The 525887-nt window shown below is 40.8% G+C and overlaps 3 protein-coding genes, 7 long non-coding RNA genes and 13 pseudogenes across 36 annotated transcripts, besides 28 other annotated features; 10 read left to right on the top strand and 13 right to left on the bottom strand.

Annotated features, from left to right (window-relative positions):
- Positions 1213 to 1772, bottom strand: RPL21P68 (ribosomal protein L21 pseudogene 68; annotated as a pseudogene).
- Positions 1564 to 18055, top strand: LOC101928663 (uncharacterized). Of its 2 annotated transcripts, NR_110862.1 has the most exons (4): positions 1564 to 1847; positions 2395 to 2623; positions 7665 to 7782; positions 17506 to 18055. It is a non-coding gene; the product is annotated as an uncharacterized LOC101928663 (long non-coding RNA). The 2 variants fall into 2 exon arrangements; NR_110863.1 differs by lacking the exon at positions 7665 to 7782.
- Positions 14191 to 14782, bottom strand: KATNBL1P5 (katanin regulatory subunit B1 like 1 pseudogene 5; annotated as a pseudogene).
- A 12299-nt stretch (positions 18056 to 30354) lies between the features above and the next one.
- Positions 30355 to 32736, top strand: LOC124901283 (uncharacterized). Its single transcript, XR_007059516.1, has 2 exons — positions 30355 to 30491; positions 32310 to 32736. It is a non-coding gene; the product is annotated as an uncharacterized LOC124901283 (long non-coding RNA).
- On the bottom strand, positions 41803 to 44262 carry LOC100533655 (aryl hydrocarbon receptor pseudogene; annotated as a pseudogene).
- Positions 55116 to 55410: an enhancer, noted in NCBI's record as "tiled region #4970; K562 Activating DNase matched - State 8:EnhW". NCBI's record gives its function as "activates a minimal TATA promoter and a strong SV40 promoter by Sharpr-MPRA in K562 cells {active_cell/tissue: K562}" and the evidence as "EXISTENCE:reporter gene assay evidence [ECO:0000049][PMID:27701403]".
- RNY5P5 (RNY5 pseudogene 5) lies at positions 70485 to 70558 on the bottom strand (annotated as a pseudogene).
- On the bottom strand, positions 81176 to 81946 carry UBE2D3P5 (UBE2D3 pseudogene 5; annotated as a pseudogene). Its single transcript, XR_007059906.1, has 2 exons — positions 81769 to 81946; positions 81176 to 81666 (listed from the first exon to the last, which is right to left on the bottom strand). The product of XR_007059906.1 is annotated as a UBE2D3 pseudogene 5 (transcript).
- Positions 87738 to 88238: an enhancer, noted in NCBI's record as "H3K27ac hESC enhancer chr6:25174961-25175461 (GRCh37/hg19 assembly coordinates)". NCBI's record gives its function as "activates a minimal SCP1, AML or CMV promoter by ChIP-STARR-seq in naive H9 embryonic stem cells {active_cell/tissue: H9 hESC(naive)}" and the evidence as "EXISTENCE:reporter gene assay evidence [ECO:0000049][PMID:30033119]".
- Positions 107551 to 110446, bottom strand: CANT1P1 (CANT1 pseudogene 1; annotated as a pseudogene).
- Positions 108856 to 109560: an enhancer, noted in NCBI's record as "OCT4-NANOG-H3K4me1 hESC enhancer chr6:25153639-25154343 (GRCh37/hg19 assembly coordinates)". NCBI's record gives its function as "activates a minimal SCP1, AML or CMV promoter by ChIP-STARR-seq in primed H9 embryonic stem cells {active_cell/tissue: H9 hESC(primed)}" and the evidence as "EXISTENCE:reporter gene assay evidence [ECO:0000049][PMID:30033119]".
- Positions 121330 to 123307, bottom strand: NUP50P2 (nucleoporin 50 pseudogene 2; annotated as a pseudogene).
- Positions 124166 to 124285: an enhancer, noted in NCBI's record as "active region_24168". NCBI's record gives its function as "activates an Ori minimal core promoter by ATAC-STARR-seq in GM12878 lymphoblastoid cells {active_cell/tissue: GM12878}" and the evidence as "EXISTENCE:reporter gene assay evidence [ECO:0000049][PMID:35858748]".
- Positions 124396 to 124625: an enhancer, noted in NCBI's record as "active region_24167". NCBI's record gives its function as "activates an Ori minimal core promoter by ATAC-STARR-seq in GM12878 lymphoblastoid cells {active_cell/tissue: GM12878}" and the evidence as "EXISTENCE:reporter gene assay evidence [ECO:0000049][PMID:35858748]".
- CMAHP (cytidine monophospho-N-acetylneuraminic acid hydroxylase, pseudogene) lies at positions 124579 to 181904 on the top strand (annotated as a pseudogene). 2 transcript variants are annotated; one of them, NR_002174.2, is made up of 13 exons: positions 125148 to 125351; positions 147871 to 147980; positions 149189 to 149379; positions 152868 to 153015; positions 153390 to 153471; positions 154258 to 154395; positions 156477 to 156612; positions 165770 to 165910; positions 169283 to 169457; positions 170959 to 171075; positions 176072 to 176187; positions 178395 to 178491; positions 181092 to 181904. The product of NR_002174.2 is annotated as a cytidine monophospho-N-acetylneuraminic acid hydroxylase, pseudogene, transcript variant 1 (transcript). The 2 variants fall into 2 exon arrangements; NR_027626.1 differs by lacking the exons at positions 156477 to 156612; positions 165770 to 165910; positions 169283 to 169457; ... (2 more) ...; positions 178395 to 178491; positions 181092 to 181904 and adding an exon at positions 124579 to 124897 and having other exon boundaries at positions 154258 to 154998.
- Positions 124666 to 124715: an enhancer, noted in NCBI's record as "active region_24166". NCBI's record gives its function as "activates an Ori minimal core promoter by ATAC-STARR-seq in GM12878 lymphoblastoid cells {active_cell/tissue: GM12878}" and the evidence as "EXISTENCE:reporter gene assay evidence [ECO:0000049][PMID:35858748]".
- LOC124901282 (uncharacterized) lies at positions 127780 to 141282 on the bottom strand. The gene is made up of 3 exons (XR_007059515.1): positions 141087 to 141282; positions 140439 to 140514; positions 127780 to 128317 (listed from the first exon to the last, which is right to left on the bottom strand). It is a non-coding gene; the product is annotated as an uncharacterized LOC124901282 (long non-coding RNA).
- Positions 200910 to 201478: an enhancer, noted in NCBI's record as "OCT4-NANOG-H3K27ac hESC enhancer chr6:25061721-25062289 (GRCh37/hg19 assembly coordinates)". NCBI's record gives its function as "activates a minimal SCP1, AML or CMV promoter by ChIP-STARR-seq in naive H9 embryonic stem cells {active_cell/tissue: H9 hESC(naive)}" and the evidence as "EXISTENCE:reporter gene assay evidence [ECO:0000049][PMID:30033119]".
- Positions 203565 to 203878: a silencer, noted in NCBI's record as "fragment chr6:25059321-25059634 (GRCh37/hg19 assembly coordinates)". NCBI's record gives its function as "represses an EF-1alpha promoter that drives an FKBP-Casp9 reporter gene in an ReSE screen in K562 erythroleukemia cells {active_cell/tissue: K562}" and the evidence as "EXISTENCE:reporter gene assay evidence [ECO:0000049][PMID:32094911]".
- Positions 206386 to 206445: an enhancer, noted in NCBI's record as "active region_24165". NCBI's record gives its function as "activates an Ori minimal core promoter by ATAC-STARR-seq in GM12878 lymphoblastoid cells {active_cell/tissue: GM12878}" and the evidence as "EXISTENCE:reporter gene assay evidence [ECO:0000049][PMID:35858748]".
- Positions 206586 to 206715: an enhancer, noted in NCBI's record as "active region_24164". NCBI's record gives its function as "activates an Ori minimal core promoter by ATAC-STARR-seq in GM12878 lymphoblastoid cells {active_cell/tissue: GM12878}" and the evidence as "EXISTENCE:reporter gene assay evidence [ECO:0000049][PMID:35858748]".
- Positions 208696 to 208865: an enhancer, noted in NCBI's record as "active region_24163". NCBI's record gives its function as "activates an Ori minimal core promoter by ATAC-STARR-seq in GM12878 lymphoblastoid cells {active_cell/tissue: GM12878}" and the evidence as "EXISTENCE:reporter gene assay evidence [ECO:0000049][PMID:35858748]".
- On the top strand, positions 220803 to 458687 carry RIPOR2 (RHO family interacting cell polarization regulator 2). Of its 16 annotated transcripts, none has more exons than XM_011515012.2 (23): positions 220803 to 221120; positions 387154 to 387280; positions 389172 to 389327; positions 390012 to 390090; positions 392082 to 392105; positions 393824 to 393877; positions 397521 to 397670; positions 401935 to 401998; positions 410353 to 410396; positions 412249 to 412374; positions 413021 to 413169; positions 414817 to 414946; positions 415280 to 415429; positions 419417 to 420109; positions 423699 to 423880; positions 427100 to 427268; positions 430580 to 430715; positions 432301 to 432462; positions 434676 to 434834; positions 437543 to 437745; positions 444346 to 444429; positions 453164 to 453254; positions 456498 to 458687. In XM_011515012.2, the coding sequence occupies exons 1-23, from the start codon at positions 221045 to 221047 to the stop codon at positions 456596 to 456598; spliced, it is 3309 nt and encodes a 1102-aa protein (XP_011513314.1). In that variant the 5' UTR covers positions 220803 to 221044; the 3' UTR covers positions 456599 to 458687. The 16 variants fall into 16 exon arrangements, with proteins under 16 accessions (XP_011513314.1, XP_006715338.1, XP_047275546.1 ...); NM_014722.5 differs by lacking the exon at positions 220803 to 221120 and adding an exon at positions 351923 to 352153; XM_006715275.3 differs by lacking the exon at positions 415280 to 415429.
- LOC102724765 (uncharacterized) lies at positions 226830 to 248019 on the top strand. 2 transcript variants are annotated; one of them, NR_187802.1, is made up of 3 exons: positions 226830 to 226989; positions 247136 to 247213; positions 247388 to 248019. It is a non-coding gene; the product is annotated as an uncharacterized LOC102724765 (long non-coding RNA). The 2 variants fall into 2 exon arrangements; NR_187803.1 differs by lacking the exon at positions 247136 to 247213.
- Positions 231684 to 231962, top strand: RN7SL334P (RNA, 7SL, cytoplasmic 334, pseudogene; annotated as a pseudogene).
- Positions 235280 to 235519: an enhancer, noted in NCBI's record as "active region_24162". NCBI's record gives its function as "activates an Ori minimal core promoter by ATAC-STARR-seq in GM12878 lymphoblastoid cells {active_cell/tissue: GM12878}" and the evidence as "EXISTENCE:reporter gene assay evidence [ECO:0000049][PMID:35858748]".
- Positions 238387 to 239962, top strand: ASS1P1 (argininosuccinate synthetase 1 pseudogene 1; annotated as a pseudogene).
- Positions 253753 to 253905: a silencer, noted in NCBI's record as "fragment chr6:25009294-25009446 (GRCh37/hg19 assembly coordinates)". NCBI's record gives its function as "represses an EF-1alpha promoter that drives an FKBP-Casp9 reporter gene in an ReSE screen in K562 erythroleukemia cells {active_cell/tissue: K562}" and the evidence as "EXISTENCE:reporter gene assay evidence [ECO:0000049][PMID:32094911]".
- Positions 277260 to 277878: an enhancer, noted in NCBI's record as "OCT4-NANOG-H3K27ac hESC enhancer chr6:24985321-24985939 (GRCh37/hg19 assembly coordinates)". NCBI's record gives its function as "activates a minimal SCP1, AML or CMV promoter by ChIP-STARR-seq in naive and primed H9 embryonic stem cells {active_cell/tissue: H9 hESC(naive and primed)}" and the evidence as "EXISTENCE:reporter gene assay evidence [ECO:0000049][PMID:30033119]".
- Positions 281663 to 282233: an enhancer, noted in NCBI's record as "OCT4-NANOG-H3K27ac-H3K4me1 hESC enhancer chr6:24980966-24981536 (GRCh37/hg19 assembly coordinates)". NCBI's record gives its function as "activates a minimal SCP1, AML or CMV promoter by ChIP-STARR-seq in primed H9 embryonic stem cells {active_cell/tissue: H9 hESC(primed)}" and the evidence as "EXISTENCE:reporter gene assay evidence [ECO:0000049][PMID:30033119]".
- Positions 285784 to 286594, bottom strand: PPIAP29 (peptidylprolyl isomerase A pseudogene 29; annotated as a pseudogene).
- Positions 312480 to 328996, bottom strand: LOC105374981 (uncharacterized). 2 transcript variants are annotated; one of them, XR_007059514.1, is made up of 3 exons: positions 328907 to 328996; positions 328601 to 328725; positions 312480 to 313874 (listed from the first exon to the last, which is right to left on the bottom strand). It is a non-coding gene; the product is annotated as an uncharacterized LOC105374981 (long non-coding RNA). The 2 variants fall into 2 exon arrangements; XR_007059513.1 differs by lacking the exons at positions 328601 to 328725; positions 328907 to 328996 and adding an exon at positions 326735 to 326926.
- MTCO2P33 (MT-CO2 pseudogene 33) lies at positions 314627 to 315091 on the bottom strand (annotated as a pseudogene).
- Positions 326129 to 326298: an enhancer, noted in NCBI's record as "active region_24161". NCBI's record gives its function as "activates an Ori minimal core promoter by ATAC-STARR-seq in GM12878 lymphoblastoid cells {active_cell/tissue: GM12878}" and the evidence as "EXISTENCE:reporter gene assay evidence [ECO:0000049][PMID:35858748]".
- Positions 333396 to 333515: an enhancer, noted in NCBI's record as "active region_24160". NCBI's record gives its function as "activates an Ori minimal core promoter by ATAC-STARR-seq in GM12878 lymphoblastoid cells {active_cell/tissue: GM12878}" and the evidence as "EXISTENCE:reporter gene assay evidence [ECO:0000049][PMID:35858748]".
- Positions 344563 to 345062: an enhancer, noted in NCBI's record as "H3K27ac hESC enhancer chr6:24918137-24918636 (GRCh37/hg19 assembly coordinates)". NCBI's record gives its function as "activates a minimal SCP1, AML or CMV promoter by ChIP-STARR-seq in naive H9 embryonic stem cells {active_cell/tissue: H9 hESC(naive)}" and the evidence as "EXISTENCE:reporter gene assay evidence [ECO:0000049][PMID:30033119]".
- Positions 386424 to 387360: an enhancer, noted in NCBI's record as "H3K27ac-H3K4me1 hESC enhancer chr6:24875839-24876775 (GRCh37/hg19 assembly coordinates)". NCBI's record gives its function as "activates a minimal SCP1, AML or CMV promoter by ChIP-STARR-seq in naive H9 embryonic stem cells {active_cell/tissue: H9 hESC(naive)}" and the evidence as "EXISTENCE:reporter gene assay evidence [ECO:0000049][PMID:30033119]".
- Positions 400680 to 400789: an enhancer, noted in NCBI's record as "active region_24159". NCBI's record gives its function as "activates an Ori minimal core promoter by ATAC-STARR-seq in GM12878 lymphoblastoid cells {active_cell/tissue: GM12878}" and the evidence as "EXISTENCE:reporter gene assay evidence [ECO:0000049][PMID:35858748]".
- Positions 406676 to 406970: an enhancer, noted in NCBI's record as "tiled region #11328; HepG2 Activating DNase matched - State 12:CtcfO, and K562 Activating DNase unmatched - State 4:PromP". NCBI's record gives its function as "activates a minimal TATA promoter and a strong SV40 promoter by Sharpr-MPRA in HepG2 and K562 cells {active_cell/tissue: HepG2 | K562}" and the evidence as "EXISTENCE:reporter gene assay evidence [ECO:0000049][PMID:27701403]".
- Positions 435029 to 435528: an enhancer, noted in NCBI's record as "H3K27ac hESC enhancer chr6:24827671-24828170 (GRCh37/hg19 assembly coordinates)". NCBI's record gives its function as "activates a minimal SCP1, AML or CMV promoter by ChIP-STARR-seq in naive H9 embryonic stem cells {active_cell/tissue: H9 hESC(naive)}" and the evidence as "EXISTENCE:reporter gene assay evidence [ECO:0000049][PMID:30033119]".
- Positions 435529 to 436030: an enhancer, noted in NCBI's record as "H3K27ac hESC enhancer chr6:24827169-24827670 (GRCh37/hg19 assembly coordinates)". NCBI's record gives its function as "activates a minimal SCP1, AML or CMV promoter by ChIP-STARR-seq in naive H9 embryonic stem cells {active_cell/tissue: H9 hESC(naive)}" and the evidence as "EXISTENCE:reporter gene assay evidence [ECO:0000049][PMID:30033119]".
- Positions 441929 to 442057: a silencer, noted in NCBI's record as "fragment chr6:24821142-24821270 (GRCh37/hg19 assembly coordinates)". NCBI's record gives its function as "represses an EF-1alpha promoter that drives an FKBP-Casp9 reporter gene in an ReSE screen in phorbol 12-myristate 13-acetate-treated (for megakaryocytic differentiation) K562 erythroleukemia cells {active_cell/tissue: K562(+PMA)}" and the evidence as "EXISTENCE:reporter gene assay evidence [ECO:0000049][PMID:32094911]".
- ARMH2 (armadillo like helical domain containing 2) lies at positions 464054 to 465636 on the top strand. The gene is made up of 2 exons (NM_001282492.2): positions 464054 to 464378; positions 465134 to 465636. The coding sequence occupies exons 1-2, from the start codon at positions 464114 to 464116 to the stop codon at positions 465559 to 465561; spliced, it is 693 nt and encodes a 230-aa protein (NP_001269421.1). The 5' UTR covers positions 464054 to 464113; the 3' UTR covers positions 465562 to 465636.
- A 1498-nt stretch (positions 465637 to 467134) lies between these two features.
- Positions 467135 to 470172, top strand: LOC124901280 (uncharacterized). The gene is made up of 3 exons (XR_007059510.1): positions 467135 to 467221; positions 469585 to 469725; positions 470104 to 470172. It is a non-coding gene; the product is annotated as an uncharacterized LOC124901280 (long non-coding RNA).
- Positions 476872 to 488034, bottom strand: GMNN (geminin DNA replication inhibitor). Of its 6 annotated transcripts, none has more exons than XM_005249159.3 (7): positions 487147 to 488034; positions 485674 to 485749; positions 482231 to 482308; positions 481350 to 481494; positions 478802 to 478884; positions 478417 to 478527; positions 476872 to 477333 (listed from the first exon to the last, which is right to left on the bottom strand). In XM_005249159.3, exons 2-7 carry the CDS (start codon positions 485722 to 485724, stop codon positions 477172 to 477174), a joined length of 630 nt encoding a protein of 209 aa, XP_005249216.1. In that variant the 5' UTR covers positions 485725 to 485749; positions 487147 to 488034; the 3' UTR covers positions 476872 to 477171. The 6 variants fall into 6 exon arrangements, with proteins under 6 accessions (XP_005249216.1, NP_056979.1, NP_001238918.1 ...); NM_015895.5 differs by having other exon boundaries at positions 487727 to 488034; NM_001251989.2 differs by having other exon boundaries at positions 487859 to 488034.
- Positions 487040 to 487119: an enhancer, noted in NCBI's record as "active region_24158". NCBI's record gives its function as "activates an Ori minimal core promoter by ATAC-STARR-seq in GM12878 lymphoblastoid cells {active_cell/tissue: GM12878}" and the evidence as "EXISTENCE:reporter gene assay evidence [ECO:0000049][PMID:35858748]".
- Positions 504936 to 505137: a silencer, noted in NCBI's record as "fragment chr6:24758062-24758263 (GRCh37/hg19 assembly coordinates)". NCBI's record gives its function as "represses an EF-1alpha promoter that drives an FKBP-Casp9 reporter gene in an ReSE screen in K562 erythroleukemia cells {active_cell/tissue: K562}" and the evidence as "EXISTENCE:reporter gene assay evidence [ECO:0000049][PMID:32094911]".
- Positions 508890 to 509100: a silencer, noted in NCBI's record as "fragment chr6:24754099-24754309 (GRCh37/hg19 assembly coordinates)". NCBI's record gives its function as "represses an EF-1alpha promoter that drives an FKBP-Casp9 reporter gene in an ReSE screen in HepG2 liver carcinoma cells {active_cell/tissue: HepG2}" and the evidence as "EXISTENCE:reporter gene assay evidence [ECO:0000049][PMID:32094911]".
- Positions 511011 to 520666, bottom strand: LINC02828 (long intergenic non-protein coding RNA 2828). The gene is made up of 3 exons (NR_183315.1): positions 520625 to 520666; positions 513823 to 513975; positions 511011 to 511408 (listed from the first exon to the last, which is right to left on the bottom strand). It is a non-coding gene; the product is annotated as a long intergenic non-protein coding RNA 2828 (long non-coding RNA).
- AP3S1P1 (AP3S1 pseudogene 1) lies at positions 511340 to 512494 on the top strand (annotated as a pseudogene).
- Positions 519357 to 519446: an enhancer, noted in NCBI's record as "active region_24157". NCBI's record gives its function as "activates an Ori minimal core promoter by ATAC-STARR-seq in GM12878 lymphoblastoid cells {active_cell/tissue: GM12878}" and the evidence as "EXISTENCE:reporter gene assay evidence [ECO:0000049][PMID:35858748]".
- Positions 520667 to 525887: the final 5221 nt, after the last annotated feature.

Genomic DNA, 525887 nt, shown 5'->3' with positions numbered 1-525887 from the left:
CCTTTAAACTGACAAATAATAATTGTACATATTCATGGGGGTATATAGTATTGTTTTGAAACATAATGTATGGTGATTAGATCAGGGTAATTAGCATATCCATCATCTGAAACAATGGTCATTTCTTGGGTTGGGAACATTCTGTATCCTCCTCCTCCTCTAGCTATTCGAAACTATGTATTACCTACAGTGGTATAGAACAATAGAACTTATTCCTCCTATCTACCTGTAATTTTGTCCTTTAACAAATCTCTCCCTATCCTGCCCCCGACCCACCCTTCCCATGACCCTCCCCAGCCTCTGGTATCCTCTGTCCTACTTTTTACTTCTATGAGCTCAACATTTTTTTTTTTTTTAGCTTCCACATATGTGTGAGAACATGTGGTGTTTAACTTTCTGTTCCTGGCTTATTTCACTTAACATAACGTCCTCCAGTTCCAGCCGTGCTCACATTGGCCTTTTTTTTATGCTCTAGAAAGTTATATTGTTTTCTGCCACAGACTTCATAATGCTGTGTTCTTTTCTACTCTTCTTTTTTACTTCCCACCTTGTTCTCCTGCACTTCAGATGCACAGAATTGTGTTAACCATAAACTTTGGGTGTTTATATGCCATCATCCTTGATCCATTCACAATACCATTCAATAATATAATAAACATCCAACCCAACAATCAGAATAAGTAACCTATATTTATCTACATGTGCCTTTCTTGTCTCATCCCATTGCATCTCCCTCAAATAATATTTTGATCCTAAATGTTAGATTTATTGTTTGCTTGCTTTTTGTTGTTTTTGCTTGCCTAACCACACACAACACCACACACACACACACACACACACACACACACACACACATCTCTATTGGTTACATGGTTTAATTTTTTTTGTTGTTGTTTGTTTGTTTGTTTTGAGACGGTGTCTCGCTCTGTCACCCAAGCTGGAGTGCAGTGGCGCTATCTTGGCTCACTGCAAGCTCCGCCTCCCGGGTTCACGCCATTCTCCTGCCTCAGCCTCCCAAGTAGCTGAGACTACAGGCACCTGCCACCACGCCTGGCTAATTTTTTGTATTTTTAGTAGAGATGGGGTTTCACTGTGTTAGCCAGGATGGTCTTGATCTCCTGACATTGTGATCTGCCCGCCCTGGCCTCCCAAAGTGCTGGGATTACAGGCGCGAGCCACCGCGCCTGGCCTTTTTTTTTTTTTTTTTTTAAATAGTCCAGAGGTCTTTTATTTTATTTCTTTAACACCTATTATGCATGAATTCATAGGGAATAGATTCCAGCAGCTCAAGCTCTTTCCCGTTGGTTCTCACACAGTGTGCTTCTCTGGGTGGAGCAGGCTGGTGCTTCAGTTGAACCCAGGTACTTTTCTCTTTGGCTTCCTTCTTTTTCTGATCATTTTCCTTCACGCATTTCAGGAAGCTACCTCGGCTCTTAGAGTGTTTAATGTGCTCAATATGCACATTAATTCTCTTGGCAAGAATCTTGCCCTTAACTTGTTTGTTTAAAACAATGCCAAAAGCATGCTGGGTAAAATTGTAGACTCTTCCAGTTTTGCCATGGTAACACCTGTGGGGCATTCCTTTTTGAACAGTACCCCTTCCCTTGATGTCTGCAATATCACCTTTCTTATAGATTAGCATATATGTGGCCAAAGGAACAACTCCATGTTTTTGTAAAGGCCTAGAGAACATATATCCAGTGCCTTTCCTTTTTGCCTTTGTATTCATCATTTTGGCAAATTACTGGAAGATGACGGTTCTGGCCAAAAGGCTGGTTTTGTTTTTGGGTCACATTTTCTTGCTTCTCTGCGTTAGAATCTTGGATTAGATGATGGACATGGTGAAGGTTGTATCATTTAGTGTCTAGACTTTGTAATCTTCCTTTAAACATAACAATATTATTTTGAGTTTTTTTCTAGCAGGCTTACTGATTCTTTCAAATGATTTGTTTGTTTGTTTGTTTTATAAAAAACTGGATCTGCTATATTGCCAAGGCTGGGCTCAACTCTTGGGCTCAAGTAGTCCTCCTGCTTCAGCCTCCTGAGTAGCTGGGACTACAGACATGCATCACCATGACCGGCTTAAAGGTTGTTGTTAATCTTTGTTAGGGTCGGTGTGGAGTACCCTATTTTAGCTTTGCTCCAAAGGTGCAGCTTTTCTGGGGCCTTTAGTGAATACATAAGTATTTAGCAAGGTGTTTCTACTCTACTTGGTCAGAAATGTAACATCCCTCAGTCCTCTGAGAGTTGTTTAGCTTCAGTTACCTGGTAACTGTTCTTAGTAGGATTCATCCATTCTATCACATATGGTTTGTATGTATTCACTTTTACTAGTTACGTTGCTAAATTCTTTCTATGATTTTTCATGTGGTGGTATTATCACTTATTTTATAGATGGAAAATATGAGGTGCAGAGAAGTGATGGAAAAAAGAGAAGATCAGGATTTCAGTTTTTTTCTGCATTTCTCATCATCCCATGAAGTCTCTTGATAACATAAGCCAAGTTTTCATATACCTTGACGTGTGTGATACTTACGTGGTGCCAAGAACAAGATGCATACTCAATAAATATTCATCACTATAGGCAAAAGCGGGCACAGATGGAAAATAAAATTATTTGAAGGTAAAGAACACTTGATTAAGAATTAGTCAGCAAAATAACATTAAATTGAGTCAGAATAAATGGGTTCTAGGCTTCACCCCATTGTGAATGAATAATATATTACTTTTAGACAGTGTTTTCCTATACTTGTTTATGTTTGCTCGTCACAAAAACCTGCTGAGCTAACCTAGGGTAAGGTCTTGGTAGGAAGACATCCCAGAGTCACAAGGCAACAAACACGTAATGAAGGCAAGTTTTAAAATCAGATCTTCTGAATATTAAAAAAAAAAATTTTTTTTAGAAGGGTCTCACTCTCACCTAGGCTGGAGTACAGTGGCACTGTCACAACTCCCTGCAGCCTCAAACTCCTGGGCTCACGTGATCCTCTCATTATCTTAATCGCTTTGAGTCTCAGTTTTCCCATCTATAAAATGGGGATATCACTTAGTTCACTAGGTTGCTCTGGTGTTTAAGGGAAATAAATACATATAAAGCATATTGAAATATTTAAAGAATTCAATAAATGTTTATTATTAGGAAACAAACATATGGTAATTTTTGAGCCAGAGTCTCATTCTGTTGCCCAGGCTGGAGTGCAGTGGCACAATCTCGGCTCACCACAACCTCCGCCTCCTGGGTTCAAGGAATTCTCCTGGGTTCAAGCGATTCTCGTGGCTCAGCCTCCCAAGTAGCTGGGACTACAGTTGCACGCCACCATGCCCAGCTAATGTATGTATTTTTAGTAGAGACGGGGTTTCACCATGTTGGTCAGGCTGGTCTTGAACTCCTGACATCAGGTGATCTGCCCACCTTGGCCTCCCGAAGTTCTAGGATTACAGGTGTGAGCCACTGCGCCCAGCAACAACAACAACAACAACAACAACAACAACAACAACAAAAATCTTAAACAAACAAAAAACCCAACAGGGTTTATGACACCAAATCCTGTCAACTATCAACCACACCATATTGTACCTCTCACCACATATTTTTACTTAAATTATGTAACATTTCTTAGCCTTGGTTTTCTCACTGAAAACAGGGGAGGCTGAACTTAACTATACATAACTCTTCTGCTTCTAAATGTGTCTGAGAGAGAGACTGAAATAAGCAAGGGAGAGTGGATGTCCTTCATGCTTAAACTTAAGATCCCAATTTTTATCCGAAATGAGCTTAAACTTTCCCTCCTGTGAATTTGCTACTCTTTTTGAAGCTAATAACAATTAAAAAATAGAGCTATCTTTAATTCAGCAAAAAATAATTATTTCTAAATCCTGAGAGATCAATGAGACTGCAAACCTAACAAATTCATTTTTAATGACAAAAACACTAATTTCGTCATAAGGAGGCAATGATAAGATTCATTTATTTTGTATAAAACATTATAATTTATCATTTTTAACAAAATGGATACCACACATTTTCCTTTCGGAATAAATGTTTTAATCACCCTTTCGATGTGATATCTTTTGATCAACAGGAATTTTTGGCATCTCTAAACCCTCTTCCAAATTATTCAGGGCTCACTTTGGTTTTTAAAATTAACATTTGATTGATTTAAGTAACAAATGCAAAAGCCCAGTTTCCCCTTACATTTAAGTTTATTTTATATATTTAAAAATTCAATTTATAAATAAGGTAATATTATAAAATTCATTTTTAAGGTGACCTTTGATTATTGCTTAGTCCGATTTGCAAACTTTGTTAAATATTTTAAGTAACTTATACATTTATTATTTTCAAATTTTTTAAGTTCTTTAGTTTTCTGACTTACAAAGAAACCTTCCTGGTTATTTAAATAAGCATAATAAACCTAATAATCTTGTATTTATGCTGAACCCTTATAAATTACATAAAATTGTCTTAAGGCTTTCAACCTAAGAGAAGTCTGGATCAATGGTGATGTTTCAAATTTTAAATTCAGGGCCATTTGGCTAATCTATTGAATAATTAATATATTCAGAATTTCTTAAACATTACATTACTTAAAGCTACCACATTAGTCACAGTTTATCCACAAACATAAACCTGAAATATTAGAACTAATTTTTTGCTTTTAAAAAAGCATTCCTGTACTAAATTCTAGCTCTTTTTAGGACTAATTCACTTTCAAGAAAAAAACAATTCAGTCTTCCCACTATCATACCAGAGATTTTGGTAAGGAGCTTAAGCTGAGGCATCTAAGACAATTTCCCTCTCAGCCATGACGGGCATGTGGAAGTTTCCAAGCCCACGCCCTCCATGTAACCAAGTAACATGTTACGTAAGTGTCAAGGCTGGATTAATTCGGCAACTCATTCTAGATTGTTTTATTATTTGATTATATTAAAATAATTTAAGATTAATTTTTTTTTTCTGAAATTCTTTTCATGTCTCCTAACTGAGACCTGGTTAGATTCCACATATCCCTCTTGTCTTATCCAGCTCTAAGTCACAGTTCCGGGGACATTTTAATGATGCCTCCAAGCACATACAGACATTGCCAGGAACCTTGCTGCTCACTAACAGATGCTCCAGTCCTTGGACATCCCACATTTGAAAAAGCAGCACTGGCTGTGAGAAAAGCATAAATAATTTAAACAAAATAGGAAGAGCTAGAATGAGAACTAGTGTGAAAAGTCAAGACAAATCGAAGTATATTACTTGAATGTAGACGTGATCTGCAGTGAGACCAGAGTCTATCACATGCACACATAGAAAATGATTATATTTGTTCAGCACATCAGCATAAACAGATAAGGTAGCTCTCAACTGAAGGAGGTCTTCCCAGGGGATCGAGCACATCCCCAGGCCCTGCCTGGCTGCCCTGTGGGCTGAGAGAACCAACATGTCAACACATCTGATATCTATTCACTGTATGACAACATGGATTATCTGGGCTAAGGGTTCTTGTAATTTAAAAAATACTATTTAAGACAAATGTGATAAGGAGCCTACAACTTGTATGGCCCCCATGGACTCATAGTAATTGTTGAGATGTTTAAGATCTGAGGCTGGCTCCTTAGTGGCACTGAACCAACATATTTCAGTGTCAATCAATTGCATAACCATCACCTTAGTGTCAATGTCCTGGATATCCGCACACTAACATGCACATATAATTACATATATTTTACATCTTAGAGTGCAGCAAAATTTATTTTTTTAAAGCTCCCTCATCATCTTTTAAAACATTTATTCTCATTAGGCTTTCTGATTCACTTTTATTAACAAGTAATAGGAAATATAAGTTTATTGTTTTATTTATTTGTTCAACAATGGGAACACAACTAGTAAATGAAAGAGCTAGTACTTGAACCCAGGTTCTTAACTATAATCTTATTGCATCTGTTGCTGCTGAGGCACACATTATTAACCATTATTAGTAGGTAAGTTTTCTGCAGAACTAAAGAGATATCCAAAGACAGCAATAGCAAATACCACCATCAGAATTGGCCCCAAAAGAATACGATCTTGGATATTTTATTTTTGCATAAATACAGTTCAAGTTTCCACAACTCAAAAGAAAAGAGGGAACCTGGAGAAGTTTCAGTGTACAACCATAAAGTTTGATTTTTTTTTAATCACATGAGGAAAGCTGAATAATACCAATTTACTTAGTTTGAGGGTGAGAAGAGCTCTCACGTACAAGAAAGCCCACATCCCTGCCTTAATCTTAAATGATATATCTGTGTGATTTTTTTTTTTTTAGACGGAGTTTTGCTCTGCTGCCTGGGCTGGGCTGCAGTGGTATGATCTCGGCCCACTGCAACCTTCACTTCCTGGGTTCAAGTGATTCTCCTGCCTCAGCCTCCCAAGTAGCTGGGACTACAGGTGCACACCACCACGCCTGGCTAATTTTTGTATTTTTAGTAGAGACAGGGTTTCACCATGTTGGCCAGGCTAGTCTCAAACTCCTGACCTCAGGTGATCTGCCCGCCTCAGCCTCCCAAAGTGCTGGGATTACAGGCGTCAGCCACTGTGCCCGGTCATGATTTCTTCTTTTTTCTTCTTCTTTCTTTCTTTCTTCTTTTTTTTGAAACAGGATCTCACTCTGATGCCCAGGCTAGAGTGCAGTGGTGCAATCTGAGCTCACTTCAGCCTTGAACTCCAGGGCTCAAATGATCCTCCCACCTCAGCCTCCTGAGTAGCTGGGACCACGGGTGTGTCCCTCCACACCCAGCTAACTTTGCTTAATTTTTGTAGCGATGAGATCTCACTATGTTGCCCAGGCTGGTCTTGAACTTCTGGCCTCAAGTGATCTTTCCATCTTGGCCTCCCGAAGTGCTGAGATTACAGGTGTGAGCCACTGCACCTGGCCTATTTGTGTGATTTCTTACTTAAAATGATAAGCCTTTCAAGAACAGCCTAGAAACTACCATAGAATTTTAGAGTTATAAGTACACCATCAGATTGCATTATTAACCAGCCAATTGTACATTAACCAGCCAATTGTCAAACATGCCTCCAAAAAGAAAGTCCTTTATTAGGTTAAATCTATGTATATTTATAATTAAAATCCTCAGTTCTCAACATACCTGCATGCAATCTCAAGGCAATAGAAAAAAACTGAAGAAATTCTAACATGGAAATGTGGTGTCCTTAGCCAAAATAACAAATAGAGAGGATGGAAATGTTTATCCTTACAACAGAGCAAGATAAAATATACTTAAGCCAAAGCGGGAGAAATGCAAGTTGTGTTTAAGGAAGACTTCACTGAAAGTTAAGTTTATTGCTCACTGGAAAAATAAATAGGAAAAGATATTTAATTTCCTTCTCTGAAGGCCTTATGTAGTATTTTAAACTTATTAAATATAATCATAGTAGGGTATATTTGGGAAATAGAAATACTTTTAAATTACCTATACTCCTATACTGCTATATTTCTAACAAAGCAACTGCCATCACTTCTGGTGTATCCTTGGCTAATCTTTCTGAATTATATTCATTGATTACATAGCTGTTGCTATAACACAACACATACCTTTGTATTTAACAATTTTCATTTGTTAGTTTGACATTTTCCAAGCATGTTTTTATATTGCAATTGATTTGATAATTGTTCTTTTTCTTTTTGAAACAGAGTCTTGCTCTGTCACACAGGCTGGAGCGTAGTGGCATGATCTCAGCTCATTGCAACCTCTGCCTCCTGGGTTCAAGCAATCCTCCTACCTCAGCCTCCTGAGTAGCTTGGACCACAGGTGAGCACAACCACGCCCACCTAATTTTTGTACTTTTAGTAGAGACAGAGTTCCATCATGTTGGCCAGGGTGGTCTCGAACTCCTGACCTCAAATGATCCACCCCCCTTGGCCTCCCAAAGTGCTGGGATTACAGGGGCCGATAATTGTTCTTGAAATTAAAATTCCATCGAGTAGATACACTGTAACTTCCTTAAACATTGCCATATTGTTGCTTCTCATTTCCTGTCAGTATAAATTGTGCTGCAATGGACATGTTCATGCACATGGCTTTTATTCCTCTTTGGACAAATTTCTTAGGATGAAATCCCAGAAGTTGGATCAGAGGCTAGGAACTTTTTTGTGGCTTCCTAAATTCTTTCCAGGAAAGTATCTTTTTCTGTTGCCGTCAGCAGTGCCTCAGAGCACCGGTCTTACTGAAGCTTCGTTGGCATTGAATATCACAGCTTTTTTTTTTTTTTTTTTTTTCAGAGTCTCGCTCTATCCCCCAGGCTGGAGTGCAGTGGCACCATCTCGGCTCACTGCAATCTCCGACTCCTGGGTTCAAGCGATTCTCATGCCTCAGCCTCCTGAGTAGCTGTGATTGCAGGTGCCTGCCACCATGTCTGGCTACTTTTTTGTATTTTTAGTAGAGATAGGGTTTTGTTATGTTGGCCAGGCTGGTCTCAAACTCCTGACCTCAGGTGATCCACCCACCTTGGCCTACCAAAGTGCTAGGATTACAGGCATGAACCACTGTGCCTGGCCAAATATCAAAGCTTTTTATAATACATGTTTGCCTTTTCAATAGGAAGTAATTGGTCCCTCACTCTAGGTTGAACTCCTGGGCTCAAGCGATCCTCCTGCCTTGGTCTCCCAAAGTGCTAGAATTTACAGGTGTGAGCCACTTTGCACCCAGCCTCTTGGCTTTTACTTACAGCTACAGGACAACATAGTAATTAGCAATGTATCTAATTTACCACTTTATCAGTTCACTGAATGAGATGTTTATTTAAAGCAATCTTTAGGACAGGTGATGACTCCCATTTGGAATGATGTTCAATCATCTCATTATTTTTTTGTAGAAATAGAAAAGATGGTCTTTCTCAACTGTTGGCTTAGAAGTCACATTTTGTAGCTTGATTTAAGCCCGTTTATGTTTTAAACTGTTTGAAACTGAAGAAGACAGAATTTGAAGGAGAAATACTCACAGGCAAGAATATTTATTAATAGAAGGAATTTGACTCTAAATATGTGCAACTATATTCAAACCTCCAAACATAATTAGCAAGCTCTATAACTTATGGAAAGTACCCCAGCCTTGAAAAATCTCAGCTGCAGTAAGATTGTGAGCATCACTTTTTAAATTAAAATATAAAAATAAAGTATTTCACTAATTATTTCTGCCAACAAACATATCACCCCTGATCAATAAGTTCAATCCAACCCACAGTTATTTAACACCTACTTAATTCATGGTACTATATGCTCTGATCTACAAAGGTAGATGAGATTTCAAAAAGTCCTGATCTTTTCCCTCAAGGCACACAGAACTTTATATCATAGATCAGTGAATCATTTTCAGTTGATAGATAGTTTGGAAACTGTCCAAGACTGTAAAATAACATGTTGCATCTGGAACACTTTGAGACTCGGGGCAATTTACTTGAAGGTGTATTTGCCGTGGATCCTGTCCAAGAGCGCATCAAAGCTTTTTGGTTGTTGTTTCGTTTTTTTAATGATGTGGTCTCATCTCTGAACAGGCCCACAGCATGGTCCTGTAGAGTAGCCTGGGCTCATGTGTTTACAAATAAAAAATCAATACCCTCCTTAAAATATTGACTTGCTGACTTTGCAGAGAGCACACTTTCAAATGATCCTGCCTAGTGTGTATTGATTTGAATAGTTTTTAAAAAATCTATGTTTTTACTGGATATCGGAAAATATCTTGCTAGAACTAAAAAATGTAACAGCCATTGCCAGGTTTTCTGAACAGAGTATATTAATAGCTAGTTGATATGACAAGCGCTAGCCTAGGCATACACCCAGATTACACTGGGCTACAAGTTTGGGTTAGCCATGCATATCAGTTACTGTCCATCATTGGAGCCAGGGCTTACAAGATCTTTATAAAAGACTGGGCATTGTCTTCATTTCCAACGAGCATGTAGTCTCTTGGAGGATGTAGCATAACATTCAGAGAGAACCACTGTCTTAATGATAATATGCTGAAGATGGAAGTAGGATGGGAGCAACATTAAAGTTAATCAGGCGTGGGATGTAAACTAACATTTTTTAAGTGCCTACCCTGTACCAAGCACTGGGCTAGGCACTTGGCGTGTTTAGTCTGACATTTTTCTAAGGAGTGCATGGAAAAAGTTTTCTTTCAACTTTGACAATGTAGAAACTAAGGCTTAGAGAAATAAAACAATTATTGTCAAGCTCCCATAACCAATAACTTGCATCGCCAGGATTCAAATCCAGAACAGCCCAACTCCAGAGCTTATGTTCTCTTTTTTATACCATCATGTGCAATAAAAGTGTCTGAGAAGACAGAGGTCAAATGTGATCAGAGGGAAAAGCAATTGGTCAAGGGCACCATCTTAGATATTTGAAATTCTGTGAACAAATAAGCCAGTCTGCCTTTGAAGTTATTTGGGGTTCCACTATGCTGTTCTAAAGTTATTTGGGACCACCAACCAATAAATAATGTGAACTTGAGGGAGGCGATAAAGAACAAGGTCAGGAAGAAATCAGAATGCTTCCCCCACTCCCTTTATTTGAGACAGGGTTTTGCTCTGTTGCCCAGGCTGGAGTGCAGTGACACAGTCATAGCTCACTGCAGCCTCAAACTCGGGGCTCAAGTGATCCTCCCAACTCAGCCTCCTGAGTATCTGGGACCACAGACACCACACCTGGCTAGTTTATATATATATATATTTTAGTGGAATCTCGCTATATTGCTCAGGCTGATCCTTTTAACTTAAAATGTTTCCTTTAATCAAAAATATATATTACTGAAATGTAGATATACAGCATCGGCATTAATAAACATGTGAAGCTGGACGTGGTAGCTCATGCTGGTAATCCCAGCACTTGGGGAGGCCAAAGTGGGAGGATCACTTGAGGCCAGGAGTTCAAGACCAGCCTGGGCAACAGAGCAAGAATCCATTTCTATATAAAATTTTTAAAATTAGGCAGGTGTAGTGGTGCACACCTGTAGTCCCAGCTGCTTGGGAGGCTGAGGCAGGAGGAATACTTGAGCCTGGGAGGTCGAAGCTGCCGTGAGCTGTAATCACACCACTACACTACAGCCTGGGTGACAGAGCAAAACTGGTTTTCTTTAAAAAAAAAAAAAAAAAAAAAAGCATGTGAAAAAGAAGGCTGGACTCCACAGCTTCATTTATTTAAAAAACTTGATTGACATACTATTTTAAATGGTTAATTTACTTATTAGAGTTATTAGAGCTGTTGTTTCTAAAATATATCTTCTTCTTGCTTGATTCTGTCTGGCTTCTGTAGCTTTTGCCACTTAGACCCTCCTTTTCTTTTGTTGTTTATCATCAACTGCTGTCAGCTGTCAAATCATGCTGACTGACAGCAAAATTACCGTGCATTTAGACACAAGTGACAAGACTTTGTCCTGGCCATGTTTTCAAAGGAATCCGGGTGGTTTTAAAAAATATGTTTATGGGCCATTATTAGAAAGTGGTAACAACTGCTCTCCAGTGGAAGGTCAAACAATTTGTCTGACAAAGTGATTTGTGAAGCTTCCATAGTGAATGAAGAATCTGTAGTCATCTAAAAATAAGCAGCAGAAGGTGGTCTTGGGTAGAATAAGTGGCATCTAGAAAGCTTTAATGAAGTATCAATTTTCCAGGAAAGTGAAAAAAAAAACAAGAAAGATTAACAGCTTTCTGTTAGTTACACAAAAGGAAAGAGCCCTGGTGCCAACCACCACTCCTCCTCACCACAGAAGGTGAGTTTTAGGAGTCAGGTAGTGACTTTGGCTCAGACAGTGTTCGTATGTCAGAGTGCTTGCCATGCGACTCAGCAAGTGACTTCATCTGTCTGAGAGCCCATTTCCCCATCTATAAGAGAAAAATCATCTATCAACCCTGCGAGGTAGGTGTGGGAATTAAAGGCAGTGAAAAATTAAGCAATGACACATGACAGAAACTCAGCAGATGTGAGCTCCTTCTGACTCACTCTTCTGCTCCTGAAGCTTTTTTCAGCCACCTGTGAGGACGGCAGAAAGACACCATGTGTGTTTCCCCCACTGTTGTCTTGCATCCTTGCTGTGTTGACGTGGGGTTCATTTGTTTAAAACAGTTTTTTTTTTAATTGGCCAGGTGCAGGGGCTCATATCTGTAATCCCAGCAGTTTGGGATGCTGAGGTGGAAGCATTTTCCAAGGCCAGGAGTCTCAGACCATCCTGGGCAACATAGTGAGACTCCTGTCTCTACAAAAAATTTTTTAAAATTAATTTAAAAATCTTTCCTTTCACCTTCTCTCCCTCCCTTCCATCTACGTGCATTCAAGTACATGTGTATTTTAGGAAAATGTACATGTTTATTGTAGACAAAGCAGATAAGCCAAAAGAAGAATATAAAACTTCCTGTGATCCACATTACAGGTAGATGTACTCTGTGTGTGTGTTCAGGGAGGCTGTGTGCGTGCTTCTAAATCAGTAGTTCTCAGCCTTAGCTGACCTGGGGAGCTATTGAAGCAGATGTCTAGGACACCCACTCAGAGATTCTGACTTAATCAGGCTGAGGTAGGGTTTGGTCATTGGATGTTTAGCCGAGGCGGGTGGATCACAAGGTCAGGAGATTGAGACCATCCTGGCTAACATGGTGAAACCCTGTCTCTACTAAAAATACAAAAAATTAGCCAGGCGTGGTGGCACGCACCTGTAGTTGCAGCTACTCGGGAGGCTGAGGCAGGAGAATCGCTTGAACCCGGGAGGCAGAGGTTGCAGTGAGCTAAGATCGTGCCACTGCACTCCAGCCTGGGTGACAGAGTGAGACTCCATCTCAAAAATAAAAAAAAAAGCTCCTCAAGTGGTCCTTACTGTGCAACCAGTATCCGCTATAGACTTTTTTCTATCCTTATATCATATTTGCACAAAATAAGCTCATAGCCTGCCATTTCCCCTTAATATACTGTGAAGATCCTCTAATGTAGATAAATGAACTTCCATAAAATAATTTTTAAAAGCAAAAACTAGAAAGAATGAATTTACTCAAATAAAACTTGAAAGACATAGAACTAGAGATATTAGAAATCTGCATGCAGTAAAAAAGGTGAATCTAAATTAGCTAATTCCATAAACATTTCAACTTAAGTATCTGCAAAGTAATATGCACCTCTTTTCTTTCACAGAGATACAATGTACACGTTCATGTCATGTTGATTCTGGCAAAAATCAGAGAAATAAAAAATATTCTTGAGTTCATAAACTCTGTGAAGCTAGTTTCAACAGCAACATTCTATATGAATATAAAACCCCAATATTTCATAGATGTACTTTATCTTGTCAGAAGCATAATGGTTTTAATTTTTAATAGTTATTTATCTAATAGCATATATTAGCTTATTAATAATATCGTAATCAATGCCATTAGTATTTTTCTTACATAATATCTCAGTATGAACTGAGAACAAATATTAATGTTGATTATTTGCTATTAAAAATATTTTAAATATTTTTCAACATAAGAAAATAGCTATACATATTTAAATATTTTCTTATAAAATAATAGTAAAACAAATTAATGATGATTGTCATTTGCTGTTTTTAATAATAAATGCTGTCTTTCTGGAAGTATAAATTATGTTATTGTGCAATATGAAGGCATAGTATTCTGTTTTTTGTGGGTTTTTTTTTTGAGACAGGGTCTCACTCTGCCACCCAAATTGGTGTGCAGTGGCACAATCATGGGGCTCACTGCAGCCTCTACCTCCTGGGGTGAAGTGATCCTCCCACCTCAGCCTCCCACGTAGCTGAGACTATAGGTGCATGCCACCACACCCAGCTATTAGAGACAGGGTTTCACTATGTTGCCTAGGCTGGTCTTGAACTCCTGGTCTCAAATGATCCTCCCGCCTTGGCCTCCCAAACTACTGGGATTACAGTCATAAGCCACCATGCTTGGCCAACACAAAGCATTCTTAAACAATGTTAGAAATTTCATTGGAGGAATTTTTCACAGTGCACTGTCACCCCATTGAGTTTGAAAATGTTCTTTCAGATGTTTTTCCACTTTGCTGTGAAGTAGATTGTTGTTTCATTGGTGGTTTCATTATGTGGCTTTAAAAAAAAGGTTTTATTCCCTCCACAGTTCATAGTTCTCCGAATCTTTCTGTAAACTATATATTTTGAGATATTTTGAATAATCAAACACTCTTTAGTAGGCAAAGCCTTTCAATGAAACCACAATAAACATGCCTCTACATACTTAGCCATTTTACTAGGATGTTCTGAAACCGAAGTAAGATGGTCTTCCCATTTCCATATTTCATTTAATTGTTTTAAAATCTTATCATTTTCATCACATTTGGTTTGGCCTTATAAAAAATAACAGTTTAAAATAAATTTAGACCAATTATCTTATATTCTCCATTTACTTTTGGGTAATGACTTTATAAGAGGCAACAACTCAACACAACAGCAAAGTGAGATTTGTTATTTTTCTTTCTGTGGATTATTGATGAGCATGAGAAAACAAACCAACACAACACCAAGGGCGCTACAAAGTTCACTTACACTTCTTGTCCTCTAGAATTTGAAGCCACATTCAAAGTTAAATTCCAGAACTTGTGTCATTGATTCATGGTTATGAAAAGCCTCAGAAAAATACTCACTATGTTTTTATTATGGGTCCTCTGTGATGAATCATAACCACTTCAGTTAAACTTCAGTTCATGGAATAATTTCTCAGGCAGGGGCCTGCACAAATCATGTAATTTTTTAGTTGCCAGGTTACAGTCATAACTTCTAGGGATGTTTTTTCCCTCTAATAAGATTTTGGAAAAGAATGACAATTATTTTTTTGATCCTTGCATTGGGCCCAATCTCTTAAAGTGTATTTCTGTATCTAGAATCTGGGTCTACAAATATAGTCATTCAAACATGACTGTCCAGTCAGCTGGGATTACTCTTATTTGGGCCTATACCAAATTATTTTTTAATGATGGAATATCATTCCACTATACAATAATTTATTTAACTCAGTAACCTGGTATTGAGAATATAAGTTATTTCTGAATTCTGACTTATATAAATTATAGTAACTCTAAACATATTCCCATATTCTAAAATAAATACCCTTTGAAGTGAATTGCTAGGTTGTATTATGTACATATAATCATTTGATAGGTAAAAAGACATCTTATTTTCATTTGTACTTCTTTAATCGTAAGTTTGAACATTTGTTTCCATATGTTTATTGGCCATCTACATAAATTGTTCATGGCCTTCACCCATTTTCCATTTGAGTTGTTCATCTTTTTTCTGATTGTTTTTTGTAAGTATTTATTTAGGGCAATTAGGTACAGATGAGATACTGTAACAAAAAGTTACCAAAATAGAGTGGCTTAAATAAAACAGGAGTTACTTTTCTCTCTTGAAACAGTTTAGAGGTGAGCAGTCAGAGTTAGTAGGATGTCTCTGACGCATATGACCTTTTAGGGACTGGAGTTTCTTTCATCTTGCTGCTCAGCTGTCTCCTAGGTTGCTATCCTTGTCTGCATGGCGAAGTTAAGAATAAGACTGCCTGTACTCTAGCTCTTAAAGAGAGAAGCAGCATGGAGAATGTGTGTGTGTGTGTGTGTGTGTGTGTGTGTGTGTGTGTGTATGTGTGTATTTACATAGTTTAAAACTTAAAACTATAATATACATATATATATATAGTTTAAAACTTAAAACTATAATATACATATATATATATAGTTTTAAGGCCAGGATCCATACATGGCAAAGTTTACTTATTTTCATCTAAGTGAGAACTTTGATATGGCCATATCATACCTAGGTACAAGGCAGGATGAGATTATATTCTCTAGCTGCATAGCTATTTAACCAACTATGACTGTCTTCTATGGAACAGATAGAGAATGGATTCAGGTAGACAACAGGTAGTCTCTACAACAATGAATTAATTTTCACTTGGAAGTCCCTAAGATTTGGCTAAATCCTCACTTTCTCTGGGAAGTGTCCTATAATTTCTCTTCGCTATCAGAGTATACTGAGTTACTCCTTTCTCTATGGTGCCATTTTACCTTATACCTACATCTACAATAGTAAAAATATAATGCTGTTATTTAATTATGTATTATTCTTCCCTGCTAGAGTTACGAGCTTCTTGTGAGACCATGTTTTCCAATCTTATTCATTTCTCCCACCCACCTCCTAGTAAAGTGTCTAGCATATATTAAGTATTCAATAAGTGACTTTGAATGAATGAAAGGACTGCTTTTTATGTAAAGCACTTTGCATCTTGAAAGTGCTTTATATAAATATTATTTCACCTGACCTATATAAGAACCCAGAGAAGTAGCCACTATTATCCCTAAGAGATATTAAGTGAATTATCTAGAGTCAAATAGCTAGTATGATCTAATATCAAGATCAGTTTTTGTGTCACTGCAATAAACACCAATTTTTTTCCTTTAAAAAAATATTTTTTTTTTTTTTTTTTGGAGACAGGATCTGGCTCTGTCACCCAGGCTGGAGAGCAGTGGCAATATCTCGACTCAGTGTAACCTCCACCTCCTGGGCTCAAGCAATCCTCCCACCTAAATCTCCTGAGTAGCTGAGACTATAGGCAGATACCACCATGCTGGGCTAATTTTTCTATTTTTTTGTAGAGATCGGGTTTTGCCATATTGCCCAGGCAGGCAATCTGCCTTCCCTGGCCTTCCAAAGTGCTGGGATTACAGGCATGAGCCACCATGCCTGGCTGCAATAACACCAATTTGGGCTTTTTTTTTTTTTTCTTTTGAGACAGAGCCTCACTCTGTCACCCAGGCTGGAGTGCAGTGGTGCAACCTGTGCCTCCTAGGCTCAAGCGATTCTTGTGCCTCAGCCTCCCAAGTAGCTGGGATTACAGGCATGTGCCACCACGCTTGGTTAAGTTTTGCATTTTTAGTAGAGACAGGGATTCACCATGTTGGCCAGGCTTGTCTTCAACTTCTGTCCTCAAGTGATCCACCCGCTTTGGCCTCCCAAAGTGCTGGGATTACAGGCGTGAGCCACAGTGCCCAGCCAATAGACACCAATTTGATTATGTTGCCCATAAGTGGCTTTCCACTTGTGGAAGTAGGTCATAGCTGCATAGTGCTCCTGTACAACAATCAGAAAACTGGATAAATTACAAAAATCACATTTTTTAGACATCAAAGAGCTGTGAGAGCAACACAGACTAGATGAATTGAAATTCCAGAGAGAATGGGAAGTCCTTCTGGAGTAAGTTGATAATTACCTGCTGTTTTCTTCATTGAGCCCTTTGCTGAATCTAAGCACTGAGGGAGCATCAGGCTTAGCTATGCAGTGGGACTCTGCCGGAGAAAAGAGAAACCAATAAAACTGTGCAAGGCTGGTATGACAGATTGGAAATTTGGAGAGCAGCAAATGTGGTTAGTGTCCCTGTGAAACATTAGTTGAATTCTGGGGTTATTAGAAAGAAGCTAAGAGGCTGTGTTTGAAGAAGTAGAACGAAATCAATAATTCTGCATTCTTTAGGAGACAAAATCCTACTAGAGAGAAGGGGCCTGCTTCAAGCACATAACTGGATTCTACCTCAAGACAATCTGCCACATTTGAAGCTTGGAATCTTCAAAGAGCAGAATAGAATGTGCTGTACTCTTTCAGGACTAAAGAGACAAAGACTTCTAGGGTCTCAATCGACAGCCTTGGAGGAACATGTCTAAGGAATAGGGGTGAACCAGAGAAGACCTAGCTTACTGAAATTACAATGTGGTCCCAATCCAGCTAAACCCCTGGTTGGATTGAGGTAATCAATCTCTCACCCTATCTACAGAAGAAAAGAGAAACTCATGGTGGAGTAAGATGCCATCTGGAGCCTCTATGATTCATTTATATATATCCTACAGAATACAGTCAAAATTGCTAGATATGCAAAAACACAGGAAAAGGTGATTTAAAAATCAAAACAGAAAATAGAAGTAGACACATCATGTTGGATTTAGCAGACAATGATTTGAAACTAACCATGATTGATATGTCAAAAATGTATGAAAGTTGATAAAAAAGAATAAGATGTGTGTTAAAAGAAAATTTGAATTCATAACCAAAGAACCAACTAGACATTCTAGAAGAGAAAAATACAATATCTGAAATTAAAAACTCATTGGATCAATTCACCTGCTATACTGAGCATGCATGTGGGAGACCTAAAGAACATAGTATAAAAGCAGGCAGAAACCAGAGAGAAATTTACTTTCAAAAAATAGAATGACCCAGAGTAAGATCAATGAGTTTTCTGCTTTTCAGCTGAGTGTATTTATTCTCCAAGAATGTGCAGCTCAGGTAGCAGAAAGCTAAAGCCTTGCAGGCTTGATGGGTAAGAGAACAGAGTCCAAGGTTGGCAAAGAAGTTAGAATTGAGGAGGCATCCTTAGAAGCAAGTAAGTCACAGAGAAGCCATAAAGTCTGAGTATATTCTCTGTCCAAATATTTGGTTGACTAATAAATTATGCAGGAAAAGAGGAAACCTCCCAAATGGCCAGGGTTTTTTAAAAAAGCAGCAGCTGGGCTGGGCGCGGTGGCTCACGCCTGTAATCGCAGCACTTTGGGAGGCCGAGGCGGGCGGATCACGAGGTCAGGAGATCGAGACCATCCTGGCTAACACGGTGAAACCCAGTCTCTACTAAAAACACAAAAAAATTAGCCGGGCGTGGTGGCTGGCGCCTGTAGTCCCAGCTACTCAGGAGGCTGAGGCAGGAGAATGGCGTGAACCCAGGAGGCGGAGCTTGCAGTGAGCCGAGATCGCGCCACTGCACTCCAGCCTGGGAGACAGAGCGAGACTCCGTCTCAAAAAAAAAAAAAAAAAAAAAAAAAAAAGCAGCAGCTGGAGACTATAAAAACAGGCAAAGATATTAGCATTTGAATAGTAGGGAAGACAAAGTTTGCAATTTGATTCCAGGTGAGTTAACTTCCAACTGCCTAATACAACAAATGACTAATAATCTTCAGAACACAATAGATTCTAAAGCTACTACATGTTATCTATAATGTCCACTTTTCAACCAAAATGTATTAGACATCTGAAAAAACAAGAAAGTGTGATCCATATATAGGCAAAAAGACAATCAATAGAAATTGACTGAAAGTGGACCCAGACGTTGAATTTAACATAAAAAGACTTCAAAGTAGCTATTATTAAAATTGTCAAAAGATTAAAAGAAAATATATTGTAAGAATTATAGGAAAATATGAAAGGTAGTAAACAGATAGGAAATCTCAAAAGAATAATAGAAATTATTAGAAAAGAACAAATTAAACACTAAAATAAAATAATAATTGATTAACACAAACCAAAGCATGAAAAGAGAAACAAAAAATAACTGAGCAAGTAATCAATAAATAGCAGAATGGCAGATCTAAATACAGCCATCTCAGCCAGGCACGGTGGCTCATACCTGTAATCCCAGAACTTTCACTTTGGGAGGTTGAGGCAGGTGGATCACCTGAGGTCAGGAGTTCGAGACCAGCCTGACCAATATGGTGAAACCCCATCTCTACTAAAAATACAACAATTAGCCAGGCATAGTGGCATGCACCTATAGTCCCAGCTACTCAGGAGGCTGAGACAAGAGAATTGCTTGAACCCACGAGGTGGAGGTTGCAGTGAGCCAAGATCACACCACTGCACTCCAGCCTGGGTGACAGAGCAAGAGTCTGTCTCAAAGATAAAAGTAAAGATAAAAAAATAAATAAATACCACCATCTCAATAATTATATCTGTCTCAGGGGTCCCATAATCACCCACTAGTTGGGTGATTCACTGGAGGACTCACCACAACTTAGCATGAAGTTAAACCGGATAGCTGAAGTTTATCATAGCACAAGATAACAGAGCAGGAACAGCAGGAAAAATATATACCTAGGCAAAGGCTAGAGAGATCATGTGCAGGTTCCTGAGTCCTCCCTTTCTAAGATTATCACACTGGTGTAATCCTCTCTCCAGCTTCAAATTGTAAAGACATATACAAGATTTCCATATTCAGGAAAGCCCATTTGGGGCTTGGAGTCCAAGATTCTTGAAGAGAGCGTGTCACATTAATACATAACTGCCACATCAGTAGCCATTGTGCATACCCCAAAGCAGGTACCAGGTGCACATCATGAATCTTCATGTTTACTTTAAATCTGCTGACCACCTGGTTCATATTGACCTACTGGATTGGGTGTATAGAATGACATCATTACCTAGTACGAGGTAAACATTACAGTACTTTAGTTCTTAGCATTAGACCAAGAGTCACTGTTATAGCTACAGAAATAAGCAAGAAGTAAATAAAAATAATCTGCTGTGTTAACTTTCTTTGTAGCATTAAATATTGTTTGTTTTTGTTTGTTTGTTTGTTTGTGAGACAGGGTCTCACTCTGTGGCCCAGGCTGGAGTGCAGTGACATGATCTTGGCTCACCGCAACCTCTGCTGCCCAGGCTCAGGTGATTCTCCCATCTCAGCCTTCTGGGTAGCTAGGACTACAGGTGCATCCTACCATGCCCAGCTAATTTTTGTATTTGTAGTAGAGATGGGGTTTCACCATGTTGCCCATGCTGGTCTAAAATTCCTGGGCTCAAGCGATCTGCCTGCCTCAGCCTCCCAAAGTGTTGGGTTTGCAGGTGTGAGCCACCATGCCTGGCCTTTGCTGCATTACATGTAAATGAACTAAACAACCAAAAGGCAGAGATTATTGTAAGACTGAATTAAAAAAAAATCAAGAACCAATTATAAGGTGTCTACAAGAGATGCATTTTAAATGCAAAGACACAAATAGATTAAAAGTAAAAGGATAGAAAAATATGTAGCATGGAAAACTGGAGAAAACTGGAGTGATTTTATTAAGATTAAACAAAATAGACTTCAATAAAGAAGTATTACTAGAGACAAAGACAAATACTTCATACTAATAAAAAAGTCAAATACATCAGTAAAATGGAGCAATTATAAACGTATATGTGCCTAATTAACAGAGCTTCAAAATGTGTGAAGCAAACATCTGACAGAACTAAAGACAGAAATAGACAAATCCACAATCATTGTTGGAAACTTAAACATACTTCTCAATAATGAACAGAACAACTAAGCAAAAAGTCAGTAACAATGAATGAAAGTAAAAGATCTCCTCTTCTTATACTTTCCTTAGTCTCTTCCTAAACCAAGAAGTTCTTACAAGGTATTGTTTCTGGAGAAGGCCAGAACCATTTGTCTTCTTCTGTGCTTCCAAGGCCATATCCACGTCTGAGATCCTGCAGTAGTTTTATTTTCAGTTGCAAGTAACCAAAAGCTTAATTCAAACTTCCTTATACAATAGAGGGAAATTATTCTTTTAGGTACAGATCAATCAGGGTTAAATTTCTCTTTAATTTTGCCTCTTGTGTGTTGGATTTATTTATTTATTTATTTTTTTAGACAAGTCTTGCTTTGTCACCCAGGCTAGTGTGCAGTGGTGCAGTCGCAGCTCACTGTAACCTCTGCCTCCGGGGATCAAGTGATTCTCCTGCCTCAGCCTCCCAAGTAGCTGAGATTACAGGTGTGCACCACCACGCCCGACTAATTTTTGTATTTTTAGTAGATACAGGGTTTTACCATGTTGACTAGGCTTGTCTCAAACTTCTGACCTCAGGTGATTTGCCTGCCTCAGCCTCCCAAAGTGCTGGGATTACAGGTGTGAGCCACTGGGCCTGCCCAATTTCTTCTTTTTTGTTTGCTTTTTCTTTTTTCTTTTGAGACAAGGTCTTGCTCTGTCACCCAGGCTGGAGTGCAGTGGCATGATCTTGGCTCACTACAACCTCCATCTCCCAGGTTCAGGCAATTCTCATGCCTCAGCCTCCTAAGTAACTGGCACTGCAGGCATACACCAACACGCCTGGCTAATTTTTTTGTATTTTTAGTAGAGATGGGATTTTGCCATGTTGGCCAGTCTGGTCTTGAACTCCTGGCCTTTAGTAATCTCCCTGCCTTGGTCTCCCAAAGTGTTGAGATTAGAGGCATGAGCCACAGTGCCTGGCAATTCTTCAAAAACATTTTTTTGTATTGTAAAGTCAGAGAAAATGTGTTCGATTCATTCTGAGGTGAACATACTATATGGTGGCAAAGTGAGGATAGCAGTTCTCCCTTCACATCCACATCCCACACTACACAGAAAGAAAGAAACATGTGTTCCAGAATTGTCAGCAAAAATCCTGAAATTCGCACTTGACTTAGACCACAGACCCATGACTGATCTAATCACTGCAATGAGGGCAATAAGACTTTCTTGGGCGCAGTACATGTCATTCATTTTATCCCTGAAATAATGGGATAGTTGGGGGTAGAGTAACAATAAATTTCCAATAGAAGTGTAGACTGTTGGGAAAGGTTAAGTGGGACATGGATACCAGAGCGTTAACCAACAGGCGAACAACAGGTGAATAATACTGTGTTTAACATGGTCTCTCTCTGTCTCGCACACACACACACACACACACACACAGAGCAATGAGCAGTAACTAGCCAAACAAATGAAACATTAATCATATACAGCATATGTTAGAGCAATATACTCATATAGAAAACAGGAATTTCATTAAATTACAAAACTGTTGTTTGATAAACTAGCGAGGATAAATAATACATAATATTGTGATAGTTTTTCTTTTATCTTTCCTGTAGAAAGTTATGTATGAAAAAAGAACACTGACTTTCTCTTGTACTTTAAGTCTTTAGCATTTGGGAAATTTCCTATTATTCTCAAGTATAGTCACACTACATCAGATTTCAAGCCAAGACTTAATTTTTTAAAATGTTCTAAGAGGCATGGTGGCTTATGCCTATAATCCTAGCACTTTGGGAGTCCGAGATGGATGGATCACTTGAGGTCAGGAGTTTGAGACCAGCCTGGCCAATATGATGAAACCCCAGCTCTACTAAAAATACAAAAATTAGCCAGGTGTGGTAACACATGCTAATCCCAGCTCCTCAGGAAGCTGACTTGGGAGGATCCCTTGAGCCGGGGAGGGGGTTTTGCAGTGAGCCGAGATTGCGCTACTACACTCCAGCTTGGGCAAAAGAGTAAGACCCTGTCTTAAAAAAGTAAATAAATAAAATAAAATGTTCTAAGAGTGTTTCATGCTCATGACTGCATAAGCATTACTGAACCTGGCATTCTGCTCTTGTCTCCTTCATTGTTAGATTAATGTTCACATAAAAACATTTCCATAATTATACCAATAAAGGGTTAGACACCCTCTGTGAGTATAAAAGGAAAATTAAGACATAAAGAAAATATGTGGTAAAGAGGAAAGGGCCAGGTTGAGCAATGGGTGATAAGTGCAAGATAAAACTCATTGAATATAAAAGTTAGAATTACTGAGCTCGAAAGGATCCCAAGAGGTCATCTGATCCAGTCTGCCTTCTAAGCAACAGCACACTTTAAAATTACTGAAAACTAACAGTTAATTGTATTCTGTGTAGCACTTTTTTTTTTTTGGCTTTTGAAAAATTGATCAAACAGTAGGGATAAAGAAAACCCTAATTAATTCTTAATTCAAAGCTTACTGTATTTTGTGGTTCTAAAATATTTTGAAAAGGTTTTAAAATGTCAAATCCCTGCCAGATAGAAAGCAGATATTCCAAAATAAATATTTTACTGTTTTCTCTGCCAGTGTGATATGAGACAATAATTTATTACCAGGAAAGCTAAGGGAGGCCCTTGGAACCAGCATCAAAGTAATAATCCTGTTTCTCTGAGACTTTTGGCAGACAGTTTGTTCTTTAGTTTTCCTAGAGATTGTTAAGCACACAATTCAACCAAAACACTGACAATTCAAATTAATTATATTTATCAACAACTGTCACATACTTTAGGAAAGTATATTACTCTTCTGCATATCCTATTGATCTGTTAACATAATTTTGCACAACACTATTTGCTCTAGCAACTCAATTTCTGCTACTAAACGTTTATTCTGAAGAAATAATCATAGATGCAAGCAAAGATTTATATACAGTTGTTTATTAAAACATTTTTGACCAAGCGTGGTGACCCATGCCTGTAATCCCAGCACTTTGGGAGGCTGAGGCAGGTGGATTGCTTGAGCCCAGGAGTTTGAGACCAGCCTAGGCACGTGGTGAAATCCTATCTCTACTAAAAATATTTTGAAAAATGTATCTGGGAATGGTGGCATGTGCCTGTAGTCCCAGCTACTTGGAGATTGCTTGAGCCTGGGAGGTGGAGGTTGCAGTGAGCCTAGATCACACCACTGCACTCAGGCCTGAGTGATGGAGCAAGACCCTGTCTCAGAAAAAAATAAAATAAAATAACCCAACCCCCCCCCCACATCATTTGTAATGTCCAAAATTAGAAACCACTTAAATACCCGACAATAGAAAATTGGTTAAATAAATTATGGTGTGTCTATACAACAAAATACTACATAGCCATTAAAATTATGTTATCAAATATCCAAGGTGATGGGAAAATGTTTATGATGTGTCATTGGGAAAAAATTCAAAACATAAGCAGTATGTATAGCATGATCCCATTTCTGAAAACAGACAATATGATTGAAAGGAAATATACCAAAATATTAGATAGAGTTAAACCTGGGTGGCAGAAGTTTAATTTAATTAAAAAATGCAATACATGATTGCATTTTTCTCTTTCTCCTGTATCATATTTATTATAGTGATTATATGTCACTTTGATAGAAAAAAATTCTATATTTTTAATGCTGTACCTTTTAGTTTTAGGACACAAATAGTTAAAATAGTCACAGTTTCTATATATTTTGAAGGATGTACATAGATACATATATTTATATTTCTTTCTCAGTCTACACATAAGTAGACTGGCCACCATTACCAAAAATTGTTATATACATTATTTAGAAGTAGTTATATGTGCTGGTGCTTGTATTTCTAATTATTCTTTCAATATTTTTTCACTATAGTAATGTTTTTCATTTTTCAGTAGTGCTTTGAGATGCTTTAACATTGTTTTTCTATTAGATGTGGTGTTGCTACAGGTATCAATTCATTCTGAGAGAGAAATACTTTCTACCCAGCTTGTCTTCTATAACATTATAGGCCTCCTTGGCACGACTCATCAATTCCTTACTATGACTCGAACTCAAAGATCATTTTAGGAGATTTCATTTAAAAAAAGTCTTTACCCTGGATACAATAATTGTGTTGACTCCAATAAACAGAGCTTTCTTTTTACAAGGCCATGTATCAGTGCTGCTTGACAGTGGAATTTTCAGTGAAGGCTTCCTCTTGTAAATTGAAAGCATATGCTTGTACATTAAGAGCACACTATTCCAGCGCACTCACCTGACTCCACCATAAGTAGACCAGGTGAGATCATGAAGAACATTTTAGCTGTTCTAAAGAGCTATAAAATAGATTTACTTATGTTCCAAATTGTCTCAAAGATATTTTAGTTGATTCGTGCCTTCCTTCCTTCCTCCTTGATTAGTTCAGTTCAAAGTCATTAAGAAGGGCAGAGTGAGGTAGGTCTTGGGCAGGAGTGGCAGCAGCCCAGTCTGAGGGATTGCAGCCCCAGTGGAGTGAGGAGGGCATCTGTGTCTGGGTTTGGGTGTATCAGTAGCAACCCAGAATTGGGTTTTTAAGCCAAAGAGGGGTGAGAAGAGCACCCATATGGGGGGGAGGGCAGTGACAGGGAGCTCACACAGGATGTCAGAGACCAAGTGGAGTGAGGAGGTCACCCATATGCATATGAGATTGAGGGATTGTGGTGGCAGCACCAATGGGAGATGAGTAGTTTATAGGCAATGGGGAGGGGAAATTAGCCAGTAAGTGAATATACTGAGGATAAAGGAAGCCTGATTTCTCACTGTCAGAGAAGAAAGGTATAAATATGAAAAGGGAGTAAACTAGAATGAACCTGTGTTATCGGATTCAAACTAGAGGTATCAGTGTAAACTCATGATTTTCAAAATATATTTGGATATATAGATATAGAAATAAAGATGTCAATATGTATTCATGTATACAGTCCAGCCCTCTACACTCATGGGTTCTGCATCTGTGGATTAAAGATATTTTTAAAAAATGGATGGCTGCCTCTGTACTGAATACATACAGACTCTTTTCTTTGTCATTATTCCCAAAACAGTACAGTTTAACTAACAACTATTTACAAAGCATTTACACTGTTTACTAGTTTGTTCTCACACTGCTATGAGGAAATACCTGAGACTGGGTAATTTATAAAGAAAAGAGGCTAACTGGCTCACGGTTCCATAGGCCCATGATTCCGTACAGGTATGGTGACATCAGCTTTTGGGGAGGCCTCAGGAAACTTATGATCATGGTGGAGGGCAAAGGGAGAGCAAATACTTCACCTGGCCAGAGTAGGAGGAAGAGACAGTGGGGAGGTGCAGTCTATACACTTTAAACAAACAGATCTCATAGTAACTCACTTAGTACCTATCATGAGAACAGCACTGAGGGGATTGTGCTAAGCCATTCACGAAGGACCACCCCTATGATCACGTTCACCTCTCACGAGGCCCCACCTCCAACGCTGGGGATTACAATTCGACATTAAATTTGATGGGGACACAGAACCAAATCATATCACACCATATTAGGTATTATAAGTAATCTAGGGTATACAGGAGGATGTGTGTAGGTTATATGCAGACACTATGCCATTTTATATAAGAATCTTGAGCATCCATGGATTTTGGTATCTGGGGAGGGGTCCTGGAACCAAGGCCCCACAGATACTGAGGGATGAATCTATATGTAGATACATACATATATTCCTCAGCTCTGTCCACTGAGAGGGCCTAGGAGTATCTGCAACACTCCAATAGCCGTGAGCACACCAGGTACCCAGATATAGGTATTTAAATATCACACTCCATTAAAAGGAACCAGGGCTTTCTAGAGAAATGGCTGATCTCAAGACAGTCACAGGGAAAGTGATCCTGGAACATCTTGTGCCAGAAAGTGAGAAAGTGAGCAAAGAATGATGGGATCAAGTCAAAAGGACATGGGAGTGAGTTAGGTTTAATGAGGTTTTCATTGGTGAAATCTGGGACAATTTAGCTTCAAAATAAATAATGACAGTAACAGATTATATCCCATTGCATAAACTAGTAACCTACAAGTCCATACTAATATAAATAAATACATGGGGAGAAGAAAAGGTTTCTTTCCCTTGCAGTAGGATTCCAACTAATAAATAGAAGGAATGTAGGAATTAGGAAATCACCATTTGGCAACCACCAAAGTAATAATTGAGCTAAGAAATATCAATGGATGATAAAACTGGTAGGTAAAATTTTGATATCAACATAGTCTCAGCACACGTATTCCACCATTGAGAATGAACTCCTGTTGGGGGGGCCCACTGTGGCTAACAGTAAAAGCATATTTATGTGTGCCTGCAGCGTTACTGGTTGGTCATATGAAATTTCCTAGTAGCCAAAAAAAGCAAAAGAAATAGTTAAATTTAATAGTATATTTCATTTAATCCAGTTGTATCTAAAGTATCATCATTCCCACACATAATCAATGTGAAAATTGTTAGTGAAATATTTATATTCCTTTGTTATACAACGTATTCAAAATCTGGTGATATTTTATATTTAGAGCGCATCTCACTTCCAACTAGTCACATTTTAAGTGCTGGGGAGCCATGTGTGGCTAGTGGCTACCTTATTGAACTGTATAGCTCTAAGGTCTTCAGAGTCTGTTCACAGGAGCAAAGGGGATCTTGGCAACTCTTTTCTGGGTAGTGTCAGCATTTTCTGTGCATCTTGATGTCACTGAGGGTTAAGAGAAGACTTCCCTCATGGTCTTTCTTAAGCTCTTTAAAGCAGGGATTCTTTCCCTAGGGCCTTAGGTACACATTCACTGGCAGCTCCCGGAGCTTAAAGGAACACATCAGAAACATTGTCTAGGATTGGGAGGAAGTAGTTATAGTCCATCCTCGTGGGTTAGACAGAGCATTGTGAATTGGATTTCGGCAAAGCCGTGAGATTATCTAAAGGAATTTTGGTAAAAAAGCAGTAGCAAAATACAAAATTTCATGATAGAAAAACAAGAAACAGATGAATGTGGCATGGAAGAGAGAGTCTGGTAGTTTTGGGAACACAGTTGGATCAGGTTCCAAGGGATGAGGTAGACCTAGAAAATTTTGTTGCTCAGGAACATTTGGAACAGAAATGTTGAATCTGGAGTTCACGTTCTCTTAGAAGGGCCAGAAATGGGCTTCAGGGGCCTATAGATCTCCTGAAACTATAAGCAAAATGTTGTGTTACATGCATGTTAGGGGGTGATAGATTTTCAAAGGAGAGCATTACCCACAAATGACTGAGAATCCTGCCTTATGGATTATATGACCCTTATTAACTTCAATAGGGATGGCACCAGGTTCACAAGACTGAAGAAGAGACATGGAGCCAGCAGGTGAAACATAGAATTTATTTGGGAACTTACAGGGCAGTCCAGTGGCAGTGGGCTGGTCAGAAGAACAACCATCACTTTAAAAAAGCGTGCTGTTTATATAGCATTTTTCCTTAACACTCCTTCCCCCAACCCCACCTCCTTCCACACAACCTCCACATGGCAACCCTCATATCATAAGTGAAATTATGCTGTCAGGTGCATCTGCCATACAGAGTATGCTTAAGTTAAATTATTGCTGTCAGGTGCATCTGCCATACATAGGGCCACCAGGTAGAAAGTTAAAAATGAGAATTCTCAGCCAGGTGTGGTAGCTTATGCTTATAATCCCAGCACTTTGGGAGGCTGTAGGTGGGAGGATCACTTGAGCCTAGGAGTTCAAGGCCAGCCTATACAACAAGGTGAAACCCCTGTCTCTATTTAAAAAAAAATTTTTTTAAACAGTGAGAACTGTCACTTGTTCAAAGCCAGGAGAGACCTCGGGCCTCTGAATCAAATCTCACTCTTCAGTGGAAAAAAATGAAATACAGAGATGTCGAGTTACTGGGCCAAGCAAGGCTTTTCACTGACAACGTAGTGACTGACATACAGAAATACAATATTTAGGGACACTAGAGGACCTCTAAGACTCAGAAAAATTAGGCATTCTGGACCACAGAAAAACCCACTTAAAGAATTCTTGAAATCTTTGATCATCCCGAGTGGATGTGATCTTTCTTTCTTTGCTCTGCCAGAGCACCTGGTTTGTATCACACAGAGAGCACCACACTAATAACACTCAGAGTTTCTCACCTTGGCGCTGTTGACATTTCATGTAGGATAATTCTTCGTTGTCGGGGGGCTGCTCTGTGCATTGTGGGATGTTTAGCAGCATCCGTGGTCTCTACCCACTAGATGCCATTAGCACCATTTCCATCACTGTACCCACAGTTGTGACAATGATAATTGCATTTAGACACTGCCAAATGGGGGAGAAGGGGGAACAAAATCACTCCTGATTAAGTTCCACTGCCTTATACCAAAGCTATTTTAACATATCTCAGAATTCTAATTGAATCTTGCATTGGCACAGGCCACGCCTCACACAGCTTGAAGCAATCACAGTATGTGTAATATGTTGGATAAATAAATGTTCAGTTTTTGTGTTCATGGATTCTGCATGCCACATAAGCTATTTCCAAATAAACAATGGGTGAATGGTTTCAAAAGAGAAGAAAATCAAAAAGGAAACATTTCATTCCACTTGCTCTTTTAGGAGCTCCTGAGTTCTGCATCAGAAACAAGTTGAGCCTTGTATTTTCTTTTTTGAGCAGTAAAATACAGGTTGTCATCTTCTCCTGCACGATACGGAAGAATACAATTAGAATATTACTCAAATGAAGTTTTCCTTTAGCTTCACACAATGCACTCCATTTAGAATTCGTTCACAAAGAGAACATTTCCCCCTACTTCCTTCATATTCTTTTAACAGGGAGTTTTTAAAAGGTCCAACACTCAAAATTAAAAAAAAAAATGTATCCCTCTTAATTGTTACCTCTGAAAATAAGCACGGTGGAAAATAATTTTTAAAAACCTACTTTCCAAAAAAAATTAAACTGTGCTCTTATGAAGTATTTCAACTCAAGTCGACGAGCCCAAAGATCTTTCTTTAACACCTCCTCCCCACAGTGCTTTATATTGTGTGGTTCTTATGGTAGACATATACGCAAAGAATATAAATAGAGAGGAAATACATTTCAAGCCAAATCTTAGATGTAGGCAAATCAACTCCACATGATTTCAATCTTGGAGTCTTAACCAGATGGAAATGGTTTCCCAGGAGACAGAGCTGCGGGGCAGGGGCTAGAAGCAGCAGCCTGGACGTGCACCAATGATTACGCACGGGCTGCGTATAAAAAGTCCCCGAGGGAAGGAAAGCCGAAACTCCATCCTGAGGGATGCTGCGGCGAGAGAATCTCCAACTCATGGAGGCTGAGCTTCTGCGGGAGAGGCCACAGCCTGAAGAAGAGGTGGGATCGGAAATAAACCCGCCTGGGAGACCTGCAGGCACCAGCAGGTCATTCTCATTTGTTTATTATATTTAATAAGCGTTTTAGTTTGGAATGATCTGAAATGATTTAAAATTGCAAAGCGAGCGAGTTCAGAGAGTTCCCTTATACCTCTCACCCAGTTTCCCTCATTGTTAATATCTTACATTATCATGGAATATTTGCCAAAGCTAAAACATTGACATTGGCATTGTATTAATTTATGAGACACGGTTTTGCTCTGTCGCCCAGGCTGGAGTGCAGTGGCACGATCTCGGCTCACTGCAACCTCTGCCTCCCGGGTTCAAGCGATTTTCCTGCCTCAGCCTCCTGAGGCAGCTACTCAGGCTACCACTACAGACGCATACCACCATGCCTGGCTAATTTTTGTATTTTCAGTAGAGATGGGATTTCCACATGGTGGCCAGGCTGCTCTTGAACTCCAGGGCTCAAGCAGTCCTCCCACCTCAGCCTCCCAAAGTGCTGGGATTACAGGGGTGAGCCACCGTGCCTGGCCGGCATATTATTATTTATTTTTAAAGAGTTAAACGATTTCCTTTAATAGAAAAACATTCAACACGTTTGTTCGAAGTTTCATATGTTTGGGGTGTAAGCTAGTGGTTCTTAAGAGCATAGAAAAATTCTTCCTGAGGGCAGTTTATTAGATGCTCCTGTTGCTTCCATGCTAAAGAACAAACCCCACAGGAAGGCCTGTTTCCCAACATTTGGAGTAGTTCTTTGTCTCCCAAAATTCCAGTTATAACACCTGTAAGGGTATGTGGCATTTCAGAGGGAGTTTGCTGCTTGTAAGATAGCAGGGTGGGAAGGGGAATTTCCCTAGGACTTTGCCTGTGGTTTTCCTTGGGGTGCCAGGTTAAAATCTGAAGAATGGAGGGTCTCGGGGCCTCCATCTGGCCATGCCACAGGGGCTTGTGGCAGCCCACTTTCTTCCCTCTTCAGAAAAATCCTGGGCTTGGCTCAAGGAGGCAGATGTCATCTGGTCCTCAAAGACCAATTGTGCAGCTGATGGAGCCCCTGGGGTAGGATCCAGGTTGGAGGCTACCCCACCCCTTGTAGAAGGGCAAAAATCTCAGATCTCAATGACTTATTTTAGTGAGAATTCCCTCTTTTATTAGTATTTGCTATAAAAAATAAGCTCCACCCACACTTGTGTGTCTAAGAATCACCCAGGGAAGTTGCTGACAGGCAGATGCCTAAACCCAGATTTGGTGGGTCTGGGTTAGGTCCTGGAGATGTGTGTTTCTAACAAGCATCCCAGATGATTCTGATTCAAATAGATGGCACTTAAGTCAGATACACTGTTTAATTAGTCTGCTTATTCTAGATTAACTACTAGAATTTGGATTTCTGTCAGCTGGGGGTATCTTTTTAGCATTCTCCAGAGGGGCTCTTTAATTCAGAATGTTATGCATCTTGTTTTGTTGTCATTCATTGACAGTAAGTGAAAACATATAATGTGAGAACTAAGTAAAATTTGCTAAACACTTAAGCATGAATGTATATGTCACAACTTATAGACAGTGTCATTCCAGTGATAAATCTCCATTTTTCTCTCTCACGTGCAGCCAAGTTGTAGTGTCTGATTCTCATAGTCGGTACCTATGCAAGGAATATAAATAGAGAGGGAAAGCATTTCACGCCAAATCTTAATGTAGGCAAATCATCTGCTCTGGGTCTTGTTCCCTTCAGGGACCTGGCTCCTGGCTTTTTGCTGGTTTTCCAGGATCTATGTTGTCTATTTATCATTTTATATACTGTAGGTGAGCCTGTCCTAAAATAATCATCCTTTTGAGTTTTCTAATATCAATTGCCACTTTTCACTTTAGTATTCAGAGACTCAAATCTGGGACCCCGTTCTGAGTGACAGCAAGTGCGTGGACACACACATTCTTGAAGATACTGCTTTTCACTTCACATTGTTCTACTCAGCGTCTCCACTGCTCCCAGCGTCTCTGCTGTGCCTCTTCTGGACATATAGAAGTGATGTATTCTTCATAGTCTAAGAGCCCCAGCAATATTTATAGCAATCTTTAATTTCCACTTAGTAAGTATTTTGAACTTATGAAATTCCTGTAAGTGAATTTTAGGTCATGCCACGTGTACTCCACCTTCTGAAGTCTGCCCGTGATGACCTTCTTTCAGGTACAATAGGTACAATTTGTCTAGTGTAGATTGTCTAATCTTGATTAATATAGATTTTCTTCAGTTCAGAAATACAATTTAAATGCCATTAAAAACTTAATTTTTGACTGACTTTTCTTGTGTTTCTTATTTAATAGAAAGCCTCAATTTCTAGTAAAGCCATCCAGTCTTTCAGTTACTCAGTGTGCTGGCCTGTGGAAACTGAAGAACTATAAATATGCTCCAATTCACATCAGTCTGGTGTTTCTGAAGTTGCCCTGTTTCTACGTTTCAAATCCCATGTGGTTTTTTTCATTTAGAATATAATTCCAGATACCAATTATTTTATCTGATTTCATAAATCCCAGTAACTTCTTTTTCTGTCTATTTGGCCTGTTTCTTCCTTCATTCCAGACATAGTTATCTAATGACTTAGTTATCTAATGACCACAGGGTGTGGTTTTACAATCAAGTCCAGTTCTTGCATCTGTGCCTGAGTTTGGGGGCCTGTAGGACTTGCAATTTTAATTGGTGGCAAGGAAGTATGCAGTTCATGCATGTGGCTTGAATAATAAGATTTTGCTCTCCTTTTTCTCATATAATATCTAAGTAACTGTCTTTCTTGCTATTGTAGCTTTCTCCAGGCCAATCTGTCACTCTGTGGTTTCTGGTTTTGCTCTTCATTCTCCCAAGAATCACTGTAGCATTTAAGAAACTTTACTGAAGACTTGAAAATAAGGTCAAAGACCTGCAATGCAGAAAGGAAAGTCTGTGCCTGAGTTGTCCTCAGATCCCATTGCTCCTGAAACCTTTCAGTCATGGCCTTTTCATAGGACGATCCCTGGTCATCCTTCTACCCACCTTCTCCCACTCCCACCAGTGTCTCCAAGTTACTGGCTGTCTTAGTTTGTTTCAGCTGCTGTACCAAAAATACCATAAGCTAGGTGGCTTGTAAACAACTTTTACTCCTCACAGTGCTGGAGGCTGGGAAGTCCAAGATCAGGGCACTGATGAATTCAGTGTCTAGTGAGGGCCTGCTTCCTGGTTTGTAGACAGCCATCATCTTGCTGTGTTCTCCAATGGGAGAAGGGACAAGGCAACTCTCTGGGATCTCTTGTAAGAAGGATACTGATTCCACTCATGATAGTTCTGCCCTAATGACCTAACCATCTCCCAAAAGCCCCACCTCCTAATACATCACCCTGGTAGTTAGGTTTCAACGTAAGAATTTTGAGGGGACATTCAGACCATAGCACTGGGTCGGCCTCCCACTTGAACAAACAGTTCCCTTGACTCTCTCCATCATAAAGCCCACAACTCCATCATTATTTCTTAGCTATAGCCGTAGGAGAATTGGAGTTAAGCTCACGATAATCTCTAGGCACAGGGCCAGAATGAGAGTAAGGCAATGATGCATGAGGCCACAAGTTTTAACGGAACACCAAAAGAGTTAACAATTAAGAGCAATAATATGTTAATGCAATATTTTAAAAATTAAAATTAATGCTAAAATCGATAATAAAATAGCAATAGTTTAAATAAAAACAGGCTGTTTGTTTTGCAACTCTGCATTTTTGTGCAATAAAGCATAGTTGTTGATTAGCTCAAGGTTCCTGAGCCCACAGAGCTAGGCGGGTTGATAAGGGGTGATGATGGTGTGTGAACAGATTGGACAATATAATGCTTTATATTTAGTCATATTTTTGAATGGCAGAACTTTTACTTTTTCTATTTGGTTCAAAATATGGGGGAGGGTACTTTGTGTGTATGTGTGTGTGTATATATATATACACACAAGATTTTGCTCTCCTTTTTCTCATATAATATCTAAGTAACTGTCTTTCTTGCTATTGTGTGTGTGTATATATATATATATAGCTACTATATATATATACAGCTACTATATATATGTGTATATATATATATAGCTACTATATATATGTGTGTGTGTGTGTGTGTATATATATATATATATATATATATATATATATACAGGGGTACATATTTATCCTTTTGCCTCAGGCTCCAACATGACATTGCACACCAGTGTTCTATCCACAATGAGAGGAGGTTTTTATATTATCATCAGAGCAGGATTCTGGGCCTGTTATGCACAATTAAAATCTATTAGTGTCCCCTCCACCTGCAAAAGAAGTCTTCCCCCAAAATGGAGTCTGCCACCTTTATAGTAATATAAATTATGCAGCTTTTCAAAAATTGTGAAAAACACATATTTACAATCTTAACCATTTCTAAGTGTAATGTGTAATGTTAAGTACATTCACATTATTGTGCAACCAATCTCCAGAATACTTTTCATCTTACAAAACTGAAACTGCCCACCAAACAACTCCCCATTCTCTCATCCCCACAACCATTCTACTTGGCACTGGCAATACCATTCTACTTTCTATCTCTATGAATTTGACTACTTTAGGATGCTCACATAAGTGGAGTCATACAGTGTTTGCCCTTTGACTGGCTTATTTAACTTAGCATAATGGCTTCAAGGTTCATCCATGTTGCAGCAAGTATCAGAATTTCTTTCCTTTTCAAGGTTGAATAATCCATTGTATATACCATATTTTGTTCATTCCTCCATCAATGGACATTTGGGTGGTTTACACCTTTTGGCAATCGTGAATAGTGCTACTAGGAACACAGGTGTACAAATATCTCTTCACTGGCAGCTTTTGAAGATCACAGAATCATATCTCACAAAATCCATTCCACCAATGATTACTTGTGAATTGGATTTCTGCTCTGCACTCTTTGTGGTAAGAGGAATTTTCTGCAAGCTTCTGGCTCTTTGGTGGCAAAAGCCATTCCTAGATTGAAGTGCAGAAGTCATTAGAATCTTTAACACTCCACCTGACTTGCAACTGTGGTTACTCTTTAATCATTTCTTGCCCACTTCCATGAAGGCTACACTTTCCTATACAACATCATATTTAATCTTTCTTTATAACAAATCTGTGACATTGATGTTATAATTCCCATTTTATAGTCAAAGAAACTGAGTCTCAGGGAAGATAAGTGACTTACCTAGTTAATAACCCATTGGGACCTAACATATAAGGATCTAGTAAGTACAAATAAGCTAGCACTGTCCACATAGACTGTGAGTTTTGCTAAATCTATAAATCTTTCTATTTGAGCAAAATAAATGTAAGAAGTTTTCAGAATTCATAACTCTACTTACCAATTTCCAAAAGGGGCAGTTTCCAAATTATTTTATATAGAAGGAGATGCTACAGCCTTCCTTAGGCACTCAATCTAGTGACCTATGACTAACATACCTCTGGGAGGAAAAAATCATCTTAATACAGATTAGTTTAATAAGACAATAAGACAGCCTGATACAGAAATTAAAACTAGGGTATGGAGGTTAAAGTTTGGCATATTGGCTTCTGCACTGACAGACATTTTACTTTCATGCTATTCTGATGGTCCTTGCCTAATGACCACAGAGCGTGTGTGTGTGTGTGTGTGTGTGTGTGTGTGTGTGTGTGTGTATGTATGTATGTATGTGTCTGTCTGTCTATCAGTGCTATCTAACAGTTTTCTGCAATGATGGAAATACTTTTTGATTGTCCAATGAAGTAGCCACTAGTCACATGTGGCAACTGAGCACTTGAGTGGTGACTAGTATAAAAGGGAAAATCAAATTTTTAATTTTATTTAATTAATTTATATTTAAACAACCACATGTAGTTATAACAACAGAATATTGGACAACGTGGGGGCTATAGAATGGGTGTAACAATGTTGTATTTCAGTTCTTCTACCAGTTCTTCGGATTCGTTTTCTTGAACAGAGTCCAAGATGGAATATTTTACCATGAATTCTGGGTTGGAATAGGTAGGATTACAGTGAAACTCTAGCATTTAGTCACATGAATAAAAGCTGAATGAGGACAAAGCATTTCAAAGAAGGATCATATGTCTACAGAGAAAGATAATCTGGCCCAATAAACCAGGTAAATTGTGTGTTTTGGAACGCTCTAGTGTATTTTATTGCTAACGCCCATTTAGTGAATGGATTGATTTTCCTGTTAGAATGTAGTGGGAACATAATCTGAATGCCTTTGACTCTGAAGCCTACTGCAGCTAACAAGAACATCATTTGTATTTCATTGGCCCAGACAGATTATGATTAATGGTTGGATGAACACATTTTCAGTTGAATTTATGTAGCACAGTGCTTCCCATAATTTTTTTCCTGTCAAGGAACTATTTTATGTTAAATTACACAAATATAGTTTTATTTTTATAACATTACTTCCTTCTATCTCTGAACACCTGCACCTTCTCTCACAATGTTAACCTCTCTCTTTGTATTGCAATTTGGCTTCTGTATCTACTCTGTTCTTTTTTCCCACCTTCCCCCGCCCCCTGAGACAAAGTCTCACTCTGTGGCCCAGGCTGGAGTGCAGTGGTGCAATCTTGGCTCACTGCAGCCCCGACCTCCCAAGCTCAAGTGATCCTCCCACCTCAGCCTTTGGGTTGCTGGGACCACAGATGCACACCACCATGCCTAGCTAATTTCTTGTATTTTTAGTGGAGACAAGATTTCGCTATTTTGCCCAGGCTGGTCTTGAACTCCTGGGCTCAAGCAATTCTTCTGCCTCAGCTCCCTAAAGTGCTAGGATTGCTGGTGTGAGCCACCATACCCAGCTTGTTTCTTTTATTCTCAGAATATTCTTAATATTCTCAAGAACATTCTTGGCCTCCCTTCCCTGCCATTTATAATGTTTCCTCCCTTGGTTTCTTTATTTTCCTTCATTCACACTCTGATTGCACCATTCAGTTTGACTCAATTGTAGTCAAATTCAACTCACAGGCTTGTTAACCCTAGTTTGGTGAACATCATAAGTCTTTCAGATGCTGGTTGGAAATGCACCTCCTCAATCCCTAACACTGACATTTAAGCAGCAGAAAGAAGAGGAGCAGCCCATGGTGAAGGCAACTGGAAAGGTCAGAGACCCAAGGAGAGATAAGATGAAAGTTATCAGTGGTGCCTAATGAAGAAGAACTGTTCTGTGAGACAAGGACTGAGAATGTTCCTCATGAGGACATCATTGATGACCTTGGTGAGAACAGTCAGCAGAAGTTTGAGAAATTATTGGGAGGTGCTGAAGCTGCCACAAGTACAGACCAAGCTTCTGAGAGAGTTGGATGATGACAGAAGGAGAAAGTGAAAAAGGGCTCAGGGTAGAGAGGCTTTTGTTTAGGATGGGAGAAGCTAGAGCAAGCCAATGTCAGCTGGGGCCTCCCTGGCTCTGTGAGATGTTGGTCCATCTTTGTAAACCTGGTCCAAAGCCACAGTCCAAGATTCCTTTTATGATTTCCCTAAATTTCTGAGGCTTGCTCCCTCATGCTTCTCTTTGTGTCCCCTGCCACATCTGTACCTGTGGTTTCAGATCCATCTTGTGGCACCACAGTGCGAATCTCAGCCTTCTCGCCAGTTTCTACACAAACACTCATGTTAATGGTAATCTATTGAGTTAACAATTTAACAAGGAACTTTAAGGTAGTTTGGAGGTGCTCCTGGAGAGGGGTTATACGCCCAACCACACTGCCCTCTGCCATCCTGCTGGCTCCTCCTCCGTTTTTCCCAACTTCCTCCTCCTTTAGAGCAAGGAATTACTTTTCTTGTCTAGAACTGAGTGATCAACCCAGAGTCAAGGTCTCGCCTTCAACCTCAATGGGCTTATCCATGAATTTTTCTAAGAAATCTCCAAAAGGAATTTTCATGCCATTTGCTAAGAGAATTCGATTCTCCTCTAATATGTCCTCTTGTCATATTAGCATTCGGGGGTGGGGGCGGGGCAAACAGTTTATGTAGACACAGAAATTGATGCATGTGGTGAAATGCTGGGAGACACCTGGAGGGGAGAGGAGGGCAGCTGTTCTATTTCTTGTGATTGGTGGGACAGGAAGCAAGAATGAGTGAAAATGAAGATAAACCTGTATGGGGGCAGGATGTGTATGGGGGTGGGATGGAAGAGTGAAGATTTGAGGGTTTGTGGGCTCAGTAGTCTCTGTGGGGGCAAGATCACTTGCTGACAGGGGATGGACAGAACTGAAGGTATGAGATTCTCGCTATAGAGAGGAGTGAGGGAAGGAGAAGGGATGAGGGGAGAGATGCTGTTTTTAGATAAGGAGAAGTATTGACAAGATGAATGGAGTATTCTTCTGAAATCGGAAAGTATACCTTTGTGAAGATACCAGTTCCCACGGTTGTACTTCTCTCTAGAAGCCCCAAATCACTAAGATATAGAAGCAGAGAAGGGGGATTTCAGGATTAATCTGGGGTTGGAGCTTGCAGAGCAGGACAGTGTGAGTTCTAGTGCTTTATTCTGAAGTCCTGGTGAAAAAGGGAAAATTGAGTAGGAAGAAGCCTGCCCATTAGCACTGGGTTGACATTCAGCTCCACTCTGGACCATGTTACCTTGGTGATAATGAAAGTGGAAGGAGGGATGCTTTTCTGCCAATTTTATCTAAGCGTCTTGGGCAGTTTTAATTTAAACGTATGATACTACCTCCATTTTTTCCTGGTATGATTCCTTTCATTTAATTAGGCTCTATTGGTGGAAAGTAGTTGATCTTTGATGACGTTGTTATCTCCTGAACATTATTATATCTCCCGCTCTGGTTTACAGGTTTTTCCTGACTCTTCTCTTCTGCATTACAGCTCAGGACTGCCACCCAGTGGCCTGTTAGCATAGAGCTCTGGAAATGCTGATTTTTTTCTTTAATACAGCCACAGAATAAGACAATAAGAAAATATTTGCTTCCTTGTTGGGGAAAGTAAAATGCAGAACTTCCTATTTACCAGCCAAACAAAAGAAGAATGCATTCTCTCAGGACCTCAGGGACTGTCAGAAAATAAGAAAAGCTTTTTTGACCTTAGTAACCTTTGACATGGTTCTCTGAGACCAAGTGTGTTTAGCCAGGAATTTATACTAAACAGGGAATGGAATGAAAGCAGGATCAGGATTTTGAAGAAAAATACCTCTCAAATTGGGGAGAGTTAGGCAAAGAGATTCTGAATGTAAAGTCATTTGGGGAAGACATAGGCCCTTGGATAAAGCATACTTTTTTTGTTTTCCTATTTTACTTTCTTCCTCACCCTTTAACACATGGAAGATGGGTCCCTGTGTCCTCCAGGTCTGATAGGAGTTGTCAGACTGCCGTTGTTTGAGTTACTTTATTTATTTGGAATTTCTGGATGTGAGAAGCTATGGAAGCCAAGTTCAGATTCAGCCATTCTAATTCTCTTATAAGATATCCTCTGTGAAACAGTGGTGTACATTTCAGTTTTGTTTTTGTAAAAATTGAGTATCAAAATTTTAAAATCCTACATGTTTTATTATCAAAAGATCACTTACAGGCATAAACTCTAGTATAATTTTTAATTTTTTGAATTGTAGATTGTCTTTTTCTTTTTTATCATAGACACTCTGAAAGCTAATTGGGATGACAGAGAAGAAAAAGAGAAAAGAAAGAATCTCGAATAAGAGGCCCAGTGGCCTCACTAGAAGGATGAGAAGATAAGACTTGCTCTAGAGGAGGAAAAATGGCAGCTTCCTTGCCCACTAAGGGGAGACACAGAGACCCTTGAATGCAATGTAGAGTGTCCTTCCTTAGCCCTTATAGCGGTTCTTCAAAGTTGCAACTGTTCCTACAAATGTTATTTACAGCCTGGGACTTCATTAAGCCAGAATATTTCCCTGAACACTACTAGAGATGTGCTCTGTAATATTAGCAAGGTCTTGCTGATACCAAGGGAGGGAAAGTAGGTGAATATCTGTGCATGGCTCTGGAGGCATACCTAGGGCAGTGTGGGTGGAGTGCCAGGCTCTGTTAAGGATTCCCAGTGGGTCAGCCACAAGCATATGGAGTGATGGCTCCTGAACAAAGACTGGGCAGAAAAGTGGGCAGAAGGGAATGCCAGAAATTGGAGACAGAGATAAGATACTAAACACAAACTTTTCCACTTCCTAATTTTGTCTAAGATAAGAAGATTCTAAAAACAAACTTTTCCACTTTCTCATTTTGTCTAAGTCCAGCCCTGCTTGCATCCAATGGAAGATAAAAGATTAAAACTAGAGATTATTTTCAACAAGCATGAATTGAGGACCTACTATAATTGGTTTATTGAGCAATCTTGCTTCACTGGACAATGAAAGTAGGAAGACATTATTTTTTCCTGTCATTGCTTTTACCTGGGCTCTGCAAAATATCCTTTTCCTGACACTTAATGAAATCTTGGGGAGATTTAATAATGTCAGGATCAGTTTGGTTATTAAACATCATTTTGTTTAAAACTCCAATCATATCCTATTCAAGTTTCAAATATTACCTTACCTCACTCCTGCTCCAGGTACTAGGTCACAAAGAAAGTCTTTAAAGTCAAAATGTTTAAGAATCTAAGTTATATGAACCATATTATCTGGCTATATTGTAATAATCATATAAGAAATAAGAGACTTAACTTACCTATACTGTTATAGGTTAAAAAAAATTGTGAGTCATTTACATTAACAGTGAAGAAGGGAAACATTGATATTTTCTTTTCATAAAAACACCACACTACTTCTTTTAGCATCTGAGATAGAAACAGAAGCTAATAAATAGGGAAAGAGTTTTTGATTTTTAACTTTGTATTTGATATACTAAAATAGCAGCCCATAAGTTCAAACCCCATGTGTTTCATTTTTATTCTGATATAATAATTTGAATAGAGAAAATTCTTAAAGTATCTTAAATGCTCATTTTTCCCTCAAATATCTCATATAACATGGTGCTCAGAATAAGGTGAAATGCAATATGTTGCTGTTTGTAGCAGCACGGTTTCTATTTTAATGGCTGATGATTTAAAATTTTATTTTAAAATTTATATATGCATATATCTATATTAAAATATAAGATTATTTTATATTTTATTTTAAAATCATCTTCTAAGATCAAAAACAATTTGGTTTGAAATGACAGTACAAGGAATGTGCATCAGTGCCTCCATGTCAACCTGCTGACACTGAACGTTCAGTTTTATTCTGCAACCTTCTGCAAGCTAATTTATACAGCATCCAAAGCTAAGGCGAAAATCAGGCCTGGAGTTAGAACTCACTGGATGTCAATCTGGTTTCTGATGGATAACAGAGGCTGAGGACATAAAATAGTCCGAGTGTTATTTATGCTATTCAGCTAGATATGTTTCATTGAAAGCAACTTGTTTTAAAATGTCTATGAGCTTGGAGTTGTATTTATATTGCATCAGATCCACAAAGGTGTGCAGTTTCTGGCTGGCACTGATCTGTTGACATGTCCTTGGCATAACACACTTGAAAAGTTACAACAGACTGCTTTTTTCTCCATGTTGTTGGTTTTCAGAAACTTATAAATAACTGACCAAATCTTCTAAATTAGAAGTAGTTGGATACTAGCAATGGTTCAAAACTTCCTACAGGGAAGTCCAACTGAGTATACTTGGAATGTTGTTGTGACACAGCCTGAATACAGGCACTAAGTTTCTGTATATGAGGCCTAGCATTAAACTCAGATTTGTAGGGAAAGTCTGATTCATGGCATGGAAATTGGAAAACACCTTATACTGTTGTAGGTCTTGCTGGGAATATCTGCAAGGCATGGCCTGATTAGAACTCCAATCTGTAAGCTGCCATTTACTTGCTATGCCTCATTTTATGACCCAGTTGCTGCTACTTCATCTCATGAATTTGTTGGTGCTAAAGCTATTGGGGTGGTTATAACTACCCTGTAGCTTGAGTTGAGAACCAAGGAATGTTACTGCTTATGACCTGAATACACGACGGTAGACTTGTAAAATAATCTTGGATATAAGTTAGGATTTTATCTGTTATGCCTAGTAGATAAAATCCTTACCAGAAAGTCAGATCTGAAGTTCCTCATTCTGCTGATTGTATTTGATATCTTCAAAATCAATGTTTAAGTTTTTCCTAGTCTTGTATTAGGTCATTATTATTATTATGTGGAAGGAAACTTGCAGGATCTCCACAAAGTGTCAGGTTCATTTGCTGAGATGGATCAATAGATTCATGTTTGAAGACATTGCCTTTTTGCATTTGGCACAATATTATCTTGCTGATTACTGGCTTCACTCATAGATGCATTTAAAAAGCTCTTTCAAAGGGTGCAGTATTTGAAACAGGATAAAACGCCCAGACTCATTTTGTTGCATCATAGCCCTCAGAAGGGAAGTAGGATTAATGGAATCCTTATTTTGAGCTAATTTGGTAGCAGAGTATTTTCCAGTAGTGCTACTATTAGTCCTCATTAGTAAGAGTTCCATCATGACAGGGAAAGGGCTGATTATCTCATCCATCACGGCTTCTCCAGCAGTAAACATAATAAAAGATAATTTCTATTTTATTTTTATAAATGCTCTGTTCCTTCTTCATTTCAGAGATGTCTTGAGTTGCACTGATACAATCTAGCCTGCCATTTTAAAAACAAAGGTTGTGTTTAACTGAACCCAGGTCCATTGCTTTTTTTTTCTTTTTTTGGTAGAAAGCCTGTATATGTTCAGGCCTGTTTCTTCAGGCTTACTCATCTGAACACAGTTTTTGACTCAACAAAGTGTATTAGCAGCCAGATCCCCCATGCACACAATTTTGCTTCAGCATATCCCAGAACAACTTTTCTTTTTGGCATCCCAAACTGTAGGTGTAAAATCTAGTTTGTGTTTAGTTTTAGAGTTGTTTTTTGTTTGTTTGTTTTTTGTTTGTTTGTTTTTTGTTTGTTTTTTGTTTGTTTTTTGTTTGTTTGTTTTTGGTGTAGGTTTCAATATGAATGGAGGTTTAGGTATGGCTGGATCAACTACTGTACAAAAGCCAAGGGAAGTGGAAGATTCATCTTTGCCTTTCTTGTCTGTCCATTAGGATACTTTAACCACTCTTGGGAATTTATGGCCAGGAAGTCTATTCAGCAGACTTCCTAATTGGCAGAGGAAGCACATTTCCATAAAAGAAGAGTTTCTGGAGGAAGCTAGCAGCTCCATTAGTTCTGTTGGAAGACAGTGCACTTGAAAGGTGTTTTTTGTTTTCTTGTTTGTTTGAGACGGAGTTTTGCTCTTGTTGCCCAGGCTACAGTGCAATGGCACAATCTCTGCTCACTGCAACCTCCACCTCCCGGGTTCAAGCGATTCTCCTGCCTTAGCCTCCTGAGTAGCTGGGATTACCTGGGCCATGCCTAGTGTGGCCGAAGCCGAGTTCTGACTTTGGCGCGGTTCAGTTCATACATCTCTGATGTTGACATCAGAAGCAGAAACGCCGGAGAATATTGTATAGTAGAAACACAAAAGATTTATAGGGATAACTAACACCAAGCCATTCGGAGCCTGATATGTGAAGTTTCCTTCCGTGTTCAGGCTTTCTGAGTTTTGCTCTATGGTATTCTGGCCTCTATTTCTGTTAGCTGGGAAGGATTTTAATGTAACGTTAAGAAAACTCTTTTCTCAGGTGTGTGATACTGAGCCTATAAACTGTTTGTGCAGCTTATTAATAAAATCTTGTGGAAAAGGTGTCATGCTATCCAAACAGGCAAATTCTGTAATAGGAGAGTCTCTGACGCCTGAAATATTATAGTTTGCTTTGACTCCCTCAGACTGGTTTGGTGTGATATTTTCTGCAACTGGCATGTACACGCCTGCACCTGGGGCGGTGGGGTCCCTGCGGGCTGCAGGCTCCGGGTTGCCGCGGAGACGCGTCTGCTTTCCCTCGGTCTTCGCGGGGCGGGTGGGGGGAGGCCAGGGTGCCTGGAGGCCTGAACACATCCAACAGCTCCAGCAGGCTGAGGGCGAGCCCAAGCTGGGGCTGAGGACAGTAGAGCTGAACGAAGACGCACCTGAGACGGTCTACACCAGCGGTGTCGCTGCCCGAAAGTGAGAGAAGGCTGATACTGCTAGCTGGAATCCAGGCCTGGGTGCTGCATGGTGGCGCCCCTCCCCGTGACCACCGCTGCGTTTTCTCGGGGTGAGAAAGGCGCCCCCACCATGCCCCTGCCCCTGGACTTCTGGCCTAAGAAGCTCCAGCGTCCGCTACCTCCCTGGGAGGGAGTGGGGTGGGGGTGGTGGGGAGCAGGACATGTTCTGGATTCTCAGGCCGCCCCCTGCATGTTCCATTGACTTTTAGTATGGGACATGGAGATATTAAGCGGCATCTCAGAGAATCTCCTGGGTTTAGACACAGACTTCCCTAGCCCTGTTGTTTAGTAGCAATCTAATTTCCCTTTTGTAATCAGGATCTATGGCTGCAGCAATTGAGTACTGTTCTTTGTTTCAGTGGCAGGAGAAGCCCCAAAAGGCCAGGTGCTTGTTTCAGCTGCCAATTCAAGGGCTCCATTGTTGTTGGCACTAAGACACACAGCCAGCAGGGCTCAGAGTTGGGACGGGAAGCAAAAGTCCTGCAATTGAGTTGTTAGCTATGGAATAATAAGGGGAATCACCTCACAACCATTCCTTGATCCTGGGCTGGTGGAAGAAACAGTACCCATGTATCAATCCCTCTCTCCCTGTCTCCCTCTCTCCCTCTGGCATTCTGTAAGATAGAATCTATCCTTTTAGGGTGTTGTCCCCTAATTGGTACCATCTGTAGCTGAGTTTTTGGTAAGCCTCTTACCAGCTTGTTACCATGACCCACATGTTTCGTGGTCATGGGTTACCTGGTAAGGCCAGTGAATTTCTAGGGAATCAGTCCATCAGTTTTGTGAGTGCAGATGGTGCTGGCTAGTACATATTCTGGCAGGGAGAGCTAATCCATATTCAGAATAGTGTCTATTCCAAGGAGGACAAATCAGTTCTCCTTCTATGATGTAAGGGGCCTGATGTAATCAATCTGTCACCAGGTGGTTGGCTGATGTTCCCGGGGGAATGGTGCTATATTGGAGACTCAGCTTTGGTCTCTGCTGTTGGAAGATCCCACATCTGGTAATGTTGGTAGCAGGCCTCAGAGAGGGGAACTCACATTATTGATCCCTGCCAGTATGGCCACTTTGCATTTGGGAAAGAGGCTGACTGAAGGAATGTGATTTTTGTTTTTTCTTTGAGACAGAGTTTCACTCTTGCTGCCCAGGCTGGAGTGCAATGGAATGATCTCGGCTCACTGCAACCTCTGCCTACTGGGTTCAAGCAATTCTCCTGCCTCAGCCTCCCGAGTAGCTGGGATTACAGACGTGTGCCACCATACCCGACTAATTTTTGTATTTTGAGTAGAGACAGGGTTTCACCATGTTGGCCAGGCTGGTCTTGAGCTCCTGACCTCAGGTGATCCGCCCACCTCAGCCTCCCAAAGTGCTGGGATTATAGGCGTAAGCCACCATGCCCAGCCAGGAATGTGATTTTTATCTACCTGTAGGGGTTGCCCTTTAGTGAGCACGCACATGAGGACGCAGATATCCACATCATCCATATACCTCTTTGGAGGCATTCCTATTAAAGCCAAAAATAAGACAAACACACCTGCTATCCCCATGTCAGTCAACATTGTAGAGAGAATTTGGTTAATGTAGTGAGACCTGAAAAAGAAATAGACCTGAAAAACCAGTGTCTACTATAGACACTGGTTGCTTGAGCTCATAGGACTTGCTCAGAAGCCTTATGAAATGTATCTCAGAACTGTCTGCATAGGGGAATAAAGGGGAAAGCACTTTTCCACTTGCTCCTATTCCCCATCTGTCAAGGATTTCCTCATCAAGCATTAACTCTCCCTCCCCTACCCCACTTCTGGGTTGTCTCTGAGTGCTGCTGAGCAAATTTCCAGGACAGGAACAATTTCCAGGACACAGTGAGGTTACCATCAGGTTGCACCTGGGTGGCAAAGAGGTCAGAAGTGGTGAGCAAGACATATCCAATATCAAGTGTATAATAATAAGGAAGAGAATAAACTAATTTACATAAACATGATTATTAGAAAATCCAAAGAATATTATAAACAGAATTAATAAGAGGCCTCAACAGCATTTCTAGATTGACCAATGTACAAAAATCCATAGTGGTTTTGTATATTGATTAGAAAAGGCAATCAAAGTCTAGGTGCGGTCACTCACGCCTGTAATCCCAGCACTTTGGGAGACTGAGGTGGGCGATCACTTGAGGCCAGGAGTTCAAGACCATCCTGGTCAACATGATGAAACCCCGTCTCTACTAAAAAAGCAAAAAATTACCCGGGCAGGGTGCAGGCCTTGCAGGCCTGTAATCCCAGCTACTCGGGAGGCTGAGGCACAAGAATGAGCCTGAGGGGAAGGCTGCAGTGAGCTGTGATTGCGCCACTACACTCCAGTCTGGGCAACAGAGGGAGACTCTGTCTCCAAAACAAAGCAAGAAAAAACAAACAAGACACAAACCTTAAAACTCCCCAAACTCCTATTCCTGAGGCAAATAGGCAAGATACTAAAATATGATAAAACACAATGGAGGTTCAGGGATGTTCGTTGCATTATATTCTTTTTTCTTTTTTCTTTTTGAGACGGAGTCTCACTCTGTCGCCCAGGCTGGAGGGCAGTGGTGTGGTCTCGGCTGGCTGCAAGTTCCGCCTCCCAGGTTCCGGCCAGTCTCCTGCCTCAGCCTCCCTAGTAGCTGGCGCCCGCCACCACGCTTGGCTAATTTTTTGTATTTTTTTAGTAGAGACAGGGTTTCACCATGTTAGCCAGGATGGTCTCGATCTCCTGACGTCGTGATCCGCCCATCTCGGACTCCCAAAGTGCTGGGATTACAGGCGTAAGCCACGCGCCTGGCCTCGTTGCATTATTTTCTACATTCATCTTTATGTACAAAAAAACTTAAGTCCGGTTAAGGCTGATTGGTTTAATCTGAATTCTGACTTTATTTCTCTGTGAGAATTTGAGCTTTGTTCTCCCTTGTGTGCGATCTTTATTCTCTAGTCTGTTTCTGTGGTCACAAGATGGCTGCCAGTAACATATGGGGCTTCATGCATCCTTGTTCACATCCAGAGACAGACCTCTCAGAGCTATTGTGAAAATTTTTTGAGCTTCTCAGAGTATCTTGGGTCAGGTGCGCACTTCTACATTAATCCTGGGGGCTGGGGGAATTCCATGCCCTGACTAGCTTGGGCAGGACTGTTAAATTAATCAATATGGCAAGGGGGATGGGACTACCCTGATTGGCTGAGGAGGTTGTCAGTCCCATTAAAACCACATAGCTACTACACAATGGTGACAGACGGAAAGAGTATTGGGAGGGTCGGGTGCGGTGGCTCAGGCCTGAAATCCCAACTCTTTGGGAGGCCAAGAGGGTGGACAGTTTGAGCCCAGGAGCTCAAGACCAGCTTGGGCAACATGGTGAAACCCCAACTCCATTAAAAAATACAAAAGTTAGCCGGGTGTGGTGGTACACACCAGTAGTCCCAGCTACTCGGGAGGCTGAGGTGGGAGGATCGCTTGAGCCTGCGAGGGGGAGGTTGCAGTGAGCTGAGATCGCACCAGTGCACTCCAACCTGGGTGACAGAGCGAGACTCAGAGGGTCTCAAAAAAAAAAAAAAAGGTATTAGGAGACAATGACTATGTATGTAGGTATAGTTTTTCTTGTTTACATATGAATTTGAGACCATGTTATATGTATGGCTAAAATATATTTAGAATTTTTTGTTTAGAGCAGGATTATTTGTATCAATAATGGTTTCTAAAAACCTGGATTCAACCGAAATAGTTAACTAAAAGGGAACAAAAATGTGGGCTATTACGCAGGTATTAATAATGACAAATTGTAGACTTAGCTTTTTCAAAGCTTGCCAATGACTTGGCAGTGAAGTAAATAATAAAAAGTCATGTTGATGTGATTTTTCTGTCCAGTAACCTCAGATAATAATTTAAAGCCATCTTTAATATGGCTTCCTGATGAAAAAGTGAATGCTTTGGGCAAGGAAAACAGTATTCAGTGATTCAGTGGGTGCTTTATTAGATGTAGTCACAACTCCATTATTCCCTTTCATGGTTCTCATGTTTTCAACATCATGAATGTTTCAGAACTTTTTTTGTATTCTGATTATGTCATTTTTTTATTTGTCCTCTTGGTCCTATAATTCCCCCCTGCATCAGAACATTAGAATCTACCTACTCTACTAGGAAGTAGTCTCAACAAGTTGAAAACATGAGTGGAAAAAAGTCATGTGCCAATGAAAGTGGGGAAGGAGTTAGTTTGTTAATTTCCAAGGTACTAATTTAAAAAAAAGTTGTAAAATACTTATAAATGTTATTTTAACCCTTTTTGAGTGTGAAATTTGGTAGAATTAACTATATTTACATTGTTGTGCAACCATCACTACACGCCATCTCCAAAACATTTTTATTATCCCAAACTGAAACTCCCTGTTCTCCCACCCTGGTAACCACTATTATATTTTCTTTCTCTACCAATTTGATTCTTCTAGATACCTCATTTAAGTGGGACCATATAATATTTACTCTTTTGTCTAGCTTATTTCATTTAGTATAAAGTTTTCAAGATTTAACCATGTTGTAGCTCATAATTATTGATAGGTAAGAACTTACTTTTACCTTTTTTAAATTTATTTTCTGTACATCATAGCTTTGTTTCCCATTCCTTCTGTTACTACCTTTCTTTGTCTTTATTTTTTCTGAGCTGACTCATTTTGATTACCTTTTCATTTCATTTGTGTGTTTTCTATAGATAATTTCTTTGTGATCACTATGGGGATTACATGTAATATCCTAAAGTTATAATGATCTACTTTGAATTGATAATTTAACTTCAGTCATATACAAAAACTATATTCCTATACAATTTCATCCCACCTTTATGTTACTGATATCACAAATTACATCTTTATACATTGTATACCCATTAATATAGATTTATAATTAATTTTTATGCATTTGGCTTTTAAATCCTGTAGAGAATAAAAAGTGGTGTTACAAACCAAAATTACAATAAGACTGATTTTTTTCAAACCCTTGGTCAGTTTGAAAAATTTTAAATTTTATTTTATTTTACTTTAAGTTCTGGGATACATGTGCAGAACATGCAGGTTGGCTACATAGGTATGCATGTGCCATGGTGGTTTGCTGCATCTATCAACCCATCATCTAGGTTTTAAGTCCCACATGCATTAGGTATTTGTCCTAATACTTTCACTCCCCTTGCACCCCACCCCCCAACAGGCCTTGGTGTGTGATGTTCCCCTCCCTTCCTCCATGTGTTCTCACTTTTCAACTCCCACTTATGAGTGAGAACATGCTGTGTTTAGTTTTCTGTTCCTGTGTTACTTTGCCGAGAATGATGGTTTCCAGCTTCATCCATGTCCCTGCAAAGGACATGAATTCATTCTTTTTTATGGCTGTGTAGTATTCCACGGTGTATATGTGCCACATTTTCTTAATCCAGTCTATCACTGATGGGCATTTGGGTTGGTTCTAAGTCTTTGCTATTGTAAATAGTGCTGCAATAAACATACATGTACATGTGTCTTTATAGTAGAATGATTTGTAAACCTTTGTGTATATACCTGGTAACAGGATTGCTGGGTCAAATGGTATTTCTGATTCTAGATCCTTGAGGAATCACCACACTGTCTTCCACAATGGTTGAACTAATTTATACTCCCACCAACAGTGTAAAAACATTCCTATTTCTCCACAGCCTCGCCAGCATCTGTTGTTTCCTGAATTTTAAATGATCGTCATTCTAACTGGTGTGAGATGGTATCTCATTGTGGTTTTGATTTGCATTTCTCTAATGACCAGTGATGATGAGCTTTTTAAAAATATGTTTGTTGGCTGCATAAATGTCTTCTTTTGAAAAGCGTCTGTTCACATCCTCCATCCACTTTTTGATGGGATTGTTTGTTTTTTTCTTGTTAAGTTCCTTGTTTAGACATTTGTCAAATGGGTAGATTGCAAATTTCTCTCCTATTCTGTAGGTTGCCTGTTCACTCTGATGATAGTTTCTTTTGCTGAGAAGAAGCTCCTTAGTTTAATTAGATCCCATTTGTCAATTTTGGCTTTTGTCACAGTTGCCTTTGGCATTTGAGTCAGGAAGTCTTTGCCCATGCCTATGTCCTGAAGGGTATTGCCTAGGTTTTCTTCTATTGTTTTTATGGTTTTGGGTTTTACATGTAAATCTTTAATCCATCTTGAGTTAGTTTTCATATAAGGTGTAAGGAAGGGGTCCAGTTTGTGTTTTCTGCATATGGCTAGCCAGTTTTCCCAGCACTGTTTATTAAATAGGGACTCCTTTCCCCACTGCTTGTTTTTGTCAGGTTTGTCAAAGATCAGATGGTTGTAGTTGTGTGGTGTTATTTCTGAGGTCTCTGTTCTGTTCCATTGGTCTATATATATGTTTTGATACCAGTACCATGCTGTTTTGGTTACTGTAGTCTTGTAGTATAGTTTGAAGTCAGGTAGTGTGATGCCTCCAGCTTTGTTCTTTTTGCTTAGGATTGTCTTGGCTATATGGGCTCTTTTGGTTCCATATGAAATTGAATGTAGTTTTTTCTAATTCTGCAAAGGAAGTCAATGGTAGCTTGATGCGAATAGCATTGAATCTATAAATTACTTTGGGCTGTATGGCCATTGTCACAATATTGATTCTTCTTATCCATGAGCATGGAATGTTTTTCCATTTGTTTGTTTACTCTCTTATTTCCTTGAGCAGTGGTTTGTGGTTCTCCTTGAAGAGGTCCTTCATGTCCCTTGTAAGTTATATTCTTAGGTACTTTATTCTCTTTGTAGCAATTGTGAATGGGAGTTCACTCATGATTTGGCTCTCTGCTGGTCTGTTATTGGTGTATGCTTGTGATTTCTGCACATTAACTTTGTATCCTGAGACTTTGTTGAAGTTGCTTATCAGCTTAAGGAGATTTTGGGCTGAGACGATGGAGTTTTCTAAATACACAATCATGTCATCTGCAAACAGAGACAATTTTACTTCCTCTCTTCCTATTTGAATACACTTTATTTCTCTCTCTTGCCTGATTGCCCTGGCCAGAACTTCCAATACTATGTTGAATAGGAGTGGTGAGAGAGGGCGTCCTTGTCTTGTACCAGTTTTCAGAGGGAATGCTTCAGCTTTTGCCCATTCAGTATGATATTGGCTACAGACTTATCATAAATAGCTCTTATTATTTTGAGATGTTCCATCAATACCCAGTTTATTGAGAGTTTTTAGCATGAAGGGATGTTGAATTTTATCAAAGCCATTTGCTGTATCTATTGAGATAATCATGTGGTTTTGTCATTGGTTGTGTTTATGCAATGGATTATGTTTATTGATTTGTGCATGTTGAACCAGCCTTGTGTCCCAGGGATGAAGCCGACTTGATCATGGTGGATAAGCTTTTTGATGGCTGCTGGATTAGGTTTGCCAGTATTTTATTGAGGATATTCACGTCAATGTTCATCAGGGATATTGGCCTATAATTTTCTTTTTTTGTTGTATGTCTTCCAGGTGATGGTATCAGGATGATGCTGGCCTTATAAAATGAGTAAGGGAGGAGTCCTTCTTTTTCTATTGTTTGGGATAGTTTCAGAAGGAATTGTACCAGCTCCTCTTTGTACCTCTGGTAGAATTCGGCTGTGAATCCGTCTGGTCCTGGGCTTTGTTTGGGAGGGTATTCATTACTGCCTCAATTTCAGAACTTGTTATTGATCTATTCAGGGATTCAACTTCTTCCTTGTTTAGTCTTGGGAGGGTGTGTGTGTCCAGGAATTTATCTATTTCTTCTAGATTTTCTGGTTTATTTGTGTAGAGGTGTTTATAGTTAATAGTATTCTCTGATAGTAGTTTGTATTTCTGTGGGATCAGTGGTGATATCCCCTTTATCATTTTTTATTGTGTCTATTTGATTCTGTCTTTTCTCCTTTATTAGTCTAGCTAGCAGTCCATCTATTTTGTTAATCTTCTCAAAAAAAAAAAAAACAGCTCTTGGATTCAATGATTTTTTTAAGGGTTTTTTATGTCTCTATCTCTCTCAGTTCTGTTCTGATCTTAGTTATTTCTTGTCTCCTGCTAGCTTTTGAATTTGTTTGCTCTTGCTTCTCTAGTTCTTTTAATTATGATGTTAGGTGTCAATTTTAGATCTTTCCTGCTTTCTGATGTGGGCATTTAGTACTATAAATTTCCCTCTTAACACTGCTTTAGCTGTGTCCCAGTGATTCTGGTACGTTGTCTCTTTGTTCTCATTGGTTTTAAAGAACTTTGTTATTTCTGCCTTCATTTCGTTATTTACCCAGTAGTCATTCAACAGCAAGTTGTTCAGTTTCCATGTGGTTGTGTGGTTTTGAGTGAGTTTTTTAATCCTAAGTTCTAATTTGACGGCACTGTGGTCTGAGAGACTGTTATGATTTCCATTCTTTTGCATTTGCTGAGGAGTGTTTTACTTCCAATTATGTCATCAATTTTAGAATAAGTGCCATTTGGTACTGAGAAGAATATATATTTTGTTGGGGTGGAGAGTTCTGTAGATGTCTGTTAGGTCCACTTGGTCCAGAGCTGAGTTCAAGTCCTGAATATCCTTGTTAATTTTCTGTCTTGTTGAGCCATCTAATATTGACAGTGGAGTGTTAAAGTTTCCCACCATTATTGTGTGGGAGTCTAAGTCTCTTTACAGGTCTCTAAGAACTTGGTTTATGAATCTGGGTGCTCCTGTATTGGGTGCATATATATTTAGGACAGTTAGCTCTTCTTGTTGCATTGATCCCTTTACCATTGTGTAATGCCCTTCATTGTCCTTTTTGATCTTTGTTGGTTTAAAGTCTGTTTTATCAGAGACTAGGATTGCAACCCCTGTCATTTATTTGCCTTCCATTTGCTTGGTAAATATTCCTCTATCCCTTTATTTTGAACCTATACGTGTCTTTGCACGTGAGATGGGTCTCCTGAATGCAGCACACCAATAGGTCTTAACTCCTTATCCAATTGCCAGTCTGTGTCTTTTAATTAGGGCATTTAGCCCATTTACATTTAAGGTTAATATTGTTATGGGTAAATCTGATCCTGTCATCATGATGCTAGCTGGTTATTTTGCACATTAGTTGATGCAATTTCTTCATAGTGTCATTGGTCTTTACATTTTGGTGTGTTTTTGCAGTGGCTGGTACTGGTTTTTCCTTTCCATATTTAGTGCTTCCTTCAGGAGCTCTTCTGGTGGTGACAAAATACCTCAGCATTTGCTTGTCTGGAAAGGATTTTATTTCTCCTTCACTTATGAAGCTTAATTTGACTGGATATGAAATTCTGGATTGAAAATTCTTTCAGAATGTTGAATATTGGCCTCTACCCTCTTCTGGTTTGTAGGGTTTCTACAGAGAGATCAACTGTTAGTCTAATGAGCTTCCCTTTGTAGGTAACTTGACCTTTCTCTCTGGCTGCCCTTAACATTTTTTCTTTTGTTTCAACCTTGGAGTATCTGCAATTATGTGTCTTGGGGTTGCTCTTCTTGAGGAGTATCTTAGTGGTGTTCTCTGTATTTCCTGAATTTGAATGTTGGCCTGTCTTGCTAGGTTGGGGAAGTTCTCCTGGATAATATCCTGAAGTGTGTTTTCCAACTTGGTTCCATTCTCCCCGTCACTTTCAGGTACACCAGTCAATCATAGGTTTGGTCTTTTCCACATAGTACCATATTTCTTGGAGGCTTTGTTTGTTCCTTTTCATTCCTTATTTTTTTTTCTAATCTTGTCTTTACGCCTTATTTTAGTAAGGAGATCTTCAGTCTCTGATACCCTTTCTTCCGCTTGTTGGATTTGGCTATTGATACTTGTGAATGCTTCACACAGTTCTCATGCTGTGTTTTTCAGCTCCATCAGGTCAATTTATGTTCTTCTTTAGACTGGTTATTCTAGTTAGCAGTTCCTGTAATCTTTTATCAAGGTTCTTAGCTTCCTTGCATTGGGTTAGAACATACTCCTTTAGCTCAGAGGAGTTTATTACCCACCTTCTGAAGCCTACTTCTGTCAATTCATCAATCTCATTCTCTATCCAGTTTTGTGTCCTTGCTGGAAAGGAGTTGTGATCATTTGGAGAAGAGGCATTCTGGTTTTTAGAATTTTCAGCATTTTTGTGCTGGTTTTTCCTCATCTTTGTGGATTTATTTACCTTCGATCTTTGGGGATGATGACCTTTGGATTGGGTTTCTGTGTGGGGTTCTTTTTTGTTGATGTTGATGTTGATGTTGTTGCTTTCTGTGCATTAGTTTTTCTTCTAACAGGCCCCTCCTCTGTAAGTCTGCTGCCGTTTGCTGGAGGTCCACTCCAGACCCTGTTTTCCTGGGTATCACCAGTGGAGGCTGCAGAACAGCAAAGATTGCTGCCTGCTCCTTCCTCTGGAAGCTTTGTCCCAGAGGGGCACTGGCCTGATGCCAGCCAGAGCTCTCCTGCATGAGGTGTCTGTCGACCCCTGCTGGGAGGTCTCTCTCAGTCAGGAGGCACGGGGGTCAGGGACCCACCTGAGGAGGCAGGCTGTCCCTTTGCAGAGCTGGTGCACTGTGCTGGGAGAATCCCCCTTGTCAGGATCAGCTGCTCTCTTCAGAGTCAGCAGGCAGGAAAAATTAAATTCGTTGAAGCTGCCCCACAGCTGCCCCTCCCACAGGTGCTCTGTCCCAGGGAGATAAGAGTTTTATCTGTAATCCCCTGACTGGGGCTGCTGCTTTTCCTTCAGAGATGCCCTGCCCAGTGAGGAGGAATCTAGGGAAGCAGTCTGGCCACATCCACTGTGCTGTGCTGTGGTGAATTCTGCCCAGTCCATACCTCCCAGCCTCCTTAGCAGTGTCAGGGGAAAACTAAAGCCTCATAATAGCAGATGCCCCTCCCCCTACCAAGCTTGATTGTCGCAGGTCAACTTCAGACTGCTGTGCTGGCTGTAAGAATTTCAAGCCAGTGGTTCTTAGCTTGCTGGGCTCCTTTAGAGTGGGACCTGCTGAGCCAGACCACTTGGCTCCCTGGCTTCAGCTGCCTTTCCAGGGGAGTGAATGATTCTATCTTGCTTGGGTTCCTGGCACCACTGGGGTATGAAAAAAACTCCTGCAGTTAGCATGGTGTCTGCCCAAACAGCCACCCAATTTTGGGCTTGAAACCCAGTGCCCTGGTGGTGTAGGCACACGAGGGAGCCTCCTGATCTGTGGGTTGCAAAAACCATGGGAAAAGTGCACTACCCAGTCTTGGTAGCACGGTCCCTCACGGCTTCCCTTGGCTTCGGGAGGGAGGTCCCCTGGCTTCTGGCACTTTCCGGGTGAAGTGACACTTCAGCTTGCTTCTGCTTGCTGTCTGTGGGTTGCACCCAATACCTAACCAGTCCCAGTGAAATGAACTGGGTCCCTCAGTTGGAAATGCACCTACCTTCTGCATTGGTCTCACTGGGAGCTGCAGACTGGAGTTATTTCTATTTGGCTATCTTGGCCCCTCCCTAAACACATCTTTTTAAATATGCCATCCAATGTGTTGTCAAAAAATGATTAATTAAAACATGGAATCAAAAATGTACACATTTCTAGGCTTTCAGGGGGGTCCTGACATCTTAGCTGTGGATCTCCCAATACCTGCAGGTCACAGGGCCACAGAAGCTGCACCTCTAGGAGCAGAGGACACAGAGCAGTGAAGAGGAGACCTGGAGCTCTGGCTGCAGTGAGAGACCCAGTTTGCAAAATTTTTATTGCTGCTTTTGTAATTTTGTTGCTTTTCTTTTATTACCTTTCATATATTATATATATATATAAAATATATTATATATATATAATATAAAAAATATATATTATATATAATATAAAATATATATATTATATATATATAAAATATATATTATATATATTATATATATAAAATATATATTATATATATTATATATAAAATATATATATTATATATATATATAAAATATATATATTTTATATATATATAAAATATATATATATTATATTATATATATAAACCTCTCTCATGTATATGTGTGTGTGTGTGTGTGTGTGTGTGCACGCGTGCATGAGTCTTTTTTTATGCTGGTACCACACTGTCTTGCTATGTTGCCCAGCTGATCTCAAGCTGATCTTCTTGTCTCAGTGCCCTGAGTAGCTGGGATTACAAGTGGCTGTAATCACCCGGCTGATCTTTCTTTTATATTAGTCCATGTATTTATTTTTGCTGAAGATCTTCATATCTTCCTATGGGTATGAGTTACTGTAAGTGTCCTTGCATTTCTACCTGAAGGACTACCATTAACATTTTTTATAAGGCAGGTCTAGTGGTAATGAATTTCCTGGGTTTCTGGTTATCTGTGAATGTCTTAACTTTTCCATCATTTTGAAAGACTGTTTTGCCAGATGCAGAATTCTCAGCTGACATTTTCTTTCAGCACTTTATCCCACTGCATTTTGTCCTCCAAAGTATATGCTGAAGAATTGATTGATAGTATTTTTGAAGATTGCTTGTATGTGATGAGTTGCTTCTCTCTTCTCTCAATTCTGTCTTTAACAGTTTGATTATAATATGTTTTGGAGTGGACCACTTTGGAAGCTGAGTTTCTTGGATTTGTATATTAATGTCTTTCATTGTATTTGGGATTTTTTTTAGTCATTATTTCTGCATATAATCTCACTATCTCTTTCTTCTCCTTGGATTCTCATAATGCATATATTAATCTGCTTCATAAGTCCCTTCATCTCTGTTCACTTTTATTTTAGATTTGAAAATTTTGAATGTACTATCTTCCACTGATTTTTTTTTCCTTCTGCCTGTTCACATCTGCTTTGATTTCTCTTGAATAAATGCCTAGGAGTGAAATTGCCGGGTTATGGTTTCAGTATATGTTTAATTTTATAAGAAACTGCCAGACATTTTTGGAAAGTGGCTATGTATTTTACACTTTTATCCATAATGCATCAGAGTTGCTATTGATCTATATTTTTGCCAGCATTTGGTGTTAAAGTCTTCAATTTTAACCATTCTGATGGGTGTGTAATAGTACCTTATTGTAGTTTAAATTTGTGGGTTTTTTGGGCTCTGATAATTAATCTCTGACGGCTAATGATATTGAATACTTTTTCATGTGTTTATTTGCCATTAGTAGATTTTCATTTGTAAAATATCTGTTCAAATATATTGCCCCTTATTTAATTGAGTGGTTTGAACCTTTTAAAGAAACGGAGTTGTGGGAGTTCCTTATCTATTCCAATTATTAGTCCTATGTCACACTTTAGTTTTGAGAATATTTTCTCTTGGTCTGGAGTTTATCTATTTTTTTTTAGTGGTGTATTTTGATTAGGAGCAGCTTTTAATTTGGATAAAGTCTAATTTATCAATTTTTTGATGGTTATGGCCTTCTTTGTCCTTTCCAAGAAACTTTTGCCTACTCCCAAGCCATAAATACATTCTTCCAGAAGTTTCATAGTTTTATTCTTTGTTTAGACCTGTGATCCATTTTGAGTTGACTTTTGTGCAGGTGTGGGGTAAAGGTCAAGGTTCATTTGTTTTCCCATTTGGATTTTCAGTTGTTTCAGTACCATTTGATGAAAAGACTTCTTTTTGCATAAGATTGCTTTGATACTTTTGTTGTTGAAAATTAGTGGACCATATAAATATGAATCTACTTCTAAGCTCTGTTCTATTTATCTACTTGTCTGTTTTTTATGCTGGTACCACACTGTCTTGATTACCATACTTTATAGTAAATCATAGAGATAGATAGTACCAGCCCTTCAAGTTTGTTCTTCTTTTACAAGATGTATTTGGCTATTTTGGGTCCTTTTCATTTATGTGTAAATTTTAGAATCAGCTTGTCAATTTCTTTGAAAGCGCCTTTCAGGATTATGATTTGGGTTGCCATTGAATCTACAGGTAAATTTGAGGAGAATTGACATCTTAACAACATTAAGCCTTCCATCTATGAACAGATGCATTTCTCCATTTACTTCAGTTTTCTTCATTGTCCTTCAGCGATGTTTACAGTTTTCAATGTAGAGGTCTTGCACATCCTTTGTTAAATTTATTTTTAAACATCTAATTGTTTGATATTGAAAATAAAATTTATTTCAAATCATTTGCTTCTAGTATATAAAAACATAATTGCTTTTTATACTAACCTTGCATCTTGCAGCTTTGCGAAACTCATTTATTCTAATAGTTGTTTTGCTGATTACTTGGAATTTTCTACAATGTTGATTAGAAGTGTTGAGAATAGACATCTTTGCTTTTTCTTTTTATCTTAGGGGAAAACATTTATTCCACCACTTCATATGATGTTAAATATAAGTATTTTGTAAATGTTCTTTATCAGATTGAGAAAGTTCCTTCCAATTCTAAACTTACTGAGACTTTTATAAAAATTCACGATAAAATAATAATGAATTTTGCCAAACGGCCTTTTCTGTACCTACTAAAATGATTTTTATTATCTCCTTTATTCTGTTAATATAGTGAATTTCATTTTTTTCAAACAATAAACTAAACTTGCTTCTCTAGGAAAATCTGCAACTGCTCTCAATGTATTCTTTTTAACATATTGCTAGGCTTGACTTGTTAATATATTAAGACTTTTTTCACCTATTTTTCTAGCAGTTTTGTTTTAGAATCCAAAAGCAATATATACTTACAGCAGGGGGGACCTTCAACCAATTTAAAAGTGAATCAATTAAATATAAAAGTTACTTCTTTCTATCCCATCCATCCTCTTAAAGAAATAATCACAATGAACAATTTGATGTGTATTCCTCTCACTTTTTAAATACATGCACAAATATATACAGTTTAAATTCTGCTTTTTCACATAACACTTCCTCATAACATTAAATATTCTCCAAAATATGTATTTTTAATGTATTTAACTATTTTCCTATTGTTGGACATATAGGTCGCATATATTTATTCATTGAGACAGGGTCTCACTGTGTCACTCAGGCTGGAGTGCAATGGTGCGATTATGGTTCACTGCAGCCTTGAACTCCTGGGCTCAAGTAATCCTCCCACCTTAGGCTCCCCAGCAGCTGGGACCACAGGCACATGCCACCACATCTAGCTAATTTTTTGACTTTTTTGTAGAGATGGGGGTCTCACTTTGTTGCCCAGGTTGCTTTCAAACTCCTGGGCTCAAGAGATCCTCCCGCCTTGGCCTCCCAAAGTGTTGGGATTACAGGTGTGAGCCATGGTGCCTGGCCATATTACTTTATTATGGAATGAAACAAAATGTTAAAGATGATGTATGCTGAGAGTACAATGGAGTTACATACCAGGTGCTGAAAAGACTTCTCAAAGTAGATGGCTGTGCTTGAGCTGATTTCTGATAGTTGACAGAGTGCTGAGTTGTTTCATTAAGAATGGAAGACAGGGAGGGAAGGAAGACAAAGTAGGAAAAGCAGAAGGAAGACAGAAATAAAGAAGGGGGAAAAGGACATGAGAAAAAAGATGAAGAAAAAAAATCATTAGTATCATGCTTAGTAGCTGCTCGACATATACAGTGTTCTGAACCACCAGCCCATTTCTCCATCCCATCTTTAAAAGAAAGATCCTTCCAATGTAGTTCACCCTTTCCTTGCAAAATGTTTTTTGTTATTTGAATTTTACTATTTTTAGCTGGTGAAAAGCCAAACAACTCATGGAAAACTTTCCCATGAGGTAATAGGAACCACTGAGCAACATTCCAAATGTCTTATTTCAAGTGATTACACATAAGATTTGTTTTTCTTCTATGCTTTTCTGTTGGATAATGAGGAATATATACAGATGTTTATTTTGTAATGTCTCCAACTCCTCTTGTAGATCCTATCATAGTGTATCCTCTAAAATCTAAACATACTTGGCAGGTGATTTTTCCTCTTTTCACCTCCCTCCTTTGAATGGCCAACAACAGAATATTTCCACTTCCTAAGTTTGGCTCTTTTACTTTTTTCTTTCTTTCTTTCTTTTTTTTTTTTTTTTTTTATTTTTTTTTTGAGACTGGGTGTCACTCTGTTGCCCAGACTGGAGTGCAGTGGCGCAATCTCGGCTCACTGCAACCTCTGCCTCCGGGGTTCAAGTGATTCTCCTGCCTCAGCCTCCTGAGTAGCTGGGATTACAGGCGCACGCCACCATGCCTGGCTAATATATATATATCTATTTTTTTTTAAGTAGAGACGGGGTTTCACCTTGTTGGCCAGGCTGCTCTCGAACTCCTGACCTCAAGTGATCCACCCACCTCGGCCTCCCAAACTGCTGGGATTACAGGTGTGAACCACCATGCCTGGCCCTTTATTTATTTATTTATTTTTTTAATGAGACAGGGTCACACTCCATCACCCAGGCTGGAGTGCCGTGGTGTGCTCATGGCTCATTTCAGCCTTGACCTCCTGGGCTCAAGTGATCCTCCCACCTCAGCCTCCTGAGTAGCTGGGAATGCAGGTGCACACCACCATTCCCAGCTAATTTTTGTATTTTTTGTAGAGACAGCCATTTGCCATGTTGCCCAGGCTAGTCTCAAACTCCTGGATTCAAGAGATTCACCCACTTCAGCCTCCCAAAGTGCTGGGATTACAGGCATGAAGTTTGGCTCTTTTAAATCTACCTGAATTCTGCTTCTCTAGTATCCCACTGTCTTCCTACTGAATACTATTTAAGAGTAAAATATATTGGAGATTCTCATGATTTCCTGCTAGTCTTCTAGCATCATTGATTTGTGCAAAAGGAAATTGCTTCCTAGACTGTTCTAGCTATTGTAGTTCCACATAGTCTTTTCAGGTGGAACTAGTTCTTGCTCTACTTTACTTAAGGTATATTTTCTTTCTGTGCACCATTTTTCTTTTCTTTTTTTTTTTTTGACAGAGTCTTGCCATCTCAAAAGTGAGATGGAGTGCAGTGGTGCCATCTCAGCTCACAGCAGCCTCTGCCTCCTAGGCTCAAGCTATCCTCCCACCTCAGCCTCCCAAGTAGCTGGGATTACTAGTAGCATAGGCCACCATGCCCAGCTTATTTTCATATTGTTAGTAGAGAGGGGGTTTTGCCATGTTGGCTGGCCTGGTCCCAAACTCCTGGCTTCAAGTGATCCACCTGCCTCAGCCTCCCAAAGTGCTGGGATTACAGCATGAGCAACTGCACCCAGCTCTGTGCATAATTTTTCTTATCTGAAACATGGGTGTAAATTTACCATGCTGCTTTCTGAAGGGAGGCTGTGATAATCAAATGGAATGTGTGTACAACTTGCTTAAATGGTCAAAAGTGGTTGATGTCATATTCATTATTAATATATATTAATAATGATAGCTGCCATTTAGTTTAGTCTTTGATATGTACTAGGCCCTGAGGTAGGTCCTTTATTGACATTATCTCACTTTAATTCTCAAAACAATTCTATTATTCACATTTTAGAGATGAGGAATTAAAGCAATTTACCTAACAGCATTCAGAGACAGAATTCAGGTCTTTCTGAATCCATAGCCTAAGCTTTTAAACATTATATTGAATGCCTGTCAAGAATATTTATTGAATGTACGGTATGAAATGTAATAATGAGGTTACCTGAATAGTCACTAAATAACAGCAATCTATGATTGCTTAGGTGGTTTCCCCACTATTGGTTTAGCCATAAGCTAAAAATAATAATAATTTTAAAATACCTTATTTTTGTGTAGCACTTACTGTATAGACATTTAATTCAATCAACACTGCATTAACCAGGGCAGATATTAACCTCACTTTGCACGTGGTAAAACAATGCTTCAGAAAGGTTGATAGTCTTAGATCTCACAACTAGCTGAGTGCCAACGCCAGATCTTTCCTTTTTTATGTTCATTACTATAACTTTATTGACCTGCAGTAGCTTTTTTTTTTTTTTTAGGAAATAGAAACAACAGTCAATTGTAATACTTAAATATAATTATCTCACAGATCAGAAGTCTCATTTCAGTCATTCTCCAAGATTTAATGTATGTATCATGTTAATTCTCTCATGCTAATGGTTTTTGTCCTTGGGGCTGTATTAGTTTTCTGTGGTTGCTGTGACAAATTACCACAAACTTGGCGATTTAAAACAATGTACATTTACTGGCCCACAATTTTTTAGGTAAGAAATCCAACATGTCTCTCACTGGACTAAAATCAAGGTGTTGGCAAGGCTGTATTACTTTCTAGAGATCCTAAGGGAATAATTCATTTCCTTGCCTTTCTAGCGTCTAGAGACTGCCCATACTCCTTGGATCACGGCCCTTCCTCTATTATCATAGCCAGCAATGAAGGGTCAAATCCATCTCACATGGCATCATTCCAATCTCCTGTTTTTCTTCCTCTTCCACTTTCATGGACCCTTGTGATTCCATTGGGCCCATCCAGACAATCCAGAATAATTTCCCTATCTTAAGGGAAATTACAGCTGATTAACAACTGTAATTCCCTGTTGCTATGTAACATAATATATTCACAGGTTTCAGGGATTAGAATTAGGACATGGACATCTTTGTGGGACCATTATTCTGCCTGCCACAGGGGCTCATTTATGTTTAAAATGAAGGACAAAAGTGATTGGCGTAGGTAGTTGCAGTGACTTTCCTCAGTGGTCTGTAGATCTGTTTCCATAACAGCAAGAAGAGAGCTGTTACATTGTGGGTTGGTGAGCTGGTGGGTTGGGCATGCTCATACACAAACTGCTCGGTAGGGAAAGGAGAAGGCACATGAGCAAGGGATGGCCCTGGTGGCCAGGGTAAGGATTTTACTTTGTGTGCTGAGGCATTCTAGACTATTTGGGTTTGGAAAATAAGTTTCAAACCACTGAGCTTGGCCAATAAGGTTTTTCATAATATAGCCCTTGCTTTCTTTTCAAGTCTCAATGAGTTATTTTTTCTAGCTTAAATGAGATACTAAATATCAAATACTTGGTATAAGGTAGATATATTAGTCAAGGTACTTAGTTATAAAAGCAAAAAACAAACCTACTTCAGTTAGTGTAAGCGCTAAGAAATTTGTTAAAGAATAGTAGAATCTTGAGGGCAGGACAACCATGCCAGGTGGAGGAGCAGGAACAATGTCCCAATTTATATTAAGGAAGGCTTCAGAGCCTGGACACAGGCCTGAACATGGGATGCAACTGCTGGGCTCTCAGCAAGTGCTGCCTCTGAAGGCTGAATGCTTCCTTTCCATCCGGCGAGAAATAATTCTTACCAGCACCTCCTTATTCATGTCACTCTTTTAATTTGATGACTTAGCTAGATAGTTCTGATCAACAGAGTCCAGGTCCCATACCTATATGCCACTCACAAACAAGGTTAAATAGGTGAGTTTCTGACTTCTGTACTGGAGAGGCAGGGACTCCAATAGTAGGGAATTCCCAAAATATATGAAAGTTGTTAAAAAGCTGCGAGAAAACATGACAAATATTCCAATAGTAGGTAGTCAGTAAATAGTACCTCTCTTCTCCAGGGAGAAGAACATACTAGAATAGGTACATAAACATCCATTAACAGGTTAGATGAGTGAAGTTCACTATGAAATTTTATTATGAAAACTTTCAAATACATACCAAGCTTCAACTTTTGTCAACTGATGGTCTACCTTGTTTTAGCTCTACCTGTACTCGTTCCTTCATTTTCCCTACCCCCACTGTTTTGAGGAAAATCTCAAACATTAAATATTTTTGTTCATAAATGTTAACATGCATCTCTAAAACGTGAAGATTGCTTATGAATTTTTGATTGTGGAGAAGTAACATGGCATAACCACATTTCTGAATTTAGATAAGGATTCATATTTTCCTTCAGGGCAGAAGTGTTGATCCAGTCCCCACTGTGTGGAAGATATAGTTAGTTCACATTCTTCAGGAGCTCACAACCCATTTATTCATTCATCCATGCATTCCTCCATGAAGCAGGAAAACAGGTAAGTAAGTACCGGCTACCTTTTCTACGCTGGGCTCAACATAGATGAATCAAAATATAATCACTGTTCTTAGGAAATTTTGATGAAAAGCAGATAAAGGCCTAAAGCATTAAACAACAAAGCTGAATATAAACCATTAGTCAGTAAGCAATAGACAGATATGGTAAGGCAGCAGGTGAGTGATCACAAAATGAATTAAGAAATAGTAGACAAAATTCTCTACATATTTATAGAAGGTTTTTGATATGCTCATTCATAGTTAGTGTTCATTTTGCATTGCTATAAAGGAGTACCCGAGGCTGGCTAATTTATGAAGAAAAAAGGTTTAATTAGCTCACAGCTCTGCACACTGTTCAAGCATGGCACCTGCATCTATCTGCTCAGCTTCTGGTGAGGCTTCAGGAAGCTTTTACTCATGGCAGAAGATGATGGTGGAGCAGGCAGGTCCTATGGTGAGAAAGAGAGCAAGAGAGGGAGGGAGGAATGCCATGCTATTTTAAACAACCAGCTCTTATGTGAACCAACAGAATGAGAACTCATTCATTACTGCAGTCAGGGCACCACACCATTCATGAGGGATCTGTCCCCATGACCCAAACACCTTCCACTGGGCCCCACCTCCAGCACTGGGGATCACATTTCAACATGAGATTTGGAAGGAACAAATATCCAAACCATATCAGTTACTCACAGGTAGAAATTACATGGGTACTTAAGATAATTGAGTATCTTTGTGGATTATTCAATCACAGAAATTTAAAACAAATTTTAGAACAGAGAAAAATTTGCCCAACATATTTGTTAAACTTTCCTGTCAGGGGATTACATCAAAGCACGTTCATCTCCTCAAACATATTGCTAATTTTTACTCAAATATGAAGTGGTATCTGAAATTATGTCAGTCTCTGAGGTTGTAATTGTAGGTGTGCAACTTCAGTAATTTCCAAACCCAAAGAGGCACACATCTAACTCATAATGGCTATAACAAATGTGTACATAAGGAAGAAATACAGCCCTTTATGTTTATAAGTAAAACATGGATAAATATTACCAGAACTTAACTGAGTTTTTAAATTTTTTTAATTTCATAAGTGTAGTCAGTCTTCGACTCCTCTGTTTTTATCATTTTCAGTAGAGATAGAATTGCAAACAAGGAAAGAATTCTATGGACTATACAAGTTGGTCTAGTGCTTTGGGCAATAAGCTAATCCTCAAATTGCTTAACTCTGAGCATACTATGACATTCATCAGATAGCATATCTTAAATTGACGCTGTGAAACACACCTTGGGTGTGGGTGCTTGGTTGTATAAAGTTCTGTATTTCATGTAAAAAGCATGGGGTAAAAAGTTATCACCCTAATAGTGAGGCTAGAATTTCTCAAGTATGGCAAATTAACATGCGAGGAACAGTATTTTCTGAGTGATCAGGCACATGGCTCGTTTCTTTTGAAACCTGCCATTCTAAGTACAAGTCATTGACTTGGAAATGGATATCAAAGAGAAGGTCATAATAGTGATGAAGAAGTTTACACTCAAATCTTTTTAAAAAACCTTCAACCAGTTACTGAAAATGAAACAAAATATCAAAGGTCTTCCTCTGCATGGGCAATCAAATAGGCACTGCTATCATCATGGGGAAACTGTTTCTTTGTGATATTTTGTGTCTAAACTTTTTTGTAAGATGCTCTGAAAAGTGAAGAAAGGGATAAGAACTACAATGTCTTTGGCCAAGAAAAGTAGATTTGAAAGGGCTGTCTGGCCTATAAGTGGACGACACTAGGGCTCTGGAGGAAAATTGTTATTTACTGAAAAGAAATAACATTGAGTGGCTTCACCATGTTTACTATGAAAACAGACTGGAGGCTGCTGATGTAATTATATTTTCATTGTGCACTTGACTCCTTATAATTGTTTGGAGGCTGTACAGAAAAGAGTTGGCATAACAGGCCCAAGTGCTATTCTTTGACAGGCTTGATTATAAGGCTGGCATCTGCGAACTTAGGTTGTGGGAGGGTTCCTGTGATTAACTGGTAGAGTGTACCAGTTAGAGGTACAATAGCTTAGTACCTAAGCTATTTGAACAAACAATGTGGTTATACTGAACACGTGATTTTCTTCTGGAAATTTAAAGTTTGGGTATGTGCCAATCAGAGGATGCCTACATAACTAGCCCCCAATAAAATCCCTGAGTGCTGAGTCTCTCCTGGTTGGTAATATTTCACATGTGTGCTTTCAACTTGTTGTCAGGGGAATTACGCACATCCCACGTAACTCTGTTGGGAGAGGACTCTGGAAACTCATGCCTAGTTTCCCCCTTGCTTTGCCCCATGTGGCTTTTTTCCTTTGCTGATTCTGCCTTATATCATTTCACTGCAATAAGTCATGGATGTGAGTATGACTATGGGCCGAATCCCTCAAACAAATCATGGGACCCTGCATGGTCTTGGGAACTCCTTACACAGTGGCTCTAAAGAGAAATATGAGAGGATTATGGCCTTGGATTTTGGAATATTGCTTTTTTTGTACATTTGTTATATTTAGTAGGGTAGAGTCAGTATGCTATAGAGCAAACTTGTCTAATCTGTGGCCCACAGGCCGCAGGCGGCCCAGGACAGCTTTGAATATGGCTCAAGACAAATTCATAAACTTTCTTAAAACATTATGACATTATGAGCTTTTCTTGCAATTTTTTTTTTGTTTTAGCTCATCAGCTACTATTAGTATTTGTGTATTTTATGTGTGGCCCAAGGCAATTCTTATGTTGTGGCCCAGGAAAGCCAAGAAATTGGACACCTGTGCATAAAGGGTGAAGTTGTGGGCCATGGCATGAAAGAGACCAAGGTTTGAATCCTAGCTGTGACTTAAGCAAGTGACTTTGACACTCTAAGCTTCAGTTTCCTTACATGTAAAATGTAGACAGTGGTATTTATTCTGGAGATTAAATGGGATAAAGCTTACGTCTGTGTCTGTCATATAGTCATAGTTCAATATTGTGAATTGAGGAAGACTATTGAGGTGTATCTTCAAATATTCTGCCAATTGATAACATTGTATCTGTGGTAGAGTCAATTCCAAATTATTTTTGATATTGGAGAAAGATTGAAGAAAGAAGGAAAATCATTTATATAATACTTTAAATTTACATAATATTTCATCATAGAAGTATCTTTTTTCACATTATAAAGCTAATATACACTTATAATAAAAGCATTTAAATGATACAAAAATGTAAAAAGTAGAAAGTGTAATTCCTCCAGAATTTTACATCCTCCCTCCAAGATTTGGTGGTTATTCTTTGAGATTTCTTTCTGTGTATCTAGAAACATTGTTTTTAGGCAAAAATAGATCACATTATTCATACTATTTAATTTTTTATTCACCAATATATCGAGGCATTTGGCATTTTCACGTTGTTACGGATAGAGTGACCTCATTATTTTTAAATGTGGCATAGTTTCGTATAGTTTGGGCATAGGGTAGTCTGTTTAGCCAAGCTCCTTGGTGGACCTTTGAGTTAGTTCCAATCTGAAGTCACCATAAACAATATTACAGTAAATAAACTCTACATTTTAGAAAACAGTTGCTACTTTCTCTATTCTTTGAGAAGAAATAATAATAGCATTTTTAAAAAGGCCTGGATAGTTGTTCTTAATGAAGTTGCAAGATATGCTTATTTAACCTGAAGACATGGGCTGAGGGATGCTGAATCACTTCAATACTTGCAACTATGGCAGCTTCAGGACAGAGATGAGCTTAGACTACCAACCAAAGAAAACTAAAATGAAAAAACTGTGTTCAGTGTACACTGCTCAGGTGATGGGTGTGCCAAAATCTCAGAAATCACCACTAAAGAACATATTCACGTCACCAAACACCACCTGTTCCCCAAAGAGCTATTGAAATAAATAGGGTGGGCGTAGGTGGCTCAAGCCTGTAATCTTAGCACTTTGGGAAGCCGACGTGGTTGGATCACTTGAGGTCAGGAGTTTAAGACCAGCCTGACCAACATGTTGAAACCCTCTCTCTACTAAAAATACAAATATTAGCTGGGCGTGGTGGTGTACGCCTGTAATCCCAGCTACTCAGGTCGTTGGGACATGAGAATCACTTGAACTCAGAGGCTGTGCACTCCAGCGCAACTGCACTCCAGCCTGGGTGATAGAGGAAGATGCTATCTCAAAAAAAAAAAATGGAAAGAAAAAGCTGTGTTCAAACTTCAAACTGAGACTATAAAAGTTTGGGCAGTTACTGTAATCTCCTTAAAAATTTGGCCAGAATGTACAGACCACATTTGGATCCTGATTTGATCCAGAAATAGATGAGACAATTGGGAAAACTTGACCATAGACTTGATATTTGAGGATAGGAAATAATTTTTAATAAATGTATTAGGTTTGGTAGTGATATTATGGTTATCGTTCTTCAGAGTCTTTGTATTTTAGAGAAACATAATAAAATATTGCAGGATAAAATCATATGTCTGGGGTTGGCTTTAGAATCATCCAACTAAGGAGAACAAAATTGTGTGAGGTTGCATGCATGGATGTAAGGGTGTGTGGGCAGAGATGAATTGTTGAAGCTGGCTCAAGGAGTTTCATTATATAATACTCTCAACATTTGTATATTGTGAAAATTTTCATAATAAGTTGAAAAGCAAGGAAAAAAACAACTTAGTTTCAACGGCTAATTGTTTCTACTGGGGTGGAGAGAAGTAATGAAAATGCCAGAGGGAAAAGGGTGTTTTTTTTTCAGGGCTGACTAATCTTAGTAATGGATTTTCACTCCTGGCCTTAGTCCAGGGGTGCAGAGCTTTGGATTCTTAAGGTCGCTGACTCATCAGAAGAAAATAAAACGAGGACATAAGTTTTTAATCTTAAAAATTTAAAAAAAATTGTTTTTAAGACACCGAGAGCACTAACTTTGAAAATTTAAGAAATTAAGAGAGAAATCACAGGATTTGAATCACTAAGTAATTGTGATAATAAGTTGATGTCTTTGAGTAAAAAAACGTTTTTTTTTCTTTCTTTTTTTTTTTTTTTTTGGCTGCTTGGCATTCACTATCTCTTTCTAATAGCACTGCCAGTTTCCAAACACATCCGCTCTATCATGTACAGCCTTCATGGGAGAGGAAATCCAGTGGTCTGCCTCTTACTTCATAAGCTCCTTCTTCTCATGACCTGGCCAAGGGAGGTCACTGAGATTTTCACAAAAGGTTTACCCTAGCAGTGACCTCCTTGACCAGACTGTTCCTGCTGGGAAACCAATCCTTTGGCTCCCACTTTCTAGTCCTTAGAGCTACCCTGGATCCTGCCAATCTCCAAGGCCCGTTCTCTTAGCTTGCCTACATGATTCTCATTGATACCAAGTTTCTTACGCTAACCTGTCTTTTGCTGGAAGTAGCCAGAGTTGGATTTTTGCCATTAGTGAGCAAAAAGTTTATTCCTCTGTTGTGAGTTAAGGTCAATTAAACGCTACTAGAGAAAGAGGCTGTCAGCCAGAAAGAGGAATAGAATGATTAAGGGAGCAGCTGGAGAAAGAGCAAAGAAGGGGTTTGTGGGAGCAAAATTCAGCAGAAAGCTATAATAGATGAGGCACTGGAGAAAGACAGTAAGACCATTTGTTTTTGCCTATCCTTTCTCTGCTTCTTAACAAGAACCAGATTCCCCTCCACCACCTTACCCCAATTCCTGCCAAAGATCTCTGTTGCTCTTCTTCAGATCCTACCCCTCCCACTCAAAGCTGCAAACTGTCCAGGGCCAATCAGTAGCTTCACAGGCGCATTCTATCCCTGTACTTCCCCACCCAGCCAACCAGGAGCCTCATCTCGGCTAACTTGCCATGTACCCCAACCCTGCCAACTCCCTGCCCAACAGGGAGGGGCTGAATTTCCATCACTCTTGGCACATTTATCCACACTATCTGCTGTTATCTTAGACCTGCTTTGCCCCTTTTTGTCTCTGATAATCATCATAGGTTGAAATTCTCTGAGGATGACCTGAATAGAAAATTAAAACTTGTATCTTTTCACAGAAACTCTTTTGTTTTAGAACTAGTCAAGGGTGGTTTTTGGAGGAGACAATGTCAGTCAACTTAACAATAACCCACAACCTTTGAACCAACTCAGAAATGCCCTTTCAAAAATATAGCATAGGTCTTTAATGTAATTTCTTTTTAAGTAAACATGAATTTAAACAGCCAAGCAAATGTAGACCCTATTAAAATAATGTCCTCAGAGGCTACCAGGTTATTCTAACTATGCTGCCGTTTCTTCTCATATTTTTGAAACTCATTTCTGGTCATTTCTTTTAGCATCTAAAGCCTGATTTTTCTCATTCAATGAATATGTTCTGAGTGTCTAGCATGTTACAAACTTTGGGCCAGGGACTGGTGAAGAAGAGGTTATGGTTTTTAAACTCCGAGTCTCAGAAAGGGCACAGATACAAAAGCACTTATAAAAAGCAAGAGATCCAGATAATGAATTTCTAAATAATCAAGTGCTGTTAGGACTGTCTACAGTTTGAAGGAAATTCTTTACAGCATCCAAAAGTAAGCAAATTGACTTTTTTTTTTTTTTTTTTTTTTGGAGACAGAGTCTTACTCTGTTGCCCAGGCTGGAGTGCAGTGGCATGATCTCAGCTCACTGGGACTACAGGTGTGTGCCACCACATCTGGCTAATTTTTTTGTGTGTTTTTAGTAGAAACAGGGCTTCACCATGTTGGCCAGGCTGCTCCTGAACTCCTGACATCAAGTGATCCACTTGCCTGGCCTCCCAAAGTGCCAGGATTACAGATATGAGCCGCCGCACCCGGCCTCAAATTGACATCTATCCTCTAGCACCTAGATTGTGGTTTCCAGACACATTTTCCAGCAAGAAGAACCAAAACTTTTAGGAGAAATAGCTGATTCAAGGTGTTGGACACAAAATATACACGAAGAACATGGAATATCTTGTTATATGAGAGGCAAGGAAATATCAAATACTATTGGGGTCATCTCAAAATGACTCACAAGGGCCAGCTTGAAAACCTTCCTACTTACCACTTCGCACCTGTTAGAGCAGCTATTATCAACAAGATGAAAGATAATAATGTTGGTGAGGATATAGAAGAAAGGGAACCCTTAAATTGCTGGTGAAAGTATAAAATAGCACTGCTGCTATGGAAAACACTATGAAGTTTCCCCCCAAAATTTAAAATAGAACTATCATATGACCCAGTAATCCCATTAATGGGTATATATCCAAAGGAATTGAAGTGAGTGTGTCAGAGATATTTGAAAAGAGAATATCTGCACTCCCATGTTTATTGCAGCATTAATCACAATAGCCAAGATACGGAATCAACCTCAATCTATCGTGAATAAAAGGATAAGGAAAATGTGTATATACACACAATGGAATACTATTCAGCCTTAAAAAAAGAAGGAAATGCTGTCATTTGTGACAACATAGATGAAACTAGAGCACATTATATTAAATGAAATAAGCCAGCACAAAAAGACAAATACTGCATGATCGCATTTATATGTATGTCTTAGTCTGTTTGATATTGGTATAATAAAATATCACAGACTGGTAATTTTTCAACAGGAATGTATTTCTCATAGTTCTGGAGGCTGGGAAGTTCAAGAAAAAGACACTGGCAGGTTTGATACATGGTGAGGACCCAATCTCTGCTTCCAAATTGGCAACTAGTTGCTGCATCCTTTGGAGGGGAAGAACACTGTCCTCACATGGCAGAAGAGCATAGGAGCAAGAGGACTCTCCCTTCAACCTTGAGCCCTTTTAAGTGTGCGAATTCCATTCATGAGGGTAGAGCCCTCATGACTGAATCACCTTCCAAAGGCCACAGCTCTTAATACTTTTGCATGGGGATTAAGTTTCAACATGAGTTTTGGAGGGAATACCATCTTTCAACATAGCAATTGTAAGATTTAAAAAAGTCAAATTCATCAAGGCAGAAAGTAGAGTGATGGTTACCAAAGGCTGGGAGATGGGCGAATTGGGAAGATGTTAGTCAAAGGATACAAAATTTCAGTTGGACAGGAGGAATAAATTCAAGAAATCTATTGTCCATTGTGTTCACTATAGTTAACATATTGTATACTTGAAAATTGCTGAGATCAAATTTTAAGTGTTCTCACCACAAAAAAAGTATGTGAGGTAACATATATGTTAATTAGCTCTATTCAGCCATTCCACAATGTATGCATATATCATAACATCATGTATACTCTAAATATACACACTTTATTTGCCAGTTAAAAAATAGGCTTCTCACTGACCAAAATGGGATGATATGAGCACTAATACAAGTAATGAGTGGATTCAAACTCATCAAATATGTTTAACGCAATGTGTTCATAATGTAACTAAAATTAGAGGGTCCTAGGAAACCAACTCCTTATTTTGAAAAATAATTAAAGAAAAATATTATGTATTCTTTTCTTTGCAAACTGTACAACTGGGTAAGCAAGTTGTAGGTAAAGGGAAATTTATCTTACCAAAGGATTATAGTTAATGTATGAAAAAGAAGTGATGGAGTTTTGCCCTTTTGCAAGCCCCTGATGAAATGATAAATCATAGAATTGAACATTAATGGTTGGTAACATCAAACACAAAAAGACAGAATCTGACATCCTGGTCATCCTGATAAATGCCAAACTACCATTTGGCTGCCTCTAGGGACAGATGTTAGAGATGGAGCAAGAAAGATTTGACTTTACCTTAAATACCCTCTCTTTTTTTTTTTTGAGACAGGGTCTTGAGCTATCGCCCAGGTTAGAGTGCAGTGCTTTTTTCCATGCTAAGTTATTGTATTATTTTTTCTCAATTAAAATTTTGTTTCCATTTGTAAAAATAATACAATATTTTAGGAAATTTATAAAAATACGGGAGATCTTAAAGGTTTAAATATACATCTTAGAAGGAATGACATTCACTGAACTTTTTTTTTCCTAGAGGCCAGGGTAGAAAGCAGGCAATGTAATGAATAATCAATATTTATTAAATGCCCTCTTTGTTTTTGTGACCTCTATCTTCAAATAGGTTACCCCAGCCAGAAGGTTATTTATTCATTCAGTTTAGCTGAGATGGGTGGCAATATAGTATGATAATAAGGGTTTTGCATTCTATTTACTGCAAACCACATAGAAAGCATTCGTAGGGCAACTACTATGTTTGTAGTAAGGTGCTGTAGGGAAGATTATGGTCATAACAACCATTCCTTCAACAAATACTTAAAGTGTGCCTACTAGAAGCCAGCCATCATTGTAAGCACTGTGGATACAGAGGTAAATGTGGCAAAATTCCTTCTCATGTGGAGCTTATGATATACAATGGGACAGCACGGTGCAGTGGCTCATGCCTGTAATCCCAGTACTTTGGGAGGCTGAGGCGGGTGGATCACCTGAGGTTGGGAGTTCAAGATCAGCCTGGGCCAACATAGTGAAACCCCGTCTCTATTAAAAATGCAAAAATTAGCTGGGTGTGTTGGCGTACGTCTGTAATCCTGGTTACTTGGGAGACTGAGGCAAGAGAATCACTTGAACCTGGGAGGCAGAGGCTGCGTTGAGTCGAAGTCATGCCATTGCACTCCAGCCTGGGCAACAAGAGTGAGACTTTGTCTCAAAAAAAAAAAAAATACAGTGGGACAGAGAGATAATACACCCACCTACCACGCACACAATATAATGTCAGATACTGGTTTAAAAAAAAAAAACTGAAGAAAAAACAGAGTATATGGATATAGGGCTGTTATTATCACATACTTAAGCTTATCATGTAGCAAGTGCAGTACTTAGAAGCTTTATATCCATAACCTCATTTAAACCCCACAACCTACATAGAGTAGGAGTCATTATTTCTCTGTTGCAGATGTGGAAAAGAGGCTTTAAGAGGTGAAGTTCATATATCAAGTAAATGGAAGAGGTGTTGTATTTAAGAGCCTCTCCCCCTCTCTTCCCCCAATTCCCTCTAGGTCTCTCTCCTTTTCTCTCTCTCTCCCTCTTCTCCCTCTCAATTTCAAAACTTAAGGTATTATTCAGTATGATGGAGGCACAGTAGAAAGATGGAAGGTCATGTTAATACATAAAGAATGACCTCATTCTCAGTAACAATGGTCTTGTTATATAATCTGTCTGTCTCACTTTCCTCTTCTGCAGGATAATACCCACTACATAAAGTTTTAGGATGACATGAGAAAATATGTATAAATCAGAAGGAACATACCTCTTATCAAAAGTCCTCAGTACGTATTATATTGCTAAATATAATTGATGGGCATGTGGTGAAGAGACTGATAAATAATTGGGAGTTGGGGTACTTTCTAAGAGGTGCAGGTGGGACCTGATACACAAAGCATAAGTATATGGAGTAGATTGGGAGGGGCCTCAGTGTTTGGAGAAGGATTAGGAGGACATCAAAGCAAACCTTTGGTAGACTGTGTGAAGAAAGATAGCACCTTGATATTCAATAAAACTGTTTTCCAAAGTCAACAGCCATGAGTATTGTAGGTTGCTTTTTGGATCAATGAGAAGAATCTCAACTGTTGCTTCAATAGTGGTTCCTCAAATTGCCTGACAATCAAACTTATCTGGGAAACTTCTTACAAAGACACATTCAAAGTTCTGTGTCCTCCAAGGTGGAAATTTCCATGGTAGTATAAAAGGAACAAAACCATTTGTTCACTGCTATAACCCCAAAACCTAGAGCAGTACCTGGCATGTGTAGGATATTCAACTAGTGCTTGTTGACTGAATCTCCTTTATTTTTTCCTCCTTCCTATCTTCCTTTTGTTTTCCCCAAACACATAGGACATTCCCCTAACACATGTGAAATGCTCTGTGACTCTGTCCTGCATCTTCCCAGGGGTGGATTATGTGTGGAGAAAAATGTCACTTTGTCTTTGATGGGATTTAAGGGGGCATGGTCATGCCTGCTTGCTCCAAACTCTTCCTCACTCTGTTTGCTAGCATACCAGCAATGTCCACACGGCAGCTATTCCGTGTTGAGATCATGCATTTCCTGAAAACCCCTACTGCTACTACATAACGCATTGCACTGAGAAGGAGAGTGACTGGGTGAAATCACTTTAACTCTCAGCTTCTCACTCATTTGCGCTGGTTAGGCTATGAGAAGGCTTGCTGCCACTTTGAGTAGCAGAGGGGCCAGGTCCTGAAGGAATGAGACAGGGCAGTATTGATGGGAAAGAGCAGGAAGGAAAAGTCCCAGGGCTTAGGGGTGGCAAGCTAGGAGGAGTACCCAGAAAGATGGCTGGTGTGGAGGAAGCTTTTGGGGGATGGTGGCATTTGATGAGCATGGGAGGTGTTCCCACTTAAGAGAGACTTTTCCTGAGCAACACTTTGAGTCAGGTTGGTAGGGTGTTATTAATGGCTCCAAGTGCTTGGTACATAGTTGACTCACCTGCTGAAACACTTGCTGAGTTAGCGGTTCAATTTCACAGATGTTTTTAAGTCTTGGGTATGCAGAGACTGACCTCTGTGTGACTGTCACAGAGCCTGACATTCCCAGAAGACAGATTCACAAGTTTTCACCCTTTCTAGCACTATGTGAGCTCTGATGATTGTTTCCTCACGTTAATTTAGTGGTTCTTCCCCTGACCTTGGGCATTCTCCCACACACATGCACTGATCAGCACTTAGCTGAATGTTTGAGGGGGACCTTCTGTAGGTCTTCAAGTTTTCCCAGGGCAGCTCTCATGTCTTTGGTGCTCTGCCCTAGGCACTCTAGCCACCTTACTCTCCAGACTCTCAGCTGTCTCCTCAGTTCCAGGATACCTCCACAAAGGTGCCTCTTCCCTGCCCTGTGACCTGAAAAAACTTCCTCCAAATAGTATACTGGGGCAATCATTGGCTCACATCATTTATTTCCTGTTTCTTGGAGATCACCATTCTTCATTGTCTAATTTGTTCTAAGACTCGCTGTTTCACGTATTTGTCTTTTTGTTGTTGTTTCAGAGAGGAGGATAAATCTGGTCTTTCTTACTGCATTTTGGCCAGAAATGGAAATACATGAGTTATTCTTAATGCTTTTGTTTCCTACTCACTTTTGGTTTTAATTTACATTTCTCCAATGACTAATGATGTTGGATACTTTTTTATATGTGCCCACTGGCCATATGTATATCTTTTATGATGAAATGTCTATTCAAATCTTTGGCCTGTTTTTTAAAAACTTGTGTTGCTTATATTTTTATTCTTGAGTTGTAGGAATTCTTTGTATATCTCCCGCCTTTTAAAATATGTAATCAGTTTAGTAATCAATTTATTATACAGATTAGCTCCAGGGAGCAATTAGATTTTTAAATCTATACAAGTATTTCTTTAAATGGATTTTCACCCTTATGTACACTTAGACCTAAGCGATTAAGAGCATAAGAAAAATAAGAGCTAGTTTGGGCAGACACGGAGCTAGCTGCAAGAATGTTTTTTTCATACCCCAGTGGCACTGGAACCACAGCAAGACAGAACTGTTTACTCCCCTGGAAAGGGGGCTGAAGCCAGGGAGCCAAGTGGTCTCACTCAGTGGGTCCCATTCCCATGGAGCCCAGCAAGCTAAGAACCATTGGCTTGAAATTCTCACTGCCAGCACAGCAGTCTGAAGTTGACCTGGGAAGATCGAGCTTGTTGGGAGGAGGGGCATCAGCCATTACTGAGGCTTAAGTAGGCAGTTTTCCCCTGACAGTGCTAAGGAGACCTGGAAGTTCGGACTGCACAGAAATCAACACAGCACAGCAAAGCGGCTGTGGCCACACTGCTTCTCTAGATTCCTCTTCACTGGGCAGGGCATCTCTAAAAGGCAGAAGCCCCAGTCAGGGACTTATAGATAAAGCTCCCATCTTCCCTGCGACAGAGCACCTGGGAGAAGGGGTGGCTGTGGGCACAGCTTCAGCAGACTTAATTCCTACCTGCCGGCTCTGAACAGAGCAGCGAATCTCCCAGCACAGCTCTTGAGCTCTGCTAAGAGACAGACTGCCTCCTCAAGTGGGTCCTGACCCCCATGCCTCCTGACTGGGAGAGACCTCCCAACAGGGGTCAACAGGCATCTCTGCCTATTGCAGGAGAGCTCTGGCTGGCATCAGGATGGGGCACCTCTGGGACGAAGCTTCCAGAGGAAGGAGCAGGCAGCAACCTTTGCTGTTCTGCGGCCTCCACTAGTGATACCCAGGCAAATATAGGGTCTGGAGTGGACCTCCAGCAAATGGCAGCAGATCTGCAGCAGAGGGGACTGACTGTTAGAAGGAAAACTAACAAACAGAAAGCAACAACATCAAGATCAACAAAAAGGACCCCCACACAGAAACCCAATCCAAAGGTCATCAGCCTCAAAGATCAAAGGTAGATAAATCCACGAAGATGAGGAAAAACCAGCACAAAAACAATGAAAATTCCCAAAACCAGAATGCCTCGTCTCCTCCAAATGATCGCAACTCCTCCAGAAAGGGCACAAAGCTGGATAGAGAATGAGTTTGATGAACTGACAGAAGTAGGCTTCAGAAGGTGGGTAATAACAAATGCCTCTGAGCTAAAGAAGCGTGTTCTAATCCAATGCAAGGAAGCTAAGAACCTTGACAAAAGGTTACAGGAACTGCTAACTAGAATAATCAGTTTAGAGAGGAACATAAATGACCTGATGGAGCTGAAAAGCACAGCATGAGAACTTCATGAACCATACACAAGTATCAATAGCTGAATTCATCAAGGGGGAGAAAGGATATCAGAGATTGAAGATCAAGTTAGTGAAATAAGGCATGAAGACAAGATTAGAGAAAAAACAAAAAGGAACAAACAAAGCCTCCAAAAAATAAGGGACTATGTGAAAAGACCAAACCTATGATTATTTGGAGTCCCTGAAAGTGATGGGGAGAATGGAACCAAGTTGGAAAACACTCTTCAGTATATTATCCAGGAGAACTTCCCCAACCTAGCAAGACAGGCCAACAATCAAATTCAGGAAATACGGAGAACACCACTAAGATACTACTTGAGAAAAGCAACCTCAAGACACACAATTGCAGATTCTCCAAGGTTGAAACGAAGGAAAAAATGTTAAGGGTAGCCAGAGAGAAAGGTCAAGTAACCTACAAAGGGAAGCCCATCAGACTAACAGCAAATCTCTCTGCAGAAACCCTACAAACCAGAAGAGGGTAGGGGCCAATATTCAACATTCTGAAAGAATTTTCAATCCAGAATTTCATATCCAGTCAAATTAAGCTTCATAAGTGAAGGAGAAATAAAATCCTTTCCAGACAAGCAAATGCTGAGGTATTTTGTCACCACCAGAAGAGCTCCTGAAGGAAGCACTAAATATGGAAAGGAAAAACCAGTACCAGCCACTGCAAAAACACACCAAAATGTAAAGACCAATGACACTATGAAGAAATTGCATCAACTAATGTGCAAAATAACCAGCTAGCATCATGATGACAGGATCAGATTTACCCATAACAATATTAACCTTAAATGTAAATGGGCTAAATGCCCTAATTAAAAGACACAGACTGGCAATTGGATAAGCAGTTAAGACCTATTGGTGTGCTGTATTCAGGAGACCCATCTCACATGCAAAGACACACATAGGCTCAAAATAAAGGGATGGAGGAATATTTACTAAGCAAATGGAAAGCAAAAAAAAGCAGGGGTTGCAATTCTAGTCTCTGATAAAACAGACTTTAAACCAACAAAGATCAAAAAGGACAACAAAGGGCATTACATAATGGTAAAGGGATCAATGCAACAAGAAGAGCTAACTATCCTAAATATATATGCACTCAATACAGGAGCACCTAGATTTATAAAACAAGTTCTTAGAGACCTACAAAGAGATGTAGACTCCCACACAATAAGAGTAGGAGACTTTAACACCCCACTGTCAACATTACATCAACGAGACAGAAAATTAACAAGGATATTCAGGACTTGAACTCAGTTCTGGACCAAGTGGACCTAATAGACATCTACAGAACTCTGTACCCCAAATCAACAGAATATTCATTCTTCTCAGCACCACATTGCACTGATTCTAAAATCAACCACATAATTGGAAGTAAAACACTCCTCAGCAAATGCAAAAGAATGGAAATCGTAAGTCTCTCAGACTCAAATTAGAACATAAGATTGAGAAACTCACTGAAAACCGCACAACTACATGGAAACTGAACAACTTGCTGTTGAATGACTACTGGGTACATAACGAAATGTAGGCAGAAATAAATGAAACCAATGAGAACAAAGACACAACATACCAGAATCTCTGGGACATAGCTAAAGCAGTGTTAAGGAAATTTATAGCACTAAATGCCCAAAAGAGAAAGGAGGAAAGATCTAAAATCAACACCCTAACATCACAAAAGAACTAGAGAAGCAAGAGCAAACAAATTCAAAAGCTAGCAGGAGACAAGAAATAACTAAGATCAGAACAGAACTGAGGGAGATAGAGACACAAAAAACCCTTGAAAAAAATCAATGAATCCAGGAGCTGGTTTTTTGAAAAGATTAACAAAATAGTTAGACCAATAGCTAGATTAATAAAGGAGAAAAGAGAGAAGAGTCAAATAGACACAATAAGAAATGATAAAGAGGATATCACCACTGATCCCACAGAAATACAAACTACTGTCAGAGTACTATAAACACCTCTACGCAAATAAACTAGACATCTAGAAGAAATGGATAAATTCCTCTACACATACACCCTCCCAAGACTAAACCAGGAAGAAGCCAAATCCCTGAATAGACCAGTAACAAGTTCTGAAATTGAGGCAGTAATTAATAGCCTATCAACCATAAAAGCTCATGACCAGATGGATTCACAGCCGAATTCTACCAGAGGTACAAAGAGGAGCAGGTACCATTCCTTCTGAAACTATTCCAAACAACAGAAAAACCCATCACATTTGATGTACTAATAGCTCCAATCCATATAAATGTTGTCCAGTTAAACTTAGACCTTAAAATACAGGATGTGGGTAGAGTTTAATCTGGTTGGTCATAATTTTTACCTAAGATGTAGCTCCTTTGCAATAAAATGAATACAGAAACAACTTCAGTTCACTTTGCTTTTCATAACTGTCTTGATTAGAGATGGAGTCTACTGAAAAACAATCTCCTACAGGTGAGTAGAGCTTTTCTCTCACATCTAAGCACACATCATACCCACCACACCTCACTGTTATCCAAATTTAAGTCAATGAGGAAAGCTTTTAGTCTCACACCTAGGCTATGCGTGTAGAACTGGCTTGTCACACACACACTTCTCTGCTAGGAGGCAATGTTGGTACAGAAGTACAGTATTTCTAGTCTGTTGTTCCAAGTATGTACAACATGCAGCATTGCTGTATCAGGTTGTATGTACAGGGCAGGGTGAGGTGTATACTCATAGAAGGCACTAAAATGGAAATCAAAAGAACTTGCTCCTTTTTTTTTTTTGAGACTGGGCCTTGCTCTGTCACCCAGGCCAGAGTGCAGTGGTACTATCATGACTCACTGCAGCCTTGAATTCCTGGGCTCAAGGTACCTCCCACTTCAGCATCCTGAGTAGCTGAGACCAAAGGCACATGCCATTATGCCTGGCTAATTTGTTAATTTTTTTGTAGAGACAGCGTCTCACTATGTTGTCCAGGCCAGTTTTGAACTCCTGGGCTCAAGCAATCCTCCTGCTTCAGCCTCCCAAAGTGTTAGGATTACAGGTGTCAGCCATTATGCCCAGCCTAAAAGGACTTTCTCTTTCAGAGTGCCCCTGTCTTTATTTGTAGAGGTTATTCAGTTTCTTTAATTACCTGGCATACTTTGAGTCCATCCCTGAGCTATTCTGCTATACTTTTCTCTATCCTTTCTGTAGATCTCAGCAACCTCATTCACTAGAAGATCATGTGGATTGGAATCATACAATGGGGAACAAATGGAAAAGAGTACTTTTGAAATAGTGCTGGAGACCACTGTGACCACAGAATGTCAAGACACGTGCTGCCATTACTGTTACTATTTGGAAAATACATTCTTGTAAATGCAACCTTAGGGGGTTTGAGGGGGAAGTCTGTTGGGAAATGAATTGCAAGAAAAATATTACACCCTGATTGGGACTGTCATTTTGCCTCTTATTGCAGCTTGCCAGTCGACATGCCATCTCCAACAGGACCGGCTGTACACTGTGCTGGGCGGGGGTGGGTCCCGTGCCAGGTCATTCAATTCCTTGTGAGTTCTCTTTGGAGCTTTGGTGGGAGGCAAGTGGTGCTCCCTCCAACCCCTGGGGCCAGGACGAGGACAGGGAAGGGGTGGGCGAGGGAGCCTGAGGCCGCCTCATGATCACCCACCAGCGGGAGAAAATGCGGCGTTGGGGTGAGCGGGTCTGGGGAGACAGGATGAGCGCTGGGGCTGCCTGCTGAGTGGCCGCCGTGTCACTCTGGATGGTCCCTTTATGCACTGCAGCAGCTTAACTAACTCCCTTTTCTCTGGTAATATTTGTTGCTTAAAAGAGGATGGCTTTATCATCTTTCTCTTAATTAATATGTTAATAGTTAATATGGCTATATCAGCTTTCTCTTGGTTAGAATCTTTCTATATCTTTCTCATATTGTAGATATAAGTATGTAAACAGGCATATTTCAGGCTCAGGCATATAGAATTGATCATAATATTAACCATACTATTGTGGGTCTGTTTTATGTGTATGTAATCTGTTGTTTTTGCTAGCTCTTACTCATTGTGCCTTGGCTGTTTAGTAATTTTGTACCATGAGCTGCTTCATGGTTTGTAATTCTACTTGCAGAAATTCTCTTTAGCTAGCTTAAAGATGGGGTCCTTCAAAGAGAATTTTCCCCTTCTTCTAGGTTTATGAGAACTGTTAGTCCAGGGGCACTCTAAATTAAATGTTCAGCAAGACTTTTCTCCAATTCTCTCAGGTAGTGTAAATTCAAGCTACAAACATGCATAAAGGCTAGATTTCTCTGGTTTTTAGTATTTAGAAGGCTGTTTTAATCTCCCTTCTGCTTAGCACTAAAATTTGAGCTCGTAGATTTTCTTTCCTCTAGAGCTGGAGGTGAGAAGGGAGAGGTGAGGGGTTGGAGACTAATATGGGTTTATTTCTAGTTCTTTCTAAAATAGATGGTTTAACTCATTATGATCCCAACCTTTTTTGTGGCAGATCTCCTGTTAGACACAGTTTAATTTTGCTGACCAGTAATGATTCAGTGATGGGAATCTCGCTCTCTTTTAACATACTCCACAACGTGGGCAGACCCCGGGCTGTGTCTCTGGTGCCTTTGAGGTCATAAAATACAAAGCTCAATCTCCTCTTCCTCGCTTCTTTCATTTGACAAATGGCCGGCTCCAGGCCTCTCACAACTTCTCTACAGTGGCTCGTCTTCACTTAGCCCGATTTGAGAATTCCTTACTTTCTTACTTTCATGGGCTCTTTTCAGTTTTGTTTTTTTTTGTTTTTTTTTTTTTTTTTTTTTTTTGAGACGGAGTCTCGCTCTGTCGCCCAGGCTGGAGTGCGGTGGCGCAATCTCGGCTCACTGCAGGCTCTGCCTCCCGGGTTCACGCCATTCTCCCGCCTCAGCCTCCCAAGTGGCTGGGATTACAGGTGCCCGCCACCACGCCCGGCTAATTTTTTTGTATTTTTAGTAGAGACGGAGTTTCACTGTGTTAGCCAGGATGGTCTCTATCTCCTGACCTTGTGATCTGCCCACCTCGGCCTCCCAAAGTGCTGGGATTACAGGCGTGAGCCACCACGCCTGGCCCCTTTTTTAGTTGTTTTAAACAAGAGAATCTGTTGACGTATTTAGCTTACCACCTTACTGGAAACAATCTAAATTTAGTAGATGACACTTCAAACTCTGTTTAATTGCTTCTGTGTGCTTTTTCCTCTCAAGTAATTATATCTTAGTATATTACAGTCATGAATATTTGTTTTTTAGAAATTCCAGGATATGAATTTGTTTTTTATAAATTCCTGAATTCCAGGAAAGGACACTGGGAGGGTGGTGTGCTCTGGTTGGTAAGTGGTAAACATTTTAGTTCCAAGCTTGAGTCAGCCTCTTTAAAAGGATATTGCAGAATTTTGGAACAGATACCACAAACTCCTTAAATCTGTCAGCTTGAAACTGCCCATGAAACTGCCGGTTTTCTATTTTTAGCTTTTATTTCCATTCAGTTTATCTTTTGCATTTACTTCTGTTGTTTATATTTCTGCTTTAGTAGCTTTCTTCCAAAATCAAAATCATACAAACAAGCTGTAGGGGGTTGAGTGCCCCTGCCCCCAAAGATATGTTCACCCGGAACCTCTGAATGTGACCTTATTTGGGAAAAGGGACTTTGCAGATATAATTAGGCTAGGAATCTCAGGATGAAATCACCCTGGAGTATCTGGGTGGGCCCTAAATCCAATGACAAGTGTGCATCCTTATATAAGAGGAGAAGAGACAGACGGGAAAGAAAAAAAAACAAAAACAGAAAAGATGATGTGAAGTTGGAGGTGAATGAAGCAATGAATCTATAAGCAAAAGAATGCCGAGAGTTTCCAGCACCCACCAGAAGCCAGGAGAAAAGCCAAACCAGGTTCTCTCCCAGAGCCTCTGGAAGGAGCCAACCCTACTGCCACCTTGATTTCATATTCAGGCCTCTTGAACTGTGAGAGAATAAATTTCTGTCGTTTTCTAAAGGCACTCCATTTGCGGTCATCTGCTATGGCAGCTTCAGGAAATGAATCTACAAATTTATAAATTTTCTTTGCCCCAGGAATTTTTAAAAGTTTGCAATCTAGTTTTCCATCAAGCATGACCAAAGAATGACAGGTAGATGAGAGAACTGGATTAGAACGTCTCTGGAGGTTGGATTTCAAGAGTTTCCTGGTTGTGAGAATCAAATACACTGTGTGCTTAAAGCATTTAACAAATGTGAGACTTTCCGTAACATGACCATTGCTTTTTTAAGAAGTCTAGCACTCATGATCAGTGCTGACCGTCAGCTCCCGCTTTGTTCTCAACTACAGCAGTGGTTTTAGTGTTTGACATTTCCACCTGTCTTTCCTTCACTCCCTGCCCCTCCTCCTTCATACACACTGAAATTAGCTCTCTGAAACTTCTCAGAGCGAGTCTGAATTTTGTAGAGAAGTAGTTTTGTCCAATGAAGAGTAACAACAAATAGCCCCTGGAATTTGTCTACCAAATTATAACACCCCTCACCTCAGCAATTTTGGATACTTTATCATTATAGCAGCTGTCTGAGATAGGTATTGTCATGAACATTTTATATGTAAGGGCAGTTTTTCTCCAGTTAGAATCAAAGAACTGGAGCTGGAAGGAAGTTTGGAATTGCTGGCCTTTTTCATCAATTGGTTAATTAAACAATTTTTAAGTAAATATAATGTGCTAGACTCTAAGATGCTCTGGGGATTCAAATATAACCACTCTATTCCAGGCTTCATGTGCTGATGAGCAAAATAATATATCACTACTAGCAATAGTGTAGCAATTTCATAGCACTAATAAATTTGAAATTTTAAACCATTATTATAAGTAGGAATTTTTTATACACCCCAAGTGAAACAGTATACATCAATAAAAATGTGTTCTAAAGCCCTATTTATGTTTGTTATAAAGTAAACTAAGGCACAACAAAATTTCAGAGTCTCTTTGAGGAAACAATGATTCATGAATGGGACAGCTCCAAACCAGAAGTGGCTTAGGAGCTCCATGGAGGGAACACAAGAGGGCAGCTTTTATAGGATGAACATAGAAGTAAAGCAAAGAAAATATTTGATGGGTTACAATTATACAGTTGCCTTGTTTGGTCTATCCCTTTGGAAAGTCCCTAGTTACATAAGTTTATTGGCTACTTCTGATTGGTTGAGCTTAAGTTCTGTTTTTAATATAGGCATTTATAAAATATAGCTCAAGTTTCACTTACGCTTGTAAATCAAGCAAGGTTATGATGAGGCATAACCAATTTTGTCTGCTCAAGAATTCTTCAGGCCTGGTTTTCATTTTGTTTTCTTTAACATTTTAGTACCTATAAATTTACTTCTTTAACTGCTGCATAGTATTCCACAGAAGAATGTACCATAATGTATTTGCTCATTCCTCTGTTGATGTTACCAATATTTTGTTGCAATGGACAACTTTTTGTATAAATGCCAAAGTACTTCATTAGAAAAATTATACTAGAATAGAAGTAGAATTGGTGAATCAAAGGATATTCACATTTAAAAGTTATTATATAGATTACAGATGGTCCTGACTTACAATGGTTCAACTTATGGTTTTTCAACTTTATACAATGATGTGAAAGTGATGCACATTTAATAGAAACTGCTTTGAATTTGAATTTTGGTCTTTTTCCAGAGCTAGTGATAAGTAGTATGATACTCTTACCTCACACATTCAACATTTATTATAAAATAGATTTTAAATTAGATAATTTTGCCCAACTGTAGGCTAGTGTAATTGTTCTGAGCAAGTTTAAGCTAGGTTAAGCTATGATGTTCAGCAGGTTAGGTGTATTAAATGCATTTTTGACTTAAGATTATTTTCAACTTATAATAGTTTTATCAGAACACAACCTATTGTAAGTCAAGGAGCATCTGTATATAGATACTGTCAAATTGCTAAAAACACTCTATCAATTTATGTTCCTGTCAGTATTATCAGCATACACTTTTTTCAAAATTCTCACACAATATTATTCATCTTTAAAATTCTGTCAATACAAAGCTAGAAAAATGACTCAAGTTATTTTAATTGGTTTGTGAGGAGGGCAGAAGAGCAGGTTAAGAGAGACTTTCACTTTGTTTCTTCACATCTAATGGGAGACAAATCTGCATGACCTGGGCTAAAGTGGACTGAGCCAGTCTGAGACAGGGCTGCAAAGCCTTTGGCAGATGTCAGCATTCTTGAAACACAGAGGCTCTTCAAGGCTGTTCCTAGTGAAATTTTAAAATTGTGGTTTAAAAACAAGGATTACTAATTGCATTGATATTAATATAGCCAAGACTTGCTCTTTTTTGATTAATGAATTCAGGGTATATCTTTTCCCCTTTCTTTTACTTTCAATCCACCTGTGTAATTGAAGTTGAAGTGAATTTCTTATAGATAGCCTATTGTTGGAACATGTTTTTATTTTTATCCCCTCTGCAAATTTCTGTCTTTTAATTCGTGTATTTAGACCACTTACATTTAAGGGAATTGTTGATATGTTAGGGCTTATATCTGCCCCACTACTTTGTTTTCTTTTTGTTTCCTCTATTTCCTGTCCCTCTGTCTCTCTTTTTTGTACCTTCCTATGGGTTGATTGAACATGTTTCAGGATTCAATCTTAATTTATTTATTTTATGTTTTTAAGTTGTAAGAGGGAGGATCTAGGAGGAGTGGGGCTTACCATCATGGCTGGAGCTGGAAGTTGTTGAGTAATTATTTTTTATTGTCATAAAATGTACATAACACAAACTTTATCACCTTAGCCATTCTAAAGTGTGCAATCAGTGGCTGTGCAGGGAGAAACTCTCTCAAACTGTGTCTTTACTCTCACACTACAACAATCAACACAGAAGGCTTCTATGACCAAATATGTTGGGGGTTAGGGGGTTGGTTGCCACACTTCAAGCAGTGGACACCAGCCAAATGTCCTCCAATTCGATTCTTACACTATCTACCTAGAGATGGCGTCAGATCCCATGGGTTGGGTCTCAGTCCCCAAGACTGTCTCCTCTACACCAGTTGCAAGTCTGGGCCTCTGAAACTTCTGACCAACTAGCTTGAAGTTGAGATTCCCAGGAATCCCCTCTTTGGGTTTGATTAATTTTCTGGAGCAGCTCACAGAATTCAGGGAAACACTTAAATTTACTTGTTTATTATAAGGAATATTACTAAGAATACAGATGAAGAAACACATAGGGAGAGACATAGGGGAAGGGATGCAGAGTTCCATGCCCTCCCTGGGCTCCACCCTCCAGGAGCCTCCATGTGTTCAGCTATCTAGAAGCTCCCTGAACCCAGTCCTCTTGGATTTTTATGGAAACTTCGTGACATCAGCATTCCTTCCCCCAGGGTATGAGGCGAGGCCCTCATCGGGGAGACTCTTAAGACCCACAATCAGAAAGACAGGGAACATTAGAATCCTGCCTTGGGTCAGGTAAAAGGAATGCAGGAAAGAGATTATTTCCTGAGGCCTGCCCCTGAGACCTAACACACCCAGCATTATAACGAAAGACTGTAACAAGGGATGTGGGAGTTATGAACCAGGAACTAACTGTGAAGGAGAACATCATCGACTGTGCCAAACGAGCTCAGATGTCCAGGAAGGGGCTGACTAAAATGCATTATTTGAATATCATGATGCAGAAGATATATATATCTATATATCTATATAGATAGATGAAAACAAATATGTATATTTTCTATAATGTTCTATAACACAAGAAGTTTCCCAAACATTTATTTACATTGTTTGTTTATTCCCAAATATTTATATTTCCCAAATACGACAGCAGGGAGACTGAGAAATCACAAAGGACAGATGAGAGCGATGTTACTTAATGCCACAGAACAGGACATCATTTAAAGGAGTTACTCAAAGTGTTTCAGTTACTGCCATTAGGAACTCCTAAGCCCCTCGGCAGTGTGGGTGGTACGGGGTAGGTGTTGAGGTTAGCAGCACCCACAGGCTTCTCTTCACGCAGGATATGCTATATAGTGAATCGGTATCAAGACTGGAGGAAGGTAAGGGTTTCCAGAAAACCACCTTCAGGCCATGGTTTGGAGTAGTCTTATTGAAGTTTACAGAATCAAAAGTTACAGATAATTAGGAGGCATTGAAATACAGACCTGTTTTCTTTTTTCTTTCTTTCTTTTTTTTTTTTTTTTTTGAGACGGAGTCTCACTCTGTTACCCAAGCTGGAGTGCAGTGGTGAGATCTCGGCTCACTGCAACCTCTGCCTCCTGGGTTCAAGTGATTCTTCTGCCTCAGCCTCCCAAGTAGCTGGGACTACAGGCGCACCCCACCACACCTGCCTAATTTTTGTATTTTCAGTAGAGATGGGTTTCCACACATTGGCCAGGCTGGTCTCAAACTCCTGACCTCGTGATCTGCCCGCCTTGGACTCCCAAGTACTAGGATTACAGGCATGAGCCACTGTGCCCAGCTGACCCAGTTTCTACGACCAGTTTAGCCACAAAGTAGACATGTAACCAGAGGAAAGTGACTTAACCTCCTAGGGCCTCAGCTTCCCATATTACACACCCCTGGGATGAGAATGATAGGAGGTGTAGCGGGGTTGAGCTGGATAATATAAGGTTCCTTACAGCTCTAGACATTTATGATTTAACATTTTTTATGGATTGCTAATGCTGCTTTTTTTTTTGTTTTAAATGTCAAATTCTTGCATGTATAAGGCCTTGATTCTTTCAGGCCTGGGTTGTGTTGATTTATGGGCATGAGCTAATTCCAGATGACTCATTCTAGAAGTGATTGTGTAAGTATCCTTTACTTAGCTAAACATATGCAACATAAATTCATCTACTATAACATATGTTCTCTCAGAACATGCTACTGGCCAGAGTTATTAGATTTTGTTCACACCATAGATCCTGCTGTATTTTACAGCACTTCAGAATAACAATCATTCTTTTAAAACCCTTCTACACACCTTTGCTGTTTCTGTAAATACACCTGTCCTTTACAAGCATCTGGCTCTTTCTATGCATTCTTCCTCCAGAAATCATAGTATTATAGATTTGGAAAATGCTTGGCCTTCATTTTCCTGTTACAGACTGGTTTAGGTGTCCCTCTTAATTGTTCTTAATGCATTCAGTATATTCATTCATTTCTTAATTCATTAAAAATATGCACCATGCCAGGTGTTGGGGACATTGCAATGAACAAGACAGGCATGGCCCCTGCTCTCATTCAGTCATGTCTAGGGGTAAAGGTAAACCTTGGATAAGTAATAATTGGTGTGCTGACTGTTAAGAAGAACTACAGTGCTATACAAGCTGTATGATCATATTGGGCTTTAACCAATTCCTTGGGAATCAGATTTCTAGATGAAGTGGCATTTAAGTTGAAATCTGAGTAGTGAGTAGGAGTTAGCCAGGCAAAGATGAGGAGGGGGACCACTCCAAGCTGAGAGAACAGCTGAAATGAGAAAGTCCATGCAATATTTTTTTTTTTTTTTTTTTTTTTTACCATAAGAAGATCACACCGGCCAGAATGGAGAGAGGGCTGGGGAGGGTGATTTGACCTGAGTCTAGAGAGGCAGGCACAGATCAGACCAGGATGCTTATGGCAGGCCACGCTAAGGATTTTGGACTTTATCCTTATGGAAGTTGGAAATCATTAAGAGTTTAAAGAGAGATATGATCAAATCTGATATTTTAAATAAAGCTCATTTGGCTGTGATGTGGCAAGTGGGCTGGAGGGCAGGGTGGTGAGAGGAGACACAGGAAGCTCAGTTGGGACATTCCTGCTGTGGTTCAGACGAGAGCTATGTGGGCTTGGACTAGGGCAGTGTGTCTGCTTCAAGGGGAAAGGGTTTGGTGTTTTGTGGAATTTGGGGAATGAGGGAATGTTTCATGAAGCCGAAGGGGAGAGTGTTTTTAAAAGGAGGACATCATCGACTGTGCCAGATGGAGCTGAGATGTCCAGGAAGGGGCTGACTACACTAGAATGCATTATTTGAATATCATGATGTGGAAGATTTTTTGGGGGGGGGGGGCAGACTCTTGCTCTGTCACCCACACTGGAGTGCAGTGGTGTGATCTCAGCTCACTGCAACCTCTACCTCCCGGGTTCAAGTGATTCTCCTGCCTCAGCCTCCCGAGTAGCTGGGACTACAGGTGTGCACCACCACGCCTGGCTAATTTCTTGTATTTTTAGTAGAGATGGGGTTTTGTCATGTTGGCCAGCCTGGTCTCGAACTCCTGGACTCAAGTGATCCGCCCACTTTGGCCTCCCAAAGTGCTGGGATTAGATGTGAGCCACCGCACCCACCCAGAAAGATATTTTTGACCTCAGGAAGAATGCTTTTGGTGGAATGACGAGGGTGAAATCCATAGTGTGTGGCTTAAGGAGTGAATGGAAAGAAGAGGAGGAGAGAGAGGTGGAGAGACTACACCTCTTTCCAGAAGTTTGGCTCTGAAAGTAAAGAGAAAGGGTTAATACTAGATGGTAACAGTAAGTAAAGAAAGAATTGTAGTTTTACAGTTTTTTTGTTTATTTGTTTGTTTGTTTTTTGAGGCAGAGTCTCACTCTGTCGCCAGGCTAGAGTGCAGTGGCATGATCTTGGCTCACTGCAGCCTCTACCTCCCGGGTTCAAGCAATTCTTCTGCCTCAGCCTCCCTAGTAGCTGGGACTATGGGCACGTGCTGCCACGCCTGTCTAATTTTTTTGTATTTTTAGTAGAGACAGGGTTTCACCATGTTGGCCAAGATGGTCTTGATCTTCTGACCTTGTGATCTGCCCACCTTGGCCTCCCAAAGTGCTGGGATTACAGGAGTGAGCCACTGCACCCGGCCAGTTTTACAGTTTTTAAAATGGGAGAAGCTTCCACACATTTAGATGCTAAAGGAAGGAACAGATAGGAAAGATTTAAGAATCAGGAGAGAAAAGAGACAATAGCTTAAGATTCCCGACTATGGGGTAGAGGAGAATGCTTAGAACCAAGGTGGAGGAATTGGTCATTTGTCACATTTGCTGACATTTTACTGACATTTTCTGGCTGGATGTCTGTCTCCTTCACTGGGCTGTAACCTCCTGAAGGTGAAGGCTGAAATTCTATTTGATTTTATATCCCTAGCACTTAGTGTAGGACTTAGCACGATAATGTGCCCTCTGAGTGTTTGGCTGGGCTGACGTGTCACTTGTGGTAGGAAGGTCTCTACAGATGTGTTCCCTTAAGGATATAGACTGAAGGCCTTGAATGCTTAGGAAGCTGGGGATTGACTTGAGGTAGGTAGGGCTTCTTGGATAGATTTTTTAAATGAGAACTATGAAATGGCAAAGCTGTCTGGCCTGTTAGGTTAGTAACTTTGGCTGTTTATGCCTGATCCAAAGCCCTAGGCTAAAATCAGTCATGGTGGAGATAAAGAGCAACCTACAACATGCAAGTCAAGAACTACCACAGTGAATTCTCTCCTTCTTAGCTATCTCCTTGGTCTAGAAAGAAAGATGAACCCCACAGCAGCACCCCACAAGAAGAGAAACAGTGCTCACTCATTTGAGTCTACTTCTCATCAGATCTGATGCAACTTATCTGCACAGGCCATGAATGGAACAATGAAAAGATGACCTGAAATCTTTCCCCACTCAGTTGCTGTTAAATTTAACACAGACATAAAAATTAAGAAATTCAGTGAAACAATTATATTGCATTTGTATTTTTCTTCTGCACTGCCATTAATATTGGCTGGTAAAAATTATTCCATACTTATTTCCATGAATTTTGAAAAGACTTAAAACTGCCTGATATACTTGGGTGATATTCTTCCAGGAATGATAAAATGAGACAGAAATGGCCTTTGAGTGTTTTCAGGAAGGGAAAATGGAAAATGAAAGCTGGACTAAAAGGTGTTACAAAAGCAAACTAGTTAATACTTCCAAGAAATGAATATGCTAAGATATTGTTTGCTGATCAACATTTATTAAACATTTACTGTGTACCACTGATCTAGGCTCTTGGCCAGATATGAGCAACAAAAAGAAGATAGTGTAGTGCTTGCCTTCCAAAATCTAGCACAGTCCTAGAAAGAATTCAGGTTTCACTAAGGCTACTTAGGGAGAGAGTTCTCTAGGTTCTAGAAATTAAGGCAGGCACCCACACAAAGACTCAGTTGCAAATGGGTGGAAAGAATGATTTTTATTAATCAGCACAATATCTTAAAAATCCCAGTGTAGCCTTCTTTGATAAAAGACAGAGTACATGACTTAGAGGCTTAAGAGGGGTCTTCTACTACCCATTCTGGATTTCTGTTTTGAGACTTGGAAGTTCTAAAGTCCTTGCAGAGGAGATTCTGAGGCCCACCAGTAGCCTAAAATCTCCAGGCCTGCTCCCCTCACTGCCCCCACTCCTGGGTGGAACACAGACGTAGAAGATGCTACTCAGCTCAGTGGCCCTGCCCACCATGCACCTGACCCTGTGAATGCCTGTGGCTGGCCGTTCAGGTTAGTTCTTCTTCCCTCCTCTCCCACACCATGGAGACACAGGAAGAGAAGGAAGATACGTGTTTTTCTCTAGTGCTGACATTAGAGCCTGAGACTCCGGCCTTGCATGAGGCCAGATGGGCTAAGGTTTCTATGCTGGGTTTTTCGAGATCTCCCCAGACCCTTCCAGCAAATTCCTCTTTTTACTCGAGGAGGTTTTGGAAACAAATGAGTAAGACAGACGTAGTCTCTGTAATAAGAGAATGGTGAGTCAAGGACACCTGAAAAACAGTAATAGCTAAGGTCGGACAGAATAGAAGGGAAAAAAAAAAAAGCAAAAAGAGCTCTGGAGACACAGGAGAAAATGAAGCTCAGATGTCTGGGAAGGCGAGAGTATCTAAAACCTTTACCAGAGAAGACTGGAGGGCCTCTTTGGGAGATGAAACTCTCTGTCACCTGGAGATTCACCAAAGACTCTGAGGCTGAGGGGAACAGTATACTGTGGAACTGATTTCTGAGACCACAGTTGGAAATTGTGTGTTCAGAGTCCTTACAAGTCTGAAAAGGCCTTTATTTTTACAGCCACACTTGAGTCACCATTTGGCTGTAGAATTCTCCCTCAGAATTCTGTAAACATCACTCCATTGGGTCTCCTGGCATTTTATTTCCAAATAAGAGAGCAATGTCCACTGGTTTCTTTGCACTTGGCAGACACCTGATTTTGGTGAAGGTGTTGGAGTGTCTTTTGTTGGGAGAAGTGAGTGTGAGGAGGGTGGGGGAGTGTTCTGGAAGTTTGTAGGATTTCTTGTAGGATTCTTTTCTGTCATTTACAAATTTCAACAGATTATCTGTAATATGGCTTTTTTCAGTATTCCTGCCCAACAATCCTTAGATTCTTTAAATATGAAATCTAGATTTTCTTCTATTGAGAAAAATGTTAACTTATTCTTGATCATTCCTTCATTTGTTTTCTGGAATTTCTGTTATGTAGAAGTTATCATATATTATTCTTCCTGTTTCTTAATTTTCTTTCATAACTTCTCTGTTTTTTAGGAGATTCCTTAAATTGGTTATCTGTTTCACAGTTGCCAGGTTTGGTTTTTGGCATATTATTCTGCTACTTAAGATCTCCACTATTTTTTTGTTTTGTTTTGGCGCCCATGATTTTACTGGAAAAATCCTTTTGTTCTCTCCTTTTTTGTTACCCCTTTTCATTTATGTGACACCTTCCTGAAAATTACCCCTCCCTTTGAGATTTAAATAAAATGTCTGGCTCTTCATCCCATTCTTGATGGGAAGTTTAATGCCTCCCCTAACTCCTGTTTTTTTTTTTTCTTTTCAATTCCAAGAGGTTTTGTACTTGGTCCCCACCTAGGTCCAATTTTCTTTGTCCTAGATTTCCTAATTGTACCTCTTCTTAGAGTCTGTTCTTACAGCCTGTCCTGGTGCAGACATGGAACACATCGTTTTCCTTTGTGTTCCCCAAATGGCATTCTTTCATTCCATTCACCTTGTGTGGACACACTTTGCTGAAGGTCTGAGGTGGCGAAAAGGGTGGCGTCACAGCTCTCCAGAGAGTATTCATGTGTTTTAAAAAGTCCTCCATCTGCCCCATTACCAGGGATTTGTCACCTACCACCTTACTAACAAGGCTCCTCTTCTGTCCTGTTGAAAGGAAGAATCACTAATGGATGCTAGCAGGGCTTAGTACCTAGGTGATGGGATGGTCTGTGCAGTACCTGCCATGGCACGTGTTTACCTGTGTAACAAACCTGCACATCCTGAACATGTACCCCTGAACTTAAAAGTTGGAAATCAAAAAAGAGAAAGGGCCTCTGTTCTCTGCCTTTCTTATCTTCCAGACAGAACTCCCTTTACCTGAATTCTAAAGTCCTCTTTGTTTCTATCTGATATTTAAGTCAAAAAGATGTTGCCACACCTGTTCTCTCCTTCAGAGAATTCAGGTTCCTGCTATTATAATCCCTTTTTATTCCTTGATGCACTAAATTTCTTTTTCTGAAAATTCTTCCTTGTTTTCTTTACTAAATCTATCTTGCAGAAAGATATCTTTGCCCTGATTGTTCAGCTTATTTCTGGCAGCTAATTTTTCCCATATGTCTAATGTTTCTTGTATAAGAGAAAATAGATGGCTTTTATTTCTAATCAGAGGTCTATTTTTCTCAATGTTGGCAAATCCTGTGGGTTCCCTAAGCAATTGTGCATCTCAGGGTTCAGTTCCTTCTGGTGGTTTCCTGCTTTCTTTTCCTATGTGAGGCTTACGTAGAATTTATTTAACATGCAATAAAATATGCACATAACATGAAATATGTTTACAATATGGATAAATCCCACAATCATAATGGTAGGAGAAAGAGGCCAGATACAAAACAGCATATGATTCCATTTATACAAAATTTAAGAGTAGGCATAACCAGTCTGTGGTGATACAGATTAGAGGAGTGGCTATCATTTGAGTGGATGTTGACTGGGAAGGAGTTAGCTGGAGTCCTAGAAATTTTCTATATCTTGATGTGGGAGGTAGTTACATGAATGTATACCTGCGTAAAAAAGTCATAGAGCTATACATTCAAGATTAGTGCACATTACTATATGTAAGTCATACCTCACTTTAAAAAATGTCATGTGATGTCATCTAGAACTAGGGAAGGAATAATTTGAGAGACCTTCTTGATTTGGAGAGGAAAAGGATATTTTGAGGGCAGGTGTTACTTAGAAGAATTGCTCTACATAGCAGTCTTTTCTTCCTTTATCCTACTATCAGACATTTCTCCAACTAGAATAAGATGTGGTTACAACTGTCCTCTTGCTGTTTCGTGAGAATTGCTTAGTTGTTTCCTACACAGAATTTTAAACGTTGTGGTAAATACAAGTTCAAAGTCACATTGCCAGTGCTTCGGAAACTTATAATCTAGTTGGAGAGACAAGACTAACATAAAAGAGAATTTAGTGTTGCTTTTTTTTTTTTTTAAGTGCAAATTTTGAGGCACAGAATTCTCCAGGGATTCAGGAGAAAGAGCACTCAGTGGGAAAAGGAGGAATTGATTTTAATGAAGCGGGGAGGACTTAAGGTGAGTTTTTGAAAATACCTGGGCAGGCACAATGCCAGCTAGTTCTTCACTGTATTGTGTTTGTTTAAAGAAACATAGAACACCTGCTTGCTAGAGCTGAAACAGTGACTGGGCAAGACAGGATATTTATCAAACTGGGGAAAATAAACCAAGTGGCATACAGATGTCTGAAGAGATTTAGACTTGGATTCTGAATTCCCACTAGTCTGAGCCCTCAGGGTTGAGAGGACAGTACAGTCAGGGGAGGGTAGGGATCGGGAAGGAACAGAGGCCAGGCCTAAACTGTATGCCCCGGTGGGAAATACTATACAGAGGTCTTTTCTTTTACAACAAAGCAATTCTTATTATATTACAAAGAAAACCAAAATCTGTGTTTATGACAGGATGACTTACAGAAGGATACAAAAAATTAGGGAGTGATATATTAAGTTCTCCTTAATATTTTCTCCTCTGACACTACATTCATGTATCTGCAAAAACATACATGTGCTTTCAGACACACATGTATGAACACATACACACACACACACACACACACACACACACACACACACACACCCTTCATACTCCTGTGCTGGTGGGGAATTCGGAGTTTATCTAAAGTACACACTTCATACTCCTGTGCTGGTGGGGAATTCAGAGTTTATCTGAAGTGCTCTTTGCTAGGCTCTGTGGGTGGAGCTGGGAGGGTAATGGTAAGGTTGGCAGATATATGAAGACAACTGAAATTCATATCAGCAGGCTGAGTGTTCATGTCACCAGAAGTCTGACTCGCCTGCTGTGCTCTTGCCTGCTGTGCTCTCGTAATTACTTTCGGAAAGGTTTTCTGGCTACAATAAAATCTGATTAAATTTGTTACCAAGCAAATTGAATTGTTCAGGCTGCAACCTTTCTAGAAGTTTTAAACGTTATTTAAAAGAAGATTTCAACCTCACTCCATTTCAGCTTTCTCTGGGGAGCTGCTCTTGTGCTGTTTGGCCCCTGCCTACTCGGAATGGAACAAAGGTATGGTGTGTATTGTTTTTCTACTGAATTTAGGATATTTATTTTTGATGGTTTGTCTTCACGTCTTCTGTAACTAGATATAAGAATTGAGAGTTCTTGCTGGGGGATGGGGAGGGATTTAGGATGTTAAAACAGTTTTCAAATATATAGTGTTTGCCATCTTCAGAACACCTGATTTACAATTCACTCAGTTACTTGGGTATAGAACTTGCTTGTATCGCACCCTGCTTACCCTTGATATTCTATCTGCTTGAGCCCTCTCTGCAACCCTGTCCACTTTACCCAACCCCCTTATCAGCAACACTGCCTTTTCTGTATACTTCCCTTCTTTTTTCTGTGGCTGCTAGCAGATCTTGTTTTTGGAGCTTTCCTTCTGTCAAGACATTACTTACTGCTTTGCTCAGGTCTCAGAAAGCTTTAGGATCCAGAGAGATACTAAAGGCTGAATGGGCATGGAAGACCCAGGGTTTGGACTTGAGGGGTGCTCTGGACTAAATGGTACACTGAATTCATGGATCAAAAGTGCAGTTAGTCTTAAAGCTCCAATCAATACAATGTTGACTACTTCATGGGGTAAGTAAGATTTTTGTGGGCTGGTTAGAACTTACTTGCCATTCGCAACTTGTTTTTATGGGAAAATATCAAGTGCAGTATAAAATAAACATTTAGACCACTACCTAGTCATAAAGGGGGGGGTGCTTTCTGTAGTATATTTAATTAAACACATATTATTATAACATTTTGCTAAGTTCTAGTTCTCAAGTAAATATAAAGCTGTTCTAAAGATATTTTAGGAGTGGTGACATGTTTAAATCTCAGGTTTATAAAAAGGGTTGTAAGAATGACTGTTGTGAGCCATTAGTTTCAATGTTGATTTATTCTCTCAACAAATATTTGTTGAAATCCTCATGTGCGCTAGGCTGTGGGGGTGCAACGGAAACCTAAAACAAACTTGGTTCCTTCCCTTGCATAGCTTACAGTTTTCTAGGGGACACAGATATTAATCAACCAACCTCATAATTAAAAATGAAATTATTGGCTGAGCGCGGTGGCTCACGCCTGTAATCCCAGCACTCTGGGAGGCCGAGGCGGGTGGATCATGAGGTCAGGAGATCGAGAGCATCCTGGCTAACACGGTGAAACCCCGTCTCTACTAAAAATACCAAAAAAAAAAACCAAAAAATTAGCCAGGCGTGGTGGCGGGCGCCTGTAGTCCCAGCTACTCAGGAGGCTGAGGCAGGAGAACGGTGTGAACCCGGGAAGCGGAGGTTGCAGTGAGCTGAGACCACGCCACTGCCCTCCAGCCTGGGTGACAGAGCAAGATTCCATCTCAAAAAAAAAAAAAATCAGTTTGAAAGTGATGAGAGAGAAAGTGATGTGAGGCTGTGTCACGGTGGGATTTGACCTTATATGGGGAGTCAGGGAATTCCCAGTGGGGCTACTGATTGAACTGAGACCTAAAGTATAAGGCATTGGGGGAACCTGCTCCCAGTATTTCAACATAGTTTCTTTCTATTTTCCATAAGTGTCGGCTGGCTGAGAAATAAAGGGAGACAGTACAAAGAGAAGAATTTTACAGCTGGGCCGCCAGGGGTGACATCACGTATCAGTAGGACCATGATGCCCGCCTGAGTCTCAGACCAGCAAGTTTTTATTAAGGGTTTCAAAAGGGGAGGGGGTGTAAGAACAGAGAGTAGGTACACAGATCACATGCTTCAAAGAGCAAAAAGCAGAACCACTGATAAGGGTCCAACAAAGATCACATGCTTCTGAGGGGACAGGGCAAAGGGTAAAAGCAGAACCACTGATAAGGGTCCAATAAAGATCACAGGGCAAAGGACAAAAGCAGAACCACTGATAAGCATCTATGTTCAGCAGTGCGCTGCATGTATTGTCTTTTTTTATTATTATTAAATTTTTTATTTTATTTTATTATTATTATTATTAAAATTTTATTATTATTATTATTATTACCCTAGAACTTTAAGTTCTAGGGTACATGTGCACAACATGCAGATATGCTACACATGTATACATGTGCCATGTTGGTGTGCTGCACCCATTAACTCGTCATTTACATTAGGTATATCTCCTAATGCTTTCCCTCCCCCCTTCCCCCACCCCACAACAGGCCCCGGTGTGTGATGTTCCCCTTCCTGTGTCCAAGTGTTCTCATTGTTCAATTCCCACCTATGAGTGAGAACATGCGGTGTTTGGTTTTTTTGTCCTTGCAATAGTTTGCTGAGAATGATGGTTTCCAGCTTCATCCATGTCCCTACACAGGACATGAACTCATCACTTTTATGGCTGCATAGTATTCCATGGTGTATATGTGCCACATTTTCTTAATCCAGTCTATCATTGATGGACATTTGTGTTGGTTCCATGTCTTTGCTATTGTGAATAGTGCCGCTATAAACATACTTGTGCATGTGTCTTTATAGAAGCATGATTTATAATCCTTTGGGTATATACCCAGTAATGGGATGGCTGGGTCAAATGGTATTTCTAGTTCTAGATCCTTGAGGAATCGCCACACTGTCTTCCACAATGGTTGAGCTAGTTTACGGTCCCACCAACGTGTAAAAGTGTTCCTATTTCTCCACATCCTCTCCAGCACCTGTTGTTTCCTGTCATTTTAATGATCACCATTCTAACAGGTGTGAGATGGTATCTCATTGTGGTTTTGATTTGCATTTCTCTGATGGCCAGTGATGATGAGCATTTTTTCATATGTCTGTTGGCTGCATAAATGTCTTCTTTTGAGAAGTGTCTGTTCATATCCTTTGCCCACTTTTTGATGGGGTTGTTTGTTTTTTTCTTGTAAATTTGAGTTCTTTGTAGATTCTGGATATTAGCCCTTGGTCAGATGAGTAGATTGCAAAAATTTTCTCCCATTCTGTAGGTTGCCTGTTCGCTCTGATGGTAGTTTCTTTTGCTGTGCAGAAGCTCTTTAGTTTAATTAGATCCCATTTGTCAATTTTGACTTTTGTTGCCATTGCTTTTGGTGTTTTAGACATGAAGTCCTTGCCCATGCCTATGTCCTGAATGGTATTGCCTAGGTTTTCTTCTAGGGTTTTTATGGTTTTAGGTCTAACATTGAAGTCTTTAATCCATCTTGAATTAATTTTTGTATAAGGTGTAAGGAAGGGATCCAATTTCAGCTTTCGACATATGGCTAGCCAGTTTTCCCAGCACCATTTACTAAATAGGGAATCCTTTCCCCATTTCTTCTTTTTGTCAGGTTTGTCAAAGATCAGATGGTTGTAGATGTGTGGTATTATTTCTGAGGGCTCTGTTCTGTTCCATTGGTCTATATCTCTGTTTTGGTACCAGTACCATGCTGTTTTGGTTACTGTAGCCTTGTAGTATAGTTTGAAGTCAGGTAGCATGATGCCTCTAGCTTTGTTCTTTTGGTTTAGGATTGTCTTGGCAATGCAGGCTCTTTTTTGGTTCCATATGAACTTTAAAGTAGTTTTTTCCAATTCTGTGAAGAAAGTCATTGGTAGCTTGATGGGGATGGCATTGAATCTATAAATTACCTTGGGCATAATGCCCATTTTCATGATATTGATACTTCCTATCCATGAGCATGGAATGTTCTTCCATTTGTTTGTGTCCTCTTTTATTTCCTTGAGCAGTGGTTTGTAGTTCTCCTTGAAGAGGTCCTTCACATCCCTTGTAAGTTGGATTCCTAGGTATTTTATTCTCTTTGAAGCAATTGTGAATGGGAGTTCACTCATGATTTGGCTCTTTGTCTGTTATTGGTGTATAAGAATGCTTGTGATTTTTGCACATTGATTTTGTATCCTGAGACTTTGCTGAAGTTGCTTATCAGCTTAAGGAGATTTTGGACTGAGATGATGGGGTTTTCTAAATATACAATCATGTCACCTGCAAACAGGGACAATTTGACTTCCTCTTTTCCTAATTGAATACCCTTTATTTCTTTCTCCTGCCTGATTGCCCTGGCCAGAACTTCCAACACTATGTTGAATAGGAGTGGTGAGAGAGGGCATCCCTGTCTTGTGCCAGTTTTCAAAGAGAATGCTTCCAGTTTTTGCCCATTCAGTGTGATATTGGCCGTGGGTTTGTCATAAATAGCTCTTATTATTTTGAGATACGTCCCATCAATACCTAATTTATTGAGTGTTTTTAGCATGAAGGGATGTTGAATTTTGTCAAAGGCCTTTTCTGCATCTATTGAGATAATCAAGTGGTTTTTGTCTTTGGTTCTGTTTATATGCTGGATTACGTTTATTGATTTGCATATGTTGAACCAGCCTTGCATCCCAGGGATGAAGCCCCCTTGATCATGGTGGATAAGCTTTTTGATGTGCTGCTGGATTTGGTTTGCCAGTATTTTATTGAGGATTTTTGCATTACTGTTCATCAGGGATATTGGTCTAAAATTCTCTTTTTTTTTTGTTGTGTCTCTGCCCAGCTTTGGTATCAGGATGATGCTGGCCTCATAAAATGAGTTAGGGAGGATTCCCTCTTTTTCTATTAATTGGAATAGTTTCAGAAGGAATTGTACCAGCTCCTCTTTGTACCTCTGGTAGAATTCGGCTGTGAATCCATCTGGTCCTGGACTTTTTTTGGTTGGTAGGCTATTAATTATTGCCTCAATTTCAGAGCCTGTTATTGGTCTATTCAGAGATTCAACTTCTTCCTGGCTTATTCTTGGGAGGGTGTATATGCCCAGGAACTTATCCATTTCTTCTAGATTTTCTAGTTTGTTTGTGTAGAGGTGTTTATAGTATTCTCTGATGGTAATTTGTGTTTCTGTGGGATTGGTGGTGATATCCCCTTTATCATTTTTTATTGTGTCTATTTGACTCTTCTGTCTTTTCTTCTTTATTAGTCTTGCTAGCGGTCTATACATTTCATTGATCTTTTCAAAAAATCAGCTTCTGGATTCATTGATTTTTTGAAGGGTTTTTTGTGACTCTATCTCCTTCAGTTCTGCTCTGATTTTAGTTATTTCTTGCCTTCTGCTAGCTTTTGAATGTGTTTGTTCTTGCTTCTCTAGTTCTTTTAATTGTGATGTTAGGGTGTCAATTCTAGATCTTTCCTGCTTTCTCTTGTGGGCATTAGTGCTGTAAATATCCCTCTACACACTGCTTTAAATGTGTCCCAGAGATTCTGGTATGTTGTGTCTTTGTTTTCATTGGTTTCAAAGAACATCTTTATTTTTGCCTTCATTTTGTTATGTACCCAGTAGTCATTCAGGAGCAGGTTGTTCAGTTTCCATGTAGTTGAGTGGTTTTGACTGAGTTTCTTAATCCTGAGTTCTAGTTTGATTGCACTGTGGTCTGAGAGACAGTTTGTTATAATTTCTGTTCTTTTACATTTGCTGAGGAGTGCTTTACTTCCAACTATGTGGTCAATTTTGGAATAAGTGTGATGTGGTGCTGAGAAGAATGTATATTCTGTTGATTTGGGGTGGAGAGTTCTGTAGATGTCTATTAGGTCCACTTGGTGCAGAGCTGAGTTCAATTCCTGGATATCCTTGTTAACTTTCTGTCTCGTTGGTTTGTCTAATGTTGACAGTGGGGTGTTAAATTCTCCCATTATTATTGTGTGGGAGTCTAAGTCTCTTTGTAGATCTCTAAGGACTTGCTTTATGAATCTGGGTGCTCCTGTATTGGGTGCATATATATTTAGGATAGTTAGCTCTTCTTGTTGAATTGGTCCCTTTACCATTATGTAATGGCCTTCTTTGTCTCTTTTGATCTTTGTTGGTTTAAAGTCTGTTTTATTAGAGACTAGGATTGCAACCCCTGCCTTTTTATGTTTTCCATTTGCTTGGTAGATCTTCCTCCATCTCTTTATTTTGAGCCTATGTGTGTCTCTGCATGTGAGATGGGTCTCCTGAACACAGCACACTGATGGGTCTTGACTCTTGATCCAATTTGCCAGTCTGTGTCTTTTAATTGGAGGATTTAGCCCATTTACATTTAAGGTTAATATTGTTATGTGTGAATTTGATCTTGTCATTATGATGTTAGCTGCTTATTTTGCTCATTAGTTGATGCAGTTTCTTCCTAGCATTGATGGTCTTTACCATTTGGCATGTTTTTGCAGTGGCTGGTACCAGTTGTTCCTTTCCATGTTTAGTACTTCCTTCAGGAGCTCTTGTAGGGCAGGCCTGGCGGTGACAGAATCTCTCAGCATTTGCTTGTCTGTAAAGGATTTTATTTCTCCTTCACTTATGAAGCTTAGTTTGGCAGGATATGAAATTCTGGGTTGAAAATTCTTTTCTTTAAGAATGTTGAATATGGGCCCCCACTCTCTTCTGGCTTGTAGAGTTTCTGCCAAGAGATCCGCTGTTAGTCTGATGGGCTTCCCTTTGTGGGTAACCCGACCTTTCTCTCTGGCTGCCCTTAACATTTTTTCCTTCATTTCAACTTTGGTAAATCTGACAATTATGTGTCTTGGAGTTGCTCTTCTCGAGGAGTTATCTTTGTGGCATTCTCTGTATTTCCTGAATCTGAATGTTGGCCTGCCTTGCTAGATTGGGGAAGTTCTCCTGGATAATATCCTGAAGAATGTTTTCCAACTTGGTTCCGTTCTTCCTGTCACTTTCAGGTACACCAATCAGACGTAGATTTGGTATTTTCACATAGTCCCATATTTCTTGGAGGCTTTCTTCGTTTCTTTTCATTCTTTTTTCTCTAAACTTCTCTTCTCGCTTCATTTCATTCATTTGATCTTCCATCACTGATACCCTTTCTTCCAGTTGATCGAATCAGCTACCGAAGCTTGTGCATTTGTCACGTAGTTCTTGTGCCTGGTTTTCAGCTCCATCAAGTCATTTAAAGACTTCTCTACACTGGTTATTCTAGTTAGCCATTCATCTAATCCTTTTTCAAGGTTTTTAGCTTCTTTGCGATGGGTTCGAACTTCTTCCTTTAGCTCGGAAAAGTTTGATCGTCTGAAGACCTCTTCTCGCAACTTGTCAAAGTCATTCTCCGTCCAGCTTTGTTCCATTGCTGGTAAGGAGCTGTGTTCTTTTGGAGGGGGAGAGGTGCTCTGATTTTTAGAATTTTCAGCTTTTCTGCTCTGTTTTTTCCCCATCTTTGTGGTTTTATCTACCTTTGGTCTTTGATGGTGACGTACAGATGGGGTTTTGGTATGGATGTCCTTCCTGTTGATTAGTTTTCCTTCTAACAGTCAGGACCCTCAGCTGCAGGTCTGTTGGAGTTTGCTGTGGGTCCACACCAGACCCTGTTTGCCTGGGTGTCAGCAGTGGAGGCTGCAGAATAGTGACTATTGCTGAACAGCAAATGTTGCTGCCTGATTGTTCCTCTGGAAGCTTCGTCTCAGAGAGGTACCCAGCAGTGTGAGGTGTCAGTCTGCCCCTACTAGGGGGTGCCTGCCAGTTAGGCTACTCGGGGGTCAGGGACTCACTTGAGGAGGCAGTCTGTCTGTTCTCAGATCTCAAACTCCATGCTGGGAGAACCACTATTCTCTTCAAAGCTGTCAGACAGGGACATTGAAGTCTGCAGAGGTTTCTGCTGCCTTTTGTTTGGCTATGCCCTGCCCCCAGAGGTAGAGTCTACAGAGGCAGGCAGGCCTTGAGCTGTGGTGGGCTCCACCTAGTTCGAGCTTCCTGGCCGCTTTGTTTACCTAATCAAGCCTCAGCTATGGTGGGTGCCCCTCCCCCAGCCTCGCTGCCACCTTGCAGTTCGATCTCAGACTGCTGTGCTGGTAATGAGCGAGGCTCTGTGGGCGTGGGACCTTCTGAGTCAGGCATGGGATATAATCTCCTGGTGTGCCATTTGCTAATACCATTGGAAAAGTGCAGTATTAGGGTGGGAGTGACATGATTTTCCAGGTGCCATCTGTCACCCCTTCCCTTGGCTAGGAAAGGGAATTCCCTGACCCCTTGTGCTTCCCAGGTGAGGCGATGCCTCGCCCTGCTTCAGCTCACACTTGGTGGGCTGCACCCACTGTCCTGCCCCCACTGTCTGATGAGCCCCAGTGAGATGAACCCGGTACCTCAGTTGGAAATTCAGAAATCACCCGTCTTCTGTGTTGCTTACGCTGGGAGCTGTAGACTGGAGCTGTTCCTATTCAGCCATCTTGGAACCACCTGACACGTTTTGTCTTGATAAACATCTTAAACAACAGAAAACAGGGTTCAAGAGCAAAGAACCGGTCTGACCATAAATTTACCAGGGTGGAATTTTCCCAACCCTAGTAAGCCTAAGGGTTCTGCAGGAGACCAGGGCATATTTCAGTCCTTATCTCAACTGCACAAGACAGACAGTCCCAGAGCGGCCGTTTATAGACCTCCCCCAAGGAACGCAATATTTTCCCAGGGTATTAATATTAATATTCCTTGCTAGGAAAAGAATTTAGCAATATCTTTCCTAGTTGCATGTACATTTATAAGCTCTCTGCAAGAAGAAAAATATGGCTCTTTTTGCCTGACCCTGCAGGCAGTCAGATGTTACGGTTGACTTCCCTTTTTCCATAAAAATCGGTATTATTCTGTTCTTTTTCAAGGTGCACTGATTTCACATTGTTCAAACACATGTTTTACAATCAATGTGTACAGTTAACACAATCATGACAGTGGTCCTGAGGTGACATACATCTTCAGCTTACGAAGATAATAGGATTAAGAGATTAAAGTAAAGACAGGCATAAAAAATTATAAAAGTATTATTTGGGAACTGATAAATGTCCATATTAAGATGAAATCTTCACAATTTATGGTCCTCTGACACAGTTCCGGCCGGTCCCTCCGTTTGGGGTCCCTGACTTCCCATAACAATAAGGAGAGTTAAATCTGTGAGGAAGGGATCAAAAAAGAATATTCTGGGTATAGGGTTGTACATTGAGGAAATGAAAGAAGACCAGCTATCATTAGGAGGAAGAACATAGTACAAAATAAGCTGGAGGAAGTGCGTAGGGGTCATTACATATGCTTCACCTTCTAGGCTATGTTAGGAATTTTGCTGTTTCTCCTAGGAACAATGACAGGAGACTGACGTGGAATAAAAGGTTGATAGGGTGGAATTATTTTAAATTTCCATTTAATCTATGTTATTCTGCCTCATTCTTCATGACATTATTATGCGTTGCGTGCTTGTGTCAAAACGTCTCATATACCCCACAATTATATACATCTATATACTCACAAAAATTTAAAATTAAATAACTATGTTATTCTGGTCATTGTGGAAAGAACAAATTAGAGAAAGAGTGAATGTAGGGTGACCAGTTAGGGGTCTATGGCGGTGGCCCAGAGGGCCATGGTGATGGCTTAGATTAGGGTGACAGGGAAGATGGTTATGAGAGAGAATTAAGAGGTAAGATTAATGGATTTGACTTAGCTATAGGGTAGGGAGAGAAAGGGAGTCGTTGAAGATAACAGGTTGTCATGAAGGACATTTGAAGGATGAGAATGAGTGAGATGCACTGAGCTGAATTTTGGATATGCTAAGTTTCAGGTGTCTTTAAGACATCCAAATAGATATGTATGAAAGGCAGTTAGCTATACAGATACAACTTTGTGGCTCAAGGTCTGCCCATATATGTGTTTGAAAGTCATTTGTGTTCAGGAGATAATTGAAGCCAAGAGTATGGAGGAGACTCTGTAGGGAAAAAGTGTCAAATGAACAGGACACAGAACTGAGCCTTGAGGAGCTACAACATTGAATGACCAGATAGAGGAAGGATCCATCTACAAAGCAAACAAAAAAGGACTGAAAATGTAGGAAGAAAACTAGTAAGCTGTTAGGTGTGCAGAAACAACAACCACAAAAAGTATACCTGGCTATAAAGAAAAGGAGAAAGAGAACTAGCTGGAGGGTCTTTGGGGCTGAAATGCTTTAAAAAAAAAAAAAAGGTTTGGAAGGTTTAAAAAAGCAATGTAATGTAGATTCCTTCTACATACCATTCTTGAAATGACAACATTGTAAGGATAGCTGGGCAATCAGTGGTTGCCAGAGGATATGAACAGTGGGGATGTGACTGTAAAGGGTAGTCCTTGGGAGTTTCACTGAGGAAGTTCCTTGGTGGTGATAGAAGAGTTATATGTCATTTTGTTTGTTTTTTTGAGATGGGGGTCTCGCTTTGTCAGCCAGGCTGGAGTGCAGTGGTGCAATCACAGTTCACTGTAACTTTGAAACCTGGGGCTTAAATGAGCCTCCTCCCTAAGCCACCCAAGCTGTAGCTGGTACTACAGGTGTGCTCCAGCACGTTCCACAAGAACTATATATCTTTTTGTTCTTCACATTCCTGTCAGACTTTATAAAACAAATGGATCCAGTAGGGAACAAACACAATCATTATGCTGACTGTCAGAAATATAGAGGGAAAGAAAAAATGTTAGCCTTAAAGTATTTGAAAACCACTGACTGTATGAAAATGCTACTTCCAGGCACCTGGGCTATGGCTCAGATGCTGATATTAACACATCAGAAAGGTCTCAATTTAGTGACTGTCCCACATGCTCCAGCCTTCCTGATTTTCTCTCTCTGTATTTTTTAAATGACAGAGCCTGAATATCGTGGACAATAATTGAGGAGGATCAGAGAGCCCAGCCAGGCAAAATTAGAACAGACTTGGGTCTTGCAGGCTATACTTGGTGAGATCTGAGTTCTTGAGAAATGTGTCACATTCAGGAACCTGCCTTTACTTTTTCTGCTACTTATTCTGTAATGGAAGAAACAGACCACCACTGTGTGAGAGGGGTCCTTCCTGGCTTCCCTCCTCACAGCTGTGTTTCAAAGGGGAAGAGATCTGTGAAGGGCAAGCACAGGCACAGCCAGAGCCCACAGAGTCCACTGGGACCAGCATGGGGACAATCAGAGTCTGTGGTCCTCCTGCCTACTGCATGCCCTACACTATCCTGTGGGGGTTGGGGTGAGATAACTGCTGTGGGGGAGGAGCACTGTGACTGAAGGAAACATCTTTTCTCAGCTGTGGGCGTGCCTAACCTCTGTCTCAAACCCAACTCTGCCTTTACCTTGGAGTGTCCAGAAAAGACAGCAGGGGCCAAATGACAAGCCAAAGTTAGTGTGACATTTCCACGGAGTAGGGGTTGCAAAATTGCCGTTGGAAAGAGGAGAAATAAAGGCCATGGAAAGAAACTCTAGGGAAATGACAGGCCTTATTCACAGACTATGTCCAGAATAAAGGAGCCCCAGGGTCAAGGGTCAACAGTAGGCCTGTTGGAAACTAGGGTCCCATTGGAGTCAGGAAATAAAAAATTCAAGTGATTCATAAAAGTCTTGAAAGGCATGACAATTTCTAACAGTTGCTAGAAATGGTACCAACTCTGGGTTCTTGGGCCGTTAATGCACAGAAATTGGCATGAGACTGAAAAAGTTTCCCCAGACAAGGCATTATTGGAGTTTATACCTGGACATAAGAGAGGCAGCACAAGAGAGAGAGAATTCCCTGACTGAAGCCAGTAGGGCTTTTTTTTTTTTTTTTTTTTTTTTTTAAATTAGGCAAAGCATGGGAATTGACTTCAGGGGTAGGGTATGCAGGATGGGCTGGGAAAGTGTGAAGGGTAGGGTATGCCAGTCAGCATATCTGGTTACAGTGGTTATCTTCAATAATGGGCAACCTGGTGATCTGGCTGGCTACAGCAACAGTGTAAATCAATGGCTCAGCATTCCTTACCTATGTGGGACACTCAACAACCTTGGTTATCTCCTAAGGCCAGTTTCTGGAATTATTTAAGTAAAAGGTATGGTTCAAACATTGTGGCCTAAGCAAGGTAGTAGTGTGGGTTTGTGGTGAGTGGGGATGCACAAAAGAATGCTCTAGTCGATATAGGCTGAAGCCAAGCTCCGTTCCTACTTGGTCTCAGAAAAAGGCAATGTTTTCTTTAGTATACATTGGCCAAGAACTCAGACTTTTATAAACTTGCTTGACCAGTTGTCACTGCTTCGTTGTGATCTCTTCTGCCACTGGGAATGGATTTATTAACTACAGGGCTTTGTGTTGTGGGAGAAGATTTAGTGATTCCAAGAAAGGAATTCACTTTTATTAAAATAGGTTAATAATTAAAACTTCAAAGTGCTACCCACCCATAGAAGTTTCCTGAAGAAAGAAAACAGAGAGTCATTGGCCATATGAGGTGGAGATGGTTTCATCTGAAGTGTGGAAAAAACAGATAGGCTTGTGTTCTTTCCTGTGGCAGGTGTGGGTAAATGTGTCCCCCCCAGGGGCCTGCCCTTGTCCATAGCCCTACAGTGTCTTGCAATGTAAACATTTTCTTTTCCAAGGATCTGGTAGGGTGGACATAAATCCAAGGCTCATAAAGTAGGAAGAAAAGGGGGTGGCCTGGGAGTTCCTAGCAGGCAGATCCTCCTCATACTCATTGTATTTCCAGGGTGGGGCAGTGCTTCACACATAGTAGGAGCTCCAGGAATACTTATCAAACAAAAGAACAAAGGTAAAGAGAAGAAAGGGAGGTCAGATGGAAGAAAGCGCATGACCAATTCAAAAACTAGACCCCCTATGAAGTTGCCTGCAGTGATCAATTTTACCATGAGCTGGCAGCACAGAGAAAAGTTCTGGCCAGGGCAACCTCGAGGTTCCTGAACCTCTGCCCCTTTTCTCAGCCTGGGACTGAACTCCCTGTTTTGGAGATCTCTAAACCAAGTATACACCTCATTGTTCCAAAAACAAAATAAAACAAAAGTGCAGTCCTTCGGCATTTATAAAATGTGAGTTCCAATGTAGCTGAAAACTGCCCACCCCTCAGCCTTGCTTAATGTTTTAATTTTTAAAATTTAAATAAATTTTGTTCCTTCATACTTTACACTTCGAATTTTGGTGCCTGGCAGAAGGACTAGTCCGTCGAGAGAGAAAGACCATGATACAGGTGGCGATTTGGCCGCTGTCCTCTTTGGACTTGAGGTCCACAATGATGTGGTCGTTGGTGTTGGGGATGAACTTGAAGAATGAACTTTAACGTGCGCGGGGCCCACCTCCCCCATGTGGCTGACGGAAATGTAACCGAAGTCCTGGGTGGTGCTCAGGAGTCCTCGCTGCACCGCTGGGGGCAGGACCGGCGCTGCAGCACTTTCCAGCAGGCGGACTAGGGGTGTGAGGCAGCCTGGCGGTCGGATTTCCGTGGCGGCCCTGGGAGCATTGCAGCTGCACACCCAGTTCTTGTGGTCCACGCTGCCCTTGTGGCCTGCCACTCTCACCCATTCCACGTTCTCAGTCACTATGTCCCCTCCTTGCCCAGGCTGCCCCCCTACAGACGCTGGCCCTCCACTGCCATGAACCCCTTCTCCACTGCCCCATCGCCTTCGGAGAGAATTACCCGAGACACGGCCTTGCTGCCATCTATCTGATAGGTCACCCCTCTCACTTGGTCCATAGAGTAGTTTCCCACCAGAGACGTTCAGATCCGAGAGCTCCATGCCCCTCTCCACTTTCCGCCAGGTGGGACTCTAGAATGCAGTGGTCTTTGTTTCATTTCACCACCACCCTGTCCCTGCTGTCTGATAGGGTTGGGTATCCCCTTTTCAGGTAACTGAACCAGGTGTTTTCTTCTTGGGCCCTTGACCCTGTGCCCAGGTCAGCAATGACTGCGACTGGGTATTGAATCCTACCTGGCGTCCTCTGGAAGGCAACCAGGGGGTAAGTGTCATTGTCCATGGCCTTGGTCATGGGCGCAAGCACAGGAAGGCCCCGCACGCTTATCTGGAGAGAGCGCACAGACTCATTCCATTCCAGGTGGTCAGAGGGCTGGGCAGGCATGAGACTGAAGGGCAGGCGGGACCCAGTGGAGCAGGGAGTCCGACTTCCACCCTTAGTAAGCTCGCCTGGCCTGAGTTATGTGAGAGTAGTGATGGCTACACAAATTAAAGCATAGAATAAAATTTCATAGAACTGTATACACACACGCACACACACACACAAATAGATGCCTGTGAAAACTGGTGACATGAGAATAAAGTCTGTGCTCTAGTTAACAGTATTGTACCAATGTCAATTTCCCGGTTTTGATATTGTAATACAGTAATACAGTTACATAAGAGATCACTATTGGGGAAGCTAACTGAAGGGTACAGGGGACTCTGGACTATTTTTGCAAATTTCTGTGAGTCTACGATTATTTCCAAAGAAGATGTTTTAACAAGTGAATGAGAATGAAAAATATGAAATTTGCAATGACTTTTTCTTTAGTATTTTGCCCTTTAAGTGTAATCTAATTATTACAATCATCATTATTACTCATGCATAGTGTACAGGAAGCACTTCTCTTATTAAAATATAACTCAAAACTTCCAGAACTTGTCACTGGAAGACACTCCATCCAGGCAGTTTGGCTGACTTGAAAGCCAAACCTGTTTGCAGTAGGACCTTCCTTAATTATAGCAGATTATAGCTTGATTATACTTGGTTATAGCTTGTTGCAGGAGTGGGCTGCTCTCTCTTGAGAGGTCAAACTTTACTTACAATTGTACATCAGAATAAGTGAGGAGTGAGTATACTTTGAAAAGGCATATTTGAAACAGCAGTTTCCTCATTGTTTTTATTGTGGAATATAACATACAGAACAGCTCAAAAACCATAAATGAAGAACACTTAGAAAATGAACACCAGTTTAACCTAGGTTAAAAAAAAAAAGAAAATGTAATATTACCTGTGAGCACCCCAGAAATCTCTCATATGCTGCTTTCTTTCTTTCTTTTTAAAATAGCTTTATAGATAATATGATTTAAATACCATAAAATTCACCTGATTTAAGTGTACCATTCAATGGTCTTTAGTATACTTAATGGAGTTGTGCAACCATCTTCACAATCTAATTTTAGAATTTTTCCATCACCTCATGAAGAAACCATGTGCCCTTGATCAGTCAGTCCCCATTTTCTGTCTACACCCCCACCATTGTCTCTGATAACCACTGGTCTACTGTCTCTGTGAATTTGCCTATTCTGGACATATCATACAAATGGAATTATATCATATGCGGTCTTTGGGTCTGACTGCTTTCATTTAGCAGAATTTTTTGAGATGCATCTATGTTGTAGCATGTATTGTAATTTATTCCTTTTTATTGCCAAATAGTATTTCAATATATGGATGTATACATTTATCCACTAATTGATAGACATTTAGGTTGTTTGTACTTTCGGGCTGCTATGAGTAGTAGCAAAGTGAACATTTATATACAGGTTTGTGTGTGTGTGTGGACATATGCTTTCAGTTCTTTGGGTGGAGACCGAGGAGTAGAATTGCTGGATCAACAGAAACTCTAACATGTTGAGAATCTGCCAAACCTTTCCAAAGTTTATCAACAACAGTGTTTGTTGGTTCCTGTTTCTCTGCAACCTCAGCAACACTTGATATTACCTTCATTTTTTCTTATACCTATCCTAATGGATGTGAAGTACCATCTCACTGTAGTTTGGTTTGAGTTTCTATCATGACTAAGGATGGTTAACTTCTATTCATGCGCATTACTGACCATTTATATATCTTCTTTGGAGAAGTGTCTATTCAAATCGTTTGTTTTATTTTATTTATTTAAAGATGGGAGTCTTGCTATGTTGCCCAGGCTGCTCTCAAACTCCTGGGTTCAAGTGATCCTCCTCCCTCAGCCTCCTGAGTAGCTAGGGCTACAGATGTGCACAACCATGCCTGGCTCCCCTTTGATTATTTTTAGTTGGGTTGTTTTCTTATTATTGAGTTTTAAAGTTTTTTGTATATTCTTGATACAAGGTTCTTACAGATATATAATTTGCAAATATTTTCTCGCAGCTTTTGGGTTATTTTCATTTTCTTGATGGTGTCATTTGAAATGCAAATGTTTTTAATTTTGATAAAGTCAAATTTCTCATTTCTTTTCTTCTTTTGCCTGTGCTTTTGGTGTTGTATCTACAAAATCATTGCCTGACCCAAAGTCACATAGATATATTCCTATATTTCTAAAGTATAGGTTGGTGCAAAAGTAATCATGGTTTTTATCTTGAAAAGTAATGGCAAAAACTGCGATTACTTTTGCACCAACCTCACAAATGACTCAAAGATGTTCTCTATGTGTTGGCTCTTAAGTTGTTTATTTCTTCACAGCAGACTGAGATCCATTGGCTCAAAGGCTGCCAGCACCAGACTTAAAATTGTACACACACAATTGTTTTAAACATAGCCCAAATAAGCATATTTTTAGCCATTTAGGGCCTGATCTGCATACTCCATGAAATTGGCAATATTTATTATCCATAGATAAGATAAGCCCCAGTGTTATAAAGTTGCCAGGCTGCTGCTGTCCTTTGAGTTCACTAACCCTGAGACTCCCTGCTGTGCCTCTGACTTATCCCCTTTCCTAGAAGTTTCCTTGCTCTCCTCCCCTTCTGAATGGTGGTCCCTCCAAGACTCCGGATAGTTTCAAGATGTGAAGGACTCATTCCTCCTGCTTACTTGCTAAAGCAGCACCCTGCTAAAGCTTGTGCATGTTGCTGCCAGCTCATCATATCTTTTTCTTCGATCAGTCCAGAAATTCTGGAACTCACTCCCTACAGTTTTCCTCTAAAAGTGTTATAGTTTTAGCTATTATATTTAGGTCTATGATTCATTTTGACTTAATTTTTGTATGTGGTGTGGGGTAGGGGTACAAATTATGCTTTTGCATGTGGCTATTCAGTTGGCCCAGCACCATTTGTTGAATACAGGATTATTCTTCACCCCATTGAATGGTCTTGACACTTTCTTGAAAATCAATTGACCACACACACGAGCTTATTTCTGGACTCTCAATTCTATGTTTACCTTCATGCCAGTACTACACTATCTTGATTAGTGTAATATTGTTGTAAGTTTTGAAATGGAGAAGTATGAGTTCTCCAACTTTGTTCAAGATTATTTTAATCAGAGTCCTTTGTGTGTTCTTACGAATTTTCGGATCAGCTTGTGAGTTTCTGGGATTTAGAAAGGAATTGCATTAACTCTGTAGAAAAATTTGGGGAGTACTGCCATCTAACCTTCTGATCTATGAACATGGAGTATCTTCCTCTTTATTTAGATGTTTAATTTTAAAAATATTCTGTAGTTTGCAGTGTACAAGTTTTGTACTTCTTTTGTTATACTTATTCCAAAGTGTTTATTGTTCTTAATTACATTCTGAATGAATTTTTTTCTTAATCTCTTTTTTGAGTTGTTCATTGCTAACATGTAGAAATGCAATTGATTTTTGTATATTCATCTTGTATCTGACATTTTGCCTAACTTGTCTATTAGCTCTGGAAATTTTTTAGTAAATGTTTTAGGATTTTATATATACAAGATCATGTTGTCTGCAAATACCTTTACTCTTCCTTTCCAACTTGATGGCTTTATTTTGCCTAATTTTCCTGTCTAGAACCTTCAGTAAAATGTTGAATGGAAGTGGTGAGAGCAGATATCCTTATCTTCTTCTTGATTTTAGGGAAAAAGTATCCAGTCTTTTGCTATTGAGTATAATGTTAGTTTTGGGTTTTTCATGGGTTCCCTTAATTAGATTGAGAAAATTACTTTCTACTATTAGTTTGTAAAGTGTGTCGTTGTGAGGGGGTGGGAGTTAGTCATGAAAGGGTATTTTTTTTCAAAATTTTTTTCTGCATTATAATTTCTTTTGAGACTATTATGTGGTTTTTACCTTTTATTCTCTTAATGTGGTATATTACATAATTGATTTTCATGTATTAAATCAATCCTGCATTCCTAGGATAAATCCCAATTGATCTGGACAAGTTTATGGACTATCAGTACTAATTTTTCTCTAAATGTTTGATAGAATTCACCAGTGAAGCCTCTGGGTTCTATGTTTTTCTTTGAAAATACTTTAAATTACTGATTCGATCTCTTTTCCTGTCATAGGTTTGTTCATGTTTTCTATTCCTTTATGAGTCCATTTTGGCAATTTGTGTTGCTCTAGGAATTTGCCCACATTACCTAAATTATCTAATTTGTTGGCATATATTTATTCATAGTATTTACTTATAGTCCTTTTAATATTTGTAGGATTAATGGTAATATCTCCTCTTTCATTCCGGATTTTTTTGTAATCTGTGCTTTATCTCTTTATCTTGTTCAATCTACCTGAAGGTTTGCCAATTTTGCTGATCTTTTCAAAGAACCATTTTTTGATTTTACTGATTTTCTATTTTTTTTGTTTTTTCTACTTCTTTTATTTTTACCCTGTTATTATTTTCTTATTCTACTTGTTTTGGGTTTTGTTTGCTTTTCCTTTTCTAGATCTGAAGTTGAAGTCTTAAGATTATTAAGATCGTTCTTCTTTTCTATTATAGCCATTTAAAGCTACAAATTTGCCCCATGTCTTGCTTTAATTGCATCCTACATATGTGCTCCTTTCTGATTAAAACTCTCTCCTTAAAGATATATAGTACCCTGACTCTTGTAATATTTTTCTCATTTTCTGAAACAATACACTTTAGTTTTCTTGTTAGGGAACTTTATTTAAATGGAGTCACGTTGCCTCTGTGTGTGTGTGTTTTGTTCTTTTTATCCAATATTATTTCTGGGCATTGGTGCACGTTGTTACAAGTAGTCTTAATTGGTTTATTTGTCTTTTTGTGTTCCACAGAATGCTACTTTACTGTTATAGCGTATAATTTACATAACATATAAATACATAATTTATCATTTCATTGTTGATGAACATTTGCATTGTTTCCAATGTAATATACTCAAATGTAATATGAATAATGCTGTGATGTACATTCTTGTACATGTATCTTGAAGAACATATGCACATATTTCTCCAGTGTTGAGACTTAGCTAAGAGTAGGATTGTTAGGTGACAGTATATGTGTATTCTCTGTTTTAGTGTAGAATGCCACACTATTTTTCAATGAGATTGAACCTCACTACATTGTCATTAGTAACATATGAGAGTTTCCATACTCCTATTATCAACATTTAGTACTTGCAGTTGTTTTAATTTTAGTTGTTCTGGTAAGTATAGTGGTACTTCATTGTGGTTTTTATTTTCACTTCCCCATTGCTAGTGAGGCTGAGCTCTGTTTATACAGTTAGTCACAATTTGGATATTCTATTTTATGAAGTACCTATTCAAACCTTTTTGCCCATTTTTCTTATAGATTGTCTTTTTCTTATTGATTTATAGACATTCTTCTATATTCTGCATAGAAATCCTTTGTCATATTTATGTTGCAAATTTTCATTATGTGTCTTACCTTTTTACTCTTTTATTGTGTTTTGGGGTGTATATGTTCTTTTGGTGTAATCTAAAATTGCAATAATTTTCCTTTTGGGTAGAGCTTTTTGTGTTTTGTTGAAAAAAATCCACCGTGTCCCAAGATTATAAAAAATTTCTCCTAAATACCTTCCAAAAGCTTGATTGTTTATCTTTTAAATGTAAGTCTTTTAACTTGTCTGAAATTGATTTTTATCTATGGAATAAGGAAAGAGTCCAATCTATTTTTCCAATATGGGATCCCAGTTACCCCAGCAAGTTTAGTGGAAACATTTATCCTTTCCCTAGTGATCTACAGTGTCACTTATCAAGTGTTGGTGTATATGTGGACTTGTTTCCAGGCCTCTATCCTGTTCCCTTGATTATTTTATCTACCACTGAGCCAACACTATATGATCTTAATTATTATAGCTTACAATAAGTCTTGATATTTGCTAGGACAAATCCTCTCTCATCTCCCACCTTGTTCTTCTTGAAGAATGTTTTTTCTCTTTTTGGCCCTTGGCATATCTTAATAAATTTTAGAGTAAGTTTTTAAGCTGTAAAAAAAAAAAAAAAATTCTGGGGGTTTTATTGAGACTATAGTAAATCTACAGATAAATTTGGAGTAAATTGATTATCTTCATAATATTGAGCTTCCTATCTATGAACATAATATAACTCTTCGTTTATAGATACACTTAATATCTCTCAATAGAGTTTTATAATTTTCTCCAAAGAGATCATCTTTTGTTAAATGTATTTCTTGATATTTCATTTTTTATGCTATCTTTTAATTTTTATTTATTTATTTATTTTTTGAGATGGAGTTTCTCTCTTGTTGCCCAGGCTGGAGTGCAATGGCACGATCTCGGCTCACTGCAATCTCTGCCTCCCGGGTTCAAGCAATTCTCCTGCCTCAGCCTCCTGAGCAGCTGGGATTACAGGCATGTGCCACTACACCCGGCTAATCTTGTATTTTTTGTAGAGACGGGGTTTCACCATGTTGGCCAGGCTGGTCTCGAACTCCTGACCTCAGGTGATCCACCTCAGCCTTTTCTGCTATCTTAAATGATATATTTTTAAATTCAATTTTTGTATTTTTTATTGCTGATGTGAGAATAAATTGATTTCTTAAACTATTGATTATATATCTAACAGCTGTACTAAACTCTCAGAGTCTTATAATTTATATGTGGGTTCTTCTGAATGTTTATGTATACAGTCAGTTCTAAGTATCTTCAAAAATGATTTTTTTTCTTTCCACTCCTTATGTGTTTGACTTTTTTTTTTCTTGCCTTAATGTGCTGAGTAGCTTATTCAGGTCTCTTTACTTTTACCTAATGTCTTTTTCTGTTTCAGGGTTACATCTAAGATACCACATCACATTAGCTAAGGAGCTATCATGTCTCCTTAGGCTTCTCTTGGCTGTAATATTTACTTAGATTTTTCTTGTTTTGGATGACCTTGAGTTTCAAGGAGTACAGACCATGTATTTTATAGGTTACCTCTCTACTGGAATTTATCTGATTTTTTTTCTCATGGTTAGACTGGGATTATGGGTTTGCAGGAGGAAGACCACATCATATTAAAGTTACATTCTAACATAATTTATCACCGTTGATATTGACGGATTGTCACATTTCCTTACTGTTAAAGTTACTCTTTTTTTCATCATTTCCATACTGTACTCTTTGAAAGGAAGTCTCTATGAAAGGAAGTCTCTATGTGCAGCCCACATTTAAGAATTGATTATTTCAGATTTTCTACATAGGCAATCATGTTATCTGTGAACAAAAACAGTTTTACTTCTTTCTTCCCAATTTGTATACCACTTATTTATTTATTTGCCCTATTTTATTGTCTAGAACTTTCAATGCAATGTAGAAAAGCAGTGGTGAGAGACGACATCCTTGCCTTGTCCTTATCTTAGTAAGAAAGCTTCTACTTTCTCATTTTTTGTAGATGTTTTAATTAATTAATTAATTAATTTATTTATTTATTTAAGATACAGGGTCTTGCTCTGTCTCCCAGGCTGGAGTCCAGTGGTGTGATCATAGGTCACCCCAGCTTTGAACTGGGGGCTCAAGTGATACTTACATATTGGCCTACCAAGTAGCTAGGGCTATAGATGCATACTGCCATGCCTGGCTAATTTTTTTTTTTTTTTTTTGAGATGGAGTCTCACTCTGTCACCCAGGCTGAAGTGCAGTGCCATGAGCTCAGCTCACTGCAACCTCCGCCTCCTGGGTTCAAGCAGTTCTCCTATTTCAGCCTCCCAAGTAGCTGGGATTACAGGCGTAGGCCACCATGCCTGGCTAATTGTTGTATTTTAGTAGAGACGGGGTTTCACCATGTTGGCCAGGCTGGTCTTGAACTCCTGACCTCAGGCGATCCACCTGCCTCAGCCTCCCAAAGTGCTGGGATTACAGGCATAAGCCACCGCACCTGGCGCTTTTTTATTTTTATTTTTTAGCAATGGGGTTTTGCTATGTTGACCAGGCTGGTCTTAACCTCCTGGCCTCAAGTAATCCTTCTGTGTTGACCCCCAAAAACACTTAGATTAATGGGTATGGGCTGCTGTGCCCAGCTGTAAATGTTCTCTATCAAGCTGAAGAAGTTTCACTGTATTTCTAGTGTGCTGAGAGTTTTTATCATGAATGAGTGTTGGATTTTATCAAATGCATGTGATCATGTGACTTTTCTTCTTTAGCCTATTGATTTGATACATTATATTAGTGACTTTTGAATGTTGAACCAGCCTTACATGCCTGGAATAAATCCCATTTGGTCATAGCATATAATTCTTTTTATCCATTGCTATATCTGATAATATTTTGTTGAGTATTTTTGCATCTATGTTCATGAAAGAAATTAGCCTGTAGTTTTTTTTTCTTGTTATAACTTTGTCTGATTTTGGTATTAGGGTTATGGGCTCATAGAATGAGTCAGGAAATATTCCCTCTGTTTCTGTCTTCTGGAAGAGACTTTTGAAAATTGGTATAAATTCTTCTTTAAAATTATAGTAGAATTCACCAGTACACCCTTCTGGGCCTGATGCTTTCTGTTTTAGAAGGTTCTTAGTTACCGATTCAATTTATTTAATATATATAGTACTACTCAGATAGTCTATTTCTTTTTGTACAAGTTTTGGCAGATTGTGTCTTTGAATGGATTGGTCTGTTTCACCTAGGTTATCAAATTTGTGAGCGTAGAGTTTTTCATAGCATTCCTTTATTATCTTTTTAATGTCCATAAGTTCCATAGTGTTGTCCCTTCTTTCATTTCTGATATTGTATTTTTTGTTTTTGTAGACACAGGGTCTGTTTTTTTTTTTTCCTTTGAGAGAGGGACTCGCTCTGTCACCCAGGCTAGAGTGCAGTGGCACGATCTCAGCTCACTGCAACCTCTGCTTTCTGGGCTCAAGTGATTCTCCAGTCTCAGCCTCCCAAGCAGCTGGGACTACAAGTACAAGCCACCAATGCCTGGCTAATTGTTTTGCATTTTTTGTAGAGATGGGGTTTCATTGTATTGCCCAGGCTGGTCTTGAACTCCTGAGCTCAAAGCAATCCGCCCACCTCAGCCTCCCAAAGTGCTGGCATTACAGATGTGAGCCACCACACCTGCCTTAGACACAGGGTCTCACTTTGTTGCCCAGACTGGTCTTGAACTCCTGGGCTCAAGTGATGCTTCTGCCTTGGCCTCCCAAAGTGCTGGGATTACAGGCATAAGCCACTGTGCCCAGCCTGATATTAATATTTTTGCATCCTCCCTCTCTCTCTCTTTTAAAATATTAGTTAGCCTAGCTGTGGGCTTATCACTTTTTTGATCTTTTCGAAGAACCAGCATTTGGTTTTGTTGCATTTCTCTATTAGTTTTCTGTTTTCAATTCCATTGATTTCTGCTCTAATTTTCATTTCTTTTTTTCTGCTTCCTTTGAATTTAATTTACTTTCCTTTTTCTAGTTTCCTAAAGTGGAAGCTTATGTGATTGATTTTAGATATTGAGTATCACAGGGTACAGTAGGTGAATTTTTCTTCTTTTAACCATGGAGTACACATTTTGTTCGTGTGAGGATATTCTTTAATTCACTAGATATTTACTGAGCACCTACCACGGGACAGGCACTGTAGTCTTGGCCTTCATAGAGTTTACCTTTTCTTGAACAGAATACTGAACATCTTCCCATTGAAAACAAAATACCTAAGACGGGGAGCAAAATGTACATACAGACTGAAAATTCTGAATGAGTTGCCTTTTCTTCCTCCACCCTTTTTCTCAGATTATGACCCTCTGGAGGATTTCTAGCTTCATAAGTAGTCTTTATTTGGGCTCCTTGCCCTGCTTGGACTGCAAGTATAGTTGACATTTATATCATTCCTATCCTTGCCTCTCCCTCAGCTCTGAGCTTAGAAGCCCCAGCCACTGGTCTTTGAAGAGATCCTCAGGGTGTGAGGTGCCATCAGAGCATGAATGAATGACATTTTTACCTCATAAAACTCTACTCCTCTCTGTATTTTTTTGAGGTCTAGATTTTGAATTTTCAAAATAAGTTTCAAGAGCATCACTGTTTATTCCATAGGCCCTCGACATAGTAAACCAATGACATTTTTATTAATATAGGTATTTTCTGTGATCTCTAGTGAGGTAAATTTTAAAAATTCGTTTGTTACACACTTATATCTGGTTCCTACTAATCTTCAGAAAAAGAACAGGATGGAGATAAGTCAGGTGAGATACATACATTGACTATGAAGCTGACTTCTAACTAGTTCCTAGTTTAGATCATAATTAAGCATCAGAAAATAACAGAGCCCAGGATTAGGGTGAGACAAGTGAGACCACTTTTAAGTTGTAGAAAATTTAAGGAATGTAAAAAAAATCTTGATTAAAACAAATTATTTTAACACAATATTTTTTCATTTTTTTTTTCTTTTGAGATGGAGTCTCACTCTGTCACCCAGGCTGGAGTGCAGTGGGGCGATCTCAGCTCACTGCAACCTCCGCCTCCCAGGTTCAAGCGACTTTCCTGCTTCAGCCTCCCACGTAGCTGGGACTACAGGTACCTGCCACCACACCTGGCTAATTTTTGTATTTCTAGTACAGACAGGGTTTCACCATGTAGGCCAGGTTGGTCTCGAACTCCTGACCTTAGGTGATCCGCTTGCCTTGGCCTCCCAAAGTGCTGGGATTACAGGTGTGAGCCACCACACCTGGCCAACACAATATTTTTTAAGGCCAAAATGAACGCACAAATTCCATGACAAACGAAATATCCAAAACTTAAAGACAGGATGTTATACTGCCACACTGCCATTACTTCTGAGGCAAAAAGGAAAAAGCGTGCCCCTGTATAAATGTATTTTAATGGTTATTTTCAAGAATATTAATGTATTTGAAAAAATATTGAAATGTTAAAAAGTAGGTGTATTAAAATTCATTTTAGTTTTTTTTTTTTTTTTTTCCAAAAATTGCATTCAAATGTATTTTACACTTTAGGCAGTTCTTAAGAAGGGAGAGTGCGGTTTTTTGACACTTAACATTTAAAGGTTTTATTGGCCACATTAATCTTTCTCACAAAAGTTTTAGGTTATCTATAAGTTCTTAGAATGTCAAAGAAGAGAAGAAAAACTGACTAACTTTAAGGGGCGGTGGAAGAAGCAGCAACTTGGCAATAATTCCGCAGCCAACTTCGCGTGTTCAGGCATCCTTTTTCTCCAGTAAAATTTTGTGCAACTCGTCTGCATCCTCGCTGGTTTTTACCCGAATCAACATGGTGACTGGCATGGTGGCATTCTTCTCGTCAATTGGTGGATTTGGAACACAGACGATAAGAACGTTATTCTTCCCTGTTCGCGTACATGGCATATTGGGTGGAATCAGAACATTCAGCAATATGTTGCCTAAATTGGTGTCTGCCCGCACCAAAAGCTGTGTCTTCTGATTTGCTGTAGGTTTTAAATGCAGAGTACCTATGCCTTTCTCTTTAAACTCATTGTCTTTCTTGTAAAACAGTTTACACTTTTTGGAGTAAAAAGCATCTTCTTTTACTTCGGTAACTACTACTTTGGGCGGCTCATCATTCTCTTCTTCATCTCCACCTTTGCATTCACCACTGTCACCTTCCGCTTGGCCCTCCAATGGTTTAGTGGGAAATGGTGAAGAGACTGGTTTACTCTGGGTAGTATCTTTGCCAAATAAACTGGAGTTTCCAGGGGAGAAAGAAAATCCAGTCAGGGGGACAGAGCTTAATGAGCCCAAAACAGAGCTATCAACTTTCTTGTCGAAATTAAATGAGGCACTTGTCGCTCCTAGTGATGATGGGTTCGTTTTCTTTTCAGATGCCACCTCCACCTTCTTGTCAGGTGTATCTTCAGTTTTGTTGCCATGAAACAAAAACGTTGACTCTTGCTGTAATTTTGTTGAGCCAAAAAGGGAAGGAGACTGTGTTTCAGCCGCCACTTTGTTAGATTCACTTTTAGAATTCCTGCCACTGTTCCCGTGTTGCTGTTCAATGTTTGCTAAATATTTCTCATAGTCCTTAAAGATAGGTGTCAGATCACAGAGGGGGTTTGTATTCACGTGCTTCACTATCCAATCCCGCACGGAGCAGTTCAAGGCGGCCAACTGCTTGTGATAGGCATTTCCGACACAAGCTTTACTGGAAGCAAGGCCAGAGGAGGAGGGCTGCTGAGTGTCCCCATTAGTTTTGGGATTTGAAACTTTATCAACCAAGGCGGTAGGGCCATTTGCAGCAAGAGAACCAAAGGCTACCTTGGGCTCTGCCGCTGCCTTTGCACTGGTGAAGGGAGGGGCACTGGTTATGTTGTTTCCATTCGACAGTCCTTCCAAAGGCTTCCCTCCAGCGCCACTACCAAATCCAGGAAAGCGTCCTCCTCCAGAAGGTACCACCAAACCTTTAAAACCTTTAAAGGCTCCTCCAGTGTCAGATTCGAATCCAACATTTCTGCGCTTTGCTTTCTTTATGGCTCTATTCTTCAAGACTTCCTCACTGGCCATGGAGAATGTTCCCACCTCTTAAGCTTCATCTTCTTGATCCCAATTCCTATCTGTCAGTTCCTTCTCGGCATTTCTTTTGGCCGTGTTTTCGAACCTCCTCGGCGGCCGCCGCTGCACTCGCTGGGTCTTGGGTGCGGCGAAACCCAGGGCGCAGCGGCGCAGGGGTCTGGAGCCCGCAGGGGTCGCCGGGCTGAGCGCGCTCGGCCGCTTCCGGTGCTGCGCTGCGGAACTCAGAGGACTTGGTGTTCGGCAAGCCCAGAGACTCAAACACCATGTCCATGGAGGGGGGGTCCTCACGCTGTGTTCAGCAGGGAGGCGAGAGCGCCGGTTCAGCCAGAGACCGCTGGGGGAACCGCGCCGAACACGCTCCGGGCGGCCATTTTGTAACTCGAATCTACCCCCAAAACCAATTCGAAAAAAGGCAATTCATTTTAGTTTTAATGTTTTATAGCAAAACAAGAATTTGCTACAGTTTTATTTTTCTGATTTTGATAGAAGCAAATTCATTGATATCTTTAAAAATACTTTGGGGAAAAGCTAATCATTTAAACAATACACAGAAAAGCATGTATATAGGTGCACATATTTTTTTCTTTTGCCTTCTGCTCCAATGTGACTTTCACGTGGAACTGAGGACAAAAGTGTGGTTGAGTGAACCTGTTCTACATGGTTGTGATATAAGTTGAAATCTAACAGAGAACTTTGGCTATATGAATTCATTCAATGGAACAACAAAAATCTAGAGAGGTTTGCCTTTTAAACTCTTAGACTAATTATTCCAGGAATTGCCTCAGTGCTTATGTTAGCTTGGTGTCAGATATCTGTACTCGTAAGAACAAAGTCAAAAGAGAAGTCATGAAATTTAGAATGGCTTCTTCCTGTCAAATACATTTAGAACATATTTTTGGAATAATTTCAAGTCCATTGGGAACACAATTACTAGGAATTTGGGACAGAGGTGACAATGAGAATCTGCTTTGAGAAAGTAGATCATAATATTACAGAGCTATGCCTTCATCAGTTTAAAATTGGAAGTGGTTTCTCTGTTATTTTCTACCCTGGAGTGTTCTTAAAATTATTTTTATCTCCTTTAAGAAATTTGCAGCGCTTCTAAAAATGAAACTGAAAGTGCCACAAATATGCTTGTGCTCCAAATCAGTTTTAAGTTAACATGCAAAGAGAATTTTGGCTACTTTTTGTTTGGAGTCAAATATAAAACTAAACAACATGTGCCCAGATTTCCTACCATGGATTTGCAAAAGCTATTTTGAAACCTTTCTTGGCAGAAATCATATTCTGTTATGATTCAGTGTTGCACTGTAAACAGAGTGTTTAGAAATTGGGGTTTGAGAAGTGTAACGGCTAGTTTCCTTAAAAGAAAAAAAAGATTCAAATGCTTGGTTTGCGGCTGGAGCTTTTTGTAAATTAATCAAATTGAGTGCAGTGGGAGGGGTGATTCATTAAGTAGAGAGCTAGTGAAGACATATCCTGTGAAAGGCAGTGGGCTAAGTGGTAGGGGGAGAAGGAAGATACAGAGTGCTTTCAAAAGTGCCTAAATGTAAGTCAACAGGGCAGTGTGCCAATTACAGTGTTATAATGTTCTACAGAAGAGGGATGTACACCAAGAATGCCAGCCTGGACCTCTGGTGTGTCTTGGAAGACTTAACCAGGAAGGGGACGATTCGTTTCTATTTGACCCAAGACTGATGCTGCGTGGTGAAGGAGAGGAACTGCGTTCCAGGCAGAGGAAGTCCAGATGCGCAAGAGCAGAGATGGGAGGGACAGCACAGTGGCTTCTCAGAATTGAATATGGTGTTAGACTTCTAAAAGAGCTGTGGTAGAGGGAGAAAACTGTCAAAGGAAATCAGTAACTGTTAAAGGAAAATACCTTAAACGTCCTGTTTTCAGGCTGACTAATGCCTTAGGGGAGCAAATGAGCAACAGAAACGATATGAGCAACTGCTGTTCTTTCAAAATACCCAGGCAGAGGAACCGGCAGACGATGGGCAGGCAAGTAAGAGGGCTATTAGTTCCCTAGAAAAGTGGAGAGGCATATTTAACAAGTAAGAAGTATATTTACATTCATATCAGGGTGGGGAGAAATGCATCCTCAGGTAGCCACTAAACCTGGGTACTTGGAACGCAAGGGGCTTACAAAATATTTTAGGGAAAAGGGGTTTTGAGCTGTCAGTTTGAAATGATTGTCTCTTAAAACCTAACATTATTAACCTTCCCCCTCAAAATGTTTGCCTTTTCATAGCATCGAACAAACAACTGAGATCCTGTTGTGCCTATCACCTGTTGAAGTTGCCAGTCTTAAGGAAGGAATCAATTTCTTTCGCAATAAGAGCACTGGCAAAGACTACGTCTTGTACAAGAATAAGAGCCGACTGAGGGCATGCAAGAATATGTGCAAGCACCAAGGAGGCCTGTTCATAAAAGATATCGAGGATTTAGCCGGAAGGTACCAAGAGTCCTTTGCTTTCTCTCACTGGTGACCTTTCTTGCAATTAGATTTGGCAGGAAATGTGTTCATCTAGAAATTTTAAATGAACCAATAAGCAAATTACTTCCCCTAGAAAATTTTACTCTTGCGTGTTTAGGCCATTTCTCTGATCTAAAAGTTGTATGTTCTATTTAATTTTCCTCTCTCTTATAAGAACTCTAATTTAAAATTTATTCCTGACTTGATAAATAGTAAAACCTCTCTGGGGTATGTGTGTGTGTGTGTGTGTGTGTGTGTGTGTGTGTGTGTGTGTGTGTGTTTGGGTGTGCATAGGTAAAGCACACATTTACCTGGTTTGGTATTCAAAGACCCAAGCCTCCTATGGGTCTCCTTCCTCTCTCTCCCATAAGTGTGTGTGTGTGTGTGTGTGTGCATGCTCCTGTGTGTGTGCATGTGTGTATAGGAGGGCTCTTTTCCAAAGCCTGCTGGACAGCAGATAGAATTTTCCCGGGAGGCTAGTTGTGATTACTAAACAAAAATAGCAGGGCCCCGACTGTTCCTGCCCTGAACAGTGACTCTTCTGACCATTTCCTAGAACTGATATTGTTGCCAACTTCCCTCCCATCCCCTCCCCTCCTCTACTGTCCCTTCCCCTTCTCTCCCTTCTGTATAGATCACCTCTCCCCAGTGCAGCAGCAATACCAGGACAGGATTGTTTTGTTAGTTTTTTTCTCAATGACTGCCAAAGAAATAGCAACATGGCCTGGCAGAGTCAGATAGCGCTCTTGGGCATGTGTTTTGTCAGTCTAATTCTCAACACCAGTAACTCTGTGAGTGTTTACCCCACCTTTCAAGCTTTGCTTTAGCCTAATTTGCCCTATGTGGCTTTAGTCACTTGGTATTAGGCTTTTTTCTTCCACTGTGTTGTCAATCTTATTTCTCAGGTCATTTAGGGGTAGTTTAGTGCTGGTGCATTCAGAATAAGAGCTGAGTAGTTGTCCACGAGTTACCTGTTACCCAAATCTAGAATGCTGTCTAACGTTCACACAGATTTACTTTGCTCTGTACCTAGTATCAAGGCCCAGCCCCTCATGTTATTTGATTTTTAAATGCTAACTAACCACTATGAATCCTGAAGACCTGACACAGGTCTCAGTTAATTTAGAAAGTTTATTTTGCCAAGGTTGAAGACGTGCACCCAGGACACAGCCTCAGGAGGTCCTGACAACATGTGCCCAAGGTGGTCAGAGCACAGTTTGGTTTTATACATTTTAGGGAGATATAAGACATCAATCAACACATGTAAGATGAACATTAGTTCGGTCTGGAAAGGTGCAGGGAGGGGGCTTCCAGGTCATAGGTAGATAAGAGACAAATGGTTGCATTTTTTTTGAGTTTCTAATTAGCCTCTCCACAGAAGGCAATGATATATGCATTTATCTTGGTGAGCAGAGGGATAACTTTGAACAGAATGGGAGGCAGGTTTACCCTAAGCAGTTCCCCACTTGAAGTTTTCCTTTAGTTTAGTGATTTGAGGGGCCCAAAATACTTTCACATTTCCCCCCTTTTCTTTTTAAAAATCTGTTGGAGAACGCATTTTAGAAGAAAATGAGTCTCTGGCCTCAGGTTTCGTCTGATCTCTCATGGCTAGGATGGTTTATTCCTAGATAGGTAGGTCCTGAGTTATTAGGAAAGCTCCTTTTTAGAAGGTTGTGAAGTCTCATGTCCTGTGAAGAGAAAATAGGGGGAGGACAACAACAAACAAAAGAACAATTCTGGAAAATAGATATATGCCACATTACTCTGAAGTCCATACATCAGTAGGCAGGTATGAAAGTGGCTTATGTATGTAAATAGGTCGCTGCTATTTTCTTCTGAAGCTCAAGTTGTTTAGCTTCATTTCACAGGGCTTTATGAAAGCACATCTTAGTTTCCAGTGACTCCAAATTTGGAAAAATGGAGGAAAAAAAGAAGGAAAAAAATTGAAAACATTATTTTGAAGACATGTAGCTAAGAAAAATTAGAATTCAGTCCAAACTGTAGAAAATAATAAAAATTGAAAAACATTACACAAGACTAGAATCTAACAATAGATGTACTATAGTTTTTGAAACATAATTTTTCTCTCTCCCCTTTCCCATTTTTATGAAAGACAAATCATGGCAGGACTGGTTTTCCTTATTATACTTGGCCTAATTCTTTGTATACAGTGCAGCAAGAATAATTATTTTTTATATAAGCTTTTAAATTGGCTTTGATGGAACTTTTTCCACAGAAGGAATCTCAGAGAAGACTTTTTTAAAGCACAGCCCAGCCATGGATTTGTACCATGAAATACCTATGAGTTGGGTGAATTCCTCTCCTTTTGAGCTCCTAACAAAAACCTGGGGCTCCTGGGCCTGTCAGTAAGTGACCTTTTTTACTTACCACAGGTCAGGAACCCTGTACAGGGACTGTGGAGACAAAGGTATGAGGCTAGTTTTTCCAAGGGACTTTTTATTGGCTCCATAAGTCAAGTTTAATTCTTTAAAGGAAAGCACACTATTTCAGTCAAAGCCTTGGTAAAATAACCAGTTTCTTCAAATGTGTGCTGTTACAAATGAAAACAGATTCTTATTGCACTTATGCAAATAACTGTATTGTCATAAGTAAAGAATACTCACAAATAGATTCCAAATTCTGTAGAAATCAGGTAGTTTTAAAAACAAATATGCTCCAAATTTTGTTCAAAGGAGTATACTCCATTGTTAAAAAGCTGTAAATAGCTTAAAAGTTTCTTGATTTTGAAAAACAAATTATCAGCAACATTTTAAGCAAAAAGTTAAAAAAGATTACTTCAAACTTCTATTAGTTTAGTCCATGCAGTTAATTCTTGTTCTGCTTGATATTCATGAACATTTCAGCTCTCCATGAGTCCTCGAAGTTTTTTCTCTATTTTGATGTCACAGTCTCCAGAGCTATCAGAAACATGCATTCAAGAACACCTGTTAAGAGTTTTATAGCTGATTATAAAACTACCTCTGAAAAGGACCAAAAAAAGATGACAATTGTCTGTGAATAATGAAAAGTTTTAGGGCAGCCATAGTCAGACATTCTGTTACCTCTGTAGCACACAATAATTTAACATAAAAATTATAATTATTACTGATAACATACAGTGTGTCATATCAGAATAATAGGAGTTTCCCATAATTTTGGAATACATACCAATAACATATTTATACAAATACAGCCCAAAGAAAACCAAACACCATTTCATATTGGACAATGCTTCCTGTATAATTTTCATACCAAAAAAGCCAAATATGTCACTTTTGGACTTTAGGGAACCCATTAATACCATCTTAAAGGACTAATTAGTTCAGAAAAAGACATAATGTATAATTTGATTTCAGAAAGTTTGTCAAATATCAAAGGTTTTAAACACTTAATATCACAAAATAGGATTACAGGTCATTGTAAAATAAGTCATTCATTTAGCCAAAGTGATAAGGATTTCAAAACAAAAGGGCAAAAACCTTCATTCTTTGAGAGAGAAGACTTAATTTTCTAAACATTAAGCCCTAATAAAAAAACAGCATGAAGCCAATTAGTTTTCCAAAATTTTATAAACAATCCATAAAGGTTTAATCTTGATCATAAGATATATCTTCCATGAGCCTTTTATATCTTTGTAACCTTTATTAAGGAGTTGGTTAATGTTTTAAGAAAACCTTGTTAATTTGACATGGGTTGATATGCTGGTCTTGCATCAGTGTGCCTTTGACATTAATGGTTAATTTATAGAGAAACTGAACTCATTTTATCTCTAAAAATTAACTTTGTGATCTCACAAGCCCACCTCTTCTGCAATAGCCCCTGGGCCTTGAGGAGTTAAATGCCTTTAATTTCTGGCCCTGCGTCTCAGGAATGCAGTTTATTTTGATTGGCATCTTCTAGGGGGCCTGGAGATGAGGTTTTAATTGCTGTCAGTGTTTGAGATTTAGCAGGACTTGGTGTTCTTTTTAGACCCAAGAGTCAAAGCCCTGTAACTCAATGTCACAAGGACTTTAAAAGCACATACAGGAAGATACAAGAATGTAATAACCTTAATTAAAAAAACATTTTACATCTCAGTTTTTCCTAAGGAAACCAAACTTAATAATAATGGCATGGGAGTTATTTTGATAAATGTAAAATCTGTTAGGCCAGTTACCAAAAGGCAAAAGAAAATACCTTCTGCAGTGCACAGAATATTATGTTGGAAGAAAACAATTCCTTTAGACCTTTAAAGAAATGTTGTTAGCATCAGGCCACCAAAAAAAGAAACTGAGCAGGGAAAAAAACTTATATGAGCTGAAAATTAGTTGAAGGGGAGTGTTACTATTTCACACTTTTTAAAAGAGGAGAGAAAACCAAAACCAGCGAGATGTAATATAAGTGTATAAGTGGCATTTTTTTTAACATCAAACCCAACCTCTAGAAAGACCATTATTATTTCCCTTTAATCATAGGCAACTTGATCATATAAAAGTTTTTGTTTTGTTTTGTTTTTTATAAATCTTCTTCTTGTGACTTATACAGATTGTTCATGACATGCTTGGGCTTTCTGGTTTGTCTTGAACTAACTTCCTTCCTTCCTTTCTCTCTCTCTCTTTCTTTTTCTTTCTTTCCTTTGTTTTTTTTGAGATGGAGTCTCACTTTGTTGCCCAGGCTGGAGTGCAATGGCACGATCTCAGCTCACTGCAACCTCCGCCTCCCGGGTTCAAGTGATTCTCCTACCTCAGCCTCCTGAGTAGCTGGGATTACAGGTGCACACCACCATGCCTGGCTAATTTTTGTACTTTTAGTAGAAGCAGGGTTTCGCCATGTTGGCCAAACTAGTCGCGAACTCCTGACCTCAGGGGATCCACCCGCCTTGGCCTCTCAAAGTGCTGGGATTACAGGCTTGAGCCACTGCACCTGGCTGAACATCCTTCTTTCTTAAACAGTCATTTTACTCTAGGACTAAATTTACCATACAAGATTCTTTCTCATATGGAATTATTTCTCTTTAAGCTTTCTTACCGAAAAAAGCTCTTTATTTTTATAACTTGCTTTACATGTCTTTTATTTCTTGGTTCCTTTTACCTTGTTTTGTACATGCCCTTTAAATAAGCTTTGAATTAGACAAAAAGTGTTCACCTTTTTTAAAAGGACATACTGCTTTTTTTTTTTAGAAAGAATGTTTTCCTACAAATATATTTTTATTGGAAAATGCCCAAATAATGAAATATCTATTATTTAATATAACTTTAGATTCTAAATTATAATGAGTTTGTCTACAAGTATTTATCCTATTACATTTACCTAATTATTTTAATCATTTACCTAGATCACTTGTAAAAACTGCGATTGTCATTATTTGAAGTTATGGAATTGCCATTGCAAAATTATAACTGAGACAGTGAAAAAGATTTGACCTAACTGACTCCATCCTGCTCTTGCTTCTAACCTCCAAGCTGTTCTTGTTCATTTCTGGTTGTAGGTAGGCCAAACTAATTTTGGGAGGAACTTAGTTTATAGTTTAGCTTTGAAACAAAGATAGTAACAGTCCTTTCCCAAAACAAACTTTACTGCTCGTGAACTAGACTGCCTAAAGCCACAAGATTAGAAGTTATGGTAATCTTACTAAATTCAAGATGTTGCTATTTTAATTAAACTAATATCAGTGTCTTATTTATGAAAGATTACACAAGTAAAGATCATTCTGTCTTGGGCTGAATTTATAGTTTTGTAACCCCTGTGCCAAAGTTTGACACCTTATAGTATTTGGCAGGGATAATAACTATGAAACTGCTTGATTAATAAATGTAAACAAAAAATGTATGCTGGCAATTCTTAAGACATTCCTAATATTACTTTACGAATAATTTTTAAAGCTAGCTTATTTATTAAAAATTTTACTTAAGTTATGTAAAGTTGAAAAAGCATTTTACTAGTCTTTTCTTCTCTCCTGATAATGTATTTATTTATGTATTTATTTATTTATTTATTTATTTTTTAGTTAGAGTTTCGCTCTTGTTGCCCAGGCTGGAGTGCAATGGTGTGATCTCAGCTCACTGCAACTTCTGCCTCCTGGGTTCAAGCAATTGTCCTGTCTCAGCCTCCCAAGTAGCTGGGATTACAGGTGCTTGTCACCATGCCTGGCTAATTTTTTTGTATTTTTAGTAGAGACGGGGTTTCACCATGTTGGCCAGGCGGGTCTCAAGCTCCTGACCTCAGGTGATCTACCCACCTGGGCTTCCCAAAGTGCTGGGATTACAGGTGTGAGCCACTGCACCCAGCCAACACTTTTAGTTTCTTAAGCCAATTAATTAGAGCTCTTTCATACATTTTCAGTAGTGAAACAGTGTGTACACAACATGTAAATACATAGATATATTGGGCATGCTGATAGAAAAGTACATCTTATAGATTTATAGAAACCTTTTTTTCCCCTTAGACTTTCAGATTCCTGATAAACTGTTTCACAACCCTAGGCAGTTGTCAGCTAAATAGCCTTAAATTTGCATACTAAAGGAAACAACTCGGGTGAAAATGATATAGCAAAAGTTACATCATAAGGTACAGAGAGGAAAAAGTCTGGTGGTGTTAGAGGGAGATTAAAAATGGATGCCAAATTAAACATAAAATTATAGAAGTCTAGCATAGGATTCTATAAGGAGACTAATTTTATTTAGGTAGGGAATGACTACCTATCTTTTAACTGGATCTCTGAGCTCTGGGCAGAGCCCATACTGAATCCTGGGTCTCCAAAAAGGGAGAATTAATATGAGATTAGGCTACGTGGTGCTTTTACAGTGCACTCAGAAAAAAAAAAAAATTAAAGACATTTCTAAGTGTCTAAGCCACATTCTTCCTTAAAAACCCAAGAGTAACCTCTGTTGCAATAACTATTTTAGTCAAAAAAAAAAAAAGTAACACAATACAAAAGTAAGCTGTTCGAGAACTGAGACAAACTTGTCTGTTTACATTCTTGAAAAAATTTGTTTTCCCTGGAAAGGGAGTCTGGTGCCTTCTCCATTTTCTTTAAGGAACCCCAGGCTATTATAAACTATTTTAGGTCCTCCATGCAGCAGAGGGTGCAAGAGAAAGGAGAGATAGTAGAAGTAAATGAAGAAAACAGAATTCTGTCAACTGAAAAGAAAAAAACTTTTGCTCAAAAAAAAAAAAAAAAAAAGACAAGGTCCCAGGAGAAAAACAAAAACATGAAGTCCTTTTAAATACAAACACACACATATGCGTGCGCGCGTGCGCACACACGCACGCATCTTGGATGTTAGGTTTTAATTAAGCTGACTTTTAACCATTGAGCTCCTTAAAAAAAAACTTTTAAAATCTCATTACCATATTTCAGCTAGGACAAATTGCTGCTATTTCAGAAGTACAGCCATTGCTCTTTCAGTTTGGCCTGGCTAACAAAAAGGTGGCCTTGTTATGTAAATGAAGACCCTTAGAATAAAAAATTTTTCTTTTTGTTTTTTTTTTTTTTCCTTTTTCTGGCCATTTTTTCCCCTCCACCCCATACCACGTGTGTGCGTGAGTGTGTGTGTGTGTGTGTGTGTGTGTGTGAGAATTTAGCCACTTCAGAGGCCTTGTTCCCCATAATTTGGAATTTCCTTTGGATTTGATCAAGTTGGATAGAGTTGATCAAACCCAATGGGAAAAAGTCCAAAACAACAGTGAAAACAGGAATGAACAACAACAACAACAAAAACAGTTAAGCAAAACAATCACACAACTTATATCATTACTGAGTACTCTAATAGTAAGGAGAAATTAAGACCAGCTGGTTGTTAATCTTAACTTTAGCCAAGACAAACCCCAATTCAGTTACTTAGCTAGGGATGGGTCTCAGGGTGTAGACTGCTCTCTACCATACTAGAAGCAGAGAGAAAAAAAACTCATCTTCCCTGTTGGAAGTGAGCTCAAACTCCATAAAAGAGTTACCTGTCTTCCATAGCCATGGAAACAGGAAATCTTCCCTTCCTTTTTGGAAGCAAGTAAAAGTTTTTTTGGAATTTTACTTGCTTTTTTTTTTTTTTCCAGCAAAATAAACTTTAGATCTCTACCACATTTGGGGACATCAGGGATTCTCTGGAGGGGGTGCTCTCAGGCCTCAGCAAATTGTCCTATTGGTTTGAGCCATAAAGTTAGCTCATGCTGGTACCAAGCATAGATTTGTCAAAGGTCAGGGGCATCTCCACTCAGAATCCCTTCATGGTTACCAAAATGTGAACCCTGAAAATCTGAGACAGGTCTCAGTTAATTTAGAAAGTTTAGTTTGCCAAGGTTGAGGACATTTGGCCATGACACAACCTCAGGAGGCCCTGATGATATATGCCCAAGGTGGTGAGAGCACAGTTTGGTTTTATACATTTTAGGGAGACAAGAGACATCAATTAACATATGTAAGATGAACATTGGTTCGGTTTGGAAAAGCAGGACAACTTGAAGCAGGGAGGGGGCTTCCAGGTCATAGGTAGATAAGAGATAATTGGTTGCATTCTTTTGAGTTTCTAATTAGCCTTTCCAAGGGAGGCAATCAGATATGCATTTATCTCAGTGTGAGCAGAGGGGTGACTTTGAATAGAATGTGAGGCAGGTTTACCCTAAGCAGTTCCCAGCTTGACTTTCCCTTTTAGCTTAGCGATTTGGGGGGCCCAAGATATTTTCCTTTCACACCAGTATTGCACCTGTAGCTTGCTTGGCTCCTCAGATAGGGCTGCCAGCTTGACCAATAAAAATACAGGATGCCCAGTTAAATGTGCATTTCAGATTTAAAAAAACTAATGTATTTTTAGTATAAATATGTCCAAAGTAGTTAATGGGACACCCTTTTAGCTGGCAACTCTGCTCTAGGAGAACCTCTAAGTAATTCCCTGATGGCCCATTTTGATGTTCTTCCATCTTCTGGGTGGATTCAAGTCAGTGAAGCCTCAGACATAGTTCTGTCACTGGTAAACTTCCGCCAGCACTTCAAGGTGTTGGAGTTTTCTCTTCCAACTATTACAGCTTTGGGACTCTGTCTCTGGGTTTCCTCTCCTAGTTTTTTAACTTAGCGGGCCATTTCACAGAGTGCCACTTAGCCAGCCATTTAAGGAGGCCTTAAAGTTTACTGATTAAGAGCATCATCTCTCCTTATAGACTACCTGGTTTAGAAGCCTGATTCCACGACTTACTAGCTAGGTCATAACCCTCGACAGGTTTCTTAGCCTTTCTGGACCTCGGTCTTCTCATTTCTAAAATGAGGATGAAAATATTACCTACTTTGTCAGGTTGCTGAGAGGATTAAGTGATGCCAAACACATAAAACTTAAAAGAATGCCATATGGTGGTATATGGCAAGCACCTCAAAAAAGTGAATTATAGTTACTATTTCTCTGCAATGAGCTTCTTGTGTAGCTTATACAGAGGGACTTTTTTACAGGAACTCAGATTGTTTTTGTATCTAATATGCTCATCTAAGTATAGTGATTGCTTTCCCACAGACTAGCCTTTCTCTTCTTCATTCAAAGCCTTACAGGTGATTGACCTGTTCTCTTGACACATTAGTCCTCCCCTCTTAGCTCTCCTGCCCATGAGGAAGCAGGTTCTGCCAGCTTTATTCCCAGATGCAGCTCACCAAGCATTTGCACGTTGAGACTGCATTTCTGTGTTAACTTATGCTCTGTATTCTCCCATCCACTTCTCTGAGTTCAGTAAATTATAGTTGGATTCTCTTCGTAGCTATTTATCTGAAGAAACTGTCTTTTCTAGTTTCTAGGTTCCAGCCAAGAACAGAGACCTACCTGTTCTACCCACCATTATTCAGCCATTTTTCTTCTCAACACAACCAAGATCAACAAATCCTATAAGCCATGATTCTCATCTTTAAAGCCTATCAATTTTTCACAACCTCCTCTAACTGGAAAACTGTTGTCTCCCTGTCATCTATGACCGCATGGTTCTGCCAATTTTCCCTTTCATGGCCTGGCATGCCAAATAGCTGCAGTTGGAATGTTCCATCAGAATTAATTGAAAGGTTGTTGGCTACTTATCAATGAGAAAGGAGTCATAAAATAATCCTTCATAAATTGAAGCGTGGAATATGCTTTTTGCCTCATAACTTGGAGAACATGAAATAATTCTGGATATAATGAAATTCAGAAATATCAGCATGATTCACTTATGTTAAAGTAGATGTTTTTAGTTTTAAAAAATTTGGTGTTTCTGGTTTGCGACAGATTTCTTTATTTAAAAAAATTCTTTAACTCTTAAAACCAACAAAAAATCACCAGAAACACCACCAAAATAGAAAAAACGGAACTATTTATATCCCACCTCTAGCCACTCCGTCCCCCTCAAAGTTGTGGTAAGATGGGGAAAAGATACTGAGCAACCTGTTTTATTACAGTCTGGTTCTCATGCTAAAACAGGGTTGCTAGTGTTAAATAAAAATACAAGACCCTTGGTTAAATTTAAATTACAGATTTATCAACTAATTTTCTGAATAAATATGTCTTAAATATTATAGAAATCATATTTAAAAATTCATTATCTGAAATCCATATCTAACTGAGCATCTTGTATTTTATCTCACATATATGCTGTAAAATCTTAAACTATAAGATCTTTTCTCTTTGAAATATGTAACCTTTGGTTGACTATTCTAGGGGTCAAGGATTTCAGAGTGATGTAAATTATAGATATATATTTACTACTACAGTTTTTCCTTGTATTGGCCCCAGTTGGATCTTATCCAGCTTGGCTTTTATAAAAGAGGTGTTTCTGAAGACTTCTTTATTCTGCTGTCTCTGTTCTCTAAAATGTGTCATTTTGTGACATGGAGTTTATCTTCAATTTATTAATTTTATTTCTAAAATTACCTATTGATGATTAGGCTTTATCTTCAATTTATTAATTTTATTTCTAAAATTACCTATTTATGATTAGGCTTTTTTTTAATATTTAAGTATTAGCTATTGATAGTTTTTGTTTTAACTAATTCCATTATAATTTAATATCATTATGAAAGAATACATTTAAGCCTAATAAAGATTAATTTTTATTTTTACCATTTCTTTTTTTTTTTTTTTTTTTTTTTTTTGAGACGGAGTCCCGCTGTTTAGCCCAGGCCGGATTGCAGTGGCGCAATCTCGGCTCACTGCAAGCTCCGCCTCCCAGGTTCACGCCATTCTCCTGCCTCAGCCTCCCGAGTAGCTGGGACTACAGGCGCCCGCCACCGCGCCCGGCTAATTTTTTGTATTTTTAGTAAAGACGGGGTTTCACCGTGTTAGCCAAGATGGTCTCGATCTCCTGACCTTGTGATCCGCCCGCCTCGGCCTCCCAAAGTGCTGGGATTATAGACATGAACCACCGCACCCAGCCTAAAGATTGCTTTTTAAGATTAGGAAAGAAAAAGAAGTCAGAAGAAGCCAAATTGGTACCGTAACCAGGTGGATGCCTAATGATTTCCCACAGAAACTCTCACAAAATTGCCCTTGTTTGATGAGAGAAATGAGCAAGAGGCATTTTTATGGTGTGATTCTGGTGAAGCTTTCCTGGGCATTTTTCTGCTAAACCTTTGGCTAACTTTCTCAAAACAATCTCATAATAAGTAGATGTTACCACTCTTTGTCCTTGCAAAAATTCAGCAAACAAAATGCCTTAAGCATCTCGACAAACTGTTGCCATGACCTTTGCTCTTGAGCGGTCTGGCTTTGCTGTGACTGGACCACTTCCACCTCTTGGTAGCCGTTGCTTTAATTGTGCTTTGTCTTCAGGATCATACTGGTAAGGCCATGTTTAATCTTCTGTTACAGTGCTTCGAAGAAATGCTTCAAGATCTTGATCCCACTCGTTTAAAATTTCCACTGAGAGCTCTGCTCTTGTCTGCAGCTGATCTGGATGGTTTTGGCAGCCATCAAGTGCAAAGTTTGCTCAACTTTAATTTTTCAGTCAGAATTGTGTAAGGTGAATCAATTAAGATGCCTGTGGTGTAGGCTATTGTTCGTGCTGTTAGTTGTTAGTCCTCTTCATTTGGGGCATAAACAAGATTAATTTTTTCTTTGCAAATGGATACGGATGGTCTGCCATTGCAGGCTTCAACTTGAACGTTGTCTTCTCTCTTCTTAAAATGAGTTATCTATTTGCAAACTGCTAATTTCTTTGGGGTATACATGCACATGTAAAATTTTCAAAAAGTACAAAATTAAATAGAGTAAAAACTGAATTTTCTCTCCTTCTCTGATCCCTAGTCACCAAGTTCCCACTCTAGAAGCAACTACCATTATTATTTAGTTTCTTGTGGGTCCTTCTAGGGGTATCTTTTGCATTTGTAAACTAGTACATATTTATAATATTCCCTTCCTTAGTAGCAGACTGTATACATTGTCCTCCACTTTGCTTTTTTTTCTGAATGGCTCTTGAACTTAGAAAGCAAAAGAAAGATAATATTGAATATCCCTGACAAGCAAAGTGTTGACCCAGAAGCTGCTAGTGAGACTTCAATTTCTCTTTCCCTCCCATCCATTAATAAACACAGAGATTTCTATTTTGTACCTGGGCATGAGGGAGAAAAAGGAAGGGAAATTGGGTGGTGGAGTCTGTGGTTTGTGGGGAGCTAAAAATGGGAATTGTTCTGGCCCGTAGACCAGGTTGGATTGCCCAAGCTCAGGAAAGTGGCAATCAGAAAAATAATGGCACTATTTTTAGGAGAGAGTTGGAGGATTCGTGGGAAGTAGGAGATGGCCAGAACTCGTTATCTGACAAAGAAGAGCCATTTCACGTCCTGGTGTCCACATGTGACACACAATTGGAGAGGAGGCTATTTCTTCTACCTACCCTTGGAACCTAGCAATGATGTGACATTCCTCAAACTCCTAGGCAGACAATGTGAAAGATTATAAGCCAGGGTAGGAAAAGAGGGAAAAGCAGACACCAAGCAGTTACAGATCAGGTTGTGGGCATGTGTGTAGCATGCTTCTGGGGAAGTCCCCAAAATACGTTCGGGACACTTGAAAATGTGCTAATTTCTAGTCAGCAAAACAGTTGGGGCTCTTGCCATCATCATTTGTGCATAAAGATAGACTGCAACTTTATTTTATATTGTCAATCTGGTGAGGCCTGGGAAAATTGGGTTATATGTAAAAATGGAAAATGCTAAATATACAACATATGCAATACCTTGTAACAGGATGGTGAAATGGAAGTTGAGGTTGCAAAACAACAGATGCCCATTCCAAATTGAAGTTCTGAGAAAGGATTTACAAAGAGGCTGAGAACCAGTAGATCATTCTTAAATCCCTCACCCTTATAAGGAATACTAAAGCATAGAAGGGGAGTTTGAAATATAACTTCTTAGGAAGAGTTATTTGGAAAGCTGTACTGAGAGTCCATGCCCCTTGCAGGGGCAACTTCTGAGGGATGCCGGCCCCTCTCCTTAGGCCAGAATTTAGCTGGACCACCTCTAGAGAGTCTGATATGTGTTCTCCAAGGTTAAGGGACACAGTGGGCTGGTGTCTGATTCTCCCCTGAGAAATCTCAAGGATGAAAGATTGGCCATGTAGCTGTGACAGACAAGCTGAAGGAGAAGAGGTTGTGTTAGGCACACTGGCACTCCCAGAATTCAGTGGGGCTAGAACAGTTGAGTGTTTCCTATGGATGTGATGTGGACCATGAATGGGAGGCATAAACGTAGAGTCATTCTAGGTCCAAAAGGCCTGCAGAGAAAAGTTGGATGTATTGCTACGTTGCTAGGGGCTAAGGAAAGCATAAGTAACCAGGTAGCATAGAGATACCCAGGTGCAGAGAACTTCAGGTGGGTGTTTCCAAGCAATTGGACGGATCCTCGCAATAACCCACTGAGGTATCCCTTAGAATCAGCTTTAAGCAAAAGCCAAGCCCAGATAGTGCTGCTGCTCCGTGACCAAAGGACCTTTGCTCTCTTTCTTTAACTCTCCTTTTTCCTCCAGCTCCATGTCTGGAAGGGTCAGGAACCTTGGATGAAGGCATGAGGGGAGAGGAGGAATAGAAGCATTGGGTGAGGCCAGGCATGGTGGCTCACACCTGTAATCCCAGCACTTTGGGAGGCTGAGGTGGGTGGGTCACCTGAGGTCAGGAGTTTGAGACCAGCCTGGATAACATGGTGAAACCCTGTCTCTACTACAAGTACAAGAAGTAGCTGAGCATGGTGGTAGGCACCTGTAATCCCAGCTACTTGGGAGGCTGAGACAGGAGAATCGCTTGAACCCAGTAGGCACAGAGGTTGCAGTGAGCCAAGATCACACCATTGCACTCAAGCCTATTTCTGATACACAAAGCAAAAAAAGCATGTTATAAACATTATAAATAGAATGACTCAATTATTTAAAAAATACATGCATAAGCACATGTGGGTGATATAAGAGCAGTCTTAGATTACCTGTTAAGGGAGCTGAGCTGGAAGCTTCCTGGGCTATGCCTCCAGGCTGTGGGCTTTGAATATAATACCTTTAAATTTTTTTTAGGCTCAAATTATTATAGGCATACTATATAGGCGTGACCACTGTCACCCATGTGTCTCTGTGAGACCAACACCAAATGCCTTTTTAGACAAGAGTGTGTTGCCAGCATTCTCCCAGTTCTCCTACAAACAAAGGTGTTACTTATTGAGGTATGTGTCCTTTGCCATTCACTACAAGGAAATAGAATGCTATTTTGGGAAGAGTTGCTAAGTGTTTTGACTACAAATTCATCGTCCCTCCACGTCTCAAACAGGACACCTGGACCACTAGCTATTTTCTCCAGTGAACTCCACCCTGAATCTGTTGACTTAGCCCAGAAAGCCTGCCAGCTGCCTTATTACTAGGAGCTGGTTATGTGTGCTGTACAAATACTGTTAAATTTATTTGACATAAAACTGATAATAAACATAGGTTTGGGTATAAACACTGTTAGTTTGTGTAAGTGAAAGGACAAGAGACTATGAACTTTATGAATATATAACCAAGTAATCTACAACTGCTTAGGGGCTTTTATGAAAATCTCTAAATCTTTTGATCAAGACCTTTACAGAGACACTGTAGCAAAGTGTTAAGAGCAAAGGCAATGGGGCCTTCTCACCTGGGTGCGGATCCAGGCTCCAACAGACAGTCTGGGGACACTGGGCAATTTAGTCAATCCCTTTGTGCTTTAATTTCTTCAAATGTGAAATAGAAATAATATTTTTAGTAGCCGTCTTACAAAAAACAGGTTGTTATAAAAAAATGTTTAATTTAATGCCTGTTAAATTCATGGTAGTTAGTACACAGAGCATAATTTATTTGTATATATATGTCTCAAATAATCTGCATATATCCTTGGGACTGGGACCACAGGAGCAGAAATAAGGGATTTCCCTCCCAGCAGGAAGTTGGATGCACTGGAAAATTAGATTAAGGCTACTGTTAACCATCATGCAGGCAAAAGGCAGGGCCAGAGCTGGCAGCAGGGTCAGTGGGAGGACAGGAAATAACAAATTCTGGGAATTTCAGCCTTAGCTGGAGTGAAGACACTGCCACGAAGGGAACATTTGTTAACAGAGCTCACTTTTTAGTCCAGTGCTACCAACGCTGTAGGGATTTCATACCACATTCTGAGAAAGATAAGGGCTTGATCCACCTGGGGACATGTTATCAGTGATGAGCATCTGATTTTATTATTATTATAAAAAATAATATATGTTCACAATTAAAACGTTGGAATTCAGAAAAGTAGAAGGAAGAATCTCACCTACACTTGCATCACCCAAAACATTTTAGAATGTTTTGTTCTGGTGGTTGCTGTCCTCCCTCTCCCCATCTCCTTCCTCCTTCCTTTTCTCTTTCTCCTCTTCCTCCTCTTCTTCCTCTTGGTAAGAAATAATCTGTGTACCACAAAATTTACCCTTTTAAACTGCACACATTAATCCTTTTTAAAAAAATATTCAAACGTTGTGCAACCACCACCACTATCTCATTCCAAAACATTTTCCGCCACTCCCAAAAAAACCCTGTAATGATTGTCGTCCTCATTCCCCTTTTCTCCAAGACACTGTCAACCACCAATCTTCTTTCTGTCTCTATGGATTTTCCTATTCTGAACATTTCATATATTGGAATAATACAATATGTGGCCTTTTGTGTGTGGCTTCTTTCACTTAGCATCATGTTTTCAAGATTCATCCATGTCATAGCATATATTAGTACTTCATTTACTTGACTTTTATGGCTGAATAACATTCCTTGTATGGATATACCACATTTTGGCTATGATGAATACTTTTCCTATGAATATTTATCTAATTTTTATGTGGGCATATGTTTTTTGTTCTCTTGGTTATAAACCTAGGAATGGAATTGCTGGGCTATATGGTAACTCTATGTTTAACTTTGAGGAACTGTAAAACTGTTTTCAAAAGGACTGCATCATTTTACATTCTCATTAGCAATGTATGACTCTGTTTCTCCTCATCCTCACCAAGACTTGTTATTATCTGTCTTTCTTGTTGACATCTTTTGAAGCACAAAAGTTTTAAATTTTGATGACATCTAATTTTTTTTTCTTTGGACCTTGTGCTTCTGGTATCTAAAAAAGTATATGGTTAGAATAACTAAGTCTTTTATTCTAATATACTTATTAGACTAACATACACACACATAGATAATAGTCTAAGAGAGAGTCTAAGAAATATATCTATTTCTCTCTCTCTGTCACCCAGGTTGGAGTGCAGTGGCATGATTACGGCTCACTCCAGCCTCTGCCTCCCGGGTTCAAGCAATCCTCCCAGCTTGGCCTCCCAAGTAGCTGGGACTACAGGCACATACCACCATGTCTGGCTAATTTTTGTATCTTTTTGTAGAGAGAAGGTCAGACTATGTTGACCAGGCTGGTCTCAAACTCCTGGGCTCAAGAGATCTCCCCACCTCAGCCTCCTAAAATTCTGGGATTATAGATGTGAGCTACCACGTGTAGCCAGTCTAAGAAATATTTTTTAAATTGCCTAATCCAAGGTGATGAAAATTTATTCCTATTGTTTTAAGAGTTTTATAGTTCCAGCTCTTATATTTAGGTCTTTGATTCATTTTGCGTTAATTTTTGTACATTGTGTGATGTAGGGGCCCAAATTCATTCTTTTGCATGTGGATGAATTGCAGCACCATTTTCTGACAGACTATTCTTTCCCCTATTGAATTGTTTTGGCATCTTTGTTGAAAAATCAATTGATCATAAATATAAGGGTTTATTTTTGGACTCTTTATTCCATTGATTTATATGTCTATCCTTCTGCCAGTTCCACACATTTTGATTACTGTAGCTTTGTAGTAAGTTTTTCAAATTGGGAATTGTGAATCCTTCAATTTTATTTTCTTTTTAAAGATAGTTTAGTTACTCTAGGCCAGCTTGTCTTGAGTCTTTAGGGTCAGCTTGTCAATTCCCAGGGGGTGAGGTATGGGGGGGGAAAGCAGCCAGAATTGTGATTAAAATTGTGTTGACTGTGGATTAATTTAGGGAGTATTACCATCTTATCAATACTCAGTCTTGATCCATGAACATGGAATGTCTATTAATTTATTAAGTCTTCTTTAATTTCTTTCAACAATATTTTGTAGTTCTCAGAGTATAAGTTTTATACTACTTTGATTAAATTTATTCCTAAGTATTTTATTCTTTTTGATGCTATTGTAAATGGAATTGTTTGTAAATTTTATTTAAAAATTAACGGCTAGCGTATAGAATATTGCTGATTTTCAAAATACCTTGTATCCTTTGAAGGTTTTAATAGTTTCATTTGTAGATATCTTAGGGTGTCCTATATACAAGATTGTGTCATCTGTGAATAGAGACAGTTATCTTTTTCCTTTACAAACTGGATACCTTTTATGTCATTTTCCCGTTCAGTTGCCTCCATGTAGAAATGGAGGTTTTAGCCAAGGAAACTGCTTGTCTGGTTCCTGCTTTTAGGGGGAAAACAGCTGTCAGGTTTTCTTAGATGCCTTTTTTTTTTTTTTTTTGACGGAGTCTGGCTCTGTTGCCCAGGCAGAAGTGCAGTGGCGCAATATCTGCTCACTGCAACCTCCGCCTCCCAGGTTCAAGAGATTCTCCTGCCTCAGCCTCCCAAGTAGCTGGGATTACAGGCACGTGCCACCACACCCAGCTGATTTTTGTATTTTTAGTAGAGACGGGGTTTCACCATATTGGCCAGGCTGGTTTCAAACTCCTGACCTCAAGTGATCTACCCACCTTGGCCTCCCAAAGTGCTGGGATTACAGGCATGAGCCACTACGCCTGGCCTATTAGTTTTCTGAGTGTGTTTTATGACAACAGGATGTTGGATTTTTTTCAAATGCCCTTTCTGTGTCAATTGAGATGATGATGTGGTTTCCTTCTTTGTTCTGTTAATGCAGTGTGTTACATTGAATGATTTTCAAATGTTGAATCAGCCTTGCATCTTTCAAATATTGAACCAGTGTGGCATAAAGTCCACTTGTTTTATGGCCCAAGGTAAAGTGTTCTCTGTATGTCTATTAGGTACAGTCAGTTTATGGTGTTGTTCAAGTCTTCTATTCCCTGTTAATCTTCCATCTAACTGTTCTGTTCTCTAGTTTTCTTGTTAGACTTAATTTTTCAAACAGTTATTTTATGTAAACCATTTTTGCATCTTGTGAATATTATGATATTAGACATAATGTCAGATTCTATGCACATATAATTTTATGTTCACATTAAATATTAACTAATATATTTAGCCATTTTTCTGTTAGAATTTAAGATCATCATAGTTTTATTTAAAATTAAAACTGGTATTTTTGCGTTTAAGAGCTTCTCTGTATTTGGAGTTGTTTCATAAGGTAGTTGAATTACTGGTAAAATAGTATGGCAATTAAAGCATTCACCACCAACCTTCATATACTTCAGCCTGAAGGTGGGCTTCACATGGCCCAATAGCCTCAATGTGAAAGTAATGGAAGACATATAGGAGTATATTTCTGCAATCTAGAGATAGGGTGGCACTTCTTCACTCTTTGGATAACACTTCAAAAGTACAGCTCATAGGGCAACAAAAATTTTAAATATGGACGAATATGATTTTATTAACATGAGATTTCTGCTTAATGAAGGAGACCATGGACAAAATTGAAAGACATAATGACAATTTGAGAGTTTTTTGCAATGTTTATAATCAACAAGGGATTAATATCAAGCATAGAGTAGGAAGTAATGCAAATTGACAAGAAAAAGACAGAAAAATAAAAAGGGAAGAAAGAGTATGAACTAGCATTTTACCGAATAAACCCAAAGGCTATTAAACATATGAAGATACTTACTAAGTAGTAATCAGAAAACTGCAAGTGAAGCAAGCAAGTTTCACTTTACATCATTTAGAGTAGTAAAAAGCTAGAAGCTAAGATGATGCCAAACGTCAGAGACGTAGAAGTCCTCATCCATGTGATGGGAGTGTGGCTGTTGCAGCCATTCTGAAGAGTAATCTGGCAGTAACTAGCCAGATGAGTTTTTTGTTTGTTGTTCTTGTTTCTTTTTATTTTGTTTTGTTTTTAGAGCCAGGGACTTGCTATGTTGCCCAGGTTGGACTTGAACTCTTGGGCTCAAGTGATCCTTCTATCTCAGCCTCTCTAGAAGCTGGGAGTACAGGCATGTGCCACTGTACCTGGCTTCTGATGAGGTTTATGAACATACTAGGATCCATAAATCCTGCTCTTGTTTATACCTCAAAGAAATTCTGTTGTGACAGAACCTAGGAGTCTACCCCTGGGAGAGTGAATTTGTAAAATGTGGTAGACATGAACCGTGGAATACTCAACTGCAGTTAGATGTGGGCTAGATGTACACATGGCAACATCATGGGTGTCAAAATCATAGTGTTGAGTGAAAAACAGTAAGAAACAGATTGGAGACCTAATGCCATTTATATAAATTAAAAATGCACACACACACAATATAATACATATTTTGCACAAACATTTAGAATGGCACCTTGGAGGGGAGGAAAATGAGAATGGGAACTAGAGATAAAGGGAATAAATAAATAAGATTAAAAAGAAAAGAGCTTTGCATGGATCAGATACATGTCATGAACTAGAAAGTATGACTAACACAACCCTTTCCACTTGATGTCCTAAACGAATGAATGAATGAATGAATGAGTTCATCATATGTGCCTTCTTTAATATGTATAGCATTACCATCCATTCTTTGGCACTGACAAATTTTTGCTCCCACTGACTGGTTTATGAGCGTGCCTTTTCTCCCCATACCTTACCAGCTCAGAACATTCTTAGTCTTTCAGACTGTTCTCATTTGAGGCAAAAATTGCATCTCATTGTTTTTACTTGCATTTTTCTGTCAAATATGATGCTAATATTTCACTAAATATAGTTTGGCAAAATGTGTTTGCTAAATTGTTTTGGTGTTAGAAGTTTTTCATTTTACATTTGTATCTATTCAGATTTTCCACTGGGATTATTTCCATTGCTATTAAATTTAAAAGTCCTCTCATATTTGATATTCTATTTTATACATTTTCATGGCTTGGTCGTTTTGTGTCCTTAATCAACTAGAATACTTAGAGAACTAATTGCCACAGCACCATGTTAGATGGTCCACATATTTATGATACCTTCTTTAGAATAAACAGTTAACATAATTAGGATCCACTTTTTGGCTGACCTAATGTCAATAATCAGTGATTTGATTATTATAGTTTTATGGTATATTTTTGTTCCATTTCGCCTTCATTATTCTTCCTTAAAAAAGATTTTAGGGACTACCATTTGTTTGTTTTTTCTGGATAAAATTATAACCCAAATGACCTAGATTTTATCAGCTTGTAAGGTCAAATTAATAATACTATATTCTCATGAATTTATTTATAATAGTTGGCAGATGTCACATTCTTCGTTGCATCTATGCAATTTATCTTTGTGCAAGGAGCATAGCGATCTTTATGGTAATTGCTTCAGAACGATGATTAAGAGTTACAATTGCTTCTTGGCCTTTTGGCTAAGATCAAGTGAAGAATTACAGACTTATTTTTTTCTGCATCTCTTGAAAAAGAAAAATTAAGAAGGGGTAGCTATCAGTGCAAGAGTTTCCTGAGGGTCTCCCATAATACAATTGTATTTTTCTAACGAGTTTGCTAGTATATAGGTTTGTTTGTCCTACAATGAACTTTTAAAGTTCTATATATTCCTTTAAGTATAAAATAATGACCATAATAATACTATTATTTATTAAATGCCTGCTTTGTTCCAAGCATGGTGCTAGACACTTTAGTATCTATTATTTCATCTAACCTCCACGACAACTCTATGAAGTTATGTATCATAATTTTATAGATCAGAAAACTGAGGCTCAGGATACTGCTAATAAGCAGCAGAAATAGGATTCCCACCCACATGTTCCCAAAGCCAGCATTTTTTCTAGTTCATGACTCTAATTTTCAACAATCATATAACCTTGAAATAATAATATGTACCTTCATTATACCACTTGCATTTTCAGGAACATCGTTCAATAATGCATTCTTTATGTATTCCTGATTTTATTAAGAAAGCCATTTGTGTTTCACCATTAAATAAGGTGATAGTTATGACTAAGAAAAATATTTTTATTACATTTTCTTAAGCAATGTTTAAAAGGTATTAAAAATTAAGTGAACACCCATGTACCCAGCACCCAGCTTAAGACATAAAATATTAACAACAGAATATATATCTTTCCTTGATTATATCACATATCCTCCCACCCATGCTCTGGAGGTAATCACTTTTTTGAATGGGGCTTCAGGATAGCTATTCTCTATTCCCTCAGCTTTATTGAGGTATAATTAATTAGCAGAATTGTATACAAATGCTCCTCAACTTACACATGGTGTGAAGTCCTGATAAACTCATCATAAGTTGAAAGTACTGTAAGTCAAAATGTAGTTAATACACCTAGCCTACCAAGCATCGTAGCTTAGCCTAACATGCTGTATGCATACTCAGAACATGTACATTAGCCTGCAGTTGGGCACAATCACCTGGCAACATGGTCCACTGTAGAGTATCTGGTGTTTACCCTTGTGATTGCACATGGCTGACTGGGAGCTGCACCCGCTACCGCTGCCCAGCATCTTACTGTGTATCACTAGCCCAGAAAAGATAAAAATTCAGAGTATGGTTTCTACTGAATGTGTGTCATTTTTGCAGATCAGATGCCCCTCCCTGTGCATTCCCATAGCGCCTCGAAGTCATCTCTATCAATCATTCATTTAGTCGTAAGGAAGTCTTGTTTGTATATGTGTATCCCTGACATGACTGAGACCTCATAAGTTCTCTAAGTGCCATATGAATAAAGAAATGAATTGGTGTTCATCTTAAGTCATAGTCTCTGCAGATATTGCTTGATCTAAGGGAGTGGCACCCTTTGTTTTGATTTTCCTTTGATCTTTGGAAGACCATGCATTCCTATTTCAGTGATGCTTTTAAAAAGCCATTTTTGTCATTAATCCAGATTTGTTCTCATTTGATTCTAGTTGTTGAAATGGATGAAAACAACGGACTTTTGCTTTTAGAACTGAATCCTCCTAACCCTTGGGACTTACAGCCCAGATCTCCTGAAGAGTTGGCTTTTGGAGAAGTACAGGTAAGGAAATATTAAAAGGATAATATTATTAAAAACAAAAACGTGACCAAGATGTCCATTTAACATCTATATCTGTAAACATCCTATATTACCTTGAATACTGTTTGAGATGGGTATTTAGGACATATGGTAAAAAGTCATATGATAAAACAAATTCTTTAAGGAACCCCCAGAACTTGGCAGGGATTACAAGGAAAAAAACAATACAAAACTTTGGGAAAAATCCCTAAGGAAACTCATGCAAAACTATTTGATGCCAGATCACTACTGGATAGAATGGCTGGTTGTATTTTCTGGCTTTAGAAGAGAATTTCCTTCAGAGGAAACACTTTAATAGTTTGGGAGAGGTACACAATCAAAAATTTATTTTTCTGTGTATTTAGGAAGTTTATGTATATTTGGGCAGCTAATTTTAAGGAAACAAATGAGAACCTGCCCGGAATAGACATAATAAAAACTAATCTATGCCTTGACCTTTCCTCACCCACTTTGTTGCCTTTTCACATGACGTTCCCGCTATCTCATCTCTGCTTCTCAATACATTCCTTTTCCATGGAGGTGCCAGGCTGTGGCAAGAGAATGAGGAATTGGATTTGGAATCCCCATGGTGCCAGTCTCTAAGTCACTGTTTGTGTCCATTCTTAGAGGACCTTGGCATCCAGAAGGAGTAATTATTTAACAGGTAATTTAGAAGAGAAAGTCTTGCAAGCCTGTTCAGCCAGTTGTCAGTTGAGTCTGCGTGGCTATGCCAACCCACCAAACTCACGAGAATCATCCATTCATATTGCTCTTCACAGCCACTCTGGCATTTAAATCCCCAGATGTTTGTGATAACATCTCTAACTGCCTTTCCTTGTAAAGTATGCTTTAAAGGACTGATCACAAAATATATTCTTCAGTGTGGACTGTAAATAACTGTTTAGGAACTAATTTAAATAAACTAAAACTAGGTAAACAAATTGATTTGTCATCTAAAACTAACCATGAGAATTTATATTTGAATAAAGTCATGACCTGTGCTGGGAACCGTGTTCTATGAAAGGCTCTTTTTGGAATGTATTTGAGTCCAAGATTTTGCCTGATCATGCTTAGAAGCAAAGTACTCCAGCCTGTGTACTATGTCAGCCACCCAAACCAAACATTTCAGTTCATTGTTGCTGACCAGTAATGAACGATTCAGTAATAGGGATCTCACTCTCTTTTAACAGATAACATATCTCACTCATGCCTGCATGGACCTCAAGTTAGGAGACAAGAGAATGGTGTTTGACCCTTGGTTAATCGGTCCTGCTTTTGCCCGTGGATGGTGGTTGCTCCATGAGCCTCCATCTGATTGGCTGGAGAGGCTGTGCCAGGCAGACCTCATTTACATCAGTCATCTGCACTCAGACCACCTGAGGTAATGAAGTCCTGAGCACACAACTCCTAAGCTCATGCTGCAGGAAAGGCATCAAATGTTCTCCGATTCTTTTGCAATCACTGCTCACTTTGAAGTAGGTTCAGTTGGGATGATGAAAAAAGGACTAATTAAGATAAATATTTACATTTGCATAGAAAGTTTATACTTTTAAAACTGTTTCTAGAAAGACAAATATGGTATGTTCTAACTTATAAGTGGGAGCTAAATAATGTGCACAAATAGGCGTAGAGAGTAGAATGACAGACACTGGAGGTTTAGAAAGGTGAGGGGGTAGCAAGTAGGTGAATGATGATAAATTGTTTAATGGATAAAAGGTACATGATTAGGATTAATAATGCTCTGATTTCACCACTGTGCAATCTTTGGTTGTAACAAAATTACACTTGTACCCCATAAAATTATACAAATAGAAAAGCATTTCTACACTTTACACCATTGGGAGTGAGGAAGGAGCTATTGTAAGGAAGATAGGGGAGGATGAATAACCGTCTCACTTCCCACCCTAAGGCAGAACACATTTTCTATAAAGGGCCAGAGTGTAAATATTTTAGGCTTTGCAAGCCATACAGTGAGAGTTGCAACCACTCAACCGTGCTGTTGTAACCCAAAGGCAGCCATAGATGGTCCTGAATAAGACTGACTGTGTTCCAATCAAATTTTATTTATGGATAATGACATGTGAATATCATATAATTTTCATGTATTACAAAATATCATTGTCCTTTTGATTTTCTTTACAACCATTTAAAAAGGTAAAAACCATCTCCTCAGCTGTGGGCAAGCTTCAAAAGAAGAAAGAAGCCACTCTTAGCTTGCAAGGTTGTACATAAACAAGTAGCAGCAGGTTGGATTCGGCCCACACATGGTTTGCCAAGCCCTGATTTATAGTATCCTAACACTAAACACCCAACGTAGTAATCCTGACTGAACCTCACCCAATGTTTCATTGGAACCAGAGTAATATGATACTAATGATAGCAACTGAAATTTTCCCTGACCCAGACAATTAAAAAGGAGGGAGAAAGGAGGACTTTAAGTTAAGAAACCACACGTATTTGCAAAGGTACTGAGCTATTAGAAGAGGGAAGCTCATATTCTCAATTCCTTTGCTTAACTATAGGGTCATATTTCTTCATCATTATTTTGAAATTTGTATCACTTCTGCTAGATTGCCAGTATAAACACACAGCAATGCCCATAATGTGCTACTCAAGCAATTCGACTTTGTTTTTCTGTGACCCTACATGACAAAATGGTTAGGGATAACATGTTGGTTGCTGGTTGACTGGCCCCTTGATATTTTATTCTAAAGCATATGGGAACTCTAAAGTGTGGATATGCTCTGATTTATTTTTCAGGGAAGTGTTTGTTTTTGTTTTTGTTTTTGTTTTGTTTTTTTGAATTAACTGATTTAGTAACAAATTGCCTGCAACATATTTCTTAACTGATCACAACCCCCTAGGATACTGTGGTACTACAACTAAAATTCTACTTTATATGATACCTTTGTCCCACACTACCTCCTGGAACTATACTTGCATAATTTCAGGATTACAAGAGCCCTGAGTTCATTTGTTGTACAATAACAGTAAAGTGTGGTAATAATTTTATATAGCTTGTGTAGGGACAACAGCACATAAATGATATGATCGCTTTATAGTGTCTAAGATACAATTACCTAAAGTCTTAATGAGAGACATTCTATGGGAACACACTAAATTTAAGAAGGGTAAGAACTTTCAGGGAGGGTAAGAACTCATTTAGTTGAGTTATTCTGTAACTACTGTCCTGAAAACCAATTTAGTTTCATTTCAGGGGCTTGTGTGGACAGTTGTCATGCATTAAAACAACAGTTTTCAACTATAGTATCACAACACATTGGTTGTGCAGTGTGTTGCAGATAGTTTATTATTGAAAAGGGGCCAAAGCCTGTGATTTTTACTCCGTTGGGTCTATTTCCTTGATAGACCCTTACTTTTCGACTCTTGCCTAATCAACTAATAAACATCAAGATTGCTTGTCCCCGACCCTTCTGTCTGACCTTTATTTACTGAATAAAGCCTCCCTGGTTTACAAAAAACAAGGGAAAAGGCCAGTGTACTTTGGTGGATTGCCAGTAAGAATTATTAGCAATTGAAAAATCCAAAGCAATGAACATCCATTTTAAAATAACTTACCGTAACTCCCAAAGTCCTTTAAAATGCAGGATTTCGTTGCTGAACCCAGAGATTGAAGGTACATTCAAAGAATCATTGATTTTTTGAATCTTTTGTTTTTTGGGGAGAAAGGTTGTTGCTCCCCTCACTTCCTTCCAGATTCTACTTATTTGGATAGCTTTTAACGCAATGCTGGAACTTGAATATTAGTACAGCCAAGTGTTGATATGCAGATTTTTAAAATACTTTTCCTATGATTATATATCTTATTTTACCTGATCTTATACTCTGTGTACAAGTCTGATTCTTAAACCAGATAATATGTTCATTAAAGTTAGAAACTTTCTTCTTATAGAAGAAGCACTAGGTTTAGAATCAGAAAACCCAAATTTGAATACCAGTTTACTGTGTGTTGTATATTTCTGAATGTTTCCTCATCTACAAAAACAAAAAATTCATAGCTTTTTGATAAGAATTGACTAACATAGTATGTAAAACTGCCCCAGCACCAAGTTTGAAATATAATAGATGTGTAATCATTTGTTTGTTTATTCAACTTTCTACCACACCCTACAGTGGTATAATAACTCTGTTATATAATGAATGCTCAATAAATAAAAGCCGACTTAATATGTCTAGATAGTCAAAAATACTTGGATGATTGTTGTGCACTGAGTTGGGATTACTACAAATGTTGGATGTAGTTCCTCAACACTAAATTTTACTGTCTTGCCTAGCTGGTAATTCTGTCCCTCCTTAAGGATGAATAATATAGTCTGTTAAAGTGTGGCTTTAATATACAAAATATATTATTTATCCTTAAAAAGGGACAGAATCTTTGAAGGTTGAAAAACCAACCCCCAAAATGGTCCGAGACATGGGCTTTTGTCCTGTACTATGTCCCAGTCCTCTCTCTTACTGAGAGCTACTGCTTGAAGCATGCAAAGAAATGAGGATCTCCGTGATCTTCATTTCTTTCCTCTACAGCATGACTTTTTCTCGTCTGTGCCTACTGTTAGAACTACCCCTCCTTCAAGCAGCATCACTGTGGAAAATGGAACTTACCTACCTGGTTGATGTCCACACCATGAGCATTTGATATGTTCTAACAACAAAGATGAATCCCCTCAGAATCTCCCGTCACTTTCACAGTCATCCTTGAACAGAAACTTTTCTCTGGACTCTGGTGAGAGTCCAGTTTTTCAATTCCTCACTTCTCTGTCAATATGTTGGTATAAGGAACAAACTGTCTGTCATACTAGATGACACTATTTTTTTCTCTTTTCAACCTTTCCATCTGTCTTATCCTAGTTACCCCACACTGAAAAAGCTTGCTGGGAGAAGACCAGATATTCCCATTTATGTTGGAAACACAGAAAGGCCTGTATTTTGGAATCTGAATCAGAGCGGTGTCCAGTTGACTAATATCAATGTCGTGCCATTTGGAATATGGCAGCAGGTCAGAAATCTGCTTTCTTTCCATGCTTTCCAGTTATGCTTTCTGTGATGAATGTTAGGTGAGATAGTCACCGTAAGATTAAGGAAAAAATGGGTCAATGTGGTATGTCCCTGATACTGCATAAACACAACCTCTATTTGTGATTCAAATGTTAGGCAGACTGTCCTGGGCAAAGATGATTTTCTTTCTATTAACCCATACTATTATAGTACAACTCTACAGAACAGGTAATAAATCTAGTTCTGAATAAGGAAATTTCTTCAAATGTGAGGTTCAATTGACCAGTCTTTCCAGAACAGGTGATTACCTTCTCAAATACTGAATTAAAAACCAAACTGAAATTCACAGTTGTTGGTTTTGTTGTTAAATTCCAGGTGGACAAAAATCTTCGATTCATGATCTTGATGGACGGTGTTCATCCTGAGATGGACACTTGCATTATTGTGGAGTACAAAGGTATGTTTTTATCCCCATTGATAACGAAAAATGGAAAACATTCTTAATAGGAAGGATGGTAATATCTATATGAAATTTCATCACATGTTCATCTTTTAGCTCCATTTTGAAAGAATATAGCGTGTTATATCCTTGTTCTAGAAATATGGAGCTATCTTTCAAATAATTTTTCCAGAAAACAAATTAGAAATAATGTCATCTAGATAGTGACAGGAGCAAAGATTTCTTTCATAAGGCAATAGATATTTTACATTCCACCTATAGTGATTTCTTCAAAACTACATTTATTAAATAAATGTCTTTTATTACTTTCACCTAGAAATATCATGTAATATAATCATGCACTGCTTTTCATATGAAAAGATGGCCTTACTGCCCCAACAATCATTTGAATATGAGCTTTGCATGTAATTTGCAAAAGGTACAGGGAAGTATGTTAATCCACTTTTTTCTGATCCTTTGGGCTCAACACCTGGAAAAAGTTGACAGAAGAAAGCAGTCTATCTATGAGCTAGAGTGGAATTAAGATAAAAGTCTTCATGAGACACCTAGTATCCACCAAGTCAAATGGGATGAATTTAGTCGCTTGAAAATTCAGAAAATATACTATTGAAAGCTTTAAGTTTTAAAATCTTACTGTTTGTTTTTCCTTTGATATAATCAATTCTTCTATAATCAAATAAGTTCAATTATACAGACTGTATACAGAAGTCCTTGTCTTGGAATTCAAACTATGGGTGTTCAAGATTTCACCTTGAATATCTATACCTCTTTGTTTCTCCACAGGTCATAAAATACTCAATATAGTAGACTGCACCAGACCCAATGGGGGAAGGCTGCCTATGAAGGTTGCTCTAATGATGAGTGATTTTGCTGGAGGAGCATCAGGCTTTCCAATGACTTTCAGTGGTGGAAAATTTACGGGTAATATTTTGTATGAAAGTGATACCAAGTATCACGCATGGCACATTGCTAAATGCTGTAAGAGTAAATACAAATGTAATTGAGACATGATCCCTCCCCACAAGAAGCATGCAATCTTATTGGGAAACCAGATTTGTAAGTTGCAGATTACCAACTAAGGTTTCTAGCTCAAAACATGATGGAGCATGAAGGAAATGTTGAGATCTGAGAGCACCTCAGGAGGAGCCAAGAAAGAGAATCATCTGGATTCACCATGTAGACCGTAGAGCAGAACAGGAAAGGCCTGAAGTGGGTCATCCAGGCTTAGGTGCTCTTGGAATATGGTTCCTAATGGGGTGTGTGCAGCCTCAATGTAGACACATCCCCTTGGCACTGTGGATGCTCATATCAGGGAGCAGTGTGCCCAGAAGAGAGTCCTCTAGTTGGGGACCTCTAGTGCACCCAGAGGAGGGTCCTCTGGTTGGGGGTCTTAGGCAGGAGCCCTTCTGCTCTGGGTCCAAGAGTGGGGTTGGGGTTGACATTGGGGAAGTGTGTATCCTCAACACTAGTATTGTAAGTGCTCAATACATGTCCACTTAATAAATTAATGTATCTGATAAGTGATCCCTGTCTAACAGTGTGGCAGAAAATGCCCTGCTTTGCAATATGAAGATAACCTTTGTCCCGTTCTTTGCTTTCTTCTCTAAGTCTATATTCATTGCCTCCCGGAGTGTGTAACCACATGAGAAATAGAGGGAAGGTTCTGTCCTTAAGAAGTTAAAAGTGTGACTGGGAAGGTAAAACATACTTATTAAGGGTTAACTAGCATCATGCCATTCTGTGTGATGGTGAGTTTGTGTGTGTGTGCACATGTGCGTGAGTACACACATATACATTTAAAAAGGTCTTGAATATACCAAAATATTATGTCTAGGTGATGGGTAGCTTGTATATTTTTTCTGTATCCTTGTCTGTGTTTGTCAAATTTTATAGAAACAATAACAGTAACAGCTCTCTGACCTTCTACCCTGTATGTTCTGCGTCCTGTCTAATTCCTCAAGTTCCTTCACTGCCTGTCACTCTGATGCTTGCTATATATCAGCCCATCCTGCTTTTTGTTTCTTAGACCCAAAGTGTCAAGTGCACACCTGCCCTGGGTCTTTGTGTTTGCTGTTTCCATTTCCTGGAGTGCAGCTGGCCCTGATTTGCATGTGACCAGCAACTTTTCATCTATGTCTCAACTCAAATGTCACCTCTTCACTGACCATCCTGTCTAATGATTCCCTCCATCTCATCCCACTCACCCCAGCCACTCTCTGTTCCATTGCCCTGTTTTATTTTCTTCACGGTGCATCATTCTTTGCAATGACTTTATTTACTTGTTCATTATTTGCTTCTCTCACTAGAATGAACACTCCATGAGAGCAGGGACCTGCTTTGCCTTGTTCACCACTTTATTCCCAGTGGCTAGAACCACGTCTGACACAGAGTAGGTGCACAATAAATATTGGTTACGTGAATGAATAAGCAAATGAACGGCACTGTGAGAGGGGCATCATGACTCCATTTACAGAGAAGATACAGACATGGAGAAGTTAGGTAGTTTGCCCAAGGCTGCCCAACCAGTAAGTGGTGGGTCAGGATTTTCAACCTAACTGACTCCAACGTCATGCTCTTAATCACTGTGTATTTGTCAGATTATGTTGAACACACCTGTTATAATCTACAAATATAATGAAGCCATTTTCATGTTAGTAAAGAGTTAATTTCAAGAATTACAATGCCCTTAAAATGTGCATGCACACCAACTACGATTATGCATCCTACCCTGTGTATTCAGCTAGGGTCCGAATGAATTGCCATATACAAGGAGAAAGCTCAGTGCCTTTGGCTGGCTTGGTAACATTTTCCTAGTAACCAATTGAAATTTCCAAGATAAAAACTCCGGGGAAATCCTCCACTAATGACATGGAGCCTTGTTCTATTTCTGCCTTAGTTACCTATCAATTTTATCTCCTGAAAGAGTTCCAATCTGCTAGAACATGTGTTTTTCTGTGATTTTTCCAGCAGAGGAGACTCTAATCTAAATCCTGTCATTTCAGAGGAATGGAAAGCCCAATTCATTAAAACAGAAAGGAAGAAGCTCCTGAACTACAAGGCTCGGCTGGTGAAGAACCTGCAACCCCGAATTTATTGTCCCTTTGCTGGGTATTTTGTGGAATCTCACCCATCAGACAAGTATGGCTAGACACTTTGTACATTTTTACATACAACTTAACGTATGGTGGAATGAGCGACTTTGCTGTGAAAGCAGTGTGACATGAGAAGGAAAGTGATTAGTAGGTGTCTGGAACTTTTTAACAAGCTGCTGGAGAACCCAGAGCATGAATAAAAGTTACACTTGGCAGCCAGGAACTCTTTCAGGAGATAAAATAACAGATAGATATTCTCCGAAAGGATCCCAGGAAAGAGGATGGCAACTGCCATTTATTATGTGAAGTGAACTGGGGACTTTTAACTAAGCCATCTAAGTTAATCTCCCAATAGCACTATGCGTAGGAAGGGGGTATTGTTCCTTTTTTGCAGATAAGGAATCTGAAACTCAGAAAGGTCAAGGGACGTGCCCAAAGTCACCCTGTTGGAAACATGAGTTGAGAATGGAACCCTGGTATGCTTAGTTCTAAAGCTCTTTTCTCTATACCATACTGCATTCCAGAATAGAATTATGTCTTTCTTCTCATGTTTTAGGTATCTAATGTGATTTTTCTTGCAGCAATATAACTTCTGCAAATACTATGAATCATCACCAATGTATGAAATTGTTGAAAGAAATAAAAGACCATGAATTTGATCTTGTCCCCTTTGCCAATGCTCAGTTAAGTCAAGAAAACCTACATGATTAATTTCAAGATTTTCTTGAAACAAAAGAATTGCTTGCCAAATATGCAGGAATCGAAGATAAAATCTGGCAGGGTAGTTTGTTTTTTAATCTGATATCACAGTGCCTATGGAAAAACTCATTTTGAATCTCATCCTAAGTCTGACTCCAGCGTCATGCTCTTAATCACTGTGTATTGTCAGATTATGTTGAACACACCTTGTATTTGAACACAATGAAAGGAAAAGCTTAATTGTGACTTAGTTACACGGGAAGAAATATTTTATTAGGTTCCTAGAGCTGTTGTAACAAAGGAACATAAACTGGGTCATGTAACAAAAATTTGTTACAACAGCCCTAGAAACCTATTACAATTTTTGTTAACAAACGTTTGTTAAGTTCTAGGGGTCAGAAGTTTGAAATAAGGTGTGGGCTGAGCCATGGTCCGTTTAAAGCCGCTGGGGAAGGATTGGTTCCCGGCCCTCTCCCAGCCTCTGGTTGCCTCAGACACTCCTTGGCTTGTAGATGACCATCTTTACTCTGTCTCTTCACATGGCATTTTCCCTGTGTGCCTATCTGTGTCCACATTTTCCTTTTTTTATAAAGACATCAGTCAGATTGTTTTAGAGCCCACCTACATGACCTCATTTTCACTTGATTACCTCCATAAGGACCCTGTCTCCAAATAAGGTCACATTCTGAGGTACTAGGACTTAGGACTTTAACATTTCATTTTTGAGGGGAAAACAACCCATCACACGTATTTATATTAAAATGGAAACTTTTCATGGCACCAATTAATAACAGTTTTATACATTTTTAAAAAACCAATATGCAGATTTTATTTTTAATTGACAGCATTAAAATTGACTGCAAAGTTGAGTAAAATTTGAAGAATGTTTCATTAGTATTGATAATTTATAGTTGAGTTTTGATTTATGTAATACCCCTTTGAATTCAATGGTAATATTAATGAGTTGACACAAAAGTTAGTGAATTTACTAAACTTGGACAGGCATAGTTTTGAAACTGTTATGCTTTTGCTTCAAAGCCAAATCAGTTCTTCTAAAAAAAAATATGAACCAGTTGTGTCAATGTGGATTTGAGTGCTACATGAAAGTACATTTTTAGTACTTGCTTCTTTTTATTGGGAAACTTTTTGGGTATGTGTGGAACAACTTGAGCATGAGAAGCTACTTTTTGAACTATTCATTTTATAAGATCTATAGATCAAGTCTTTCTGATGAAAATGTAGGATCTAAATTGAGATGTACTCTGTTTAAAATATACATTGGATTCCAAAGACTTGATAATGCAGAAAAGAATGCACAATATCTCAATAATTTTTAAAAATTGATTTCATATTAACATATTTGGATTGAGTTAAGTAAAATCTATTAATTTTACCTGTTACTGTGTACTTTTTTAATGTTGCTACTAGAAAATTTAAAATTACACATGCTTGAATTGTATTTCTGTTGAACAGAGTTTAATAATTTTTGGCATCATAGACCTTTTAATAGAGTAAAATCTTAGCTGTATAGAACTTCTGGGAACTTGGGCATTCTAAATAGTGAAATCATGCTAGGTAGCAAAATTTTCTGGATAGGTATAGTTTATCTCTCTAGATGTGAAAATTTTATGATTTAGGTATAATTGTCTTCTCAGAAAGAGTATTAGAACATAATTGATCTTTTCTTGATATCATGGATTCATCATTTCAAAGTTTTAGAATGTAATGTAACAGCTTGATGTTCCTACAGTTCACTGGAGGATGTTATAACAGGATGTGTTCTAGTCCATTGAGCTGTTTGCCCCTGCACTAAACGGCCCCAGGCAGTAAAGCATTATATCTGCTCGTTACAGTTTTGCTAAGTTAGTGATCATTCTTCACTGCTGTAACAAATCTTTACCAGCAGTCTCAATCCTTCTCTTTGATTTGCTGCTTCTAGCCACCTAAGTAATTAAGTCAAAAATTAACTTACTTTCACTTTTTGTACATATGCTTATGAGAGAGGCCCTGAGCAACTCTCCTGGTGAAGGACTGCTAGAAGCCTCACTCATAGATGACACTCCAAGGAAAAAGAATCATTTTCTCAAATCAAAGCAATTTCGGTTCGAATAATACGAAGAGAATCCTTGTTGCAGTCTTTTCTCTCGCTAACCTCTCACCACTTTGCCCCACAAGCATATGCAGTTTCCAGAACATGCACAGCAGTACAGGGAAATCGAAGCCCTGGCTTTTCAACCAGAAGATGAAGGGGATACCTGGGAAGCAGAAAATCATGGAGAGATTTCAGATAGGAGGAGGCTTAGGAAAGTGAGCCCATAAAATTATGGATAAACTCCTGGGTTAACTCCAAAGCTGCACTGTGTGTGTGGACCTGACCCTAAAAAGGATATCAGAGTACATATGCTAAAAACTACAAAACAGATGAAAGAAATCAAAGACTCTAATTAGATAAATGGAACAGCATACCATATTCATGAATTGGATGTTCAATATAGTTCATATTTTAATTATCCCCAAATTTATAGATTCAGTACAATGCCCATCAAAATCCCAGCAGGATATTTTGTAGATCTAGATAATGTCTAAAATTTATAGGAAAGGCAAAGGAATTAGACTAATCAAAATAATTCTGTAATAGAAGAATAAAATTAGAGGAACATATTCTCTAATTTTAAGATTAGCTATAAAGCTGCAGTAATCAAGATAGTGTGATACTGGTGAAGGAATAGACACAGACATCAATGGAACAGAATAGAGAATCCAGAAATAGATCCACACAAATATGGCCAATTGATTTTTGGCAAAGATGCAATTTGGGGAAATGTGAATGAAAAAAAGGCTTTTTTTTGGGGGGTGGGGAAGGATTCTCACTGTGTCGCCCAGCCTGGAGTGTGGTGGCGTGATCTCGGCTCACTGCAGCCTCTGCCTCCACCTCCCGGGTTCAAGTGATTCTCCTGCCTCAGCCTCCTGAGTAGCTGGGACTACAGGCACACACCACCACGCCCAGCTAATTTTTTGCATTTTCAGTAGAGATGGGGTTTCACCATGCTAGTCAGGATGGTCTCAATCTCCTGACCTCACAATCCACCTGCCTTGGCCTCCCAAAGTGCTGGGATTACAGGCATGAGCTGCAAGCCACTGTGCCCGGCCCGGAAAAAGGCAATTTAATGGAGAAAGGGTAGTCTTTTCAACAAATGTTACTGGAGAAATTGCACACCCATACACACACACACAAAAAAACCTACCTCGATCTGAACCAAAAAAAAAACCTACCTCGATCTGAACCTTATGTCACATGCAAAAAGTAAGTAAAAATGGATTATAGATATAAATGTTAATATAAAACTATAAAATTTTTAAAAGAAAATATAGGGGAAATATTCCTGACCATGGGTTAGGGAAAGACTTCTTAGATGTTGCATCAAAAGCATGATCTATTTTAAAAATTAATATATTATTCTTTATCAAAATTTAAAATGATTGCTCTATAAATAGGAAACTATTAAGAGGATGAAAAGGCAAACTATAGACTCTGAGAACATTTTGCAAATAGCATACCTGACAAAGAATTTGTATCCAGAACATATAATGAACTCTCAAAACTCAGCAATAAGACTACGATTTAAAAATAATTTTAAAAATCAATAGTAAGAAGATTTAAAAATTGGCAAAATATTTGAACAGATACATCACCAAAGAAGATATATGGATGTCAAATAAGCATATGCAAAGATGCTGAATAGCATTAGCCATTAGGAAAATGAAAATTAACACCACAATGGCATAACTATTAGAATTAATGGCACTTTGGAAAATTGACAATACCAACTTATGTCAAAAATACAGACCAAGAGGAGCCCTCACACTTTGCTCTTAAGGATGCCAAATGGTGCAGTCCTTCTGGAAAACGCTTTTGCAGTGTCTTTGAAGCTAACCTTACTGTATGATCCAACAGTTCCACTCCTGAGTATCTGCCCTAATTAAATTAAAACTTTATTCACACAAAAAATCTATATGCAAATATTAATAGTAGCTCTATTCATAATCACCAAATCAACCCAAATAGCCTTCAACAGGTGAATGGATAAACAAGCTCTGGTATAGTCATACAACAGACTACTACTCAAGAATAAGAACTGCTGCATACAACAGTGTGGATGAATCTCAAAGGCACTGTGTTGAGTGACAGAAGCCAGTCTCAAAAGGTTACATACTAAAAGATTCTATGTATATGATATTCTGGAAAAGGCAAAGTTATAGGGATAGAGAGTAGATCAGCGATTGTGAGGAGGTAGGGGTTAAAGAAGGATTTTACTACAAAGGTGCAATGCAAGGAAGTTTTGGGGGTGATGAACTGTCCTGTATCCCGATTGTGGTGGCAGTTACATGAATCTATATTTGTGTTAAGATCTATAGATCTGTACTCCCTCAAAAAGTAAAAAAAAAAAAAAAAAAAAAAAAAAAGGATCTCAGTAAATTTGAAAAATTAAAGATCAAAAAAGGCAAACATGGTGATTCTTAAAGAGCACCTTAAGCCTTGGTAGTTAAGGCAAGCATATTGGGTTTTTTGTTTGTTTGTTTGTGGGGTTTTTGTTTTTTTGTTTTGGTTTTGGTAGAAACAGAGTCGAGCTCTGTCAACCCAGGCTGGAGCGCAATGGCTGAATCTCAGCTCACTGCATCCTCTGCCTCCCAGGTTCAAGGGATTCTCCTGCCTCAGCCTCCTGAATATCTGGGACTACAGGCATGCACCACCATGCCCAGCTAATTTTTTTAAATTTTTTGTATTTTTAGTAGAGACAGGGTTTCATCATGTTGGCCAGACTGGTCTCCAATTCCTGACCTCAAATGATCCTCCCACCTTGACCTCCCAAAGTGTTGGGATTACAGGCGTGAGCCACTGAGCCCAGCAAGCATATTTGTTTAAATCATATTTGTGATACAATCAAGTTATATTACATGCACATTTTATGGACTTCATAATCCCTTGCAAAAGCAATACATATAATAAATCTATCCATTTTGTGTTATATGGAGTACAATTTTATTTTAAATGCTAAAGGAAAGTTTATAGATGTTTAAACTTTGCTAAGATTTCCTTGATTGTATATAAAATTTATTTGATCCTGAGCTTATGCAGTGACTCATCCCCTAGCTATAACGTTTTCATGAGCAATCATCTGCTTCACAAAAACATTTATTTTATCATACAGTTACTGATATTTTGTGAACAAAGGGCAGGGACTGTTTATGTGCAGGCAGGAAATGCATGTGTCATTTTACCAAGAAAGTACACTTACCTGTATTTGTCTGAATTTATTGGATAATAAGTCGGTCCTCGAGGCGAGTTTTTGTGACAGTAATCTTGTTAGGACTGCCCATGACTTCTCATCAACTGGAAGCAGCAGTACAGTAGAAGGAGCGGTGTACATGGGATTGTGGTTTTGGTTCTACCACCATCTATCTGACTTCTCTGCACTTCATTTGTCTCATTGTTAAAAACCTGTCATCATTTTGACATGCTACGTTCTCTTGCAACGTAGCTACATGTGTATAATTGCTTAATGTGGTCTCTTGCTGATGTGTTTCTTTTTAAACTTCTTGTTGACATTATTTAGCTCTCTTGTATCTTCCAAATTTTTTCAGAAAAGATTGGTCTAAGGTTAAAACATAATTTCTTTTGATCATTGCTCTTTGTTACTTGTAAATTCATTTGTCATTCACTGAGCAGCACTGTGCTAAGTACTGGAGAACTAGAGATAAAATGATTGTCTGTTCTCAGAGTGATGGTCTATTAGAAGAGAAGAACAACTGGAATACAGAATGATCAATGCAGGCAAGGGGATACAGACGCAGGAGAGGAGACGAACACTGGATGAGTCTATGAATGCTGCATTTTAAAGAAGGAGTAGGAACTGACCAGCAAAGATAAAAAGATGCTGGGATGAGAAATTGCAGTTCAGAACAGGAGACAGGGGTTGTATGAGCACTTTAGGACATGCTACGTGATTTGGATTTTTTCCTGGAAGGATAGGGAGCCTGATAGTCGGGTGAGGAACAGGGATGTAATCAGATGTGAACTGGAGGGGTTAGTTTGTATGCCTGTGTGATGGCAAAGGGAAAGGAAGACCAGTTTGGAAACTATTGCAATAACCCAGGAAGGAATAATGAATGGCAGTGGGGAGTGAGAATGCAGATTCAAGAAATATTAAGTAGGTTGAGTTGCAAGGATGTGGAGAAGAATTGGAGGTGGTGGGTACTTGACCACTTAATGTGATGCTGTCATTTAAAGCAATTAAAAGCTGTACTGTTGCATGTAAGCAGTTGGCAAATACTTTCACTTCCCACAATACCCCATCTAGATACTGATTTTATTTTTATTTTATAGAGAGACAAAGACACATCAAGAAGTTACAGAACTTTGTGACCACCACACATTATGTTTTAGGAAGAGTAATGAATAGTAACATAGTTGGAGGCAGGGAAACCTGTTAGTGAACCATGTAGAGACTAAAGGCTGGAAGAAGATGAGACAAGGTGGTGACTGTAACAGTGGGAGGATATTAATGTGTGTAAAAAGAGAAAAGCTACTGACGCCTTTGGTGCAGTGACAGCGTTCTCACCTGTGTCTACAAAATTGATTCCAAGATCATAAATGTGTCACCTTGGTGCTATAGAAATACAAATGATTATGTACTTTTTACTTATCTCACTAAAAATATCTATCACGTCTGTGTAACCAATTTGTAGCTCAAGAAAGTAAAATTCCCTTTAACAGAAATGTCTGTCTATAAAACCCATGTTAGGTGAATCACAGTGACAAATCTCGTTCTCTGGATCTTTCTCTTTCTGCTCCAACACAACCACAATCACCTTCTTGTATGACATTGAAATTGAAGAGTTAAGGCTTTTCAAGAAAGATTGTGGTATGGAATTAGATTTGGGAGACACCACGCTTCTATCAATGCCACAGTTAGAAATTAGATCTCAGCCAGACACAGTGGCTCATGCCTGTAATCCCAGCACTTTGGGAGGCAGAGGCGGGCAGATCACCTGAGGTCAGGAGTTCAAGACCAGCCTGGCCAACATGGCGAAACCCCATCTCTACTAAAAATACAAAAATTAGCTGGGCATGGTGGTGGGCACCTGTAATCCTGCTACTTGAGAGGCTGAGGCAGGGAGAACTGATTGAACCCGGGAGGTGGAGGTTGCAGTGAGCCAAGTTGTGCCATTGCACTCCAGCCTGGGCAACAGAACAAGACTCTGTCTCGAAAGAAAGAAATTAGATCTCAGAGCCCAGGAGTAGTCAAGACCAGCCTCAGCAACAAAGTGAGACCCCATCTCTACAAAATGTCAAAAAATTAGTCTGGCATAGTGGTGCATGCCTGTAGTCCCAACTACTTGGGAGGCTGAGGCAGGAGAATTGCTTGAGCCCAGGAGGTTGAACCTTCAGTGAGCCATGTTCATGCCACTGTACTCTACCTGGATGAAAGAGTGAGACCCCGTTTCAAAAAGAAAGAAAGAAAAAAAGAAATTGGATCTCAAGATGGGTTGCAACTGAGGATATGTGTGTGTAACAAGTAGATTTTTTTTTTTTTTTTTTGAGACACAGTTTTGCTCTTGTTGCCCAGGCTGGAGTGCAATGGCATGATCTCGGCTCACTGCAACCTCCGCCTGCTGAGTTCAAGCGATTCTCCTGCCTCAGCCTCCAGAGTAGCTGGGATTACAGGCACCCGCCACCATGACCGGCTAATTTTTGTATTTTTAGTAGAGACAGGAGAGGGGATTTCACCACATTGGCCAAGCTGGTCTCAAACTCCTGATCTCAGGTGATCCGCCCGCCTCGGCCTCCCAAAGTGCTGGGATTACAGGCATGAGCCACCACACCCAGCCAACAAGTAGATTTTTAATGGTTTTGAATGTAAAAGCTTTTCAGATTTTACTCCCAAAGTTTTGTGGCAACTGTGAGGGCTGAGGCTTCACTGGCTGCACAGCCTGTGTCAGACAGCTGGGTGGAGAGCTGGGGCTGGGCTGACTGCTAATGGTATGGCCTCAAGCAAGTCATGTGTCTTCTCTAAGGCTTAGTTTCTCTCTCTCTAAAATGAGCATCATAATAGTGCCTCATGGGGCATTGTGAAGGTAATCAATTAGTTCATATTAAACACTTAGTATAATGCCTGCCAAATAATAGTTAATCCATATATTAACATTAAATACAGGAGTGTGCAATTCCCACCTATTTTCAGTAGTCAGTCTTGCTACATCTAACTTCAATTCCAATCACCATGCAATTATACTTAAAAACAAAGTATAAGTACAACCTTCTTTGACTGACACTTCTTCTCTAATTAGGGACATTAGCCCAAATATAGTCTTTATTTTTCCATGGAATAAGTGGAGGAAGATTGGAAAGTGAAAATGTGGAGAAAATAAAACAAAAATCTGTACTCATCAGACCATGCACCTGAGAATAAACTTTCTTACATAGGAATGCTTTTATTTCTCAGGTACATCAAGGAAACAAACACCAAAAATGACCCAAATGAACTCAACAATCTTATCAAGAAAAACTCTGATGTGATAACATGGACCCCTCGACCGGGAGCCACCCTTGATCTGGGAAGAATGCTGAAGGATCGAACAGACAGGTTTGGCTTAAATATTTTTAGAGGATAAAAATGTTTTATAATTTTTTTTCAATACTATTAGAAAATAAATGGCTCACCTCTGGCCTCTTGACAGGTTCCTATTTTGTTTGTTATACAGTAAAATCCACACATCACTTTTTATTTTATTTTTTTGAGATGGAGTCTCACTCTGTTGCCTAGGCTGGAGTGCAGTGGAGCGATCTTGGCTCACTGCAACCTCCACCTCCCAGGTTCAAGCGATTCTCCTGCCTCAGCCTCCTGACGAACTGGGATTACAGGCACATGCCACCATGCCCGGCTAATTTTTGTATTTTTAGTAGAGACGGGGTTTCACCATGTTGGTTAGGCTGGTCTTGAACTCCTGACCTCATGATCTGCCCACCTCCACCTCCCAAAGGACTGAGATTACAGGCGTGAGCCACTGCGCCTGGCCTACCTCACTTTTTAAAAATGGAAGTCTTCCCATTTAAATAAAATGAACTATCCAATAAGTATGTCACAAATCTAGGGGAAAAAAAGACTGAATTTTTTCCTAATCTTTTCATCCTATATAACAGTGACTCAAATGTTTTCATCATCTCAGAACCTTACTAGCGAGTAAACAGTGAAGAATCTTTTATTAAGGTCCATTGATACAGCTCAAAAATAAATTATTTTATGAAAGTAAAAAGCAATAAGAAAATTAGTTTTCATATCAGTGCAAATATTACCCAATTTCCCATTCCACAGATAGTACATTTGAACAAGTAACAATAACACACTGGAAATGCAATCCAAGAAAAGTTAACATGATGCCACAAAGCTATATTTTTGAATACTACTCTAAGCCAAATGAAACCATCATGGGCTATTTGGAAATGGACTAACATTTTGGAGAGTGGTACATGCAATTACCAAAAGCTCACCCTCTCCCAGCCTTACCTCTGCAAAGTCAGTATGAATGATAAATCAGCTCATTCTGTCTTTTGCTAACTTCCCATATTAAACGAGTTATCAAATCTGGTCAATTCTCCTTCATAAAGCACTCACAAATCCATCACTCGTCTCCAGCCTCTTCTGCCCTGGCCTTAATTCTGCCTCTCAAAATTTCTCACTTAGACTCCTGCAGTGCCCCCCAACTTGTATCTGTGCCTCCCCCACAACTTCCCTTGATCCATCTTTCATGCCAGTGTCTTCAATCTGCTGGTCACAATCCATTGGCAAGTCACAAAATTAATGCCATTGCTCACAGCCAATGTTTTAAACATGAAATAGAATAGAATAAAATGGAATAGGATAGAAAATACCTGAGTACATTGCATGTAACAAGGGTATTATTTCATGAAACTTCCGTTTCATAGGTACCCTTGGTAGGGGGACTCCAGGGTCCTAATGTAAAATGTAGTCTTTACTGGGATGATAGGCAAAATGTTTGAAAGCCCCTGCTCTTCATTGCTGACAAAGTAACCTTTCTAAAATGCAAACATTCTTGTTTAAAATTCTGTAGGATATCCTTAGTGCCTCCAGGATAAAAGTGTTTTTAATTTTATTTTCCAGGTCTAAAGGTTTTTAATTATTCCAGTTCTTAGCAAGGTATTCAAGAGCCTTCGTCATTTTACATTTGCCTAACTCTCCAAAAATCTTCTCTTTCGATTGCCCCAGCAGTTTTCAAGCTTTAATGAACATAGGAATAATTGAAGAGACTCACATAAATCCAGATCCCTGGACTCCCTTCCCCCACAGATCCTGATTCAGTAGATCTGAGGTAGAGCCCAGGAATCTGCATTTGTATTCTTGTGCCTCACCAAAGCATTCTGGGTGACTAGAAAGTCAACACCGTTGGGTCTTAGAGCTAAGACGAAGTATAGAGGACACACAGAGACCAAGTGCTCTAACTGCCTTGCAAGGGGAAGAGGAAAAAATTGTGACCAAGGAAAGCTTAATCTGGATCTTTGGCATTTAGAGATGAGGAGGATGTCACGAGTAAGTAGAGAGGAGAAAGAGATTCTAGTCAGAAACAATGGCATGTGCTGGAGAAGGCAAGTGTATAATGGGTTTGGTGAATGCGGATACTTTGAATGAGGGCATAAATATATGTGATTCATTCAGAAATGATTTATTGAACTCCTTCTGTGTGCAAGTCATCATCCCAGATACAGAGGATACAGCTGTGAAGAGGCTTTTGCCCTCATGAAGCCATCTGTCTTCCTAAGTAGAGGGCTTGTGAGTGAAAGCAGAGGAAAAGGGTGAGATAGGCGGCAGCCAGGCTCGGAGAAAGGCCCCAGAAGCCAGTGCAGGGAATTTGTCCTGTGAGTGAGGGGAGCTGCAGAAAGTTATAAAGCAAAGAAGGGACATTGCTGAGTTTTTATTTAGAAAAACCATTTCAGCTTTGCAGAGAATGGACTGGGGAACAGGTAGAACCACTGGAGTAAGGGAGAGTGGTTGGGAGGGTGTGGCTTTCTATAGAAAGAGATTAGTGAAGCTCTACACTGAGGCAAGGCAAGGAGTTGCAGAAGAAGATTTGAGATACATTTAGAAGGAAGAAGCTTTAGGATTTGGTAAATTTTTTTTTTTTTTTTTTTTTTTTTTTTTTACAGAAACCAGTACATCTGTAGCTTTGGGCATATAAAAGTATAGTTTTGAGAAGAAGGTCAGCTACTGCCACGTCTTTATGAGATGGGCACCTATTTCCCTCCTTATATTTTCTTTATCCAGATCACATCCTATTCCATTCTTGGGATTTAAAATTCCATGTTTTATGCAAGGATACATCTTCACATGGGATGGACAGAATTCTAGGATTGTCAGAGAACTCTACCACATTACTGGCTGGGTTTAAGGATAAAAACTGGCATCTGTCTATTGGCTGTGCTTTGATTAGGACAGCAAGAGCACCATATATTAGAGACACAAAGTTCTGGGAATTTCTTAAAGATAGGCTAAAGTCATCCATATATCCAACAAATATTTATTGAGCACCTCCTATGGGTTCAGTCATGGTTGCTACTTTCACCAAACTTATATTCTAATTGGGGTGGGGAGGCACGAATGTGCAGGCATCCACAAAATCATGGCCAGATTATAAGCAACATTTCTGTAATTTACTTGTTTGAACAAAGAGGCCCAAATTAGTGGTTTTCACACGTTTTTTTCTAGACATAGACTTCTTTCTTTGAATGAAATCTGACTTAGAAACCTATCACACTAGACAATAGGAGCTGCTCTGATTTAGGCAATGGTGGGACCACTGAGGCACTTTTGTGGGACGCCTTGTGAATTATCTGAGGGGTCTCAAAGCTGCTAGTCTGGTTGACTTTTGCTACTTAAGTACTAACTTTTGCCTTCATTACTTGTTACTTTCTTTCACTGTTCTCACACCTTTGTGTCTTTAAGCAAGGGCATCATAGAGCCTCCAGAGGGGACAAAAATTTACAAGGATTCCTGGGATTTTGAACCTTATTTGGAAATCTTGAATGCTGCTCTAGGAGATGAAATATTTCTTCACTCATCCTGGATAAAAGAATACTTCACTTGGGCTGGATTTAAAGATTACAACCTTGTGGTCAGGGTATGCTATTGTTTGTCTTTGCTTTCTTGTATAATGGAAATACATGAACACCCCTTTGTTTTCCAATAAGCATTTATTAAGTCCTATCAACTGCCTAACAGAGAACAGATTTCACAATTGATCAGCAATCTCTTGTTGAATATTTAGAGAATGTACTGAAGTCCCTAAGTTTTTCTTTTGGAACATCTTTTATCTGCTATCACCACGTGTTTTTTGTTGTTTGTGTTTGTGAGTGTTTTTGGCATGGCAGGAACAGCTATTTAAACTGTGGGGCTAGAAGGTAGGATCCACCCAAAGAGGTAATCGCCCGGAGCAAGGTGAGGTAGAAGCAGGTAACCCTTGTCTGCAGCTATGCTGAGGCTGAATTGCACAAATTAAGAATTAGGCCTAGGTCTGCAGCTTAATCTAGCCCTGACACATACATACAGAGCCACAAGCTAAGAAAGAGTTCATGTTGTAACCTAGTCACCAAAACTGGACAGATCTCCAAAAGCAAACTAAATACTAGCAGACAGAGGGTGCAAGACAAAGAGGAGGTCTGAAATGGGACAGGAGTAACTGCAAAGTCAGTGAGTAACCAGCTACCTGTGGCTTATATGAGATGCCTGAAGTTGTACAGGGGAGCAAAGTTTAGGGATGTCATCAGGAAATGGACAACACTCACACTCTTAAGACACAAGTATTCATTACCCTCAGGGTAAGAAGTACTCCCAAGTTTATCTTTCAATTCCTGAACATTAATGCCAGATAATACTTGCTATTCTCAAAAGCAATGATCCCCAGAAACCTAGCTGGGGCCCATGGCCAGTCTGTGACAAAGTTTTTGCTGGCAAATAGTGAAATAAGTAAGAGAGCAGGTATGTATATCAACTCTCTTTTCTTGGGATGAATTGTTATTATTCCATGACTAAGTCCTTTCTATTTGGGGGTATTAAAACATTATTTCTTCAATGAAATAAAAGGGTAGCAGAGGCAAGGTTTTTTTCAGTCCTCACTTAGCCAAATAAATGGTTGATATCTATATTAGTTCCCAGATAATTTCTAGAAAATTGTCTTTGAAATCTAATGACCTAGGAAGCATTGGTAAATGGTATTTTCATTAGGACAATTGGTATGAAAAAGAGAAAAACTTTTGACAGTTTTTTATAAAACATTTTCAGTGAAACCATTTCTATTTAGCTGCTATATGACAATGAGAAACATCTCACATTTATTTCCTCACCTGCAAATTTATGGTGGGATTTGATGTCTCATTACTAATAGTACTTCAGATAGCGATAACCAGCTGTATACATTTGATGTTAGTGACATGAAGCAGTTTTGCTAATATAGACTAGGATTTGAATGTTGCAGTTCAGGTGAGAGAAGAGACTCTTAATTTCCCATTCATTCCTATCATCTATCATTTAAGAGCATTTGAGTCTTACACATTCTTAGAATTTTTAAAGACCTTGACCACTTGATTGATATTCTTCTCTTTACCATGTTGTCATTTGCACAGATGATTGAGACAGATGAGGACTTCAATCCTTTTCCTGGAGGATATGACTATTTGGTTGACTTTTTAGATTTATCCTTCCCAAAAGAAAGACCACAACGAGAACATCCCTATGAGGAAGTAAGCAGCAACACTGGTGGAAGTCTGCTTTTCTTCCTTCTTTCTTTCTTTCCTTCCTTCCTCCCTTCCTTCCTTTCCTCCTAAATAAACTTATAATTTTAGAATAACTTTAGATTTACAGAAAAGTTACAAGGATATTAATTATAATTAATACAATATTAATTATAATTAATATAATTATAATTAATACAAAGTATTATTAACAACTCACTTTACTATGGTACATTTGTCACAACTAACAAACCAATATTAAAACATTGTTATTGATCAAAGTTCACACTTATTTCTTTATGAGCCATTCCCAAAGATTGACTTCTCTGTCTGCTCACTTCCAAACACCTGCTCAACCTAAGCTGTTATTAGACCTGTGAGCATTGATCTCTACCTTCATTTTCCTGTGCCCCTCCCAATGGGTGTCTCTGGAAAGGGAGTTAGATCAACATGAAGCAACACATATTTTATTGAATTCAAGTTCTGAACAAATCCCTCGCCAGTGGCAGCATTATGTAAAGATCCATGACATTGGAGACAGTGTCAAGATGGGGACTGATGCCCCTTTCTGCTGATCATGATTCCTGATTAGGAGGCTTTGAGCAGTTATTTAAGCTGTCTGAGCTTTAGGGGTTTTTGTTTTTGTTTGCTTGCACAGGGCTTGCTCCCCCCTTGCCAGTTTGTCGTGATAGTTAAATGACATAATATATGTGAGCATGCATTGTAATTTAAAATTGTCTATGAATGTAAGAATCATTAGTTATGAGGATATACGGTCTGCCCTTAAACTTATTGTATGTGCCATTTAAATGTGTGATGTCCTAAATGTAGAGGTTTAAATATACCTTCACCTAATAGATGTAATAAATGTGCTCTTGAACTACATTTTAATAAATTGACTAGTACTTGCTATTGAAGAAATCCTATATGGAAACTTCAGTAAAAGTAATAATCTGCTACCTGATTTATAGGTAATAATAATAAAAAAACTGGCACTGGGCATGGTGGCTCACACCTGTAATCCCAGCACTTTGGGAGGCCAAGGCAGGTGGATCCCCTGAGGTCGGGAGTTTGAGACCAGCCTGGCCAACATGGTGAGACCCCATCTCTACTAAAAATACAAAAATTAGCTGGGCGTTGTTGTGGGCACCTGTAGTCCCAGCTACTTGGGAGGCTGAGGCAGGAGAATCGCTTGAACCCAGGAGACGGCAGTTTCAGTGAGCCGAGATCATGCCATTGCACTCCAACCTGGGCAACAGAGCAAAACTCGGTCTCAAAAAACAAACAAAAAAACTGGATTTTTACAGGTAAGAAAATCCTGTGTGAGGCACCGTATAGATGATAAATAGGCTTACATCTTTTTAGACAAAATAAATCTTTACATTTATTGCTTTATATATCAAATACTTACCAAGCTTGCTTTATGCCAAGCACAGTGTTAAACACTTTGGAAATGTTAAGACATTTAATCCAACAACAACCCTGTGAACAGATACTACTATCTGCCCCCATTTTGTGGGGGAAGAAACTGGGATTATAAGAGTTAGAATAACTTGCCCATGGTTATACAGCTAATGAATGGTGATGCGGGGCTTTAACTCAAGCAGTCTAGCTCAAAGTCTATGCTCTTAGCCACTGTGTAGCCTTTCAAATCTGAATTTACAAAACCTATAAATTGAGGTTTCTTAGCCTCAAGAGATTCACCTTTGAAAATTTTTAAATAACTTCATTTAAAATATTTAATTTGGAAAAAAAATCACTTTTTCACAGCTTTCCATAATGCATCTGCTGGATAAAGCAAGCAGCAGCTCTGTTGCATATTTAAATACACCATGGGGCAAAATCATGATGCCTGCTCTGCACATGGTACTGTTATACTGTGGCTTGAGGGCTTTTATCTCCCAGGATTTTAGGGAGAGTTCTATATGCTGAGGTTTGGTTAAAGAGGTTATGCCTATGTGTGGAAGAGCTCCTTTTCTTGCTACCCGGAGACTTCTCATATTGCCTCCCTCCTGCCACCTTTTTGGAGGTATTAATTGCCTTTCAAACTCATCATTTCTATCACACTAACTCTCCATTCTTAAATGCATGGCTCCTGTAGCTCTCCATCCTCCTGCTCCGACCTGGAAGGGCTCCTCTCTAGCTCTGCTGCAAATCTGCTACCTTTCACTGCCTCCAGACCCCACCCATGCCTTTCCCTTCCTTGCTTCACTTCTATGTGGGACTTTCTGCTTAACTGTCTCCTGCCTCATGGTGTGTAAGTAAGTTTCAGCATGTAATTCTGGGTGACTAATCATTTTCCATAGACACCGGAAGGCATTGCTCCTTTGGCTTCCAGTTATAGACAAGGTTGCTCTAAAGAAAACTTATGCTAGCTTGATCCTCCTTTCTTTGTGGGTGACTTTTAAGAATTACAGGATTAGTCCATATTTACTGATAAAAAGACTTTTTTCAGCTGATTTGGGGCTCTTATGTATAGGTGTAGGATCTGTCATCCAGTAGGCTCTACTTACAGAGGGCTCGCACACTGGTGCAAGGCACATCTCATAAACTGGTGAAGCTGGGGCAGACTGCATCAAGTAGAATGCGGGATGAGAAGGGGGCAGGCCTGCTGAGCTCCGGCTGATCTGAAATTTCCAGAGAACTTGGAAATCTGGATTTTCATGTGAAATACCCAAAGTTATAAATGTAGAAAGCTGAGTCAATGTTCTTAAAGAGTTATAGACTACATGAAATGAGAGCTAGGCTGTATTTGGCCAAAGGATCATCAGTATGCTTTAAGCTGTGAAGGTGAGGAGAGAAGCCAGCTAGGGGACCCCCGAGTGCAAAAATGTGGAGGCTCTTGCTTTCAGCATCACAAACACACTACCTGCCCTTGTTCTCCCCCTACCCCAAAATTGATTCTATGTATTGAGAGAACTGTAGAAATATATTTGACCTGGGAGCCATATATAGGGGTAGAGAAGGGGCCAGCTATCTCATGGACATAACTTTTGTGCTTGCCCTCCTGTCATCCGCAGTACCTACTTCTCTTCCCTCCACATCTGAACACCCCTCCATGTACTGTCTGGGATTGTACAGCCTCTGCCCTGCATCTTCGGTTTCCACTTGTCTGCATGCTTTCTAGATTCACGTAATTAGTTGAATTCTCCTGTCAATGAATCACTTCCTTTTCTTTTCAATGTGGCAGTTTATTCCTGTATAATTGCTTTGCAACATTTTAGTTGGATCTGGAAATGCAGAGGAGATAGGTTATGCACGCAATTTGTCCGTCATTGTGAACCAATAGTCTTCTCCTTAGCCCAGTGACAGTACCTCCTTGTTTTCCTGAATATTCTTTTGCATTCTTTTGGAGTTCCTCTTTCCCCAGCCACTGCTTAAGTCTCTTGTTTCCTTCCAGGACTCTGTGTTCATTCCACTGTTCTTCCCAAGTCTCTTCCTGGGTAAACTCACCTGCTAACATCACTTCTCTGTTAATGACTCCAAAAATAATCCATATGTCCAGCCCAGAGCGCTCTCTGGCTACCTCCAGTGCTGTCAAGCTTTGGGTTCTTAATAGTCAACTGCCTGCTAGATATAATTGTCTGAATTTCTGAATGCTTAATACATAATTTTCAACTTGTTCAAAGTTCAATTCCTCATCTTCCTTCTTTAAAATGTTCTTTTTCCTTTTTCTATCTGATCGTTGGTAATATCATTCCCCAAGTCAGTCAAGCTAGAAACAAATGAGTAATCTTTGGTTCTTCCCTTTTCCTTACATCCCCAAATCTAATCAGTCATCTAGACCTTTCCATTTTACACCCCAAATATTTCTTAAATCTACTTCCAATTCTCCTGTGTGCTTCTCTCCCAGCTAAAAGGCCAAAAAAGGCCATTTACCCTGCATTGGGAGGAACCAGGTCCTGGTACTGCATCTTAGCCAGGCCGACCTTAACCTGACCAAATTGTAGAATCATGTTTCTAAACCTCTATTAGCAAAACTCTGCCCTATGTTTGTAACCTCAGTTCACGATGGATATAATTGTTTTATACAAATGGTGCAAAAAAGAGAAATAGATCTAAAAATGCCAAACTTCCAATCATTCTGTGTCATTTAATAGCCTGTCACTTATGGAAAGTTTGCCTCTACTGATATTAGCATGATATTTACCGGGAGAAAATTTGTTGCAGACACTGAAAGGGCTCCTCTAAACTCTAACATTGGTGCCGATGGATTGTTAAAACTATGTGCAACCAAGGATAACTTCTCTTTATTTTCTTTATATAAGTTATCTCATTTTTTTCTCTCAACAGTCTCATAATAGAGAAACGGAGGCTTAGCAAGCTTAAGGTCACATAATTAGTAAGTGCAGGGCTGAGACTCAAGACCATCTCTGCTTGTCTCCTAATCCTGTGCTGCTTTGGCTCTTCAACAGTTTAAAAGTTGGGATTCTTTAAGGATAAGGATCTTGACCACTTGATTTAAAGTAATCCTGTTCTATGACAGGCCAGAAACTATAGACTGTTGTGAGCTTCCAGGCTCTGCTTTGCCTCTGAATGTTCAGGTGGAGACTTGAACACTCGGCTTTTAGAATGACGATAACAGCAAAGATTTCTTGAGTGCTTACTATGTGCCAGGCTTTAAGTATTTTATATACATCCTCACAACAATCCTATGAGGCATGTTCTATTATTGTCTTCATTTTATAGATGAGAAAGCCAAGGCACAGAACGGTGACCAAGATCACACAGCTAGAGTCTGGATTTGAACCCATGAATCTGCAGTTTGTGCTCTCAGTCAGATGCTCCCCCTGCTCTTAATCCATTTCCTGTTTTCCTTCTTTCGAGTCCTGCTGCACTTAGCATCTTTCCTTTTCTCCTCAGCCTGTGATATCTGCTCCCAGAGACTCTTCTCCTTGGCTCTCCGTGCCTCTGCCATCATGGGCAGCTGCTCCTCCCAGGGACAGGAGGGATCCATACTCTGCTTCCTGGGTTGCCCCTGCTAGTGGTTCCATGTCTATTTCAGATCCATAGCCGGGTGGATGTCATCAGACACGTGGTGAAGAATGGTCTACTCTGGGATGAGTTGTATATAGGATTCCAAACACGGCTCCAGCGGGATCCTGACATATACCATCACCTGTAAGTCTGGAAGCACCTGGCGCCCCCAGGCCATTGCTGAGGACGCTGTGGATATGCATAAGCAGTCAGTGACTGCCGAAGCCCCCAGATTCTGACTAATGTGTGAGATTCCACCATTAGAGCTTCATTCCTTTGTTAGTTTGTTAAAAAGCAAATCTGGTTAGGAAGGTATAACATTAAAGAGTCATTTATACATTCATGTGAATGTGTTATTGCACCCTTCTGGAAGTGGGTTTTGGTATAAGAAAGAGAAATACATTATAAGAGGGAAAGGGTATGTTTGCCAAGACAAGAATGAGTATTTGTGTGGCAAAGACATGGTCATTGAATTAGTGAATTCCTGCATCACATTTTTGTCTGTGCTCACCTCTGAGCAAGAATTTGGTGGGCTAGTTGGTTTAAGGGAATGGCCCACTGAGTTTCTGTCTGCCTGCACTTCAAAACTGTTTAAGTCTTTAGGATCATATCTAGAATATTTGCACTGAAATTCAGAAAGGGCAATTTGCCATTTTTATATTTGCAAAATAATCACCAAAGGAAAGAGTACTTTTTCTCATTACCACAGATCCTCTGAAAAAAATGCAGAAATTTAATTTTAAAATTCTAATTATTTAAAATGTATAAGCAAAAGTTTGTACTCTGAGCTTGCAAGCAGAGGCATTTATTAAAATTTCTTTTTTACTTATTTCCTTTTGAATGTTTTTAAATGATATGAAAAAGCTTAAGAATGTGGAGCTATGTAAAATAAAAAGGAAGTAACCCCACCAAGCACCTCTCAGGAAACCCTGTTTCCTGCCCTTCCCTCCACCCACTCTTATGGTAAGCTTTGATAATAGCTCAGTGTGTATCCTCCCAGGCCTGTTTCTGGACATAGCAACATTTCTCTACATATATTTGTTTTCAATAAGATGTCCCACATAGTTGGTAGTGAGGGAGTGTTATTGTTGCCGTTGTTTTTATTTTTTTTTAATTTTGGCAAAGCACACACCACCTTTGGGATGTTGCTATTGTTTTTAAATGAAATCCTAGTACAGATATTCTGCAACTTGCATTTTTTACTCATCAATATATTTTAGATAGCCTTCCACATTGGGACATCCAGGTCAACCTCAAATCTTTTAACAGCTGTAAGACATTCCAAGTTTTTTTCATTTTCAACGGATCATATACGTAACTCTTGTTCTAGAAAGAAAGGAATCTGGCAACTTTTGAGGGGATCTTGGGGATTTTTTTTTTCTTAAGAAAATAATTCCATCTTAGAAATCGCTAAACTCTATCTTGTTCTATTGTGTTTTGGTAACAAGGGTCACAAATATAAGATGTCATCATAAATATTGGGAAGCAGTCACAGTCCACTTTATCTTGTTGCTCTGAAAATGGGATTTGTGAATTTACTAAACATTCTTCTGGTTATAAAAATAATACATATCCACTGTCAAAAATTTGAAAAAATATTTTTAAATGAAAAAACTACAAATAATCCCACTACCCAGAAATAATAATTGATATTTTGGTGTCTAGCTAATCTTTCTTTTTTTGCTTCCAAGCACATATACCATACATACTTTTCTACCTGTGTGTTTATCAACGCGATTTTCCACAGTATTGTATTTTCCTACATCATTTTTAATGCCTGCTTACCTGATACCACATACCTATATTAGCACTTTATTTAACCTCTTTGACCTGTAAGTCATTTCTAACTTTTCACTATTTGAAACAATGGCAAATAATCATGTGGATGTGTCTTGCACACATTCATAGTGACTTCTGTAAGTTAAATTCCTAGGAGCGGGGCTGCTGGATTCTATGAATACAGCGTCTAGGCTTTTAGTGCCCTCTGCCAAATCGTTCTTCGGGAAGCCAGTTCACCTTTCCAAAAATAATGTATGAGAGAATACATTTACCTGTACCTTCACTAATACTAGATTCTGTTGCTTTTGTGTACAAGATATAGATCTAGATTTTCACATATAAGGATTCCTTAAAGCAAGGAACATCATAGTACAATAAAAATAAGACAAAATCTCGTTCAAGGAGCTGTCTGTATTCAACACCCTGAAAGTTCTGAGCTACATCAACAGCTGGAACAGTACAGAAACACTATCTCTCAGGGAGGACAGAGTACCAGGTACCAAATAGATCCTGGCAAAGGAACAGGCATGGAAGTTTCCAGAGCACATTCCCATGCTTTATCTCTCTTACAGGTTTTGGAATCATTTTCAAATAAAACTCCCCCTCACACCACCCAACTGGAAGTCATTCCTGATGTGCTGTGAGCAGAATGGGCCTGTGATTTTGCAAGTAAGGAATATCCTGTGGGTTTGGGAGCTGTCCTACCGTGCATCCCGTGACACTCTCTTTGACACCTAAATTAAGCAGACGCGTTGCCTGACAGAAACCCGACTTTTGCGGGACTGAGAACAGCTAACATTACAAGACCATTCAAGTGTTTTAAAAAGTAAATAGGCTAGGCGTGGTGGCTCACGCCTGTAATCCCAGCACTTCAGGAGGCCGAGGCTGGTGGATCACCTGAGGTCAGAAGTTTGAGACCTGCCTGGCCAACATGGTGAAACCACGTCTCTACTAAAAATACAAAAATTAGCCAGGCATGGTGGTGCTTGCCTATAATCACAGCTACTCAAGAGGCTGAGGCAGGAGAATTGCTTGAACAAGGGAGGCAGAGGTTGTAGTGAGCCGAGATTATGCCATTGCACTCCAGCCTGGGAGACGAGCAAAAGTCCATCTCCCCACCCCCACCATCAGAAAAAAAAGTAAATCAGTAGTGCATCCAGTCCAGAGTCCATAGAACCTTTGGCCTGGTTGAGGTAAACATACAGCCAATAAGTAAACAAAACCAAAATCGTCCAGGTTGTGAGTGTTTAAAACATAATCCTGAGTACACGAGGGAAAGCAGCAACAAAAACTGAAGAGAGACAAACTAAAAACCGAGGGTGAGATGGAAAGCAGCAGCTCCTCATTTCCAATAGACCTCTCTCCTCTTTTGGACTAATGACGATGAACTTGCCTGGCACAAATCAGATTTGACATTCCTTTCCTGCAGCCTGAGATATGATTTTATTAAGTGAATTATAAAACCTGTCTCAGCTGGGCTCAGTGGCTCATGCCTGTAATCCCAGCACTTGGGAGGCTGAGGTGGGCAGATCACTTGAGGTCAGGAGTTTGAGACCAGCCTGGCCAACATGGTGAAACCCCATCTCTACTAAAAATACAAAAATTAGCCAGGTATGGTGGTGGGTGCCTGTAGTCCAAGGTACTTGGGAAGCTGAGGCATGAGAATCGCTTGAGCCAGGGAGACGGAGGTTGCAGTGAGCCAAGACTGTGCCACTGCACTCCAGCCTGGGCCACAGAGGGAAACTCTTGTCTAAAAAAAAACCTGTCTCCTCATGCTTCTGATTGAAGGGACCACATAATATGACTGCAAAGACAGTAAACTCCTTGACTCATGCATTTATTTATTCCTCAAACAGGTATCCCATCCCATTGTGTTATAATAATCTATTAATTGTTTTTCCCAGTAGATACTGAGATTCTTAAAAATAGGAACTGTCACCTGGGTAGACCTAGTGCCTAGCACAGTGCTGAGCACACGTATGGTTTTATTCCTAATATGAATTCAAGGAAGGAAGGTACAAGTGAATTTCTCTTTCCCATTGTCAGCATGAGTCGCCTCTTAAAATAGGCTTCAATGTCTTTAGCAGTAAAATTAAGGTTTGAATTAGAATATCTTTTACATACTTTCCAGTTGTAAAGTTACTTGTTCCATATTCTAATCTAGCATAAAGCACTGGGCTAGAACTTCTAAGTTATAATTATAAGCTAGAAGGGATGCTAAGGAAATCCACATGCAACTTTATTACAAGGTAGACTCTCATGAGCACTGTATTTGTTGTACAAACTGATTGTCGGGAATACTGAGGAAAGAAGGATTGCATGTGAGGTTTTGAGATGACCAGGAAGAACGTTGTAGAGAGATAGCATTTGAGGAGTAAGGGGTAGGGGATTGGCTTAAAGATTGGGAAAAGTTTTAAACAAGCTAAAACAGAGAGAGAGGAAGAATATCCCAGACAGAGAGAGTGGGTGAGGTTAAAAGGTGGAAAAATACAAGGTGAATTCATGCAATGGCAAGTCTTCCTCATATGGCACCGAAGTAAGGGAAACCAGGAAAGGGGCAGGAGTGGGAACTGGGAGAATAAGGAGAGTTAAGAGGGCTCAATGCAGATGCTGAGCAGGTTTAGCCATTGTGAAAAAGCAACAGGAATAAAAGCTAAGGAGGCAGCAGCTAGAGCAATAAGTCCAAGGTCTTAGAGATAGAGCAGTTTTGAAGGAAGACAAATTAAAGGTGTTTCTGTATAAGTGGGTGAATGAAGCAGAGCAGAGATGAAGGCAATAGAAATTAAGAGATCACTGTGTGCATTTGGACATTGCTGTCTCAAGGAGACTTGGAGTCCGACCTTTTGAGTTAAAACTCCAGCTCTGTCACCTACCATATGACCTTGGACAAATTATTGGATCTCTTTGTGTTCCAGATTTCCATCTGTAAAATGAATGTAATAGCACTTACCTCACAGGGTTATGTCATAGTATAAGGCATGTCTAGAAAAGTGACATGCCATGGTAAGTGAACAATAGATGTTGACCATATCAGCCCCATGAAATAAACAGGAATACCATGTGGCCCACAGTCAGTTGGTAAATCCTTAAGACTTGGGAGGAGGGTCATATTCCAGTTCACATTCCAGTTTTAGATTCTCGCTTATCTTAAAGCATTATAGACCTTGAACTAAATAAGAATAAAAATTTGCCCCAGTGCAGTAAGAAAATGAAAAGGCATTGAAATGAGATTCATACTGTTGTTCATTAATAATATCTTCATTTCACAGGAATGCAAAACCACATGAAAATTTCAAGAATTCACTGATCTGATGCAAAATAAAAATTTATCATTACATCTTGAACCCAGGAAGCTTACAGCAAAGAGACTATGCTTTATGACGTCAGCAATAGATAATTCCACGTTGCCTTTGTGATTTGTATATATAGCTTACATTTGTGGATCACTACATAGCCAGATTCAAAAATATTTTACTTGTTCCATCCACAGTTCTCTACAGAAAGAACCAATGAACCCAATAGGAACAAATTCTCTGTGGAAAACAAAGCATAGCTGTAGTAGATACGAATCCAATCACAGAGGAAACAGGAAGAGAAAAACATCCAAGACTACAGTGAAAACTGGAAATGGTCTGTTTTCGTGATATTCGTATGATTAAGATGCAAATTTTTTCTTAGGAAAATGTGATTGTTAACTAGCATTCTGTTTTACATGTTGACATTTCTAACACACACACCACTGATTTGAACTTCAAAATTTATTTTCTGATTATATATGCTAGGTCTGATTCTGAAGATACAAGAATTCAATGGTGGAATTTGTCTCCTGAAATTTCTAGATTCATAATTAGAAGTGTTTATTACCAACTTCTCACTTAGATTAACATCAGTGATGTTTGATTATTCTGGTTAACCGCTCACATGCATAACAATAATGCTAGAAATTCAGGAATTATAATTTTGTGATTTATACTGTGTGGTAAATTATTCAGTTCTCACTGCAAATAAATATAATGTATATCAATGTAATGTAGGTCAGAATGTCTATGGTGAGCAAATAAAAGATTATTTTAAAATATGAATTTTTCTCATACTAAGTCTATCTTTATTCTCCTGCTATCTTTCCAGTTCTCTCCTTCTGATATCCTGATACCACCAGTTCTTTGACATCACCAGGACCACCAGTTCACTGACCTGATATCAGCTCCTATGTCCTCACTTCCCTTTGCACTCCTCTCGCATATACCCCACATTTCCTGCTGTCTCCCCATCTCCAGTATCTCATGTCTCACTTCCATTACTTAAATAACCATGAAATCATCTTTCTACTTGGCTCTCACATCCACTCTGTCAACAAATTGTCACCTCCATCTTCAGAATATACCCAGGGTCTGACCAATCTCTACCACTTCCACTGCTACCAAGATCAGAAGAGGAAGGAAACTCAAAGGTACGATAATCTTGGCATTAGGGACTGATTTTCCTCCACAGACACCCGCCAATTCCAGAAAAGGCCAAGAAACTGAATGCCTCAAAATTTGCTCAAAGCCATTTACTGGGAGATGTCTCGTGGTCGACACATTCCTAGTATGAAGTCATCCTAAAGAGTGACAGGGAAGCTGCTAGCTCTTGTGTGCTGCCACCACACCTGGCCCCCTAACTTGTTTTTTGAAGCAAAAATATTGACACCAACACGTGACAAGACCATGTGGGGAAACAAAAATTTCAGGACAATTTCAGAAATGATCATAGATGCAAAATTCCAAAGTATCAACAAATCCAACCTAGCAATTTATAAAAAGGATGATTTATTACAATTCAGTTGGCTTTAATCTCAATGCAAAGTTAGTTTCACATGTGAAAATCAACCACATTAACTGAATAAAGGAGAAATTTTAGTCCCGGCATGGTGGCTCACGCCTGTGATCCCAGCACTTTGGGAGGATGAGGTGGGAGGATCACTTGAGTGCAGGAGTTTGAGACCAGCAATTTCAGACCAGCCTGGGCAACATAGAAAGACTCTACAAAAAAATTTTTTTAAATTAGCTGTTCCTCATGGCATGCACCTGTAATCTCAGCTACTCAGAAGGCTGAGGCAGGAAGATCATTTGAGCCCAGGAGGTGGAGGCTTCAGTGAGCCACGGTCGTGCCACTGCACTCAGCCTGGGCAACAGTGAGACCCTGATTATAAATAGAAGAAATTGTATAGGATTATGTCAATTTATGTACAAAAAAGTTTGATAAATGCTTTAATAGCCATTCGTAAACAAGTGAATAAAGAAATTCATAGTAACTAGGAATAGAAAAGATTTTTCTCTGAAAGAAACACTACAGCAAATATTTTAGCAGTGAAATGTTTAAACCTTCCCAGATTGGCAGTATTTCAAGGAGACCAGCCATCAACACTTCTTTGCAATATAATGAAAATTCTAGTCAGTGCAATAAGGCAAGAAATATGAAGTGTAATTATTAGAAGAAATAGATTAGTTGCAGAGAATATTCTTGTGAACACAGAAAATTCAAAACATTCTACAGATAAGTAGAAATAATGTTTAGCAAGGTTTCTGATATAAGGTCAATATACAGAAAAAAACTAATATTTATCAGTGATCCACAGAAAATAAAATTTTAAAGATACCTTTTATAACAGCATCAAAATATCAAATACCTAGGAATAAATCTAATAAAGTATGTGCACTATCTCTAAACAAAAGCTACAAAACAATATTCAGATAAAACCTAAATATCAAAGACGTAATAGAGGGACATGTCATGCTAATGAACTGGAAGACTCAATTTTTTTTTTTTTTTTTTTTTTTGAGACAGAGTCTTGCTCTGCCACCCAGGCTGGAATACAGTGGCCCGATCTCAGCTCTCTGCAACTTCCACCTCCAGGCTTCAAGCAATTCTCCTGCCTCAGCCTCCTGAGTAGCTGGGATTACAGGTGCCTGCCACCACACCCAGATAATTTTTGTATATTTAATAGAGATGGGGTTTCACCATGTTGGCAAAGCTGGTCTCGAACTCTTGACCTCAGGTGATCCGCCCATCTTGGCCTCCCAAAGTGCTGGGATTACAGGTGTGGGCCATCATGCCCTGCCAAGACTCAATATTTTTTAAAGTCAAATTTACCCAACAACTTTTAAGCCTTTCAACAGGTATTTGTTTTATGGAAATTAAGAGGCAGTTTCTAAAATTTACATAGCAATAGAAAATTTCAGGAGTAACCAAGGCACTCTTTAAAGAAGATGAGGAATAAGGAGGATAGGAAGAACGAGAGAAGGAGGTGGAGAGGGAGGAGTAGAAGAAGATGGTATGTGTTCTACAGGATAACAAACTTATAGTAATTTGACAGTAGGGTAGTGGCTCAAGGGAGACAAATAGATCAATATAACATAATGGAAAGCACAAAAACTCAGGCAAACATGGAGACTTACTTTCAGACGAAGATGGTACTGCAGATCAGTGGAGAAGGTGCAGTCTTTTAAATAAATATGCTAGTTGAATTGGATATCATATGCTGGGAGCCTTGACCCCTATGTTATAACAGAAACAAGGAATCAGTGTGAGGTGAATTATAGATCTAAATGTGAAAAGCAAAACAATAAAACTTCTACATGATGATATATGGAAATATCTTTGTGACCTTGCTGACAAGATTTCTTAAACAGAACACAAACAAGCACTAACCATCAAGAGAAAAAAAATGAACAATTAGACTACAGTAAATATAAACTCTATTCATGGCTCACAGCTGTTTACCCAAGAGAAATGGAAATATGTTCACAAAAAACTTAATGTTTGCAGCAGCTTGATTCAGAATTACTCCTAAACTGGAAACAATTCAAATACCTGTCAACTGGCACATGGCTAAACAAAAGGTAGTGCATCTATACAATGACATACTATTTCATAATTAAAAGGAATAAACTGTTGACACATGCAACATGAATGAATCTTGAATGCGTTACAGCACATGAAAGAAGCCAGACTCAAAATACAAATATATAGATGGAGAACAAATCAATGGTTGCCAGAGTGTAGTGGGAGGGAGAGGCAGTTACTATGAAGGAGCAGCATGAGTAAAATTTTGCAGGGGATGGAACCGTTCTGTATCTTGATGGTGGTGGAGGATACACAACTCTATGCATTTGACAAAACTCATAGCACTGTACATCTAAAAGCGTAAATTTTATGATATGTAAATCTCAAAATAACCTATTAAGCTCTTAATAACCTATTCATAAGCTACTATTAACCTATTCACTAAGAATGATATTAAGGGAATAAAAAGGTAAGCCACAGAGGGGCTCTTACAAATTTAAAAGACCAATAATATAGTAATAGAAAATTTTGAACCACTCACAAAAGAAGCTTTGAAAAGATGCTCAAATTAATTACTCACTGGGGAAAGGCAAATTAAAATTCCGCTGAGACACCACTACCCATCTACCAGAATGGCTAACATGAAAAAGGCAACTTCAAGTGTCACTGAGGATGTGGAGCCATAGGAAGTCTCATACTCTGCTGGTGGGAGTATAAATTAGTACAATCCCTTTGGTTAATCATTAGGCACCCCTAAAGTGAACATACGTGTAATCTATGACTCCATAATCCCCTTCGTCAGTATATACCCAACAAAAATGTACACATGTATTCACAAAAACACATGTTATCTGTAAGAATGTTCATAGCATCCCTTTTTCTAATAGGAACCTGGAAGCACCCCCAAATACCCGTCAGGAGAAGATTAAATTGTGGTATATTCATACCATGGAATTCTCCACTGAAGCAATTCTTTTTTTTTTTTTTTTTTTTGAGATGGAGTCTCACTCTGTTGCCCAGGCTGGAGTGCAGTGGCCTAATCTCGGCTCACTGCAAGCTCCGCCTCCTGGGCTCAAGTGATTCTCCTGCCTCAGCCTCCTGAGTAGCTGGGATTATAAGCACCCGCCACCATGCCCGGCTTTTGTATTTTTAGTAGACACAGGGTTTCACCATGTTGGTCAGGCTGGTCTCAAACTCCTGACCTTGTGATCCACCCACCTTGGCCCCTCAAAGTGCTGGGATTACAGGTGTGAGCCACCGCACCCAGCCTGAAGCAATTCTTTAAAGTGATGATCACAGACCCATGGAGGTCCCAAGACCCTTTTGCAAAGTCCTTGAGGTCAGAACTATTTTCAAAATAATACTAAATTTTTTTGCCATTTCCTCCACTTGTTGACCCTTACATTGTAGTGTGTATAAGTACTGACACCTTATTCTGGACGGAGGTAGAGGCATCAAACCATGCTGTCATTGTATTAGGTGCTTACAGTTAAAAAAAAAAAAAGTTTGTTTTATTTAACATCCATGATGTTGCAAGAAAAAGCACTGATTTTTCCGGGCGTGGTGGCTCACACCTGTAATCCCAGCACTTTGGGAGGCTGAGGCGGGTGGATCAGGAGGTCAGGAGATCGAGGCCATCCTGGCTAACATGGTGAAACCCCGTCTCTACTAAAAATACAAAACATTAGCTGGGCATGGTGGTGGGTGCCTGTAGTCCCAGCTACTCAGGAGGCTGAGGCAGGAGAATGGCCTGAACCCTGGAGGCAGAGCTTGCAGTGAGCCGAGACCGCGCCACTGCACTCCAGCCTGGGGGACAGAGCGAGACTATGTCTAAAAAAAAAAAAAAAAAAAAAAAGAGAAAGCACTGATTTTATTAAGTGTATAAATTTAGTAAGAATCTTGAGTACATGTTTTATAGGAAGAGTGAGCACAGCACTTCTGCTCCATACTCAAGTGTGACGGCTGTCCCGAGGGAAGGAGCCTACGTTATTGAGCCATGAACTACACTGGCCATCTTTTTTCATGGAACACAGTTTTGCTTTGAAAGAAAAACTGACACAAAAAAACTAACGAAGCATGGTGGTGCAGGCCTGTAATCCTAGCTACTCGGGAGGCTGAGATGAGAGGATCACTTGAACCCAGGAGTTAAGAGAAAATTAAGGAAATACAAATGGCCAATGAATAAATGAAAAGAAGCTTAATTTACTAATATGATGCACTGAGATAAATGTACAAGAGAGGGCACTGGCAAAATTATGTATCATTTTAGAGCTTAGAAGAAATAAGCATCTATCAATTAGGAAATAAATATATTACAGTAAATCACATTATATTAATATGTAGTGGTTAAAAACAATGAGGTAGCTCTATGTTTATTGATCCAGAAAGACGTACAATGCACATTTAAAAAGAACTAAGTTATAAAAATATCACTTATGTTTAAATAGCACTTTACAGGCACAACTTGTTTTATTATGCTTTATTGTACTTCACAGATATTACATTTTGTGTGTGTGTGTGAATTGAAGGTTTGTGGCAACTGTGCACTGAACAAGTTTATCAAGCCATTTTCCCAGCACCAGGGGCTCACTTCATGTCTCTGTGTTACATTTTGATAATTCTCATATTTCAAATGTTTTCATTATTATTATATCTGCTATTGTGATCTGTGATCAGTGATCTTTCATGTTACTATTCTAATTGTTTTGGGGCACCACAAACCCATATAAGACAGAAAACTTAATAAATATTGTGTGGGTTCTGACTTCTCCACCCACATGCTATTCCTCCATCTTCCTCTCTTCCCTCTGGCCTCTTTATTCCCTTAGATGTGACACTACTGAAATTAGGCCAATTAAGATCCCTACAATGGCCTGTAAGTATTGAAGTGAAAGGAAGAGAAGGTCACATGTCTCTCACTTTAAATCCACAGCTAGAAATGATTAAGTTTAGTGAGAGAGGCATGTTGAAAGCCAAGATAGGCCAAAAGTTAGGCCTCTTGCACCAAAGAGTTAGGCAAGTTATGAATGCAAAAGAAAAGTTCTTTAAGGAAATTAAAAGTGCTACTCCAGTGAACACACAAATAAGAAAACAGCCTTACTGATGATACGGAGAAAGTTTTAGTGGTCTGGATAGAAGATCAACCCAGCCACAACATTCCCTTAAGCCAAAGCCTAATCCAGAGCAAAGTCCTAACTTTATTAAATCTATGAAGTTTGAGAGAGGTGAGAAAGTTGTAGAAGACAAGTTTGAAGCTAGCAGAAGTTGGTTCACGAGGTTTAAGGAAAGAAGCAGTCTTCATAACACAAAAGTGCAAGGTGGACCCTTCCTTACACCTTATATAAAAATTAACTCAAGATGGATTAAAGACTTAAAACGTAGGACCTAAAACCATAAAAACCCTAGAAGAAAACCTAGGCAATACCATTCAGGACATAGGAATGGGCAAAGACTTCATGACTAAAACACCAAAAGCAATGGCAACAAAAGCCAAATTTGACAAATGGGATCTAATTAAACTAAAGAGCATCTGCACAGCAAAAGAAACTACCATCAGAGTGAACAGGCAACCTACAGAATGGGAGAAAATTTTTGCAATCTACCTATCTGACAAAGGGCTAATATCCAGAATCTACAAAGAACTTAAACAAATTTACAAGAAAAAAACAACCCCATCAAAAAGTGGATAAAGGATATGAACAGACACTTCTCAAAAGAAGACATTAATGCGGCCCACAGACATATGTAAAAAAGCTCATTATCACTGGTCATTAGACAAATGCAAATCAAAACCACAATGAGATTCTATCTCATGCCAGTTAGAATGGCAATCCTTAAAACATCAGGAAACAACAGGTGCTGGAGAGGATGTAGAGAAATAGGAACACTTTTACACTGGTAGTGGGAGTGTAAATTAGTTCAACCTTTGTGGTTGAGGATCTAGAACTAGAAATACCATTTGACCCAGCAATCCTATTACTGGGTATATAACCAAAGGATTATAAATCATTCTGCTATAAAGACACATGCACACGTATGTTTATTGTAGCACTGTTCACAATAGCAAAGGCTTGGAACCAACCCAAATCCCCATCAATGATAGACTGGATAAAGAAAATGTAGCACATATACACCATGGAATACTATGCAGCCACAAAAAATGATGAGTTCATGTCCTTTGCAGTGACATGGATGAAGCTGGAAACCACCATTTCCAGCAAACTAACACAAGAACAGAAAACCAAACACCACATGTTCTCACTCATAAGTGGGAATGGAACAATGAGAACATATGGACACAGGGAGGGGAACATCGCACACTGGGGCCTGTTGTGGGATGGGTGGATAGGGGAGGGATAGTTGATGGGTGCAGCAAACCACCATGGCATGACCTGCACATTCTGCACATGTACCGCATAACTTAAAGTATAATAAAAAATAAATAAAATAAAAAGAAATGAAATAGTGGCATTCACAGCAACCTGGATGAAACTGGAGACCATTATTCTAAGTGAAGTTACTCAAGAATGGAAAACCAAACATCGTATGCTCTTGCTTATAAGCAGGAGCTAAGCTGTGAGAATGCAAAGGCGTAAGAATGATAAAGTGGACCTTGGAGACTCGGGGAAAGGGTGGGAGGAGGGTGAGGGACAAAACACTACACATTGGGTACAGTGCACACTGCTCAAGTGAATGGGTGCACCAAAATCTCAGAAACCGCTAAAGAACTTATTCATGTAATCAAACACCACCTGTTCCCCAAAAACCTATTGAAATTAAAAAAAAAAATTGTGCTGAAAAAAAAAAGTGCAAGGTGAAGCAGTAAGTGCTGATGTAGAAACTGTAGCAAGTTATCCTGAAGATCTAGTTAGGATCATTGATGAAAGTGGCTATACTGAACAATAGATTTTCAATATAGATGAAACAGCCTTCTACTGGAAGAAGATGCCAGCTAGGACTTTCATAGCTAGAGAGGAGAAGTCAATGCCTGGCTTCAAAGTACAATGTGAATCTTTTGCTCAGGGCTAATGCGGCTGGTGACTTTAAGTTGGAACTAAAGCTCATTTACCATTCTAAGAACCTAGAGCCCTTAAGAATTATGTCACATTATTCTGCCTGTCCTCTATCAATGGAACAACAAAGCCTGTTTTCAGGTAATACACTTGTTTTCAGTATACGTTACTAAATATTTTAAGCCCACTGTTGAGACCTGCTACTCAGAAAAAAATTATTTCTTTCTAAATATTATTGTTCATTGACAATGTGCCAAGTCACTCTGGTGCTGTGATGGAGATATACAAGGAGATTAAGGTTTCATGCCTGCAAACACAACATCCATTCTGCAGCCCATGGATCAAGAAGTAATTTTAACTTTTAAGCCTGATTATTTAACAAATACATTTCATAAGGCCACAACTGCCATTGATAGTAATTCCTCTCATGGACCTGGGCAAAGTAAATTTAAAACCTTCTGAAAGGATTCACCTTTCTAGATGCTACCAAGAACATCTCTGATTCATGGGGAGGATGTAAGAATATCAACATTAACAGGAGTATGGAAGAAGTTGATTCCAACTCTCTTGGATGACTTTGAGGGGTTCAAGACTTCAGTGTATGAAGTAACTGCAGGTGTGGTTGAAATAGCAAAAGAACTAGAATTAGTAGTAAATCCTGAAGATGTGACTGACTTGCTGCAATCTCAAAACTAACAGATGAGGAGTTGTTTCTTATGGATGAACAAGGAAAATGGTTTCTTGAGATGGAATATACTCCTGGTGAAGAGGCTGTAAACACTGTCCAAATGACAACAAATGATTTAGAATATAACATAAACTTAGTTAATAAAACAGTGGCAGGATTCGAGAGGATTGACTCCAATTTTGAAAGAAATTCTACTGTGATTAAAAGGCTATCAAAGAGTATCACATGCTACAGAGAAATCCTCTGTGAAAAGAAGAGTCAATTGATGTGGCAAACTTCATTGCTGTCTTATTTTAAGAAATTGCACCAGCCACCCTAGCCTTCAGCAACTACCACCATCAAGGCAAGGCCCTCAACGAGCAAGATTACAACTCGCTGAAGGCTCAGATGATCATTAGCATGTTTTTTAGCAATGAACCATTTTTTAAATTAACATATATAATTGGTTTTTAGACATAATGCTCTTGCACATATAATGGACTATAGTATAGTATAAACATAACTTTTATATGCACTGGGAAACCAAAAAATTTGTGTGACTCATTTTATTATTTGTTTTCTCGCGGGGGTCGGGAATCAAACCCACAATAACTCTGAGGTATGCCTGTAAATAATATATAATGTATATATGCATGTGTGGGTGTAAGTGTGCATGCATGTGCATGTGTGTGTGTGTGTGTAACTCCAAGGACAAAGATGTGAAGCACTTACACCAATCTATTAACAGGGAGAAGAAAGACAGGAAGGTAATGGAATCTTCTACCTCTTACTCTATATGCTTCTGTACCATTTAAATGTATTACTATAAAGCATTTTTATATTTGTTGTGGAATTAGAAAAACAAAAACATTAGTATATATAACATTGTAAACCCTTAACTCTACCGCTGTAACTCAGTTATAATATTTTTAGTATTCTTTTCTAGCTTTATTAAATATTTCTATTTTTAGTTAGATATTTTATATCTTCTTAGACATCATGTTTTCATATTACTACATGTTAAAATAATTATAATATTCCATATTCTGAATGAGCCATAGCTTCAACTTTTCTTCAATTGTTGACTATTAAACAATCTTATGAAGATACCATCCATATTACATTTTTCATGTTTTAAATTCTTTTCTTGCAAGAAAATTCTTGAAATTGGATTATGGAATCAAAGGATATGAACAATTGTTCTGATGCATCTCAGTCTTCCAGTGAATGTGCAGGCCCATGTAACATGGACAGTCTTCTGTGTTCTACCTAAACATATATTTCCCACGGTGCTCCACAATGTTAATTCTGCAGAAACTACCACTCTGCTGTTTGCAAATGTTACTCGTGCACTCTTTCTTTTCCAAAAATGCCTTCAACACCTTTAAGGGGATAATGTTTTCTGAGAAACAACGAAAACCTTATTCAGTGCCTCCATATATTCTAAAGCATTAACCAAACGTAAGAAAAAAGATATCAGAACTTTGCCTTCTTGTCATGGCCATGTTATTATTTTAACAGCTAAAAATCAAGGTTAGTTGAACCAAAAAAATAGTTAAACTAGAATTGTAAGAATAAGTATTTTCCCTGTGGACTCAATTTTAATTTGAATGGAGAAAATGCTACCTTGAACAGTTGCAAGTAGGTACATTAGGAAACTGCAATGAGCCTATGTTGTCGACAGGTGGCGGAAGAGGACCACATCAAAACCCTGCGGCCGGCACACTAGTTCCTTTTTGCCCCTTTGAAAGCTGTAGCTGTGGACTCCATGAGGACTTCAAAGTAATTAAAGCGGCTGCCTTTCACCTTTTCAAGAGTTTGTTTCATCTGATGTATCTAGGAAGAGAGGGGCTTCCTTTGGGGTCCCAGTGGTCCCTTGGAAGCTCTCCCTTGAGTCTTCACACAGATACCCCCTCCACCCTGTAGCGTCCTGTTCACCCCACTGCCTTGCAGGCTGATGTGCGGCACGCTTCACCGAAGCTTTTGGGTATTTAAGGACACTACAGAGCAGAAGGTTAAAAATTAAAGTTTTATGCTAAGTATGACTTCCTCTTATTTTGGTGAAAAACTAACCTTCCTTCCTTCCTTCCTTCCTCCCTCCCTCCCTCCCTCCCTTCCTTCCTTCCTTCCTCCCTCCCTCCCTCCCTCCCTTCCTACCTTCCTCCCTCCCTTCCCTTCCTTCCCTTCCTTCCTGAATGAGATGGAAGATCTCACTATGTCTCCCAGGCTGGCATCAAACTCCTGGGCTCTATCAGTGTTCCCACCTCACCCTCCCTAGTAGCTGGGACTACAAGCATGCCCCACCACACCCATCTCTAAGGCTCCCTTCACAGGAGGGTGCTTTGGGATGCACACAACTCCTAATCATTATTTCCTGCTCTCAAATCCAGGCCTCTTTATAGGGAGAGGGAAAAAAATGTATCTCTCCTTCCTATCTCACCCAGGCATTCTTCACCCAAGATTTAGGAGACCTCTTCCACTCAAAGGAACTCATCCTAGGACCTCATAGGAACTCATCCTAGGACCATGCCTGTTCCTAGGCAGTGCATTTCCAAATGAAATATTCACACTAATAATTCCTCAATGGCTTCATAGATGCAATCAGCCACCACCTGTATCACTGCAAGACCCCGGGGTCCATGGCTGAGAGGGAGGGAGCCCTGCTGGCTTTGGACTTCAAGGCCTCCTGGCATCCAGGGCAGGCAGGTACACTCTTAGTATGGCTGTCTTAGAGATCTTCCCATGGCTAAACATGCAGGTGAAGGTGGACTCAAACCCACAGACCTTTGAGCAATAAATGTTTATTTTCCCAGAAAGTTGTCTCCATTTTTAGGAAGGAAGGGATATTTTCCTAACTTGCCAAGCAGAGGAGTTCAAACGTCACTTTATTAGGCAAAGCAATGTTATTTCTTGTGTTTTGAAGTCACTTCTCCCCAACCACCCCCCGAGCCGTTTTTTTTTTTTTTTTTTTTCAAATTATGCATCTTTAGGCCAACCAGGAATAGGAAAGGGGCCTATGTCTAAGACATTCATTTCTTAATGAACATTCCCTTCAGTACACAAAAGCTAGACTCCCTTAACTTTGAAATGCCATGTTGTAGGGGGTAGGTTCTTAGGGTCCTCCTCAGCCTCAGCCTGTGGGCAGGTGGGAGTTGGGTAGTTTTGTTCTTTCACTTACATAACTAAAAAACCAAGATGGGAGGACTGGACGCTCTGTGTAACCACAGATATCACGCCATTGAAGGGTGCAGTCCGAATGAGAGAGTCTCATGTGTTAATAATTATCTGCTACTCACAAAATGGTAGCCCTGCCCAGTAATCCAGCTAAGGAGCTAAAAAGAGAATTTTTCATTTTTGAGGCATGGACCTACCCCATCTGGACCTGTGGAGAGCCTGTTTCCATTAAAACAGCATTTACCAACCTGGTCATTTCAGTAGCTGTGATTGGCTCAGGTGAATGAAACTTAGCAGTAAAAATTTTCATTTATCTCTTTTGCATGGAAAAACCTTTAAGACTGGGGTAAATGTGCTTCCACAAAATAGGTCAAGTAAATTCTTATAAGGCCAAGCAATGAAGCAATGTTTCCAGGGGCCTCAGGCCAATAGTTCTGTAGGAAAAAAAAATGAAAATATCAGTGGCCTCGCAAGCCAGGAACAAACATTTTGTTGCCCTCTGGGTAGATAGATGTTATTAAGCATTAAGTTCAACTAGACATTTGGGACTCAATGATTAGGGCATTTGTGACCATTGCAACAGTGAGTCCCAGCTGCCCGAACCCCACCAGCTAAAGTATCCACAGCTCTGGTGCATCTCTGTAGAACTTACAGTGAATTCTGGAAATGGTACATGCCTAATAATAATTATGTTATCATTGTACACTTTTTTTTTTTTTACAAAGTGTTTATGAAGACAGACATGCTTCAATAACATTACCTAGGAAATGTAGCATTTGCGTTCCCGCCCAGAAGAGAACTATTTTGAGCTTGGTTGGGTCCCATCTGGAATTGACTTTTCCCATTAAAAGGACAAAATACTAAACTTTACTCTTATTTCTCGCTAGTGACTTGGGGCAGAAAAGAGGTAACTGGAGAAAAAGTGTCCTGATTAAGGAGAAAGAGCAGTACTACAAAATTGGGCAAATAAAGGGAGAAATCCTTCCCGGGATAATAATTCATCCTGGGCTTATATTTTGTAAAGCTTATTACAGAAAGCGAAAACTCCTTAGGGATATAATTGCAAAAACACTCTGAACTTATAGTGCTACACCAAAATGAAGAATTTGCTTTGATGCATGATTAGTTTTAGCATTTATCCAAATTTAGTCCCCTGTAGAATAAGAATAACTTTGGACACAGAGGAGATATGAACTGGATAGCCAGAGATAAATAGAAACACAAATCAGAACAGAGCAGAGGTCATTCTTATCGCCATACTCAGCTAAGGGTTTTCATCAATTTATATTGGAAATGAATGAACAATTCATACTAAAAACTCATGGTATCATTTACAGTTTACCATGTATAACGTTCAAAGTAACTGTAAGGAAACCTACAACTGATTCTCATTCTAGAGTGTGGATTTGATTTCAACTCCTGTGCTTGTGTTTATAGGCTCAGGATTTGAAGAACCCTTGGGTGGTGGTGGATGAGATGACTCCTTTAGGGGGCTCTGACTCGCCACTGAGACAAGATCCTGGGTCTCTATCCTGGCTAACACGGTGAAACCCTGTCCCAGCTACTCAGGAGGCTGAGGAAGGAGAATGCCGTGGACCCGGGAGGCAGAGGTTGCAGTGAGCCGAGATAGCGCCACTGCACTCCAGCCTGGGAGACAGAGCGAGACTCCATCTCAAAAAAAAAAAAAAAAAAATCCTGGGTCTCAGACAGAGTAGATCAGGTGAGGTGAGCAGCAGCTCCTGTTCCTTCTGGAGCGTCACACACCCCATTTCCACAGCACTCCTTTCCTCTGAGCCAGTTATAGCTCCCATTAAGTTTCTTCTTTCTTTGCATCTGTCAAGACCTCCACCATCCTCAATGCTTACCTCCGTGGCATCCCCAGCCTGCACCTCTCCTTCTCCAAACCCCCATCACACCATACAACTGAGCCTCCAGTTGATGGCTGGCCATTTAAGGTGAGTTAGTGTTGACTCCTCTGCAAGCGCTGGAAGTCAGGGACTACATCTTATATTCTGCGGTCATACTGCCTAACACAGTGACATTTTCAGTTAATCCTTAGCAATAACAGCTAGCATTTATCAAGTTTTATGATGTATCAGGTGCTTTGTTAAGCATACAACATACATTGTTTCTTTCAAGATACAAAGATTTTGTTATCTCTGTGTTGTCAATGAAAAAACTAAGGCTCAAAGAGCTAGTTAACTAGACAGCCCAGTGTCACGTTATTCATATGAATCCACTCGTGTCTTCCTCTACGTGAGGCAGGTTTCTCCTATGCCCTCTGCATGGGTGTAGGGGAAGGTGGTTCTGGTGATTTCATCTGGCCCCAGGACCTTTGCAAGTTCGTAGCATACTCCCAGTGTGCCCACAAAACCTGTGCTTTGCAATGCTAAAGGCATTTCTGGAGACATGAGAGTGGCTAGGTGGGAGGGGAAGGGCTCAGGAGGCCTGGAAATAAGTTCCCAAAACACAAGCATTGGTTTAGGAGGAATTCGGAATTGGTTTAGGAGGAATTCTCCCTCTCCATCCTGTATCTGCTGCTTTTTCTCCACTTAGGACACTTTAAAAAATAAAATAAAATAACTGGGTTTAAGTATACATGTGGATATTTTATTTTCCCAGCTGCAGCAAGAACAGCCTGGATGTTTCAGATTCTTGGGGCTTTCAGAGATGGGTCATGTCAACAATGCTGTCCTCTCTTAGGATATTAAAGAGTATTAAAGGATTTCATTCAGAGGGTTCTCCTGACATGTGGTGGGTTGGAAATATGATCCAAAGTATCCAAATTACAAATGTAAGAAAACAGTAATACTGAATGTTAAATTATTATTAAGGACTTACATTTGGGCTTTCTACTGGCTTTCAGTCAATATGCTTTGCTTTTTTTTTTTTTTTTTTTTGAGATGGAGTCTCACTCTTGTCACCCAGGCTGGAGTGCAATGGCGTGATCTCGACTCCCTGCAACCTCCGCCTCCCGGGTTCAAGCAATTCTCCTGCCTCAGCCTCCTGAGTAGTTGGGCTTACAGACGCCTGCCACCATGCCCAGCTAATTTTTGTATTTTTTAGTAGAGACGGGGTTTCACCATGTTGGCCAGGCTGGTCTCAAACTCCTGACCTCTAGTGATCCACCCGCCTCAGCCTTCCAAAGTGCTGGGATTACAGGCTTGAGCCACCGCACCTGGCCATGCTAAGCTTTTTAACAGTCATGATGACTAGTGTTTATTGAGTGTCCATTATGTGACTGTTTTGCATATATTATCTCTAATCCTCATAGCAACTCTGAAAGATATGTATTATTCAACCCATTTTATAGACGAAGGCTCAAGGAGGCTCAGTAACATGCCCAGAGCCACAATAGTGGGGGGCCCAGAATTCAGATCTGAAGTAATTTGATTTCAAATATTAAATATTTGGCCATTTTCTCCCCACCCAGCATTGTGGCTGCTAGCCATCCTTTATATGAAACATTCATCTCAATTACTAAAAGTGGCTTAAACCTATTTTCTCCTACTAACATGAATATATACATCTCTGTTCTCAGCAGAAGACACAAGAGTACAGGGATCAGAAAAACCCTTGAATGTTGCAGACTGCCCCAGTGCCATCAGACTTCAGATGTGTGACTCATTTTATTTTTGGTCAACACACGTAAGTCACAATAATACATCCTCTTTTTCCAAGGAAGGATGTTTAATAAGAATAAAGATGGCCAGGCCTGGTGGCCCATGCCTGTAATCCCAGCACTTTGAGAAGCCGAGGCGGGTGGATTACCTGAGGTCAGGAGTTTGAGACCAGCCTGACTAACATGGTGAAACCCCGTCCCTACTAAAAATACAAAAATTAGTCGAGCGTAGTGGCACATGCCTGTAATCCTAGCTACTCCAGAGACTGAGGCAGGAGAATCGCTTGAATCCGGGAGGTGGAGGTTGCAGTGAGCCGAGATTGTGCCATTGCACTCCAGCTTAGGCAACAGAGTGAGACTCCATCTCAAAAAAAAAAGGAAGAAAGAAAGGGTCTAATATTGAACTTTGCATAAAAGGGGCCACAATTAATCAATTTAATTAGGTGGAATATGCTAAGCTTTTAATAAGCATTGTCTCATTTAATCACCAAAAACAGCCCCTGTAGAATTGGTATTTACTGATGGTCTGACCTCAAGCAAGTTACTCTGTCCCACTGAGCTCCAGTTCCCTGGTCTACAAAATGGAGATAATGATAGTTCCTGCTTCATAAGGTTATGATGATATTAAATAATCCACATAAAGTGCTTAGCCCAGCACCCAAAACAAAGTAAAAGCTCAGATAGTGTTTGCTCTTGTCCCTATTTTACAGATCAGAAGCCTGAGACTCATAGAAATTAAGTATCGTGCCGAGTCACATCACTGAGAGCTAAACCTCAAAGTGAAATTCACTAACCACTCTGCTATACTGCCTTGCTTAGCTAATGGTTGGTTTAATTAAATAAGTTAATTAATTATTGAAATTGTATCTTTTGTCCCCTGACTCTACTGTGTCTGGAGATAAACTCTGTTGGTTAGAGCACAGGGCTACAAAGACCAAGGCTAGTTAATACATTCCTCACCAGCCATCCTGCAACCCCAAAAGGATGATGGATGGAGGGGCTGTGGATGAATCCATGCATAGCCATCACTGCTATCAGAAAACAATCCTAGCCCTACTGTTAGTAGCCCTAGTTAGAGTGACCCTGTGTTCTGGTATGCCCAAACCAGTCTTGGTTTATTGCAGTCTTCCCGGTACAATTATTAACAGTGCCCTCTCGCTCTCAAAAGGTCTTGGTTTTGGCCAACAATTATATGCCCACTCTACCCATAAGTGGTAGAGCAGCATGTTCTCATCATCCGCTGCCTCCTTGGTCCTGTTCACAGACTGTCAACAGCCATGTCTTGTACACTGGGACTTTTCCCCTACCCCTCATGGCTGACTGCTTTAAACCTCAACCTTTTCTCCTTGAAATTCTCCCCTCCATAATTTCTCAATTCTTCCTGGCTTCAGATGCTTGGCTATGGTATGGGGTTTAAAGATGTTGGCTGGAACCCCATGACTGGAGTCGGTAGCCTGGCCCCACCACTGACAGGCTGGCAAATCACTTCATCCTTCCCTAAGCCTGAGTGTCCATGTCTGTAGAGCAGAAGAATAGGCTGGCTCTCAAGGGGTTCTAATAATATGGTGCTTGGAAAATGTCAGCTGTCCATTAGTCATACTATTATCTGTTTGTGAAAACAACAAAAAAGAGATCATGGAATAGTCCAGCAAAATTGTGCCTGCTGGGCACCAAATCACACAAGCATGACTAAGGATCATTGGGGGATGATACAGAAAAGCATGAATACACTATTTTGCTCCTGTTAAAGAGGGATGGAGGCTGAAACTACCATGTAAATCGGGGGAAGCCTGTGGGTATGAATTGTGAGTGGCATTGCTGGCCCCCTGCCTGACACTTGTCAAGCTACCTAGGATTTTCCTGCTACTTTCCACAACCTCTGCCTCCTGGATTCAAGCAATTCTCCTGCCTCAGCTTCCCGAGTAGCTAGGAATACAGGCATGTGCCACCATGCTCAGCTAATTTTGTATTTTTAGTAGAGATGGGGTTTCTCCATGTTGATCAGGCTGGTCTCGAACTCCCAACCTCAGGATTCACCCACCTCAGCCTCCCAAAGTGCTGGGATTACAGGCATGAGCCACCGCACCCAGCCTGGTCTGAGAGTTTTTCTTAACTTCTAAGAATGTACTGTTCAATCTCAGAGCCTCTGAGTTCCCCTTAGCTCTTCAAGGAGCCCTAATGCAGTATCTTCCAACCTGCCTGCTTTCCTAGTAAGGTGCCCCAAGCTCTGGACTTGTTACCATCTCTACTATGTCTCATCTTGTAGGGAGCTGCTCTCTGCTAGCTATTACCCTGGTGGTATGAAAACTGCTAAGTGTGGTGGACAGGTGTTGGCATTGCCTTCCTAATATCCAGTTTCTCCTCTAACGGTAAGAGCACCTGAAGTTTTCCTTGCTGATCAGCCCCCTCTCACTCTCATTACATGTGGCTTGGGTGGGGCTGACCCTTCTTTCCCACCCCAGCCATTGGCACAGGACTGTGACCTCATCCATTAATGTCACAGTGGTTGGTTTATAGAAGACCACACGGCTCCATTTGAGTCAAAGGGACATAGTCTTGAGATTTGGGCTGGAATGACAGGGAAAGAGCCACTCCTTCCTTTGGGTTGTTAAGTGAGTAAGAAGTTACGAGAGGCCATCATTGTCCCCAGAGAATGAAGCCAACTGAGAAAAACAGAGTTGACAAATGAAAAAAAGATTTCTGACGACATTATTTTGACACCTGATCCACCTGAGCTTCAAGCCATCTACCATAATGATTGAGACAATTAAATTCTGTTTATGCTTATACCATTTTAAGTTTATGTCACTTACAACCAAAAGAGTCTGGTTAATGCAACAAGAAAGTGTGTGATCCCTCTAAGGTTTACATTTTAGCATTAGACAGGTCTTCAATCCAAAGAGATGCATTCGTGTGGCAGAATGTTAGTCACTCATGTCAAGCTAAGGTGGCCAGAATATTTTGAAGTGGGCTTAAGAACTAGGGACACTCATACCCTGCCCTATGTACCAGTGACTGGCTCATCTGCCTGGCACCAAGTCTTGCCCAGCTCAAAGGACAGACCCTGTTGGCCCAAAGGAGCTTCTTGGTTGGCTTCAGGCCTGAAAAGGCAGCCAGCCCTATGTGTTCCCTCCATGAGAAAACATTTCTCACTGAGATCCATTCAAAGCACTTCTTATCACCAACAGGAGTAAGCTCTGCGATAGGAGTGAAGAGTGTCACTAAGTGAGAATCAGCTACGGTGGCAGCTCGTCCTAGAAATGTCACGTCTCATCCTGCCTCCGTGTGCTGGCCTATCCAAGTTCAGGTTTCAGGCAGGCAGCTGGACTCAGCAGGAAGAGTCTCTTTTTCTGAAAGCTAAAATGACTCTTCAGCTGTAAGTTAAATAAGCCTAGAGGATCTAATGTACAGCAAGGTGACTCTAGTTAACAATACTGCCTTGTATACTTCAATTTTGCTAAGAGAGTAGATTCTAAATGTTCTCACCACAAACACACACACACACACACACACACAGGCACACACACACAGGCACACACACACAGACACACACAAATGGGAACCATGTGAGGTGATGAATGGGTTAGCTAACTTGATTGTGATCATTTCGCAACATATAGGTGCGTTAAATGTCACATTGCATACCTTATATTTATATAGTGTTGTCAACTACACCTCAATCAAGCTGAAGGCAAAAAAGAAATAAGTACATTGTTTGGTGGGTTAAAATAAAAAGCAGCTTGCAGAGTAATATATGCAGAATTATTACATCTGTTTAAACACATAAATCTATATTTCTATGTGTACATTAATAGATAAAGTCTGGGAATAAACATATCAATACAAAAAAGAAAAGGCTCTTCTGGCTGACAAGGGGAAGTGGGATTGGGTGCTTGGTGGTGGGTGCGGAAGCAGCAAAGAAAATCAAGTCTCATACCAAACTAACCTCTCTTTTTTTGTTTGTTAAGTGAGAGCGGCTGTCCTCCTTGTTTTCTTTGAAAGAAGATCATTTCCTGAAGGCCGAGAGATCCAGGCTCTCCAAAAGCCTCTCTCTGTGGGTGAGACCCGCCAAAGAATGCAAGGATGAGAAACAAAACCAAATCTCAGAGGAATGAAAGAATCCTTTTCACATGGACATTAGTTACATTCATTAATGGCTCACACATGAGTTCAGGCCCATGTTTTGATCTGTAGGATTGTTTTCAATTGAGCTCTAGAAACAGACCCTGAGATCAGGATTCCGGTGTAAGTGATTTACTTAGAAAATACTTCCAGGGAAAGCCAGATAGAGAGGGGGAAGAACGCAAGTGGAGTGCCACCCCAGGCAAAGTGCCAGCCTCAGCCTGATCCCACAGGGGAGCTCTGGAGGACAAATTATGCCTCTGAGTTGTCCCCACTCAAGGCAGGGGAGCTGGGCTTTCAGATGCCTGCACTGGCAGTTAGCAGTCTCTGGTGAAGGGCTGCCCTGGAGGAAGGGAACACAAAAACCTAAACCCCCAGGTCCTTCTGGCTCTCCACACTTGTGAGCAAAATGATTCGAGAGACTGAGGGCAGAGGGCACAGTAAAAGTGCACAGAGGGGGTGAGTGGGGAGCAACACACAGCTATGGCATTGGAAGGATGGAAAGTGCCTAGGATGAACACCAAGAGGGCTGTATCCATCAAGGTTCTCTAGAGAAACAGAAGCTATAGGATGGGTGGATAGATAGATGATAGATAGATAGGTGATAGATAGATGATAGATAGATAGGTAGATAGATGACAGATAGATAGATAGTTATATATTATGAAGAACTGGCTCATGCTATTAGAGAGTCCCATTATTGGCCATCTGCAAGTTAGAGGCACAGGAAAGCCAGTGACGTAGTCCAGTTTGAGCCTGAAGGCCCAAGAACCTGGAGCTTCAATGTCTCAGAGCTGAAGTTTGATGTCCCCAGTCAAGCAGAGGGAGTAAATTCACCCTTCCTCTACCTGTTTGTTTCATTCAGGCCCTTAATGGATTAGATGATGTCCAGCAACATTGGTGAGGGTGATCTTCTTTACTCAGTCTATTGACTTAAATGCTAATCTCTTCTGAAAACATCCTCACAGACACACCCAGAAATGATGTTTTCCCAGCTATCTGGGCATCCCTGAGTCCAGTCAAGTTAGGCTTAAAATTTACCATCACAAGTGCTTATCAAAGACATATCACAGAAGACTACAAAATGCAGGATTGCTGGGCTTACCTATTTTGGGATAATTAACCAGCCCATAAAGATATCCTTTCTTTCTTTGAGGACTACAACTATCGCCTCCACCTGCTACCCCTCGCCACCACACCCCTCCCCTTTCCACACACACACACAATTCAACCCTCCGCAGCTGAGTTCATTTGCCTCCATGACCACAGTTGAGCCAAGGAGATTCTTCCTCCTGAGAATTTGGTTTGCAGACCAAGAAAATCACATTCCATCTGGCTATTGGCTTGGACTGGGGTGGTGTGGACTTAGAAACTAAGGTCACCATTGTAAGGTGGCCAGGCTTGGACATCCAGTGAAACAGAGCAAACGAAGCCCCAGAGAGCAAAAAGAGTGTATAACCAGATCAGTAGCTAATGATTATTCAGTGCTGGCTATGCAGCAGGCCCTGTTTTCACACAGAAGAGCTCATTTGATTCTCATCACAATCCTATGTGATATGAACTATAGTTATTCTTATCCAAGGTCCAGGACACTCAGGCCTAAAGTCGTTTAGCAAATTATCTAAGGTCACACAATTTTAAAGGGTGTGCTCAGGAGTTAGTCCTCTGGTTTAACTCCAGAGCTGTGTGCTGCCCACAAAGCCAGGAAGACAGCTGAGTGCTCAGAAGCCCAGGTTAGACTTCATGGCTCCTGAGAGCAGGAGAAGGCCTGGCAAAGTTTGACAGATTGCTGCCTGGGTTCCCAGTGGCCATCGACATCCGCAGATAGCTGTCTAAACGTTTGCCTTGTTGTAATATGCCTACTCATTTTTGTTGTTGTTGTTGTTGTTGTTGTTTTTGGGTAAATGATAATGTGGGGTTTTTTTGGTTTTTTGTTTGTTTGATTTTAGAGACAGAGTCTGACTCTGTTGCCCAGGCTGGAGTGCAGTAGCATGATCATAGCTCACTGCAGCCTTGAACTCCTGGGCTCAAGCAATCCTTCCACCTCAGCTTCCCAAGTATCCGAGACTACAGGCATATGCCACCATGCCTGGCTTTTTTTTTTTTTTTTTTTTTTTGAAATGGAGTCTTGCTCTGCTGCCCAGGCTGGAGTGCAGTGGCGTGATCTCGGCTCACTGCAAGCTCCGCCTCCCGGGTTCACGCCATTCTCCTGCCTCAGCCTCCCGAGTGGCTGGGACTACAGGCACCCACCACCATGCCCGGCTAATTTTTTTGTATTTTTAGTAGAGACAGGGTTTCACCATGTTAGCCAGGATGGTCTTGATCTCCTGACCTCATGATCCGCCTGCCTCGGCCTCCCAAAATGCTGGGATCACAGGCATGAGCCACCGCACCCGGCCCTGGCTATTTTTTTTAAAATTTTTTGTAGAGACGGGGTCTCACTATGTTGCCTAGGCTGGCCTTGAACTCCTGGCCTCAAGTGATCCTCCTGCTTCAGCCTCTCAAAGTGTTGGGATTACAGGCGTGAGCCATTGTGCCCTGCTGATGTTTTTTTTTTTAATGTCAGTTTCTACTTGGTCATTTCTGGTATATAAGGAAGTGATTGACTTTTGTGTAATAATCTTGTATCCTGTGTCCCTGCTGTAACTGCTTATTAGTTCCAGGAGTTTTCTTAGTTAATTCTTTTGGATTTTCTACATAGACAATCACATTAAGTGCAAATAAAGGCAATATTATTTCTTTCTTCTTAATCTGTTTACCTTTTGTTACCTTTTCATCCCCCCACCTAAAAAAATCCGTTTATAGTTGCAGTGGATTTGTCTTGCTTGCAACTAAAAGACCCTTAGTGAGGACACCATTTCTGATGAAATGAGAAAGAAATGGAAATTTGTTTTCAGTTCTTTCCAACTTCATGAGTTTCCTTTTCCACTCCCACGCCCCAGGTTTGATGCACAAGGGTTTCACCCAGGTTAGGCTCTAGGGTCAGAACAAGCAATGCCTGGGCCTTGTGACACCAGCAGCCCATCGCATCTCTGCTACAGCCTCACCCTTTCGCCCTGTGAAGGTGAAAGTCAAAATCCCTCCAAGAGAGAAAATTCTCTCAAGAGAGACAAGCCTTTTTAGTGTGGGTGGTACAATGAGGAACCGCAGATTCTAAGAATTGTTCAAGAAATCATGCTTTGTGTTGTATTTAAATTATGTCATGGTGGCTTTATTTTCTTTTTACAACTTTAAGAAAGTCCAGCCAAAGTGTTCTCTAACAAGAAAACGTGAACAATGTGTAGAGTAGAAAATACCAAAAGGCTGATCGCAAACTCATCTGGAGTTTAAGTGAGAAGATTTAGTTTCCTATAATACTCATATTCTACAGCCAATTGAACAAACATACTTTCCTTTTACAAACACATATTACAATTTCTATAGAGGACTAAGCAAAATTTCATTCTCAAACTATTGAATATTAAAGGGAAGTTGTAATCATGATTATAGGAAATAGGATATATAGATTTAAACTTGAGTAAGATCTTCATTCCTTCTGCCTAGTCACTTTGCTTATAATACTCTTTGAATATAATATACACATACTGTAATGTGTAGATACGTAATAGTGAATATGTAACACTAGAATGTAAAATATCTTTTAATCATCTTTATTTTTACTAAGCAATAAATTTTCAACAGAGCATTTACATTCTTCAAGAATTTACATCAACAATTATTCAGTTCTTCATATCAAAGGCAATTGTAGTTTATATTTCTAAAATTAAGGTTAAAGAAATATGTCTAAAATTTCTGATTTCCAGAATTATCAACACCTTAGCAGAGAGCATCTTAAAATGACAGTATGGTTGTAAAACAAAAGAAAAAATAAGTGATTTTGTCAATAGTCTCAACCACAGATGGCAAAAGTCTGATGCAAATGCAATTCTTCTCTCTCTGGGACCATAAAAGAGGTCCTAACGCATCAGAGCAGTCTTTCTCACTAAGCCTGGATGAGGTCTCAGAATTCCTTTCAAGGCAGCATTCCAGGAAGCCATTATTAGGCTGTTGATGATGGCATCCTATGTATAGGATCCATCTGTGTGAGGCTGTGATTTTTGTTGTAAATTACAGAATCCTCTGGCTAGTGTATGCAAAAGGAGAGGTATAAAGGGCTACTAATAGCTCCAAAAAATCATTGGGAGGGTTGAAGGTACACAATCTAGACTGAACCTCTCAAAAGAACCGGTCTACTAAGGGAGCTGTTGCCAGCAGGGCCCCGGAAGCACCAGGCCTCTGCCATGATCAGGAAGCTTCTGGGTCCGTAGCTGCCCTGCCCCTGCTGGCTATTGCCACTATGCTTGTCAGAAGGTCCCCTCTCCCTGCACAAGGCCAACAGCTGACTTTTCTCACTCGCTCCTTCCAAGACTCACATCACTGCATCTGCTTAGCAGTGCCTAAGTCACATGAGGAGCTTGAGCTGCAAGTGAGTGTGGAGAATGAGTTTCCCCTACTACAGGGCAGGAAGACGCACGAGAAGAGGGAATGGAATTGGGCAAGCCAGTCTGTAGTTCTGCTTCACCATCTTGAGATGAATCTATGGCATTAGATATAGAAAAGAAGCATGGGAAAATTGGAAAGCACTGTAAGATATAAACATGGGAATTTGGCAATGTTCATCCAATGCTATCCAGGAGAGATGTCCCAGTGAGACAAATGTGCAGTCCTCTCCACAAGTAAGCCCTAAAAAGAGGAGAAGGAAACTTTGGGCCATTATAACTTGATGTAGAGTGATCAATTGTCCCAGTTTGCCTAGGACTGAGGGGTTTCCTGGAATGACTAGGAAAGTCTTGGGCAGACCAGGACAAACTGGTTACCCTAAGTCAATGACAAGAACCATCAGCATCCAACAACTAGACTTGGTTCAGATTCCACTCTCACTAAGCACATTTTGGATTGTGATTTGGACTTCCAGGTGTGTGGGAGATAATGCCTCAAAAACCTTTAGCACAAAGTCTGGTGTATAGTAAGCACTCAATAAATGCTTATATTTTTGTATTTTTAAAAGTTTGTTTCATTTTAAAATACGTTGGCCAGTTAACTGAAATGTTTAATTTTTCTTGGTAGTTTTTCTTCCTTTTTTACACGCCAGCATATTTTCTTTCGGATGTGGGTGTACATTGTTCTGTTGAGATTTTGCTTAGTTCGCGAGGTAGTTCCTGGTGATAGGTCTTGTCTTGGTGCCTTGGGTCGTAGGCACACTCTGGACCACACCTTAGAGTGTGAAGTCTCCATTAAGGCTTTCTCCCCTCTCTGAGGCTCTAAGTGGCAGCTACTGTTCTCTTCGGATATCACCTTACTTTGATCCATTTCCATGGCAACACCCTGTGGTATGAATGAGTATCTACCATACTTCCTGCTCAAGCCAGCTGTGGTGAAGGGAGGAAGCCTGAGAACTGTGGTCTCCTGAAGAGGAAGGGCACCCAAGTGGTGAAGGAGGCCCACGATGCCAAGGCTAGCTTCTCTTTCTTTACTGCAACTAGAAAGGCTGTGCTTCCTCCAGCAGTGGCCTCCCCTCAGGCCTGCCTTTGGGAACAGGCTGCACCCTCTGTTCCCAACCTTCCCTCCTTCTTTCATCCCATTCATAACGGTATGTCGTCTTCCCTCACAGCCTTTGCTCTTGTGTGTCTTTGGCCAAGAATGCCCTTCTCTTCACTCCTCTCCACTCCTGGATTCATTCCCCATCTTTCAAAGTATCGCTCAAACGCCACCTCCTCCCCAAACCTGCCTTGAGTTTCCTCCTCCTGTCAGAATTGGTTCTCCATCTTCTGGGTGCCTAAATGACTTACTGCTGCTGCTCTGACACCAATCACATTGTATCTGGTAGTATAGTGACAAGTTGTCTCTCCGTATCTGTGGGGAATCAGTTCTAGACCCCTGAGGACACCAAAATCCTCAGATGCTCAATCCCTGATATAAACTAGTGTAGTATTTGCATGTAACCTGCGCACAACCTACCATATACTTTAAATATCTCTTGATTGCTAATAATACCTAATACATATAAATGCTGTGTCCTTATACTGTATTGCTTTTCAATTTGTATTATTTTTATTGTGGTTTTATTATTTTTTATTTTTTCAAACCTTTTTTTTTTTTTTTTTTTTTGAGACGGAGTCTCACTCTTCCGCCCAGCCGGACTGCAGTGGTGCGATCTCGGCTCACTGCAAGCTCCGCCTCCCGGGTTCATGCCTTTCTCCTGCCTCAGCCTCCCGAGTAGCTGGGACTACAGGCGCCCGCCACCGCGCTCAGCTAATTTTTTGTATTTTTAGTAGAGATGGGGTTTCACCGTATTAGCCAGGATGGTCTCGATTTCCTGACCTCATTATCCGCCCACCTCGGCCTCCCAAAGTGCTGGGATTACAGGCGTGAGCCACCACGCCCAGCCTTTTCAAATATTTTTAACTGAGGTTGGTTGAATCCTAGTATGCAGAAGTCACAGATATGGAGGGCCACCTGTATTGTGTATCTTCTACATTCTCCATTGGATTTTAAGCTCCCAGGATAAAGGGTATCATTCATCTTTGTATGCCCAGTGCCTACTACATTTTTAAAAAGTGAATTGAATTAACCTCATAAGGAAGAAACCTTTAGACTTCTTGGACAATTTTCCTCAAGTAGGCTGGACACTCTCATGAGTCAAGGTGCCTTGGCAGAGATGTCAAGGAGAAAAGACCCCTTATTGTTCCTTTCTTTATCTCCCTTCAATTGCTTCCTCCTCCATCCTAAAAATGTATAAGAATAGATGTTACTCTAATCAGATGTCCCTTTGGGAACAAGCTGCATGAAACTTTTGAGAATCTCTGGTTTCATAGCACAAGTTTTAAAAGATGGTCTTTGTTATGCTGGTTGCTCACACATAAAATACAATGTTTAAAACATTGGTGAAAAACACATATATTTTATAACTGGGAAGTCTGGTTTGCAATGGTTTGTGAATATGGAAAGAGCCCTGAGCTATGAGTCAGAACTATTAATAATGCCTTAGGAACTAACTAGCTTTGTGGCTGTTGACAAGACATTTCTCCTCCTGAGGCTCTGTTCCCTCTACCATGAAACGAAGGTATGGGGCAGTGATGTCTGAGGTCTCATTGGCTCTGAAGTTCTGGGAGATTCTGATTTCATGGTTTACTTATAGGTAAAAAGAAGAGAAGCTGCCTTCGGGTGGTGGAGTCTTTAACCCACTTCTCTTCTGCCGAGACTGAAAAGGATCCAAATCTCATGGCATTAAGGTCAAAGAAAAAGTGACTTTTTAAAACTAAGTATAATAAGGAAATATTTCTCCTCTACATCTAGATATTTCTCCAGAGGGAGCTCACCACAAAAGTTAAACAGATCACTACTTTAAAAATGTTTTTCTGTTTAAATCAGGGCTGTTCCGTTGGGGCTGATTTAATCAAGAGAGAAAACAGACCTCTCTCTTGTCTCTACTCTGACTCATAAAGGCAACTCTGCTCCACTGATGTCAATTGGTCACTATTTGCATAATAAGTTATTCTAAAAGTTAAAATATCAGGCCCTTAATCACAGAAGAAAGGAAGACTTTTCAGTGAGGCCTTCCAGTGATTGCAGATTTAGAGGGCTCTTGGGACAGCCACTGGGTGGCTAAATTAGTAAGTTGACACCTAGTTACTGTTGATAGGAACAGGAAGCAGGGAAATTCTGCGCAGAAGAGGGCAGTTCCCTGGGTAGGTCCCCACTCTCAAGCTGAAACTCTTGATACTGCAGCCCAAAGTGAGAACTTACATCCCTGCTTTCCTGCTCAAATGTTGCCCTTTCCAAAACCACCCATAACCCACCCTGCCCCTCATTCTGTGCCCATAAAAACCCCAGGCTTGGCCAGCAGAGAAAGGAGAAGCAGCTGGACAACGAGGACTATGGTTGGAAGTTGGAGAGAAGCAGCTTGACTTCAGAGGGACAGCTTGATGGCATAGCTTCAGAGAGGAGTCTGACTGGGGATAGCCAGACTTCAGGGGAAGATTACCTTCCTGCTCCATCCCCTCTTTGGCTCCCCTTCCTGCTGAGAGCCACGTTCATTGGCAATAAAGTCCCCTGCATTTACCATCTTCAACTTGTTTGTGCAACCTCGTTCCTCCTGGATGCCGGACAAGAACTTGGGTGCCATGAGTGTGGTTGCAAAAGGCTATCGTGCTGATGCTCCACTGAGCTATTAACACTTAAGCTGTCTGCAGATGGCAAAGCTAAAAGGGCACTGTAACACTCCTTCTGGGCCTTCAGAGGTCGCAGGCGCCAGATGCTGCCTCGGGACCTGCACAGAGTTTTGCTCCTGCTAGTGCCTAAAAGCACTTGCCCCACCTCCTGCACCTGCTCACCTGTGTGCTCCCCATCCCATGAGTGAGTGGAATTCACCCCTGCTGGTGCTGAAGTGGCTGGCTAGTTCCAGCACCCCTGCACTCCAGTTTCCGCCCATTAAGGGGTCAGGGAAATATCATAGTTATTTCTGTATCTGTTTCTCCAGGCAGTGTCTAGATTTCTATCTTCTGAAGCTTAAACTCAATGCATAGGAACTTTCTTTTATGCCTAGGTGATGAGCCACTCAAACTAGACTCCTGGGTGTTGTAAATCAAAAATAAAATTCTAAGCCCCCTAACCATCTGAACAGAACCCTCCTCTTAGCCAAGGGCATTCCAAAGTTAACCTGAAAAACTAGTTCAGGCCATGATGGGAAGGGGGTGTCAGACCTGCCTCATTAAACTCTCCTCCCTTTTGGAATTCAGGAAAAGCTGACCAGCATTAACATCAACACAGACCTTAAAGCTGATAAGAAACATTTACAATCTATTCTCTGCTACCCAGAGGCTTCATCTGTATGATAAAATTATGGTCTCCACAACTTTTCATCATAACCCAGACATTTCTTTTCTATTGATCCCAGGTCTTTAGATAAACTCAATTGTCAACCACAAAAATTTTAAATCTACCTGTAACCTGGAAGCTCCACCCCAACTTTGAGTTGTCCTGCCTTTCTGGACTGAACCATTGTATAGCTTCAATGTATTAGATTGATGTCTCATGTCTCCCTAAAATGTATAAAACCAAGCTGTGCCTTGACCACCTGGGGCACATGTTCTCAGGATCTCCTGAGGGCTGTGTCATAGGACATGATCATTCATATTTGGCTCAGAACACATATCTTCGAATATTTTACAGAGTTTGATTCTTTTCATCAACAAGTAGGAGGCAGAATCAGGTGGGTCAGTTGTTGGTTTGAATGTGGGACATAAGGGCTAGGAAGCAAGGAGTAGCACCTAGGGCACTGTCTTGAGCAACTGGGTAGAAGGTCATCAAGACAGGAAATGCTGGTGAAGCCAGTTTGGGAGGGAGAAAGAGAAGGAAGGAGAGAGGGCAGTAATGGGCTGTGTCTGACTAGAAGAGAACAGATAAGATGCAGACACTGTCCTCTCTTCTAGCCTCATAGCTTTTTCTTTCATACTCCAAAATTGTCTGCCTTGATTCCACAAAAACTGTCTCCCAAAAGTGTTCTAAGCCTTAAAAATGCCTTGAAATCTTATCGGAGCAGCAGTGGAAAGCACATTGTATTGAGGTTTGGGGAGAAGGTGTGGTACAACTTGGTCCTGATCTACCAACCTGCTGTGCCAACTTGGAGGTGTCTCCTAATCTGAGGGTCAGTTTCATTTTCTGTAAAATGAGACATTTGGATATGAGGTTGTCTAGGGTAATTCTCTAATAGTTGTCCAATTTTCTAATTCTTTATTATTCAATAATTGCCTTTGTCAAAGTTACATGGTATATGTTTTAAAAATAGAATGTTATGAATGAATGGTTACACTGCAATGTTTATTTGCTTAATTTGAAGAGTTAGTATAGGTTGTGGTTAAATATTTGGGCTCTAGAGCCAGACTACCTCAATTCAAATCTCATCTCAGCCACTTGCTGGGCGTGTGACCATGGCAAGTTACTAAACTTCTCTGTGCCTCAGTTGCCCTATCTGCAAAATGGTCACGGGATTATTATATGACAATCATATGAATTAACACATGTGAAGTACTCTATGTGTTGGATTATTATTTAGAGTATTGTTTAACCTTCACTTTTTTATATGTAAAATAGGATTGCTAATAACTCCTCATGAATAAGAATGTAGGGGAAATAAAGTGAAACCACATGTCTATTAAAAGCATGCAACACACAGCCTATCTCTCCATAAGTGCTCAATAAATGTGTGTAGACAACCAGATAGCCACAGCTAGAACCTGACCCCTACTTCCATTTCAATTTCCAAAGAGCAAACTGAGACCTCATGTTCTTTTTGTATGTATTTGCCACAGAAGAGAAATAAATCAGGTGCTGTGCTATCGTTTTCCTCCTGGTGCTTGATAAGCTTTTATGTTAAAATAATGCCAAGTTTTCCTTGTTGACTTTCTATAAAAGTCACACAACGTACTTTGGCTCAGCAGTTGCCATTCTCCACTGAGTAACTGAAGGTCTGTTTCTCCCCAGGATGGTTTTAAAGTAGAAACAGACATGCTGATGCTTTTTCTCCTGAGTCTAACATCTAGCTTCCATTTATTAAAAATGAGTTGAAGGAAAAATGAAGAAAGGATCACATAATTATGTCTTTTTCCCCATATTCTCTTAAACACATTGCTCCTTGCAGACTGTACATGCTTCCACCGTGAAATTCTGCGATTTATGAAAATTTAATAGCAACACGAGCCCAAGAAAGAGTAAAAATTGATATTGTACACTTAACACAAATGAAACTGTTCCTTGGGAGAATAACACCCCGCAAGGCTATTTATTCCAGGCATTTATGAGTGTGTACCTGATAAAAGAAAATATAAAGCATGAAGAGTCAGGAAACGGAGCCCTACGTAGGAGCCATGGATCTTCAGCATTGTCAACCTGACCGGAAAGAACAACAAAAGATGGTGGCAAGTCCTCCACTTCTTGTTCCATACACCCACCCGCTAGTCTTTCTATGATTATAATGAGGAAACTGGCAAGATCTGTATTTAAATTCACAAGAGCAGAGAAAATGCAAACTTTTCAACTGCCTCTCATTTTAGACCTAACTGTACTTTCCGCCCCCTCTGGCCTGCTGTTCTCTCTCATCTGCTATTGTAAATTATGTACATCAGAAACGTTGGTGACTCATGCAGCAGAGGCTTTAGGAAATGTGTGGCTTAATGAGGAGGAAAGAAGGTCTGACGCTGATTGCAAAAAAAAAAAAAAAAAGCACTTGATTTTTTTGTATCACATTCTCCACATTCAAGTTCATTGCTTGCACAGAATTTCAAGCGCCATATAATAAAAGAAGGTGATAGAGGGAACATAGTCACAGTACCGTGACAGCTTCTGGAAGATTTCTCTCATCTCGAATTTGCCTCCTTGGCAGCTATCTGATTTGATTTATGTTAAATGCCGTATAGAACAGAAAAGTGTTGCAATTAACAATTGTAAAAACCAAGAAGAGAGGAGACTGTTAGAACAATATCCATTTCTAGGTCTCCCAAATATAGTTTTCTTTTCTTTTCCAACTTTTATTTTAGATTCAGGGGGTACGTGTGCAGGATTGTTACCTAGGTATATTGTGTGATGCTGATGTTTGGGGTATGATGATCCTGCCACCCAGGTACTGAGTGTAGTAACAACGGTTGGTTTTTCAAACCTTGCCCTCATCCCTCCCTCCCTGCTCTAGTAGTCCGCAGTGTCTATTGTTCCCATCATTATGTCTGTAAGTACCCATTGTTTAGCTCCCACTTATAAGTGAGAACACACAGTCTTTGGATTTCTGTTCCTGCATTAATTTGCTTAGGATAATGGCCTCCAGTGGCATCCATGTTGCTGCAAAGGATATGATTTCACTTTTTGATGTCTATGTAGTATTTCGTGGTGTATATGTACCACATTTTCTTTATTCAATCCACAATTGATAGGCATCTAGGTGGCTCCATATATCTTTGCCATTGTGAATAGTGCTGTGATGAACATGTGAGTGTATGTGTCTTTTGGGTGGAACAAGTTGTTTTCTTTTCAGCATATGCAGAGTAATGGGATTGCCGGGTGGAATGGCAGCTCTGTGTTAAGTTTTTGAGAAATCTCCAAACTGCTTTCTACAGTAGCTGAACTAATTTACATTTCCACCAACTGTGTATAAGTGTTCCCTTTTCTCTGCAGCCTCACCAACATCTGTTGTTTTTTGACTTTTTAATAAGAGCCATGCTGACTGGTGTGAGATGATTTCTCATTGTGGCTTGTATTTGCATTTCTCTAATAATTAATGATGTGGAGCATTTTTTAATGTTTTTTGGCCACTTGTATGCCTTCTTTCGAGAAGTGTCTGTTCATGTCTTTTGCCCATTTTAAAGGGGTTAATTTTTAATGGGTTATTATTATTATTTGCATGTTCAATTGTTTAAGTTCCTTATAGATTCTGGATATTAGACCTTTGTTGGATACATAGTTGCAAATATTTTCTCCTATTTTGTAGGTTGTCTGTTTACTCTGTTGATAGGTTCTTCTGCTGTGTGTGCAGAAGCTCTTAAATTTAATTAGGTCCCACTTGTCATTTTTTTTGTTGTGCTTGCTTTTGAGGACTTAGTCATAAATTCTTTTCCAAAGTCGATATCCAGAATGAGCTTCCTAGGTTTTCTTCTAGGATTCTTATAGTTTGAGGTTTTTCATTTAAATCTTTAATCCATCTTAATTTTTGTATACGGTGAAATGGAGGGGTCCAAGTTCATTATTCTGCATACGGCTAGCCAGCTATCCCCATGCGATGTATTGAATTTTCTCCATTGCTTATTATTGTTGACTTTGTTGAAGATTAGATGGCTGTAGTTATGCAGCTTTATTTCTGGGTTCTCTATTCTGTTCCATTGGTCTATGTGTCTGTTTTTGTACCAGTACCAAGCTATTTTGTTTACTGCGGCCTTATAGTATAGTTTGAAGTCAGATAATGTGATGCCTCTGGCTTTTTTCTTCTTGCTTAGGATTGCTTTGGCTATCTAGGCTCTTTTTTGGTTCCATATGAATTTTAGCATAGTTTTTCTCCAATTCTGTAAAAAATGACGTGAGTAGTTTGATAGGAATTGTGTTGTATCTGCAGATTGCTTTGGGCAATATAGCCATTTTAATGATACTGATTCTTCCAATCCATGGACATGGAATGTTTTCCATTTGTTTGTGTCATCTGTGATTCCTTTTGGCAGTGTTTTGTAGTTCTCCCTGTAGAGCTCTTTCACCTCCTTGGTTACATGTATTCCTAGGCATTTTATTTTTGTGTGTGTAACTATTGTAAATGGGATTGCATTCTTGATTTGGCTCTCAGCTTGAACGTTATTGGTGTATAGAAATGCTACCAATTTTTGTATATTGATTTGGTATCCTTAAACCTTGCTAAAATGATTTATCTGTTCTAATAGCCTTTTGGCAGAGTCCTTAGGGTTTTCTAACTATAGAATCACATCACCAGCAAAGAGATATGGCTTGACCTCTTTTCCTATTTAGTTGCCTTTTTTTCCTCTTGCCTGATTGCTGTGGTTAGCCCTTCCAGTACTATGCTGAATAGGAGTGATGAGAGTGGGCATCCTTGTCTTATTCTAGTTCTCAAGGGGAATGATTCCAGGTTTTGCCTGTTCAGTATGATGTTGTCTGTGAGTTTGCCATAGATGGCTCTTATTATTTTAAGGTATTTTCCTAAGGTATGTTCCAGTGCCTAGTTTCGTGAGGGTTTTTTAAAATCATGAAGGGATGTTGTATTTTATCAAAAGCTTTTTCCATGTCTATTGAGATGATCAAATGGTTTTTGTTTTTAATTCTGTTTATGTGGTGTTATATATAGATTTGCATACGTTGACCTTGCATCCCAGGAATGAAGCCTGCTTGATCATGGTGAATTAACTCTTTCAGATGTGCTGTTGAATTTGGTTTGCTAGGTGTTTTTTTTTTTTTTTTTTTTTTAAAGACAGGGTTTCACTCTGTTGCCCAGGCTGGAGTGTACTAATGCAATCATGGCTCACTACAGCCTCGAGCTCCTGGGCTCAAGTGATCCTCCCACCTCAGCCTCCTGACTAGCTGGGACTACAGGCATATGCCACTATGCCTGGCTAATTTTTGTTTTTGTGTTTTTTTGTGGAGATGGGGTTTCGCCATGTTGCCCAGGCTAGTCTTGAACTCATGAGCTCATGCAATCCACCTGCCTTGGCCTCCCAGAGTTCTGGGATTATAGGTATTAGCCGCTGTGCCCAGGCAGTTTGCTAGTATTTTATTAAGGATTTTTGCATCTATGTTCATTAAGGATATTGGCCAATAGTGTTCTTTCTTCATTGTGTCTTGGCCAGGTTTTTGTACCAAGTTGATGCTGACTTCATAGAATGAGCTGGTGATATGGTTTGGCTGTGTCCTCATTTGTCAAGGATGAAGCCAGGTGGAGATAATTGAATCAGGGGACAGTTTCTCCCATACTGTTCTCATGGTAGTGAATAAGTCTCATGAGATCTGATGGTTTTATAAATGGGAGTTCCCCTGCACAACCCCTCTTGCCTCCCATCATGTAAAATGTGCCTTTGCTTCTCCTTTGCTTTCCACCGTGATTGTGAGGCATCCCTAGCCATGTGGAACTGTGAGCCTGTTACATCTCTTTTTCTTTACACATTACCCAGTCTCGGGTATGTCTTTATTAGCATTATGAGAACTGACAAATACAGCTAGGGAGGAGTCCCTTCTCCCCAGTTTTTTGGAATAGTTTCAGTAGAATAGGTACCAGATCTTCTTTGTACTTCTGGTAGAATTCAGCTGTGAATCCATCTAGTCTGGAGTTTTCTTGGTTGATAGTATTTTTTAATACAGATTCAATTTCAGAAGTTGATATTGGTCTGTTTAGTGTTTCAATTTCTTCCTGATTCAATCTTAAGAGATTGTGTGCCTCTAGGAATTTTTCCATTTCTTCTGGATTTTCTAGTTTGTGTGCATAGATGTAGTCATAATAGTTTCTGAGGATCTTTTGTATTTCTGTGGAATTAGTTGTAATGTCACCTTTGTTGTTTCTGATTGTGCTTATTTGGATCTTCTCTCTTTTTTTTCTTTGTCAGTCTAGCTAGTGGTCTATCAATCTTGTTTATCCTTTCAAAAATCCAACTTTTGCTTTCACTGATTCTTTGAATGGATTTTTGGGTCTCAATTTCATTCAGTTCTTGTCTGATTTTAGTTCTTCCTTTTCTTCTACTAGCTTTGGAATTAGTTTGGAACTTGTTTCTCTAGTTCCTTTAGGTGTGATATTAGATTGTTAATTTGAGATCTTTCTAACTTTCTGAGTTAGGCATCTAGTGCTATAAGCTTTCCTCTTAACATTGCTTTTGCTGCACCCCAAAGATTTTGGTATGTTGTATCTGTTTTATTTCAAATTTTTTTTAATTTCTTCCTTGATTTTGTTGTTTGCCCAAAAGTCATTCAGGAGCAAGTTGTATAATTTCCATGTAATTATGTGGTTTTGAGAGATCTTTTTGGTATTGATTTATATTTTTATTCCACTGTGATCTGAGAGTATGGTATAATTTTGATTTTTAAAAAATTTATTGAGACTTGCTTTATGGCCAAGCATATGGTCGATTTTGAAATATGTTCTGTGTGCAGATGAGAAGAATGTGTATTCTGTCATTGATCAGTGGAGGATTCTGTAGATGTCTATTAGGGCCAATTGCTCAAGTATCAAGTTTAAATCCAGAATTTCTTTATTAGCTTTTTGCCTCAATGATCTATCTAATGCTGTCAGTGTGTTATTGAAGTCCCCGACTATTATTGTGTGGTTGTATGAGTCTTTTCATAGGTCTAGAAGTACATTTTTATGAATCTAGGTGCTCCAATGTTGGGTGTGTATATATTTAGTATAGTTAAGTCTTCTTGTTGTATTGAATTCTTTATCATTGTGTAGTGCCCTTCTTTGTCTTTTTTATTGTTGTTGGTTTAAAATTTGTTTTATCTGATATAAGAAGAGTGATTGCTGCTTTTTATAGTTTTCCATTTGTGTAGATCTTTCTCCAACCCTTTACTTTGCACCCATAGGGGTGTCACGATGTGTGAAATGGGTCCCTTGAAGACAGCAGACAGATAGGGTTTTTTTTTTTTTTGTATCTAATTTGCCGCTCTGTGCCTTTTAAGTGGGGTGTTTAGGCCATTTACATTCAAGGTTAATATTGATATGTGAGGTTTTGACCCTACTGTGAAGTTGATACCTGGTTGCTTTGTAGCTTCTATTGTGCAATTGCTTTATCGAGTCTGTTGGTTACGTACTTAACTCTGTTTTTGTGGTAGCAGGTATTGCTCTTTTGTTTCCATGTTTAGAAGTCCCTTAAGGATTTCTTGTAAGCTGTTCTAGTGGGAAAAAAAATTCCCTTAGCACTTGCTTGTCTGGAAAAGATTATATTTCCCTTTTCTTATGAAGCTTAGTTTGATGAGATATGAAATTCTTGGTTGGAATTTCTTTTCTTTCAGACTACTGAACACAGGCCCCCAATCTCTCTTGGTTTATAAGGTTTCTTCTAAGAAATCTATTGTTAGCCTGATGGGGTTCCTTTAGTATGTAATTTGCCCTTTTTCTCTAACTATCTTTGAGATTTTTTTCTTTAGCATTGACCCAGCCTGGTGACTGTATTCCTTAGTGATGTTCATTTTGTATAGTATCTCACAGGTGTTCGCTGGATTTTTTTGTATCTGGATGTCTATCTCTCTGGCAAGATTAGGGAAATTTTCTTGAATTATTCCACCAAATATATTTTCCAGGTTGTTTATTTTTTCTCCTTCTCTCCCAGGAATGCCAATAATTCATAAGTTTGGTTGCTTTACATAATCGCATATTTTTTGAAGACTTTGTTCCTTTTTTAAAATTCTTTTTTCTTAATTTTTGTCTGACTGTGTTAGTTCAAAAGACCAGTCTTTAAGCTCTGAAATTCTTTCTTCTGCTTGGTCCAGTTTACCAAATATAGTTTTCTTATGCTGCATTTGCCATTCTAGGGAATTGTGTTCAGTGGCAATAGTCAAGAAAACCTCACTGGCTACCTTACGTAGATTTTGTCTTAATTTTGGTCTCTACCTTTCCCCCCTAATTCAGAAAATGAGTCTTGGGGAGCTGGCACATGAGGGATCAGGATCCACAAGAAATTGTCTAGACCAGGAATGTCCCACATGACCTGCAATTGCCAGTTAATGTAATGACTCAGAGTGGTGGTCCCTCAGGTAAACAAAGACACTCTGCAAATAGATTTATAGAATACAAAGGGCCTTTACAAGCTGGAAAAGGCAAGGAACAGATCCTCCACCGGAGCCTCCAGAAGGAATGCAGCTCTGCCTATACCTCGACTTTCACCCTATAAGACCCATTTCAGACTTTGACCTCCAGAACTGAAAGATGATAGATCTGTGTTGTTTTAAGCCTTTAAATTTGTGGTAATTTGTTATAGCAGCAGTAGGAAACTAATACACAGAACTTGTGATATAAAGTATCCCAGACCCCCTCATATTGCAGATAAGGAAACAGAGGCCCAGGGAATTTGCCAACTTTCATGAAGTCACATGGCTAGTTAATAATAGCTGCTGACAACATTGAGAAATTCCTCTATGCTAAACACAAGTCTTAGTCCTTAGCATGTATTTACTCATGAAGTCATCAGCATAACCCTAAGGCAGCGGCCCTCATTCTTATCCTCACATTTTATAGATTAAGAGACTGAGGCATAAGGATGTTAATGTCATGAAGATACTAAATAGGGTGCTACGAGTTTGCACCCAGGCATTTCTGCTCTGGAATGCACTCTCTTTACCACCAGACATAGTGACAGAAGGGGAGCCTGAGCTCTTGGGTGCCAGTCCAGTATCCTACCAACTTCTAAAGAGTTACTTGATCTCATTTCCTCTTGACAACTCTGAAATCTGTAGGTCATTCCCATTCTAAGTGAAGAAAACAAGACACCGAGACCAAGAGATGTGCCTAAAGCACTCACCTGGTCAGTTGCAATTACAAGCCTTTTGACTCCCATCTCTTGGTAGTTTCCCCCAGTCCCTCTGCTTCTGGCACCATGAGAGACACAAAAGATAAATGACAGAGTTTCTGCCATCAGCAAGTTTATGGGTTATCTTGGGCTAAATTTGGTAACTTGGGTGTCACTTTTTTCAGTTCCATCCTCAGGGCAAGACTACTCCTGAGGCCTTGATCAATAACTGTTTGTTCTCTGGAGCAATCTGACATTGCACAGAGGAAAAGCTTGGAACAAAGTAAGCAATCAATGTACTGAGCTTCCCCTGCCAGGGGCAGCTTTAGAATGTCTATGTAAGAGAGTCTTCAGCCACATATTTGGAAGAGGCTGTAGCACCTAAGTGTGGTATTATAGCCAACATAATGTATTTAGTTAGAGTGTATTTTTACTTGGGGAATTTTGAGGAGGAGCTGATGGAGATTTAGGGGGCTGACTAAAACTGCCCCAAACCACCCCTTGATGTACCACTTCCCCATGTAAACCCCTGTATGTTGCAGCTCAGAAAGAGGAATATACAGTTCTCGCCACCAAGAAGCTTACTCAGTATTTGAATGTGGGCAATTTTTTTTTCTTTTCTCTTTTTTCTTCATACAGTCTTTCTCTGTTGCCCAGGCTGGAGAGCAAAAGTGCAATCATAGCTCACTGCAACCTTGAACTCTTCCCTCAGGCAATCCTCCTGCCTCAGCCTCTGGAGTAGCTGGGACTATAGGCACACACCACCAAGACCAACTAATTTTAAAATTTTTTGTAGAGATAGGGTCCTGCTGTGTTGCCCTGGCCTCAAGTGATCCTCCCACCTCAGCCTCCCAAAGCGCTGAGATTACAGGTGTGAGCTACTTCATCCAGCCTGGATGCGTGCTTTAAAAGAAATCAGAGAACAAACAAAACGCCTAACAAATTTGGGCAGTGCAGACATGGGCCACCTGCAGGTGAGAGCAATAGGTGCGTGGAGGACAGCCCCATGTCTATGGCTTCAGGAAAGCCTCATGTAAAATGAGGCTTTGAAGTATGAACTAGTAGGTGAGGGGCAAGTGTGATCGTAGGTGGAGAAAAAGAATGGGTGAGAAAATTCAAATAGACATATTTGAAGACAGTGCACTGGGCAGATTAACTGGTGAAAAAGAAAGTATGAAATCACTTATGTTGGTTATCACCGAATCATTCTTTCAGTCAACAAATATTTATTGCTCACCTACCAAGTGCCAGGCACTATATTAGATACCGGAGACCCAGCAGTAAATAAATCATACGCCCTAAAAGGTAAGGGGTGTTGCTCTGATTCAGCTCTAGCAGCAAAGCTCTGCTCTTCATTTCTGCCTACAGAGAGGGATTCCCATTTCAGCCCATTCCTGCGTGCAGTCAGACACACCTGCCCTCCCCCTGCCATTGCACGGCTCCTCTGACGCGAGGGCAGACACAGGAGCCCGGTGATCGTCTCTGCTTGAATAAATTACCGCCCCATCATCTTCATGCATAAAACATGGCACAGGAGGCTAGGGCAGCCCAGCACAGCAGCTGCCTTCGGGCCAGTCGGAAGTTAAGGGAAGGAAAGGCAAGGCAAGTTACAAGATAAAAGAAGTCAACGGAAGCCTCAAATACTCTTTTTTTTTTTTTTAAGAAAAGAACAAAAAGGGGGGGGTTAAGTTTTCTTTTTCATTTTTATACGTCTGGACTTAACTTCCAGGATAGCTGCAAGACCCTTTTGTTCCTTTGCCATGAGCAGGTTTTAGGCCGCTCTGTTGGGACCATGGTGTTACCTTCGCGATTACACTGGATCAGAAACAGGCCATGGAGGGACAGGATCCGGAGGCGCCAGCTCAACCGTGAGTGTCCCGTCTGGTGTTACCTACTCTCTGCCTTTGTTTTCCACACTTTCCCGCAACACACTCATTTCTTGCCCTCTGCAAATCTTCTCCAATCTTTCCCCCTTCCTCCTCTCTTCCACTTTCCTGTGCTCCGTTTTCCAATGGACTTTGGTATTTTTTTACCGACTCTCTCTCTTCCTATTTCCTTCCCAGCCCTATCCTAATTAGAGGTAACTAGATACATTTTGTTTCAAGTGGTGAGCAAGACAGGGCCACAGGGCCTCTTTTCTTTATTTCTCCAACCAGATGGAAAATACAAATAAATATTTACATCGGTCAAGGAGTCATGTGAATTGGAATTTTTGTTTATTACAGTGGGGAAAAAAATGGAACATCTGAATCAAACAGGTTATCAGCAGTGTCGCTAGATGAGGTGAAATTCAAGGATCAGTGAGTCATATTTCCTTTAAAGGGCCCAATTGTATGCTTCTTAAATTATCAAACTCACAACTGAGTAGACAGGAACTCTAACCAAAAGGGAGTTTTTAGTGCTGGAGTAATCTGAGAATGAAAAAGCATTTCCTATGTATGCCAAGACCATTTCTCATGAACAAGTAACAAATTTGTGTGTGTCTGTTTTTAGAGATGTTTATTTATCTCAGATGTCAGCAAATTCAAATGGGTGGAGGGCTGGGCTGCTAAGAAGAATGAGTGAAAGGGGTCTGTTTTCACAGGGGTAAGGAATAGTTCACTTTCTTCCTGTCTCTGTTGTGAGAAAAATGATAGTGAAAGCATGATGATAAATGACAACTGACATTTGGCCTCAATATGAGGTAGCAATAGGCAGTGGTAGAGGGTGCAGCAAATGGGGAAATATGTGTCCCATCATAGTGGGGCACCCACCATTCAATGCCATCAGATTGTTTCCATGAGGAATGGGGTAGAGGTTGGTGGATTTTCCAATTTTTCAAAAAAAGCAGGCAGATGCGGTAGCTCATGCCTGTAATCCCAGCACTTTGGGAGGCCAAGGCGGGAGGATCATGACGTCAAGAGATCGAGACCACCCTGGCCAACATGGTGAAACCCTGTCTCTACTAAAAATACAAAAATTAGCCGGGCGTGGTGGTGGACGCCTGTAATCCCAGCTACTCAGGAGGCTGAGGCATGAGAATCACTTGAACCCAGGAGGTGGAGGTTGCGGTGAGCTGAGATCGTGCCATTGCACTCTAGCCTGGGCAACAACAGCGAAACTCTGTCTCGAAAAAAAAAAAAAAAAGCAAGAAACACTAATTTCTATGTGAAAGCTCTCAAGTTTAAATGTTGGCAGTTTATTCTTTGAATTTTAAATATGTAATACCAATGTTCTGAGGCAACGTGTGACAACTGTGGACCACCAGTAGCCAAGCCCTGGTTTATGTGCTAGGTGTTGTTCTCATTAGAAGTCCATCACACAGGCCGGGCGCGGTGGCTCACGCCTGTAATTCCAACACTTTGGGAGGCCGAGTTGGGCAGATCACCTGAGGTGAGGAGTTGAAGAGCAGCCTGGCCAACATGGTAAAACCCCATCTCTACTAAAAATACAAAAATTAGCCAGGCGTGGTGGTGGGCACCTGTAATCCCAACTACTCAAGAGGCTGAGACTGGAGAATCGCTTGAACCCAAGAGGCGGAGATTGCAGTGAGCGGAGATTGTGCCATTGTACTCCAGCCTGGGCGATGAGCGAAACTCCATCTAAAAAAAAAAAAAAAGTAGAAGTCTATCACACAGTGTTCTTTATGCCTAGATGCCTAGTTATATGTTGGCAACTCTTCCTTATGTGTTAAAAGCCCCTGGTATAGACAATTAAATTAAGATGAATGAGTGGCTTAGGAACATGTATCCAAAATAGTCACAGTCTACTAGTTTCGGAGGCAAGCTGAGCTGGTTGGATTCCAAATGACAATTCAAAGACAAGCAAACAATTTGCATCAAGCAAAATACTTCTTTTTCTTTGATATAATTGAAGAAGCCATCAGTTTTCTCTGGGCCTTTACCTTCTTGATCATGTTTCTTTTACTTGCGCGTACCTTAAATTTAAATTCCAGTTTTTATGAAACTTCATTCTATATCTGTAGGAAATTAGTTGTGATCCTAAGTTTTAATCCAATACCTCCGTTATGGAATCCGTCACTGAGAAAAGCTGGATTATGGATCTGCATGGTTTCACTAGTATGGATGGGAAGTCGGCCTATACTCTTAAAATAAGAGTTATCAGAAAAGCCTGCTTTACTACAGAAATTTCACTTAAATTTTGAGACTAACATCTGAATACTGTGCTGATTTCTGCATGGTTTTAATATGAAATGATATATTAATAGATGTTGAATGTAAGCTCAACATTAAGCAGGCTGGTCCTGACCTCTTTGGCATAATGCCTAAGGAGGGAATTCTGATATTCTTCCAGGATGGTCAAGAGCCCTGCTGCATGAGAGTCAGTGTGAGTTAGAAACAGGAACAGGATCAAGTGACATTTTTGGAGGGTTGCATTTTCCAACTCACAAAAGACCTGTGCATGTTTGCAGGCAGCGAATCAGAGAAAGTGGAAAGGGAGAAAGAGTGAAGACACCTGCGAGGGAAGGACGCTTATCACTGCAAATGTCAGCCTGCAAGGGTGGCCCTCAACAATATTTTGCAGCTGCTAAAATCTGCTTTGATAACGTTTCCTGTCTTCTTTCTCTGAAGCTTTTCTCATAGGTCAGCGTTTCCTCCAACTTGGGGACTCAAGTTATATAATCCTTTGGGGTTATTTTGTCATTAAGAAAAATAAATTAGTAAACCCCTTTTCTTTAAATACACAGAGGGACCTTGAATGGCGATAGGAGGGACATGTGCCACCACTGTCCATTTCCATGCCCATGCAGACATTGGTAATCAACCACAGCTCTCTCCTTTTTCCCCACGGGGGCCAGGCCCTGGCTTGGAATCCTTTCTAATATAGTGCCTTAAGCTGCCATGTCTAATCAATTAGAATTGCCTCACTGGTTGAAATTTATGTTTGTTTTCTAGTGCTTTGTAACAAATTACCACAAGTTTATTGCCTTAAAACAACATACATTTTTTATCTCACAGCTTCCATGGGCATGAATTAGCTGGATTCTCTGCTCAGGGTCTCCCAAGGCTGCAATGAAGGTGTTCTCTGGGGCTGCAATCTCATCTAAGGCTCAGGGTCTCCTTCCAAGCTCAATGGTTGTGGGCAGAATTTAGTTCCTTGCAGTTGTAGGCCTGAGGCCTTCAGCAACTAAAGGCCACCCATTGTTCTCTGCCACATGACCCTCTCCATAACATGGTAGTTTGCTTCCTCAAGGCCAACAAGGGTCTTTTGCTGCTTATAGACTCTTCTTTAAAGGGCTCACCTGATTAGGTCAGGCCCACCCAGGATAATCTCTCTTTTGATTAGTTAAAAATTGACTGATCAAGGACTTTAATTACATTTGAAAAATCCCTCATTTTTGCCATATAACATAATCTAATCACAGAAGTAAAATCTCATCATATTTATACCCAAGGTTCAAGAACTATACAGAACCTGTATGCCAAGGGGCAAGAATCGTGGGGCCATCTTCAAATTCTGCTTACTACAAAACCTAATTGTCATCTTTGCAATAGAACTTCGATTTTGAGCTACTGGAAAGCTTTAGGTTTTTTGTTTGCTCATTTGTTTGTTTTTGTTTTACTTTTTATTATGAGAATTTTCAAACATTCAGTAAAGTTGAGAAAATAGTATAATGAATCTTATATATCTATCACCTAAATTTAACAATTATTAACATTTTGCCATATTTGCTTCATCTAATTTCCTGTTGAAACATTTAAAAATAAATCAGACATTATGACATTTTAGTAAGAGCGTCTCTAAAAAATAAGTACATTTTTCTACATAACTGCGTAATAAAATTAACAATGATCCCCACATATTATTTAATACCCGGACCATATTCAAATCTCCCCAGGTGAGAACAAATCCTTAATAAGCTCTGCATGCCTGTAACCCTTAGTAAAATACCTGGTACCTCATCTACTCAATAACCGTTTGGGTTCCATCAAAATTAAACTCATAGTAAAGCAATGGATCCCAAAGTTCATCTTCCCTAAGCCTTCCTCACTTCTTCCTTTCACCCCCAGAATCTGTAATGAAATATTTATTTTCTTTTCTAGTCCATAGCAGTGTAGTAAAAAAATAATAATAATAATCAAACCAAGGTATGAGAACGGTAATATGTTACCCTTCTTAGGGATATTTGAATTTTAAAAGAGGCCAAAGGTCACTACAAAGACACACATGTGTGATACTGAGCAGACATTCGGGAGAAGGACCTATCTGGTGTCCTGTAAACCCTGTCAAGCTGCTTACCTGTGACCTGCCCAGGTAAAGAGGAGTATAGACACAGCAACAGCCCGTGGGTGCCTGGGCCTTCTACATGATGACAGCAGGGTCAGGGCAGGGCACGGGAATGAGGGGTGGGCACAGATAACTGAATGCCCCGAGAGCCTTTCTTTCCTTTAGTCTGCCACAGTTGGGGTGGGCGATTAAAGGAAAGAAACCCTGAAAAGTATATAAGCTTTGACAACCAGGAGATTTGGCTTCAAATCCTGCTTCTACAACTTCTTAGCTGTTGGCCTGTGGGCAATTTATTCCACCTCCCTGAATGCCCACTTCCTCAACCTTAAAATGCTTATTACAGTAACACCCACCTCCCATTGTTATTGGAGGGGATTAAAAGACATAAAATATGTCAAGTGCCTAGCACAGTTCCTGGCAATGTAGCTATTGGGAGCTGAGGGCCTAAAAATGGTAATAGTGGCATTTGAGGCAGTATGAAGGGCTTACCATTGCCACCTCCACATTTTTTCCCAAAATAATGGGAGACATGTCATACTGGAGAAGGCATCCCCATCTTCCTCAGCCAGGCACCCTACCCTCACATTCAGCTGGCTTACACCACACCACACAGGAGGCAACACAGATACACTAGGGAAAAACTGATCTTGGCCCCTAGGGGTGTGACTCCTGTTCTTCTGGGAAAATGGAGTGTTTGCCCCCACAGAGGATCTCCAGGCTATTTTCAGTACAAGTAAATGCAACCAGATGACAGAGCCCACTTGGAACTTGTTTCGCCTCTTTAAAAAGTTGAACTCTAGCCTAGCGTGGTGGCTTACACCTGTAATTCCAATGCTTTGGGAGGCTGAGGTGGGAGGATCACTCGAGGCCAGGAATTAGAGACCAGCCTGGCAACATAGCAAGATCCTGTCTCTATAAACATTTTTTTTTAAGTTAGTGGGCATGGTGGTGTGTGCCTGTAAACCCAGCTACTCAGGAGGCTGAGGCAGGAGGATTGATTGAACTTAGGAACTGGAGGTTACACTGAGCTATGATCATGCCACTGCACTCCAGCCTAGGTGACAGCGCAAATGCTGTCTCAAAAAACAAAACAAAACAAAACAAAAACCCGTTGAACTCTGTTAGGTAGAGCTTTGATGGAGGCAGCCACTGGTTAGCACTTTTTGTGGACTCCAATCAGAGGAATGGAAATGAGTTTTCTCTGTCCCACTGAAAAGACAACAGTGACAAAGCTGATATGCACTTGAGATTAGGGAATCTGCTGTCTCAGAGATACCACTGGCGACTTCCTCCCAGTGTCAATGTGACTTAATTGTCTTGTTCTGCTTCGCCGGCCATTCTCCTGACTCAGTGTGATGGCATTCTTAATTGTGACTGGGCAAGGGGACCTGGTCAAGCAGCAGTCTGAATCCCACAGACGATGCCCTGGACTGTGGTTGGGGCTGTGGGACTTCGAAGGAGGGCTCTCCTGTCTGCCACCATCCTGGGTTGACAATTCTACACAAGGAGGTAAGAACCCAGCTGGCTATTCCTCACTGCACGTGCAGCTCTGGAAGGCACTCTGATTCATAGAAACAGTCTTAGATTTTCTTCTAAATACCACTGTCTTCAGATGAGAACCTGAAGGCAAGATCTCAGGGAGACAGAGGGGCCCGGGATAGGAAGAATATGTGGGCACCTCTCCCACAGTCCTCCATCTGCACAAGGCTACCCACTCTGCAGATGGCCCCTGCTTGCAGAGAGATCCAGCGTCAATTTACAGAGCAGCCCAGCTTCCTATCAGCTTTCTGTCCTGGCTCACCTGTTATCTGGCAAGGGTCAGGCCTTGACCACACTCATGTTTCTCCCCCGGCCTCCTCCACTCTGGGATTTTGTACCGGTATGGGGAGGCACTACGGTTGCAGATTTAGCTTTTCAGCGTGGATACAAGCACCCAAGTGTCCCAGACCACAGCAGAAACCGTGTTGCTGCCGTTTCCAACCTGCTGATTTGGTCTCTTGCTGCCGTTCTGACCAACAGAATTGCTACTGACTGACAAATCCCTTGTGCTGCGATTTTAGGCTTCAGGCTGGGCTTCTCTGCTCTGAAGTGGAGAAGGATATACCAGGAAAATTCCTCTCTTGGTTTCTGTTTCTTTTAAGCTACAAGCTTAAAGATTTGAGAGGAGGTCAGTGAGGAGTTTACCCCAAGTATAAAAAAGAAAGAAACCTTTTAGAACATTCTGTATAATTCATAGGTCACATATTTTCCTGGGTTTCAGTCTAGACACCTGCTAAGTTTATCCATTAACAGCCTCATCCCAGACAACAGGCGGCTGGGCCCCACAAAGCCTGGGTTTCTCCCCAGTTCTGAATCTTGTTTACCAACAGCTCTGCCAATTACAGAGAATGCTTTTTGTTTTAGGGACCCTAGTGTTTATACTGGCATAAAAATTATTTATATACCTTCAAACATGTTGTTACCTATTTTCTCATCATTCAGAAGAATACTTGCTTCTGTAGAAGGCTTACCCTCTTCCTTCCTGCCTGAATGATTAAATCCATGGGTACAATTGCCAAATGTCCAATTCCAGTTTATACTGTCAAGGAAGAAAAATGATGGGAAACTGGAGAATGGAAGGTACTTTGAATAATTCAGGGAGGTCCGTTGGTTGAGAAAGTGCTCTCTTTGTATGTACATGATCTGGACAGATATTTTAGCTGTCTCCAGCCGAGGATGGACAAAAGAGAGGGTGTGGAGGGAAAAGGAAAGGAGAGGAAGAAGCAGCAAATACAAATACAGCTAACAAACATAAAAAAGAAAATGAAACCAGCAGAGGGATTAGAGAACTCAGAGCCTCGATGGATTCTGAAGTCTGTAATTCTCAGGTTGTTTGTTTGATGAAGGATCTAAAGAGCCCAAAAGTTAATCACTAGAATGATAACTTGGTCTCTGGTTGGTAACAGAAAATTACCAGAATAGCAAATTTTCTCAGAAGCATTAAGCTAGTGTATCAAGTTGGGGGTAAGGAGGATCTTAGGGAATGCAAAGCATCTTGAAATATGTTAGCCTAGATTCAACCCACTATGTGAGTACCAGTTTTTCCTCTGAAATAGCAAGATCCAAGAAATTGTTTCACTGCGTAAGAACATGTTAACTATATACACACCCCTTACCCCCTCCTACCCTACCCACCCCCCCAACAGTTGTCAAAACTGTAAACTTGGGCAGTAGCACTGAAAAATATGTCTTGATTTTGTTTTCATCTAATACAAAGCTAATATGCGCATGTTGTATAAAAATCAAACAATACAGAAACATACAACAGAGAGAAAGTCATCTAGAATTCCCAGCCCTCACCCCGTACAGCGTAGCACTCCCATTTCTTTTGTAAAATATACTAAATATATATATATATAAAACCTTTTTGTAGTTTGTTTTAAAACGTTACCAATTCTCTATACATTCAAAAATAAAATTAAATAAACAAGTATGAGAAAAAATGCAAATTGAATGCAAACAGAAACCAATGAACTGTATTTCAAATGAATAGCACAACTACATGGAAGAAAAAGAAAAGAATTAATCCAAGTAACATTTGAACACAATACTTTGGCTAAATATCCTCAGTCAAAAAACCAAAAAAAAGAGAATAAAATAATAAAAAAATCTTAAACTCTGTTTAGCAGATTTGTTTTTTGTAGACCACAGTTATAACAATTCTAAAACTATATTGTGTATTGTAGAACTAAGCAAACAAGTACCTACAGGATGTGTTGGGAGCCTGTAGGATGTGTTGGGAGTTCTCATTGTGGGAGAAGGCAGATACAAATATAAAATGAGTGAAGACAAAAAAGAATCCTATTTGTTGCCCTGGAATTAGAATAATCTAGACAGACAGACAGACACAGATACTTCCTAGCTCTGTCCACTAAAAGGATCTAGAAGCAGTAATACCCAATAGCAATGAGCAACTTAGTACCCAGATGTTGGTTTTTAAATATCACTCACACCAAATGGAATGAGGGCTTCTTGGAAAAATGCTGATACCAGGGCTGCAGCAGTTAAATTACAAGATGAGGCTGAAACACCTTGTGCCAGAAAATAAAGAAGTGCTCAAAAAATTAAGGGAATCTGTCAAAAGGACTGGGGAGCTGCCTTGGAGGGGCTTCTACTGGCAAAACTGGGACACTGTGAGCATCAAATAAACAATGATGTTAATAGATTATAGCCCATTAAGTTAAATATCCATTTTTTAAATGTTAAAAATAAGAGCTAAAACCATAAAACTTTTTTTTTTTTTTGAGATGAGATCTCATTGTGTCACCCAGGCGTGTGGCGCCGTCGCGGCTCACTGGAGCCTCACTGCAGCCTCGAACCCCTGGGATCAAGCCGTCTTCCTACCTCAGCCTCCCAAGCAGCTGGGACCACAGGAATGTGCCACCATGCCCGGCTAATTTTTAATTTTTTGTAGAGACAGAATCTTGCTCTGTTGCCCAGGCTGGTCTTGAACTTGTGGGCTCAAGCAATTTTCCCATCTTGGCCTCCCAAAGTGCTGAGCTAAATATATTTTTAAGTGGGATCAGAATAATACCATGTTCTACAACTTACTGTTTCATTTCACAACATAACTTGGGTACCTTTTTATGTCAATAAATAGCAATACATTTCTTCAAACAGGATCCATATACCCAAATCCAAATGAAAGCTTGTAGAGTTTGGGACACTTTAAGTGTATCTAATCTGAACCACTTAAATATTAAAAAATGATTATAATTGTAAAGCGGATTGTATTGGTTGGGAATTGAACCGTCCACGTACTTACTTATGGAGGCCTGATGTCTGTGACTCTCCAGCCATGCTGTGCTGCTCTTTCTGTTTCCAGCTGGAAACTGGGCTATTTTAAAGGTCAGGGTAATCGGGAGAAGGTATGCATATCTATTATCAAAAAACTATGCCTCACATACTCTTTGAAGGGGAGATCTTTTCATCCTCCACCAAACAGAGGGCGATTTGGAAAGAAGACCATTTCCAATCCCATCAAGGGTTGGCTCCAGGGGTGCCTGGTTTCTGAGGCACCAGAGAGGTTCTTGTGCTTGGGAGCAGGTGGCTTAGTTCTTATCTCCATTACAGGGTGGGATGGAAAGAGGCACACAAAGCCTGAGCCTGCAGAAAGAACCAGGCAATATCAAGAAAAACGGAGTCTGAGATACTTGCTAACACTTTGAATTGCTGCTGTCCAAAGCTTGTTCCCTGAGGTTTGTTACAAATTGAGTGAAATTAATCCAATCCTTCAATTTTCAAGCAAGTGAAAAAAAAAAAAACACCATAAAGGATTCGCTTGCTGATACCGCATCAAAGGGAGGACAGTAAATTCATGTAAGTGAGTCGGCAAAGAACCCCAAGAGCTCAGCTCTTCCCCTCTGGACCAAGGGAAACTTTACTCCTATTAGGATGGTTTGAAGGGGAGAGGGAGAGTACTCTTGAACTCATCAGAGAGTATGAAAGCAAGTGTATGGGTCTACAAGCAACCCTCTAAATGGCATAGGTGGTGAAGAAAATACATTAGATGTATTTTCAAATGTTTTCCAACATTTTATTATTAATACGTTTCACATATAGAAAAGTTGAAATAATTATACAGTGAATATACTAAATATATATATAACCTTTTTGTATTATATATAATATATATGTTCTATGGATATTATATATATTCTATGGATATCCATAGAATATATATATATTCTATGGATATTTTATATATATATATATATATATATATATATATATATATATATATATATATATAACTACCACCTACATCACATACCTAACCATATACCTATCTATCAATCCTTTGATAAATCTTATTTTTAATGCTTTAAAAATAAATTGCAGACATCTGTATACTTTATTCTAAACACTCATATATATGTATATATATATATATATCAGTCAATCTTTGTTCATAGTTTAAAAAAATTTTTAGTCATGTTTATTGAGGTGTAATTACATAGAGCACAGCATACTTTTTAGTGAGCAGTCCTATGAGTCTTGACAAACACCTATAGTCGTGTAACCACCACAACAATGAAGATATAGAAGAGTTCCATCACCCCAGACATTCCTTCATGCCCCTTTGGAGTCAATCCTTTTCCCCAGCTCTTGTCAACCAGTGATCTGTTTTCTGTCCTTATCATTTTGGCTTTTCCAGAATATCTCATAAGCCAGTTACAGTGGCACAGGCCTGTAGTCCCAGCTACTCGGGAGGATGGCTTGAGCCCAGGAGTTCTGGGGTATAGTGTGCTCTGCTGACCGGGTGTGTGCACTAAGTTTAACATCAATATGGTGACCTCCTGGGAGCGAGGGACCACCAGGTTGCCTAAGGAGAGGTGAACTGGCCCAGGTCAAACACAGAGCAGGTAAAAACTCCTGTACTGGTCAGTAGTGGGATCGTGCTTGTGAATAGCCACTACACTCCAGCCTGGGCAAGTGCAATTGCAAGACCCCGGCGCTGGGTGCAGTGGCTCACATCTGTAATCCCAGCATTTTGGGAGGCAGAGGTGGATGGATCACCTGAGGTCAGGAGTTCGAGACCAGTCTGAAAACACGGAGAAACCCCGCCTCTACTAAAAATACAAAATTAGCCGGGCATGGTGGTATATGCCTGTAATCCCAGCTACTTGCGAGGCTGAGGCATAAGAATCACTTGAACACAAGAGGCAGAGGTTGCAGTGAACCGAGATCACGCCATTGCACTCCAGCCTGGGCAACAAGAGCCAAACTCCGTCTCAAAGAAAACAAACAAACAACAACAACGAAAAACAGCAAGACCCTATGCCTTTTAAAAAAAAGCCAGAATATCTCATAAACAGAATCATACAGTATGTAGCCTTTTGAGTCTTGCTTCTTTCACTTAACATGATCCAAGATGTTGCATGCACATTTGTTCCTCTTCATTGCTGAGTAGTATCCCATTATTAGATGTATTCTTATAAAGTATAGTTATTTGCAAGTGGTAAGAACTCTAATCACCAAAAAGCATGAGTAAACATGATCATCAGAGGGGACAACCCCCAAGTTCTGGGGCACCCCAATTCTATCCATAGCTCTGGTCCTCTCTCAGGGGAAGCTCTGAGCAAACGAGGGACTCTGAACCCTCTGAATCCCACTCCACCTCATGTGTACCCTGGGAATATCATCAGTGGCAACTACGAAGGGACAGTTTATTCAATCAGCAGTAAATGATTATGATTCAGAATGTATTAGGCCAGTCGTCAACCCTACATTTTTTTCTTTGACATTGTATATGATTATACAACCTGTACAGAAAACAGAGATCTTTTCCCCCCATTTAAGACCTGCAGCCAGGCTGACACAGACAAGCAGAGGTAGGAGGATACAGAAGAACAAGGATGGGAGAGAGGGGAGAGACACTATAGTGGAGGCTGTAACGGTCCTGTCATGCTAAGACCAAGTTATGGAGGAACCACGAGTCCCACTAGGTTTGAAGAGCTTTCTGGCTGTCTAGTTCTCCCACTCCATTTTCTTTCCCTACCTTGAGTTAAAAGTGTGTTTTCAATCTAAAACAATAACATCCTGCACACAGAAGGGAAAGAGTGAAAGAATATCTTGATCTCTTAAGAAAAGCATATAGTTTAACTTCATGTTTTTAACCCAGCTTTTAACTGAGTAGCCCAGACATCATTATAATTCCCTCAAAGGACAAAAAAATCAATTTTCTTCTATTTCCCCACAGCAGTTACAAAATGAAGATATCTGGTTTTTTTAAGATGAGAAGCATAATCTTCAGGGTAAGGCTACATAGTTTTTTTCCTTCGCCCTCACTCCCAGTGCTGTCTCTATTTCTGTGTCATCTGAGAAGTGATGTGGGGCACGGAGGGTCCCAGCTCAGGGTATGGGACTTGCTTCCTGGTCTTGCCCCTGCTCATCTGTGAGGCATCAGTCAGACCACTCACTCTCTCGGTACAGTCAATACATGAACATTCCTTTGTGTCCAGGCCAGAGTTTGTTCTTGGTTTCCTATCCACCCCTTTTTTCATTACTTCTTCTTCTTTTTTTTTTTTTTTTTTTTTTCTTTTTTGAGACGGAGTCTCGCTCTGTCGTCCAGGTTGGAGTGCAGCGGCGCGATCTCGGCTCACTGCAGCAAGCTCCGCCTCCCGGGTTCACGCCATTCTCCTGCCTTAGCCTCCCAAGTAGCTGGGATGGAGTCTTGCTCTGTCGCCAGGCTGGAGTGCAGTGTCGCGATCTCGGCTCACTGCAACCTCCACCTCCCGAGTTCAAGCCATTCTCTTGCCTCAGCCTCCCGAGTACTTGGGACTACAGATGCGCGCCACCATGCCCGGCTAATTTTTTGTGTTTTTAGTAGAGACGGGGTTTCACCATGTTGGCCAGGATGGTCTCGATCTCTTGAATTCATGATCCACCTGCCTCGGCCTCCCAAATTGCTAGGATTACAGGCGTGAGCCACCATACCCGGCCCTCGTCATTTCTTTGAGGGCACCCTCTCCCAGCACTCTGCTGCCTCCAGTTGTACTGAACAATGGTGCCTTCTCTCAGTCCTAGACAGAGCTCCATTCTCAGGGCCTTTCCTTACCTCATCCCACATCAAATCAGATCCACTATTCCCCATACTTTCCCACCCTGGTGTGGACCAGATGAAGGGCCCTAATGTGTCAACCTGATAAAATTGATTAAAACTTCACATTCTTAGTGGTGGAAGTGATTTCACATGCATTATCTCATTGGAGACTCACAACTACCCTGAGGAGCTAGAAGGATCTGTACTATCCCTGCCCCCCAATTTTTTTCTTATGTGGAAACTGAAGCTCAGAGAGAAAGGAGTAAGACAGTACATCTGTCATTTATTTGGGGTAGTATTAGTATCAGGCATTGTGCCAGCTCCCCTATTGGGCATTATTTCACTTAATCCTCAGTCCAACCCTATGAGGTTGGTAATTGTATCCATTTTGCAAATGAGGAGGCTGAGGCTCAGAGAAGTTAAAGGACTTATTAAAAGTCACAGGCCACAGTGTGGCAGAACAGAGCCAACATTCAGACACATGTGTACAAGTCCAGAGCGGGTTTTCACTGCTGGAACTAGGACTCAAGCTCAAATCAATCAACTCCTAATTTTATGGTTCTTCCAGTGGCCACCCTCTCTATTCAGAAAATGCACCCTACCACCTATCCCCAAATCTCAAAACATGGGCCCGGTTGAAATGCACACAGCTCTGGGAGTCTCCTAGAGGCAGAACAAGGGCTGGCGATGTCTGAGGGCAGCTAAGGAGATATTTGGAAATCTACTGGAAACTGCATCTTCCTGCGCTGTGCTAGATGTCCAGGTATCTGAGAATACAGTGAAGGAAAATTAACCGAATGTTCAAATCTCTACAGAATGCCTAGCTTGAGTCCCTGAATACTTTTTTATGCAGGACGAGGGTGGTAGGGGCCACTCAGAAAGAAATCTGAACACGCAGAACCCTCGGGCTTAGAGCTGTTAGGGGTCATAGGCAGCCAGCTCACTTCCAGCGGACAGTGCCCACTCCCCTTTCTTCTCAGAGCCCAGCCAAGAAGGATGGCTCAGCGGCCCGACTGGAGCACCTCTGCCCTCCTCGGCTCCTGGGCGTGTCTCCGGGGATTCCTGTTCGGTGATGCCCTGACCCACGGAACTTGCCTCTTCCCTCTTGTTCAGTCGGTTTACCAACCTGGGGGCGTCTGCGGATCAAGGTGTTTGAGAGGCTGGGCTGAGGTAGAGAAGAGGGTGGGGCAGGAGCACCTAAGTCGCTCAGGGATTTGGTGACTCACACGAGGGGAGGGGGGCCCTCTTTCTCCCCAGCACTGGGGGCGCCCAAGGCTGTTCCCATGCTTAGCAGAAGATGCCCCTCTCATCCCCCAAGGGGCCTGCTCGGAGTGTGCCACCTGCAGCATGGCCACCACGAGGCCGGTTATGTATTTATTTCCTGGCAGAGCTGAACCCCAAACGCTTTTCCTTCTGTGCCGTGCGTGAAAGAAACAGAAACCGCTGCACAGCATGTCTATGTTTATACCCTGGGCCCTGACCCTCCCACAGAGGCCAGCTCGTAGACTTTTCTTTCGCAGCCTGGGGATGGGTTTGTACTTCACCCTCGAGCGCCTCCCCCTGGGAACCCGCAGAGGGCTGGGTGGCTGTGCAGTCCTGTGTGCTAAGTGCTTTTCTTCGCTTCTCGATGCTTGGGCCGTCTTGTAAGCAAAGCTAGGTGAATCGAATCCACCCCTACGCGATTGTCGTTTGCATTAAGTAAGATAATGCACGTGGAAATATTTTGTGAGCTATGCAGTATCACCTAAATTATTTTTTATTATTATTTTAAAAATAGAATGCATCAGCAAGTTCTTAATGAGCTTGCTTTTTTGTTTTAATATTTGGAAATTGGAACAGCTACTTATAGGAGACTTGTAGATCCCAGAATGTGCCGTTTGCCTGAGTGGTTTCTTTTGGCCTTGCTGTGTCAGGACTTGTGAGGCTTGTGAGGTGATGTCAGCAAATCAGCACAGACTCACACCTGAGGAGCCCGGGAGTGGTCTAGGGCCTGTGGAGCATGGCAGAGTGGCCTCTTCTCAGCCTCCTCTCCACTGGAGGGCACTTGAGTTATTATTTATTTCCCCCAGGCCTCAGCCTCTTAGCTCCTGCCAACTTCCTTTCAGAGGCATTCCTGCCATATGTCCCAAGATTTTCCTCTGTTTACCTCCTTTAAAGTTGTCATGGTCTTGAATTTTAGACCACCGTAATCTCCGTTTGACAATGAATGGTCATAAATTCAAAGAAATTGCAGGACTCTTATTCTGAAATTCATATAAATGATTTCTTTATAAGTACACATAAAACTCTTTTCTCTTAAAATATACAGAAAAAGAAAAATGTACAGCTGCTCAGGGTAACAAAGTATTGCCTTCTAGAAATTCTCAGGCTTCTTGTCTTTAAGGATAAACAGGAAGCATTTCTAATTAGTGTCTTGGTTGTTTGCATATTGAGCTTCCAAAATGCTTTAGAAGGTTCATCTTTTCAATCCGCCCTTCGCAGTCCTTTATTTTTCATTTGCTAAGCAGAGGTAAACTTAAAACCATCTCTATGTGACTTATCATAAATCCCAATCAGTGAGACCTCAAATAATGAACTTGGCTCTCATTTATACACGTGACAAAAGGTATACCTATATAAATATCTAATAAAAACTACCTAACAGCTAAATACAACAAAGAGAAGCAATTTTCCTCTCTTTTTCACCCAATGGCTCTAATTAATCATGCAGTACAGAAAAATAAGAAACCTTTTATGTAGCTTTTAGTGGTTTTGTTCATTCTAGTTTCCACCTGTGAGTAGCATTCATTTATAAACCTGTCTTGCTGAGCACAGTGCTTTCAAAAATGACTTGCTTGTGACTCAGAAACAAAAAAAAAAAACAACAATCTTTGTAACTTTTAATCTCATGCAATTTCTTCAGTTTCTTTTGTTGGTGAATACACGTACAATTTGGTTTTGAAATACCATGTATCAAAGCACAAACAAATCATCCCTTGGAGTCGTGAAGAAGCTCATCAATGTATCACAGTCTTCCAGTCAAGCCCATAATTCAGTCTCCTACAGCTCTGATTCTTGACCTCTAAGAAAACCCACCCTCTTACTCTTCCTGAACAATTGCTCACTAGAGCACTAAGTGAAGGGAAAGATTGCTCCTTAAAGTGAAAAAACAATGTTTTCCAAAGTTGTGTTGAATATGCATAGTCATCATATCACAGGAAGTTTTTCTTTTAAACCTTATGTGCATTTTCTTTAATTTGTATGGTTTTCTCAAGTTCAACATTCAGTTTTCGTTTTAATCAGTTATATTCTAAAAACAATTAAATTTTTTTCTCCTTAGAAATTCACTTTAAATTAAAAAGAACTTTTGTTTTTCTCTTTTTAAGGCACAAATAGTGCTGGGAGGGGGTGAGGGTAAACTTCTTTATCTGTCACTGTCATTTTTTTTTAAAGGTCCTATTGCTTTTACACTTCTAACCCTAAAAAAGCCTCGTCACGCACCCAGCATTCCCCTAGCTCTGGGCTTCCAGAGCACTGTTATTCAACAGAGAGTTTCTATAGAAATCCAAAGTACTATCTCCAAATAGCAGAAACCGTAACACCACAGACACTTATTAGAATTTGTGTGGAAGAATCCTAAAGCTAAATAAATAGAAGCTTCTAAATTACCTTTTTCCCCCCTTGACTATATCTTAGATCAAATTTTTAGAACTCCCACCACCCACATGTACACCAGGACCTGTGGGTGGGAGCAGGCGTGAGACAGAGAGGGCTTCCTGTTACCATTAAATGAATAAAGAGACCGCTACATATCAAACTCTGTCCTCTCTTTTTTTCTTGACTCTTCTTCCCTCCATTTAGTGTGAATATTTGAAGTTAAACTGGGCATGGCCCCACATGTCTGATTACTCACCCATCGACATCCAACCTGAAGTCACAAATTTGGCTTCAGAGAATGTTGTGGAGCTGAAAGGATGGCAACTTCAATTTTCAATAAATAACTAGAAACAGAGAAAATAGCTTTCCAAGTCATCAAAGAAAACCCATGGTGAGAAGGATATTAATGGATTAAAACAGGCATAAAGAGGAAACTGAAGGCAAAGCATTGGCAAAATCTAGAAATGATTATCAGCTTCAGCTAAGTCCGATACTCACCAGCTCCAAGGACAGAGTAGGGAAGCATCAGTTACAAGTTAGGAGAAACAGCACTGCAGTATTGTCGGGGAGCAAGGTGAGGGCTTTCCTTCCTCTTTGAGGGTCAGTTGTCAGTCTGGGGCCACACTGCTTCCAGAAGGGCACAGAACTGGAAACCTTTAACAATGGTTAAAAAATCTGACTGCTCTTGTTCTGTCGCCTGCCACTGCTGCCTGAGCCCGAGTGGTTCACTGCACCCTGAAGACAGATTCCAGACGCTGGGAACTCGCGCCTCCAATCCCAGACACTATGTCCAGCAAAGGCTCCATGAGAGTTCTGGCCTATGGTGGCGGCCTGGACACCTCCTGCATCCTCGTGTGGGTGAAGGAACAAGGCTATGATGTCATTGCCTACCTGGCCAACACTGGCCAGAAGGAAGACTTCGAGGAAGCCAGGAAGAAGGCACTGAAACTTGGGGCCAAAAAGGTGTTCATTGAGGATGTCATCAGGGAGTTTGTGGAAGAGTTCATCTGGCCGGCCATCCAGTCCAGCACACTGTATGAGGACCGCTACCTCCTGGGCACCTTTCTCGCCAGGCCCTGCATTGCCAGCAAACAAGTGGAAATCGCCCAGCAGGAGGGGGTGTCCCGCGGCGCCACCGGTAAGGGGAATATCAGGTCCGGTTTGAGCTCACCTGGTACTCGCTGGTCCCCCAGATAAAGGGCACTGCTCCCTGGAGGATGCCCGAGTTCTACAACCGGTTCAAGGGCCGTAATGACCTGATGGAATACGCAAAGCAGCACGGGATTCCTATCCCGGTCACTCCCAAGAACCCGTGGAACATGGACGAGAACCTCATGCACATCAGCTACGAGGCTGGAATCCTGGAGAACCCCAAGAACCAAGTGCCTCCAGGTCTCTACACGAAGACCTAGGAACCGGTCAAAGCCCCCAACACCCCTGACATCCTCGAGATCGAGTTAAAAAAGGGGTCCCCGTGAAGGTGACCAACGTCAACGATGGCTCCACCCACCCGACCTCCTTGGAGTTCTTCATGTACCTGAACGAAGTCGCGGACAAACACGGTGTGGGCTGTACTGACATCGTGGAGAACCGCTTCACTGGAATGAAGTCCCGAGGTATCTATGAGACCCCAGCAGGCACCATCCTTTACCACACTCATTTAGACATCAAGGCCTTCACCATGGACTGGGAGGTGTGCAAAATCAAACAAGGCCTGGGCTTGAAATTTGCTGAGCTGGTGTACACCGCTTTCTGGCATAGCCCTGAGTGTGAATTTGTCCGCCACTGCATCGCCAAGTCCTAGGGGCAAGTGGGAGGGAAAGCGCAGGTGTCCGTCCTCAAGGGCCGGGTGTACATCCTTGGCTGGGAGTCCCCACTCTCTCCCTACAACGAGGAGCCGGTGAGCATGAACGTGTAGGGTGATTATGAGCCAATTGATGCCACCGGGTTCATCAACATCAATTCCCTCAGGCTGAAGGAATAGGAATATCATCGTCTGCAGAGCAAGGTCACTGCCAAATAGACCCCTGTACAATGAGGAGCTGGAGCCTCCTCAATTTGCAGATCCCCCAAGTACAGGCGCTAATTGTTGTGATAATTTGTAATTGTGACTTGTTCTTCCCGGCTGGCAGCGTAGTGGGGCTACCAGGCCCCAGCTTTGTTCCCTGGTCCCCTGAAGCCTGCAAACGTCGTCATTAAAGGGAAGGGTGGGGGGCAGCTGTGGTGGGTAGCTATTAAATGACAATTAAAAGATACACTAGTAAAAAAAAAAATTGACTGCTCTGAAAACGAGTCTACTGGGCAGTGACATTCACATTTCTGAAATTAATGCATACTCTATTTGCATTTTCTCTTTTTCCTGTCTTCACCTGTCTTTGACAATTAGTAAATAAATCCCTAAACCTTATAAATATTATTTTGGGCTAGCCATGGTTGCACCATCATGTTTGTAATCCCAAAACTTTGGGAGATGGTGGGGAGAGGACTGCTTGAGCCCATGAGTTCAAGACCAGCCTGGACAACATAGTGGGACTCTATCTCTACAAAACAATCAAAAAATTAGCTGGGGTGGTGGCACACACCTGTAGTCTAGCTACTCAGGAGGCTGAGGTGGGAGGATAGTTTGAGCCCAGGAGTTTGAGGCTGCAGTGAGCCATGAACACAACCCACTCCAGCCTGGGTGACAGAACAAGAACCTGTCTAAAAAAAAAAAAAAAAAAAAAAAAAAAAAAAAAAAATGGAAGGTACCACATTAGTTATATGTGTTACGTTAAAAAGAAATATTTGTCCTTTACTTATGAATTAATGATTAAGCAAACTGTAGGTATATCCATACAATGAGATATGACTCAGCAATAAAAATGAATGAACTGAGGCATGCAACCACATGGATTATTCTCAAATGCATTATCCTAAGTGAAAGAAGCCAGACTCAAAAGCCTACATACTGTATGATACCACTCATAAGACAGTCTGGAAAAGACAAAACTATTAGGACAGAAAGCGAATCATTGGTTGCCAAGGGCTGGTTAGAGAGGTTGACTACGGAGGCATGAGGAAACTTTTTTCATATGATGTAACTCTTCTGTATCTTGATTGTGGTGGTGGTTACACTACTGTATACATTTGTTAAAACTGGTAGAACTATGCACTAAAAAGGGCTAATTTTACTCCATGTAAATTATACCTAAAAACAAATGTATCTAATCCCATCAAAGTGATGGGTTCATTTCTACATAATTACAGACCATTTTTTTTAAGTTTAATGTTTATCTTTCCCTTGGCACCAAGTTTCTCTTATAAACCAATTACTTGATCTGAAGCATTAAGGAATTTAGGAATGTTTCATGTAATAGGGTGGATTTCAATCTGGTCTCTCACTGACTCAGACTATAGACAAACTCCTCAGCTAAATGTTGGGACCCTCCACAGTCTTGTCACATTTGCCACAAATTTAATTTCCTTTTTTTAAAAGATCTTTTTAATTCTATAGGTTTTTTGGGAACAGGTGGGATTTAGTTACATAAGTAAGTTCTTTAGTGGTGATTTGTGAGATTTTGACCCATCAATCGAGGAGTATACACTGAGCCCAATTTGCAGTCTTTTATCCCTCACCCCCTTCCCACCCTTTCCCTCTGAATCCCCAGAGTTCTTTGTGTCTTTCTTATGCCTTTGCATCCTCATAGCTTAGCTCCCACTTATGAGTGAGAACATACAATGTTTGGTTTTCCATTCCTGAGTTACTTCACTTAGAATAATAGTCTCCAATCTCACCCAGGTCACTGTGAATGCCATTAAGTCATTCCTTTTTATAGCTGAGTAGTATTCCATCGTGAATGTATACCACAATTTCTTTATCCACTCATTGATCGATGGGCATTTGGGTGCCACAGCCTTAATTTCTATAATCCCCTTGCATCATCCTTCTTCTTAGAGCTGGTCTCCTCACTGCCTCTAGCACTCAAAGCTCATACCTTTTTTCATATAGTCACCCTGTCCAGAAATGCATTCCTTCTCCCTTTCTTCTGCCTCCTCCTCATCTCAGTTCTATCATCAATAAATACTCACGAAATGAGCACTGTCCTATATGCAAAGGAAATAAAGATTAAACTAGCTGGATGCAGTGGCTCACACCTGTAATCCCAGCACTTTGGGAGGCCGAGGTGGGTGGATCACCTGAGGTCAGGAGTTCGAGACCAGCCTGGCCAACACAGTGAAACCCCTTCTCTACTAAAAATACAAAAAAATTAGCCAGGCATTGTAGTGGGCACCTGTAATCCCAGCTACTTGGGAGGCTGAGGCAGGAGAATCATTTGAACCCAGAAGACGGAGGTTGCCGTGGGCCAAGATCACGCCACTGCACTCTAGCCTGGGCAACAGAGAGAGACTCCGTCTAAAAAAAGAAAAGAAAAGAAAAAAATTAAACTAGACATGAACCTTGTCCCCAAAGAGCTTCCAGGAAATAGAACTTATAATAGCATGTTAAAAGTTGTTTTGACAATATTATTTGTGAATTTTATTTTCTTTTATCTCATTGGGGCTATCTAATTTTGGACATTGAATACCTGTTTGGTAATAAGAGGGGAAGGCAGAGATTAAGGATTAATAAATGGTTTGGACTAGAGGTTTTCAGACTTTTGGAAGTGACAACTAGACATTAGGATATCAAAAATCAGAAATTGCCAGTATCAGAAAGGAACTGGTGGGTGGAGATACCTTGTGGAATCTCATTACAAATGGCAGATACATCCATCTTAATCTATGTTGATGCTCTCATTCACAGTAAGAATCAAGATGAATATCACATTGACTTATTGGATAGTACAGGGAAAATTTACTCTTGGAGAAGCCTAATTAATTGCAATGAGCAGATTCTAGAAGGAAAAATATAACCTATCTCAGGAAGGCTCCTGCATGTTTTATTTCAAATCCTGCTTAGTTCTGTTTTCATTCTCTAACTAAATCAGAAGGATCATTTGGCTGAGGGAAAAGTGTTCTTTTTTTTCTTGCACAATTTTCACTAACACATAAGGAGACATTCTACTTGTTTATTATAAATGACTTACTTGGTTTATTATTCCAACAATAGCAAATTAACATTGTCCAGAAAAACCTTTAATACTAGCTGATTTTTAATAAGACATATTGTGATACATAATACTGGAAATAATTTTTAAAGTAAAGAACTATACAAATGAGACATAAAAATATCCTGTAATCCCACTATCCAGATATAACTATTAATATTTTGAAGTATGACTTCCTAGTCTTTTGTTTATATACATATTATATATAATAGCTGGGATCACACCATGTATTCAGTTTTGGTAGTCTTCTTTCAATTAATGTAATATAAAAAATCCCCATGATAACAAGAATTCTTCAAAAAACTGGATTTTTAATATGGTAGCTACAGTATATTATCATACTTATTGACATCTTTTTCTTTTTTCTTTTTCTTTCTTTCTTTTCTTTTTTTTTTTTTTTTTTTTTTTTGAGACAGAGTCTTGCTCTGTTGCCCAGGCTGGAATGCAGTGGCACGATCTTGGCTCACTACAACCTCCGCCTCCCAGGTCCAAGTGATTCTCCTGCCTCAGCCTCCCAAGTAGCCAGGACTTACAGGCACGTGCCACCACGCCCGGCTAACTTTTTGTATTTTTAGTAGAGAGGGGTTTTTTTTTTACCGTGTTAGCCAGGATGGTCTCGATCTCCTGACCTCGTGATCCACCCGCCTCAGCCTCCCAGAGTGCTGGGATTACAGGCGTGAGCCACCGCGCCCCGCCGACCTCTCTTTCTAACTTTTCACTAGAATTAATATCTTTATACAATTATTAGCTATGTTCCTGATTATTTTCATAGAAAAGGCTGCTTTATGTTTGATCCTAGAGTATAAATCAAAGGGCATACGTTTTTTAAGGCTCCTAATACATATTGCTAAATCGCCTTCCTTGAGAGTGGTAATAATTTCTCCTGAGAACATTACAGTATGCCTGCTTTCTTAACAACTATGCCACATATTAGAGTATTTATGTTAAAAACATATGCATTTGTCAAATGTGGGACCATCTGGGCATCAACAAGAATAATGCTTGCAATAGATTAAAATACATCAAATATAAAAATCTATGAATTCCTAATGAAACACAAAACATCACTGCTCACCTTTGAAGGTTGCCGGACACTATTTTGTTATTCTAAATATATATTTTAAAGAGATTGATCACATATTTGTTCTTTCTTTTCTGTTTGAACTGTATTTCAAGCTAACTAAATAGATGATGAGAAAATCCCAGCTAATAGGTATATGAGTAACAATAAAACTTATACCATCACTATTTTGCAGTCCTCATGAAACAATGGATGGAGACAATGATCATCAATAGATATCCAAACTCTCAATGAAAAGTTATTGGGGAACTTTATAATAGAGGATTCCAACTGACATTACCTCTACCCACAAATCAATCTTAATATCATGATAAGTAGGACAGCTAGGCACGTGCTTCAGGATTTGATTAATATAGCATCATAGAGTATCACCTATTATCTTGCCAAAAATAGAACTGGGATTTAATAAAATCTAATCGAGATCTTACTACTAGTTTATAGGAAATGTAAGGAATACAAACAAGTTAAACATATTGGAGGAAGCAATTCGCGCAAACCAAAATGTGGAAAATTCTACAGGGCAAGTGATAAATTTTTTTAATAAATAAATACATTGTGTTTGTTGGAAGGGGTGAGGGGTATAATCAAACAATTGGTTAAGGAGCGTTCTATATAGAAAAAACATCTGCTTTTAAAAAATGGAGAAAGAAAAACTGGATAATAAAATCTTATTTATTACCTATTTGAAATCTAATAGTATTCAATGAATATCATATACAAACTCTTTTTTGGTGGTAGATTATTCTGTATATGAGTGGGTTTGCTTCTGTCAAAATTTAAAACATTTTCTTTATGTTTCTGATTTTCCAAGAGGAACGTATTTCAGTTTGCTCTTTTCATGTAAAGCATTAGGAAGAAGTCTTCTGAGCTAGCCAAGATACTGCGTTTGAAATTGCAAGGTCAGTTCAGGCACTCTGGGTAGTAACCATCAGGTGGCGCCGCTCTACAGCTTTTCTAAACCCAACATGAAACCCTTCAGACTTTGAAATAAGCAAGGAGGTAAGAGCAGTCACAGGAAACTGATACAGTCACCAAATACTTAAGCTCAATGCTATGGCTTTCCTAGGTGATATTACGAAATTGCTTGTATTTCTATGTTCATCCTACCTGTTGTCATCCCTCAGTACTTAGAGATTTTAAGCAGAAACGTGTTTTAACTATTCTACTAAGAACCAAAATATCAATGTTGAACTTCCAAGAGAATATTTCTGTCATAGGTGTCCTGAAGACTTTACAGAACTTTTCATTTTCCTTTTGAAACCAATGCAAGCCCACTGGGCTGTGCCAGGGTCCACACTCCCTCACTTTGCTGATTCCTGCATTCCCATCTGTCAAAAAACTGTTGTGAGCTAACCTGAGCTCCCACACCGCAGCTACCACTCTCCTGGGTCAAAATACAAGAACAGTGAATCACAACCTGGCCCTCTGGGCGTTTACCACTTGGTTACTCCTGAACAAATTAGAGAACAAGTAAGAACTAAAACTGAAGGGCACTGAATAGGGGTGATAGGCGTGGCCAGGTGAGACCAGAGGGCCGGAAGGACTTTGTGGAAGAGGGGACACCTGAATTAAGTCTTAAAGAAATGGGTTGATTTGAATACATACCAAAAGTAAGAAAATCTGGGGAGCATCAGCAAATGTGTGCATAAACTGCGAACTCAAAGCCTGTAAGCAGGCAACAGAAAAAAGCAGGCGATCTAGATGTAAGACAGTAAAAATGGGGGAGGACTGTGGCAAACAACCGAGCTTTTGCTCTGCCTAAATGGCATTTATGCCATTTTTCTTTTGAGACAGAGTCTGTCACCCAGGCTGGAGTGCAGTGGCGCAATCTCAGTTCAGTGCAACCTTTGCCTCCTGGGTTCAAGTGATTTTCGTGCCTCAGCCTCCCAAGTAACGGGGATTACCTGGCTAATTTTTGTATTTTTAGTAGAGATGGGGTTTCACCATGTTGGCCAGGCTGGTCTTGAACTCCTGACCTCAGGTGATCCACCCGTCTCAGCCTCCCAAAGTGCTGGGATTACAGGCGTGAGCCACCGTGCCGGTGCCACTTCTTTTAACACTGTTCCAGTCCCTACCTCCCCACAAAGTGTCTGCCAGCTGGCTGCATGCTGGTTTGCAATCTCTGGGAGAGGCTGGCTACTTTCTTTAGATCTTTTGTTTCCCTATGTTATCAACTTACCATGTCTAAGTGAAGCACCCAGAATGTGAATCCCCTAGAAGATATATACAATGAGAGGATCTTTCTCCCTAGGTTTTATTCCTGGAAATTTTTAGAAACCCAGAACTAAAATTGGAATTAATAAATTTTTCTAATTATGAGATAGAAAAGCAGAAGTAACAAGAGTTTGAAATTTTAATGTCAGAACTTTTTTGAAGAATGTTCATAATTATAGCAAGGGAAGAAGTGATGAATCAGTTAAGGGAACTTTATTATCGCCAGACACAAGACTTTTGTTGTGTGTTGCTTGTGACGCTAACTCCATCTCTAGTTACTTAATGTTCCCAGATTCGTGACTATTTTGTCATTCAAAGATCAAACATTTCATTTTCCTTCCTTCTCTTTCCTCTTAGGTGTTTCAGCAGCAATTAAGTCATGCTGTGGAATGCTTAAGTGCAGTAACAAATGTCATGAAAACTGAACATACAGCTAATTTTACTTCTCATGAATAGAGTTCCTGTGGTTTCACTTCAAGACTAATGGAGGGGATGCATTCCATCCTTATTCTCTACTTTAAATCGCTGAGATTAGCTTCAGGGATCCAGCTTCCATTCAGCCTAAATTTTTCAACATTGTGGGCTTATTCCATATAGTTCTGATCTCTTGTTGATGCCCTGGGCCTCAGGAACTACTGGAATGAATTGTTATTTTTTATTCATTTTTAGAACTGCATTTTTAGGACGGGGAGTGGTGGCTTATGCCTTAATCCCAGCACTTTGGGAGCCCGAGGCGGGTGAATCACCTAAGGTCAGGAGTTCGAGACCAGCCTGGCCAACATAGTGAAACCCCCGTGTCTACTAAAAATACAAAAAAATTAGCTAGGCATGATGGCGCCTGCCTGTAGTCCCAGCTACTCCGGAAGCTGAGGCAGGAGAATGGCTTGAACCCAGGAGGTGGAGGTTGCAGTGAGCCGAGATCATGCCATTGCACTCCAGCCTAGGTGACAGAGTAAGACTCCTTAAAAAAAAAAAAAAAAAAAAAAAAAAAACCAAAAAACCTGCGTTTTTAAGGGGAGGCTTTCCAACCATGATTAACTTCATTTTCTGTAGGTCCATGAAAGACCTCCTCCTCCTTCTCCACCTCCCTCTACAATATATGAGTATTTTCTCCACCTCCCTCTACAATATGTAAGTATCCTACCAAACCTCCATGAAAAGGTAAAGAAATGTACTTTGGAAGGAATAAGCAGGAGAGGGACTTCCTTTATTTCCCAATTACTATAATACTATTTGGCATCAGTTAGTAAACAGGGTTTGAAAAGGAAATGAGGATTTGGTAAAAGTGACTGAATTGTCCCACAGTTTTTACAGAGTCAAGAGGATCCTATGAATTTCCCACTGGGTTAAAAATATGACACAATCCAAGGAGACAGCATACCCAGTAGTGCCGTGTAGACTGTCGTAAACACCGTTTCACCAGGCTGCACAGATGATGCTGCTCTTCCCTTCACCTCCCATCCTGTCGAAAAGGTTTTGTTATTTTGTGCTCATTTCAGAAGCTGATGTGTAAATGGTGTGTATTTCTGTTGCCATGACAACCCAGCAGCAATTGGCCTGGGCTTCTTACCAGAGTACAAATGTGCTCTTGACACGATGCTTATCAGACTTTGCCAGACAATTTTCCCTCCTGGATTCACACAAAAGGTTTCGAAGACTCCTAACTGCATTTAGAGGAGAGACAGGCTGAAATTTCGCACTTGGCTCACATGAATGATGAAGCTCTAAAGCTCTGATCCCCTGCTGAAGTCATCGTGTTCTAGTCTATCATTTCAGTACTCTGGGGGCAACTCTGTATAATTAAAGAGGACCAAGTATAAATGTGGCAAAAAAATCTTGCTGGCTACCAGAACTGGGCTTTTGTTGATGTTTCATGTGACACATAACTGTCTCTGCATTTAATAAAAGGTCACTGTGACTGCCTATGTTCTTATTCATATTTTGGCTCGTCAAATTTGTGTGTAGGTGCCATACCAAGAGAAAAACAAAACCCAACAATGCAAACAAACTGAATGATCCCTCGGGCCCTTCTCACACACTCGTGGGCTCTGTTTTGTGTCCTTGTCCCTAGTGACCAAAAAATTTCAACTCATAATAATTTGTGCCATGTTACACACAACTTTCGATCATTTAGGGATGGACTGTCTAAATTTTGGAGCTCTTTGGTGCCTTCATTTCTCCTCCTTGTCCTTCCCACTACTGCTGTATCTGCCATTTTGCCAGCATCTCTTTCAGAGGGCAAATAGAGGAAATGAAACACACATTGTTTAATTTGACACTTATTAGCACCCCTCCAAAGGCTTTTATTAGGACAATGGGAACTAGTGAAATGACTTGTGGGGATTATCTGTGGTTCATGCCAACCCTGTTTCCAGAATCATGTGCAATCTTTAGTTGGCTCTATTTCGAAATAGCTTCTATTAGTTATCTCATTATTTCGATAAGGTAGCTCATGAAGTCAAATAAATACCAGCTGCTTCTTTAAAAAGAAATCTTTGTGTCTCTCAAAAAGTGAGAGCTATTGAGATGTGAGGTAGAAAAGGCTACAGGATATTTCAAGGTGATTGTAGTTTTGTTTGGATCCTACTTACCAGTTGCAAGTTGACCCATTGAAAGGAAAATTAACTACATTAGGATTCAGCCACAAATGTCAGCCGTGTCTTCAAGCAAGCGGTTTAAAGCTCACGGATTTCAGTTCCCTCATCTGTAAAATAAGAAAATTTGACAACATTAATTCTAAGGTCTGCTCCAGGCCTAAAATTCTGTTTCCCTCTGGGAATTCTGGAAAACCTAAGCCCCAACCTTGCTGATGCATTTTGATAAATTAGGGTTGAAAAATACGAGGGGTAACCGTAAGAGAGAATCATCCAAAAACCCAAAATCAACATTGAAGCCACTTCCAGTCCTAAATTTTTGGCCTGCTTCCCAAAACTTCCCTCTACCTCCATCTCTTTACCTAACTCCTCACTCCATAATCTTTTAAAATAAAAAGGCAACGAAGAAAGTGCAAGTGTCTGGCTTGAATTATTAGCTTCCTTAAATTCAGTGTGCCTATTGTAGAAAGGACTTTTTTACATGGAGTGGGAGACTGAACTACAGGAACTCCAAGCACCATTTCAACACTCACTTTCTGATTTGAAAATTTGATATTAATTATACAAAAGAGCCAGTGCAGAGAACCCCTATAGGCCCAGGTCACAAACTTGTAGTATATCAGCCCACAGATGTTTTGTTTGGCCCACAAATATGATTTACATTTCCGTTAAGTTTGGTTGTCAGCATTTAAAACATAAAGATTTTGCATGAAAAAAAATTCAGGTGTTCAGTGTCTATTTGTAAAACTGGCAGAGCTGATGAAGGTGGGCTCACCTCCCTACAGTCCCCTGATGCTCAAGGGGCCGCCCCTTCAGGCAAAGCAGGTGCTCCCCCTTCAGGCAGAGTAGGTGCTGCCCTCCCAGTATACCACAGTCCACACCCCGCTATAGCCTCATTCATTCCCCCTGCCCTACACTGTGCACAGGGGAGTTGCAGATGCTTGACTTACTGGCTCCTCAAGGAACACCCGTGGTCTTCAGACCACCACTGAAGAATCACTGTTCTGAAAGAAAAAAAAAATCACTGACCTTTCAGAAAATACATCCTGAGAATTATCCAATCAAACGTTAGAGCTTCTTTGGGGAGATCCATGCTTATTTAATGATGTTTTAAAAACAAAGAAAAGAAAAAAGCAAAACAGCAATCTGAACATCAATGACAGCTGTTCAGTAGGTGGGATGCTATTTTTGCTTATTCTAATGAACACAGTGTGCCAGACAGCATTCTGCAGATGCTCACCTCTCTGGAAGAAAAAGGAAAAAAAAAAAAACCCAGAGATGGAGTGCTATTTAATCAGACCACTCTCTGATAAGAGAATAACTAGTGATCCTGGCCCCCCATCCCCTCCGTATGGAGGCAGGGATTGTGCAATCTGTTTTTTTTTAAAACAACTTTGTTGAGATGTGATTCATATACCATAAAATTTGACCTTTCAAAACATACAGTGGTTTTTAGCATATTTGCCAAGTTGAGCAGCCATCATCACTATCTAATTGCAAAATGTTTTCACCACTGCAAAAGGAAACCCGGTCCCCATTAGCAGGCACTCCTCATTCCAATCTCCCCTTCCCCCAGCCATAGGCAAGCACTAATCTACTCTCTATCTCTATGGATTTGTATATTTTGGATATTTTATATAAATAGGATCATCTGATCATAAGTAACATTTTGTGTCTGATTTGTTTCAATTAGCATAATGTTTTTAAAGCTAATTTATTTTGTAGCATGCATCAGTACTTTCATCCTTTTTATAGACAAATTATATTCCATTGTATGGATAAACCACATCATGTTTACCCATTTTCTCTATTGATGGACATTTAGGTTGTTTCTTTTTGGCTATTATAAAAAATGGCACTGTGAACACTTGTGGACAGGTCATTATGTGTATATATGTTTTCATTTTTCTTGGGTTTATACCTAGAACTGAAATTGGTGGATCATATGGTAATTCCATATTTAACTTCTGGAAGAACTGCCAAATTATTTTCCTCAGCGGCTGAATCTTTATATTCTCATCAGCAATATATGAGAGCTTCAATTTCTCCACATTCTCAAGAACATATGTTATTATATTATCTATCTTTTTTAGTTTAACCATCTTACCAGGATCTCATTATGGTTTTAATTTCTATTTCCTTGATGACATATGACTCTGAGTATCTTTTCATGTGATTATTAGCCATTTGCATATCTCCTTTGGAGAAATGTCTATTCAAACTGTTTACCCATTTTAAAAATTTGGTTATTTGTCTTTTTATTGTTAGTTTTAAGAGTTCTCTATATGTTCTGGACACAAGCCCCTTATCAGATATATGATTTGCAGATATTTTCTTCCATTCTGTGGATTTTCTCCTCATTTTCTTACTAGTGTCTTTTGAAATACAGAAGTTTTGATTTTGATGATGTCCAATATTATCTATTTTGTATTTTGTCACTTACGCTTTTACTGTCATGTCTAAGAAATCATTACATAACGCCAGGTCACAAAGAATACTCCTGCAGATTCCTCTAAGAGTTTTATAGTTTTAGCTTTGACATTTGGGTCTACGGTCCATTTTTAGCTAGTATTTATCTACGGTGTGAGACAGGGCCATGCAGTCAATTTTTAGTAGTTAAGAACTTGCTTCCTTTTACTTATGCTCCAGCCTGTGCTTTATTAAAGAATATAAAAATATAAGAATGTAATCCCAAGAAACAATAAACTTTGCTTGGCTTCCCGATGTAACACCATCCAATTCCCCTCACACATTATAGTGTAACACAGGCCAACAGATAAAGTTTTCCTTTGTGGAAAAGCAGACTAAACTGTGGTTTGATGACTATGTGACATATTCTAGAGTTCAGATACAAGATCCAAAGTAATGTGGCAGTGATGCCTGGAGCCCTGTCAATCCCCGTGTCATCCCCAGTGTCTCACCAGAAGACTGGATCCTGGGAAACTGCTCCTTCTGGAGACTTCCTTTTGATTACAATGCACACACATATATGCACACATTATATACATGCACACACATATATACCTACATGTACATATACATATGTGGACATATATATAAACCCAATTCCTAATTTATAAAATTTATAAAATATTAAAACATGTAACCACCATTTCTGTTGGCATTCCTAGCCTCCCTCCACTGCTCATTGCCAAATTCTTCTTTTCCAATGAGTCATTGTAAAAACAAATTTTTTTTCATAGATTCTGTAGATGAAAAAGTGAAGAACAGGATGAAGTAACATGGGAAGATATTTGAAGGCAGAAGATATAAGGGACAGACTCAAGCAGGGTCCCAACTAGAGAGAACAACCTTTCCCAACCACCCAGGCAGAGAAGCCATTCTTTATCTGTGTCCCTATGCTACTTGCACACACTTCTAGTGTAGCACGCATGGGGATCATTTGTTGGCAGTGGTGTCTTCCCCTATAACCTATATGCTCCTCAAAGGCAAGAAGTCCATCTTATTTATTTTTGTATCTCATCCTGTCTAGTGTCCCTTGTAGCACCAGAGACCTAGCAAGCACTAAAAAAATGTTGGCTTAAGAAACGTTTACGGAGTGGAAGTGGAAGGAAATCTTTTCTTTCCTGCTTGCCTGAATAATATAGGATCTATAGCACAGGCTCCTACTTATAAAGCCCATATAAATCCTGGCGCTCCCATAGCCCAATCCTAGTATAGAGTTCTAGTCAAAAAATGCCATCTAACAAGAAAAAGTAATTTTAAAATAATTCTAATTTTCACTTGAATCTCTTGAAGGACACTGTCTCAGTTCATTTTGTTTTGCCCTAAAGGAAAAACTGTGTAATCTGTCAAGTAAAGAGGCTTATCTGGCTCATGGTTCCGCAGGCTGTACACGAAGCCTCGCACCAGCATCTGCATCTGGTGAAGGCGTCAGACTGCTTCCACTCAAGGCGGGAGGTGAAGGGGTGCCAGCTCTGTAGAGCTCATGGGGTGACAGAGGAGGAAAGGGGGAGGAAGGAGGGCCAGGCTCTTTCTAACAACCAGCTCTGGTGGGAAGAGGGGACTAATATAGTGATGATTCAATCATCCCCAGGGAGGGCACGAGACTGTTCATGAGGGATCTGTCCCCATGGCCAAACACCTCCATTAGGCCCCACCTCCAACATTGGGATTAAATTTTAACCTGAGGTTAATGGGGGACAAACATTCAAACTATAGCAAACATTAAAAAGAATTAAACTCATAACCTACTATAATACCTGTAAACATTTTCCATTTGCTTCCTCTCCAGTTTTCTCTTCTCTTGAAGCTGTTCTTGATCCTCTGTCTCTCTGAACTACTTCCTCCTAACTCTCTCCTGGAAGTTCTTCTGGGCATCCGTTCTCCCATGCTCTCCTGCCTCATGCCACACCACAGGGCCTTTCCTGCTGGCCACAAAACCCACTTGGCCCAGGGCAGTAGAAGGCTGTGTGGCCTCTTTGCTTGGAGACAGTTGAGTCCCCACCTCCACCCACAGGAAGTATCGTTCTTTCCTTATCCTGCTTTCCTCCCAAAAAATAATCATAAAGAATTTCTGGAATTCTATTATCTGTTAATATTACTTGTTATCTCATGAGTTAGATAGACTTTATGGGAGAGCTTGAAACTTGACCACCATTTAAAACACGGTTTCTGCGGGAAAGGCCACCATACATACTGAACCGCTGATTTACAAGCCAACTTTTGGAATACAACTTATTCATAAGCTGGGAGCCATCTGGGTGGTAACGAGCTTTGTGGTTTCTTCTTTTGGTTTCATGGTTTTGAATGAAGTTTGATCAAAGTTAAAATGGAGGAAACATTTCCTACGAATTCATTGGTATTTATCTGGCAGAAGTAAATATTTCTGGAGGAATATGGACTTCAGAATGGTAAGACGATTTCTAAGGGATTTCTCTTGTTTAATCGACCAAATTAACAACTCAGGCTGGAGTATTTAGGATTGAGTTACCAGAAAGAGGAAAGTGAATTCAGAGAAACTGCTAATCAAGATAAAGGTTGAAAGGCAGAGAAGCAAGGGATAAAGAACACTGTATTCTGTCTGACCTGCTTACAGAAGCAGGTCTTCTCCTGTTTTTGACACTGGTCTTAGTAAGCTCCTCTTCCCTTTGTGCTCCCTACTGCGAGGGGCTTGCCTTTCCCCACGAGACCAACATCACTCGCCCATGCTTTTGAAGCCAAGAGCAGTGGGATGCCACCAGCAAGACCCTGCATCAATTAGAGCTCCAGTCTCTGCTTTTGTTGCCTTCTCTGAGGTGAGGCAGCAGTCAGCATGGACAAGAGCCATCCTGCATCAGTGTCCTGGCTTCATCCCTAACAAGCTACATGAGCTCAAGCAAGCTATTGACCTCTCCCTGCTTAGTTTCCCAATATACCAAGTGGAAAGTAGCACCTGCTGAACTGCCAAGAACAGTGCTTCTCAACCCTGGCACTTCCCTAGAGGGAATGGAAGGAGACCCACAAATGCCAATGGCTCCTCCAGAGCCATCATCTTGCCTATCTCCTCATCAAATTTCCTTGGCATCCTGACCAATTTCTACCACTTTTATTCTTGGAGCAGATGTCAGAGAGGCCACTTTCTTTGGAAATCATCTCCTGCTCCCTTTCATATCTGAAATCTCTTATTGTATTGGTGTCCTATTGCTACTGTAACAAATTACCCAAAATATAGTGGCTTAAAACAGTGTAATTTTATTATGTTTTATAGGCCAGAAGTCCAAGTCTTATAGGCCAGAAGTCCAAAATGGATCTTACAAGGCTTAACTCAAAGGCTGCATTCCCCTCAAGGCTTGGAGCCTGTTTCCTTGCCTTTTCCAGCTTCTAGAGCCACCTTCGCTTGTGGCCACAGCATTTCAGCCTTTGCCACTGTCCTCACATCTCTTTCTCTGACTGACCCCTCTTATGGGGACCCTTTTGAGTACATCAGGCCCTCCTGCATGATCCAGGGCCATCTCCCCATCTCAAGACCCTTAACTTAGCTGGGCACGGTGGCTCACGCCTGTAATCCCAGCACTTTGGGAGGCCGAGGCGGGTGTCTCACGAGGTCAGGAGTTCGAGATCAGCTTGACCAACATGGTTGAAAAAAAAAATGCTTAACTTAATTATATCTGCAAAGTCCCTTTCACCATGCAGTTCTAGAGACTAGCATGTGGATGTGTTTGGGGGACCATCATTCAGCTACCATGCTTGTCTTGGCATCACAGTAAAACATGAGGCAGATTCTTACTACTGATTTTAATAAAAATAGTTTTAAAATATTTTTAAAAAATAAAAATAAGGCAGAAACAGTTCCATTTGACATTTTCATTGGAGGTATTTCCAGTGTTTCCAGCATTGGTTGCCTGGGATGATGCCACTAAACATGATAGGAAATAGAGGTCGGGGGCAAACTAGGGGTGAGGGCAGGTGGGGCTACAGCATGCTTATTTGTTGGTATGTTGTGTTTGAGGTCCCTCCCGGATATCAATGTAGAAATGTCTACAGCAGTTGGAAGAACAGCTCTGGGGCCGGGGAGAAAAGCCTGGGCATGGATGTAAATGTGGAGTTATTGACAGAGATGATACAGTTGAAGCCATGGGGGTGCCTAAGATCACCGAGAAGGAAGATGGGGAGGGCAGGAAGGAAGGGCCAAGAGTGCAAGGTGTCTGGGGAAGAAGAATAAGGTCAGAGAGCACAGGACTTTTAGAGAGGCCAAAGGAAAATGAAGTAACAATTATAAAGATAATAATTGCCTGCATATTGGTAAAGTGAAACTTCATTTGATCATATCTTGCTTATTATGTACATAGGGAAAACCCACTCATTTTATTTATGGTAACATTTTTCAGTATGTCACATTCACAAAATTGACCAAGTGAGGATTTGTCATAGTATTGAGCGCCCGTGGTGGAGCAGGCAGTGTCAGTGATGAGAATGTGAAAATGAATCAGCAGGTCCTTTGTGCTCACTTCTTCAACCCACAGGATAAGACCAACAATATCAGAGAAGTTACCTCCTCTGAGAAGCAGGCCACTACTCAGGTGGACTAGAAGATCCAGCTTACCGTGTAGACACAGAATAGCCTCTGTTCATGGTATTTTGCCTTTAATAGGCTTTTCTTTATCTATTGAAGATATTAAGATACTGGCCATTCTCTCCAGCAGTATTAAGAAGACTAATAATAATAATAACAAAAGTCCATGTCACCATAGCCAAAACAGAAAACAGAGCAGAAACTTGGTGAAGTTAATCAAATAATTGCTGCAGGCCCTTGGTTATGGAGAACTCTCCCTGCTTTTGGTTGAGCAAGAGACCCTCCCAGAGCCTGGCACTGGGATTCCCACAGCGTTCCATTCCAGAGCCACAGGGTCCCAGCAGGCACACCACACAGCATTTGAGTTCCAGCTCCTCTAGGCTTTCAGCCATGGCACAGTTTGTTTGTTTTTCCCCAAAGCAAAGTGCTGCCTGGCAGCTGAAAAGAGTGCATGTTTCCTCTTTCTCAACCTGGCTTCTTATATAGCTGTGCTATATTTGGCAGCTCAGTCTTACTTCCTATTCCAAATGCTTCCTCTTCCTGTGGGGAGAATTCTCAGAACTCTCGTGGCTCTGGTAGGTGTTATCAAAAACTTGTGCAAGGCCACTTGGTGGTACAGTCCGTACTCCACAGAGCCACCTCCCAGCTCAGTGACTCACCTGTGCCTGGAGGACACAGGGGATGAACTCTTCAAAAAAAGAACAGAGAGTTCCAGGACACCTTTCACTTGAATTGTGATGAAGGTTTAATAATGAACAAAAGCAGAGGGAGATTGGAATTTGTGGGGGTGAGGTGGCAAGAGAGATTTGAAAAGACAGATGAGACTTTAAGGCCTGAAGACAAATACAATTTATTCCTCAAAGAAAAAGTAGTAATTATTTGTTTGAGATCTATCTTCCCCTGTAGACTATAAGAATCATGAGAACCATGAGAGGCCATGCCATTTTTTGTGCATTGTTTTAACTCTAGTAAAGTGCTGGCTGGTATTATAGTAGGTGCTCAATTAATGTTTATTGAACAAATGAATAAACGAATGAATGAAGGCAGAAAGAGGCATGAGCATTGAAAAGTAATCCTTTAAAAACATGTGTTGGTATATGGAAAGAGAAAGAAAAACTGTATACATGTTAACAGTATTTATTTCTGAGTGGAGGGATTAGAGAGTATTCTAATTGTTTTCCTTTTATGATTTTCTGTTGTAGTCTCATTTTCCTATAATGATTTCTCATGCCTGTTTAACAGAAATATTTTAAAGTAAGGATTCAAAATTTAAAAAGCCTGGAAGGAAATATATAAACCTTAGAGCAGCTTTTGTGCTGGGCATAGAATTGTAGAGTTTTATTTTATTTTCTGAATGTTCTATTGCTTTCATCATCTGAGAACACTTTTGAAACGAACAAGTTAGTGAGTCACCATGGCAGGAGAGCACTATTGTAGGAGGGCTGGGATCCCAGAGCTCAGTGATCATGAAGAAAATGTCAAGTTAAACAGGAGAAGAAGGTGATGTATATAATGGCATATCTTTTGATCGGTAAATGTATATATATATATATATATATATATATATATATATATATATATATATCTCCATAGGGATTTTATTTTTGAAACACCCCTTGGAAATACCTGCCACATTCACCAGAAGCTAAATAGGTCCTGCATAATTTCTTCATTCCCACTTGTGAGAGACTATGTCTCTGACTTTGTTCACAGTTAAGGATAATTTTTTTTCATTGACTAAGATGAGACATAGATTTCTTATGCTTCTTTCAAATGAAAACTTATAAATACCGGCTATTTAGGGATATTTTACAATTGCACAGGTAGGAAAATCAGAACACAAAATATCATTGTTGTATAGATGCTCTGCAGGTCTGTGCAGGTCGCTCTATGACACTTATGGATTAATGGGGAGTTTTGTCTGGTAAATTGATTTGTAATCTGCTGGAGAAACATTTTGAGCTGTATTTGGTTTGATTAAGGTGGAACCTAGTCTAAATCTACGGACAACCCGGTCAGAGTCAGCCTCGTAGATGAAAACCCCAGGGCCTCCTTCAACCTCTGGTGACCACAACAGTGTGAAGTGTTACTGCAGGAGTAGCCACTCCAATCCTGTTAGCTCTGCCAGATAGGGAAATAGGCAGAGAAATTCTCCTGGTGCAAAGCTATCAGCTGTAGCTTAAGGGTGAAAGAATTCACTAATTAATACCATGATGTTGGGGGTAATAGAATGGATGACACAGCAGAGTGTGTGTGTGTGTGTGTGTGTGTGTGTGTGTGTGTGTGTGTGTGTAGCCTATTTGAATACATTTGGGGTACTAGCTTTTGATTCAGATCATAACATATTTGGATGGTTGGAATTAAAACAATGGGGAATTAAAATGTGAGAATACTAAAGTACCTTAAGGAAGGAACTGGAAAAATGTTTGTCTCCCTTCAAAGACAGCAGATTTACATGCACACACGTGCGCATGCACACATACATACAAACACACACACACACAAACTAGATGCCAGTAAAACAAAACAAAACAAAACAAAAAAATGGCATGGCTTCTCTCCAAAAACAACCCATACAAACTCTAAAAGGGCATCCTTCAGTTTTCTGCCTCCAGTTCGGGACAAATAGTCCCTCAGCAGCCCCTTGCATAATGGGATCTCTCTGATTGGCCTGCTGAGCAGGGATCCCTGGCTTCTTGAGTCCTGATGCTGGCTACTGTCAAATCAGTGCTGTTTGCAGGCACTCATCTCCCTTCTTGGCAGGAGAAAACCTGGAGAGGAGGCGACAAGGTGGAGAAAAATCCAGTACAGGGGGTGAATGGTGAACATAAAGGAGAAGCTGTTACCCTCTCCAGGCCAAGGAGAACTGCTGTGGAAATGCTACACTGTGACCAAGCAGTAGGGATTATGAGGTATACAGAGACTTTTTTTAACTTGCATCTGATTGTGTGATATTTAGTTACATGACTTTGGTGGTCTAAAGCCTGTCTGTGCCTTGTTCTTTTTTTCCATATCCATCATTCAACAATCGGATCCTATGAGTTATTCCATTTTAATTTCCATCTTTCACTGAGTTTGGGTATCATTGTGGTTGTTAGGTATTTTAGCCAGATTTAGTGCTTTTTTGAGGTATTCAGAAACTGTCTATAAGTCTCAGGAAGTTGAGACAATGAACATGTCACAACCATAATATCCCTTGGTTTGTTTCTACTCAGTTACTCCTTTTCACTGTGGGCTGCTCAAATCCCCTCCAGATGCACTATTGTGTGTTTAGGACATATAAAATACCACTAGAGCTGCTTCCATTTGTACTTTATTCACACAGTGACATGACAAATGAAAGAAGAGTGGTAAATGGTCATAACTGAACTGGGGTCAGATTTATTAGACTATTTTTAACATACGAATTCAAAAATACTATTTGAACAAGTAAGTATCTGAAGTTTGCACTTACCTGTTGGAAAAGCTAAGACTGGAACGCATTCTACTGAAAATATAAAAAAGTTAGGCTTGGAATAAGAGGTAATGCTACCTTTAAAGGAGATTTTAGGCCAGGCATGGTGGCTCATGTTTGTAATGCCAGCACTTTGGGAGGCCAAGGTGGGCAGATAGCTTGAGCCCAGAAGGTGGAGACCAGACTGGGCAACATAGTAAGACCCCGTCTCCACCAAAAAATAGAAAAATTACCCAGGTGTGGTGGTGCACGCATGTAGTCCCAGCTACTTGGGAGGCTGAGGTGCAAGGATCACTTGAGCCCAGGGAGGTTGAGGCTACACTGAGCCATGACTGCGCCACTGCACTCCAGTCTGGGCAACAGAATGAGATCCTGTCTCGAAAAGAAGAAAAAGGAGATGATAATAATAATAATAATAATAATAATAATAATAATAATAATGTGTTAATTCTGAAAAACTGATAATTCATGTAGACCTCTTTCAAAGAGGAAAGAGTTAAATAAAAATAAATCTTGAGATACCTCTTACCCAATGATACTCTCAAAGGCTGAAGTCAAAATATGTTTTCTGCATTTTCTTCCATGATTGCTGAATGGTTTTGTGTTTTAGAAATGCATGCTCTGAGAAAGGTTACTTAGAAAGTTTTAAAGATTCGACCCTATGTGAACGGTCGAGAAGTGACTCACCAATCTTTTCTCTCTACAATCTAATCCGCTTGATAAAAATAAAAGTGAATCGTAAACATGTTTTATAAAACCTGTTCCATGTTTTAACCATAAAATGTTCCATGGAATATAAAACATAAAAATGTTCCATGTTTTAACTGCAGAAATATTCGCAGGAGCTGCAACCCTTATGAACTTGTCTTAAATCACTTTTTGTACTTGGATCTTTTGCAAATTGCAAAAGGCACATTGCCGGCTGCAACTTCGGACGAACCACACATTCCATTTCAAGATGGCTGTTTAATCTTTCTCAGACTTGACAATGCTCAGGCAATTGTCACCATGACGTTCATTCACCTCGGACTGCCACTTTCCTGTGGCTGCCATCACTTCTACATGTGGTATTTTTGATTGACACCGTGCCAGGTGGAGCTGAGTCCCTGCTTTCATTCTTGTCCAGGGATTTTGTGACAAAAAGCTGAATGTGATTCAGAAAGAAATAACATGTTGTATATCTAAAACACCTGGTTGTCTTTAAAGGGCACTGTTGCTTCTGCAGGTTCCTTCAGTATTTGTAAGGAGAAAACATGAAATACAGGTTTTGCTTTCTATGGAAACGTGCAGGAAGTAAAAAAGCTTCCACTTCTTGAGCGTTCACTGAATAGATAAGGAAATGTGAATGATTCACAGTGGACCTTATTTCCTAAAGCATGTTGAACATATTTAAACAACAAAAAGATGAACAATGAAGAAATACATACCATTTGGATAAGTCCTTCTGTAACAGGTGGTTGTTATCTTAATTTTTATGAATGTAGAGTCTACGAGTTGGAGGACATACGTTATGTTCTTGTCCACAGAATTTGTACTTTACCATAGTATTTGGTAAGAAAATACCCAATACTTATATGGTTGTCCTAACGTTTAGGTAATTTTGTTTTAAATGCCATTTACTGAATGCTCTAGTCATACCTATAGTCTAAGGAAAAGGTTGGCACACTATGATTGGTATACCTAGTGCAGCTCACTGCTGTTTTGTATATACAGTTTTATTGGAACATAGCCAACCTCATTTGCTAATAATTTGTCTATGCCTGTTTTCAACTACAATGGTAGAGCTGAATAGTTGCATCAGAGAAAGTAAGGCCCACAGGCTGGGCGCAGTGGCTCACACCTGTAATGCCAGCACTTCGGGAGGCTGAGGCGGGTGGATCACAAGGTCAGGAGATCGAGGCTGTCCTTGCTAACATGGTGAAACCCCATCTCTACTAAAAATACAAAAAAAAGAAAAAAATAGCCAGGCATGGTGGCACGCGCCTGTAGTCCCAGCTACTTGGGAGGCTGAGGCAGGAGAATCACTTAAACCCGGGAGGCGGAGGTTGCAGTGAGCCAAGATCGCGCCACTGCACTCCAGCCTGGGCGACAGAGCGAGACTATGTTTAAAAAAAAAAAAAAAAAGAAAGAAAGGAAAAAGAAAGTAAGGCCCACAAAGCCTAAAATATTTACTCCGTGATTTTTTTTTTTTTTTTTTTTTTGAGATGAAGTCTCGCTCTGTCGCCCAGGCTGAAGTGCAGTGGCGTGATCTTGGCTCAATGCAACCTCTGCCTCCTGGGTTCAAGCAATTCTCCTGCCTCAGCCTCCTGAGTAGCTAGGATTACAGGTGCCCGCCACCGCGCCCAGCTAATTTTTTTGTATTCTTAGTAGAGACGGGGTTACACCATGTTGGCCAGGCTGGTCTCAAACTCCTGACCTCGTGATCCGCTCACCTCAGCCTCCCAAAGTGCTGGGATTACACGCGTGAGCCACTGCACCCAACTACTCTCTGATCTTTTACAGAAAAAGTTTGCTAACCCCTGACCTAAGTTATTAAAATTTTAGGACTGAAAATATGTATATTGTCTCTGTATTTGTATGATTACATAAATGCATATGTGTATACCTATATGTAGCTACATATGCATATATACCTATGTATGGTATACATACACATATGCAAATATATAAATATGTGTATAAGCATATAGATACATGAGTATATGTGTGTTTACACGTATATATGTGCATGTATATGTACATGTGCGTATGTGTGTGCACATGCACCAGATTAATTGAATTCTAAGCAGGACATCGCTAGGGAATGGTATCTTTAATTACACCTGAAAAAAAATCGAGGTCCGCAGCCCCTTTCCTGAACATACTGACTGGCCCTCCTCCATTTAAGTGGTAAATGATGCCTGGTCAATATACAGGAATTATGTTCTTTGCCTCCTCCACTTATGGGTCCATCTCTGGAGAAAGCATTTCTCCACGGATGTTTATAGCCAAGAACTTGAGTCAGTATTTCCTTGCTGCTGGTCCAGCATGCTGGGGAACAACAAAAGCAGCAATGCTGGGGAACTTCGGGGCAGCAGGCTCAGTGCTGGATTCCTTGGTGAGAACCTTCTACTTTTCCACAGAGATACTCCAGGCCCCACCAAGAGCAGAAAGAAAAGCCAGCACGGGAAGAAAAAAAAAAGGAAAAAGCAGTACAGAAAGAAAATAGAGGCTGGCTGTATGTAAAACATGAACAATGTAGCCTAACATTGTTAATTAATTTTAGTTTGGGAAAAAGAAGTGCTGCATTAACTGTAGATTAAAATACAGATATAAAACCCCTCAAGCCAGATATTCATGAGTTCACTTATTCATTTAATAAATGACTAATTGAGCACTTACTATGTGTCAGGGACAGGGCTGGGCTCAGGAGATACAACAGTGCACAGGATACACTCCCTGCCCTTACAGACCTGACAGTACAGTCGGGGAGGAAGATGGGTGAACTCTTACATTGGAGTGCATTGTGTGAGTTTTCGCGAGTGGTCAGCATGGAGTGCTACAGAGCTAACATGAAGGATGCCCAAACTTCCTGACACCTTCATTGGTCAGGAAAGGGTTCCTGGAGGAAGCAACCTCTAATGGAGAGTGAAGTGAAAGTAAGAGTTGTCCAGGTGAAAAGACACCAGTAAGAACCTTCTAGGCAAGAGTGCCAATGTGTGCATAGGACTAGACTTGAGAGAGACCATGGTATTGGGGATATGCAAATGGCCCTGGGTGGCTGGGGCCATGAAGGCAAAAGATGAAGGGTGGCAAGGAATTGGGCAAGGCATACTTGAAGCTAAAAATCTCAGTCAGCTGGCTGACCTTCTCTCACCACCACCTGATACTGATGGGCTCAGAGAGGTCCCCAAACATGGTTGAGACCTCGACTCCAGCTGGTGTCCAGGCTCTTGACACTGTTGCAAGAAGGAATTCAAGGATGAGTCAGGGCTGGGCGCGGTAGCTCATGCCTGTAATCCCAGCACTTTGGGAGGCTGAGGCAGGTGGATCAGGAGGCCAGGAGATCAAGACCATCCAGGCTAACACAGTGAAACCCTGTCTCTACTAAAAATACAAAAAAATTAGCCAGGCGTGGTGGTGGGCGCCTGTAGTCCCAGCTACTTGGGAGGCTGAGGCAGGAGAATGGCGTGAACCCGGGAGGTGGAGCTTGCAGTGAGCCGAGATCATGCCACTGTGCTCCAACCTGGGGAACAGAGCGAGACTCTGTCTCAAAAAAAAAAAAAAAGGATGAGTCAGAAAATAGTGAAAGTACAGAGATTTGTTGCAGAGGGAAAATTACACACTCAAGAGAAGGGAATGTGGTTGTAGACAAGAGTCATGCACAAGGGGGTTTGGGGTTGCTACCTTCATGGGTTTCTTTAACCAAAGCAAGGGGTGGAATATTCACGAAAATTCCTGGGAAAAGGTGGAGATTTCTCAGAATTGTCATGCCGCCCACTTTTCCAGCAAGTATAGATGTTCTTGGAACTGTCATGGCACTGGCAGGTGTGTGATTTGTATGTTAATGAGCATATAATAAGGTCCTAGGTGAAACCTAAGTAGGATCCAGCTCCATGTTGGGTCCAGTCAGTCTCAGTCAGCTTGGTCCACACCTGGTTTTTCAGGGTCTTATCAGCCCATAGCCTCTAGTTATGTGAAACTGCTGCCTGGAATTTTTATTCTCCTGTAACCACCCTGTAAGTTTCCTGTCTCACATCCAAATCAACATCCCCAAGATTCCCTATCAGCCTTCATTTGATCTCCCAGATCAATTAGGAGGAAGGAACACTCTGATTCAGTGCTATGTGGAGTCACCCTGGAGCCTGAGGCAAAAGGAATATGCATCCCTATAGTGTACATTCACCCAAAAATGTTCCTATAGTTTGTGGAAGAAGTCAATACAAGCTCTACAATAAAAAAAAAAAAATGACTGCATATAAAGTTCCACATTGTCCAATCTGTTCCCGTGCCATTGTCAACTCTCATTGACAAGGTCTGTCCTGGCCAACCTTGGGCCGATTGGAATTCCTGTTCCACAATAACCCAGGGTCATAAAACAAATAACAGCAGCCTGTCTTCACCTAATTTTTTGATATTTTGTTTATTGTAGATTTTTTTTGCCCATAGTCTATAGATGAGAAATATATAGGATCCAGGTGGTAAAAAATCATGTGAAAAATGGTAAGCAGTTTGCATTTTGTATAGGGGCAATGGAGAGACGTTGAAAGGCTTTGAACATGGAAACAAAGGAATCAGATTTTCTGGGTTAGAAATATCATTCTAGTTGCAGATTTGAGGGTAGATTTGGGATGCTAGATTTTTTGATAGAAACATCTGTATTTATAGTCACCAAAAATATCCCTTGGGGGATTGCTATTAACTTTATAAAAATGGTTTGCAATATAAAATCCTTGTAAATGAGAAATACATTTGTAAATATGTACTGATTTGTACATATGTCTGATGGTAAATTTGATTATTCACAACTTTTCAAAAACACACTCCTGTGTTTTTGCAAGTGATCATTTTGTTGAGATTCTCAAAGAATTACTTGAGCAAGCTGATGAACACATCATGGAGTATAAATTGCAGAGGAGACCGTTTTCTATCCAAAACACAAGAAAACAAACAGATTGAGGAAGTTAAGGGGAAAAGGAGAAAAAGAGGGGCTTGGCAGTTTAAGAGTGTGGGCTAATTTACATCTGAAAATCCTCTCTCATGCTGTTCTCTGCACCTGGAATACCCTCCCCACCGCCTATTCAATTTCAAGGCCCAAATCAAGCTCTATTCCTAAGACTTTTTTGATTGCTCCAGTGCATCCAATCTCCTTTTCCCCTTTAGTTAGTGGCCCTGAAACCTAAGTGTGAGAATCACCCAAAGGACTTACCGAAGCAAAGTTTTGGTTTCAGTAGGTCTGGAGTGGGGACTGAGGATGTATTTCCAACAAGTTCCCAGATGATGCTGATGCTGCTCACGGGCCACACTTCGGGAATCACTGCTTTAAACCAGTGCGTGTTTCTCAGACTTTAATGTGCATACAGATCACCTGGGGGTCTTGCAAAGGATGCTACACTGAGCTCTATATCAATGGTTTTCAACAAAGGATGACTTTACTCCCAGGGAACATTTGGACATGTTGGACATTTTTGGTTGTTATATACTGTGGCAGTAGGAAGTGAGGAGTGCTTTTGCTTGTTACTGGCATCTAGTGGGTAGGGGCCAGAGATGCTTCAAAACATCCTACAATGCCAAGGACAGCCTCCCACAATCAAGAATTATCTAACCCAAAATACCACTGTTGGGAAACCTTGATTTAAACCATACAATTTAGATACCATCACCATTTGCTATTGCTCATGGAGGCTGTAAGGACTGCAGTTTCCTAAAAGCAAGCACTATGTCTAATATAGAAATTCTGAGGCTCTTCCTCTTTCTGGGCCAAATACTACCTTCCCACCCCACCTCCCCTCCAAATGCCTAACGCAGTGTTTACTACATAGTGAGCATACAGGAAAAGGTTTTTTAAATTAACTACCTAGGAACACTCAAACTAGTGGTTCTCAGGCTTAACTGTATATTAGAATCACCTGGGGAGTTTTTTAAAACACAAATGCCTGCATCCCACCAACAGAGATTCTGATTTCATTGTTGTGTGCTATGGCCTGCATGTTGGGAGTTTTAAAAGCTCTGCAGGTGAGCCCAATGAGCAGACAAGGTTGAAAATCATTGGACTCCATCCTCGCTAGTTAGTAATTCACATTTGAAACTGTGAGATTGAGAAGGAACACTTGTAGCCGCTTCAGCGTATGTATGATTGCCCCTAAGGAAAACCCATTCCAAAACAAGTTAGACCCATAAAATGTCATTAATTTCCAAGTAGTTGTTCTGTACCGCCTGTGAGTTGTCCATTATGCTATGTGCTAGGAATACAAAATTGAAAAGTTTAAGGGCTCTGCCTTCTAGGGACCTCCTAGTGCAATGGAGAAGTTAACTATGAACAATACAGTAAGTGCTATAATAGAAGCCTGTATAAAGTGCCTGAGTCACGCAGAGGAAGTATCACACTAAAGGAAGTGGCTTACTTTTCCCAAGGGCTCAGAAGAATTGGGGAAGGGGTTCTTAGAGAAGCCTCTCACCTGGGTGTTGAAAGTAAACAGTGTTGATTGGAAATGTCAAGTACATCAGCGTGGTTGGACACAGTTGGACTAGCTGGTGTTAAAGGAAGCAGAAACAGTGGTGGGAGGGAAGGGAAAGGGGCAGCACAGGGCTTGAGGGCATAAGGCCATTCATGAAGAGCTGCATGCTCAGGGGTCAGGACTGTATAGACGAGAGGCAGCCAGCGATGGTTAAACAGAGAAGTGATCTGAGGAGGTGAGCTCACTGTGATCCCCACCTCCTCTGCACACTTGAGGGCTGTAATTAAAAGATGCATTCATCAACTCCTGTTGTGCAATAACCCAGGGTCATAAATCAAATAACAGCAGGCTGTCTTTTTCTAATTTTTTTGATCTTTTGTTTATCGTAGATTTTCTGCCCATAGTTCATAGATGAGACCTGAAAAATATGTAGGATCCAGGTGGTGAAAGACCACATGAAAAATGATAAGTAGTTTGCACTTTGTCTAGGGACAATAAGGAAACATTGAAAGACTTTAAGCATGGAAATAAAGGAATTTTATTTTCTAGGTTAAAAATATCACTCTAGGCCAGGCGTGGTGGCTCACGCCTATAATCCCAGCACTTTGGGAGGCCGAGGCAGGTGGATCACGAGGTCAGGAGATCAAGACCATCCTGGCTAACACGGTGAAACCTCGTCTCTACTAAAAATACAAAAAATTAGCCGGGTGTGGTGGTGGGCGCCTGTAGTCCCAGCTCCTAGGGAGGCTGAGGCAGGAGAATGGCATGAACCCGGGAGGCGGAGCTTGCAGTGAGCTGAGATCACGCCACTGCACTCCAGCCTGGGGCGACAGAGCGAGATTCCATCTCAAAAAAAAAAAAAAAAAAATCACTCTAGTTGCAGATTTGAGAGTAGATTTGGGATGTTAGATCTTCATAGAAACATCTGTATTTATACAGATATAAAATATCCCTTGGGGAATTGCTATGAACTTTATTAAAATGGTTCACAATATAAAGAATGACTTGAGAACATATAAGAGGTACCTTGTATGTTGTATTCTCTGTAAGCAGAGCTTTGTGGAGTTGTGCGAGACTGCAGCCCTGCCACCTTCATTCCAAGTTCACTTCCCTGATGCTCCTACGGCACAGAATCTAGAGGATGACAAACTGTGTAGAAGGGGTGGATTGAGTTGCCGGGATTGGCAGTTTCCCAGGCAAGGCCTGGCTGTCCAGAGTCCTCCCTCCCCGTGGCCACTTGCCCCTACTCCCTTCCCCCAGTGATGCCACCCAGGAATAGCACACTTTATCCAACCAAATGGCTTCCCTCTGGGACCATTTCTCTTCTGTCCTGATGGACCCTTTGAGACAATTCATTGCCCCTTCAGCAGCTCCTATTGCTGAAGCCTCACCCTCCTCTGCAGCCACATCCACCCCAGGAAAAGTCTCTGTGCACTCCCAGGCTGAGGACCCCTTTAGAGGCAAAGCAAACAGCAGAGCCAGGGAGCCTATTAAGGCTGGGGTCCTGCTCTCTAGCACAAAACCCTCATAATAAGAAGAGAAGATGATGCAGAAAGGAAAGGAAAAGTCCCCACGCTGGTAGCTCAGGCCTAGTTCCCAGCCCTTCTTCCTCAGAACCAGATGGCTCCCTGGATTTAGAGTATCCCCTAGTGGCCTCAGCAACCAAATTCTGCATGGCAGAGAGGATGGTTGGCCACAGACACTGGGGCCATATACATCACAGTATAATGTCTAAACAAAATGTGAGCTCCATTGGCTGTCAGAGTTCACTGTGAATCAATACATCCAAGAAATGGGAAGAGAGAGACAGAGATAATCCTCATTTTAAGATAAAGATTTAAGCTCAAGTAGAGATGGGGCAAGTGTAGACCAAATTAGGATGCTTGGAGTATGATTCTGGTATGCAAGTTTCATGGTGCTATTGGTCATTAGCACTGGCCCAGGGAGCCAGGGAACATTGTTCCACCCCAGGTTTCAGAACCCAAAACTTTGCCTTATGGTGGCCACAGACACCCCAAACCATGTCCCATCGCTCTCATGAGTACCCCAATGTCTTCTCCCACATCCTTCAAGTCCCTTCTTCTTTGCTCTTCTACAGGTGAGAATAAAGGTAGAAAAATCGAAAGTGGGCTAGGGAGCAGCAATGGTGATCAGAGCCATTACAACAGATCGGAAATGCTTTCAGCACCACTTTACCTGCAAATGGCTTTCAACATCCCAGTCTCCTCATGGCTTAGCACATGGTGTTTTTGATGGAAATAAGGTGCTATATTGTGATACACTCTAAGATGCTGCAAAGAAACGTGATCAGACCTTCAAATGGTATTACCTGACCTGTACTTTCTTTGATTTGTGTTGGTCCAGACCTTCACTAATTTACAAAATAGAAGCTTAGTCTTCTCTCTTCTTAACATCCCCTTTATATCCCTTTACCTTTTTGCTTGATGTATCTTCCTCAGTCTCAAAGAGTCCAGTTCCTCATATCCTCTTATTCCTATCACCTTAAAAAACCTACTCTTTGGAAATTATCTGTTTCCCAATTACTATAACTCAGAAATTACTGTGTGTCATACCTTTGTCTGGGAGCTTACATTTTAACAAAGAACAATACATTTAGCCAAAGGAATGGCACTGTGAGTGAAATGTTAGGTACCAGTTAACTCAAGAATCAACTCTTATCTTGGGCTCAACTGCAAATTAATTGATTAAATAGTCTGTTAAAAATTTAATGAGATTTTAAAAATGATACCAAATCAAAATTTAAAGCAAGCATTAGCAGAATTGCTCTCAGGAGTCAGATAGTAAATATTGTCATCTTTGGGGGATATGCAATTTGTGAGACTGTTCAACTCTGCCTTTGTAATGTGAATGCAGCCATAGAAAATACATTAACAAATGGACATGACTGTTTAATATAACTTTATTTACAACAAGCAAACAATTGGCAGACTGAATTTGGCCTTGCCCTCAGGTCACAGTTTGAAGACCTCTGATATAGGATACTTCTTTGAATTACTGAAAGTGAGCATGTGCACAGGCACATGTGTGCACGCACACACACACCATTAACCTCTTTCATGAAAATCAAGTTATTGGGCTAAATGCCCCACTTAAAAGGCACAGAGTGGCAAGCTGGATAAAAAAGCAAGACCCAATGGTATGCTGTCTTTAAGAGAGCCATCTCACACATAATGACACTCATAGGCTTAAAATAAAAGGATGGAGGAAAATCTACCAAGCAAATGGAAAACAGAAAAAGAAGCATGGATTGCAACCCTAATTTCAGACAAAACATATTTCAAACCAAGAAAGGGGAGAAAAAGACAAAGAAGGGCATTACATAATGGTAAAGGCTTCAATTCAACAAGAAGGTCTAACTATCCTAAATATATCTGCACCCAACACAGGAGCACCCAGATTCATAAAGCAAGTTCTTAGAGACCTACAAAGAGAAAACCGTTCAAAAGATCAATGAATCTAGGAGGTGGTTTTTTGGAAAAATTAATAAAGTAGGCCACTAGCTAGGCTAATAAAGAATAGAGAGAAGATCAAATAAACACAATTAGAAATGCTGAACAAAATGTTACTATTGATCTGACAGAAATACAAACAACAAAATATTACTATTGACCTGACAGAAATACAAACAACAAACAAATTTGTCTTCCATTCAAAGATATCCTTATTGCAGATGTTTTACAATAAAGGCCATTCCCTGGTGGCACTTTGTTTGCTTGGCTCATAGGATATTTAAGTTTGAATTGCTGTCGTTGTTTTAAAATCATGAGGTTTTACATGTAAATCCAGATTTGTACCAGTACCATGCTGTTTTAGTTACTATAGCCTTGTAGTATATTTTGAAGTCTAGTAATGTGATGCCTCCAGCTTTATTCTTTTTGCTTAGGATTGCCTTGGCTATTAGGGCTCTTTTTAGTTCTGTATAAATTTTAAAATAGTTGTTTCTAGTTCTGTGAAGAATGTTATTGGCAGTTTGATAGGAATAGCATTGAATATGTAAATTGCTTTGGGCAGTATGGCCATTTTAATGATATCGATTCTTCCTATTCATAAGCATGAGATTTTTTCTATTTGTGTCTTCTCTGATTTCTTTGATTAGTGTTTTGTAATTCTCATTGTAGAGATCTTTCACCTACCTGGTCAGCCGTTTTCCTAGGTATTTTATTCTTTTTGTGGCAATTGTGACTTGGATTGCCTTTCCGATTTGGTTCTTGGTTTGGCTGTTGCTAGTGTATAGGAATACCAGTGATTTTTGGGCATTGATTTTGTATCCTGCAACTTTGCTGAAGTTGTTTATCAGGTGGAGGAGCAAATTCGTGCATATTGGAACCATGCAAAGTGAGGAGTACCTGTAATGTCTTCTGCGTGATAAGACAAATTATGAAAATTTCATGACAGCTAAGATTGAGAATGGACTATAAAGGTCACTCAAGCCAAGTGGACTCCAAAGGAAGGATCTCCTCCTATAGTACCTTGTTTTGTGACCATTTGCAGAGCTCTTGAGAAAAAACCATTATCAAATGCTTTCCTAACTCAGTGCACAGATTCTTAGCAAAGACCTGTTAATACAACACTCTGACCACCAGGTGGAGTGTCAGGCTCCCTGTCTTGCCCCCTAGGGCTTTGGTGTCAAGAGTCAAAGCTTTTAAAATATCACAGTGGATGCAAAATGAATTGAAACTCTGAGTCCACGTGGTGAACTCTCTCTGTGGAGCTCTCTTATCTCAGAAATCAGGTACAAGAAGAGGGATGTGGGGCTGCTTCCTGCCTGGATGGGGTTAGCTTCCCTCGGAAGGTCTGGAGTAAGCAGGTTGGACCAACTCACCTAACTCTTCCCTTGACCAGCTGTCTCTAGGAGGCTATTCTTTTTTTTCCTTTGAGGGTTTCATTAAAACCCTTTAAGCTGAGGTTTGGATATGGGTCTGGGAGATACAGAGGCCACTTAGCCAGTTTTGGTGGCCACCTAATCTAAGCAGAGGACTTCTCAGGGCTCCAAGAGGCCCAGCACACTGGGGGCCCACAGTGAGGTTTGGTTGTGAATTCCATAAACCTAAACCCATAGGTGGGATTTCATGGATGGCGTTCAGCCACTGTGCATAGATGTCCCTTGGTTACCTAGCAGGGGGACATAATCATAGCAGTTAGCTGGTTGAGGTTTCCAGAATTCTGAATCCTATCTGTCTTGTGGGAAATTACCTTGTTGCAATGTACCTCCTAGTATACCACCAGACAAGCTACCCAAGAAGTCGCACAACAGAATGGCTCACAGACTAAATTAAAATTGTCAAATTATATAGGTTATTAAAACAATTTAAAATACATAGCAAGAAGAGATCTGGTAAGGTAATGTAAGATAGAAAGCAAGTAGGGTGAAAGAATAATATTATCTGAATCCTACAGTGTACAAAGTTTTTACGTCCTCTCTCTCAGCTGCATCAGCCTTCAACACTGAAGCTGTGATTATAAAGACCAGACCTACCTGAGGTTTGAGCAAGAGCTCTACAAGCAGAAGGTTCCCAGGGCTAATGACGCATGCTTGTTAGAAAGACACAGGAACAGGGCCATGTATGCCTGGCTGCAATTGTAGCTCATTGATTAGACTATTGAACAGCCATGGGTTTTATTTGTGCCTTGGACAGAGAACATGTGGGTCATGATAGGTACCACCAATGGCTGGCCAAATTAAAGTGTTATGAACATTGAGTGCGCATGCATATTTTACGTATCCTGAGCATTTTGATTTTATTGTGTATTTAGAGCTTCATATGTCTGATGTACATTTAGTGCCCAAGTGCCTCGTGTATATTTATGATCTCATAAAATACTAGGATTCTCCTGGCCCATCCATTCTTTTCTATCTATATTTAACATACACGTGCTCTACTAAGTACTTTACTTAACACCTCTTATGAGCTTATGACATATCCCATTTCTTTTTTCCTTCTACAGCATAGCTGAATGTTCTCAAACAATGCAACAAATGCACGCTATGAGTCACCCTTTGAGTATTCAGTCCTCTCATTCTAATACATTATACAGATAAGTTTAAACTATAAACCATCATGGTCATAGTAGACAATATTGAAACAGCGGCTTTTAAACTATTCACTCGTATCAACATAAGTCCAATCAGTCCACTTTTTTCAGAAGCCCCAGGGTACGACTCACGATTGTGGCTTCTTGAGACCATGAGGCCATATGAAGCTCTGAGCATCCAGGTATCACATCTTTGTCATCAGCTCTAATTGTCTGCAATGTTGGAGTTCCTCTTTTGGTATTGACTTCTTATTTGCTGATTTATCTTTTCTACATCATTAGAAGCACTATCAATGATGTTTTTGCAAATATCCACCTATTAAAGTTGATTTGGTCTTGTCCTTTGACACGTCCAGAAACTAAGACCTTTATCTTTTCAGCACACTGAGACGTTATTGCCTAAAAGCACATGTTACAATATGACTACAAACATCATTTTGGATAAGCCAACTCTTTCATTTGAGAAAATGTCCAGGAACTGAAAGTGAGGATTTTATTTTTGATATAGTATGTTTTGTTGCATTTGGCCTATTTTATTTATATTGACACAACAAAAGGTATTTTTTTATTTTTTTTTATTTTTATTTTTTGAGACTCATGCTATAGCCCAGGGTGAAGTGCAATGGCATGATCTCGGCTCACTGCAACCTCTGTCTCCCAGGTTCAAGCAATTCTCCCTGCCTCAGCCTCCCAAGTAGCTAGGATTACAGGCGCCCACCACCACGCCTGGCTAATTTTTGTATTTTTAGTAGAGATGGGGTTTCACCATCTTGGCCAGGCTGATCTTGAACTCCTGACCTCATGATCCACCTGCCTCGGCCTCCCAAAGTGCTGGGATCACCGCGCCCAGCCAGGGTATTAAATATTAAACCTATGCAAATAACTACACCCACACAAAAAGTAAAGAAACTTAGTAAATGCACTTTGCATAGTGTTTAACTGCTATTCTAAGGAGTAAAATCAATCAATATGTGATATCTTTTTCATTTTATAAATCTTATAATTTTAAGAAAAGTACAAGGCTGGGTATGGTGGCTCACACCTATAATCCCAGCACTTTGGGAGGCCGAGGTGGGCGGATCACCAGGTCAGGAGTTCAAGACCACCCTGGACAACATGGTGAAACCCTATCTCTACTAAAAATACAAAAAAATAGCCAGGCATGGTGGTGCTTGCCTGTAATCCCAGCTACTCAGGAGGCTGAGGCAGGAAAATCACTCAAACCCAGGAGGCGGAGGTTGCAGTGAGCTGAGATCATGCCATTGCACTCCAGCCAGGGAGACAGAGCAAGATTCTGTCTCGAAAAAAAAAAAGAAAAAGACAAGTACAATTAGTATAAGTAAAATATATACTTATAAGTATTACAAATATAATAATTTTCCTCAAATTTGTTTAAGATATTATATCCATGAAAATGAAGCAAACAATGATCCTAGAAATTAAATAACATGATTTTTGATATTAAAAACTCAGCAGATATATATCACCAATAGAATCTTTTTGAAAGAATGACAATAGCATAAACTTCAACAAAATAAATAATGAATCCAAGAAAGATGAAGATGTAGGGTTCAAGAATCAGTGTAGAGGAAAGAAACTAGTTGACTTGTCTAAATATGTTATATATTTAAAATTAATAACACAAATTAAAATCTGGATTAGATATTGGCAAATGTTTTCTGTAAAAGGGCAGATAGTAAATATTTTCAGTGTTTGATCCATATAGTCTCTGTTCCAACCACTCAATTCTGCTGCTGTAGTGTGAAAGCAGCCATAGATAATATGTAAATGAATGGGCAATAAAACTTTATTTACTAAAGGAAGAAGCAGGCTAACCAACCCCTGTTCTGGATGATTGTAACATAAACATGGCAAGGACAAGGCATGATGGAGAGATAGGAGGGAAGTTCTAAAAGCATGATAAACACACACACACACACACACAACCAGATGTTGGGAAAAAAGTCAAGCCAATATATGATGTCTTTTCTACACAATCATTATTCTTTGAGTTTTCTTGACAGTTTATCAGATCTTTTATAAGATATTTATTTGAAATCCAGTGGGTCAGTTGAAACAAGATACCAATTGGAAGTGTGCTCAACTGAAAGATAAAGATAGATTAAGAAGCTATTCACAATAGCTGGGCGTGGTGGCTCATGCCTGTAATCCCAGCACTTTGGGAGGCCAAGGAGGGCAGATTACCTGGGGTCAGCAGTTTGAGACCAGCCTGGCCAACATGGCAAAATCCTGTCTGTACTAAAAATACAAAAATTAGCTGGGCACCTGTAATCCCAGCTACTTGGGAGGCTGAGGCAAGAGAATCACTTGAATCTGGGAGGCGGAGGTTGCAGTCGAGATTGTGCCACTGCACTCCAGCCTGGGTGACAGAGAGAGACTCTGTCTCAAAAAATAAAATAAAAAAAAAGAAGCTATTCACAATAGAACATTAACCATAGTGTGGTCAGTTATTTTAGTCCTGGGTTAATTAGTTCTTATTTTATTGATCTTGGGTTAAGCTCTACCTTCATGAAGTCTACTTCTGAACTGAAAGAGTCTTGAAAATCCCAATTCAGTCTTTGAGTAGAGTCTGACAGGAGTTAGGTATCATCTGTTACTGAGATTCTTTGATGCTTCTTCTAAAACAATTTTAGAGCTGCAGTTTGTAGCAAGGCCCCTTAGATAAGTATGAGGGAAAAACAGGAACCATCTGTTGATGACAAGACAGTATAGGCCTGGTTTATTTTTTATTATCGGCATTATCAGTTTGGAGTTTAGAATCTTCTATTTAGAGATAATATTATGAACACTGAATACATTGACAAATCTCTGAGGTCTTCTGATTTATCCCATGTGGTATATGCCATATGTAAATGACTAAACGGCAAGGACATTTATACATAGGGACACAATCAGGTTTTTAGCAGTTTAGTGTCAGTCTTTGTTTTGTGAACATTGCACAGCCCCGGTTTTACGTAGTGTGGACCTTCCACCTCACTTGTAACCCTGTTGTAAGCATCTTAATGGACTCCATCTTATTCTCTTTCATCTCCTTATGTGTTTCAAAATAATTTAATCAAATATGTGATTTGAGCCTTTTAATTTGGCCTGTGAGCCTCTCTGTTCCATGACCTCTGGGACAGCTTGTCTTGCAGCATATACTTGGAGGCTTCTGTTGCATCAAGGTAATTTTCCACATGGCACCACCCGTCAGTCATATGTCATTAAACCTCTTTCTACTCTAGACTTGATTTATAGAACCCCATGCAATGTGTATCATCACCTCTATCTGACTGCTGAGGAAACTGAGACTTGCTGGCATGTAAGTCACATAGCTGGTAAGGGGCAGGGCCAGGACTTGACTGTGGTCTTTGGACCATACTCTTTCCACCAAGCCACACTTGTCCGCCTGGCTGTGCCAGCCAGCCATGATTCTTGCTCAGTCAGTTGAGAGTTGGGCATTCAAGACTTCACTATCAGCCAGTTATATTCTAGAAAATTCTCCTTTATCCTGAGCTGAAATTTGCTTATTTGTAACTTTGACCTGTTGATTCTACTTCTATCCTCTAAAGCAAGCCTGCCCAGCCCATAGCCTTCAGGCCAATACGGCCCAGGATGGTTTTGAAGGCGGCACAACACAAATTTGTAAACTTTTTAAAAACATTATGAGATTTTTTGCAATTTTTTTTTTTTTTAGCTCATCAGCTACCATTAGTGTTCGTGTATTTTATGTGTGGCCCAAGACAATTCTTCTTCTTCCAGTGTGGCCCAGGGAAGCCAAAAGATTGGACACCCCTGCTCTAAAGGAACACAAAGAAGTCCTTCAAATATTTGAACAATTTAATCTTCTCAACTCCTCTCCAGACTACATATCTCCAGCAACATCAGCTATTCTTCACATGGTAGTTGTGTTTAGATTTTTCATTGTCTTTGGTTTGTGACGTGATCTCCAGCGCCAAGCAGAGCGTTTCAGGTGAGGTCAGGAAAGGATAGAGCACACAGCAGGACAACTACATTTCCTGAACAGAATGCTTCTCCTGTTGTGAAACAGCAATATTTCAGTTTCTTTTTTTTTTCTGGCAACTACATTATTTGGTTGGTCTTTATTAGCATCAAATAACCTGTTTTGCACTAGTTCCTAAATTATTGTTTCAAGAAACACTGGTCTACCAGATGTAATTGCCTTTTTAAAAAGTTTTCAGTGCTAAAACAACAATGTCTAATCCTAATTCAAAGTTCAACAAGTTTCTTTACTTATGAGTCCTCCAAAAAGTATCAAGACACAGTGGTTAAGAGCATGGACAGTGATTTAAATCCCAGTTCTGCCAACTGTGTGACCTTGGGCAAGTTACTTAGCCACTCTGTGCTTCTACTTCCCTGTAGGTAGACTGGAATTATAATAATAATACCTATCACAGAGGGTTGTTATAAAGATTAAATGAGTGCACATACATGAAAGCCTTAAAACAGGGCCCAGTATGTAGTAAACACTCAGGAAAATATCAACTAATATCACACAACACACAGTATTAATCTTCTAAAAGAGAATTCTGTGGAAGAAGTTTGAACAGTGCTTCCCTAGGTCCTTATCACACTGAACCATTATCAAGACTTTTCCCATTCTCTGTTCATGCAGCTGATACCTGGAACCCAAATGCAGGATGTTGTCACTTGTACTATTATATTTCACCCTGTTTTCAGTACCTTATTCCAGTCTTTCTATACCCCTGGAATGCTGATTCTGTCATTCATTCTATTAACTACCACTCCAAATCATATAAAATAAACTGTAAATTTCCCTGAGTGACTTACTGCTATCAGTAAATCTAGTTTGCAGTTGGCTACATGCAAGTACCCTGTACATCAGCCCAAGTGTTTCTTCACCTAGGACCCATGGATAGTTATAGGATTTACATCAACCAGGGGTCTAGGGGGGTCCCAGAATTCCCTACTGCTCATTCTCAAGTTGCCGTAATGGGAAGTGTGAAGGGAGCGGGGGATAGAAATTCATCCTGTCAATGTCCCTGTCATCACCTCATGAAGAACATGTCAGGGCAAGCCAGCTTGGATGTCCTGGGTAACTGACTGCCTTCCATTCTCAGGTTTATAATCCACTTGGGTTAGGGTTTCCAGAAACAATGTGCTCCTGCTGAGACATTCAGGGCCAGTCAGCAACTTGTTGTTGTCAAGAGATTTTGATCACTTGCAGCCTTCTCTTTTATTTTACTGGTTAAAAAAAAAAAATCACTTGGTCTATGGAGCCCCTGGTCCCACCTCTTGCCTTTCAGAATCCAGTTTACCTCAACTGTTGTCCCTGGTTATTTTCTGGCAGTGTTAGAAGAGAATAAGCTTTTGAACTCCAAGCAGTAACTGGCCCCTTTTCTCCCACCAAAATTGCCTTTCTATCCTAGTTGATAATGGTTTAAGTAGTGCTGTTTCCTCATGGTTGTTGATCAGTTCTTTGTTACCAACTGGAAAAAATTAAGATCTCTCCAGTTTGGAATTGTTTACGGTAAAAAAGTCAATTGCCAGTCACAAAAGTTGCGCATAGGGCACATTTCCTGAGGAGGGGACCCAAGTCCAGTGCTCTTTTATTGCATTTGGAGTTGCATCCATTAAGTTGATTTGGCAGGTGGCAGAGGGGCTCGCAGGGCTTCTCAGGGCCCCAGTGCCAGCCTCAGCAGCAATGATGGGATACACAGAACACCAAGAGGAACCTCAACCAGGCTGCCTTGTTGGGTTCCAGGGTACCAGGGTACCAGGGAAAAGGGGAGGACCATAAGGCCCTCTTTTCCTCTATCACTACAACATGTCCTGTCAGTTCTTGGGCTGATGATATTTCCTAAATCATGGGTGAATTCATGTAAATAATAATGATAATTGAAGCTTACATTTTATTGAGCATTTATTGTGGGGCCAGATACAATGCCAAGTGCTTTATTTATTTTTTAGGTTTTTTTTTTGAGAGACGGGGTCTCACTATGTTGTCCAGGCTGGTCTCCAACTCCCGGGCTCAAACCTCCCAAGTAGCTAGGACTACTGGCGTGCACCACCGGGCCCAGCTCCAAGTGCTTTAAATGCATTATCTCATTTAGTCCTCACAGCTCTTTAAGACAGTAATTATTATTCCAGTTTTACAGATTAGAAAATTGTGAGTAATTTGTCTAATGTATCCGGTAGGATTAGCCCTAGATATGTGTGTTAGAAGGTTCTTTGTAATTCTCCCCACCCTGGAGAATGTACTTTGTGAGATCCACCCCTGCCCGCAAAACATGGCTCTTCACCCCCTATCCCAAAACCTGTAAGAACTAATGATAATCCACCACCCTTTGCTGACTCTCTTTTCGGACTCAGCCCGCCTGCACCCAGGTGAAATAAACAGCCTTGTTGCTCACACAAAGCCTGTTTGGTGGTCTCTTCACACGGACGCGTGAGACAACAAACAAAATGTAGAAGTTTATTTCTTTTTCTCTCTCATGTATAAAAAGACTAGAAGTAAATAGTGCAGGGCTGACCTGGTGCTCCGAGGTGTCAAGTTCTATAGCTCCTTCCATGTTGTCACCCACTATTGTCCACATGTAGCTTCTTCCTTATGGTCCTTGAGGACCACTCAGTTTGGAGCTAGCATGTCCTTATTCTAGCAGCAGAAAAGAAACCAAAAAATGGGGTGCTCCACCTTTTAGGGATGCTTCTCTGAAGTCCCACGTAATATTTCTCTTTCTATACCATTGGATAGAACTTAACCATGGCCACACCTAGCTGCAGAGGCTCAGAAAAGGCTGGTCTCTATTCCAGGCAGCCAGGTGCTCAGCTGCTCCACAAATACTCAAGGCTTTTTTTTTTTTTTTTTTTTTTTTTGAGACACAGTCTCGTTCTGTTGCCCAGGCTGGAGTGTAGTGGCACGGTCTTGACTCACTGCAACCTCTGCCTCCCGGGTTCAAGCAATTCTCCTGTCTCAGCCTCCTGAGTAGCTGGGACTACAGGCACCTGCCACCATGCCCTGCTAATTTTTGTATTTTTAGTAGAGACAGAGTTTCACCTTGTTGGTCAGGCTGGTCTTGAACTCCTGACCTCAGGTGATCCACCCGCCTAGGCCTCCCAAAGCGCTGAGATTACAGGCGTAAGCCACCGCGCCTGGCCTCAGGGCTTTAATATTAAGGGATAAGTGGAGAATGGGTACTGGGGGACAACTAGCTGTCTTTGCCATAATTAGAACCCAGATCAGATTCCAAAGCTTGTATGATACTTGCCTTGTGTATACACATATATTACGATTAGTCATTTTGTTTAAAAAGATGAAGTTCTGGAAATACAGCCTCAGTAGTGAGGCCATATATACATATATATGTATACGTGTATATATATGTGTGTGCCTGTGTGTGTGTGTATATATGTATGTGTGTGTGTGTGTGTGTGTGTGTACGTGTTCAACCTAAAGGAAAAAACCTGAGGCAAAATTAACATAAGTAGAGAGTTTATTTGGGCCAAGTTTGCGGACTGCAACAACCCAGGAGCATAGATTCTAGTCCCCTGAGTAGATCCTCCAATTAGCAGCAGTTACAAGCAGGTTTTTAAAGGAAAAAAGAAGAGGTAGTTCCTAAATTGTTTACCAAGAATTCACATTAAAATAACCTAAGCTACTGATTGGCTGTACATTGGTCTTAGTATCACAAATTCCAGAAACATGAAGACAATGAGTGAGGCAGGGAAGAAAAGAAATAACAACATGTCTTTAAACAAGTGCTCCCCAGGCAAAGAAAGGGGTTCCCAGTGTAACTGAAATCCCATACTCCTGTCTCTCTGGGCCAGGTAAATTTTGCATACCTTACATAATGCAGCCTGCTCTGAGCTATTTTTCTTTTCTTAATATTAGATCGTTTTTAGTGGAGGTATTTCACATTTATTAGGACCTTATTATGACTATCTGACAAACGAATATATTGTACCCATTTTATATGTAGAGAAGCATAGGCACATAAGCCAACTACTTTTATTTGATTCTTAGGAAGCCACAAAGTAAGCAAGTCATTGGGCTCAAATATAAGGAAAAAAATGTTCTTGGCTTAATAAATATTTGGTGCCTGAATAAGTGATAAGCTCACTTGTCCTCAGAAATATGTAATTAGCAAAATGAAACATCAGCAGAGAATGAATCTTACTAGGGCAATAGTTACAAGGCAAGCTGAGTCACCTAGAAACTAAAAAAGAAATCTGCACTAAATTAATTTCATTCACATTCAGTCACACAAACTACTGAATAATTCATTTTGTTTGAATAGACAGCAGAACTAAAAGAATGTGGATCCTGGAAGTAGAACAACCAAACAAAACTATTATTCCTTTATTTTGCTTTATACAAAGCCAATGATTGTTAACAGCCTTTGGAAAATGGAATTTTGAGAAATGCTTTTGGTTTTCATTTTCTATACTTTATGGACAAAATATATGGATTTTTACCACAAACATGTTTTCTTTTATTACTTAAAAAAGAGATCTCTTAGAAGTTAGAGATTCTTAAAACATTATTAATCTTTAAAAGGTTGCTACTGAGACAAGTACCTTGGATTAGGGTCATTTTTCATCAGTCCATTCCTCATAAGGCAAAAAGTTGAGGGGAGGCCCAGCTCAGGGTCTGTGAAAGGTCTGCCAAACTCTGCTTTTGCAGTGCCAAGGGACAAGGTGAGCCCCCTTCCTCTCTATGCCATGTTAGGCGTAAATAAACATAATTAGCATTTATTGAATTTTTTGTCAGAAACCCTTCTAAATCTCTTTCAAGTAGCACCTCATTGAATCCCTTCAGCAAGGCTGTGAGGTAGCTGTTACTATACTCTTTATTTCATAGATGACAACACTGTGGAACAGAGAGGTTATGTGACTTGCTCAGGCTTCCACAATTAGCAAGTGGCAGAGGTAGGAATTCGACCCTGGATGATATAGCTCCAGAGTCTATAGTGTTACCCACTAAGGCGAAACATACCAGAGTGCGGGTGACTCAAGGCTTAATCAGTTGAAGGGCTGGCCAGGAGACCCTGGGCCCACTGAGTACAGATTTATACTCCCAGTTCCGGAACCAGAGCAAGCTCAGGAAAGGCCTAGCTGGCTAGCATAATCAGATGCAGGGCAGTGGGGGCTGTGGGGGTCAGGAGGTGGGCAGCAGATGCCAAAGGCAAGGAAATGTTCCCTAGAGGTGGAGAGAGAAAGCCTTTCCCTCCATTAGGCTTCAGTCTTTGTCATTCAAACTTATCTCTTTCCTCCCCTACATTCAGAATTCCTCCTGCTTTACAGAAGAAAAAGTGCGCAGGGTAAGCAAGAATTAATGCTGACTGTTTTCATTTTAGTATCCACTATGGCTCTATGGGGAAGGGAACCTGGGAAAATATTTGTTTGGGTTGATAAGTGCTTTCTACTTACCCACGAGGCAACTCTAGGCTCACAGGACATAGAAAGCAGCCCTTGAAAGCCTTATCCAAAGATAAAATTCTTTATAACCCTGTTGGTTTTCATCCAAACTCTACACCCTTTTGTTCAAATGAAGGAGAGCAAAAGCAGTGGCAACATAGAAAAGAATTTCAACTATTTGAGACCCACCCTTGTTTTTGCATCTCCTACAGAGGTGGAGAAAGTTATCCCACAGAGAAGTAAAGCAGAGGAATTTGAGATAGAAGACTGGGACAATGAATGAATGTGTTCATTCAGAGAGCCAGAGAAAGCATGTGTGCCCCAATCTCCATTCCTCTGTTTCTGTCCAGCTTCACTCACCTTCTCTGCTCCCATCCTGGATAAGCTCACTTACCTTCCCAGAGCCCAGCTGTATCAGGCCAGAGGAAGCCTCTGATGATTTGGCGGCAGGGAGATGGGAGTGGAGCAAAGCACCAATGCCCAAAAGCCCCCTGTGACTCCACAACACACTTGCCTTTATACCCACTTGCACCTGGGGATGTGGCAGGTGCTTCTGTGCACCTGGAGAGTTACAGAGCTCTGTGTACACATGACTCCTCATTCACACTTTACCATATAGGTGTGAGGGGCCAACTGCCTTCCTAATTCACAAACCATAGTTGCACCTACGGCTCTGACAAGAGCAAGGAGAGAGATGGAAACCACAGGCTTACTCATGAACTTATCTTCACATCAGGGAATACACAGTACTATTCTAAAAATCCATTTATATAAAAATGCATGTATCTGTAAAAGAGTATGTTAGGTCACATTTTAGATGACCAGGTGTCTTGATTTCACTCCCTCTTGGTGATATGGGAAAATATAGATGTCCAAGGAAGCTTTCCCACTATAACAGGCGCAACTCATATCACTTCAGTAGATAAATCGGGAAGCACATTATTGCTTTGTAATTTCTGAATCTGGACAAAGCTGAAAGGAGAGTAATTTAAAGTCATTCATGGTGTTTATTGAGATTCTTAGCAGCTTCTCAATGGCTCTAGAAGCAACAGTGCTGAGTTTATGGAATGGCAGAGAAAACTTGGATTGCATTAAATATTCAAGGCTGAGGAGCCTATCTAAGATGAGATTCTTTAATGCATCCTAGCAGAGGGCTTTAACCTGGGCTTCTGTAAGTATGGGCTGTCCCTTTTCCACTTGCTTCCTTTCCTACGGTGTTATATTTAGTGGTCAAAAACATGGTCACTAGCCAACCTACAGCAGTATAATTTATTAAGTTCCTACTATATGCTTGATGCTTTACTTACATAACTTCATTTAATGTATATGAAGGATGTATCTCTATTTGTATCTTGCAGAGCTAAGAGACTGGTTACTTACAAAGGCAGTAAGTAGTTAAATGGAGATTTGAACCCGGATTTGTCAGTTTTAAAACCTGTGCTTTTAATTGTCATGCTATACCACCAACTTGCTTCCAATAACTCAAACTAGCCTTGAATTTTCCAAATTGAAACTCATCATATGGAAGACAGATGGACCATTTATTTGGCTCTGGGTCCCAACATGGTGTGGAGGAAGTTGTGAGAGCTGGCCTTTCCTTCCCCAGCAAAGCAGAACTGGAGGCTTCCCATTAACATGCATTAATAATTCTTGCCCAGAATTCTGCAAAAGTCTTTTTTAACACCAGATAGTTGGTTACAGTAAAAAGAATGCGATTCAATTCATATTAATTCTATCAGGACCTTTTCAAAATGGGGAGCTTTTTGTGTCAGGTTTGCAGAAGACACATTTCTGATGTGGACTGGGATGACTTGGAAGAGGGTGTGGTCTCTCCCACAGGACAGTTAATGTGCAGTGTTGTGTCTTTTAAAAACAGAAAAGGAATGTCATGTCAGGGCTAAGGAAACAGCAAAAAAAAAAAAAAAAAAAAAAGAATTTCCCTATCATTTCAAGCAACTATTGCATGTTCCTTCTTTGGTTTTCGGTTTTCCCAGGAATAGACCAGTGGGAGTGGAGCAGAGAGGGGATCTTTGCAACCTATAGATAGGATGCACGACAGCTGAGAGAGGAAAGTTAAGCCCATTGTTTCTCATTATCTCATAAGGAGTGATAGAAAATGTTGAGAGGCCAATTATAAAAGGAAGTTGGGGATGAGAAGGAAGTAGTTCATGAAATAGAGAAAATAATGTTAAACCTTTCTCCAAAAATATGTGAGTCTCAGTAGTGTGCACCCCAGGCCTAAGCTAATATATGCAGTAGGTGAGGTTTATATCACTAGCATTCTGTCACGATTTCCATTCTGGGACCTTTTCACATCTTGGCCTGAGGTGTTCACTTGGCTTTGAAATTCTCCCACCAGATGAAGTAGGAATGAATGTTTACTGAGAATTTACATGTTTCATCTATTTAAATCTTATAACAGCCCTATGACAGTGGAACAAAAATTATTCCCATTTTATGAATGAGGACACTAAAGGATAGATTGATTAAATATCCTGCCGAAGGCCTCACAACTAAGTAGAATTTAGGATTCAAACCTAGGCAGTCTTATCGCAGAGCAATATTCCCAACCTCCATTCACCATGAAGCATTAGTGACCAAAAAAAGGATCAAACTTAACCCTAAATAATAACCCTCTGAAGATGGAATTTCAGAGATTGTACCATCTGGTATGAGAAGATACATGGAGGTTAGGGAGAGAAGGGGACATCTTTTCTTGGCCATTTGGTTGAGCCAACTGGCTTTTACATGCAAAGACCTTTGGTATAAATAAGACCCTGATCCTAAAGTAGTTACTTAAAGTGATATATATTTATATACTCATGCGAGCAGTATGGCGGCACAGAGAGGAGTGAATAAACATGCTTGTTTCAGTGAATTCTATAATTTTAAAACTTGAAAGCACTCTCACATTGGAAACGGGGACATTCAGGCTCAGTGAAGTGAAGGGATATGCCTAAAACCGTGCCAGTGGCGACCTTCAGCTTAACAAAAATATTTCTGCAACTCCAATAAGCTGGCCTGAAAAACAAAGCCCGTAGAATGAAAAAGACTCACTCACACTAGATTCATATTTGAGCAATACAGTAGTTTTTAAAGCAGTTCTCACTTTAAAAGGTTTTCTTACTTATTCTTACTTATTCTAATGAGAGATCGAAATCCCACTCTGGCAGTTGCAGGAAAGCTTCAATTCACACAGCTTAACAGACTGAATGCTGCTTTTCCTTCCTTGGCTCATTTCAATATAAACACCTGGCCCTGACTGCCCTTGTGTTATCCCTATATCCGTGGAGTTTTGACTGACATTCAGGCTGGCCACCCAAAATCCTTTGCTGATATCACAGCTTTAGATGAATACATGGAGGTAGGGAGGGAAGCTTCCTCTGCCCTTCAATAAACATTACAACTTTTTTGGAAATTCTGATGACTATAATTCTCAAAACTTTTACATCCTGAATAATTAGGATTTCAAGAGCCAGATGTTTACAGAAACCAACAAAACATCAGGGCAGCCTTTCAACAGGACCATAGCTACCCTCCCATCACTGATGGGCCAGTGACGGGACCTGGCTCTTTTCCTTCCATCGAGATTATTAGCAAAACTAGAAAATGTTTATTACATGATTCTCCTGAGTTTTCTTATATTTGAACAATAAAATATGGAACTACTATGCTTTATTTCAATATTGGAGATAAATATTTGGTCTCCGTTTCCTGTTATGTATCTGATAGAATAGGCTCTTAGATGAAGTTGAAAGTGGCTTGTGTTCTGAATTTCTCTGTTTTAAATTAAACATGTACCTTTATTATGATTTAAAAGGCATACCAAAAAAAGGGAAGGGGGGACACATAGTCCTGTCGACCTTTTAGGACATTCAGAGAAGTTTCAAGCAAAAAAAAAATTGAAAACATTGGTAACCCTACCATGATTTTTGGTATTTTTTTCTATATGTATGGCTTATTTGCCACAAAATTGGTGTCATTCTATATATATGCAGTGAGTTTTTTCTCGTTTCTTTTTGTTGTTGTTGTTATTTAGTTTTTATTTCATAATCATAAACTTAACTCTGCAATCCAGCTAGGCATGGGAGGGAACAAGGAAAACATGGAACCCAAAGGGAACTGCAGCAAGAGCACAAAGATACTGGGATACTGCAAGCAAATGGGGTGGAGGGGTGCTCTCCTGAGCTACAGAAGGAATGATCTGGTGGTTAAGATAAAACACAAGTCAAACTTATTCGAGTTGTCCACAGTCAGCAATGGTGATCTTCTTGCTGGTCTTGCCATTCCTGGACCCAAAGCGCTCCATGGCCTCCACAATATTCATGCCTTCTTTCACTTTGCCAAAGACCACATGCTTGCCATCCAACCACTCAGTCTTGGCAGTGCAGATGAAAAACTGGGAACCATTTGTGTTGGGTCCAGCATTTGCCATGGACAAGATTTCAGGACCTGTATGCTTTAGGATGAAGTTCTCATCTTCAAATTTCTCCCAGTGGTGACTTGCCACCAGTGCCATTATGGCGTGTGAAGTCACCACCCTGACACATAAACCCTGGAATAATTCTGTGAAAGCAGGAACCCTTATAACCAAATCCTTTCTCTCCAGTGCTCAGAGCACGAAAATTTTCTGCTGTCTTTGGGACCTTGTCTGCAAACAGCTCCAATCTGTTAACATAGCTTTATGGATTAGATGAGCAGTCACTTCTTGGTTTCCAGGCCCCTTACCTCAAAGGAGATGCGGCCCAAGGGCTCACCGTCGACGGCAATGTCGAAGAACATGGTGGGGTTGACCATGGCTAATAGCACACGGTTTTCCTCGGCGGCGGCGTCTGCAAAGCCTTTTCTCGTTTCTTAATATCATATTTTCTAGAATAATTTAGTCATTTTTAAAAACACAATTTAAGTGGTTGCACAATATTTCAAGGCATATATACGTTCTAATATATGTAACTATTTCCTTATTGTCATACATTTGGCTGTCGGCAATTTTTGTCATTATAAATAATGCCATAGTGAGTATGTTTGCACATATTCTTTTTCCTTGTTATTTTCTAGATATAAAATTATTCCACCAAAAGGATGAATTTTAAAAATTATCTTAACATGTTACTAATATGACATCCAAAAAGGCTGAACCAGTTAACCTTTCCGCTAGCATTTCTTTAGGTGTTAATAAATTTGACACTTTTCTCTTTTCAAAAATTTTTAACTCTGGCAAAATACACATAAAATTTAGCATGTTGATCATCATTAAGTGTATATAGTTCAATAGTGCTAAAGTATATTCACGTTGTTATACAACCAACCAATCTCTAGAAGTTTGTTTTTTCCCAGCTTTACTGAGGTATGATTGATAAATAAAAATTATATATATTTATATATTTAGGGTGTACAAAGTGATGTTTCAATATACGGACACATTGTGAAATGATTAGTACAATCAAGTTAATTTACATATCTATCACCTCACATAGTTACTTTTTTTGTATGCTGAGAACAATTGAGATTTACTCTCTTATCAAATTTCAAGTATACTATGCATTATTATTACCATTATTTTATAGATGGAGTCTCACTATATTGCCCAGGCTGGGCTTAAACTCCTGGGTTGAAGCAATCCTCCTGCCTCAGACTCCCGAGTAGCTGGGACTACAGGTGTGCACCACTGGGCCTGGCTAACAATACATTATTATTAACTGTAGTCACAATGCTGAACATTAGGTCTGATAACTGAATATTTGTACCCTTTAATCAATGTCTCCCCTTTTCACCATCCCATGCTTTTCTGAATTTTCTGTTCATCTGTACTTCTCTTGCATATTGTGTCGTTTGCCTAGTTTTTTACCGTGCTGTACATCTTTTTCTTATTTCTTTATATTTGTTTATTTGATTTGGAAGAGTTCCTTATTAAAGTATATTTCCCATTCTCTGTTATACATGCTGTAAATATCTCTACATTCTTTGTGTTTAAACTTCTACAATTAAAAGTTAGTAGTTTGGTGAAATTTACAAATGAAGATAAGTAGAGATTCATTATTTATTTTAGCTGTATTGAGATTTAATTCACATACCGTACAGTTCACCAATTTAAAGTGTATAATTCAATGGCTTTTAGTATATTCACAGAGCTGTACTACTATCACCATGATCAATTTTAGAATATTTTTATTACCATTAAAAGAAACCCCATACCCATTAGCAGTCACTTCCCACTTCTCCTTTCACCCCAGCTCCTGGCAACCACCAGTCTACTTTCTGTCTCTGAAGATTAGCTTATTCTTTACATTTTATTTCCATAAACTCATACAATATGTAGTTTTTTGTGACTGGCTTCTTTCACTTAGCATAATATTTTAATGGTTCATCTATGCTGTAGCGTGTATCAATACCTCTTACTTTTTGTTGCCAAGTAATCTTGCACTGTATGACTATACCACACTTTATCTATTCATCAGTTGATGAACAGTTGTTTCCATTTTTGGCTATGATGAATAATGCTGCCACAAACATTTGCATACATGTTTTTGTGTGGACAAATATCTTCATTTCTCTTGGGTATATAACTGGGAATGGAATTGCTGAGTGCTATGGTACCTTTTGAGGAACTGCGAAGCTCCTTTCCAAAGCTACTGCACCATTTTACATTCCCACCAGCAATGTATAGGGGCTCCAGTTTCTCCACATCTTCCTCAACGCTTGTGATTATCAGTGTGTTGTAGCCATCCTGCTGGGTGTGAAATACTCTCTTGTGGTTTTGATTTCCATTTTCCCTGATGACTAATGATGTTGAACATATTTTATAATTTCAATTGGGTTTTTTTGTTTGTTTGTTTTTTGGTTTTGAGACAGGATGCTGCTCTGTCACCCAGGGCTGGAGTGCAGAGGCACGATCACGGCTCACTGCAGCCTGGAACTCCTGGGCTCAAGTGATCCTCAATAACTAGGACCACAGGTGCTCACCACCGCATCCAGCTAATCTTATTTTTTTCCTTGCAGAGAGGAGGTCTCACTATGTTACCCAGGCTGGTCTCTAACTCCTGGGCTCAAACAGTCCTCCCACCTCTGCCTCCCAAAGTGCTGGGATTACAGGCATGAGCCACCACCCAACACAACTTATTAGACTCAACGAGCACATGTGCAGGATTGTTACATGAGTATATTGTGTAATGCTGAGTTTTGGGGTACAATTGACCCAGGTCACCCAGGTAGTGAACATAGTACCCAGTAGTTACTTTTTCAACCCTTATCCCTCTCCTTCTCTCCGTCCTCTAGTCATCCCAAGTGTCTATCATTCCCATCTTTATGTCCATGTGTCCCCAAGATTTAGCTCCCACTTATAAGTAAGAATATGTGGTATTTGGTTTTCTGTTCCTACATTAATTCACTTAGGATAATGACCTCCAGCTGCATCCATGTTGCTGCTAAGGACATGATTTAATTCTTTTTTTGTGGCTGCATTGTATTCCATGGTGTATATATACCATATTTTCTTTATTCAGTCCACCATTGATGGGCACCTAGATTGATTCCATGTCTTTGCTATTGTGAATGGTGCTGTGATGAACATGTGAGTGCATATGTCTTTTTGGTAGAAGGATGACTTTTTTTTTTTTTTTTGAGATGCAGTCTCACTCTGTCACTAGGCTAGAGTGCAGTGGTGTGATCTCAGCTCCCTGCAATCTCTGCCTTCCAGGTTCAAGCTATTCTCCTGCCTCAGCCTCCCAAGTAGCAGACGCACGCCACCACACCCATCTAATTTTTTTTTGTATTTTTAGTAGAAACGGGGGTTTCACCATGTTGGCCAGGATGGTCTTGATCTCCTGACCTTGTGATCCACCCGCCTCAGCCTCCCAAAGTGCTGGGATTACAGGCATAAGCCACCAAGCCCAGCCTAGAAGGATGATGTTCTTTTGGATATATACCCAGTAATGAGATTGCTGGGTCGAATGTTGTTCTACATTCTTTGAGAATCTTCAGACTGCTTTCTATAGTGGCAAAACTAATTTACATTCCCACCAACAGTGTATAAGCATTCCCTATTCTCTGCAGCTAATTGACTATTTAAATATGTTTTTTGGAGAAATGTTTATTCAGATCAAATGAATATATGTTAATAGATGCTTTCTTTTTCCCTCTCTTCTTTCCTTCCTTCCTCTCCTTTCATTACTTTATTTTCAAATTTGTGCCATAGATAATTAAAAGAGCTGGGATGCACGTATGTCCCTCAGCAGTGGAGCAAGCCCATCTCCAGCATGGCTACAGATCCAAGATTCACATTAACAGACGTTTTCTATAAAGAAATTCTATCCCTGTCTCCACCCATAAAATAAAGTCATTACTCAGCATTTCATAATTTATTAGTAAAACAGATTTTTCAAGGGTGAAAAAGCTTCTAAAATTTGTCCAGACTTAACCACCTGTGAGTTCCTTCCATAACATATGCTGCCAAATTATACACACATCCAGTGACAGGGAATTTATTACCTCCCAAGGCAGTCATTGTAATGCTGGACAAATAACTTTATTCCTGGAGAGTTATTTGTTATATAGAGCTTAAATCTACCTCTCTGAAGCTTCCACCTCCTAGTTTCACTCCATGAGGCATTATAATATCCCTTTGAGACATCATAAAACCCCTGAAGCCTACCCACATATCTGAAAACCTCTGTTGTATTACCCTCCTCTGAGACCTCTCTTCTTCAGGGTAAATGTCATAATGCCTGCAACTGTTCTTCTAACGTAATGGTTTCTGTCCGGGCCTTCACCAGCCTCCTCTGAATGGTCCAATCTCTCAGTTCCCTGTAGTGTGAGTCCTGAGATGAGGGATGTGAACTGACCAGGAGCAGGAAAAATGGAAATGTTCTAAGTTATGCAGGTTAAGATTGCATTTAGCCCTGTTTTGTTGTTGTTGCTGACTACATATGGTTGACTTTTACATTGAGTTTCACTGTTACCTAAACTGCCTACATTTTTTTCTCCATAGACTGCTAACAAATTCCATATCTATATTTCTGCATATCTTTGTAAGATTCAAATATAAATTTTTTTCTTTACCCTGTTACATGCCATCTTGCTGAATTTGGTTCGATCAAGTAAAGGCAATTAAAGGATAGAAACGTTTTGGTTCTATCAAGTAAAGATAATTGTGTAGCTGTCCTACCACTACACAGTGGCAACATAAACTCCATGGAAATCTCACTTTTTTGCCCCTTATTGATGATAATAATAATAATATGTCGAAAGCTCTATATTCATTATTCCATTTTGATTTGCACAAATACTCTATGAAGTAGGTACAATTACTCTCCTCATTTTATAGTTGAAGAATTTGACACTTGGCAAGACTCATTAAACTTGCTCAAAGTCATAACTATATTTGCTGATTTTCAAAGCCAAGTTATCAAGTAATGGACCTCATTTCCTCCTGGGATTTGGAGTTCAGTGCTCAAGGCTCAACAAGTCACTGCCTGCCGGCGTTGGGATCTGCCTTCATGGTTCCATCTAGCTCCAAAGTTTTCAAGACACAGAGCCCTAAATGTTCATAGCTGCTTCAGGAAATGAGGGGAACCCTCCTCAATGTCATCAAATCATTTAGTCAGAACAGATCTTTCATCTGTTTTGTATCCTGGGCTTTCTATTAACCACGCATAGGAAGAAAGAAAAATATTGGTGCCAAAAATAAATTTGCAAAGCACCCATCCTGAACTATCAGTCAACATTTTGAAAGGACCAGTGATAGAAAAGAGCCATAACAGGCTGCGAGAGCACTCCTGCCAGGTTGGCATTCAGCTAGTTAATCACAACCTGCTCAAATCATTCCTGTATCCCTATATCCAGCACATGTGTCTCCATGTCTATGGGATATCCTAAAAGTGCTTGTCAATGACTTGCTAAATCCAGAGACAACATGTCACCCTGATCTCCCTGATCGAAGTCTTCTTGGCAGTAAGGCAATGATGGCAGGCTGCCTTGTTGCCCATAAACCCATGCTGTGCTATGGCCAGTGTCCATTCTGAATGGAAGGAGTCAGCCACAACTGCTATTAATTATGGTGACTGCCACTCTTGCTGGTAGTTTTTTGCTTCCTCTTCTAAGTCCCTATGAAGCATCCCTTTAGTAGTCCACTTTTAATACCTTGTTCAACTGCCACAATAATAAAAATACTGTCATAACTAGGCTTGACCATGTTCCAGGCACGATTTCAGTGCTTTACATGATGATTATCTCATTTATTTCTGTCACTAGCACAAAGAGGTGAGTACTGTTGTCATCCCCACTTTCAGATGGGGAAACTGGAGCTTAGAGATGTTAAAAAAATTTGTGCAATGTCTCATAGCCGCTTGCTAGTGACTCCAGAATTCAAAGCCAGGCCGTCTGACTACAGAGTGCAGACTCCTACCACTACACAATGGCAACATAAACTCCATGGAAATCTCACTTTTTAATTTTGCCTTTTATTGAAAATCAGCATGATATTTCCCTGGTTTCAGAATCTCTGACCCTTTCCCCACCCCGCAGTTCCTTAAATACACACTCACAAGGGCTCAACAGTCTCTCTTCTCCCTACTCTTAATACATTAGGATGTCATTCATGTGAACCCGGAGGCTATAAACTGATTGACCCAGGGTTCCCCACAGATTACCAAGACAGCTTTTAGTTCACCGTATTCTCGGGTTCCTCCTGAGGAGGGTCCAGTTCAGTAGGCCTGGAGTCAGAGAAGGTGCAGGAATTTGAATTTGAAAAGTCCCTTAGCTATCCACCCTCCCCTGTTCTTGCTCTTGCTTTGTAAAACCTGTCTCTTCTATTTTCAGCCCTGTGCCAACCTGTATGCAGAATTCAAGACCTCTTTGAGTTTCCCTAAATAATCCTCTACTGCCTCCGCTCACCTCACAAAAATTATCATTGGGTGGTATAGAGGCTTATTGAAGACTTTGTAGGGGAGAAGGAGTAAGGGATTCATAACACCACATACCTCACATGGTGAACATCTGAACCAGATGTCTCTGTTTGTCATGGTCCCACGTGCTCTGACAATTGGTCCTTTTTTTTTCGTCCCCTTTCTTTCCCCCTCCAACTTCCATGAGGTGCTCAGCCCTGAAGGTCTCTTTCCTTCCCTTTCCCAGGCTTCCCATCCAGGAACTTCAGAGTCCTCTTGCCTCTTCTATAAAGAACATTTTAATTCCACTCCCCCTTAGCTATCCCCAGACTCATTTATTTTGTTTATTCAACAAATATTTATTGAACAGCTACCATGTGCAGCACAGTTCTAGGCACTGGGGAGACAGCAGTGAACAGACAAGGTCTCTGTTGGCTCTGGGAAGTTCTTTAGGAGGCGGCATCTGGTAGAGACTGAAATGTCAACAAGGTGCCAGCCAGGTTAGGATCAGGAAAGGTGAGCATGAAGCATAAAGGACCTGAGGCTTGTGAGCTCAGCAAGTTGGGGGTACAGTAAGGGGCAGGGCAGTGGCTGTATGGCTGGCCCCACAAGTGAAGGGGAGAGTGGAGGGAAGTGAAGTTGGAGTGGGAGCAGGGCCAATCAAAAAGAGCCTTATCAGCAAAACCCATTCTGCTACTGGTCACTAGGGCTCATCGACCTTAAATGACAGCCTAGTGGCTTAGAGGGCCCCTCAACAATTCAAGTTTGCACATTGGGGCCTCACACCCCACTCCAACAAGTGGCCCACACTGTGAAAATAAGTGAGTAAAAAGTTATTCAACTCAGTATGTCAAAGAGCTTCTTTGGGTTATTCACTAGAATATGCAACCAGAATGGAGAACTACTGTTTTAGATCCCAGCTCCCTAAAATTTAACCTGCACGTGAATCACCCCAGGATCTTGTTAAATGGCAAATTCTGATTCTCACCCACAGTGGCTCAACAGGAATGGGCCTGAGAGTCTGCATTTCTAAGTTTACCAGGTGATCAGATATTGCTGTTCCTTGGACCACTCTGAATAGCGAGTCCCAAATCGGTGGTTCTCACCTGGAATAACAGTAACGGCATCACCCCAGAGCACATACAAAATGCAAATTCCCAGGCCTCCTCCCAGGACTACTGGGTGGGGCGCAAAGATCTGTGGTTTAACAAGACCTCGAGGTGATTCTGATGCAAGCTAAACTTTAAGAACCACTGCCCTAGAATACCTAAGGGCTTTTTCACAAGCACTTTATATCGCTTGTCTAATGATGGGAAGGTGGTTGAAAGTCATGAAAAAAGGGAAAAGCAAATGAGGTGATTAAACGGGCCACCTACAGAGGCAGCCAGGAGTCACAGGCACTGCCTCTGAAAGGTGTAGCCAGTTCAGTATAGGTCAGGCAACCAGCAACATGATGTCACGCAGGGTTTCTATTGACAGTTTGGGCTGCATAATTCTTTGGTGCTGAAGACTGTACTGTGCATTGTAGGACATTTAGCAGCAGCAGGCCAGGGACTGAAGTGAGGCCAGGAAGATGCTAGGGCACAGAATTTAAGGAATGACTCACTCTCAGGGTCCTGCAAGTGTAGGCTTGGCATGTGCGTGATTCTGAATGTGCCCTCCTAAAATCCCTCATCCTAGTCCAGATACTGTTTAGCAGCATCCTTGGCCTCTACCTATTAGATGCCAGTGGCAACCTCTCATCATCCCCCTCTGCAATTTTTGACAATTGCCTCCAGACATTGCCAGATGTCCCCTGGGGAGCAAGGTTGTCCCAGCTAAGAACCGCTGGTTAGTGGAAAGCACAGGATTAGTTGCAGACTCAAGTTCTAATCCACAGGTGGTCCAACTGGAGACTGGGTATACACGGGGCGTCCACTCAGCAGGGAGTGACACCAGCAGGAGTGAATGTAGAAAATACCCCAAAGGTGCTTCCAGAAGTGGAGGGGTCCTCTCTGACCTCTTAATGGCAGCAATATCTCAAATCATTGTCAGATAGAGGAAAGGCAGTCAAGGCCCTCATTTGAAAGATGGTATCGAGAGGTCAAAGTGCAACATATAAAAGTTAACTGCATATAAGATTGGTGTCTTGGCTGGGTGCAGTGGCTCATGCCTGTAATCTCAGCACTTTCGGAGGCTGAGGCGGGCAGATCATCTGAGGTCAGGAGTTTGAGACCAGCCTGGCCAACATGGGGACACCCCATCTCTATTAAAAATAGAGCCAGGTGTGGTGACACGTGCCTGTAATCCCAGCTACTTGGGAGGCTGAGGCAGAAGAATCATTCAAACCTGGGAGGCGGAGGTTGCAGTGAGCTGAGATCACGCCACTACACTCCAGCCTGGGTGACAGAGCGAGACTCCATCTAAAAAAAAAAAAAAAAAAAAAAGATTGAGATCTTGCAGCCAAGACAGGTGGTCCATGGTCTCAGGTCTGAAGACCTGGGCTCTGATCACAACTCAAGTCCCAGATACTTAGTCTGTAAGTCATATAACTTTTCTTACACCTCAGTTTCCTCATCCACAAAGGAAAATAATGAGAATGCCTATCTTTCAAGGCTATTTTGAGGATTAAATTAGATCATGTATTATTACACAGGAAAACAACTAATATATTCTTTAATTCATCCTGTAACTTCTGCCCTAATGGAAGCTTTATGCTGGTTAGGAGAGGGACCAATTATATGTTATAAACAGATCCTTGGATTTCTCAGGTACAGTCATATGGGAAATGCACCCAGGGCATGTCAGAAGGCCTGAGTTGCAGGGACCTCTTGGCTTCTCACCAGCTGTGTGATCTTGATCACCCTTGCCAGCTCTCAATTTCCTCATCAACGAAATGAAGAGATTGGAACAGATGGTACCAAGGCCCTGCTTCCTTCCACCATACTGTGATTCTGTGCATGGTGGCAGTAGATAACACATCTTTATCCTTTATACTGTACTTGGACAATATCTTGGACCAAACTTCCCCCAACATGCTTCTTCTTATTCACCAGTTCCACACATCCACATAGTCTCCTTCAAATTCACATGCCCAGAGTCCTGTGAAAATGAGCTCACATGATTTCTCAAGCCATGACATGCTCCTTCCCAAGACAGAGTTCTGAGGTTCCATAATGATAAGAATGGTTTAGGCTCTGTTAGCTTTCTTCAAAGCCTTCTTCAAAGATTGACTCACTAGCCCTTCTAATTATGTACCAGTTCCCAATGGGGAGACACTCCTTTGGTCAGTAACTCAAATAAATCTGTAGAACCAAGTAGGGGGAAGACATTCTGTCCGTGTCCGCACTGCCTCCAGGATATTGAAAGAAAGTGGTTGATTTGAAGTAGCTTCACCTCTGTACAGCTCCTGAGACCACCTTGAAGGACTTGCCATAAAGAAAGAAACTAATATCTATGGAGTTCTTATCATATAGCGGATACTCTGCCTTTTAATCCTCTTCGAAGGATAATAGCATAAATATATATTTAATTAGATACAAATTCTTTGCATGGTCAAGTACAGCACAGAGACTTCACTAAGCTCATCACCTGTCCTTATTCTCCCCCTGGCTGCTAATGTGGGTTCACATGGCAGTGCTGTACCTTGGATCATGCCTCACTCTCCATTGTCCTTCCCATTTAGACAGAAATAAACACAAGGATGAGCCTCCCACATAACATGACTTCATCATGCATAATTGTTGGAATGAAAACCTCCTGGTTGCATATCTGCACAATGCCAATGATTACAGTGATTAAATCAATCAAGCCCAATTTCATAATCCTCAAGTGTATAATTTCCCGACTCGGCAGGGACCCAACACGTGGCATCCCAGCTGTCTGATATAGGAATCAAAAACGCAGTATTAAAGAAAACATTTTGGGGAGGGAGGCTAGGTAATTTTGTAAACTTAATATCATATTAATAAGAATGATGAAACACAATACTATTCCATGAAAATTATGTATTATGATAGTAAAATATCTAGTGATAGCCATAGTTATCTAAGAAGCTTTATGAGATGCATTCTGTGCTTCTGCAGAGAGCTTGATGGTAATCTGTCCATCTGATGTATGTGCTGGTTGATGCTTCTGGGGTTACAGGTTGAGATCTTTAAGCTTCATAAAGTGAGGACAGGCTCAGATGGGAAGCATGGTCCACAGCTTCTGTTCCTTCTCTATAGCTAAAGAGAAGAAATTGTACCAGAGCCAAAGGAGGAAAAAGATTATATATCCTCTTTCATGCTTTTCACCCAATCTCATTCTGTTTTTCTAATAAAGCAATCATTTAATTCCCTGCTGCAGTTGGTTTTGTACATGTTTCAGAGTCCTCAGTTCATTGTGTTGTGATCATCTGAGATCCTCCAAATTAGAGTTTGAAACTCTTGCAATACAGAAGAAACAAATTTGTCCATAGTTGTATCTACCATGTGATGAGTACGTTTGAAAGTTACTGAGATGGAGCACATGGAAGGGCCTATACAATGGCTCTTGAAATTCAATTTCTAGACTTAGGTGTAAATAAAAATAGTGTTTTCATTATAATAATTCATTAGCTACACATTTGTTTTGTGTATAGCTTTTCTTTTTCTAGATTTTATTTCCGATAAAATGTTTTTTAAAAAAATCATTGATCTGCAAACAATTGTAAAAGAAACTATGTGTAGTCGGGAAAGACCCACAAAGACTTCAGGCATCATGTAATTAAATTATCAGACACAGACTATAAGATGGTCATGTTTAATATGTTTAAAGAAATACGCAAGTTTGAAAATATGTGCAGGAAACCAAGAACTATATAAAACAAACAAGCAAACTTCAAAAAGAATGAAGTAGTACTTCTGGAAATGAAAAATAAAGTAACAGAATTAAAACTTTGCCAGGTGTGGTGGCTCATGCCTATAATCCCAGCACTTTGGGAGGCAGAGGTGAGAGGATTGTTTGAGGCCAGGAGTTCAAGACCAGCCTGGGCAACATGGTGAAACCCTGTTTCTATAAAAAGTACAAAAGTTTGTTGAGTGTAGTAGTGTGCACCTGTAGTCCTAGCTACTCATGAAGCTGTGGTGGGAGGATCTCTTGAGCTTGGGAGGTGGAGGCTGCAGTAATTGTACCACTGTGCTCTAGCCTGGGCAACAGAGCAAGACCCTGTCTCCCAAAAATAAAATAAAAAAAATAAAAAATAAAAAAATGTAGCTCAGAGAGACAAAGAAATGGAAAATTGAAAGAAAGGTTAAAAGATATGGAAGATAGAGTAAAAAATAAAAGATGACAGAGCAAAGACAATATCCAAAATATATAAAGAACTCTCAAATCTTAGAAATAAGAACGTAAAAACCCAATTCAAAAATGAGCAAAAATTTAAACAGGTACTTCACCAAAAAGAAATACAGATGGCAAATAAGTACATAAAAAGATGTTCAATATCACTAGTTATTAGGAAAATGCAAATTAAGACCAAGATGAAATATCAATACACATCTACTAGAACAAGTAAAATAAAAAATACTGACAATACCAAATGCAGGTGAGTATGTGAAGAAACTGGATATTTCATACATTGCTGGTGGGGGTATAAAATGGTATATCCACTTGGGAAATTAGTTTGGCATTTCCTCAAAAAAGTAAGCATTCACTTACCATATGGTACATCAGCACTCCTCAGCCTTATGATACAGAAATTAACATTTACATCCACACAAAAACCTGTACACAAATGTCCATGTAGTATTATTTCCAATAGTCAAGAAATGGAAACAACCAAAATGTCTCCCAGTAGGGGAATTGCTAAACAAACTATGGTATATATCCAGCCATACAATATACTCAGCAATAAAAAGGAGGGAACTATTGATACACACGGCAACTTGAATGGACCTTGAGGTCAACATGCTGAGGGAAAAAAGCCAATCTCAAAAGGACACAGGTTGTATGGGTTCAATTATACATTTGCAAACATTGTAAAATGTCTTATAACAGGTTAGGAGTTGCCAGGGATTAAGGACAGTGATGGGAGGGTAGTATGTGTGACTATACAGGGGTAGCATGAGGGAGAGCTCTGTAGCGATGGAACAATTCTCCATCTCAATTGTGATGGTAGTTACAGGGACCTACGCATCTGGTGAAATGGCAAAGAAACACACACACACACACACACACACACACACACAGAGCCAATGTCAATTTCCTTGTTTTGATACTGCACCAATGTCAATTTCCTGGTTTTGATACTGCACTAAAGTTATGTAAAAAGTAACCATTAGAGCCAGGTGGTGGTGAGCACCTATAGTCCTAGCTACATGGAAGGCGGAGGCAGGAGGAGGGGAGGATCGCTTTAGTCCAGGAATTCGAGACCAGCCTGAGAGAACCTGTCTCAAAAAACAGAGTGAAGGGTACATGGGACCTCTTTGTACTATTTTTGCAATGTCCTGTGAATCTACAATTATTTCAAAAGAAAAGTTAGAAAAAGAAAACATAAGGTATGAGAATTTTCCACAACAAGATCAAAGACACGTATTTTTACCCAAAGGCTAAGCGAATGCCAAGGAGGACAAATACACACACACACACATTCACATGCATGCACAAACATACGTACACCTTTTTTAAAAACTGAAATAGAATTGTGCTATACATAACTTTTCTGCAGCTTGCTTTTTCTCTTAACAATGCAAATTCCATGAGAGATCTTTTTTTATCCTTGTCTTCCCAGAAAAATGCCTTACATATTAATATGTACATATTGGTGTATATGTATATATGTGTACTTATGTACATATATGTGTCCATTTCATGAAGAGCTACATATATACCATTTGTTCTATTCTATTATTTTACACTTGTTCTTAGGTATCATCTAGAGATTTAAGACTATGTCAACATTTTTATAAAAAGAGTGAGCACTAGCTTTTCCTCTTCTAGGTGTGGATTATTTGCCAAATGCAAACCTCTTTGTAGGGGTTCAAAAAGTGGGGTAAACACATGCGACCAGGCATGGTGACTCATGCCTGTAATCCCAGCACTTTGGGAGGCCGAGGCTGGTGGATCACTGAAGGTCAGGAGTTTGAAACCAGCCTGGCCAACATGGTGAAACCCCGTCTCTGCTAAAATTACAAAAAATTAGCTGGGTGTGGTGGTGGGCGCCTGAAACCCCAGCTACTCCAGAGGCTGGAGAATCGCTTGAACCCAGGAGATGGAGGTTGCAGTGAGCCAAGATTGCGCCATTGTATTCCAGCCTGGGAGACAATAGCGAAACTCTGTCTCAAAAAAACAAAAACAAAAAAACACATGCATTCTCTGCTGTGGTTTGCGTAGCCAATCAAAGAAAGGGATAGACACAGGAGAACTAGAGAACCCTGCTCCGGTGGGATTTGCAGTTTTGATTCTCCCTAGCCTGGCCTCCATCAACAAAGATACCTTGAGTCATTCATTTTTCCACTTCCAATCACTGAATCCCAAGTGGAGACCTCAAGCAAATTCACTCTCCAACAATACTTCTAGAGAATTTGAACAGATGTATGCCATTCTTCAAAGAGATTTTCACAAGACTAAGGAAGCCAGGATGAATTTTGTCACCTTTTTATGTATATCAGTGTACAATCTCCTTTTTGCTGTAATGTAGCTCATTTTCAAATGCTATTAAGTGGCTAAAAGCTCAAACCTTACCATACTAAAAAAAAACCATGAAGTTTCTTTTATCCCACCTCTCCTAGACAATACATGTTACCATGAAAACCAAATAAAAAGATGATATATCCATGGCATTAAATACAAGGATAGACTAGTAGATTAAACATTCTTTAATGGAGTGAATATTCTTCTCATAGTAGTGTCTTTTAAACTCATCTCTCCGTTTACATTCCCAATGCACCTGCTCTAGATGCAAGCTTTATTATTGCCTTCTAATTATTCTCCCCGACCTCCAAACTCTCTCCTCCCCAAACCATAATTTATGTCACAGGAAGAATAATCTTCCTAAAATAGCTTTTTACTTATCTCTTCTGTAAGGCCTTGCATGGCCACCCAAAACCTGTAATTTTAAGTCCAAACAACTTGTTCAAGCAGCAAAGCAGTAAATCGAAAAGAATCTCAGTTGCCAGATATTCTTACTTTTCTTAATCTGGTGGTCAAGGTCATCTGTACCCTATACAATCATATCTCCCACTGCAACATCCCTTCACAAACCCACCACCTTACAGCTAGTTAGCACAATGGTTGAAAGCATGGGTTCTGGCGCCAGACTGCCTGAGTATGCATTTGGCTGCTGCTTCTTGCTGGCTGGGAGACTTAGAGTGAGGTGCTTAGCCTCTCTGGACCATACTTTCTTCACATGTGTAATGAGGGTAATAAAAGTACCTGCCTCAGGCTAGCATTTAAAAAATGCTTAGAATAGGCGAGGTGCGGTGGCTCATGCTTATAATCCCAGCACTTTGGGAGGCCAAGACGGGCAGATTACCTGAGGTCAGGAGTTTGAGACCAGCCTGACCAACATGGGAAAACCCCATCTCTACTAAAAATACAAAAAATTAGCCAGGCATGGTGGCAGGTGCCTGTAATCCCAGCTACTCAGGGAGGCTGAGGTAGGAGCATCACTTGAACCTGGGAGGCAGAGGTTGTGAGCTTAGATTGTGCCACTGCACTCCAGCCTGGGTGACAGAGCGAGACTGTCTCAAAAAAAAAAAAAAGCTTAGAATAACAACTGTACCCCAAAGTAAGCACAAAATAAATAGGGATTTTCTTACTTATTGCTTTATCCTTACTGCCTATGACAGCAGCCACCCCATATACAAGGAAAGTGAGGCTTGGAGAGGTTAAGTGACTTGCCCCAGAGCACAGAATTCCAGGCTACATGTTTGACTTCAGAGCCACCCAAGGAGCACCATATTACACTGTATGCATCAACCCCTGGCTTTTCACAAGCTAGGGACTTCTTAGGTGTTGCTCAAATTGTTTACTAAAATATCTTGAACATGCTAGCACCAGTCCCTTTTCACACAATGTTCCCCCAACCTGGAATACTCCCTTCTCCAACAAGTATCCCCCCGATGTCTTATCAGTTCAAACTGTTCCACAGTGTTCTCTTCCTCTTCTTAATATTTATGGCACTTTAACAGCCTATAAAACTCACTGGCACTGGTCATATCCTGTCTTGTATCATAACTTGTCTTTTTTATGTGGCTTGTTTTGCCAACAAGACTGTAAATTTACTGAGGATGGTGGTGTTTGCCTTATGGTTCTTTGTGTTCTCAGCGGGGTCCAGCATGGCACCTTGCCCAGAGCCGACTCTCCTCAAATTGTTGCTCAGTGATAAGTAGGAGCAAAAGCAGCTAGAAATGGACAAAGTATCCCTTGATTTCCACCAACACCCGTTTTTCTGCTGTAGCACATTCCACCCCTCACTCGTATGACTGGGGAGAGTCTTGGGGGCTGGAGGTTAATAACATGTGCTGTGGTTGGAAGGTTTGTGTCCTCTCCAAAATTCGTGTTGAGGCCAGGCACAGTGGCTCATGCCTGTAAATCTAGCACTTTGGGAGGCCAAGGCAGGTGGATCACTTGAGCCTGGGAGTTTGAGATGAGCCTGGGCAACATGGAGAAACCCCATCTCTACAAAAAATGGAAAAATTAGCCAGGTGCACTACAGGTGCATGCCTGTAGTCTCAGCTGCTGGGGAGGCTGAGGTGGGAGGATCAACTGCACCAGGGGAGGTCAAGGCTGCAGTGAGCTGAGATTGCACCACTGCTCTCCAGCCTGGGTGACAGAGTGAGACCTGGTCTCAAAAAAACAAACAAACAAAAAATTCAAAACTTATGTTGAAGCTCAATCCCCAGTGCAGCAGTGTTAGGAAGTGGGGCCTTTAGGTAGTGATTAGGTGATTAGACCATGAGGGCTGGATACTCATGGATGAGACTAGTGCCTTATAAAAGGGCTGGAGAGAATTAGCCTAGGCCCTTCCATCCCTTCTCCATGTGAGGACACAGCATTGAAGGCGCCATCTTGGAAGCAGAGACCAGGCCCTCAGCAGACACCTAAACTGCTGGTGCCTTGACCTTGGACTTCCCAGCCTCCAGAACTGTGAGAAGTACATTTCTATAATTTATAAATTACCCAGTCTCAGGATTTTGTTGTAGCAATACAAACAGACAACAACATGCATCCTCCATACCCTTTTTGGTGTCTGTTCCATACCTGGTTTTTACAGTGTAGAGGAAGTAACTAAAAATGAACTAACTGTATTCTCTTCTGGAGGTCCAAGAATGCCTAGAGGGACAACCTTTTTTCTCCCTGAACTTGTAACACGTTTAGACTTAGAGAAGGAGGTAAACAAAAGAAAATTAAAACATCACCTGTGTTATAGGAAATTTAGACACATTTTTAATGTAGATAAAAACCAGGTTGGAGAGTGTGGCTTAGGTCTGTTGGCCAAAAGGTGGCATAACATTGACCCCCCAGAATTAGTGTTTGTTTCCCACCAAGTCATAAGCAGCACAAGACAGCCACAGACCTTCCCCGTGGAGTTTTGCCCCAATACAGTTTAGTGTGTGGAGAAACAGAGGACATGCCGGCAGTTGGTTACAAAGAGGAGAGAAAAAGGCTAATTGGGGTATGCTCATGGCCTTCTTCCAAAATTTACCAAGCAGTTAGTTTGCTTTTAGCTGAGGAGGATGAATGAGGGAGTGATGAGGACAGAAGCATTTATCTAATGTGTGTTCCTCCATGTGGAAATATAAAATCAAGGAGAGAGAGAGTCCCCACAACAGCCTGCAGCTGTCTTTACCCATTGGGTTTCAGCACTACATCCGTGGTTAACCAGAAGTGAGGCCACCCTCCTGGGAAAAAAGGTCAGCAGTCTATTAAAGCAATCTTTCCTACTTTCATGAGACCATTCCTCCATTACCAGCCCTTTTCCTGTGTGGATCCTCCTAGGACCTGTCATGGACATCACAGATTTTGCTCTCAGAAAATTCTGAAATGAAACAGTGCATTAATTACATTAACTCCAAGGCTACCAGTTATGAGTTGAATTTTGTCCCCATAAAAAGATATGTTGAAGTCCTAACCTTTGGTACCTCAGAATGTGACTTCCTTTGGAAACAGGATCATTGCAGATGTAATTAGTTAAAATGAAATTATACAGGAATAGGGTGGGCCCCTAAGAAGACACAGAGATGCAGGGAGAATGCCATGTGAAGATGGAAGCAGAAGGGCCACGTGCAGTGGCTCATGCCTGTAATCCCAGAAGTTTGTAAGATCAAAGCTGGAGGATGGCTTGAGCTCAGGAGTTCAAGGCTGCAGTGAGCTATGATTGGCCACTCCACTCCAGCCTGGGCGACAGGGTGAGACCCTGTCTCCAAAAAAAAAAGAAAATGTAGAGCTTGGAGTGGTGCATCTACAAACCAAGGAACACCAAGGATTGACGGCCATTTCCAGAAGCTAAGACAGAGGAGGCATGGAAGGGATTTTCTCTCAGAGTCCTTGGATGACCCCCACCCTCCTCACACCGTGATTCCAGACCTCCAGCCTCCAGAACTGTGAGACAATAAATTTCTATTGGTTTCAGCCACCCAGTTTGTGGTACTTTGTTACAACAGTCCTAGAAAATGAATAAACCATCGTATACCCAAGAGTGAAAGTTCACTCTGTTTCTCACCCCAAATTATAGGCAGACATGTTTCCAGTGTAGCTCATCAAACATCAAAGAGATAACACATCATTGGGTGTTGATTATACGTCTCAGGAATAATAATTAATTTTAATAGCAAAATTCTAAGAAATCTTTCATTTCTTCTAAGTGTTTATTCTCCCCCTCTCATGCTAAAATAAGGAGTTAATGCGCTGGGAAGTAACTAAGTAAAAAATGTGTTGAAGAAATAGAAATGTGTTTATTTTGATTTTCAGAGAGGTTTATTTTAACTTCCATTTTAAATTTAGGTTGCCTTTGTGAGAAGGCTAAAAATAGATCTAATGGATATTAATATTGTGTTAAATTAATTTTGAGTATCAGAATCCATCCTTCCTTAGATCATTTTCAATTAAGGTGCATATGCAAATTCTGCTTTGCACATGTCAACATTATTTAGTAGATGCATTTGTACATATGACCATACTACACTATAATAACCATAGTTATTATTTAGTGTTCTATAGTGTTTCATTGCAAAACATAGCTTTTTAAAATTCATTCTCTGATTCTTAGGCATTCGGATATTTTTCCATTTTTGCCTAAATAACACATCTTTGTGTATATTTTTTGTTCTCTTAGATTATATCCTTAAGTTATTTTTCAAAAGACATTACTAGATCAAACTATTAAGAGTATGTTACTTGTCACCATCATACACTCAAGAAAGACTGATCCAGTTTACAATACCACCAACAGTGTTATCAGAAGGATTTGTAATTTTTTAAGTGTAATTGTTTATTTGTTTTTGCTTTTTTGTTTTTTGAGACGGAGTCTTCGCTCTGTCGCCCAGGCTGGAGTGCAGTGGCACGATCTCAGCTCACCGCAAGCTCTGCCTCCTAGGTTCACTCCATTTTCCTGCCTCAGCCTCCCAAGTAGCTGGGACTACAGGCGCCTGCCACCATGCCCAGCTAATTTTTTTGTATTTTTCAGTGGAGACGGGGTTTCATCATGTTAGCCAGGATGGTCTCGATCTCCTGACCTCGTGATCCACCTGCCTCGGCCTCCCATAGTGTTGGGATTACAGGCGTGAGCCACTGCACCCGACCCTCCTTCTCATTCTTTAGGAATCATTTGGCCATCACTCCCTCCAAAAGTCTTTCCTGACTCCCATGGCTCTATCAAATGCCCTTACTAAGAGCCCACAGAACCCTATATTTCCCCTATGATAATGACACTCATTGCATAACATTGGAATTGCCAGTTAACTTTTCCCAGCCACCCATTTACCAGCTATGTAACTTTGGACAAGTTACTTAACCTCTTGATGCTTTATTGCCTCATATGAAAAGTGGGGATATAAATAGTACCTATATCATAGTCTTGCTATGAGGATTAAATAAGATAATATTTGTAAATCACCAAGAACAGTGACTGGCACATTGTAAGTACAACTTAAGTGTTTCTTAAAAAGAGTCGTTACACGTCTTTAGACAGTGAGTCCCAAGAGAGATTTTTAAAAATCTTCCTGTTGCATCCTTTATAAATGCTACTTAATGAATAATACATCAATCAATTAATTAAGCAAATGTACCAATAATTCAAAGCTACCTCATATTTTCAAGATCCAGGAGAAATGGTGGATAATAGATGAAATAAGTTTTCAGAGAAGTCAAGAGAAGACAGAGGCAGAAACAAAGATAACAGTTTAAGTTGGTGGAGAAACGATAGGTTGTTCAATAAATAAAACTTGGATCATTTGTTAACCATTTGGAAAAAACCTGAAGTGAGAATCCACCCACAGCAAAAACAAAAGTAATTCTACGTGCAACTGGTAATCGAAAGAGAAAATCTTAAAAGAACTACAAGAAAACAAAACAATGTTTATCTGATTCTGAGCTAGAGTAGATATTTGCAAGCAAGGCACAGAGAGCAAGATTTATTGATGTGGAAAGACGTTCCCTATAAATTGAGAGCTGTACAGATGAGTTATTAAAACTCCAGCCTCTGCGGCAGACTGCCTAGGTCCATAGCCCACCTCTACCGCTTAAAAACTTCAAACAGATTACTTAAATTCCTTAGGCCTCAGTTTCCTCATCTAGAAAGTGGGGATTATCATAATAATTACAACTACCTAGCGTGTCATGAGGATTAAATGAAATATTTGCATATCACAAATGATATAGAATGATATCTGACTGAACTTATTTTTATTAAATTTATATAAAAATTATGTCAGCTCATCATATCTCAGAGGTAAGATGATAAGTATTTAAGTTTTTCTCCCTTTTAACAAAAGTCTAATGGTTTCACAATAAGCATACACTGCTTTTAAAATAAGGAAAAAGTTATTTTTAACCTAAAAAATCATCTTAAAATCTCAGTGTAGAATATTTGTAGTCATGCAAAAATATTTATGATCTATTGTAAGAGGGAAAAAGAGATTTATGAGATAGCATGTGCGGAATAATTTCAATTGTGTAAAAATACTTATTTAATGTGCAGAGACACACAATCATGTGTGGAAAAAACAAAGAATCTACAATGCCAGCAGTAATTGTCTCTTAATGTTTGAGTTACATGTGATTTTTATTTTCTTCTTTGTGTCTTTCATATTTCCTAACATTTTCAATATGGATATGATTAATTACAAAACCAGAGAAAAGTTGTAATTTTTTTTTTTTTTTTTTTGAGACAGAGTCTCACTCTGTCGCCCAGGCTGGAGTGCGGTTGCTGCAATCTTGGCTCACTGCAACCTCCGCCTCCCAGGTTCAAGCAATTCTCCTGCCTCAGCCTCCCAAGTAGCTGGGATTACAGGCACCTGCCACCACACCTGGCTAATATTTTTTTGTATTTTTAGTAGAGACAGGGTTTCATCATGTTGGCCAGGCTGGTTTCGAACTCCTGACCTCAAGTGATCTACCCACCTCAGCCTCTCAAAGTGCTGGGATTACAGCCGTGAGCCACTGCACCAGGCTTGTAATTTTTTTTTTTTTTTTTTTGAAGGAGCAGCATGGACCTTAGACGGAGTAAGAGATAGGTTTTCAACTATAACAGAGGGGAAGAAAAGAAACTGCAGATTTAAAAGCGGAAGAGAAGAAAGTAAGAGAGTCATGCTTGATGGTCTATATTTTCTCTGAAATAGGAGGTGAGATAGGGAGAATGGTTTAAGCTTTGAAATAGTGGGGGGAGGAATGAAAAAGGGCTAACTAGAGATCTTTTTTAAAAATTGTGAGCAGGGGTGAGGGGCCTACTGTGTTTTAAAACTAACTTAATATTGTGTGAGCTGTGAGCCTTCTGTCCCCCAGGGCTCAGATGCCCCGGTCTAGGATATGGAGACAGATTAATCCAAGGCTGATGAGAGGTTACAAAGAAAATATGCCACGCATAGCGGAAGATCTGGAAGGTTCTAAGCCAAAATATTAACAGTGCTTATTTCTGGCTCTTGGGACTATGGTTGGATTTTAAACTTCCTTTTTAAATCTTACTTGCTTTATTTACAATGGACAGGTATTATAAATTGATAAATTTTTTGACAAAAAATTAAAATGCAAACAATACAAGCAAACATATAGAAGTAAACTCTCCTCCCAAAATATCTAATCCAGAGATAACATCCTTGTTCACATTTTGGCCAACATCCTTTCCTCTAAGCACATCTACACATACTCAGTATATATGTCATTACCTGTTCTACAAATCAGGATATATAAACGGCCACAACTCTTAATTCTTTTACTATTTGTTCATGTCCATATATACCACATTAGGAAGAATGCCCTAAGTGCTGCACAGCCACCAAAATGTCTAAGAATCTCAAAGACTTTCTCATTCTAGAAGGCATACATTTTATTATCAATGCTAGGACTCTTGGGAATGAGAATACGTTATTAATCCAACGTGTGCTGTTTATTTCTTTGCCATGAGAAGCCACTATTAAAGACGGGGCCTAAGGCTGAGTGCAGTGGTTCACACCTGTCATCTCAGCATTTTGGGAGGCTGAGGCAGAAGGATCACTTGAGCTCAGGAGTTCGAGACCAGCCTGAGCAATATAGTGAGATATTGTCTCTACAAAAAATTTGCCAGGCATGGTGACACATGCCTGTAGTCCCAGCTACCTGGGAGGCTGAGACAGGAGAAACGCTTAAGCCTGGGAGGTTAAGGCTGCACTGAGCCATGATAACACCACTGCATTCCAAGCTGGGCAACAGAGTGAGACCCTGTCTCAAAAAAAAAAAAAAAAAGGAGAGAGAGACTGGGCCTGCACAGTTCACCAGGTGTGATTCCTGTGTTGCAGCGGCAGTCACTGGTCACCAATCCTCACCTGCCCTGCTGTGTTTCTCAGCTTGGGCTTCAAAGTTGGAGTTCTCCCTTCTAAAGTCAACATTCTGCCAAGGATCATAATTGTGCCAGGGTGTTTGTATCTGAAGACACTGACTAGCGATAAGAGAAAATATTCAGGAATAGGGAGGTCCACTTGCTAAATGCAAACCAGCCTGCCTCTGAGCATCCTCAGGTGCTTCTGTTGAGTCCAAGTTACCAACCCGCCCTCCAGGTAATTTTATTTAGGGCTCTGTATTAGTATGCTTGGGCTGCCATAACAAAATAGCCCTGGTGGCTTCAACAACAGAAATGTATTTCATCACAATTCTTGGGGCTAGAAGTCCAAGATCATCAATGTTCCAGCTGTAAGAAGAAAGCATATCCTTCTTTCCCATCACTAGGTTCATGACTGAGGCTCCAATAACAAAGGACCGATTAACAAGAGAAAAGCAGACAAATTTAATGAACGTAAGTTTTACATGACAGGGGAGCCTTTAGAAATGAAGACTCAAAGAAACAGAGAAGCTTGTGTATTTTTATGCTTAGGTTTGATGACGAGGAGACAGTCATGCAGATGTATGATTGGACAAAGGGATCATCTAATGTTCATAAACTGGGGGAATGTTTTGAAGACTGTTCAGATTCTTCTTTGTGTCTTTGTGTCTTCAGAAATAAGGGTCTACCATTCCTCCAGGTATAGGGAAGGTACTTCTCAAATGAAAGCCTTGTGACCCGCTTCAGCAGAGAAGGATGAGGGAAAGGTGAGAGCGACCTTCTTGCTTCTGCTGTTTTCTCAAATGCCAAGGTACCACACTTTGAAGTAGCATGGCCTGAACCCCATCTCAGCTGATTCGCTTTCTGGTGAGAGCTCTCTTCCTGGCTTGCAGGAAGCTGCCTTCTCATTATGTCCTCACATGGTCTTTCTGTGGGGCACACACCTGGAGAGAGAGAGGGCTCTCCAGTGTCTCTTCTATAAGGACACTAATCTTATCAGATCAGGGCCCCACACTTATGATTTCATTTAACCTTAATTTTTTTTGGGGGGGGGCAGAGTTTTGCTCTTGTTGCCCAGGCTGCAATTCAATGGCACAATATCGGCTCACCGCAACCTCTGCCTCCCGGGTTCAAGAGAGTCTCCTGTCTCAGCCTCCCAAGTAGCTGGGATTACAGGCATGCACCACCATGCCTGGCTAATTTTGTATTTTTAGTAGAGACGGGGTTTCTCCATGTTGGTCAGGCTGGTCTTGAACTCCTGACCTCAGGTGATCCGCCCGCTTTGACCTCCCAAAGTGCTGGGATTACAGGCATGAGCCACCACACCCAGCCATAACCTTCATTATTAATACTTCCTTACTCCAAATACAGCCACACTGGGGATTAGGACTTCTATATATGAAATTCGGGGAGACACATACATTCAGTGCATAACAGGTTCTCACTGTGCTTCCCACTAATTCTATGCCCAGCACTTTCCCCTACTGCGTTATCACATTAACTATATGGCTACTCCTTATTTACATGTGTATGTTATTCTTTCTAGATTTAAAAAAGACTTTTGTAAAGCAAACAGCATACATTGTTTCTTTCTGTCTAGTGGTGTGCTGGAGTCAGCACATACCTGCTTATGAGAGCCAGTTGTTAGTTTCAGAAATGTTGTGAGCTGTTTGTTAAAACAGCCATGATTTAAAATTAAATTATATAAGTGTGCAATTAAATAAATTACATTTAAAACAATGCTAATAAATACTCAATACTCATCAGCTCCTCATTACTACCTTTTATTATTATCTGTGCACTGGAGGTTATTTACATCGATTGTATCTGGTTGGTGGAAATGGTGTGCTACTGTGCATCTCTTCCCAACTTTGCTTCAATGATGTTGCATTAGTAGCTTGAAATTAGTCATGGTGGGAGTATTAGCACTATGAAAATCCATAAGCACTGCAAATCAGCTCCCTTACCTCAGAGCTAGTTATTTAGTTTTTACCAGCATACTACTCGCAGTCTATATCCCCAGCAGCCAACATGACAGGATCCCCAGTAAATGCTGTCTGACTGGCTGGATGAATGGATGGATGATAGGAAAGAATAATAGAGAGAGAGCAGTAGAGATTAGGTGACAGGAATAACAGCTGGCAGAGGATGTTGGCTAGGTGGGGCATTTACTATTCTGCGCTTTACCTTGCAGCCTACCCAGCCAACAACCTCAGTTGTTCTATTTCCTTCTTTGTGGGTTTCTCATGTTGTGTTCTTACACATTGTGCAAAAGAGTGCAATATAGTACAGAAAAAATGTGGTCATCCTATGTTGCTCCATCGCATTTCAAAAGAGGTATAAATTTTACATTCTGGTTCATTCCACTGGAGACAGTGGTGTGGCAATGTCCACTGCAGAATACAGGAAGCCCCACATTTACAATTCACTACATATTTACGACTACTGTGGATCCAGCGGAAGGTAAGCAGGGTGGGGTCCTGTTGTGGCAAGGTAGTCTTTACCACAAGTTCCGTTCTCATATGCCCTCATCCCAGTGTGTAGAAAGAAAGGAGAACTAAATATTGCTGCCAAAGCTGATTATTCTGTGAATTAGGGACCAGTGAAAAAATCCTACCCAGAAAATGCCAGAAGCAAGGTCTGGATTTCTTTTTCTCACCAAACCTTTAAAAACTCCGCCCCACCAACCATGACATTTCCTTTGTACCAGTTTTTAATGTTCCTATGAAGTGCCTTACACAGTTTTCTTTTAGCGCATGTAAACAGGAGAGAAACTGGGAAAAACAACTAGAGTAGCAGAAGCGTGAGGCAAAGGAACTGGAAAGAAAGTGATGGAGAAACATTTATTGTTATAAGCACAGTTGCTTCGGAATTCTCTTTAAGCTGCTTTTGAAGGGATCCTTTTACGGAAGTCTTATCTTTGTCAACAAAATTTGAAGACCCCCTATTCCATTAGTTGGCAGACAACACCATGCAAAGACAGCGATTCGACTGCAAAACTCATGAATGAGCTGATTAATTTACGTGAGAAAATGTCTATTTGCCCCTCTCTTACAAAAAACCTGGGGGCTGCAGCACTTAGAAGACAACACAAGTTCTCCTGAGCATAAAAACCATAATCAGGCTCTGTGTAATGGTAGTTCCTCTGCCTAATATTGGGAGGTAGAGCAAAGGTCACTGTAGGGCAGAGTGTTCCGATCACCCTGACACCTGTGACCTGGTGACCACCCACTACTCTCTCAGGTGTCATTCTACCACTTCCATGTTGATATGAACTTCTAAAGTCTCTGATCGCTCTTGCCTAGAGAACTTCTGGAAATCAATGAAGTCATTGATTTTTAAAATGTCTGGAACATTGATTTCTATCAGGCCTCACGCAAAGATCTTGGCTGACCTTTGTCTTCTAGGATGTCGCAGTCTAGCAGGGCATGCTGCCTTCAAAACTGACACACAAGACCTAGATCCTGTGGCTGCAAGTCTAATGCCTGGACTGTGTTCTATGGTACTGCAGAGGTCAGCAGAGAAAATAAAAGATTTGAGAAATCAGCACTAAAGCAGCAAACCCTATGCACCCAACCCCATCCACCTCGCCTGTTAGATAGCTGCACTTTAGGCTTGTTTAAATGAATATATTTTCTTTTTGTTCAGATGGAACAGTTCAGTCATCCCTGTAAGAACTTTCTGGCATAGGTTTCCACAGGTTTGACTCACTGGCTCTTCAAAAGTGTTTTGGCTTGCTCCGGTGACCCTGCCATGTTTCATGTCCCCTACTGCCCATTCACTTAGATTCCTTGTCCTTAATCTCTGCATCAGTAAAGTGAGGACAGACACACTGAGCTCCCTTTTACTTCGTAAGGAAAACAGAAGGATAAGCCACACATACTCCCAAGTATCTTAGGGAAAATGTGCCTTTATTGTCATTAATATTGTCATCATAAAGTAAACCATGAGATTACAGGATTGTGCAAGAGTGAATGCAGAGCCCAAATTTTTCCAAGGGTGAATAAAGGATGGTTGAATAGGAGGGAGGGAGGGAGGAAGAAAAGAGAAAGAATCTTGCATTTAAGACAAGCATTGCCAACTTTCTGCCTTCACAGAGTGATCTGGCCCAAGCAAGTACTTGACAGGATTATTATTATCAGATAATACCTATAATCAGCAATACCATATTACTTTTGCATAAAGTTTTTACTAGAAACCATCCAATGAAACACTACTAGGTGCTCTTCCAGGAACATTTGATACTCAGCACCTTGGTTCATAGCAGCACCGGGCATTTATACTACCCTGTAAATAGCAACAACTGAACTACATGGATGCAACAGGCAGCTGGTTGCATTTGCAACGTTTTTGACACTAGGTCATCTCTAGGATGAGCAGTGAATATAGTGAGAGAGTGGAGCCACCCCTTCCCCGCTCTGCTTCCTCCACCTCACTCACTCACAATACTTAACAACTCTCCTATTTGGTACTTTGTTAAAACTTTGGATGAAATTTCATAAGAAAATAATTCACCCAGAATTCTAACATTTCTCCAGGGGCTGCCCCTTCCAGGTGGTGGGCTATAGCACCCAGGGGCTTTCCCTGAGGGACAAGGAGCTAGGCCCTGGTGAACTCTTGCTAACCAGCTTCAGATCTCTGAGGGGCCACTTCTTCACCTCAGGGTGGCTAGTGAGCCCTGCGCCCCATTGCCACCATGGGTTTCCATGATATTAGAAGATGGGAATATAATATTTATACTGTTTTTGGCATTTGCCAAGTCCCCACTGGAAAAAGCAAGCTGGCATACCTTTATTTACTCCTGCCCATTTTCTCCAAGGTTGCTTAGAGTCCCCAGAAAGCTGGCCCAACCTACCTATTTCACGAAACCTGACCCTAAAGATGTCCTGAAAAGCCCTGAGACCCTTCACGTGCAGAGGCTGAGAGGGCAATCTAATGACTCTACTGCTGAATTTGCAAGGATACGGGTTTATAACCGTTGGTAAGGTGAGAAGTCTCTAAAATCTGCTGTAAAAACACCTTTTAAAGGCTTCAACCTCGTGATACTTTCATGAGGTTTGAGTTCTGGGTTTTGCTTCTTGTTTTTTGGAGAGCTGGCGGCTTTCTGCTCCCCTCCCTCTTGAAACTATGGTGTTTCTATCTTCTTGCTTTCTCCTCCTCTGGCCCCCAGCATTTTCCTTGGTCTACACCCTTGTTTGTAAGTCTTGGTTCACTGCCTTCAGCGCTGTTTGTGGTCTCAGAGAGGATGGGTGGCGCTTTTCAAATTGTTGTCACACCAGATATGGTTCTAAGAAAAGGAAAAAAAAAGATACTATTTGAAGAGTTAAGGAGGAGAGAGTGACATGGATGTACAGAGATGAAATGAGCCCTGGATTGTTTTTGACACCTAAGAGAAGTCAGGGAACAGGGACAAGAGGGAGAGGGTTGGAGAGAGGAGGAAAAGGGGCCAGAACCAGTGCCTCAGAAGCTTGACCCATTGGTCGTTACAAAGTTTCCCTGTGGTCAACCTGAACTGACATTTAAAAGGCAAAAAAATGTTTGAAATAGGAGAGTGGCTGGGCGTGGTGCCTCACGCCTGTAATCCCAGCACTTTGGGAGGCCAAGGTGAGCGGATCACCTGAGGTCGGGAGTTTGAGACCAGCCTGACCAACATGGAGAAACCCCATCTCTACTAAAAATACAAAATTAGCTGGATGTGGTGGCTCATGCCTGTAATCCCAGCTACTCGGAAGGCTGAGGCAAGAGAATCTCTTGAATCCGGGAGGCAGAGGTTGCGGTGAACCGAGATTGTGCCATTGCACTCCAGCCTGGGCAACAAGAGCGAAACTCCATCTCAAAAAAAAAAAAAAAGAAAGAAAGAAAGAAATAGCAGAGTGATTAATAACTAACAACTCCCATGAGCAATCATCTGAGACAGACACAGAGCAGTGAAGGAGAGGAATCTGGGCTCATCATCCTAATGCTCAGAGGTTCTCTTCATAGTCAGGTATTCTGGGGATTGCATCTGTTTTGAGGCCCAATGAGGGGATAGTTAGTTCATGAGTGCAGGACATCTTCGGATGAGATTAATATACGGATGGGGATCTCTACTGGGAGAATTGTTTGGTTATCAACATCCAGGAATCGAAGTTTTCCTGGCTTTAAGTCTGCTGTTGGGACTATATAAGAATCGAAGACTAATTCTTCATAGCCTGTATATTCATAGCTTCAATATCATTGGTGGCCAATTGCTTTGACAGTGATAGAAGGGTTGTTAACCTCATCTGTTATGTACAGAACACGTAAGGATAGGAGGGCAATTAAAATTAAGATAATGGCAGGTAAAATAGTTGAGACAGTCTCGATTTTTTAGGCATCTATGATGCTAGTATGAGTTAATTTTTTGGTGAGTATTAGGAAAATAATGTATAGGACCAGGGAACTAATTAGGAAAATAATTATAAGAGCGTGGTCATGGAAAGTGAGCTCTATAATAGGGGATATAGCGTTTGAAGGCCAAATTGAACTAGACGAGCTATTAAAACATGCGAGAGTTAACTTATACATTAAAAGTTGAGGCAATATCTCATTTTTTTTCTTTTTTCTTTCTTTCCTTCCCTTCCTTCACTGCTCCTTCCTTCCCCTTCCCCTACTCTTTTCCTTCCCCTCCCCTTCCCCCTACTTTTTCCTTCTCCTCCCCATCCTTTATTTGAAAGAGAAGAAAAGGTAGAGCCCCTTTTTGAAGAAGATCAAGGCTGCTAATTAAACTGTAAGGAATCAGAGGAGAATTGCACCATCTTCTTTCTCCACCAGTCCCAGGTCAGGAAAACATGAGACTTTATTCCCTCCTGAGCAGGACCGTTCCATAATTCGGTCCACAGGACACGTTTTCTTTTCTTTTATTCTGGGGTTTTGTTTTCACTGTTTCATTCTTTATCGTAATTTATTAATACATTTCAGACATTAAAGTAGGAAGGTACATTCAGGGTTGAGCCTTCTAGTACACAAAAGAGGAATGGTGATTTCTTACTCGATAATTCTTCATTTCCTCCATCCAAATTGACCCAAATGCATGTAGTTCTTCCTGGATGCCTGACAGAGCAGAGTTAGAGTGCATCTAAGGTGAGCCCAAAACCCGAGACGGAGAGTTGAGGTGTGTTTCAGCCTTATCTGGGCCCACGTCTGTCCTGTAGCATTGATAGGCACCCAGAGCCGAATTTGCGGGAGGGAAGGCTGAAGTTTTAAATCAAGGAGTGTCTCTGGATATCCTCCCACGGAATCTTTAAAAAAACAGACACAATCTGGAAGTATTTTCCTTCCAAAAGAAGAATATTCTGCTCCTCCTTCACGTTTTCTCTTTCTTCCTCCTTTTTTCTTTCTTCTTTCTTTCTGTCACATAGTCTTCAAAATATCTCTTTCTCCAAATTGTTTTTCTGTCTCTGTATAGTCAGAGGTCACTGAAACACATATACTGAAAAGAAGCCACGCCAGGAAGAATTTTCAAAAACACTTGGCCAAAATCAACTTAACAAGTCCTGAATTCTAAATCCTTGTTTTATTCCTTCTTTGAGGACAAGAAATTTGGAGGCCAAAAAGAAATACGTCAGGAGAGACTGGGTCACAGCCCACAAAGCTAGTATGTGCAAAGGGATGGCACTGCGAAGCCTACCTCCTGCAGGGTCCAGACCCCTTGGGCCCCTATTTCTTTTGGCTCCCCCAGGAACCCCCTGATCCCAGTCCCTGCCCTACAGGTCCTGCTGTAGTCCTACTCTGCTCAATGTGAGATCTGCACCAGTAGTCTTTAACCATCTTATTTTATTTATTTATTTTTTGAGACGGAGTCTTGCTTTGTTGCCCAGGTTGGAGTGCAGTGGTGCGATCTTAGCTCACTGCAAACTCCACCTCCCAGGTTCAAGCGACTCTCCTGACTCAGCCTCCTGAGTAGCTGGGATTACAGGATACAAGGTTTCCAATGCGTGAAGGTATGTAATTTTTCAGAATCTACTTTGGGCTTTAAAAATGAGACGGTTGGCAGGGTGCGATGGCTCACACCTGTAATCCCAGCACTTTGAGAGGCCGAGGCAGGTGGATGGCCTGAGGTCAAGAGTTTGAGACCAGCCTGGCCAACATGGTGAAACCTCATCTCTACTAAAAATATAAAAATTAGCTGGGCATGGTGGTGTAATCCCAGCTATTTGGGAGGCTGAAACAAGAGAATTGCTTGAACCCAGGAGGTGGAGGTTGCAGTGAGCTGAGATCATGCTACTGCACTCCAGCCTGGGCAACAGAGTAAGACTCTGTCTCAAAAAAAAAAATTAATTAAAAATAAATAAATAAGTAAATAATTATCATCTTCCAGCATGAAATCAAAATTTTATTAGAAATGTATCTCTTAATGAGATGAGTGAGGTTGACTTTCTTTCAGTGAGTTCATTTATCCATGGATGAATATTACTTTTGCTACAGTGAGACAGGAATTTGTAAAAATATTCATATTTTATTTATATAGGTGTAAGCACTAAGAAGCCAAGTTCACATAAGAAAATAAACGAGAATAAAAGAAATTTTTTATAGAGGTATCACTGAATTATTTGTGCTAAATTGATATTTTTCTAGTTTATAATTTGAATTTTTCTATTGGTTCTTTTACTACACTTTTTATTTATTTTCTTAGTGATCGCCTTGGGGATTACAATTAACATCTTAATTTATAGCAATCTAGTTTAGATTAATACCACTTTAATTTCAAGAGAATATAAAAACTTTTATCCTCTATCACTCTACTCATTCCCCTCTTCTTTGTGCTGTTATTGTCATACAAATTACACCTTTATATATTATATGCCCGTCAACACAGATGTATAATTATTGTTTTACGCAATTGTCTTTTAAATCAGATGAGGGAAAAGAGTTACAAACAAGAAATACATTTGTACTGTCTTTTATGTTTACTTATGAAGTTACTTCTACCAGTGCTCTCTATTTTTTCTTATGGCTTTGAGTTACTGTCCAGTGTCTTTTATGTCAACCTAAAGGACTGTCTTTAGCATTTCTTACAAGGCAAATCTACTAGTAATACACTTCCTCAGCTTTTGTATATCTGGAAATATATTTATTTCTCCTTCATTCTCAAAGGATAGTTTTGCTGGATATACAATTCTTAGTTGACAGTTTTTTTGTTTTTATTTTTTACTTTCAGGACTTTATATATGCTGTCCCCTTTCTTCTGCCTTCTATGGTTTATTTCTTTTTTTTAATTGATATATGGTAATTGTACATATTTTGGGGGTACATGTGATATTTTGATACATGTATGGAATATATACAAATCAGAGTAATTGGGGTATCCATCACTTCAAACATATATCTTTTCTTTGTGGCGGGAACATTACAATTCTTCTTTTCAGCTATTTTGAAATATATAATAAATTACTGTCAACTATAATTTCCCTACTGTACTGTCAAACACTAGAACATATTTCTTCTATATAACTATTTTTGTGCCCATTAACCAACTTTTTTTCATCCCTTTGCCCTTTATTGCTTCTAATGAGAAATTGCTTTTTAGTATTATTGAAGATCCATTGTATATGGCAAGTCACTTTTGTTTGGGTGAGATGCTCTTTGTTTTTGACTTTCTACTGTTTGATTATGATGTGTCTAGTTGTGGATTTCTTTGAGTTTATCCTACTTGAAATTCATTGAGCTTCTTAGATTTATAGATTAATCTTGTTCATCAAATCTGGGAAGTTTGCAGCCAACATCTTCTGGGCTTCATTAGGGACTTCCTATTGATTGTTTATTTTTCCTGTGTATAGACCATACTTTCTTGCTTCTTTGCATGTTTCATAATTTTTTGCTGAAAACGGGATGTTTAAAATTATATGGAAACTCTGGAAATCAGATTCTCCCTACTCCCCCAAGGTTTTTGTTGCTGTTCTTGTTGTTTTTTTAGTGACTTTTCTGAGATAGTTCTGTAAAGTCTATATTGTTTGTCATGTGTGGCCACTGAAATCTCTGCTTGATTAGCTTAGTGGTACACTAATGACTGAACAGAAATTTCTTTAGATGCCTGGGACCAATAAATCTTGCAGTCTTTGCCAAGGGGTTCTATATGCACACTAGGACACACTTTCAATGCTCAGTTAAGCACTTTACAACTCTGCCTTAGCCTTTACTTTCTGCTTCTGGAGAGCCTTAAGGTTAGCCAGTGGTCAGACCTTAGGGCCTTCTCAAGTATTTTCTGAGCATATACACAGCTGTGGGCATGCACGTAGCCCTATATAGGCTTCACCTTCTAGATTCCCAGGAATATGTGGGAGCTTTTCAAAGTCTCCTATGGGCATCTCATTCCCAAGCTTTTTCTTTTAAGCTTTTTGTTAAGCCTATTGTTTGCCCCTAACTCTAATCCACTGACTTAGGCGGCTGCAGTATTGACTAATTGCCTGTGATTCTTTTCAACAAACACCCCCAAGGAAAAGACTGTTCACACTTGGCAACTCTAAATCAGATTAAATAAAAAGGCTTGTGAGTGAAGTCTTCCAGAGAACCACCAGACAGGTCAAATAGTGACAGTTTTGGGGGAATGGGACTTTGGGGGGAATGGGACTTTGAAGAAGCTTTATCTCCATTCTGCAACCATTCCAATAGCTGCCAGGCTGTTGATTTTCACTGTGATTGCAGGCTGCTGATTTTCAAGGCTACCACAGAGATAAGGTGAAGTGTGTGGAAGCTGGTAAATTAAAATGCCATAAAACTCATTGTTCTATTGAAATTCAGCCATTTTTCTTGAATAAATGCTCCTGGATTGCTGTAAGCCTTTGGTTAATTTCCAGCCTTCTGCAAAAGTCGATACTGGCCATTTTCCCAGTTTCTTATTGCTTTTATGGAAGAAAGGCTTTATTATTATTATTATTATACTTTAAGTTTTAGGGTACATGTGCACAACATGCAGGTTAGTCACATACGTATGCATGTGCCATGTTGGTGTGCTGCACCCAATAACTCGTCATTTAACATTAGGTGTATCTCCTAATGCTATCCCTCCCTGCTCCCCCTACCCCACAACAGGCCCCAGTGTGTGATGTTCCCCTTCCTGTGTCCAAGTGTTCTCATTGTTCAGTTCCCACCTATGAGTGAGAACATGCAGTATTTGATTTTTTGTCCTTGCGATAATTTACTGAGAATGATGGTTTCCAGCTTCATCCATGTCCCTACAAAGGACATGAACTCATCATTTTCTATGGCTGCATAGTATTCTATGGTGTATATGTGCCACATTTTCTTAATCCAATCTATCATTGTGGGACATTTGGCTTGGTTCCAGGTCTTTGGTACTGTGAATAGTGCTGCAGTAAACATATGTGTGCATGTGTCTTTATAGCAGCATGATTTATATCATTCAGGACATAGGCATGGGCAAGGACTTCATGTCTAAAACACCAAAAGCAATGGCAACAAAAGCCAAATTTGACAAATGGGATCTAATTAAACTAAAGAGCTTCTGCACAGCAAAAGAAACTACCATCAGAGTGAACAGGCAACCTACAGAATGGGAGAAAATGTTTGCAACCTACTCATCTGACAGAAGGCTAATATCCAGAATCTACAATGAACTCAAACAAATTTACAAGAAAAAAACAAACAACCCCATCAAAAAGTGGGCAAAGGATATGAACAGACACTTCTCAAAAGAAGACATTTATATAGCCAAAAGACATATGAAAAAATGCTCATCATCACTGGCCATCAGAGAAATGCAAATCAAAACCACAATGAGATACCATCTCACACCAGTCAGAATGGCAATCATTAAAAAGTCAGGAAACAACAGGTGCTGGAGAGGATGTGGAGAAATAGGAGCACTTTTACACTGTTGGTGGGACTATAAACTAGTTCAACCATTGTGGAAGTCAGTGTGGCGATTCCTCAGGGATCTAGAACTAGAAATACAATTTGACCCAGCAATTGCATTACTGGGTATATACCCAAAGAAAGGCTTTTTAAAGGTCTTTATGTCAGCGTTTTCTCTAATATCCAATCTCTTTTAATTTTTTGTCAATCGTATGTCAAATATCATGTAATAAATTATTATTTAAAAATACATTTCTTGATCCCATAGTATCAACTCGGTAAGATCTTCCTTCAGTTCCTTGAAAACAAATAATTAGAAAGTTTGTGATTTACCAAAGGATCAAGTACTAGTCATTAAATAAAATTCATTTTTTCAATAACAATATTTTATATTGTCTCTTATTTTGCCACCCAGTGACTTATGTGCTATCAAGCAATCTTTCATTATAAGATTTAGGGTGCACAAAATGCATGCCTTTCTTTAAAAGTTGAGAAAGTTATATCTTCTCATCTTGCCTTCTTTGGCTGTCTTGGGTCTGGGGTCACATTCTGGGAGGAAGGATTGTAATTCTCCTTAAACTTTCCCCACATCTCTCACAGACATGGAAGACTGTTCCTTTCTGTCTTCTTAAAGTTTATTTTCCTGTGTATCTTTTCTCCACCCCTTCTGTCACTTTCTGTAGCTCCCACACCAAGAAATTTGTCTTGAGGTTAAAAAAAGGGGAGGAGGGGCAGACTGTACAGTGATCCCTGAAAATGCTTTTAAAGTCAATGGTAGGGCCACAGGAAAGGATTCCCATCTCAGTTAATGTTGCCAAACCCTGAGAGGTAAATTTTATTATCAGTAGCAGCTACAGGATTTCTTTATTGGAGAGGCTTTGTGATTACATTCTGGTTGAGACAGAGGGTAAGGCCAGGGACTAGGGACTGGGTCTTGAAGTTGTGTTTGCATTGATAGCACAATGTATTAATATAGATTGTATTTTAATTTGGGACAATTAGTGGGAAAGGGCTGAACTGTCCCTTAACTCAGTAATTGATTATTATTATTCCATTTTACTGATTCAAAGTGAAATTATTAACTCTAGTCAAAGAGCTAGATAGTAACGAAGCCAAGATTGTAACTCAGCCCTGTCAAATCCCAGAACCAGTGCCTTTATATGCTTTTTTTTTTTTCTGTTTCTAGTTGCAAGCTAACCACTCCCAGCAGTCATACCTTTAACCCATAGTTATGACCTTGCCAACCATACCCAATGTGAGTCTTGCCATAGAACTCTCGTTTGCTGGGTTCTTCTCCTTCTTTCGTAAGTGGAAGGAATGGATTCCCTCAGCGGGCAATTACCGTCATTGTCTTTAGTCCCATTGAAGGAAACAGTCCTGGACTTTGGTCAGGCTTCCCCAGCACCTTCAGTAAGTGACTCTAAGTGTGGCTCCTGCAGCCTAATGATGCGCCTGAAACTGGGGGAGGCAGGCAGGAAGACTTCTAAAGGCTCTGGGAGGGTTTTCCTCATGAGACAACCCTCATGAGATTGTACCCATGAGATTGGTACCTCCTCTTTGCAACATGAAAACAAGAATACTATTAAAAATCATGTTCCAGCCAGGCGCAGTGGCTCACGCCTGTAATCCCAGCCCTTTGGGAGGCCAAGGCGGGCAGATCACTTTAGGTCAGGAGTTCAAAATCAGCCTGACCAACATGGTGAAACCTCGTCTCTACTAAAAATACACAAACAATTAGCTGGGCATGGTGGCGCACACCTGTAGTCCCAGCTAGTCTACTGGGGAAGCTGAGGCAGGAGAATCACTTGAACCCGGGAGGTGGAGGTTGCAGTGAGCCAAGGTCGAGCCACTGCACGCCAGCCTGAGCGACAGAGACAGACTCTGTTTCAAAAAAAAAAAATCGTATTCCTTTTGTCCCAGCTCTTTAGACATGGCATTTTACAGTTAGACAAATTAGACAAATTTTTAGGTGCATCTTTACTGGCAAAGTTACCCAAAGATAAGATTATTTCTGACTCTGTGGTTTTTTTCACCTTTTTCTTTTCTGATTCCTACCACTCCTCACAGTTTCAATTCCTCTCTCCTACTTTGTTCTCCTTTCTGTTTCGAACATTTTGCTCCTAATTAGTTCAGGTTTTTCTCCCTGTTCAGAAGTTTGTATATCTGAAAATTAAGTATTTTAAAACACTTTCTGAAAGGAGTGGGAAATTCTCCAGAAGCACAGAGAGAAGATTGTGAGGCTCTTCTGTTGGAATAAAAGCCCACGTTGGATGTTGAAATTTTTCCACTAGTATGGTTTCCTCCTGTACACGCTTCACAGGTGGTATTTTTTTTCAAAACAGCAAACTATGCAGAAATATTTTAAATTAATAAATTATTAATTATTATAGCCTCAATTCTCATAACTCAAAATAATAATACTGTGTTGATATTCATATGTTCAACACAACACATGCCTTCTCACTTATATATTTACTTAAATATTTCACACCATACCTGAAATATAGTAGGTATTCATTACTATTCTCCAAATGAATGAAGTGAGTAAAGTTCCACAAAGCAAGGACCAGACCTTTCATATCATTGTAATTCACAGACCTAGTATGGCATAAAGTGGGCACCAACTCTTTGGAGTATAAAAGCTTTGCTATGTTCCTGTGCTTATGACCTTGATGAAATTCTGCTGTTAAATTTAGTACAGGTTGTCACAAATCACCATTTGATCAAAGTAGTTGCCTTATACTGGTTCATCTATACTTTTGTTCTCTTCCCCAAATCCAATTATTGGAGCTGTTTGCCTCAATCACTGAAAAGCAAGATTCTTTCATTGTTGTTTCAGACTTACTCCTCATTTCTTAGTGAAAACTACTCTCTGTGACCTACATCTCCCTTAACTAAGCACTGAATTTCCCTATCTTTAGTCTTTCTTTTCTAATATGGATTCGAAGGGGATCAGAATGTGTCCCCCAAAATATGCTAATTTAGCATAAGTACTATTTTGAGCTATTTTTGAGAAAGAATCTTCTGCCCTTCTCCTTTCTGCTTTAAGTGCCATAAATTTCCACTTGTAAAGGTGTTTTATTTCCCATCTTGGGTGACTAAGCCTCATGGTCCTCTTCCTGATATGAGAGATGAGTCTGCATAACAATCCTTAGCTATCATACATTCCTAGTTACCTTCCCACAATTTGCCACTCTTAGGAGCCCACTCCCCTACTCTGCCTCCTTTGTCTAGTCACTTCTTCACAGTTTATTGCACTTTGTTAAAATTTTATATAAGCTCAGCATTCTTTTAGACTTTACATAGATAAGAGATAGTGTAGCCTGGTGTTTAAGAGTTTGGACTCTGGGATCAAATCTCAGTACCTCTACCACTTACCAAATGTATGACCTTGGGTGGATCACTTCACCTCTTGGGCCTTAAACTAAAATAGAGATAATAAATATATCTATATCTTAGGGTTGATATAGGAATTAAGTGAATCAAAGCACTTAAAACTGTTGCTGGCACTCTGTGTTAGCGATTACCTACATTTTTTTATTTGCTCATTTTGGACACTCATATAAATATAATTATACCATTTATAATTTTCTGAGACCTTTCAAAGTCAATATTATGTTTTTGAAACTCATCCATATTGATGCATGCATATGTAGTTTATTAATTTTTCTTTTTAGTTAACACATCATGCATGTATGTCATATCTCTCTAAGGTAATTGTAAACTTTGGAGAGCAAGAACCATGTTTTCTATCCTCTGTGCTTTCAAGGAGTTCGTGGTAGCATTTGTGATTTGTTCTTTGAGATGATTAGCTGTGTTTCTGAGATATCTAAATTGGAGAAGAGGAGACTGAGGGAAACTTCCTAAGGGTTATTGAGGTTTTATATGGAGTGTGGTGACTTCTCATTCTCTATCCCCATTGAGCCTTCAATTTGGGAAATATCCTAAGCGTCCCTGTGAGAGACTTAGGCGTATAATTATAACTGGGTATTTACTGTGTACCATGTACTGTGTCAGCTTCTTTACATAAATTATCCTACTTAATCCTCAAAACAAGCCAAATGAGAAAGTATATTATTTTCTAGGACTTCTGTAATGAAGTACCACAAACTGGGTGGCTTAAGCAACAGAAACTTACTGCATCACAGCTGTGGAGGCTAGAAGTCCAAGGTCAAGGTGTTGGCAGGATTGGTTCTTCTGAGGGATGTGAGGGAGAATCTCTTGCAGGCCTCTCCCCTAGCTCATGGTGGTTTACTGGCAGTCTTTGGTGTTCCTTGGCTTGTGGATCTCTGCCTTCATCTTCACATACTATCCTCCCTATGTCTATGTCTTTGTCTAAATCTCTCCTTTTTATGAGGAAGTTAGTCATATTGGATTAAGGACCCATCCTCCTCCAATATGATATAAGTTCATCCTAACTAATTATATCTTCAATGGCCCTGTTTCTAAGTAAGGTCACATTCTGAGGTACTGGGGGTTAGGACTTCAACATATGAATTCAACAGGGGAGACACAATTCCACCCACTTAAAATGAAACAGGCCTACAGAGGTTATGCTAACTTTTTGAAGTGGAATAGCTAGGGCCCTCAGGTTCACGTGGTAACCAGGTAGTTCTGAGGTGGGAGGTGAGGGAGGTAGTGCAGGTCCCCAAGAGCCACGGGGATGCTGCAGTGAACTGGACTGTGTGCAGTCACTCCCATAAGTTGTCCAGACATGAGGTAACAGAGTGAGCTCTGGAATTAGTCAAATCTGCCACTCACTAGCTGCCTGATCTTAGGAATGTTTTTCAAGCCCTCAGAGCCCCCATTGCTTCATCTGTAAAATGGGATAATAGCACCCACCTCATGAAGTTGTGGAGATTAAAGGACATAGGACAGTAGTTGAGAAATGTAGTGATTATCAAAATGGACACCCATCCTCTTATCCCAACCACACAAAAGAGAGCTTTAGTCCACATCCAAATTTCCTACACCTAGGCCCATTTTAATTAATTTAATTTATGTAACTAAGTGCAACCCTTGTCCAGAAACATCATTCAAGTGGGGATCATGGTAGGGGGTGGTAAAAGGGTCAGAAAGGGGAGATGCAAAGGAGAGCTAGAGAAAAGGATAACTCCAGTTCTCTGCCTGTCAGTGTGTCTCAAGGTGGGCATTATTGGTATTTGGAGCTGGACAGTTCTTCCTGTTGAGCTACTGTTCCATGCATTATGGTAAGGTTGATATCCCTGGGCCCCTGAGTGCTAAGACATTAAATACCAGTAATAACCCCCAGTCATTGTGCCACCCAAAACACCCCAGACATTTCCAAGCTCTCCTCTAAGGATGGTTCCAGCCCTGATTGACAACAATTGGTGATCCCAGCAGGACCCAAGCTGTACACTGTCTTTGGGAACTGCTGCAGCCACCAATGCAGGGATGAACTGACTGTTGCTGCTCAGTTAACCCTCAGTGTCTGATTCCTGAATTCCTCTGGGGTGATCCCTTCTCACTGCTGGATTTCTCCAACCCTGTTGTCCACAGTCTCTTCTGGGAGAAAATGGTGCAATTTCAAGGTTGCAGTTACAGGAGGAGGGGACAGTTTCTCTAGGGTAACACTGGGAGTATCTTCAAAACCATGCAGTAAATAAAGTGCCAAAAATAAACACCTTGGGTCAACAGCTCCTCACTGTCATCTCCATTTGCATTTTCTAAGCTTCTGGCCACCTAAGAGATCTTACAACACAGTGGAGTGCTCTGGGAAACCCCGAAATGAAGTCTCAGTATTACTCAGAGAGATGTGTGTTTGTTTGTGCAGCCAGACAGAATTTGGCACACGTTGGGTAGCTCGATATGGTGATGCCAGCCAATGGTGCTCGCGTAGAAGCTCAGTGTTCACTCATCCCTTTGGGAGGACTGCTTTTTGAGTTACATTTTCTTCTTTCTCCTTTAGTGATACAGTCTGAAGTATCAAACTGAGTAAATATTGTGAAATGCAAGATGTTTGACCAAAACCAGTTATCTATTCATTGACTATAGATTTAATCGAGCCACATAAAGCCTAGATATGGTTCAGTTTGGTTTAAATGCTGTAAAGTTTCCAATCCTTAAATGCAAGAGGTTTGAAAAAAAGAAAAGAAAAGAAAAGAAAAATGCAACTATTACTGAGCAAAATAAAAGCTCTGTCCTCTAAATGCCTGCTTTGGTTTAACATAGTGGCTTGCTTTACTTTCAGATAAATTGTAATTGAAGCAAAACCAAGATATGAGAAATATGAACTCCCTCTTTCAACAAAACCCATTGTGTTCAAATTCATAAGCAAGAAAGTTAAGCACCCACCTTCCTCTTTAAGGAAATATGAAAGTTGTTGCTTTGAAATAGAATTCATTGCATTCAGACTTTGAGTGATATCTGTATTCATATCCAACCGGATCTGCAGCCCTCTTCAAAAAATTCTTTCTCCTCAGTGGTGAGAATTACCCCACCTGGGATTCACTCTTCACAAGGCTCAAGAAGCCTATTCATATGAATGAAACTGCTTTCTTCAGGGCAGATGCGGAAGCTGCCCTCCAGAGGGCTTGGGCAACCCAAGGAAAGGAAATCACCTCGGTCGGCAGTGTGACTGCTGAGACTGCCGGGGCTGCTGCCTGCTGCTTCTCGCGCCTGTCCTCTCCAAGATGCAGTTTTTTGATGCTGAGGAGCTCCTGGTCGATGAAGAGGATGATGTTTTTGGTGAAGGTAAATGCATCTTTCTGGCAGGAGGCTCTCCGGTCTGCTTTGCTTTGTTTTGACACCACTGGACACTTTTGCCCAGCTTGGGCAAGGACTTGAGTATTTTGAAATGATAAAAACAAAGCATCCTGAGTGAGGTAGTGGCTGCAAATATCAACTTAGGCACTGAAGGAATACACAAGGCAAGGGGTGGAACAAGGGGTTGAGTCATTCCCGCAAATACATTTTTTAAAGTCATGACTAAAATAAAGGTTTAGTTTAGGCTGGAAAATAGTACTAAATTTTTTGCCTTGTCTCTCTTCTGTGCTATCTCTTGTCTAACACCTTAAGGAAAGCCTGTCACAGTGGTTTGAGCACAGCAGGGCTGCTAGGGAAGAAGTTAAATAAATGGACCAGGAGTGGTTTTTCATGGTACCATGTTGCTTTGATTTGCACTTCTCTCTTTCTGTCTCTCTCTCTCTCTGTCTCTCTCTCTCTGTCTATCTTTCTCTCGGTCCTTCTCTTTTTTTTTTTTTTTTTTTTTGTTGTTGTTTTTTGAGACAGAGTCTTGCTTTGTTGCTCAGGCTGGAGTGCAGTGGTGCAATCTCAGCTCACTGCAACCTCCGTCTCCCGGGTTCAAGTCATTCTCCTGCCTCAGCCTCCCAAGTAGCTGGGACTACAGGCGCCCACCACCATGCCCAGCTAATTTTTGTATTTTTAGTAGAGATGGGATTTTGCCATGTTGGCCAGGCTGGTCTTGAAATCCTGACTTCAGGTGATCCACCCTCCTTGGCCCCCCAAAGTGCTGGGATTACAGGCGTGAGCTACCATGCCCGGCCTGGGTCCTTCTCTCTTACTCTTCCTCACACATACTTGGCACTCCAACCCTCCATTCCCTTTTCCAATTTTCTTTTTTCCCAAGTCGGGATACTGGAGCCCTGGTAGCTTCCAATCCCCATTGGCACTGCTCAGTTTTCTGTTCTCATCTTGCAGCTTTTCCATGACTTGACCTATCCACTGGAATTTAACTGTAAAGGTTGCGATTTTAAAGGGATGATCTAGTCATTGGATGGATGTTTTGTTCAAATGCTGCCTATGAGATTGGGCTATAGGCAAAAGCTTTTTTAGAATTTGGAGCCACCTAAATAAAGGAAATTTGGACTCAAGAATCTCGTGAATTTGATTATTTTCCGCAAGAAACTACGTCTAGCAATTTTTTAAAAAACTCTATTCAGTAATTTTTTAAAAGGAACAGTAGTAAGGTTTTTGTGTATGTGTAATTACCCAAGCAATACAAGTTCGCTGAAGAAAAATTAGAGTGTCGCAAAGAACCCCTTGTAATCTAGTCATGTAGAATGTAATCATGGTTAATATTTTGATGTTGTCTTTCTGCTATGTTGTTCTAGCTACAGAAATATTTAAAATCATTAGTTGGGTTTTTATCACAACTTAAATCAATTTGAAGAATATCTATTGAGCTTCGCTGCTGTTTACCAAGTTATCATTCTGTTGTGTTACTTTGATGGCAGGCGTTTAGGCCACCAACACCTTGAAGTTTGATCTTAGGCCCCATTCTTCAGCTTTCACTTCTTAAAGATGTTTCCTCTTTAAGCAAACACCTTAAAGAGAAAATTTATACTTAGATACTAACTCTTTTGAGGACCTGAAAAATGCTCACAACTATGAAGATAAGCTTAGAACGGAAAAATTGGCAATCATTCACCCACACCTCCCTCCAGGAATGGCATTCCAAAACGCCCAGCCCACATTTCTTTGCCTATAGGAATTTTGCTCTTTTACATCTGGCTATGATACTTAAGAGCGCCCTCTATAGGCTGATGCACTGCACTCTGGATTATGCGTGGCCCCATCCTGAAGGGAAGCGTTAAGACCAAGCAGGGCTGGATGAACCTGTGTGTTCTCTCTCCTGAGCATTCATCATTTCCAAGGTGATTATTGTAACCTCACTAACCATGTTGTAGTGGAATGGCTGAGGTCCCCAGGTTCCAGGTAGCTAGGTAACCAGCTAGCTCTGAGGTGGGAAGTGAGGGAGGTAGTGCAGGTTGATAAGTTGGGAGTCAAACGAGATTCAGACTCAGATTCTGGTTCTGCTTCGTGGTACCCATACAAGCTAACTTTGGTCTCCTCAATGGTGAAGTGGGACAGTAATACCTATCGGTTGTACAGATTATCTTCATAGTAGATGCATAATGTTTGCGTTGCACTTCAATGTGGTATGCTTTATCTTTTCCAAACTGATTATCTCATTTAACTTAATCCCTAAAGATTAAAGAGAAAATCCTTGCAAGGCCAACATCCAGTGTATTTTTATTCAGTTTTCAGAGCCGTGGCTCATGTTTGGCAATTTATGTGAAAGCATGTCCAGCTGCTGCCTCATTTTAAGCAAGCTCTGTGTGGGGTAACAGTCAAAAGCTTCAGCTCTGGAATTGCACGGTCTAGGCTTTGCCAACCAATTCACTTATGACCTTAAGCAGGTTACCTAATCTCTCTGTGCCTCAGTTTACTCACTTATAAAATGGAGTCCAAACCTCATATGGCTGTGTGTGGCTTAAGTGTTATGATAGGGAAAGCTTTTAGAATAGTGGTCAGTACTTAATACATATGAATCCCTATTGTCTATTTACAAAAATGGGTTTATAGAATAGTGACCATTTTTTCACGTCTGGTTAACCTCAGATTCAAAATAGGACTTATTTACAGAACTTCAGTTTATAAATAACTTTTCAGAGGTTTAACGTGGCAGATATAGCACTGAACAAGTTGTTAGGAGTCTGAGTTGTAGCCTTGCCCCTGCTGTGGTATAGCTGGAGGATCTTGGGCAAGTCATTTATCTTCTTTGAGCCTCATTCTTCTTCTGAAACAAGGGGACTGATTACACATTCTCTGAGCATTCTACTACCCAGTCTCCAGTCTTTACTTCAAAATGATGTATCTACCTGTAAAAGTTCATGCTTGTTCTAGGATTCACGCATACTTTCAGCTCACTTAACATGCCTAAGCAGAAAGCTTTTGGCACAATGAGTTTTCCGTAACATAAAAAAAGGAAAATGCCCAGAAGCTTGTTATTAGGGCAACTATATTTCCTTGCAATTGACACATTTTTAAGATCCCTTTCTCCTAGAGGTTACACAGATTTAGAATTTAGGTGCATTTGCTTAAAAGTATATATAAATCCATTTAGATATATGGACACTATAAAGATCTGGGAAGAAAAAAAATGAGTCAATGAGTCATCCTCACAATGTATTTTTTAAACTGCCTTTCTGAGATCCTGTTTGCTTCAGCAATTGTTTTTTGTGGTTAAAGGAAATGTTAAGGTTCACAGAACTTCGGAGCATTGGTGTGTAACTGCTCTTGTTCTAAAACAGGTTGCATATAGTGAGAGAGAAAGAGAAAGAGAGACAGAAAGAAAAGGGATTCACCTACACACTGCAAATCCCAATGTCTGTTCTCTCTCTGTCTCTCCATCTGTTTCTTCTCTCTCTTTTTCTCTCTCTCATACACACACACACACACACACACACACACAGTCTTAAGTTTGCTTTCCTAACAACATCATCACGTCATTTAGAAAATGGTTACTCTCAAGTAGGCTTAATCTTTCCTGGAGAAATGATTCATTTGATTATCAAGGTAGTGAAAAACCAGTAGTTAGCCTTACAGACTCTTTTCCCATTGTTCTTTCAAACTTATCAAATTAAAGGGCTTTCATCTGTTTTGTCACTGTGTGATCTTGACAGCCAGTCTGGTCAGTGTTAGTGGAAATAACTGGATGGGTAATAATGGTAATGACTACAACAATGCTGCTGCTGCTGATGATGATGATGACAATGATGATGACAATTGAAAAAAGGAAAAAAGAAGGGCCATGCACAGTGTAGGTTCCTATCCTGCTTTCAAGAACAGAACAGAATTCACGTGTGGGAGCAAACGGCTCACCAGGTGGTGGTCAGTGAGTATTTTAGCAGCCAAAATTACTCCTTGGCACAAGTTAAAGCTGCAATTGCTTCTTTCCTTAGAAACGCAACCCGCCCCGCCTCCATTTTCAGCACTGCTCAGTAATCTTTTGTCAGGTGCAATGATTAGAATAATAAAACACCCCAAGTTCACAGTAAGTGTGCAAAGTATTTCTCAGGTTCTTGTATTTCCTGGACACTTACATGCCTTTTAAGATTATGCTTGAAGATCACAAGAAACTACAAAGCATTTGTCAGATTTTCAAATGTCCCCCAGAGCTGGTAGAGTGCAACTGAGCATGAGAATACTTCTGTCCTGGATAACTGTGTCTGAGAAAGTTGTTTCAACCTCCACAAAGGAGGGGAACTCTCCCAGATGGAGATGAACTGGCAAAAGGAAGTCCATTCAACCATTAGCTGCCTGTTGCTCTTAAGGAGACTAACAGCTGGTTGGAAAAAAATTGGCAGTCACTTTTGAACCAAGCCTCTCTCCTTTCTCCAAGCCAAGTAAGTTAGCACTTTTTCCTTTTCAAAGGGAACTTCAGGTCAGAGGGAGCAAGAAGACTACAAAACACTTAACACACACACACACACAAAAAGAATTGTAATTAGGATAAATACCTATTTTTTTTGTCTTTCCATGTAGGCTGTTTACAAAACCAAGGTAGTATTTTTCTTTTAATAGGTAAATAATTATGCAATCTGGTATAATCTGGAATATTTTGATATTGTTTCCTGAATTGTATTTGCTCCTTCCAAAATTAATAGAAAGAAGAAAGGGGAAAAAAGCAATTAAATTCATATTATGTACAAAACTAGTAAATGTTGAAAGTTCAGACTGGTTAAGTCATACCCTCCATGGAAAAAGTAAGAGAAATCAAATGTAAAAGTATATGAGCCTTGGCTAGAGAGGATTGGAGATTTTTGTGTGATTATGCCACATTTTATAACATAAATAAATACAAGCATTGCTATTTAACTATGCTGAATCTTTCTCAAGAAATATCTGGGTTTCTCAAGTGGACCCAATAACGGGATTGGAAAAGGGGCAGAAAGAGGCTGCCCTAGTTTCCTGGGTTGAAAAGAATTGGTCACTCTTTGCTTTCACAATTTGCCAAGATTGCTTGGATCAATTTCCACCCCCGAATTCCTGGATAAATGCTTTAGTTGGAAGTCACTTTCCCTACTTTATTTGTCCCAGGGTCTGGAGCAGACAAAGACCTCCCCACAGTAATTCATGCTTGTGTGACCTCTGCCTTGGATTACTGCAAAACATTCTCTTCCCATAGATGTCTAGGAAGCTTTCTTTGGCTGGTGCCAAAGAGATGGTGTCATTGCAGGGGCATAAACTAAAATAGCACATTGCACTAAAGCTATGCAGGCTGTCTTAGCCACCAGTCCACCCCCCTGATTTATGGCCCCCAGTGACCTCAGGGTAACCTGTTTAGATCAGGCCAATGCCAAAAGGGGCCCAAAACTACAAGTAAAACATTTTAGATGTTTATTTTAATATCTCTATGAGCAGCAAGCCAAGTCTTAACTTTTTAGGAATGATGTGTGTAAGATATACTAGAGTATGTCTTCTATAGGGCTTGAGTTGAAAACTAAAAGTACATGCATACTCATTGTAGGTATGATAATTTAAACAAAGAAAAAGAAATGTGTAGTTTTTGTGACCAAAATATTAAAATAAATCTGGAGGGTTGCACTCCCACCTCTCTTTTTGATAGAAGCCACTTCACTTACACAAGCCAACATATTTATTAAAAAGATGTGATTTATCTGGCTAACTATGCCTCCTGTATTTTTTCAAGAGACAGGCTCTCGCTCTATCACCCAGGCTGAAGTGCAGTGGTGTGATTGCAGCTCACTGCAGCCTCAACTTCCTGGGCTCAAGGGATCCTCCTGCCTCAGCCTCCAAGTAGCTGGGACTACAGGTGTGCACCACCATATCCAGCTAATTTTTTAATTTTTTTTGTAAAGCCAGCCTCTCACTATGTTGCCCAGGTTGGTCTCAAACTCCTTGCCTTAAGTGATCCTCCCACCTAGGCCTCTCCAAGTGCTGGGATTACAAGCGTAAGCCACCATGCTCAGCCTGCCTTCTATATTTTATTGTGCTAAGCAAATGTCAGTTTATTCAACTTCTCATTTATTTTCGGATGGCAAAATTTTGTCTACTAATTATCTGCCAAAAGCTGTGATGTTTAACTAAAATGTTTAAAATTCAGTTGATTTTGGAAGATATTTTAAAAGAGAAAAGGTATTAGTTGAGACAAATTAAAGTGACTCTTTCAAGTACCAGAAGGACAGAGAAAAGTTGGAGAGCAAGAAAAAGAACTAGTAAATGGTCCTAGAAAGTGAAAATGGAAAGAAGAAAATGAAACTAGAAATGCAAGTGCTAATGAGACAGTAAACTCTCTTGTACTTCCTCATCATTCAGTATGGTCCAGGCTGTGCCAGGTGCTAGTTTCTGGGACCCTGAAATGAGGATGTGCTTGGCTGACTATGAGGGTGATGATTCCATAACATCTGCACACCCTAGGCTGAAGAGGGACGTGTCAAGAGCCTGAACTGTTGGATTCTTGTTGACAGACAAATCAGATCATGTAAGCTAAAAACCATCTTTACTTTGTGCTGTGTAGCCAGAGCATATCTTATCATTTAGAATATTCCTTCCAAAAAAAAAAAAAGAACAATTTAGTTTATCCTTTTCAGATATTTTTAAGAGAAAGATTTTGACCTATGCTGTGATAGCAATCAAAAGCCAGATATAATTGGCAGTGTTTCTCCAGAAAGCAAATTAATAATAATTTATGTCATCATTCTTTCACATGTTGGCTTTCTCTATCTTCAATTTTTTCATGTCTCGGTTTGCTTAAAAAATGCTTCACGCAGAAGATACTTAAAGACACAGTGATGGATACAAAGTAAAACTCTTGAAACTTAAAATATAAATGTGAGAAACATGGGAACTTTTTGGGGTGGGTAAAGTGTCTCTTTTCCAAACTGAGGAAGAGAGAACACACTCGGATCTAGCTTTGTAAAGATTTTCATTAATAGAGAACCTCTAAACAGAGAAGAGATCCTGGGGTTATTTCGTCTGTGGCTATATTACAAGTTTAGTCCTAGACAGCAATTATTTCTAAATAAAATAAAGAGAAGAAAGACGTTGCTGCCTTCCGGAAAGTGATGAGGTTATGGTGCTACTTTTCTCCACAGATTTTTCTTTCTTTGCCTTTGAATTATTGGGAGTTAAAGGTTTAAATATTTATACTATACCACTCACACAGCAACAGCGTAAGAGCAGCTGGTCCCTTCTCCCTCTTGACTTCATTCTAAACTGTTCATTCAGTGTAAGAAGTAACAAAAAGATAACTTGCCTTTCAGATCACAAGATGAGTCAGCTGGCTGAGCCTTTGAGTATAATTTTTTTATTCTCTATAAATTGAACTTCAGAAATCTCTGAGAGAGAATAAATATGAAAACATTTTCTATGGTGGGAATTTTCTTTCTATTTATAACAGCAAAATACACTAGTAGAATGGTATTTAAAAAAATATACCAAAGACTCAAATAAGCAGATATGATTTGTAGAAGGCACTCTTAACTCTCTTAACTGCCTTCAGATAAATTACGTGACTAAAATATTAGGAAAAACAAACTCTTCTCCTTCAACTTGTGGTTCATATGCTGAGGGATACCAAGAATGTTTTTGAGGTAGGGCATGACTCACACCCCTATTAATCTCCACAAGCATCTCTAAAAACTGAAAAATCAATTAAAATTTTTAATCTTAATAGAAAGCGTAATAGAAAGCTTTTTAAAGAAAACATTGCAGTTTTGAGTGGTCTGCATTCTACAATCTGAGTAAAAAATCACGTGTTGCTCTGCAAACAGCTTCTAGAGAAGGCCCAGACCCCTTTTCTAACCATATTGCTGTATTGGGTACTTTGCATACAGAAATTCTGAAGCCATTGTTGTTTTTAAATCTTTGATTTTTAGCTTCCAGACTTCCAAACTGAGGGGAAGTAACATATATGCTGTGGAATGAGCAAAATATTTGAACTCATAAAACCTAGTTCAACTTACTAGTTGTTTGGCTTTAGGCAAATTACCTAACCCCTGAGAAGATTCAATTCCCTTTTTCCAGTGAAAATGATGATAATAAAGGTGATGGTAGTAGTGGTTGTAGTGGTGGTAATGGTGATGATGATTATGATGATACTGATGATGATGGTGGTGGTGGCGGTAGTGGTTGGACTGGTGGTAGTGATGATAGTGGTGGTAGCGATTATAGAGATAATAATAATTGTGGTGGTGGTAAGGTGATGATGATAATAATCATGATGATGATAGTGGTGGTAGTGGTATTGGTTATGATGGTGATGGTAGTGATGGTTGTAGTGGTGGTTATGGTGATGATGATTATGATGATAATGTTGATGATGGTGGTGGTGATAATGGTGGTGATAGTTATAGTTGTGGTGGTGGTGGTGATGGTAGTGGTGGTGAGGTGATGATGATGATATTCACGATGATGGTGATGGTGGTGGTGGTGGTGATGGTGGTAGTGATTGTAGTTGTGGTGGTGGTGGTGGTGGTGGTGGTGGTGATTGTAGCTGTGGTGGTGGTGGTGGTGGTGATTGTAGTTGTGGTGGTGCTGGTGGTAGTGGTGGTGGTGGTGCTTGTAGTTGTGGTGGTGGTCATGGTGGTGGTGATTGTAGTTGTGGTGGTGGTGGTGGTGGTGGTGGTAGTGAGATGATGATTATAATAATCATGGTGGTGGTGGTGATGGTGGTGGTGATTGTAGTTGTGGTGGTGGTGGTGGTGGTGGTGGTAGTGAGATGATGATTATAATAATCATGGTGGTGGTGGTGATGGTGGTGGTGATTGTAGTTGTGGTGGTGGTGGTGGTGGTGGTGGTAGTGAGATGATGATTATAATAATCATGGTGGTGGTGGTGATGATGATGGTGGTGGTGATGATGGTAATGGTGAAGATGATGCTGATGATGCTGCTGCTGATGATGATGTTGGTGGTGATGATGATGATGATGATGATGATTAACCACTCAAAAAACTGCTGCGTTTAAAGGGAGATAATGTATGATATACTTGAAAACCATAAGGGTTTACTACATAAATATCAGTTATTATGTAACGGCGATTTTCTCAGCTGTCTCAGCCCCCCAAGTCTATACAATTCCCCTCTTCTATTCCTGGCCTTTGTTAGGAAGAGCTGGCTTAATAAAAGACACAGTTGATTAAAGCAGAGCTATTGCGACTGCTCACCTCAAACACTTTCCTGAAAATATAGAGGTACCTCTGGCTCATGAATTAGCAAACCTGATTGCTATCTGATCTCCACCATGTGACCAAGGCAGGGCTGAGAATAACCCCATTGCTTGGCACAGAATACATACATGATTACTTACCCATGTGCTATTGCTTTAATCAATCTGGTCTCCGCCTGAAAATTCTCTGGGTATCCAAGGGAGAAACATGTACTATGGCAGTTTTATTGTGTAGAGGGGCCCCTTGCCTCCTCCAGAAATGCTGGAGGTGAAAATCATATCTTTAACCGTATCTTTAACAGTATGCAGGACCTATTTCCTGAGTAAATATTTACTTGTGGTAAACACATCAGAGGCACTGCCTCCCCCATCACCACTTTACAGAGTTCTTTTAAAAACGTAATCTGAGAAAAGCTGAACTTTCTGTATTTGTTAAAACATTTCTAATTTAAAGATAACACCCACTGAAAACTTTAATGTTGTATATATTAAGTATTTTAGGACAGCAATTAAGATTTTTAAATGAAGCCTCTACAATGTTCCCTCTAGTGGTGTTTTGTTTTTGTTTTAGATTCCATTGTTTTAAAAATATTTTCAGTGGTAAAACTTCCTGAAAAAAAGATAAGCTGTTTATGTGTATTTGTGTGTAAACATTAATTTTATACAAATGTACAGGACAAACATTAGCTCAGTTGCTTCATAATAATACTACATGTACATGGGACAGAGAAAGAGTGAATAGAATCAATCCTCTGTGAGCTCATTAACAAATATTTATTGAGTGCCACTCATAAAAGTTATGAGAGGGCACATAATTAGTTGGTTAGGTTGAAAACAGTACCAGCTGCAGCAGGATAGACCAAGAATGGATGAACCAAATTTTTTTTTTTTTTTGAGATGGAGTCTCACTCTGTCACCAGGCTGGAGTACAGTGGTGCAATCTTGGTTCACTGCAACCTCCGCCTCCTGGGTTCAAGCGATTCTCCTGCCTCAGCCTCCTGAGTAGTTGGGATTACAGGCATGTGCCACCACGCCCAGCTAATTTTTGTATTTTTAATAGAGACGGGGTTTCACCATGTTAGCCAGGATGATCTCGATCTCTTGACCTCCTGATCCACCCACCTCGGCTTCCCAAAGTGCTGGGATTACAGGCATGACCCACCGCGCCCAGCCTGAACCTAAATTCTCTACACTTCTGGAAAGGCAACTGATGGTGGGTCAGAAGCATCATCTGCCCTATGCAAAAAGACAACACAGCTTGTCCTTTACAACAAGGACTACAATGCAGTAGACACAGATAGCCCCGTGAGTCTTCCTAATATTGATAATACACCCAGAAAGATAGGTGTTTATGCCTTTATGACCCACCAGGTAACACTGAGAACTGCACACAGTGAGTCAGTGGCTTTCTGCACTGCTCTTGGTCTAGGCAGAAACGGATAAGTCATGGCCTCAGGCCAGATCCAGCCAACTACCTGCAAGATAAGAATGGTTTTTTACAGATGAACATTTGCAGTTAATTTGGTGATAGGGATCACTAACCTAGAATCTCAATTAAGCAAAACATTATCCCAAAGGAAAAGAATTCCATTCTTCTCCTTACTAGACCATTTTTTAGAGTACTCAATTATATTTTGAATTTTGTCAATAACAATATGTGAAATTTTATTTTCTTTCTTGTTATATATATTTATAAAATTTCCTCATTTTTATCACTTGGCCCACAAAGCCTAAACTATTTATCTAGCTTTTTACAGAAAAAGCCTGCCAACTCTAGTCTATGTCATCAACTTCCAAATCTTAAGGTCATTGAGAGTTTTGTAATCCTCTCTTCCTCTTCCCCTTTTGTATCATCTCTTTCTTCCTTTTCATGTCTGCTGGGAGGGTCTTATCATTATTAAAGCCCCATGTAGGAAGGGACTTATCCCTTCTTATGATTATTTTAATACTCTTTTAAAGAGAATATCTGTCATTATATTACATTGCTCTGTAATACCAGTTGGAAGGATGATGAAAAATTGGTGGCTAAGACAGAATGCCTTGGGTTGGGGAGGGAACAGAAGGCAACATCCTATAAAAGGAGAAACACCGTAAGACTAAGGATCTTTTCTCTCAGCCCAACAGTAAATCAGGTGAAAGAAGATAGCACACAGCAAGCGTCCAAGGGGTCTTTTCTATTTACACCTCTGCAACATTTCAAGGGACTTCTTTCCCCCATATGATGCTTCGAGTTCACACATCCACAAGATCTGAAGCCCTTAGACCTAACCATAATGCATGATAATGAGTGATAGGCAAGCATGACTCAAAGCTGTCTTTTTGGCTTTTACACACACGCAAGTCCCAATTTACCAAGGAGTGATGGTGCCAGGCCTCAGGGAGCATATCCCAAAGAAACCACAAATTGGAAATGCATTACCTTACGTTAGGAGATTACATGGGATTAGCAGAGCTTTGATCATCCCAAAACAGTGCTGGCTCTTGCCCACTGCCCCATGTCTGTAAAGCAGACCAGCGTGGGTCTGCTCAGCCTGCATGTTAATTCAAGAACAAGAAAGCCTTTTCAAAACAGACACGACAGGAGAGCGCTAAAAGCACTGCCACACACACCCATGCACATTTAGAGGGGCCACATGGTTCCTGGTTGCTACGCATTACAAGAGGCAGGAATGTCGAGCTCTGTGAGGCATTTCTGAGCAGTTCTTCATTTATTTGTTTATTTATTTATTTATTTATTTTATTTTTTTGAGACAGAGTCTTACTCTGTCGCTGAGGCTGGAGTGCGGTAGTGCTATCTCGGCTCTCTGCAACCTCTGCCTCCCAGATTCAAGTGATTCTCATGCCTCAGCTTCCCAAGCAGCTGGAACTACAGGCATGCGCCATCACGTCCCCTGCTAATATTTTGTATTTTTAGTAGAGAGGGGATTTCACCATGTTGGCCAGACTGGTCTCAAACTCCTGGCCTCAAGTGATCTACCCACCTCAGCCTCCCAAAATGCTGGAATTACAGGAGTGAGCCGCCGCGCCCAGCCTCTGAGCAGTTCTAACTTGCTGTGGGGGAGAAAAATCTTGCTATTGAAAAGAGTTAGGAAACTCTCGGCCACTTTTGGTGGGAATGTAAAATGGTACAGCCACTACAAAAAACAGTATGGCAGTTCCTAAAAAAAATTAAAAATAGAATTGCCAGGTGATCCAACAATTCCACTTCTGGGTATATACCCAAAATAATTAAAAGCAGAATCTTGAAAAGATACTTGTATATCATATTCATAGCAGCATTGTTCACAATAGCCAAAAGGTGGAAGTAAATCAGGTATCCACCCATGCAAAATGTAGTACAGTATATACACACAATGGAATATTATTCAGCCTGCAAGAAGAATGAAATGCTGACACCTGCTACCACATGCATGGACCTTGAGGGCATTATGCTAAGTGAAATAAGTCAGCCATAAAAGACAAATACTGTATGAATCCACTTCTATGAAGTACCAAGAGTAATCAAATTTATAGAAACAATAAATAGACGGTGGTTGCCAGAGGCTGGGGGGAGGAGAGAGCAGGGAATTGCTTTAAAGGGCATAGAGTTTCAGGTTTGCAAAATGAGAGAGTTCTGGAGTTTGGTGCAGAACGGTATGAATGTACTTTACACTACTGAACTATACACTTAAAAACAGTTGAGATGGTACATTTTATGTTATGTGTATTTTACCTTTTTTTTTTTTTTTTTTTTTTTGAGACTGTCCTGTTCTGTTGCACAGGCTGTAGTGTGATGGCACCATCTTGGCTCACTGCAGCCTCTGCCTCCCTGGTTCAAGCAATTCTTGTGCCTCAGCCTCCTGGAGTAGCTGGAACTACAGGTGCACGCCAACACACCAGGCTAATTTTTGTATTTTTGGTAGAGACAGGGTTTCACCACATTGGCCAGGCTGGTCTCGAACTCCTAACCTCAAATGATCCATCTGCCTCGGCCTCCCAAAGTGCTGGGATTACAGGCGTGAGCCACCGTGCCTGGCCCCTTACCACATTTTTTTTAAAAAAAGAGTTCAGAATGGGTACAAAAAAAAACAGGAAAGTACCAGGCAATTCCTGAGGGTCTACAGAGCAGTTGCTTTTTCTTGAGCCAGGTAAATTTAACAGTAGGGAACTGAATTTCCACAAAAGATAGAAGTGGTTCTAGGCAGCTGACGCTGACCAAGGCTAAGCATATCTGATGCAATCTTAGAAAGACTGTTTCCTTTATAACAGCGTATGTGAGAGTTACGTATGGGATTCTTGCTACTAATTTCTTCCTAGCTGGGCGTCAGTTTTAGGAACTCTGCAAAAATACTTTGAGATTAGCACTTACTGAGGCTCCTCTAGAGATGAATAGCATAATTAGAAGATGTGTCTCCCTTGGGAGCTTATGAGCTATTTAGGGATATAAATAAGGTTTTTTTTATTATTATTCATTTAAAGAATATCAGCCAGGCGTGGTGGCTCATGCCTGTAATCCCAGCACTTTGGGAGGCCGAGGAGGACGGATCACTTGAGGTCAGGAGTTTGAGACCAGCCTGGCCAACATGGTGAAACTCCATCTCTACTAAAAAATACAAAACTTAGCTGGGCGTGGTGGCACACATCTGTAATCCCAGCTACTCAGGAGGCTGAGGCAAGAGAATTGCTTGAACCCAGGAGGTGGAGGTTGCAGTGAGCCGAGATTGCGCCATTGCACTCCAGCCTGGGCGACAGAGTGAGACTCTGTCTCAAATTTTAAAAAAAAGAAAGAAAGAAAGAAAGAATATCAATTGAAAGTCTTCCACATGCTTGGTTCAGTTCTGTTCTGGCTCTCAGGTACAGCAGTGAATATAACAAAGTCCCAGCCTTGTGAAGTTATATTGCAGAGAAGCGAGGCAGACAATAGACAAGCCTATAAAAATACAGTACATCAGGGTCGGGGGGGGCGATAAGTGTTATGGGAAAAAATTAAGTGCAGGGTGGGCAGAATAGGACATGGTGGTCAGGGAAGACTTTACTGACAAATGCCCAGAGGTTTGAAGTCAAGGTCTGAACATATGGAGGTCTGGGGAGAGTGTTCCAGGAATAGTAAGGAAACCAATGTGAGCAAGGCAGAGAATGGTAGAAGATCTAAGGCTGGGCATGGTGGCTCACGCCTGTAATGCTAGCACTTTGGAAGACCAAGGTTGGAGGATCACTTGAGATCAGGTATTTGAGACCGGCCTGGCCAACATAGTGAAACAGCGTCTCTACTAAAAAAAAAAAAAAATAGCTGGGTGTGGTGGCACGTGCCTATAGTCCCAGCTACTCAGGAGGCTGAGACAGGAGAACTGCTTGTGCTCAGGAGGCAGAGGCTGCAGTGAGCCGAGATCATGCCACTGCACTCCAGCCTGGGTGACAGAGCAAGACTCTGTCTCCTCAAAAAAAAAGAGAGAGAGAGAGATCTAAGAGGTTTTGGGGAGTTCAGCTCCTGTAAAGCCTTATAGGTTACTGTAAGGATTTGAGTTTTTACTCTATGAGATGGGGAGCCATTGGCCAGTGTTGAGCAAAGTAATGCAATCTGATTTACCTTACAAAAGGATCATTCTGACTGTTGTCTTGGAAAGAAAGATGGGGGAATAGGGGAAAAGGTAGGTTAGGAGACTACTGACATATTCCAGAAGAGCTCATGGGATCCTTACCTGGCCTGATACTGGCTGAATACTGGGGGTATGGGAAAAAGTGGTCAAGGATGATTCCAGGGCTTTGGCCTAAGCATCTGGAAGGATAACATTGCTCTTTACTGAAATGAAGACTGCTGCTGGAGGAGTAGACTTAAGGTGAGGAAGGGTATTGCTGTGATGCGGAATCAGGAGTCCAGTTTTGGACAGTTAAGTTTATAGTATACATATAAATTGTGGATGACTTCATGAAGTCCCATTCTAAGTACTCAGAATAGCGAACATTCAGGAAATAGTTGTTGAAATGTTGCCTATAAAGCAGCATATACATAATAGAAAATTATTCATAGATTTATCTCTAGCTTATAGGGATTGGGCTATATAACCTATATGGTGTGTTCCATAAGACCATGAGTTCAGTAATACAATGCAAACTGTTCAGAACACTAAAGGGCAATTTAAGGAAAGATCAGAGGGAAAGGGCTGGCTTCTTGGAGGTGAATATTTGAAGTTGAGAGCTTAATGTCCTGGGAAGCAGTGTTCTGTAAACATGATAATTGTGGGAATGCATCAGGGAATGCTTTATCTTCACATGCTCTCCTGCATTTGGTGCTATGCATACCAAGTTCACATGCTTGCATTTCTTGCCCTTTTGCTCCAAGGCCATACATTCATAGAATTTCAGCTGGAAGAGACCTAAAGAGGTGTTTGGTCTATGTTCCTAACAGAAGGCTGGCAAGCAATCAGCCCCAGTGCTCAGCTCCCTCCCTTTTTCCCTCCAAAGGAGATTTATCTGTCTCCATCAGTCACACATCCATTTAACAGTCAATAGCTAGTAGGCACCACATTTGCTTTTATTTTAACTCAAATCCCACAGGTTATATCTTCAATCACTTCTCTTTATTCTAATTCTGGGGAATAATTGTTCTTCCTTCTGTAAGACAGTCCTCAAAAACCATTAAAATAACATAGTAACAACACCAATAACTCTCCAAACACCGAAATCACCAGTCCAATATTTGTATTCCACCAGGCACTTGAGTCGAATAGTATCTACTGCCGACAAGAGGGCGAGTGTATTCTCAGTGGTGAAGAGGCTCAAACGTGTGTGAATTAGGATATGAAATGCAGGGGCACACGGCCTACAGCTGTTGAACTTGAATTCCTCTGTGAATGCAAACCCCACAGCTGAGAGGCACTTCTCAGAGAGGCCTGTGTACGTTTGCTCTTCTAGATGTACAGGGCTTATCCTCATTGTGACTTAGCCATCGTCTTGTGTGCAGAGAACAAACGAGAGCAGGTGTTCACATTTATCTTCCTCAAGCAGCCCCTTGAGGCTTTTTGGGGGAGGGTCAGGAAAGGAAGAGGCTGAAATACAGCCTTCCATCCCCCAACTCTCACTCCTGCCAGCAGACAGCTGTTTCAGTCTCTTCTTGCTGCTGCTAATGAAAACATAGCCGGGATTCCATAAAAGATATTTAATATGGGATTGCTTGGAGAAGCCACTTTCTTTGGAGATTTGCTTAAACCAAAGCTCTTGGATTTGTTACCATTGCTGTGAAATTTTCATCTCCAGCAGCCTTAGCATGAATGACCTATTTTGAATGTGACAGCGATTACACTTCGGTGGCGTGAATAATTTATTAGGTGCAAGAGCACTGTCAACGTAGTGATATTACAGCAGTCTTGCTAGCCTGGCTAATTATGGAGGATGACAGCACTCTATCCTGTTGTCACAGCTCCTCTCCAAAGCTGCCAGGGATGTGGATTCTATGTGAGCAGAGAAGGAAAGAGGGGCAGTGGGGCCAGGTTCCTGCTACCAAAGAAGGCTTTGTGGGTTGAGCAAGCTGTGCTGCAGGAGTTGGATTTCCACTTTCACCTCTGCAAAGTGAAACTGTGCTGGGCCCATGGGGATGAATCTTGTATCCAGTATCCTGATTTTGCATAAAATGTGTGTTAGTTGGGGGAGGTGCAGGCTGTGAAAGAGTGACTTAGGAAGGAAAGAGGCATTAGACCCTGGAGCTAGCTAGGGTATCTAATGGTTTCCAGGTTTACAGAGGAGGCACAGGCCTTTTTAGCATGCAGCTGGATTCAGAGCCTAGGAGCAGGAGTATGAGAGAAAGGAATAGAGCACAGCCAGGAGGAGCCTCAGTTATGGCTTCGGTGTGTGTTCCCTTGTGTTTTAAGCTACCTTGAGACTCTAGAGCTTTCTCTAGCTTTGCCTGAGTAGTAGTGACAGCTCATTTAACCTTACTGAGACCTCAGTTCCAGATATAAATCAGGCTCCAAAATAATGTCCATGAAGATTTTGAAGTTTAACAGTCAGTGACAAAGTTTTAAGCAATAGGGCTTCTGGGCCTGTAATTCCTCCTAAAAGTAGCTCCTGAAGTTAATGGTCCCAACTTTATGAATTAGGGAGGAACTAAACTTTGGGAAGATCTTTGCATAGGTGGGGGCAGGGAGTTGGAAAAGAATTAAACAGGATTACATGCAATAACATCACTGGCCTACAATGGAAAGAGAAATGAAAATTAAATTAAATTAAAGGAGCTACCTGAAGAAGAAATATTTTTAAAATATGAATGACTGGATAAAAGCAGATACTTTAAATTTTTCAATAATAGGTAATGATTAATGATTATCAATCAAGCCAATGTCAGGAAGCTGACGGCTCCCTCATGTTAGAATAATTCAAGGAAGCTTATTTACAATGAGACGAGTTACAAGGGGGATGGGGATGCAGGGGATACTGGGGCCCAAGGTGACCTCATAGGGAGGAGCCAGGGAATGCATATTCCCACCTCACTTTCATCTCCTGTTGGGGATCCCCATTGGCTAGACCCACCTGGACATCACAGGGCGGCCACTGACGTGGTCCCTACAGGTGAGCCCTCCAGGAGACAGAAGATGGAGATGGACAGAAAGGGGCAACATGGGATAACCTGCAAACCAGGGACTGCATCAGACCCAGGGACACAGAATAAATAAATCACCTTGGAAGACCTTTACAGATACGTCTCTTTTTTTAATGTTTCCCCTGATCATGAGAGAAAAAGGAAAGATATTGTGAAGTGAAAGTCAACTTAGAACCTTTAAAAAAGCCTACTACAGCTGGGCGTGGTGGCTCACGCCTATAATCCCAGCACTTTGGGAGGCTGATGCGGGCAGAACACAAGGTCAGGGGTTCGAGACCAGCCTGGCCAACATGTTGAAACCTCGTCTCTACTAAAAATACAAAACATTAGCCAGGCCTGGTGGTACGCGCCTGTAATCCCAGCTACACGGGAGGCTGAGGCAGGAGAATCACTTGAACCCGGGAGGCGGAGGTTGCAGTGAGGCAAGATCGCGCCATTGCACTCCAGCCTGGGTGACAGAGCAAGACTCCGTCTCAAGAAAAAAAGAAAGAAAAAAAAGCCTACTACATATCAAGTACTTAGCATTGTGCTTACACGTAGATATTGATACTTTCCAATCACTTCTACAACTGCTTTGAATCATGTTATACTTATTTTAATACCTTTGTGCAATAATACATATTGATTAAATGTATGCCATTTACTTTCAGCCTATGGCGTTTAGAACTATACGAATTTGTAAAGTTAACATTTTGCCAACATTTTTGTCCATCTAGATCACTGATTCTCAAAATGTGAACTAAAGACTCATGAGGTTTCCCAGGACCCTTTCAAGGGGTCCCCAAAGTCCTCAATATTTTTTAAAAGCATAAAATGGTCTTGGGACCAAAAATTCAAAAAGGCTATTCTAGATTATGGTATTGTATCAATGGATCTTGAAACCAAGAAAAGGGCCGGGGGAACTGTTGGCCTAGATTATATTATTGCAGAAAATGATCTCTATATGTAAATATGTAATATAATAATAATATATGAGAAATCCAATCTCAAGTTTCTGGAGAGAAGGAGACTGCTATATTTAGAGAATATTTTATTTCCCATCAACTTTGAACATTTCACTGATTGTTGTCTACCTATGCAGCCTTACAGGTCACTTGGTGTGGAAGCTAGAAGTGGGGGTGGAGAGGAGGTTTAGGCTTAAGATAATTTGCCCAAGTACAGGGGACTGACTTCTGAACCTCCGGGACATTCATTCTTGGGACATACTAAAATGTCAAGAGTGTTGGCCAAACAAGTTTCTCATTGTGCAAGCAGATATGTGTGACAATGGCAAGGAAATAGCCTAAGATGTCCACTCCCTTGAGAACCTTATCATGGGTGCCAGACACGGGCAAAGGATAACAGGGTCTTTCTCTTAGCAGTTCAGAAAGCGGTGAGCAAGACCCAGCTGTCACTTGTCGGGTTGAAATATGCTTCTATAGGTACAGTTCAGACACCAATAAATGCAGGCTTGTTATGTTCTTTTTCCAGGGAAAAAGGTGGCAGAAACCAGCAGGGATAGTGTATGCTCTCATTTCTCGTTTAGTCAATATTTATTGGCTATCCTCTACACTCATTAATATAGAGGTTACTATCCTATATGCAGCACAAAACATAGTTCCTGACATCGCAGAGCTTATAAACCAATGAGGAGAAGTGTATTAAATAGCTACAACAAATGGAAGATGTGTGATTGAGTCTGCACTCAGGGGACAGATGACTTACAAGAGGACTCAGGTACAGCACAGATGACCAAGGAAAGTGTCATGAAGGAGGTAATGTTTGAACAGGGCTTCATGGGCCAGGCAGGATTTTTAGAGCCAAATATTAAAGGTAGGAGGAAAAGTGAGGCAAGGGCTCAGCAGAGAATTTTCAGGCAGTAGGAATGGCCTGAGGAAAAAGGTGGAAGCAGGAATTGTCAAATGTTAGAGCCAAAAGAAGCTTTGGTGATCAGGTTGTCCAAACCCTTCGTTTGATAGATGAGGACATAGGTCCACAAAGGCCACTGAGTTCTCTACTGGCAACACTAAAATAGAACCCAGGCATCGACTCTGAGTCCAGCACTTTTTCCAAGACTCTTCCCTGGATGCAGGGTGAGAAGAGCCAGAGCTGAGAGCCTGCATGGCAGAGTGGCGGGGATGCAGCTGGGAAGGCTTCTGGAACCAACTGCAGTGCCAAGGGAGCTGGATGCCTATTTGGACTTGGTTCAGACCAGTGTTTCCTGAAGTGCATTCTGAGATGACTGTGCCAGAACCATCAGTGTGCTTGTTAAAACGACACTGTGTAAGGAGGGGGACCTAAAAATCTGCATGTTAAATTCCTTCCCAGGGTGATTCTTATGCACTTCATAAGCTGGAAAATCAAAAATACAGAGAGACGGGGGCCAGGCACGGTGGTTCACACCTGTAATCCTAGCACTTCGGGAGGCCGAGGCAGGTGGATCACGAGGTCAGGAGTTTGAGACCAGCCTGGCCAACCTGGTGAAACCCCATCTCTACTAAAAATACAAAAATTAGTTGGGAGTGGTGGCGGGTGCCTGTAATCCCACGTAATCCCAGCTACTTGGGAAGGTGAGGCAGGAGAATCACTTGAACCCAGGAGGTGGAGGTTGCAGTGAGCTGAGATCGTGCCACTGCACTCCAGCCTGGGTGACAGAGCGAGACTCCATCTCAAAAAAAAAAAAAAAAAAGTACAGACAGAGGGAGAAAGATTGGTCAGAGCAGCAAATGAAGAATTCAATAGACGTGAGCAATGTGGAGGCCAAAAGATTATACTATTAGAAAGGAGTGCAAAACTCTTAGAACTGGCAGCATTCCAAGCCATATTTTGGCCCTGGATCTGGGTGGCCAAGTGCCTATACAGAAAGGTCATAAGAGTAAAGACCTTCAAGGCTGTTAGATCTGCTGTTCCTATGGATAAGAAGCATCACAGTTATAAAGAGAAATTAGACCTCTGTTGTATCTGCTTACTTGTCTCTAGGACTAGTCACCTGTAAGAATAGAAGCCAAATTCACCAGAACAATAGACACAGGTAGTTACAGAACTATGGTTTTTTATTTCTGCAGGGAATGCAGAAAAAATTATGTGATAGACAGATAGATAGATAAGGGTCGGTAGGTACAACCAAATCTTTAAGTGACCTTCTGATTAGACCTAGAGCACCGACTTCACTTCATAACGGCAGTGGTTCTTCAGGCATGGTCTAAGTTCTTTATTACATATGTGAAGCTGTAAGTCAGGGAATTAAATTGGTTGCATTTTGGCTGCTGTTCTGCTTTCTTCTGATGAATTGTGTATTTACTAGGATTGATCGATGGCAGTAAGAACCATAAGACTTGTTTGGCTGAGTCCGTTCTTCAACCACACACTGGCTTAAAAAGTTCTCATGAGAGGAGAATGGGATACAGTTCAGTTATTAAAAGAGGCCATTTTCAGTGCTGCTGAAGTTCAAACACTTTGTTTTATGGTATAAAAAATAATCACAGTTCCTATAGCACCCATAGTGCTGCCTCCTTCGTAATTCACCATCCCACTTATTTACAACTGTCCTCATCGCCAGGCTCTACAAGGCAGGTTTCACAACTACTGGGCTTACCTCCGGCCCTTAGCAGAGTGCCTGGCACCTGGGTTGCACTCAATTACTTCTTGAAATAATAGCTATTATTACTACTTGGGGTCTTTTTTGTTTTGTTTTGTTTTGGTTGTTGTTGTTGTTGTTGTTGTTTGACACCCAGGCTGGAGGCGCAGTGACGTAATCTCGGCTCACTGCAACCTCCGCCTCTTGGGTTGAAGTGATCCTCCCACCTTACCCTCCTGAGTAGCTGGGATTACAGGCACCTGCCACCACGCCCGGCTAATTTTTTGCATTTTTAATAGAGACAGCGTTTCGCCATTTTGGCCAGGCTGGTCTCAAACTCCTGGCCTCAAGTGATCCACCCACCTCGGCCTCCCAAAGTGCTGGGATTATAGGCATGAGCCACCATGCCCGGCCATTAGGGGTGTATTCAATTTAAAATTTATATGTGAGGGGGGAAAATACCCTGACTTGTATTAAACGATTTCTTCTTTGGAAAGAACCATTCCTTTTCATTGGCCTGAAAGAGCAATGCAAGTGTCTCATGGGTGGGGGTGAGGATACCCACCCCCAATGCCTGTCAAGCTCTAGGCTTCACTGTTTCCCTGGATGAGGTTAAAAGGACCCAGCCGAGATATCTGAGTGCTCTGCTCAGTGAAGTTTTGGGGATAAAGAATCCTGCCTAAGGGATAGTAAGAACCTAAAAGGAAGTGAACAGCATTATAAGAGAGAGAATGGGCGCAAGCAGAAATTAACTACCCAAGAATGAAGACTTTGGTGACCACACAGGAGCAGTGATTGGAGAGGCGGTGTGAAGACCTTTAGACTAAGCTCTAGGAGACCTGGTGTGGGCTTTTTATTTGGTTATATGACCTTAATCTCTGGGATTTGGACCAGGCAATCCAATACACAGTGTGTCGTGGTTGTTTAGATCTGTGCTGCCTGGTCCCTCAGTCACACATGTACCTGTTCTCTGGAGGTACTCTGTGGGAGGAACTGTGGGGTCTACAAAGTCACCCAGGACAGATCCCAATTGCCAGAGCTTCCAGTCTAATGCAGTCAGTTCAGGCCTGTGTTGGCCCTTCACCTTCCATACTCCACACGTTCTGCTCCCTTCCTAAGGAAGCTCCCTCAAGGGGAGATGCAGCCCACTGTGCCCTCTTCATTCCTGTTTAGAGCTTCAGTCCTAAATCCACAGCGGTGAGTGGGGCAACCTCATGGAATCTCTAAAGGCAGCAGCTTGGGGAGCCACTCCATGCTTCTTTCTGGTCTCTGCTCTGTATGTGCACATACACACACACACACACACACACACACACTCAAGTCATGCCCACAGTCATGCCCAAACCTCAGCAAGATACCCCTCAGCCCAATAGGGTAAGTTGGGGGTGGGAGTGGAATGTGCTGTAGTAAAAAGAGCACTTGATTTGGAATCACATCTGACTTTCAACACTAGCTTCATCTTTGTGATCATCAGGAAGTTACTTGTTCATCTTCTCAGAGTATCAGTAGTCTTATCTTTTAAGTGGAGGCAGCTATGGGAAAGAGATGACAGGCTTCAGTGGGATAATATCTATAAAGTACCTAACATCATCTGCCTCATCTCTCTTTTCATCCTCTTCCTCCTCCCTCTCATAAAAGGTTATATGTCACTTACAACAGTGCCATTCCTGAGTCAGGAAGGTGATGGGAGTGGGAAGGTGGGGAAATACAGTTGGCTTCTCTCCAGGGTGGATGTCAGGCCCTTCTCCCTCCAGATTCGTCCTATGAGACCATTAGTACTGTGCTAATCCGTAGTAGCGCTTTACTCAGTTCTCCCCAAACTTCTACTGCATATTTGTACTTCTTTCCAGGTCTCTTTCTCCAGACTCCAGTAAATAGAGAAATGTTTGGAACCATCCATCTCTACACAAATAGTCATGATACAAGGTGGAAGGTGTAGGCATCTGGAGAGTAAACTAAGGTGCTATAAAAGCTCTGAAATGAAAGGGCAAAAAAAAAAGGGGGGGGGCAAGGGATCTTGGAAAAATGGATGCAGATTAAGGTATTTAAACTGGATCCTAATGAATAGATGTGGCCATTTGGAAATGAGCAAAAGCTATGTGGTTGCAGATAAGTTGCAGGGTGGGGTTGGCAAGGGAAATAAAAGGATCAATGTAAGAGTGAAGGGGTGCTTCAGAATGACTGGGTGATCCATCTTTCATTCAATATGTAGCTATGGAGTGCCTGCTCTGTGCTGGGGACAGCTTATATCAGACAGAGATGGTCCCTGCCCTATGAACTCACAGTCTAGTAAAGGCATGCTCTTGGGCGTTCTTTCTGGGGATCAAGCCGATTTTGCCCTTTCTGTTGTATTCCTAGGTGAGTTATGACACAGTTTATCAGGCGATGGTTCTGGCTGCTTGTATTCCAGCCCGAGGATGCAGTGCCCAGACCACGACTGGATGTGGGTGTTTCCCATGTTGACATGTCTCCTAGGATGTTCCCTTTCGGCTAATGTCTCAGCTCACTGATTATTACTGATCCTTTCACAAGGTGACTGAATCTCAAGTGGTGTGGGAGGGAGTGGATGTGTCTTGTGGTACTATTCTAGTTAACATATTCTAAATACACAATTTATTCATTATGATCACTTAACAGATGAGGAGACTGAGGCATAGCAGGGAATCCCTATGTAAGGATGGAGACTGAGTCAGGACCTTTTCCCTGGGTCCTTGTCGACTCCCAGTTCCATACAGTTTCCACTCCAAAAGGCCCTTTTTTGGGAATGTCTGTCTATCAGGCAGACCCATGCTTTCCCCACAGGAAACCTTTATCATTCAAATCCACCAGAACAAAATAAAAAACAATTCTCTTTCTGCCATCTTTATGAGAGCTGTGTCCAAAGCAGCCCCGGTAGAGAGAGTGCCCTACAAAGCAGCCCTCTTCAGCGGGGCTTTCCAGCACAACCCTTGCCGTGGGCAGCCAACCTCACCCTCACACCGCCCCCACCCCATACACCACCGCCTCATTTTTTTCAATGCACAGCCCAGCTTGTATGAAAGATCCCAAAAGGTTAGCTGAAAGGGCCTTTCCTTGCCTCGGCTCCTTTCCTCTGCCCTCTCCCTCCAGCGCGCTGGATCCACCGGGCTCGCTCCCCGGCGCGATTCCACGGGTCACTCCAAAGCTGCCGCGCCAGCTCTTGCAAAGGAGCCTGGCGTGCCGGCGATCAGCTGGAAGCAGGCACCGAAGCGCAGCCTCCTGGAGTTGGGCTGAAGTAGCTGTCAAGCAGCTGTCTCCACCCGCCCTCCCCTCCCAGCACAAGTGACGCCGCCGGCCCCCGCGCCGCGCCTCCCCCTCCTCACGGCTCCCGCCCCTCCGCCCGCTCCGCCGCTCTAGCTCCGCGCTCCGCCACCCTCGCGCCCGCCAGCCCCGCAACTTCACCCCGCGCGCCGCAGCTGCTGCGAGCGGACGCGGCAGGGCAGCCGGCGCTGGGGACAGCTCGCGTCCACCCGACTTCCTCCCGGGGTCCCCTTCACCCAAGTGAGCCAGCTCAGGCTGTCTGCAAAGCCGGAGGTGCGGGCAGCTCCGGGCATTGCATTGGTGCGGAGGCTTTTATATGCCAGAGAACCCTGAGTGTGCCCCTGACATGACAAGGAGCCGTCGTCGTTAGGTAGGTTCACCTTTTCATTTCTCCTTTTTTGCTTCTGATTTTGCGTACAACGCGGTGAGGTCTGTGTGGGGAGGGGTGTCCTCGACTTGAATGAGCGTTGAATGCTAAGCAGCCGTTGAAACTGGAGCGTCCTCAGCTTCCACCACCCTGGTGGGTTCGGGCATCTGAAGCCCACAGGGTACGGTCGGGAAGTTGCTGAGCGAAAGGGGCACGCGCACTTTTTGCAAGCAGAACTGAAGGATGCCCTGGGGAGTGGAGGAACGGGCCAAGGTTAGAGGGGCCCACAGCATTGCCCGGGGTTGGGACATTTCTGGGGCGAGGAAGCGCCGGGCCCCGGGAGTCAGGGAGGGGTGTGTGTGCGAGCGCCCCCAGATGGGAGTCCTGGGTGGCCCCCTGGCACGGAACGACTTCGGCACTCGCAGAGCCTATGGGGAATCCAGCTCAGGGCTGGGATGGCAGTCTCAAGGGTCTTCATTTGCCCCCGGGCTGCCCGTTTGAGCTGGACTATGAACCAGCTCGTTCCTCACCGTGTCTGAATTCCAAATTGGCCAGGTGGAATGGGAGGATGAGAATTGGGAAGAGGGGCAAGAAAGGAAAAAATGTGTTGCTTTGATGCCGATCTGTGTCTGGAAAGATGGGGGGAGGGGATGCACCTGAGGACAGGAGCACCCTAGCAGGAGTCCGTGGCATGGGAGGGGGCTGGTCAAGCGGAGCATGTGCAGCTCTCTTGCCCGAGACGATAACCTTCTAGCTCCCTCTTACAGGGCAGTGGGCAGCAGATAGAGACCCCTCACGTTCGAAGGGAGTAGGTGCATTTTGAAATTAGATAAGCAGAAGTCATCAGGTGCTAAGGTGGCAGAGGCGCTGTGAGAAGTGACAGCTCCCTGGAGAGCGAGAGAGCAAGTGGAAAAGCAGGAGAACCGGGCTGATTCTGCTGGGATGGGGGTGGCGCAGAGTGAGATTGGTAGGCTCGTAGGTCCCTGTCTTGGAGATACCTACATGTTGCTTGAGTGACTGAGGAAAAATGTTCAAGCTTTTAATCTGGGAAAACAGTTATGATAAAATATATGTTGGGGCTGTTTCCTCCCTGCTCCCCACTTCCTACCCTCTTACGTCCACACGCTTGGTAGAAGGTCTAGGATTGTGACTAATCACTGCCCCCATTCTGAAGAAATTGTACTTGGCCATCTCTATGGGACTGGGCATCCTGTGTGAGCGTCTGCTCGATTGTTAGCTGACACACAATCATTTCTTCCCTTTTGTTTTCTATCGGGTCTGTCTTGCTCTGAGAGTGTACCCACCTCCTTCCCTCCCCTACCCGGGTATTCCCACTCACTCAATTCCCCTCTTCCCCTTGCTCCTCCAGCCATTTTGGACCAGCCTCTGAGCTTGCCCACTCACACCATCTACTTTCCTCAAATTGTATTTTAGCTGCTGTCACAAGCAGGGGATGTCAGCCACGAACTCTCCGAGAACCAGCACCATCATGGCTATTCTCCAGTGGTTAATTAGGAAGCATCAGTAGTTATCCTTCTGTAGGAACAAACTGCAGGGATGTACCAACTTAGGGTAACAGCAGCTTGAGGAACTCCCCTATCTGAAGCCCCCATCTCCCAGCACTCAGGATTAGCTTTCTGTGCTAGCTTCCCCTTCAGTTGCAATAGTGTCAAATTGTGTCCTTTCCCCCAGGAAGATAATGCATCTGCCTGTCCAAAAATTTACTGCATCCAAACATCTGAAAACTTGAACATTGGAGAATCTGTTTAGCAAAAACATACTGCATATGTTGCTTTTCCAAAGGACCCCCCAATTGCTGTTGCTTCTCTCTTCCTCTGACACTCTAATGTGAGATTTCGCTTTGAATATTTTATCCTCAGTATAAATAAAAAGAAATACCAAGCTACAGAGAAAGAAAACCGAAAGCATGCGCTAGGGAGTTGCATAGAATTCTGATTACACAAACACAATTCCAGAAATGGCTCTCCTTCCTTTTGTTAACTGCAAAGTGAAGTTATTTCCAGCAGAGAAGGGACCCACCCAAGGTTGACCTGGAGAAGCCAAGGAGGCTGGGGGCGGGTGGAGGGAGATATTTATATCTGTGGATCTTGTTAGCTAAACTCTCATAAAAATTCTTCTCTTTAGTATTCATACCCATTGACCTGGGGCCCTGCTAATCACTGCCAAATGTCCTTCCCTAAATCTGAGGTCACTAAAGTGGAAACATCCCTACTACGATAAAACCCCACAGCCCAACTGTGATACCAACTACATGCCCACTTCTAAGTATAACCAAGACACTTCTCTGTTACACTTTGTGTTAATTCACAGATTATTGGTTCACCCCTCTGTCAAGAGACTAAAATATAGACAAAGGCAACTGTGCAGGGTGAATAGCACAGACTTCAGGTTTTATATTAAATGGCTGAATTGTACATACAATAGTCCCTTGGGTTGAAGGGTTTGCAAACCAGAGTTTTATTTAATCATTTATTGCATTCAATGGATTATCTGTTTTCATTCTGAAAAGAAGTCAGAAGTCTAAAAACAGTTCCTTGCTTTTCTTGGGAGGAAGTGGTGATAGAAGTGAAAGTCCGTTTTATTTACACAATGGGTGCCCCTCAGGGCAATGGCAGATTTGACTTTCTACTTGGGCTTCCTGCACCGGTGGTCCTGTGAGTAGGGCCTCGTGCTTGTGAACAGCTCCTTTACCAGGCTTATTTTCATCTGCCAAGCTGAGCTCCATGAGCTGGGGGAGATAGACAGCTTGTGTTTGTGGCCATTCAACCAGAAAAGAATAACAGCTGAAAACAGACAATGGAGCAAGGGAATTGGGGTGGGGTGGGGGTGGGGAGAGGAGGTACAGATAGCCCAGTCACTCATAATTGGCTCCCCAAAGGCAAACCTAGGTGTAGAATGGTCTCATAAAGCAGTTGTCATGTAAACACCCTGCAATGTGATTATTATAAAGATCTGTTCAGAAAAGGAGAATGATCATGAGCATATGCCTTTTCATCTGGAAGGAGCCCTTCTTTTGGCTTCATTTCTTCATTTCATTTACTTATAGGCAGTTTCTTGAAACAACATTTTCCCCCTGAAAACAAGAACCTCACTGTTATGCATATGGAAACCTTCAAGTTGATTCAACTGAACAAAATCACTCAATGCATCATGTATCTCCAGTGAATTAAGCATGAAACCCTCACATGTCCTCTTCCCTCTTCTGTGTCTCCTCTCTGCAGCCACCAACTTCTTCTCTGGGTTCATGGTCCAGGTTTTTGTCTTGTTTTGTTTTGTTTTTTGGTCACAGTAAACTCATCTCACTTAGGTTGGAAACATTCCCTAAAAATAATACATGTTTTCCTGAGTGCGGCAGGCTATCTACAAAAAAGATCATTTACACATGGCCCTGTGCTGGATTTAATTCCCTCTAAGGAAACCGGGAACACTATGAAGAAAAGAAGCTGCTCCAATTTATTTTATTGTGCATTGTTTACATGACACCGATGAGTACTGTGTGGAGGAGATGAATGTTTTCACAAGTTCATTACATTAATTAAATAGGAAATTAGATTTTTTTCAACAGTGAAAGCAAATGAGGTGCAATATTTCTATGTTGTGTTCCATTAGATCAAAATGAGTTCTCTACCAGACCAAGGAGAGAGGAGTCTCAGAGGAAGTTATTTTGTACACCATTTAGCATTCTAAAACTGATTCACAATCATTTTTAATTCTGAGGTGGATTTTAAGTTCAACTCTGTAATGTTATATAATTTGGGAGAATCCCACTTTTGTTTCAACTTAAGCATGTGTTTACTGGGCAATTATTCTAAGGTCTGGTCAAAGTTAGACATCGCATTCAATATAAAAATATAACATATTGGCTGGGCACGGTGGCTCATGCCTGTAATCCTAGCACTTTAGAAGGCTAAGGTGGGAAGATCGCTTGAACCCAGGAGTTTGAGACCAGCCTGGGCAACATGGTGAAACCCCATCTCTATGAAAAAAAAAGAAAAATTAGCCAGACATGGTGGTGCATGCTTGTAGTCTCAGCTACTCTGGAAGCTGAGGTGGGAGGATCGCTTGAGCCTGGAAGGTCAAGGCTGCAGTGAGCAGAGATAATGCCACTGTACTCCAGCCTAGGTGACAGAGTGAGACCCTTAAGAAAAAGAAAAAGTGTAAGATATTGATTATACCTTCTAGGGAGCACAGTCTGGTGGAGAAGTAGGAGGAGCACAATTGAGTTGGATAGGTGACTGGATGTCCTGGTTTGCCCCATAGACACCTGTTGTTGCAGCATAATTATTAATAGCACCACCTTTCACTCAGAGGTGTTGCAATCACACAGTCACCCTAAAGAAAAGGACTATGAGAGGTCAAAGGAAGAAGGCTGTGATTGGAGTAGTCAATGAAGATTTCATTCATGTGCCTATTCTAAGATTACAGGTAAATGGAAAGGAAAAGGGACTATTTACCAGACAAAAAGACTAGGAAGACTGTGAGCTCCCTGAAGGCACAGAGGGTCTGTTTTGCTTGTTCCTATATCCTTGGGACTTGCATGCTGCCTACCCAATGGTAGGTATCAACTATTAACTAACTGCCTGTGAACCTAGATTTAAGATCTAGACTGAAGGTAGGAAAGTTAGGGACAGTCAAAAGGCATGTCTTGCAAGGAAGGTCAGATAAGAACAATTGTGAAACAAGGCTACTATTAATGATGATGATACTAGAACAAGGTTGGCCAATGACCATACCGAAAACCAACCTTATGTACTGAAAAACAACAGTGTCTTTTAATTCTTTCTTGTATTTGCCTCTTCACTTTTGGGTTTAATGCTATTGGCCTTTACCTCTACCCCTGGAAGTGATCTCTTCCTTCTCAAACAAATTGTTTTGGATGTTAAATGAAGAAACAATGACTCCATTCTCTTCAAGCTTGTCTCCTTCTGACCTTGGCTTCCAGGAGAGCTCTTGGAAGGAAGGCAAGGGCAGGAAAGTGGGGAGAGTACCTGAGAAATACAAAAGCAAGGCAGAGAAACGCTAAAAGCACACGTGATTTTCCTCCTCCTACTAGGAGAAATAAATTCAAAGTGACAGTTTCCTGGAGCTCCTGGAGCTAGTGCAACTCCCAAGAGGTCAATTCCAGTATGACGCTTGATTTATCTACTTTTTGCTACATATGAAGTCCTGGAATGACTTGGCTTTGGCCTTAGCTGTGACAGTCTACCTTCCAATTAATGTATACTCACACTAGGTGCCCTGCTGATATGCAGAGGTTCAAGGTTAACCTATCCTACATGAAGATTCCAAGATAACTACCAGCTGTAACCCTTGAATTGCAGTGCCGTATTTTTAGTTTATAAAGTTATTGGCAGCATTTTAGCCAATTTGATCTGTATCCTCCCAAGTTCTCATCTAATTTAGAGTTGTCTCGGTGATGCGTCATCCTCAGAAATAAGTGGAGCTTAGAAAAAAAGAGAGATGAAGCTGAGGTGATGGACACCCACAGGTGATCCAACATTTCATCAGGGCTCAGTTGCAGAGAATAGAATCTACTCAGCAGAAAAGATATAAAATAAAAAGGGTTACAGGATTGTTGGGTCAGGAAGGCCAACCAAATGCTCTCTAAGTTGAAGGATAAGGAAACACACTCTAGGTTGAGCTTTTTGGAACACCTAAGAAAAGTACATTGTAAAACAGGGCTACTGGAGCCACTGCCTAACCTATACTCAAGAAGCTATACACTGGCCGGGCGCGGTGGCTTACACCTGTAATCCCAACACTTGGGGAGGCTGAGGCGGGTGGATCATTGGAGGTCAGGGGTTTGAGACCAGCCTGGCCAACATGGTGAAGATTCATCTCTACTAAAAATACAAAAATTAGCTGGGCACGGTGGTATACGCCTGTAATCCCAGCTACTCAGGAGGCTGAAGTAGGAGAATCATTTGAACCTGGGAGGCGGAGGTTGCAGTAAGCAGGGATCACACCACTGCACTCCAGCCTGGGCAACAAAGCGAGACTCCGTCTCCAAAAATAAAAGAAGCTGTGCACTGATTTGAGAAGCTACTGGCTCCAGAATGAGACTACCACTAGCATGGTCAGGAAAAAGCCAGCCAGGAAGCCACTACAGAAAAAGCAGATATTCCATGAAGGTGGCTGCCAGCAGTGACAATAAAAGAAGCAGAAGTCTGCTATGGTAGGCAAAATAATGCACATCCACCACCCCAAAGATGTCCATGTCCTAATGCCAGGAACCTGTGACTATGTCGCCCTACATGGCAAAAGGGACTTTGCAGATGTGATTAAGTCAAGGACTTGACAGTATCCTGGATTACCCAGTTGGGCCCAATCTAATTCTATTTGTCCTTAAAAGCAGAGAACCTTCCCCTGCTATGTCAGAGGGAATGTGACTATGGAAGAAAGATAGAAAGATCAGGGAGATGGAACATAGCTGACTTTGAAGATGGAGGAAGGACCCACAAGGGAAGGAATGCAGGTGACCTCTAGAAGCTAGAAAGGGCAAGGAAACAGATTTTCTCCTCGAGCCGCCGGAAGGTAACACAGCCCTGCCAACACCTTGATTTTAGTCCAGTGAGACCCATTTTAGACTTCTGTCCTCCAGAACTGTAAATATATGTCATTTTCACTTTAAGCCAGTAAAATTGTGGCAATTTGTTACAACAGCCATCTGAAACTCATACACACAGCCTTGCCCCCGCTTCTACCTTCAATCTTGTGCAAGTGCATTTGACGGAGACCCCAACTCACACATGGAATCCTAGCTGCAGGGGATTCTGGGCAGTGCAGTTTTCAGCTTCCCAGCTCCAGTAAGGAAGGCAGCAAGAAGGGGTTGGGACGATGCTGAGTGCCGATCACTCTATCTGACGCAGCTGCCACTGAAAGTCATGAGGAAATCGGGGAGCTGCTGGTCTATGTGCATGGCACGATCCTTCTCTGAGGGACAGTAGCATGTGGCAGAACACAAGTGGATGCCTGAGATTTTTAGGAAGTTTAACGAGTGTTAAGTCATTAAGATACAAAGGGGAGGTAGGGGAGAGGCATCAGAATAGTTGCCTGTTTTACCACATTAGAAGTTACTCTCTGGAGGATACCCCCATTTATCTTGATGTAATTATTATTTATTGTGTGCCTGTATCAAAATGTCTCATGTAACCCCTAAATATACACACCTACTGTGTACCCATAAAAACTAAAAAATAAATAAGTTAAAAAAAAACAAAAAAGAAGTTGCTATCTGGAGATTAAGGAGAGATTTTATGTAAGTATCCATTTCAGGGATAAATATTGAATTTCTAAAATTTAACCTTTAACTACTTACAGTCCATCCATATGGCAGATTGGCAGATTATATTTTCCAAAGATGCCCTCAGTAATAACTCCCACCCCGCATGATCTTTCAATAAAGTGACTCTGATACTCTGATACATGGAGAGATGGGGGTTTATGTTCTCTCCCCTCAAAACTGTGGCTTTCTCAATCAATAGAGAATGTGATTTCTAAGGCTAGATCATAAAAGATCATTCAACTTCTACCTTATTGGCTGGAATACTAACTCTTGAAGCTATCAGCCACCATGCAAGCAGTCTGACTATCCTGAGACTACCATGCTAGGAGGAAGCCCAAGCTACCTGATCACATAGAGAGACCTGAGATGATAAGAAAGAGAAAGATGCCTGGCCAGCCCCCAGCTCCTCCAAACCCTGCTGTTCCATGTCCAGCCACCATCTGACTGAGGAGAGACCCTGAGCCAGAACTGTCTGGCAGAGGCCTTCCCAATTCCTGACTCACTGCTGTTGTTTCAGGCCACTACATTTTGGAATGATTTGTCACACAGCAATAAATAACTAGATTGGTTTATACGGTCAGACACAGAAAAAGGTCAAATATGACCACAGTGTTGTGTTATTCCTATCAAATTTCTTCCCTGTGAGGTAAATAACATGATAGTAGCAGTCACAGAACAGCCAAATCTAAAGCTCACCTTCTCCTCCTGCAGAACATTGGTCTAAGAAACCCATTCTTAAATTGTATATTAGAAGCAAACTGTTGCACATTTTGGTTTGTTTGCCGGGGGAGGATTTGGGAAAGTGGAGTTGGTACCATTGAGAAGGAGTTTAGTTTCAAACTGGCTAATCTAGCATGTGAACAAACAGGAATCCAAATAACTTGTTTTCAAAGCAGAGCTGTCTCAATGTAGCAAGTATAGGTAGTGCAAACCTTACTTCAGGAAGTGTCCTCAAATTGGGGTCCCACTTAGGAGATGGAGAAAAAGAGAAGGAAAAGTGCCAGTCGCGGTGGCTTGCGCGTGTAATCCCTACACTTTGGGAGGCTGAGGCGAGTGGATCGCCTGAGGTCAGGAGTTCGAGACCAGCCTGGACAACATGGTAAAACTCCAGCTTTACTAAAAATACAAACAAATTAGCCGGGCATGGTGGCGGGTGCCTGTAATCCCAGCTACTCAGGAGGCTAAGGCAGGAGAATCACTTGAACCCAGGAGGCGGAGGTTGCAGTGAGCCAAGATCGCGCCACTGTACTCCAGCCTGGGCAACAAGGTTGAAACTCTGTCTCAAAAAAAAAAAAAGAAAAAGAAAGAAAGAAAAAGAAAAAGTAATTGGATTGACTACTATGCTCTGACACCTGCAGTACATTCTGCCACAACTGGCGATCCCTTACTTCCTCCAGCCAGTTGACTGCTGGTCTTTCCTTTTCTACCGCTTCTCTTCTGCACAGGCCTCCTTCTTTGATACCTAAAGTCTGCTGTTCCTCAAGTTTAAGTTCAAGGTCCAGTTGAGAATAGTCATCACGATACTTTAGTCCCAGTGATAGTGCCTTATATCTCTGTGGATTTTTGCAGTTTTGAACAACTTTTACAACCATGGTCTCATTTAAACCACAGAACAACCCTGTGATGTAATATCAATGTCTCTAATTTCACAAATTAGGAAACCAAACGAATGGATTAGCTGGTTAGCACTGAGATGTTCTGACTCCTCACTGGGCGCTCTCCACCCCGGGAGGTCCACTTAGCCAGCCTGGAGGCAGCAAAAACTGTGTTTCTCTGGAGGGAGGAGAGGTGATTTGTTCTTCCTGCCCTCCCCCTTCAATCACCAAACTATGGCCTATTTGAGGTATGACCGTTTTCTCTTACAACACGACTAATGTCCTCAGTTGGACACTTGGTTTTGCAAATGGAAACCTGCCCCTGTAATGACATAAAGGTCAGGAATTGCTCCCTTTTCAGGCTCCCATGACATTCCAAAAAAAGTTTGCCCTTTGAATTTTGTCATAATGGTCTTTGGCCTAAAATAGGATAGAAATGGCACGTGGTGTTTCTTTTTTAAGGGTCATTTTTTCTTTCCAGATCCTCAATGTGTATTTCTTCACATTAGGATGTTTTCCAGATGTAGTTTTTGTTTTGGTTTGGTTTTGTTCTTTGGTTGTCACAAAATGGCTCTTTCCCTCACTGATGGAAGAAAATAACCAAAGCAGGAAGGGACTAAGGGGCTGCATTAACTCAAGATGTTTTCATAAATGTGAATATACAGTAATCAGGCTAAAGGTACTGAAAAAAGCCCTATTGAAAGGATGCATAGTTTTTCGTGTAGGGGACTAGTTTCACTCCTTTATAATCCAGCTGGGGGAGTATAAGCCTGGCCAAGCCTGGCACATAAGATTCTGCATATGGTAAAAATGACCTTCCCTCTATCATCTCCCTTTAGGTGAATCATAGATCTTGAGTGTAGGTACACAGGCAAGGCCTTCCTGGGCACAAGAGGAGTTTGAAGCCATCGAAATTTTCAAAAAATAAATACGAAGTCTAAGGCAGGTGTGGTGGTCTGTGCCTGTAGTCCCAGCTACTCCAGAGGCTGAGGTGGGAAGATCATTTGAGCCCAGGAGTTCAAGTCCAGCTTTGACAACCCCGTCTCTTAAAACAACAACTACCACAACAAAAAGCAAGACAAAACAACAACAACAACACATAAATGCAAATTCTGAATCACAGATATGTGTACACATATTTCATATTGCATATTGACAGAAAACTACAGAGTCTCACTCTGTCACCCAGACTGGAGTGCGGCGGCCAGATCACAGCTCAGTGCAGCCTCGATCTCCTGGGCTCAGACGATCCTCCCATTTCAGCCTCCTGAGTAGCTGGGACCACAGGCTCATGCCACCACACCCAGCTAATTTTTGTATTTTTTGTAGAGATGGGGTTTCACCATGTTGGCCAGGCTGGTCTCGAACTCCTGGGCTCAAGCATCTCCCTGCATCGGTCTCCCAAAGTGCTGGGATTACAGGTGGGAGCCACCACGCCTGGCCAAGCTTCTCATACAATGAAACATCCAATCTAAATAAACATGTTTTATATTATTATAAAAGTAATAGCTATCACTAAATAGCATTTCTAATGTGCCAGGCACATGTACTAATTCATTGAGTGCTCACAACACCCTGAGGTAATTACTCCATTTTATAGATGAGAGAATGGAGGCTCTGAAAAATTACTAAGAGGCAGAGCTTGGTTTTAAACCTAGGCCGTCTGGCATCAGAGTCTGGGCTGTGCTGCGGCTGTGGATGTAAATACACAGACTCCAAATTCAGAGCCACAGTTCCCACAGCAACTGCCAGTTTGTAGCATGTTCAAAAAGCCCGAGTTCTCCCACATAACTTAGCTGAGTTGTGGCTGCCAGATCTTTTGGCTTAGCAACTCGAAACAGAGACTGTCCACGTAGGCTGAGGTTCTCAGTTGATACCAAGGCGTTGATGAGACTCTTCAGGCTTCTATTATAATCAAGAAGAAGATTTTTCACATCCTCCATCTGAAAGGTTCATTATTCCAGCTGGGTAAGCTGTGTGTCTGCAAAGATGCCCTATCATCAGGAAATGAAATGGGCACTTTTTCTCCAAGTAAGCAATGCATGCTGATAAATAACGCCATATCAGTGGCGTGCCTTCTCCTTCCTCTTGCAAACGATTGACGCCTCAGAGATCTGAACAACCCCACAAAAGGGGAGGAAAATGGAGAAAAAACAAACTTGAGAGAAAAAAGGAATCATTCCTTTTCTTTTGTGAGGACTTTTGTCTGATCCGTGCCCACATGTAAAGTATCCCTTGATCAATTTTGTCTTAATTACTGAATGTAGGAAAACAAGCTCATTGTTAATTCATGCAGTTTTAATTTATGCATAGGAGAATTATGCAGGATAATTACCTGCAGTTGAAGGAAAATGAATAGCGTCAGATGTGGTTAATTCACGCATGGTTTACCCTTCTATCTCTCTATCAGAAAAGATTTAAAGTGGTAACCAATCTGAATGATATGCAAAATTGCATTGGTTTGCTAAGTAGAAGTATTTTTTTTATTTGCATCACAAATAGAGTTCTCAGATTTGGACTGACTAGATTTGAATATAATTTCCAGAACAATAGCTGTGATTCACTGACTTAACTCATATGTTATCTCTTCCAGAAGTGCCCATTTTTCAAATCAGTGCAAAAGAAGCTATCTTCATGGGCCCCATGTTAGCCTGAGTATAGTTTCCTTTATGAGGATAATTCAATGAGAATGATAATTATTTCCTATATCAAGATTTGTGGGAGATTTACGGTAATGATCACACTACTTGTTCCCACATTGTCCCTGAACCTTCATGATCCAGTGGCTTCCAAAAACTGAAACAAACAGCTGGAACAAATTATGGGGCAATGAATGGACATCAGTGGAAATTTCCTTGTGACTTTTGTCAAGCAATAGATAGCTGCTAAGGCCTCTTTGAACTCACACCTAGTAATTGAGAGAAGGCTAAGAGGTGGTTCAAGTTTACTGAAAAAAAAAAAAAAAAAAACTACTCCCTGATGTTGAGTTGAGACAGGTTACAATAATGAACAATTTTGAAAGGAGAATACCAGTATCAAAAGGAGGAGCCAGAGAAAGTAAATATGTTTTTGTTATGACGGAGCAGTAAATTTTACTCTGAGCTTCCTTGTAACCAGGCAGAAAGGGGAACAAAGGAAGTTATCACCTAAGTTCCTGCTAGCAGAAAGATGGGCATACAAAATACAGCAGTTCCTTAAAGGACACATTCCCTTAGTGATGAATTGTAAAAGTAATGTCTTATATGGGAACGTATACACGGGAGGTTAAATTGAGCTAGTTCATTGCAGTGAAGTTCAAGAGGCAACACCTTGCATATTGATCTTCATTCTTATTTTCTTATCCCTCCATCAAGCTCTCTAAAGATCCAAAAAAGGACAACCAAAGGAAATTTCACAAAGAGAAAAAGGAAGATCTCTATTTGGCTCTCAATTGCCCTTTTTTGAGAAAAAGTGATACAACTTATCTAAGGCAACTTTACTTGCCATAATCAGATTTTGTCTGCAGAAAATATTAGCAGGGTGAGTTGAAGATGACTTACCTCCTTGCCCCACACCCCCTCACAGAGGACCCCAGCTTAGACAATGGAGTTACAACTTCATAATAATCATATTACTGTGCCAGAACTTATCGCTTCAGATTATAGGTTCTAGTAAGACCAACTTAAGTAGGAAAACACAGCAAAGTATAAAAACACAAAGCTTTGTTTAGGTAAGGCCATTTGTCTTTTTACCTTTGACCTTAGTGATGATGATGATAATAATAGGATAATAGGTGTCATTTAACTGAGTGCATATTTTGTGCCTAGCATTACACTTTGGCTTGATGTTTCCTTCCTTCCTTGCTTCCTTCCTTCCTTCCTTCTTTCCTTCCTTCCTTCCTTCCTTCTTTCTTTCTTTCTTCAGGGTCTGGCTCTGTCACCCAGGCTGGAGTGCAATGGCTCAATCTCTGCTCTCTGCAACCTCCGCCTCCCGGGTTCAAGCAATTCTCCTGCCTCAGCCAGGCATGGTGGTGCGTGCCTGTAGTCCCAGCTACTTGGGAGGCTGTGAATCCCTTGAGCCTTGGAGGTGGAGGTTGCAGTGAGCCGAGATCCCGCTGCTGCACTCCAGCCTGGGCAATAGAACCAGACATCATCTCAAAAAATAAATAAACAAGTAAATAAAAATAAAAACACTAACTGTGACCATCTTTAAGATTCTCTGTAACTTAAGGCCCTCTGGTAATGAGAGGTATGATGGCATGAAATTGCCTCGGAGCCAACTCTCAGGAAATATGTAATACATACACATGTAAAGTTTAGACGAACTTTCATTTACTAAGACAAATGCCCTTATTAAACAATTTTCCTTGACTCTGGAAGTGCTAACAGAAACATAACTGGTAAATTTGATACTTGCCATTTCCTGCTGCGAATATTAATTGTGGCACACAGTGTAATCCGGAATCCAAATCTGGAGGATGGCGGAGGGGGAGGGGTGCTATGACTGGCTGTGTGCAGCCACCTGTCCACGCTGTGGCCCCCTTCTCTCTTCACCCTGAATACCCCAGTCTGAACAGTTGGAGGGCATCTGCTCCTGGGGCTGGAACACCCGCACTGCTGACTCAAACAATAAACTCATCCTGCCAAATGATGTATTTTTGGTACAGAAAAAAATTCTGGCCCTCCTAGGAATCGAAATACACTCTTAAGTGAATGCCTGTCATTTGTGAAAGACATTGCCTAGTTCACATTCTGAACTCTGCTCATCCCATTTGATTAGACTCAACACCCACATTCATTGCTCCCTGTGTTTTCACTTCCAATGTATTGGGATGAGGTTTGAGAAATATACAGTGTGAATGGCGTTCTTCAAAAAGAAAATGTTCAGAGCGGCTGATTGTCTGGAGGGTTTCACTGAAAAGCTCACAATCATATCATAGAAAATTGCTCTTAAAAATCATTCCTTCTGGTGGTAAAATACCCTGGGATCCTGTGCCACATTTAATACCAACTTTATTTATTTATTTATCTATTTATTTTGAGATGGAGTCTTGCTCTGTCACCAGGCTAGAGTGCAGTGGTACAATCTCAGCTCACTGCAACCTCTGCCTCCCGGGTTCAAGTGATTCTTGTGCCTCAGCCTCCCGAGTAGCTGGGATTACAGGCACGTGCCACCACACCCAGCTAATTTTTGTGTTTTTAGTAGAGATGGGGTTTCACCATGTTTGCCAGGATGGTCTTGATCTCCTGACCTCGTGATTCACCTACCTTGGCCTCCCAAAGTGCTGGGATTACAGGCGTGAGCCACCGTGCCCAGCCTATTTTTTAATAGGAAGAGCCAACTATTTTTGACCTCCTGATATTATGTAGTCTCTATAACTGAATCTCATCTTATTAATTCAACTTTCAAGAGAGTTGAGAATGCACAGTAGTTAAAAATGACAGCCCAGGTACATGATAAAATTCATGAAATCAACCTCCTTTGAAGTTTTTTTTCCTCTAGGAGATGTACAGGAATTCTCAATCTAGACTTTAGTAAACTGGAATTGACTTGATAATATATCCTCATCGCTGTAACAAGAACAGCAATGAACCCTTTCGCTGTTTAAGCACTTTCCATTAATTGACCTATATAATTTTCATAGCGACCTATGAGTTTGGTTCTTTTATTATCCCTATTATACAATTAGTTCTGGAAAACTTAAGCAACCCGTGAAAGCCACACAGTATAAAGTGGTGCTGCCATGCCGCAAACCCAGGCAGGCTGGATTCTTTGGTCTCAGCACTGCTGAAGTAGAAGGCATTTGTTTTGTTAGTGAAACTATTGGAAAACACAGGAACAGATGACAACAAGTTCCAATCCTGACACGGGGCTCCTTTTAAGTCTTCACAACAGTGCAATGAAGAAGTTCTTTTTTATTTTTTTATTATTTATTTATTTATTTATTTTTGAGACGGAGTCTCGCTCTGTTCCCCAGGCTGGAGTGCAGTGGTGCGATCTCGGCTCACTACAAGCTCCGCCTCCCGGGTTCACGCCATTCTTCCGCCTCAGCCTCCCTAGTAGCTGGGACTACAGGTGCCCGCCACCACGCCCAGCTAATGTTTTGTATTTTTTAGTAGAGACAGGGTTTCACCGTGTTGGCCAGGATGGTCTTGATCTCCTGACCTCGTGATCCACCTGCCTTGGCCTCCCAAAGTGCTGGGATTACAAGCGTGAGCCACAGCGCCCGGCCGAAGAAGTTCTTTTAAATCCTAAGATTCCCAGAACCATTCCTTGTATGCAACTGAACGAGTGACACAATTTTATCCTGTTTTTCTGGTAAATATTTGTAATGCCTTTTTCAAATATTTTGTGCAGTGAAGTTGAAGCCAAGCGACTAAAGAACATGAATGACTCCTTTTTTTTCTTTACATGTTAAAAGGATGGGAGGCAAATGTGACATGATCACTGCATGCTGTGTGTATGGAGAAAAATTAAACCCTAGAAGATTTTTTTTTTTTTTAAAGTACGTATGCCCAGGCCCCACCCCAGACTAAGTCAGAATCTCTGGGAATGAGGCTTGGGCAATGACATTTTTAAAAAGCTCCCCAGGTGCCGGGTGCGGTGGCTCACGCCAATAATCCCAGCACTTTGGGAGGCCAAGGCGGGCGGATCATGAGGTCAGGAGTTCGAGACCAGCCTGACCAACATAGTGAAACCCCATCTCTACTAAATAAAAAAATTAGCCGGGCATGGTGGGGTGTGCCTGTAATCCCAGCTGCTTGGGAGGCTGAGGCAGGAGAATAGCTTGAACCTGGAAGGCGGAGGTTGCAGTGACCCGAGATGGTGCCACTGCACACCAGCCTAGGCGACAGAGTGAGACTCTGTCTCAAAAAACAAAACAAAACAAAAAAACTGCCCAGGTAATTCTAAGATACGGCCTGGTTTGAGAACCTCTAAATTAGTGCATTATATTAGGCTCTTTCTAGAAGTTATTGATAGTTATATCAATAGGAGGATGCAGAGGTTGGGACAAGGGTAAATATTTTAATGTAGCAGATGTCTTCAAATAAACCCATTAAATCCATCTCTAACAGTCGACATGACTGTGGATTTAACCCTAAGAGTATAGGTGTGGGATGTTACTCTCTGAATAGCAAAGATGACCCATTTATCCATTTATTCTTGTTGAAACTGAAATGCTGTTATTATTGTTATACTGTGTTGTTGACCCTCAATGAGCGCCTAGTGGTTGGGAATGGTTATGGGATATGAAAGTAAAACGCCTGGGGACGGGGAACAGGAGGTCGTAGTGAGACACCAGTTACTGTTCTTAAACCATGTGAGCACTGAATTGGATTTGTACTGATTGATGATGTTTGTGGGGCCACAAGGCATTCTGAGAACTGATGATCCTCCCCTCCCGGTTGACAGAAAATTAAGAAACGGAAAAGGAAATTGTTAATAGTAAGGGAATTCTGCACTCTTAGCTAAAGGAGAATGGAGATAAGTAGTAACAAGACCCCATCTGGGTGGTAGAAACCCTCATTCCAGTTCCAGTTCTGCTAACAATCTTGTTGGAACAGTTGCCTACAGGTCAGTCTCAGAATACAGATGAATTTCCCTTCTATACAACCTCTTCTTATTCCTGTAAAACAGGAATAATAATCACTGTCCTACCTAACTCACAGGTTGCTGTTAGCATGTAGAGTAGGTGCCAAAGCATTTGGAAAAGTGCAGTCTGCAAACATGAAATATTGTCCTGAATCACCTTCGTCAATCAAGGTGTTTCTTTGAAGTTCCAAGTAATATTTGAGATACAAACAGCTGTGTAGCCACCAGGAGATGAACCTTTCTTTCTGTTGACTTTGACCTCTAATGGGTCACCTGCTCCTCATAGCACCTGGACTACTAAATTCTTTGGTAGCTCGCTATGGTGGAGAAGTCCTCTGGCAGTTGGTTCGAACACCTAACTTCCCTACATGGAGATCATTTAATCTTTTCATTTTTGCGTGGCTGATGTGATCCAGTTCAATGCTTCCAGTTGGCTCAAATTGCGCATTTGTTTCTTTGGATCCTGACAGCCTAGGACCTCTCTGTTCTCTTGTTTATGGTGAAAGTCCCAGAATATTCCCACAAGCTTCTCCCTATAAACCAGATGATAGAGGCAAAATCTAAGGTTCCCTGACAACACGATTCTCTTCCCCTGTTGATCTGGGTCATATCCAAGAAGGATGCTCCCCAGTTTGGTTGGGGCTTCTGTATTTACACAGATGTTGGCCTGAGTGGAGTGGAAAATTAGGTAGATCTGGAATTTATTGAAGCCAGTTAATTTGAGCACCAGTGTGGTCAGATTATAACCTTCTTGTTTGCTTTGAAGTGGGATAGGGTAAATGCACCAGGCTAAAAGGCCAAACCAAATCATCTTCTAGAGAAAATAGACACATTCCCCTTCTCATGGCCTCATCTTTATCTGCACAGAGACCTGAGGAGGACAAGGGTTTTCATATATTGCCTACAGTCTATGTCCCCCATTCTTACATTCACTGTGTCCTAAAGTGCTCCATAAAGGGGGTAAAGGTTAAGAATTACTGTCTCTGAGACTGCCCTCACCTACTTTATGCTAGACGAGTGTCCTGATACCCTTAAGCTATTTGGGATTGTCTTTTTGTATCAGCAGTGGGCTGGTAGACACCCAGTAAATAAACTTTTCAAACATACACAGGAATAGAGTAAATGAGGTAACAAATTCCTGAATATCCATCACCCAGTTACAAAAATTGGCAAGATTATTCCATGCTTGATCGATCCCTTTGGTGATTGTTGCTGTTGAAGTATCTTAAAGCAAATTCAGACCTCTGGATTTCACTTGTACCTGCTTCCACTGCATCTCAAGAGTATGCACACTTTTGTTTTGTTTTGGTTTTTTTAGAGACAGGGTCTCACTCTGTTGCCCACGCTGGAGTCAGTGGCAAGATCATAACTCACTGTAGCCTCAAACTAAGTATGGACATTTCCTTGCATAACTCTAGGGCCATTTTACACCTGACAAAATTAGCAAATTATCATCTAATATCTAGTACATATTAAAACATCCCAAGTATCTTAAAATGACTTTTCAGTTGGTTTGCCATTATAGTCCAAACAGAATCCACACATTGCCTCTCTTGCTATGTCTCCTGCGTCTCTTCTTGTCCTTCTCCCACCATTTTTTCCCACGAATAAATTCATTAATCAGTAAGAAGTCTGAGGCCCTGTGAAAATCTTTCCAGAGAAGATCTGTTGCCTGCTTTATTTCTCCCAGGCTGTCCAAAGATTCAGCACCTCTTACTCCACTGTTTATAACTTCACCCAGGCTGATGAGATGAGGACACAAGAAAATGAATGAAAACTACTTTCTCCCCAGTGAACTAGAAAAAAAATGGAAAAGGCAAGGGCCAAAAGAAGCCAGGCAATAGAGTGAGATTTGAGTCCCAGAAAATAAAAAGTGGCCTTCAAACAGTTCTTGTGTGACCCAGAGGATAGAGTACGTCCTGGGTGTGAGCATACGGAATGATGCAGGAGAAACAAGGCTAAGGGGAGAGAATCACTTGAGCCCAGGAGTTCCAGGCTTTAGTGAGCTATGATTGCGCCATTATACTATCCAGCCTGGGCAACACAGTAAGACCTTGTCTCTTAAAAAAAAGAAAAAAATCTATCGGGTACAAACAAGATTTAAAACTGGTGAGTGTGAGGTGATGGAGGGTGCATTAGGGGAGACGGGAGTCTTGGGAAAAGTCTCCAACCCTCATTTTCTTGCTCTGTAAGAATGGATGTGGCTTACGCCTGTAATCCCAGCACTTTGTGAGGCTGAGGCAGGTGGATCACTTGAGGTCAGGAGTTCAAGACCAGCCTGGCCAACATAGTGAAACCCTGTCTCTACTAAAAATACAAAAATTAGCTGGGGGTGGCGGCACGCACCTATAGTCCCAGCTATTTGAGAGGCTGAGGCACGAGAATCACTTGAACCTGGGAGGTGGATGTTGCAGTGAGCTGAGATCACATCACTGCACTTCAGCCTGGACAACAAAGCAAAACCCTGTCTCAAAAAAATAAAATAAAATAAATAAGAATGGATGTAACTCCACTCTAGGTAAATTGGCTAAGGACCATAAATTGGCAAGAGGATTGTGGAAGCTAACTTACTAACCTAAGTGAGAGCTTGGTGTGATTACAGGAGTTACGTGGGCCTCTGAGAGGGGAACCAATGGGATAGTGCCTTTTGGGCTCAGAATACAAGTAATACAGCATTTCACACATGTACAAATATGCCTCTAATGTATTCTTTTGTCTTTGGTGTTGGGAATTTGCCATACGTTGATGGATCCAGTCTCGGATACATAAGCATTTGTTCTTTCTTTATGCTATATTGTACTTAAAGATAAGAATTAGGTGGCCTTTTTTTTTTATCTCGTTACTGTCATTACAGCTTCAAATCCTTTAGACAAAGAACAGTAAGAAATTATTAAACACTCTTGATATACAATAAAGAGGAACATAATTCTGTTTTGTTAATAATCTAGATATTTGCACGTAGCTATACCTAACTGCTTTGCATTCTAATGACAAATTATTTGTCTTTAGCAACCAAAAATAACTCAGCAGATGTTATACATGTGGCTACCTTTTGGTATGCAGCAGTTAGAACCAGCAATGAAACCACTATTCCTTTTATGGCAGTTTAATTTGCTAAAATTACCATGCAGAGGACATGTGTACAGGCCTCTGGGAAGCCACTCAACTTTGCAACTGCTGGCATATGACGGCACACACGTACACAGCACTGCCTTACTTTGTTAAGATCCTGGAATAACTCTTTGACACTGGGTTGTTCTGCAGGGAGTCAGTTTGTTATAGTTTTCTTCCTCTACTTTTTTTCATCAGCTATACTTTGTTCAGTAATAATTCACATGACTTTATACAAAACAGCACAGATTTAGAAAGACCAAGGTAATTTTTTTTTTGTATAAATTTATGGGAGCCAGGTGCAGTGGCCCACCCCAGTAATCCTAGGCTGGGGCAGTAGGGTCTCTTGAGCCCAGGAGTTTGAGACCAGCCTGGCAAAATAGCAAGACCCTATTTCTACAAACAATTTTAAAAATTCGCTGGGAGTGGTGGCATGTGCCTGTAGTCCTAGCTACTCAGGAGGCTAAGGGGAGAGAATCACTTGTGCCCAGGAGTTCCAGGCTTTAGTGAGCCATGATTGCACCACTATACTCCAGCCTGGGCAACACAGTAAGACCTTGTCTCTTAAAAAAAAAAAAAGAAAAAAATCTATTGGGTACAAAGGTCCAAGTGTAATTTTGTTACATGCATAGTTTGCATAGTGGTGAAGTCCAGGCTTTTAGAATATACATCACCCAAATAACATACATGGTATCCATGAAGTAATTTGTTATCCACTCCCCTCCCCTCTCCCCACTGTCCCAAGTCTCCATGGTCTATCATTCCATACTCTATGTCCATTTGTACACATTATTTAGTTTCCACTCCTGAGTGAGAACATGCAGTATTTGTCTTTCTGTGTCTGAGTTGTTTCACTTAAGATAATGGCCTCCAGTTCCACCCATGTTGCTGCAAAAGACATGATTTTATTTTTTATGGTTGAATAGTATTGTATTGTGTATATATACCACATTTTCTTTATCAAATCAACCCCTGATGGAAACTTAGGTTGATCTCATAGTTTTGCTATTGTGAATAGTGCTACATTAAACATACAGGTGCAGGCCGGGCACAGTGGCTCACGCCCATAATCCCAGTACTTTGGGAGGCTGAGGCGGGTGGATCTCCTGAGATCAGGAGTTCGAGACCAGCCTGTCTAACATGGTGAAACCCTGTCTCTACTAAAAATACAAAAAATTAGCCAGGCGTGGTGGCGCATACCTGTAATCCCCCAGCTACTCGGGAGGTTGAGGCAGGAGAATCGCTTGAACCCGGGAGGCAGAGGTTGCAGTGAGCCAAGATCACACCATTGCACTCCAGCTTGGGCAACAGAGTGAAACTCTGTCTCAAAAAAATAAAATAAAATAAAATAAAAAAATGAACATACAGGTGCAGGTATCTTTTTGATGCAATTATTTCTTTTCTACCAAGGTAAAATTATCAGAGAAATTTATTTCAAGGCAGAGAGAATTAAACATGACAGATAATTTTCAATCTACTAATACATAATAACTGGAAAATGCCAACATTCAGCTAGCTTGTTTCCTTAATAAAAACATCTCCCTATGTATAGGGACATACGTTGTTTTAAAGCAACATAGTTGCTTTAAAATATATATATTTTAAATTTAACAAGCATTTCTGTGCTTTTATCAGATGATAGTACAAACACAATAGGTCACAGATCCATGTAAGAGGTTCACTCCAACACATTATCTCTTTATCAATAATTAATTTTCATAATAGTTATGTGTTATGAATTTCCTTTATAAAGTTATATTCACATAAACAGGTCATTCCAATAGCTAACAATAAGCAACTAAAATCAATCAGAACACATCGTCACTTATAGCCTTTTAAAAACTGCATGACACAGGCTATAATCAAGAAAATAAAATACTTCAGGTCGCGGGTGAATTTCTTATTCAAAAATGCAACCACAGAATAGAGGCTGTGAATAATAATTTGTATCTTCCCACATAAATTCTTTAACCTTCCCTCCCTTGGATGAGCTCTCACTGCCTTGAGGGTAGAAAAAAGCAAAGTTACTGAGCTCTAGAGGCCACAGCAGAGAAAGCAGTCCAGGTGTTCCAACTGCATCTCTTGATGATCCCCAGGCTCCCTTTTAAGCCCCTAGGAGCAGCACTTTATACCTCATGTATTATTTTCCAGTCTATAATAAGATGCCTAAATGTTAAGCATTTAAAGTGCTGCTTTTTAAAGTGTTGTCATAACAACAGGAATAAAATGACGAATGTAACTGGAGTTTGAAAGGGCTGAATTAGTTTTAAGTCCGTTGCTTTACCTTCATGTTGCAAGGGTTTAACTCTAACCTAGCTCAAACAAAGGCCGTGATCATAGAACATTACCATATTTGAGTAATGTTGTCAGCTATTTTTACCATCACATAATTGCCAGTCAATTCTCCATCAATTCAATTTACTTGTTAGGATGGACAGAAAGAAATTAATTGGCCATATGAAAAATCTATTAGTGTGATTATGTAGGCCATATCTGAAAAGCTTTCATTTAAGATTATTTCTTATCCTTTCTCTGAGATGAAATACAGCATGTAGCTTTATTTATAAGGCTCAATTCAATTTCCTACTGGACCCTCATGCCCATTAATAAACACCAGCATTAATTGCACATGTTGGGCAAAGGAAACAAGCACATGGTGTGTAATTATACTTCCCAGCACACTGTTGGGTACATTCTCCTAGAACCTAGTGGCTTTTTCTGTTTAGGATTTCCAAAGATGTAGCTTGGTTGTAATGAGAACAATAAAAAATATTAGCTTATAAAAATGGTAATTTCAGTAAAGTCAAATACCAGTAGAAGTGAGGATGTCAGTATCATTTTGATGCTGTTCTGAAGTAAAGAAGCAATAATCACTAATAGCTAGAAATGAGTTGCCAAGCTCTAGGGAAAACAGGCTGCATGCAAATATGCCTGAAGGAGCTGATAATACCAGGAATGGGGCCATTTTCTTCTATATGGCAATGTTTTTTTAACCTGGTGATCAAAAATTGAGGATCCCTGGTCGGTGTATTTTTCTCTCAGCTGGATCAGCCAAGCTGTCTCTGAAGATCATAGTCCCAAGAGATGTTCCTTTTTTGATATACATGGGTTTTGCTGGGTTTTTTTAAAATAGGTAAATGTACTTATTATTACAAACAGGCTCAGGCTTCATTTAAGTGCAAAATGCTTTTTCCTTCTAATAAGGAAACAGTTGGTCCTGGTTTGCCATGTAGTGTACACCAAATGAGGGTCTACAAGTGTTCTAGACTGTGCATTTTAAAATGAGTTATGACAACATTAGTCAAAATCAACCCAATCCCTCATTAGACTTAGGCGAGTTTTATGCCCTGAATCATTTCTCTTCTAATTATCGTGAGGCCAGCTGCTACTCCCTGCATTTATTTAATCCACCAGAAAAGGAGAAGAAATAGTTTTCATTTTTCCCCAGGGCTAAAATGGTGTCAATTATCTAGAAGTTCCTACAATTGACTGTCCCAATGAATAGAAATGCTATTAACATTTCTTCTTTACTCTTCAAATGACTCAGCCAGACCCTTAAAATAGCTTCAACGTACTCTGCTGTCATTGCTTTGAAGAGGAATAAAAGAGAGGGAAAAGGGAGAGCAGTAATGTCAAATTACTTCATCTCTATGTGTTTCTTCACCTGTAAAATGTGTATAGGTTTATTATTAGCACATTCCATTTGATAAAAGTCAGATATCTCTCAAATTGCAAGTCCTAATTAGTAGGAAAGACCATTTTTCCACATGAAGTCTTTTACATATGTTATCTCATTTTCTCTTCAAAACACCCTTGGTGACTTAGGTATGATCATCATTTTATTCATAAAAAAAATTAGGGCTTAGAGAGAGCAGGTGACTTGGGTGAAGCCTGGATCACCCTGGCTGCAGAGCCAATGATTTTGGTATCTTACCCTGTACCGAGCATCAGAGAAGTTTCAAAAGACAGCTGGTACCCCCTCTCACGGTGGGTGTAGCTTGGTTAAAGAGATAAGACATTTGGGAAAATAACTAAAATACAAGCAAGGCCCTGAAGATGTTAGTACCCCATCAGTAATTCAAAGTTTTGAGGTTCGCAATGTGAGAGCCCTCTGGCTGTGCTGCTCAGAAAATGCTTGTAGACAACAGTTGGCTTTTGCATCAAATTATAGTAGTGGATTATAACCCATTGAGTAAAACAAGAATCCGTGAGTCCATACAGTGACAATAAAGAAAGAAATGAATGAATGAAAGGATTAGAAAAGCTCTTTCTTTACAGTAGAAGGAATGATAGAGTTTAAAGAGTACCATTTTGCCATCATTATAGGAATAATTGATTTGGGCAGGAGACATCAATGGATGCTAAAACTCCTGGGTTAAAGAAGCAAGATATTTGCATAGCCTCAAGGTACCTCCTTACCAACTATGTATCAACTAGAAAGGCAAAGATAGTAACTTTCCGTAGGAGAAACTGGCCAACAACACTTTAACCAACTGATCAAAGTTAACATCACCGGTAATGGCACCAAGCAACTCCTTGAGCCTCTGATGCAATGCCTTGAGAAGGACAATGTCACTTACGTGGTATCACTGCTAAAAATGCATAGTCTGACTCTTTATCACAAGAAAACAGCAAACAAACCCAAAGTAAGGGCCAGTGTACAAAACAAGTGGCCTGAATTCCATTAAAATGTCAATGTCAAAGCCAAAGAATTGCCAAGAAACTGTCCCAGATTAAAGGACAGACTCATGACAAAACAGGGAGCATCTGATCCTGGTTTGGCTCCTGGAATGTGGGGAGGAGGGACAATACATGGAACATTATTGGGACAATTGGTGAAATTGGAATAAGGTCTGTACCTTAGATAATAGTATTGTATTGATGTTACATTTCCTGATACTGATAATTAGACTACGATAGTCAGTGAATGTCAGCAAATGTCTGCAAATGTCCGTGATTTTAGGAAATACACATTGAAGTATTTAAGAGTAAATTTGCATCACATCTGCAAATTACTCAGTGTGGGGGAGGAAATGTATATAAATACATATGTGCAAATTAGTCTCATAGGATTTGGGAAAAAATAATGTGTGTGTGTGTGTGTATTTGGAGGAGGAATGACAAAGTAAAATGTGGCAGATGTCGACGAATGAATCTGGGTGAAGGGTAGATGAGAACTTTCTGTACTTTTCCTGCAACTTTTCTGTAAGCTTCAAATTATTTCAAAATCAAAATCTTTTTTGTAAAATTGACTTTTGAACTGCACATCCCAGGTACTCATATTTATAGTCCTTATGAATCCATGCTTTTCAATTACCTAAAAATTGCTATCTTCAAAAAGATGCTAGTTTCTAGCTTCCTTAGCATTACCTAAACTTGCCTGGCTATTCCTGTCTTATGTATCTCCCTCTCTTTTGAGAAAATTCCTTATTATTTAAATTATTATTAACAGCTAGGCTTATTAAACACCTACTACATACCAGGTCTTATGTATATTATCTCATTTGCACCTTACAAAAATCCTCTGAAATGTTAATCCTTTTATATAAATGAGAAAACTGGGATTCAGGGAAGTTAAATAATGTGCAAAAGTTCAAACAGCTGTAGCTGTAGAACCCAAACTGAGTGCAGATTTGTCTGACTCTGGATTCCACGTTCTTATTGTCTCTGCTGTGTTGCTTTCCTTGGAAGATTAAGAAATAGGTACCACTTTGGCCGGACATGGTGGCTCACACCTGTAATTCCAGCACTTTGGGAGGCCGAGGCAGGAGGATTGCTTGAGCCCAGGAGTTTAAGACCAGCCTGGCCAGCATAGCAACATCTCGTCTTTACTAAAAATCAGAAGGATTAGCTGGGTGTGGAGGCACATGCCAGTAGTCCCAGCTACTCGGGAGGCTGAGGCAGGAGGATCGCTTGAGCCCAGGAGATTGAGGCTGCAGTGAGCTATGACTGAGTCATTGCAATCCATCCCTCCAGCCTAGGCAACAGAGCAAGACTCTGTCTCAAAAAAACAAAAAAACCCAGAAATAGGTACCACTTCAAATTTTACGCTGTTATTTCTTACATGAAAAATTGTCTCCAATCCGCTTTATGTATACTCATGTTATCTTCAATTAAATTGTTAAAATTTTTAAAAGCAGAGCTCAGTCTTAGGTTGTCTTTGGATCTTGGACAACACATAGCATCCTGCCAGCGCTGAGCATATAATATATACTTAATAATTATATTGATTGATGGAGTCTTAGAAAACACGGAAAGAAAATTATCATATCACTTTCCAGAGATTCTGAAAATTAAGTTTCTTTTTTTCAAGTGAGTTAAAACTAAGTATTCATTATAATAATCTGTGGTTTCTCAAGCACTTTGCCTTTTGTAAAGCACTTCGTCGTTTTCTCTGTGTTTTAAAGCAGAAATCCAGCCATCTACAGAGATGGTGGAAAGTCAGTCTACATGTCCAAGTAGTCTCCTGATTGTTAGATTGGATGAAGCTTTGATTTCAATTGAACCTTACAATGCTTGCCTGTTAAAATGGGGAGGAATTACTTCCTTTACTCTACAGATACAGTGTGAGGTTCACTGAGTTTAGGACTTGCCCAAAAGGCCAGTTAGAACATCTGGCCCTGGTTCTTCCATCCCCTTGCTGAGGAGTGAGGCTCTGTTGAGTTGTTCTACACTTTTTTTTCATCCGTTCACGTCAGTTGTCTTAGTCAAGCAGTGTATCACACATGCATTCATCACTGGGTTAGCAAACAATGTTGACAACTGAGAAGCAAATATTAGCATTACTTTGATTTCTTAATTTATTTATTTTTATTTTATTTTATTTTTGAGATGGAGTCTCGCTCTGTCGCCCAGGCTGGAGTGCAGTGGCACGATCTCGGCTCACTGCAACCCCCACCTCCCGGATTCACGCCATTCTCCTGCCTCAGCCTCCCGAGTAGCTGGGACTACAGGCACCCACCACCACGCCTGGCTAATTTTTTGTATTTTTAGTAGAGGCGGGGGTTTCACCATGTTAGCCAGGATGGTCTCGATCTCCTGACCTCATGATCCGCCCGCCTCAGCCTCCCAAAGTGCTGGGATTACAGGCGTGAGCCACCGTGCCGGGCCTGCTTTGATTTACTTTAAAGCAGCCATATTTTTTAAAGGCCAATGACATAAATATATTTACTTTTTAAAAAAGATTAGTCAACTGCTCTGTAATAGGTACCTTGTAACCATATAATAAGCAGACGTGTATCTTTAGTTTTCATCTTAAATAATTATTTTGCATAGCAGGCTATTTACATCTGGCCCACATGCCTCTTTCAGACAAGTCAATTATACATCTGCTTTTGACCACGATGTGGGGGAGCATAAACAGGATGGCATTGTTAGGGGAAAAAGAAAGGAAGAACCCAAATCGGGCATGAAGAAATGACTCAGAAAGTGCAGTGAGGGCAGGTGTTACATCTTATGAAGCCTCGCTGGGAGACAGGATCAAATCACGAAAGCAACTCTCAGCTGGTTGCTTACTGATTCAGCTTTTCCAAGTCCTGATTTCTTGGCACTTCCTCTTGCAGAAGGAATGATGACTTTTTCTAGAAATTGGTAGTGATTTTTTTTAAACAGCTTTATTGATGTACAATTCACATACCATAAAATTTACTCATCTTAAGTGGACAGTTTGAGTTTTAGTAAATTTATACATTTGTGCTACCATCATCCATGATTTGCTTTTAGAACACTTCCACCACCCCCAAAACCTCTCTCTGCTTCCTTGCCTGCTCCCGTCCCTGGCCTCAGGCAAACACTTGAATTGATTGTGGAATTTTTTTACTTTTGCCAGCATGTCACCCCAGCTACAGCCAACTGATCTATGGGTCAATTGTCTTGTCTCAGAGGGGTTGGTCTCAGTCTAGCTTATGGAGATGGCATAGCTTTGTAAGTGTGACAACTATTGGTTTCCAAGTTGACGTTTGGCCCCCATGAGAAATGCCTTGGCGAGAACTGAGATATCCTTACTCATGTCATTCAGAAATCACAGATGTGTCTCATATTTTCTATCAGTAAGGCTCTCTCAGAATTGCCTGTTTGTATTCTTAATTCGATAGAAGGTTTGGTTAAATTTTTAAAAAAGGAAAACACCATAAGGGTTAAGACAGTAGCATCTAGCTATTGTATTTTCGTTTTAATTTCATGATGTTTGATGTCCTGCAACTCAAGCATGCACAAATGATCACGTGGTCTCTTGTTTCCCATAGAAAAGCCCTGGTCTCATCCTTGCAGGGGTTTCCTTTAGCCTCTGGCCAAACTGCCATATCTGAAAAATCAGAAATAAAAGGCACATGTAATGCGGACTCATTAGTTTTCCTCTTATTATTCAAAGGAGCACATGGAATATGGGGTAGACTTGAGTATCCTTTTAAAGATAGCTTTGTTAAAAAGCTAATTGATAGCCCCCTCGGCATAGCTTTAAAAAAAGAATCCGATAGAAAAAGCAGGATACAAAATTTTGCATGCAATATGCTCAAATTATTATGCTTTATATGAGAAGGGAAGAGCTAGAGAAAATTTAACAGAACAAAATTCCCCCGGTGGTTGTCTTTGGATGATACAAACGGTATGGTTCTTCTCTCCTTCTCCCTACACTGCCTCCTTTCTACTTTCTGTGTTTTCCTAATACAGGAGAGGGCTTTTGTGCTTGTAAAAACTAAAAATAATGTACTGAATCATATTTCCTTTAATGAGTCTCAGTATTCTTAACTCTAACAATAAATATTAGCATTCCTTCTAGCTGAGTAGTCAATTTGCCCAGTTGCCTTACAGGTTAATCAATGCCTCCAGCACTTCTACTCTGAACAAGTGAGTTTGAAGATTCACACCTGGCAGATGTTGAAAGGAGGTCGGCCACTGGCCTGACAACCAGGATTCTTACTTTAATATATATATCTAGCCTTACCTGTCTCGTAGTGAAATTGCTGAAATTTGAAGAGAGGCTTGCTAACTCAAGCTAATCAAACACACATGAAAACATGAGCCAGAATGCCAGTTCATAAAAATATAGGGAGAAGTAGAACCATCACCTAGACTGGACATTCCAAACATTTCCCCGTCACTTTTACTACTTCTACTGGTGGCACTACCATGAGCTGCACTTTAGGGCCTGCTGCATGGGCCTGCCACATGACAGATGTCCTTCATCACCCATCTTCCAAACAGCCCTCCAAGATTGATTCCTGTCCTTTATTCTTAAGAGACAGGTTATCTCCAAGTTCTCCAAGGAGGTGCAAATTCTTCCCCCAAACTGCAATCATATTCCACCCTTTATTTCTGGTCCAATCAGAGCCTGAGACCTGATGGGTGAGGGGAAATCCCTTGTTCTCTTTTTATCTGCTTCAGCCCCCTTCTATCTTCAGATTCAGTGTTCTTGTCCAAAAACCGCCTGCTGATTTGATGAGCTACCTTCTAATTTAAACAGACACCAGGTGTTTGGGTCAGGTGGTCGCTCATAGCATCCACCAAAGTCCAGTGTACCTGTATCACAGCATTCATACAAGAACATGTAAAATCTTATACTTATTATAATTTCAAAAGACCCTGATATGTGTTTAATTGGAACTTAACACTGCATAGTCAGAGAAAAGGCAGTGATTTTCATTGTATGAAGAAACTGGGACGAGAAACAGCTGTGGCTTTCAGGGTTCTGTGCCTAGAGGCTCAGCTCAGAATGGCAGGATTTGTTCAACTCTTAGTCAAGGTGCTTGGGATTCCTTCCAGAAAGACCCTGTTGTGTTGTTCCCATTGGTTATAGGAGTGGCAGGGCACGGGTGGCAACCTGGTATGACAGCCAGGGCCTCCTGCAACAAAGTCAAGTGAAGAGCAAACCATAGCAGCCACACTGTTTGCCTAGGATTTGAGTCCTTTCTGGGATTTAACACACAAAAATGAATATTAGTTATGCTGGAATTTTCCAAAAGACCAGGTGAGACGTCAATAACTTAGAGACTGGAAACATTTTTCAAAGCCCCAGCCACCCAGGCTGGAGTACAATGGCGTGATCTCGGCTCACTGCAACCTCTGCCTCCCGGGTTCAAGCAATGCTCCTGCCTCAGCCTCCCGAGTAGCTGGGATTACAGGCACCCGCCACCACGCCCAGCTAATTTTTTTTGTATTTTTAGTAGAGACAGGGTTTCACTATGTGGCCAAGCTGGTCTCAAACTCCTGACCTCGTGATCCACCCGCCTCGGCCTCCCAAAGTGCTGGGATTACAGGCGTGAGCCACTGCACCTGGCCTGAGTTTGTTGTTTTATGTGGGATTTCTTGCTTAATAGATATGGCATCTGGTGAACTGGTGAACCTAGAGTATATATCGGGTATATATGAGTATATATCAGGTATAGTGCATGTTACCAGGAGTACAATCCCAGCTCTAAATGTTTTGCAGACAAAAGTAATGAACTTGTTACATAGCTCAGAACTCATAATAAGGACTTCATCAGGAAATCTAAATAGTTCTGATGTAATCAGAATTTATAAAGCCTAATACAATATTTCTTGGCAATCATATTTCTCCTCTGCAAGGCTGATAAATATAAACAATTTTATAAATACAGTTATTACTCAACAGAGTTATATGATCTTGTTTATGAGCTGTCTCCTTTTCACTTCTATTTCTAGGCAACTCCAAATGTCTGCAATTTCAAAACAGAATTTTACATTATATGAAAAATACACAAATACCTTTTCTGTATAAAAATATAATACAGAAAAGATTAAAATGTTTCTGACTACCACTCAATCCCACCTCTCCATAGACTGTGTGTAGTTTCAGAACTTTTCTATTTGTGTTCGTGGTTTTATATAGTTTTGTTTTTGGCATTCCTACTATCATACTCTGTTTCATTCTGTAGTTTATCCTGGGGATCTTTCCATGTGGCCATGTTGTTTTTAACTGCCACATAATGTTATTGTCAAAATTATAACATAATTTTGAGTGTTAACCATTCCTGTAATGACTAACATTTATATCATTTCCCATTTTTCCATTACTATTAACATTGCCTGTGATGAATATCCCTGTATATGCCTCTTCATGCATTTGGGTATTTCCCTAGAGGAGCTATCAAAGAAGTGCCCTGTTAAAGGATTAGTATGTTTTGCAGCTTAAACAGATACTGCCAAATTGTTCTCCAAAATTTTAATTCCATTTTACATCCCTACCAGCAGTAATACTGCAATTCTACTGTAGTCCTTTCTTTAGGTTAAGGCTTTTGGTTCAATGGAGCACCTGCTATTAAAATGCAGATTACTCTGGCAGAGGCAATTAAGCCTTTAAAACCCAAAAATTTTAGAGGTAGTTTTTCTGAAAGCTGGGGACAGACCAGGTCTTTGGGACTTCTAGGAAGCCAGGGAACAATCTAAAGATATAAGATGCTAAGAGGTAGGAGTGGAGTGGTCAATAGAATGACAGTTGATAACGAAGAGGTGCATGATCAGTTACAACTGGAGAAGAGCTGGGGAAGCTGGAAGAATAGTAGCGAAGAACTACCACCCCTCCATCAGACTTGGGAGCTATGGGGAAGGGAGTGTTTTGTATACTTTTGTCCCTAATACCTCTACACTACCCTGCCCCAACCTCCTCCTTTTATTTCTTCCAGAGCCAGACTTTGTGTGTGTGCGTGCTTGTTTTATGACTCTCCTTAGGCCATGTGTCACCTTTTAGGGGAAATGATGGCAAGATAGAGAGATCTCAGCCTAAATCAGCTCTGGCCAAATTCTTTCTTGATAGATAATGATCATTTCTAAGACTACAAAAGCAAAACAAAACAAAACTGCTCACTCTAGTCACATTCCTAGTGGCCATCAGTTCCATATGTAAATTTAGTGAAAAGTTTCTCGGTTCTTTTTTTTGAGACAGAGTCCCCCACTCTCGCCAGGCTGGAGTACAGTGGCGCGATCTCCTCTCACGGCAGCCGCCACCTCCCAGGTTCAAGCGATTCTGCTGCCTCAGCCTCTGTAATCCCAGTAGCTGGGATTACAGGCGCCAGCCACCATGCCTGGCTAATTTTTGTATTTTCAGTAGAGATGGGGTTTCACCATGTTGGCCAGGCTGGTCTCAAACTCCTGATCTCAGGTGATCCACCTGCCTCGGCCTCCCAAAGTGCTGGGATTACAGGCATGAGCCACTGCACCCAACCATACATTTAATGAAAAGTTTCTGAGCATTATTCCCCCTCCCAAAGTATTTGACAATCTTAGGATCCTGGACAGACATTTGTTCTGATTTTGAGAACCTTGTTTACCTGTTACAGAAAATGAGGAAGAAGGAAAATTATTTTACAATCTGGTACATATGTTTTACTCTCCAGCGTTTAATTCATTTAATGAAAGAGTTGGAGTTAATTAATTGTAGCAGATTATTTTAACAGAAGTCTTAAATTTGCAATGAACTTGGTATCTTTTCTTTTTTTTTCTGCCTATCACTAGTGCAACTGATTGTTCAATCAAAACTCCTAAGTCAGTGGCTCTCAAACATTGGTGAACATCAGAATCACCTGGGGACTTTACAACCCTCCCCATACCCAGGTGATATCCCATATTAATTAAACAGTGCCTGGGGATAGGAGCCAGGCATCAGTAGTTTAAACTACCGTGATCCAATGGATAAGGGGGGAAAATTGGCTTGAAAAATATAATTTCTAAGAGGTATGAGATAATGATATAGTTAAATATTTCGAATACTCTAAGTTTTTTCCTTTGATCAAAGAGTGTCTGTGATACAATAGATATAATGAATAATAATTTACAAAATAAGATAGAATACTAAAATTTGCCAAATTGAGACATTAAGGTGGGTGCTTGGTTGTCAAATTGAGTACAGAAAGAACAGAAATATTAAGAAAGCATGATAGTTTATTACAAGTTTGCATGGCATACAGTGATACCACAGGCATGCTTTATGAACCTAAGAAAGATCCCCTTAAAGAAATGTAGACAGATTTCTCAGTAACCAGCAGAGAGCACAGAGGAGAACCTCATTAAGGATTAAAGGAATTGTTAAATATAGTGAACCCCAAGTTTCTCTTCAAAGAATCAGTATGTCAGTACGTTCAGGTCTCCTATTCTTTGATTCTCCATTTTAAAGTTTAACTTTCTGGTTCTCTTCGTCTCCTTGCTCCTAGTTTCAGTAAACAGCATTCCCACCAGTCCTAATCAGTAGTTCACATTTGTTCCCCTGGTCACCTGCTTCATCCTGACTCATCCCAGTCACCTGTTGGACCTGAGTCACCCCTGGTCACCTGCTCTGACCTAAGTCACCTTTAGTTACCTGTTCCTAACCGTCCTTCCTGCCAAACTACCCACCCCACCACTGTGGCTCATACCCCTACTCTCTTTAAAATAGCCAATCAGAATTAGCTTAGACTGTGCGGTCCAACCCTAGCCAATAGGGGAACGACACAGCAGTAGGGCCATGCTTCAGGAATAAGAACTCCTGCCCCTCCCCTGTCCAAGTGTGGTCTCACCATTACTCCATTCATAAGTTGCACCCTTATATAGAAGTAAAAATTGCCTTGCTGAGAAAATTAAATTTATGTTTGAGTGCTATTTCCTTGTGGCATCAAAAATTTATTTATAACAGAATTAGGAGTTTTTTGAGCCTTGAGGCTGGGGAGAAGTAACCAGAGAGAACCTTATCTGCACTTGCATTTTGTCTAACCATTTGTGCCCTACATATTACTTTTACTGCTCATACGTACTTCTTCATTACTTCTAAAATTCTGGAGAATGCCCTAAAATGTAAGCTGCTCCTCCCCAGCTAGTATGGGATTTGCATCTCACCCAGATGAAAGAGCAAGCCGATTGCCATACCTGTAGCCAAGTGAGTCAGCACCTGTACCTCGCAAGAATGCATACAAACTCCAGGGCTGCTCTCTCCTGGAGAGGGAGGGAGGGGATTTAAAAACCTGCAGCAACATGGGGGAGGAGGCTGTTTGTCCTTCTCTCTCTGGGGAAGTAACTCGCTCAAACTGCCTTCCTTGCTGAGCTGCTTCGCGTAGCTTTGAGGAAGGTCTAGTGAAATTGGTCTTTCCATTACATCTGGATGTACTACCAGAGAGTTCTGCTGCTGTTGTTTTTTTTAGCTTTTCTTTCTTTGAGTCTTTAAAGGGCAATTGTCGACACTCTGCAAACATACCGATTTGTTGTCTGCCCACTTTGGAGTCTTCAATCTGGGCAGTAACTATTTACCCTTTTTCCTGCTAGCCTGTCCCCCTCTCTGGATTGAAGTCACCTGCTAAGACAATGGTATGTGCTTTGACTCCTCCTGATCTAAAAGGAATAGAATTACCTAACAGTTGCAGGGTCATCCTTTGGGGGAACTAGCCCTGGGCTTCTGCTCAGCTGAAGTTGTGTTTTGACAATGCTTCTTGGTCTGTTGTGGTAAGTCCTTACAAAAGCCAAGCAAAAGACTGAAATACAAGTTGTGCGCTTTCTGCTGTATTTTCCTCTTACCTTCCCCCCGACCGCCCTTGTGTTCTTATCTAACCTAGATTATCACATCTTTTGTGAGCACTCCCTTTACCCTTCTTATTTTGCACTGTCACAGTAGTGGCACAATCTTAGCTTTCAGAATATTCTTAAAGATAGAAAGGGAGAACTAGTTCAAGTAAGTTCATCTCTAAAGTAACCTAGTGTTTTAGCTTTATGACCCCTAGGTGTAGAATTCCGCCTTAAGACTTGACTGTGTTTTCAGTTTGACGCATGACTTATCTGAAGCTTTGACTTGGCCTATTTGTGTGTTTTTATTGTTGTTGAATGGAGATAAATGTTACAACAGTTTTCATGTTTTTGAGGGTGTGGTTGAACCTTGTTTTAAAAAAAAAAATTCTTGAAGGAAACCTAAAGTGATGGACAATTTTGTGTAATTTATATTTATTTTCTTTTCTTTCTTCTTTTCTTTTTTTTTAGACAGAGTTTTGCTCTTATTGCCCAGGCTGGAGTGTAGTGGGGCGATCTCGGCTCACTGCAACCTTCGCCTTCTGGGTTCAAGCAATTCTCCTGCCTCAGCCTCCCGAGTGGTTAGGATTACAGACATGCGCCACCACGCCCAGCTAATTTTGTATTTTTAGTAGAGATGGGGTTTCACCAGGTTGCCCAGGCTGGTCTTGAACTCCTGACTTCAGGTGATCCACCTGCCTCGGCCTCCCAAAGTGCTGGGATTACAGGTGTGAGCCACCGCACCTGGCCATAGATGGGTATCTTTTTTATTCTTTTGAGAGTTGAACCCTTCGTCTTCAGGACACTCCATAATAAAGAACCTCACAAGCACTTAACAGTCTCATGGCTTACTTTACATCCTTTATCATTGTTGACAAGCTTAGTGCATCTTCTGTCTGAACCTGCCTATAAATTGTCATGATCTTTCCACTGTCTTCTAGGACTACCGACCAGACTCCCGGAAATCATGTTGGTAGGATCCCAGTCTTTTTCGCCTGGAGGGCCCAATGGGATCATTAGAAGCCAGTCCTTTGCGGGTTTCAGCGGCCTCCAGGAAAGGCGATCCAGGCAAGTACTGTGTGGTTCTCTCCCGGGATGCAGCTTGCCAAGGAAGTGAACTTTGATGTTGTGAAGAGGGTCTGTGTGCATTCAGCCTTGTCAAACCGCCCCCCGGCCTCCTCCCCATTTTAATCTTTTTCATGGAAAGGATGTACTAAAAATTAAGTGCTATAGTTTATTTTCTATCATTTAGAATTCCTCCTGCAAGGATGATGGCTGAGGATTTAGGACAAACTAGTGATATATGCATAGACCTCTCACTACCCCTCCTTCCACCCCTTTTTGAAGCACATTTTCCATTGCATTCAGACTTTGGAGACTATGTTTGCTATGAAATCATGCAGTGGATAATGATTCTGCCTCTGCAGATTGACTCTGGGGAGCAGATGTAATTCAGACAGAGGTTGCCAAAGTTAGTTTTTCTAGTTTCCTGAATCTCCTCTCATCTGAAACAGGACTTAGGGGAACTTAAGAAAGAAAGAACAGACAGTGAATAAGCAACATGTAACCAAGTTTATCTTCAGTTTTTCTGTTATCATAAAGGTCTTTGCCCTCTGAGGGGCCCTATGTGCTTTAACCTGTATTGTCCCATTTGTGCACACGGTGATGGCAGAGAGTATAACGAATAACTAACCTGGGAGGGGTGCAGTAGGCACCTTCCGGCCTCGGAGGTCTCGGCTTTCCTACTGATAGCTGGGTCAGTGAGTGGCCTAGCCTCTGCATCTCCTAATTAGATCAGTACTCTGGTTTTAAGTTATCAGATATCCATCTTACCGCTGCAAGCTGTATCCCTGGCACTACTAGAGATGTTGAAATTTTATAAGTTATACCTAATCAGTAATTTGCTTCCTAAAAATAAAGCTTTTAAAAAAGCTACGTGTATTTTAATGTCATATAGAATTAGCTATTTGTCATGCTTATGGTCCCTTATCGAAAAGAATTTATTCACATCCTCGTTGAATTTCATAGACACTTGTACCTAAAATTGCATAGTGCATGTATCTTTTTAGTTGGATTATATCCTTCTGCCTGTTTATTATGTCCACCTGGAACTCTTTGCCCTTAGCTTCCTATGATGTTTTAGAAAAGCAATACATTTCCACTCAGAATACACATTCCCTGAAGCCAGACTTTGACTCTAGGTAGCCTCTGCCCAACAGAGCTTTCAGGTTTCAGCAGTTAACAAATCTAATACTAAGAAACTAAATGCAGGATGGCTCAGATCTGGGAACATTACCTTCTGCAAAGGACACTAGTGTGAACACAAGATGATTACAAAGACATTTCTTGGTCAGGCACAGTGGCTCATGCCTGTAATCCCAGCACTTTGAGAGTCTAAGGCTGGAGGATTGCTTGAAGCCAAGAGATCAAGACCAGCCTGGGCAACATAGCAAGACCCCATCTCTACAAAAAATGTTTTAAAAAATTATCCCAGCACTTTGAGAGGCCACAGCAGGAGGATTGCCTGAAGCTAGACCCTATCTCTACAAAGAAAAAAAAAATTAGCCAGGTGTGGTGGTGCATGCCTGTGGTCCCAGTACCTCGGGAGGCTGAGGCAGGAGGACCACTTGAGCCCAGGAGTTCAAGGCTGCAGTGAGCTATGATTGGACCACTGCACTTTGCCCTGGGCACCAAACTGAGACCCCCTCTCTTTAAACAACAACAAACTATTTAGCTGGGTGTGGTGGCACATGCTACTTGGGAGGCTGAGGATCACTTGAGCTCATGAGTCCAGGAGTTCAAGGCTGCAGTGAGCTATGATCACACCACCATACTCCAGCCTGGATGACAGAAGAAGACTTTGTCTCTAAAACAAACAAGTAAATAATAGAAGACATTTTTCTTTGGTCAAATCCTTTTGGATGCCCAATCCTCACAATTTCTTCTGTTCTTTCCATAGGTGTAACTCCTTCATTGAAAATTCCTCCGCTCTCAAGAAGCCTCAGGCCAAACTGAAGAAAATGCACAATTTAGGCCACAAAAACAACAATCCCCCCAAAGAGCCTCAGCCTAAAAGGGTGGAAGAAGTCTACAGGGCCTTGAAAAATGGACTTGAGTAAGAACTTGAACCTGATAATGTACTTTAAGGAAAGACCCAAGGGGTCAGAGAAAAGCTGGTCTTATGAGATCATTTTTCAGATGTCTATTTCTGTAGGAGGTATTTTATTCTTGTACCACAATTAGGGAAGCCTGACATAAGTCCCAGAGATGGGAAATATATTGGTATTCCACATCATATTCATAACATTGATGGAGACCTGGAACCCTGTGCAGTATTGAGTTTCACTTAAACAATGATGGACAGACATATCCATTCTAGACATTGCTGAAGGAGGGTTCTGAAACCTCCCTGATATCTTACAGGGATTGTGAACCCAGAATAAGACTTTCCTAGTGTGCAATGGGACATTCACTATTTGTTCTATTTGACTAGATAGAATTCTGTCAGGCCAGAGCCAGGGCTGACTCTACAGACCTCTTGCCCCTTGCCTCCCCACTGGTTTTTCTTTTCTCGACTTTCAGCTTTTTTCTCCTTTTCTACTTTCCCAGCTGGATAGTATCCAGTGCCACTGCTAGACCTTTCAAAATGTTGAAAGACTGGGAAAATACAAAGCCTCCTGCCCAACTACAGAGCAAGGTTCAATTCTTAATCCCCTTTGAGAAGGAAAAGTCAGCAACAGCACCAGATTCCACTTAACAGGCGCAGAGATTACGATTACATCTTGTCTTATCTTTGCAGTGAATATCTGGAGGTTCACCAGACGGAGCTGGACAAGTTGACAGCTCAGTTAAAAGATATGAAAAGAAACTCTCGCCTGGTAGGTACTATGCAGTCATTATGATGTTAACACTGTTCTTTTTAGCCAAATAGCTTCTTTTACTGGATGGGGCTGGGGAGGAATGTTTGAGAAAAGCAGATCCAAGGGGCAGAGTACTATCTGCATCCCCCAGTATGTCTTAGAAGGAAAAAGAAGGGTATGTTTTCTTCTTAATGCATTCTAGTTAATACTTTTCAATATTTTCCAAGCATGTTTATGAGATCATTTTTTAAATGTATATCTTCATGAAACTTTATAATCAGGAAAAAAATTTTTAATGTCCTCTACCACCCTCCTAAATAATACAAGGAAATGAAAAGTTGAAGTTTTCCTAGCATATTGTTAGTACATACAGAATTTGGGTCCAGGCACGGTAGCTCATGCTTGTTATCCCAACACTTTGGGAAGCCAAGGCGGGAGGAACGCTTGAGGCCAGGAGTTCGAGACCAGCCTGAGCAACAAAGTGAGACCCACCCCCCGTCTGTGTTTTTAAAAAATATAAAAAATTAATATAAATAATTTGGAATCTAGAACTTTTACTCCAATTTTTAAAAAATATAATCAGTAAAATCAGGGAGGGAAAAGAGGCTCAAAGGAGTAACCACCATGAGAAGTTAAGAGTTCTTAGACCAGATCAAGTACATATTATGTTGCAAATTTCTTCTATTCTCATGAATCTGTGAGGACTTGTGTGATTGAAGAGGTGGTTCTAATGTCTACACTATTTTAAATGATTTTGTTCAACTCTACATATTATACCTCACTGTTTCAAGAAATCAGCCCAAGAAAACTCAACATAGTCCTAGGAGGTGCAGCTAGACATTCATAGCTGCTGTCTTTTTCTTTTGTAGGAAATGTGCTCAAATGTATACTGTTGTCCTTTTCAAAGGCTTAGAGATTCAAGGCTTTATCAATGTTAAAAATTTTTATGTTCTACTGATGTTAGGATATAAATTGCCTGCATCTATGTGGAACCCCTGTGTCAGGGCTTTCAGAGCTGGTGAATGCGCTTGACCATCCTCAGTGGCTGCAAATATCTCTCCTGGAAAACAACAGTGAACAAATGCAGGGGCTTCTGCCAAGACCTCATGTTCCGTAAAAATCCTTCAATTAGAGGATATGAGGATAGTGCACTGATTATACTATGATACTATGAGCACACAGGAAATGAGCTGGCTTTAAAAACAATTTGAGAAAAGCTTATCACAGCCTCAAGAACTCTTCTTAAGGCCGGGCGTGGTGGCTCACACCTGTAATCCCCAGCACTTTGGGAGGCTGAGGCGGGTGGATCACCCAAGGTCAGGAGTTCAAGACCAGCTTGGCCAACGTGGCGAGACCCTGTCTCTACTAAAAATACAAAAATTAGCTGGGCGTGGTGGTGGGTGCCTGTAATCCCAGCTACTCAGGAGGCTGAGGCAGGAGAATCGCTTGAACCAGGGAGGAGGAAGTTGCGGTGAGCCGAGATCGTGCCACTGCACTCCAGCCTGGGCAAAAGAGCGAAACTCTGTCTCAAAAACAAAACAAAACTCTTCTTAAATATCAATTTTATTTGTTTAGACAGCGAGGCAGGTATTTTTTAACACATATGCCACTGCTATGTTTTATATTCGTACCATTTATTTTAAATTTTTTTTAATGACCATGAATTTACATGCCCTTCAATAGGTAGGACGGGAGAGCTCAAAGCAAGTGAAAACTTTAGAGATCCCAAGGGGCAGGGAGGACTGCATGCAATGCTAGAAACAGACTGTAAATAAATGTCAGCTCTTAAATGTACTCTTACTGGTATTTAAAATAACCCAAGTTTTTATTCTTTTAAAGCAAAATAACCCAAGTTTTTATTCTTTTAAAGTAAAACATCCAGTAGAATTTTGTAGGGATGATCATTATTTCCACAGATAATGTGCAAATGTGGGCTAAATCATTCTGTTAAGATGGGTAACCTTTTGAAGGATAATGTTTAAATGCAGATATTCCTTTTTTTATTGTAGGGTGTACTGTATGACCTAGACAAGGTAAGTTGCCATTCCGTGTTGGGGTGCTAATAAGAAAAAAATTCTGCATCCTTGCTGGGCACGGTGGCTCACGCCTGTCATCCCAGCACTTTGGGAGGCCGAGGTGGGTGGATCACTTGAGCTTAGGAGTTTGAGACCTGCCTGGGCAATGTGGCAAAATCCCATCTCTACCAAAAAATGAAATACAAAACATTATCCAGGCATGGTAGTGTGTGCCTGTGGTCCCAGCTACCCAGGAGGCTGAGGTGGGAGGATCACCTGAAGCCAGGAGGTCGAGGCAGCAGTGAGCCGTGATTGCACCCACTGCACTCCAGCCTGGGTTGAGAGAGCAAAACCCTGTCTCAAAAAATAAAACAAAACTCTGCATCTTTGAGAAGTCAATGGGAGACCCTCTTAGAGACAGTAAAATCCTAGAGAACTAATAGTTTTTTGAATCCTGGAAAAATGCATACTTTTGTCTGATGAGGATAATGAACAAGTACTGTGATCTATAGATTAAATAAAGTGTTTAAGGTCACTTCCATTAAAATGCCACTGGGTTGTAGTGTTTTTATAAGTTTAAGAACTTCCCAGGCGTTTGGAGGCCTTTACCTGTGTTGTCTCTGAATATAAATTACTATACTTCATCAAATCTGAGTCATTGTTGATTAGAAAATGCACCATTATTTCATGTGCCATGAAGAGAAAAAAAGGATTCCAGTTAAAATCTGACAGTTGTTTCATTTTACCTAAAATTTGCATTTTATAGTTATCAAGAAAACTGTTAGGTCTGTTTAGACACAGATTTTTTTTCTCTTTCTTTTTAAAAAAATTTATATACGGTGCTGCTCCATGCCTTTCTATGTGCACAATAATTTTATTTCAATGCTGAATCATAGTGTGTTCTTTTTGAAGACATTTTAAAAGGCAAATAAATGCATATAATAATAATTACAACTCAAAGAGATGACACATGAACAACTATGATTATCTTTGAGCTTGTACAGGCAGCTGTCTGCCGGTAGCAATTGTAAAATGCACCCCAATTTCAAAGACACTAAAATGTGAATGGGAAAAAAAACCAATCTTAGAAGACAAAATATATTATTATGGAGAAATTTAAATATACTCCAATATGATACTGTTCTGTCAGAATCTAATGACTTCCATTGGATTGGCCTTTCTTCATGTTAAACACAAGGATTCCGATAACTAATTCAAGTTCACTTCTCAAAATATTTATTCAATATTAAAAAAATAAATTTCCAGGGCCGGGCATGGTGGCTCATATCTGTAATCCCAGCACTTTGGGAGGCCAAGGCAGGTGGATCACCTGAGCTCAGAAGTTCAAGACCAGCCTGGTCAACATGGAGAAACCCCGTCTCTACTAAATATACAAAAATTAGCCAGGCATGGTGGCGGGCACCTGTAATCCCAGCTACTTGGGAGGCTGAGGCAGGAGAATCGCTTGAACCCAGGAGGCAAAGGTTGCAGTGAGCTCAGATTGTGCCATTGTGCTCTAGCCTGGGCAACAAGAGCGAAACTTCATCTCAAAAAAAAAAAAAAAAAATCCAAATTGGTATTAGAGAATCTCTAAAATAGCTTCAAAGATAGAAGGAAAGGGGAAATATATTGGATTTTCTAATACTTTTGAGTATGATATAATCAAGATATTCTCACAAGCCTAAGTCAATTGAACTATAAATGACTGTACTTTTTCAAACTTCTTTTAATTCCAGCAAATTAAAACAATTGAAAGATACATGAGACGCCTGGAGTTTCATATAAGTAAGGTAACTGAAATTCCTGTTCTCATTGCCTGTTTTTCAGTTCTGTTGCTAATCAAATACACCTTTGGGCTGAGCGTAGTATCTAGTGCGTGGAGAACTTCCTATCCAATTGACTCCTAAGCTGACTAGCAATTACGTCATCAAGTGGGCACTAAAGATGGAGGAACAATAAGAATGGAAGGCCTGATGGCCCAGCACAGTTTTGACTCTACCTCAGTTCCACAAACATTTATTAAGTGCTAAGTAACAGGCACAGTTACTTCCAGCCTCAGTGTAGAGTGCTTAGAGATAAACTATCAATCAAACTAGCCCTACAAAAAACTTCATGTTTGTCTAACTTTACACTCTGGTTCCACATAACACTTGGTGCCCCGTAAACTTCTTCATGAAGGCCTTATAACTACCAAAAGACCACTGTCTCAGCGCCTCCCTCAATCTCTCTCAAGCCCTTGGCTCTTTCCACTCTCCCTCATATGGCATGGTTTTCGGGTGCCATTTTATCCTCTCTCCCCTAGATGTGCACTACTTTGTCAGTGTCCCTGACACCCAGCCCTGAACCCCATAGTTCACTGGTGGTCCAATGAGGCTGACTATCACCCCCTTGTTCTGGGCACTATCAGGAGTTATTGGTGCCACCTAGAAAATATTTACCTTTAGAGGCAGCTAAATCACACCATTATCAATTCCTGTTTGTCTATATCTATCAGCCTCTCTTCCAAGTGGGGAGCCTGGGAGTTTTAGCAGATCTCTCTAAGAGTCAGAAGCCCTAGGTTCTATTCCCAGCTCTGCCACCTACTCACTTGCTATGTCATCTATGTGAATCTTGGCTTTCTACTCTGTGAAGTGGAGCTGGGGAGGTACACAGATTTGATCTACATGATCCTAAGAATCCTTTCTGGTTTAAAATTCTAGGATGATTTGTATGTATGGATATACATGTATATGCTACTGCCTTCGTACATTCTTGCTTTGAAAGATATTTACTACCTAGGCAAATCTGAAATTGCTCCTATTTCTGCTAAACTCAATAAATAAAACAATGACATCCATCAGAAGGTATTTATGTGGCAGGCAAGCTTTGACATATTATTGTTTAATTCAAAAAACAGCAAGAAAACAATCAGTATTAGGTAAGGGTATATTTATCAATCTTGCATCCATGGTTGTTAGATACAACAATCCCAATGGTTTTCAAAGGTCAGTGGTACTCTTTCTGTTTGCAATATCTTATATTCAGACGCCTAACAAATTATATGTAATTGAATGATTCAATTAATCAGTTTATTTAATGAGCCACTGCTGACTGATAGGTAAGATAAATGCTTGCCTACAAATGGCCTTCTGCTAAGGTGACTACCTAGGTATACTTTATCCAAAAGTTTAATTCCATTTGGCTAGGATAGGTTGATATTTAAGCAAAAACAAAGAATAAACTTTCTCACTACACAAAGTAATAGATTAAGTCATTATGGCTATACCGATGGTCCTGTGGGCACTGTCTCCTTATTGAAAGGATAACAAGCTCAGAAACTTTGGCGTACCCACTAGTAGGGGAAAGGGTTGCAAGGGCAGTTCCCCAGAAGACCACATGGGTGACATAGCCTGACCTGCATTGGAAGAGATATTAGCACTTGGGTTTCTAAAAGTTTTGTGGGGATCTCCCACATCAGAACAATTTGCAATGTTTATTTAAAATTTCAGATTCCTGGCCCAGCCCTAACCTACTGAATCAGCATCTCAGAGTGGGGCCTGGGCATCAGCATTTTACCAAGCTCACCAGATGAGGCTTAGCTTTAAAGCACGGAAACCACACTCTATGCCAACCATCAACCAAAAGATGTCATCAGCAGATAGGACACTCCTTGAGTCTTATATCTCCCTCTTAATCAAAGATAAATCCACTGACCCTGAAGATTAAAGATGATTCTTTTCAGTTTGGGCATTCTTCTCAGCAGAGTTGAGTGCATTGTTGAAGTAAATAGCAACAAAGAATCCTTTAATCAAGAGAATAATTTTTAGTCTCTTCATGTTTGCATTCTAAACTAAGTGTCATTGATATCTGTGTAGAGAATGCAATTATGGAAAATTGTAATCCTCAAACAGGTTATAGTAATGCTTTTTAGTGAGCAGCCAAAAGTTTGCCTTCAGAACAAAACGGGACTCTTAAACTCTGAAATCTAGTATATGCATCTCCACCTTCTTCTGGATCTATAGTTAAGCTTCCTTTTTGAAGAAACAAAGTTCATACTGAAATGAAAATTCAAATAGTGCTAGGTAAGTATGCCTCCCCAAAGCAACAGGTTTTATTTGCTTTTGACAATGCCTGATGGTATTGTTGTTTGTTATCCGCCTGAAAATTCTTGTAGTTAACTGCAGTCAGTTAAAGATAGTACCAGACTTATAGAGATAAATATCATTAGGAATAACTTTAGAACAGGTTTTTTTTTTAGCTAAGCACAATGATGTGCACCTGTAGTCTCAGCTACTTGGGAGGTTAAGAGGATCACTTGAGCCCAGCAGTTAGAGACCAGCCTGAGCAACATAGCAAGACCTCATCTCAAAAAAAAAAAAAAAAAAATTTTCAACCCTAGCACTACTGGCATTTGGGGATAATTCTCTATTGCAGGAAGCTGTCCTCTGCATTATAGGATGTTTAGCAGCATGCCTGGCCTCTACCCACTAGATGCCAGTAGACCCCTGGGGGTCAAAATTGCCTTGGGTTGATTGAGAATCACTGCCTTAGAAGAATTAGCTGATTATCAGGCTTATATGAGTATAAAATCAATAGTCATTTGAAAAGGGTATATTGTTATTATTTAGAAGCATAAGTGTAGATGTGTAGCAAAAGAAAAGTTCATTTATATTGCTTCAATTTATTTTTTTGTAATTGTCACATAATTTACACGAAAAAGAGTTGAGTTCTTAAGTGTTCAGTTTGATATATTTAGATAATTGTGTTTTACCCTAATTTTAAGAATAACTTTTTCCTTTACAGTTGAGCCAAGACTTTACAAAAGTTATCTTCAATATATATCCCCAAGTTACTTTATGAAATACTAAATCTGGATGTGTAAATATCAGGATTACAAATCCTAATATTGTGACACTACCTCTTAAAGTGATATTAGCCTAGGATACTACAAAGTTTTCACCTTGGTATGAAATTGTACAAACCCTTTCAGTGTTTGTTCTATATACAGAAGGCTCTCATCTTCCTTATTTAATAGTTACAGTCTTATTTAATACTTAATTATTTTTATTATTTAATACTTATTTGTTTAATACTTATTTAATACTTACAGAAAGCTCTCATCTTTCTTATTTAATACTTACAGTCCACCCATGAACCCACAAAGTCACCTGGGAGTCATTTTAAACAATTCCAATGATAGCCTCAAACAATGCAAGAGAGGCACTTCCCTTTTGCATAATTTGAAAACAGGATTAGAGCAAAATCTGTTTTGAGACAAAATGTATCACAGTGGCTACAATAAAAACGATTGGTCCCTATCTAAAAGGATAATACTTCTACAGGATTCTCTTTGTAGAGGTCAGAAATATAAAGTAAATTAAGCATGTAACAATGATCTATGTATTTTCTTTCAAGCCTGACATTTATTTCTGTTTCCTGTTTTGATTCTGGCAGGTAGATGAACTCTATGAAGCTTATTGTATCCAGCGACGCCTCCAGGATGGTGCCAGCAAAATGAAGCAAGCCTTCGCAACATCCCCTGCCAGCAAAGCTGCCCGGGAGAGTCTGACAGAGATCAATCGGAGCTTCAAGGAGTACACAGAGGTATAACTCCCTAACCTGCTTAAGTTGCCGAATCCCATCTGGCCTGGTGTGAATTGTTGGTAATTGCCAAGAACAAGGCAAACAGCAACCCACAACCTCATTCCACCCTCTAGAAAGATAGGTTTTACTGTTAGCCTAAAAAGTATGCAAGAAAGGCAATCGGTAGAATTGCTTAAAATGAATGAATAAGCTGGGAGTGGCGGCATGTGCCTGTAGTCCTAGTTATTCAAGAGGCTGAGGCAAGAGCATTGCTTGAGCCCAGGAGTTCAAGGCTGCGGTGAGCTACGATCGCGCCACTGCACTCCAGCCTGGGTGACAGAGCGAGGCCACATCTCTAAAATAAAATAAAATGAATGCGTAAACCACATTGCCCTGATTTGTGTCATTTAAACACACTTCTAAATATTCTAGTGTAAATCGAGCCTAGTTTTATCCCTGGAAGTGGAGCAGACCCTATGGTTCAGATAGCTACACTGGATGTCAGTGTTGGATCAGTAACCCTCTGCCTACAATGTTTTTTTTAATTGTGAGAAATTTTTATCATAAAGGAGCCAAGATTAAGAACCATGAACAGAAGTGTGCTTTCCTGGTTTCCAACTCTCTGGGGCCCAAGCATCTGACATAGAGAGGTCTTCACTCCTCCTGGGGTCACCTAATACCAATGTCTTTGATGAAATGACTAAATTATTAAAGCAGCACTCCTCACTATCCCATGAGTCTTTGTTCAGAGATCAGATTTCATGAATGAAGTCATCAGCCTGTAGAGGGTCTGTTGGACAATTCCCAGAGCTGAGCATCTGGTTCAGCCCTGGGATCAGAAGGACAGCTTGGATGACTGTCAGTAGGATCCCTTTGTGTGTACACTCCCGTGTTGCCTCTTGTCTAAACCAAGTTTCTCTCTTTATTTGACTTAAAGCAGGGCTTCTTTACCTAAGTTCCTCCTTTAGAATAATTTTTTTATTATTTTTTGAGAGATAGAGTCTTGCTCTGTCACACAGGCTGGAGTGCAGTGGCGCGATCTTGGCTCACTGCAATCTCTGCCTCCCGGGTTCAAGTGATTCTCCTGCCTCAGCTTCCCAAGTACCTCTCCTGCCTCAGCTTCCCAAGTAGCTGGGACTACAGGTGTGTGCCACCACACCCGGCTAATTTTTGTATTTTTAGTAGAGACGGAGTTTTACTATACGTTGGCCAGGCTGGTCTCGAACTCCTGATCTCAGGTGATCCACTCGCCTCTGCCTCCCAAAGTGCTGGGATTACAGGCATGAGCCACTGAGCCCGGCCTAGAATAATGTTTTTTAAATGCATAAAATAAAATACATAGGAATTGAAAAGAAGAAAATATATTGAAATACAGTTATTTCAAAATCATCAGTATAGTTTTCAAAATATTTCAAAAGTCAAATATGTGACATAGTTCTATGCTGCTGCTTTATTAACACATCAAATTATAAGATCTAGTAGTGGCTCTAATAACTACTGAAACATCAAAGTAATGAAAAGTATAAATGATTTTTTAAAAAGTTATCTGCAATAAATAATGTGACATGAACATATATGTGATTTCTATCAGTGTCAAAGTCACAGGTATGGCTAATACTGCTGTGGCTTGTTTTCTACCTTCATCATACCTAAACATGTTTAATTTCAGTTAAATGATAGTGAAAATAAAGATCTGACTCTTCCCACCCTCCCCCATCCTACTTTGTAGAGCTGCAGATTGAAAATTCCTGGCCTAGAAGCAGTCCTAGTTCACGAGACCCCATTTCTACAGATCTCTGAAATGAGGAGAGCCGTTTCCAATTATAAAGGATGTTTATAGGACAAATGCAGATAACTGACCAGCAGAATGCAGGGGCTGCCTTTGTTGGCATATTTGCAGGTCATTTCAGACACAGCCACCCTTGATCAAGTGCCAGGGCATGGCATCATGACCTTGCTCACAAATTCAAAGACATAGAGTGCAATTTAAACTGCCTTAGAGAAGAAAGAAGTCCAGGACTTCTGTAGCCTCATACCTCATTTGGTATCAGGTGGTTTTATATCCTCATGGCCGGGTGCAGCGGCTTATACCTGTAATCCCAGCACTTTGGGAGGCCAAGTTGGGAGGTTCACTTGAGGTCAGGAGTTCAAGACTAGCCCAGCCAACATAGCAAAACCCCGTCTCTACTAAAAATACAAAAATTAGCCGGGCGTGGTGGCGGGCACCTGTAATCCCAGCTACTCGTGAGGCTGAGGCAGGAGAATCGCTTGAACCTGGGAGGCAGAGGTTGCAGTGAGCTGAGACGGCGCCACTACACTCCAGCCTGGGTGACAGATAGAGACTCTATCTCAAAAAAACAAAAAAGCAAGAAAGAAATACATCCTCACATAACCACAAAAGCCAGCATGTTATTATGATGATGGTTTAAAATGAGGATTTAACAATGAGGTCAAGGTAGGCTCAGGTGCTTTTTCGTGTGCAGCAATGTTCATCAGTGGCTGTGGGTGGTGGGGGGGTGCCAGTGGTCGGGGGAGGAAAATTTTGACCATGGATGTCCTCAAGTCTTAACCTAGCTGCTCTCACGTTTTTCAGAGATACTGGTAGCAATCCTGACATGCATGATAGCATAGTTGATATGTCTGGAAACTGTTTCTTCACAGAAGTGCCCAATACTCTGAGGAAATAAATTGGTTTATAATACTGAGGCTTTGTTTTCAAGGCTTTCAAGCTACGCAGAGCTCAGACTTCAGGAAGTTTTCCCCAGCCTTGCTAGCTAGTTCAGGTAGTGAGAATTTACAAGGGAAAAAGCAATGCCATTCTCTTTGCATCCCATGAGAGTGATCATTTGGAGCAGAACAACGAAACATAGAAGAATCAGAACCTCTAGGCTGAGGTCCTCAGCATACAGAATTCAAATGGAAGCAATACCAGCCTGCACTAATCAAGCTGGCCATGCTTTTGTCAGTGAGGCCACCCTCGAACCCCTAGCCTTGTGGGAGGCTGGCAACTGAGGGAGAAGCCTGCAGACATCACCCTGCATCAAGCTTCAATGGAGACTGCTGCTTAGCATAGCAGAGGCAGCATCCAGATTGTAAGCTGGTCAAGCAGCAGAAGGGCCTCCCTGGGGATGGCCCATGGCCGCAGCACTTTCCCTTTTCATTTCTAACTGCAATTGTTCTATTTAGGTCCTCAGGTATTGAGGAAGTAGGGTGAGGCTAGTTATGTATCTAACCACATGCACAGATGGTGTTACTCCTTCTCTCTATCCTTTTCCTTCAACATCAAAGAGAAGACCCTTGTCAGACCCAAAAATAATTTTTGGGGCGCTGTAGGTTTGCAGTAGGAAGTCTGCCTTACTCACTTGAGCAGAATTCAGCCCTTGTGCTCTTTTGGCCCCAAATTTTTAAGAAAAATTTCAAACCTATAGAAAAATTGAAAGACTTGTACATTGAACACCATATGCCTTTATCTAGATTTACCAATTGGTAATATTTGGCCATATTTGCTTTCCCTCTCTCTCATATGATCAAATCCCCCTCAAGTCATTTGACAGTAAGTGATAGACATCATGACATTTCACCCTATATGTATTTTAACCTGGATCTCTTTTTAAAATTTATTTGTAATTGGCAAATAAAAACTACATATTTATGGTATACAACTTGATGTTTTGAAGTGTGTATGCACAGAAATATGTAATACAATGGCTAAATCAAGCCAGGGATCTCTTAATAGTAACCTATGGAATATCTACATTTCCTACATAACCACATACCATTACTACAACCAAGAAAATTGACAATCATCCCATAGAATTATATAACATATTGTCCATTTTCAAGTTTTCCCTATTTGGATCAATAATGTCTTTTATAAATGTTTTGATTTATTTACTTTCAAATCAGGATATTATCAAGGTTAAGTTGTTACATTTGGTGATTATGTTTGTCTAGTCTCTTTATGTAGAAATTTTTTCCCCTATGATACTGCCTTTTTGTAGAATTCATGCTAATTCCTATAGACTACCCCACATTCTGAATGTGTCTATTTTTGATATAATCTGACTTGCTCATCTATGCCCTAAATTTCCTGTACACTAAAAGGTGGGCTTAGACTCAGATCAAACATTTTGTCAAGAATGTTTCTTAGGCTGTGCTGTGTGGAGCAAACAGGTAAATGCTTCTCGTTGTTCACGCAGTGGTTGTGCTGCTGTTCGAACGTCGTGTGCTTTGAGCTGTTGGGTGAAAGGCTAGCTCTCATGATCGTCTCCTGTCCTCTTTGCAGAATATGTGCACCATTGAAGTGGAGCTAGAGAATCTGCTGGGAGAATTCTCCATCAAGATGAAAGGTATTATTTTCCTTGTTTAGAGAGAATAAGGAGCCATCTCTGCAGAGTGCAGAGCTCCTTGAAGTTTGAGAGCCCATGCTATTTTTATTTTCCTTGCAAAGACGCAGCGCCACCCACTCTCAACCCACCCCACTTTTGATAGTTTACTGATGCTTCTCATCCTGAGGCTTACCTACACACACAAAAATATTATGACAGAATCTCAAACATACACAGAAGTGGAGAGAACATTATAATGAGCCCCCATAAACCCATCACCTAGATGTAATAATTAGCAAGATTTTGCCACATTTGCTCCATCTCTTTGCTTTTGTTTTTCCTTTGATAAAAGAGAAGTCCTTTGATGAAATAAAACCCAGATATGTCAGTCTGCTGCTATACACTTCAGTATGCATCTCTTAAAGCATGGGGCTGTCATCTTACATAACCACGATGCCAAGTACTGTCACGTTTTCACAGCTAACAAAAATAATAAACCCTGGTTATTAACCCATTCCATTATCAGATTTCCCCCGTTGTCTCAAAAATGCCTTGTACATTTGATTAGTTCAAATTAGGATCCCAACAAGGTCCATGCATTACAATTGGTTGTTAGGTATATCTTTTAGATTTCCTTTAATCTAAAACAAACCTCTCCCTACCTTTTTTTCTACCCTTGACTTGCTGTAGAAACCATTGTACAGAATGTCCCACATTCTAGCTTGTCTGTTGGCTTCTTTGGGGTGATCTTTAAATTCTTCCTTTAGCTCCTCATGTTTCTAGCAAACTAACTATGAAATTTTGTAAATCTTGGTGTTAAACCCACAGAGAATTTTTCCCCTCCCAGTGCCTTTCTGGTATTTATTCCAGAAAGTTCCAAACTAGACACATTATTGAGTTAAACCACAGCATCTTCAGAACAAAAACGAAGTCTGGTTTTAGAAAATAGAGCATTGCTCAGGTGTTGTCAGATTTACGGCTCAGTGGCCAGGCATGGCTGTCAAATGAGCGGCCATCACAGCAAGTCAATTTCTCTTCCAAGTTTTGGCCCATCTGACTGCAGTGAAGAGGGCTGGTGCTTATGCAATTCTGAGGTTTCTTAGCAGCTTGATCCCTGGGTTGCTAATGGGGATTTAATCACCTTCTTTCTACTTTCTGCAATTAAGGGAGTAAAGAAAGGAGACTTTTTTTTGAAAGGGCTCGACAGGAGGGCTTCATTTTCCAATGAATCATCTAACTCAGGAGGGAAATTATTCTGTCAAGCACTAGGCACTGACATGTAAGAGCCTGTCTGAGAATACCTGGAATATAAATGACCTTGACCCTCAGCTTCCCAAATGGCTGCATGCTTCTCTTCCGGCAGATCCGGTAGGGAATCAGTTTAGTATTCAGTGTTAAGTTTCAACACTTGCTTTGCTACTGAGTCTGGCATCTGTGCTTTTTTCCATTTTTTAGGTCCATTCTCTACATTTTTGGGTCCTCACTTGAGTCAGTGGTTCCAAAATCACGCAGGTCCATAGTCCCACGTGGGCCCTGGAATTTTTATTTTAACTTTGAGGATGATTCTATCAGCAGCCTGATCAATTCTGGAAAATAACTGCCCTGAATCAGTGTTTAGCAGAAAACCTTCCCTCTACTTCCCCCAACTCTCAGACGCCACCCACACAGACTAGCACAGTCGCAGAGTCTCGCAGCCTAACAGTAATTCAAATCATGCACATCACCTATCACTGCTAATATAAAAAAGTACTATATTTCTCCTATTTCTGATGCTCAGTATTATCAAGTGCATCTATTTTTGGTGGGATGGTAATTTCCTGATTTTACAGATGGGAAATAGGGGCCTAGAGAGGCTAAATGACTTGTCCCAGGAGTCACACTTAAATTGGAGTCAGACAAGAAACTGAATTCCAGGGTTCTTTGTTCCTAATGCATTCCCACCTCTAACTCCATGTTATGAGGGAAGTTCAGAGCTGAGCAGACAATATAAACCATTGCTCAAAGAATGGTCTCCCTCACGGGCAGATCCTCTCCAACCTAGCACAGAGACACCCTAGGAGTGGGATGGGGAGGAAAGGGACCACCCTCGGACCAGATCTGGAGCTTCAGGCTTGGTGTTCAGGGAGGAGATGATGCTGGAGTCCCTGCCACCTACTGGGGGACCTGGCCACCCCGCTACATCGCAGCCCTGATGGACTGATGAACTTGCTGTTGCTCCTGCTCCTCCATCTCCTCCTCTCTCTGTTGTTCTTGCTCTCCTGCCTGATGTTCCTGAGAGTCCACCTGAACGCTTGGTTTCTTCCATGGGGTTTCTCAGGCCTGAGACTAAATCTCCTTCCTCATTGATAGACTCCTGTCTCCTCCACTTTCCTCATCTAACAGGCAAACTCAGAAACTACATCTGTGAAGGCTTTCAATGGTAAACACCCCCATGGAAATCTTTCTCTTCCTCCATAAAGAGAAAGGGAAACCTCATGCTGCCAAGAAATCCTATTGTCTTTGCAATTAGCTGCTTTCTCATCTGTTACTCATTCTGGTAAAAACTACTTCCAACATACATATTGACAAACAGACTATTTCACAATACTCTCAGACCTGGCAACCACTAACTTCCTCGTGCCACACCCTTCCTCACTTCCCTTTTTGCCCCAACCCCAACACTAGAAAACAACCTTTTGGGGTAGTGACATTAAAGATAATAGAGCAAGTACTTACTGAGTGCCTGCTATTGGCCAGGCACTTGACTGCATTCTGATGACTGCTCCCTGGCCTTGAGTTCCACATGGTCTACCAGAGAAAACAGACATATGAGGCTGTGCATTCTCATTCAATGGAACAAATGACCACCTGAACAACAGTGTGACCCAGTTTGCTGCAAAAGCAGGAGGGGAGAGGAGGAAAAGGTTGCCACTCACCTCTCTAGTTGGGGAGAGGAGCAGGAAAGAGGAAGGCATCCCAGTGTAATGTATGGTGAACAGCACCAGAATAGCATTCACCAAACAGAGGAAAGCCTGTTCAGAGGTGACAAGTAGACCGGTGTGGCTGACGTGATTGTTCGGAGAAGAGCTATGGAGAATTAGTTGGGTCCTGACTATAAAAATCCATGAATGCCAGGCTAAACGGAGAGCACTTAATCTGCAAACTATCAAACAGGATGGAGGTAAAGGGATGTAGTTCCTTAGAGCAAACTAGTTCTCCAAATTATTACTTTGTTCAAATTAAGTTCCAGGCAGTGCATATATCCTGGTCCTTACAGTTTCCAGGGCAGGTCAACCTTCCTCAGAAGGAAGAACCACCATTGAGCTAGTAAACTTGCATTATTTATGCCTGGTCAATAGATCAGTAACACCTGTAATAGGAGCTCCTGACTGTATAGCTACTTGGTTGTCTTAAAGTAGGAAGTGTGACTCTTGGAAGGAAAGATCATCATAGAACTGGGAAAAATGATGTAGAGCGTTCTTCTGGCAGAATGGTGTCTGAGCAAAGGAAGGCAGGCAAGAGTAGGCAGCTGCTGTAACACCCTCCAAACGAGGCTGTGGAGGAGGTGTTAGATCAGTAATATGTGAGCGCCGTGAAACATCCAAAGGTATGACCCCTGCAAGCCCCCAGTGCGCATCCTCAGAGGTAACCCCCATGATGGTTTTTTGAGTGAAAGCTAGAAAGCTTTCATTAAGCTTTCTAGATCATGCACTGGTAATCACAAACTGTCAAGAACACTTGCAGCTTTCTCCAACTGTGAAAATGCCAGCAGGCCCCCAGACAAGAGCCTGTAAGAAACCTGGCCAGGCCTCAAAGACAGACTGTAACTGTCATTGCCCCACTGTTAGTGCTAATTCCGTGGCCAGTACCACCAGTGGCTTACACAGCAGATAGAACTTTAAGAAGCACGGCACAAAAGCTGTTTGTGCCTGGATAGTGCCATTGTGCTACATTATTGCTACAATCAGAGGATCAGTGATGCCACTACAGCAGTTCCAAGAAATTTTGCTTAGTAACATGGGCTGAGAAGTGAAAAAAACATCACTACCAAGTACCTTTCTCACATTGTTTTCTTCAGATATAAAATTTCTGGTAATTTTAAAGGGGGGGGAAAAACACCTTCAAAGGATTTCCCCTTTATTCACCTTTATCTAGTAACAATGTCAGATCAGTTTCTTTTCAACCAGTCTTCCATTGTAATTACATAAACAGGCAATAGATTAATCCTGAACTAATTTGCAGAGGTTTTGTTTTGTTTTTGAGACAGAGTTTCGCTGTGTCACCCAGGCTGCAGTGCAGTGGCACTATCTCTGTTCACTGCAACCTCCGCCTCCTGGGTTCAAGCGATTCTCATGCCTCAGCCTCCGGAGTAGCTGGGATTACAGATGCCCACCATCGCACCCGGCTAATTTTTGTATTTTTAGTAGAGACAGAGTTTCTCCATGTTAGCCAGGCTGGTCACGAACTCCTGACCTCAGGTGATCCGCCCACCTCGGCCTCCCAAAGTACTGGGATTACAGGTGTGAGCCACCGTGCCTGACCAATTTGCAGAGGTTTTTAAAGAGCACTTTGGATTTTATTAGAATTAGCATGTCCAGTTTAGGATTTACAAAAACAAGTCGATTATACTTTCTTTCAGAAGTATTTTTTTTAAAGACTAACTAAATGCTGCAGAAAATTATTAGTAGAATGCAGGCTTCTTTAATTCTGCTCTTATTTCAGTAAGTCTTTTTAAGTGGGTTGTTGTGTTCTAATTATTATTGAAAGCTGTTTTTAAATGTGCTGGCTCCACGGGCAGGAAGGCACGGACGAGCTGGTGAGTTTCTGCCACCTACTGACAAGTGATGGTAACAGCACATGCTTCTTTTTTAAGCATCCGGGGACCTTTTTTGCTGTCAGCTTACCCACGCAACGTTTATAAGTCAGGTGAAAGTAGAAGCGTTCATTTAAGACTCTCAACTTACTGGGTTTTTTGCTTTGTTTTGTTTTTTGAGTCGAGGGTCTCGCTCTGTCACACAGGCTGGAGTTCAGTGGCTCACGGCCGCCTGAAACTCCTAACCTCAAGCAATCCTCCTGCCTCAACCTCCTGAGTAACTGGGACCACGGGCGCACGCCACCATGACTGGCTAATTTTTAAATTTTTCGTAGAGATAGGGTCTCACTGTGTTGCCCAGGTTGGTCTCAAACTCCTGGGCTCAAGTGATCCTACTGCCTTGGCCTCCCAGAGCACAGGATCACAGGTGTGAGCCACCATGCCTGGCCAAGAGTCTCCAGCGTACTAACAGGGCTATTTGTAGAAGGCAAAACACATTGTGTGATACCATCCACAGCATCTTTATATGGGTAAAATCACGTTTAAATAAATATAAAAGCAACCCAGAGCACAAAGGTTATAAATAGCAACTCAAGGAGGCTGAAGTACCAAGGGACCCATTTGTCATATGGATGTCTTTGTGTGGGAACAGCCTAGGACTAACAGCTGTTTCTGGACCAGCTCATCAAAATTATTTCCTCGGAGTGCCTCTAAAAAATTACTGGGTAAACAGGGAGGAATTGTTCGTGTCTTCTTCAATCTCTATTTAAACACTTTGAAAGTAGTAACTTCTTTTTTTAAAACATTGAGAAATATAACAAAAAAAAAATAAAGTCATATATAATCATTCCACCCAGTGCTAAGTTTTGTTAAAATTATTAAAATATCCAACCAACTTTTCTGTGTATACACACTCCCTGCCAAGGTATGTGATCTTTTTTACATCTTTTTTCTGTATTACAAAATAAGTATATCATCTTTTTATAAATCAAATAAAAATTACCACTTATTGACAAAAATTTAATTTTCTCCTTAATTCTACCCTACCAGAGATAATTATTTTTAACAGTTTGGTATGGTTTTCTAGACTTTTTTCCCTGGGGATCCATTTATATATGGCTGAGGTTATACTCTATGTAAGGTTTTGTGTCCTTCCTTTTTTTTTTTTTTTTTTTTTTGAGACGGAGTTTCACTGTTGCCAGGCTAAAGTGCAGTGGCATGATCTCGGCTCACTGCAACCCCCGCCTCCCAGGTTCAAGCGATTCTCCTGCCTCAGCCTCCCGAGTAGCTGGGATTACAGGTACCCGACACCACACCCGGCTAATTTTGTATTTTTAGTAGAGATAGGGTTTCACCATGTTGGCCAGGATGGCCTGGAACTCCTGACCTCAGGTGATCTGCCCACCTCAGCCTCCTAAAGTGCTGGGATTACAGGTGTGAGCCACCACGTCCAGCCTGTACTGAATTCTTAACTGGAAATCTCATAAAACTTTATTTTTTTTCCTTCAAAAAATTTTTAAAGGATGAAGATTTTTACCTATTTTTATGAAATTATTTTGGTTCCTTCAATAAAACTTTTAGTCTTTAGGCCCCAAGGAATGTAAAGTGCTTTGCTTTGTGATTGGCAGGAAAACAACAGCTGACTAAAGCCAGAAACAACTGATTAAAGTAAAGCTGGGTCACTGACAAGCCTCTGTTGATGAGATTAGTTTCCTCATTTGCTATGCACATGTGACTAGCATGCCTTCGTCCCCACACGTTTATTCATGCTTGACACAGTAGACATCCAAGAAACATTGTCGAATGCACACATGCCATTCACTCAGCCTGGAAGTATCTGTACACCCATGTCTTCATTTTACTGTGGTGAAACTCTGTTATTCAAATGCTACTTTCCTCCATGAAACTATTCTACATTAAATAAGATAGTCTCTCTTTTTTCATTTTAATTATATAGTAATACATTCTCATAAAAATACAGAAAAAAGCAAAGATCTCCTTCTGTCTCTCCACTGCTGTTTGCCTCCCTGATGCATATCAATTTACTGTGTGTTTTCTTTCTTTTTTTTTTTTTTTTCTTTTTCAGACATAGTCTCACTCTGTTACCCAGGCTGGAGTGCAGTGGTGTAATCACGGTTCACTATAGCCTAGACCTCCTGGGCTCAAGCGATCCTCCCACCTCAGCCTCTGAGCAGCTGGGACTACAGGCATGCACCACCACACTTGGCTAATTTTTTTTTTTCTTTTTAGTAGAGATGAGGTCTCACTATGTTGCCCAGGCTTGTCTTGAACTCCTGAGCTCAAGTCATCCTCCTGCCTTGGCCTCCCAAAGTGCTAGGATTATAGGCGTGAGCCACCATGCCAGCCTTGTGTCTTTTCATATAGATTACGTCTTTCATTAAATAGTGGATGGCATGTACTCAATAAATAGTATTATCCCACTCTTGGATATATTGTCATTACCATGTATTAACGACCTACTATGTGTTAGATGCCGTCCATTGTCCTTACAAACAATTCTATGAAGTGGACACTGTTACCCTATTTTAAAGGTGAAGAAACTTGGGTTAAGTAAATTTTCTAGAGTAGGATAGCCAGTAGACAAACAAATTAACCTCAGGTGTAACTCCATCTTACTGCCTTCAAGTCCTTGTCTGTTTCATTTCTGTGGGCTTTAACTGTATTTTGTTCTATATCATGGGTATCCATAAAATCTTTAATTTCCAAATTATTACCCCGATGCCTAGCTTAGACCCTTACATATAGCCGGCTCTCAGTAAATATCTACAAAAAGAAAGAAAAAGACTGGACAAACCCAGAGTTCCTGAGATGGCCTCGGATGGTGGCCATCTAGTCTGATAAGATTTGTTTTTGCTGCTGCACCAGAGAGAGATCTCGAATCGAGCAGATCCAGTTAGACATGACTTGCTGGATGGCACAGTAGAAGAAAAGTCCCGTCTTTCTTTTGGGGGTGTATCATTTGGTTGGTTGGATTGATTTTGTTTTCTTAATCACTAGCTTTATGTAAGTAATAATCCATTTTCAGGGATTTTATAACAGCAAATTGTATCATTACACCAGATAAAAAGGATAAAGAAAACATCAGAATGAGTAAATTGGGGGGCAGCAAGGGAAATAACTGCATGGAATCTTAACTCAAATGGGAGGCACTTAAAAATCACACATTTTAGGACAGAAAGAAAAATAGGAGACCAGATTATCTTCATGGGAATATGTTGGATAAATAAATAAATCTATCTTTCTGGCCCTAATACCCTAACCCTAGAATCCACTTGGATCTTAAATCAGCCCAAGATATTCTGAGCTCTAGCTCCCCTCCTTGCCCAGCCTCCCCTGCCTTGGAGACCACCTCTTCCATCACTTCATCCAGGAATGTCTTCTTTACCTGTGATAGAAGGAACTCCCCCAAAAACAGCTGTTCCCCAGGAATGGCCCCAAAAAGTGTTATGTGAGTTTGCACAAAGTTCTGACACTTCACTTGAATTCTTTTTAACGTGCCAGTATGTGTCTATAGAGAGGGGAAATATGTTCTACACCTCACCTTCCAATTTCTTGGTTACAGGTCTGGCTGGCTTTGCACGCCTCTGTCCTGGAGATCAATATGAAGTAAGTATTGTCTTGGTCTAGGTGCTGGAATTATGGACCTGAAGGGTAGGGGCCAGTTGTCATGTCATTATTTTGCTTTTCAAGTTGTCTTTTTTTTTTTTAATTTTTAATTTTGAAAAACATTTTAAGCCAATGAGAAAGTCTGGAAACTGGTACAGGACTTCCCATAAACCTTTCATCTAGATTCACCACTTTGTAACATTATGCCACATTTGCTCTGTCATCATCATCATTATTGCTGTCATTGTTACTATTATTTTGCTGAACCATTTTATTTATTTATTTATTTACTTACTTATTTATTTTTTATTTTGAGATGGAGTCTCGCTCTGTTGCCCAGGCTGGAGTGCAGTGGCATGATCTCAGCTCACTGCAACCTCTGCCACCTGGATTCAAGCGATTCTCCTGCCTCGGCCTCTGGAGTAGCTGGGACTACAGGTGTGCACCACCACAGCCGGCTAATTTTTTTGTATTTTTAGTAGAGATGGGGTTTCACCATGTTGGCCAGGCTGGTCTTGAACTCCTGACCTCAAGTGATTCCCCCCCGCCCACCCTTCGGCCTCCCAAAGTGCTGGGATTACAGGTGTGAGCCACCACATCCAGCCCCTGAACCATTTTAGAGCAAGATGCAAACACCAGGACTCTTCATCCCTAAATTCTTCTAAGAATGGAAAGACATTCTGTCACATAGGCATTACTAAGCCCTCAACACCAGTGAGTTTATAACACTGGCTCTTCAGCTAACGTCACCTGGAATTAGTCTATGTTCATATTTTGCCAGGTGTCCCAATATTGTACTAGGTAAGCAGGTTTTTTTTTTTTTTTCCTGATCCAAGGGCCAATCCAGGATCATGGCTGATCATAAGTACCATGACTGAAGAAAAATAACATCCAGATCTTTCTTTGTAAAAATGTGCTCCAAAAAGTAAAAATAGCCTTTGTTATTTTCCCTCTTCAAAAGGAAACTTATATAACCATTTCATCTAACATCTCCTCCAAAACCCTCTATACTCATACCTCTTAGCAGGGGGTGAGGGTGTATCTTCCCTTAAACATTAAAGCAGTCTGACCAAGGAGATATTGCACACCTTCCCCCAAGAGTATGTTGGATTTCAAAGTCCTTGCCAGCTCCATCTCTCTATCCAGAGTAAGGATGTCTTTATTTCTTGCTTCTGACTGCTAAGGGGGTTTTAGCTGATACTTCCTCATCTCACTAAAGGAGCTGGGTTGTGTGGCTGCTCTATTGAAGTAGAACTAACAAGAGAGAGAACTGCTTGGCATGAGTGAGCAGAAGGGCACAGTGCAATGACCTTTTACTACAGAAAACCTGTACCCTCCCTGTCTCAGGCAGGCAGAACTTACTGTGCTTTAAAAGTCTCGGGCCAGGCACAGTGGCTTATGTCTGTAATCCTAGCACTTTGGGAGGCTGAGGCGGGCAGATGACCTGAGGTCAGGAGTTTGAGACCAGCCTAGCCAACATGGTGAAACCCCGTCTTACTAAAAATACAGAAATTAGCCGGGCATGGTGGCACATGCCTGTAGTCCCAGCTACTTGGGAGGCTGAGGCAGGGGAATCGCTTGAACCCTGGAGGCGGAGGTTGCAGCGAGCCAAGATCACACCATTGCACTCCAGCCTGAGTGACAGAGCGAGACTCCAACTCAAAAAAAAAAAAAAAGTCTCCTCCCCACTCATCCCCAGCTCCATTCACACCCAAGAGTAAGGGGGTGGAGGGAGAGTAAGGGAGAAGCGGAGGGCAGCAGTGGCTTTAGGTCTTTCTCCTTTTGATCTTGGTGTTCTGGTGGAGAAGAGGGGGTGGCAAGACATGAAGGCCCTTGGATGTCTCCTCTCCAGATTTTCATGAAGTATGGCCGGCAGCGGTGGAAACTGAAAGGCAAAATAGAAGTAAATGGCAAGCAGAGCTGGGATGGAGAAGAAACAGTTTTTCTGCCCCTGATAGTTGGGTTCATCTCCATCAAGGTACAGTATTGTCATTGCCTGTTGTCTTTCCTGGTGCCACGGCTGGATGATCCATTGGTGGGGCCCTTACCCGTGACCCCTGCCTGTTGCCCCTCCATCCCACAGACTTTTCTGCACAAGTCTATTACAAAGACAGCTGCCCTCTCATCAGAGTAAGTAAAGTCAATCTAAGATACACTTTTGAAATATCCACCTCTGGCCAGGCGTAGTGTAGTGGCTCACGCCTGTAATCCCAGCACTTTGGGAGGCTGAGGTGGGTGGATCACTTGAGCCCAGGAGGTCGAGACCAGCCTGGCCAACATGGCAAAACGCCGTCTCTACAAAAGTACAAAAATTAGCCAGACGTGGTCCGTGTGCCTGTAGTCCCAGCTACTTGGGAGTCTGAGGTGGGAGGATCACTTGAGCCCAGGAGGTCAAGGCTGCAATTAGCCATGATCACACTACTGCACTATAGCCTGGGTGACAGAGAGAGACCCTGTCTCCAAAAAAAAAAAAAAAAGAAAAAGAAAAATGAAAATCCGCTTCTGATTTCAGATATGATTCTGAAAGAAATGACCAACCTAGCTCAGTAAAAAAAATGACACATTATTCTACCTTTCTCCTCTGCTGTGATGTAAGGCCTATTCTCTCCCACTCTCTCTGCTAGGTCACGGAGCTCAAAGGGCTAGCAACTCACATCCTGGTAGGTAGCGTGACCTGTGAGACCAAAGAGCTGTTTGCAGCCCGACCTCAGGTAGTGGCTGTCGACATCAATGACCTTGGTACCATCAAACTGAACCTGGAAATCACCTGGTAGTAAGTGCCTCTTCCTTTATTTCATCATATAGAAATATCTGATACCGGCTAGTGCTACTCAAAGCTGGTGCATGGACCATCCGCATCACCAGGGAGCTTGTTATGAAAAGCAGAATCTCGGGCCCCACCCCAGGACTACTGTGTCAGAATTGCTCAGGCCCCAGAATCTGTTTAACAAACTCCCCGGGTAAGGTGCACGCGTGTTAAAGTTGGAGAAGCCTGGGTCATGTCACCAATCTCCTCTTCTACTTCCTATTTTAAAATATTTTTTCTGTCACCTTCCTTCCCTCTCTACCTTTAAATATATAAGGGCATATGTCCTCTCAAGTAAACTAATTTGAAAGAAAATATCTGTCCAATAGGCGGTACTTTGACCTCAGAAAAATCCTGATTCTCACGGATGCTTATTCCTCTTTATCGCATAACTTCACACTGCTCTGGAAAATTATGAGTATCCTTAGTTCCTCTGCACTGTATTTACTGAAATAGAATATCCCCAAAGGGCAAGAGATATCTTTTTTCAAAGCAATGAACTTAGAAATCGTTTTCCAAATTCACCCGGTGAGAAAGGTCATGATAAGTTATTAACACTAGCAGCTCCAGGTGCGGTGGCTCACACCTGTAATCCCAGCACTTTGGGAGGCCAAGGCAGGTGGATCAGCTGAGGTCAGGAGTTTGAGACCAGCCTGGCCAACATGGTGAAACCCCATCTTTACTAAAAATACAAAAATTAGCTGGGCATTGTGGCAGGCACCTGTAATGCCAGCTACTCGGGAGGCTAAGGCAAGAGAATCACTTGAATCCGGGAGGCAGAGGTTGCAGTGAGCTGAGATCGTGCCATTGCACTCCAGCCTGGGCAACAAGAGCAAAACTCCATCTCCAAAAAAACAAAAACCACTAGTAGTTCACAACATTTAATGTAATGCCCCCGGTATATTGCCAAGTAAATATGACATGTTGAGTATTCATGCTCAGGGTCTCATTTACAATATGGAAAGCCAGGTGTAGAAGCAGCAAAGACACTCTTGCTTTGTCATCATCAGCATGCTTTGCTCAGCCCTTCCCTCCCCACAATCTGCAGTCATTGATGTCTCACATGCAAGATCATTCTTCTTGCTGGATGAATCGGGTGCCATGATGTTAAGTGGCATCATTGTGAACAGACTGTTATTCTCTTCCCACACAAGAGGCTCTGTGTCAACTGAAATGAATGGGATTCTATTTTTGAGTGTTTTCTTTAGAATGGAACAATAGTCTGTCGATGTCTTATACCATTAAGGTATCTAGCCCCGCAAAGTTCAGATAATTTTTATAGACTTTTCAACATCTTGTTTTGTCGAAGCAAGCATTCATAAATTTGTGTTTCTAATGTTAATGAGGAACGGGTGTATCTAAGTGTATAGCTAAATTGTGCTTAGAGCTGTGATAATATTCTGGGGTCCCTTGGGTGAGTCTAGACTCAGTTTTCTGCTCCACTTTTCTTTTATCCAGGTTTATTTTCTGCAAAGCAGTTTAGCTAAAACCAGCCCAGTTCTGAACCTCTGGTTGAGTTTACCTTTATATAATGAGGTACTCTCTTAGCCTGTGGTCTGTTGATGATAGGTGATTTTGCCAAATGTGCATACCTGGGGACCTGTTGTTTTGCAGTCCATTTGACGTGGAGGACATGACCGCATCCTCAGGCGCTGGGAACAAGGCAGCAGCCCTTCAGAGGAGAATGTCCATGTACAGCCAGGGTACCCCGGAAACGCCCACCTTCAAAGACCACTCCTTCTTTGTAAGTTCAGTGTAATTTCCCGAGTAGAATCAATGCACCTGAGCCAGTGCTTGCACCCAGCATTTGAAATGCTTAAGAGACAGTGCTGGGAGTTAGTAATTCTATCAGAGGTGGTGAGCCTCCTCTGTTTTTCCTCTCTCCTTGCCCACCTTACCTATTGCTGTGATGGTAACATGTAGATTTTTCTGAACATTCTCTAAGATCAGCCTTTTAAAGAAGTGCATATAAATAATAGCCTCCTTGTTTTAATCAAAAATGCTTGCTAAAAAGCTAACAAAATGTAGTAACCTGATTCTTCCCACTAACTCCCCCATCTTGCTTTCACTTCTGAAGAGGTGGCTGCATCCTTCCCCAGACAAGCCCAGGCGGCTGTCTGTCTTGAGTGCCTTGCAAGACACTTTCTTTGCCAAGCTGCACCGCAGCCGCTCCTTCAGTGACCTGCCCTCCCTCAGGCCGAGTCCCAAGGCCGTGCTAGAGCTCTATGTGAGTGTGGCCTGCCCGGGTATGGAGTGCTTGACTTCTGGGGCTTGTGGCATGTGTGACTTAGCATGTCTCTTGTTTTATCTTCTCTGTCTTGCTCACTGGGTATGGTTACAGCTGTACTGTCCTTGGGGCGGGACACTTGGTCGTGCATGTAACTTTGATAGAGACGCAGTTTGTCCTTCTCTTCTAATGATCCCTGTTTTTGTGCTGTGATTTTTCTCCATTGTGGCAAAGATATCCATGGTAACAAGATTTTAAACAAGTTTAAGCCTTTCAAAAACTGGCATTCGGCCCAGCATGGTGGCTCACGCCTGTAATCCCAGCACTTTGGGAGGCTGAGGTGGGTGGATCGCTTGAGCTCAGGCATTCAAGACCAGCCTGGCCAACATGGTCAAACCCTGCCTCTACTAAAAAATACAAAAATTAGCCAGGAATGGAGGCATGTGCATGTAGTCCCAGCTACTTGGGAGGCTGAGGTGAGAGGATCACTTGAACCCAGGAGGCAGAGGTTGCAGTTAGCCAAGATGGTGCCATTGCACTCCAGCCTGGGCAGCAGCAAACTCCATCTCAAAAACAAACAAACAAAAAATTGGCATTCAAGGAACTCAAAAGGATTTCAATGAATTTTACTAGAGCTACTTCTATTTGAAAGGTTCTCAGTCTTAGTTTATTATAATGTTTGTTAATTCTATAACACTTCGATAAAAAGATATCCTTAATTCACAGTCAGGAATACAATAAGTATTATATATTATACATTATGTCACCAGAGGATACACACACACATGCATGCACACACACATACATGGAACATCCTGCTCTTCACAGATGTATAAAACGAAGCTTTGAGTGTCAACAGAGGAAAGGATTAAAAGTCTTTGGGTTCATAATAATAATAATTGCATCGTTTTCATTGAATTAAAAAATGCAGGTGAAGGCTGAACATGGTAGCTCACACCTATAATCCCAGCACCTTGTGAGGCCAAGGCAGGTGGATTGCTTGAGCCCAGGAGTTCAAGACCAGCCTGGGCAACAAAGTGAGACCCCGTCTCTACAAAAAATTTAAAAATTACCCTGTTGTGGTGGTACACACTTGTGGTCCCAACTACCCAGGAGACTGAAGCAGGAGATCACTGAAGCCCAGGAGGTTGAGGCTGCAGTGAGTTATGATTGCACCACTGCAGTCCAGTCTGGACAACAGAGCAAGACCTTGTCTCAAAAAAAAAAAAAAAAAAAAAAAGGCAGGTGAAAAGGACCAGGCTAAACTCTGGTGGAGTTTTCAGGGAAAATGGGAAGATTGTATGGGGGAAATACACATGAAAACATGAACCAAAACACAAAGAGCTAACACAGCTATACACGCAACCGTTAACATAACATGTATATTCATGCTCATATGTTCATGTGCTACAGGTTGGGGGTTGTGGGCGAGAGTTGGTAGAGGTTTCACGTCATAATTTAAATAAGAACAAGGTTAGAAAACAACTGGATGGCTTTCCTGATAAAACCTTTTAGATAAATGCAAAGGTCCTCAGAGCGGCTGTTCCCATCTGGCCACAGCCCACCACAAGCCCATCCCACGTTTTCACTCTCTATCCTCTGCTGGGGCCCCTTGGAGCTTCTCAGTGTCCTCCAAATGCACCACCTCCTTTCAGGAGCTCATGTCTTTGCATGTTGTTCCTTCTAGAACGCACTTCCTCCGGTGCCTGCCCCCTACTTCACCATCTTCCACACTGAGCTCCAGGATTGGCTCTTTCACAGGCAGCAGCCACTCCCTCATTGGGGCCCTTCCCTCATGATGTCATCCCTCAGTTATAGCGTGTACACCATTGTACTGTTGTGTGCTTGTTGTTAGACTTGTCCCCTTGGTAGACTGCAAGTCCCCTTGGGCAGGGCATCTCAATTTATTCTCACTCAATATTTGCCACTTAAGTAGGTGGAAATTGAGCTTGAGTCTTGGAGTCTCAAGACAAATGGCTGGGAAGGACTTTGGAATTTGAATAAGAATCCTGACTACCCAATCTCCCTGCCATACCCAGTGTCTCCCACCTCCCTCTGTGCTGCCATGAGATGTGTGCACAGATCAGACAAAGCTGAGTGGAACCACATGGAGGGCCCATGGGTTCTAGAAGCCTAAGGAACCCCCATGGATGAGGTCTAGGGAGAAGGCTCCAGGCATCCTTCATCCCTCCCCTAAAAGATTCCTTTTATCTTTCCTAGAGACATAAGGTGTATATGAGGTGGGGGGTGCAAATACGGGAGGGAAGAAACTGAAATACACAAGCTTGGAGGGGAGGAAGAGGAGCACCAGAGCCCACCACACCAACAACATTGTGGACCACAGTTCAATAATCACTAATAGAGTAAAACATCCTCAGTTTGGGAGGTAAAGAGACAGAGCTTGTAGAGGTTACTCAAGTGTCCAGTGACACATCATTTCACTCGTCCTGTGGTTAAAGTAAGTCACCTTCCAACCATGCTACAACGGACAGTTTGGGTGCAACGAACTGCATGTGTCGGGATCTAGTGGCCTCAGATACAGCAGCAATGGGACCAGGGACCCAGCTGGAGGAGGAAGGGGAGCCTTTGTCTTCCCTTCTGCTCTTCACTGCATTTGCTGTAATGTTTTTATTTGCCGGGCTTATTCCCAGCAAATTTTGAGAATTTGTCAGTTTCTATATAATTAAAACAATTATTAGCATGATACTTACCATTTATTTACTTTAAAAACTGAATCTGGGATCTAAGAAAAATTAACCATTTTGGGCCAGGCGCGGTGGCTCACGCCTGTAATCCCAGCACTTTGGGAGGCTGAGGCAGGCGGATCACCTGAGGTCAGGAGTTTGAGACCACCCTGACCAACATGGCGAAATCCTGTCTCACTACAAAGAAAATACAAAAATTAGCTGGGGGCGTGGTGGCGCATGCCTGTAATCCTAGCTACTTGGGAGGCTGAGGCAGGAGAATCACTTGAACTCAGGAGGCCGAGGTTGCAGTGAGCTGAGATCGCACCATTGCCCTCCAGCCTGGGCAACAAAAGGGAAACTCTGTCTCAAAAAAAAAAAAAAGAAAAATTAACCATTTTGAAGGGGTTAATCTCAGTAACTCAAAAGCCCTTTCCACAGAGCAGCATTTGGCATTTAGGCATTATACACAGACCACAGCACAAGAGAGCTGACTTCAAAATAGAAATGCCTGAATAAATGAATGATCTTGGTTACCTGGATATTTCTGGCCTCTCTCTTCAGAGTTCTGCTTCATGAAGCACAGGGCGTACCTGTGACACCACCCAGGTCTGCTTGACAGATGACTTGGTGTTTCTAGGCAGCCTGAGAGCCCTGGGGTTTGCCTCCTGCAAGATTGATGTTCCATTTATTAGTCTTTTCCTTTTATTTCTAGAGAAGCTATGCAAATGTATGGCTGGCCTTGAATTATTTATGGTGTGGTTACTAAATTAATAAAACATTTTCCAGAGCTTGGGATTTGTGGGCAGAGATTTTCAAAAAAATAATTTTTGAGAATTGAAGCAGAACAAAACATCACAACTTTGGAACTAAATTGCATGGATGTTGGAAAGTTTTTTAAGATAGATGCCTAAATAGAAAAAGAAATTGGTAATGTTATTCATAACTATGGCTGCCAAATATTATGAGCTCTTGGAATTCAGAAAACAAGCCCCCTCCCCCCATGCAACCTTTTCTTTTGAAAAATGTCAAACCTTGAAACTATTGCCATGAACTTTCACCTAGATTCAACAATAGAAACAGTCCTTGATGGTCTGTTTTCTTTTGCCAGATACACACACACACACACACACACACACACACACACACACACACACACGGCATCAACAAATAAAATGCTAACATTCTGAAAGTTCTGGGTTTTTTCATTGTAATTGCCTTATATTCTGTCTGGAAATAAACCATGCCAAGCCAAATGCATCATTTGTATTGAAAATAATAATGAGGTATCTTTTATCTATAGTCAAATCTACCTGATGACATCTTTGAAAATGGAAAGGCAGCCGAGGAGAAAATGCCACTGTCGCTCAGCTTCAGTGACCTGCCCAACGGGGACTGCGCCCTCACCTCCCACTCAACAGGCTCCCCTTCCAACTCAACAAATCCAGAAATTACCATCACCCCTGCGGAGTTTAACCTCAGCAGCTTGGCCTCCCAGAATGAGGGTATGGATGACACCAGCTCAGCATCTTCCAGGAACTCCCTGGGAGAAGGCCAAGAGCCAAAGTCACACCTGAAGGAGGAAGACCCAGAGGAGCCCAGAAAACCTGCCTCGGCCCCATCTGAGGCTTGCCGCCGACAGTCCTCAGGTGCTGGGGCTGAGCACCTGTTCCTTGAGAATGATGTTGCAGAAGCACTTCTGCAAGAGTCTGAGGAGGCCTCTGAGCTCAAGCCTGTGGAACTGGACACTTCGGAAGGAAACATCACAAAGCAGCTGGTCAAGAGGCTCACATCTGCAGAGGTGCCAATGGCCACAGACAGGCTGCTCTCTGAGGGTTCTGTTGGTGGAGAATCTGAAGGCTGCAGATCCTTTCTAGATGGAAGCTTAGAGGATGCTTTTAATGGGCTTTTACTTGCATTAGAACCACATAAAGAGCAGTATAAAGAGTTTCAGGATCTGAACCAAGAAGTCATGAATTTGGATGATATTCTAAAAGTAAGTACCTTTTCAGAGAAATTGGATTAGGTTTGGAGAGAGGTGTCCTAAGCCAACATTCTATTTAAGATGAGGTATCATTTAAAAAAAAAATCCTGTCCAATCACAGGATTAATAGCTCATCATCATTTTAAATGGCACTAATATGCCAGTAGTGCATATTAAGTTTTATTTTCCAAACAACAGATCAACTTATCTAAATTGATTAGGATTTAAACAAAGAGCTCTAGAGAATGTTGAAATTCCCCCAGTCCCCAAGTTAATCATTTTAATCCCATATGTGAAGTAGAGGCACTTTGATGATTACAGTCTCACAGGCGTTACTGGATAGGATCCCTCTCAGGGGGTCGGGAAAGCAGGGAGCCCTTTGCCTGGTTGGAGTCAGAGTTATCCGTCCCATTGTGAGAGCCATGAGCCACTGCCTGCTGGAGGAGACTACCTGCTCTCACAATTGGTCCAAATAACCAAGTCAGAATCTCAGATTAATCATCAGCAAAATAATCATCCATTCTACTCTAGAGCGGGAGATCTACAGACTCTCCAGGGATACCCTCAATCCATAGGGATCAGACAGCCCAGGATGGAGGTGGGAGGGTAAGATGAGAAGGATGATTTCCTCGCAGGCGGGAGGTCCTGATAATGAGATCATTATTGCTGCATCAGAATGTATCTGTCTCCACCTGCATACAGATTAATTTTTTAAAAAACACTGCACAAGAAGACAGATTTGAATTGTTGTCCCAAATCTCACTGCTACTTCTTGTATTCTTTGCTGCTCTGATTTATATTGTCATATAAAAGAAAAGAGAACTCAGATCCTTTTTCTTAAAAGAGCAGTTCTTTGGGGACCTGGTCTGTAAAAAGGCTTGAAAGTAAGGTTGCAGGGGCAAGCCGAGAACCAACCCACAGAAAGCTGTTGCATCCCTTTCTAAGACTGTTTTCCTGGCTGGGCATGGTGGCTCACACCTGTAATCCCAGCATGTTGGAAGGCCAAGGCGGGCAGATGACTTGAGCCCAGGAGTTAGAGACCAGACCGGGCAACATGATGAAATCCCATCTCTACAAAAAATACAAAAATTAGCTGGGCATGGTGGCACACACCTGTAGTCCCAACTACTAGGGAGGCTGAGGTGGAAGAATCGCTTGAGCCAAGGAGGCAGAGGTTGTAGTGAGCCGAGATCACGTCACTGCACTCCAGCCTGGGTGAAAAAGTGAGACCCTGTCTCAAAAAAAAAAAAAAAAAATATGGTGATTGTTTTTATATGTAGCCTGCCCAGTGGCATCTGAAACTACATTTCCAAGGCTTTTTGACCATCTTATCCTTCTCTACTCAGTCTTGCTGACCTAACTCTGTAGGAGATTTGTGCCCCAGGCAGATGATAATTCAGGTCCTGACTCTCCAGGTCCTCAAATGCTCATGACAGATAGTTCAGTTGATGGCATAGCCTCCGAGAAACAGAAGGGCACTCTGAATCTACTTTCTGTAAAATATCAGTTCAAAACCATCAGCTCAGGGCTTGTATATGCAGGCTGCTTGTCTGGTATTCTACTAAACACCTATCTTTTCTGCAAAGTTGACCAGCTTTGCTTTGTGGGCAAAAGGTATTCATTTCAAAGAGCTAAGACACAAATTGATGCCATCTAAAGTGAATTCCTTAGAGAAATCCAGTAGTGATAGCAGCTCCCATTCCAGGCATCTAGGGTGATGGTAAGTAGCTCAATCCACAGGAAACACTAAGCATTATTAAAAACTGGTGATCAGAGACTTCTTTCCAGAGTATTATTTCAGTCTGCTGTTGTTCCAAAATTGTCCTGCTACTAAAATCCTCAACTGCCCCTTTCTTTGTCATGACCAATATTTAAACACATCTGTACTGTACAAGATAAAATTGTGCAGACACCTTGCTTAGGAAAAAAGACCCTAGAAGTAGGTGAAGTCAAGACCGACTCCCTGTCTCCCCCTGAGACTGCTGAAAACATCACTAGTGAGTGTGTTTAGGTCTGGGGCAAATGGCTTTGTATCCAGCCAGAATTAAAGCATCAGCTGGACAAAGCTTTCTCTTTTCTCCCTCCTTCACATTCCTAGGATGCTAAACACCTTGACGATCAGAAACTAAATGGTGCTGCCTCTTGGACGGAGATCACTGAGGGTGAATGAGACAACTGTGATTTAAAAGACCGAAAGACGTTTTCCCATGTGCTTTTGTGCCATCTTGAGTGTCAGAGACAGATCCCTGCAAGGCCCTTCCTACCTTGCGCTAAGAAATCAGCAAGGAGTGTCACCTAACTGGATGGAGGACATTTAGTGCTTCTAACTTGCAGAATTTGTCCCATTCGACCCACCCCAGCATCCTCTTGAATATTTGGAAATACTTCTCTCCAACTCTGTGCCCATAGCAACTGGCATTGTTTTGCTTGTAATGTTTCTGCATGTGGCCAGCATTATAGAATGCTCCAGGCCAGAGAATGGGATTGCTCCCATGATGCCAGGGCCTGGTCAGGGAAGTGGTGGGACTTGTTCCCTTTGAGGCAGAGCTCCAGAGGAAGCAGGGCTGCTTCTTGTCATGCCCAAGGCATTCATTCTTTCCTCAGTCCTCAGAGGAAAAATTATATGCTGTGAGCAGGTGCGGTGGCTCATGCCTGTAATCCCAACACTTTGGGAAGCCCAGGATTGCTGGAGCCCAAGAGTTCAAGACCGGTATGGTCAACATAGGGAGACCCTGTCTCTGCAATAAAAGAAAAAAATTAGCCTGGTGTGGTGGCACATGCCTGTGGTCTCAGCTACCTGGGAGGCTAAGGTGAGAGGATTGCTTAAGCCCGGGAGATTGAGGCTGCAGTGAGCTGTGATCACACCACTGCACTCCAGCCTGAGTGACAGAGCAAGACCTTGTCTCAAAAAAAAAAAAAAAAAAAAAAAAAAAAAAAAGATGCAGGGCTTCTTACCTAGGGAACATGGGCTAGGTGAATTTGAACCACTTCCTGTTTCTGGGATTTGTTTTGTTAGTCCTTTAGAGCAGATGCCTTAGATAGCTAGCGCCTTTTGTAAAACACCGAAGACATTGCCACTTGGAATTAGAGATTGGTCAGTATTCAGCATTGACTCACTGACTTAAAATTTGTCTGCTTGTGGTATTTTATTTTGGGGTGAGCACTAGGCAGAGGGATATAGCAGTTCTGTTTCCCAAGGCTTTGTGGTTGACATGGTTTTGTTTTTTGTTTTTTTTGTTTTTTTTCAACTTTTTGTTATAAAAATTTCAAACAGAAGTAGAGAAGATCCTCTAATGGATCCCAGTGTGCCCATCCCTCAACCTCCTCAGTGATCAACTCATGGCCAATCTTGTTTCCTATTCTTCAACCTGCTGACTTCCCTCTGGATTCTTCTGCAACCAGTCCCAGATATTGTGCCATTTTATCCATGGTTGTACTTCTTTTTTGGATATAAAGATTTTTAAATGCATTTTTTAAATGCTAACAAAAAATAAAAACTTGAAACAAAAAAAAAAGTGTGGCATCTCCAATTGAGCATCGTGTGTCTGGTTTCTCTTTCCGGATATGTTGATGTTCTCCCTGGTGCCTTCTGCCTTTACAGTGCAAGCCAGCAGTAAGCCGCAGCAGGTCTTCCAGTTTAAGTCTCACAGTTGAAAGTGCTTTAGAAAGCTTTGATTTCCTGAACACCTCTGATTTTGACGAGGAGGAGGATGGTGATGAGGTTTGTAATGTTGGCGGAGGTGCTGACTCAGTATTTTCAGACACTGAGACTGAGAAACACAGGTAAGTCTGAAGTTAGTGTCTCCTTATATTTCTCCTGTCACAGCTGATACAGTAGTTCTTTGTTACTGTCAGAGGGGACCTGGTACACATTTCCAGGAAGATAAAACTCTCCACATGAGTGACCAGTTGGCTTACAGTTCCTTTTTATTGTCAAGTGCAATAAAAGGGTCAATATTATTCACCTCTTTTGGGTTGCTTAAGGGAAAATAAATATCTTTATATTTCCTCTTTATAAATAGAGAGGAAAATTTTGTATGAGAGTGTTTTATACAAGTACATGTGTACACATTTTTTTTTAAGACGTAGTCTTGCTCTGTCACCCAGGCTGGAGTGCAGTGGTGCGATCTCAGCTCACCACAACCTCCACCTCCCAGGTTCAAGCGATTCTCCTGCCTCAGCTTCCGGAGTAGCTGGGACTACAGGCACCCGCCACCACACCTGGCTAATTTTTGTATTTTTTTAGTAGAGACGGGGTTTCACCATGTTGGCCAAGCTGGTCTTGAACTCCTGACCTCAGGTGATCCACCCGCCTCAGCCTCCCAAAGTGCTGGGATTGCAGGTGTGAGCCACTATGCCCAGCCCTCACATGTGTCTTATAGGGTTCAGTGTCTACAACTTGACCCCATGTAATTAATTCCAAATTAACTAGGTATACACATTTCTGAAGAACTCTTACTGGATGACAAATTTGGGCCTGGTTCTCCCTGGCTTGCACTTTACTTCCACTGCCTTTGTTTTGTTGTGCTTCCCTTTCCCAACCCTTCATGTTTCCTTCAACCCAGTGAGTCTTTGCCAGAGATTGAGTTCATCAAGGCACGCATCCAAGTCAAGTTTAAGTCCCATGGTGCATATTTCTTGTAGAATGTAAGAGGGGATGACCAATGACTGCCACTGGTACTGCATGTCTCTAGGTGGAGAATGTGACCTTCTCTGGAAGCAACAGATGAAGGTGAAACATTGTCACCTTCACCGTCCGGTGTCCTCATGCAGCCAAATCATGTTTTGAGAACTAGAGCCTGGGGTCCAAATTTATAACTACATATAAAGCAAAATAAGCACAATGGAACATACCCACCTCCATCAATTGCTGTGAAAGAAAACACACTTTCCCAAAATGGGGGTGGATTGCCCGCTCATCTTTACCTTGGCACAATATGACGTAAATGGGTTTTCAAGTTACAGCAAGCTATGATTTCAACCTTCACAAATCTCCCTGAAAGATGCTAGTTTTTGTTTGTTGTTGTCCCTGAAGGGTTTCCTTTTTCAAAATAAAACCAGGAAAAAAAAAAACATGAGAACTTGAATTTACCCCATAAGCAATCTGGGGACATGGCAAAGAAAATTTATTAAATGAATGTAATGTTTAAATTATCCTACATTTGGCCAGGCATGATGGCTCATGCCTATAATCCCAGCACTTTGGGAAGCCAAGGCCAGAGGACTGCTTGAACTCAGTAGTTCAAGACCAGCCTGGGAAACATGGCAAAATGCCATCTCTACTAAAAATACAAAAGTTAGTTGGGTGTGGTGGTGCACACCTGTAGTCCCAGCTATGCGGGAGGCTGAGGTGGGAGGATTGCTTGAACCCAGGATGTCAAGGTGAGCTGAGATTGTACCACAGCACTCCAGCCTGGGCAACAGAGCGAGACCTTCTCTCAAATAAATAAATAAGGCCGGGAGTGGTGGCTCACTCCTGTAATCCCAGCACTTTGGGAAGCTGGAGGGTGAATCACTTGAGGTCAGAGTTCGAGACCAGCCTGATCAACATGGTGAAACCCCGTCTCTACTAAAAATACAAAAATTAGCCAGGCATGGTGGTGTACGCCTGTAGTCCTAGTTACTCAGGAGGCTGAGGTGGGAGAATGGCTTGAACCTGGGAGGTGGAGGTTGCAGTGAGTTGAGATCGAGCCACTGCACTCCAACCTGGGTGGCAGTGCGAGACTCCGTCTCAAAAAAAATAATAAAAATAAATTGTTCTGCCTTAATATTTTTTAGCTTGATAGAATTTGTGAAATACTTCTTATCCAAAAATTTTTCTGCATACTTGTTACCTTAAGCTGTTACAGGATGTAGCAAAGTCAGGCATCAATCTAAACTTTTTTTCTTCTTGCTATAAGAAACATTTTAACAAAAAAATATCACAAGCACAGGTTTTATAAATGTTATACATCATTGATATTAAATATGTCTAATTTGATCAATCTTATTATATGTCATCAGAAGTATTAGGGAAGAGAGAGAGACAGAGAGAGAGAGAGAGTGTGTGTGTGTGTGTGTGTGTATTTTAAATATGTATTGGCTGCTATGTGTGGACTGCCCAGACACAAACTGAGTGTTTTCCCCTTGGAGTCAAATGTGAATCAGAATCAGAATAAAGCATTCAAAGCCTCTAAGCTCTGGTGCTAATCTTTTTAAATTGTGGACACCAGAGAGTGTGAGGCTAGAAGCCCAAATCTTCCCTGTCCCGTCTAGCTGTGTGAACCAGGACACTCAAAATCTCTGCTAATCATGTGAAACAAGACCACTATTGCCACCCTCCCTAGTACGCAGGTTTAGTTTATGAATAAAATTAGATAATCAATGCAAGAGATTTTTTTAAATGTAGGTGCCTACCATGATATAACTTCATACAGTTCAACAAGGGGGTTTAAACAAAACGTCAGAGGCAGAACTAAGCGATTCCTCTGAATATTCAAACACCCTTTTTAACTTTTGTCCAGAGTAGAACATCATGTCTCTCTTCTTGGCAGCTTTCCTTTTTCCTTTTATTCAAGTAGCAGTTGATCTGAGGCCAGGAAAAAACCTTGGCAGATTATTTCTTAATGGTATTGCCTTTGGGAAACCACAAATATAGAGGACAATTTAATTCCAGAAAATTTGGCAGATCACCCTGTCAACAGAGCAGGAAAGTGCAACACATTCAAAATGAGGGCATGTTTCAAAGACTTCTGGGTGAAACTACTTCATAAGTGGTTCATTAGGCTTAAAAAGTAGAGAAAGAACTTTGAAAGCAATTTGTTTGCATGTCCTTTTAACACTAGGCAATTTGGTGACCAGGCTGAATTAAGTAATTTTTTAAAGGTGTCTCTATTTTTCAAGATAGGCAAGTGAAAGACTGTTTTCAGTGGGTGCTGTTGGGGCCCGATGCAAACCATGTGGACTTGACCTGTGGTTTGTGCACAGAAAAAGAATAGCTAATGTTTTGCCCACCTTCAATAGTTACAGGTCGGTTCACCCAGAAGCCAGGGGGCATCTCAGTGAAGCGCTCACTGAAGACACAGGAGTTGGGACCAGTGTGGCAGGAAGTCCTCTCCCACTGACCACAGGCAACGAGAGCCTGGACATCACCATCGTCAGGCACCTCCAGTACTGCACCCAACTCGTGCAGGTAGGATCAGCGATGAATTTGTGTTTGAGATGCCAGGTGATTTACATACCAGGAAGTGTGCTTTCATTTTTTAGTGTTGCCAGGGAAATGAGAATTCAGGAATAAGAGAACAGTCTTGCTGTGGTTTGAGCCAAGTCAAAAACTCTGATGGGCCTGCCCATCCCTCTACAACCTTGGGTTTTTCATCTTCGAACCTAACTCTCCAGACCTTCACAGTAGTAGGTGGCATATGGTTAGCTCTCACTTTTGACTCATTTGGTAGTACCTGAGAATAATGTGATTAAGGGGGTGGGGGGAAGCCATTTGTATTCCACCATCTGCAATGGAGTTTGAAAGCCAGTAGTGCTGAATATATATTAACATGAATGTCAAATGAATTAGTTTTTCACCACCTGGATAGCTAAAAGAAAGTGTTAAAGAATCTAACCACAGTCTCCTGGACCTTGAATAAGTAATTCTTATTAGCAATGCTAAGATATAATTCTCTAGGCCATCATCATCACCATTTAGCTCTCATTCTGGGACACCACAGAGCTAATTTTCCTTCTCATCTCAAGCTGTTTACCACTTAAGGTTTTTCAACAGTGGAGCAAAATGTTCTTAAATTCTTTTGTTGCAGGAAGGGTTTCAGCTGTCTTGAACAAAGCATTTTTCCTCAAGCATCTACTTAAGAGCTTTCTCCTTGCCTGGTTGCTTTTCTTCTAATATCATTCTTCTCCCAGCTTGCTTGGGTGTATGTGGAACAGGAAGAGAATGCAGAAGCTAATAAAATGGTTCCAGACCAGGCGCAGTGACTCAGGCCCATAGTCCCAGCACTTTGGGAGGTCAAAGCAGGAAGATTGTTTGAGCCCAGGAGTTTGAGACCAGCCTGGTCAACAGAGTGAAACCTCATCTCTACAAAAGATACAAAAATTAGTCAGGTGTGGTGGCACAGGCCTATGGTCCCAGCTACTCAGGAGGCGGAGGTGGGAGGATTGCTTGAGCCTAGGAGGCAGAGGTTGCAGTGAGCTGTGATGGCACCACTGCGCTCCAGCCTGGGTGACAATGGTTCTACTCCTTTCTGTGTCTCTCAGAGACCTGTCTCGATCACCTGGTAGGCATAGATGCAGAACGCAGACCTGTACTACCATGCTGAATTGTCTAAAGTATTTGGACTCTAAAACAAATAGGATTTTCAAACCCAGCACTTTGGGAGGCCAAGGCCTCATTAAAAAAAGAAAAGAAAAGAAAAAGTGTCAAGGGGATCAGCCAAGCAGGAAGGGTGCAGAAGGAGGAGGAATGGTAACCCAAGAGCACAGAACCTGTTGGAAGACAAGAGTCAGGGTGAGGAGCTAGGGGTCCCTCGGGAGCCCAGCAGAGGGGCAGTGTTGCCTCCTTGGTAACAGACATGTGATGAGATGTAGGAGAATATGCTTCTCCACCATAGATGAAGAGCATCAGAGAAGCCTCAGACAACTGTGTGCTGTGGGAGACTGGTTGGCAATTATAACTCCTGCCACTTGGTTAGCCAACACTTAGTTGAACTCTTCTGTTGAGTTTTGAGGTCAAAAACCACAAAGGTCTCACAAACCATGAGACTGATAACCAATCTGGTAGAATGTGCAGTTTTTTTTTTTTCTGATCAAAACAGACAGGGATTTTTATTTATGTATGACTATTTTCTACTCACCAACCATTTGAACGAGACAGCTCTTTGTCCTTGCTGAGCCTGATACTATGCCAAGCAAACCACTTGTTTCTCTTTTAGAGAATAATAGCTATTTTGTGAGACATAAGAGAATTCTTATCTTTGAAGGAGTGACTGTTTTCTCGCAAAGACTAATTGGCATGCTTTTAGTGCAAGCAGTCAATGCAGTGTTTCTCTCGGTAATAAGGCCATGATTATAACAATTCATCCTTTCTGTGGGGATGAGCAATGGTACAAAAACAGAAGAGGTGGATACAAAGATGTAGATTGAAGGAATGAGATTTAGAAACTTACCTTCTGGCTTGCGTTGATTCATGTGTGAGCTTACTTATTAGTTATATAACCACAGAGAGATAAAGATGTGCATTTTCTAAGAATCATAATCACTACAATTATTTTCAAAATAAAGCAGTTCATTGCTATTGTATTTACTCACAGGAAGGGTGTTAGTACATAATTGCTGCACTAGACTTTGTTTTGTTTTTTTGTTGTTGTTGTTTTTGTTTTTGTTTTTTTTGAGACAATCTCACTCTGTCACCCAGGATGGAGTGCAGTGGCACAATCTTGGCTCACTGCAGCCTCCGCCTCCAGGGTTCAAGCGACTCTCCTGCCTCAGCCTCCTGAGTAGCTTAGACTACAGGCCTGCACCACCACGCCTGGCTAATTTTTGTATATTTAGTAGAGATGGGGTTTCGTCATGTTGGCCAGGATGGTCTCAATCTCCTGACCTCGTGATCTGCCTGCCTCAGCCTCCCAAAGTGCTGGGTTTGAAAATCCTATTTGTTTTAGAGTCCCAATACTTTAAACAATTCAGCATAGTAGTACAGGTCTGTGTTCTGCATCTATGGCTACCAGGTGATTGAGACAGGTCTCTGAGACACAGAAAGGAGTAGAACCATTGGGCAGCAAATGACTTATATCCTTTCTTCTCTTAGGTCTTCTCATTCTTGTGAACTGCACACAAATAAACCCACTTACAACTTATGTGACCTTGGGCAGGTTACTTAACCTCTCTGTGCCTCAATTTTCTCATCAGTAAAATGGGGATATCAATAAGACCCGCCTCATTGGGTTGTTTTGAGAAATAACATAAGCTAACACTTATACAGAACTCAGACCAGTGCCTGGCACATAGTGAGCACTCATTTGTTATCAAGAGACAGCTCTGATTGTAATTCTCATTATTATTTAACCTGCTCTTAACTTTCAGCTTGAACACACACACAAAAATAAAACCATGCTGTGAAAAATTACTGCATTTGTAAGACAAATCTATTTCTGCTTACACACCAAGACACAGCCTAAACTGCCCCTCACGTTTCAAAGGGGAAGATCAGATTCACAATACATAAAAGGGAAAGCAGCTTTATAATAACCTTGTAGACCTACTACTGAGAAAGTTCCAGAATTTATGCACACACGAAGAAATGCAAAGCAACAAAAACATGCCTGATTTCATCAGATGTTGTAACTGGCATGGAATGAGGATCATTATCGAGCTGGAAGAAAAACATCGCATGAGTTTATTTAGTATCATCACCACATTCAGGAAGGATGAGGCTGGGTAGAGAAAGCTCTACTGAAAACAACATAATTGAAACAGGAGTTTTGTTTGTTTTACCAGCAAATTGTTTTCTCAAGCAAAACCCCATTTGTGGCAAGAAGTCTCTTAGAGAAGCTTTCTAGGCAGATCCAAGTGATGGAGAAACTCGCAGCTGTCAGTGATGAGAACATAGGAAATATCAGTTCTGTTGTGGAAGGTAAGTATCTGCCAGTTACACCGCTATTCACGTAAATGATGACACCACTAGCCCAGTCCACTCCCTATGCATGTTCATTGCTTTGTTGGAAAAACAGAAAAGCATTCTTAGGTCACAGGATTGAGAAAGGTCTCCAAACAAATTGGGCTCATTAATGTCACATTTCGGCTTTCTGAGTCAAAGCAGCAGACACACAGTTTTTTCCAGAGGGCCTCCACCCCCAGAAGTCAGACCCAGAAACAAAAACAGCATCCACTTCACAGGCAGAGTTTCACAGACTTTCTGCTGGTGCGGTTCCCTTTAGGGACAGATGACTATAGGATGCTCTTGCACCCTGGAGGTGGCTAAGACAACTCCTGTAGTGACTGTCAATTGGAAGATCCTGCCAGACCCTGCTGGGGAAAGGTACAAATACATGGATGCAAACGCCTCCAGGAGAGTTCCTGATTCTAAGAGTTTTAAATGAAGAATTTGACCTGGGAAAGATGCCTTTGAATTTGTGTGATCTGGCTATGGGGCACTTTTGTAGAAACCAAAATTTATGTCTGTTTTCATATCAGATATTCAGCAGAAACAGGGTCTTCCAGATAATCTCTGATTAAGCCTAAAACTTCCTCTATCTTCTCCCTGTGCATTTCTGCCTCCCACATCCATTCCCACTAGAAGTAGGTGACCTTGGCCGGTCTCTGAGGGGCATGAAGAGGGGCAGGACATTCAGGCTGTGAGTGACTTGTGTCCTCTCCTCTCCCAGCCCCCTCCTCATGATCATGACACATTCAAGTGAAACATTGTTCCTGTCCCACCTGGTACCATGCTGTTCAGTCATTTCAGTCAGGGAACCACCTGGGCAGGGTAAAAATTTCCTCCAGCCACCTGCTGCTACCTCCCATCCCCTTCAGGAAACTCTCCTCCAGTTTGAGTCCTTGATCCTGTATGATTTCTGCTGTGGAGTTATAGGAAATCACAAGTTTGGAATGCTGCCCAAGGGTAGAGCTCCTGTATTTCCTATCACTCACAGCAAACGAACTTGTTTTTGCTCTATTTTCTTTGCTCCCCAAGCAGGATGAGTTCCTCGTCATAACTTCTTTACCCTTCGGGCCATCTGCTGACCACACAGGAATCTGCTAGTTCCATCTGAAAACTAACCACAGTCTTATGGGGAGAAAAAAAGTCCCTAAAGACCCCCCACATACACACCCTTTCCCCAACACGTCTTCATCTGCTTCATTTAAAATGTTATGGCCAGGCGTGGTGGCTCACGCTTATAATCCCAGCACTTTGGGAGGCCGAAGTGGGTGGTTTGCTTGAGGACAGGAGTTCGAGACCAGCCTGACCAACATGGTAATACCTCATCTCTACTAAAAATACAAAAATTAGCCAGGTGTGGTGGTGCATGCTTGTAATCCCTGCTACTTGGGAAGCTCAGGCAAGAGAATCACTTGAACCCAGGAGGCGGAAGTTCCAGTGAGCTGAGATCATGCCATTGCACTCCAGCCTGGGTAACAAAGCAAGACTCTGTCTCAAAAAAATAAAATAAAATAAAATAAAATGTGTTACGAGATGGGGGGTTGCTCTTCTTTTCCAGCCATACCAGAATTTCACAAAAAGCTGTCTTTGCTGTCATTCTGGACCAAGTGCTGCAGCCCTGTTGGTGTCTACCACAGCCCAGCGGACAGAGTGATGAAGCAGCTGGAGGCCAGCTTTGCCAGAACTGTCAACAAAGAATATCCAGGACTTGCAGACCCAGGTATGAGGCAGCAGTAGAGAGAGAATTTCTGTCCTTCAGTGTGAGAGTGGGCATTGGGGTGGGGGTCGGGGGAGAGGGGTCCTCCTACCACTTGCCTGCAGATGGGAAACACACAAAAGGCCATCCCTGAAAAAAGAAGTGTACTGTCCAGGGAAAACATCATCTACTCAGATTTAAGAAAAGAAAGTGTTGAACTGTTTTAATTCAGAATATCAGCAGTGACATTTAAAGCTACTACATTTTGGCCAGGCGCAGTGGCTCACGTCAGTTATCCCAGCACTTTGGGAGACGGAGACAGGTGGATCACCTGAGGTCAGGAGTTCGAGACCAGCCTGGCCAACATGACAAAACTCCATCTCTACTAAAAATACAAAAATTAGCCGGGCGTGGTAGCCCACACCTGTAATCCCAGCTACTTGGGAGACTGAGGGAGGAGAATCGCTTGAACCTGGGAGGCAGAGGTTGCAGTGAGCTGAGATCACGCCACTGCATTCCAGCCCAGCTGACAGACTGAGACTCCATCTCAATAATAATAAAGCTACTACATTCTTATGTATTGTTATTTCTATGTGTATACTTCTTTCATTACAATTTCACCAGTACGAGAGTGTCAAATGGTATGATCACTTTGGAAAAACTGTTTGGCAGTTTCTACTAAAGCTCAATATACCCCCTACCGTTGGATCCAGCACATTCATTCCTAAATATGTAAAGACAGATAAAGTGCTATGTTCACAAGAAAGGACATTTATATGAAGGTTCCTACCAGCTTTACTCACAAGAGCCAAAAATTGGAAACAACCTAAATGCCCACAAGAGAATGGATAAATTGTAATATACTCATAGCATAGAGTATTACACAGCAATTTTTAAAAACAAAATACAGACAAGGTCTCACCCTGTCATCCAGGGGGAACGCAGTGATGTTTTAACAGCTCACTGCAGCCTCAATCTCCTGGGCTCAGGAGATTCTCCTGCCTCTTCCCCTTTTGTACTGGGACTGTAGATAGATGCCAACATGCCTGGCCAATTTTTGTACTTTTAGTAGAGACAGGGTTTCAGTCTCTTGCCCAGGCTGGTCTTGAACTCCTGGGCTCAAGCAATCCTCCCTTGGCCTCCCAAAGTGCCGGAATTACAGTTGTGAGCCACTACACTGGGCCAGCAATTTTTTTTAATTAATTAATTTATTTATTTTGAGATGGAGTCTCGCTCTGTTGCCCAGGCCGGAGTGCAATGGCGCGATCTCAGCTCACTGCAACCTTCGCCTCCCAGGTTCAAGCGATCCTCCTGCCTCAGCCCCACCCAGTAGCTGTGATTACAGGCACATGCCACCATGACCAGCTAATTTTTATATTTTTAGTAGAAACAGGGTTCCGCCATGTTGCCAGGCTGGTCTTGAACTCCTGACCTCAGGTGATTCACCTGCCTCAGCCTCCCAAAGTGCTGGGATTACAGGTGTCAGCCACTGTGTCTGGCCCTGGGCCAGCAATTTTTAAAAAGAACACATTGTTGCTATAATCAATAATTTGAATGATTCTCACAGATACTTTGTTGTGTAAAAGGAAAAAGACACCAAAAGTACATACTATATAATTCCATTTACATGAAGTTCAAGAACAGGTGAAACTAATTTATGTTGATAGAAGTCAGATTGTTAGTTGCCTATTTGTGCCCTTCCCTTTCTTTCTCTTCCCTTCATTCTTCCTTCCTTCTTTCCTTCCTTCCTTCTCTTTTCCTCTCTCACTTGTCTCTTCCTCCTCCTTTTTATCTCTCTCCTACACACACATATATAATATTTATTCATTATATATTTTATATATAAGGGAAGGGAAGGGTAGCTATAGACTGGGAAGGGGCACAAGAAAACCTTATGGAATGCAGGCCGTCTTCCATATCTTGATCTAAATGGCAGTTACACAGGTGTGCACATGTGCAAAACCATCCAGCTGCTTACTTTACTACTTCACTCTATCTTCAACCACAATAAAAGATAAACAACTTATTGAGCCAGGTGTGATGGCTCATGCCTGCAATTCCATCTACTTGGGAAACTGAGGCAGGAGGACTGCTTGAGCCCAGGAGTTTGAGACCAACCTGGGCAACAAAGTGAGACCCTGTCTCTAAAATAAAAATAAAAATAAAAATTATTGAATGAATGAATGAATGAATGGTCATCTATCTAAAGCTGCTTTGTGTCTTTCCCTTCCGAATAGTGTTTCGAACCCTGGTGTCCCAAATTCTGGACCGGGCTGAGCCTCTGCTTTCCTCCAGCCTGTCCTCGGAAGTCGTCACTGTTTTCCAGTATTACAGTTACTTCACCAGCCACGGCGTCAGTGACCTGGAGAGTTACCTGAGCCAGCTGGCCAGGCAAGGTGGGACATGTTCTTTTGTCACATTGTAGTGGTGGCTCAATTTGGCGTTATCTCTGCTCTTTTAAATCATGGCTTTTGGCAATGATGGCCTTTTATTTTTCAAGTCCACAGTAGAGGTGCAATTTGCCTTTTAAGTGACTTTTGGACTTTTAACATTAGTGAGCCCCTTGTTAATGAACCAGGGATTCACTAGGAGCAACTCAATCATCTGGCAGAGAGGTACCATTTACAGGAAGCTGGTAAATGATTTAAGCTTTCACTGTAATTTATTTCCTTCAGTAATGTATTTGCCATTAGTCGGATCAATCCTACAGGCAATACTATTTTATATTGCCCTTTTTGGTGAGGCTTTCATTAATAATAGGAAGAAATGGGGTTTCAAAGAAGGCAGGTAGGTAACATGGTGGGAAGGGAAAGGAGGAAAAGGTGGAAAACTAACTCCAGGGCTCCATGTCCAGGGTACAAGAACAGCTGCCAGTGCAGGCATGCAGCAATGAAGCTGGTTCTTGCCATTCCACACGGCCCTTCAGAGACTGGAAATAAAATAGCAATCTAAATCAAGTGAAAACTCCACTTTGGGAGTGGAGCCAGGTAGTGAGGGGCTGGTTTCTGGTTCCCAGGTTTGTGCTTTATAAATCCACAGAGCCTTGACCAATGCAGGTTAAAAGGGACAAGAGGAATGAGGTGTGTTCTTTGGAGCTAGGTGAGTCTGGCACGGCACCAGGCAGCAGCAACATGTCTGGCGCAAGCCCAGGCTTACCCCTTCTCTCTCCAGAACATCAAATCCTGCAACAACACAGTCAGCACATTGGGTGGCATCATAGTGAAGGAAGAAAAATCTTCCTTCACCCAGCACTGTACCAGCACGGAGCATGGGAGAGAGTCTGTGCATAACCCCTTACAAGGCAGACACCAGCACAGAGGACCAGGAAGAGAAAGCATGGGCAGAAAGACCTTGTTTTAGGACCACAAAGTCTTATTTTATAATATTATAGTCTTCATTTATTGATACTAAATTTGTCCCAATCTAAATCCATTTTCTGAGAAAATGTTTATATTACTCAGTTTGCATCAGTGGCAGTTTACATCTCTAGGCTCTTATTACACGGTCCCCAAGAAGGCCTACTCATTTACTAACAACAATGGGGAATGACAATGAAAAAAACCTTTAACATTTTAAGTGTCTTTTTTCTTTCATTATAAAAGGGAAAAGCCTTCATTATTAAAAAAAAAAATGTAAACAGAGAAGTATAAAGAAAGAAATTCCAATCTCTCCTCTTACTTTTTAAATTGAATGCATTTTTCAGTTGAATGTACATGGGTTTTACATTCCAAATTGTAATTATGCCTTATAGAGTATTGATCCTGTTTTTTATTTGATATTATGTTCTATCTTATTCTTTGAAAGCATTTGTATTAGATTATATTAGTTATGAGATTAATAGTTCCGCATTTGAATGTATACTAATGTATTTGATTATATTGTTGGGCATTTAGGCTATTTTCTGTGATTTGTTAATTTAGATGTTATAATCCATAATGCTTCCTTTCAGGCTTTTTACTAGGGTGTTTATTTACAAAGCAGTGAAATTGATAGAGCATTCACAGCAAGGAAAATAGGAAATTAAGCAAAAAAAAAAAATCTAAATAAATCACAAATTTGTCTACTGTGTAGAGAATGTTGCTTTATTCATGGAGCATGAATTTTGGCTTTTATTTTTCCATTTGTACTGACCAGACATATTCTCATCCCAGTGTTTTTGTGACTAATGGTTGATCATGCTGGATTTCTGGTTAGGGAGTAGAGTATACTCTTTATTCATGGAACATGGTTAATTTGTCCAAATGGGACTCAAAACCTTATTTTTTAATATTGTCTTCCTATTCCAACCAACAAAATGGGTTGCTCTGGCCAGGCAAGGTGGCTTACACCTGTAATCCTAGCACTTTGGGAGTCCAAGGCGGGTGGATCACTTGAGGTCGGGAGTTTGAGACCAGCCTGGCCAACATGGTGAAACCCCATCTCTACTAAAAATACAACAATTAGCCAGGCGTGGTGGCATGCGCCTATAATCCCAGCTACTTGGGAGGCTGAGGCAGGAGAATCACTTGAACCTAGGAGGTGGAGGTTGCAGTGAACCGAGATCACACCATTTGCACTCCAGCCTGGACAACAAGAAAGAGACTCTGTCTCAAAAAAAAAAAAAAAAAGAGAAAAACATTAAATAAATAAATAAATAGATAGATAGGTTGCTCCATCGGGGCCCAGTTGCCTCAGTGCAGACTTGGTTTTTGCACTGGGTTCACCCAGGATTGGGGTTTTGCCAGACAGGTTTGACTAAAAGAGGAGCAATTAAGTCTGCCATACATATATTAGGAAGATTGTAAAAAATGTCTAATTGTATTTTCTTCTGTATATTTTTACCTTGGGCTAATTCACCTGTAAGTTATTTTTGTAGCCATTATGAGATAGAAACCCACCTTCACTTTTTCCCATGTGTTTTGCCCATCACTATAATGTAGTTATTTGCATAGTCTGTCCTTTTCTCACCAATCTGAAATACCATCTTTATCAGATGCTAATTTTTCATATGTATTGGAGTTACTATACTATACTTTCTTATGTACTTGAGTTCTATTTATATTTGTAATGAGCTGATTACTTTAGCATGTCAGAACATGAAATCTCCTTCCTTCTTACCCTCCAGTTTCCATGGTTCAGACTCTGCAATCACTAAGAGATGAAAAACTGCTACAAACCATGAGTGACCTTGCTCCCAGCAACCTCCTGGCCCAGCAGGAAGTACTCAGGACTCTGGCTCTGCTATTAACCAGAGAGGACAACGAAGTTAGTGAGGCTGTGACGCTTTACTTGGCAGCAGCCTCCAAAAATCAGCATTTCAGGGAAAAGGTAAGACACTAAACCATGGCCATCAAGCCAGAAGCTGGTTTAATTTCCTATCATTTACTACTAATATTTTAGCATTTATTCCTTTATAAAAATAATTTTTCTGCGTATTAATAATGTGTGCTCCATAAAGCAATCAAAACTAAAGAAATATAGATAAGTACCCCTTAAGTCCAGCCCCCAGAGAAAACTATTAATAACATACTGCCTCTTCTTTCAGATTGTATCTATATATATGCTAACATACATAATTTTTAAAATGAGATCACACTATCCTATTTCATAATGGATTTTTAAATGTAATATATCATGGTTATTTTCTTTCCTCGATAGAACATATTGATCTACTTCATTATATTTATGGATGAATGGCATGTCCATGTATGAATATCCTAGAATTTATTTTCTTACTGTGTATTGGTGGGCATTTGTATAGTGTCCAACTCTAAAAATATTATGGTGAACATATGTGTGTGTATATGTGTGTGCACACAGGCATGTCTTATGAGCAGTTTGGGGTCAAGTAATCTAACTATTGGCTGAAAGAGCTGGAATATTTTTAATTTTAAAAGCCATCACTCTTACTTCCAGGGAAGAGGTAATTTATCTCTCCCTCAGCTTTAATTCAATAGCCATCCAGATGGAACAGGAATCTGTAGTTTAAGTACATTGGCTCATACAAGAGGAATTGGTCCCCTGGGAGCCCTTTACAATTTATACTGTCATTCTAAAAACTAACTCTCATCAAAATCCAGATCAGCTCAAGAAAGTTAAACATGGCCTCTCCTTGTCCTTGAAAAGGTCCCATGTTGAACTCCGTTTGTTTAACTTGTCTAAGGCACTGCCTAAGCTAATATGTAATGGAACGTTTGTGTACTCACAAGAAAATAATCCACTCTAACGCCATTTTGGTCCAAAAGGGTGAACTCTATGTAGTTCTTTGCTACACAGTTATGATCTTTCAGTGGAATTAGCTCAAAAAGCTGTTCTGTGGGCTGACCACTCTCACCTCCTACCAAAAAGAGAGAAGGAAAATTAAAGAATCGTGAACATGCTGGTAGCAGGATATATACGCATCTGAGTGTGCAGTTTATGGGGAGCAGGTCTGTGATACTCTTTAGTCACACTGAGGGGCCAGTGTTCGAAATGTGCCCTTAGAAATAGCAACAGGGGCCCAGGCGCGGTGGCTCACACCTGTAATCCCAACACTTTGGGAGGCCGAGGTGGGTGGATCACCTGAGGTCAGGAGTTTGAGACCAGCCTGGCCAACATGGGGAAACCCTGTCTCTACTAAAAATACAAAAATTAGCCAGGCCTAGTGGCACATGCTTGTAATCCCAGCTACTCAGGAGGCTGAGGCAGGAGAATGACTTGAACCCAGGAGGTGGAGGCTGCAGTGAGCCGAGATTGCGCCACTGGACTCCAGCTGGGTGACAGAGCGAGACTCCATCTCAGAAAATAAAAAAATAAAAAAGAAATAACAACAGGTAAGACATAGCCTTCCTTTGGCTATTCTATATGCATCTTTTACTTTTAGGGCATTAGCCACAGGTGAAATATTCTCTTGTTATTCCAATTCAGCTCTCATGTTTATTCCCTCAAATTCATATTTCATGACTAAACCTTCATTATGTGACTACTGTGTCCCTGGTATTATATGGAGGGTTTTGTGGACACTGTAGAAATAAAGGAAAAGCAGTCCTTACCCTTGAAGAGTTTCCAGTAGTCAGAAAAACAAGAAATAATACCTGTCAAGTACTGTGTACTTCCTAAACACCAGGCACCGTGCAGCATCACTTAGCTGTCTTATCTCTAACAAGGTCGATGCTATGATCCCACTTTATGGATTAGGAAACTGAGCCTCCAAGGAGTTAAACTTGACTAAGACTAGTTAAGTAACAGAATTTGGATTACTACCTAGAAATGTTTGACTCCCAAAGCCTGAACCCTTTCCATATTTTCTTATATGGAATAGCAAAAGTTATTACATTAAGTTCTTAAAACTAGATGCAAAGCACTAAAGCAACACAAAAATGCCTCTGTGAGAGCTGGTGTCACTGTAAACCCGGAACCTTGCTTCAAGGATCATAGCTATTGAGACAAAATAAAAGTTGTGTGTGTTGGTTCATTATTTTATGCTTTTCCCCACACCTAGACAAGTAGGAAATATCCACTGTCCTCCAACTATACTGTTGCATTCAGATGTGGTTGCTTCTTTAATTATCCAGGACTGGTCAGAGGAGATGCTGGTGGCCTCTGCATGGTGACAGGGGCTTCTGGCTTTATAATGTGCCTTCTGTTTGCTTCCTGGAATTGTTATGAATCTAAGCAGCCACCAATTCTTAGGCAACCACTCAAACTAAAGTGAGCAACCTTATGACTCAACAGGCATTTAACAATAAATAAATAGGCCGGGCGCAGTGGCTCACGCCTGTAATCCCAACACTTTGGGAAGCCGAGGCGGGTGGATCACCTGAGGCCAGGACTTCGAGACCAGCCTGGCCAATATAGTGAAACTCCATCTCTACTAAAAATACAAAAAATTAGCTGGGCGTGGTGGTGGGCACCTGTAGTCCCAGCTACTCGGGAGGCTGAGGCAGGAGAATTGCTTGAACTCAGGAGGCGAAGGTTGCAGTGACCTGAGATCGCACCATTGCACTCCAGCCTGGGTGACAAGAGCAAGAACTCTGTCTCAAAAAATAAATAAATAAATAAAAATAAATAAATACGTAAAGTGAGCAACCTATTCAGTAACCCCAAAATTAACAGGGTCAGCTATCATCTCTGAAGTTAACATAGACAGGTTTGCCCTATCACCTAGCATGTTAGCTTGGCACCTAACAAGTACCTAGTCATCTCTTCATGGGACAAGTGAATTGATATTTTCAGATATATTTACACACATGGTTACAATATTTGTGTTCCTGAAATGAGGGAGACAAATATTTCCACCAACATAATCAAACTAAATGAATTATGACTCAGCATTTTGCACAGACACCATCGATTGGTTTCTGACCTCCAGGGCCAGCCCTTGTTAAAATTATAAAGTAGATGAACTTCAGCACAAGACTCCTCTCTATTTTCCCCTGCCCATTTCTCTGTCTCTCAGGTTTGTTTTGGATTTTAATGGCGGGATCCTACTTTGTTACACAAGCTGGACATGCACCACCCAGGTGGTGCAATCATAGCTCACTACAGCCTTGAACTCCTGCCATTTCCCTCTTTTACTCATATCAAGGGACTTGAAGGCTAACTATCAAACCATAGGTTTACCCCTTACCAAAACCACATATTCCAAGACTTAAATGGGTGATCACAACTTAAATTGTCCTTCCTCTCGGGCATGTTTGCATTATAACAATGCTTCAATAGGGATGAAATGCTAAAGATGACCTTGGTGTATATCCACCTCTGGAAATGGTAGCTTTGGAGGGGGTTGATGGCAAGTGGCACTTCAGGGACAGTCACCTTGTTCCTTTTGTACTGGAGGCTAGTCCCTGTGTAGCTGCCCACTTGTGGATTGAGGCTTATTTCCTCCCCTTTTGGCTGCTCACCCTCAAGTGAGTAGAGGCCAAAAGGCAAGCCAGAGAGAGGTTTTCAAAAGCCAAAGCCCAGGCTCTAACTATTTAGGTCTAGTAAAGAGCTAGTTACTGTTACTGCTTTTGTTCTTGCTGTAATAACCTATACTGCATATCTTTGTTTCCTTTAAGAGTGTTAAAACTTTAAGAGTGTTAAGCCACAGAGCTGGGCACTGTGGCTCACGCCTGTAATCCCAGCACTTTGGGAGGCCGAGGCGGGCGCATCACCTGAGGTCGGGAGTTTGAGACCAGCCTGACCAACATGGAGAAACCCCATCTCTACTAAAAATACAAAAAATTAGCTGGGCATGGTGGAGCATGCCTGTAATCCCAGCTACTTGGGAGGCTGAGGCAGGAGAATCGCTTGAACCCGGGAGGCAGAGGTTGCAGTGAGCCGAGATTGCACCATTGCACTCCAGCCTGGGCAACAAGAGCAACACTCCATCTCAAAAAAAAAAAAAAACAGTGTTAAACTGGCTGGGCGCGGTGGCTCACGCCTGTAATCCCAGAACTTTGGGAGGCTGAGGAGGGCAGATCATCTGAGGTCAGGAGTTCAAGACCAGCCTGGCCAACATAGTGAAACCCCATCCGTACTAAAAATACAAAAATTAGCCGGGTGTGGTGGCAGGCACCTATAATCCCAGCTACTCAGGAGGCTAAGGTGGGCGTATGGCTTGAACCCAGGAGGCGGAGTTTGCAGTGAGCTGAGATGGTGCCACTGTACTCCAGCCTGGGTTACCAAGAGAGACTCTCTCAAAAAAAAAAAAAAAAAAAAAAAGAGTGTTAAACCATATGTCCACACAAAAAAACCTTGTACACAGATGTTCATAGCAGCATTATTCATAATAACCAAAAAGTAGAAACAATCTGAAGGTTCATCAACTGGTGAATAAATAAAATGTGGTCTAGCCATATAATGGAATATTTTTTGGCCATAAAAAGAAATGCAATCCTAATACATCCTTCAACCTAGATGAGCCTTGAAGATACTATGCCAAATGAAAGAGCAAGACATAGGAGGCTACATATTGTGTGAATTCATTTATATGAAATGTCCAAAGTAGGCAAATCCATAGTAATGGAGAGTAGATTAGTGGTTGCCAGCGACTGGAGAGAAAGGGTCTTGGGAATGACTACTAATGGGTACAGGATTTCTTTTTGGGGTAATGAAAATATTCTGAAATCAGATGATGGGGATGATTTGTGAATATACTAAAAACCATTGAATTATACATGCTGTAGTCTAAATATTATGGTATATAAATTATATTTTCAATTTTTTTAAATGGAATTGTCCTATAAAACTGAGAAAACAGGGGCCGTGTGCAGTGGCTCACGCCTGTAATCCCAGCACTCTGGGAGGCCGAGGCGGACGGATCACAAGGTCAGGAGTTTGAGATCAGCCTGGCCAACGTGGTGAAACCCTGTCTCTACTAAAAATACAAAAATTAGCTGGGCATCATAGCATCCGCCTGTAATCCCAGCTACTAGGGAGGCTGAGGCAGGAGAATCGCTTGAACCCGGGAGGCGGAGGTTGCAGTGAGCCAAGTTTGTGCCATTGCACTCCAGCCTGGGCAATAAGAGTGAAACTCCATCTCCAAAAATAAATAAATAAATAAAAATAGAAAATAAAAGTAATTCAGACAAATAGCAAGAAATGCACAATATAGCCCAACAAAATCAAAAGTTAGTCCTCTCTTTCCACCCTCAATTCTCTTCAAGAGTAATTAAGTTTCCTATGAACCAATATGACATATAGTGATTCTTATTCATTTGAATTAATGTTAAGTACTACACATTTTATCAACCATTTAGGAAGAAATTAGCTTGGTAAAAATAAGACAATTGGCCGGGTGCAGTAGCTCACGCCTGTAATCCCAACACTTTGGGAGGCCGAGGTGGGCGGATCACAAGGTCAGGAATTCAAGACCAGCCTGGCCAATATGGTAAAATCCTGTCTCCACTAAAAAAAAAAAAAAAAAAAATTAGCTGGGCGTGGTGGTGGGCACCTGTAATCGAGGTAGGAGAATCTCTTGAACCCGGGAGATGGAGGTTACAGTGAGCCGAGATCACACCACTGCACTCCAGCCTGGGCCACAGAGCGAGATTCTGTCTCAAAAAAAAAAAAGATAATGTACTTTTATGCAGAGATTTTTTAAACAGAGCATTCATTTGCCATGTATCAAACTCAGCAAATCTCAAACTGACATTACCACCCTCCTCACTGGAATGTACTGCCTCCTCCTGTCTTCCTTATTTCTGACTGAATACCTTTTTTTCAATCAACTTCCCTACTGAAATCTAAGCCATCATTTCCATTCCAGTTCAAACATTTTTGTGAAACTTACCCTGGCACTCCGTAAGATGTCTCTTCTCCAAGTGACTGACTTACCTTGTAGATTTCTTATGGGACCTAATACATTTCTTCTCTTCAGTTCCTTCTAAACAGTCTTAGCATTTCTACTACATCTAAGGGCTCCTTAAAAGCCAGAATCATAACTCTCTCCCAATTTTATTTAATAAATTGATCCCTTATATTCTCCTAGAGTCATGGACTCTAGGAGAATATTTCAAATCTTGGAATGACACATGAGACAAGGGGCAGGAGCTTGCAGGCCTTTATGATGGGACATAAAGAAAGGGATTAACACCTTAAAAGAAAAAGTTAATGATCTGGGATCAAAAACAGCTCTGAGAAATTTTGCCTTCCTCGTTACTTGGTTTAAAAAATTACCTTTAGGTGGCCAATAAAAGCCCACGGTCATTATGTTACTCAATAAATTGATCCCTTATGTTCTCCTAGAGTCATAGTAGATCTAGGAGAACATAAGGGATCAATTTATTGAATAAACGACTCTTTTAATTAATATGAATTTCAATGGCTTTTTTTTTCTTGCTCTGAAGGTAGTGCAAAATGTGTAGGTTATATGCTATAGTTTATCTCAGAGAGTAAGAATGAGGTATACCTCTTAAACTACGAACAAACCAAAATGCCTTCATGAGGTCCCTCCTTCTCTTTCAGGCCTTGCTCTATTACTGTGAAGCACTAACAAAGACAAACCTCCAGCTCCAGAAAGCAGCTTGCCTGGCTCTGAAAATCCTTGAGGTAAAGCCCAGCCTTGGAGCTCCCCTGGCAGCTCAGCTTGGAGCCAGGCTAAGCTGAGTGTATATAACAGCTTTTCTTTCATGTTTGAAAGTACTTTTTTAGCAGTATTTCTTGTCTTCTTTGCACCGTATGTTAGTTTTAGTATTTTTCTCCCTTAAACAGTAATTACATGTGACTTTGTTTTGTTAAAGTCAATAAGTGGCAGAAAGCAATCATGTTTTGCACTAGCCCAAGGGAACCAGTTTGCCTTTAGGTCAGTATTAGAAAAGTACATCTTATTAGCCGGCACAGTGGCTCATGCCTGTAATCCCAGCATTTTGGGAGGCCGAGGCCGGTGGATCACCTGAGGTCAGGAGTTTGAGATCAACCTGGCCAACATGGTGAAACCTCATCTCTACAAAAATACAAAAACTAGCTGGGCATGATGGCAGGTGCCTGTAATCCCAGCTACTCAGGAGGCTGAGGAGGGAGAATTGCTTGAACCCAGGAAGTTGCAGTGAGCCAAGATTGTGCCATTGTACTCCAGCCTGGGTGGCAGAGCCAGACTCTGTCTCAAAAAAAAAGAGAGAGAGAGAGAAAAGGAAAGTATATCTTATTTTAAAAGGGAGATGAGATGTATGGTGATTTCACTCATTTTTATTGTGAACAACAAAAAGCAAGGACAAATAAGATTTGAAAAGAAGTACTAAATTCAGTATGCCACTGAATTCCCAGATCCTTCCCCGCAAGCTCTCTTTATTAAGCAGAGAACCAGTTTTGATTGTCATAAGGAGGTGTCGTGAGCAGGGAGAGAGCTAGAATGTAAACAAGTACTAAACGGAACAATAATACCACCGAGGAGGAGCCAAGATGGCCGAATAGGAACAGCTCCGGTCTACAGCTCCCAGCGTGAGCGACGCAGAAGACGGGTGATTTCTGCATTTCCATCTGAGGTACCGGGTTCATCTCACTAGGGAGTGCCAGACAGTGGGCGCAGGCCAGTGTGTGTGCGCACCGTGTGCGAGCCGAAGCAGGGCGAGGCATTGCCTCACCTGGGAAGCGCAAGGGGTCAGGGAGTTCCCTTTCCGAGTCAAAGAAAGGGGTGACGGACGCACCTGGAAAATCGGGTCACTCCCACCCGAATATTGCGCTTTTCAGACCGGCTTAAGAAACGGCGCACCACGAGACTATATCCCACACCTGGCTCAGAGGGTCCTACGCCCACGGAATCTCGCTGATTGCTAGCACAGCAGTCTGAGATCAAACTGCAAGGCGGCAACGAGGCTGGGGGAGGGGCGCCCGCCATTGCCCAGGCTTGCTTAGGTAAACAAAGCAGCCGGGAAGCTCGAACTGGGTGGAGCCCACCACAGCTCAAGGAGGCCTGCCTGCCTCTGTAGGCTCCACCTCTGGGGGCAGGGCACAGACAAACAAAAAGACAGCAGTAACCTCTGCAGACTTAAGTGTCCCTGTCTGACAGCTTTGAAGAGAGCAGTGGTTCTCCCAGCACGCAGCTGGAGATCTGAGAACGGGCAGACTGCCTCCTCAAGTGGGTCCCTGACCCCTGACCCCCGAGCAGCCTAACTGGGAGGCACCCCCCAGCAGGGGCACACTGACACCTCACACGGCAGGGTATTCCAACAGACCTGCAGCTGAGAGTCCTGTCTGTTAGAAGGAAAACTAACAACCAGAAAGGACATCTACACCGAAAACCCATCTGTACATCACCATCATCAAAGACCAAAAGTAGATAAAACCACAAAGATGGGGAAAAAACAGAACAGAAAAACTGGAAACTCTAAAACGCAGAGCGCCTCTCCTCCTCCAAAGGAACGCAGTTCCTCACCAGCAACAGAACAAAGCTGGATGGAGAATGATTTTGACGAGCTGAGAGAAGAAGGCTTCAGACGATCAAATTACTCTGAGCTACGGGAGGACATTCAAACCAAAGGCAAAGAAGTTGAAAACTTTGAAAAAAATTTAGAAGAATGTATAACTAGAATAACCAATACAGAGAAGTGCTTAAAGGAGCTGATGGAGCTGAAAACCAAGGCTCGAGAACTACGTGAAGAATGCAGAAGCCTCAGGAGCCGATGCGATCAACTGGAAGAAAGGGTATCAGCAATGGAAGATGAAATGAATGAAATGAAGCGAGAAGGGAAGTTTAGAGAAAAAAGAATAAAAAGAAATGAGCAAAGCCTCCAAGAAATATGGGACTATGTGAAAAGACCAAATCTACGTCTGATTGGTGTACCTGAAAGTGATGTGGAGAATGGAACCAAGTTGGAAAACACTCTGCAGGATATTATCCAGGAGAACTTCCCCAATCTAGCAAGGCAGGCCAACGTTCAGATTCAGGAAATACAGAGAACGCCACAAAGATACTCCTCGAGAAGAGCAACTCCAAGACACATAATTGTCAGATTCACCAAAGTTGAAATGAAGGAAAAAATGTTAAGGGCAGCCAGAGAGAAAGGTCGGGTTACCCTCAAAGGAAAGCCCATCAGACTAACAGCGGATCTCTCGGCAGAAACCCTACAAGCCAGAAGAGAGTGGGGGCCAATATTCAACATTCTTAAAGAAAAGAATTTTCAACCCAGAATTTCATATCCAGCCAAACTAAGCTTCATAAGTGAAGGAGAAATAAAATACTTTATAGACAAGCAAATGCTGAGAGATTTTGTCACCACCAGGCCTGCCCTAAAAGAGCTCCTGAAGGAAGCGCTAAACATGGAAAGGAACAACCGGTACCAGCCGCTGCAAAATCATGCCAAAATGTAAAGACCATCGAGACTAGGAAGAAACTGCATCAACTAATGAGCAAAATCACCAGCTAACATCATAATGACAGGATCAAATTCACACATAACAATATTAACTTTAAATATAAACGGACTAAATTCTGCAATTAAAAGACACAGACTGGCAAGTTGGATAAAGAGTCAAGACCCATCAGTGTCCTGTATTCAGGAAACCCATCTCACGTGCAGAGACACACATAGGCTCAAAATAAAAGGATGGAGGAAGATCTACCAAGCCAATGGAAAACAAAAAAAGGCAGGGGTTGCAATCCTAGTCTCTGATAAAACAGACTTTAAACCAACAAAGATCAAAAGAGACAAAGAAGGCCATTACATAATGGTAAAGGGATCAATTCAACAAGAGGAGCTAACTATCCTAAATATTTATGCACCCAATACAGGAGCACCCAGATTCATAAAGCAAGTCCTCAGTGACCTACAAAGAGACTTAGACTCCCACACATTAATAATGGGAGACTTTAACACCCCACTGTCAACATTAGACAGATCAACGAGACAGAAAGTCAACAAGGATACCCAGGAATTGAACTCAGCTCTGCACCAAGCAGACCTAATAGACATCTACAGAACTCTCCACCCCAAATCAACAGAATATACATTTTTTTCAGCACCACACCACACCTATTCCAAAATTGACCACATAGTTGGAAGTAAAGCTCTCCTCAGCAAATGTAAAAGAACAGAAATTATAACAAACTATCTCTCAGACCACAGTGCAATCAAACTAGAACTCAGGATTAAGAATCTCACTCAAAGCCGCTCAACTACATGGAAACTGAACAACCTGCTCCTGAATGACTACTGGGTACATAACGAAATGAAGGCAGAAATAAAGATGTTCTTTGAAACCAACGAGAACAAAGACACCACATACCAGAATCTCTGGGACGCATTCAAAGCAGTGTGTAGAGGGAAATTTATAGCACTAAATGCCTACAAGAGAAAGCAGGAAAGATCCAAAATTGACACCCTAACATCACAATTAAAAGAACTAGAAAAGCAAGAGCAAACACATTCAAAAGCTAGCAGAAGGCAAGAAATAACTAAAATCAGAGCAGAACTGAAGGAAATAGAGACACAAAAAACCCTTCAAAAAATCAATGAATCCAGGAGCTGGTTTTTTGAAAGGATCAACAAAATTGATAGACCGCTAGCAAGACTAATAAAGAAAAAAAGAGAGAAGAATCAAATAGACACAATAAAAAATGATAAAGGGGATATCACCACCGATCCCACAGAAATACAAACTACCATCAGAGAATACTACAAACACCTCTACGCAAATAAACTAGAAAATCTAGAAGAAATGGATACATTCCTCGACACATACACTCTCCCAAGACTAAACCAGGAAGAAGTTGAATCTCTGAATAGACCAATAACAGGCTCTGAAATTGTGGCAATAATCAATAGTTTACCAACCAAAAAGAGTCCAGGACCAGATGGATTCACAGCCGAATTCTACCAGAGGTACAAGGAGGAACTGGTACCATTCCTTCTGAAACTATTCCAATCAATAGAAAAAGAGGGAATCCTCCCTAACTCATTTTATGAGGCCAGCATCATTCTGATACCAAAGCCGGGCAGAGACACAACCAAAAAAGAGAATTTTAGACCAATATCCTTGATGAACATTGATGCAAAAATCCTCAATAAAATACTGGCAAACCGAATTCAGCAGCACATCAAAAAGCTTGTCCACCATGATCAAGTGGGCTTCATCCCTGGGATGCAAGGCTGGTTCAATATACGCAAATCAATAAATGTAATCCAGCATATAAACAGAGCCAAAGACAAAAACCACATGATTATCTCAATAGATGCAGAAAAAGCCTTTGACAAAATTCAACAACCCTTCATGCTAAAAACTCTCAATAAATTAGGTATTGATGGGACGTATTTCAAAATAATAAGAGCTATCTATGACAAACCCACAGCCAATATCATACTGAATGGGCAAAAACTGGAAGCATTCCCTTTGAAAACTGGCACAAGACAGGGATGCCCTCTCTCACCACTCCTATTCAACATAGTGTTGGAAGTTCTGGCCAGGGCAATCAGGCAGGAGAAGGAAATAAAGGGTATTCAATTAGGAAAAGAGGAAGTCAAATTGTCCCTGTTTGCAGACGACATGATTGTTTATCTAGAAAACCCCATCGTCTCAGCCCAAAATCTCCTTAAGCTGATAAGCAACTTCAGCAAAGTCTCAGGATACAAAATCAATGTACAAAAATCACAAGCATTCTTATACACCAACAACAGACAAACAGAGAGCCAAATCATGGGTGAACTCCCATTCACAATTGCTTCAAAGAGAATAAAATACCTAGGAATCCAACTTACAAGGGATGTGAAGGACCTCTTCAAGGAGAACTACAAACCACTGCTCAAGGAAATAAAAGAGGATACAAACAAATGGAAGAACATTCCATGCTCATGGGTAGGAAGAATCAATATCGTGAAAATGGCCATACTGCCCAAGGTAATTTACAGATTCAATGCCATCCCCATCAAGCTACCAATGACTTTCTTCACAGAATTGGAAAAAACTACTTTAAAGTTCATATGGAACCAAAAAAGAGCCCGCATTGCCAAGTCAATCCTAAGCCAAAAGAACAAAGCTGGAGGCATCACACTACCTGACTTCAAACTATACTACAAGGCTACAGTAACCAAAACAGCATGGTACTGGTACCAAAACAGAGATATAGATCAATGGAACAGAACAGAGCCCTCAGAAATAATGCCGCATATCTACAACTATCTGATCTTCGACAAACCTGAGAAAAACAAGCAATGGGGAAAGGATTCCCTATTTAATAAATGGTGCTGGGAAAACTGGCTAGCCATATGTAGAAAGCTCAAACTGGATGCCTTCCTTACACCTTATACAAAAATCAATTCAAGATGGATTAAAGATTTAAACGTTAAACCTAAAACCATAAAAACCCTAGAAGAAAACCTAGGCATTACCATTCAGGACATAGGCGTGGGCAAGGACTTCATGTCCAAAACACCAAAAGCAATGGCAACAAAAGACAAAATTGACAAATGGGATCTAATTAAACTAAAGAGCTTCTGCACAGCAAAAGAAACTACCATCAGAGTGAACAGGCAACCTACAACATGGGAGAAAATTTTCGCAACCTACTCATCTGACAAAGGGCTAATATCCAGAATCTACAATGAACTCAAACAAATTTACAAGAAAAAAACAAACAACCCCATCAAAAAGTGGGCGAAGGACATGAACAGACACTTCTCAAAAGAAGACATTTATGCAGCCAAAAAACACATGAAGAAATGCTCATCATCACTGGCCATCAGAGAAATGCAAATCAAAACCACTATGAGATATCATCTCACACCAGTTAGAATGGCAATCATTAAAAAGTCAGGAAACAGGTGCTGGAGAGGATGCGGAGAAATAGGAACACTTTTACACTGTTGGTGGGACTGTAAACTAGTTCATCCATTGTGGAAGTCAGTGTGGCGATTCCTCAGGGATCTAGAACTAGAAATACCATTTGACCCAGCCATCCCATTACTGGGTATATACCCAAATGAGTATAAATCATGCTGCTATAAAGACACATGCACACGTATGTTTATTGCGGCACTATTCACAATAGCAAAGACTTGGAACCAACCCAAATGTCCAACAATGATAGACTGGATTAAGAAAATGTGGCACATATACACCATGGAATACTATGCAGCCATAAAAAATGATGAGTTCATATCCTTTGTAGGGACATGGATGAAAATGGAAACCATCATTCTCAGTAAACTATCGCAAGAACAAAAAACCAAACACCGCATATTCTCACTCATAGGTGGGAATTGAACAATGAGATCACATGGACACAGGAAGGGGAATATCACACTCTGGGGACTGTGGTGGGGTCGGGGGAGGGGGGAGGGATAGCATTGGGAGATATACCTAATGCTAGATGACACATTAGTGGATGCAGCGCACCAGCATGGCACATGTATACATATGTAACTAACCTGCACAATGTGCACATGTACCCTAAAACTTAGAGTATAATTAAAAAAAAAAAAAAGAAAAAAAAAAAAAAAAAAGTACTAAACGAATGGGAACTCCTGACATGGATGTTTCCCTTTCAATGGCAAGATGTAATGTTTGACCTACTTTCATCACAAAAAAATAAGACAAATCAGTCTTGAGAAAAGAATGAGAGAAGGCCAGGTGCAGTGGCTCATGCCTGTAATCCCAGCACTTTGGAAGGCTGAGGCAGGCGTATCACTTGAGGTCAGGAGATCGAGACCAGCCTGGTCAACATGATGAAACCCCGTCTCTACTAAAAATACAAAAAAAATTAGCCAGGCATGGTGGCACACACCTGTAATCCCAGCTACTGGGGAGGCTGAGGCAGGAGAATCGCTTGAATCCAGGAGACAGAGGTTTCAGTGAGCCAAGATTGCACCACTGCACTCCAACCTGGGCGACAGAGACTCCATCTCAAAAAAAAAAAAAAAAAAAAAAAAAAAGAATGAGAGAAGGCCACACCTTAGAACTTGCCAAAATCTTGGAAAAGAGCTGCAGGCCTGATAAAGAAAGGAATTAATACCTCAAAAGAAAAAGTTAATGGCCTGTGATCAAAAACAGCTCTAGGGCCAGGCATGGTGGCTCATGCCTGTAATCCCAGCACTTTGGGAGGCTGAGGCCGGTGGATCACCTGAGGTCAGGAGTTTGAGACCAGCCTGGCCAACATGGTGAAACCTCATCCTTACTGAAAACACAAAAATTAGCCAGGCGTGGTGGCGCACACCTGTAATCCCAGCTACTCAGGAGGCTGAGGCAGGAGAATCGCTTGAACCCAGGAGACAGAAGTTGCAGTGAGCCAAGATCACGCCACTGTACTCCAGTCTGGGTGACTGAATGAGACTCTGTCTCAAAGAAAAAAAAAGAAACAGCTGTAGGAAATTTTGCCTTGTTACTTGGTTAAAAAAAAAATTACCTTCAGGTGCCCAAATAGAAAGCCCACAGTGATTGCTATTTGGGTGCTTTCCTGATATCCAGTGATATATCAGTGACAGATGTCTGTGATACAGACAAAGTAAATAAAGACATAAGGATACAGTGATCTGCATGGGTTTTCATACTCTGAATCCACTAGACTGTAAATTCTTGAGGACCAGAACCATGTCTGGTTTACTGTGGAATCTCTCATGCCTTATGAATAGTCTGGTTCATGGAGTGCTCAATAAATATTTGTGGAACAAACAAATAGAAGAATTGTCATTAATGGCCTTTACCTCCTCCTCTATTTTAGCATATAAACTAAATAGTAAGAATTTTTTAATTAGAGCCATTTTGGAATCAGTGAGATTCAGTGGAAAGAACCAGGGAAAATGGATTCTACTCTGGAAAAGCAAGCTCGTCACTTCACTCCTCTAGACCAGGAGTGTGCTGTGGAATGAGGAATTTAGCTGATCATCAGAATTCCTGAAAGTAAGAACTCTGGGCCCCATCCCAGGAAATTCTGATATAGTGCATCCGGAGTGGCACCCAGGAATATTGGGTTTCAGACACTCAGCTAGGTTTGACCCCATAGGTAAAGTGGTTTTTAGCATTCCTACCAGCTGGCCGGGCACAGTGGCTTACACCTGTAATCCCACCACATTAGGAGGCCAAGGCAGAAGAATTCGACTAGCCTGGGCAACATAGTGAGACCTCATCTGTACCAAAGGTTAAAAATTAAAAATCAGTCCTGGCTACTCAGGAGGCTGAGGCAGGAGAATTGCTTGAGCCCAGGAGGTCAAGGCTGCAGTGAGCTATGATTGCTCCATTGCACTCCAGCCTGGGCAACAAAGTGAGGCTAAAGTTCCCACCAGTTGTGAAATGCCAAGTCTCGTGGTACTCTAGACCTAAATGTCAAAACACGATTTAACCTATTTTTCCCCCATAGGCTACTGAAAGCATTAAAATGCTGGTGACATTGTGTCAATCTGATACTGAAGAAATCAGAAATGTGGCCTCAGAAACCCTCTTGTCTCTGGGTGAGTTTTATTGTTGTTGTTTACATGATTGTTTGCTTCTGGCACTCTCTAACGGATGTTCCCATTTAGATGTTCCCTTCTCCAGTAAGGAGAAGTTTCATGTACCCTGTTTAGCAGTTTCCCCGCTGTAGGCTGTCTTCTCACACACAGAGTACGAAGAACTGATCAGTGTCTATCTCACCCCAACTCCTTGTTCTGTCTGGATGCTGAGAGTGAACTATATTGTCTGGAGACTTTCTATATGGATTGATCAGTCTGTGTACTATTTAGAATCAAGAACACAGAAGTCAAACCATAAAGCAAAGGCAATAGGAATCCAGGCTGTGTTGCCAGGTGGGGTTGACATTCCCTGGAGGACAGAAATTGGGTGAGGTACCAGAGATGCATCCCAGGGAATGCTGTAAATCCCCAGGTATCTCAGCCTCACCCTGACTCCCAGGTTAACCTCTGACTGCCCTGTGGCCTCTGCCCATCTGAGCCCTGATACCTAAGAAAAGAATTGGAGTACTTATTTTATTCTGAAATATCCAGATAATCCTTCCTCTTCACTTTATTTTATGAAGGTTCATGCCTAGCAGGCATTATACATTTATTCTTTTTTGGGGACTTGGGAGGGTGGGGAAAGCCTTTCTTAACTCTGTATTAAAAAGTATAAATAGCTGGGTTTGGTGGCTCACCCCTGTAACCCCAGCACTTTGGGAGGCCAAGGTGAGTGGATCACTTGAGGTCAAGAGTTCGAGACCAGCCTGGCCAACATGATGAAACCATGTATCTACTAAAAATACAAAAATTAGCCAGGTGTGGTGGGGTGCACCTGTAGTCCCAGCTACTTGGGAGGCTGAGGTAGGAGAATCACTTGAACCCAGGAAACGGAGGTTGCAGTGAGCTGAGATCATGCCACTGTATTCCAGCCTGGGTGACAGAGCAAGACTCTGTCTCAAAAAAAAAAAAAAAGAAAAAAGTATAAATAATTATTATAAATAATTTTACTTCAACAACACAATCTTAAAGTATAAAAACTATGCTCCTAGAAATCCTCAGACATAATCCAATCAATACTGCAGCTTAGAAAAAAGCTACCCTTGTTTAGTGATACTAACTTAACAACATGAAGAAGAATCTCATGGCATTTATAATCACTGTGAAAATCCCATTTATTGTTAGGCCCTCTTTCTTACAATTATGGGTTTAACAAGGCTTCATTCTGCTATTGAATATATGATTTCTTCCACAGAAATCTTAGCCAGTATATATTTGTTTAAAGAATAAAAGTTATTCCTTATGGTTGTATTAGGCATAGAAATTATTTAATTCTCTAAAAATGTACCAAGGTATTATTAGTTTAAACTCCTTTATCCCTTCATATTCTAAAATAACCATGAAGGTAAGCCAGGCGCTTATAAAGCATAGCCAACGAAGCTTCTATTTCCAGTGTAACCTAAGGAAGCTGATCCTACAGAATGTGCCCCGGGCCTCACTGGAGCTGTGCAAACAGCAGCATCTCCAGAAGCCATCACCATACCTGCTTCACCTTAGCTCTTCATGCACACTGCTCATATCAGCCCTGGGCCCTCTCACACCACCAGTGTGCAGTGCTCAACACTGGCTGCACATTTGCCAGGGAAGCTTAAACAATCTACTCCCAAAGATTCTGCTTTCATTGGTCTAAGTGTTCCTTGGCATCAGGATTTTTTAAGGATTTTTTGAAGCCTCCCAGGTGATTCTAATATAAAGTTTGAGACCCCCCTGAAGTCAATATTATGAATCTTCTTTGACCCTAATACACAAATACTGGCACATTTTTCTCTTACACAAATGACTGAATTAATATAGTGAGGATAGTATTTTCAATAGGAATTGATAAAATGCCCTATGACAAAGGGCAGAAGGTCATTGCGGGCACTTAAAGGACTCAGGGCTGCAACTATTTACCAACTAGTATGGAATGATTTCGACATTTTAACCTAGAGCTGTCCAACAGATCCCTCCATGGTGATGGGATTGTTCTATATGCGCACTGTCCAGTATGACAGCAGCCATCCTAAATGGCTGTTGGGCTGTTCACCTTTGCCACCATGGAGGAACTGAAGTTTTAAGTTTACTCAATTTTGAGGATAGCTGCTCCTTGACTTACAATGGGGTTACATCCCAATAAACCCGTTGTAAGTTGAAAATACTGTTAAGTCAAAAATGCACTTAATACATCTTACTTGCAGAACATCATAGCTTAGCCTAGCCTACCTTAAACATGGAGTCTCTCTCTATCACCCAGGCTGGAGTGCAATGATGCAATCTCGTCTCATTGCAACCTCTGCCCCCGAGTTCAAGCAATTCTCCTGCCTCAGCCTCCCAAGTAGCTGGGACTACAGGTGGATTCCACCACACCCAGCTAACTCTTTTTTTGTATTTTTTGGTAGAGATGGGGTTTCACTGTGTTGATCAGGCTGGTCTCAAACTCGTGACCTCAAGTGATCCACTCACCTTGGCTTCCCAAAGTTCTGGGGTTACAGGTGTGAGCCACCACACCCAGCTGAACTTCTGATTAGGCACAACTATTTCCATCTTTGTCTCACTTGCATTACATGTATGAAAGCCTGCTTCTTATCACTTGTCTTTGCATTTTATTTTCTCATTTTCTAAATCATTTTTTAAAGTAGAAAAATAGAACAAAACATTAAAATTATTTGCAATTGCATCCTAACTGTTCAAGGTGGCGTTACGGACAAAACTGAACTAGCTGGTGGCTGGTAGAAGGCATCTCTGTATGTTTACATAGTAAAAAGTAATTTTTAGCTGAAGTTTGAAAGCCTAAGATTGATTTTACCACATATCATTTAGATGTATCGATATATAATGTATACAAGTAAAAGTTATGTAAAAGTTCAGTGCATTAGCCATATTGAAATCCCTAATGTACTTAAAATATAATCCATACAATTGCTCTAAAATAAATCGATTATATGAAATCATCAACATCAAATGGCCATAAGACTTCTACTCTGTTTCATACCCTGGCATTCTTTTGGTCTCTGGCATTAATTAGCTCAAAAGTTCTTGGTTGTTCTAAGCATTACCTGGAAAACAATGACATAATTAGGAATAACAAAAGATAACTTTTCCTTACCAAAAGTTAGCATAGCATATTATAGCAACCCATCCCTAAACAAATGGCACTATGTTACTTTGAGTAATTAATAAAAACGTTGTTTGAATTGGTATTCATGTTTAATGTTCTGTATTTAGGAGAAGATGGGCGGCTGGCATATGAACAATTGGACAAATTTCCTCGAGACTGTGTTAAAGTCGGAGGTCGTCATGGAACTGAAGTTGCCACAGCCTTTTAATTACAGGTTAACTGCCTAACAGCTGTCTTAATATCTGGCCCTTTTCATCAGGATGGTGCTGTGGTTTGGGCTGGAAATTGTTTAGAGCCTGAGAGACACGACAACTGAAATAAAAATGTAGGCCAGGTGCAGTGGCTCATGCCTGTAATCCCAGTACTTTGGGAGGCCAACGCAGGAGAATTGCTTAAGCCCAGGAGGTTCAAGACCAACCTGGGCAACATAGCAAGGCCCTGTCTCTACAAAAAAAATAGTTTAATTAGTCAGGCGTGGTGGCATGCACCTGTAGTCCCAGCTACTTGGGAGGCTAAGGTGGGAGGATTGCTTGAGCCCAGAAGATTCAGGCTGCAGTGAGCCATAATTGCCCCACTGCACTCCAGACTGGGTGACAGAGCAAAACCCTGTCTCAAAAAACAAAACAACAACAACAACTAAAAAAACATGTTATAGAAAGAATTCAGAGTCTCGTTTCACAGTACCTATCTACTTTTCCTTTGGCCAATATAGAATAGGGCTATGGTATAATTCAAATATATTACATCGTCGATTGTGTCTAATAATACTCAGTGAAAGAGTCCATCTTATCTTAATATGTATGAAATTTAAAAATAGCCATCTTTGTACTTTTTTGCAAGTTTCTCTATAAGCTTGAAATAGTCATGTGATACTTCGACAAACATCATATGCCTTGCAGTTTTTCTCGGTCGTGTTCTCAGGGTTGAGTAGTCCCCTTAGCTACCTAACTTTACTTTCAATACAAAGCACAAAAAAGAATATCTTCAAATAAAAGTTTGCCTGCAGAACCTGGCAAAATGACCCATTAGGAGAGTTTAGATGTTTTAATTTTATGTGCTCCCAGCTACTCTGGAGTCTGAGGTGGGAGGATCACTTGAGGCAGAGGTTGCAGTAAGCTGAGATTACACTACTGCACTCCAGCCCATGTGACAGAGGAATGAGAGCCAGTCTCAAAAAAAAAAACAAAAAACTCCCATAATTTATTTTGTTTCTTTTCCCCATCCTGAAAATTCCCAAATCATGTTTCCATTATGGAAAAATGATAAGTAAATGACTAAGAACTACATTAAGATTATGCCTATACACTTAAACAAAAAACTCAAAGCTTATGCTTTTTTTTTTTTAATTAATGAGAGCTATTTTTTATGATATTCTTACCATAGGGGTGTTTTGCTGCTAAGACAAATCAAAACCAAAAGCTGTAGATTCACAAACCTGTGATGCTCTTTGAGGTGGAGGAACCTAGAAGTCAGAGAAATCCTAATGGAGTAGGAGTGGAGGAACATTTAAAGTGGTCCCTCCTTCTGTAAAAATGACCGTGGGATTAGAAAGAAGGACATCCTGAGGGGTGGTTACTGCCCCCAGGGAAATCACTCACTGGTAGGATTCCCTGGCCAAATAGTTCAAACATCAGGTCCCATTATTGCTTCAGTATCAGAGATGCAAGTTCATTAAGCAAAGTACAAGACCATTCAGTAGCTCTTATTAAAATATCTTTTCTTCCTCTAAAGAGTGTACAAGGTGGGGTATGCCAAGGTATCAAAACAATATATGTGAGTGTAATTTAAACTGTGGAATATCAACTGTACTATGGACGTGTTTGTATCATTTAGATGTCATTTTAAATATTTACATTTTAGCAAGACTTTTAAAAAGGACTCATTTCATTTCAAAGTGCAAATTGTTTGCCAGGCTTCTGGCAAATGGTTCTTTCAACTGTGAACTTATCGTGTACATATCTGTATATTTATAAATATTATATATATTCATACATCCTTCACTTTAAAGGTACATTGTACAGTCTGTAGTTAGGAGGTATAGCCTATAGCTTATGTTAAATGGTTGAAATGGTTCTTTTTATAGAAAGTCAAACACAGATGTTACAGGATTTTGTGTTTGGTTTGTCATTTTTTTATTTTTTATTTTGACTATTGCATGAGTAATTAATTCCAGATCTTTTGTATTCACTTCTGTATTTTATGTTTGGTTGAGGGGTGCTTTTAGTTGTGTGGCATTTGTATTCATTGATCTTTCAGTCATGTAAGTTAAAATAAAAATTATTTTTGAATTACTAGCATCATGTGCAGTCTGATGTTATTTTTTTTCACATGCCCTTTCTGAGTTGGTATTTACAGAACACACTGCACCTCATTTTCACCTTTATTTTATTTTATTTATTTATTTTGAGACGAAGTTTTGCTCTTGTTGCCCCGGCTGGAGTGCAACGGTGCGATCTCGGCTCACCGCAACCTCCGCCTCCCGAGTTCAAGCGATTCTCCCACCTCAGCCTCTCGAGTAGCTGGGATTGCAGGCATGCACCACCACACCCTGCTAATTTTGTATTTTTAGTAGAGATGGGGTTTCTCCATGTTGATCAGCTGGTCTCGAACTCCCAACCTCAGGTGATCTGCCCGCCTCGAGCTCCCAAAGTGCTGGGATTACAGGTGTGAGCCACCACAGCTCGTGCTTTTATTTTCAATTTGAAATTCCTTTATCTCTAAATAGAGATAATAAATCTCAGTTTGTTGTAAAGCTAATTGGAGAGAAAACAGCTAAGTTTCACTGTTGTATCTATGAGCAGAGACTGTGAGCTCCTTGAGGGCAAATAGGCATGGTGGCTTACCCCAAGATCGTGCCACTGCACTCCAGCCTGGGCAACAGAGTGAGATTCTGTTTCGGGGAAAAAAAAATAAAAAGTGCCTTCACTGATTTGTGTATGTTCTGTTCCCACTCAGACCCCACCAGCATCATCACAAAGAAGCCCTTGACTTTCAACTCTGACAGTATTTACCAAGTGACTCGTTAAATACCAGTGATTGCTTTTACTGAGTCAGTGGTACAAACATTTTCCTCTATAAGGTTTGCTACTATACTGTTTAACTAAATTGCCTTAGTTACTTTACAAAATTGTAAAGTAAAATTGTAAACCTTAGTTCACTGAAAAATGCCAGTACTTCTCGCTGTATCAGAAAAACTCAAATAAAATACTTTTATCCCTGACTTTTCCTGGAGACAGTACCTCTTAGTAAACAAATATTATCTTTTGATTTTGAGACAGTCCTAAGTACACCTTGTTCAAGGAATAATAATTGTTTGCTAAAAATTAGAACTCTAACTTCTCATGCATTCAACAAGTATTTGTTGCTTACTTACTATGAACGAGGTGTATGCCAAGGACTGTTCTTGGCACTGGAAATAGAGTAGTAGAGAAAAATAAAAGACACAACAATCCCTGCCCTCCCAGGCCTTATATCCTGGCAAAGCGAAGACAACAAAGCAGAGAAGGGGAAAAATGATTGCACAAGGTGGGGTGAAGACAGACACAGGGAGAAAGCAAAGATCACAAGTTTAAAGAGAGTAGTCAGGGGCCGGCACAGTGGCTCACACCTGTAATTCCAGCACTTTGGGAGGCCAAGGCTGAGGATCCCTTGAAGCCAGGAAATCAAGACCAGTCTGCATGGCATACTGAAACTCCCATCTCTACAAAAATTTTAAAAACCAGCTGGACGTGGTGGCGTGCACCAGTGGTCCCAACTGCTTGGGAGGCTGAAGCAGGAGGATTGCTTGAGCCCAGGAGTTTGAGGCTGCAGTGAGCTACGATCGTGCCACTGCACTCTAGCCTGGGTGACACAGCAAGACCCTGTGTCAAAAAAAAAAAAAAAAAAAAAAAAAGGAGTGCAAAGGCCTCACAGAAAATTACATTTGAGGAATGACCCGAGGAGCTATTGGGATGAGTCACGTGGATTATCTCTGGGAAGAACCTTCCAGGCAGAGGCAACTGGAGGCAACTAAAATATTCCTCTCTAAAATGCTGGAGATTATAGTGAAAAGGTTAAAACAGGGACATATTCTGCCACTCCTTTCTGCCTTGGTCAGCTCATAACCAGAGCTCAGAGACAGCACTGCCAGAGGACCCAGGAACAGACTTTACTCTTCCCATCAACTTACCTTCAGGCATTTTCTCACCTTTCGGAAGCCTGAAGATGGTCTTTTCTTTGTCTTGTCACTAGATAGGATTCATGGCTCTTAGTTAAAATGCTATTTAAGCAAAGCCCCTAAGCCACTGCCTAGAGAGAGAAATACTTTGGAACTGAAGTCTCTCCTGCACATTGGGTACAACACACATTAATAAACTTCCGTTTATTTTTCTTTTGTTAATCTGACTTTTATTTTCAGGACAGTGTCTCAACTAAAAATGTAAAAAGGGGAAAAAAAGAAATGATGTTTTCTCCCCTGCACAACAGTAAGTACAAAAGCCTTGAAAAGAGGCCATGCTTGGTGTTTTGGATTTTCTAGTACCCACACTTAAGACAAAGAAAAAAGAACAGGTGATATTAATTATAATAATATATTTTATTTAACCTAATGTAAAACATTTCAAAATATGATCAATATAAAAATTATTGAAATATTTTACAGTTTTTCCTACTAAGTCTTCAAAGTCCAGGGTGCATGTTGCACTCACAGCACATCTCAACTGAGACTAGTCACATTTCAAATAGCCATGTGTGGCTACCTTATTGGACAAGGAAGGTCTGTTTTTCCCAATTGTCCCAGTAATACCCTTTATAGCATACACAAACACACACACAGAGAGACACATACACACGTGTTTATGTACAGAATCCAAGCAGGGATTACATTTTTATTTTTATTTATTTATTTATTTTTCAAGATGGAGTTTCGCTCCTGTTGCCCAGGCTGGAGTGCAATGGCACGATCTCGGCTCACTGCAACCTCTGCCTCCTGGGTTCAAGCAATTCTCCTGCCTCAGCCTCCCGAGTAGCTGGGATTACAGGCATGCGCCACCACGCCCGGCTAATTGTGTATTTTTAGTAGAGACGGGGTTTCGCCATGTTGGTCAGGCTGGTCTTGAACTCCTGACCTCAGGTGATCCGCCCACCTCGGCCTCCCAAAGTGCTGGCATTACAACCATGAGCCACCACCGCGCCTGGCCATTTATTTTTTTATTTTTTATTTTTTGGGGATGGAGCTTCACTCTTGTCACCCAGGTTGGAGTGCAATGGCATGATCTCAGCTCACTGCAACCTCTACCTCCCAGGTTCAAGTGATTCTCCTGCCTCAGCCTCCTGAGTAGCTGGGATTACAAGCGTGCACCACCACGCCTGGCTAATTTTTGTATTTTTAGTAGAAAAAGGGTTTCACTGTATTGACCAGGCTGGTCTTGAACTCCTGACCTCAGATGATCCACATGCTTTGGCCTCCCAAAGTGCTGGGATTACAGGTGAGAGCCACTGCACCCGGCCTACATTTTTATTTTAGTTGTCATGTCTCTCAGGCTCTTTTAATCTAGCAGAGTAACCCCAATTTTTTTAAGCCTTCACACATTAAAATATTTGAAGAGCATATGTAGGTATATTCTGTAGAATGTCTCAAATTTGGGATATGTTTTAAAGTAGAGCCAGTACATTCATTGATAAGTTGAAAATGAGATGTGAGATAGATAGAAGCCAAGGATGAATCTAGAATTTTTTACCTGAACAACTAGAAGGATGTAATACCATCTTCCAAGATATAGAAACTGAGAGGCAGCCAGTCTAGGGAGGAAGACCTGGAACTCTGTTTTGGACATGTTAAAACTGAAAAGCGTCTTGGACATTCAAATGGGGATATCAAGCTTGTGACTGAATACGAGTCTGGAGTTCAGGTGAGAAATCCAGTTAAAGATATAAAATTGGAGCAGGCGTAGTGGCTCATGCCTATAATCACAGCACTTTGGGAGGCAAAGGTGGGAGGATTGCTTGAAGCTAGGAGTTCAAAACAGCCTGGACAACATAGTGAGACCCCCATTTCTTAAAAAAAAAAAAATTAAAAATTTGCTAGGTGTGGTGGCCTACAGTCCCTGCTACTCAGGAAGTTGAGGCAGGAGGATCACTTGAGCCCAGGAGATCAAGGCTGCAATGAGCTATGATTGGGCCACTGCACTCCAGCCTGGGCAACAGGGGAACATGTCTCAAAAAAAATTATATATACATATAATTAATATATATATAATATATAATATATATAACTGGGAGTCTTCAGCATATGGGTAATAGTTAAAGCCATAAACTGCTTGATCTTATCTAGGAAGTATAGATAAAGAAAAAAGGACCGGGCATGGTGGCTTACGCCTGTAATCCCAGCATTTAGGAAGCCTAGGTTGGTGGATTGTTTGAGCCCAGGAGTTCAAGACCAGCCTGGGCAACATGGCAAAACCTCATCCCTACAAAAAATTTAGCTGGGCATGGTAGTGTGCACCTGTGGTCCCAGATACTCAGAAGGCTGAGGTGGGGGGATCACCTGAGTCCAGGAGGTCGAGGCTACAGTGGGCCAAGATCATGCCACTGCACTCCAGCCTGGGGGACACAGACAGACCATGACTCAAAAAAAAAAAAAAAGAAAAAGAAAAAGAAAAGAAAAGAAAAGAAGAACACATACAAAGACTGATGAGCCTTGGGCCCTCCAATATTTAGAGGTCATAAGAAGAGGAACCAGTAAAGGAAAATGATGAGTGGCCAGGAGGAGAAAAATTAGGAGTGTGGTATCTTAGAAGCTGGGTGAAAAGTGTTTCAGAGAGAAAGGAGTGTCAAATGTCAAAGACTGACAATTCAATGACCCTGACAGGCAATGTCAGTGGAGTCATGGGGTTGAAATCTTGTTTGGAATTCATCCAAGAAAGAATGAGAAAGACTGGAGATGGTGAGTATAGCAGCTCTTTAAAGAGCTGTACTGTAAAGGAGAGCAGGGAAGTGAATGTGCAGTCGCTGTGGGAAGAAAGCATATGAAGTCAAGAGAGTTTTCTTTCTTTAATGAGAAAAAAAGCACAGCGTGTTTGTTGATAATGCAAAGGGTCCAGTTGAGATGGAAAAATTACCAAGATAAGAGAAGAACCGAAGAGCAACATCCTTGAGTGAGGTGAGAGGAGCTGATTGACATCTACTGCACAAACAGAGAGGGTATCCACAGTAACAGGAGGAAAGACAGAGTCTATGGGTACCGTAGACGCAGATAGGTGGGTGGATGCACTGGTAAGAGTTATGCAAGTTCTCTTTTCATTGCTTCTATTTTCTCAGCAAAATAAGATAAATCTATGATGTAGAGAACTCTCTTTGGGTAGCAAACAAGCAAAAGAGGTAACAATACTATGAAAGATCAATGGAAAGAAGCAAAGTACATGTGGGAATAATCAGACTAGAACGGGCAAGTTCCAAATATACCCTGCCTGAGCAAAGGTTCAAAGACAGTAGTGAGATTCATGCGCATTACGGGAAACAAGTTTAAGTTGAGGTTTTGTACACCAGAGAAATGAAAGTAAAATTGTTTAGTCCAAATAGTAGAAGGCTTTCAATGACAAGCTGAAGAATTTAGGCATATATTGCTTTCCCCTGGTTTGTATATTCCATTCCACAGTGTTGCTAAGTGATGCATTCCAGAGTTCTTGACTGTGAACTCCTGTGACTGCCAGTGGTGTACCTGAAGGACCACTGGCCTTTTTACACAATGGCTAACAGCCGATTTTCTTGTACGCAAATTTGGGTTAAGATGTATGGGTATTTTGCGGGGCTGTGTCGGCGTCTCCAGAAATTCTGGCGTGTCACTGTTAAGGGCTTTTTTGTTAAGAAGAAGGAAAAAAAAATCCCTTCAGCTGAGACTTATTTTCATGAGGAAAAAATTGTTGTACTTGGCCAAGTGTTGATGAATGAATCTCTACCCATTGAGAAGAGAGCTCAAGCTGCCCAGAAAATTGGACTGCTGGCCTTCACAGGTACTGATCTAAATGGCTGTGCTAAAATGAGTGTTTCACGACACTCATTTTATAACACTGTAGTTTAGTAATTTTTCTTAGCTGTAATCTTAAAATTCTGATAACATTTCATTGGATGAGGGATATTTGCTAAGCGAACACAACCAGGTTTTATTCACCTTGAAATACTCACTCTTGGCCAGGCACGGTGGCTCACGCCTGTAATCCCAGCACTTTGTGAGGCCAAGGTGGGTGAATCACCTGAGGTCTGGAGTTCAAGACCAGCTGATCAACATGGTGAAACCCCGTCTCTACTAAAAATACAAAAAATTAGCTGGGCATGGTGGTGCATGCCTGTAATACCAGCTACTCGAGAGGCTGAGGTAGGAGAATCGCTTGAACCCGGGAGGCAGAGGTTGCAGTGAGCTGAGATCGTGCCATTGCACTCCAGCCTGGGCAAAAAGAGCAAAACTCCGTCTCAAAAAAAAAAGGAAAGAAAGAAATACTCACTCCTGGGTGCTTGCTTAAAGGAACCAGGGAGGAGACCAGCAAGCAGAGACCTTCCCAGGTTTTTCATATCACTGCTTGCTTATCAACACACACTTTCTGGTCTTCATGGCAGCAGCGTGGGAGGTGGGGGAAAACGACAGGAAAATTCAAAGTATCCAAAGTATCCTCTACAGGGCAACAAGAATATGAACATATAAGCATTCCAAAGTGTTACTAGCTAATAGATACACCAAATACTTCTGGAAATGCAAATGCTTGTTTTACAGGAGGACCACCTGCTGGGAACTTTGCAGCTGAGTACATGGAAGAAGTGGCTCACTTGTTGCAAGATGAGGAGTTGGCACCAAAAATAAAGATCCTGCTGCTCCAGAGTGTGGCATGTTGGTGTTACTTAAACCCTGTCAGCCAGAAAAGAGCCAAAAGTCTGCAATTTATTCCTATTCTCATTAGTTTTTTTGAAGGCAGATTCGAGTCTACTATCAAAAGTGAAACAAACAGCTACCTCCTCCTTAAATTTTGGACTTGTTACGTTCTCTCTGTCATGACATGCAATAACTTGTCTTGCGTCAAGGAGCTTAAAGACCACAGTGCTCTAAAATATCATTTGCAAATGTTGGCTGCTGAGAATTGGTCTGGATGGACAGAGAATTTTGCAGAGGTGCTGTATTTCCTAATTGGTTTTCATAGGAATTAGTTTCTCTAAATCCAGTTACATGTTGCAGCTCTCTGTGTATTACCCTGGAAAACTGAAATAAACAATAAAAATCGATGTTTTCCTTTGTAGTTGAAGAGTTCTGTATAGATTTTCATACAGTTAACTGCAATAATCAAACTTCAGAAAAGAAATGCTGTTTAAAATTACCTCGTAGAGAGAGCCCATTGAGCTTGCTCATGAGTGTATTCTTTCCCATTAGGAAATAAAGATGTTAAAGCACGCAGTTAGATACAATGCGGAATATGAATGAAACCACCTTTGCAAAAATGATGACAGTGAGAAAAATCTGACAGCGAAAGAAAGCTGACCTCACTGACGCCATCTTGCTTCTAACCTCTAAGCTGCCCTTGTTCATTCCTGGGCATAGGCCAAACTAACTTTGGGAAGAATTTAGTTCATAGTTTAACTATGAAACAAAGATGATTACCTAGACTCTTCCCTGAAACAAACTCCCTCCTTGCTTGGGGACCAGACTGCTTTTATAAAACTAACACATTAGCCACAGACTGGAAATTATGGCTCAGGAGTCATACAGCCAGAGGCCACAAGATTCCAACCTCCCCGGTTGCACCTACAGATTAGTATTGAAAAACCTAAGATTGGTATTTGAGGTATTTTTCAGATCCTGCATTCTGATGGATCAGCTGGCACCACCCAGACTGCCAAGCTGGGTCTTCTGATCTTATGGTCACCAACCAGCAACTGACTCAGCACAAGAGGACAAGTTCCAGCCCCCTATGATTTCATCCCCAATGGAACCAATCAGCATTCCCCATTCCCTAGCCTCTTGCCCATGAAACTATCCTTAAAAAACCCTAGCCTCCAAATTTTCAGAGAGGCTGATTTGAGTAATAACAAAACTCTGGTCTCCCATTTAGCCAGCTCTATGTGTCTTAAAATCTTTCTCTATTGCAGTTCCCCTGTCTTGATAAATCTGCTCTGTCTGGGCAAAGAGCAAGAACTCATGGGGCAGTTACATGAATACTTGTAAAATTACAGAACTGGAATTATTATTTTTTGCCATCTATTATACGAAGGCTAGAGAGAATGTCTATCCCCAATGTCTACCATTAAATCATGAAACTCTTATTTTCTAATATATCTTTTTTTGAAGTTGATTAAAAATATGTATTTTACAACTGATTTCCCATTGGAAAAAATATGCTGGTAATTTTTTTTAACCTTGTGCTTCTGTGTAGTAAAAAAAAAAAATTATTAAAAGTGAAAAAAAAAGACCTCATAAAAATTAAGTTCATAAAATTCTGAAATTCATCAGAAGATGCATCATGTATATAACTGTTAGGAGCAATGGTGCACTTTGGGAGTTACTAGATGATATTAAACCAAGGCACTCAGAAAGGCCAAATCCTAGCCCCACCCACGGCTGCCTCCTTCAGCAGGCACTATTGACCCACCTGAATCCTTTCAGCCCTATTTCAGTACAGAACCTCCGGTGGTGGTGCTTTTGAGATGGTTCTCCAGCTATCAGAGCATGATCTGGTTGCACATGGGGCTGACTGGGAATTAGCACTAGAATTAGCACTCCTCTTGCCTACCTCCACCTGCAGCAGCCCGCAACTCCACTGGCACAAACGTTTGGATGGAGATGGAGCGCGTGTGTTCCGACACCTAAAGTTAGGTAGGCTCTTAGATTTTCATAAAAAGATGTTATTCTCTCTGTTTTGTCTACTAGATAATCTGCCACAGAATACCTGCACTCTATGTGTGTTAACCAACCTCATCAAAAGTTTTATTCGAAAAAATAATATTGGCAGAAAAGTGCCTAAGGGATATGTACCTGATTCTCTAACTACACCTGCCTCTAGCTTCAGTTGCAACCATAACATTGAATTATGTACTTTCATCTTTCACAGACTTGCTTTGACTGAGCTGTGCTTTAGTGTTAGGCACAGAGGGGGCTATTTTAAAAAATGTCGTGTAGATTCGTGATCCTCACTTGTATTTGGGATAGGAATGTTGTGGAGGATGCTAATCACATCATCAGATGGGGTTTCCTTAAGAAGGATCTGGAGGGGAATTTTCTCAGATCTTAGACCAGAAAAAGCTATGTTCTGCTGAGCAACTGTACATTTCCATACTTTGTGGTTTTGTGAAGTATGGAATGTAGAGTTTCTCAACTAGAATCTAGTTGATAGGAATACATTAAGGGTTGGAAACTGGAAGTTCCATTTAGATACTGAATTACTGCCAGGAATTACTTTTTTTCTTTTTTCTTTCTTTCTTTCTTTTTTGAGATAGCCTCTTACTCTTTCACCTGGGCTGGAGTGCAGTGGTGCAATCATAGCTCACACCACTGAGCTATGAACATTATCAAGACAGGGGAATTGCAATAGAAAAAGAGTTTAATACATGTAGAGCTGGCTAAATGGGAGACCAGAGTTTTGTTATTACTCAAATTAGCCTTTCTGAAAATTTGGAGGCATAGATCATACATAACCTTGAACTCCTGGGCTCAAGCAATCCTCCTGCCTCAGCCTCTCATGGAGCTAGAGTTACAGGTGGAAGCCACTATGCCTTGCTAATTTCTTTTTCATATATATATACACATATATGTTTACACACACGTTTTTAAAATAGAGATGGAGTCTCGCTATTTTGCCCAGGCTGATCTCGAACTCCCAGGCTGAAGCATTCCCTCCTGCCTTGGCCTCCCAAAGTTTTGGGATTACAGGCATCAGCCGCCAGATTCAGCCTTTTAATGCTTTTAAAATTAAGTTTTTATTTCAAAGTAATGCACGTACACAGTTTAAAAAGTCAAATAATGTAAGGCCTCTAGTGAGAAACAGCAGTCTCTGAGTCCCTTCCCCATTTACACTCCCAGAGGGAATCATCTGAATTGTTTCAGTTGTTTCTTCTGGTATTTATTTACCTTCATATTTCTAAATAATTTATATACATTGTTAATTCTTGTCTTTTTTTTTTCAATTTTGGGGATTTTTGTTCTTCCTTCTGAATAGGACAGATGGAATTTGGCATTCTAACACTCATCTTGCCTACCTTCACCTGCCCTACTCTTCCTCTCTCGATGTAATTATGTCACAATTGTTGATTTAAAAAATATGATAGCTGGGCACAGTGGCTCACACCTGTAATCCCAGCACTTTGGGAAGCTGAGGTGGGAGGACTGCTTGAGGCGAAGAGTTTGAGACTACCCTGGGTAACATAGCAAGACCCATCTCTGTTATAAATAAATACATTAAAACCAAATAAGATTAATTCAATATTTTTCAAGGCTAAGTCATACAGGATATTATGATTACACTTCCTTCTTTCCACAGCTCTGTTTTCTCTGTAGTTTTTGTTTTGTTTTGTTTTTGAGATGGGAGTCTCGCTCTGTCGCCCAGGCTGGAGTGCAGTGACACGATTTCGGCTCACTGCAACCTCCGCCTCCCAGGTTCAAGTGATTCTCCCATCTCAGCCTCCCAAGCTGCTGGGACTACAGGCACGTGCCACCACGCCTGGCTAATTTTTTCATATTTTTAATAGAGATGGGGTTTCATCATATTGGCCAGGCTGATCTCAAACTCCTGACCTCGTGATCCACCTACCTCCGCCTCCCAAAGTGCTGGGATTACAGGCGTGAGCCACCACGCCCGGCTGGAGTTTGTTTTTTTACTTAGTTTTCTGAATACCTATCACTACTTTATTCCCACACTTTCCTCTATATGTCTAACATCTCTCAACACAATCATGCACTGAGTAACTGTCAGCTCCGGCTCCACCATCCTCTTGCTCCAATCTGGGCCTGCCCTTAGCTAACAAATACAGTATTTTAGGGGTTCCCTTCAACATCCAGGACCCCCCATTACCCCTCTCATCTTGAAGCCTCTGTTTCCTGTATACTCTCTCTTCCCTTTTCCTGGTTCATTCCAACATTTTAATTTCAAAATTTTTCAGTAGTTTCCAGAGAAAGAATGAAGGGGAGGTAAATGTTTTGAGCATTTGCATGTCCAGTGATGTCTTTATTCTTCACTTGATTAGTAATTTGACTTCAGCCTGTCCCTGAACCAAGAGAAGCAGCTGAGAACATCAGTGCTCTGTGCAAGCCCTCACTCCCCAGAAGAAGAAGGGAAGAGCTGAGGCAAGCACCTGAGGGCTATTCTTCCCAAAGTCACTAATCAGGTAAGTCCCTCATCTCCACTAAAACCAGGAGTGTTGCAGCTATTGGAGATTCCTACTCCAGGAAGAAAACATTAGATATGGAAAAGAAGCATATATGCAACCAATTAAAATGTATCAATTCATGTAAGGATAAAAAGAAAAGAAGTAGCTTCTTCTGTATCTTTCCAGAAGTATTCTTTCTATATATAAGAAAATATACATCTATCCCTTACGTCGTCCTTGTTTTAACATATAGTAGCATTCTATACATACATAATTTATTTCACACTTTGTTCTACATCTTAAAGAGTTTGATTCTTTTCCATTGCTTCAGAGTATTTCATTGTATGACTGTACTATACAGTTGACCCTTGAACAATATGGGTTTGAACTGCTCAGGTCCACTTATATGAAGATTTTCTTCTGCCTCGGCCACCCGAGACAGCTAGTCTGCCACCGAGACTCCCCTTCAGCCTACTCAATATGAAGATGATGAGGATGAAGACCCTTATGATGAACCACTTCTGCTTAATGAATAGTAAAAAATATTTTCTCTTCTTTATGATCGGCTTAATTCTTTTCTCTACCTTACTTTATTGTAAGAACACAGGATATAGGCCGGGTGCAGTGGCTCACGCCTGTAATCCCAGCACTTTGGGAGGCCGAGGAGGGTGGATCATGAGGTCAGGAGATCGAGACCATCCTGGCCAACATAGTGAAACCCCATCTCTACGAAAAATACAAAAATTAGCCGGGCATGGTGGTGTGTGCCTGTAGTCCCAGCTACTCAGGAGGCCGAGGCAGGAGAATCGCTTGAACCCAGGAGGCGGAGGTTGCGGATCGCACCACTGCACTCCAGCCTGGTAAACAGAGCGAAACTCCGTCTCAAAAAACAAAAAACAAAAAAAACAACAACACAGGATATAATACATATAACATACAAAATATGTGTTAATCAACTGTTTATATTATCAGCAAGGCTTCCAGTCAACATTAGGCTAATCATTAAGTTTTGAGAGAGTAAAAAATTATATGCAAGGCTGAGCATAGTGGCATGCCTGTAATCTCAGCTACCTGTAAGACTGAAGCAGGTGGATCACTTGAGCCCAGCCTAAAAAACATAAGACCTTGCCTCAAATAAAAAACTAATTTCAGCCGGGTGGGGTGGGGCTCATGCCTGTAATCCTAACACTTTGGGAGGCCTAGATGGGAGGATTGCTTGAATCGAGGAGTTCGAGACCCGTCTTGGCAACATAGTGAGACATCTCTACAAAAAAAATCAGCCAGGTGTGGTGGTGTGTGCCTATAGTCCCAGCTACTTGGGAGGCTGAGGCAGGAGGATCGCTTGAGCCCAGGAGGCAGAGGTTGTAGTGAGCCAAAATTGTGCCACTGCACTCCAGGTGACAGAGTGAGACCGTCTCAAATAACAATTTCAAAACAGAGAATTTATCTAGGTCAGGTGTGGTGGCTCACGCCTGCAATCCTGGCACTTTGGGAGGCTGAGGTGGGCAGATCACCTGAGTCCAGGAGTTTGAGACCAGCCTGGCCAACATGGTGAAACCCCCATCTCTACTAAAAATACAAAAATTAGCCAAACATGGTGGTGTGTGCCTGTAATCCCAGCTACTCGGGAGGCTGAGGCAGGAGAATCACTGGAAGCCAGAAGCAGAGGTTGCAGTGAGCCAAGATCACACCACTGCACGCAAGCCTGGGTGATAGAGCCAGACTCCATCTCAAAAAAAGAAAAAAAAAGAAAAAAGAAAAATTATCTAAATTTTAAAAGCAGAAGATAGCCAAAGAAAATTTATATTAGCCAGGCGTGGTGGCACGCGCCTGTAGTCACAGGTACTCGGGAGGCTGAGGCAGGAGAATCTCTTGAACCCAGGAGGCGGAGGTTGCAGTAAGCTGAGATGGTGCCACTGCACTCCAGCCTGGGCGACAGAGCTGAGACTGTCTCAAAAAAAAAAAAAAAAAAAAGAAAAGAAAAATTTATATGCAGATTTTCAACTGCACAGGTGTTGGCTTCCCTAATGGCTGCCTTGTTCAAGGGTGAACTGTAATTTATACAACCAGTCCTATACTGATGAACATTTAAGTTATTTCCAATATTTTGATAGTTCAAAGTTGTAATGAATAACCTTAAATATGTGTAATTTCACATGTGTGAGCATATCTGTTGAATAAATTTCTAGAAATGGAATTGCTTAGCCATACTTACATCGTTTGCTTTTGTTTTATTCTGTTCCCTGCATTGTGACTTTTGCCTCAACTTCTGTTGACTCTGCTTGGTCAGCACGGGATTATGATGTTTTTTACAGCTTACTGTCATTTTAATAATGTTTGGGAAAGACAGAAATTAAATGGCTCTGTTCAATTAACATGTTTAACCAGAAATTGCTGAAGGCCTCTCTGTGACAATGTTTACAGAAATTTTGGTTAACATTTTATCTACAGAAGATTAGCTTATAAGGTAGTCTAATAATATGTTCTATTCAAATTCCTTTTTGGTCTCTGGAACCTCTTTAAGTTGAAGGAGGTAAGATACAAGGTTCAGATTCGAGCTGAGGCATTTTTACTGTAAACCTTGAATTTTAAGCTGGCTTACCAAAGCTTTAACAACAGTGATTTTGTTTTCCTTTGCTGTCCCTCCTAAGTTCATCTCTCCCAACTTTTGAGTTTTGCTAGAAGCAAATCAGAGGATTTGCTTAAGGATTTGAAAGATATTATTTGGGAGGTGATCTCGGGAACTAGCAATAGGGAAGGGAAGAAAGCCAATAAAAGATGTATTATGAAGAAAGCTGCCACTGTAGGTAAACGGAAGCTTAATCCTGCTGGGGAACCATCTGGTAAACACACAACACACATGCCTTAAGAATTATTTCATCCAGAGGTCCCAAGGAGCTCAGATATGTATACACCAATTCTTATCCTTCTTGGTTGACCTAACAACCTAATTAGTTACAACCTAAAAGTCAACTGAAATATCTTGAAGGGTGTGGGATAGGCAAGGAAGTTTTCTAAACAAACCAAAATTACGAGGGCCGTAAGGCAGTGTGGTGGACGTTTGTTGCGTTTTGGCTCACTAGAATTTATTCTTTCTTCTAATAACACGTCAGTTTATTTGGGGGAGATATCTTACCCATGGTGTAGTCTTAAAATTCATTTCTATCTGCTCTTGGATTAGCTTTTCTCTTCCCTTCCTATAATTATCCTTTATTTGGTCTCATTGCATCCACCTCCAAAAGAATTGGAAATAATTGTGGTCCATCCTTTTCTAGCTCTTGACCTTGAAACTAATTCCAAAGCTTCACCATTAAGCATTATGTTAAGCATGGGTAGCATAGTTTATTTCAGGTTAAAATTCTTTTCTTTTCCTAGCTTACCAAGGGTTTTTACCAGAAAGGGTGTTGAATTTTATCAATGCTATTTTACCATCTATTAAGATGATATGCTTTTTCCCCTTTAATATAAAGAACTTCATGTTTACTAATATTATAGCAGTCTTGCATTCCTGAGATAAACCCTAACTTGGTCATCGTTTTATCTTTTAGTAGATTAGACTTGCCATTTTATTTATGATTTTTCAATCTGTATTAATAAGGCTCTAGATTCCCCTACTCCAACCTTACGGTCCATCCTCATTACCTTCTTTTTTTTTTTTTTTTTTTTTTTTTTGAGATGAGGTTTCGCTCGTTGCCCAGGCTGGAGTGCAAAGACGCGACCTTGGCTCACTGCATCCTCTACCTCCTGGGTTCAAGCAATTCTCCTGCCTCAGCTTCCCAAATAGCTGGGACTACAGGCATGCACCATCACGCCTGGCTAATTTTGTATTTTTAGTAGACAGGTTTTCACCATGTTTGTCAGGCTGGTCCTGAATTCCTGACCTCAGGTGATCTGCCCACCTGGGCCTCCCAAAGTGCTGGGATTACAGGCATAAGCCACCACACCTGGCTGGTCCATCCTCAAATCTTGATATCAGTTATGCTAGCCTTGTAAAATATATTGACAAATTAGTTCAGTCTAATCCAGGCTTCATGCATACTGTTTTTCCAACTGATTCTTATCCATTTGCCATTTCCTTAACGAAGCTCGACTGCATTTTATTAAACCAACTTCAAAGAACTTGTTCTAATGGGCCAGGCTTGATTGACTCCCTGACCCCTTCTCCAAGGTATTTTCATTGACATGTTTTTTGTTTTGTTGAGACAGAGCCTCACTCTGTTGCCGAGGCTGGAGTGCAGTGGCGCAATCTATGCTCACTGCAACTTCTGCCTCCCAGATTCAAGCAATTCTTGTGTGCCTCAGCCTCCCGAAGAGCTGTGACTACAGGTGTGCACCACCACGCCCAACTAATCTTTTGTATTTTTAGTAGACAAAGCATTTTGCCATGTTAGCCAGGCTGATGTTGAACTCCTGTCCTCAAGTGATCTGCCTGCCTCAGCCTCCCAAAGTGTAGGGATTACAGGCGTAGCCATCACACCCGGCTGACATGCTATACTAACATTTGATACCTAATTAAAAATCAGACTCATCTTCCACAGGAAATTCCTACAAATTCTCCATCACTAGGGTCAGTTCCCAGGGACTAGAAGCTTAAAATATGTCCCCCAAAACAGCCCCTACATGACCCTTAGGCAACTACTAATCTGCTTTCTCATTATACTTTGTAGTTTTGTGATTTTAAATAAATAGAAGCATACAGTATGTATTTACCTGGCTTCTTTCACACAACATTGAGATTCGTCCATGTGGCGTGTACCAATTTTTGTCCCCTTTTTATTGCTAAATAGTATTCCACTGTATAGTTATACCATAATTTATCCACTCAGTTACCAATGGATATTTGGGCTATTACAAATAAAGCTATGAAAATGTGTGAACTAGTCTTCATGTGGACATATGCTTTCGTTTCTCTTGGGTAAATACCCAGGGGTGGAATGGCTGAGTCATATAAAATGTGTATGTATAACTTTTAAGGAATTGTTCAACTTTTCCACAGCAGTTGTAGCATTTAGCACTGCCACCACCACTGCAGGAGGGTTTCAGATGTTTCACATCCTTAACACTCGATGGAGTTGTTTTTATTTTTCAAACTTAAAACAATTCTGAAAGGTATGTAGCAGTATCTGGTTGTCATTTAATTTGCACTTCCTTAATGACTAATGTTGAGCATCTTTTCATGCACTTAGTTTCCATCTCATACATACCCTAGTTCTTTATAGATACAAATCCTTTGTTGGCTATGTTCTGCAAATATGTTCCCCCAGTCTGTTCTTGCCTTTTCATTTGCTTGTCTTTCAAAAAGTTTTTAAAATTTACAACGTTTAATTTGAAGTTGATGCTTTTTTGTGTCCTATTTGAGAACTCTCTGCCAAACCCAAAGTCACTAAGAACTTTTCTATATAATCTAGAAGTTTTATGGTTTTAGCTACTACCTTAGTTTTTTAATCCCCTTCAATTCCCTCTCCTTTTGCTCCCCACCATCAAATTCTGGCATTTTACAAAAATACTTTCTATTTGTCAAGTCCCTATTCTACTTACCTATTTTCTTTCTTAACCATGCTAAAGGCCTCTCAACTGAGTCTCCTCATGCTCTAATCCAGAATATTCTTCAATTCCTTTAAAATTAATTTACCTATTAATCCTATCTTTAGGCTAGTGATCCACACCTGAAACACACAGAGCCACACTAACGTAATTGCCACTAGCTTCTTGTAGTGACTTAAATTAAAATGTCCATACCTCATTCACACTAGCCACACTTCAAGTGCTAAACAGCCACACAGAAATGGCTACCATACTGTACAGCAGATATTCTCATCATCCCAATAAGTTCTACTGGACAATGTTGTTATAGATTAATAATAGCTTCCATTTTTAAGACACTTAGCCTAGACACTAAAGGTTTTAATCTTCACGATAACACTATGAGGTAGGCTTTATCTCAGTATTAAAGAAAATTAAGGCCAGGCACGGTGGCTCACGCCTGTAATCCCAACACTCTGGAGGCCGAAGCAGGCGGATCGCTTGATGCCAGGAATTCAAGACCAGCCTGGGCAACATGGCGAAACCCCGTCTATATAAAAAATTAGCCAGGTGTGGTGGCACGCACCTGTAGTCTCAGCTACTTGGGAGGCTGAAGTGGGAAGATGACTTGCGCCCATCAGGTGGAGGCTGAAGTGAGCTGAGATTGCACCCCTGCACTCCCGCCTGGGTGACAGAGAGAGAAAATTAAGGTTCTATAAGGATGCTTACCTAAAACAATCCTTTCAAAAGCTTGAGGCCAGGCGTGGTGCCTCACACCTGTCATCCCAGCACTTTGGGAGGCTGAGGTGGGCGGATCACTTGGGGTCAGGAGTTCGAGACCAGCCTGGCCAACATGGTGAAACCCCGGCTCTACTAAAAATACAAAAACTAGCCAGGTGTGGTGGCAGGCACCTGTAATCGCAGCTACTCAGGAGGCTGAGGCAGAATCACTTGAACCAGGGAGGCAGAGGTTGCAGTGAGCCAAGATCATGCCATTGCACTCCAGCCTGGGCAACAAGAGCAAGACTCCGTCTCAAAGGAAAAAAAATAAAAGCATGACATTGCTCTTTATTGCCAATTTATACAAAACTACTTGTATGCCTCTCACAGAACTTTTTCAGTTCCAATGCTACATACCCCTAGTTTGTACTTTTCCTCCTTCAAAACTTAGTATATATGGGAAATCCCTAATGAATCTGACCCTACTCTTATTCTTCAATATTTACATACTTTGCACTATACCAATATGTGAAATAGAAAAGCTCCATAATTTTCAGCTATTCCTGATTTTTTCCGTCAAACTTCTACCCACTCCTCACTTTGTTTCTTGAGGATTATCACCATCATCCATCATTTTAAGCTTCCAAGAAGAGTCTGATCCTGCTAGCCAGTTGGGCCTCTCACTGTCTAATCAGATTCACTTGAAAAGCTTTTGGAAAATAGATTCTCATGCTCCATTCCAAAAACAACTTGTTAATATCAATAGTGTCTACAATGAGCTTGAGGTACAACAAAGTTTGGGAGTTAAAAACCTCAGCTATCTCAGTCTAAATACTTTAAGTTCGTTTTCTCCTTGTCTCCTCCAAGGTAGTTAGCAAAAGAATGGAAAGAGAACAACATAAAAGCATAGAAACAGACAAATTTTCTACACATACTCCTTATATTTCATTATTCTAAGTTATACACAATGTTCAACAGGAGTTTGAAGTTTATTTAGTAATAAACATAAGTCATGGCTGACAACTGAGAAAATCCTATTCACATAAACCATCATAGATTAAAAATACATAGTATTTGTACTTTAATGCAATAGGGTCCCAGGATTCAAACAAGGAAATTTGATTCCAGAGTTGGCATTATGTAGTTATGTACTCTGCTACAAAGAACTAGTGGAGGTAAACTTCGGCAGTAAAATTCTCAACAGTCAAATATTAATGCATTTCATATACATGGCTTTGCATCCGTAGAGGAAGATACAGTTCCTTCAGCACACGTGCCAATTTCTGAGTCTTCCACTAGAGAATCCTCAACAGTTTCTTCTTCAGAATCAAATTCCTGATTATCCAGTGATTCAAAATTATCCAGAGGTTCACCATTCAGTCTCTTTTAAAGAATAAACCAATAATTTATTGTAAAAATGTTAAAACCTAAGCTGATCAGCATACTGATATAGCTGACCCGTATAGCATACTGATATAGCTATGAGATTTTTTTCATCTTGCCCCTCAATAAATTCATTTATAAACAGTATTATATCAAAGTCTCTACCATGCTAGATCATAGTCAGCAAAGTCAAAGTGTTTAATAATTTGTCTTTTTTTTTTAAAAAGCACTGAAATTATTTCAGAGTATAAACAGGTACTTCCCCAATCAGCTGCAAGGACAAGTAGGTGTTCTACATTTCCAATCAGCTGTGGACTAATTCTTTTAAGGCAGTTAAGACAGCTACCACAGTATCTCCAAATGAAAACTTCAAATATTAATTCTATCATGGATCTCAAATGTAAAAGGTCACAATTCAGTTACATGAAGTTTTGATTTGAAAAACTTTCTTCCTATCAGCAAGAAAAACTTTTTGCAAACATGAATAAATAAATCTTAAAACCTTTTTAAGGTCAAGTCTGATAAAGCAACACCAGGCTAATTCTTACAAACATATTAGCTACTTACAAAATGTTTTAAAGTCAGATAAAACCACAAAACTCATTTATTGTACAAATTATCAATTTTATAAATGACAGTAATGTCAAGCTGGTATTAAAATTAAAACTATCTAAAATGTGTCAACTATGAAATAATTTGCTATACATATTTTCCAGGGATAATTCCTTTTAATAACTCTACCAAAAAATATGGTCTTTTGCTTCATAACAATAATTAAGTTACTGAACTTTCACTCTGTGCAAGTACTCCTTGCAATTGTCCATCTATTGTAACTCATTTAATTCTCATAACAAGTCTATAAGGTAGGCATCATTACTCTCATTTTGTGGATGAGGAAGATGAAGCCCTGACCGGATAAACCCACTCTACCCAGCAAACTTAATGGTGTTAGGAAGGAAGTTAAGTCTTAAATCCAGGAAATCTGATTCCAGAGCCCTAACACTTCAAAGTGATCACACTACACTACCTCAACTTTATAGAAAAATACATAAATTTGAACCAGATAACTATTAAATTACCTACCTCTATTAGCTCTGCCATATACTGTACATGTTCTGCTACTTCTGCCAGTTCTTTATTCTCCTTTTTCAGGCGGGCAATTTCATTGTCCTTTTGTTCAATTTCTTTATGAAGCTGTATTACATAAATAAAGTTCAGTATTCCATAGATTTGCTATGCTATAAATCAAATTACATACCTCCAAGTATATAACATGGAGGACATGCAGCATAGAATTGACTCTCAACACAACGGGATTCATTTTGTATAATTGTCAAGAGCTGCCTTTTTACTTAAACTTTTCTTAAGCCAATACTAAAGCTAGCCCATATTGCTCTAATAAAATATGCTAAGCAGCAAAACAATCCTGGAATTTTTAAAAATGGTACAAATTATACTCAATACATACTTTCTCATTTTCCTTAAGTGCTTCATACAGCGCCTTTCTCCGTTTTTCTGCCACTTCCTTCCAATACTGAGAGGATGGATTTTCTAAAATAATATTTTAAATATAACTTTAAAAATCATTACTGTCAAAACCCAGTAATTTGTTTCAAAAAAATTTCCAATCTTAGTACCCCCATATTGTTTAGTAATACTCATTTTTAAAAGATTAAAGTTAAAAAATAAAATCAATATTATTCTATTTTCCCCAACATTTCCAAGATTTCAATCCTTCAGAATTACAACAAAAGTACAATACGTATATATCTTCCACCTAGATTATTAAAGATTTTTGCAATACATTTGTTTTGTGAGGTCGTGTCTTTTTATGTAACACTGACATTTTTACAAAGTCCAGATCAATTATTTTGTACACTGTCCTTAATTTTTTATTTCTGTCTCCATGATTAGATTCAAACTAAACATTTTTGGCAGGAATACTATATAAGTATAGTATAAGAATACTATATAAGTATGTATCCTCAGTATATCATCAAGAAGCACACGCCAATTTGTCATGATACTGGAGATGTTAAATTTGATCATTTGATTAAGATGCTATCTATCAGATTTCTGCCTTGTAAAGATAACTTTTTCCCTTAGTAATTAACTAATGATCTGTAGAGCAAAATATTTGAGACTGTGTCAATACCCTGTCCTCCAACAACTTTTTACCTAAGTTTAATTCCATTGATGATTGATGTTTCCGGCTTATATCTATTACTTCTACGGTGGATGGAAAACCAATTTTTTTTCACTTATGTAATTCCTTCTACAAGTAGTAGTTAGCATTATTCTGTAAATAAAAACTTTTCCTACCCCAATTTAAAAGAAAATTTATCAGTATAGACTCATATATCCTTTTTTATTCAATGTATTATAATCCATTCTTGACGTTATTCATTTTGATGCTCAAATTTTCCCAACTGTAGTCTGTGAGAATCCTTCCAAGATGACATGTGTTCTTTCAACATGTCCACCCGTTTTTGAGTACTTCCTTATTTTCTGTCAAAAGATAATCCATGATCACCCAAAGTTTCCCTGCCCCTGACCTGGAATCAGCAATTTCTCCATGGAACTTTAGTGAAGAATAGTGTTTATAAACCAAGAACTGGATACACGGTGTGCTCCTTTCTACAGAGGTGTAGTTTGTTTCTACCTGTTTAGGGGCAGTGCTAGGAAATGTAATACTTCAACATGTTATTCATTTGCTCAGTCCTAAAATATACACAACTTTTTTTTTTTTTTCAAAATTACACTAATACCACTGTCAACAAATATAATAAAGTTCAAACAACAAATGTAATAAAGTTTGGGATTTCTTCGCAGTTATTTTAATTTTTACCATGTATCGCAGAGGGTTACAAGGATAATGTGTTCCACCTGTGGTTATATTACCAACATGATATATAGTTATTTGTCTTGATATTTAACTTTAGCAGTTTATTTTAACTAATCCTTGATTTAATTTTTAACCTAATCAGATATGAGTGTCACAAATCCTGCTCTTCAATCTACAATATTTTTAAAGAGCTGCTTTATTTCTATCCAGTCAACCTTTCCTAATTTTGCCTAATAAAAATCCTACCATCTATTTCTCTTCTTCCTGTCTTCAAGGCAATTCAAAATGAGTCCAAATGTTACTGTGACCTTCAGCAAGTCAATTAACTTCTCTAGGCCTCAATTTTATCATCAGTACTTAACATTCAATGACCCATAATTCATACAGAAATAATAATCTTCCATAATGCTTACAAAACATCAGTTGCTTCTTCTTCTGATGTATACTACCATTCTATTAAAAACTAGTACTTATTATAGGCATAATTCTTCTCATTCATCTTTACTCTTCATCCATATTTTTATTGGTTTCCTTATGCCATACTCTCCTGGAATATTCAAATTCCTTTCATACCTCGAACTCATTATCTAAACATTTTTCTTCTAAAAAGCCTATTTCCAAGTCTTGTAAACCCCTACAAGGCAATCCAATTATCAGAGCTGTCATATTAATAACTATCCTTTCCCCCTACCCTTTTTTTTTCCTTCAGAGACCGGGTCTTGCCCTGTATCCCAGGCTGGAGTGCAGTGGTGCTATCATACATAGCTTATTGCGGCCACAAACTCCTAGGCTCAAGTGATCCTCCTGACTCAGCCTCCTGAGTAGCTGGGAATACAGGCACAAGCCACCATGCTCAGCTAATTTTTTCATACAGAGAGAGCCTCACTGTGTTGTCCAGGCTAGTCTCAAACTTCTAGACTCAAGCCATCCTCCTGCTTCAACCTCCTAAGCTACTGGGATTACAGGTGTGAGCCACTGCACTGGGCCTCCTTTTCCTAACATTTCATCCACACATGGATCTTGTCAAACAAATGGTCACATACAAAAACATTTATAGTGCTGTTATACTATCCCCAGATTACAGTAATTGGCAGAATTCATAATAGTATTAACAAATTTTTCCTTATATCATAATTTAAAATTAAGACAAAAGTTATCTATTTTTTCATACCTTTAATCATAAGATCAAATGACTCCTGGGTGACTCCTCCAAGATTTTTATTTTCACTAGATTCTGGGACAATAACCCCAGGGCTGGAAGTTGTAGATGTTAAGTGGTCATTCCGATGTTTCCTTTTGGACAAGCCTGCGGACAGCTATAATGAAAACACTTATCAACTGTATTTACTTTGATTTAATTAACAAGAAATTAGGTGGTTTTTCATTTATGTATTAAAAAAAGAGTACGCATATCTAACTTTTTCACATCTCTGGATCTTTAAAAAAGTTATACAATTAAAAATTCTACCAAAACATATAGTAACATTTTAGGAATTTTATTTGCAACAATTATTTTGGATTAGACTGGGGTCAAGAGCTTAGCTGAAATTATTTATTTATTTTTTAAAAAATTTTTTATTTTTATTTTTATTTTAGAGTCTCGCTCTGTCACCCAAGCTGGAGTGCAGTGGTGTGACCTCGGCTCACTGCAACCTCCACCTCCCAGGTTTAAGTGATTCTCCTGCCTCAAGCCTCCCAAGCAGCTGAGATTATAGGTGTGTGCCACCACGCCCGGCTAATTTTTTTGTACTTTTAGTAGAGATGGGGTTTCACCACGTTGGCCAGGCTTGTCTCAAGCTCCTGACCTCAGGCGATCCACCCACCTCGGCCTCCCTAAGTGCTGGGATAACAGGCGTGAGCCACTGCACCCGACGAACTTCTTAAATTGAACAATTAAAACCAAAATCACTTCTTTGGGAAATATATAATTGTGATTCCCAAATTATTTCCAAATTTCAACAATTTACGTGTTTCTGACCAAGAAAATAGTAGAAATGTTTTCGATGTAGACACTGTATCACCAGTACCCCATTTTAGCCATATAGTGCATACCTCATTTTCTCTTCCAACAAGAGATCCAGATGCAGAAGGCTGAATCATCTTCAGAGTTCTTCTTGGGACAGAACTATTCTAAAAAGTCAGCATAATTCATTATCTTGTTACTGAGTTGCAATATGGTTATTTAGTTACTGAGTTTCTGTATGGAGTGTTACTCTTAGTCCTTCTATAATTTAGGGGTGGAAAAGGAACACTAACAACACAAACATTTGGTCTGCTATATAATTGCGTAAGGTCGCCTATGAACAAGACACTGGTTTAATCAACTGACAAACTTGTTATTTCCAAAAATTATAATAAAGTTTGAAGAATTCTTAAGAATGAATCATATTACCCAAACTAGACACAAACACACGTAACTTCTCTCATTTCAATGCATGCTCTTGCTATGGTCATTTTGTTAATCATATCTAGTTAAAACAAACGTAACAAAATTCCTCAGCTCCAATGAACAGTTTCAAACCACATATGACAAAATTCTAATACAAGAAGGCTATCTGTATTCTCTCTGAAAAAATCTTCCACACAGAAACTAAAAACTTACAGGTACTCTTTTATAAAACCAAACATCGTAACATTTATGGTATGAACTCACCAAACAGGTAAACTGGAAGAAATGGTTAATCATTTACACTGCAAAATATTTCTTTCCCTAATCAAAAAGATTCATTTCAGGCCTCCTTAAATCATGAATATCCCTCAAATACTTACATGTACTCACCAAAAGAATGTAACTTTCCAGAACATACTTTACACAAAACAAAGTACATGTGTAATAGACATCCCCCCTCAACCATTACCTGATAGTAGAAGCAGTTCTGCTTCAAGCCCATTCATTAGAAGGTGGCTAAAATGTCAGTGCCTGAGGCATACTAAAATACTCTAAAATGCCCAAGCTATTGTTTTGGTGAAAATATTGCCTTCCTTGTAATATGTAAACAACTTCCTGTATATTTCATGATCTGAAAGTTCTCTCCTATTTTTGCAAAATATCATTAGTTATACTGCCACCATGGGATAGCAAACAATGGTGAATACTCAAACAAGGTTAGCAAGAACATGATACCATACCAGCGTGAGAAAGTTACTGATTCCACACTGTACTTCACATGATAAGAGTTCACCTTTCCCACGGTAAAGTTTCTACTGCTGATTATTATCTCACCATTTAACTGAAGGACAAATGCCAGCTACTGTGAGGACAAATATTACATCAACATTTCAGATATAATTTAGATTATAGATTAGTCAACAGTCTCCAGACAAATAAAAGAAAATGTAACGTTGGAACCTTACTAACAAGAGGTGTTATTTAAATGCTTTCTGTTAATAATGGTCAAAGAAGCCAGCTAAGTAACTGTCACCAAAAAAAAAGACCATTTCCAAGATTTAACTTTTATTTATATAAGCTATATAGACTTTTGCCTAAAACAATGTAACATTACTATTATTATTTTCTGTATATAGAGTATGCATTGGAATAATAGACTCTTAAAGCCAGAAAGTTTCTTGTATATTAATGGGTCTTAACCTTTTTGGAAAACTATTTAATACTCTGTGAATCCTCTCCCCAAAAAAATTCACATAAAAGCACATTCACACAGAATTTTGCATGCAACTCACAAGGATCTAGTTCTAGTCCAGTTCTCCCAATTTACAGATGAGTAAACTAAGGCTGAAATGCTAACTAACCCACCCAAGGTCTCAGTTTTGGAGGTAGAACCAAAACCAAACAGAACCTAGTATCCTTTATATTCAAGATAGTTTCACTGTAGCTAGTAAACACAAGACTTTCTTTAAAATGTAATCTGCTGGAAATATATAAATTATTTGGCTGTGATTTGCTTCAAATTAATCCACTGAAGGAAAAGTGGAGTAAATAAGGACATAGATGAAACCAGATTGGCCATATAGCGGTAATTGCTGAAGCTGGGGAAGTAAATTATTAAAATACTTTTAAATATTTCAAAAATTTCATAACAAAAATTTTAAATAATCACACACAAAGCACAGTGGGAAGATGCCATCATCCTAAATGGAAGCTAATGGAATCAAATTCACAAATTGTCAATGCGAATATAATGTCAATTGACATTCTTATTCAAGAAAAATATTGTAAGAATCCTAAGAAAAGCAAGGCAAACAAAAAACCCATCAAAAGGTACTTGCTTATACTTATCAATGGCTTTTAGGTACTCAATTTAATTTACTTAATATAAAAAAAATTTTTTTAGGTACAGGGTCTTACTCTGTCACCCAGGCTGGAGTGCAGTGAAGCAATCATAATTCACCAAAGCCCAAACTCCTAGGCTCAAGCAATTCCTCCCACACCTCAGCCTCCCAGTAGCTGGGATTACCAGTGGGTGCCACCACACCCAGCTAATTATGGTTTTTTAGAAACAGGGTCTCCCTTTGTTGCCCAGGCTGTTCTCAAAGTCCAGAGCTCAATCAATCCTCCTACTTCAGCCTCCCAAGTAGCTGGGATCACAGGCATGAGCCACCATGGGCACCTGGCTCTTTATTTATTTAAAACCGCAAATTGATAGTTTACCTGAAGATGTGATCCAATTCCCAAGGTATTCATATAATTTAAGTTGTGTGGAAGGACCTAGCTAAATTGTAAATTAACTTAGAACCATAAATATGAATCTAGTCAGAAGTATAAACTCAAAACTAAACAAACTCTGTCCTGCTGTCATAAGAGTAAATACTTGGAATAAGATTTCCAGTGAAAGTATCATATAGGGATTGAAAAAGTATCACAAATCAAATAGGTTAGATGGTAATGAATATGGTATACTCTAGAAAAATGTGTAATATAATGCAAAACATGTCTGTGGTCAAAGACTCTTAATTCTGAAGATATACACAATGGATTTTAATAACATTTCATGAAATATAAGAGTAGAAACAAAGCAGTAATAATCTCATACATAGAAAATCCTAAAGATACTTCTGGAATCTTCACAGAGAAAATACAAAAAGAAAAGAAAATCCTGAAGAATCTACTAAAAAACAATTAGAACTATTAAGTTCAGCAAGGTTTCAGGACACAAAATCAAGACACAAAAGTCAATTATTTTCCTATACAGTAGCAATGACCAAATGAGAATGAAATTAAGGAAACAATTCCATTCACAGTAACCTCAAAAAGAATACTTAGGAAAAAATTTAACATAAATAGTGTAAAATTCATGCTCTGAAAACTACAAAATACTGTTGAAAGACCAAAATAAGAGAGACAACCCATATTCTTGGGTCAGACTTAATATTCAACCGTAATTAGTTTTTTAAAAATGTTCTCTATTGTTACTCATCCTCTGACTAACTCAAGGCTTACAGAAATTATAGCCAGGCTAAATTTGGATAAATTATGTCAAAATACTTTTAGCCCCATGCTTTCTACAAAAAAAAATTAAAGTTATTCAATCACATACCTTTATATTCTCTTTGATTTCTTCTTGTTTCTGCTTCATACTGGGATTCATTATGTAGATGGTGAAGCACAGAAGACTAGTAATTAAAAAACAATATGGTTTGCACCCCCGAAGGTGGAGTCTAGGTTTAAAATACTTACAATCATAAAAATTATACTATTGTACAGTAGAACTATTATTTTTTCTCTCTTAATCCAAACTCAGCCCTGTCAATGACTAAGGTGACTAAAGTTAATGACTCTTGATATCTATATTTTACATATATACACACATAATAATTATAGCTGAAAAAATGAAATTAATGTATTTTAAACCAATTTCTAAAACTGGTTTAAAATTTCTAAACATATTGTCCTGGATTAAATAGTCACCAGAAAAAGCAAAATAAACAGATACTAGGGTATGCCCAGGTCCATCCTAAAGAGCAGCATCTTAACTTTCCTGATTCAAAGACAGATTTAAGGTATAATAAACTGGGCTCTGACAATAACTTAACACAGACTTAATATCTGGTCAAATGAGATCATGCATTTACATTTGTAGGAAATGTTTAACCAGTAACATGAACTGAAGGACTAACAAGCAAGAAAGAGGGAAAAGGTAGAAAGGGATCTATGTAATGCGGTTGACTAGACCACTGGGCCAAACTCAGCATCTGAACTGCTGCTCCACTGCCCACTGCCCACTGCCCACTACCCATTGGCCCCTGCCGTGTCTGCGCCTGTGCCTCGTCGATAGATGTCCCTAATTTTTGTGGCCATGCCTTTACTCAGTGCAGTGGCTTCTAACATTAATACATTTTACCTTGTGTCCTGGCGCGTGCACACACATGTGCAAACAAAAAAGCTTAGGAAAGGCCGGGCGTGGTGGCTCACATCTGTAATCCCAGCACTTTGGGAGGTCGAGGCAGGCGGATCACCTGCATGATCACCAAAGTGCTGGAAGGTCGAGGCAAGCGGATCACCTGAGGTCAGAAGTTCGAAACCAGCCTGGCCAATATGGTGAAACTCCATCTCTACCAAAAATACAAAAATTAGCCGGACGTGGTGGTGCTCGTCTGTAGTCCCAGCTACTCGGGAGGCTGAGGCAGGAGTATCGCTTGAACCCGACAGGTGGAGGTGGCAGTGAGCCGAGATCCTGCCACTGCACTCCAGCCTGGGCAACAGAGCGAGACTCCGTCTCAAAAAAAAAAAAAGCTTAGAAAACAAAACAATCTAATTTGTGCGGGCATCCTGCTATTTTCTACTCTATTTCATGTTAAGAAAATGGTGTTCGGGCCCCAGTAAACAGACCCTACGCAATGTTCTTCAAACTGCGGGTCGCGGGCCGTGATCTCGAAATTAGTGAGTCATGAGCAACACTGCTTAGAAAAATGCAACTGAACAGAATGGAATTGAAGAGACGAGAAACATTGCTTCCATCACGTCTCATTTGGTTAGATAGCTGTGTCCTAGGTTGCGACGTAAAACGTACCTTAGTGTGAAAAAAGCTGAAAGCCACTTAGCATTCTAATCCTTCACAAGTTTCCCACGCCTGTCAGCGACCTTGCAACCCTTACTTGTTATTCTCCAGTTCCTTTAATAGCTAGATTAAAAACCCTGGCACAGGACAGGGTCCATGCGAAACCCGTATCAACAACGCCAGTATCCGTTTAATGGGAGACGCAGAATTCAGCCACCTCTTTCCATGAGCCAAATTTGCAGATCCCTCAGATCAGGACCAGCCACTTAACTGCCAAGAGGATGGATGCTTCGCCTCATCCCCACAGCTGGCAAGCCCAGGCTGAGTCCCTTACCCGCGTTGCAGTCCCCAAGCCCGGACCCAGCCAACTTGTCCCGGAGGCCCAGCGCCAGGCTAGGGGGCGGGCAGTGTGGCCCCGCGCGTCCGAGCCTACCAACCGCGGCGCGCGCCTCGGGAACTGCGCCAGCCAGCCAATAGGAAGCGCGGAAGTGAGAGCGCGCCAAAACCGACCCAGCCAATGGGGCAGTCCCTCGACTCACCTCCCAACCCCGCCCCGGCTCCCGCGACCGTTCAACAACCCCTTCGCCCTTACCCAGGCCGCGGCCCTGCAGCTGTCAAAGTAGGACGCGGCTTCAGAGGTTGGCCGGAGGGAAAGCGAGTCGTCTAGAGGCTGTGCGCCTTGCGCCCCTGCGTACCCACTTCCTGCCGCCTCTTGCCCACTTACTGGGTGGAGACGCTCAATCCTCGTAGCGAACGCACGTAGCTATGGCTGCAGCACCTCGCAAAAGGCCACAGCTCACCTACGCTGATCCCCACGGTCGCTGGAGTGCCCGGCGCGCTCTGCAGTAAAGCCCTGCTAACTCCGCTCGCCCGCTCCGAACAACCACGTGACCAACTGACGCAGACGAGGGGCGGGGCCTCTGGATCCCGCGAATCGCCTCTTCCCTCGGCCCCGCCCCTTCCTGCGCCTGCGCGGTCAACGGTAGCGAGTACTTGAGGACCGTGGGGGTTTTCTGCGGGCTGGGAGGCCTGTGCCCTTTGACCCTCCCCTCCGACCCTGCTCTTGGAACTTCCTTAAAATGCAAAGTTTTAGCCCTTTACGAAAGGGAGAAAGATTTGCCTCCATTAGTCGTTAGCACCAGAAGAACAAAATATTGTATGTGCATATATATTAATATGTAGTACACGACATATATTTGTGTAAAGCCCTGGCTCCACGGACTCGTAGTTGTATTAGGGGCTTTTATATTTTGGCTTTTTGTGTTTTGACTATGGTGTGGTGCGGTAGGAATTGTTCAGGAGACAACCGATTATCAGTTAATCCTGCAGCTATTCATTGAGCGCCTTATACGTGCCAATTACTACTGTTCTAGGCACTGAAATTACAACTGCTGTTGCAATTTGAAGGAGCAGAAACACCTTGGTAATAATTACGTCTAGCCTTTTCCTTCTTTTTTTTTTTTTTAATTGAAACGGAGTCTCGCTCTGTCACCCAGGCTGGAGTGCAGTGGCGCGATCTCGGCTCACTGCAAGCTCCGCCTCCCGGGTTCAAGCGATTCTCCTGCCTCAGCCTCCCGAGTAGCTGGGACTACAGACAAAGGGAGACCCTGTCTCAAAAAAAAATTAATTTTAAAATATTTTAAAAATAAAAAGCAGAAGGAAGGCGTTATCGAGTACAAATAAGGGACATATTACCAAATGCAATGTATGGATCTCGTCTGAACTAAACACTGTATTTAAAAAAATACCCAAGGGAAATTTGAACACTGACTGAATATTTTGGGATGGTAAGATATGAGTTGTTTAAGGTTACCTGATGAGCAATGGGTTAAAAAAAGAGATTAGTTGTAATGACAATATTGTGGGTTTTATTGTAATAGCTTCTACCTATAAATGGTAATTACAGATGAAATTTTATACCATATATTTTATTTGAAATAATTATTGAGAGAAGCAAGGGAAAAGGTATAAATCAAGCTTTCTCAGTATGGGCTCTATTGACATTTTAGACTGGGCAAATTGTTCGTGGTGGGGGCTGTCCTGGGCATTGTATGCTGTTTAGCAGTATCCCTGGCCTCTACCCTCTAGCTACCAGGAGTACATCCCAATTGTGAAGACCAAAAATGTCTGCAGACCTTGTCAGATAACCTTCCGCAGGGCAAAATCATCCCCAGTTGAGAACCACTGGTGCGAATAAAACAGTATTGGCCTTGTGTTGATAACTGCTGAGGCTAGTATGGATGAGTACATGAAGATTTTTTATTCACTCCCTCTACTTTTATATCTGTTTGGGATTTTCAATAATAATTTTTTTTTTTGAGACGGAGTCTTGCACTGTCACCAGGGCTGGAGTGCAATGGTGCAACCTCGGCTTACTGCAACCTCTGCCCCCCCCGGGTTCAAGCGATTCTCCTGCCTCAGCCTCCCAAGTAGCTGGGATTACAGGTGCCCGCCACCACACCCAGCTAATTTTTTGTAGTTTTAGTAGAGACAGGGTTTCACTATGTTGGCCAGGCTGGTCTTGAACTCCTGATCGTGTGATCTGCCCACCTTGGCCTCCCAAAGTGCTGGGATTACAGGCGTGAACCACTGCACCTGGCCAATAATAAAATTTTTAAAATATTAATTTAAAAAGGATTAAATGATGGGATAAGGAGGTAGAAATACTGGAAAATGTTTAGCCATAAAAATTTCAGCAACCACTAGGCACCATGGCTCATGCCTGTAATCCCAGCACTTTGGGAGGCTGAGGCTGGCGGATCACCCTGAGGTCAGGAGTTCAAGACCAACCTGGCCAACATGGTGAAACCCTGTCTCTACTAAAAATACAAAAATTATCCAGGCATGGTGGCATGCGTCTGTAATCCCAGCTACTCAGGAGGCAGAGGCAGGAGAATAGCTTGAACCCAGGTGGTGGAGGTTGCAGTAAGCCAAGATCACACTACCACAATCTAGCCCAGGTGACAGAGTGAGACTCTATCTCAAAAACAAAACAAAACAAAACAAAACAAAACTTTAGCAACCACAAATATTTACACCAATTTTTTTATTTTTATTTTTATTCAGATGGATAAATAATAATTACATTGCACCAATTTATTTTTTGACAAACCATTTCTTTGATGAGTATAAGCACAGCTAAGAGAAGTGAAATGATGAAACACATTACTAATGAAGGTTTTGGGACTTGAGACTCAGATGATGTTAAGAATAATATACTCAGGATTGGCCGGGTGCAGTGGCTCACCCTGTAATCCCAGCACTTTGGGAGGCCGAGGCGGGTGGATCACGAGGTCAGGAGATCGAGACCATCCTGGCTAACATGGTGAAACCCCATCTCTACTAAAAACACAAAAAAAAGTTAGCCGGGCATGGTGGCAGGTGCCTGTAGTCCCAGCTACTCAGGAAGCTGAGGCAGGAGAACGGCGTGAACCCAGGAGGCAGAGCTTGCAGTGAGCGGAGATCGCGCCACTGCACTCCAGCCTGGGCGACAGAGTGAGACTACGTCTCAAACAAAAAGAAAAAAAAAAAGAATAATATACTCAGGATCTTCAGGGGATTATTTTAGTGCAGAATTATTTAAAGGATTGAAGATGGTCTAGAAGGTGGCCCCTGGGCATTAAATATGTTTTGTTTCACATACACAATTGTGGCCTACACATTGTCTTAAAATGGAAATTGTCTGTATTTTAAAAATCGGATGATTTCCATAAGCAAAGACAAATGATAAAGTAAGAGAAAATATAGGGAATTTCTTTTACACATAAAAGACTACATTCCCTAATTTTTAAAGAGCTATAAAACATTGAGAGGGAGAAGCCAACAGCCCAATAGATAAATCGGCAAAAGACAGGAATGGACGGTTCAGAGAAAACGATAGAGGAATGGTCCTTAAACATACAAAACCATGCTCAACTTTACTGAGAATAAGAGACATGCAAATTAAAACTCTGAAAAACTATTTCAACTATCAGACTAGCAGCTATAGAAAAGCTTGACAACATACTTACAGTAGATAGAATTCTAAAATGCCACCCATTATCTCTGACCTCTGATTATGCCTATGATTAGGTTATTCAATAAGGCAAAGGTGGTGGGATTTTATAATTGTAATTAAGGCCCCAAATCGGTATACTTTAAATTATCGAAAGTGAGATTATCCTGTTGGCCTTGACGTAATCATTAGGATGTCCTTCAACAGAGGGCTTAGACTTTTTTTGATGTATCTCTTACTGGCCTTGAAGAAGCAAGCGGCCATGAGTATTATGTCTCCAAAGAAATGAATTCTCCCAACAATTGGAATGAGTTTAGAAGCAGATCCTTCTCCAATGAAGCCTCTAGATGACAATGCACTGGCCAGCACTTTGTTTACAGCTCTGTAAGACCCTGAGCTCAGGGTCCAACTGAACTTTGTTTAGATTCCTGTGGCGCAGAAAGTATGAGATAATACATGTTTTGTTTTAAGCCACTAAGATTGTGGAAATTTCTACAGAGCAACAGAAAACTAATAAAATACTCTACTGATGAGGCTGGGAGAAAACAAGCACTCATATACATGGCTACTGGGAGTGTCAAATGTTAAAAGCCCTGTAGAAGGGAATTTGTCTGTATCTGACAAGGCGTTTTTTTTGTTGTTTTTTTTTGTTTTTTTTTTTTTTGAGACAGAGTTTCACTCTTGTTGCCCAGGCTGGAGTGCAATGGCATGATCTCGGCTCACTGCAACCTCTGCCTCCCAGGTTCAAGAGATTCTCCTGCCTCAGCCTCCCGAGTAGCTGGAATTACAGGTGCCTGCCACCACACCCAGCTAACTTTTTGTATTTTTAGTAGAGATGGGTTTTCACCATGTTGGCCAGGCTGGTCTCGAACTCCTGACCTCAAGTGATTCGCCTGCCTCGGCCTCCCAAAGTGCTGGGATTACAGGCATGAGCCACCACGCCTGGCCCTGACAAGGCATTTCTACAATGACATGCACATTGACTTTGGATGTAGCAAATCCACTTCGAGGAATTTACTCTAGACTTTCTCACTGTAGCATTATTTATAATACCTAAATATTGGAACTAACCTAATCGCACATCTATAGGCAATGAGTTGAATAAATTATGGTATATCGGCACAAGGTAGTAGTATAAAGTCATGAAAAAAATTTAAGATCTCTGAGATGAACAAATTTCTGGGATACATCCTTAAATGAAAAAAGCAGAGTGCCCAGCACTTTGCGAGGCCAAGGCCAGCAGATCACCAGGTCGGGAGATCGAGACCACCCTGGCTAACACGGTGAAACCGTCTGTACAAAAATACAAAAAACAAAATTAGCCAATTAGCCAGGCATGGTGGCGGGCGCCTTTAGTCCCAGCTACCACTGCACTCCAGTCTGGGCGACAGAGCGAGACTCCATCTCACACACACACACACACACACACACACACACACACACAAAGCAGAGTGGAAGAGCATACATACTATTCTGCTTCTTTTTTTTTTTTTTTTCTTTTTTTGAGATGGAGTCTCACTCTGTTGCCCAGGCTGGAGTGCAGTCGTGCCATCTCGACTCACAACAAACTCTGCCTCCTGGGTTCACACCATTCTCTTGCCTCAGCCTCCCGAGTAGCTGGGACTACAGGCACCTGCCACCACGCCTGGCTAATTTTTTGTATTTTTAGTAGAGACGGAGTTTCACCGTGTTAGCCAGGATGGTCTCGATCTCCTGACCTCGTGATCTGCCCACCTTGGCCTCCCGAAGTGCTGGGATTACAGGCGTGTGCCACTGCACCTGGCCTCTACTTCTTACATAAGAAAGACATAAGACACCAAGCACAGTGGCTCACATCTGTAATCTCAGCAATTTGGGAGGCCAAGGCAGAAGTATCACTTGAGGCCAGGAGTTTGAGACCAGTCTGCGCAACATAGGAAGACCCTGTCTCTACAAAATAATAATAATAATAATAATAATAACAAAGTAAATAAGTAAGTAAAATTAGCCAAGTGCAGTGGCATGTGCTTGTAGTCCCAGCTACTCAGGAGGCTGAGGCAGGAGGATCACTTGAGCCCAAAAGTCTGAGGTTACGGTGAGCTATGACTGTGCCAATGCACCCCAGTCTGCATGGCACAGAGAGACCCTATTTCTAAAAAAAAGTTTTTAAATGAAGGAAAGAAAGAAAGGAGAATATGTATATGTATTTGCTTATTTAAAAAAAAAAAAAAAAAGGCCAGGCGCAGTGGCTCACGCCTGTAGTCCCGGCACTTTGGGAGGCCAAAGCGGGCGGATCACCTGAGGTCTGGGGTTCGAGACCAGCCTGGCCAACATGGTGAAACTCCATCTCTACTAAAAATTTTTAAAAATTTAGCTGGGCATGGTGGTAGGCACCTGTAATCCCAGCTACTTGGGAGGCTTAGGCAGGAGAATCTCTTGAACCCGGGGGGCGGAGGTTGCAGTGAGCCGAGATTGTGCCATTGCATTCCAGCCTGGGCAGCAAGAGTGAAACTCTGTCTCAAAAAAAAAAAAAAAAATGCCGGGCACAGTGTCTCATGCCTATAATCCCAGCACTTTGGGAGGCCGAGGTGGGCAGATCACTTGAGGTCAGGAGTTTGACACCAGGCTGGTTAACATGGCGAAAACCCGTCTCTACTAAAAATACAAAAATTAGCCGGGCGTGGTGGTTGACGCCTCTAATCCCACCACTTTGGGAGGCCTAGGCAGGTGGATCACGAGGTCAAGAGATTGAGACCATCCTGGCCAACATGGTGAAACCCTGTCTCTACTAAAAATACAAAAATTAGCCGGGCATGATGGTGGACGCCTGTAATCCCAGCTACTTGGGAGGCTGAGGCAGAAGAATTGCTTGAACCCAGGAAGCAGAGGTTGCAGTGAGCCAATATTGTGCCATTGCACTCCAGCCTGGGTGAAAGAGTGAGACTCCGTCTTGGAAAACAAAAATCAAAAAACACATGGCCGGGCATGGTGGCTCATGTCTGTAATCCCAACACTTTGGGAGGCCGATGTGGGCAGATCACTTGAGGTCAGGAGTTCAAGTCCGGCCTGGTCAACATGGCGAAACCCTGCCTCTACTAAAAATACAAAAAATTAGCCAGGTGTGGTGGTGTACACCTTTAGTCCCAGGTACTCGGGAGGCTGAGGCAGGAGAATTGCTTGAATCCGGGAGGCTGAGGTTACAGTGAGCTGAGATGGTGCCACTGCATTCCAGCCTGGGCACAGAGCCAGACTCTGTCTAACCACCATCACCACCACCAACAACAACAACTACAAAAACCCACAGAGAAAGGCTACATCTGAAACTAATGAAAAATAGAAAATGTTTGTGGTTGCTTAAGAGAGTGCGGAATAGGATGGGGGAATAGTGCTGGGATTGCAGGCGTGAGCCACTGCGCCCAACCTAATTTTTCACTTTTGAACTATTAAATGTTTTGTAAAATGCAGGGGGTTTTTTTGTTGTTGTTGTTGTTGTTTTTTGAGACAGAGTCTTACTCTGTCACCCAGGCTGACAGAAGTCGCATGATCTCGGCCACTTCTGCCAACTTCAAGCGATTCTCCTGCCTCAGTCTCCTGAATAGCTGGGATTACAGGCACTCATCACCACACCCAGCTAATTTTTGTGTTTTCAGTAGAGACGGGATTACCCCATGTTGGCCAGGCTGGTCTCGAACTCCTGACCTCAGGTGATCTGCCCACCCCAGCCTTCCAAGTTGCTGGGATTACAAGCATGAGCCACCACGCCTGGCCCAAAATGGTTAATTTTTCTTAGATTCCAGATTCGGTTTTTAAAGTAAATGGCCACTGTCCCTGGCCAAAATGCAGTTTATTTTGAAATGTTTATTTAAAAATAAGATGGGCCCAGCACTTTGGGAGGCTGAGGTGGGTGGATCACTCACTTGAAGTCAGGAGTTTGAGACCAACCTGGCTTATATGGCGAAACCCCATCTCTACTAAAAATACAAAAATTAGCTGGGTTTGGTGGCGGGTGCTTGTAATCGCAGCTACTCGGGAGGCTGAGGCATGAGAAGCGCTTGAACCCAGGAGGCAGAGATTGCAGTGAGCCGAGGTCACGCCACTACACTCCAGTCTGGGTGACAGAGCGTGACAATGTCTCAAAAAAAAAAATAAATAAAATAAAAATAAGATGGATGGATAGAGACAGGAATGTATAGGTAGATGCAATAAAGAAGATATATTAAAATGTTGACGGTAGAATCTAGGCAGTGGGTATACAGGTGTTTAGTGTAAAAAACCTTTAGTTTTTCTCCATGCTTGAAATATTTATTTTTAAATGTTCGAAAACATTAAATAAGAATGGATGAAACAGCAAACCCTAAAACAATTCTAACTGTGTAGCAAATTGATAATGTAACCACACAGAGAAAGTAATTTACTCAAGGGCCGGGTGCAATGGCTCATGCCTGTAATCCCAGCACTTTGGGAAGCCAAGGCAGGAGGATAGCTTAAGCCCAGGAGTTCAAGACCAACCTGCGCAACATAGTGATACCTTGTCTTTATAGAAAATACAAAAATTAGCCAGTTTTTGTGGCACACACCTTTATCCCAGCTATTCTGGAGGCTGAGGCAGGAGGGCAGGGCTTCAGTGATCTGCACTCCAGCCTGGACAACACAGTGAGACCCTGTCTCAAAAAAAAAAAAAAAATTTATTCAAGTATATTTTGAACACATAATTCTGTAACCCCCTTAGTGGGATTTATTATAAGGACAAAAGTCTCGGAGAAATTTTGAACTTTTCTTATCCGAAATCTCTGCTGACTTCATGATAAGAAGTTAGCTGGAACTCCTGCGTACAGTAAATAGCAGGCCAACAGAATTCTTCCTGAACTAGCCGGTTTAGATTCAGTTTCAGAACGTTAATAACCTTATTCACAATAATTTACCAAGAAATATTCATGGCATGTAGTTCCGTGAAGAATTTTGTACTACCCACTAGGTGGCAATGCTATCTAATGTAATTAAAGCAGATCTTTAATTTGAAAGACTCATTCATCTAACAACCTATATTGATCTTTCTCACCTACTGAGCAAACTAGACTTTCATTAAACATTAAACATGTTTCATTAAACATTTCATTTCATTAAACATTACTAAGAATGTAATGTTCTTCGGAATTTTAATAAAAAAGAAAAAAATGATACTATTTCCCCACACAAGGAATATATTAAATCAAACTCAGAATCATTGGATTGGTAGGGACCTCCAGAAATCAGCTAGTCCCTTTGTCCACCTCCAAAAAGAATAACTCTCCTACTCTATAATTTTTTATTTGCCTGGGAAAGATGACATTTCTCAAAGTTCTATTCCAACATTTAGCATATAGTTGAGAGGTGACAGCATGCCGGCAGTCCTCAGAGCCCTCGCTTGCTCTCGGCACCTCCCCTGCCTGGGCTCCCACTTTGGTGGCATTTGAGGAGCCCTTCAGCCCCCCACTGCACTGTGGGAGCCCCTTTCTGGGCTGGCCAAGGCCGGAGCCCACTCCCTCAGCTTGCAGGGAGGTGTGGAGGGAGAGGCAGGAGCGGGAACGGAGGCTGCGTGCGGCGCTTGCGAGCCAGCTGGAGTTCCGGGTGGGCGTGGGCTTGGTGGGCCCCACACTCGGAGCAGCCAGCCAGCCCTGCTGGCCCCAGGCAATGGGGGACTTAGCACCCGGGCCATTGGCTGCGGAGGGTGTACTGAGTCCCCCAGCAGTGCCGGCCCACCAGTGCTGCGCTCGATTTCTCGCCGGGCCTTAGCTGCCTTCCCGCGGGGCAGGGCTCGGGACCTGCAGCCCGCCATGCCTGAGCCTCCCACCCACTCCATGGGCTCCTGTGCGGCCCGAGCCTCCCCGACGAGCACCACCTCCTGCTCCACAGCGCCCAGTCCCATCGACCACCCAAGGGCTGAGGAATGCGAGCCCACGGCGCAGGACTGGCAGGCAGCTCCACCTGCAGCCCCGGCGCGGGATCCACTAGGTGAAACCAGCTGGCCTCCTGAGTCTGGTGGGGACGTGGAGAGTGTTTATATCTAGCTCAGGGATTGTAAATACACCAATCAGCACCCTGTGTTTAGCTCAAGGTTTGTGAATGCACCAATCGACACTCTGTATCTAGCTGCTGTGGTGGGGCCTTGGAGAACCTGTGTGTGGAAACTCTGTATCTAACTAATCTGATGGGGAGTGGAGAACCTTTGTATCTAGCTCAGGGATTGTAAACGCACCAGTCAGCGCCCTGACAAAACAGGCCACTCGGCTCTACCAATCAGCAGGATGTGGGTGGGGCCAGATAAGAGAATAAAAGCAGGCTGCCCAAGCCAGCATTGGCAACCTGCTAGGGTCCTCTTCGTCATTGTGGAAGCTTTGTTCTTTTGCTCTTTGCAATAAATGTTGCTACTGCTCACTCTTTGGGTCCACGCTGCTTTTATGAGCTGTAACACTCACTGTGAAGATCTGTAGCTTCACTCCTGAGCCCAGCAAGACCACGAGCCCACCGGGAGGAATGAACAACTCCACACACGCTGCTTTAAGAGCTGTAATGCTCACCGCGAAGGTCTGCAGCTTCACTCCTGAGCTAGCGAGACCACGAACCCACCAGAAGGAAGAAACTCCGAACACATCTGAACATCAGAAGGGACAGACGCCAGACACACTGCCTTGAGAGCTGTAACACTCACCGTGAGGGTCCGTGGCTTCATTCTTGAAGTCAGTGAGACCAAGAACCCACCAATTGCGGACACATGGTCATGTGGTTCATTCAATCATTATAAAGCAGACAACTTCTGAGCAATTACCATTTGCCAGGTAGGGGGCTAGGTATTGAGGGTATGATGGTGCCACAGACACAGTCCTACTGCCCTCAAGAACTTACTGTCGATTGCCCTGGCCATTGGCCTTCTTGGGAGAATGGAAGCATTGGTGTGGGTCCTAGTGGCATGGTTTGTGTTACTCTTCTCAGCTCAACCAGAGGCGAAAGGGAGGCCCAGTGGGGAAGAACAGAAAAGTATGTTTAATTGTTATTAGAAGACAATGTGAGAAATGCAAGAGAGTAGGTAAAAGGTATGAAGGACCTGAGAGAAGGAAGTCTTAGAAGTAGGTAGAAAAGTTTCCCAGATGAAGCGACATCTAAACTGACATGTGAAGGATAAGTAGGCGCTAAACAGGCGGGGGCCAGATGAAATGGAAGAAGAGAGGGAGGGCTTGCAGGTTGCAAAAGTTGGTGGGAGAAGGATAGCATCCTATTTGCGTCTGTATCCCCAAGGCTCAGCACCACGTCTTTCACAACAGACTTACATTAAACAGAATGAACTAATTCTGACCCTTACCCTGGTGCTATCATAATGTGACCCTGGAAAGATCGCTCCACTTCTTGAATCCTTGCTGTCCTCACTCTGAAGGTGAAGGAGATCACTCAGGGAGACTGTGGAGAAGGAGGTAAGAGGGCTCAGGACAATCCTGAGGACCACTGATACTTAAAAGACAGGCAGAGAAAAAAGAGGTAGCAACGGAGGCTGCAAAGCAGGATCGCGAGAGGCAATAGAAACCAGGAGAGTGTGGCATCTTGCATGTGAGGATTTTAAGAAATAAGCAGGCCAGGCACAGTGGCTAAGGCCTGTAATCCCAGCACTTTGGGAGGTCGAAGCGGGCAGATAACTTGAAGCCAGGAGTTCGAGACCAGCCTGGCCAACATGGCGAAACCCTGCCTCTACTAAAAATACAAAAATTAGCCAGGCGTGGTGGCGCACACCTGTAGTCCCAGCTACTCAGGGGGCTGAGGCACAAGAATCACTTGAACCAGGGAGGCGGAGGTTGCAGTGAGCCAAGATCATACCACTGCACTCCAGCTTGGGCAATAGAGCAAGACTCTGTCTCAAAAAAAAAAAAAAAATCAACTGTTAGAAGTCAAGAAACAGTAAATATGGAAAAAAAGTCACTTTATTAATAAGAAGTTGCTCTTGGACTTTGTAAGAGAAGGTCAGCGATATGGGTGCAAGGATCACACTGCAGTGGATTGCAGATACAGTAGCGAGTGAACCTATGGAGTCAGCAAATACAGAAACCCCTTTAAAGAAATCTGGCAGTGAAGCAAAAGTCAAGAGAGGAAAACATTTAAACATGCTTGAGCATGTTCAATTGTTGCTGGAAAGGAGCCACGAGATAGGGAAAGGTTGAAGGTGGTGAGGGAGAGGCAGATAAGGCTGTGGAACAAGTGTGGCATTTGAAAAGGCAGGAGAGCACAGGAGTATAAAAACAGGTGGACTGGAGGAAGGATATCCAGAGGTGTGCTGAGCTTATTAGACACCCACCCAGGGGATAATTTTTAACACAAAAACCTCCACTCTATGACAAAATTATCTTCAGAAATAATCATGAAGAAAATAATAAAATTCCAGAAAGTAAATGCAGAAAGTGACATTTTTCTGTTTTTGAACTCTATACATATATTATGTGAGTAAAAAAATTGTTTAATAGAAAACCACAAGCTGGGCCTGGTGGTGTGTGCCTCTAGTCCCAGCTACTCAGGAGGCTGAGGCAGGAGGATCCCTTGAGCACAGGAGTTTGAGGCTCTAGTGAACTATGATCATGCCACTACACTCCAGTGTGACAGAGGAAGACCTTATTTCTTTAAAAAAAATTGCAATAAAAAAGAAAATAATAATGCATTAATACTTCTGTGTTACAGGAAAAAATAAAATTTAGGGAATAATACTAAATCATACTACTGATATGAACATGTTTGTGAGTCATTAGTTTGTTTTTTTGGTTTTTGTTTTGTTTTGTTTTTGAGATGGAGTTTTGCTCTTGTTGCCAATGGCACGATCTCGGCTCACTGCAACCTCCGCCTCCCGGGTTCAAGCGATTCTCCTGCCTCAGCCTCCCAAGTAGCTGAGATTACAGGCATGCACCACCACGCCCGGCTAATTTTGTATTTTTAGTAGAGACGGGGTTTCTCCATGTTGGTCAGGCTGGTCTCGAACCCCAGACCTCAGGTGATCCACTCGCTTCAGCCTCCCAGAGTGCTGGGATTACAGGTGTGAGCCACCGATCCTGGCCTGAGTCATTAGTTTTAAACAACAATAACAAATGTTACTATTAACAACTTTATTCAAACTCAGTAAAATATTTCAAGTATGAACTAAAATTTTTACTTTCCAAACAAAATATCACAACTCTCAGTTCACACTCTTTGTTTTAAATTTTAAGCACGATATATATCCCAAGTGGTCACATGCAAAATGACAGATTTGAAGTAACTCAAGTTCTCTTTCTCCACCTTTACAGTCTCCATGCTTTCATTGTTTATTTTGCATCTAGTGCATAAAAGCAGAAATAGGCCAGGTGCGGTGGCTCACGACTGTAATCCCAGAATTTTGGGAGGTCAGGGCGGGTGCATCACCTGATGTCAGGAGTTCCACATCAGCCTGGCCAACATGGTGAAACCCCATCTCTACTAAAAACACAAAAATTAGCCAGGCATGGTGGCAGGTGCCTGTAATCCCAGCTACTCAGAAGGCTGCGGCAGGAGAATCACTTGAACCTGGGAGATGGAGGTTGCAGTGAGCGGAGATGCGCCACTGCACTCCAGCCTGGGTGACAGAGTGAGACTCCATCTCAAAAAAAAGAATACCTGAGGCTGGGTAATTTACAAAGAAAAGAGATTTATTTGGCTAACAGTTCTGCAGGCTGCACAGGAAGCATGGTGCCAGCATCTGCTTCTGGTGAGGGCCTCAGGCTGCTTCCATTCATGGGGAAGGTGGAGGTGAAGCTGAGATCTGCTGTGTGGAGATCACATGGTGAGAGAGGAAGTGAGAAAGAGAAAGGTAGGGGAGAGGAGAAGGTGCTGGGCTCTTTTTCACAGCCAGCTCTTGATGGAACTATAGAGTGAGAACTCACTCACCCACCACCCACCCAATTAATCTATTCATGAGAGATCTGTTCTAATGATCCAAGCATCTCCCAGTAGGCCCCACCTCCAACACTGGGGACCAAATTTCAACATGAGATTTGAAGGGATCAAACATCCAAACAATGACACACATATATGAAGACAGTAACCACTGCAATTGTGCAGAATTGACCAGCAAAAGACCGTTTTCAGGCAGTAGTGATGGCAGTGGCTGCTGTCACTGGCTGCAGCAGGGAGGCGAGGCGGGGCTGCAGACACCATGCAACTGGTGGGAGCCCCACCCTCCTGGGCGGGGCTACAGCTGCCCAACTGTGGCTGTGGATGGAAGCCTCCCTGTTCTCTTGGAGGAGGCCAGGAAGAGGCAGGATCTGCCCACTTGGGTGCAGCTGCAACCACCCAACCTGTGGCTGCAGACCTAGGCCTTCCACTTCACGGAGCAAGCAGGAGCCGGGGAAAAGCAGGAACTCCGACCCTTCCGAGTTGGTGGGGCAGGAGCTTTGCCGGTGCAGCTGTGGCTGCCCTCCCAGGCTCAGGACCTGGGCATCTCTGCAGCCTGCACCCTCGGGAGCCTGGGATGTTCCCTCCCCCGAACCACGCTCCCCTTGGGGGCATGGGATACCCCCCTTGGCCCCGCCCCATCCCTGCAGGCTCGGGGGTGTCTGCTCTCGCTGCCCGGCCTTTCTGCTCCTGGTGCCAGCTCTGATCTCCTAGCGGGGTTTTGGAGAGCTCCCTTTAGGAGATCTCATGAACATTTGTACTCACTAAAAGAAAGTCTGACGGGAGGGGTCAGCCAATATTCACTGCAACAAGCATCCCCATTGGGTACAGTTCCCTGTGGACCTCTCTGAGTGGGAGGAACTCACTTTGAGCTGGGCTGCCTTGACTCCTGACTGGGGCAGCCAGGTTGGCTTATAGCAAGCAGTGCAAACCACAAGCGTTTCACCTAGAAAGCTTAGTAGTTAGGACTGTAGGCTTGCCACGAACGGAGAGTGCAATGCAGTGCTCTTCAACTTGGTAGAAATGGCTGCTGGGGAGAGAGGGAGAAAGAACCAGGAACTATGGGATTAAGGGCCCAGTGAGTGTTGAAGACCACAACAAAAGAAAAACTTTAGACAAAACAAATGTAACAGTTTACTGGAGCAAAGAACAGTCTACACATTGGGCAGCCCTTAGAACCAGAAGTTCAGAGAATACAGTTCTGCAACCTGGGTATTACTTACAGAAAAAGGCTGAAGAGGTGGGGAGCGATGGTTCACACCTGTAATCCTAGCAATCTGGGAGGCTGAGGTGGGCAGATCACTTTAGGTCAGGAGATGGAGACCAGCCTGGCCAACATGGTGAAACCCCATCTGTACTAAAAATACAAAAATTAGCCAGACGTGGTGGTGCACACCTACAATCCTAGCTACTACTCGGGAGGCTGAGGTGGGAGAATCCTTGAACCCGGGAAGCCGAGGTTGCAGTGAGCCGAGATTGTGCCACTGCACTCCAGCCTGGGCAACAGAGTGAGACTGTCAAATAAATAAATAAATAAATAAATAAATAAATAAATAGCCAAAGATAGCAGAAACAAAGAACAGAGACTGGTTGTTTCACAGTTACTTTCCTTGTAAAGGTTAAAGCAGAGGGGACTTCCTTGTCATGCCAGCTAAAACTGGCCTATCTGGGGATTTGGATTTCCTGATTTCTTGGAAGGTCAAGCAAACAACTTGATTTTGTCTTGGTGGTGTGGAATTATTTTTACTTTTTATTTTTGAGACAGTCTCGCTCTGTCACTCAGGCTGGAGGGCAGTGGCGTGATCTCCACTCACTGCAGCCTTGGCTTCCAGAACTCAAGGGATCCTCCCATCTCAGCCTCCCGAGTAGCTGGGACAGCAGGTGTGCACCATCACAGCTGGGTAATTTTTTCATTTTTTGTAGAGACGGAGTCTCCCTATATAGCCCCCACTGGTCTCAAACTCCTGGGCTCAAGTGATCCTCCCACCTTTGCCTCCCAAAGTGCTGGGATTACAGGCCTGAGCTACAGCGCCTGGCCAAGGTGGCCTGGAATTTTAGCATAAGTGACTCCATTTTGGTTTGATCTACTGAGGCCTGGTGAAGGAGCCCAGTCTAAATCAATGGGCTCCTATAAATTTAATTTAACAACCACAAGTTTCTTTAACTATAGCTTAGGGTAATTTTTTTCTACTATGACTTCAGTGGGGAGGGAAGGCAAATTGTTACTGCTCTCTAAATCAGGAGGTAGCAAACTTCTTTTTGTAAAAATTCAGATTGTAAATATTTTAGACTTTCTGAATCGCATACTCTTTGTTCATTCATTTGTTACAAGCCTTAAAATTACATAAAAAGCATTCCTAGCTCCCAGGCAGTACAAAAACAGGCCTTGGCTGGATTTGGCCTGAAGACTGTATTTTGCTAAACTTTACTCTAGATAATACATCCATTAGAGATAGTAAAGTCTCTTTTCTTTTTTTTTTCTTTTTCCTTTTTTTTTGAGATGGAGTCTCACTCACTTGTACTATGGCTGGATCTCGGCTCACTGCAACCTCCACCTCCAGGGTTCAAACAATTCTCCTACCTCAGCCTCCTAAGCAGCTGGGATTATAGGCACGCCCATGACACCGGGCTAATTTTTGTATTTTTAGTAGAGACAGGGTTTTGCCATGTTGGCCAGGCTGGTCTCAAATTTGTGACCTCAAGTGATCTGCCACCTCAGCCTCCCAAGGTACTGGGATTGTAGGTGTGAGCCACTGCATCTGGCCAAGTAAAGTTACTTTCTACCATTCCAAGAAAGGCTATTTTCTTGAGAAAGACTGGATAAATAATTTAGAAATTGGTTTGTGAATCATTTTCCTCCTACCTGAATGAAGAGGGAGTTCTAGTGGCAAGCAAGGTGTAGCTACATAGACTTATGAAAATAACTAAGACAGGTACCTTCAGATGAAGGGAAAATTAGGGGAAATTACATGATTTCTTATTTGTGTTATATATTTGCTCAATGCATTTTCTTTTGGGAATTTATGAGTTAGGTATGAAGTACACCTTTGGCAAACAGATTTTAAAAATTCAATGAAAAGAAGCAAAATCTACCCCATGACTTAAGACTCCAAAAGTGTTTAAGAAAATTAGAAAAGCAAGCTCTAGTTTAAATTTTGAAAAATCTCAATGTGAGTACAAAGTTTTCTTAGGAGTTCAGAAATGTAAAAGGTTTATACAAAAGATGAAAGAAAGAGTATATTTCCCAAAACCTACATGAACAGTGTTTGAAAAGCTAAAACCAAGAACAAACTGAAACTTAAATCTTCCTCCTTAAAAGGAAGTGTTTTTTAGAAGTAATGGTAGGATTGAGTGCAGTTAATTATTAGGATTAGGTTAGCACTGGCCGCATAATTTTTGGAACCCAGTGCAAAATAAAAATTTGGGTCCCCTTGTTAAGCAAAAAATATTGATAACTTCAAGATGGCAACAGCAGAGCATTGTATGGGGACTTCTGAGCGATAGCTCAGTTCACATGCTCATGAAGGAGGTGTAAACCAAAAATAAATTCCAAGGCCCCCCAACCATCTGAATGGCCTCCTAAGCCAGGGCACTCTAAAATTCAACCTGAAGGACTGGTTCAGGCCATGACAGAAAGTGAGGGTTAGACATGCCTCATTACACCTCTCTGCCATTAATATCAACACAGACCTTAAGTCTGATAAGAAACAGTTAGAATCTATTCTCTCTGAAGCCTGCTACCTGGAGGCTTCATCTGCCTGATAAAACTTTTGGTTTCCACCACTGCTTTTGAGATGTACCATCTTTCTGGACAGAACCAATGTATAGCTTTAATGTATTTGATTGATGTCTCACACCTCCCTGAAATGTATAAAACCAAGCTGTGCCCCGACCACCTTGGGCACATGTTCTCAGGGCCTCCTGAGGAAGGACTGTGTCACAGGACATGGTCACTCATATTTGGCTCAGAATAAATCTCTTCAAATATTTTACGGAGTTTGACTCTTTTCGTCGACAGACGCCCTCGGCTGGGGACTCAAGAATGCCCAAATCCTGCCTCGGCCCAGCCATCTCCACTTCCTTTGAGGTTCTAGAAGGAGGTTTGCAAGATATAACAGCATGTAAGACACCATAGCAGGTTCCCCTTTATTTTCAAGTAGGTTCCTGTAACTGCCTCTTTAGGGATCCTGGTTAAGCTATGCTGCAGCACAAAATTTAGGCTCAGGACATAAGTAGAGTCTTTCTGCCCAGCAGAATTGAGGATTCCTGAAGGTTTAGAGAAATAGAGGAGAGAAAAAAGAGCAAATGTCTCTGCCTAGAAGGCACCTGCTGTCCCAGGAGAAGTAAAAGGGAAAAGTGCACTTTAGTGACCTCTCACTGTAGCAGAAGTGTGCCATTCACTGTTTTAGAACCTAATCAGATTAGCGGCGCCTCTTCTAGGACAGGAGCAAAGATGGAGATTGGAAAAGAAAGACTTTCTCTTGTTTCTTCTTCAACCTACTGTGAGGGAAAGGGCTTTTAAAACTACATTTGAATTACATTTGAATTTTAAAAAATAAACAGGATGAGCAGTATTCTCTGCTGTTTTGATGCAGTTAGCATAAATGCTAAGAGATAACAATGAGCAAGGAAAATAACCATTTATTTTCCTTCATCTTTTTTATAAAGCAATATTTAGTAATCTGCAGTTTTAGCAAAGAAAAAAATTGAAACTCAATAAACGAGTATATAAGAATAGGCCAGGTGTGATGGCTCACACCTGTAATCCCAGCACTTTGGGAGGCCAAGGCAGGCGGATCACTTGAGGTCGGGAGTTCAAGACCAGCCTGGCCAACATGGAGAAACTCCGTCTCTACTAAAAATACAAAAATTAGCTGGGCATGGTGGCAGGCGCTTGTAATCCAAGTTACTCAGGAGGCTGAGGCAGGAGAATCGCTTAAACCCAGGAGGTGGAAGTTGCAGTGAGCTGATATGGAGCCAGTGCACTCCAGCCTGGGTGACAGAGCGAGACTCCCATCATCTCAAAAAAAAAAAAAAAAAAAAAAAAAGAGTATATAAGAGTATCAAATAACAATGCAGATATTTGAAAAATGAATTTAAGTGTCTAGAACTAGACAAAACACAGCCCTACACCAGAGGCATTTGAACCAGAGCAACTCCATCTTGAATAGGGCCTGGGTAAAGTAAAGCTGAATCTTACTGGACTTCATTCCAGGAGGTTAGGCACTCTAAGTCATAGGATGAGATAGGAGGCCAGCACAAGATATAGGTCACAAAGACGTTGCTGATAAAACAACATGTGATAAAGAAGCGGGCTAAAACCCACCGAAACCAAGATGGCGATGACAGTGACCTCTGGTGGTCCTCATTGCTTATTATAAGCTAATTATAATGCATTAGCATGCTAAAATACACACCCACCAGCGCCATAACAGTTTACAAATGCCATGGCAACGTGAAGTAGTTACCTCATATGGTCTAAAAAGGGGAGGAGCCCTCAGCTCTGGGAACTGCCCACCCCTTTCCTAGAAAACTCATGAATAATCCACCCCTTGTTTAGCATATAATCAAGAAATACTAAAAGTATAGTTAGTCAAGCAGCCCACGCTGTTGCTGTGTCTATGGACACATTCTTTTATTCCTTTACTTAACAAACTTGCTTTCCCTATACTGTGTTGACTCGCCCCAAATTCTTTCTCACATGAGATCTAAGAACCCTCTCTTGGGGTCTGGATCAGGGACCCCTTTCTGGTAACACCTAGAATACTAAAGAAATAGGTATATGTGCTCTGGGTCACCATAATTATTCTGAGAAATTATAGGACACATAAAGAGAAACCAAAAGACTGAGGGGGAAAAACTCAACATTGTTTTTTTTGAGACTGAGTCTTGCTGTGTGGCCCAGGCTGGAGTACAGTGGTGCGATCTCAGCTCACTATAGCCTCCGCCTCCCAGGTTCAAGTGATTCTCCTGCCTCAGCCTCCTGAGTAGCTGGGATTACAGGCACGTGCCACCATGCCCAGCTAATTTTTGTATTTTTAATAGAGATGGGTTTTCATTATGTTGGCCAGGATGGTCTCGATCTGTTGACCTTGTGATCTGCCTACCTCAGCCTCCCAAAGTGCTGGGATTATGGGCATGAGCCACCACTCCCAGCCCTCAAAAATTTTTAAAAAGAGAAGAAAGTTTAATCAAAATTGGAATTAGTAAACTTGGAATTGGCTGTTGGTAAATTGTGAACAAACACCACTGTACAAGCACTTTGCAAGGACTTATGTAAGATGAGATGATAATAGAAGCCACCCTATATGTTCTGTGAGCAAACCCTTTCAATTGAGACTCTTTTTTAAAAAAAAATGGCTGGGGGGTGGGTAGGGAGGCACAGTTATGGTGGTAAATCAATGAATAACAGAAATAATTCCAGCAAAATGGTGAGCAAAACTTATCATGTTGTCCTTGGAGACAAGATGAAGAAATGTGATAGGTGACTCAGCAGTTTGGACAATCTGAACAGGGTTAATGAATTGATACATCAAGAACAACTTGACCAAGAGTCTCTGTGACATCTCACAAAGCTCTGCCCTATCACTGTCCTGTTTGGCAACATTACCAGTAATTTATATGCTGGCACAGAGGCATGCTTATCAGGTTTAAAGATTACCCAAAACTAGGAGGGATAGCTAATATAATGGCTTCACTAAAGATTCACAATTACCTCCACAGGCTGGAATCTCAGTCTCAAATGTCAACAGGTTGACATTTTGACTAGAATAAATGTAAAGGATATTTTTAGATTAAAACAATTTTTTTTTATTGTTTGTTTTTTTTTGTTTTTTCTGAAAACCAGAGGGGTAGTGACCAGGCTTGGTTGCAACTCATAAAACAAACAAAAAACTTAAAGTTTCTTTTTGAAATGAAGATGAAGTATAGGATGGAAAAAACTAAAGTTTTCATTGATTATGCATTAAAAGGAACCAGCTCTACAATGCAGCTGTTGAAAAAGTTAATACTGCTTTGGACAAATCATTAAAAACAATAGTAGTCATTTATTGAGAGGGAATTATGAGCACTGGCTCTGGAGCTAGACTGGCTGGGTGACACTGGACAAATTCTTTCATCTCTTTGTGACCACATTCCTCCATTTTTAAAATCAGGGTGATATGATTTGGCTGTGTCCCCACCCAAATCTCATCTTGAATTCCCACATCTCATGGGAGGGACCCAGTGGGAGGTGATTGAATCATGGGGGCAGATCTTTCCCATGCTGTTCTCGTGATAGTGAATGGGTCTCACGAGATCTGATGGTATTATAAGGGAATGTTTCCCTGTACAAGCTCTCTTCTCTTGTCTGCCACCATGTGAGACGTGCCTTTCACCTTCCACCATGATTATGAGGCCTCCCCAGTCATGTAGCACTGTAAGTCCAATAAACCTCTTTCTTTTGTAAATTCCCCAGTCTCAGGTATGTCTTTATCAGCAGCATGAAAACAGACCAATACAAGGTGGTAAGAATAATACCTACTTAATAGAGCTCTTTTGAATAACTCAACGAGATAATACATATAAAAATTTACAACAGTGCTCAATAAATGTTAGCTGTTATTATTCTGTTCCGGACACTTTACACACATTTGTATGTGTATGTATGTGGCTTTTTATTTAATTACATGTATTCATTGCAAAGTAATACACATATTAAAACAATGCTAAAAGGTATACACTGAAAAATTGTCCCTTAATTATCAGTCCTTCTGCTGAGAGATTAAATTAAAATGCACCTTTCATTTTTATGTACTAATGGGTGCATGGACTGCACAATGCTCTGCACCTTTTCCTCCCCACATGGGTATCTTGGAGACATTTCCCTATCAGTATATGTAGATCTATTCCATTCTTCGGTTTTGTTTTGTTTCCCTCTAGAGACATGGGGTTTCGCTATGTTGCCCAGACTGGTGTCCAATTCCTGGGCACAGGTGATCCTCCTGCCTCAGCCTTCCAAGTAGCTGGGACTACAGGTGTGCACCACCACACCTGGCCTATTCCATTTTTTAAGCTGCATAGTATTCCACTGTGTAGATGTGCCATAATTTATTTACCAGATCCCCAAACCACAGTTATTTAAGTTTGTATTCAGTCTATTTTTTTCCACAAACAATGCTGCTATGAACTTCCTTGTAGCTCAGATACTGGAGTCAGATTGTCTGGGTTTAAATACCTGTGCTGTCACTTATTAACTGTGAGCACGGGTAAATGTCTGAGCTTTACCAACCTTGACTTCCTAAAGTGTAAAATAGGGGTAATAATAGTGCCAAACTCATAGGGTTCTTGTAAGGATTAAATGGAGAGTACCTTGCTTGATGCTCCTACATAGTAAGCTCTCAACGAACATAAAATACTTCCCTTCCAAACTTTCCAACTTTACATACATTTGAGTTTGTAGAGTGAATTCTTAGAAGTAGAATTGCAGATTCAAGGGTGTTCATTCAAAACTCTGGCAGATAACATCAAATTGTCCTTTGTGTTGGATCATGTTTTCCTCTCTAGATACACACTCTACCTGTCCTGACCCTGCTCTGTACTCCAGGAGGCTATAAATCTCTAGCATCCAGTGTCCATTCAGGACCTCTGTGGGAGATGGGAAGGCAGAAGGAAAGAGCCCCAGGCCTCTGTTTCGCAATGGCTACATTCCCTTATCAGAAGCCAGCTTCCATTAAGCAGCTCCTCCCCAGTGGCTACTAAGTCCACATGTTCCTTTTTTAAAAACATATTTTTATTTTTTAATAAGACAGGGTCTCTCTCAGTTGCCCAGGCTGGAGTGCAGTGGTGCAATCACAGCTCACTGTAGCCTTGACCTCCTGGGCTAAGGTGATCCTCCTGCCTCAGCCTCCAGAGTATTTGGGACCACAGGCATCTGCCACTACATCCAGCTAAGTTTTTAAAAAATTATTTGTAGAGACAGAGTCTCCCTGTTTCCCAGGCTGGTCTCAAACTCCTGGACTCAAGCAATCCTCTTCCTTGGCCTGCCAAAGTGTTGGGATTACAGGCATGAGCCACCAAACCTAGTCCCCACCATGTTTCAAGAAAAGCTCTCTCCCTTTGCCCTGTCAGTCAGATCGGGTAGAAACTGTTTCCTGCAGTTTCTTGTCCCTGGATCTTTCACCAGCCCTTGCAGGTTCCCCTAACCCTGAGTATATCTCTATAACTAATCTTTTTGTTAAACTTCCTTCAGTTACCCTTTCAACATGCCGTCTGACTGGCACACTATCCAATTCACACTCTCACTGCTTCACTATGAGAATATTTGTTTTCCCACACTCTTGCTGATATTGGCATGTCAAATGTTTTAAAGATTTTATATAAAAGACTCCTTTAATTTTTTATTTTTTCTGGGCACCAGTGCCATTATTTATCTTTTATCACAGGTAGTGTTTCCTTTTAAACTTCAGTTTCTTAAAGGCCTTTGCGTAAGTATAGATACTTATTATTTCCTCAATATTGTATTAGTTCAATTAAAAATATCAGAAAATTCAGCCAAAATAATATGAAGAACTATTGAAGACATTAAAAACTTTACCCCAGGCCGTGCTCGGTGGCTCATCCCTGTAATCCCAGCACTTTGGGAGGCTGAGGCGGGCGGATCACGAGGTCAGGAGATCGAGACTACCCTGGCTAACACGGTGAAACCCTATCTCTACTAAAAATACAAAAAATTAGCCGGGTGCAGTGGTGGGTGCCTGTAGTCCCAACTACTCGGGAGGCTGAGGCAGGAGAATGGCGTGAACCCAGGAGGCGGAGTTTCCAGTGAGCCAAGATCGCACCACTGCACTACAGCCTGGGCAATAGAGCAAGACTCCGTCTCAAAAAAAAAAAACAAAAAAACTTTACCCCAATAAAATTTTTTAGGTGTGGTGATGACTTGTGGCTGTGTTTTTTAAATGAGAAAAACCCTTATCTTTAGAGATATCCTCTAAAATAATTACAAGTAAAATGGTATGATATATTAGATTTACTTCAAAATTCTCCAGAAAAATAGACAATAGAGTATGGGGAATACATGGAAGAAGACTGGGAAAGTGTAGGTAATTATTGAAAGTAGGTGATGGGTATGTGGTGTATCATTATATCCACTCTTTCCCATTCTGTTCCCATTCATTATCTCCAACTTTATGTGCTAAAAGTCCCAAAATAAGAAATAAACCCACAAACAAAGCCAATAGCAACAATAAACAAAGAAATAAAAAGACAACTAAACATCCAAGTTGAGGAGAAGGATAGCCAGTGAGATCCCCAGGTGGGGAAGCTGCTCCAGCACTGCCCAGCCAGGATCAAGATGACCGTCACCTTCAACAACCACAGGAAGCCACAGCTCTCCAAGTTCCACCAGCTCTACAGTGAAGACACACAACAGCAAATCATCAGGGAGACTTTCCACTTGGTATTTAAGAGAGATGAAAATGTTTGTAAGTTTCTAGAAGAAGGATTATTAATTGGAGGATAGGACAACAAACTGATTTCTAGACCTCACATAATAACATATTTTGTCTTCTGTGTGGGTTCTTCAGAAAATGAACTTGGTGTTTTAGATCTAATTTGAGTATTTGTGGAAACATTAGGCAAGTGTTTTTGAAAATGTGAACTGGATTTCATCTTCCATGTGGCTCACATTATTCTTGTAGAAATGATATTGGGAGAATGGTATTAGAGACTGTATTAGTTTGTTTTCACACTGCTATAAAGACATACCTGAGACTGGGTAATTTATAAAGAAAAGACATTGAATTGACTCATAGTTTCATATGGCTGCGGAGGCCTTGGGAAACTTACAATCATGATGGAAGGGGAAGCAGGCACGTCTTACATGGTGGCAGGAGAGAGCTAAGAGTGAAGGGGGAAGAGATCCTTACAAAACCATCGGATCTCATGAGAACTCACTCACTATCATGAGAACAGCCTGGGGGAACCTCCCCCATGATCCAATTACCTCCTTCCCTTGACATGTGGGGATTACAGGTCCCTCCCTTGACCTGTGGGGATTACAATTTGAGATGAAATTTGGGTGGGGACACAGAGTCAAACCAGATCAGAGACCAACAAGAATGAGCTTGTTACACAAATTAATGTGCAAAATAAGCTGAAAAAAACAAAGGTTGGCTTTACAGGAACCTAGCAGCCCATGCTGTATCAGCTGTATAGAATATAAACCCTCCCAAGAGTCCAAGAAACATTAACACTGGTGACATCGGTATAAAAGTGCCAAACCTGCCCTCTTTTAGATAAAAAATGTAAAAGACTATTTTCAGTAAAATCCAGGGGAAAAGGTCATCCAAGTTTACCTTGTAGTTGTTTACCAAAACTAAAGGAGAGTCTTAACTTTTGCTCTTGGATTTAAGTCAAGGTACTGTACAGAAGTTATATAAAATCGGTATGTGAAGTTCAATGTACCTTTTCTTGTTCAGTGATTTTTAAAGAAATCAGATAGTTCCAGTGTGATTTGTTTTCTTTTCTAAACTTCTATGCTCACCAAAGTCATTCCCTATATATTGGCTACTATGATATTTTGAAAAGTGTTTGTGATATTTCGTTATGTATCACCCAAAACATTGGTATTTTGTATGGATTACAAGTGCAGCATTCCTTAAGTCTTTCTGCTATCTGTGACAATTGTCACTTAAAGAACTAAGTGTATATTGTGTGAAAATATTATGACTTATTTATTTATTTATTTGAGACAGAGTCTCACTCTGTCACCCAGGCTGGAGTGCCATGGCGCGATCTCAGCTCACTGCAACCACCACCTCCTGGGTTCAAGAGAGTCTCATGCCTCAGCCTCCCAAATAGCTGGGATTACAGGCATGCATCATCACGTCCAGCTAATTTTTGTATTTTTAGTAGAGACAGGGTTGGCCAGGCTGGTCTCGAACTCCTGACCTCAAGTGATCTGCCTACCTGGACCTCCTAAATTGCTAGGATTACAGGCATGAGCCACCACACCTGGCCATGACCTTTTTTCTTAGTTTAAATAAACTGCAATACAAAAATTCAAGTGAAACAATTTTTATAGGTCTATAACACAATATTATCTGCAGTCCATTAGATTAGGTATGGCTGTGAACATTTAATCATAACTTTTCAGTTGCAATTTTATGTTCACATTATATTTGGATACCTCTCAATATTTTTAAAAGAAAATTTTCAACCATATATGGCTGGTCCACAGATTTGTCACATCCCCTTTGTTTTGAAAATTTTCAAATGTATATGAAAATGGAAAGAATATTATTATGAAAGCCTGTATACTCTCTGCCTAGATTCAACAACTGTCATCATCTTGACAAATTTATTTAACGCTCTGTATATCGTTTTTTAAAAACTGAACCATTTGAAAGTCATTATGACACTTGCTTCTTCTAGTTCCTCTCCCTCTTCCTGAGTTTTTAGTTTTGTTTTCCGACTTCCTATACATGGGTTCCTTTTTCTAGCAACCTTACATAGCCTTCTTAAAAAGGAGAGAAGTTCTCTTAACTTTATGTTCATCTCCAGCTACCACCATCTGTCTCTTTCTTTCTCACAGCCCACTTTCTCAAAGCAGAGTCCACACTGCTGTTTCTACTTCCTCCCTCTCAGTGGGCCTCACTGGACTGTGGTGTGCCATCCACACAACTTCACCTTGGCACCATCTGGAGCCTCACGACTGGGAAACTCAACAGAGGCCAGGCTCCTCTCTTTGGCATATTTCATACTGTTGAGCTCCATCTTGAAATCCGTTCCTCCTGCCAGGGCATCGTTCACTTCTGACTCACCTGCTTTTCCAGCTGTCCCTGCTCGGGACCCTTCGTCAACTCTCCTTTCTACTTGCCTCTTGAATCTGGGCATTCTAAATGGCCCCATCTCCATCCTTAGTCTCAAATCAAGAGCTTAACCATTTTGTCCCTTATTACCGGAATTTCACGTATCTGTAAGAAGATGGAGAGAAACTCTTTATGTGAGAGAACCCATGAGGATGTCTGCTTCATGAACTGCTTCATTTTGATCCTCCAGTTATAGTTCTTCCGGCTTTTGCAGTTTTAATAAAACCACACCCAGAGGCTATTCAGAAGAAGGAATGCAGGTAAAAGGCAAAAATGATCTTGCTTGTTAGTGACCTAGAGACAAGATTTGATGGAGAAAGAAGCAGAATATTGTCTTTTTTTTTTTTTTTTTTTTTTTTGAGACGGAGTCTCGTTCTGTCGCCAGGCTGGAGTGCAGTGGTGCGATCTTGGCTCACTGCAACCTCCAACTCCCGGCTTCAAGCAATTCTTCTGCCTCAGCCTCCTGAGTAGCTGGGATTACAGGCACGTGCCACCATGCCCGGCTAAGTTTTGTATTTTTAGTAGAGACGGGGTTTCACCATGTTGGCCAGGGTGGTCTCCATCTCTTGACCTCGTGATTCGCCCACCTCGGCCTCCCAAAGTGCTGAGATTACAGGCATGAGCCACTACACCCAGCCTGTTGTCTTTCTTTATTATGAAGTTGTAGGATGTTATTTATCCATGATAAAGTCCTATCTCCCCCATTTCTACAGCTAATTTAAAGTTGACTATTAGAAACCCTATTCACAGGTCAAATACAGACAACACACATTGATTTCTAGCCATAATGCTTCACAGAGCTAATTAGTCTGTTTTGCTTGCTTGAAAGATCTGTATCTAATTTTTTAAGCATCAAAAGAGAAAAGCATATTCAACTCCTTGTAATACCCAAATGGCAGGTGAACGTTCCCTTCAGGGAACATGTCGCTATTGAGAAAACAACATCTGCGTTAAGAATTAAGCCTAGGATGAGGAGTAGCGGACTTTGAGACTAAGAGAGAAGAAGAATCAGTAGGCAATGGCTTTTGTTGTTGCTCCTTTTTTTTTTTTTTAGACAGAGTCTTGCTCTGTTGCCCAGGCTTGAGTGCAGTGGTACGATCTTGGCTCACTGCAACCTCTGCCTCCATGGTTCAAGTGATTCTCCTACCTCAGCCTCCCGAGTAGCTGGGATTACAGGCACACACCACCATGCTCAGCTAATTTTGTATTTTTAGTAGAGACGGGGTTTCACTATGTTGTTCAGGCTGGTCTCGAACTCCTGACCTCAGGTGATTCACTTGCCTTGGCCTCCCAAAGAACTGGGATTACAGGCGTGAGCCACTGCACCTGGCCTATTGTTGTTGTCTCTACATGGAGTAAGAAAGTGGATACTTAAATCAGTAAAATGCAGAAAATTAATTAGCTTGTCAGATGAGCATTCATAAGCTTTTTCTTTCTTTTCTTTCTTTCCTTCCTTCCTTCCTTCCTCCCTCCCTCCCTCCCTTCTTTCTTTGTCTTTTCTTTTCTTTCTTTCTTTTTTTGAGACAGGATCTCACTCTGTCACCCAGGCTGGAGTGTTGTAGTGACACAGTCAAGGAGTCTTGAACTCCCAACCTTTAACTGCAGCCTTGAACTTCCAGGCTCAAGCAATCCTCCCACCTTAGCCTCTGGAGTAGCTGGGACTACAGATGTGTGCTTCCATACATGGCTAATTTTTTAAAATTTTTATTGTAGAGATGGGGGTCTTGCTATGTTGCCCAGGCTGCTTTTGAACTTCTGGCCTCAGGTGATCCTCACGCCTCAGCCTCCCAAAGTGCTAGTATTACAGATGTGAGCCACTGCCCCTGGTCACATAACCTACTCTTAATCTAATTTAGTTTAGAGACTAAACTAATTACTGATCTTTTATGCCTGCTTTATTATAAAATGGCAGCCCAGTTGTAACAACTTAACACTGATTTTATTATCAAAAGTCTAGTACAGGTGAAATACAAATGAAGACTAGAGTTTAGTTAATAGTATCGTGTCGATGTTGGTTTCCTATTTTGGCAGCTGTACCATAGAATGTAAAAATGTTAACATTGGGGGAAAGTGAGCGAGGGTTATATGGAAACTCTATAATATTTTTGCAACTTTTCTGTAAATGTAAAATTGTTCTAAAATAAAAAGGTTATTTTAAAAAAACAAGTCTAGCATGTGGCAATGATTATAACAATGGATGTCTGGATAACGACCTGCTCAGTGTTCTCCAGATAGTTACTATAGTCATTAAAGTTATACATAATAAAAAGCATAATGACAGTTTTGGCACATTCCAAGTAAAATCGGTGTTTTAAAAATCAGCTCAGGTTATCCGTTTAAACTAACAAACAACTGATAAAGCACAATCAGACCAAGAACAGTTCTCTAATATTTTGTAGACTATGTGGAAGTCCTGTCTTCCTTGAGGCTAAAATAAATCGGATGAGACCAGACTAAGAGAAAACAATCTTCTGCCAGTTTCTTTTGCATTTCTGGCTTATTCGGAAAGAAAGACAAAGAAGCTGAGTGGATCAGATGCTCAGGTGTTCCTTCTTTTTCATTCTGGTACCTGGATATGCCTGAGTTGGGGTAAATGGTAAGATCCCCAAATCCATGAGACAGGGCTCATTTAACAAATAATTTGGGGTCAGGCTTGGTGGTTCATGCCTGTAATCCCAACACTTTGGGAGGCTGAGGCAGGTGGATCACTTGAGGCCAGGAATGAGTTTGAAACCAGTCTGGTCAATATAGCGAGACCCCCATCTCTACAAAAGAAAAAAATTAGCCAGGCATAGTGGTGCATGCCATGCCTATAGTCCTAGCTACTCAGGACTTGAGCAATCCCCGAGTAGCTAGGACTTGCAAGAGGATTGCCTGAGCCCAGGAGTTCGAGGCTGCAGTGAGCTTGGATCATGCTACTACACTTCAGCCTGGGCAACAGAACGAGCCTTGTGTCAAAAAAACAAACAAACAAACAAACAAAAAACACCAAAATATTTTTGTAGAGCTCATTAAGGATCTTATATCTTCTCTGTAAACAAACAAACAAACAAACTAAAGAATCTCTGTCCATTATGATTCTCATTGATCTTACCTCAGCTTTTAACATTTAGTTTTATAGACCAGTCATTGGCAAACAATGACCCACAGGCCAAATCTGCCTCATCTTCTTTTTCATTACAGCCTGGGAGTTAAGAATGGTTTTTGGGCCGGGCGCTGTGGCTCATGCCTGTAGTCCCAGCACTTTAGGAGGCTGAGGCAGGCGGATCACTTGAGGTCAGGAGTTCAAGACCAGCCTGGCCAACATGGTGAAACCCCATCTCTACTACTAAAAATACAAAAATTAGCTGGGCGTGGCTGTGAATGCCTGTAGTCCCAGCTACTTTGGAGGCTGAGGCAGGAGAATTGTTTGAACCTGAGAGGCAGAGGTTGCAGTGAGCCAAGATAGAGCCACTGCACTCCAGCCTGGGCGACAGAGCAAGACACAACCAAGCTCACTTGCTCACGCATTGTCTATGACTGCTTTCCTGACACAATGGCAGAACTGAGTAGTAGTGACAGAGACTAGAGGGCCTGCAAAGTCTAATGTAATTACTATCTGACCCTTTACCAAAAAAGTTGGCCAATCCTATAAGGGACAACTTCCTACACACACACAGATCTCCCTCTTGGTTTTCAGAGCAACATTCTCATCTGGCTTTCTACTTTCTCAACTGGCACTCTGGGATTTAAGCGGTGATATGACGGGGTGGTCTGGTGAGGACTAGACTAGGAGTGTGGCTAATCAGGAGGCTGGTGGACACTAATAGAAAGGTAAGACGTCGAGTACCAGAAGAGCTCATTAATATACAATTAAAGAGGTGACGCAGGTCCTATAAGATGTGGGAGAAGGGAAGTTCCATTTTAAGAAGTGAGCTGAGGAATAGGAGACACGAGGCCTGTGTGGTCTAGGCAGACAGTCTAGAAGGTCAACGTCTGCAGGAACTGCATGAACAAGCAGGGTGAAACCAAAGCTGCAGTCTAATCTTAGGGCAAAAGTGATTTCCCCATTTTATACTGCTCTCTGGAATTGGACAGCCTTAGGTCCAAATCTACTTATGACATTCAGAAGGAAATAAAAAACCTGAGGTAACTCCACCTTCTCCACAGATTTAAATCCTGTGTTGGATGCTGAAGAAAAGCTACATATCTCTCCCCTACTAGACTTTCCTCAAAATTCAGTTCCACATAGTACTGAATACTTTATTTATTGATTTATTTAGAGATAGGTCTTGCTATGTTGCCCAAGCTGGACTCAAACTCCTGGGCTCAAATGATCCTCTTGCCCCAGCCTCCTGAGTAGCTGGGACTCTGTGCCAGCACACCTGGAGCTGATATTTTTCCTTTCATATCTCATGAAAATAACCTTGGGTTAGAAGCTTGTCCTTCCTTCATGACCAGGCCATACGTTTGGTTCCATTATCAAAGTGAAAGCCATCTCCTTTCCATCCTCCTAAGCAAGAAAATCTCCCTTATATGTCAGTAAAAGTACCAAGCACCTACATTCTTTCTAATTCTCGCCTGCTATCAAGAAAGTATAAAACGAACAATAGTGGGGAGAGAAAAGGTGACGAAGAGAGGGAGGTAGTTTAAGTTGTGCTGATTTCATTATTTTAATAGCCAGGGATGGAAATAAATCATCTAAAGATGATAAATCAAGTACGTGGCAAAAACCGCAATTACTTTTGCACCAACCTAATAGAATAAGTATATTTAGAAACGCAAAGATAAAGGCCAGGCGTGGTGGTTCACGCCTATAATCCTAGCACTTTGGGAGGCCTAAGTGGGTGGATCACTTGAGGCCAGGAGTTCAAGACCAGCCTGGCCAACATGGTGAAACCATGTCTCTACAAAAAAAAAAAAAAAAAAAAAAGCGAAGATAAATACTAAGAACAGCAGAAAAAGGGAAGTGATAGTGTGCTAATTTTGTCAGTGTTCATAGTATGGAGTCAACTGGTTTTGCTTGAAGAAAGAGGATTAGGTTTATTATATAAACTTGTAGTTATAAGGTAACCACTAGAACAAAAATTTATTTCCCTATAAACTATTAGGAAACACACACATGCAAACACAAAGAAAATACAGTCCAGTAGAGAAGTGTTCAAAAAGTAACAACAACAACAAAAACCCAGAAAATATCATACAAAATTTGATACAGAATTAAGACCAAACTTATATGTATATGGGCTAAATTCACTGTGACAGACACTGTTGCTTACTCAACAGCCATTTCCCTGCTCCTGCCCCACTGCCTTATTTTGTCTGGGGAATGTACCCAGCCCTAGCAGATGAGTCATTATTAGCTAAGCCAGTCATAGCCATTCTGTGTCCTTCTGTCAGCCTTCCTTACATCTAAGAGTAGTCAGTTATATGGCAAAGAGATTTGAGGGGAAGTCTACTACAGGGCTACTGGGAAAGGTAATCTTTCGCCTGATAAGAGTAGCCCCAGAAGGATAAAGACTTTTACCCTGACTACCCTGTTTTCTGCCTTTGAACTGTGATGTTGGGAGCTGTGGCAGCCATTTTGAATTTATGAGTTAACAAGAATAAGGACTGGCAGAGCAGAAGGAAGGAGCCTAAGATCTGCTGACATTGTTGAGCTCCTGAATGAATGCCAGCTACCAAGTTGCAGCATGACTCATATCTTTACTTCCAACTTTCATTTCTTTCTTCAGGCTTATATTACTAAGAGGTCATGACTAATCTCACTTAACGAAGTATTCCTGTCAAAGCTTTTAGCCATTTGCCTTTGCAGACAGTTTAGACATTTTACTTGGAGCAGAGAATAGTTGATTTTGTGCTAAAAGTCTTCCTAGCAGAGACTCTTCCTGGCTTCAGATGATATCAATGACCTTAATGTTCAGCTTGTGGCATAGAATTCCAGAACTCTGGAAACAGCAATGCAACAACAGAAAATGATTCGGGAAAGAGCTTCTTTAAGGTCACACACATGGATTTCGTAAACGGCCCAGATTGTCTTTAGTTCTTTGTTATTTCTTTTGTTTTACAGATGCTTGAGCTTTTGTTAGTGAATAAGTATTACTATTGCTTGGTATCTTTTACCGAATTCGTATGAAATTCTTATGAATTTTTGCCTGTATGAAATTCATAATCTTACCAATGGGTTTTCTTTCTCTCCTCAAGCTTTCCTTCCATTCCCTTACTTCACATTCAATGAATTTCTTGTGTATGCCACTACCAAGTCTCAAGCTCCTACAATTATTCTAATTTCTACTTCTGTGTATTGGTACGCCATCTCTCCACCTTGCCTCCTCCCTCTCTGGGAGTCTTATCCCCCTCCTTTCTAAAATAAATTCATCTAAGGTGTTCCCAACCATCCTAGGCAAACCTTCAGAGGACTTCACTTCTACTTGGTCTTCCTTTATTCTCCCACTTCATTGGTTCCTTCCCCATTTACCTTCAACGCTACAACAGGTCTCCGTGGATAGTCATGCCCAGCCCCCAGCACACTTTCTGTGGGCTACCTAAGCTCTTAAATGGATGGTAAATGCCTTGGGGTTGCATTTGTTCTCTATCCACAATCTCATCTACTGCATACTTGGCAATGCGGTTTCCATCCTCCCAGCAACACTGAAACTGTTTTCTAAAAGGTCAACAAAGACCTCTTTTTAGTTAAATCCATTATTCTTTTCTGGTTTTTCTTTCTCTGTTTCTCTCTACAGCATTAAAAAGAAAAAAAAAAGATTTCTCATACCTCAAATGTTCGGCTTCCTTGGCTTCTGTCCTATTTGCTAGCAGTTCCTTCCCTTTTTATTGCCTTTTATTTCTCTTGCCATTCCTTTGCTACGTATTCCCTTGCTCCCTATTCTCTCTATCCTTTCACTCCAAAGTCACATTATCTTCCCTGTAGCCATTACCTCTGCGGTTAAAAAGGCCTGTTCTGTTTTCTTTTTCTTTTCTTTCTTTCTTTCTTTCTTTTCTTTTTTTTTTTTTTTTTTGAGATGGAGTCTTGCTCTGTTTCCCAGGCTGGAGTGCAGTGGCTCTGTCTCAGCTCACTGCAACCTCTGCCTCCCAGGTTCAAGCAATTCTCCTTCCTCAGCCTCCCGAGTAGCTGGAATTACAGGCATGTGCCACCATGCCTGGCTAATTTTTGTATTTTTAGTAGAGATGGGGTTTTACCATGTTGGCCAGGTGGTCTCGAACTCCTGACTGCAGGTAATCTGCCCTCCTTGGCCTTCCAAAGTGCTGGGATTACAGGCGTGAGCCGCCATATTTCACTGGGGCTGCAATTTTAAATTTTATTTTATGTATATATGTATTTATTTATTTATTTTAATTTTTTATTTTTTGAGACAGAGTCTCACACTGTAGCCCAGGCTGGAGGGCAGTGGTCAGATATCAGCTCACTGCAACCTCTGCCTCCCAGGCTCAAATGATCCTCCCACCTCAGTCTCCTGAGTAGCTGGGATTACAGGCGTGCACCACCACACCAAGCTAATTTTTTTGTATTTTTAGTAGAGATGGGGTTTTGCCATGTTGGCCAAGCTAGTCTTGAACTCCTGACCTAAAGTAATCTGCCTGCCTTGGCCTGCCAAAGTGCTGGGATTACAGCCATGAGCCACCATGCCTGGCCTTATTTACATATTTATTTTTGAGATGAGGTCTCAGTCTGTCACCCAGACTGGAGTGCAGTGCTGCTGTGATAGATAACTGTAGCCTGAAGCTCCTGGGCTCAAGCAATCCTTCTGCCTCAGCTTCCCAAGTAGCTGGGACTACAGATGCAAGCCACCATGCCCAGATAATTTATGAGTTTTTTGTAGAGATGGCATCTCACTATATTGCCCAGGCTGGTCTTGAACTCCTGGGTTCAGGCAAACCTCCCATGGCTGGGCTCTAGGCTTGGCTTTCCAAAGTGCTGGGGTTATAGGCATGAACCACTATGCCTGGCTGGTGCTGCAATTCAAAATCACCTCCCTTCTCAAACTAGCTCCCTTTCCCACTTTCCTGCCTGTGGTCATGGCATGGTCACTTTCTTAGTCACTGTCTTAGTCTGCTCAGGCTGCCATAACAAAACACCACAGACTGGATAGCTAAAACAACAGAAATTTATTTTCTCACAGTTCTCTGGGTCAGAAGTCCAAGATCAAGATTCTGGCAGGTTTGGTTTCTCCTGAACTCTCTCTCCTTGGCTTGCAGATGGCCATCTTCTTGGTGGGTCCTCACATGGCTTTTATTTTATTTTATTTTTTGCACCAGAGGCAGGGTCTCATTCTGCTGCCTCAGACTCCCGAGCTCAAGCAATGCTCCTGCTTTAGCTTCTCAAGTTGTTGGGATTACAGGCATGCACCACTGTACCCAGCAATGGCCTTTCTTTTGTGCATGTATTTCTGGTTTCTCTCCCTTTTCTTATAAGGACATTAATCATATTGGATTGGAGACCACTCTAATAACTTTTTCACCTCTCTAATAATTTTTTAACCTTAATCATCTCTTTAAAGGTCTTATCTCTAAATACAGGCACATTCTGAAGCATACTAGGGATTAGGATTTCAATATATGAATTTTGGGGAGGCACAATTCAGTCCGTAACAGTTACTCGCACCAAAACTTGGGTGTCCTCTTCACTTACCTCTATCATTTTCTATCCAGATATTTTACTTTCTAGATTTTTTCTATTAAGTGTTTAAATTCATCCTTTTATCACCATTGCCAGTGCCATTTTCAGGCCTTAATCAACTCTAAATTTCCATGCCTGGTCTTTTATAAGGCCCTCTGTAATCTGACCCATCTTGTCTTTTCTTTTAGTATGTTTATCATGTACATTGTAGAAAATATAACACTAAATTTTTGTGTCTGGCTACTTTCACTCAATAAAAAAGCAACAGTCCTCTTCCCTACCCAGACCCATTTCCCAGATGCAGCCTTCATATAGTTGAAAATTCAAAAGGTACCAAAGTCTACACTGTGAAAAATCTCCCTCCCACAGGCAACCAACGTTATTAGTTTATTGTATATCCTGATCTTATAGCTAGTTTGTACCCATGGGTACGTCTACTCATTTTCCCACAAATGGCAGTGTATTAGCCTGTTCTCATACTGTTATGATGAAATATTCACAATTGGGTAATTTATAAAGAAAAAGAGGTTTAATGGACACACAGTTCCATATGGCTGGGGAGGCCTCACAATCATGGCAGAAGGTGAAGGAGGAGCAAAGGTACATCTTAAATGGTGGCAGGCAAGGGCAGGTATGCAGGGGAACTGCCCTTTATAAAACCATCAGATCTTGTGAGATTTATTCACTATCATGAGAACAACATGGAAAAAACCCACCCCCATGATTCAATTACTGCCCACCGGGTCCCTCCCATGACACAAGGGGATTATGGGAGCTACAATTTGAGATGAGATTTGGGTGGGGACACAGCCAAACCATATAAGGCATCATACTGTAGACACTGCTTTACCTATACAAATTGCAATTTTCATTTAATATAACAAAAATAGCAAGCAGTTCTCAAGCACTTTCTATTTTTCTATTAGTATTCTGAATGCTTTGCATGTTTTAACTCATTTAATCCTTGAGATAACCTCCTGGAGTAAGAGCTATTATAATCCCCATTTTACAAATGAGAAAACTGAGACACAAAGCCTAGGATTGGCAGAACTAGATTTGAACCCAGCAGGCAAGCCCTCAGAGCTCAGTACTTAACCATGATAGCATGTTACTATGTCTTAGGGATTGTTCTATATCTGGACATAAAGAATGTTTGCATCCTTTTTAAGCTTTTCTTTTATTGGAGTTGAAACATATGCTCAGGAAGGTGCACAAACCATATGTACAGATGAAGGAATCATTAGAGAGTGAAGATACCTGTATAATCACCACCTAGCTCAAGAAACCAGAACCCCAGAAGCACCCTCTCCTCTCATGTGCTCCTAATTAAAGCTTACAGCGATTATAAAATATAGTCCCCAAATACTACTTTGACACCATTCCTCACATCGAGAAATAATGTCTCTATCTCCTGCCCTTGAATCAAGATTGACAGCTTAACCCATAGAGTACTGCAGAAGTGATACTGTGCCAGTTTTCAGGCCAGGCCTTAAGAAACTGGCAGCTTTCTCTTCCTGTTTCTTGGGATGTTTGCTCTTGGAATCCAGCCACCATGATAAAGAAAAACCATGCAGCTACATGAGAGGACAAGTGTAGGTATTCTGGCCAACAGTCCCTGAGGTCCCAGCAAACAGTCGGCATTAACTGCCAGACATGTAAGTGGGTAAGACTCCCAGTGATTTCACCTCCAAGTCTCAAGTCCCCAACAACACCCGCCCTCACTGCCCCCAGCCTTTGAACTGTCCAAGCTTATGCTGTTGAGGCAGAGATGAGCTGTCCCCTCCAAGCCCTGCCGAAATTGCAGACTTGTTGGCAAAGCACATTGTGGTGGTTGTTCGAAGTTGCTAAGTTCAGAGTGGTTTTTTACTTACCAGTAGATAACTAGGGCACTATTTTCTTTTTCCTCCCAAGGGTAATCACTATCTTGACTTCTGCTACTATAGATTAGATTTGTTTTTCTTCAACCTATATAAATATAGTCTTATATGGTTATATAGTTTGTATTATACAAACTTATATAGTTAGCATTATTTTGTGTCTGGCTACTTTCGCTCAATGTAATGTTTGTGGGATTCATCCATGTTGTTGCATGTAGCTATCATTTATTATTGTAAAACATTTCTTTGTATGCCTATATTATATCACAATTTATTTATCCATTCTACTGTTGATGGACATTTAGGTTAGGTTATGTTTTATTTGGAGCTACTATGAATAATGATGCTTTAAATATTCTTTTTTTTTTTTTTTTTTTTGAGATGGAGTTTCGCTCTTGTTGCCCAGGCTAGAGTGCAATGGCACAATCTCGGCTCACCGCAACCTCCGTCTCCTGGATTCAAGCGATTCTCCTGCCTCAGCCTTCCGAGTAGCTGGGATTACAGGCATGGGCCACCACACCCAGCTAATTTTGTATTTTTAGTAGAGGTAGAGTTTCTCCATGTTGGTCAGGCTGGTCTCGAACTCCCGACCTCAGGTGATTCACCCGCCTTGGCCTCCGAAAGTGCTAGGATGACAGGCATGAGCCACCGCGCCCGGCCTCTTTTTTTTTTTTTTTTAATATATAAAAATGCTTTATTTTACTCTTTCCATCCTGAATAAAAGTTTAGCCAGTTATAGAATTGTGCTTGACATTTGTTAACCTTAGTACTTTGAAGAAATACACACTTCGTCATTCATTGCCTTTTTTCTTCAAACATTTTTCTATTCTCTGGTGGCACTGATTTCTTTCTTCTAATTTGTTAATTTTTAATGTTTATGTATACATAATAATTGTGCTGCCATGAATATTCTTAACTCCTTACAAAGTAAAATGAGATCATTTGTCTCCTTACTCTCTCTCTCATGTATCTTTCCCCCTCCACATTCCAACTTCTGTCAGCTATGTCTTTAGTTTCACATTGTCAAGAGGGACAGCATTTATATTCTGTGCATGACAATATTCAAGGAGTGTATGTTATTTTTATAGATTTGTTCTAAGAGTGTAATGCCAATATATAGGGTTGCATTATTATGACTATGTAAATACTGTTCACTGTAGAACAAAATATTGTGCCAGGAATAATGCCCTCCTGGCAAGTTCCATTATCACAATGCCTGGGCCATTCACAAGAAAGTGTTATTTTTGTTTGTTTGTTTGTTTTGTTTTTGAGACAGGGTCTCACTCTGTTGCCCAGGCTGGAGGGCAGTGGCATGATCTCAGCTCACTGCAACCTCTGCCTCCTGGGTTCATGGAATCCTCCCACCTCAGCCTCCCAAGTAGCTGAGACTACAGGAACATGCCACCATGCCCGGCTAATTTTTGTATTTTTTGGTAGAAACAGGATTTTACCATGTTAGCCAGGCTGGTCTCAAACTCCTGACCTCAAGTGATCCACCCGCCTCAGCTGCCCAAAGTGCTGGG

This window comes from Homo sapiens, chromosome 6, assembly GCF_000001405.40.
Source record: "Homo sapiens chromosome 6, GRCh38.p14 Primary Assembly".
NCBI lineage: Eukaryota > Metazoa > Chordata > Mammalia > Primates > Hominidae > Homo > Homo sapiens.
This window is presented reverse-complemented; position numbering and strand designations above follow the sequence as displayed.

What these genes read in the sequence shown, in the direction of transcription:
- RIPOR2 (XM_011515012.2), top strand. Translation starts at nt 221,045, where the DNA reads ATGGTGTTACCTTCGCGATTACACTGGATCAGAAACAGGCCATGGAGG. An exon ending in AACCTGGAAATCACCTGGTA is followed by an intron (nt 413,170 to 414,816) that starts GTAAGTGCCTCT and finishes GTTGTTTTGCAG; the next exon opens with TCCATTTGACGTGGAGGACA. An exon ending in TGGCTCTGAAAATCCTTGAG is followed by an intron (nt 444,430 to 453,163) that starts GTAAAGCCCAGC and finishes TTTCCCCCATAG; the next exon opens with GCTACTGAAAGCATTAAAAT.
- ARMH2 (NM_001282492.2), top strand. Translation starts at nt 464,114, where the DNA reads ATGGCTAACAGCCGATTTTCTTGTACGCAAATTTGGGTTAAGATGTAT. An exon ending in TGGACTGCTGGCCTTCACAG is followed by an intron (nt 464,379 to 465,133) that starts GTACTGATCTAA and finishes CTTGTTTTACAG; the next exon opens with GAGGACCACCTGCTGGGAAC.
- GMNN (XM_005249159.3), bottom strand. Translation starts at nt 485,724, where the DNA reads ATGAATCCCAGTATGAAGCAGAAACAAGAAGAAATCAAAGAGAATATA. An exon ending in AAATCAAAGAGAATATAAAG is followed by an intron (nt 482,309 to 485,673) that starts GTATGTGATTGA and finishes CTGACTTTTTAG; the next exon opens with AATAGTTCTGTCCCAAGAAG. An exon ending in CACTTAAGGAAAATGAGAAA is followed by an intron (nt 478,528 to 478,801) that starts GTATGTATTGAG and finishes TATGTAATACAG; the next exon opens with CTTCATAAAGAAATTGAACA.